This window comes from Bos grunniens, chromosome 10 (assembly GCF_055505025.1).
Source record: "Bos grunniens cultivar Pamir isolate PY7600 chromosome 10, Bosgru_T2T1.0, whole genome shotgun sequence".
Lineage (NCBI taxonomy): Eukaryota > Metazoa > Chordata > Mammalia > Artiodactyla > Bovidae > Bos > Bos grunniens.
This window is the reverse complement of record NC_141174.1, coordinates 87,473,712-88,042,500: the sequence shown is the minus strand read 5'-3', so window position 1 is coordinate 88,042,500 and position 568,789 is coordinate 87,473,712. Positions and strand designations below refer to the sequence as shown.

At 41.5% G+C, this 568,789-nt stretch overlaps 6 protein-coding genes, 3 long non-coding RNA genes, 2 other non-coding genes and 1 pseudogene across 25 annotated transcripts in view; 6 read left to right on the top strand and 6 right to left on the bottom strand.

Moving 5' to 3' along the window:
• IQCH (IQ motif containing H) overlaps positions 1-115,761 on the top strand; it is a 231,508-nt gene extending 115,747 nt beyond the window's left edge. Inside the window, 12 exon segments of the mRNA XM_086322857.1 lie at positions 10,797-10,880; positions 15,316-15,491; positions 24,214-24,486; positions 29,613-29,804; positions 46,066-46,186; positions 51,459-51,745; positions 81,369-81,539; positions 93,269-93,391; positions 101,887-101,948; positions 106,931-107,039; positions 115,217-115,298; positions 115,301-115,761. Of these exon segments, the coding sequence (XP_086178983.1) occupies positions 10,797-10,880; positions 15,316-15,491; positions 24,214-24,486; positions 29,613-29,804; positions 46,066-46,186; positions 51,459-51,745; positions 81,369-81,539; positions 93,269-93,391; positions 101,887-101,948; positions 106,931-107,039; positions 115,217-115,298; positions 115,301-115,329 (1,709 nt within the window). The 3' untranslated portion in view covers positions 115,330-115,761.
• On the bottom strand, positions 36,190-140,623 carry LOC147365294 (uncharacterized). Of its 6 annotated transcripts, none has more exons than XR_015135363.1 (4): positions 140,462-140,623; positions 136,311-136,422; positions 73,771-73,848; positions 36,190-36,892 (listed from the first exon to the last, which is right to left on the bottom strand). It is a non-coding gene; the product is annotated as an uncharacterized LOC147365294 (long non-coding RNA). The 6 variants fall into 6 exon arrangements; XR_015135367.1 differs by having other exon boundaries at positions 136,311-136,425; positions 140,462-140,606; XR_015135362.1 differs by lacking the exon at positions 36,190-36,892 and adding an exon at positions 61,091-73,653.
• LOC147365295 (small integral membrane protein 30-like) lies at positions 136,660-136,963 on the top strand (annotated as a pseudogene).
• C10H15orf61 (chromosome 10 C15orf61 homolog) lies at positions 140,552-145,780 on the top strand. Its single transcript, XM_086322856.1, has 2 exons — positions 140,552-141,046; positions 145,556-145,780. The coding sequence occupies exons 1-2, from the start codon at positions 140,701-140,703 to the stop codon at positions 145,681-145,683; spliced, it is 474 nt and encodes a 157-aa protein (XP_086178982.1). The 5' UTR covers positions 140,552-140,700; the 3' UTR covers positions 145,684-145,780.
• A 19,065-nt stretch (positions 145,781-164,845) lies between these two features.
• Positions 164,846-447,167, top strand: MAP2K5 (mitogen-activated protein kinase kinase 5). Of its 5 annotated transcripts, none has more exons than XM_086322837.1 (22): positions 164,846-165,643; positions 172,012-172,060; positions 188,595-188,662; positions 211,224-211,293; positions 215,632-215,672; positions 216,698-216,765; positions 225,347-225,395; positions 232,521-232,585; positions 264,436-264,475; positions 281,506-281,574; positions 281,671-281,752; positions 292,872-292,933; positions 298,732-298,780; positions 329,573-329,646; positions 330,609-330,659; positions 340,902-340,973; positions 362,292-362,321; positions 382,781-382,807; positions 383,119-383,151; positions 403,504-403,565; positions 406,666-406,711; positions 446,712-447,167. In XM_086322837.1, the coding sequence occupies exons 1-22, from the start codon at positions 165,509-165,511 to the stop codon at positions 446,814-446,816; spliced, it is 1,347 nt and encodes a 448-aa protein (XP_086178963.1). In that variant the 5' UTR covers positions 164,846-165,508; the 3' UTR covers positions 446,817-447,167. The 5 variants fall into 5 exon arrangements, with proteins under 5 accessions (XP_086178963.1, XP_086178962.1, XP_086178965.1 ...); XM_086322836.1 differs by lacking the exon at positions 446,712-447,167 and adding an exon at positions 434,796-434,971; XM_086322839.1 differs by lacking the exon at positions 362,292-362,321.
• LOC147365292 (HIG1 domain family member 1A, mitochondrial) lies at positions 386,158-386,600 on the top strand. Its single transcript, XM_086322841.1, has one exon. The coding sequence runs from the start codon at positions 386,211-386,213 to the stop codon at positions 386,490-386,492; it is 282 nt and encodes a 93-aa protein (XP_086178967.1). The 5' UTR covers positions 386,158-386,210; the 3' UTR covers positions 386,493-386,600.
• An 18,694-nt stretch (positions 447,168-465,861) lies between the features above and the next one.
• On the top strand, positions 465,862-474,463 carry SKOR1 (SKI family transcriptional corepressor 1). Its single transcript, XM_086322835.1, has 8 exons — positions 465,862-468,051; positions 469,142-469,232; positions 470,108-470,215; positions 470,775-470,846; positions 472,176-472,250; positions 472,505-472,579; positions 473,092-473,157; positions 473,636-474,463. The coding sequence occupies exons 1-8, from the start codon at positions 465,862-465,864 to the stop codon at positions 473,728-473,730; spliced, it is 2,772 nt and encodes a 923-aa protein (XP_086178961.1). The 3' UTR covers positions 473,731-474,463.
• Positions 468,499-469,452, bottom strand: LOC147365290 (uncharacterized). Its single transcript, XR_015135356.1, has 2 exons — positions 468,938-469,452; positions 468,499-468,833 (listed from the first exon to the last, which is right to left on the bottom strand). It is a non-coding gene; the product is annotated as an uncharacterized LOC147365290 (long non-coding RNA).
• On the bottom strand, positions 469,525-472,496 carry LOC147365289 (uncharacterized). Of its 6 annotated transcripts, none has more exons than XR_015135351.1 (3): positions 472,276-472,496; positions 470,758-470,921; positions 469,525-470,100 (listed from the first exon to the last, which is right to left on the bottom strand). It is a non-coding gene; the product is annotated as an uncharacterized LOC147365289 (long non-coding RNA). The 6 variants fall into 6 exon arrangements; XR_015135350.1 differs by having other exon boundaries at positions 470,758-470,836; positions 472,276-472,492; XR_015135353.1 differs by lacking the exon at positions 472,276-472,496 and adding an exon at positions 471,914-472,169 and having other exon boundaries at positions 470,758-470,836.
• A 5,522-nt stretch (positions 474,464-479,985) lies between the features above and the next one.
• On the bottom strand, positions 479,986-480,092 carry LOC147365287 (U6 spliceosomal RNA). The gene has a single exon (XR_015135614.1). It is a non-coding gene; the product is annotated as a U6 spliceosomal RNA (small nuclear RNA).
• Positions 480,093-494,067: 13,975 nt separating this feature from the next.
• Positions 494,068-494,478, bottom strand: LOC147365286 (large ribosomal subunit protein uL16-like). Its single transcript, XM_086319060.1, has one exon. It carries the CDS (start codon positions 494,476-494,478, stop codon positions 494,068-494,070), a length of 411 nt encoding a protein of 136 aa, XP_086175186.1.
• LOC147365285 (small nucleolar RNA SNORA70) lies at positions 494,397-494,531 on the bottom strand. Its single transcript, XR_015135629.1, has one exon. It is a non-coding gene; the product is annotated as a small nucleolar RNA SNORA70 (small nucleolar RNA).
• Positions 494,532-568,789: the final 74,258 nt, after the last annotated feature.

Sequence of the window (568,789 nt, the reverse complement as noted above, 5' to 3'; positions counted from 1 at the left end):
ACAAAATATTTACCATGTATTTAAAAATCTATGGCTTGATGAGCATGAAGACAATTATACATTGCAGAGCCATTGCCTCTTTGAAAGGAGTTATGAGACATGACTTGCTGTTATATATTTTGGGAAGTACTCCCAGATGTAACAGAAAGTTTTAGCTATTTTTAACCAACAGGAGAGGTAGGATGTTGTTGATTAATTGTCCAAAGAAACAGACTGGCTTTGTAATTTTATAAGATGATGAAAAGAAAGTAATCCTTTCCAGGTTATATAGGCTCATCTCTTAATTGGATATTGCACATTTTTATCATTTTTATTAATGAAATATAATTATAACAGAATAATCTACTATGGTTCATAGCAGGAATAGAATACTAGGGTCTATTTTAAGTAAAATCTATCAGTCAAGCTAAGTAAGAACTGCAACAAAGAATCCTAATTCCTCTAGAAAAATCAGAGGTCTACATAAAACCTACAAACGAACTCTGCTTCCAGTTTCTTTGGCCAGGTTACTTCCTCCACTTTTAATTTAACCCCCGTGCTTCTTTATTACAGTGCGTCACTTGCTGCTACTCTTAAGCTCACTGGCATTTTAAAATATGTTAACATTAAATGAGATGTGCCGAGTGTGGGGTTCTGATACCATGAGCAGGTATATGAGGCTGCTGCCAACCAGTTAAACTCCCAGTGATGACCGTCCTCTGTCACTTCTCTTCCTCCTCTAAAATACAAATAGGGAATAATGTATTGAGGTGGGATTTCCCCTTTTCTCCATGTGGTCTTTTATTTCATTGCCTATTTAATGGCAAAAAGGAATGTATATAGTTCAGCCTCATTTTTTCCCATCTGTGCATTATTTCAGCAAATTATCCTTGAGGCTAACAGAATTCCTGGTCTCCAAGATACTCCAGTCCATAAAATTGTGGATCCTGTTACTTCAAGGCTCATGAAAATGTTTTTCTGTTGCTCTGTATTGTCACAAAAGCCTGAAGGATAGAGGTTCTAACTTTTATGCACAACTGCTATATCCCAAATGCTCATGAGACAGTTCCTTCCTAACCCCGCTCCTGTTTCACCAGAAGGTAAGAACTGTGCTCACTTTCATTTGTGATCAGGTTTGGGACCAGAGCCCAGAGGAGTATATCTCGAATCACATTTTTACTGTGCCTCTGAGCACATTGACCCTTTTCTACTTTCCCACTTCAAGCTGACAACTCAAAGACTCGATACATTTCTTCTGCTTTCACCTCAGGGCTGGGAAATCAGGACTTTCAGTCAAATCTTTGCAGCCTTCAAAGTGTATTTTGGCAAGAAGGATGGAATCCTCAGTTTAGTTATGATTCGGCCACACTAGATTTTTGAAACACATGTACTGCCAAGATCTTCCAGAGAGCAGTTCCCAGAAAATCCAGATCTTTGGGGATCAGGAATAAAGTATGCTTACAACTTTCAGATTTCTTTATAGCCCCAATTAAAATGAAAACATATTTCTGTTCATCCATGTTGTATTCATCCAAGTAACCCACATCAACATGCATTCACTGGTTAGATCAGGGTTGGCCCCATGACCTTGTAATATTAAATGGCCCATGTGGACTTGAGCTGTCTATCAGATGTTGTACCCTAAAATACAGAAACAGCATTCAGTTGGGTGTCAAGTGACATCAGTTCCTGGGCTCTGGATGAAATGATTAGTATTAGGATATGGTTCAAAGAAAGTCTTACTTACACTAAGATAAAATACATTTTTCATCTCCTTATCATAAAAAATAATAAGATTTTTGTTCAGTGGTCCTCAAATTTACACTTGTAAAGACCACTGAAGACCCTAGAGTGTTGGTTTATGTGGGTTATATCTGTCTATATCTACCACATTAGGAACGAAAACTGAGATACTTTAAAAACAGTTTATATTAAAATAGCAATAGTAAGCACATTACCAATGTTAACCTATGAAAACATATTTTTATTTTAAAAAGACCCTTTCTTTTCCAAAACAAACAAAAAAAATTTGGTGAGAAGAATGGCATTGGTTGACAAGTTTGCAAATCTCGTAATAGAAAGTAGTAGGATTCTCCTGTCTATTTCTGCATCCAGTCTGTTGCAATATACTGTTTTGGTTTAAGCATATGAAGAAAACCTGGCCTCACACAGATAAGTATTTGGAAAAGGGAGGAATACTTTTTATATTTTATAGCCTTTTCAGATAACTGTGTAGACTCTACTTTGATTTTATATCAAAACTCAACAGTGATTATTTTTAAGATTTACTTTCAATGTGGAATCTGAAATCAATGAACTTATATTTTGTGGCAGGATAATACTGAAAAGGGGAAATGTCATCTTAGTATTATTTTGAAAAGAGTTTTAACCTTCCAGGCCTCCTGTCCCCCAGGTCCCCAGACCACGCTTTGAGAATCACTAACTTTAGTTGGATACAGTGCTATGCCAGTCACTGACAAAAAGTTTGAATAAGAAAAAGTTTTCACTCTTGAGGGAAAGGCTTTCAGCACCGTACAGAATCCATTTGGCCAGTTTGGTTCGAGAATGTTTTCAAAACTCAGCAAAGATTTGAGTACCTCCTATGTTTCTTGTGTGTACCTCATCACAAATTTCTCTAATTTCCCTCTGAAGCCCCCCAAAACAGTTTTTTAACCTGTTTTTTGTTTGTTTTTGCTTTGTTTTTATTTTGGCTGCACTGGGTCTTTGTTGTGGGGCATGGGCTTTCTCTAGTTGCAGAGCTGAGACTTCTCAAGTTGCAGCATGTGGCTGAGTTGCCCTGCCGCATATAGGATCTTAGTTCCCTGACCAGGAATCAAACCTACATCCCCTGCAGTGGAAGGCAGATTCTTAACCACTGGACCTCCAGGGTAATCCCAACCCTCAGCTTTATTTTCATCAAATTGGCACTGGATGGACCATACACATAACCCAGACAGGCCTCCCTCTTGCTGAATCTTATCTCCTACCTCAGTATCCTGTGCTTTCACACTTGCACAAGTAAGTAAAATCAGGGTATAACCATAATGTCTAGATCACATTTCTCTAGATGACTGCAGGATGTTGATGTGCAATCATTTGTAAAGTATGTTCTGTGTTCCCTAAATTTTTATTATTAGATTCCAAAGTTTCGCTAATGTTTAACTTGTTATGAATTGGAACAATTCAAGATGATTTCTATAATAATGCCACCCTCACTCAGCTTGCATCTTATATGCTTTCTTGAGTGGAAGAGAAAGGGATAGAGTTAAAGCTACTGCTTTTGTAACCCTGCGAATGCCCTTTGGAGTGTGTGATGCATTTGAACATTGCCTGTGATGGGTTTCCAAATGGGAAAAAGGTTGAGAACCACTGCTCCAGTTCATCAGACTGAGACATGGGTGACTCCCACCTCAGGTCAGAATGACGGGATGAATGACAACTGTGTAGTAACTGGAAATTTGTTATTAACCCCTTCTCTGCCTTAGGTACAATTGTATGGTATAGGACTTGGAGACAAAATAAAGTAGGAGTCAACCACCGAGTAATAAGCAGGGTTCAAGAATACTTGATTTTACTGCAATAGTAGGGGCCTGTTACAAAGGCACCCACAGTCCCAAGGAGTCATGGCCTCTTAGCATGGCCTTGCTCATGTTCTTGGGTCTCTGCAGTTGCTGTAAAGGAAAAGTCAATCCTAGCAGGACTAGTTTACTGGGTTGCAAACAGGCAATTAGCATCATCTGATAGGAGTTTGTGTCGGGGTGAAGACAGGGATGGGAAAGAAGACGAGGGCAGAAATTAAGATGGAGAAATGATAGCCAGTAACCCTTAATGGGCATCCTTGGTTCCATAGAAGACCAAAAGTATGGTAGTTGGAAAACTTCAGAGGGACACATTCAGGTACCATTTTTCAATATGAAGCAGAGACAATAATATTTTGAGGAAAGATGGAATACTTTATCAAACTATGAATACATTGCAGGTGATGAGGATGGCATAAGGAAAGAATCTGTATTCCTCTCTATGGTTGTAAGGAAGAGAGTGTGTACCTTTATGCGAGTGCTGTTTTAGTCTATGCTGATAAGGACCTAGAGAAAGCTACAAATCCACTTACCATTCCTTGAGTTCCCCAGAAATTCTCCAGATCAGAGAACCCAACTTCATGAGTGTTGAAAGGAGAGGAGGGAGTGATGAAAACACAATAGAGAAAGGGCTAAGAACATATTCCCCAAAACATCAGCAACAAAAAAAATAAAAAATAAAAAAATAAAAAAAAATAAAATTTTATCAAAAAAAATAAATAAATAAAAGACAGATTCTTTGAGTAGGCTCTTCAGGCACATTTCCTTGGCTCATTTGATTGGGAGTATCACAACGTTCCTGTTCTGATGGAGCTTACAGTCTGGCTAACGGAGCCAGAGTGATGCAGGGGGAAGGAGTGATGTACCACAAACAAGTAAACAAGCTAGCAAATGAAAATGTAATGACAAAATGAGAAAAGTGGTGAAGACAGCGTGTGAGAGAATGATAGTAAGGGAAGACTGAGAACCTTCTTAGAAAAGGGAAGTCAGGTCTATCTGACAGCAATTAGGGTCGATCAGCTCCATAAGCTAGAAGAGCAGTATTTTGATAGCCCAAGTAATTTGTGCATGTTATAACAATGATTTCCCTACATTTAAGTAGAGCTCCTTTAGAGAATTTAAGTCTGGCTCAGCTGAGGTTAGGAAAAATAATAGTAACAACAATGATACTTATTGAGTGCTTATTCTGAGCTCTAATTAGGGATCTCAATCCCCCATCACCCATCTTTCAGTTAGAGGTGAAAGAGGAGTACACTGTCTGGAGAGTGTTCTTACTGGGAGTAAGGGAAAGTAGACAGTCATAATAGTTTTCTATTGCCCTCTGACCAGTCACCACAGCTTACTGGCTGTTGTTGTTGTTGTTCAGTCACTCAGTTGTGCTTGACTCTTTGTGACCCCATGGACTGCAGCCTGCCAGGATTCCCTGCCCTTCACTATTCTCCCAGCATTTGCTCAAACTCTTGTCCATTGAGTCGATGATGCCATCAACCATCTTATCCTCTGTCACCTGCTTCTCCTCCTACCCTCAATCTTTCCCAGCATCAGGGTCTTTTCCAATGAGTCGGCTCTTCACATCAGGTGGCCAAAGTATTGGAGCTTCGGCGTCAGCATCAGTCCTTCCAATGTATATTCAGGACTCCTTTCCTTTAGGTTTGACTGGTTTGATCTGCTTGTAGTCCAAGGGACTCTCAAGACTTCTCCAGCACCACAATTCAAAAGCATCAATTGTTTGGTGCTCAGCCCTCTTTATGGTCCAACTCTGACAACTGTGCATGACTATTGGAAAGCCATGGCCTTGACTATGTGGACCATTGTCAGCAAAGTGATGTCTCTCCTTTTTAATACACTGTATAGGTTTGTCATAGCTTTTCTTACAAGGAGCAACTGTCTTTGCATTTCATGACTGCAGTCACCATCTGCAGTGATTTTGGAGCCCAAGAAAATAAAATCTGTCACTCTCTCTACTTTTTTTTCATCTGTCTGCCATGAAGTGATGGGACCAGAAAAAGAAATGCAAAAAAAAGAAAAAGAAATGCAAAAAAGCAAAATGGCTGTCTGAGGAGGCCTTACGAGTAGCTGTGAAAAGAAGAGAAGTGAAAAGCAAAGGAGAAAAGGAAAGATATACCCATTTGAATACAGAGTTCCAAAGAATAGCAAGAAGAGATAAGAAAGCCCTCCTCAGGGATCAGTGCAAAGAAACAGAGGAAAACAATAGAATGGGAAAGACTAGAGATCTCTTCAAGAAAATTAGAAATACCAAGGGAACCGTTCATGCAAAGATGGGCTCAATAAAGGACAGAAATGGTATGGACCTAACAGAAGCAGAAGACATTAAGAAGAGGTGGCAAGAATACACAGAAGAAGTGTGCAAAAAAGATCTTCACGACCCAGATAATCACGATGGTGTGATCACTCACCTAGAGCCAGACATCCTGGAATGTGAAGTCAAGTGGGTCTTAGGAAGCATCACTATGAACGAAGCTAGTGGAGGTAATGGATTTTCAGTTGAGCTATTTCAAATCCTAAAAGATGATGCTGTGAAAGTGCTGCACGCAATATGCCAGCAAATTTGGAAAACTCAGGACTGGCCACAGGACTGGAAAAGGTCAGTTTTCATTCCAATCCCAAAGAAAGGCAATGCCAAAGAATGTTCAAACTACCACACGATAATACTTATCTCACACACTAGTGAAGTAATGCTCAAAATTCTCCAAGCCAGGCTTCAGCAATACATGAACCGTGAACTTCCAGATGTTCAAGCTGGTTTTAGAAAAGGCAGAGGAACCAGAGATCAAATTGCCAACATCCGCTGGATCATGGAAAAAGCAAGAGAGTTCCAGAAAAACATCTATTTCTGCTCTTTATTGACCATGCCAAAACCTTTGATTGTGTGCATCACAATAAACTATGGAAAATTCTGAAAGAGACAAGAATACCAGACCACCTGATCTGCCTCTTGAGAAGTCTGTATGCAGGTCAGGAAACAAGAGTTAGAACTGGACATGGAACAACAGACTGGTTCCAAATAGGAAAAAGAGTACATCAAGGCTGTATGCTGTCACCCTGCTTATTTAACTTATATGCAGAGTACATCATGAGAAACACTGGGCTGGATGAAGCACAAGCTGGAATCGAGGTTGCCGGGAGAAATATCAATAAGCTCAGAAATGCAGATGACACCACCCTTATGGCACAAAGTGAAGAAAAACTAAAGAGCCTCTTGATGAAAGTGAAAGAGGAGAGTGAAAAAGTTGGCTTAAAGCTCAACATTCAGAAAACTAAGATCATGGCATCTGGTCCCATCACTTCATGGGAAATAGATGGGGAAACAGTGGCAGACTTTATTTTGTGGGGCTCCAAAATCACTACAGATGGTGACTGCAGCCATGAAATTAAAAGATGCTTACTCCTTGGAAGAAAAGTTATGACCAACCTAGACAGCATATTAAAAAACAGAGATATTACTTTGTCAACAAAGGTCCATCTAGTCAAGGCTATGGTTTTTCCAGTGGTCATGTATGGATGTGAGAACTGGACTATAAAGAAAGCTGAGCGCCGAAGAATTGATGCTTTTGAACCATGATGTTGGAAAAGACTCTTGAGAGTCCCTTGGACTGCACGGAGATCCAACCAGTTCATCATAAAGGAAAGCAACCCTGAATATTCATTGGAAGGACTGATATTGAAGCTGAAACTCCAATACTTTGGCCACCTGATGCAAAGAGCTGACTCATTAGCTGACCCTAATGCTGGGAAAGATTGAAGGCAGGAGGAGAAGGGGACGACAGAGGATGAGATGGGTGGATGGCATCACCGACTCAAAGGCCATGAATTTGAGTAAACTCCAGGAGTTGGTGATTGATAGGGAGGCCTTGTATGCTGCAGTCCATGAGGTCGCAAAGAGTCAGACCCAACTGAGCAACTGAAGTGAACTGAACTGATGGGACCAGATCCCATGATCTTAGTTTTTAGAATGTTGAGTTTTAAGCCAGTTTTTTCACTCTGCTCTTTCAGCTTCATCAAGAGTCTCTTTAGTTCCTCTTCACTTTCTGCCATAAGGGTGGTGTCATCTGCACATCTGACGTTATTGATATTTCTCCCAGCAATCTTGATTCCAGCTTGTGCTTCATCCAGCCCAGCATTTCTCATGATGTACTCTGCATATAAGTTAAATAAGCAGGGTGACAATATACAGCCTTGACGTACTCCTTTCCCAATCTAGAACCAGTCCGTTTTTCCATGTCTGGTTCTAACTGTTGCTTCTTGACCTGTGTACAGGTTTCTCAAGAGGCAGGTAAGGTGGTCCGGTATTCCCATATTTTTAAGAATCTTTGACAGTTATTGTTTCCACAGTTTACTGGCTAAAACAATACAAATTTGTTGCTTCATAGTAATAATTCTGTAGTTCAGAAGTGTGAAAGGAGCTAAAATCAGGGTGTGTGCAGGGCTGCATTCCCTCAGAGGCTCTAGGGAAGGATGTTTTCTGACCCTTTCCAGCTTCTGGAAGCCACTCGCAATGTAATGGACAAGGAAAGGCCATGGCCCACTTCCTGCATCTTTAAAGCCAGCAACGTGGCTTCTCTGTGCCTTTCTTCTGTAGGCACCTCTGCTCTAACTCTGCTCTGCCACCTCCCTCTTCCACCGTTAAGGTCCTTGTGATGGCATTGGGTCCAGCCAAATAATCTGGGAGAATCTCCTTATTTTAAGGTCAGCTGATTAGAAATCTTTATTCCATTTGCAGCTTTATTTCCCCTTTGCCATGTAACCTAGCATATTCCCAGGTTCTGGGGATTAGCACGGGGACAGCTTTGGAGGCCATTATTCTGCCTGACATAGCAACTGAAAATAAAAGTGAGAAAACTGGCAAAAGCTCTTTGTCCCTCTGGCGTTCTCTCCTCACACTGGGAGTCTTGTCTTCTCTCTCACTTGACACAAGCACATTTGTCACAAGAGTTAAAGATGTGGTATCTGAACTATATAATAATTTGTAAGTGTATGTTACCTTGGAAAAGAGACAAGGGACTTACCCGAGTTTCCGTATCTGTAATGAAGAGGGTTGAAGTACAAGATTTCTCAAAACTTCTCTGGTGTTTCTAGTCGCACCTTTGACATATCCATGACTTCGTAGATTGTATTCCAAAGTATGATGTTTCATTGCCACTGGCCATGTCTCCTGAACTCCTCAGGCCCACAACATCCATGCTGACAGTTTCCTGGTTAAGTCACTATTGTATTTAATATATGCTGCCCACATCGATGAGGTCTTTTCACCCAGGTGTCAACGTGGGTACTTTGTGGATGTACAAAACCTAAGAAATCTGACTTTTAAAAAAATTGACTCCTAACTTCTGCTCTGCTGATGGAAGTGTGCCTTGCACTGTATCTTGCCCATGTGGAATGATCTGTTGCTGTGGCAGAATTTGTTTTTGCTGTTACAAGCTTTGGAAGTCCTAAAAGCTTGTAATTTTAAAATACCTTCTGTTTACACAGTAACTTACAGTTTACAAAATATCTTCCTATCAGTTGCTCCATATGATCCTCTGTAACAATGCCCTGAGATTGTTAATATACGGTTCTGTAATATGGGTGCATTTGTAGGGTTAACTGAGTAAGCATTTATCATAATCCTGCATGACACTCTATGTGCTCCTTGATCAGGGTAACAAAGGTACTGAGTAATTTGTTGGAAAACTGACCTCAAGTAATTGATCGAAACACGGACTTCCTCACATGCTGCATATGTGGCAAGAACATGATCAGACATCCTTTATATTTTAAATTGGACATCATTTTAATGAGCCATCTCACACTGCCTTTTATCTTTCTTTTGAAAGGAAATGCATTCGTAGAATGCTCTCAGGCACTTTTCTTAATCATACTTTATTCTCTAGGCATTTTCCTGCCTTCTTATAGTCTTGATAGATGATATTCACATCTTCTTAAACATTTATCTGAGTATAGACAGAATTATACATATGCAAAATCCCAAGAGTTACATTATTGCAACTGCACATCAAGGTAGCATTGTTTGTAGCTGTATGTATTAACTTTCATATGTGGAAGAGTTCCCCAAATTATTTTAGAAATTAATAATTTTTCAAAAATAATTCAAACAGCCCTCTTGTCTTTCTGCCTTTTTACTTCTTAAGCTCATCTGCATAAAGCTAAAGGGAGACTTTTAGATGAATTGTAAACTCATTTAATTTCCAGACGTTGTCTAGTGTTTAAACACTAACATCAAAGCAAAGAGCCAATTATCAGAGTTCATTTGATCTGAAGCCCTGTTGCCTGAATTGCTATAGTTTTCCTTATGCTGAAAAGGAAATCTGTCACATCTCGAAGATGTAGTATTTAAAACCACTTTATCTACAGCAGTTTAACTTGAAACATGTGTTTGGGCTCACTAACCACAAGGAGGCATTGAAGCATCTCTTCAAAATGTGAAAAGCAATTTTATTATTGTTTTAAAAGTTACACCTACAGTTGCTGAAATTTGTATAAACAATTATGCATATTTGTGAGTGCATGCCTTTTAAGTTCGTGTTTTGATCCACTTTTTAATTTTAACCCCTGAAGTAGCAGGAATTTTTCCTGCTGTAGAAGATTTTGGGACAATAATTCACATGTGTTTTCCTTCTGCCGTTCCAATGGACACAAAAGAAATGGTGGGGCTTTCATTAGTACTGACAAAGTACCTACATTAACCTCTATTGCCCTTTAAAGTTAAAGTCCTTTTGACTGTGTGAGCAGAAGCATATTTCTTTAGTATTTAGAGTTATTTAAATACATAGTTGCAACAGCAAGGGTTTTGTCTGAAATCGGAGTATCAGTTGAGAATGATTCCAGGACACACTTCAAAATGTCACATCAGATGCATGGGTTGAAAAGGCAAAATATTTTTAAAATCTGAGCATAATGTTCTTACGTGCTCTTTTAAACATTTGTGTTAAATTGCCAAAATTTCCCCATGTTTCTGTGATCCTGATTCCCAGCAGCTTTGCTGGTATTGAAAAATATGAACCTCTCTGTTGCAGAATATGCTGCCTAGCACATCTTCCAGAGTAGTGCTTAATCCCTTGAGGAGCAAGGACCTCGTTCTTAGGAGTTGGATTGTTTCTGCAAGATGCTTCAGAGACAATTCTTTTCTGGAAATGTGGACCATGACACTGAAATCCTCATGTGCCATTTTACCATAGTGACTTGCTCTTTCTGAATTTTGACATCTGGTTTGCCTTTTAGGTTATTCCCAGCCTGTGCGACAAAATATTGCCGATTTCAACACAGAGCAGAACACGCAGCTGGGGAGGCTGTGTGACATCTTAGGTATAGTAAAGACTTTTATACAAATGGCTCTTCAGGATGTTTATCAACGAATGTTGATTAAATGTTTTTGTTTTCACTCTACAAAGAAAAGGCTTGTAAAAGGCTTCTTTGAAAAGTACTTCTACTTGTAGGGCAATTGAATGTTTCATTTTAAAGAACATATTTATAATGAAGTCAACTTGAATAAACAAGTGACATTTTAACCAATATACTTGGGTAATTTTCTAATTCTCTTTGCTGCAGGATTGAATAAGGATTTCTCTCCTATAGCCCCAACTCTTCTTATTTTACTGAATCTGGCAGTGAAGAAAGTCAATGTTTTATATCTGTGTCAATATTGTCTATTATATTATGAGGAATGAGTGGAGGTATCAGAACTGCGGTTTTGTACATTCTGTTTTCATTATAAGAATAAGAGGGGAATGAATATAGATTTAAAAGAAGCTTCTATTTAAATATATTGGAGAAGGCAATGGCACCCCACTCCAGTACTCTTGCTTGGAAAATCCCATGGATGGAAGAGCCTGGTGGGCTGCAGTCCATGGGGTCACTAAGAGTCAGACATGACTGAGCGACTTCACTTTCACTTTTCACTTTCATGCATTGGAGAAGGAAACGGCAACCCACTCCAGTGTTCTTGCCTGGAGAATCCCAGGGATGGGGGAACCTGATGGGCTCCCGTCTATGGGGTCACACAGAGTTGGACACGACTGAAGCGACTTGGCAGTAGCAGCAGCAGTATCTAGCTATGAGACAACAGAAAGTGCCTAGTGAAGGGAATTCTTAGAAACACAGACCTTGAGTGATAGACACATTTTTGTAAAAGTCGAGTTCTAGTACTGGTTTGGTCAGTTTTAAATCAGACACCAACCTGGGGCCCAGAAAGAAGGATACAAGACTGTTATGGCTTTGTTTGACACTGCTTGAAATGAGGTTTAATGAATAAAGGTTTCAAAGCCTAAGCAATAATGTTGAATCAGTAGGGGAGATCCTGGCCAGAAATTCAGGGTTAAACAAAAAACTAGCCTTTTTTTTTTTTTTTTTTTACTAAGTTTCCAAGTAAGAACTTCTTAGTATTGCTAAAATATAATCGCTTTGGCCCTTATTTAAGCAAAACAAGGAAGAATTTTAAATTATCAATGACCAACTTAGCTGGCTCCCTGGAATGACACACTTTACATGATTCATATATATTTCAGCATCATTATTATTTTATAAATGCCATTTGGTAACAAAAATACATCAGTACTAGAAATTTACAGTGTCCTAAAATAATAATAGGGTAATTGCTTTAATCTATTATCTAGGCACTAATATTGTTTTTCAGCCTTACAAAAATTATTTTAATGACTTAAGATTGATTTGTTAGTGCTGAGCTATTTCAACTAAAAACCTGACTGGGTGGAAACCACTGAAGTGCAGCAGAGGGCAGGCTTTGCTCTAATTTATTTGATTAATTTTTTTCTTTAGCTTTTTATATACCCTTCTGTATATTTATAGCCCAAACCATCAGCAAAGAATTTCTTTACCAAGGAGTCTCTTTATTAGAGAAAACTTAAACATATTAGGCTTCTATTTTAAATAACTCAGTAATTCAGTCTATGTCTACCCGCAGTGGAAAAGTTTGCTAATATGAACCTTTCTGAGAAGTTAGAACCAAATGCCTTTTCTTTGTATACCATCTTCATGACATAACAATGCAATCCGAAAACCCCTTCAAGAGAAGTAATAAAAGTTTAGAGAGAAATGAGAAGATAGGAAAAGTCCTTGCTTGTGAAATAAAAATATAAAGAAACTAGGAAAATAAGTGGTAATTTGTGGAAGAATCAGTGATTTCATTTTTTAAATTCTGTTAATTCCTAGTAAAAGGTGTTGATTTTTCTGCTTATTCAGGGGGAACAAAGCTATTCTGATCACACATTAAGACTTGTTCAGATATTGGCTGTAAAGTCAGGGTATCAGGTGGGGAGACCTCAGTGGCTAATGTTTTCAACTTCTAGATGAGTTTAAGCAAGAGAGTGACTGATCCTGACTGTTGACTAGCAATCAAAACAATTTCATCTTCTCATTAATTCCTTTCCAAAATCACCAATTAATTTTGAATATTTGTCGATCCACAGTCAAACTGGATAATACTGGATATTACGGTTAGTGATATAACATTCCTTTGCCCAAAATGAGCAGGAAAGGTAAAATTAACAACATGATTTCTTATTATTTGTAACCCAGAAATTTCTTCCCAAGAAAAATTTAGTTTTCTTCTGCTATGGAATCTTTATTATTTTTGTTTGTTTTTGTGTCCTTTTTTTATACTTAAAAACCCCCACTAGTTTGGTTTTAAAAACTACTAGTGTGATAAGATACTAGACTTCTATTGAAAACACAAGATTTGTGATTACTAATTTGATCATTCAACAGTTGAATACAAGTTTTGTAACTGCTGTCTCCTCGGTTAATTTATTTTGAGGCTCATGTGGCAATGTGCTTTCGACATTAAGTAGGAGCCACTTAAGTATTTACATTTATGGAGCACTTACTCTGGGCCCACCTCTGGTCCAGCTCAGAAGACACTGCTTCTAGCCACAAAATGCTCTTTTCCAGAACAGATTTCTCCTGCATGCTGTGAATCTCACTATTGTGTATGACTTTCAACTTCCTGAATCTCTCCATTCTCCCAGATCCCTTTGGTCAACTCACAAATATTTATTGAGTGACTCCTGCACACTTGACATTATACCAGGGCATGGGGGATTTTTTTTAAAAGCATACACCTTACCTTTAAAGAGTCTGGAGAGCCAAGATCAAAGGATTTGGAACAACAAGATAGAACAGCAGAGGACACTACTTCATCGTGTTACGTCTTCAGGCACTGATGAAAAGGAGTGCAAGTGTGGAAGGCGAGGTGTAGAATCACTCTTAGCTGGCCTAGTCAGGGTGGACTTAGGGGCAGATTGGTGCATCTGTATTGTTAGTTGAGCACTTATTACGTGCTGGATACTGCACCAGGTGCATTACGTGAGTGTGTGTGTGTTTGTATATGTATGTATGTGTGTGTGTGTGCGTGTGTGTGTTTATTCTTTCATTTCATACTCTCCCAGACTCTGTGCCCTGGGTGATTTGATTCTCTATTTACAAAGGAAGAAACCAATGCTTAGAAAGATTAAATAATGTACTCCAGCCTGCATGCAGCTGAGCAAGAATTTAATCAGTCTGTGCTCTGTATACTCTGCCAAACTGAACATAGGAGTCTTAGCATCCTCTCCTCTCCACCCTGCTTGATGAAGGAAACACTTTACAGTGCTTCCTCCTCTGACCTTTCCTGGGCACCTGTTCTGCATGTGCCATGGATCTACCACACTCCACCATGTTTTAGGGCTGTCTGGACACGACTGAGCGACTTCACTTTCACTTTTCACTTTCATGCATTGGAGAAGGAAATGGCAACCCACTCCAGTGTTCTTGCCTGGAGAATCCCAGGGACGGGGGAGCCTGGTGGGCTGCCGTCTATGGGGTCGCACAGAGGCGGACACGACTAAAGTGACTTAGCAGCAGCAGCAGCAGTACATGTGAAATGTGGCTTCTCACAGGCAACACCTCAGTTGCTTTGATTCCTGTATTTCCTTTCGTGTCCAGCAAAGTGCTTTGTCCCTAGTGATCAGTCAATTATTTTACGAATCAACGAGTGACTCCATTGGCTGCTGATTTCCTGTCCATACTCCCTAAAATATTCTGCAGCCTGGAGTAGGTAATCTCATCTTACTATTCCATTTGGATGGGAAATTTAATTAGGATTTTTTCTATACACATAATAAGAAGCACATCTTAAGAAGGAGAACAGTTAAATTAAGATAGTGTTTCCTTTAAACCAAGAATCACTAGATGTCCTATTTAAGTAATATAGTCCTCTTTGGGAATGGAGAAAGGAAAAGGTTGCTTTCCTGAAATAATCATTGCTATGGTCATAATCAGACCATTTATTTGGATAGAACAATCCCAAGTCCAAGCAGAATAAGAAATTGCAATTTCATCAGCTTTCTAAAGTTAATAGCTTGGTTTTATAATTTACTAAAGTTAATGGGATGAATTTTAAAAGCAGTATGCAGTTCCCATTGAGGTTAATGGGAGTTTGGGGGCTAAATCCCTATGTATTTATTTGAAAGTACAATTCCATGGTATCTCTCAGTTCTCCTTCTGAAGGAATCATTGTGTCTACTTTTTGGTAATGGTGTTGTTGTTGTTGTTGTTTTAGAGAAATGCTAAAGTTTAAAAAGTCCAGTTGAATTGCTAGGATCTGTGCAAAACCAATCTAAATTAACTTGAATGTGGCTTTTGGATATGCTCTTTATTTTAAACTGCACAACATCAATCCGATGCCAGAGTTCGTAATGTCATTTACCTTTATACCAGTAATTAACATTGTGCCTGTTGTTTTCAGATGCCAAAGTGAGCGTCATCTACATCTGCTCCCATCGAATGAATGACGAGTTACTGCTGTATTACAATAAAATCCTGAGTCTACAGGCAGCTGTCAAATCCGGGAACCTTGAGGACAGAAGTGACCTGCGGGACAGGTTCAAAATTATCACCCCTGAAGCTATAAACATCTTCACTGTGAGTTTGTCTTCTAATTACTACAGCTTCAGGGATGCAGTAAAATTAAATTGGAAATTTTATAACTTGCAACGCTCTGGTACACATCAGTGAAATATTATTGCAAGTTTAACAGCTTTACTGATTAGACTACTAGTTGGACTGTAGGAAATAAATGTCTCAGTTTAACTTGCAGACTTAACTGAGCTACTGCTGCCCAGTTTCTCTGTAGCTGAAGCCTAATTGTAGTTATTGGGTTGTATCATCAAGCAGGTGAATTTATAACATCTACGGTTGCTTTTTCTTAATTTTTTGTGGAGAACACCAAGGCAGAGAAAGGCCGGGGCCTGCCTGTGGTCACAAGCCTAGTTAGGGGCAGCCTTTAGATCAAGGCCTCTGTTTTCTGATTTCCAAACTAGTATTCCTTGTTATAGGCATCCCTGGTGGCTCAGTGGTAAAGAATCTGCCTGCCAAGCAGGAGACACAGGTTTGATCCCTGGGTCTGGAAGATCCCCTGAAGAACGAAATGACAACCCATTCCAGTATTCTTGGCTGGGAGATCCCATGGACAGAGGATCCTGGTGGGCGAGAGTCCATGGGGTCGCAAAAGAGTTGGACACAACTTAGTGACTAAACAAGAACAAATTCCTTGTGATTCCATGCGTTTTTTCCCTCCAGGGGAATTTGGTCTTATGTACCATATCACAAACCATTCAATATCACAGTAATCCAAGTCTATGCCCCAACCAGTAACACTGAAGAAGCTGAAGTTGAACGGTTCTATGAAGACCTACAACATCTTTTAGAACTAACACCCAAAAAAGATCTCCTTTTCATTATAGGGGACTGGAATGCAAAAGTAGGAAGTCAAGAAACACCTGGAGTAACAGGTAAATTTGGCCTTGGGATATGGAATGAAGCAGGGCAAAGACTAATGGAGTTTTGCCAAGAAAATGCACTGGTCATAGCAAACACCCTCTTCCAACAACACAAGAGAAGACTCTACACATGGACATCACCAGATGGTCAACACCGAAATTAGATTGATTATGTTCTTTGCAGCCAAAGATGGAGAAGCTCTATACAGTCAGCAAAAACAAGGAAAAAACCAGGAGCTGACTGTGGCTCAGATCATGAACTCCTTATTGCCAAATTCAGACTTAAATTGAAGAAAGTAGGGGAAACCACTAGACCATTCAGGTATGACCTAAATCAAATCCCTTATGATTATACAGTGGAAGTGAGAAATAGATTTAAGGGCCTAGATCTGATAGATAGAGTGCCTGATGAACTATGGACTGAGGTTCGTGACATTGTACAGGAGACAGGGATCAAGACCATCCCCATGGAAAAGAAATGCAAAAAAGCAAAATGGCTGTCTGGGGAGGCCTTACAAATAGCCATGAAAAGAAGAGAAATGAAAAGCAAAGGAGAAAAGGAAAGATATAAGCATCTGAATGCAGAGTTCCAAAGAAGAGCAAGAAGAGATAAGAAAGCCTTCCTCAGCGATCAATGCAAAGAAATAGAGGAAAACAACAGAATGGGAAAGACTAGAGATCTCTTCAAGAAAATTAGAAATACCAAGGGAACATTTCATGCAAAGATGGGCTCGATAAAGGACAGAAATGGTATGGACCTAACAGAAGCAGAAGATATTAAGAAGAGGTGGCAAGAATACACAGAAGAACTGTACAAAAAAGATCTTCATGACCCAGATAATCACAATGGTATGATCACTGACCTAGAGCCAGACATCCTGGAATGTGAAGTCAAGTGGGCCTTAGAAAGCATCACTATGAACAAAGCTAGTGGAGGTGATGGAATTCCAGTTGAGCTATTTCAAATCCTGAAAGATGATGCTGTGAAAGTGCTGCACTCAATATGCCAGCAAATTTGGAAAACTCAGGACTGGCCACAGGACCGGAAAAGGTCAGTTTTCATTCCAGTCCCAAAGAAAGGCAATGCCAAAGAATGCTCAAACTACCGCACAATTGCACTCATCTCACATGCTAGTAAAGTAATGCTCAAAATTCTCCAAGCCAGGCTTCAGCAATACGTGAACCGTGAACTTCCAGTTGTTCAAGCTGGTTTTAGAAAAGGCAGAGGAACCAGAGACCAAATTGCCAACATCCGCTGGATCATGGAAAAAGCAAGAGAGTTCCAGAAAAACATCTATTTCTGCTTTATTGACTATGCCAAAGCCTTTGACTGTGTGGATCACAATAAACTGTGGAAAATTCTGAAAGAGATGGGAATACCAGACCACCTGACCTGCCTCTTGAGAAATTTGTATGCAGGTCAGGAAGCAACAGTTAGAACTGGACATGGAACAACAGACTGGTTCCAAATAGGAAAAGGAGTACTTTAAGGCTGTATATTGTCACCCTGCTTATTTAACTTATATGCAGAGTACATCATAAGAAATGCTGGACTGGAAGAAGCACAAGTTGGAATCAAGATTGCCGGGAGAAATATCAACAACCTCAGATATGCAGATGACACCACCCTTATGGCAGAAAGTGAAGAGGAACTAAAAAGCCTCTTGATGAAGGTAAAAGAGGAGAGTAAAAAAGTTGGCTTAAAACTCAACATTCAGAAAACGAAGATCATGGCATCTGGTCCCATCACTTCATGAGAAATAGATGGGGAAACAGTGGAAACAGTGTCAGACTTTATTTTTGGGGGCTCCAAAATCACTGCAGATGGTGACTGCAGCCATCAAATTACAAGACGCTTACTCCTTGGAAGGAAAGTTATGACCAACCTAGATAGCATATTAAAAAGCAGAGACATTACTTTGCCAACAAAGGTCTGTCTAGTCAAGGCTATGGTTTTTCCAGTGGTCATGTATGGATGTGAGAGTTGGACTGTGAAGAAAGCTGAGTGCTGAAGAATTGATGCTTTTGACCTGTGGTGTTGGAGAAGACTCTTGAGAGTCCCTTGGACTGCAAAGAGATCCAACCAGTCCATTCTGAAGATCAGCCCTGGGTGTTCTTTGGAAGGAATGATGCTAAAGCTGAAACTCCCATACTTTGGCCACCTCATGCAAAGAGTTGACTCATTGGAAAAGACTCTGATGCTGGGAGTGATTGGGGGCAGGAGGAGAAGGGGATGACAGAGGCTGGATGGCATCACTGACTCGATGGACGTGAGTCTGAGTGAATTCCGGGAGTTGGTGATGGACAGGGAGGCCTGGCGTGCTGCAATTCATGGGGTCACAAAGAGTCGGACACAACTGAGCGACTGAACTGAACTGAACCGTATCACATGATTCATCATGAACAAGGTTCAGATTTTTTTTTAAACTTTTTTAGAAACTGATTTTTAATGAGTGGAATGCATTCTGAGTGGAATCTTATCCCTAGACAAGAACTTTTGGGAAATTCATGGAAACATGATGGAAGCATTTTTAGAATAAGGCAGTGCAACAGATGGCATGAAATTAATTTCTCCATGTTTTAGCAAGAATTTAAGCTTTCCATGGTAAACGATCAACATTTTAATACCTAATAGGCTATACACTTTTGAGGAGTATCTGAATTTGCTGACAAAGATGACTTTCTTTATTCACAAGTGCGATGCACCCAAATCAACTGTTGATCATCAGAGAAACCAATTGCATGGTTCATGTAGGAAATATTATCAATGTGTTGAGTTACTACCCACTGACACTTCAGATGCATGATTTGACCAAAATCATGGGGAGGAGACAGTGGGATCAAGGGATGCTATAGCATTTCTACTTTGCTGGTATACTCAGTGAATTTCACTCTTCTACCAAATGGCCACCTGGTGCGAAGAACTGACTTATCGGCAAAGATCCTGGTGCTGGGGAGGATTGAAGGCAAAAGGAGAAGAGGGTGGCAGAAGATGAGATGGCTGGATGACATCACTGACTCAATGTACATGAATTTGAGTAAATTCTTGGAGACAGTGAATGACCAGGAAGCCTAATGTTCTGCAGTTCATGGAAGTCACGGTCAGACATGACTTAGCAAGACTGAACAACAACAACAACCAAAATGAGGATTTTGCTTTTTCATAATAGGATACCTCAATTTTCCCGTAAGAGCTCTCTGCCTAGCTCTATTTCATTGGCATCACTTGGCTGTGGAAGAAGTAGAAAGGGCAGGAGCAGGACAAGCAAGAGAAAAAGGGGACAGATCTTTGCCACTTCTGTATAATCTTAGAAACTTCCCAATATCTCCATCAATGCAAGGATTGCTTTGGTGCTTCCTAGTTATTCCCTGTCTTCAATGTCAGAGTTACTGTGGATGTTGGGAAGCAAGAAGGAAAAGAACTACCATTAGCGTGTGGTTAATTTCCTCGTTTTCTCCATCCAGAAACTGGAGCTAATGTCTGGTAGCTGCTAATAAGCAATTTCCGTATATCTGGAATGCCAGTATACACTGAAGAAGCATGGGATGGCAAGGGGCACTAGATTTGGGGAAAGGAAAGCGAGTAAACAGCTAACATTTATCAAATGCTTAGCAAACATTTTCTCACTTGATGCTTAGGACACAGCAGCAAGACAGAAACGATCAATTTCCTTCTGTGGCCGAGGAAACCAATACTCACTTTCTAGTCCTAAGTTACTAGTGGGGCCAGAGTATGAACCCAAATCTGTCTGACACTGGAACACCATCATGAACTGGAAAGACCTCCTTGCTTCTGGATGACCTTTACCTCTCTGGTCCTTTGTTATTCCTCTGTAAGATGAAATGATGGGTTAGATCATGTCAAAGTCCTTTCCAGCTCTGCGGTCCTATTACCTGAGAAATGTATCTTCACAGTCCACTCTTCACCTTCCAAGAGGAGATAGGCAGTTGGCACTAACAAATTCATGGGGTTACATTCATTGTGTAGGTCTGCATCTCTGTGAATAAAAAACAAGTAGGAAATATTTTTAAGTACTTTATACTTCTTACAGTTTAAGTTTAAAGTATTTGAGTAATTAATCACTCATAGGCAGTCACCTTTTTAAAATATAAAAATTAAAACTCTCATCACTTTCAGATCATTTCCTACTCATGTTTAGTCATGGCTTTATTTCTTTTTAATGCATTTGAGAGATTGTATCAGTGCTTATTTTCATTCCAATGGATGGCTTCGAGATTTTTTTTAAGTGTGCCAAAAATCTGTTTGTACATCTCTCCAAGTTACTATACAATTTTTGAATCTGTAAAGGTGAAAAATACTGTTACAAAGTCATCATGTCTACCTTTGAATATTGTGATGTTTATGAAGACTTCCTAAGCAACAACCTTTTGTCTCAGGCCAAAAAAAAAAAATAGTGCTGATAAGTTAATTGTAACTATGTTTTGGAATTGCTTCACAGGTGCATGTGTGCATGCTCAGTTGTTCAGTCAAGTTCAACTCTTTGCAACCTGATAGACTGTAGCCCCTAAGGCTCCTCTGTCCATGGAATTTTCCAGGCAAGAATACTAGAGTGGGTTGCTCCCCAAGCGGCTCAGTAGTAAAGACTCTGCCTGCCAAGCAGGATTCGTGGGTTTGATCCCTAGGTCAGGAAGATCCCCTGGAGAAGAAAACAGCAACCCACTCTAGTATTCTTGCCTGGGAAATCCTATTGCCTAAGGAGCCTGGGGGGCTACAGTCCATGGGGTCACAAGAGAGTCAGACACAACAGAGCAACTAAACAGCAACATCATATTATGGAATTAGGAACATTTTAGATTTTTGTCATCTGTATAAATCCACAGGTGATACTGGATGATACTGATCTGATGATACTGATTTTCTCTACGTGATCACACCAGACCTGCAGTCAGAAATGCTCTGCCATAACTTACATTCAAATCTTTATCAAACACACATTGAACACAATACCATGGGACCATCTTGCCTGAAGAATAAGGCATGCCTGCAGATGACATAATAGAGTTGGGTAGAGTACTTGCCAATAGAAACAAGCAACCCTAGAGGAGACAGACATTCATCCTGGCCGGAAATGTGTTCAGAACGTTCATGTTAGGTTCTGTTGCTGCATCTGCCATCCCCTCATCACACTTCAAAAAACCTCAGACCTCACTACTCAGTCTGTAAAATGGGAGAAATCATGGCAGCCATGCCATGAGAACTATGCTAATAATGAATAATAATAATAAATAAATAAAATAATAATGAATAATAATCCTGCCTCTGCTGTGTACCAGCTGTGTGACTATAGGCAAATCACCTGAGCCTCAGTTTCCCCATCTCCAAAAGAGGGACTGTTAATTGTGTCATATGGATCAAAGGGAAGAGTACATGTGCTGAGACCTTGGGAACTTGACATGAGAAGACTGTCCCCTTTGAGATATTCTTCCAGGTCCCTGAAAAGTCCACCATATACTTTGTGACTCAAGTCAGTTCTCCCAGACATATCACTTTTTCACATTTCCTCATTGGAATAATTTGTAAGGAAAGGAAAGGAGTGAAATAACAAACAAGGGGATGAACAGTGAGCAATCAGATGGGAAACACAAACTCACGAGGTGCTGTTACCATTCATTGTCCAGTGGAACACTGGATTTCCTAGAGCTGCATTCTTAAAGGCAGGTTTTGAAAATGGATTTAAATTATGTAGAAAAGGCATATTCCATAGACAAAAGGAACTTAGATCACTTGCTCTGAAGGGAGGGTTCAATAGGGTAAATCATAAAATCCTCTCTCAGAGGAATTTTTTGGGGGGATCTTGTTTTGAAGGGGGAGGCAGAATATACATAGCATAAAATTTACCATTTAAATCATTTGAAGTGTACAGTTCCATGGCATTAAGTGCATTCACATCGTTGTACAATCGTCGTGTTATCCAGTTTCAAAACTTTTTCAAAATCCCAAGAAGCAGCTCTGTACCCATTAAATAGTGTATCCAGAAAAGCTTTGGTTTTAACGTTATATCACAGCTGAAAGGACCCTAGAGACTTCTGGTTCAACCCCTCATTTGAATGTGGGGAACCAAGGCTCAGAAAGATCAGGTTTTCTAAATCAACTGGCAAGTTACAAATTCAGATAGGACTGAAATCCAGGGGGTCTCCTCAGTCACTTTCTCTTATACTCGGCATTCAGTTTGCAAACTCGTGCGCCTGATATTCCCCAAAATAGTGGCTCGGAATTTCTCCACAATTTAAGGCCTTGTTGAACAGAATTTTGACTAGACTCTGGGGGGAGATGGATCCACTCTACAAAATCCTTTAAACTCCATTAAGACTCTCATGTCTTGCATTATATTATTTGCATGACATTTTAGTGACTTTATTTTTTTTTAAGTTTTCTCCATAGTAATTTTTAATACCATCGGTTGAATGTCAACTCAATGCCATGCATTATAAAAGGTGTTAAACATTCATAATCTTATTTTATCCTTCGAGGAACCCATCAAATGGTTATTTTTATTCCCACTCGGCAGATGGAGAAACTTAGTCTCAAGGAATCTAAGTCATTTGCCCAAGTTCAGGTTATTTGTTAGGGACAGAACTGGATTCAAAGAACCATTTGGCTCCTAAGCCCCAGGACTTTCTCATGTGCCATGTTGCTCTCTGCTCTAGAGAAATAAGCACAATCTTGGGCTCTCATATTCCATCCCTAGGCTATGCTCATCCTCACCTGATAAAATCCTACCCATCCTTCAGAATTTACCTTAACCCCAACCTCTTTTATAACAATAATATTAGCAGATGTTCATTAAGTGCTTATTATATCCAAGCACTATTATAAGCGCTTTACATGCATTATCTCATTTAATACTCACAGCATCCCTATGAGATGGGTACTATTATTATACTCATTTTACAGATGAGAAAACTGAGACCCAACTGAGATAAGTGATTTGCCTTTTCAGCTCTTCCCACTAGCACGTGGCTTCTGCCTCCCTCCTCCATGCTTCCAAGGCCCTCTGTAGTTCTTTATGGCCCTTCTCTGCCTTGTATTAATTATGCATTAATTGTACTCATCTGTGTTCCCACTCCTTGAGCACAGAGACATTCTTGTATTAGTTTTGGTTTGTGCTGACCATCTGGCTCCATCCTCTGCCCCTGTTAGACATGCCAGAATTATTTATTTAATTGAAGGAGACAGTCACATGTATTGCTGAGCTGGGTGTAAGTAGTCAAAAATAAAAAGTTTTCCATTGGAAGAGGAATTTGAGTGTTGCTGAAATTCTCAAATATTTTCCATTCATGAGTCCTCTCTGGAGTGCTGGCCAAGAACCATGATAATCATCATAAAAATATGTACTCTTGAAATGGAATTTGTGGTAGAACTTTGGGAAGAGGGTATCAAGTCAAGTGCCTTTTTCCTACTGAATCATTTAAAGGGTTGCCAGATTAGGAGCCCTGAATACTGAAGAATATTAGGAGGCTCTTTTCTTCATTTTTTTGTATTGATTTTCCAGACGCTTTAGTGTTAAACCATGCCAGAAGTGTTGCAGAGATGAATCACTATTATCCAAAGGCCGCCAGCTTCTTTTCCTTCTGACAGAAGGATAATTCCACGTGGATCAAATAAATACAGATGTGTAGTAATTAGTTCTATTCCCAATGAGCCTATTTCCAACACACTAAAGATGTGAGCGATTATGGAGCCTCACCCCAACAGCTTTTATCATTTTAAACTGCTAAACAACAGGATAGGTCATAACCCAGCCTGCTATTAATAATGCATTTATTGTGTGCAACATTATAGATTAGGTGTATGGACTAGAAAAAGAATACCTTTTAACAAGAATATTACGATCTCCCCCCAGAAGCAGCATATGTGCCTGGCTACTCACCTGATGTACAGTCCCAAGGCAATCAAAAGAATAAAAAATCTCATCCAAGGTAAAGAAGCCTACATTGTCAGCGGGCTCCTCCACAGAGATGATTTGGCCGTGGCAGACATGTTAAACATACCTATCCTAGGCTCAGAGCCCGAACTAGCTCATTTCTATAGCACCAAGTCTGGAAGCAAACGGGTCTTTGAGAACGCAAATGTGCCAGTCCCTCCTGGAATATATAACATCTATAGTCACCAGCAGGTAAGCAGGGTGGACAAGTGAGGTTCTGTTTAAATATTTCACATTCTCTTGACCTTGTAGGAACTTTTTAAGTCTTCTGGAGTCAGCCCTATCCAATGAAGAATATTATGGAATACTTGAGTTGATTTGATGGGATCTGCTTTAGCCTTCGGGCTTTCTTGGTGGTTCAGTGGTAAAGAATCCACTTGTCAGTGTCGGAGACACAAGAGGTGTGGGTTCAATCCCTGTGTCGGGAAGATTCCCTGGAGTAGGAAATGGAAATAGCAACCCAGTTTAGTATTCTTGCCTGGAAAATCCCATGGACAGAGGAGCCTGGCGGGTTAACAGTTCATGAGGTTGCAAAAGTGTTGGACGTGCCTGAGCATAACACACTTTAGTCCTTCAGTGTTTAAAGTATCTTCCTATGGGCCTTACAGAAATTGTCATTCTCAAAGTATTTATTCATTTGGATTAAGGAACTGAAGGCTCTACTCATGTATTAATCTGCTATCAATATTTATTGCCTTAATATGGATTAGTTCATCATCATATTAATTAGCTAGTCATTTTAGTAGGACCCTAAGAAATGTGAAAGTCAGTTCGGGCTAAAAGGAGCAGGTTAGGAGAGCTCTAGGGAGTCATATTGCCAAGGGCATGTGGCAGACTAAGGACATCCATGGCTCTACAAAAAAAAAAAAACACCAAAATCCTAGCTGTTCAGTAAGTGGCCATAAAGAAAGGGGGAAAACCCCAGAAAGGGAATGTGAAATGACTCCAGGAGGAAAACTCTCTGTTTCTGAATTTGCCTTGGTCTGAGTCTGTGGCTGTACATTCTTCCAAAAGATAGTTAGGGCCCTAATATTTGAAGAACCATAATATTCAGTTCAGTTCAGTCGCTCAGTCATGTCCGACTCTTTGCGACCCCATGAATCGCAGCACGCCAGGCCTTCCTGTCCATCACCAACTCCCGGAGTTCACTCAGACTCACGTCCATCGAGTCAGCGATGCCATCCAGCCATCTCATCCTCTGTCGTCCCCTTCTCCTCCTGCCCCCAATCCCTCCCAGCATCAGAGTCTTTTCCAATGAGTCAGCTCTTCATATGAGGTGGCCAAAGTACTGGAGTTTCAGCTTTAGCATCATTCCTTCCAAAGAAATCCCAGGGCTGATCTTCAGAATGGACTGGTTGGATCTCCTTGCAGTCCAAGGGACTCTCAAGAGTCTTCTCCAACACCACAGTTCAAAAGCATCAATTCTTCGGCATTCAGCTTTCTTCACAGTCCAACTCTCACATCCATACATGACCACTGGAAAAACCATAGCCTTGACTAGACAGACCTTTGTTGTCAAAGTAATGTCTCTGCTTTTCAATATGCTATCTAGGTTGGTCATAACTTTTCTTCCAAGGAGTAAGCATCTTTTAATTTCATGGCTGCAGTCACCATAATATAGTCACTACAAAATTACCCACTAGAGAACTAGAAATTAACCACTCTAAGTTTGCTCTGGCAGGTGTTCTCACATTTAACTGCTATCTTTTTTTACAATAAAGAAACTGAAAGACAAATAGTTGTTAACATTTCTTAATCTCTGTTTCATTCCATCTCTTAACCATTCCTCTGAGCCAATCACAAGTGATTTGGGGCACCTACTTCTGGGGAAACTAAAAAACTGTACAAAATGCAGATGTTTGTGAGTGACAATATTTAGGGGTCATGCTACTTCTCTCAGCTGCCTGATCCTGATGCTCTGCACCTCATAGCTGCTGAGCCCGCAAACCAAGTCTTTCAACAAATCATACTTTTCAGAGACTAACTGGCAATTATTAAATTGCCCCCAGATTGTTTCAGTCTTGCTAGATAGAGTGTTCATGGGCAATACATGGGCTCAGGAAGGAAGTTTCTTTTAAAGAGGGCAGTCTAGAAAAGGCACAGGCTATCTTAATAGGATTAGAAGAGAGAAGCTTCCCCTGACCTGATGTGTCCCTTCCATTATCATTAACCTCCACTGAAATTTGAAGGTAACAGAGTGGATTACTTAACTCTGCTTCCCTGTAGAATGCTAGGCTGATAGACATAATACAAGTGAAATGCATTTTTAAGTGATACAATTTCATACGTGTATATTACATTAACAGTCCTCAAAACCTTAGAATGTATGTGCAGTATTTATATTGAGTGAGTCTTGCTTTTGTCCCCATTGATGAGAATTCAGGCAGTCTTTGCTATGAAATATTTTAGAACTTTATATGTTAATTGTGGTTAAAGATACAGGAATCTTTAATGCAGTAAAGCTTCACTCTAATGCTGATATTCAGAAGTAGGATAAAAACCTCTCCTCAAAGATAAATTGGATTTAAAGGGTGTCATTTCACCTATGGTGTGTGCAAATTGTATCACAATAAACTGAGTCATAACTGAGGTCTGCACTACTTATTTGGAAACCACTTGTCTGAGGTCAACAAGAATTGAAGCACTCCATTGAGATTTTTCCAGATAATGCCTATTCTACCTAATCTATCTGAACATGTCAGCATTTTGAATTTGCAGATGGTAATGAATCAGTAACACTGACTTTTTACCGATGTGCATCATAAACTTAAAGCTGGTGAAAGAAAGCTGTGATTATTTTAATTTAGGTTAATAAATATTCCTAGCTATCAGTTGGATTTTAGCAGTAGACATTTTTCTATTTCTGCCCTACACCAGTATAAAATGTATGGCAATTTAAAAATATATTACATCTTTTGAATAGATAGACTCAAATAGAAAATGATAAATGTTTGGCAATAGCATAAAGTCATTTGCTTTATGATTAAGTAATTTATTTTATTTTTTAAGTCCAGCTTGAGCACAGTGAGCATTTCCTGTTTTGATCCATAAAGTAACCAGGCAACTTCTCTTTCTGGCATGTGTTCCATATGAAATATTGACAGCTTTGCTTAAATAATCAAAAATGGCAATGCTATTTTAAAGCACTGTTCAATTTTCACTTAAAGATAGCACATAATTCTTTCCAGTGCTATAGTCTTTACAATACTATTGATCCTTTTCATTACTGTAGGGAATCCATCAACAGACACCCATTTATAGGATTCTCAGAAGCAACAAATAATAGGATTTGGAAGAAGCAGATAATAATTCTGTTAGTAGCTGAAACTTCCAAATATTCAATATATCCAAACATACAATGAAAAGGACTGTGCCAGAATATCTTTCCTTACACTGGCAAGAGAATCTTATTGGACATTAACAGGCCAAGAACTATTTCTCCTTCTGCAACATATGACCATAATGGAATCTGTCTTCTCAACACGTTAGAGAAAGAAGGGATGTAACTTTGAAAGACACATTTTTAAAAACCTTCCTAGGCTATGCTTATAGCCATATGGTTTGTAGACCAGAGTACTTGTCATTTAAACACCCACATTATCCCTAGACACTACTTGATAATTAGGGAGCTAAGACAATTTCATTTTCACCCTAATTGAATACCCTATGGTTGCATGGGGCTTCCAGGGGTCCCAAGTATGTCTGTTTTAGTATCACTTCAACACTGCTGTATACTGTAGCATCTCCAGGAAGATTGGCTGGAAAGACCCAACTCAAGAGAACAGATTGTACCTTTAATCAAAATAATTTTAATCTTCCAGTTCCAGATTTCAACAGATTTTTTTCCCCAGAATTATGAGTCGTCTCACACTCTATAGTTTAAAAAAATCCATTTGGTGACCAAACTCATCAAAAGAGAAGAGAACAGTGTTGCAGAAGCCTCCTTAAGCACAGACCATGGCCAAGAATAGCATGGGGTAGGATCAGGAGAGGGAACACTTACTATTGTTTCTTTCTATATAGATTAGAAAGTCTGATGAGAAGATCAAACAAAAAATCACTTTGTGGTCTAATGAGTTATTTTTCACCAAGGCTCTACTAGAACAGTATTACTTATAGTTAAGTAATCTTGCTATAGACCTTTTCTGATTCAAACATATCCAAATGGCTTATTGACCGTAAAGGAAGTTGCTTCTCTTGTTCCTGACTTCCTTCTCCACCTCACCCTTCTCCTCTACCTCTCTGTAGCTTGAGATGGGTAGCACAGTGGAGAAGAAATGGGCTTAGGTATTGGACTCAGAGCAGCCTGGGTGGAGTCCCTGTTCTGCGACTGAGTGTTGTGTGATCGTGGGCAAGTTATTTAAATTACCTGAGTCTCAGTTATTTATACATAAAATAGAATTAATAATGGTGCCTATTTCATAGGTTTTTGTGAGTGTTCAATGAGAGGATTTGTGTAAAGAACTATGCCAAAGGCCTAGAGCCTACTGAGAGTTCAGTGATGTTAACTATTACAGTTATTATTATTATTGTGATATTCGAGCTTGCATGTTTACCCCTGAAACATTCATGTGACTGAGCCCAATTCTTGAGAAAAGTTTCAAATAAGATGTAGGAGAGGTGTGTATTCCAATAAAGTTGCTTTCACAAGTTTTTTACCTCCTTTATCTGTCTTGTTCATATAATACATATAACACACTTGGTCAATTGACTGGCCAAACAAATGTATTTCATGTATACTAAATGAGAAAAACATTAAATATTTTATAGATTATAACATTTAAAAGCTCAGCAAAGCTCCAAACAGTTTAAGTTTTCAAGACTATAACTTTTTATAGTCTTGAAACTATAAAAGAATCATTTGAAGAATCAATAAGTAAACACATTATTCTCTGAAAAAGGAAGAGAACAATATTAAGATTCAATTACAGATATTCAGATTTTTTCTTTTGCCTTCAAAAGTTAGCAAGTGATAATTTCATAATTTCTCATAAGTAAGATTATACTTTTAAACATGTCTTTGGTCCCATTGGTTGGTGATTTATTTATACCAAAAAATGTATGGGGTTAATCAAAAAGTTCATTTGCATTTTTGCATAACAGCTTATGGAAAACCCTGAATGAACTTTTTGGCCAACCCAACATACACACACACATATACACATATCACTTAAAACTTCTAATCTGTTTTAGTAACTAGAAGATAACTGAATGAACAGACTGTTTGAAATAAAGACATGTGGGAAGTACTACGGCTAAGTTAACACGATAAGAAGGAATCCAGGAAATTAAATGTTGCTGTATCTTTGGCCCCACAGATAATAGAACAGGTGAGTCAGCTGGTCATCGATCACCTGGAAATCCAACGCTGGCTCTTTAAAGCAGACTATGAGTTTGGAGGAAATGGGACTGCGTTTTGTGACATTCCCTCCCACCTAAAGTGCTACAACCGGATCCTAAAGGAGAGTCAGAGATACAGTCGCGAAGACTGGAGAAAGAAATGGGCACAAGTGAGTATTCAATGGTAACATAAACCCAAAGTGTCTGTGAACAGATAGAAGATAAAGCAAAAGGCTTAGCTAGGAGATAAGGCACTTTCTTGTAGTAACTCAGCTGAGTTACCTACCAGCAGTTGAGACCTTAGGCAATTTTTTACTTTCCTGGGCCTTAGTTTTTATGTACTAAGTGAATGAGGTTGATCAGGTTATCTTAAATATTCCGTCTTGGATCCCTGAAAATCCTCAAATTGATTATGATAATAATTAGGAAGTAGTGTTTTTATGATATCCAAATAACAATTCAAATCTAATAATTTGCTCTAAGTGATTCTAGATCATATGCTTCTACCAACTGTTGTTATTAAGCTAGTTGTATTTTATTGTGAGAGGGAAATTCTATTAGTGAATGCTTGTCACCTGGAAGCTAATGTTTAATAGCATTCTGTCAGCAGTCATACGTTTTTGAAGACAATTCAAGGAAATTTATGTAACTGCTGGTCCCTATGAGCGGTTGAGAAAATAATACATTCCAGCAAGAAAATCTCCAGGCAAGAACTGAATAATAGGTAAAAACTCTTAATATATGAGTGATGTATATGGATTTTTCCATGTATATTGGTGGGAGGATGAATTGTACAACTTCTTAGTCTGTTTCAAAGTTGCTTAATAATTAGTTTTATGTGGCTTCACATATGAATTAAACCCACCGTCCTGAAAATGGCATCATTTTGCATTCAGAGACCTTGACGTGCTGACTTCACTTAATCCCAAATCTCTGTTTTTCACTACTGATGAAAGTATAACTGATGAGGAAAATTCAGACACAAATTTTCCATGAACTGACTCCTTCCCTGCCAAATTCTGTAGTGGTGGCTGTGCGGTGATTTGCACCTGCTTTGAGCATCCCACTACAGAAGCAGATGAATCAAGACAAGTGATAGAAAGGGAGCGGCACACAGAGAGAATCACATTATTCCTGTGAAAATGAAATGATGAATAAATCTAGAGAACAGTCAGAAGACAGAGCTCCCTTTGATAAATGTTAGTTCTCCTCATGATCTATTCAGGGCTTTTCTTCCTCCTCCATCAGTGAATGGACTTAATGCAGTACCTGTCATGGCCAGCTTTTTACATATTATTTAAAGGATACCAAAGTGAATTACTCTCCTAAGAAAAAAATAAAACAAGGAAAATGTATTTAATTTTGAGGCCCAGAGGCCCATAGAGGTTGCTCTTGTGTTCTCCTTGGACTGGATTTTATTTCATCTTGTATTAAAAAAGTTTTTTAAGCAAAACTGTTGAGATTAAACCATGAAAAGTATGACTTTTTTTTAATCTAAAAAATTGAAATGTTTGTGTGCTTTTGTGCTAAGTCGCTTCAGTCATGTCCGACTCTTAGCGACCCCATGGACTGTAGCCCCCCAGGCTCCTCTGTTCATGGAATTCTCCAGGCAAGACCACTGGAGTAGGTTGCCATGCCCTCCTCCAGAGGATGTTCCTGACCCAAGGTTCAAAGCCAAGTCTCTTTCCTCTCCTGCATTGGGAGGCAGGTTCTTTACCACTAGCACCACCTGGGCAGTCCCAGTGTTAATGTACAAAGTACTTGCTTGCCTCAGTATTTCAAATCAATAATTTTTATAGAATTCTCCTGATACTAGACTATGATAAATTTTAAATGCTTGATTTTAAGTTTTAAAAATATTCAACATATTGACATATAGCTGAATTGCATTTAGAAGTCTGAATATATATTATTTAATTTCAAATATTTTAAACTATACCATTTTAAATTGCCACCAATTACATTCGGCATTATTGTTAATGTTGTCAAATGTGACACTTATGAATAATTAATGATCTGTCTAAATTTTTTTTAACTTAACAAGGGAAAATAATTATTATGAAATCTTTTTACATTCTGAGACCTGTGCTTGACCATGATGTTGTTAGAAGCCAAAAATAAAAAAATAAGGTACTTCTGAAGAGCTTTTTTTTTGTTGTTAGGAGACTATTGACATTCTTTTGCCTTCAAAGTGAAATCGCATTCAGAGTGGCAGTGAACTGCAATCTCCACTGAGTGTAGCTATTGAGAATTTAGGATTAGAATTATCCTTTGTTCCAGAAGACCATCATAATGGTGCACATTTAGACATCAAAGCATTACTTTATGAGCACAGGCATGTTTAAATGTCCTATTACAGTTTGTAGACCTGTTTCTTTTTATAATGAAGACGTTGTGTCATCCAGCCTAGCCTGGCACATGCAAAACATATGCTGGCAGGTTATTAAAAATTTCAGCTTCTTGATGAAAGACTATCCTGCAGGCTAAGAGTCCAGAGAAAGACTCCATTCTGGGAGAATTATTAGAAATGAGAATATGACTGTAAGCACTAAATTATGTTAATACTTACAAATAGCATCATTTGCATAGCAGTTTATGACACGATACCATGATTTTTCTCATTGGTATGTTGTAGGCAACAGATTAAAAACAGTACTGTTTATAGGGGTTTGAACTATTTTGAGATTCTCTTGCGTCTTATGCAGATATTGGTTTTAGATGTAGTCATGATTCAGTGTGGACTCCAGGATCTATAAGGATCATCTTTTTTTCTACCTATCTAATTGAGAACCAGAATTATTTGGTTGCAGTTGAGACTTGAAACAAAGTCATGGAATCAACAAATGATAAAACACTGAAGTCATATTTTAAAAATCAGTGTTGACATGTAAGTGATTTTAGGAAAAGTAGAATGTCACATAATAGCCACAATAAAAACAGCACAACTCTCAGTTTGTTCCATGGTGTCTTGGTACCAACCTTACTCTCTTCATCCTGAAAGTGAAAGTGTTAAGTCACTAAGTTGTGTCCGACTCTGCAATCCCACAGACTGTAGCCCACCAGGCTCCTGTGTCCATGGGATTCTCCAGGCAAGAATACTGGAGTAGGTTACCATTTCCTTCTCCAGAGGATCTTCCCGACCCAGGGATCGAACTGGGTCTCCTGCGTTGCAGGCAGATTCTTTACCATCTGTGCCTATCCTGCTAGCCAACAAAATCTACTTCCCCCAACAGGTTCCAGTAAACTCACTCAAATACTCAATGCTTATTAAGTTTCAGTGAATCTACACACGTGTGCATGCTCCAAAGTTGCCACTCCAGAGACGAGAAAATTTTTTTTCATTTAGTAGGAATAAAGGCTTAAGCAAAGACACACCTGTAGGGGAAAAAACCTTCCTGGACACTCTTACCTAAGACAGTGCAGGGAGACCCAGGTGACATTTGTTGTGGTACTAGTCCTTCTTATGCCGTTTCCTTTCTGTTTATAAAGGGAAGCTTCGCTCCCTCACTCCTGGAAAACTGGCTTGTTAGTAGTGACACCTGGTGACACTGCTTTAGAAAAGTAGTTGCCAGAATGCTGGCCTAGACATGAGATTTAGCATTTTGTAGACTCCCACGAATGGGCTTCCCTGGTAATTCAGCTGGTAAAGAATCCACCTGCAATGCAGGAGACCCCAGTTTGATCCCTAGGTCAGGAAGATCCCCTGGAGAAGGGATAGGCTACCCACTCCGGTATTCTTGGGTTTTTCTGGTGGCTCAGACAATAAAGAAACCACTCACAATGCAGGAGACCTGGGTTTGATCCCTGGGTTGGGAAGAGCCTCTGGAAGAGGGTGTGGCAACCCACTCCAGTATTCTTGCCTGGAGAATCCCCATGGACAGAGGAGCCTGGCAGGCTACAGTCCATGAGGTTGCAAAAAGTCAGACACAACTAGCGACTAAGCACAGACCCATGAATGGGCTTCCCAGGTGGAACTAGTGATAAAGAACCCACCTCCCAGTGCAGGATAGGCGAGAGATGCAGGTTTGATCCCTGGTTCAGGAAGATCCCCTAGAGGAGGGCATGGCAACCCACTCTAGTATTCTTGCCTGGGAAATCCCGTGGACAGAGGAGCCTGGAGGGCTACAGTCCATGGGGTCGCAAAGAGTTGGACACAGCTGAAGCTACTTAGCATACATGCACACAGACCCGTGAATACACTATACACGTGCACACAGACTCATGCATGAATACACAGGAAAATGTTTTGACATTTCCTTGTACCCTTGCATATTTGAATCTGCAGATGTGGAACCCACATACCAAGGGCGAGCAATGCCATTTTATATATGGGACTTGAGGATTCTTGGATTTTGTTATCCATGGGAGTCTTACCATCAATCCCCCTTGATGGCAAGGGACAACTGGGTGCCAGGCATTTCAGCACTTTACTTGAATTGACTCGTTCCGTCTCGGAAAACCTCTGAAGTTTTTACTCGTTTACTTCCACACCACTTTGAGAAGGAAGGTATTGTTATTCTGTTTAATGGAGAAATCGATCCCTTGGAAGTGAAGTGACTTGCCCATGTTCACATAGCTAGTCAATGATCTGCATCTAGCTTGGAACCCACATCTGCTCCTCCTGGTCCCCTGCCCTGGCCACACTGAGTTGAATCCATTTAGAAAAGACCCGCTATTTGAAAGCCCTGGAGTAGGGTTCTCCCTCTGGTCCCTGCCTTTGTGGCCTGCTGCCCTTGTGGCAGATTGTCTGCTTTCTACAGAGACTTGTGGGAAACACAAAGGTCCCATAGCTATTGCTCTCGAACGTCTTTCCTTTCCTGACTGACAGGGTAGCTGCTGTCTGTTGCCAGTTGGCTGGAAGGTAAGAGAGCCATTAGTACCTCAGAGTTTCAAGGAAGAATCCCTGTTGGAGAGTCTCTAGGGTTCAGCTTTGCAACACATCTGCCTCACCCACCTATGTGAGTGGGTGAGGATAGTGAGTTTGAGATGTCACCCTTTGATCATTCATGCCGGTGACAAATTTTCAATGCTGTTCTCAACTTAATACACTCACAAGATCATTTTAGTGAACCTGTAAATTCTCAGAAAACTTAGAGTAAGCAACCTTTCTTCACAATCAGACATGGCATTAAAAATATCATGAGTATTTAAAGCCCTGCTTTTTGTTTTGTTTTGTTTTGGACCATGGAAAGATTATTTTATTCCATGAAAATATTCTCAACAGAGAACACTATCTTAAACAAAGCATTTACGTTAAGAAATCAACATGTGCACAGAAAGAGTAAAAATTACTGAAAAATTAAAGATTTCTTTTGGACAATTCACATGTTCAAAAAACCCTGCTTTTTGGATAAGCAACCAAATATTTTATTTTTTTAATATTTCTTTATATCTCCTGTTCAAGATTGATGTGGTAAATTTCCTTTTAAGCAGGACAAGGTTTGGAATAAACCAGTCTGAATAGTTGAACACTCAGGATAAGTAGGAGGTGGTCTGGCTTCACGGGTTCCATGGACTAGGCAAATGGAGGTTATTGGGGCAGGGAGGAACCATGGGCAAATCACTTCAGCTGTCCAAGCCTCTATCTCTTCAAGTGTAAAGAGAAATAATATTAGTACCTGTCTCCTGGAGGAGGTAATAAGAATTAAATGAGATGACCCTTGTGACTTGGCTGTGTATCAATATTTAGCACATAAGACTATGTGTTATTAACATTACCATAAAATTGCATTAGAATTAAATTGTAGGTAGTATTGAACAAGTACGTACAACTTAATCTTTTTCTGGTGATTCAGAAGGTCCCATAGCACCTTTTAGGCTTCCAGAATATTGTTCTAAGCATCAGTTATCATATAGGATTGTGACTGTTGAAGATACAAGAGTGTGGACCAAAGCGTGCCTAATCCAATGGTTTACCCAGATAATGCCTTTAAAAGAATAAGCCTTGCTAGCAGCCTGGTTTCTTATAATTTGAAAATAGAAAACAATTCCAGTTATTTTAGCATCCTGCATGTTGAATAAAGAGGCATTGACCTGATAAACTAGAGATTTTTCTGACCACAAGGTTGAGACCCATTTGCTTCATTTTTCTGGTTCCAGTTGGTGTCTTTTCTAATTAGTGTAGCAGCACGTCACCGCAATCATTGGACAGTCTTAATCATTTACATATTTTTCCTTATCTCTGAAAATGACTTAGAATGTTTTCTTCCAATTCAGTGGTTATTTTCAGGAAGCTGCCAGGGTTGGGTTGGAGGTGCGTCTCAGTGCCTGAGGAAGATGACAGGAGAAGGAAAATTGCCTCCCCAAGTTAAATGAAAGCTGGGTCCCCCTTCCAAGGACCTATAATAATCAGCTATACAAGCTGTTGGTTTGTGTGTCCTATTGATTTAATATGCTTCTAATCAGTACATAAAGCTATGGGCCTGCAGTGTTAATTTTTCATATGCTTACAAAGTACCCTTTGATTTTCTGTCACACGTTAATTACAGCATTTTGCCATTAAATACGAAGCTTTGTGTAAACTAATTACAAGGTAATCATTGTCTACTGCAAGCGTGCTGTTTGTACCTTTTATTTTATTCTAAAAATGCACAGATCTCACAGTCTGGAAACGCTCTACCTTCCAGCCATTAGCTCTCACTAATTCATAGCATTATTGTGGTGAGAGTGTAGGAGTTGTAATTGTTGTGGTATCAGAGCTGTTAATTACCGGAGTAAACAGTTGAAATGGTGCCAAGGTCTATTGTACAAGGCAGAGAAAAGGAGGTTTAAATGTTACTCCCACCATCTGGGGACTAGGGGAGAGGCAAATGCTTGAGAACAGCAGTGAGGCGCTATCGCCGTCTCAGCTCCAGGGTTGGCGGCCATATGGATCCGGAATATTTTTGAATCAATTGAATTTAACTGCCAGTTTTTCGCAATAACAGCGTGGAAGGAAGGAATAAAGCAAAAGATGAGAGGAACAAGAATTGGTTAGTGTTTTCACACACAGGAAGTCCCCGTTGGAGTTCTTTTGGAAGGACCTGCTTTGCGGAAAGCCACAGAGCAGGCTCGGGTATTTGGAACAGAGTCAGGGTGGGCTGACTCTCCGCCGCCGGCCGCCACGCCATTTGCTTCCGGTCGTCTGTCCTCCGCGCCCCTCGGCGAGAGGGGGATGGCCTTGAGAGGACCCGGACTTCTGTGTGATTGTGCCAGAGCAAACAAATCCTCATTTTGGGAATTCACTGCTTTATTTCCCTGGTGTTTTCATAAACATGGTCTGTAGAAAAAAATAATAAATAGATAATGCTGTCCCATCCGCCTCAACTACATACCTCTGTACCTGTGGAAATATCAAGGAAGGTACAGAATCTGATTAAGGAAAGCAGATGCTTGCCCATTCCTTTGGTATAAAATTAAAATATAAATTCTCCTGTAAGCCTCTCATTTCATTTGACAAATTCACCCCTTTCCCCCACTACTTGAATGAAAAATCAAGTCCAAAGGGCACATGTGTTTTCTTTTGTTTTTAATTTTCAGCTAAAGGGCTTTTTCAGCATATGCAGTTTTCTCAATCAGTGGTATTTCTCTAATGGGAAAGAAACCTATTAGCCATAATATAAGTATGGTGGCCACTTTGACTTATAGTTGATTTTTAAACTGCGTGGTTTCTGTTTTAAAATATTGCATAATCTTTAAAACAGTCATATATTTTTACTTGGCGTCACTATTATTTAATATAATTGCCTTTAAACCCATTTTCCAACATTAAAAATACCTTTTAAAAATCTGCCACTGGCTGCTGTAACTACTTTTTAATTTCATTCCCCAAACATGAACGGATTCTTCTTTTTTTAAACCATCCTGGAGTATTTATTTTTAATTGTTCCGTTAGCAGATGTTGAAGTAATTCAGGATATACTGTAAACAACTCCTTTAAAGAGAGAGATCACAAACCATCACATTTACCAGGAGCCAAGGGCCGTGTCTGTTGGGCTTTTATGGGCAGCTTTAGCCCACAGGAAAAATTTTTCCTGCTTTTGTTTATGTGCAAAGTTCAATTAAGAATTTCAAGAAATGCTTAATCTTTATCTATTGAAACCCCCAGCATGCAGTGCGATAGGTTGAGCCTGGAAAGAAAATCAGGGCCCCCCGTGGAGAGGGGGAAAAAGAAACAGCCGTTGAAGAGCTGGAAAGTTGAAAGGGAATGAAGCTCTCCAGTGTTTCTGGTCGGGGCAAAGCAGTTGTACTGAGTTTTCGAATGGAGAAGCAACATATGTGCCTCAGTTGGACAAAGCGCTTCTCGAGTCAAATCAACTGCTAGGCCTGCGTGTTGGTGCAAGGTGGAGGCCTGGATAATGAGGGACAGACTCCTCGAGAAGCAGCGAGTGGATAATGCTACATAAGTATGGAATTATATACCGCACTTTCACCATTCTGTTTAATGAGAGCCGCCACCACAGCGAATCACTTGCCACACAGCCGAAATGGGCCATTAGCTATCAAGGGAAAATTGTCTTTGCCGCTTTCAGCAGATGGAGCAAATATTTTACAAAGCAATTTTACATACCAAAAACATTTGTGTGCCTTGGTAATGTTGGCTGTTTTACATTATGTTACCTTCTACAGCAGCATAATTTTCCATCTCATCGAAGGCAAAGTTGGCATTTTTGATTTTTAAACTCTCAATTAACAATTAAACATGGAGTATTAAGGCAGTCCTTAAACTTTAAGTAGGTGTGGGAAGTAGTTTATGACTTGCTGAAGACATTTTCATTCTTTCTTCATCTTCTCAGCATATTTTTACACTCTAAAGAGGGACGATTGCTAATGATCTTAAGGGAAAGGAATGAGTGGAAACTTCACTACTGATTGCCGAATGAGAGTAACCAATGCATGGAGTGAGTGCAGCATTTGTTGGCTTACGTGTCCGGCATGGATTGTGGGTACACGGTTGGTCCACCCATTCGTATCAGTTTAAAATGTTTAATATTCAATAACAGAAAACCCAACTCAAAGTGACTTTAACAATAAAGAGAATTTTTTAAGTAAAAATAAAAAATAAAGAGAATTTATTAATTCAGCTAAATGAAAATCCAGAGATTGTCTCTGACATCAGAGAAGGCTTAACCCAGGCTTCCCTGATGGCTCAGATAGTAAAGAATCATGAGAAAAGGATTAATCCAGTGGCACAGTATCAACAAGGACCCAGTTACTTTCCATCCCTCCCCCATACTGTGCATAATATCTGCTCCATCCTAAGGCTGGTGGTCCCCAGGGTTGCTGGGGGGCTGCCAGTGGCTCCTGAAGCTTGTCCTTGGTCAAGGTAATAGGAAGAGAGAAAATCTCACCAGGCAACATTCTCAGAAAAGCATAAAGGCTTCTTTCTCAGAAGGCCCCAGCAAGTGCTTCCTAACACTTGATTGGCCTGACTGGGTCATGTGCCCCTCCTGAACCGATCACTGTGGCCAGGGTATGGCTTTGCTAACCAGGGGCCCCTTCTTGGAGCTGAGCATGAGGTTACTCTCAATTCTTACGTAGCTAAGAATGGGGTAGGGATAGTTCCTGAAAGGAAGTTGGGGATATCATTACCTGGAACAAGAAGACAAAGATGCTGGGCAGCCAACAGCAGATGTAATTTCTGCCATTTTTCATAAATTTGACAGCACAGACTTAGCATCACATGTGGATGATCTAATCTGACCCAGATGGACCTCAACAGTGCCTGCCCATGGCAGTTACAGACACAGAGCTCGTTGCACTATGGCATACTGGTAGCAACTAGACTGGAATCCCAGTTTGCTACTTCATGGCTGTGATATGAAATGGAGATGATAATAACTACTTCAGAGAGTGGCTTTGAGATCATAATATAAAAACTTCTGGCACAGACCTATCACATGGTAAGCTTTCAATAAGAGAGAGCTATTGTTTTACCTAAAAAATAGCTGTCGTCGGGACTCTGCTGGTGGTCCAGTGGTTAGAATCTGCCTGCCAGTGCATGGGACACAGATTTGACCCTTGGTCCAGGAAGATCCCACATGCCACGGAGCAACTAAGCTTGCGCACCACAACTACTCAGCCCACGCTCTAGAGTCCAGGAACTGCAGCTTCCTGAAGCCCACCCACCCGGAGCCCATGCTCTGCAACAAGAGAAGCCACTGCAGTGCGAAGCCTGTGCAGCACAACTGGAGAGCAGGCCCCACTTGCCGCGACTAGAGAACGCCTACATGGCAATGAAGACCCAGTGCAGCCAAAAATATATAAACAAAGTTTAAAATACAATAACAACAACAGTATAAAAAGTGTCCTGTGCAACCAAGTACCCTTCTTAAATTCACATTCAAATTAGGAATCCTTCCCTTCTCTCCATCTCTGTGCAGCTAGCCTTTTCAAATCCTGAGCACCTTTCATGGAACCCATACCTTCCCTCTGAAAGAGGGCAGTGGGGGCAATAAACACTCACCCCGGAGCCAGAGGTGGCTGAGAGCTCCTGTGGTCTTGCTGTATGTGTGTAGAAGCCCCATCCCCTCTTCTGTTACACGAGGCACTTCTCTTAGATGGTCCAGACGGCCTCTTTCAATATTGATATCCCTGCTTAGTTTCAAGTGATTGTCTTGCCCTTTTGGCCCTATGTCACCTTCCATTCCTCCATTTGGGGATATCAGAAGGCTCTGTAAAAGCAGAATCATCTAGGTAGGTCCCTTGGTTTCTGTTTTGAACAACACCAAATAATGTCTGATGTGAAAGATTGAAAGTGATTAGCTGACAAGTTATTTTACTTAATTCATCACTGCAGATCTAGCAAAGAGCTTTCTGAAATAAAAGGAGTATTGATGATTGATATTTAGATCATTCTGATTTGTATTCTTTTTTCCTCCTTGCTCATCCTCCCAACACACATGCACACACACATACACACTTTTAGAATTTACTTGGGAAAGTTAACTCTCTGGAGCTTGAAGTAGCTTTAGTCATTGAGGGCAATATTAAATTGGATATGCTAGCAGCTTCCCCTGAGATATCCTGAATTTCTTTCAGTCAAATACCTCTTCTTTCAAATTTACACTTTCTTGATAGAAAAAAAGAGAGAGAGCTGAGAGGCAAGGTCCATGCTTGATAGACAAGAATCTTTAGGATGCATTGGTCAGACTGATGAAGGCCCTACAGTTATCTTGGAACCCGCCAAGGTCATGACTATCACCGATGCACTCTGAGGGGTAAATATGGATACTGGACAAAGAGCGACAAAGCTGTGCACTGGCGCAGGTGTGGCTCAGGTTCCTCCTGGATGGGAATTGCTCTAGAGCTATTAGCTCCACAAAGGCCGGCAGCTAATGTGCATTGCCAGAAGTGCAATTAAAATGGAATGAATATCTGAAATTATTTCAAAAACTAAAGGGTATTTTTCTAATATTTGCTTATCATCCATGAGATCTACGCTTTCCTCTTCACGCCCCTAGAGTTGTTAGCTCTGAAAGATCTGTTGCATGTGGTTGATACACTTTTTGAAACACTAACCAGTCATCTATCGCCTTGATGTGATGCATTGAACTACTCATTTCACAAATATGTTAGACAGAGAATCTTGTGCCCTGATTTCTGGCTTGTAACAGATATTCTACTTACTCACACACACACACACACACATATACACACTGCAAGGGTAAAATGTGGGGGAAACAAGACGAACTAGCAATAGTTCCCCCAACTCCATTGTTTTCTGTCTTCAGTCTCGTGTTGAAAATCACCCCATAACAGAATCTGATAACTCAGCAAGTGACCTTACACAAGCCTCTTCACTCTAGGAGCCTCAGCTCCCCATTTGTAAAGCAGGGGGAATAATCCTGTGCTCGCCCACCTCAGAGTGTTGGTGTCAGGACCAAAGGGGACAATGAATGTGAGCCTGCTGTAACAAGAGAAAGTATTTTATGAATACTGTTCTGAGGATTCACATGAATTTGGGGGTTGTGTAGCATGGTTTTATATGTCTGTGGCTGTGGGCATCAGTGTGTACTTAAGTTTACTCTGAACATAATAAACCCAAGTAGCTACAGATCTTCCCTCATCAGCATCTGCCCTTAAAGTTGTGATAATTATGTTTGAACAGAACAGAAACTCTCTCCAAGCCGAGAACTTACATCTGACATCTCTTCAATGGAGCTAAGGCCCAATGGAGTTAAGGCCATTCTTAGTATAATCCTTCTATTTCCTATCAGATGCTTTCAAAATACAGAAATAAATTGAACAGTTAATACCCCCCACCCCATTATTCCTCTGAATATCTTTTAGAGAGTTTCTTGTGGCCCCAAGCTGCCTCCATGTACCCTAGCATCCCCTATTGACTGTTACCCTCCCAGGGCCTTCAGCTGTGTGCTTCTCACAATGGGACATGATTTCCACAGCAGACTTTCCTCTAGGAAATTTACCCCTTTGCTGTACACAATACAAACGCTGTGGATCAAGGTGGAATGGCTGGCTTTGTAAGCAGAGGCAATCCAGGCAGCCTGACACGGTGTCCAGATGCCTCTCACAAGCCACGACCTTACCAGTTAATTATTGGCCTTCACATAGCATGTTGCATCTGAAGTGATACTTTATAAATGTCACCTTATTTATCTTCCCATTGTCCCTTAGAGGCCGGGAATCTCATCAAATCCACCCAGGAAGAATTGGTTCTTAAGTAGTCATCCCCGCCAGGTGGTTCCTGGGCAGCAAGGTGGGAGCCTGTTGCAAGGTTTCCCATTTTCCCGTACCCTATAACTTCAGCTGTTTGGGGCCAGGTCCCTGTGTTTATTGCAGCCACACATATTGGGTGTTCCCTGTGCTGAGCATTGGGAGCCTGACCACAAAGCCACTGACCACACCCCTAAGGAGCCCCCAGAAGCTGGAGAACATGAAGAAAGGACAGCCCCACTTGATAGTAGAGAAGGCTTCCTGGAGGAGGAGTGACCGGAACTAACTCAGAGAGGGTGTGAAGGAATCACCCAGAGGAGGGAGTGGAAGAAGGAAGGCCGAGGAAAGAGACTGAGCCAGGGAAGTTTGGGGCAAGGCTAGAAGACAGAGAGAAGAGAGGCTGCTTTAGGAATCAGAGGTCAGGTTACAGAGGGCCTTTGTGTGTGGTGCTGAGGAGTTTTGACTTAAGTGGATAGGGATCTAGTTTTGAGACTTAGGCTTCCCTCATAGCTCAGTTGGTAAAGAATCCACCTGCAATGCAGGAGACCCCAGTTTGATTCCTGGGTCAGGAAGATCCCCTGGAGAAAGGATAGGCTGCCCACTCCAGTATTCCTGGGCTTCCCTTGTGCCTCAGCTGGTAAAGAATCTGCCTGCAATGCAGGAGACCTGGGTTGGATCCCTGGGTTGGGAAGATCCTCGGGAGAAGGGAAAGGCTACCCACTCCGCTATCCTGTCCTGGAGAATTCCATAGACTGTATAGCCCCATGGGGTCACAAAGAGTTGAACACCACTGAGTCTATGGGGTCGCACAGAGTCGGACACGACTGACGCGACTTAGCAGCAGCAGCAGCAGCAGCAGAGCAACTCTCACTTTCACTTTTGAGACAGGTAGAAAAGCTTTCATCTATTCCTTGTCTCACCTCCATCTCTAGTCTCCCCCCACCACAACACATAAACACTTTTTTCCTTAGTTAAGTTAGATCTGACATTCTCTAATTTTTTTTCTCAATTTTTTTTATTGTGGTAAAATACCCATAAAATCTACCATCTGAACCATTTTTAAGTCTACAGTTCAATGGTATTCATTACATCCGCAATGTTGTGTAACATTACCACCACCCAGCTCCAGAACTCTTTTTGTCTTAAAAAACCAAACCTCCATACCCATTAAACACTAACTCGCCACTCCCTGTCCCCCAACAACCACCATCCCACTAACAGTCTCAGTGATTTCAACTACTCTAAGTACCTGCCATTTCTTGCATGAATGGATGAACAAGTGAATTATTGCTCTTGGGCTGACTTGATGTGATAGCAGAGAGCAGATCACTGTGTAGATGATTCAACACCTTTAATCAGGGAAGGACAAAAAGTAAGTCTCCACTGTCCTGGTAGAGGGCCTGCCCTGCATGGGTTCCTTCCTTGACACTCAGTTTCATAAGCAGAGTGGGAACCCACAGCCGTGTTTCGTTGTCCCACCTTTGGGGCACTGCATGAATCACAGACAATTGGTCTTTTTCAATAGAGTAGAGTAGTTTTAACAGAGACAATTATAAAGTAAGAAGAAAGGTGGGTTTGGAGGACAATGCTCAAAGGAGAAAACGAGAGGCGGTCCAGGTTGTTGGAACTGCACGTTTTGTGTGCTTGTTTATGATTTAAATGCAGGGCCTTGCGGAGACAAGGTTATTAATGTACAGTAAAGGGCAGAGAAAACATCGGTTGTGCAGAATACGAAGTGCTTGGCTTTGACAGCAATTTCCCTGCCTCTGCCTCCTGAGGCAGAGGCTCGCTGTGTGAGCCAGCTTCCCCAGCCCTTCTTAACGTCCCTGACTGTGCAGAGAGCCATCCTGAAAGAGGGTGAGCAGCGGCACTCTCCCTTCCTCATGGCGCTTTGGTTTTGTATGTCAAGCACTTACTAAACTGACTGATGAGAGTCTCCCACCAGGATTTTCTAGATAATTCAGACATTATTCAGGTTACTGGGACCTGCCCAGAGTGTACGCTCAGATATTTGTCTTCCATTGTAGATTTTCAGAGGGCACTCAACCCAGAATGAGCCAGATGTTCCAAGGAGCTGAGGGGAGGGGAAGGACAATCACTTTTTAATGACGCAGAAATTGAAAATACATGGCTATACAGATTATTTCTAAGATTCCTTCCTGCCCCACTCACCAAAGCTGATTCTTTCTGATTCTTCCAAATAACTGATGTCTACTCACAGATTAGAAATTTCCCCAGCAACCCAGAACAAGCCTGAGTTTTTCTTGTCAACGTCCCCCATTTTGAATATGAATTCTGCCTATCAGATGTTTGGTGCCTAAAGCTGCTCTTCTGACAGAAATGAAATCTGAACAAGTGGCTTTTATCTAAAAAAATTTTAGTTAGTCTAAGACTTTGCAAAAAAAACAAAAAAATTGTCCTCATAAACCAAATATCTTTATGATACAAACCAAGTCTCTTTATGTCACAAACCCCCATTTTTTATTCATTAGAGGGTTTCCTACAGTTTTCACCTTGGCGTGGGGGCCAACCTTAGCTCATGTCTAGTCAGATGAGGCTGTGACCTAATGTGGAATATCAGGTGATTGAGAACCACACCCCTCCCCACCTCAGTCTCCCAACCTGACCTCCCTCCCCAACTCTCTCTCCTGACCCAACCTCCTGAAATCCCACCTCATTCTTACGACCTGACTTCATGAAATCTCACCTCTACGGCATCAGCCGTGATTTTAGGCTTTGATCCCACAGTTACGTGGAGGTCCCCCAACCAGGGGGAAAGGGCATGGCTTTAAGAGATCAAGGTGACCAAGAAAGACCCTGCCAACTCCACGATCTCTCTCAGGGTCAACTCTGTTAGCGTTATAAGATAAAAAAAAAAACATTTCCTTTTGTGTAAAATACTGTTTTCCCTTCTCTTACTTTCAGACGGTGTGTGTCTTTAGTTTTGAAGTGAGTCTCTGGGAAGCAGCATATATATGGGTTACTCTTTTAGTATCTATGGGCTTCCCTGGTGACTCAGATGGTAAAGAATCCACCTGCAATGTGGGAGAGCTGGGTTTGATCCTTGGGTTGGGAAGACTCTTTGGAGGAGGGCATGGCAACCCACTCCAGTATTCTTGCCTGGAGAATCCCCACGGACAGAGGAGCTTGGCAGGCTACAGTCCATGAGGTGACAAAGAGTTGGACACGACTGAGCGAGGTAGGGAGGGAGGTTGGGTCCTGCTGTACAGCACAGGGAACTACAGTCAATATCCTGTGATAAATCATAATGGAAACAAATACAAAAAGATATAAAACCGAGTCACTTTGCTGCACAGAAGAAATTAACACGTTATAAATCAACTATACTTCAATAAAAAATTTTTAATAAAAAAAAAATTCCAGTCTGAAGAACCTGAGGGAGAAGGTAGTGAACCCTGCCTTTTACACAATGAGAAACTGAGGCCCAAAGTGAGGAGACACAGTGTCCGAGGACATGCCATTGGTCAGGCTGCTGTGGGTCTGAAACTGGGTTTACCTGATGCCCAGGCAGAAGGCTGCCTTTTGGAGACAAGAGGCACAATTAGTGGCAATATTTTGGGGCCAAATCACTTTGAGGAATGAAAATTGAAATGGCTGGGAAAAAATAGAGAAATTTTTCAAAATGGCTTTCTGGCTCTGGGTAAACAGTAACCACATTTTTTTTGCCTGTTGGAGGCCTGGTTTTTAATCACTCCACAAGCAGTTTTCATTTCTGTAGTAAAATTGCTTGTGGTTCTATTTAATTTGTTTCTGCAGGAGCCAGCTTTGGTGAAGATCTCCGAGGAGCTGGCGGGCATTTTAGCACAGCACGCACAGCCAGTCAATGAGAAACGGTTCCCAACGTGGAGAAAATTCCTGCAAACATTTCTCAGTCAAGGTAAATAAGACTGGAAAGCTTCTGTTGAGGTTTGGTCTGCGCAACCTTGCATTCTAGTTTTGGGTCAACCTGGGGCCAGTGTGAATACCTAGAAACTCTTGCATGGGTTTAGAAAAGTGCTCCTCCAAACAGATTTTTCTTCAAAACTTTGCCTAAATATTTATCCTGCATTCAGCCTCTTAAGTAAACAGGAACTGAGCAGGCCAGGCATGCCGTGCATAGCTCGAGATTCTGACCATATTTTGGCACCACAGACTTCTCCTGAGAAGTAGTCAAAAACTTTGGAATCAGAAGACCTGAGTTTGGATCTCATCCTTGACCTTGAGCAAGGTTCTTAAACCCTTGGAGGCCCAGTTTCCTCACCTACTTACAGGGTTGTTGGCAGGATTCAATGAAATAAATATATGAAGGTTTCTACCAGGGAGCCTGACTCAAAATAAGTCTTCAAGAAATGTGAGTTTCTCCTTCCATTTTCTAGGAGAGAAGAAATAGTCTCACTTCTGGTTCTGAGGTTAGACCTTGTAAATAAGAACCCGCTATAGTCTTGGAGCCCAAAGTGATTTTGGGGCTCCAAAATCACTGCAAATGGTGACTGCTGCCATGAAATTAAAAGACACTTACTCCTTGGAAGAAAAGCTATGACCAACCTAGACAGCATATTAAAAAAGCAGAGACATTACTTTACCAACAAAGGTCCCTCTAGACAAAGCTATGGTTTTTCCAGTAGTCATGTATGGATATGAGAGTTGGACTATAAAGAAAGCTGAGCACCAAAGAATTGATGCTTTTGAACTGTGGTTTTGGAGAAGACTCTTGAGAGTCCCTTGGACTGCAAGGGGATCCAACCAGTCCATCCTAAAGGAAATCAGTCCTGAATATTCATTAGAAGGACTGATGCTGAAGTTGAAACTCCAGTACTTTGGCCACCTGATGTGAAAAACCAATTCAATGGAAAAGACCCTGATGCTGGGAAAGATTGAAGGTGGAAAGAGAAGGGGTCGACAGAGGATGAGGTGGTTGGATGGCATCACTGATGAAATGGACATGAGTTTACGTAGTCTCCAGGAGTTGGTGATGGACAGGGGAGCCTGGCGTGCTGCAGTCCATGGAGTCACAAAGAGTCAGACACTACTGAGTGACTGAACTGACTGATAGTCCTGGAGCAAAGCCCCCTGACTTCTCAATTTTCTGATGATGTTAGGAGGTCAGTGGATGAGGGAATGAATGGAGCAGTTGTGGAGGTCCTGTGGGAGTGCTACACCACATTGCCCCTCACTCTTTAGGAGGCAACAGTATAAGGTGGATATTCTTATATGCTTACACACATGCATGATAAGAGAAGGCTAGGATACAGACCACAGAAGCTATCTTTCCACTCTATTCACCACTGTCAAAAGATAACATGTAACATAAACATATAATAATATCATAATAATAGGGCTTCCCAGGTGACACTAGTGGTAAAGAACCTTTCTGCCAGTGCAGGGGATGTAAGAGACATGGGTTTGATCCCTGGGTTGGGAAGATCCCCGGAAGAGGGCACATCAACCTGCTCCAGTATTCTTGCCTGGAGAATCCCATGGACAGGGGAGCCTGGCAGGCGACAGTCCATAGAGTTGCAAAGAGTAGGACACGACTGAAGCAATGTAGCATGCATACACGCACATCATAATAATATCAGATGATAGCAGCAGCAGCAACAACTCAATGGCGAGAATAGCACAGTGAAAACAACATAATAAGCACAGTCTGTGCTTACCATGAGCTAGACTCACCTCATGGCATGTGAGGCAAGTGAGTTCTTAGTTCCCTGACTAGGGATGGAACCCATGCCCCCTGCAATGGAAGCATGGAGACTTAACCACTAGACCACAGGAAAGTCCTTAGACTCTATTCTAAGCACACCTATATTAATTTCTTTAATCCTCCTAACAGCCCTATGAGGTGGGTACCATTATCACCCTCACTTCACAGAGAAGGAAACTGAGGTACAAAAGATTAAGTAACTCTCCTCGAATCACTCTGTGAATACCTAACAGAGCCAATAAAAGGCTACCCCGTGCTACTCCAGGAGTCTTGGCCAGAGACAATGGGTACATTTACCAAGGAATACCTCTTAGCTCAAGATATGAGATCGTATCGAAAAAGAAAGATCTACTGGGCATTGGAATACACTGCAAGGCAGAGTGGGGTGGAAGGGCATAGTAAACATACTGTTAATGAATTATTTAGATGGGACGGCCCACAGTCTAACAAGAATGCTGAGAAAGGATTCTTCACTGGTGTGGGGAGACGCAGAGGGCAGTTATAGTACAATCTGTCCTCTCAAATATAAATTTCTGTGATTCCACAAATTTCCACATAAACCCAATACCAGAAAAGTAAAACTAAAAGAGTCTACCCTGTGCATAAATGGGAGAAAATAAAGTAGGTAGGTATACTAGGTGGCTTCTGTGACTCAGACGGTAAAAAATCTGCCTGCAATGAGGGAGACCGGAGTTCGATCCCTGGGTTGAGAAGATCCTCTGGAGAAGGGAATGCCAACCCGCTCCAGTATTCTTGCCTGGAGAATCCCATGGACAGAGGAACTTGACAGGCTACAGTCCATAGGGGTCTCAAAGAGTGAGACCTAACACTCTCTGAGCGACTAACAGTTTCACGACAAAAAATGGTTAAGAATAAAGGATTTTTTTTCAGATTATGAGGGGAAGACCCTGAAGATCTCAGATCCATACACGACAGGATGTTAGGAAGTTTCCGTATCTTCCAAGGTCAGCCTGCAAACCTTCTTTTAGCCTATTTATTCTCATATGAGCTTTGTAGACTAGAAAGGGTTTTCCCAGCCACCGTCTCACATGAGCTGTACAACCACAAGCTTAGCCTTTGTCTCAGCCTCCGTCATTTCTATCCTTTCTTCCTCTATTTCAGCCGTGTTGTAAGCACAATACTTATTTATAGGAGGAAGAACAAGCTTTCTTGAGACACTTTGATAGACAAAGAAACAGGCTTAATGCTAGGAAGTGACTAGGACAAAATCACACAACAAGTGCATGGTGAGTGGGAACGCAGTTAGAGCCCACAATTCTAGCACGTCTCAGAAATCTGGTCTGGGGGAGTCATGTGTGTTCAAACCTATTCCCAGCTCTGAGCCCAGAGCCTACAGCAGGCCCTGCATAAAATTATTACTGACAGAGAGGCTGCCCACCCAGGTTTCCTGACCCTAAGGCCACCATCTCCTGCCATCTTCCCTGTTGCCTGGTTCATTTCATTTCTACTCTCTGAAGTGTGCCTATAGTCGCGAAATGTGCTATAGATTTGATTTCTGCATTGTCAAAGCATTATATCAAAGGCAATACATTTTTAAAAAGGGGGATTAATTACTTGGAAAAGAAAAAAATTAACACTGAAAAGACTGTGGTCCTAGTACCAAGAAGACAATACAAATAAGCTACTTTGAAGTAAAATAACCTTGTAACTATAAAGGACAAGTGTTTTCACTGGAGCATCATCTTTCAAAATGTAGGTGATAGTGAAAGCCACAAAGTTTTCTGAATCAGAGAGACTCAGTAGATTTTTTGCTTGTTTTTGTGCATTGTGTTATTATTGTTTTGTTACTTTTACCTTGCTAAATCTCCAGCAACCAGTATTTAGGTACAGCACACACTCGAAAACCTCATTTAAAGAAAAGCATATCTCAAACCAACCAAGAAGATGAATTAGCTTTCCTTCTGAAATTCAGCTTTCTTTAGGACCAGCTTTTGTGTCTATAAGCTTTAATCACACTTATAGACATTTAAGGAGAAGGCAACGGCACCCCACTCCAGTACTTTTGCCTGGAATATCCCATGGACGGAGGAGCCTGGTGGGCTGCAGTCCATGGGGTCGCTAAGAGTCGGACATGACTGAGCGACTTCACTTTCACTTTTCACTTTCATGCATTGGAGAAAGAAATGGCAACCCACTCCGGTGTTCTTGCCTGGAGAATCCCATGGACAGAGGAGCCTGGTGGGCTGCCATCTATGGGGTCACACAGAGTCGGACACGACTGAAGCGACTTAGCAGCAGCAGCAGCATAGACATTTAAGGAAAGAGCCTTTTGTATAAAGTAACAGATAGCTGCATTTGAGACATTTTTAAATCTCAGGATTTAACCATATATGCTGTTCAAAGCCTGTGAGCATAGGTCACCTCCCAGCAAATGCCCAAAATACACGTCAAATTTATCTTAATACTGTTGGGCTCCAGAGGCTGCCTTGTCTAGGAACACTTTTAAATTATGTTATCTAATTCTTCACAAATAATATTCAATTTTTTTCTATAAAAGGGATATATACAGATTTACAGGTTAGGCCTAAAGACAGAAAACAGGGCCATGTAAATTTTGTGGGCAGGCTTCCCAGGTGGTGCAATGGTAAAGAGTCTGCCTGCCAATACAAGGGATGCGGGTTTGACCCTGGGGTTGGGAAGAGCCCCTGGAGTAGGAAATAGCAGCCCCACTCCAGTATTCTTGCCTGGAGAATCCCATGGACAGAGGAGCCTGGCGGGCTCCAGTCCATGCGATTGCAGAGTCAATTTAGTTCAGCGCCTAAACAACAAATTTGCCTCTGCAATTTTTGCTATTCAGAGCAGAAGGTGCAGTAAGATAAATTATAAAGCTCCCATTATCAGCATGGAGCAAGCTTACCTGTTTCTCAAGAATGGCAGCATTTTCTGGCTCCATATTTTTAAACAAACCAGCTATATATAGAAGTCCTTTGGCTGACATAATGGTCAGTGTTTTCTTATGTCTGATAAAAGCCCTAACCTGTCAGAACTTGAAAAAGCAGTGAAGTTGAACAGGAAGCGCAGTGGTCCTTAAGGTACAAACTGTGGCCTGTGGGCAGTTAATTCCCCCTGAGGGATTTGCTGTAGACCTCAGGTTCATCATTTATAATGAATGGGCATAGGCCTGATGATCTTTACAGTGTCTTCCTAGTTAGGATCAAAACCACCACTCATTGAGTCCAACTACACACCAAGCATTGGACTAAATACTGTAGATCACGAAGATTCACAACAGTCTGGTGAGATAGGTCTTATTATGCTGATTTTAGAAATGACGGAAAGGAAATTTATAGAATTGAAGCTACTTGCCTAAAGTCTCACAAGACATGGCAGATGCAGGCTCTGAGCCTGAGTCCCTCTGCCAAAGCCTGGGTTTTTTCCTCTTGCTCTTAATGGGCACAGTCCACAAGAGTGTGTCCTTTTACCCACCCCATGCTTCTCCCCCCAGGAGGCGTGATTGAAGCGTACCCACCTTCAGAGAGTATTACCAACGTGACGGTGGACATGCTGATAGAACCCAATGGAGAAATCAGGCTGCTGTCTACAGGGGACCAGTTTCATGCTGAAGGCCCATTCATCTCCTCTGGGACCACTGTGCCTCAGACCTCAGTGGATCCCCAAGTTCTCAGTTCTTTGTGCCTTCAAATTGGAAAGGCTTGTAAAATGAAAAATGTGATTGGTCACTTTTCCATAGACCTGATGACTTTTATTGATCCAAGCACCATGGAGCAGCAGGTGAGTCGACTTGATGCCATGTGAAATACTGAAATATGTAAAGACTCCAATACCATCCACGCTCATCCAACAGGGACTGTGAGGGAGCCTCCAAGATTCTCTGCTCTTCTGATGAGCTGATTATATATGGTCCATGCTAGTTCAGGTGAGATCATACTTTATGGCTGTAAAGATGGGACCAGTGTTACCAAGCAAAGGGTTCATTGCCCAGTGGGCACAGAAGCCAATACTGTGGCACAGCTTTTGAGAAAAGATTTAATTTTGAGGTCAGCTGGCAGGGGACAGGAGGTATGGCTCACATCTGCATCTTCCCTGATCTGGGGTTTGGTTGGTAAAAGCATTGGGGCAGGTTTTCACTGAAGGGCTTTGGGACTCAGCCATTTATGATGAGGTGTGGTGAAGGAGACTTTAGTACCAGTTCTTCTGGGACAGCAGACCCGTCGCTTCAGAAAGGGCTCCGGCAATCAGGCTCCGGTCTTGTCCCGGTCCTTTGGTTCTGTGGAAGGAGAAACTTTGCTTTTGGGTGTTGTTTGAGGTCAAAATTTTCTCCTCTGTGCCTATTTTGGCTGTATGACTTGTGGTTTTGTTCTCTTGTCTCTGAAAAACAACTCAGTTTCTTGTTAGAAGCAGTATAGGTCCAGTTTCAGGCTAGTTCTGCCAATACCCCGGGGTCTTCTCATTCGGTACAGCTGGAGTTTAAATCACTGCAACTTACCCTGATGGGGTCTGAGTGCTGCCCATTAATGCTCTGTCTGTAGGGAGGGAACCTTCCTAGAATCTGTTCTTAAATAGAGAGTCAATTACAAGAAAAGAGGTAAGAGTTCTTGTTTCTGTTCCCTTTTCTTATCAGTAGTTCACCGGCAACTTAGGTGGTCAGTTTTTTCTTCTTAAAAATGTATTGGAAAATATGCATAAATATAAGAAGGCCTAAATACTAATATAATGAACCAAAACCACCTCCAGTCCTGTGTACTCCTTGTCAGTTGCCCTCACACGGCCCTCCCTCCTCCCAGAGGTATCCATCCTCTTGTAATTGGGACTTATATTCCTTTCTATATCTTTATGCTTTCTAGTGCACGTGAATGTTACTCATCCAGGTTCATTTTCCTGACATGCATCAAGCCAAAATGCTGAAACACTGATGTCTACGGCAAAGAAAGGGTCTATCCACAAGGCAGTCAAGCAAGGAGAACGGAGAACAAGTCTCAAACCTGCCTCAAAGGGCTTGAGCTATTTATGGGATAAAGGACCAGAGTGGTCTTAGGCTTGGGAAGCATGGGGACAGGTGACTGGAAATGAGGAAAAGGTGAGGGAGTCATTCTGCACAGGAGTAACTACTAAGCAATAGGCTTCTTCATGGGAACGTGCTCAGTTGTGCCTGACTCTTTGTGACCCCATGGACTACAGCCCTCCAGGCTCCTCCGTCCTTGGAATTTTTCAGGCAAGAATAATGGAGTGAGTTGCCATCTCCTACCCAAGGGACTCTTCCAGATGCAGGGATCGAACTCGTATCTCTTGCGTCTCCTGCATTGGCAGGTGGACCTAGAGGGGGCGTGTTAAAATGGAGCACTTGTCATCATCCAAGGGTAAATTTTTAGCCTCTGATGTCAAAAGGTCACCAAGCTGACACTCGGGCTGCCCAGCTAGAGGGTCAGTGGTCCTACCCAGTATTAACCAGCTCAGCTTGAATTAGACACAGCTGACTCCGAGTTTCCGAGAAACAGCTCAGGCAAACATACTGTTTAGGCTAAGTGCACTTGGAGGACACACACTTTTCTTTAAATAGCTGCAACTAAAATGATCTTGATCAGTGAAGGCAGATTGCAGGTATAATGGATTTATATATTTAATATATAGCTTAATTTTGCTTGTTTTAAAATTTTTTATAGATCATAACGTCCTATGTATTCTACTACAACATGCTTTTACTTATTCAATATTTCATCCATGAAATTCTGCATGTATACAGGTGTGCCTTTGATGTACAGTAATTCTAGATAACTTTTAACCTGTTTGTTTTGCCCCCTTCTCCCCGTGCCCCAGAAATTATAATGTTTAAATTCACTACTACTTCACAAGACTCATTTTGCAAAATGTTCAGTTCCTGTTGCATTGGTGTCAGTGACCACAACTCAGTCTAAAGGATGGAATGACCTCCTGCTTTCCCTCTCCTGATGCCCTCTGCCCAGCCAACACTGTAAATAAACTTCAGTTGTTTTATTACTCTGTTTTACAGTTCTCCATTTCAGTCAGATGATAGTTTCAAAGCATTTTGTTTATGCTTTGAGCAGTAGTTTTCAGCTTGTTTAATAATCATTTTCCATTTGCCTTCCTGAACCCTCCGCTGGTTCTGCATCCCTTTCTCAGGCCCACACATGGAGAGAGAAAAGGACAAATATAGAAGGGAATGCGGGAATCAGCGTGGGATGGAGGGAGGACAGGAACAATACCCTCTGGAAAAGAGCAGGGTGACAAGGAATCAAGGGGAGAAGCAGGAGAGGATTTCCCCTCCAAATGTCTGTCATGAGAAACAAAGATCAAATCTATGATCCCTGGAGCAGTAGGAGGATGGAACTGTGGGGACAGTTGACTAATGGTTTGTATTCATTCAAGTTTGATGTAGAGAGAATTGCACCCATGGCAGTGAGAGGTATCGTCTTCAAACCCAGAGCTAGTCCTGTTCCAGGGCTTACAGCCCTTCCCAGCTTCAGGGACAAAGGTCCCACCCTTCACAGGGCTGGCCCCATGTGCCTTAACATCCTTTGCTCACACCAGCTTCCCCTCTATTTCTCTTTTCCAACCCCTTACTCATCATACTGCCTCTTGCCACAGAGCTTTTCTTTACACATGCCACCCCTCCACCTGAAATGCTCTTGCCTCTTCTAGGTAACCTTCTTATCCATCATAATTCAACTCAAGCCATGCTTTCTTAGGGAAGCCTCCCCCAAACTTCCTGACAAAGTCAAATTCCCCTGTTTTACATTCTCATGTCATCATGTATCTCTCCTTTATACCACATGCTTTTGTTACAATTTAGAGTTATTTACATGATTATCTGATTAAAGCTGTCTCCCCCTGTACAGAGTAAGCTCCCTGAGGAGATATATTTTATCTCTTTTTGCTTGCTGCTTAGTTCTCAGCCTATCTCTGACCTGGCACAAAGCAGGTGTTCAGTAAAGTATTTGTTGAATGAATGAACAAACGATAGAGGTGTTCTAGCAGATGTTGGATGGTGTTGTTAAGGCTTTTAGAGAAGAGCTCAAAAATTAATTGATGGGTGGGATAAATAAATATTTATCCAAGATGCTCTGACCTTATCATACTAACACTTTACCTCGTCTCTTCCTGTTAATACTTTAGTGTACAGCCTTTTGTGTAACAATTTTCAGTACAGCACTGGAAGCAGCTCTCAGTGAGCACAGAGAAAGGAGTTTCTACACTGGCAAGGAATGTATGCTAGCTCTCTGTATATAATAGATTATTTGAAAAACCACTGGTATCTACTCTTGCCATTTGGCAAGTGACATCATTTTGGAAAACATTTTATTTTCTCTTCTAACTCAGCTGCATTGTGGTGCTGGTAAAGAGACTGGCATATTAGCAACCTGTCATTTTTTGCCAGTCTAACAGGGGAAAAAAATGACATCTTGTTTTCTTCAGTATTTCTTTCATTATTAGTGAGGATGAACATCTTTACTATATCTATTGGCTATTTATATATCTTGTCTTAATTGTCTTATCATATCTTTTGCTCCTTTTACATTGAACTATAATACAAATGCTGATTTGTAGAAATTCTTTGTATATGAGAAATTGCTTCCAAATTGTATATGAGAATGGCTCAGATGGTAAAAAATCCACCTACAATGCAGGAAGGTCCCCTGGAGAAAGACATGGCAACCCACTTCAATATTCTTGCCTGGAGAATCCCCATGGACAGAGAAGCCCAGCAGGCTACAGTCCATGGGGTTGCAAAGAGTAGGACATGACTAAGTGACTAAGCACAGCACACAGCACATAAGAAACTATTATTCTTTGATTTTTATACATGTTACAAATACCTTCTCCAGATTGTCACTTGTGGCTTTTTGCCAGTCATGTTTCTCTACCATAAAATCGCCATTTTTTCTTTGTAATTGGTTAGTAATATTTTGTGAAAAGGTGTTCCAAGGAATAATATCTTATTCCTCATCATATTTCCAGACAAAATTTAGTATCCATTGCCAACTTTCTACTGGGTCAGCCACCATGATGACACTGGTAATTTTCTGTTTCAATCATTCTTTCTATATAGATTAGTTGGAAATTTACTGCAAAGAATTTTTCCTTTTCTATCTTTTATTTATGTATGTAAGCATGTATGTATTAATTTTTATACCAGTTTGAACTTGTAAGTTTCTAGTCTCTTCAGTCAGTTGTATTTTGACCCTTTCATCATTTTGATGCTCAAGTTGTCCCAGATTTGTCTAGTAGGAGAGTCTTTAGAGTGGTTCTTTTGATGTGTCCTCATCATTCTTTGAGTGTTGTCTTACTTTCTTGCACAATGAGATGTTCCAGATTCATTTTACATTTTTTCTGACCTAGACTTAGAATCAGCCCAACAGCTTTGAGTCACTTCAGAAGAGGATGGTATTAAATTAAGGTCTGGGATGTTAGTGCTATCATTGCTACTGGAGTGTCATTGCTTCTGGCCTCTCTCAGTGGACAGAGCTAAGACATATATGCATTATACATGTACAATACACACATACACAAGCAAATATGTATATATATATACACACATACATATACATACATGTATCTATGACCATTTCTGTATCTATCAGGATATATATTTTAAAACCATGCATTCTTGCCAATATCTCTAATTGTAATCTGACACTTCAAGATTATTCTAGACTTCTGTTTTTCCACACTTACAAACAAATATCTTCTCCAACAGTAAGAAACCTGAGTCTTTTATCTTCAATATATTTACTTATTTCCTCAGTCAATTTATTTATTGCTTCAATGTAACCAGTCTCCCAACTAATTCTGTTATCTTCTTCACCTACCACATCTGTAATTGGATAATGAACCTTGTCATTTGTGCTTTAAGTTTATTTGTAATGCTCTTCATCATACTAAAATTTCAAATAGTCAAATCTAACTCCTTTTCTAAATTACTGTGTTACCTTGAGCTTATCATTTTCTATCATCTTCAGTTTTATATAAAGTTTTACATATAAATCTTTTTTAATATATTATATGTTTTTAATATATTTATATATGTTATATATATTTATATATAAATCTTAAATCTTTTTATATTTTATATATTTATATATAAATCTTCAGTTTTATATAAAGCTATAAAATGAGTTGGTTAGCTTGACTTCTGAGTTCAAAATTATTTATTTCAATAGTATTTTCATAGTGCCTTTGTATTAAAATTCTAGTAATAATAGTAAGAATTCACTTTTTAGAAACATCAAAGGGAATAAAAAAACTTACATTCATATATATTAATCACATTGTTAAGGGAAGTAAAAAACTTCAAAAAGATTAAATTCTAATAATAGAGAATTTTTTAAGCAAATTATGACAGATGAAAAGAATCAAGTGCTAGGAAAACAGTAAAATTCAAAGTTTTAAAAAATATTTACAGGAAACTATTTATAAACAGTGGAATGGTAAAATACAGATTATATTAGAATATATGTGGGACTTCCCAGGTGACCCAGCGGCTAAGACTCTGCACTCCCAATGCAGGGTTCAGTTCAGTTCAGTTCAGTCACACAGTCGTGTCTGACTATTTGTGACCCCATGAACCACAGCACGCCAGGCCTCCCTGTCCATCACCAACTCCTGGAGTTCACCCAGACTCATGTCCATTGAGTTGATGATGCCATCCATCCATCTCATCCCCTCTCATCCCCTTCTCCTCCTGCCCTCAATCTTTCCCAGCATCAGGGTCTTTTCAAATGAGTCAGCTCTCCACATCAGGTGGCTAAAGGATTGGAGTTTCAGCATCAACATCAGTCCTTCCAATGAACACCCAGGACTACCAGGTGATCACTGGTCAGGGAGCTAGATCCCATATGCTGCAACAAAAGATCCCACACACAGCAACTAAAGGCCTGGCACAGACAAAATAAAACTTTTTTAAAAAAAATAGAAAAATAGGGGTTTTCCTGGTGGCTCAGTGGTAAAGAATCCACCCACCAATGCAGGAGATTCAAGTTCGATCCCTGGTCTAGGAAGATCCCACTTGCCTTAGAGCAACTAAGCCCATGCGACACAACAGTTGAGCCTGTGCTTTAAAGCCCAGGAACTGCAACTACTGAGCCCACGTGCCGCAACACTGAAGCTTGGTGCCCTTGAGCCTGTGCTCCACAACAAAGGAAGCCACTGCAGTAAGAAGCCTGTGCAACGCACTGAAGAGTGGCTCCCGCTCGCTCCAACTAGAGAAAAGCCCACGCAGCAACAAAGACCCGGTACAGCCAAAAATAAATAAATTTTTTTAAAAGTAGAAAAATAAACAATATATGTAATATGATAACAATTTTATTAAAAGAAAAAACATATATTAATATATGCAGAACAAGCAGAACCTAAAGAAATATGCCAAGATGTTACAAGTCATTATTTCTGGATCAAAGAATTGAGGGTATGATAGGCAAAGTAATGACCTGGTAAAGATGCTCATGTCCTAGTCCCTGAAACTGGTGAAGGTTACCACACATGGTAACATGTACATGCATTAGTAATTAACTTTATAATCTCGAGATAGGAAGATTATCTTGGATTATGCAGGGGACAATGTAATCACAAGGGTTTTGCTGGCTCTGAAAATGGAGGAAGTGACCATGAGCCAAGGAATGCAGGTGGCCTCTAGAAGCTAGAAAAGGCAAGAAAACAAATACTCCTTTAGATCCACCTGAGGGAATGAAGACACCATGACTTAAGCTCAGTGAGACTTCTCATTTTTGACCCTTTAAGTTACTAAATGTACAGTGGTTTGTTACAGCAGCAATAGGAAACTGAAACAGAGAATTTGTTCTGTTTTGCTCTTTATGCTTTCTGCCTTTGCATTCTCAAAAGTAAGCATGTATTTGTAGTCAGAAAAAAATATGTGTGTGATAATAATCATAAATAATGATAATTATAAAGCACATACATGATCTTACATCCACATATGTCTTGCATTCAAGATAGGAGGCAGAAAGCTGAAGTGACTGAATCCATCTCAAACTCCTGCTCTTTGGCCCCAGCCAGACCTCAATAATATAACATACAATGCTGTCCTAATAAGAGCAGAGGGGACTGGGAGCCAAGGAAAGATGGATAAAATGACAGTGGTGCACGAAGGACAGGCCCACAATTGTGAATCAATCCAGATGAGAGTGGAAAATCCTATCCAGACTTGAGATGAGAATGTCCCATTCTAGGGTAGCAGAATGGAGGAAGAATTTGGGAAATGTAATGTTTAAATATTGTTAACATCATACAGAACACAGGGTCACTGGGAATAAAAGGAAAAGAGCCAATCCCTGGGAAATGGAGCTGGTAAGAGGACAGTACAAAACTACCTATGTCCACTTAGTGGACTTATGTCCAAGATTCCAGTGCCCTAGCAACGGGGAGATTCCAGGATTTCAGAGACTCCATGCAGAATACATGGAGGTATAAGGTAGCCATTTTGGAGATCTGGCCTTCCCTCATGCAGATGAGGAGAGGGATCCAACCCTTAAACGGAGAGCAGCAAAAGCTACTTCCATATCCCAATGGGCCCTGGACCCAGAGTCCTTGTTGGGCAATGTCTACTGGTTTTCAGGAGGAACATGAAGCTCCTACCAAAGACTTCAAATTGAAAAGACACCAACATGTTCACTGAACAAATGCCTTCCCAGGGTCTACTCAGTTCCTATGCTGGATGCAGAGGGAACATGAAACATGTTTCCTGTCATGAGAAAGTTCATTTCACATCCATCACCCAATTCCATTTGATACACAAGCACACAATTGTTTTACACTCTTACTGGTTCTTAGCCATAAACATTACCTCCATGAGATTTGTAAATCCTCTAGAAAGTGCACTCTTCTTGATGTCTTACACAATGATAGTTGTATGATAGCCAGTTGATTAATGGACTTTCGGAACTTCTTGAACACCCAGATCTGCTGAACTCACTTATATTCCACTTTTGGGAAATTCTAAAGGAAAGAACAAGTTGTTTATTGAGCATCTAGTATGTACAAGACATTATGGTAGGAGCAAGAGAGGCTGCAAAGATGCAGAAGAAGTAGAAGTGCCTGCCCTTGGGGAGTAAGGGCAATCTAACTGGGGAGAAAGGCTTGAAAAATGAATTACAAGAAAAATCTTAGGTGACAACTACATAGAACAATAAAAGAGACTAGAAAAGGCAATGCCAGTTTAATTGCCTTCTGTCTGGAGCAATCAAAAAATGTTTTTACAGAGTAGGTGGGGTTTGAGCTGAAAGACAATTAGGACTTGAAGGAGGGTTAGAAAGAGTATATTCCAAGTGGGAAAGGTGCTCTGAAAGGTGGTGGTAGGAAGGCATAAAACACATATAGGAAAAAAAATGACCTAAGTCTTACAAACATCATAACTGACTTGCGTGTGTGTGCTCAGTTGCTCAGTCGTGTCCGACTCTGCACTCCCATGGACTGTAGCCCACCAGGCTTCTCTGTCCATGGAATCTTCCAGCTAAGAATACTGGAGCGGGTTGCCATTTCCTACTCCAGGTGAAAAGAGAAAGTGAAAGTCGCTCAGTTATGTCCGACTCTTTGAGACTCCATGGAATAATCCATGGAATTCTCCAGGCCGGAACACTGGAGTGGGGATCTTTCCAACCCAAGGATCGAATCCACATCTCCTGTGTCTCCTGCGATGGCAGGCAGATTCTTTACCATCAGCGCAATATGTGTTTATGTCATCACTCTCCATGGCTGCTGCTGCTGCTAAGTCACTTCAGTTGTGTCCAACTCTGTGTGACCGGCAGCCCACCAGGCTCCCCCATCCCTGGGATTCTCCAGGCAAGAACACTGGAGTGGGTTGCCATTTCCTTCTCCAATGCATGAGAGTGAAAAGTGAAAGTGAAGTCGCTCAGTCGTGTCCAACTCTTAGCGACCCCATGGACTGCAGCCCACCAGGCTCCTCTGTCCATGGGATTCTCCAGGCAAGAGTACTGGAGTAGGGTGCCATTGCCTTCTCTGCACTCTCCATGGACCGTGAGGGAATTCCTCTAAATATCACTCTGCAGTTCCTTTTATATGAACTTGAATCTAAGCAAACAGATTGACAAAGATGCTTTCTGTTGAAATCCCTAGGTTAAAAATGTCTTTGTTTTTAGGTTATTGTAAACTTTTGAACCCTGGAGAAGGAAATGGCAACCCACTCCAGTATTCTTGACTGGAGAATTCTATGGACAGAGGAGCCTGGTAAGTTACAGTCCATGGAGTCACAAAGAGTCAGACACAACTGAGCAACTAACATACAAATTTTGAAATAGCTATCACTGTTATGAGCATTGATAGTTATTAACTTTTTAAAGAAAGGACATCTAATTTTGAAAAAAAGCTTGGATGAAAACATTTGCAGACTCCTAACAATGGTTCTTCCTAGATACATAAGGTAGCTACAGAAGGAAAAGAATTTTGTTACAAATTATGAGGAAAGACAAACATGGAGAGCCTGATGTATGTCAGATTATACATCATATTGTATCTCATGTATTCTGAAAACTGTTTCTGAATTTCTAAATACAAATGTATCAGCCTAGAACAGAAAAAAGAGACAGCTGAAAATATTTTCATTATGATGGATAGTGGGTTCTTGCCCTACTCTTTACACTTAGCAATTGTGATCATTGAGACAACTCACTGGACCTCTCTGAGCCTCGTTTTTTCATCAACAAATAGTGAATGCCTGCCCTCCTTCCCACAGGATGTTCTGAGAGGCTGAGCAGATACAAGGTGCTGTTCTTATTAAATCAAACAGCATAATCACATGTAAAACTGTCACCCGAGCCCTCAGCAGGTCCTCAAACTGTGAGTGGAATCTGAATTGAATTAGCATTATTTTTAAAAGTCAGTGAACATTATCATCTCAAAATGATATATAAGCATCAAAAGTGAATATATTTATTTCAGAGAGTGGAAAAACCAAGGTCTACAGAAATATCATAATTCCTTATTCATTGCTATACCCAGCACCTAGCACCATGTCTAGCATATAACAGATCCACAATAAATATTTATTAAATGAATGAATGAATACTTCTCTCTGAGTCCCCCATCTAGTACTCTCATTTGCAAGATCTCCCTATCTCTGTCTTCAAGATATACAAGGTAGTCACCAAGGGACTTCAATGAGATTTACTTTTCCTCTTTAGGGAAGGTATTTTATTTATATGTAAGAAGGTTAACAGTGTATATCTAAATTAAAATTTAATAGGCCTTTAGTATAAATAGAAGTGCCTGTTATTCAGTGGTTTTTAAATGCTATAATAGGTACACTGTAAATCACAAGTTAATACCTAGTGAAGGGAAAATAGATCCCAAGGGTTCTGAAGCATTAAAGTAAAAGACCTGTCCCTTTGAAAGGTCTACATCTATGTACCACTGAAAGAGACCTATAAAGTACAAGTAATAATAATGATGATGGTGGTGACATGACTTCCGCAGTAAGCACAAAGGCAATGATGACAATAATTTTTACAGTGAAAATTACGATTATGTTTCTTAACACTGATAGTGCAGGTAAGCTAGTGACCAACTTTGCTATACATAATCTTACCATATGTAATTGTCCTTAAATGTTGGGTTCACCTCCTTACCTTTTAAGTCTTAACCTTTAGAAAGACTGAGCCCAAGCCTAATCATCAGCTCCTCAATAGAACTTTTGTTGGTCGACAAAGAATAGACCCAGTTCCTCTGTTTGTATCTGGTTGTCTCACCCAGGACTTCTTTAGATGACTGCTCTCATCATGGAGATTCTTGCTTCCTTTTGAATGAAACCCAGACACTTCTCCCTGAACGTAGAGGTCTTTAACTAACTTTAAATACCAAAAACATTGCCAGTGAAGGGCAATGTGGGCACTCACACTGCATCCTGCAGTTTGCAGGAGGTGCTACAGTTCTGCAGGACTCAGGAGGGCAGCAGGTGGGGAGAAACGAAAAGTCTCCCTGCTGATGCTAAGAAAGACCAAAACTTAACAGTTTGTCTACCAGCATCACAGTAACAAAGCTGAGTGGCCTTTCCTACTTCCAGCTGTTACCTGTGGTCAAGACTTTTTTTTTTTCCTTAGGAGGACATGAAATATTCCCCTGACCTGTGGGAGGATGCTTTGGCAGGAAGGAGCGAGGAGGGCTGAGTAAGCGAAGAGGCACATTAGAAGTAAAGCCCTCCCACCCACCACTCTGACCTCTGGAAGCTGGCCTTCATGGGAAGCCAAAAAAAACAGCTTTTTTTTCCTTTTTTTTTTTTTTGGCTGTGCCCAGCCACATGTGGAATCTTGGTTCCCTGACCAGAGATTAAACCTGCAGTCCCAACATTGGAAATGCAGAGTCTTAATGACTGGACCACCAGGGAAGACGCCCCAAAGAAACCAGTGATCACCATCCCACGGCCCCAACACTCACCCACCATGGAGGGCACAGGGAATTGCCTTACCCACAGCTTGTCCACATTCTTTCTGACACCCTCGGGGAAAGGAGAGATTCCCAGAATCTCAGACAGAATGAGAAAGGGGAGGGGCTGCAGGGAAGGGAGAAGGGGCTGTGTGGTCACGACTTTTTGTGTGATAAATTTTCCCCTTTGAAAAAGTCCTGAGCATTCATTTTCATTTTATTACACCTGAACCATGTTGTTGGGATGAAAAAGTACAGGGTAATTTGCTCTAAGCCTTACCTGTTTCTTACAACAGCCCTGAACAATCCCTCTCCCACAATGTGGTACTAAGTGTTTTTCTCATTGATCATGTCCAGAGTATCTCTAGGACAAGATATACTAGACCTGCTTGGTAGCTCCCATATTTAATAAATGCATTCTCATCCTGCCTTCCAATTATCTGACTCATTGGAAAAGACCCTGCTGCTGGGAAAGATGAAAGGCAAAGGGAGAAGGGGGCTACAGTTGATGAGATGGTTGGATAGTATCACCAACTCAATGGACAAGAGTTTGAGCAAGCTCTGGGAGATGGTGGGGGACAAAGGAGCCTGGCGTGCTGCAGTCCATGGGGTCACAGAGTCAGACATGACTTAGAGATTGGACAACAGCAACATCCTGCCTCCCACATGCCACCTTCATTCCTACAATTGGCCTTTCTTTTCTTTCAATATACAGCTTCCTTTCTTTTAAAACATGTTTCAAAATCCAACTCTTCATGAAAACCCACCTTAATAATCCCCCTTTATTGCCACTTCATTCTCTAGCTTCTCAGAGCTGAGGTACAGTACCGACAGCTGGAATAATTACGTATGGTAATATCAACTGTCTATTGAATTTTTGTCATGTGCCAGACATTATATGGGCTTCCCTGGTAGCTCAGCTGGTAAAGAATCCATCTGCAATGGAGGAGACCCTGGTTCAATTCCTGGGTCAGGAAGATCCATTGAAGAAGGGATAGGCTACCCATTCCAGTATTCTTGGGCTTCCTTGGTGGCTCAGCTGGTAAAGAATGTGCCTGCAATGTAGGAGATCTGGGTTGGATCCCTGGGTTGGGAAGATCCCCTGGAGAAGGGAAAGGCTACCCACTCCAGTATTTTGGCCTGGAGAATTCCATCGACTGTATAGTCCATGGGGTCGCAAAGACACGTCTGAGCAACTTTCACTTTCACTTCAGATATTATATATTTTATGTGTAGAAAAGAATACTCTTATCCCTAATTTACAAATGAGGAAACTGAGGCTAGAATGACATGTTCAAGGTCACTCAGCAACTGAGTGGCAAATCCAGGGTTCAAACCATGATTTAGCCGCCTGCTGAGTGCAAGTTCCTTCTCTCACAGCAGATATTTCCCATGGTGCTGCACTGAATTGATGATGGTGACATCCTTTGTCAGTCTCTCCCTGCTCCTCAGCCACCATCACCAAACAAAATGTATGTTCCCCTTGTAGATCCTCAATATGCTCATTGAATTGAGCTGAACGGTTTAAAGCCAGAAAACACATCTCCTATTTTTTTTAATATATTCCATCCTTGTGCTCAGCACATAAGGTAATCATTAAATGTTAATGACTAAGGGAAATGGAATAAAATCAGTGTTGTGGTAGCCATTTTTAAGCTTTAAGAGTTTAAATGAGCAAGCCTGTGCACAGCCCCACAGCTGGGAGTGCCATATTGCCATTCAGCCAGAAGGTGGATTCACGGGATGGGAACATTGAAAACAGACACCACAAGAATGGTTAAGTCAGCTTTCCAAACCACTTTCTACAAGTAGCTACTGACTTTCCCTCCATAATAATTTCACAGTGATTAGCCTGCTGGATGAAAAATCCCAGGCGAAAAACATGAGTGTTAGAAGAATTGAGAATAACCACTGATTATTGGGCTAAGGTTGGAGGTGATGTTGACAGTAGACACATTCCCATCTAGCTGGTCAGAAATGTAAGAGAACTGCCATCTAGATTTCTATTATGGGCTTTATCTTTCAGAATAAATGCCCTCTTTTTAATCATTAGGTTTACAAAATCCAATCTTACATTCCAACACATATGATATCAAAATGTGTATTTGGCGAGGAACAGTGTCTTCATGTTATCAATTTTTGCTTCCTTTTGCTTTCTTTGCTCATATCATGAAATCTTACTTTTTGCCAAAACCTTACTTTGTAGCTTTTTAACTTAATTAAATATATAGGCAATTACTGACACCATCTGTCTTCATAGAAAAAGAACAAGAAGTGGCACAAGAGACTGGGACTCTGAAGGGAATATTTAGCAAACAAAATCTTCTGGCTCCACTACAGTAATATTCATTTTTAGGAGCCCTTCTGTTATTTTCAATCATTTATGCTTTTTAGAAATAATGAATTTGAGCTATACTTAAAATGTGGTGACTTTGGTATGGTTTTTTTTTAAAAGAAAATATCAAGCAATCCATTGCTTTTTCAGTAAAACAAAACCTTAAACATGCCGTTGAACATCTGTTACTAGTACAGTCTAACACAGCACTTAAAATCCTTTAAAATCCCTGAAAACCTTTATAAAGTTACATGAATCTTTTGCATAAATAGAGCTGTTTTAACAGTATGTATATTCCTTTAAACATATATTTTGCTTTCTTATACATAAGGTTCATTGTGTTGCTTAGCGTTCCAAGTCCTTAAAATAAATAAATGAAATGGCTTCACTTTTTGAGGGACTCATTCTTCCCCTACAGACCACATTCCTAGCCCACTCTAGAGTTTTACTTACTTATGTTGGTTTTTAAAAAATCTTATCCAATTTCTTCACAAACGTCTTAATATGTAAATATTATCAAGCCGACCCATTGAAACTTGACCAGAATCAGTCAGGATCCAATACAAAATAAAAGTCCAAATAGCAGAATGCCCCTCCCATGGATAGAACGTTGTCAGAATATACAGAGGAGTTATAGAGGAAAGAGTCGAATGTAGCTCCAAAAGAACACGGGATTGGCAGTTACCTCCAAGGAGGGCAACTGGGTTCTTCTACAAGTCTTTCCTGAACTGAAAGGAGCAGGCTTGAACCCCTTGTGTCAGCTACTAGGAATCCTACCCTCATGGGTATAAGTGTGGATAAGAGAGCAGCTCTAAAGAGGCTCAATATAAAAAAGACATATTTCAAAGAAATAACTGTAAGACTTCTATTCATGTTAAAAACATATGGTATACTAAAGAATATGCTATGTCAGATTTAAATATATACAGAGAAAGAGTTTTTTTATTCACTTGTTGATGAGGGAAATATGAAGAAAGTGATTTCACAGTTTTTCCTACAAATTGACTTAAAGATTGTATAAAATAATTATCAAATATAAATAGAGCTAAAACTAAGAATTCACGTATCTGTCATGATTTGCAAGCCCTCTAGTGCATTCTCCTGAGAGTAAGCTGTATGTTAAGAAAGTGCATTGAATTTTTAGAAGAAAAGATGGAGAGACAGGGGGAGGAAAGGAGGAAGGAAGAAAGGAAATACTTCCCATAATGAGTTTCTTTCGTTTGCTAGAAATTGAACTTAGGGACAAATGGTATGTCAGTCAAAGCAGCCTCTGGGGTGAAGCTCAGAGGAGCAGAGTCCTAACTGAGGAGCAGGGCCCAGACGGGTAAGACAGGACTGAAAACCACTTACTCAGGTGAAACTACAGAGTGATTTTCTGTCAGCAGTTACTCAATTGGGATTTTTCCCAGGGCCCTAAAGCTCTTCCCATACATTTCTGAAGTGACACAGGACTTCCGTTGATCATGGTAGGAACCTTGCCTTTTTGCCTACACTGAAGGACAGTATTTCTTTGTCTTCATATAGCTCTTTCATTATAGGCGGTCAAAGTGCTTTACAGACAAGTAATGGGGAAGGCGAGGCAGAAAGGTGTTACATGGGTCACCCAAAGCTCCATGATAAGTCACAGGCCTTTCTGGCTTCAGAACCACCAAGGAATTGGTGGAGCTTCTGGAGGTGACTGCCAGCAGCGTGGTGCTCTCTCACTTTCAGCAGGTGTTTGTTTCCCTTGCCAGGTGGAGAGTGATTGCCAAGATCAAGTACGGGGAAAACCTGGACCTTGGAGCCAGGCAAACTGGGACGCTAATCCTAGCCCTGCCACTTAGCTGTGGAACTTGAGCAGGTTTGGGGGTCCTTTGAGCCTCCACTTCCACTTCTATAAAATGTGGGTGTTAATATCTGTTTCACAAGGCTGTTGTGAGGATGACATGAGAAAACACCAGAGTGTCTTGTACATAATAAACCCTTGATGTACATTAATTCTCCTTCCTCTTTCCCTCCCCAAGTCTCCCTCCTAGAGTCTGTCCTCCATGTAGTCAAATAGGCAGCTTTCTAAATACTGCTGCCATCAACAAAGATAGCATATTGGCTTGATAGGGTGCCAAATCTTTCAAACACCAGAATCTGTAGACAACAGAGGCAAAGTTGTGGAATCCAGATTCATCTCTCAGATAACCAAATCCAAAAGGTTCTATTATGGTAAACAACCCTCTACTGTCACCAAATTAGTCATGACTTATTGTATTATTGGATTAACTTGATGTCACTATGGGGGGCATATAGCTCAGGAGTCACTCCCAACTACAGAAGGCAGGCTGAGGTGTTGGGGCGGGGATGGGGGCAGCAGACCCGGGAATGGGCAATGAGATGGGAAAAGGGAAGCAGATGTGTTTAAGACAAAACTTCCCTTTAGTCACGTGCCCAGTTGCCTGACCAGCCCTGCCTCTCTTCTGGATTTGACCACACACAACCACACCCAGCCCCACTCACGGAGAAGGCAATGGCACCCCACTCCAGTACTCTTGCCTGGAAAATCCCATGGACGGAGGAGCCTGGTAGGCTGCAGTCCATGGGGTCGCTAGGAGTCCGACACGACTGAGCGACTTCACTTTCCCTTTTCACTTTCATGCATTGGAGAAGGAAATGGCAACCCACTCCAGTGTTCTTGCCTGGAGAATTCCAGGGACGGCTGGACTGCTGTCTATGGGGTTGCACAGAGTCAGACACGACTGAAGCGACTTAGCAGCAGCAGCCCCACTCTGTACAAGAGTTGATACAAAATGAAAGCCTGGGAGGTTCAAGAGGGAGGGGATATATTAATATGTATACATATAGCTGACTCACTTTGCTGCACAGCAGAAACTAACACAAAATTGTAAAGTAATTATACTCAATTTAAAAAAAAAATGAAAGCCTGCAGTGGGCAGTCGGCTAAGTGTCCCAGAAAATGACGCTGTATTCCCAGGCCTGAGTCTTTTTGACGGGTGCTAATATATTATCTCTTCCAGCCCATGACTTCTTATTGAGCTCCAGGTGTTAACCCTTGCTGAGTGCTAGTTTGCTTTATAAAGCAGGTATTTTCTTACCCACATATGGAAAAACTTTTTAAAAGGAAAACTTGAAGAATACCTGGAATAAATTCAGAGGTCAGTCTGGTAGGTGGTTTATCACGGGATCCCTCATTCAGTCATGATTTACACATGCAACTAGATTTAAACTAGTGGTCATACAAATTATGGAGGTGTCCTGCATAGCAAGGGTCTCCTGGAGACTGGTGTGTGTGTGTGTGTGTGTGTAACAGCTTTATTGAGATATCATCCACATAAAATTCACTCTTTTAAAGTGTATGGTTCAGTGGCTTTTAGTATATTCACAGAGCTAAACAGTCACCACAATTATGTAGCCGTCTGTGAGTCGGACACGACTGAAGCGACTCAGCAGCAGCAGCAGCAGCAGCAGGCCATTTCCTTCAAGAAGAAACTGTACCTATTAGAAATCACTTCCCACACCTTCCTCCTTCCAGTCACTGAAAACCATTTTCTCCCTCTACGGGTTTCCCTACTCTTATTTCACATAAATGGGATTATATACCAGGTGATCTTTTGTGACTGGCTTCTTTCACTTAACAGAATATTTTCAAGCTTCATCCATGTTTGGGTATTTATCAGTGCTTCATTCTTTTTAATGGATGAATAATATTCATTGTATTTATATACCACATTTTGTTTATCCATTCATCGGTTGATGGACATTTGGGTTGCTTCCCTACTTTGATGGTTATGAACCATATTGTTATGAATATTCACGCACATGTTTTTATGTAAACACATTTTCATTTCTCTTGCTTGCCTACCTAGGAGTAGAAATGTTGGTCGTATGGTTAACTATATGTCAAATCTTTGTGTGTGCAAACATGCGTGCTCAGTTGTGTCCAACTCTTTGAGACCCCATGGACTGTAGCCCACCAGGCTCCTTTGTCCATAGAATTTTCTAGGCCAGAATACTGGAGTGGGTTGCCATTTCCTACTCCAGGGCATCTTCCCAGCCCAGGGATTGAACCTGCATCTCTCATGCCTCCTGCACTGGCAGGTGATCTGTTACCACTGCACCACTTGGGAAACCCCTCTTCCCACTTCTCGGGTTCCTCAAATCTTTGAGAAGCTGCCAAACTCTTTTCTAAAGTGACTGCACCATTTTACCATCTTAAGCAATACATGAAGGTTCCTATTTCTCTATATTTTGACCCACACTTTTTATTGTCTTTTTTATTTCAACCATCCTTGTAGGTTTGAAGTGGTGTCTTTCCTGTCTGTGTTTTAAAGAGACGATCTATTTCCTTGTGTTATTTAATGGGATTGTCCAACAAAGATTTATTGTGCATACATATCAGGCATGCTGTGCTAGGTATTATGCAGGATTCAGATATGAATCAGAGGGCCCTGCTGTTGGTCTGATTCTCCTTTCTAGGAATTTCCCAAATGTAAACAACTTTAAATCAAGGGCTCTGCACTCTGGTCTCTTCCCCTCTTGGAGTCTTGTGCCTGGGATTTGAGGAGGCTGGACAAGATCTCCTCAGAGGCCACAACCTGTGTTTCTTGCCCACACAGTCTGCAACCAAGATTGTTCTTTATAAGACATTCTGGTTTACTGGAGCCATCAAGAAAACTAGGAGGAGAAGGCGAACTCTACTGTTACCTCATTGCACTGATGGGGCCATTGCCGCACGCCCGTCCCCACTTCACTTTGCAGGACAGCCTTCCACGTCCACAAGGACTGGGCACAGGGATTCTCCCCCATGGGCGCATGGGGGCTCCAGAATAAGAGCTTCCTGCCTTGAAAACACACACAAAAGCCTTTTGGAGATCATTTTAATAACTTTAAAAGAGCACTTCTCAACTAAGCAAGTCATTCACCAGTCCTGACATTTATAGTGTGAAAATTTAAGAAGAATGACTATCTACAGCATGGGATTATTATATTGAATTGGCATGGAAGAAGCACATATAATTACTAGTCCTAGAAACCTATAACAGGTTATGAAAATTGGGTTTTCATGGTTATTATACCTTAATGGTCAATGGCAAAATAAGAACATGGCTTTCCAAAAATTCATAATAAAAAAAGCCAGGAAATACTTAAAAGGAAAAAAAGAAATGAGTATGTAATTCTGTACCTTAAGAATACAAATAATATCAGGCAGGCCATCAATCTTGAAAGTAATAGAGAGAGAATCATAAATTTACAGAGGCAGTGGAAGAAGCTTGGAAAAGAAGCAGAGAAGGCAAGAGTGTATTAAGAAGGGTTTGATTTTTTTTTTCAAAAATAGAAAACATAAATATAGCTGCTCATGGCACAGGTTTAAATTTCAGTATTTTTCATTTTGGATCCCCATATTAATTTTGAATACTGTTGCTACACATCCTGAAAGAATTTTCAAAATCACAGAGAAGCTTCTGGTGCTATAAAGAAATTGGTCCATGAATGCTGGTAATTAGGTGTCATGGAAAGAGCTGGAGCAGGAGTCCAGAAACTTGATTCCAGCTCTTCCCCTAATTGTGGTACCTGAGTGTGTCAGTTCACCTCTCAGAGTCCTCAGCCATAAAATTAGGAGGTGGGAATGATGAATCTCATTTTAGGTCTGCCAGGACAGGGATGTTTAAATAGACCTCTTTGGGCCCTGAATATTTTCAGTTTTAAAGATTCTATTACCCTACATCACATCAAATGTATAAATGCATCCTCATGGAATGTGACACAGATGTAACTGTGTAAGAGTTGTGTTCCATTTAACTGACATGTGGTGGGCTACAGTCCACGGGGTCACAAAGAGCCAGACACGACTGAGCGACTTCACTTTCACTTTCACGGACATGTCAATTTTGTTGATACATTGTTATTTGATAGTTTTCATATTAGGGGCCCGTAACTTTTTATTTTTTCCAGAATCCATGTATTTTTAAGGCCTTTGAAAATCACGGAGGCCCTAGGCATGATGGACTACATGGCCCTGAGTGCTAAGTAGCAGGGCCCAGATTTGTCGCTGCCTTTAGCCCCATGAACTCCAAAGGCCCAACATCAGGTAGTGGCCAGATGGGTGGGAGAGAGAACTCTGGTTGCTCTGAGAAAGTCTTGTGGAGCTGTGATTTTAACTGTGCCGAGAACGATATATAGAATTAATATATTGGAAGGCTTCCGAGATGAATACTAGGAGTCTCAACTGTTGATCAGGGCCCAGGGTGACTGCCCCAACCAGCAGAAACTGCAGTTCACCTCTCTGAGAGACTGGGCCATCTCAGAAGCCACCACTAGGTGGCAACATGCCAAGAGGCTGCAGTCCCCTGTGCCTGTCTACTGATATTTTTATGTAATACAAACAATTCTTCCCCAAAATCATAATCACATCAATATTTTCCTAAGTAAAATTACAGTGCAGTGTACCACCTTCCTTAAAATTAAGCATCAGGTGTGTTGTTTACCACAATGGAGAGTTTGATGCTGTCTAGCAATTCAGTGATCAAGATGGGAAGACATCTCACTTAGTAGCTGCTTCCCTGGGTTGGGAAGATCCCCTGGTGAAGAGAATGGCTACCCACTCCAGTATTCTTGCCTGAAGAATCCTGATGGACAGAGGAGCCTGGTAGGCTACAGTCCAAGGGGTCGCACAGAGTCAGACACAACTGAGCAACTAACACTTAAGAAAGTGTGTTCTCTGTGTAATAGATGGGATTCTGGAACCTATTTTTAAACAGCATCTGAGAAGAGTTAAATGTGCACCCTGTGCCTGAGAATCAGGCAAGAATACGAGAGTCAAGAGCCAGGCAAGTAAGTTCTTACTTCCACCCCAGACTCTGTTCCTGGCAGTTACAAAGGGAACAAATCCAGATTTGTTTCTGCCAGACCCTATGATAATAGTCTCATATCATGTAGTCACTGGATCTTCACAACAACCCTCAGAGATAATGAACATTAGTCTGTGTTAACAGACAAGGAATCTGAGGCCCAGAGAGCGAAGAAAGTTAAGATTACACAGACAGCAAGGGGCAAGGTCAACACTCCCTCCTACGGAGGTCCTGAAACTCTGGTCCAGCGCTCTATCCATCCAGTAAAGACATCTGCCTCCCTCAAGGTCTCTATTGCTTTCAAGCCACCAACACTTCTTTTCCTTACCAAGCTTCCCCTGCCGTTCTCAGCCTTATTTCATCTTGACCTAAACCTAGTGAGAAGCTTGTCCCCTAGGGAAGGCCTCATGTCCTGCAGACCTTGCCTCTCTTCCACCAGGGAGAGATAAAGCCCAAAAGTAACAACAGAGAGAAAACACCTCCCGACAGGGACTGATTCTGCTTTATCCCCCCAACCCAGCCAAGCACATCCTTCTGATTTTGTAGCTGAGAAAGGAGAAAAGGTGCCTGAAATCCTGTCCCATCCTCTAGAACACCATTCAACAAAGTCATCTCACACTTAACACTCCCAAGCCTGAAATCTTAATTTTGTCCTTTAAACTATTCTTAGTTTAAATTTTTAAACTAAGCAATCTGCCCCACGCAGTACACGGTAATTCCACCCTTCCGTTTTGTTGTTGTTTTAATATTTATTTATTTATTTTTGACTGTACTGGGTCTTTGTTGCTGTGCGTGGGCTTTCTCTCGTTGCAGTGAGTGGGCTTCTCATTGCAGTGGCTTCTCTTATTGCAGAGCACAGGCTCTGAGGCACGTGGGCTGGGTAGTTGTGGCTCCCAGGCTCTAGAGTGTGTGAGCTTCAGTAGTTGTGGTAGGGGCTTAGTTGCCCTGCAGCATGTGGGATCTTCCTGGGCCAGGGATTGAACCTGTGTCCCCCACATTGGCAGTCAGATTCTTAACCATGGATCACCAGTGAAGTCCCACCCTTCCATTTTTTCAAGGCAAAGGTCTTGGAGACATCTTTGATTCCTCTCTTTCTCTCACACCTGCGTTCAACCCATCAAAAAGCCCTTTAGGTTCTAGTTTTGAAGTGTATCTATAATAAGACCACTTCTCCCATCCTCTACTATCACCATACTGAACCACCCACCATCATTTCTCACCCAGACTACTGCAACAGCCTCCTCTCTGACCTCCCTGTTTCCATCCTTGTCATCTCACGGTCTCGTCTCCCACAGCACCTAGGGCAGTTAAAAATATGTTATATCATGGCACTCCTCTGCTCAGCACCCTCAAGTAGATTCCCAGCCTCCACAGTTACAAGTGAGAAATAAGCCCCTGGCTCTGTTTTTAGACGAATCAGTAAGGACAGGGGGAGCCTTGGCCACCCATGACTGTATAGACCAGCCAGCAGAGAGGTGGCCTGACCTCCACAGCTTAGGCATAGCCGTGGGTCTGACTGAGGGTTTGGTTTCACTCTAGAAACAATGCACTGTGAAAACAGTGGGTTTCCTATTATGTTGGGACTGTGAATAAAGACATGGATGTGGGCAGGGGGTACTGCACACCTCCTCCAGCCACGACAGGCTGCGGAGGAAGGTGGGTCTTGTATCGCACTTTGTTCTAAAGGCCTGATGTTATCTCTGTGGTGAATGAATTCCCAGTGCTGCATCTCTTGGAAGCCTTAGTTGGAGGATCTATCTTTTTAAAAAATTCCACATGAGCAACAATATGGATGAACCTGGGGGTTATTATGCTTAGTGAAATAAGTCAGAGGAAGCTAAATACTGTTTGTTATCACTTATGTGTGAAATCTAAAAAGTAAACTACTGAATATAAAAAAAAAAAAGGAAACAGACTCACAGATACAGAGAACAAACTAATAGTTACCTGTGGGAAGAAGGACAAGGAGAGGGGCAAGATAGGAATAAGGGATGAAGAGATACAAACTATTATGTATAAAATAAACTACAAGAATATATTTAAAGCATGGGGAATATAATCAATATTTTATAATAACTTTAAGTGGAGTACAATCTGTAAAAATACTGAATCACTATGCTGTGCACTTTAACATAGTATTGTAAATCAACTATGCCTCAATTTAAAAATTCAAATGAAAAAAGACTGAATATTCTTTACAACCTACTGATTATTTTTCCAAATTTATTATCAGAATAAAAGGTTCTATAATAAATAAAATTTTTAAAATAGAAAAAAATTATATACAAGCTTAGAAATTTTCCTAGTGAGCCTCATAGATGCAGCTGAGGGAGGGTTCACTATTATCCCCTGATTAGTGGAGGAAAGTGGCCCAGACTTGCCAAGAGTCACACATATATGTCTTAGACTCTGGTACTGAGAGTAGGGCCTTTAGCCAAGTCACTTACCCCGTCTGGAACATCAGATTCTTTTCGTCACAAATAAAGGAGGAGGAAAGAAAACCTAAAGATGGGTTTGCAAAACTTCCAGACTCTGACAGCTCTGAAATTCTCTGATTCTTCAACGAATGTTATTTGATCTATCAATTAGTCTCTCAATCCCATACCTACCCCAATGCCCGAAAGAGAAGGTTGGCAAGACCAAAGTCTTTGCTGTTTTATTTGCCCTTGGAGATAGTCACAGGATGTAGGGCCTGAGCACATCTGCCCACATCTATACCCTCTGCCACCCATCCATCCTGCCTGTCACAGGAAAGAGGCAGGAACAGCAGGGGTGAGCAGGCGGCCTCCATCTGCCTGGAACACCTAAGGCAAAAAGGGCTCAATACCAGGACCCTGTCTCCCACACCTCCCCACACAGAAGCATGTTATTATCATTTCATCCCAAAGCTTGCAGCCTAAGCAGGACCCAGAACCTTGGAACTGAACAATTCTGGATAAGCTTGCCTCTGCCTGACCCTGTCTTCAGTTCTCATATGCTTGTTTAGAAGCACTGAGGTGGTTATAGCTTCCTGGTTTGCCTTGCCCCGTGCTCTGCCTACCTTGCCCCAGCTCTGCCACTGCAGCTGCACTGTGGACTGCGTCTAGCCCAGCCCAGTCAGGGAGTGTAGAGCTGGGGTTCTGCAGCACCTCTCCCACCAGCCCCCTCTCCCCACTGGCCCTGCCCCTGGAAGGAGCTGCAATGGACTTTTTTTGCAATCAATCAAATTAGAAATAGAATGTTAACCACAAATATAAGTCACATGTGTAATTTTAATTTTCTAGTCATGCTTAGTCGCTCAGCAGTGTCCAACTCTCTGCAGTCCCATGAACTATAGCCTGCCACGCATGTCTGTCCATGGGACTTCCCAGGCAAGAATACTAGCGTGGGCAGCCATTTCCTTCTCCAGGGGATCTTCCTGACCCAGGGATCAAACCCAGGTCTCCTGCATTGCGGGCAGATTCTTTATCTTCTGAGCCACCAGGGAAGTAGTCTCATTTTAAAATGTAACCGAAAAATCAATTAAAATAATTTTAATACATAATGTGTTTTATTTAACATAAGCAGGATAGTATCATTTGACATGTAATCCATGTATAGTATCATTTCAATTTGTAATCTGCATATAAATATATTGAGATATTTCACAGTCTTTTTTAACCTCCTGATTCTTCAAAGTCTGGTGTGTATTTTACATTTCTGAAAGTGAAAGTCGCTCCATCATGTCTGACTCTTTGCAACCCCATGGACTATATAATCCATGGAATTCTCCAGGCCAGAATACTGGAGTGGGTAGCCTTTCCCTTCTCCAGGGGATCTTCCCAACCCAGGGATCGAACCTAGGTCTCCCGCACTGTGGGCAGATTCTTTACCAGCTGAGCCACAAGGCAAGCCTTTACATTTATACCACATCTGAATTTGAACCAACCACATCTCAAGTGCTTGATAGGTACACATGTCCAATGGCTACCATAATAATAGTGCAGATCAAGAATATACGTGAGTTTGTATATAATTTTACTTACCATAAATCTGCTAATGTTAACATTTTGATATATTGTCATCTAGTCCTTTCTAGATATAATTTTTACAAAGTTGAAGTCATATTGTCTATATGACTTTATATCCTTCTCTTGCTCTTTTATGTATCTTCCTACATCATCAAAAGTTATTTGCAATCACTGTCTTTAATGATCATGTTGTAGACTCTCCCATCGTGTGGATGTGTCATAATCTCCTTAGCCAATGACCAGCTGTTGGACAGCTGCAATTTTTCAACTTTACAAGTAATGCTGAGATGAAGATATTTTGGGGTTGTTCATGCTTCTTAATGCCTTGATGTAAACCTCTCTAGTATTGTAGTCATTTTTAATAAAATGGGTTTTGAATATCATTAATCAGTCAAACAGCTATCAACAAGTGCTTTATAATGGGAAGCTGATACACCTTGGCTTCTTGTCCCACCCCTTTGATACCTGGCTCTGAAACCCAGGGCAAACCACTTTGCTTCTTACACTTGAGTTACTCTATTTATAAAATAAACTGACTGTATTAGATGATTTCTGAGAGTCTTTCCAAGCACTAACCTTCAATGGTGTTTTCCCCTCACACTCAAATCTAACCAATTAACCTATCAAGCTAGTAATTTCAAGTCCTAAAGTAACCTCAAAGCCACCTCCTAAACATTTAAAAATGTATCTACTTCTCTCCACCCCAGTCACAGTGCCTTTTTACAGTGCTGTGTGCATCATCTCACGTCTAAAGTGTGTTGGGAGTATCCAGTGTCGAGAGAGACTGAGTTCTAAAGGTAACAGCAAAATCCAAGATCAAAATAGGACCAAATGAGATATGTGTGAAAGCCTGGGGCTGGCGCAGAGTTGATGCTCAATGAATATTTTCTGCCTTTAAATCTGAAACCAGCTTCTAGAGCCCCACTTAGACCCAGTCGCTGAAAGGCTGTGGAGGAGTTCACGGTAAAACTTCAGAGGTGCTGCTGTGCCCTGCTGGGAGCCAGCCTGCCCCAGACACTGGGCGCTCTCAGAAGACAAAGACTCAGCAGCTTCCCCTAAAGGCCTGACAGTCTAGAGGGGGAAATAGGAACCCCTGTCCGCAAAACAAAGATGCCTCAGGCAGTGTCTTCAATAGAAAAACCAGATGGAGAACAGAACAATTATCTGAGCAATTCAGGCAAGCCTGCTGTTGAGGAAAAGGCTTGAAGAAATTTGTTCTGTTTCCTTTGTGAACCAAGGGGTTAGGGAAGCCTGGAGTAGCAAAATTACTTTGGGTCTACAAAAAGTTCAGAGTTCTGGCCTGTGCTCTATGATCTTAGGCAAACCATTAAGCCACTTTTTGATCTTAGCATCCTCATGGGTCAAATAGAGTAATACCAACCTTGTTCACACCTAACCACAGAGTGGATTGAGCTGTGAGGTTGAACCCAATGCTTATGGATGGGGAAAATAGCTATTAAATGCGGCAGTCAAATAGCTGCATAGAAAACTGAAAATGTGTCTCCTAAAATTCTACTCCTCTTAAAGGAAATGTTTAGTATTCATCAATAACATCTGTATTGAACTTTATAATATGTAAGGGAATTTTATATGCATTTATTCTATTTTGCTTTCAAAATCTCTTGTATGTATTATCATTTGTGCCTTTTACATGTAAAGATACTGAGACTGAGAGAGTTTAAATAACTGTTTCAAGTTTGCATTGTTGCGAGGGCCAGATTCGGGCTCTCCAACTCTTAGATTCTTGTTCCCCTACTGTGTTCTGCTTCCCCCTAAAATCCTTATCACCAAAACATTAATATTATTAACATAATATTAGTAATGTTTGTTATATGTAATTCCTTTGGTCAAGGACTCTGCAACATCAATAGAAGCTCTGGAAAAAAATTGCCCACCGTGTAAGAACAGCAAGTTCACTCTCATATTAAGGAAAAGTAGCTGTCCCCATCTGATTTGCATTTTATGCCATACAGCAGGAAATATTTAAGTTGACAAATAGGATATTTACAACCGCAACAGATACTTGGCAGTTAGTTTTTAACAATTGTTGCAAATGTGATTTATTTGCTATTATAAAAGGGCATTACTGTGCGAATATGACTCCTGAAATTAGCTTCAGTTTAGCAAGGGGCCTTGACAGGCTGACCTCTTAATATCCTTATAATGATGCCATTTACATTCAATGCTTACTCAAGTCACTCACTGCTAGATTTGTTTGAGAGGCGTCCACTCTAGGGCAGATGTATTATGTATTTTAACATACCAAGTTGGTGTGTGAGGCACATGTAGGCCTTCTAAGGGGAAAAACTATTTAATCAAATCTTCATGAAAATGTGTTAGTTTCCAACTTCCTACAGTGAAAATGCATTACTGCTAATTACAGCATACTCCAGAAACACAATACTTCATGTTTTCTCCACAAGACATTTCCATGGCATGGAGATATTAAACAAAAACATGTTTGATCCTCTGTGCTTTAGCTCTTAGTATGACTGGGAAACTGGTCCAGGGTAAGGATGGACTGGGTCAGGATCGATGCCATCTCCTCCAGCAGGGAAGGGCAAGAGGGTGGACTTAGTGCCAGGCAGAACTGGATTCAGACTGGATTCAAACCCCAGTACCACCACTTCCTAGACCTGGTTACCTCTCTGAACCTCTGTTTCTTTATCAGTGACACAGAGCTGTTATATTTAAGGTTATTATAAAGATCCGAGATGTCTGTGAAGCCCCTGGCACACTGGAGATACTTGATACAAGGAGACTGGTCACATGTGTGTGACTTGTCAAAGCTTAGAGGTTACTTTCTCCATGATGCAGCCCTGACATCACTAGCCAAACCCGACTTGTCCAGTCCTGCTTTGGTGGCACTTTGTTCCATCCCTCAAGTATTCATTGTGTTATAATTAATGGAATATGATTCAGTCTTCCCCTTCTCGGTGTAGGATCCATGTCTCTGCCTTTCACACTTAGATGACTAGCACAGTAATATGCCTTGAGCACTGAACTGAGGAGGATTCTGGATCCAGTGTAGGGTGCAGGAGTGACAAGAGAAATTAAGGATGGTCTGCCACGGAGAAGGTAGCACATGCCCCACTTTGCCAACAGCAGTTTAGCACCTAGTAGATGCTCAGTAAGTATCTGTCAAGGGAGTTACTGGACATTAATCAAGCATCTAATAACTTAAGAGTAACTTATTGCTTACATGGATCTGTCTCTCAAAGCATTTTAATTTCTATTATATCATAATATCCTTCTAGGCACAGTGGTAAAGAATCCACCTGCTAATGCAGGAAACACGGGAGACAGGAGTTTGATCCCTGGGTCAGGAAGATCCCCTGGAGTAAGAAATGGCAACCTACTCCAGTATTCTTGCCTGGCAAATTCCATGGACAGAGGAGCCCGGTGGGCTGCATTCCATGCGGTCACAAAGAGTTGGACACAACTGAACAACTGAGCATGCGTGCACACACACATCCCTCTAATTACCCTGGTATTCAGCTATGGTGACTGCTGTCATGGTTTCCTGGCATAGGGTAGGTGAAATTACTTTCTTGTACTCTTAAGGTGAAAATAGTAGTAGAGCTAAGGCTTATCGGCCAACCCTAAGCATCCCTTAAGAATCATATTGCAACATATGGAATCTAGGAAAATAGTACTGATGAAATTATTTGCAGGGAAGAAATAGAGATGCAGATGTAGAGAACTTGTAGACACAGCAGGGTAGGAGAGGAAAGGATGAATTAAGAAAGCAGCATTGACGTATGTACAGTATCATGTGTAAAATAGATAGCTAGTTGGAGAAGGCAATGGCACCCCACTCCAGTACTCTTGCCTGGAAAATCCCATGGACAGAAGAGCCTGGTGGGCTGCAGTCCATGGAGTCGGTCAGAGTCGGACACTACTGAGCGACTTCACTTTCACTTTTCACTTTCATGCATTGGAGAAGGAATTGGCAATCCACTCCAGTGTTCTTGCCTGGAGAATCCCAGGGACAGGGGAGTCTGGTGGGCTGCTGTCTATGGGATCACACAGAATTGGACACGACTGAAGTGACTTAGCAGCAGCAGCAGTGGGAAGCTGCTGCATTATAGAGAACCCAGCCTGGTGCTCTGTGACAGCCCAGAGAGCTGGGATGGGAGCGAGGAGGGAGGTGCAAGAAGGAGGGGAATTATATATATATATGTAACTAAAGCTGATTTGCGTTGTTATACTGCAGAAACACCAACACAACATTGTAAAGCAATTATCCTCCAATTTAACAACAACAAAAAACCCAACTAAATTTAAACTTTCCACAATAAAAAAGTTATTTTCCCTCCAAAAAAAAGAAGAATCATATTGCAATTCCCAGAGAAGCCAGCAATGCTTTTTCTGAAGCCAGGGCAAACTGCCCTTTTCTAATATTTACTCACCCTTTGCCTTCTCTGTCTGCTCCCCTGTAACTCCCCATCCTCTGGAGTTCCCATCCAACTTCATTTCTCAGTTGAAAGCCTTGCACTGGCCACTTTAGAAATGGCCAACCACAGGCAGAAAAATCAAAGGGTACAGGAGACTTTCAGAACCAGGCCTCTCCATCAGATTATCTTGGCCAGGTATCTCCAGTTGTGTAAACCCCCCACAGGAACCTTGAATCTTCCAACAAGAATCAGATTGAAGGCTCTATCCTTGAACAAAGGAGAAACATGAGCAAGAGCATCTTAAGTCACGTATTCACTGGCGTAGTCGGGTCTGGTGTGGTTCAGGGTGGTTCGGGGCGGTCATGGATGGTGGGGGCCTTCTCTCCTGCTGACGGTTCGTACCCTCACTTCTGTGGTTCCTGTTGTATGCAGGTGTGGGCAACAGGCCTCAATCTCTCGTACAGTGATCAGCTGGCCCTGACTCAGCTCACCTTATACTTGACCAATGGCCACCTGGATTGCAGTTTGAGCACCCTTGAAGTGCCCCGCTTTGCTCCCAAGAAAGACAAGAAAATGAACAACCTAAATGTTCAGAAAGGGCCGGTAAGTGACCAATGATGCCTCCTGATTCTCCTCAGTGCCATTTACTGAGCTCCGGTTGTGTGCCAAGCTCCATGGGTCCAGAGGGAAGAAAGAATTTCAGGCAAATCTTTGAATCTCCCAAAATGGGCTTCTGGCACAGGAATGTAGGAGAGGGGAGGCAGCATTCTGTAGGAACTGGGATTGTAGAAATGGGGAAAAGCACCATGTGGAAGGACGGAAGAGCATGGGGCTTTCCAGGGCTGGATGTCTGGGTGTTCCCCTCTGTTCTCTTCTCAGCTCACTTCCCAGGACAAGTATATCTATATCCACTGCTGCAGTTACCAGAAGCTTCCAAGCAAACCTGTATTTTTCTAGCCCAAATCTCTTTTTTGAGCCTCCGACTCCTCAATTCCACATTCAACAGAATGTTGGAGAGTCTTCAAGCTCAAACTACCCATAATTGCACTCGTGGTCTCTCCTTCCTTATAATTCCTCTTGGTGAGTTGGGCCAGAAGCTGATTAGTCACCCTATGTCCCAGCATCCAGTCGGCAAGCAGCTCAAGTTGATGCCTGCTGCTAAAATGCCTCAACTCTGACCCTTCCTCTCCCCATCAAAGATAGAGCCTTCATTTCAGCTTTCAGGGTCTCACACTAGTGTTATAATAGCTTCTCACTAAGATTCCCTGCCTCCTCTCAAGGTAGTCAAGGCAGTCAAGGCAAATCTGAGCATGTTACTCCCCTACTTATGATTCTGAAATGACTCCTGTCATTTTTGGGAAAATCCCAACTTCTCAGCTTGTTTGATGAGGCCCCTCATGATCCATGGCCCAGTCTCCCATCTCGTCACTAGTCTATCTCTAGGGGGCTGGAGGCAGTAGTTCTGGCACTGGTTAAGGTTTACGAACCTCAGGACTCTGGGTAACAAAGGGTAAACCTCTATGGGGACAGTGGGCTAGGTTGGTCCTGGGGAAGGAGTGCAAAGGTCAAGAGGACCAGATGGCCCTTCCTATAGGTGGGATATGCGAGCAGATTGGGGCTTAAGCCACAGCTGCTCTGACAATGCCAGAGGGTTTCTTCTGCCTCCTCTCACAATAGTGAGCTTTGTGCCCTTTTTGCAAATGAAGCCCTACTTGAGATGTGAATATGTCAAGCAGATAAAAGAGGAATGCGAGTGGTTAATAGAACCCCCACACCTATTCCCTAGAGATATCATTACAGAGCAGTAGCTGCTGCCTCTCTCTTGAGTCTCTTTGGATCCAAGAGACACTTCTGGGTTTAGAGAACCCTTTTTTGACTCTGCCAAGGATCCCTATATCAACTTCCTTAGCAGGAACTCAGCATACACTTGGAAGGGTAGCCTGAAAAGGGTGCCAGATGTCTTGGGGGGATCAAGCAGCAGCCTCCTCCTTCTTCTCCTCAATTCACTTGTCCTGTGAGATATCCTTGTTCATGCGAATCCCTTAGATCTCTTTGCTTATTAAGACGAGAAGCAGAATTGGACTAGGGATGAGAAACAGACCTAGGACCTTGCTAGGGATATCCCAGGTTTGGTCCCACCTGTTCCCCTGTCCTCACCAAAGGGACCTTTACAAGACTCTAAGTTCAGGGCCAGAGGGAGGGACAGCAGTAGAATTTGATACCTTCTGGCTTAGCAAACCTAACTCCATGCCATTTCCCAAAGGAAGCTGGAAGCTGAGTTAGTATTCAGTGCAAGACTTCCAAAGACAATTCGCTGCATTTAAATATGTTGCTTCAGAAACCTGCAAGCAGAGGCTTCACTTGGAATTAGAAGCACTCTCCCATCTTCCCCTTCTTGCCTATAGATTTCAATCCTAGCTAAAGGCAACATATAGGAATTCTCCTGTGATCAAGAGTCTTAAACATTTTTAGGAATTGTCTGCACTCAAGAGGGAAGCATTATGATCTTCAGTAAATCAAATATCTCTACAATCACTGAAGAAGAGCTATGCAGGTTTACTGAGGGAGAGACAAACTGGAAGTACTTTTGGTTGTAGAAAGATAAATGGACGTTCTCACTCTAGTGCCACTGTGCACATGTGTACACACGTGCTCCCGTGCGTATGTGTACATGTGATGGGAAGGTTTTAAAGGAAGCATGCACGCATGCACATGGTGCAATTTACAGCCAAAGTGAAGCTCCTGAACAAGTGTGAACAGACTGATGCCGTCAAGTTTACAATCAGTCAGCTGACAAACCAGAAGACAAGAAAAAGGAAACACACAGATAGACCTAGCGATAATGAGGGCGCGTTCAGAGTGAGTGCCTATAAAAGATTTCCAGTTTGGGCCTATTCCTTTAAATAATATGTTGTGCAGGGGGAAAGCAAAAACTTTTCTGAACTCTAAGAAGAGCTATTGTCCCCTTAGTAGAAAGAGGTGGCCAATCACTCCCATTTAGACCCGTTTAGACAGAGGAGCCTGGTAGGCTGCAGTCCATGGGGTCACTAAGAGTTGGACACGACTGAGAGACTTCACTTTCACTTTTCACTTTCATGCATTGGAGAAGGAAATGGCAACCCACTCCAGTGTTCTTGCCTGGAGAATCCCAGAGACGGGGGAGCCTGGTGGGCTGCCGTCTATGGGGTCGCACAGAGTTGGACACGACTGAAGCGACTTAGCAGCAGCAGACCACGTGCATGGACTTCTGGTCCAGTGTCCTCCACAAATAACCACTTGAAGGTGGAAACAAGATCAGATGAGTCCCAGACGTGTGTGTTTTGAAAATGAAAAGGAGTCACCTAACGGCTTTTTAACTTTTAATTAACATTCTGTCAGAGTGGACATAAATTGTTATCCTTTTCTACCCGTTTTTACTGTTCTTCTCTCTCAATGGACCCTCCACACCATAGCTGGTGAGGTGGCCAAAAGGGATCATTTCTGCAAACATCTTAAAACAACCCCAGTCATTTATAAGCATTTTAACAGCACATGATCTGTAATGAATGATTAAGTAAAACCTTTTGTGTTAAATTATGATGTTAATAATGATTCTGTCTCCTGTAATTTATTATGAATTCTCCAACGCTTCGGGTTTGATTTTGATAGAATGCAACAACAGCAGAGTTTATGTGATGACTTTATTTTTAGAATTCCTTCTTTGAAGGCACACATTTCCCCACTACTGCTGCTACTGTAATTATGTACAAAACCAATCACTCATTAGAGTTAGGATACATTATCTTCTAGACAGATGAGGCTAAATAAGCAACACATTAATAATTCAGAGAGCAGTTCATTATGCATGTGGATGCCTGCTTCGTAACTGAAATAAGAACCTCATCAGCCTCTGCCAACCCTTAAACAATAGTTCTGTGTTATTGCCACCACATTCAAGTTTACGCTTGTTAAACTGCTACTTGGATTATTTTATCAAACATTCATTTATTTGTGGTCCCTTACTGCCGAGAACAGATTTTGGAAGCTCCTTTTTTAAGTTAATGATTTGAGCAATGGGTGTTATTAATTCTCAGAATATTATAAACATGATTAATTTTCAGGCAGAGATTTATTACATAAGGATTTCAACTATGTCAACTGAAATGCATCACTGTCAAAGCAAGTATCATGGCGAAAATAGAATGTGCTCCACACTTCAAGTGCTGGTGCTCAGAACTAAATCAATTTAAATTGTGGTTGAAGCAAAATTATATTCTCCAGTGAAAAGGAGTATTTCAAGCTTCCTTTATTTAGCTTGAAGCGTTCTTGTTAGATTGTGATTTAGAAAGGTAGTTTAATAAAACTAGACTTCTACCAGTAATATTTTGCCTTCTATATTTTCCCCCCTTGTTTTCCTAGAAAAGGCTAATCTCTGAAATTCCCACACACTCCAAACGTGGCCACTGGGAATTTGGAGAGAACATGACTGCACTGGAAGTCAGGGGTCAGGAATTCTGATCCTTTCTCGGGCCTCAGTTTCCTGTTTTGCAAAATAGGGGAGGTCTAAATGACCCCTAGAGTCTCCTGAGGCATTTACTTTTTATGGGGCCTGTATGTACAGTAGGACTCTGTTTCAAGCCTGACCTAGGCACCCTGATGTACAGTGAGGCCTGTGGATGGGGAATTTGCCCTGTAAGGAGACACAGGAAGGGCCCATCCCCACAGCCTTCCATTGAAAGGTCTTTTTCTTGAAGAATCTTTTAGAAAGGCATAACACTGTTGTGACAAGGTCACATTGCAAGTCCTCACCAGCCACACCTTAGCTATCAGTCAAAACTTTCAGCCAGAATCAACTGGAAGTAAGTTCACCTACTTTGTGCCAAGCATTCTGCTAAGCACAGGGGATATAAGGATAAGTAGTAAAGAGCTCTAAGTTTTGCAAAGGACCAAGATAGGCCAGCATAGAACTATAATGCATATAATAACATGATAATAATATCCAAAATATACTGAGCCTTTACTCCTCACCAGGTACTTTAACCAAGTGCTTTACATAAATCTTTATACAACATAATATATGAGACAGGTGCTATTATTATGCTCATTTTTAGATAGGAAGACTGAGATAAGAAATGTTAAGCAACTTGTGGAAAGTCACTCAACAAGCAAGTGTGTGCACCAGAATTATGCCCAGGCTTGTGTGTCTGACCATTCTGCTACCCAACCTGCCTTGTGTTGGCTGAGAGTCAATGATTCAACCCCAGAGTACAGCTTCAGCTCATCCCTGAAGAAATCTCTGAGTGAAGCCATGGAAAAAGTCTTCTTCCGAAAGAGGCTTCATCTCCCTGTGTGATGAGGTTATTTGCAGACATATTACCATTATCCATGGGCTCCTAATCTGCTCTGAGCTAGGCCAGGACTCAGTGAGCCCTGAATGGTCCAGATGGTTGTGGAGGAGTCTTCTGATGCAATAAAACCCATTTAGATTATGACTCCCTTGGTAAACCTAAATGGATTTTACAGCATTAGAAGCAAGTTGGTTAAAAATGATGCTTTCTATTTGTTATAACTTGTATAATGCTTTACACTTTAAATAGATGTGAGCTTATTTAACCACTAGATCATTAAGGTATGACCTAAATCAAATCCCTTACTATTATACAGTGGAAGTGACAAATAGATTCAAAGGATTAGATCCGATAGACAGAGTGCCTGAAGAACTATGGACGGAGGTTTGTGACATTGTATAGGAGGCAGCGATCAAAATCATCTCCAAGAAGAAGAAATGCAAACAGGCACAATGGTTATCTGAGGAGGCCTTACAAATAGCTGAGAAAAGAAGATATGCCAAAGGCAAAGGAGAAAAGGAAAGATATACCCATCTGAATGCTGAGTTCCAAAGAATAGCAAGGAGAGATAAGAAAGCCTTCCTCAGTGATCAGTGCAAAGAAACAGAGGAAAACAACAGAATGGGAAAGACTAGAGATCTCTTCAAGAAAATCAGAGATACCAAGGGAACATTTTGTGAAAAGACAAGCATAATAAAGGACAGAAATGGTATGGACCTAACAGAAGCAGAAGATGTTAAGAAAAGGTGGCAAGAATACACAGAAGAACTATACAAACAAGATCTTAATGACCCAAATAACCATGATGGTGTGGTTACTCACCTAGAGCTAGACATACTGGAGTCTGAAGTCAAGTGGGCCTTAGGAAGCATCACTACAAACAAAGCTAACGGAGATGATGGAATTCCAGCTGAGCTATTTCAAGTCCTAAAAGATGATACGTGAAAGTGCTGTACTCAATATGCTAGCAAATTTGGGAAAGTCATCCATGGCCACAGTCCTGGAAAAGGTCAATTTTTATTCCAATCCCAAAGAAAGGCAATGCCAAAGAATGTTCCAACTACTGCACATTTGTACTCATCTCACATGGTATCAAAGTAATGCTCAAATTTTTCAAGTAAGGTTTCAACAGTACATGAACCATGAACTTCCAGATGTTCAAGCTGGATTTAGAAAAGGCAGAAGAGTCAGAGATCAAATTGCCAACATCTGTTGGATCATAGAAAAAACAAGAGAGTTCCAGAAAAACATCTATTTCTGCTTTATTGACTATGCCAAAACTTTTGACTGTGTGGATCACAACAAACTCTGGAAAATTCTTACACAGATGGGAATACCAGACCACCTGACCTGCCTCCTGAGAAATCTGTATGCAGATCAAGAGGCAATGGTTAGAATGGGACATGGAACAACAGACTGGATCCAAATTGGGAAAGGCTGTATTTTGTCACCCTATTCAGAGTACATCATACGAAATGCTGGGATGGATGAAGCACAAGATGGAACCAAGATTGCTGGGAGAAATATCAATAACCTCAGATATGCAGAAAGCATAGAGGAACTGAAGAGCCTCTTGATGAAAGTGAAAGAGGAGAGTGAAAAAGCTGGCTTAAAACAACAGTCAAAAAACGAAGATCATGGCATCTGGTTCCATCACTTCATGGCAAATAGATAGGGAAACAATGGAAAGAGTGACAGACTTTATTCTTTTGGGCTCCAAAATCACTGCAGATGGTGACTGCAGCCATGAAATTAAAAGACACCTGCTCCTTGGAAGAAAAGCTATGACCAATCTGGACAGCATATTAAAAAAAAAGAGACATTACTTTGCCAACAAGGGTCCATCTAGTCAAAGCTATGGTTTTTCCAGTAGTCATGTATAGATGTAAGAGGAGAGTTGGACCATAAAGAAAGCTGAGCACTGAAGAATTGATGCTTTTGAACTGTACTGTTGGAGAAGACTCTTGAGAGTCCCTTGGACTGAAGGGAGTTCCAGTCAATCCTAAAGGAAATCAGTCCTGAATATTTATTGGAAGGACTGAGGCAGAAGTTGAAAGTCTAATACTTTGGCCACCTGATGTGAAGAACTGACTCACTGGAAAAGACCCTGGTGCTGGGAAAGATTGAAGACAGGAGGAGAAGAGGACCACAGAATGGGATGTTTGAAACACATCACCAACTTGATGAACATGAGTTTAAGCAAATTCCGGGAGTTGGTGATGGACAGGGATGCCTGGCGTGCTGCAGTCCATGGGGTCACAAAGAGTCTGATGCAACTGAGCAACTTAACTGAGCTTATTTGATCCCCATGATAACCCCAAGAATAATTAAGACATGGGCTATCATACTCATTTTATAGATTAAAGGAAAGTAAGGCTAAAGGTAAAGGTAAGTGAGCTGCCCAAGATCATAAAGTTAAGTAAGTAGAAAAGCCCAGGTTTTCTGATTGAAGTCCCTTTCTGTTGAAAAGATTTACTGGTTGGTTGTTTAATTTCAAGTATTTTATCTTATTTGTGAAGTAATTTAGCTTAACAAATGTTAATAAGAGCTAGCTTGTTTCTGAGTGCTTACTCTGTGCCAGACGCTGTTCCAAGGTCTTTATGAACTCATCTAATCCTCGAGACAACACTGTCATCTATGCTGTCAGTCTGAATTAAAGACAACCCTAGATCGTTGGCTGTTTTTGCCTATAGAGACTGCAGACTTGGTTAAGTCTTTTAAAAATATAGGTGTATCATGTATGTTCATCTTTATTTGCATTACTATAACACATTTATTAAGCACTTAAGCTAGGAATTTCACAAAGCATCCAGGATACAGGGACATTTGGCAAAGTCCCTGTCCTTGAAGAGTTGAAAAGAAATATAAAATAGATAGTGCGCACACAAAGGAAAACCATGAGTTCTCATTTAAATGCCTTTTGAGTGACAGTCCCTTAACCTGCTGCTGGGGTTCTCAGGAGAAACAATTGTGGACAGGTGGGGACACAGAACACTTTGCTCAGAACACAGAACTTGGTCTGGCCTTACAGACTAAGGCAGTCACCATGTGACAAGGAGAGGGAGACCCTCTCCAGCAGAAAGGACAGTAGCTGAAGAGAGACTGTGGTCTATTATGAACCAGCTGGGCTGGGACAGAGATTATGGGAGTGGGAAAAGTGATTGGGGAAAAGTGATTGAGAAAGTTGGGGAGTCTTGAAGGCAAGAAGGAGACACTGAAGAGTTCAGAGCATTGACCAATCGAGTTTGGAAAACATTAAATTATGGTCGTAATGCTCAATATCCCAGGTACCAGTTGAGGAAGGAACAGCCTGGAAAATTACATTTGGTATAGGTCTACAATGCTCCCAAGCCCTGTGGAAGTCTTCAAAGAAACAGCAAAAATAATAGTAGCTACTGTGTATCAAGTACTAGGTGTTTGTTTAATCATCAGAAGTCAGAGAAGTTAAATGACATATTCAAGATCACACAGTCAGTAAGTGGCCTAGTCAGGTTTTGATCTTTGGTCATTCTGTCTCTGTTTAACCTCTCCACTACTGAATTCTGCTTGTACCTGCATCTCCCTAGTAGGCTACAATGGTCTGGACTAGGATGGGGATGGTCATGGAAAAGAAGACATTACTTGGAGACATATATCAAATATCCTGGTGTTTCTTTCCAATTCCATATGAATCACAAGCCCAAGTCTGGGAAGAGGGGAACTGCAGTCTGTCTCCATAGAGTGGAAGAAACCTCAGGATAGTTGCTGTCCAGTAATACTGAACAGTGAGCTCTTCTGCCTCGCTTTGGAGCCAAGATGTGCACTGAGCTGGATCCTGGTATTAGATGCCTGCCCGTCTCTCTCCCTCACTGACTGGTGCCTGATCTTGGGTTTGCTAGTTTATATACTATAGCAGCATAAGACAAGTTTAGAAGACAAAAATAACCTTGGAATTATCTTGTGAATTCATGGTAATTACCACGCAATTACATGCTCAGTAACCACAATGGAATTTCAGAGTATTTACAGCTCACTTCCATACACAAGAGCTCAGGCTTCTGGGCCTTTGCTGTGAAGGCAGGAGTGTGGCACAGCCTGGCATGGCAGGGTGAGCAGGCATGGTGGTCATGCTCCCCCAGACTGATTGCATGGCTGAGCCAGAGCTTCTCTTAGCCAGTTCTTGTTACCCTCCAATTATCTCTGCCAGAGCTACATTGTCCTCCAAAAGATGTCCTCTAGGGGCAAAGCCTGGGATGACTGTCCTGAGCTGTCATTTTCTAGAGCATGTGTGACTGTCCCGTTTTGTGAATCAATCTCCGTTTCTGCCCCAAAGCTCTCCGTGACTGTAAGTCTCCTGAATTACATCCTTTGAAGTGCCTCTTCAGTCTGAGAGAAGTGCAGTCCACTTACTTTATTTCATGCATCCATTCTTTCAAGAAATACTGAACACTAGCATCATGTCCAGCCTGGGGATTCAGAAGCCAAACAGTGCCTGCCCTCAGAAAACTCCCAGTCATGACAGGGTGCCAGCCAGGAGAACAACTCATAATAGGTTAGAGAGATAACAAAGTACAGCTGTGAGACAATAGATGGTCAAATAGATTTTCTTTTGTAAAAGCAGAATTCCCAGTGGCTCCAAGTGGGGATTATACCGGGGCGGGGGTGGGGATGGTGGTGCACAGCTCGATGCATTAGCCTGTGGGAGCCTAACATTTTTGGGGATGTGGACCCTGCTTGTGTGTGGGCTTAATTACTACTACAGATAACGTGACCATCAGATACACTATGTAAATGTTTAAAGAAAAAACACAATATGCGGGGGGCCTTTGTCACAAAAGATGAACATGAAATTTGTGTGTGTGTGAGCTGTGGGGGAAAGGATGTTTATTTTCTGCTGGGTACTCACTCCGTCAGCCGCAGTTCCCTGCAATAGCTCAGAGGCAGACAGGGGGCCTGGGGTTTCACAAAGATAGTGTGTCAGGTCGTTAGGATCCTTGCAACCAGCTGTGAAGCAGCAGGGAGCCAGCAGCACCCCTTTTCCTTCTCCTATTTCAAGTCACTGCACGTGATCAGGCAGTTGCCCAGCACCTGAGGGTCCCCAAAGTTCAAAATCTGGGCCATGTGTAGCCACTTTTATGCAGTAAGGTTGGCCACGGCTCTATGAGCACTTTTCCAAATTTCCATTTACCCAAGGACAAACAGAGATAATTGTCAAAGGCAAATATCACATTTCATGAAGGACATGCTATGAAACTATCAGGAACCAATACTTTCTTTTGTGCATATTAAATTCCCAGTATTTTAGGAGATACTATAGTTGAAATGCTTTGGACCTACTATAACCAGTCTCTTTGGGATAGCTCTCATTGATAGGCAAGCAAGATAAAGAATAGCAATTTCCCAAACAAAGAAAGCAGTTGGAATTAAAGCTCTAGCATTGGTCCCTTCAAGGAGGTGAAGTATATTTTAATTATTTGTTGCCAAAGAGCACAGTATGGAAAGGTGGAAGGAATCGTTACAGCAAGAAATCTAATGAAAACTATTTTAGCCAGGGGACCATGGTTGGCATCATAGTGATAAGTCATGTTGATATGAAGTGATGAAAGTAGCAGTTTCCCTCTCTCTCCAAAACCAACAACCCTCATCTAACCATGAAAAAAATATCAGACATCCCTAAATTGAGGGATATCCTACAAAATACCTGATCAGTTCAGTTCAGTTCAGTTGCTCAGTCATGTTCTACTCTTTGCGACCCCATGAATTGCAGCACGCCAGGCCTCCCTGTCCATCACCAACTCCCGGAGTTCACTCAAACTCACTTCCATCAAGTCGGTGATGCCATCCAGCCATCTCATCCTCTGTCGTCCCCTCTCCTCCTGCCCCCAATCCCTCCCAGCATCAGAGTCTTTTCCAATGAGTCAACTCTTCGTATGAGGTGGCCAAAGTACTGGAGTTTCAGCTTTAGCATCATTCCTTCCAAAGAAATCCCAGGGCTGATCTCCTTCAGAATGGACTGGTTGGATCTCCTTGCAGTCCAAGGGACTCTCAAGAGTCTTCTCCAACACCACAGTTCAAAAGCATCAATTCTTCAGCGCTCAGCTTTCTTCACAGTCCAACTCTCACATCCATACATGACCACTGGAAAAACCATAGCCTTGACTAGAAGGACCTTTGTTGTCAAAGTAATGTCTCTGCTTTTCAATATGCTATCTAGGTTGGTCATAACCTTTCTTCCAAGGAGTAAGTGTCTTTTAATTTCATGGCTGCAGTCACCATCTGCAGTGATTCTGGAGCCCCAAAAAATAAAGTCTGACACTGTTTCCACTGTTTCCCCATCTATTTCCCATGAAGTGATGGGACCAGATCAGTACCCCTCAAAACTGTTAGGTGAGACTGAGAAACTGTCACAGAAGACATGACAAATATAAGGTGGAGGGGATCCTGGAACAGAAAATGGGAATTAGGGGAAAAGTAATTATATCCAAATAAAGTATGGGCTTAATAGTAATGTGGCGATTTGGTTCCTTAGTCATGACAAACATCATGTACATGTACCACATCAATGTGCCTTGTCAAAAGCAGGGGAACTAGGTGTGGGTTATACAGGAATTCTCTGTATAATCTTTGCAACTTTTCTCTTAATCCACAATTATTCTGAGATTAAAATTTTATTTAGGGTTTCCCTGGTGGTCCAGTGGTTAGGAATTCACCTGTCAATATAGGGGACATGGGATCAATCCCTGGTCTGGGAACATCCCACGTGCCACGGAGCAGCTAAGCCCATGGGCCATGGTTACTGAAGCCCACAAGCCCTAGAGCCCATGTTCTGCAGCAAGAGAGGCCAGTGCAATAAGAAGCCCACGCACTGCAATGAAGAGTAGCCCCTGCCCACTGCAACTAGAGAAAGCCTGCACAGAGCAACAAAAACCCAGCACAGCCAAAAAAGTAAAGAAATTTTTAAAATATTTTAAGTTTATATATTTTGTAAAAAGTCTGACATTCAGCTGTTTTGTTTTTTTTTTCCAGTCACAGGCAACCAGTCGCTATGCAGTGATGAGCACCCAGCTGAGACACGAGAGTCTCTCTCTATTTTTCCACTATGTTTTTCTCCATATGTGTAAGGCCCATGGCATCGGCTATAATATTGAGGTATGAAGGATGACAGTTGGCCAAGATTGGACCAAATGTAGGCCTGTAGGTGATTTAGGCAGCTAATAATTTGGTACCTCTTCAAACAGATGTTCTTTAAACATTGGTTTGACATGTATTTAGAGGAAGGCTGAGTGCTGCTTGGGGATGAGCAGAAAGGCAACTCCACAGAGGGTAGCACTTGGTCCTGGGAAGTTGATATCTGTCCCTAGACTCATACACCCCATGTTAGTAAAGTAGAAACCCTGTAGCTCCCCAGACTTAGGGGTCATTTAGGGGGACCCTCTCTTCATTTTGAAGCATGTCTTGACTTTCTGACCCCAACCAAAGCTGCTTACCTATGAACATTCTCCTAGTCTGGTTGGGCTGCCATAACAAAACACCATATACAAGGTGGTTTAAAGGGATTCCCTTGTGGCTCAGCTGGTAAAGAATCTGCCTGCAATGTCGGAGACCTGGGTTCAATCCCTGGGTTGGGAAGATCCCCTGGAGAAGGGAAAGGCTACCCACTTCAGTATTCTGGCCTAGAGAGTTCCAGGGACTGTATAGTCATGGGGTCTCAAAGACTTGAACACGACTGAGTAACTTTCACTTCACTTAAACAACATAAATTTATTTCTCACAGTTCTGGGGGCTGGGTAATCCAAGGTGAAGTTCCAGTTAATTCAGTTCCCAGTAAGGACCCTTCCTGACTTAACAGAGTAACTGCCTCTTTGCTGTGTCCTAACATGGTGACACATGTTAGGAACCATTCAACTTCAGCTTCTTCAGCATTACTGGTTGGGGCATAGACTCGGATTACTGTGATATTGAATGGTTTGCCTTAGAAACAAACAGAGATCATTCTGTCATTTTTGAGATTGCATCCAAGTACTGCATTTCGGACTCTTTTGTTAATCATGATGGCTACTCCATTTCTTCTGAGGAATTCCTGCCCACAGTAGTAGATATATTGGTCATCTGAGTTAAATTCACCTATTCCAGTCCATTTTAGTTTGCTGATTCCTAGAATGTCGACGTTCACTCTTGCCATCTCCTGTTTGACCACTTCCAATTTGCCTTGATTCATGGACCTGACATTCCAGGTTCCTATGCAATATTGCTCTTTACAGCATTGGACCTTGCTTCTATCACCAGTCACATCCACAACTGGGTATTGTTTTTGCTTTGGCTCCATCCCTTCATTCTTTCTGGAGTTATTTCTCCACTGATCTCCAGTAGCATATTGGGCACCTACTGACCTGGGAGTTCCTCTTTCAGTATCCTATCATTTTGCCTTTTCATACTGTTCATGGGGTTCTCAAAGCAAGAATACTGAAATACTGCTCAAACTACCGCACAATTGCACTCATCTCACATGCTAGTAAAGTAATGCTCAAAATTCTCCAAGCAGATGGTGACTGCAGCCATGAAATTAAAAGACACTTACTCCTTGGAAGAAAAGTTATGACCAACCTAGATAGCATATTGAAAAGCAGAGACATTACTTTGACAACAAAGGTCCGTCTAGTCAAGGCTATGGTTTTTCCAGTGGTCATGTATGGATGTGAGAGTTGGACTGTGAAGAAAGCTGAGTGCCGAAGAATTGATGCTTTTGAACTATGGTGTTGGAGAAGACTCTTGAGAGTCCCTTGGACTGCAAGGAGATCCAACCAGTCCATTCTGAAGGAGATCAGCCCTGGGATTTCTTTGGAAGGAATGATGCTAAAGCTGAAACTCCAGTACTTTGGCCACCTCATACGAAGAGTTGACTCATTGGAAAAGACTCTGATGCTGGGAGGGATTGGGGGCAGGAGGAGAAGGGGACGACAGAGGATGAGATGGCTGGATGGCATCACTGACTCAATGGACATGAGTCTGAGTGAATTCCAGGAGTTGGTGATGGACAGAGAGGCCTGGTGTGCTGCGATTCATGGGGTCGCAAAGAGTCGGACACGACTGAGTGACTGAACTGAACATGGTGAAGACAGAGCAATCTCTGGTATCTCTGTAACCTCTCCTAGAAGGACACAAGTTCTATCCAAATGGGGCTTCACCCTTATGGCCTCAATAACCTTAACCATTTCCTTAAAGTCCCTGTTTCCAATACATTCACATAGGGTATTAAGGCTTAAACATATGAATTGGGGTGTGGGGGAGTGGTACACAATTCAATTCATAGCATCCTTCTACAGACATATCATAGTTTCTTTCCAGGAGGAGTTCTGATAGAAAACAGTTTCCCCCGTTTTTAGTTTATTTCCAGTGATACTGATGGCCAGCTGAAGAGTCAACTGTAGTTTTCAGCCTCAGAGTTTATTAGACTTCCATATGCCAGAAGGTGGCTAAATCTAACTCTAGCTTTATCTGAATCAACTCATTTGCTTATAAAATATCAAAGCAGAACAAGCTCTGTGAGTGGGCATATTTGGCAGAGAAGTTCTCCTGTTGAAAAGAAAACATACTCCATAACTTTATAATGCCCCAAATTATTATTAGACATTTATTTCTTCGGCTGAAGGCTTTGTACTTGATTGAAGTTCTAGCTACCCCTGGGAAAAGTAAAGCACCAAATTTTTAAAGTTATTTACACCTTCGTGGCTCTGAGTTGATCAGATTCATTTCTAAGAACAAATCTCAGTACAGGAAACAGGCTGCTATGGTCCGGGAGAACAGTGGGTGGTGCAGAGGAAGGGGTTCCACTGAGGGCGAGAAGAATGAAGAAAGGGCAGAGAAGAACAGAAGACACAACGGGCGTAGCCTCCAGGTCTCCAGTGCCAAACAGTCTATAAAGGATGAAAGATGAAGTGGAAGAGAAAGAGAAATAGACTGAAGGTGACGGAGCGATGGAACAATATGAAGAAGAAAAAGATAACAGGAGAAAATCTGGAGGAGAAAATCCAGAGACTGGAACATTCTATAAAAATAAGGTGTGTGTGTTAGTTGCTCAGTCGTGTCTGACTCTTTGTGACCCCATGGACTATAGCCAGGCTCTCTCGTTCATGGAATTTTCCAGGCAAGAATACTGGAGTGGGTTGCCATTTCCTTCTACAGATCTTGCCAACCCAAGGATCAAACCTGGGTCTCCCACATTGCAGGCAGACTCTACCATTTGAGGCACCAGGGAAGCTTCCTAAAAATAAAGTAGGAGGAGATAAACAGAAAGAAAAAGAACAAATAATAAATAAAGCTACAAGAAGAGATGAGAAATTGAGTCATAAAACTCTGAGGCGAGAAGGAGACATGTGACTACTTGGAAATTTTTCAAATTCTCTAACAATGACCTTACTCTATTTTTCCTGTGAAGGATTCACATCTTTTCAGACCCTGGGATCCATCCCTGGTCAGAACTCTCTACTTGTTCTCTCCATTGCATTTTCTTGGCGAGGCATTTAAACAAGCACCTACTATGTGCTGGCACTGAGCTAAGCACTATTACATTATTATCTCTTTAATCTTCTATAAGAAATTGCTATTTCTGCCATATTACAGTGAGGAATTAGTGCTTAAAGAGTTTAAGCACTTTCCCCAGGCCACACATCCAAGCATTTTATGCCTTAATCCACAATTGTCCATAAAGTTAAATATGATTCTTTTTCTTACATCAGAATACCTCCTATGCACCTTTTTCTCTCTAAAGACTGTTTCTCACTAATTATGTATGTTTCTAAAACATTATTTCTAATCTATTCCAAGAATTCTGAGATCCATTTCAAATAAAATATTCCACCTAGGTATTCCTTATATATTCTTCAGTTGAAGAAGCGCAGACTTCTCCATAACCCCCTCAACTGTCTCCATTTGACAAAGGAAAAAAAAAAAAAAGATATGTATAACAATGAACTTCCTTAAAATTTTATTGCCTCCTTGGGTTATTCTGAGTCTATAAAGAAGGTCACTTACCCTAATTCCAGTGTTACATGTGCTATCTCCTTTCCATGCGTGTGTGCTCAGTTGCTCAGCTGTGTCCAACTCTTTGTGTCCCCATGGACTGTAACCTGCTAGCCTCTTTTGTCCCTGGAATTTTCCAGGCAAGAATACTGGAGTGGGTTGCCATTTCCTACTCCAGGGTATATTCCCAACGGAGGGACTGAACCCACATCTCCTGCATCGGCAGGCAGATTCTTTACCATTGAGCCACCTGGGAAGCCCTACCTGTTTCCACTCTTGATCAAGTTTAATGTGGCAAGAAGCAATATTAATAACACATCAATGTCATTGCTACCAAAAGAAGAATCCTCAAAAGTCCTTATTCTCAACATTATGTTTTTCTTCCCATTATCATCATCGAATTTCACATGTTATTTTTGGTCCAAAATCTCAGGGGTGAAAAGGGGAAATGAGATCACCCTATGAGTTTATTTTTCCTTGCTGAATATTGGAAGGAAGCATTGCTGAGTTTGTAACCAACTCAGTAGGTCTCATTCCTGGTATTTCTGTAATGCTACAAAATACCCCCACTGATTTCCTAATGAAATGAACTTGTAATGAAAGCCATATGGAGAAAAGTGTCACGTTTACTGCCTGCGACAGTGTGATGGGCCGGTCTCACACACATACAGGCAATGTGCCATGGTCCTAAATGGCTCCACAGCCACTAGCAATCACTTCCTCAGGCCAACGGATTGTCGTGGTGGCTGATCAAAATGTTCTGATTCTCCTCCTTTCACGCACGTAAGAGAATTATACCTCCTCCACCCTCTGCCAGTGAAATATGAATAGAAGTGATGTATGTCTTTCTGTGCCTTTAAGAGCCACTCCATGAGTCACCATGTCCTTTTTCCTGCCTTGGAAATCCTGGAAGCACACTGAAACGGAGCCTCTTTCAGCTCTGATGTACCAACGGGGACCAGACATCCATGTTGACCCATGTGGGAAATGAAGTATGAGCAAGAACCAACTTTTTTGTTACACAAAGTAGTAATTGTTTTTTTTTTTTAAACTATTGAAGCATAACTTAGCCTACTTGATAGATTCAGAAATTAGTATCAAGAAAAGGATGCACCCCAAAAAGAAAAGAAGTATTATTACTTCACCATGTAGTCAGTACAAACAGTAATAAGATATTTTACATTAGTGTACCAAGTCAGGGGTTGAACCTGGGTCTCCTGCATTGCAGGCATATTCTGTACCATTTGAGCCACCAGGGAAGCCCAAAAAAGGGCACGTTGCCTCGGGGAAACAAACTCCATCTCCCATTTGACAGGTGGGGATGTTCCCCACTATTCTGAAGAGGACAGCTTGAAAGCTGCAGTAAAGTCAATCACGATTACTAATATTTCAAGTTCTCAGTAGCCCCACGTGTCTAGTGGCCACCATGCTGGACAGCACAGTAAAGGATGCAATACAAGATCATCTAGTCAATAGTTCTATTGAATGCCCATTCAATGACTGCCCATTAGAATGGCCTGAGTGAGATTTAAAAAGTACAGATGTTCAGGCAAGTTTGGGAGTAAGGAGAGGCAAGTGAGGCACTTACCCAAAGGACCTCAGTAATAAAGATAAATTTAATAATGTAATGCAAATGTTAAAATCAAAATTAATTCAAGAAATCCAAGATGAATAAAATATCAATATTTCAAATAAAAATATACTGATGTTTTTCCTTTGCCTTGGGCTCTAGTATGGCTGAGTCTGGCACTGTACCCAGGACCCACTCCAGACCAATTAAATCAGTATTTTTAGAGGTAAGGTCCAGGCATTAAATTTTTAAAGCACTCAGATGATTCTAATATGCAGCCAGCATTGACCACCATTCTAGTCCATTGTCTATTCTAATGCCTAGATTTCCTGATAAAATGGAGAGTCAATGGGGAATTGCAATTCTGGCATGTGGTATTTTTTACCAAATCCCCCAAATGTAGTTTTTGTTTTTTTTCCCTGCACTTTTAGTGATGAGGAGTCCACAGCTTCATGGGACAGCCATTTCCACTATTGGACAACTCCAGCATTAGCTTTTGTTTATTTGAGAAAAAAATGTTAAAAGATAGTTTTCCAAAAAGGATAAAATCATGCCTCTCATACAGATACAAAACTACACACATGATAAAGATCTTATTTAAGAGAGAAGAATTAGGCAGATTTTATAATCAGGACAAGAAAGAATTTTAAAAAACCATACATCTTTATAGATCATGACTATTGAAATGAAAATGTAAATGGAGGCAAAGTTGATTTTTTCACATAGGAAGCAGGAGAGGAAAATCAACTGAACCTCTACCAAACTGGACAGAATTTCTCAGTCACTTGTAAAATATCTTCCATAGAATCAAGGTGTGATATAGACAGTATATAGCTTTCCTTTGAAGTACAAATTATTTTTCACACAACAAACTGCTTCCCTATATTTTTTATCCATTTGTCTTAGAACAGTGGTTTTTAAATTTTGATGTGCATGAGAATCACCTAGAAAGTGAGCTAAATTGCAGATTGGAAAAGGAAATGAAAGCAAAAATAAATAAATGCTGCTGCTGCTGCTGTTCCTAAGTCACTTCAGTCGTGTCCGACTCTGTGCGACCCCATAGACGGCAGCCCACCAGGCTCCCCTGTCTCTGGGATTCTCCAGGCAAGAACAGTGGAGTGGGTTGCCATTTCCTTCTCCAATGCATGAAAGTGAAAAGTGAAAGTGAAGTCGCTCAGTTGTGTCTGACCCTCAGCGACCCCATGGACTGCAGCCTTCCAGGCTCCTCCATCCATGGGATTTTCCAGGCAAGAGTACTGGAGTGGGTGCCATTGCCTTCTCCGAACAAATAAATGGGACCTAATTAAACTTAAAAGCTTTTACACAGCAAAGGAAACCACTGACAAAACAAAAGACCACCTGCTAAATGGGAGAAAATATTTGCAAATGATATGACAACTAAGGGGTTAATATCCAAAATATATAAACAGCTCTTACAACTCAACATGAAAAACAAACAAACAAAAAAAAAAAACGATTAAAAATTGGGCAGAAGACCTGAACAGACATTTTTCAAAAGAAGTTACACCGATGGCCAGCAAGCACATGAAAAGATGCTCAACATCATTTGTCATCAGAGAAATGCAAATCAAAATCATAATGAGATATCACCTCATACCCATCTATCATCAAAAAGAGCACAAATAACAAATGTTGGTGAGGATGTGGAGAAAAGAGAACCCTCATACACTGTTGGTGCAAATAGAAATTGGTGCAGCCACTGTGGAGAACAGTATGGAGGTTTCTCAGAAAACTAAAAGTATCATTACCATAAGATCTACCCATTTCACTCCTGGGTAGAAAACACTAATTTGAAAAGATACATGCACCCCAAATGTTCATAGCACCACTATTTACTATTGCCAAGATATGGAAGCAACCTAAGTATTCACCAACAGGTAAATGAATAAAGAAGATGTGGTATATATGTACAATGGAATATTACTCAGCCATAAAAAGAATGAAAATTTGCCATTTGCAACAACATGGAGGGACTTAGAGGTATTATACTTAGTGAAACAAATCAGAGAGAAAGACAAATACTGTTTGTTATAACTTACATGTGGAATCTAAGAAATACAACAAAAACTAGTGAATATAACAAAAAAGAAACAGACTTACAGAAAACAAACGAGTGGTTATCAGTGGGAAGAGGGAAGGTGGGAGGGATAAGACAAGGAAAGATTAAGAAGCACAAACTACTATGTATAGAATAAATAAGCTACAACACAAGGAATATAGCCAGTATGTTAAAAGAACTATACATCTGGTATAACCTTTAAAAATTGTCAATCATTATGTTGTACACCTGATACTTATATAATATTGTATATCAACTATATATCAATTTTGAAAAGTATATGTAGAATGGAATATTACTCAACCATGAGAAAGAAGAAAATATTGTTATGTGTGAGAACGTAGATGAAACTTGACTGCATTATGCTAAATGAGAAAAGCCAGACAAAGGTTATACAATATCACTTACATGTAAAATCCAAAAAAAACGTCAAACTCAACGAAACAGAGTAGAGTGGCGGTTACCAGGGCCTGGGGTGGGTGGGGGATTGGGAGAATATTGGTCAAAGGGACAAATTTGCAGTTTGAAAATTAGAATAGGTTCTGGGAAATCTAACAAAGAGCATCGTGATTACAGTCAACAATATTATATTATATACTTCAAAATTGCCATGAGACTAGATCTTTAATATTCTCACCACAAAAATGAAATCATAATTATGTGATGAGATAGGGGTCTTAGCTAAAGCTATTGTGATAATCAAATTACAATAAATAAATATATCAAATCAACATGTTGTACACTTTAAACTTATACAATGTTTGATGTAAATTATAATCTCAATTGAAAGACAACACTGACCAGGAATATATCTATTCCATATTCTGGAGACAGCCTTTCCAAATGTGCTTCTGACAATATTTGCAATTAGTTCTAGACTTCAATTCAAATCAGCCTTAGTGGTCTTAGTGTAGTACATTTTCTTTGTTTCCAACATAATATGCTATTTCTCTTCTTCCCATTCAAATTTTATAGGACAGACAAGGAACTATCTTTATATTATTTGAAAACTTGAAGAGAGACAGGTTGGGAATGTTGTAAGTATGAAGTATATCTAAGAGATGTAATAAGCTAAGAAAATAGACTATAACAACCAACAAGAATGATGCTTCTTTTGCATTTTAATCAGTGTGCTGATTTATTGAAAGTCTATCTTGTTTTATTCAGATCTTTAAGTATTTCATAAATTGACTTGAGATGTGTCAGTGGGAGTTCATTATTATAACTTATTAATTATCCAGAATCGATGGGTAAGAGTCTAGTTTTAACAACATATTATATTCAAACACATATACCTACAAGCCACAGCAAATCTGACTAATGAGGAACCAGCTCAGATGTCCTGATTGCAGAAGGGCAGTTGTCATTCTGACATGCTTAGAAAAATGGTCTGATGACTTGGCAAGATGCTCCCTAAAAGGCAGGGTCTGTAGCCTCTTCTCAGATCTAGTTCCAGCCCTGATGCAGTCTCCACATTTTATGCTAAGAGTCCTTTCCACCATTCAGGGGGTTTCTCTGTGTTTCCCTGTTTCCTGCAAATTTCTCTCCAGGTTATTCTGGAGAGCTTAGTAAAAGCTGTTACCTCATCTAGGACTCAGAACTTTCCAGCCATAGCCTTGAACTGTATATTATTCATATCTTGAAATATGGTTATTTGGTACCTTTAAGTCATTCTGATTTGTTGGGAAACTTTCTATCCTATATTTTTCTTCCTTTTAATATTTACAGCACATTGAAAAAGATAAGATGAACAAATATAAACTTTTCTTAGTGTTGCTTTATTTTCTCTGGAGGATTGAGAGGCTTTTTCATGAGTTGGCTGGGTTTTGTTTAGGTTTATGACAATCAGGCCATATCAGGTGAGAGCTCTAAGAGGGAACCTTCCACATCAAAATTGTGTGGCTTGGCTTCACTGGGGTAACTTCATCTGATTTCACTTATACTAGGATATTTCTGGAAATAGTGGAATTTAAGTAGAAAGCTCAAGGAAGGAAAAAATGAAGGAAGTTCTAGAGATGAATTATTAATAGAAAGGGGACATACAGTCAATCTAGGTTCTTGGATCCCAAGCTGGGAACCATGGACCTGAGGAGGCTGAGGGGGTGGTTAGAGGAGCTTGAATCCATGTGTGGACTCAGCATCATACACACACACACACAATTTTTTTTAAAGTATGAGTCTCAATCTTTAGGATATGTAAGAATCACCTTGAGGGACTTTGTGAAACTACACAATCAAAGAGTCTGATTTTGTCGATCTGGATGGGACCCAGGAATTTGGAGAAGCACCTGGGGTCCAATACATACTGACCCTGTGGCAATAAAATACAAATCACTGTTAAAAAATTAATTATTCTCAGATCTCTCTTGGTAATTGTCACATTGCACTTGAAAATATGTGGACTATTTTCAAATATCTTTTGATAATGATTTCTAACATCATTCCACAGTGCTAAGAGAACAGACTCTGTACCATTTCAATACCTTTAGACCATGAAATTTTTTGTACCTTTTTTTTATGCCCCCAGATATGTTCCAGTGTCTCCTGGTTTGTAGTCTATGGGAACTTGAATAGAATTTGTATCATGCTATTGTATGAAAGTTGTATATATCTTAATTATGTTGAATTGGTTCATAGTGCTATTCAGGTCTACTATATCCTTCTACTTTTCTGTCTGTTCATTCTATTAATTTTTGAGAGTTTGATATTGAAACTCCTACTAAAAATTTTAATTTATCCACTTAAAAAGTTGTAAAATATAGTAGAACTATATGTAACTTTGTTCTGTGTTTTCCAAGTCTACTATAAATGTGTTATTATACTTTCATAATTTAAAAAAGAAAAAAATGAAAAAAAATTAATGACTCTAAAGTTGTCTTTCCCCTTCATGGATCACAGCTTTGTTGTGGTGAAGGGCCATCCAGGATGGACAGGTCATAGTGAAGAGTTCTGACAAAACATGGTCCACTGGAGGAGGAAATGGCAACCCACTCCAGTATTCTTGCCTGGAAAACCACATAAACAATATGAAAAGGCAAAAAGATTTGACACCTGAAGATGAACCCCCAGGTTGGAAGGTGTTCAATATACTACTGGGAAAGAGCAGAGAGCAATTACTAATAGCTCCAGAAAGAACGAAGCAATAGGGCGAAACCAGAAATGACACTCAGTTGTGGACGTGTCTAGTGATGAAAGTAAAGTCCATGCTGTTAAAGAACAATACTGAATAGGAACCTGGAATGTTAGGTCCATGAATCAAGGTAAGTTGGATGTGGTCAAGCAGGAGATGGCAAGATTGAACACCAGCATCTCAGGAATCAGTGAATTCAAATGGATGGGATAGACAGATGAATGGCTAAGGAAGTTATGGTACACATACATAGTGGAATATTACTCAGCTATAAAAAGGAATGCATTTGAGTCTGTTCTGATGAGGGGGATGAACCTAGAGCCTATTATACAGAATGAAGGAAGTCAGAAAGAGAAAGACAAATATTGTATATTAATGCATATATATGGAATCTAGAAAGATAGTACTGACAATCCTATGTGCAGGGCGGCAAAGGAGACACAGACATAAAGAACAGACTTTTGGACACAGTGGGGGAAGGAGAGGGTGGGATGATTTGAGAGAATAGCACTGAAACATACACATTACCATATGTAAAATATGTAGCCAGTGGGAGTTTGATGTATGACGCAGGGAACCCAAAGCCAGTGCTATGTGACAACCTAAAAGGTGGGAGGGGGAGAGAGGCAGGAGAGGGGTATAAGAAGGAGGGGACATATGTATGCTGCTGCTGCGTTGCTTCAGTCGTGTCCGACTCTGTGCGACCCCACAGACGGCAGCCCACCAGGCTTCCCATCCCTGGGATTCTCCAGGCAAGAACACTGGAGTGGGTTGCCATTTCCTTCTCCAATGCATGAAAGTGAAAAGTGAAAGGGAAGTCACTCAGTCGTGTCCAACTCTAGCGACCCCATGGACTGCAGCCTACCAGGCTCCTCTGTCCATGGGATTCTCCAGGCACAAGTACTGGAGTGGGGTGCCATTGCCTTCTCCAGGACATATGTATACCTATGGCCAATTCATGTTGATGTATGGCAAAAATCATCACAATTTTGTGAAATAATTATCCTACAATTAAAAATTTAAAAAGATTAGTTCTAAAACAATGGAAAATAAATAAAATGGATGAGAATGGATGAATTTCATTCAGATGACCATTATATCTACTACTGTGGGTGAGGCAGATTTTATTTTCTTGGGCTCCAAAATCACTGTGGACAATGACTGCAGCCATGAAATTAAAAGATACATAAACCATCTCCTTGCTCCTTGGAAGGAATGTTATGACAAAACTAGATAGCATATTAAAAAGCAGAGACATTGGTTTGCCGACAAAGGTCATATAGTCAAAGTTATGGTTTTTCCAGTACTCATGTATGGATGTGAGAGTTGGACCATTAAGAAGGCTGAGCACAGAATTGATGCTTTCCAACTATGGTCTGGAGAAGACTCTTGAGAGTCCCTTGGAGACTCCCTGGAGCAAGGAGATCAAACCAGTCAATCACAAAGGAAATCAACTCTGAATATTCATTGGAAGGACTGAAGCTGAAGCTCCAATACTTTGGCCACCTAATGTGAAGAGCCAACTCACTGAAAAAGATCTGACTCATTGGAAAAGACCCTGATTCTGGGAAAGACTGAAGGCAAAAGGAGAAGGTGGCAGCAGAGGATGAGATGGTTAGATGGCATCACCAACTCTATGCGCATGAATTTGAGCAAACTCTGGGATATAGTGGAGGACACAGAAGCCTGGCGTGCTGCAGTCCATGGGGTAGCAAAGAATCCAACACAACTTAATGACTGAACAACAACAACAAAAATTTGCCTTTGGCTATTGGTTTTTCTATTAAAAGAAAAGATACCAATGTTCAGTAGCTATAAGGTGGTCCTTGGATTGGGGGAATATAACTCAAGAAGTTTGGAAGTACTTGTCTAGTCCACTTCCTTCATCTCAGAGAAAAGAAATGAAAACCCAGAGAGCTTAAGTAGCTTCCCCAAAGTCAGACGCAAGGCATAGAGCTCTGGTCTCCTGTCTTGGAACTGGGAAGATTTGTACTTCCAACCTGATCCAAGGAAAGCCCAATCAGGCTGTAAGGAAGCCATTCCAAAAGGGTCTAAGCCTGACTCTACGGTGACTTACTTTACAGATAACAACTGGCAAAGAAGTAATCCCAAAGTTATTTTCAGCTGCCTTAAGGGGCATTAGCTCTTTAGGTTCACCCCCTCAGGACAGAACAATTTTTTAAAAATTAATCCATTCATTTACTCTATTTTTTCCTTTGATTAAAAAAAGTTTGAATAATTGCTAGCAAAGTACCCTGCAGTTTTGTTTCCAAGTTAAAATTTACAATGATCTAGTGGTTTGGGAATGTTCACTGACTATAATTTAGTCGTACAAGATGGTTTCCAAGTTCTCTGAAATCTTCTTTAAATGTGTGTTCATGTTTATAAAGACAGCTATTCATGAATGGGGCACATTCTCCTCTCCACATAGATGGGATGCATTCATAAGTGGCAGGAATCACTTGTATACATGAAACAGAAAATAAACCCTAGATGAAAGTCTCCAGAATACTGAGGTGCCAATGTCTCTGTAGGCAAGTAAATTGTTAAGCATGAATTACACTGAGAAACAATTCTTTTAAACTAACAATTTTTAAAATGAGCTAATTCTAGTGTCCTAGCTCAGTGGTGGCCTTTTGCTAGGAATGACTGAACCTGTTCCTACATTCTGCTATGTTGATTAATAAAAAATATTTATTACACAAATCCTTTTTGTTGACAAGTTAAAATGGAGCCTCATCTTTCATATCTCCCTGAAGATTGCCACCTTGTGAGATTGAAAATACTCATTCAATTCCATCACCAGACAGGCACAAATGAGAGGGTGATTGTTTTTAAGCATGTGAGGGGAATCGTTGGTAAACTCATTTGTTTGGATATCATTAACAGAACAATCGGTGAGGATCTCCAGGGGGTCCTCATGACCTTTGCTCGCAATCTCTTCATCATCCATCAAGAAATATCAGCACCTAATATGCAAGGCGAGACCAATTTTAAGGTGAGGTGTTAATTAACTAACGATCCTGGTTAATTTCTATACAAGGGCTGAAAATACCTCATGCTGTATTGTAAACAAGTGCTAAACCATTTTTTTTTCATTGTAAGCGGTACATATTTTACAGCATGGGGTCAATATTATAAGGTTCCCACTGAACCTGTTAGTTAAATTTAATAGTTTGAAACTTTTTCTTTAAATATAGTAGACTTGTTTTCACTTGCTATTTCCAAATCTAAGCTTACAAGACAACAGGGCTTTCTGATGTTGAAGGTGACATTGAAGTGCCACAATGGAGCCAAAACAGAGACTGTCACGACCAAAAATCCTGACTATAAGCTACCTATATTTCAGATAATACGATATCTGGCTAAGGATTCCTGGGAAGTCTAAGTTTCTAAAGCCAGAAAAGTTCTGCAATCCCATGAAGGACAACGTGTATAGGGAGAAACAGAAGAAAACCTCAGTATGTTTGTAAGCCATCTGCTCCACCCCATTTTGCTGAAGTGGGACAGGTATATCATCATAACGTTTTGAAGCTTCCAAACGTCACCTAAGGATGTTGCTTCAGGAAATCCAGTCGTGTAATTGTCTAGAACTCTCTAAACTCTAGAAAATGAGAGCAAGATATACCAAAATTTTTAAAATATCAGCTAAACAGAGACAAACACTTGATATTGCTCACTGGAGTGTGCATCTGGTTCCCAGTCAGCCTTCATCTTGTTTGAATGGGTCAAGTAACTCAGGAGATTCAATTAGAAACCACATGTGATTTTTCTCTTAAATGGAAAGCCCAACAAAAGCTTGATAAAAATAAAAATTTTGAATTTTTTTTTTCCTTGAGCTAGGGCCCAGTCCTGCTCAGCCAGTTGAGTTACTCAGTCATGTCTGACTCTGAGACCCCATGGAATGCAGCATGCCAGGCTTCCCTGTCCTTCACCAACTCCTGGAGCTTGCTCAAACTCACATCCATCAAGTCAGTGATGCCATCCAACCATCTCATCCTCTGTCGTCCCCTTCTCCTCCTGCCTTCAATCTTTCCCAGCATCAGGTTTTTCTATGGAGTCAGTTCTTCACATCAGGCGGCCAAAGTATTGGAGCTTCAGTTTCAGCATCAGTCCTTCCAATGACTGTTCAGGACTGATTTCCTTTAGGATTGACTGGTATCTCTTTACAGTCCAAGGGACTCTCAAGAGTCCCTCTATAACAGTAATAATGATAGTAATGCTTTGCTCTTCAGAGTGATTTTATGTGTTGCATCAACTTTCACTGGTCTTTCTAAAGGATCTGTGCTCATCATTTATATTCTAAGTTCCTGCCAGCTAGCATCATTTCATCTGTTACCATAATGTGCAAAATTCTGAGCCTATATGCACGTGATCAGTTTAGTCTGTCCAAATACAGCTAATAGTCAGGATCAGATGGTGCTGTGGACTGAACTATGTTCTCCCAAAGTTCACGTGTTGAACTCTTCATCCCCAGTATGATAATATATGAAGAAGGTGACCTTGGGAAGTAATTATGTTTAAATGAAGTCATAATGGGGGGATCCTCATGATGGGATCAGTGTCCTTATAAGAGACCACAGACCCTGCACTCTTTCTTTCTCTCTGTCTGTCTCTGTCTCTGTCTCCCCACTAAATGGGAACACAGCAAAAAGATGGCTGTCTGCAAACCAGAGAGCTCTCACCAGGAACAGAAAGAGCCAGCGCCTTGCCCTCAAACTTCCCAGCCTCCAGAAATGTGAGAAATAAATTTTTGTTGTTTAAGCCACCCCATCTATAGTGTTTTGTAATAGCAGCCTGGGCAGACTAAGGCACAGAGTTTATCCCCCAAACCATGCAGACTTAGTAGACTCCAACCTCGGACTTGAGGTTGGCAGAGCCAACTGCTATTGACAAAATAAGGCCTTTTCTCTCTGCCCTTTTCTGACTTTAAAAATCACCAGAAGTCAGATATTCTGAAGTAGCTTTTATTTTTTTTTTTTTCACTTTCTCAGCTACTTTTATTTTATTTTAATTTTTTATTTTTTTTTACTTTACAATATTGTATTGGTTTTGCCATCCATCAACATGCATCTGCCAGTAGCTTTTAAATATCTCATGGTTTCTGCATCTCATGTGAATCATTGCTATCTTGACTTTTTTTTTTAACCCAATGGCACCCCACTCCAGTACTCTTGCCTGGAAAATCCCATGGATGGAGGAACCTGGTGGGCTGCTGTCTATGGGGTCACACAGAGTCAGACACAACTGAGCGACTTCACTTTCACTTTTCTCTTTCATGCACTGGAGAAGGAAATGGCAACCCACTCCAGTGTTCTTGCCTGGAGAATCCCAGGGATGGGGGAGCCTGGTGGGCTGCCGTCTATGGGGTCGCACAGAGTCGGACACGACTGAAGTGTCTTAGCAGAAGGTCCAAAGGTAAAAACTTTAAATTTCGATAAAATAGGAATAACTTTTAAAAACTTAAAAAGTGTAATAGATTCATTTTTGGTAGTATTTTTGTCTACTATCCTAACTGCAGCCTGATAAGTATTTTCAGTTTGTAAACAAGGATTTACCAGCAAAATAAAGGCCAAATAAAAATGAAAGGTGATGCAGAAAAAGCATTTAACAAAACTTAACATCCTTTCTTGATTAAACAAAACACTCAAACAAACTAGGACTAAAAAGTAACTTCTTCAACCTGATAAGGGCATCTGGGAAAAAGCCACAGCTAACCTCATAGTTAATGGTGCAAGACTGAAAGCTTTCCCCACAAGATCAGGAACAAGACAAGGATGTCTGCTCTCACCACTTCTATTCATCATTATATTGAAGGTTCTAGCCTGGACAGTTAGGCAAGAAAAAGAAATAAAAGACACAAGTTTGAAAAGAAATGAACTATCTTTATTCACAGATGACATGATCTTGTATACAGAAATCCTAAAGAACTCATAAACAATCTGTTGGAACTAATAAACAAATTCAGCAAGTTTTTAAGACCCAATAGCTATATATTAATATAAATATCAGTTGTATCTCCATATATCAGCAATGAACAATCTAAAATTAATTTTTAAAAAGAATAAAATATTTACGAATAAGTTTAGCAGAACGAGTATAAGACCTGTCTGCTGAAAACTACAAAACAGCATAAAAGAAAGGAGATCTAAATAAGTGGAAAGACATTCTATGTTTATGGAACAGAAAACTTAACATTGCTAAAATGGCAGTACCCTCCAAATTGATTCATAGATTCATTGCAATTCCTATCAAAATCCTAGCTGGCTTTATTGCAGAAATTGACAAGATAATCCTAAAATTCATTTGGAAATTTGAGAGATCCAAAATAGTCAAAATAATCTTGGGAAAAAAGAACAAAGAGGGCCTCTAAATTTTAAAAACTTACTACAAAGCTACAGTAATCAAGAATATGTGGTACTGTTATAAGAACAGACGTATAGATGAATGGAATAGAATTGAGAGTCCAAAAACAAATCTTCACTTTTACAGTCAATTGACTTTCAACAAGCACCAAGCCCATTCAATGAAAAAAGAATAGTCTTTTTGATAAATAGTGCTGGGACAAATGGATATCCACATGCAAATGAATGAAGCTGTACCTCTCAACTCCATAGCAAATACAAAAGTTAAGTAAAATTGGATTAAAGACATAAATTTAAAAGTTAAAAGTTTTAAATTCTTAGAAGAAAACAGGTATAAATCTTCAAGACCTTGTGGTTAGCAATGGCTTCTTAGATATACGTTAAGTGCAATCAAGCAACATAAAAATACTAAGTTGGATTCCATCAACATTGACAACTTCTGTGTACACCAAAGGATACTTACAAAAGTGAAAAGACAACTTAGAGAACTGGCGAAATTATTTCCAAATCATGTATATGATATCTCTAGTGTCCACAGTATATAAAGCACTCTTACAATTCAACAACAGAAAAACAACCCAATTAAAAAGTGAGCAAAACTTCCAAAACTATGTTGAATAGTAATGGTGAAAGTGGGCACCCTTATCTTGTTCCTGACTTTAGAGGAAATGCTTTCAATTTTTCACCATTGAGGATAATGTTTGCTGTGGGTTTGTCATATATAGCTTTTATTATGTTGAGGTATGTTCCTTCTATTCCTGCTTTCTGGAGGGTTTTTATCATAAATGGATGTTGAATTTTGTCAAAGGCTTTCTCTGCATCTATTGAGATAATCATATGGTTTTTATTTTTCAATTTGTTAATGTGGTGTATTACATTGATTGATTTGTGGATATTGAAGAATCCTTGCATCCCTGGGATAAAGCCCACTTGGTCATGGTGTATGATCTTTTTAATGTGTTGTTGGATTCTGATTGCTAGAATTTTGTTAAGGATTTTTGCATCTATGTAATCAGTGATATTGGCCTGTAGTTTTCTTTTTTTGTGGGATCTTTGTCAGGTTTTGGTATTAGGGTGATGGTGGCCTCATAGAATGAGTTTGGAAGTTTACCTTCCTCTGCAATTTTCTGGAAGAGTTTGAGCAGGATAGGTGTTAGCTCTTCTCTAAATTTTTCGTAGAATTCAGCTGTGAAGCCGTCTGGACCTGGGTTTTTGTTTGCTGGAAGATTTTTGATTACAGTTTCAATTTCCGTGCTTGTGATGGGTCTGTTAAGATTTTCTATTTCTTCCTGGTCCAGTTTTGGAAAGTTGTACTTTTCTAAGAATTTGTCCATTTCTTCCACGTTGTCCATTTTATTGGCGTATAATTGTTGATAGTAGTCTCTTATGATCCTTTGTATTTATGTGTTGTCTGTTGTGATCTCTCCAGTTTCATTTCTAATTTTATTGATTTGATTTTTCTCCCTTTGTTTCTTGATGAGTCTGGCTAATGGTTTGTCAATTTTATTTATCCTTTCAAAGAACCAGCTTTTGGCTTTGTTGATTTTTGCTCTTTTGTTTCTTTTGCATTTATTTCTGCCCTAATTTTTAAGATTTCTTTCCTTCTACTAACCCTGGGGTTCTTCATTTCTTCCTTTTCTAGTTGCTTTAGGTGTAGAGTTAGGTTATTTATTTGACTTTTTTCTTGTTTCTTGAGGTATGCCTGTATTTCTATGAACTTTCCCCTTAGGACTGCTTTTACAGTGTCCCACAGGTTTTGGGTTGTTGTGTTTTCATTTTCATTCGTTTCTATGCAAATTTTGATTTCTTTTTTGATTTCATCTGTGATTTCTTGGTTATTCAGCAGCGTGTTGTTCAGCCTCCATATGTTGGAATTTTTAATAGTTTTTCTCCTGTAATTGAGATCTCATCTTACTGCATTGTGGTCAGAAAAGATGCTTGGAATGATTTCTATTTTTTTGAATTTACCAAGGCTAGATTTATGGCCCAGGATGTGATCTATCCTGGAGAAGGTTCCATGTGCACTTGAGAAAAAGGTGAAATTCATTGTTTTGTGACCCACCTCCCAGAATATTGGAAATAAAAGCAAAAATAAACAAATGGGACCTAATTAAACTTAAAAGCTTCTGCACAACAAAGGAAACTATTAGCAAGGTGAAAAGGCAGCCTTCAGAATGGGAGAAAATAATAGCAAATGAAGCAACTGACAAACAACTAATCTCAAAAATATACAAGCAACTCCTACAGCTCAACTCCAGAAAAATAAATGACCCAATCAAAAAATGGGCCAAAGATCTAAATAGACATTTCTCCAAAGAAGACATACAGATGGCTAACAAACACATGAAAAGATGCTCAACATCACTCATTATCAGAGAAATGCAAATCAAAACCACTATGAGGTACCATTTCACGCCAGTCAGAATGGCTGCGATCCAAAAGTCTACAAGCAATAAATGTTGGAGAGGGTGTGGAGAAAAGGGAACCCTCTTACACTGCTGGTGGGAATGCAAACTAGTACAGCCACTCTGGAGAACAGTGTGGAGGTTCCTTAAAAAACTGGAAATAAAACTACCTTATGATCCAGCAATCCCACTGCTGGGCATACACACTGAGGAAACCAGAAGGGAAAGAGACACGTGTACCCCAATGTTCATCGCAGCACTGTTTATAATAGCCAGGACATGGAAGCAACCTAGATGTCCATCAGCAGATGAATGGATAAGAAAGCAGTGGTACATATACACAATGGAGTATTACTCAGCCATTAAAAAGAATACATTTGAATCAGTTCTAATGAGGTGGATGAAACTGGAGCCTATTATACAGAGTGAAGTAAGCCAGAAAGAAAAACACCAATACAGTATACTAACACATATATATGGAATTTAGAAAGATGGTAACAATAACCCTGTGTACGAGACAGCAAAAGAGACACTGATGTATAGAACAGTCTTATGGACTCTGTGGGAGAGGGAGAGGGTGGGAAGATTTGGGAGAATGGCATTGAAGCATGTATAATATCATGTATGAAACGAGTCGCCGGTCCAGGTTTGATGCACGATACTGGATGCTTGGGGCTGGTGCACTGGGACGACCCAGAGGGATGGTATGGGGAGGGAGGAGGGAGGAGGGTTCAGGATGGGGAACACATATATACCTGTGGCGGATTCATTTCGATATTTGGCAAAACTAACACAATATTGTAAAGTTTAAAAATAAAATAAAATTAAAAAGAAAAAAGAAAAAAAAGTGAGCAAAGGACTTGAATAGACTGTTGTCAAAGAAGATATACAAATACACAGTAAAAACATGAAGAAACACTCAACATCATTAGTTATTAGGGAAATCCAAATCAACCACAAGATTCCATTACACACTTAAGATGGCTACAATCAAAAAGACATAATAACAAACATTAACAAGGATATGGAGAAACCGGAACCCTCACATATTGCTGATAGGAATATAAAATGGTGTCATTGCCATGTATAGTTTCATATTTCCTCAAAATGTTAAACAAAATTACCATATGATTCAGCAATTCCACACCTAGTTTTATACCCGAGTACTGAAAATATATGCTCATATGAAACATATATTAGTGTTAATAGAAACATTATTCGTAAGAGCCAAAAGGTAGAAACAACCCAAATACCCATCAACAGATAAATGGGTGAATGCCATTATATCATATTAAATGAATAATATTTCACACATTGGAATACTAAGTATAAATCTTCGTGATCTTGTGGTTAGCAATGGTTTCTTAGGTATAACACCTAAAGTGCAAACAACCAAAGTAAAAGTAGATAACAGATACAATGAAATATTATTTAGCCATAAAAAAGAAATTAAGTTCTGATCCATGCTACAAAATGGATGAACCTTGAAAACATTATGCTAAGACACAAAGGCCACACATTATATGACTCGTTTACATGAAATGTCCAGAGTAGGCAATTCCACAGAGATAGAAAATAGATTAGAGGTTACCAGGAGATAGGAGAGGTAGTAAATGCGGAATGGCAGATAATGGGTATAGAATTTCTACTCAGGTGATGAAAATGTTCTGGAATAACATAGAGTAATGGTTTCTTATGAATACACTAAAACCCACTGAATTATACACTTTAAAAGGGTGGATTTTATGATATGTGAATTTTACCTCAATTAAAAAAAAAACTAAATAAAATGCATGGAAATGTGCCACTTTTCCTCCCCCAAACCAATGGAAATAAATGCTCTCATCAGCCGACTAGTCTTCATTTTAGGGTGACTAGACCAGGGCATCCCACTCCAGTGTTCTTGCCTGGAGAATCCCAGGGACGGTGGAGCCTGGTGGGCTTCTGTCTATGGGGTCGCACAGAGTCAGACACAACTGAAGTGACTTAGCAGCAGCAGCAGACTAGGGCATCTCAAATTAACTGCAATGAAGGACCTATTTGTTGTATTTTTTCTGATCTATTATCCGTCGATATATATGTGAAATACAACAAAAATGAATTACTAGAAAAATAAAATGAAAAAATCGAAGACATATTAAACAGAAGCCCATTTTTTCATTACATTTAATAGACACAAAAATCTCTATAAAGGTTTCCAAGTTCATCCTTTCAGTTTTTAACCCATTTCGTTAAGACTGAAAACCAACAATTAATAGATGGCTGCTGGTTAGTGGAACACACTTTGAGCAGAACTGATCTAAACCATACTTAACTTTAAAAAGGAGAAAATGCTTGATGGACTGGATGGAAGACTTATAAGAGGTCTTTAAGTAACAAATATTATTTTCACTGTTCATTTACAGGCTGCCATTGATGACCTTGAAGCCATTCTAGGAGTAACAGAGGAAAACAAGTTGAGATTTGAAGAAAACCTACAGTCCAAACATTAAAAACCCTCTCTAAACCTGATAAATGAATGATCCTGGAACACTTTACTGATTTTGGATTCCAATCTGAAGCCAAAAAATGGGCAACATTCATTTTTCTGTTAGGAATAAAAGGAAGGGAAAGTTAGTTTGCTTTGTTTGCTAGGAAGGGGAACAGAATAGATTATAATGTAATGCTTTCTTTAAAAACTGTTTATTAAGTAATCTTATTTTACTTATTAAACCAAAACCTATTTGTGTTATCATTTCAATCAATCTCTTCCTCTTCCCAAACACAGGACGAAATAAGCTATCAAGAAAGTTACAAGTCTGACTAATATCACTTCTGCATCTATCTCTTTATAAACTTCAGGATTATGAAGCTTTAAAAAAAAAAAATTCTATAAAGTTTTCTCTTCCTATTCCTAATAATAATTTGTCTTCTGCATGTAAAAAATTGAATAAAGGCTTAATCCTCGCTATTTGGCAAAATGGAAATATCTCTTTTTCCCCCAAGAAAATTACATTTCTGTGGATTTGTAAAGTGATCTTTCGTCACTCATTGTCTTTTTATTGTGCCAGCCACTATTGTCTGTTGTTGCCATTTTTCAAAAAGTAAAATAAGCCAACATCTAGTTAAATAAAGAATCAGAATGTATCTAGGTGGCAGTATCTGCTCTTAGTTTAACAGTGTAACTCAGCCCTCTATCTTGAATAAACATTTGTATTCTCTAGCTCTCCATTAATACAGCAGTAGGATTTTTACAAGCTTAATTCAACAGTACCTTTTAAAGGGCAAAGTGTTAAAATTATGCAGTGTTGACACTCTTGGTGTTTGCTTTGTAACTGTTGAAAGTATTTCTACATCATCCAGCTTAACTGAAGGGTGAAATATGCAAGTCACAAATCACAGAGTTGTTTTAAAGAATGACCTTTATATCTTTAAAACTATTTGAGTGTGTAGAGGAAAAGAGGGGTATTTATTACCTATGGAATTTCAATAATGTGTTAACTCTGCCTCAGCTATAGGCTGAATTTCTGCAAAACAATTAACATTTGTGTGTGTATGTGTCAGCTTTTGTTTTGCTATAGTTGGAAGTGGAGTAATTAGCCAGGTTTCCTGCTTGTGCTAGGTACAACGATGACCTCTTTTTCTTGCCAGATCGCTCTAATCCATATGAGGGGCCCATTGTCCAGACACTTGACGGATAGGAAGTACTACATGCCCATTAGAGTCTCGCCTCGATTGAAGCCAGAGCAACATAAGGTCCAGGAGACTCATTAGTTCACTGGCACAATCGTGTCCTGAGAGTAAATGAAACCCTCTGTCTCCTTATGGCTCTCATCTGCTCTGGACTTTAAAAGAAAACTGTCTCTGTTTTGTTCAGCACAGCAGTGGATCTTTCACATAGTGAGATCCCCTTCTTAATACTACAAAACTGTTAAAATCTATCAGGGAAGTTTTTATATGTGAATTTTGATTAGCACTCTTGGGCCTCAAGCTGCTGGCAAGAGTAAAATGAGTTTACTCTCCCGTACCTTTTTTTTTTTACCCCACATAATCAGTTTCTCAAACAATGCACTTTCCTTCTTGCCTCCATTATTAACAGACACCACAGAGTGCCTGTTTCCAAATTCAGGCCTTATATTCAGATTAAGGTCTCACTGGAAAGTGATAGAGAGTCAGGTTCTCTACCTAAAAAGCTACGGCTTCAAAATCAAAGGAGAAAAATTGGTATAATAAAACAATCACTTCAAGTAATTACCTAAAAGAAGCCAGAGGACCAGATTAAATTAGTGAAATGTTTTAATTACAGAACATTTGAAAAGAAGCATAGTCCATTATCTTTTAGCATATATGAATAGCAAAGATACTGTGCTACTGGTAAACTAAGTTTGAAAAAAAATCATGTATATGTATACAATGTGTCCTAAACATAAATTAATCAGTATAAATTACTGAGTTTTTACTATTCTAAATGGGAAGCTGAAATCTTTGTCAATAAGAGGATTTCTTGAAAATGATTGCCATTTTCAGGAAGTTTTGGGGAAAAGCATACATTTAACCATAGAGCTATCTTTGTGAGAGAAATGACCCATTGTTTAATATTGAATGTTTGTGATGGTTTGAGAAGCAAACTCAACTAAACATTTAGGAGCACATTACTGGATGATGATAATTATCTCCTTTTATATATTACCCTATTTTATACTGGTTTTAAAGAAACTAAGTGATGTTCAGTGGCAAACTGTGCTTTCTGCTTAACTACTTTTCACTATCTACTTACACTTACCTTCTATTGAACACATTGTTGGCTAGATATGTACTGTATTAGAAGCTTCATATAAATTTTTTAATTGTATCTTTCCAACAGCACCATGTGGAGAAATACTGCTACTGTCCTCATTTTACATATGAGAAAACAGAGATTTAGTGAAGGTATCTCACCCCGTGTCTCAGGCTGAATGAAATTTGAGATTTAAACTCAATTTACCACAAATTCTGGGCTTCCCATTTGGAGCTAGTGGTAAAGAACTGTCTGCCAATGCAGGAGACACAAGAGACGCCAGTTGGGAAGATACCCTAGAGAAAAGCATGGCAACCCACTCCAGTATTCTTGCCTGGAGAATCCCATGGACAGAGGAGCCTGGAGGGTTACAGTTCATAGGGTCACAAAGAGTCAGACAAGACTGAAGAGACTTAGCACACATGCAACACAAATTCTATTAGTAGCATGTTTTATAAAGTAGAAATCAGTCCTGAATAGTCATTGGAAGGACTGATGCTGAAGCTGAAGCTTCAATACTTTGGCCACCTGATATGAAGAACTGACTCACCGGAAAAGACCCTGATGGTGGGAAAGATTGAAGGCGGGAGGAGAAGGGGACGACAGAGGATGAGATAGTTGGATGGCATCATCGACTCGATGAACATGAGTTTGAGCAAGCTCTGGGAGTTGGTGAAGGACAGGGAAGCCTGGTGTGCTGCAGTCCATGGGGTTGCAGAGTCGGACACAACTGAGCAACTGAACTGAAATTAAGTAGAAAGTTCAGTTTCACTTGTCCCAGATTGTGTAAGGGACTTACTCTTTTATAACAAATTCTAATGTGTTGCTTAAAGCATAGAAAGATAGTTTAACTTACACGTGTTTCTTGCTCATAACATAAACTTGGGCAGCTGACAGCATTGTGAAGCATCACAACTACATGATCAAATAAATCAGAAGAGAAAGTAGCATCAGTAGAATTCTATGGGGATGGATCTGTAAGGTGGAGGACTGATGATAGGTATGTATGGGAGAATCTGGAATATGGGAAATCATGCCCCATAGTTTCATTGGGAAGATGGGTGTTAAGAAATGGGAAAAGACTTCCAAGAGGATGTAGAGTAACCTGGGAGGAGTTTGGGAAGCATTACTTCAGCTGTATCATTCCAAGAATTGCAAGCATCCTATTTTTCAAGTATAAAAAGATGTATTTTATCCTAAGTAATATGTTAGTTATCATCTTCTAGCTTTTAACAATTAATAATCATTTTTATGCCACCTTTCTTCTAAAGAGCTCAAAGCACTTTGCATTTGTTATCTCATTAATTCCTAAGACTGTCCCTGTGGGGAAGGTAATAAGTATCTTAACATTTAAATGTTTATAAGAATTTCCCAAGCATACATTAATTATACCTCCAAAAATGTAAATGTTCATTAGTTTTGTTTTACTGCTCCTCTGGCTTTAATGTGCATAACACATTTGTTCAACTCTTTAAATGTGTTAATCATAGTAAATCTTATTTGGAAAACTAGAAATTAAGTTGCCAAGATAATGTGAGGGTAGAGGTTGCAGGGAGGGAGGAAGCATTTGACTTCACCTTTCTCAGTGAAAGAAGTTTGGTCCAGTCGGTGGTAAATGCAGATGAAATGAATGTGCAGTGACTCTTCTGTATCTTTTCTGTATCCCGTTCTTTTCAAAAAGTGAGTATTACTCAGCCATTAAAAAGAATACATTTGAATCCGTTCTAATGAGGTGGATGAAACTGGAGCCTATTATACAGAGTGAAGTAAGCTAGAAGGAAAAACATAAATACAGTATACTAACGCATATATATGGAATTTAGAAAGATGGTAACAATAACCCGGTGTACGAGACAGCAAAAGAGACAGTGATGTATAGAACAGTCTTATGGACTCTGTGGGAGAGAGAGAGGGTGGGAAGATTTGGGAGAATGACATTGAAATATGTAAAATATCATATAAGAAATGAGTTGCCAGTCCAGGTTCGATGCATGATACTGGATGCTTGGGGCTAGTGCACTGGGATGACCCAGAGGGATGGTATGGGGAGGGAGGAGGGAGGAGGGTTCAGGATGGGGAACACATGTATACCGGTGGCAGATTCATTTTGATATTTGGCAAAACTAATACAATTATGTAAAGTTTAAAAATAAAATAAAATAAAAAAAAAAAAGTGTGCCCCACAAGGGTAGGGCTGTGTCTAAAAGCCTGAGGCAGATTGAGCTACTATTTCCATCTTTGTTTTTTGCTAATTCTGTGGAACAGAATACTATGCATTCTATTAAGAGTTACATCCCAAAGAGTCACAGAATAATGACTAGAAACCTGTCTCCCCAGCCCTGCCTTTCTCTGAACTGGCCATACTTTTCTCAACTTTCTAACTAGAAAAATGACCTGCTCCTTAGGGAAGCAGTAGAGATTAATTGACCAATGTTGGGAAAGTGTTGTAAAGATGAAGCATTCTGCATAAATGTTTAAGTATCATTATTACATTGCAACTTCAAATTGAAGTTCTAACTTTGAAATGTGATTATACACTTCCCAAGAAAGCCCTTTCATAACCACATATATGGGTTTATTTTTCACTCTAACAGTCTAACTCATGGTTATGAAACTTTATTGCACTTGATGGAGGGCCCTTGCATTTATTAGTTTTAAACTGCTGGTTTCTGGGGTATTTATGTAAATGAGGGAAAGATACCAAAACAGTAAATAATAAGCATGTCACTGCTGCTTCAAAATCTGTTGGTAAAAACAAATTTTGTTTTGTTATACGAAAACCCTAAAACAGAACATGGAAAAATAGAGCTTTGGCGTCTATAAGTGTGTTTTGGTTTGGGGGGTTTATGATGGTGGTTTCCCTTCTAAGCATTCCTTTTCCATTCTGTAAATATTTTGTCTCATTTCCACATTTTCCACATTTATCATCATACATATCATATATGTGTGACTGTATACATATATGGAGAGAAAAAGTAGTGAGTAAAATGCTACATTTTAAGATTTTTTTTATTTAACAAAATGTTAAAAAGTATACCAGATGGCTAATTATAGCTCCCAGAAACAAAAGGCCACACCTAAGTTTATTGTAGTTGCCTCATAAGGAATGTTATGATAAAATCATGGTTCCATAAACTTGACAACAAAACAGCAACATAAACTTCAAATTGAAATTCAAATTTTGATTCATTTAAAAATTCATGCCACTTTGCTTCCTAGTGTGCCGTGTGCTAAGTTGCCTCAGTCGTGTCCAACTCTTTGGGACCCTATGGACTCTAGCCCATCAGGCCCCTCTGTCCATGGGATTCTCCAGGCAAGAATACTGGAGTGGGTTGCCATGCCCTCTTGCAGGGGATCTTCCCAACCCAGGGACTGAACCCGAGTATCTTCTGTCTCCTGCACTGGCAGGCAGATTCTTTACCACTGGCGCCACCTGGGAAGCCCTTACTTCCCAGCAGAGGACACAAAATACTTCTTTTGCAGTAATTAAAAAACTCAGAATTTTCTAACAACATATTCTTTATCTCCAGGTTTTCTTTCTACTCATTATCTTGGGTGTTTTTTTTCCCTCAAGTTGAATATCTATATCCATATTCCCAAGTCAAAAAGTTTTATATCATTTGCAACAGCAGTGAAAAATCATTAAGTTCTAAATGTTCAACAATATTCTTAAAAACTGTGGTTAAATAAAGGACCTCTGTTCAGTCATTAAAAAAAAAATCGTGTTCCTACACTTAATGTATGATCCAGCCATTCCACTCCAAGTTATTTACCCAAGAGAAAAGGAAACATATATAAAGACTTATACATGAATGTTCATAGCAGCTTATTTGTAATAGCCTTAAACTGGAAACAACCCAAACATCTATCAACAAGTGGATAAACAAATTGTGGGATATCATACAGTGAAATACTACTTAGCAATGAGAAGGAGTGAACTGTGGAAAAACTTAAAGACATGGATGAATCTCAATATAATTTTGCTGAATGAAAAAAATTTAATTAAAAAAGTACATATCCATTTACAAATTATTCTAGAAAATACAAGCTACAGTGTCAAAAAGCAGATCAATAATAGTGCTCAGGGGTGGTAAGTAGGTAGTAGGGAAAGGGAGGATTACTAAGGGGCAGAAGGAAAATTCTGGGGCTTCACTATATTGATTGTGAAAACGACTTCCTAGATGTCAAAACTTATCAAGTTGTACTCCTTTAGTACATGCAGTGTTTGAATGTCAGTTATACCTCAAAAAGTTGTTTTAAAAAAATCATCTACTAGGAGAATACACTACATTAGAAGAAAATGAAATATTTATTACAAAGTAAAAATGCATATTTTAAAACAGCCTGAAAACTGACTCCAAATTATGACTTTTAAAAAATGTGTGCATATATGTATATACACACACACACACAATACTGTAAGGATAACCCCCCACGTGTTAATAGTGCTTACTTCTTAATGGTGGGGGGTTTTCTTTCTGTATTTTCTGTCTTATAATGAACCTGTTTTTAATTAATGGAACAAGTGAAACAATCTAATTTGGGGGAGGTTGGGAAAGCAAAATATGAGTTTCTTCACCATAAGTTCTACTATCCAAAGTGATAATGAACTTAGGGACATCGCCTGGGAATACCATAACCAGCTCACAGTTCCAAGTTCACAAAGCTGTCACCAGATAGTAATAGCCTGTTCCCTAGCACCATGGTTGGAGAAGGCAATGGCAACCCACTCCAGTACTCTTGCCTGGAAAATTCCATGGACGGAGGAGCCTGGTAGGCTGCAGTCCATGCGGTCGCAAAGAGTCGGACACGACTGAGCGACTTCCCTTTCACTTTCATGCATTGGAGAAGGAAATGGCAACCCACTCCAGTGTTCTTGCCTGGAGAATCCCAGGGACGGGGGAGCCTGGTGGGCTGCCATCTATGGGGTCGCACAGAGTCAGACACGACTGAAGCGACTTAGCAGCAGCAGCAGCTAGCACCATGGTAGGGTATTCTAAGCTTAATACCCTAAGTCTGAGTATTCAAAAATTCATGACTTTTTGGTGATACCTACTCATGTAAAGAGAGATGCATAAAAGGACGAATTCTTCTGGCACCTGCACCTGCAAACGTTTGGAGGAACAGATAGTGATTAGGAGGCATTTGTAGTTTCTAAATGGGTATGGAATATATATGGGCTTCCAGGTGATGCCAGTGGTAAAGATCCCACCTTCCAATGCAGGAAATGTAAGAGACTCTGGTCAGGAAGATCCCCTGGAGGAGGGCACAGCAACCAACTGCAGTATTCTTGCCTAGAGAATCCCATGGACAGAGAAGCCTGGAAGGCATGGTCCTTGGGGTCACAAAGAGTCGGATACAATTGAAGCGACTTAGCACAGCACAAACATCTGCTGTAGATTTAAATGTCTTAATGGATGTTAGTTCCAATTCTTTCTTTAACGGACAAGTAATTTCTCCTATTTCTGGCACGTAAAATAAGAAAGTAGAATTGATATCTAAGCTTCCTCCTAGTTCCAATGTCCTATGATTCTATGCCACCATCGTTAAACTATCAAGAGGACTACGTTTTATGTATCACACAAGGAGGTGATTTTTTCTTCCAGTTTTCTCTTCCATCTACTGGAAATAATGGATGAAAAATATTTTGCAACTTAGTACAGCCTCTTAAGTGCCCTCATCAACTATTCAAAAGAGACGTGATTTTATTTTCTTTAATTTTTATTTATTTATTTTAGGCTGCACTGGGTCTTCCTTACAGTGTTCAGGCTTCTCATTGCAGTGCCTTCTCTTGTTGTGGAGCACAAGCTTCAGAGCACAGGCTCAGTAGTAGTGGCATAGTTGCTTAGTTGCTTAGCAGCATGTAGGATCTTCCCAGGCCAAAGATCAGACCTGTGCCTCCTGCATTGGTAGATGAATTCTTAACTACTGCACCACCAGAGAAGTCCAAGTGATGTGACATTAAGTGTTTATAAAATATTTTATAATTTAAAATGGTTCATTGAAATGCTAATGATTTTCTCTTGGAAGGAATTTTTTGACTAAAAATTGTAGCACGCCAAATATGTGCTTGAGACCAGGATAATGTCTTTCATTTTGGGGGAAAACCATCCCCAAGAAAAAAATGCAAAAAAGGCAAAATGGTTGTCTGAGGAAGCCTTACATTAAATAGCTGAGAAAATAAGAGAAGCGAAAGGCAAAGGAAAAAGGGAAAGATATACCTATCTGAATGCAGAGCTCCAAAGAATAGCAAAGAGATATAAGAAAGCCTTCCTTAGTGGTCAATGCAAAGAAATAGAGAAAAACAATACAATGGGAAAGACTAGAGATCTCTTCAAGAAAGTTAGAGATACCAAGGGAACATTTCATGCAAAGATGGGCATAATAAAGGACAGGAACAGTATGGACCTAATAGAAGCAGAAGATATTAAGAAGAGGTGGCAAGAATACACAGAAGAACTATAAAAAAAGAGATCTTAACCCAAATAACTGTGATTAACTGTCATTAACCCAAATAACTGTGATGGTGTGATCACTTACCTAGAGCCAGACATCTTGGAGTGTGAAGTTAAGTGGGCCTTAGGAAGCATCACTACAAACAGAACTAGTGGAGGTGATGGAATTCCAGCTGAGCTATTTCAAATCCTAAAAGATGCTGCTATTAAAGTGCTGCACTCAATATGCCAGCAAATTTGGAAAACTTAGCAGAGGCCACAGGACTGGAAAAGGTGAGTTTTCATTGCAATCTCAAAGAAAAGCAATGCCAAATAATGTTCAAACTACCAAACAATTGCACTCTTTTCACATGCTAGCAAGGTAATTTTCAAAATCCTTCAAGCTAGATATCAACAGTACATGAACCAAGAACTTCTAGATTACAAGCTGGATTTAGAAAAGGCAGAGGAACCAAAGATCAAATTGCCAACATGCATTGGATCATAGAAAAAGCTAGAGAATTCCCAAAAACATCTGCTTTGTACTAAAGCCTTTGACTGTGTGGATCACAACAAACTGGAAAATTTTTCAAAAGATGGAAATACCAGACCACCTGACCTACCTCCTAGAAACCTGTATTCAGGTCAAAAAGCAACAGTTATAACAGGACATAGAACAACAGACTGGTTCCAAATTGGGAAAGGAGTACGTCAAGGCTGTATATTGTCACCCTGCTTATTACCTTATATGCAGAGTACATCATGCAAAATGCTGGGCTGAATGAAGTTCAAGCTGGAATTGCCGGGAGAAGTATCAATAACCTCAGATATGCAGATGATACTACCCTTACAGCAGAAAGCGAAGAGGAACTAAAGAGCCTCTTGATGAAGGTGAAAGAGGAGAGTGAAAAAGCTGGCTTAAAATTCAACATTCAAAAAATGAAGATCATGGCATCTGGTCCTATCACTTCATGGGAAATAGATGGGGAAACAATGGAAACAGTGACAGACTTTATTTTCTTGGGATGTGGATGGTGACTGCAGGTATAAAATTAAAAGATGCCTGCTTCTTGGAAGAAAAGCCATGATGAAGCTAGACAGTGTATTAAGGAGAAGAGACATTACTTTGCCTACAAAGTTAAAGCTATGGTTTTTCCAGTAGTCATGTATGAATGAGAGAGAGATGAGTGAGAGTTGGACCATAAAGAAAGGTGAGTGCCGAAGAACTGATGCTTTTCAAACTGTGGTGTTGGAGAAAACTCTTGAGAGTCCCTGGGACTGCAAGGAGATGAAACCAGTCAATCCTGAAGAATATCAACCCTGAATATTCATTGGAAGGACTGATGCTGAAGCTGAAGCTCTAATACTTTTGCCATTTGATGTGAAGAGCCAACTCACTGGAAAAGACCCTGATGCTAGGAAAGACTGAAGAAAGGAGGAGAAGGGGACAACAGAGGACAAGATGGTTGGATGGCATCTCTGATTCAATGGACGTGAGTTTGAGCAAGCTCCCAGAGCTAGTGAAGGACAGGGAAACCTGGCGTGCTGCAGTCCATAGGGTCTCAAAGAGTCGGACACAACTGATTGACTGAACAACAACACTTTCTTGGACTAAGCTCTTAGATATTGCAAATTACCTAAAGTAATGAAAACATTTTATTCTGAAAACATTTTTATCTAAACTGATGTAATGAGTACCTCCTGTATCAGATCTTAGTGCAAATAGGTGGGATAGAAATGTGAATAAAAGCTTTAAATGTCCCTGTATAAACCAGAGCATATCTTCTTTACATATCTACTTTGCATCACTGGTGGCTCAGATGGTAAAGAATCTGCCTGCAATGCAGGAGACCCGGGATCAATTCCTGAATCAGGAAGATCCCCTAGAGAAAGGAATGGCAGCCCCCTCCAGTGTTCTGGCCTGGGAAATCCTATGAACAGAGGAGCCTAACATGCTACAGTCCATGGAGTTGCAAAGAGTCAGACACGACCGAGTGACTAACACTTTCACTTTTGCAACAGCGAGACAAATAACTAGAGTACTATCTCTGAACTTTTCTTTAACTTGTATCTTGACTTGAAAAGAGGTGGAAGATGTATTTTGTATCATTTTTCTACAAAGCAGATGTCCTCCCTAGGGTTGCATGAATGCTTTGATACCATATTTTAAAAGATTTCCTAAAATGCACTATTTCCTGGGCCACATCCATAAGCAGGCATGCACTGCCTTTCTCAGAAGTCTTCTGACATCCTGGTAGCAAGGCCTGAATAGGGAGCTGAATGTAGGATGATTCTATATCCCTCTATAAAGCCCACTCTAACTGTCATGGCTAAAACATTTCCTTAAATATCATTGCCAGGACGGAAATCCCTTTGCTTCCTTCATTCTCATTCATTCATTCATTCCTTCATTCTACTACCAACTCATAGATTCTTGACACTAAAACCATGAAAACCAAAACTTATAGATGATGTAAGCTTTTAAAACTACCTATGACCATTTTTCATAAGATTTCTTTGTCTTTCAATATACCTGTATTTTAATTTTTCAATTTACCTATGTTTCTAATTACAGAAACCTATACTCAGGATATGGAGAAGGCAATGGCAACCCACTCCAGTACTCTTGCCTGAAAAGTCCCATGGATGGAGGAGCCTGGTGGGCTGCAGTCCATGGGGTCGCTAGGAGTTGGACACGACTGAGCGACTTCACTTTCACTTTTCACTTTCATGCATTGGAGAAGGAAATGGCAACCCACTCCAGTGTTCTTGCCTGGAGAATCCCAGTGACAGGGGAGCCTGGTGGGCTGCCGTCTATGGGGTCGCGCAGAGTCGGACACGACTGAAGTGACTTAGCAGCAGCAGCGGCAGCACACTCAGGATAAAACAATCAAATAGGATCATATAGCTTCAAAAAACAAGTAAAAAAAACAAACACAGAACACCTTTTGAAAAACAGAAAAGAACAGGGAAGAAATTTAAAAATCAACAATTATTTCACCACCTGGAGATTAGCAACTGTTAAAGCTTTGGTGTGCATGTGCTGTTACTCCTGCCTGGGCTGCTATTTTTCCCATTTCTTCTGCCTGACACTCTCCTCTCCCAGAAATTTCTGGGGGCTCACTCACTGCATTCAGTCTCTGTTCATCTGTCACTAGACCAGAGGAGACCTCCCTGACCACCCTTCCTAATTAGCACTCCCTTACTCTCTATCACCTTACTCTCCTTTATTTTTTTCAGATAACAATATATGGTATTTAATTAAAAATCTGCCTATTTTTAAAGTATCTGTCTCACCCAAAAGACTGTAAGTATAAAGATACAGCCCAGCTCCTAGAACAGTACCTATCAGTAAAAAGAGTTGCTCAATTTATATATATTGATATATACATGAAAAGTGAAAGCGTTAGTCGCTTGATTGTATTCAACTCTTTGCAACCTCAGGTACTGCTGCCCACCAGGCTCCTCTGTCCATGGAATTTTCCAGGAAAGAATGCTGGAATGGGTAGCCAATCCCTTCTTCAGGGGATTTTCCCAACCCAAGGATTGAACTCGGATCTCCTGCATTACAGGCAGATTCTTTTACTGTATGAGCCACCAGGGAAACCCATTGATATACACACACATAACTTAATCTTTTATCACATACATATTGAGTTCCTAGGGCTTCCCTGGTAGCTCGGCTGGTAAAGAAGCTGCCTGCAATGTAGGAAACCTTGTTTTGATCCATAGGTCAGGAAGATCCCCTGGAGAAGGGATAGGCTACCACTCCAGTATTCTTGGGCTTTCCTGGTGGCTCCAGTTGGTAAAGAATCTGCCTGCAATGTGGGAGACCTGGGTTCGATCCCTGAGTTGGGAAGATCCCCTGGAGGAGGGCATGGCAACCCACTCCGGTATTCTTGCCTGGAGAATCCCCATGGACAGAGGGGCCTGGCGGGCTACAGTCCATGCGGTCACAAAGAGTCTCGACACAACTAAGCACTACACAGCATCGAGTTCCTATTATACAGTCTTTTATCTTTGTATATAATTTTTAAAATAGGTTATATCAGGCATACTATATTGCAGACTGTGTCTTTCACTTAGCAATAAATTACGATGACACATCAGAAATTCTTAGTGTGTGTTAGTTGCTCAGTCATGTCTGACTCTTTGTGAGTGCACAGACTGTAGCCCAACAGGCACCCCTGCCCATGAAAGTCTCCAAGCAAGAATACTGGAGTGGGTTGCCATTTCCTTCTCCAGGGGATCTTCCTGACCCAGGGATTGAACCTAGGTCTCCCACACTGCAAGCAGATTCTTTACCATCTGAGTCACCAAAAATTCTTACCCAGTGCTATTCTAATAATGGTTTAAGGATGTTACTAATTCTCTATTGTTAGACCATCAAGCACATGGGCATTTCAGCACATCCTTCCAGTACACATCATGTTACTCTCAACCAGTTAAGATAGTTATAAGTAATATTAACAATGCCTTATATTCACACAGTACTTTACAGTTCACAATATATTTTTATATGCCATTTGGTCCTTACAATAAACTCAAGCAAACAGAGCAGAAACTCAGAAAGGTTACATTATTTCCCTAAAATCATAAAAAAAGAACAGTAATAGGGAGTCTAGATTCAAACCTAGCTCTATCTATCTCTGCAGCCTGGGCTCCTCACTTTAAGTCATCACCCCTGGTTGAAGCCTTCATTTTACAGATGAGTGATCCATGCTTAGAGAAGGGAGTAATGATGTGCCCAGAGTTACAAAGCTTCTTTAAGAAAGAATACAGGTAAAGTAGAACCCAGGTCTCCTGATTCCCTGTCCAAAGCTCTCTCAACTACATGCTGGGTCAACAAATTAGGGAAAAAAAACCCAAATTGCTCCATAGCTACAACGGTAACCAACACATGCTGTTACACTTCTCTGAAGATTACTCTGTATATTTGCTCAGTGCTGCGAAGTGCCAACCCGATGACACTTGCAATCCTGAGCTTATTTGATGTGGTTGGGAAGCAAATGAGATTCCAGAGCCCCTGTTGCGCATAGGTGCTCAATGAGCATTTCCTGCATAGTGGGAAAGTGCCCTATATTTACAGTATTTGATCCAGTTTAACAGCAAGATCTAATGTTAAAATTAGCCTTGTAAAAGTTTTCACCCTAGTTCACACAAAAACAAGATTCTGAGATTATGACTAGCAATTTTTCATGAGTTGATTTATCTGAATAAAACCTATAAGGTTTTGAACCATTAAACATTCGATTTAGAAAAAAAATCTCAGCATACAGAAGAATAAACTGAGAAATGGAACAGATCTGTTTCTTTTAATAATTATGAGCAATATCTCAAACTCAGCATCCTTAGACCATTGAGCTGTGTAGGATGAATGTGCTAATTAATCAATTACTACCCAACAATGTACCCTGTTTATTTACTGAAATGCACCAGAAATGTGTGCAGAACTGGTAATTATTAATCATCTTCAGTAACAAATATGACTCAAGTTCACCTTCATATAATTAATAGAGCATGTAGTTAGTTTTAACATCTTGCTTTATTAGAAACAGCAAGAAGGAATAAAAAGAAAGAGCTGAACTACAGTTGTGGTTCACTGAAGTGCTAGCTTGGACTAAATGTGCCTCTGACTCACAGCAGCAGCATTATTCATGCCTGTCCAAACTATGGCTAGATGTTCTCTCCATTAAAAACTAAGTTTGTAAACACCAAACTTTTTAATGTGAATAAAATTTTAGATGTACAAAAAAGTTGTAAAAGCAGTCCAAAGAATTCCTACATATTCTCTATCCAGGATCCCCTAATAAAATCCAAGTGTTAGAGCTTGATAACTTGCTTAGAGTTGGGATCTTTGCTTATGGTAGGCAAACGCCTTATTGCATGCCTTTCAATTTTAAAGATATTTCAAAAGTACTGTGATATGCATAGAAATAGTTGTTTAACAACAAATTTTGCAAGTGATTCCATTATGAAAAATAATTCTTTTTTTTTTCTTGAGGATCATAATGTGTGCCCTCAAATTTCCTTTTGAGTCAGACTGACTCCTGGGTATAGACAGGCCATATTTTAGTTCTATAATGTATTTCCTGTTTACTTACAAATTGTAACATCTAAAGTGTGTTAGTAACTTTTACATCTGAGTCTAGCATCAGATGATTCTTTTTAATCGAAGTCAAACATGAGGTTTTGAATTCTATCAATGTAGGTACAGGTCCCAGCTCTACTACCTGCCTGCCCTGTGACTGGAGCAGCTTATTGTAACCTCTAACTTTGGACACTCGGTTTCTTCAGTGTGAAGATGAGGAAAATGAAACCCTGATTTGGAATGTTGTTTCAATGAAACAATAAGTAGAAACTTGAATGTATGCTCAGTTGCTCAGTAACGTCCGACTCTTTGCAACCCCATGAACTGTAGCCTGCCAGGCTCCTCTGTCCTTGGAATTCTCCAGGCAAGAATTTCTGGAGTGGGTTGCCATTCTTTTCTCCAGAGGAATCTTCCTGACCCAGGGAGTCGAACCTGAGTGTCTTGTATCCCCTGCGTTGACAGGTGGATTCCTTACCACTGTGCTGAGAAGCCCAGTTGGAAAATACTTAGCATGAAATAAATACTCAGTAACTGGCTAAGTATTATTACACTGACATTATGGCCCTCTGCAGCCACTTTTAGCTTAAAAAAACGAAATATGCACAAGTATGCATACACAAATCAAAAGGTATTTCATATAATGGAAACTGAAAACGTAGATTCACATTTTTTAAGTTTTCCTGAAGGGAAAAACTGATAAAATTTAATGCTGTTGAACTCCAGTATTCTTGCCTGGAAAATTCCATGAACAGGGGAGCCTGGTGGCTACAATCCATGGAGCTGCAGAGTTGGACATGACAGAGCAACTGAGCACATGCACACAGTAAATCAAAGGGCTTACCAGGTGGCTCAGCGGTAAAGAATCCTCTGGCCAATGCAGGAGCCCTGGGATCAAACCCTGGGTTGGGCAGATTCCCTGGAGAGGGAAATGGCGACCCACCCCAGTATTCCTGCCTGGAAAATCACATAGAGAGAGGAGCCTGAAGGGCTACATTCCATGGGGTCACAAAAGAGTCAGACACGACTTAATGACTAAACAACAACAGTAAATCAAAAACCTGTCCCATGTGAAAATACCAGTGGAATGCCACTTCCAAAACCTAAACTGACAAATCATAAATCAGTGGTAGACTACTGTATTTCTATAATAAAATGATTCAAGGCCCCTTTAAATGGAGAGCCCCCTCAGGGCATCTCAGTATTTGTTTATAGATCATTAACTACTTGACAGTGAGTCTGGAGAGGGGGCATAAAGACTCACAGCTAAAGTGCTAAGAGTCACTGTCGGTTGAAGATCAGCAATAAAGCCAAAATACCTTAGGAATTTGATATGAAAATCTGATTTCTACTACAAAAACGCTCTATGCTATTCGTGAATAAATCTGTTAGTAGGACAAGGCTCACTTTACAAAGCTGAGACTAATATGGGTTTTATGACAAAGTGAATTTACTGGGTCATGTTTTCAAATGCTTCCCCAAACACTGACTACATATGATAAAGACTGTAACATTGAAAACATGCCCATAAAGTGGACTGTGTTATCTACCAGCATAAATCATACTTGGTTTCAAAAAGTCACAAATATGTCTCCTTGCTACTGGATTCTGGCATCCACAGGACAGGAGAATAGCATAGAAATGTTTCCTAATGAGCAGCTTACTGAAAGCTGAGTGACCAGAATTTTGATTCATGTTTCTCGTGTATGATCTTAGATAAGTTTCTTTCCTAGTCTGCAGCTTAATTTCTCCGAATATCAAAATTAAAACCACTGACTCTGAATACTATGATTTCCTTTCTCCAACATCCTTCAAACGTACTAATTGTATTCACTTTACCCACTTTCAACCCCCGCCCCCGACTTGTTCAACAAATAAGAGTGCCTACCATATGCCAAGTTACTAGGTTCTGGGGTCACAACCGTTAACAAAACACACAAAACCCTCTGGCCTTATAAAGTTTACATTCCAGTGGGGTGGGGAAGGCAGGGAGAACTTGAAAGTAGCTTAGACATAGATACTTTTGGAAGAGATCCCTGTACCCACTTTGTTCACAATAAAATGTCTGACCAGAGTAATTCTTCTTGTCACTCTTTGTAATAGCAGCCCCAGCTGCCAGCCAACTCCTTGGAGGCTTTCAGAACATCAATCAATTCCACAGAAGGACTCAAAAAGATCTAGAAAAAATATAGCAGTTCTTTCCTTTCCTAATGACTCCTGCCATAACTCAGTACCTCCAAGAGAATGATTTTGCATAACACCAATGTATATTGTCCTTCCCAGGGAAGACACAACCATATAGGAATGGAGCAGCAAGCACCACTTGCCACTGATAGAAATGGGAAAAATGAATGAGCATCCTTCCTGTTGTAGAGATAACTCATGCACTTCCTCTGGTGCTGAGCTTGGCTTAGAGGGCACTGAACTGTTAGGCAAATTTGGTTCCTAGGAGACTCAGGACGGTGGCTCTTTGGAGTATGTTTTTAAATTCCACAACATGCTGGAATATGACCTGGGGCAGCAACAATTCCATGGTCCTCCTTTTCTTAAACCAAAAGTCCTAAAGCTTCAAACTGGAAACTGTAAATGAAATTCTAATATGAAATATTTCTATCCCTTTTAAATAATTCCTTTATCTTTTACCAACTCGTTAACATATGCACTTAATATCTTGCTTTTAATTCTCCTTCTGAGAACAGCAGTGAATTAAAATCTACATGCCTACCCTACTTTCTTTTCAATCACATTATAAGCGTGCACACACACAGAAATATAGTGATCAGAATCTCACAGTATGGTGGCAAAAACAATACAAGGATAAAGATTCTACAAATGTATGAGGTCACACTTGGCTCATGTTCACTATATACGGTTTCTGTTCATATTTGTTAATAAATACTAATAGGATGTGTTAATAGGTATATTATATATTACAGAACTCATTGTTTTCAAGCTATTTATTGAAGTATAAGATACATGCAGAAAAGGGCACACATCATATGTGTTTAGTAGTTCACAAACTGAATATACCCATTTAACAAGAATCAGATCAAGGAAGAGAATAACTCATAGGTTCATCAACTATAACAAATGTATTGCTCTGCTGCTGGTGGTGGTAGTTTAGTCAATAAGTCATGTCCAACTCTTGCAATCCCATGAACTGTAGCCTGCCAGGCTCCGTTCATGGGATTCTCCAGGCAAGAATACTGGAGTGGGTTGCCATTTCCTTCTCTAGGGGATCTTCCCAACCCAGGGGTCAAACCCAGGTATCCTACATTGCAGATTCTTTACCAACTGAGCTAACAGGGAAGCCCATTTACTCTGGTGGGGGATGCTAATAATGCGGAAGGCTATGCATGTGAGGCACAGGGAATTTATGAGAAAGATCTGTACCTTCCTCTTAATTTTGTAGTGAGTCTAAAACCACTCTTAAAAATTTGTCTTAAAAAAAGAACTATAAAAATCAAAGACTGTTTTTCAAAAGACAGAATAATTCCAGTCCTCCAGAAGTCACCTCATACTCCTCGTAGTAACTGTCTCTGCCAACCAGTAGTGATCACTATTCTGTCTTCTAACAGAACAGATGAGTTCAGGCCAGTTTTTATACTTCATAGAAATGAAATTAAATAGTAAATACTTTGACACCTGACTTCTTTCACTATTCCCTATGTTTATGAGATTCATGTGCACTGCGTGTGACTGTAGGTCATTCTTGTTGCTGTGTAGTAGTCTGTGGTGTGAATGTGCCATAATTTGTAATCCACTCTACTATTGATACAAATTTGAGTACTTTCCTGGTTGAGTACTACAAATATAAATAGTGCTGCTATGAATACTCTAGTATATGTCTTATGAAGAACATATGCACACAATTTCTGTTGGGAATTGCCATGGACTGTTTGTGACCCCATAAACAGTTTTGAAAATGTTGAAGCCCTAATACTCAATGTTATGGTATTTGGAGATAAGTCCTCATGTGTGAAGAGAGGATAAAGGTTATGTGAAGTCATAAAGGTGTGACCCTAAAATAGGCCTGGTACCCTAACTGGAAAAGAGTCAGACACAGAGTTAGCTCTGCCTACCATGTGAGGATTTACAGCAAGAGGGAAACATAAGCCAAGAGGAGAACTCTCACAGGGGACCCAACCGGCTGGCACCTGATCCTGGACTTCCCAGTCCCCAGAACTGTGAGAAATAAATTTGTTGTTGGCTAAATCTAGTCTGTGGTATTTTGTTATGGCAGCCTGAGCACACTACCTAGGAGTGGTATGGCTGGGTCATAGGTATGCATTTATTTAGCGTTAATCAATAAACTGCCAAAAAAATTTCCAAAGTGGTTGCCAACCATGTATAAACGTTCTAACTGCTGCATATCCTTAGTACTTTCTATCTTTTCTACCTTAGCCCACTCCAATGGGTATGTAATACATAAGGTAATATATATTTTATTAATAGTTCCATTTCTCATATGATTAGAGAAACTAAGCAGTTTTTTACATTATTGAACATCTAGATGTTCTTCTTTGGGAAGAGTCCACGAAATATTTTGGCCAGGTTTCTATTAGATTGTCTTTTTTTTTTTTTTAGATTGTCTTTTTTAAATGATTTGTTCTGGATACCAAATGCTTTGTCAGATATATATACTGTAAATACTTCTCTCACTCTTTTGATTACCTTTTTATTTACTCTCTCAATAATGCCTTTTAATGAACAGAAATTCTTAATTTTAATATATTCCAAACTATCAACTTTGTAGAACTTATTTTTAACATGTTCTGAACATTTGCAATGTCGTAAGTGCCTTTAAAACAAAACCAAAACAAAATCCCTTCTTTCCAGGAGTGGCATGATACACCCATGCACATGTTAAAAGCTGTACAAGGAAGCACTATTTATAGATATTTTTAAAGGATTCTGTCTAAGGCATAGGTCATCTCTCCATACTTTGTGGAAAACTAAATATTTGTGCATTTAATGCACTTAATTACTGGACACTAAGCAATGAACACTGACTTAGGCTTTTGAATAACAACTTCTAAGTCCCTTTGGGGGCACTTGAAGAATTAGAAGTGAAAATTCATTGCTATGAAGAATTAGAACAGAAAAGAAAATCAAGCATCTGATCTGAATTGTAGTTTTTTGAGAGATTATTTTATTTCAAGTATGGAAGGAGTACTATATAAAGTTAGAAAAGATATCTAGATGTCATGTTCTTCGGCTCTGCATCTTTAGGCTGGGGTAATATTTCATTAAAACACTCTTGAAAACCTAGGTGTGGTACACCATCTATCAGAAATCTTTGGACGAACTTCCTCTCTTACAATAGAAAAGAGAGATAATCAAAGAGCCTTGGATCAGAGAAACCTTTACCACTGACGAGGTTTTTCCAGGACAGCGTCTTCCAACAGAAATCCTTCAGCTCCCTAGCTGTTTTACAAGCCTCCAGTGGCTCAGACGGTAAAGCGTCTGCCTGCAACGCAGGAGACCTGGGTTTGATTCCTGGGTGGAGAAGATCCCCTGGAGAAGGAAATGGCAATCCACTCCAGCACTCTTGCCTGGAAAATCCCATGGACGGAGGAGCCTGATAGGTTATAGTCCAGGGGGTCACAAAGAGTCGGACACAACTGAGCGACTTCACTTCACTTCACTTCATGAGACAATGCAGTGCTACCTATATAAATTTCTGGTTCTCTTTATCGGTGGTTTTTGCCTTATATACTACAGAATGTAGGATTTCTCAGACTGAATTCAGAGGTTCCCCAAATGTTTGATTCAAATTTTATTTTTTTAATAGATTTTTATATTGTCAAAAGGGAGATGTCAGAATTTTTTTTAACATATTACAAACTCCCCATGCTTTAATTTGAGGTTAAGCCATTTCAGCATAGATCTCAAAATTCATCTCCAGTTGTCATCTTTAGTTGAAGCACATGCCCAAGATTTCAAGGTGAATCACTTAAAAACCACTCTTACTTATATCTACTTCTCCCAAGAGATCAGGATTTTCTTGATAGTAAACAACCAAAACAAAGGAGTAAGAAATAAACTGTTATTTTAAAAAAAGAAGAAAAAAAGAAACTATCCTCAGGCTACTATAACTGCAACTATTGTCCATAGCCCACAACTTCAAAAAATTTTGAGCATAAAACAGCAGGGTCAAGAGTCCATTGGCAGTGGGCGAGCCATGGCATCCCAACCATACTAATTCCTGTTGGTCTTACCTATGTCTCTGCCGGCCAGTCTCCCTTGATTCCTTCCAATTTCTAAGCTTGGGTCTTCAGACTTCCTATTTATTATTTTGTCTATCCAACTGCCTTCCAACAAATTCCTTTTCTGCTAAAAGCAAAACAAAACAAAGTAAAAACCAAAGACAACAACAAACTAGTCTCATTTTAAAATTTTACCTTTAATATTAAAATTTTGCACTTTATAAATGTTTAGTAATAAAACACAAGTTTTCATCTACTTTATAGGCTGGGGTTCTATGACAGATTTTGTTTCAAAAGGAACTCCATCTTTTTAAAATTTAATTTGAATTTCTGTAATGGTTACTGCCTTGAAGGCACTGCCATGTGTAGCCGCTTAGCCTCAGCATCCGGAGCTCCTGGAAGGAAGTTAGAATTAAACAAATACCACTTTCTTTGTAAGCTTCGGCCTTCAAGAACCAGTCACCTCAAGATCTCAACATCTGATACCAGTTTCAACAAAACTGTTTCTAATCATTCTTTTCATTGCCTTTGGTGCTACCTGTTGTCGAAGCAGTAGAAACTAGAGATACAACAGCTCTCTTGTCAGGTGTGGTTCTCAGCATTATAGGGATCTGTGCTTGTTTAGGGGGTGTGTATATGCATGAAGAAGAAATGGACAGATATGACTTTAAAGGGTCTCCTGAATCAAGCCATCCGGTCCCACCACTTCATGGGAAATAGATGGGAAAACAGTGGAAACAGTGTCAGACTTTATTTTTCTGGGCTCCAAAATCACTACAGATGGTGACTGCAGCCATGAAATTAAAAGACTCTTACTCCTTGGAAGGAAAGTTATGACCAACCTAGATAGCATATTGAAAGGCAGAGACATTACTTTGCCAACAAAGGTTCGTCTAGTCAAGGCTATGGTTTTTCCTGTGGTCATGTATGGATGTGAGAGTTGGACTGTGAAGAAGGCTGAGTGCCGAAGAATTGATGCTTTTGAACTGTGGTGTTGGAGAAGACTCTTGAGAGTCCCTTGGACTGCAAGGAGATCCAACCAGTCCATTCTGAAGGAGATCAGTCCTGGGATTTCTTTGGAAGGAATGATGCTAAAGCTGAAACTCCAGTACTTTGGCCACCTCATGTGAAGAGTTGACTCACTGGAAAAGACTCTGATGCTGGGAGGGATTGGGGGCAGGAGGAGAAGGGGACGACAGAGGATGAGATGGCTGGATGGCATCACTGACTTGATGGACGTGAGTTTGAGTGAACTCCTGGAGTTGGTGATGGACAGGGAGGCCTGGCATGCTGCGATTCATGGGGTCGCAAAGAGTCAGACACGACTGAGCGACTGATCTGATCTGATCTGAATCAAGCCTTGCCCTGAAAACCTTTGTGCTATTGAGGTTCAGAACTGAGCTTTGGTGTCTGAAAGTTCCCAAGAAAGAGTAAACTGGGTAGTTTCACATTCTTGGTTATTGACTGCACAAACCAATATAATGGAAAAATTGATATATTTGAACAATTGGTATACTGAACAAATTGATAATATTGTGTTAAATGGAAAACAAAATGTTTTCTTCACAACAAATAATGCACTGAAAAACATCATCTATAGTTCGCATTTGCTAGTTAGAAAGAAGGTCAAAGAAGTGAGATGGCTGAAATTTATGTAATATTTCATAGTTTCAGAATTCTCAATAGGAAGAAGGAAACTCTTGCTCAAAATCCTAGGAAACTGTTATGGCTCAGTTATAATCAGTACCTCTTGTATCACTAAGGTGTCTTTTCTCCATTATTTTTATTGGATTTTTGTTACCTCCCAAGTTAATATTGTACCTAGATATTAAATATAGTTGATTAAAAATTAAAACTTGTCTTTTGTGGGGGGAAAAGTTCAGAGAACATATTCAATGTATTTAACATTGAAATGGAGAAGAGATTTAATGTTTAACAAAGACAAAAATATCTCTATATGAACTGAGCAACATCTCCATGGTGAGAAGTACTATATTAAATATAAACCCATTATGTAAAAAGTGTTAAAAATCATGGTACTGAATTTTAAACTGTTAAGTATAAACCCATTATAAAAAAAGTTTAAAACATTTAATTTGAAATCATAGTATTGAATAACTTCCCAGATTCTTGTCTTAGCCTCCTTCCAACCATTTCTGTGCAAATCTAACTATATCATGCCTCCCCATAAAATATTTTAAAAACTTTTATCTAAAAGGGAATCCTATAAAGGTAAGGTTTAAATTATTTGCTTGACTACAAGGCCCCTGAAATTACTTATCCTACAAGATTTGGTACATGGTTGTGAGTGTTCAATCACTGTTTGTTGAAGGAATCAAAAACTGGAGAATATAAGAGTCGCCATACTATCCTCCACTCCCCTTGAGTTTTCAGCAACAATATTAACAGCAGTGGTTATATGGTGCTTACACATAATTATCTCATTTACATCCAGCACTTTCCAGACACATTTTGTATGGTTTTTTCCCAAACATGAATTTAAGACATGTAAGAGGAAATGCCTCTCTAGAAAACAGATGTATACAAGTTCTTACCCCAAGAAGAACTGCTGCAAAACTTGAGAAAAAGTTTTCCTAAAGAGTTTTGCAGCAATGAAATTAAAAAGACGCTTACTCCTTGGAAGGAAAGTTATGACCAACCTAGATAGCATATTAAAAAGCAGAGACATTACTTTGCCAACAAAGGTCCGTCTAGTCAGTTCAGTTCAGTCGCTCAGTCGTGTCTGATTGTTTGCGACCCCATGAATCACAGCATGCCAGGCCTCCCTGTCCACCACCAGCTCCCGGAGTTCACTGAGACTCACGTCCATCGAGTCAGTGATGCCATCCAGCCATCTCATCCTTTGTCATCCCCTTCTCCTCCTGCCCCCAATCCCTCCCAGCATCAGAGTCTTTTCCAATGAGTCAACTCTTCGCATGAGGTGGCCAAAGTACTGGAGTTTCAGCTTCAGCATCAATCCTTCCAAAGAAATCCCAGGACTGATCTCCTTGCAGTCCAAGGGACTCTCAAGAGTCTTCTCCAACACCACAGTTTAAAAGCATCAATTCTTTGGCGCTCAGCTTTGTTCACAGTCCAATTCTCACATCCATACATGACCACTGGAAAAACCATAGCCTTGACTAGACGTTCCTTTGTTGGCAAAGTAATGTCTCTGCTTTTCAATATGCTATCTAGGTTGGTCATAACTTTCCTTCCAAGGAGTAAGCGTCTTTTAATTTCATGGCTGCAGTCACCATCTAGTCAAGGCTATGGTTTTTCCAGTGGTGATGTATGGATGTGAGAGTTGGACTGTGAAGAAAGCTGAACGCCGAAGAACTGATGTTGAACTGTGGTGCTGGAGAAGACTCTTGAGAGTCCCTTGGACTGCAAGGAGATCCAACCAGTCCATTCTAAAGGAGATCAGTCCTGGGTGTTCATTGGAAGGACTGATGCTAAAGCTGAAACTCCAATACTTTGGCCACCTCATGCGAGGAGAAGACTCACTGGAAAAGACTCTGACGCTGGGAGGGATTGGGGGCAGGAGAAGGGGACGACAGAGGATGAGATGGCTGCATGGCATCACCGACTCGATGGACGTGAGTTTGAGTGAACTCCGGGAGTTGGTGATGGACAGGGAGGCTTGGCGTGCTGCGATTCATGGGGTCGCAAAGAGTCGGACATGACTGAGCGACTGAACTGAACTGACTGAAAACTAAAAGACTCCCGGTCTGGCCGTTTTCCAGCCTCTGAGGGAGATGGTGGTGCACACTGCATGGAGAGATTTAAGGCTTTCTAAAAAACAATTTTTTTTTTCTGTTGAAATATCTGGGGCGTATTATAAAAAACACGAAAGAGGGAACCTAAATGGAAAAGTGCTCTCCGGCTTTACTAGCCAATGCAAATCTCGGGACTTGGCTTTTAACTCACTTCCCTGAGGACAACTTCTTCAAATGTTTCCTCAACAGCACCAATGAAGGATTTCTTCAGTCCACGACTTGGAAAAGAGACGCGGGCTTGAGTTCTGCCACTCTATTGGGTACAGTTATTTAATTTTAAAGCGTAATTTCCCTCATACCTGACCTAGTAAAACTCACGAATACCCCCTCACTCCCTCCCTAGGGTTATTAACGACTTTACGAGGTCTTTGGTGACGATTTAACTACCTCAGCTAGCTCACTCCGCCCGGCCCTCCTCGCTGCTCCACTCTCTCCCCAGGAAGCCGCGAGACCTTTGTGCGCACGCGCCGCCGCGCCCCGGGGGCTCTCGCGCACTCGCGCGGCGCCCGTTGGGCGTCCCGCTACCAGTCCCGGGGAGCGGGCGCGCGCGCGCCCCTTCGGCCCCGCCCCCAGGGGCGCGCGCCCGTAAGGCGGCCGAGGGGTGGGGGACGCGGGCGAGGCGGGTCATGGAGGCCCTACGGAGGGCCCACGAGGCTGTGCTTCGTCTGCTGCTGTGCCGGCCCTGGGCCGCGGGCGCCGCCTCCCGCCCGAAGCCCCGAGCCTCGGAGGTGCTGACGCGGCACCTGCTGCAGCGGCGCCTGCCTCACTGGACCTCCTTCTGCGTGCCCTACAGCGCCGTCCGGAACGACCAGTTCGGCCTCTCGCACTTCAACTGGCCGGTGCAAGGCGCCAACTACCACGTCCTGCGCACCGGCTGCTTCCCCTTCATCAAGTACCACTGCTCCAAGGCTCCCTGGCAGGACTTGGCCGGGCAGGACCGATTCTTCACGGCGCTCAAGGTCGTCAACCTCGGTGAGTGGCCCCGGGCCGGTAAAACACGTCCCGCCGCCGACGGCCCCACTGTTTGCAAAGCACGCTGACGTTCTGCCTCCGAGGCCGCGACCCCGTCCCGAGATCGGACCGCGCCGGCGCGGGGTTACCCTGCCCCGGCCCCGCGCAGGCTCGCCCGGGCGCACGCGCTCGCCACGCTTCGCCCAGTGTTGAGGCGTTTCCCAGACTGCCTCCGCGTCCCACCCACTCTGCAGCCTTGCAGGACTGACCCTGGTCCTGGGCTTCGTATTCCCCGCCCAGCAGGTGCTTGTCAGAGCTAAGTTGTTGCTCGCGAATGGTACCCCGGGAAAGTGGGGCTTATTGACAGGCCTGTACAGTGGGACCCCCCTGCATCCGCTCCCGGCGAGAGGGCATTTTATTCTTACTTCCAGCCACTCGTTAACTAGAAAGAGCCTTCCACTGGGCAGTAAGAAGGAAGGTGTAGAGCGCTGAAAATGGCTCTGAAGTTTTTATAAAATGCCTGATTATATGGCAGGATTCATTCTCATGAACATCACTTTGTTGGTGCTTTCAGAGTATAAAATCGGAAACTACTTTTTTAAGTTTCTTTGTTCTCTTTACATGAAGTCCCAGCAAGTTCGTTTTTCTAAAACCACCGAAGGTTTTCACCGGTGGTATTGGCTTCTTAAGATATTAGGCCTAAAAGATATTTAAAAGATTGCCTCTTTACTGGTATGTTTTCATGGGAGTATTCTAAGTCAGAGTATTTACTCTTGCTGAATGTTTATTATGTTTCGGTTAATGTCAGAAGAGGCGTGAACACTCACATGGGTGCATCTTTCCTGTTTTATAGGTAAATGAAAGATAGGCCTCAGGATGTTTGAACCTATTAATAACTGATAATCCAATTAATCCGTAATTCAGAATGTAGATGTGCAAGCTAACTTACATTATCCAACCAGTTTTTTGAACCAGAATTAAAGCTGAATACGCGGCCACACTTTTACTATATAGTCTTGACAGTTTCTTAAATTTAAATACATTCGGTGTGTTTTTGCTTATAATTACTTATAATTACTTATAATTGCTTATAAATCAGGGGGTCTGGAGCCATTGCTCCACTAGTACTGTCCTGAGTCCATCCCATTAAGGAGAAGATTATTTAGCGTTGTGTAATCTTTTAAAAGTATGCCTTATTATTTGGCTGATGAACTATATAGAGCACGCCCACTAATTCTGAGGTTGATGTAAAGAAGTTGAAGAGTGTAGTGATTTAGAAAATTCAATTCAAAATTATTTGGAGAGACTAGAGTGATGACTAGATTCAGGAAGAATACGTTAGTTTTATTGAATAGCATCTTCAGAAACAGAAAAAAGTCATTCTTCCCAAATGTACAGTTAATACACTTTAATGGGTTAGGAAAAGCATAACTGGAGAGTTGTGGGTAAACTATGTACCCAATGCCTTTTTCTAAAGAAGTTTTCACCATTTAAGAGCACCTTACTGATTAAGGGCCTAATCTTTTTAGGTAGAAAGAAATCCAGAGGAAATAGGATGTCCAGAACATGCTCACATAGAAAAGTAGTGAAAGTAGTAAAATCTTTTGAAGAAAGAAACAACAGCTGTAGTTTTTTTTTAATGTGTATGGAAGAGAAAGCTGAATCGTGATTTAATGGTCTTTTTGACCTCTTCAAAAATTTAAAAATTCTGTTTAAAAGAGAATAAGAATTTTAAATTAAACTGAAAGGGAAACTTTCTGCTCAGGTATTTGCTTCCATACAAATTGGCTTATACTAATAAAAGGAGATTTTTTTTTTTCTGGACTTTTTATTCACCAATTTGGTAATGTTTATTTTGTATTATTGTCTTAGGGGAGGGAATTAGATAATAGGATTCTTTCTTATTCTGTGTTGTGCTATTGCGCCTCTGGATCATCAAGTATGTATTCTATTTAAAAATACTTAAGATTTTATTCCTCCTCTTCCCTTTCAAATTAGTAATTATCAAAGTAATTCATTTTTCCATTTTGTAAATAATAAAGATTTCTCTTTTACCCATTTGTTCCCTTTCTTGCCTGCCTTCCTTTCAATGGAAGTGACATTTTACTGATGGTTTATCAGTCTGGGTATCCTGCTGGGAAGTAGATTGAGATTTAAAAAAATCAACTTACCATTGGAATGAATGGGTAATTGGAGACTTGCTACAAAGTTCTAATTTTTTTTAAGTGCTTAATTTGACAGTGGTTTACCTACTGTTCAGCTGACTCAAAATGAATTATTATGCAAAGAACTGGGTTTCACATTCATTTTGATGTTATGTTTCAGACAGTCTAGAAAAAATTTGATTTTTCATCAAACCTTACAAATTTTATAGCATATGTGCTATAAAGAAAATTATGGGGTTTTTTAACTGTGTTAATTATGTATGTGGCTAATCTTCACATTTAGTGTATTAGCCTGACTGCATTAAATAAGTAGACTGCAGGATAAAAAAAAATAGAGAATTTCTGACTCTCATATCACATCTCAACCCTCTGTCAAACAGCATTAACAGTTCCTAGTTGTTAGTTATTAGTAATCCTTGGTCAGTCCTCCATTTTAGCTGAAAAAATACTGACCATTTGTGTGATTTTTTTTAAAAATCAATATTTTACAGGAAACTGATAAATACTGTAAAAACAAACAAAATTTTCAGTGTCACCAGCTATTAACTGAATGTCCTTATCATTGGTTTAAAAGTCATATTTTATTTATTTTACTATCAATATATTTGGAAGTGAGTGAAGTTGCTCAGTCGTGTCTGACCCGTTGCGACCCCATGGACTGTAGCCTACCAGGCTCCTCCCTCCATGGGATTCTCCAGGCAGGAGTATTGGAGTGGGTTGCCATTTAAAATTAGTAATTATTTCTAGAACCTGTTTTTCTCTCACTCTATTGATTTTCACCTTTTGAAGTTGTGATAACATATATTAAAGTTTATTTTTTATTTCATCTGCTCCTTCTTCACTCACTTCTACCTGTCTTATGCTTCACTCACTTCTGCCTGCCTTACTTTTGTTCTCTTGTCCACTCCCCCATTCTACACCCCCACTTGCCCCCCCTTTTTTTTGGTTGAATGATTAATAAATAGCTCTATGATGCTAGTTTTTGTGGCTTTTTTGTGACATTCCCTTGAGGCTTTCAGAGATTTGCAGGGAGGTGTTCACAAGGCAAAGAAGGCAATATACTGTGAAAGGTTTCACAGGAGTTCCAGGAAGCCCTGTGATTGTAAAAAACAGTGACCCAGTATACTCCTAAAAATAGAGAGGTGCCAGTCTGAATGGGGTTTTTGCCTTTTCTCATTGCCAACTAGTGATGCTTCCCCTAATTAATCTTTGGCATCGCAGTGGCTGGAATGCAGCTTCAGGGAATAAGCACAAAGTAGTCCAGTGAACTTATACAATCAAAAAAGAGCATAACACAGCAAAGATACTCTTGCAGAAAAAATAAGAAAACAATTTAGCAATATGATTAGTTCTGAGCATGTGTTGATTTCCCTAGGAACTAGAAAGAAAGTGATTTTCCAAATTACAGCTCTTCTTTTAAATTGACATTTTCTGTCCATTTCTGTCCTATGTATGTTCCACTCATACACAGGAACAGTAAAACTAATATTTGTGCAAAGCATACAATATTTTTATCGATTTCATGTGCCTTTGGTTCTATACATATGTTTTTAATGTTATTAATAGTCATTGATTTTACATAAGTGCCTTACAAAAAATAGGAATTGTAAAAGATTTTTTTTTTTGGTCCAGCTTAGTCTCATGTGCCTATGAGGGCTTAATGCAATGTCTGACTAGTATATGTTTAGTTTCATGTATCACAAATGGCAGCTTATCACAAATGGAAATATTTCAAAGAAGAAATATATTCTTGGAGTCTACTATTAACCTATTTCAAGTAGGTTGAAACAAGATTTTCAAATCAGTTGTAAAACTATGAATGGGATTCTTTCTTTCTCACGCTTGTTATTATACCAAAATCTTCCTTAGAATTAGGTTTTGCCTTTGATTTTGAAGACAGCTTTTTGACCTAGTTTCTTTTAAATTGTACAAAAATTATTTTAGCCATCAGTATTACTGTCCAACTTATAGCACAATAAAGATGACCTAGTAATTTAAGTTCAAGGCCAATAATGAAGAGCCTCTACAATGAAATAAATTAATATTCTCTGCTTATTTGTGAAAAGACTATAGAATTACTTCATAATTACTCAGAGGTAATGAATTAATGTTTGTAAAGTGCTTGAGGTTTACACCAGTCTTTATCTATAGTTGTAAAAATCTCTAGGCTCATACAATTGTTACTGTGTTTCACAATCATAGATGAAATTGACCTCTTAGGTAGAGTCAATGTTTACTCATATTTTTATAACTTTATAATTTATTGATGTTGCTAAAGAGTGCTATGTGATTTATACTATGACAAATATGAGTACATGATTAATCAATGTTTATTTCACAAATAACATATTTATTTGTTTTTTAGGTATTCCAACTTTATTATATGGACTTGGCTCCTGGTTATTTGCTAGAGTCACAGAGACTGTGCACACCAGTTATGGACCAATAACAGTTTATTTTCTAAATAAAGAAGATGAAGGTGCCATGTACTGAAAGTGTGCGTTGAAGGACGTAAATATCAATAGATTTTTTTTCTCGTGTATGTGCAATATTTATTTTTGATCCTTTAAAATAAAACTTTGCAAACACCTTTTTCTTCCTACAGTGTCTGGTTCTTTAAGATGAATCATTGCCCTCAAGAGGCAAAGCTTTTCATACATTGTGATATATTGCGTACTCTGTTTAGCCAATGGGAACCACAAACACATAACATTATACCAATTTTTTCCTATAACTAGGTTGAACTAGAGATAAAAAGTGATTGTAATTTATAGATTCTGTAGTTATATATCAACTCTTTGAAAATATAGATACCCACACAAAGAAGGAAGGAAAAAAAAGTCTATAACATTGGAAAAAGTAGAGAATTTTAGAATATATGATAGAGAATAAGATAACATCATTGGCAAATCTAAAATTGATAAGAATTCTAATTGCAATCTGAAATTTAAACCATTCAGCTGCCAGGATTTCAAATGGAAATGTGTTAAAAGCCCTTGTGCCATTTTCCTGTACTAGAGGTGTGGGTGGAATGTTGAACCTTCCCATTACCTAAAGAATCCAATACCACACTAATTTTTTTAATGTGATAACAACTCCATTTAATGCAAATGCAGCAAAATAAATGAAATTAAGACTTATTAAAAGTTAAAATAGCATGCTGATAAAGCTGTAAGAACAATTAAGATCTAGAAAGACCCAGAAAAAATAAATTTGGTAACTGCTTAAAAAAGCAATTAGCTGAAACGGTCCGTATCCATAGGCTTATTGGCCATGGGAAGTGGGCTGAAATTTTAAAGACCTGATGGCAGTTTTGCGTTAGAATTTTATTAAGTTAATTGCATTTTTGAAAGCAAAGTCATTAAAAAAATTTTATCCTTGGGGGTAGTTACAAAATACCCAGACGAATGGTAAATTTCAGAAATTTGGAGTAATTTAGGGAGAACTAAGTAGAACTATTTAATTTCTAAACCAATGAGTGTTTAAGATTTATGATCTCTCCCATAATTACAAACATGCATTATATATCATTTTATGTTAATGTGTTGCTGATGCTCTGCAAGGTTTACACATTTTTGTAGCAAAATATTTTATAAAATTCAATCTAGCCAACATTGGGGTGCGTGCTTCTAACAAATCAGGGAAAGAGAGTGGAAGTAATTGAGGTGAAGGTACCAGAATAATGGAAGTAACACAAACTGGCTTTGTTAAAGGTAGTCATTTTAAATGAGCTACAGAGAGTGAACTGCTCTTCAAATATATGTAGTGTTCACTTGTCTAAAAGCAATTCTAAATAATGCCTTAATCAAAGAAGTACTTATAGTCCAGAAGAATATACTTGACACTAGTTAACGGCTTACACAAAGGAGATAGTGTTACATTAAGCTTCATTAATAATAAAACTGACTATTAGCATTTTGCAAGGAAGGCTAGAACTGATTTCCTCTGTAATGGGCAAAGTTAAATAACTATAGCTCATAAGTTTTAAGTCAAATACTGGTCATTCATTGCTGTTGGTCTTTTCAATACTTGCTGTAAAGGTTTGGTCCCCACACAAGGCTGATAAAATGGTTTTTAATTACTAGACTATAAATACAGCTTTTCAGTAAAGTTGCACTTCTTTTCACACTGGCCTGTTTGATTTCTGATAATTTGTACTGCTGACTCTGCTTACCTGTTTTTCAATAGCTACAATCACAGTGACTTCTTGTCCATATGGTGATAGGTAAGTCTCCTTGGAGAACATCTTTGACAAACTACCCTATTGATCTCTGTAATTCTCTGCTGTTTGCAGCATTAAATAGAGCCTTGATTTCTTGCCTGATGTGCTCACTGTGTAACAATTAAGCAAATGTAATATTTTCTTGTATTACATGAAAATCAATAGACCTCTTGCTCTCATGGAGTTGATCATGGTGAAGGATGAACTCAACAATGGCTAAGGGCATGGTTCAGATATTTAAAATATCATTCCTTGGATTTATGAAGCCTTATAGTGAACCATTTAGCCTGAAAAATGCTTCTCATTGAACAGCAATGGTTTAAGTTTTTTCTTTGAAGTTGGATATTACATCAAAGTATTGTGGCCTAAAAGGGATAAAATATAAATGCTGGAAGTCAGGAGACTGATGCTATTTTTAGTCATAGTGCTGCCTTACTTTTTGACTTCAGGCTAATAACTCCTCCTTTGTGTCTTAGTTTTTTCTACCTGTAATCTGAGAAGGGCAAAATAAGAAACCCTTCTACCTTAAAAGTGTATCTTGCATGTGCTCATAAGCAAATGTCAGTTTTATTTCAGAAACGCTGGTTTTGTAATCCTCATTCTTGTTTTCCATTTATGTTTAAAAGGCTTCATCAGTAAAAGGAGTTTTAAAATAAGGTGAGAGGAAGGGAGAAGGAGACACACTGAAGGCAGTTTGTGTGAGCCTGTCTGCACATGCTGGCTATGCCTGAGATGGCAAGCAGGATTCAAATGGACGCTGCCCTTCTGGATAGCAGTTTTCTTAGGAGGAATTGTGGAAACAGAGACAGTTTTTCTGCATCTACTACTTTAATGGGATTTTAGTCTTTAATCCAGGCAAAAGTGTTTTTTAAATGAAGAAGATTAATTTCAGTTTAAAATCTTGCATCTCTTCTGTTGTTACTTCTATACAAATCAATGATCAAATGTTGGAAAAAATTTCTAGTCAAAATTTGTGGTTCCTGTGTAAGTGGTGAACCACCATAAAGATTCTGTAACAGAAAAGAAAAGATGCAGTAACAGAGTTGGGGGCAAGAAAGAGGTTACTAGTTTCTCAGTGCTAATGTCTTGACACACCAAATTGTAAAAATAGTTACAAATTCTTTCATCATATACATGTGTTGTGTTTAGTTGCTCAGTCGTGTCCAACTCTGTGATCGCACGGACTGTAGCCCACCAGGCTCCTCTGTCCATAGGATTCTCTAGGTAAGAATATTGAAGTGGGTTGCCATTTCCTTCTCCAGGGGATCTTCCCAACCCAGGGATAGAATCCAGGTCTCCCACATTGGAGGCGGATTCTTTACTACCTGAGCTACCAGGGAAGTCCATATTCATCACACATTTGGTTACTAATATTTTGCTTATTGTTGGCTTCAGTAGAAATGGAAACATTTTTAATTATTAAAAGCCATATATATTTCTTTTAAAATATACATTTTATCTTGTGTCACTTATATTCACACAAAACTATAATCACAAAACATCTATAATTTTCTTGAAGTAATGTCTTTTAATTCCATTAAAGAATGAATGTCATTTGAATGAATGGAGTGACCTACTAAAGACAAGGATCTGGATTTCATTTCATTTAAAAGCTAATACAGGTAACAGAAACCTTATCCTAAAGCTAGTGGATTGGGTATCTTCTTTTTCTCAGCACTTAGCATTCAGACAGTAATGATGTTTGGGGCATCTTAACCTAAACCAGTACTTAGCATTACATCTCACCTGGGTCAACAGTCTAGGGTATCAGAGTTAAACTGTGTTACTGTAAATTAATGGAAAATGTAACTGCACTTTGCTGAAAGATCAATGTCCAATAAAGGCTGCACAATCAAATCTTGTTGCAATGATTGAGGTCTTTAATTGCCTTTCAAAGATAAGGTGGTAATCAACACAGCTTTAACTGATCTTTTTTACTAGTTCAATTACATGCTAATGACTAGTGCCAAGTCAGAATCTTTAACTACTTATACTTATTAAATCTTATGTTAGTAATGAAAAATTACTTTAGCTTACCCAATCGATAGAACACACATCTTAATTACTATATTTCACTTTTATACTATTTTGTGTGCTTGACAAATGTTTCACGAGTTTTCCCAACAATAAGCAGTGTTGTTGGTAGGGAGCACAGGCCATAAGAGTCTTTTTCTAACAAAAACTAGAGATCAGATACTAAGGAAAAAATTCTGCTTTAAACGAAAATGTGGATAAAATAGTTCCTAATGGTGCAAGCTTAGTCATCCAGTGACTTCTGAAAACTGTCTTGCTAATTGAAAGTACACTTAATACAACTGGGACGAAATAAATCTAGATTATTTTTACTAAGTGTATTTCTAAGTTCTGTTAGCTTTCTAGTAAGGAAACTGATTTCATATACAGCCTACTCTAAAAATGTGTTTGGGGGAAGGATAAATGTTAGAAAAGGCAAATGACTAAATAAATAAGTTGAGGATCATCAAAATTAAAAACTTTTGTGTTTTAAAGGACACTATCAAAATGAAAAGACAGCTGACATGAGAGAAAATATTTGCAAATCATATATATGATAAAAGGACTTGTAGCCAGAATATATAAAGAACTTTACTAACTCAACAACCAAATTGAAAAATATGGACAGACATTCCTCCAAAGAAATTATATAAATAGTTACTAAGCACGTGAAAAACATTTAACATTAACTGTTAGAGAAATGGGAGTCAAAACCACAGCGAGATACCACTTCATAGCCACTGGGATGGCTATCAGTTCAGTTCAGTCACTCAGTCGTGTCCAACTCTTTGCGACCCCATGAATCTCAGCATGCCAGGCCTCCCTGTCCATCACCAACTCCCGGGGTTCACTCAAACTCATGTCCATCGAGTCAGTGATGCCATCCAGCCATCTCATCCTCTGTTATCCCCTTCACCTCCTGCCCCCAATCTTTGCCAACATCACGGTCTTTTCCAATGAGTCAACTCTTCGCATGAGGTGGCCAAAGTATTGGAGTTTCATTTTTAACATCAGTTGTTCCAATGAACACCCAGGACTGATCTTTAGGATAGACTGGTTGGATCTCCTTGCAGTCCAAGGGACTCTCAAGAGTTTTCTCCAACACCATAGTTCAAAATCATCAATTCTTCAGCACTCAGTTTTCTTTATAGTCCAACTCTCACATCCATACATGACCACAGGAAAAACCATAGCTTTTACTAAGCAGACCTTTGTTGGCAAAGTAATGTCTCTGCTTTTGAATATTCTATCTAGGTTGGTTATAACTTTCCGTCCAAGGAGTAAGCGTCTTTTAATTTCATGGCTGCAGTCACCATCTGTAGTGATTTTGGAGCCAAAAAAAGTCTGACGCTGTTTCCACTGTTTCCCCATTTATTACCCATAAAGTGATGGGGCCAGATGCCATGACCTTAGTTTTCTGAATGTTGAGCTTTAAGCCAACTTTTTCACTCTCCTCTTTCACTTTCATCAAGAGGCTTTTTAAAAGTTCCTCTTCACTTTCTGCCATAAGGGTGGTGTCGTCTGCATATCTGAGGTTATTGATATTTCTCCCGGCAGTCTTGATTCCAGCTTGTGCTTCTTCCAGCCCAGTGTTTCTCATGATGTACTCTGCATAGAAGTTAAATAAGCAGGGTGATAATATACAGCCTTGACGTACTCCTTTTCCTATTTGGAACCAGTCTGTTGTTCCATGTCCAGTTCTAACTATTGCTTTCTGACCTGCATATAGGTTTCTCAAGAGGCAGGTCAGGTGGTCTGGTATTCCCATCTCTTTCAGAATTTTCCACAGTTTATTGTGATCCACACAGTCAAAGGCTTTGGTATAGTCAATAAAGCAGAAATAGATGCTTTTCTGGAACTGTCTTGCTTTTTCTATGATCCAGTGGATGTTGGCAATTTGATCTCTGGTTCCTCTGCCTTTTCTAAAACCAGCTTGAACATCTGGAAGTTCATGGTTCACGTATTGCTGAAGCCTGGCTTGGAGAATTTTGAGCGTTACTTGACTAGCGTGTGAGATGAGTGCAATTGTGCGGTAGTTTGAGCATTCTTTGGCATTGCCTTTCTTTGGGATTGGAATGAAAACTGACCTTTTCCAGTCCTGTGGCCACTGCTGAGTTTTCCAAATTTGCTGGCATATTGCGTGCAGCACTTTGACAGCATCATCTTTCAGGATTTGAAATAGCTCAACTGGAATTCCATCACCTCCACTAGCTTTGTTCGTAGTGATCCTTTCTAAGGCCCACTTGACTTCACGTTCCAGGATGTCTGGCTCTAGGTGAGTGATCACACCATCGTGATTATCTGGGTTGTGAAGCTCTTTTTTGTACAGTTCTTCTGTGTATTCTTGCCACCTCTTAATATCTTCTGCTTCTGTTAGGTCTATACCATTTCTGTCCTTTATCGAGCCCATCTTCACATGAAATGTTCCCTTGGTATCTCTAATTTTCTTGAAGAGACCTCTAGGAATCAGTGAACTAAAATGGACTGGAATGGGTGACTTTAACTCAGATGACCATTATATCTACTATGTGGGCAGGAATCCCTTAGAAGAAATGGAGTAGCCATCATGGTGGCTCAGATCATGAACTCCTTATTGCCAAATTCAGACTTAAATTGAAGAAAGTAGGGAAAACCACTAGACCATTCAGGTATGACCTAAATCACATCCCTTATGAATATACAGTGGACGTGAGAAATAGATTTAAGGTACTAGATCTGATAGAGTGCCTGATGAACTATGGATGGAGGTTTGTGACATTGTACAGGAGACAAGGATCAAGACCATCCCCATGGAAAAGAAATGCAAAAAAGCAAAGTGGCTGTCTGGGGAGGCCTTACAAATAGCTGTGAAAAGAAGAAGGATGGCTATAATAGATAATAAAAAGTGTTGGCAAGAAATGTGGAGAATATGGAACCCTCATAACTAGTTAGTGGGAAGGTAAAATAGTGTAGTCACTTTGGAAAAGTTCGGCCATTCCTGAAAATATCAAATATGAAGTTATCATATTACCCAGTAATTCTGTTCCTAGGATATATACTCTACAGAGTTGAAAATATGTTCACAGAAAAACTTGTACACAAGGGTTCATAGCATTATTCACTAGCAAAGAACTGGAAACAATTCAAATATCAATAAGTGGATAAAAATAAAATTTGGCATATTCACACAATAGAATATTACATATTCAACCAAAAAAAGGAAAGAAGTACTGATTCATGCTATAGCACTGACAAAGCTTCCTTGAAAACATTACACTAAGTGAAAGAAGCCAACCATGAAAGACCATATATTGTATGATTTCATTTATATGAAATGTCCAGAATTGGCAAATCTGTAGAGACAGAAATTGATTGCCTAGGACTGGGGAGATTGGGAGGAAATGGGGAGTAAGTGATAGTGGGCATGGGGATTCTTGGGGGGTAATGAAACTCTTCTAATGGCCACACAATTCTGTGACCATACTTAAAACATTGAATTGTACACTTTCAAAGGAAGAACTGTACAGCATCTGAATTAGCTTTCAATAAAGCCATTAAAAACTAATAAAGTGGGGAGGGGAAATGGGTAGTTAGTGTTTAATAGGTATAGAGTTTTAATTTTGTAAGATAAAAAGATTTCTAGACTTGGTGGTGATGGTTGCACAGTGATGTGAATGTACTTAACACTATATGCTAAAAATGGCTAGTGTGATAAATTCCATAATGCATATTTCACCATAAATAAAAATAATGTTTAAAAATTTGTAGTTCAGTTCAGTCATTTAGTCGTGTCCTACTCTTTGTGACCTCATGGACTGCAGCATGCCAGCCTTCCCTGTCCATCCCGAAGCTTGCTCAAACTCGTGTCCATCGAGTTGGTGATGCCATCCAACCATCTTATCCTCTGTCGTCCCCTTCTCCTCCCGCCTTCAATCTTTCCCAGCACCAGGTCTGGGTCTTTTCTAAGGAGTCAGTTCTTCACATCAGGTGGCCAAAGTATTGGAATTTCACCTTCAGCATCAGTCCTTCCAATGAATATATTCAGGACTGATTTCCTTTAGGATTGACTGGTTTGATCTTGCAGTCCCAGGGACTCTCAAGAGTCTTCTCCAACACCACAGTTCAATTCCTTGGCACTCATCTTTCTTTATAGTCCAGCTCTCACATCCATGCATGACTACTAGAAAAACCATAGCCTTGACTAGACGGACCTTTGTTGGCAAAGTAATGTCTCTGCTTTTGAATATGCTGTCTAGGTTGGTCATAACATTCCTTCCAAGGAGTAAGCGTCTTTTAATTTCATGGCTGCAATCACCATCTGCAGTGACTTTGGAGCCCAAGAAAATAAATTAGAAAAGGATTCAATTAAATTTTGAAAGATTAGTAAAGGATTCAATATTACTATGATAAACTGTGACCGCATAATTTCTATAGAAAATAACTGTATTTAGAAAAATGTTAGAAATAAAAAGAGGGAAAAAAAACATTTTATATGTTGTATTCTTGGAATTTTAAAAATTTTAGTATGAAACCTAGTTTGAATTAAATAGATGAAATTTCATTTGGGATCATTTTTAGTAGCATTAAAGGTATACTTGGTTTGAGTTAATTTAAGAAAAAGTCAGGGAGTTCCCTGGTGGTCCAGTGGTTAAGACCCCATGCTTCCACTGCAGGGGGCACAGGTTCCGTCTCTGGTCTGGGAACTAAGATCCTGCATGCCTCATGACATGGCCAAAAGTTTTTTTAAAAAAGATAAGATCAAAGAAAAGTACATAAAATGTTGGTAAATGATCTTTTAAATCCTAGTTGCTGGATAAAGAATATCAGCTACTACCAGAATGAGGTTTTATATAGTATTGCTTATAGCTATTTTAGTTGCACTTATATCATTTTAAATACAGTTTATGAACATTGTACTACTCCATTATATTATTAATCTTCAGTGATATTTATAGTATCAATTTAAAAGCTGTAAAACTTCATGAAAAGTAGCCTAAACAAGGATTTTGATAAACCAAAGCTTTCAGATTTAGAAGCAAATCATGTACTTCTTAAGGAAGATTTGAAGTTTTTTGATGTTGATGATGATAGAATTATGAACCTTATAAACTCAGTATTTTTTAGTTAACCTAAATACATAAATCTATTTGAATTCATCTTATGAAAAGAGATATGTCATTAGATATATGATCATTATATGCTTTAGTGATTCATGGACCTTGTTACATACATGCTTTGTAATGTATGAATTATTTAGCAAGAAAAATCACAATAATTTTGTTGTTACTCAAAAATTTATAGGTTGGCAGAAACAATTATGCAGCCCCTGAAGCTGGTATGTTAAGGTAACATCATTAATGCTACATATGATGATTTTTTTAGTAGTTATTTGACATAACCTTTACTGCTTTCGCTAGAATATATCAGTAATTTTATAACAATCTGTCTGTAAGCAGAACATTGAATTTATTAACCACAGAGTGATTCATTTAATTCTATTTTCATGTAAGTGTACAACTTAAGTGAGATCTAAAATGTTGTCTACCCAAACTCTAAAGCAAAAACAAAAATGTACAAAATAAAAATCAGTATTCTAATAAATACATGTGAATTTAAAATTCCATTTAATGAAAATAGATATTTTTATTTCAAAAATGTATGTGTTTATGAATTGGATTAAAATAATTCATAAATGTAGGAGATTATCTTGCAACCTTTCTTTACACATAGTACTAAGGCTCTGACTATGAGATAAAGGCAAAATTTAGTTTCTTATGCTTTCAAATATCCAAATTTAAGAAATGTAGGGACCAAGAATTTCAAAGTTTGAATTAAAATCTAAATAGTGTCACTCATTTTTAGATTACATTAAAAATCAACACTCATTCATTCATCCTACAAGTCCTTTGCATTGATCAGTTGAAGGCAAACTTTACTAATTTTACCTATCAACAAAATCTAGTAGTTCTGAATCTACACACAGGGTTCAGTCAAGCTATACTGAACAAGATGACTTCTGTATACAGCTGGATGAGAACAATGTGTTACTAAGTTTTGTGTTTCCAGTATTTTTCATATAATGAAGGCTGTATGTCAAATGAACGTGTGATGATTCAAAATCAAAAAGAAAACTTGTCTTCTTTTTTAAAAGCTTTAAGAAAAGGATACTTCAATTGGAAATCGTATGGAGTTTTTTACAAGAATAGTCAACAAGTCTGAAATATTATCTCAGGTGTAATGAACTTACACTGTTCTATGCCTCCTGAAAAATAAAAGATTGGACTCGCATTTAGTTTTGAGGCATCTCAAAAGGCGTCATTGTTTCCTTGCACAGGAATTTTGCTATTTGAAAGTTAATGAAACATTAAGCAGAAACTACTAGGATGAGTTAGACTTACTCTTTTTAAGCAGAACTAGAAGTAGTGTTAGTAATAAGGAGACAAGAAGAATATTTTGATTGATTTGGAAAAAAAAAAAAAGGAATGGTTTACCTCTTAAGGCAGTGAGTCCTGTTATTGTGGATGTTCAGAGGGGCTGTATGACAATTCATTAGGTGAATGTAGAGAGAATTCTTGAATTGGGCAGAAGATTAGATTGGTGATTTTTTAAGTTTCCCTTATCTCTGAGATTTTATTATCATTTTTTCAGACCTGGGTCTGGTTTAGCTTGGTTTTATTGCTTTTCCACTATGTGTATAATACAAAGAACCTTGTCTTGAAGATGATAAATATGGTTTAAGTTCCTGCTGTACCATTACTGGTTGAGTAACACTGAGAAAGGAGAGTGAAAAAGCTGGCTTAAAACTCAACATTCAAAAAATGAAGATTATGATGTGGCAAATAGATGTGGAAACAATGGAAACAGTGATGGACTTTATTTTCTTGGGCTCCAAAATCACTGAGTCAGTGACTGCAGCCACGGAGTTAAAAGATGCTTGCTCCTTAGAAGAAAAGCTATGACCAACCTAAACAGCGTATTAAAAAGCAGAGACATTACTTCGTCTACAAAGTTCCGTACAGTCAAAGCTATGGTTTTTTTTAGTACTTATGTGTGGATGTGAGCATTGGACCACAAAAAGGCTAAGAGCTGAAGAACTGATATTTTTGAACTATGGTGTTGGAGAAGATTCCTGAGAGTCCCCTGGACTGCAAAGAGATCAAACCAGTCAGTCTGAAAGGAAATCAACTCTAAATATTCATCGGAAGGACTGATGCTAAAGCTGAAGCTCCAATACTTCACCCACCTGATGTGAAGAGCCAACTCACTGAAAAGACCCTGATACTGGGAGAGATAGAAGGCAGTAGGAGAAGGGGATGACAGAGGATGAGATGGTTACATGGCATCACTGACTCAATGGACATGAGTTTGAGCCACCTCCGGGTGATGGTGAAGGACAGGGAAGCCTGGCTTGTTGCAGTCCATGGGGTCCCAAAGAGTCAGACACGACTGAGCGACTGAACAACAATACTGAGAAAAATAGAGCCTTCTTGGTATATACAATATACAATATGGAGTTTATCTAAAACTTACATATTGTTCATTTGTGCTGGGTCCCAGATAAAGCACTTTACACATATGAACTCCTTTAATCCTCTCATAACAAATCTATGAATTAGGCACTATTTTTATTCCCATTTTTTAAACTCTGGAAATCAAGAAGTCTTACTCAAGACTTACATCAACACACATGATGAGTGTTATTCCAGTTTCTGTAATCTGTCTACAGAATCCAAGTTCTTAAGCAATACTCTATACTTTCCTATGCTGCTGCTAAGTCGCTTCAGTTGTGTCCGACTCTGTGCGACCCCATTGATGGCAGCCCACCAGGCTCCCCCGTCCCTGGGATTCTCCAGGCAAGAACACTGGAGTGGGTTGCCATTTCCTTCTCCAATGCATGAAAGTGGAAAGTGAAAGTGAAGTCGCTCCTATGATGCACAGGATAGCAAAGGGAGATGTTTTAGACCTTTGCAAGCTCTAAAGCCTCACAAAAATGTGAGATATTTTATTCATTAATACAAAGAAAAAAATATAGATGCCTTTAAATGATCAAAAGAAGGAAATAATAAAACTTACATGATTTTCAGGAACATCAGCCTACTCTCCCTTAGGGAAAATGTATTGGGTAGAAATTCAATCCAATGACATCATAAATTAATAAATTTAATTCATGTTAGAGCATCTAAAATCCATAGTACAGGGACTTCCTTGGTGGTCCAATGGTTATGAATCCACCTACCAATGCAGTATCTTCCCTGGTGGTGCAGAGGGTAAAGAGTCTGCCTGCAATGCTGGAGACCCAAGTTTGATCCTTGGGTCAGGAAGATCCCGTGGAGAAGGAAATGGCAACCCACTCCAGTATTCTTGCCTGGAGGATCCCCATGGACAGAGAAGCCTGGCAGGCTACAGTCCATGGGGTGTCGAAAAGTCAGACATGACTGAGCGACTTCACATTTACATCACGTTTACCAATGCAAGGGACACGAGTTTGATCCCTGGTCCGGGAAGATTCCACATGCCAGTAGAGCAACTAACCCCCTGCATCACAACTACTGAGCCTGCGCACCTAGAGCTTGTGCTCCGCAACGGGAGAGTAGCCCCAGCTTGTTGTGACTAAAGAAAGCCTGCTTGCAGTAATGAAGACCCAGTGCAGCTAAAAATAAAATAAATAATTTAAAAATACAAAATCCATAGCACATACTTGGTGTTCTACGAATATCTGTTGAACTGTTGTTTCTGCTTCTGCATGGTGCTGAAATTGCTCTCACTGTTCTTTTTCCATTCCTGCCACAACACAAATGTGTAGACTTTCCCATCACACTTTGGGGTTTGTCTCTTATCACTTTTGTCCATGCTTCTGCATATTCTTTTTCTAAATTAATGGATATTAGCCCTATGAGGCAGAGAAGGCAATGGCACCCCACTCCAGTACTCTTACCTGGAAAATCCCATGGACGGAAGAGCCTGGTAGGCTGCAGTCCATGGGGTCGCTAAGAGTCAGACACGACTGAGCAACTTCACTTTCACTTTTCACTTTCATGCATTGGAGAAGGAAATGGCAGCCCACTCCAGTGTTCTTGCCTGGAGAATCCCAGGGATGGGGGAGCCTGATGGGCTGCCATCTATGGGGTCGCACAGAGTCGGACACGACTGAAGTGACTTAGCAGCAGCAGCAGCCCTATGAGGAAAATTTTATTTTTTAATTGTTATTGTAAATTATATCTTTTTAAAATTAAAATTTCTAAGATATTATTGCAGGTGTGTAGAAATGCAACTTACTTTAAAAAAACATTTTATTTTGGGAAAACTTCAGGTTTACTGAAAAATTGCACTATAGTACAGAGAGTTTCCATATACCTTCACACAGATCACCCTAATATTGTTCAGTTGCTCAGTTGTGTCTGACTCTTTGCAACCCCAAGGACTGCAGTGCACCAGGCTTCCCTGTCCTTCACTATTTCTCAGAGTTTGCTCAAACTCATGTCCATTGAGTCGGTGATGCCATCCAACCATCTCACCCTCTGTTGTCCCCTTTTCCTCCTGCCTTCAACCTTTCCCATTATCAGGGTCTCTTCCAATGAGTCAGTTCTTCGCATCAAGTGGCCAAAGGGTTGGAGCTTCCAGCTTTAGTATCAGTCCTTCCAATGAACATTCAGGGTTGACTTCCTTTAGGATTAATGGGTTTGATCACCTTGCAGTCCAAGGGACTCTCAATAGTTTGCTCCAGCAGCATAGTTTGAAGACATCAGTTCTTCAGTGCTCAGCCTTTTTTATTGTCCAGCTCTCACATCCATATATGACTACTGAAAAAACCATAGCTTTGACTACATGGACCTTTCTAGGCAAAGTAATGTCTCTGCTTTTTAATACATTGTCCAAGTTTGTCATTGTTTTTCTTCCAAGGATCAAGCATCTTTTAATTTCAAAAGCATCTTTTAATTTCACCAACTGCAGTTATTTTGGAGCCTAAGAAAATAAAGTCTGTCACTGTTTCCATAGTTTTCCCATCTAATTGCCATGAAGCGATGGGACCAGATGCCATGATCTTACTTTTTTGAAAGTTGAGGTTTAAGCCTGCTTTTTCACTCTCCTCTTTCATCTTCAACAAGAGGGTCTTTAATTCCTCTTCCCTTTCTGCCATAAAGGAGGCGTCATCTGCATATCTAAGGTGATTGATATTTCTCCCAGCAATCTTGATTCCAGCTTGTGCCTCATCCAGCCCAGTATTTCATATGATGTACTCTGGATATAAGTTAAAGAAGCAAGGTGACAATATACAGCCTTGATGTACTCCTTTTCCAATTTGGAACCAGTCCTTTGTTCCATGTCCCATTCTAAATGTTGCTTCTTGACCTGCATACGTATTTCCCAGGAGGCAGGTAAGGTGGTCTGGTATTTCCTTTTTTTTTTAATAATTTTTTAGTTTGTTGTGATCTACACAGTCAAAGGCTTTAGTGTAGTTAATGAAGCAGATGTTTTTCTGAAATTCTCTAGCTTTTTCTATGATCCAACAGATGTTGGCAATTTGATCTCTGGTTCCTCTGCCTTTTCTAAATCCAGCTTGTACATTTGGAAGTTCTCAGTTCACATACTGTTGAAGCCTAGCTTGAAGGATTTTGAGAATTACCTTGCTAGCATGTGAAATGAGTGCAATTGTGCGGTAGTTTGAACATTCTTTGGCATTGCCCTTCTTTGAGATTGGAATGAAAACTCACGTTTTCCAGTCCTGTGGCCTCTGCTGAGTTTTCCAAATTTGCTGGCATATTGAATGCAGCACGTTAACAGCATCATCTTTTAGGATTTGAAATAGCTCTGCTGAAATTCCATCACCTCCACTAGCTTTGTTTGCAGTGATGCTTCCTAAGGCCCACTTAACTTCACACTCCAGGATGTCTGGCTCTAAGTGAGTGATCAGACTGTTGTGGTTCTCTGGGTCATTAAGACATTAAAACTTTTTTGTAATATTCTTGTATGTATTCTTGCCACCTCTTCTTAATATCTTCTGCTTCTGTTAGGTCCATACCATATCAGTTAGGTCCATACCCCTGATGTAAGCATTTTACATAATCAATGTACAGTACTGAAAAGTCAACATTGGTATATTACTGTATTATTAACTAAACTCCAAACTTGATTCCACATCACTGTTTTTTTATTACTCTCCTTTTTTTCTGTTCCAGGATTCCACTGAGGATCCCACAATACATTTAATCATCATATCTCCTTAGTCTCCTCAGGTCTGTGACACTTCCTCTGTTTTTTATGACCTTGACAGTTTTGAGGATTATTTGTTGAATATTTTGTAGAATGTCCCTCAATTTGTTTTTGTCTGATGGTTTTCTCATGATGAGATTGATGTAATGGGTTTTGGGAAGAAGATCCCACAGGTCAAATGCCCTATTCATTGAATCATATCAGAGAGTACATGACATCAAAGATGATGTTAACCTTGATCAATTGGTTTGGATGGTATCTGCCAGGTTTTTCCACTAGAAAGTTACTCTTTCCATCCTCTACTCTTATCATATTCCTTTAAATGAAAATCAACAAGTATTGGGAATTCCCTGGTGATCCACTAGTTAGCACTTGGTGCTGTCACTGCTGGGACTGGGTTTTATCTCTGATCGGGGAACTAAGATCCTGCCAGCTCAGTGGTGTGGCTGAGGGTAGGGGAGGGGAGGAGAAAAGAAAAAGAAAAAAGAATCCCTAAATCAAGTATTTGAATGTTATATGCCTTGGACAGCAAGGACCAGTCAGTCCTAAAGGACTGGTCAGTCCTTAAGGAAATCAATCCTGAATATTCATTGGCAGGACTGATGCTGAAGCTGAAGCTCCAATACTCTGGCCACCAGACACGGAGAGCTGACTCATTGGAAAAGACCCTGATGTTGGGAAAGATTGAAGGCAGGAGGAGAAGGGGATGACAGAGGATGAGATAGTTGGATGGCATCACCAACTCACTGGACATGAGTTTGAGCAAGCTCTGGGAGATGGTGAAGGACAGGGAGGCCTGGTGCGCTGCAGTCCGTGGGGTCACAAAGAGTCGGACACGACTGAGCGACTGAACAATGCAGGGACACTAGGCGCTGAAGGAGGCAAGAGGAATTCTTGAACATAGGAGGCAATCGACATGTTATGAAGTTTGTGGTTCAATGGGAGTCTATAATGTTTGTTGTCTCAGCCTCAGCGATGGTGGTGGTAATGGCAGTGGGAAGGCAAAGGAACAACTGAGGCTCAAGACAGGCAGAAGATACGCATGGTAGTTGCATTTGTATTAGTCAATCTACTTTGCCTTCAAATCCTACTTATTCATTCATTCATTCAGCAGATATTAAAGTGCCCACTGTATGCCAGGTACTGTTTAGTTACCAGAGATACAGCAGTGATTAAAACACGTACCATTCCCTCCTCTTGCCAAGCTATAGATTAGTGTGGAGACAAACACAGGAGTGAAATGTGTGTCATGGTAGATTGTGATGAGTGTTAGGAGAAAAGTAAACTAGGGAAGGGGACCAGGAATCATGCACACCTGTATGATTGCATCCATGGATGGGGTGGGCTTGGGGTTGATTTTTAATAGTGAGCTAAAGGAATACCTCAACAAGAAGTTGATTTTTTTTAAAGTTATATATTTATTTGGCTGCACCTGGTCTCAGTTGTAGCACGCAGGATCTTTGATTCTTGCTGCGGCGTGTGGGTTCCTTTAGCTGTGACATGCAGGATCTTTAGCTGAGGCATGCAGAATCTTGTTTTTTTCAGTTGTGACATATGGGATCTTTAAGTGCTGGCTTGAGGAACCCCTAGTTGCAGCATGTGGGATCCAGTTCTCCAACCAAGAATCCAATCTGGGCCCCCTCCCCTCTACATCCCCCACACTGGGAGCACAGAGTCCCAGCCACTGGACCACCAGGGAAGTCTCCAAGAAGGTGATTTTTAAGTCAAGATCTGCAAAAGGTGAGGGAGTGAGCCATGTGGATATCTGGATAAAAGCAATCCAGGGAGAGAAAAAGGAAAATGCAAAGGGCCTGAGGTGGGATGCCTGATGTATTCAAGGAACAGTAAGAAGGAGGATGGTGTGAATGAAGTTTGAGAGCTCTTAAAGCCAGGAGGTGTGGAGGGCAGAATAGAGTTTTGCAGTTCAAGGAAAGGACTTTAGTTTTTATTCTGTACAAGTTAGGAGGCGATCAGGAGAGTTTTAACCAAAGGAGTGACTTGATCTAATCCTGGTAATTGGGTTGAGAATAGACTGTTGTTAGCATTGGCAAGAATGGAGACAGAAGTTTAAGAGAGAAATATAGTATGAATATAATACTGGGATAGTATCTATGAAGCATTCAGAAGGGATCAGATTCTGGGTTAAGGATTTGTGATGGGTAGCAAGGTAAAAAGAGATGAAAGAAAACCTCTATGAATCAATGTAGTAGTAAAATGTTAATTTTCTTCATTTAAGAAATACTTTATAACAAAAAGAATAAATAACCCAATTAAAAAATGGGCAAAGGACTTGAATAGACACTTCTCCAAAGAAGATATACAAATGGCCAACAAGTATATGAAAACATGAACATCCCTAGTCACTGCTACTGCTGCTGCTAAGTGGCTTCAGTCGTGTCTGACTCTGTACGACCCCATAGACGGCAGTCCACCAGGCTCCCCCGTCCCTGGGATTCTCCAGGCAAGAACACTGGAGTGGGTTGCCATTTCCTTCTCCAATGCATGAAAGTGAAAGTGAAGTTGCTCAGTCGGACTCCTAGCGACCCCATGGACTGCAGCCTACTAGGCTCCTCCGTTCATGGGATTTTCCAGGCAAGAGTACTGGAGTGGGGTGTCATTGCCTTCTGTGTCACTAGGGAAATGCAAATCACCCTAGTGAGATATCACCTCATATGCATGAGAACATGGCTTTTAACAAAAATACAGAAAACAGCAAGTGTTGGTGAAGATGTGAAGAAATTAGAACCCTTGGGCTACTGGTGGGAATGTAAAATAGTGCAGCCATTGTGGAATATGGCAGCTGCACAAAAAATTAAAAATAGAATTATCATATGATCCAGCAATTCTACTCGTGGGTATATATCCAAAAGAATTGAAAGTACAAATTGAGTTGGTTTTCCCCATAGTACTATGAATAAAAAAGCCATTTTAACAAATTATGAGTTCATAGAAAATCTCTGGTTTTGTGGTCTATTTTTTCAAATAATAGGAAATGAACTTTCAATAAAAAGTGTATGGGGACCTTGAACAAACGATTTATTTTTCACAGACTGATGTGTAGGTGGAAAGGGGCAATTCTTTCACTATCTGGAGGATCTGACTAAATGAATTTCCTCCTAAGCTATTAATTTACAATAACTGAAAAGGGATAATTTATCTCCTACAACGGACTTTCAAGTTAAATATAGAAGGAACGTAGGTAGAGAAAATATGCAGAAAAATTGGTATTATATCAAAACTGATAAATAATTTTAATGATTTTTTTGGGTTGCATTCATCAACTGACTGTTAGGGAAATAACACTCCTCACCCGAATTTATACAAAATTCAGTCCCCCGATATAAAGCGATATGTAGGTTTTTCTTAGAGATAAAGGACGAAACAATTTGTAAACGAACTTCCATATAGGCGTCACAGATCAACAAAATTGTGCATTTAAAAATCTGAAGTTAACAAGTCATTTAAAAATAATCAAGGGTTATTGCTACTGCCTGTGATATCACCGATTGTGTAAACATTGCTGTCTAGGTGAAAATTTATGGACTGTCTAGGATATTTTTTGCAACGGTTTAATAGGAAAAGATGATGCCACAACTCCAAATGTCCCTAGGCAGTTTAACCTCGTCACTGAATTTCTTGCCTGTCACTTTTCAATAGGGGGCTGTTTGCTATTTTAGGGCAACCGTGGGGTAAAGAACCTCATTGAAAAATCCAGTCACATTACTCATTTGGGAGACAGATAATCTCTAGATCTGTATCTTGGAAGAAGGAAAAAAGGCAACCTTGTTGATCGTTTGATGCACAAACTCCGCGAAGATTTAAATACACGGGCTGATAAAGCAGAATTAACGAGAGCTGCAGTTCTATTTTTCTAGGCTTCTGTACAGGCACACAATACTCATTTGAAGTCATCAATCGGCTTTTGGCGGACCTCTGCCCTAGTTCACTTTCCTCCTTCTTTTGTTAGATGCTTTTACCTCGACGACTTTAATCAGGATCGGGAAAGGAAAGGGCAGTCTCCGTGGATGGTCGCTTCGCAACCTCTCGGGTCTCCGGACAGAGTATTCCACTTGATTCTCTCACTCCAGACTCGGCACCAAGCACTTGCTCCTGTGGTCCCGCCCTGCGACGGGCGGGGGCGGGGACGGCCGGGAGCTGCCCTCTTCTAACATGGCGCCGTGGGAGGCGGGTCCACTCTCCGGCTCCCGGGGTTCCGGCGCCGCGCGTTTTGGTTCCGGAGTAACAGTGCCCTCGCCGATGCCTTCCCCCTCCTGCCGCGGTCTTCCCCCTCCTGCAGCTGCCGCTGCCGCCGCCGCCGCCAAGACGCTGGCCTCGGATGGCCGCAGCTGAGTCGCGCGCCCCGCGCACTTTGGCTGAGGTGGGGCAGAGGACTCGTCTCCGGCCTTCCCTGGGACGGTCCGCTCGGCTTTCTTTTGGTCCGGCGGCCCTGGGACTCCTTCCTAACAGCCCCGAACTGAGTCCCCGCCAAGTCGGGGACCCTCCGCTCCTCTTAAGGAGGAGTGGACACCTGCCGCTGTATCTCCTTAAAACGGGGTCCTCTCTTTGCCGTCCCCTCACACCCACACAGACGGCAGAGAGCTTCACGATCCCTTTTGCCATCTTCTCCAACTCCAGAACCTTCTGACCTCCGCTAGTTCCTTCTGGCTTCTGCCCCTTATACCCCGTCCACTCTCAGCAGGAGACGTCCCTCAACCCCCTACTGCCTGGGCCTGGCTGCGAGCCTGCGGGCTGCTTCCGGACCACCTCCTCTCTTCAACCCTCCACCCGCTTCGTGCTCTGACCCACGGTCCTCCTGTCACCTCTTGGCGCCCCCCACGTCTAACCAGGGGGAAGGGGGCCCCCCTACCAGGATGTGAGCCCCTTTAACCTGTAATGCTGTGGCTGCTCCTTGGCCCCTTCCATGCCATGGAGAACCAAGTGCTGGTGATTCGCATCAAGATTCCCAATAGTGGAGCAGTGGACTGGACAGTGCACTCTGGGCCGCAGCTACTCTTCAGGGATGTGCTGGTGAGTGCTAATTTCAGTGTGTCGGTCCTAAAGAGTGGGGCGAGGCATTTGTGGGGTAGTCAGCACTGTGATCACTGAATCTTACCCTGGTGGCCTGAGCTAGTGACCATTGCTGGCCTCCATGTGGGGGCGGTTTTATTGCTTCCACAAGTATTGATTAATTGCATGGACTGAAATCTGACAAGTGTTGAAGTCTGTGGGGAAGTAGAGATGAATCAGATTGGACCCCTGCCCTCAAGGAACTCAGCCTGGACTGGGATAAAATTTTTTACACAGAAGCAACCAACTGAGATACACAAAGCTGAATCTAGAAGAGAGTTTTGTGGAATGTCCCTGGCCGGATTCCAGGTCTTTCTACTGAGTTCTCTAAACTTGGTAACTAGTGGAAAAGAGAAAGAAGACAAGCCTAACCAATCACGTTTTAGCAAACTTAAAGTGTCCTAAGTTTTAAGATAGTATTTTATGTAAAGAAAGAAAGAGAGGTAAAACGAAGAAAAAATGCAGCCCATTAAACTATGACATGCCATACATTGTACAAAACCCAATTTCAGAGATGTTAAAATAGAGGTGTTATTTCAGAGATGTTAAAATGTACTTTTAAGACTCAGTGAAGCCTTACTTTCATAATATTCAAACTGTATTTCAAATAAAATGGAATGTTAGACTTGGCACTCAGCTTTCTTTATAGTCCAACTCTAACATTCATACATGACTACTGGAAAAACCGTAGCTTTGACTAGATGGACGTTTGTAGGCAAAGTGATGTCTCTGCTTTTTAATATTCTATCTAGGTTGGTCATAGCTTTTCTTCCAAGGAGCAAGCATCCTTTAATTTCATGGCTGCAGTCACCATCTGCAGTGATTTTGGAGCCCAAATGAATAAAGTCTGTCACTGTTTCCATTGTTTTCTCATCTGATTGCCGGAAGTGATGGGACCAGATGCCATGATCTTTGTTTTTTGAATGTTGAGTTTTAAGCCAACTTTTTCACCCTCCTCTTTCATCAAGAGGCTCTTTAGTTCTTCTTTGCTTTCTGTTGTAAGGGTGGTATCTTCTGCGTATCTGAGGTTATTGATATTTCTCCTGGCAATCTTGATTCTAGCTTCTGCTTCATCCATCCCAGCATTTCATATGATGTACTCTGCATATAAGTTAAATAAGCAGGGTGACAATATACAGCCTTGACATACTCCTTTCCCAATTTGAAATCAGCCTGTTATTCCACGTCCAGTTCTGACTGTTGATTCTTGACCTCTTCCTTGATGGTAAGGCCCAAGCTCCTTGGCATGGTCCTCTGGACCCGTCTTGATTGGCTCATGCCTGCCTGGCACCAGCTTCATCTCTCACTACACCCACATGAGCATCCTGTCCTCCAGATATATAGAATTAACCTTGAGTTCTCCAAGGTGCCCAGGCCATGTCTAATTGGCCTCTTTCTTTAGCTAGCCCGCTCCTACCTGTCCTTCAGAGTCGAGCTTCACTTTTCCTCTGTGTTGGTCTTGGTCACATGCCCCTCCTCTGTGTGCCCACAACTTTGTCCTGGCAAAGTACATGGGTTTTGTGCTAATTTTGTTGGTCCCCTCCGCTAGATGATAAAATTCTGGAGGAGATGGACATCTTTGTTTCTGGTGCTACCTAGGACCCTGAAAGATTTGTTTACGAGGGAGCTTCAAAGAAGATGCACACCATTATGGTTTTGTGGACAGCACACTAGGTTTTGAATCAAGAACTTTGGATTTAACTATAACTAGGCAAGTCACTGTTCTTCTCCAAGCCTAAATTTTCTTGCTTGTAAATTAGGAGTAATGATACCTGCCTCAAAGACTTCTAAAGATTAACTGAGATTGTGTCTTTGATGAGAAAGACATGAGATTTCTTTGACTTTACTCATTTGAGACAGCAGAAGGTATTTTTTTAAGTAGAATGGCTGTTGTTGTTTAGTCACTCAGTGGTGTTCGACCCTTTGCGAACCCATGGACTGTAGTCCTCCAGGCTCCTCTGTCCATGGGATTTCCCAGGCAAGAATACTGGAGTGGGTTGGCCTGTCTTCTCCAAGGGATCATCCCGACCCAGGGATTTAACCCACATTTTCTCCTGCGCTGGCAGGCGGATTCTTTACCAGTGAGCCACCAGTAGAATGAGCCCAAGTAGAACGGTACAGTGTTTGAAACAGATTCTTGAGCCAGGCTGACTGGGTTAAAATTGGAAGCCTTACCATACTCACTCGAGCAAGTGTCTTCTGTATCTCAGTTTCTTCATTGGTAAAAAGAAAACAAAATAGGGTTGGGGGATAAAAATAGTGCCAACCTCATAGAGTTCTGAGTTCTAGGGCAGTTGATACCTGTAAAGGACTTACAGCAACCTAGAGCTTACTAAGTTCTAAGTGTTTTTGTAGCAATGGAAGAGACAGGGCCTGGGCATCTCTTATTTGTACATTGGCTCAAGGATGACTGGCCTAAAAGTAAGCCTTGCACAAACAGTTCCATGATTGAGAGCTGAATGCAAGGTGCCTTTACACGTGCTTACTCAGATAAGCTCAAGTGGAGCATATTATGTTGGGAAGGCCTGATGCAGGGCTTGTGACAGAGGGTGTTATGCGGTATATCAAGTTATTTGAACTGCAAGCTCAAATCTTGCAGGACCCCTGAGCTCTCTTTTCCAAGATTTCCTTCAGCAAGAAACCAATAGTCCACATCAGCATTTTTGGCTGGGAACCTTAAAGTTTTAAGCCAAATGAAACCTTCACTGTTCCCCTTCATCTGATGTAACTGTCCTCAACATCATTTTTCAAATGAGGACTCCTGAAACCCAGATGAGGAAAATGATAAAGCCACACGGCTAGTTTGTGCAGAACCAGACATGGAAGCCAGAAGCAGTTTGTAGTGACTGAGTCAGCTGGAGCTGAGGGTGTTTTGGACTCGGAGTCGGTAGTTGAGGGTACCACTCATAGCTCTACCGAAAGGCTGGGACTCCTTGGGCAAGTCACGGGGCCTCTCTGGTGGCTGTGTCCTCCGTCTGAAATAGGGACTGGCTGCCGTGTGAAACAGGCCCAGCTGGTCCTCTCAGGCAGAGGCATGTGGGTTATCCGTTTTTCAGCTTTCTGTGTTTCATGTCGTTTTTGGTGACGCAGTCCCCAGGTTGGGGAAAATTGTGTAGGAGGTCTGGATTAGTGAGTGGTAGGAGAGAACGTTCCCCCTTTCCTCTGAATCCTCTCTCCCAAGTTCCAGCCCACATTTCCTCCTATCTGTGAAGTGTCTGTCATAACTGAGCCTGTGATTTCTCCTGCCTTCTAACTTAACTATTTGCAAGTTTATGTCTCTTGTTTGGCCGTTTTATCATACTCTGTGTGCTTGGTTGCTCAGTCGTGTCCGGCTCTTTGCGACCCCGTGGACTGTAGCCTGCTAAGCTCCTCTGTCCATGGGATTTCCCAGGCCAGAATGAAAGTAGGTTGCCATTTCCTTCTCCAGGGGCTCTTTCCTGACCCAGGGGTTGAACCCGCATCTCCTGCATTGCAGGCAGATTCTTTACAAGCTGAGCCATCGGGGAACTGTAGTGCTCTGAATTGTTAGTTTTTTAGGTTTGTCTCTATTTTTGTGACAGATTATAATCTTCCTGACGTCAAGGAGTAAGTCTTATTCTTCTGTTACCTACAGATTTTTGTTGTCTTTGTGCTCCTGGCATGTTGTGGATGCTCCCTTATATTTTTGGTTTGCCATTGGTTTGACTGAAGGGAAGAAGAAGAAAAGGATCAAGAAATGATCACCATCCCATGTGTAAACCCATGTGCTCTTTTGAAACATTGTTTAGGTTGGGTAAAATGTTGAGAATAAGGGTCATTTTGAAATTAATCACTTAAAATACAACTGGAAAATATGCATAAAGTTGGATGTGCCTGCTTAGAAAAGACCAGGAGATAGTGTTTTATTTTCCAACTTTTTACCCCTTTGTCATCACGATAGCTCCACATTATTTGCCTTAACAGAACAAGGTGGCTGGTTATGCTCATGTGATTCTCATGATTCCCTCACGATTCTTGCTTTTTCTGTCTCTGTTTCTCCATGTTAGATGTAAAGTTTGTGTGGCTCCTTGTTTATGTTGATGGGCTAAGGAGGCCATTGCTGCCCAGCAGTGTGTTCAAATAGTTGTTAGAAATTTGTCATTTGATGGGGATCTGCTATTCATAAGTAGGAAGGATCCTAAGTTAGTTTGCTAATTCTGTAGGGTTCACACCTTGAGACTGGTTGTCTGAAAGTAAGCAGTCATGACCTAGACTTGGAGAGCTGGGAAGGTGGAGGGTGTTCGCCCTTCTCTCCCCTCTTTTAAACCAATACTGGCTCGTGTCGTCCTCGGTAAATGCGTAGAAGGATTAAGTGAACAGAGATCATCCTCCATTAATTGCTGGGTGCTGAAATTTAGGGTTTTGTTATGAGCTAAGATTTGTAACGTTCCAGTCATCAGTGACTGTTTTATTTATTTAACAGACACTAATACTGAGCTTAACATGTGCTAGACACTGTTGTAAGCGCTTTATAAATATTAACTTATTAGTCCTACAAGGTAGGTACAAGTATGATCTCATCTTACACAGAAGGAAGTGGAGGCCCAGAGAGATCCAGTCACTCAGGGCCTGAACAGCAGAGCCAAGGTCCAAGCCTAGCAGTTTGGCTGTCCTCCATACTCTCAGGCTTTGCGCCGGTTGCCTGTGTATTCCATATGAACTCAGCAGTTTTCATTTACCTGTCAATAGATACTTTCTACCTACAAATATCTAGAAAGAATTTTTTCTTCAATACTAAAATCTTTTACAGATACTTCCTCAAAAAATTGTTTCATTTGCTAAGACTAAAGGAAAAAAAAATCTCTTTTGGCTCTAATGAGTGAGGACTGCCTCAGATAGTTCCTTTTGATCAATTTCATATGCACAGATTGACTTAAAGCACACAAACACACACAGAGTAGAGGCAAGGCTATTATGCAGATTGCCACTGCAGCAAAAGCTTCTAAAGAACTGCCTTTAGAAGGAAGTTGCAGCCACCACACTGCTAAGTGCCCTGCTTGGAAGGGCTGTGGGCGCCCTGATGAGAAATACTGCAAGCAGCTTTGTCAGCTGGCGCCTGGTGCCAGTTGTGGCACGGCCCGGGAGGGACGTTGCGGCAGAGCTCCCCGAGAGCAATGGAGTGTGTAGACCGTGTGGGTTGGACTGGACATCATGGAGGGTCACTTTTCCCAGAGCTGTTTCTCAAAGGTGTTCTGTACCCTTTTAAATACACTGTCTCTGTAGACTATTTTTCAAGTGTTTTTAACTTTACAGGTTCATTTAAACATTGATACCAAGTTATACGCACTTCTTTTGTAGGCTAGATTAACTACATAATAGATTAACTCTGTTTTGATGTCATTAAATATGTTTCTCAGTTGCACAGAGTAGAGGTTGATAATTCTTTGTATTAAATGTAGTATTATAGATTTACATCATCATGATGGAAACTTTTTTTTTTTTTGGGAAACTTATTTTTTGAACTCCTCCCATTATGAGTGCAAGGCATGGTATTATTAGTTACATATCAACAACTACATTTGTTGAAGATCTATGGTGTATTAGGTTAGTTCATGTTTATTACATTATTTTATACTTTTTACGTTACCTCCATAAGCATTGGGCTTCCCAAGTGGTTCAGTGGTAAAGAATCTGCCTGCCGTGCGGGAGGTGCAGGAGACATTGGTTCGATCTGTGGGTCAGGAAGATCCCCTGGAGGAAGAAATGGCAACCCACTCCAGTATTCTTGCCTAGAAAATCCCATGAACAGAAGAGCCTGATGGGCTGTAGTTCATGGGGTTGTAAAGAGTAGGACATGACTTAGTGACTGAGCATGTACCAATAGCATTATAGATCCCTATTGGAGGATAATCAAATTCAGGCTCAGAGAGGATGAGTAATTTGTTCCCGGTCACACAGCTTGTTTAGTGCAGAGCTGAGATTCAGATCCAGGCCAGTCTGACTCCTGAAACCTCTTTTTCTACTAACAGTACATTAGCTTCCCATAGAAGAAACATATTTTTTTTTTGGAAAATGCACAACAGTGTACTTGTCTATGCTATTGAATCCAGGGTAAAAACTTACATTATTAATACAGAGTGGGAAGGATGTTTTAATGGTCCTCTCCCCTAGAAGAGATTTAAACTCTAAAATAGAGATTTAAACTCTGGACCTAGATTGCTGGGCTAAGTGTGATTATGTGCTAATGTTTTTATAGTTTATGCCAACATTTCAAAAATCTTTTCCAGGTTCACATATTTCCTCTAGGATTTGCCACATGTTGGCAGTAAAGAAGATGGCTAATTGTGTTTCTTTATTCTTTCTTTGTTTAGGATGTGATAGGCCAGGTTCTGCCTGAAGCAACAACCACAGCATTTGAATGTAAGTCTGGGTTATATACTTTGACTGTTTCTGCAGTAATTTTTCAAAGGGTTTATGGGTTGCGTTACTTTAGAAACTGACAAAAACAGATTATTTATGATCGTCATATGGTACATTTAAATATTTATAAATTAATGCAAGTTTAATGATGATACTGAACCAAGTAATATTTTCTTATTTAATCATATCTTGGGTGTACATATTTCTGTAATATAGCTTTAATTACCAACATGACCTTTATCTGCTCTTGCTCCTCACTGTAATAATATTGTAGGACAAAATGAAACGTGTAAACTACCTGTAGGCCGATGATTATTGATGAAAAGATTTTAATCCTTTGCTACCTTAAAACAGCAACAGAGTAGAGCAATTAAGTGAATGTTGCGTGGAATAATTCTGCTTTAATGGGTCTTCGCAAGGCTTTTGGATGGGGACAACAACACTTCAGGTCTTGAGTCATTCCCCCCACCCCACCCCCGCCCCGCACCAAACCAATTGGCTTGGGGCCTGGGGTGGGGGCAGGGTGTACTAGAAAACTGGTTTGACATAAGCCAGGGGGATGTGAAGGGCTAAGTAGGATGAGAGTTTAGTCAGTAGCACAGGGCCTCTGGTGTTGGGAAGGATAAAGAAAGGTTTGTAACTGTGGCCCTAACTTTTATTGAAGATGTGGTCTGCTTTTCCCTGTGGAAAAATGTACAGTTTCTCCACATGATTGTATCTTTTTTGTTTTTGTTTTTTAAGCAGATGGTTAATGACAGAGAGTACAAGGTCCTCTCTTTTATTTATGTTCTCTTGGAGACAAATTTGACAATATTTAAAATATAGAATGTTTAAAACCTTTGTCTGGACAGATCCACTTTTAGGAAACTGTCCAACAGAAATACCTACACATGTGTTGAATGCCCTTCAAACAAAGCGTACATTGTGGAATTTTTTTTTTTTCTTTAATTTTGGCTGCTCTGTAAGGCTTGTGGGATCTCAGTTCCCTGACCAGGGATTGAACTTGGGCCGCAGTAGTGAAAGCATCAAACCATAACCATTATGCCACAGGGAATTCCCTGTAATTATTTTTAAAAGCAAAAAATTTAGAGGTAAGCTAAATGCCTAGAATAATTAACTAAGAATTTTAAACATTGACATGGAAATATATTTGGGATATACTGTTAATAGGTAAAATATGTATGGTATGATCCCATTTTGATTAAATATAGTATGATCCCATATTTATTCCCTACTTCCACCTCCCAACTTTGTGTACATATTGAGACAAAGATCTGAAGAGGTGCCCTCTGCAGTGCTTTCCAGTCATTTCTCCTGAAAAGCAGACTTGGGGCTGTAGTAGGGGAAGAATTGACTGAATGAACATACTTCCTGCTTTCTCTCTCTCTCTATTGCTATTTCAGTATTCTCTATTGAATATTTTTCAACAATCACTTCATGGTTTTAAAAGCTACTTGAGTAGAACTCCTAAAATAATTAATAAAGAAGAGTATTGTATTAACCACACTGAACTTCATATACTACTGAAAAATAGTATGTATATCTGAAATACATGTTAGTGTTGCAAGCTCTTCAGACGCCTTGCGGTAACTCCTTGGGGGTGCCAAGGATTTTATGGGTGGTCTGGTAATTAACATTTGGGGTACTTAACTGCTGCTAGATGCTGTGTTAAGAGTGTTCCATTGGTTATCTCATTTAATTTAACCTTCACAAGACCCCCATGAAGTACTTTGAAGGACTGTTATTTGCTCTGTGCTACTTGAGGACATCTCCTCTAAGTAACTTAAGTCTCACAGCTAGTAGGTGATAAAGTGGAATTTCTCATGTGTATATTCTCAGCCACTGTCGAGACTTGTTCTCAGAGCTGTCATAATTTTTGATGTTGTGCATTCTGATTGTTTATAGGTGAGGCAAAAAAGAATCTTATCTTGCTTTTTCTACTTCTGCCTTTCTGTATCCCTCCAAGTGGCTTGATGAACCTGTGCCTTTTTGGCTTTCAGAGTCAGGTTTCACAGTAGTAATGCTGATTATTTTACCTATCATTTATTGAATGCATGTCAGGAAGCAACAGTCAGAACTGGACATGGAACAACAGACTGGTTCCAAATAGGAAAAGGAGTATGTCAAGGCTGTATACTGTCACCCTGCTTATTTAACTTATATGCAGAGTACATCATGAGAAATGCTGGGCTGGAAGAAGCACAAGCTGGAATCAAGACTGCTGGGAGAAATATCAATAACCTCAGATATGCAGACGATACCACCCTTATGGCAGAAAGCGAAGAACTAAAGAGCCTCTTGATGAAAGTGAGAGTGAAAAAGTTGGCTTAAAGCTCAACATTCAGAAAACTAAGATCATGGCATCTGGTCCCATCACTTCATGGCAACAGATGGGGAAACAGTGGAAACAGTGGCAGACTTTATTTTGGGGGGCTCCAAAATCACTGCAGATGGTGACTGCAGCCATGAAATTAAAAGATGCTTACTCCTTGGAAGGAAAGTTATGACCAACCTAGACAGAATATTAAAAAGCAGAGACATTACTTTGCCAACAAACATCTGTCTAGTCAAGGCTAGGGTTTTTCCAGTAGTCATGTATGGATGTGAGAGTTGGACTATAAAGTAAGCTGAGCACCAAAGAATTGATGCTTTTGAACTGTGGTGTTGGAGAAGACTCTTGAGAGTCCCTTGGACTGCAAGGAGATCCAACCAGTCCTGAGTGTTTATTGGAAAGACTGATGTTGAAGCTGAAACTCCAGTACTTTGGCCACCTGATGCGAAGAGCTGACTCATTTGAAAAGACCCTGATGCTGGGAAAGACTGAGGGCGGGAGAAGAAGGGGATGACAAAGGATAAGATGGTTGGATGGCATCACTGACTCAATGGGCATGAGTTTGGGTAAATTCCGGGATTGGTGATGGTTAGGGAGGCCAGGTGTGCTGCAGTCCTTGGGGTCGCAAAGAGTCGGACACGACTGAGCTACTGAATTGAACTGAACTAATTGATGGGCTGCTGTGTGCCAGTGTTCTTGATGATGTACCTGGATTGTTGCTAATCTTTGCAATAATTGTATAAGGTAGGAAAATTACACTTGTGAGGAAGCTGAAACTCAGAGACATAAAGAGATTGTTGAAAGTGATCAGCTAGGAAGTGGTAGAGTCCATATGTAAATACAGTTCTGTTTTGAGCGTGAAACTTGCAGCCTTTTTAACCAAGCACGTTGAAAGCCTGTGAAGGGTGTTAAGTGTGGTTTATGAGTGTGATGGAACAGTAAGTTCCATCTTGAATAAGTAAAACTTTGATCAAAGAAATATTTATGGTAATATATATAACACTGAAAAGTATACTTAACACTAACAGAAGAAATGTTTAAATTTCTAGGTTTAACTTCTTAGAGTCTTTACTTTCCTCCCCCGCCCCACAACAAGGGCAGTGGCGCTATACCCATCAGCTTCTGGACCAGTTTTAGGTGGCAAGAATAGGAACAAATGGACACAGAGACAAAGTAATGATAGTTCTTCATTTTACTGTGTTCAGATTGTCGTGAACTTTCCATTATAGACTTAAAATCCTATGCGGGCTTCTTTCATTAGTGTTCTAGGGTGACCTTATTTTCTGTAACAAAAATCCATACTAATGAATGAAATCTATGTGCAAAAAATACTGATAGTTGGAAAGATGTAGTTTATATGCTAATTTGCTGAAATGGTAGAGCTCTTTCAGTAGTTTATGGTATGATGGAACAAATCTTAAATAAACAAAACTTTAAGATATTTATGGTAATATATATTATTATATGTATTTAATATATATATTAAAATAATATATATTATTTATGGTAATATATATATATGGCTGCTAAGTGTGGTGGTTTAGTTACTCACTTGTGTCTAACTCTTTGGGACCCCATGGGCTGTAGTCTGGCAGGCTCCTTTGTCCACGGGACTTACCAGGTGAGAATACTGGAATGGGTTGCCAGTTCCTTCTCCAGGGGATCTTCCTGACACAGGGATCAAACCTAGGTCTCCTGCATTGCAGGCGGATTCTTTACCAACTGAGCCACCAGGGAAGCCCTGCAAAGTATACCCAACACTAACCTATACAAAAGAGGTGGTATTATATTTAATGATATAATTGACAAGAGAAAGGACAATGTCAAATTTACCTGTTCTGTATAAATGTAGAGAAAAAGAGTAAGTGGAAAAGAGGGGAAGGGTTAAGGTTCTCTTACCGGAAGTTCAGTTCTGAGAAATGCCATCTTGCTGGTGAAACTCCCAGTCCCCACCCGTGTGGCTCATCCCTCTGGGCACGTCACTGGAGCAGGTGACCTGTTGGGCCTGCCCTCCAGTTGGCTGTGTGCCTGTTTCTCATCCTCCCTAGATTTTGATGGCTTGGTGACAGGGGCCATGTTTTATTTCATTCTGGCTCTCTTCTTAGTACAGTGGGCCCTGTATATCCACAGGTTCCACATCTGCCACTTGTATGACACCATTTTATGTAAGTACATAAAATGTACTTTATGGACTTGATGGTCCACCGATTTCGGTCTCCTGTTCGTGATGGAGCGGGAGGGATGTGGTTCTGGAACTAATACCCTGTGCATACTGAGCAACAAGTATACTTTGTGCCTCATAGAAACACTTTGTTGAGTAAGATGGAATGTTATATATGTCCATATTCAGAAGAGAATTGTAAAATGCATGTAACCTAAAGTTAAGTAAAAAATTTGCTTTTTGGGGGGGATTATTTGTACAGTTATTCAGCCATGGGATATAACTAGTTGGTGGTGGACAATTCAGGATCCAAAATCAAATTCCCACACTTGTCCTGAGAGGGCAGAGGGTCTGTAAGTGGTTATATTCTTTCTGATTTCTGTTCCTGGGGATAGCGTTTCCAAGGGGATTTAGGAGTGAATGAGGGGAAGGAGTCCCATTTGGGCCAGACTTACCTTTTGGACTAATGACCTCAAACCTCTTTTTCTTTTTACCACTTTTAGGTGAAAGTACTACTTTTCAATATATAGTGTCTAGTTTTTTGTTGTTTTAAGTTAAGAAGATGATCTTAAAAAAATTTCAGTCAGTATCAAAATAAAGCAAAAAGTCCCCATCCCCAATTCCCTAGTTAATAGTTTCTTCTGTATCCTTCCAGATATTTCCTCATACATAATATATACAATATTGCAGCTAGTTGCCCCTGCCATTACTTAATAGTATATATTGGGTCTCTTTCTAATGTAAGTGTATATAAATCAGCTTCATTCTTTTGGATACTCTTATGGCTATGACTTAATTTATTTAACCTGTTGGTGGACCAGTTTTAAGTTTAAGACGTTATCAGTTTTTTTTACAAGCATTAGAAAAGAAAAATGCTGCAGTCAACAACAGCATTGTCTCTTATGACTTTCCACAGTGTAGAAATGGATTTGGAACTACTGAAACAAAGAGTACCGTATTTTATGTTTTAATAGCTATTTCCACGTTGTTCTTTACAAGGTAGAGCCGATTTGCACTCCCACCAGCAGTGTTCAAGAATGCCCATTTCTCTCTACCCTCACCAAATCAACTTTTTAGTTGATGTCAATTTGATATGTGAAAAAGATTATTATATTATAATTTTATTTTGTATTTCTTCAATTATAAATGAGCTTGAGCATCTTTTCATTTATATTTTGGTCATCTGTATTTAATTTCTGTGAACTATTTATCACCTTTGCCCATTTTTCTATTTAGGTTATTTGTGTTTTTCTAGTTGACTGAAGAGCTTTCCAATATTAAGAAAATTGGTCCTTTGTCTTAGATGTTATATTTTTGTTTAGTTTATTGCATTCATTTCAGCTTGTTTTGGTCTTTTTTTTCCTCTCTCTTTTTTTTTCCCATGGAGAAATTTAAAATTTTTGCGTGGTCTGGTTTGTCATATTTTGACTTCTGGATTTATGTCATGCTTCGAAAGGTCTTCCACATTCCAAGATGTTGGAGAAACATTAATTCAGATTCTTTTTTCTTTCTACTTTAATGAGGTTAAATACACACTTTTAGATATGTACGTAAATATGTATGTTTGCATATGTATTCATGTGGGTTCTTTTTCTTTAATAAAACAACATGTATTTTATTACAAAGGCAGAGGATTTTTAAAAAAATTTTTGTACCATTTTCAGTTTATTTTGGTGCAAGGAGTCAGGCGGAGATCCAACTTGATTTTTCAAGAAGACAGACAGTTGATTCCATGCTGGTTATTGAATAATTTGTCTTTCCCCAGATATGAGAACACTTCTGAGATGAAGCTAAATTCCATAACCATAAAACATCTTGTATGTTTGCGTGTGTGGGCCCTATGTATGCTATAGGAGCTTGACATTCATATAGGTCCAAAGAGCCCTGCTGATTTTCACAGTGTCATTAACAGATTAATGAGTACACCAACACATGAGGTGAGAAAAGTCAACTGTGCCCGCTAAGGAGTTTCCTGTGCATATCGTTACATGTGTTACTCTCCCTGGGTTTTCTCTAGACAAGTTACTAGTATAAAGTTACAGTTGGGCTGGTGTTGCTGGATAGTAAAAATCTTACTGTTGACTTGATAGATGCATTTTAAGTCTATATAGACAAATGCTGATTTCAGTTCAGCTCAGTTCAGTTCAGTCGCTCAGTCGTGTCTGACTCTTTGCGACCCCATGAATTGCAGCACGCCAGGCCTTCCTGTCCATCACCAACTCCCGGAGATTGCTCAAACTCACATCCATCGAGTCGGTGATGCCATCCAGCCATCTCATCCTCTGTCGTCCCCTTCTCCTCCTGCCCCCAATCCCTCCCAGCATCAGTCTTTTCCAATGAGTCAACTCTTCTCATTGGAATGAGAATGCTGACTTATACCTATAAATACCGTAAGGTCCCACTTTTCTGGGATACTCTGACATCATATATTCTGATCTATAGCCCTCATATGGGTATCTTCACACTGCTTAAGCCAGGTGTCTGAGTTTTGGTTTGGAAAATACGACTTTAGGATAAATCTTTGTTTTGTTTTTCTTTAACTGTGACTATTTTATACTCACTCTTCATTGAATAGAATCCTTTTCAGTTGTTTTATGAATTTCTGGGAAAAATGAAGCATTATTTTCTTACACTGTACCATATCTAAAAGCTAACTGTTTGCTTGTAAGTAAAACTGGGTAGGTTAATGAAAAATTGTAATTTCATATTAGACATACGCTGAGTCTAAAAATTAACATGTAAGCTATATACAATGGAATATTTGTTGTCTTTGTTGAGTCACTAAGTTGTGTCCAACTCTTTTGCAACCCCATGGACTATAGCCCGCCAGACTCCTCTATCCTGGATTTCCCAGGCAAGAATACTAGAGTGGGTTGCCATTTCCTTCGCCAGGGGATTCTTCCTGACCCTGGGATCAAACTCATGTCTCTTGCATTGGCAGGCAGATTCTTTACCACTGAGCCACCAAAGAAGCCCACAGTGGAATATTACTTAGCCATAAAAAGGAGCAAAATAATGCCATTTGCAACAACATGGATAGATGTAGAGATTGTCATACTGAGTGAAGTAAGTCAGACACAGAAAGACAAATATATACTATCACTTATGTGTGGAATCTAAAAAAGGGGGATACAAATGAGCTTATTTACAAAACAGAAGTAGAGTCACAGATGTAGAAAACAAATTTATGGTTATCAGGAGCAAAGGTGGGTGGTGAGAGGGATAAACTGAAAGATTGAGATTGACATATATACACTACTATATATAAAATAGGTAACTAATAAGAATCCACTGTATAGCACAGAGAACTCTACTCCATACTCTGTAGTGGCCTATATGGGAGAAGAATCTAAAAAAGGAGTGGGTATGTATATATGTATAACTGATCACTTTGCTGTGTACCTGTAACTAACACAACATTGTAAATCAACTATACTCCGATTAAAAAAAGAAAAAGAAACCCAGGGGAAAAGACTATCCTGGATGTGTCCTAGAGATGCCTTTTAGTGATCCATCAAAATATCTAATAAATGTTTTAAATGGTCCCCATTGCTGGTGGAAAAAAATTAACATTTAAGAGCTAATTATGTATTCTTAGAATTTGGAAGGGTATAAAGGGGGCTTTAATTTATTGAAATTTTATTTTGAAATATCACTGATGCAAAAAGTCCAAAACATTTTTAGTCTTATGAGAGTAGTTGTTAGTGGTAGTAGTAGTTAGTAGTAGTGGTAGTAGTAGTAAGTATTGGTAGTCTGGCTGTTTTACATGAGAATTTAGAAGTTTAAGTCCTTTTCCCAAGCACCAGGTTAGTTCCTTAAGGGCAGTAGATAGTGATGCTTGTTTTTCAGGTTTTTTTTTTTTTTGGCTGCACCCCATGGCTTGCAGGACTTTAGTTCCCATCCGGGAATTGAACTTGTGCCCCCTACAGTGAAAGCACAGAGTATTAATCACTGGACCGCCAGGGAAGTTCCAGTACCACTCACTTTTGAGTCACTAGAAACCCAGCGTAGCACCTGGCACATGGTAAACTCTCAATTTGTGCTTCTGGAATGTATGAATGGTTGAAGGAGTGAAGTAGTAAGGACACGCCTTCTGTCTCTCACCCATCAGCAAATCCTTTTGGCTGTATCTTTAAAATATATCCAGCATGTAATGACTGGTTTAGGCCACCGTCACCTCTTACCTGGACTAGGACTGTGGCCCCCTGACTTGTCTCCTGTTTCTGCTTTGCCTCCACATAGCCTCTTCCTCAGACTGTAGCCAAAGTGATCCTTTTAGAAGTTAAGTGAAATCACTGCACTCAAGACCCTCCAGGGTTTCTTTCTCACTCAGGAGTGAAAGCCAAGTCGTGCAAGGCCCTGCACTTTCTCATCTGCCCCTTCTCATCTGCCCCCAGCTCTACACAGTCATTACTCCTGTGAACTCGTCTCTCTCTCCTTCATCTTGTTCTCAGTCTGTTCCAGCTACTCTGGCTTTCTTTTAGTCTCTCAGGCATGTCAGGTATTCTTCTGCTTCTCTGCCTGAAGCATTCTTTCCCCAGATATCTGTACGGTTCATCCCCTCATCCCTTTCAAGTCTTTCTCAAGTAGGGTATAACCTCTGTGAGGGCAGGCGTTTTCCTTTTTCCACTGTTATTATCCCCAGTGTCCAGAACATTACCTGTGACAAATAGTGGGCACTTAGATATTTTATTTGAAAAGAAAGAGGAAGCGAAGAAGGATTCAGGAGGTGGGAGGCATGGAGCTAAATTAAAACTCATGGATATGAAGATTTAGCCTTAGAAACTATGGCCTCCAGTCCTGACCAGATCTTAGACCCTGAGAAGGGTTCTAAACTTGGCGGGTCTTCTGATCATTTCCTGTTGATGTCTTTTTTAACCTCTACAACTCTGTTTTCATTTCTTTCCTCTTGCCCTAGAAAAATGCCTTTGCTGTAGTTCTAATGGACTCTCTTACCTGGCACTGAAGCAATATGACACATGACAAATAAACCACAGTATTGTCTTAAGTTTCTGTGTGGCTCTTGGCAGAAGCTAAATTATTTCTCTCGAAAGCTGACTTGAGCCCTGCCACTGCAGTGGGTGTAGTGTGCCTGAGAGCTCCCCAGAATCTGCTGTTTGTCTGCTGTTTACTCGGTGGGAACTCTGCTTGCTGTTCTGACCGCCCCTCACCTGAGGCTGCCTCTCCTCCACTGGGCCTTTATGTTCCTCCTCTTGGTTTCTCTTTTGGATTGCATGTTGCTTCGAAGGAAATCGCTACCAACATATGGCCTGTTATGATTCTCTTTTCCCAAACTCTGCCATTTTGTATATTTGTGACACACTGCAGATTTTGTGAAGATTGCTTCATAATATTTGTTTACCATCTGCTGCACTCTATTTGGTATCTTGCTAGGATTTTTTTCCTCCATTTTAAGTGACATTAACAGAATCCAGCCAGTACATAGACTTTCTGGTTCTACTTTTGCTTCCCTAATGTGCTGGAAAATCATATTACTATGCTCCAGGCAACTAGAGAAGGCTGGAATTCTCATTGTGAACCAGTGTATCAGAGCGCTTCCCTGCCCCCCTTCTTGGTCATATCTAGTAATGCTTTTTTGGTCAGATGGCAAAGAACCTCCATGTGTAAGGCAAAAAGAGTTCAAATTATTTTTTTCTACTTCTCTTAGTGCATTGGCTTCCTAGTGTTCTTCAGTGTATTTATACCTTTGACACTTTCTGCCATTTTAGTAAGTTTTTTATGATTTATGTTTCCAGCTAGTGTACATTTATAGCTAATCTAGTTTGATAGGCCCAGCCAGAGTCTTTGATAGATGGACTATGTATATCCTACTTTTTATTCAGAAAAGTATTTTAAGTTATTGTCATACTAAATTGCTTGGTATGTAGATCTACTTTCTTATCCTTTATTAACTTGTCATTACTCTCAATTCATTGTCTACTTAAAATTTTTTTTCCAGCTTTATTGAGATATAATTGACACATAACGTTGTGAAACTTTAGGGTGTATAATATGCTGATTGATCATTATATAGTGCAAAATGATTACCACTGTAGTGTAGCTAACATGTTCATCCTGATACATAATTAGCGTTTCTTTTTTGTGGTCAGAACATTTAAGATCTGTTAGCAGTGTTCAAGTATGTAATAAAATATTGTTAGCAATAATCACTGTACTGTACATTGGGTCCTCACACTTTGTTAGTCTTACAACTGTAAGTATATACCCTTTGACAAGTATCTCCCTGTTTCCCTACTCTACAACCCCTGGTAACTCTGAATTTCAGTTGTTTAGATTCCACATATAAGTGATATCATACAGTATTTGTCTTTCTCTAACTTATTTCACTCAGCATAATGCCCTCAGGGTTCATCCATGTTGTCAGAAATGGAAGAACACCCATCTTTTTTCATGGCTGAGTAATATTCATGTTTTTGTATCTGTGTCTGTGTCTGTGTGTGTGTGTGTGTGTGTGTACGTATGCGTACACATCTTCTTTATCCATCGATCCATTGATGGATACTTGAGTTGTTTACAGTTCAGTTCAGTCGCTTAGTTGTGTCCGACTCTGCGACACCATGAATTGCAGCACGCCAGGCCTCCCTGTCCATCACCAACTCCTGGAGTTCACTCAGACTTATGTCTATTGAGTCACTAATGCCATCCAATCATCTCATCTTTGTTGTCCCCTTCTCCTCCTGCCCTCAATCTTTCTCAGCATCATGGTCTTTTCAACTGAGTCAGCTCTTTGCATCAGGTGGTCAAAGTATTGGAGTTTCAGCTTCAACATCAGTCCTTCCAATGAACACCTAGGACTGATCTCCTTTAGGATGGACTGGTTGGATCTCCTTGCAGTCCAAGGGACTCTCAAGAGTCTTCTCCAACACCACAGTTCTAAAAGCATCAATTCTTCGGCGCTCAACTTTATAGTCCAACTCTCACATGCATACGTGACTACTGGAAAAACCATAGCCTTAACTAGGTGGACCTTTGTTGGGAAAGTAATGTCTCTGCTTTTTAATATGCTGTCTAGGTTGGTCATAACTTTCCTTCCAAGGAGTAAGCGTCTTTTAATTTCATGGCTGCAGTCACCATCTGCAGTGATTTTGGAGCCCAGAAAAATAAAGTCTGACAGTGTTTCCACTGTTTCCCCATCTATTTGCCATGAAGTGATGGGACCGGATGCCATGATCTTACTTTTCTGAATGTTGAGAGCTTTAAGCCAACTTTTTCACTCTTATCTTTCACTTTTTTCACTCTTATCTTTCACTTTCATCAAGAGACTCTTTAGTTCCTCTTCACTTTCTGCCATAAGGGTGGTGTCATCTGCATGTCTGAGGTTATTGCTATTTTTCCCGGCAGTCTTGATTTCAGCTTATGCTTCTTCCAGTCCAGCATTTCTCATGATGTACTCTGCATAGAAGTTAAATAAGCAGGGTGACAATATACAGCCTTGATGTACTCGTTTTCCTATTTGGAACCAGTCTGTTGTTCCATGTCCAGTTCTAACTGTTGCTTCCTGACTTGCATACAGGTTTCTCAAGAAGCAGGTCAGGTGGTCTGCTATTCCTATCTCTTTCAGAATTGTCCATAGTTTATTGTGATCCACACAGTCAAAGGCTTTGGCATAGTCAATAAAGCAGAAATAGATGTTTTTCTGAAACTCTCTTGCTTTTTTGATGATCTAGCAGATGTTGGCAATTTAATCTCTGGTTCCTCTGCCTTTTTTAAAACCCAAGAAAAAGAAATGCAAAAAGGCAAAATGGCTGTCTGAGGAGGCCTTACAAATAGCTGTCAAAAGAAGAGAAGCGAAAAGCAAAGGAGGAAAGGAAAGATACAAGCATCTGAATGCAGAGTTTTGAAGAATAGCAAGGAGAGATAAGAAGGCCTTCCTTAGCGATCAATGCAAAGAAATAGAGGAAACAATAGACTGGGAAAGACTAGAGATCTCTTCACGAAAATTAGATACACCAAGGGAACATTTCATGCAAAGATGGGCTCGATAAAGGACAGAAATGGTATGGACCTAACAGAAGCAGAAAATGTTAGGAAGAGGTGGCAAGAGTACACAGAAGAACTATACAAAAAAGATCTTAATAACCCAGGTAATCACGATGGTGTGATCACTGACCTAGAGCCAGACATCCTGGAATGTGAAGTCAAGTGGGCCTTAGGAAGCATCACTGCAAACAAAGCTAGTGGAGGTGATGGAATTCCAGTTGAGCTATTTCAAATCCTAAGATGATGCTGTGAAAGTGCTGCACTCAATATGTCAGCAAATTTGGAAAACTCAGCAGTGGCCCAGGAGTGGAAAAGGTCAGTTTTCATTCCAATCCCAAAGAAGGGCAATGCCAAAGAATGCTCAAATACAATGAGTACAGATATTTCCGTAAACTTCTGATTTCAGTTCCTTTGGATACAGACCCAGCAGTACAATTGCTGGATCATGTATTAGTTGTAATTTTAATTCTTTGAGGAACCACATCCTATTTCCCACAGTGGTTGTTTCAGTTTACATTCCTTCCTACCTACAGTACACGAGGGTTCTCTTTTCTCCGCTTTCTCACCAACACTTGTTCTCGCTCGTCTTTTTCGTGATAGTGTAACAAGTGTCAGGGGATGCCTCACCTCGGTTTTGATTTGCATATCCCTGATGGTTAGAGATGTGGAGCACCTTTCTGTGTACCCATTGGCCCTTCGTGTATCTTTCTCGAAATTGCTTGTCTTTAGAGAGAAGTGTATTCTCGTTTTAAATTTCAAAGCCAATGATGTGCTCTTGGGTTGCCGTCATGGCTTGGATTTTGCCCTTGGGCCAGAATCATTTGTCTTCTCTTAGTGTAACTTCTTTTTCAACTCAGTCTCCTTTCTGACAAGAACAAGGAGTCTTCATTAAAACTACTAATTGCAATTATTAAAGAATGAAGTAGACAGTCCTTCAAAGAGCAATCTGTAAGGGAAAGTAGTTCCTACATAAAATGAAGCTTCTCATTAATCCATGAGAACTACTAGTCACTATGTCTTATAAACCTGATTCTGTCCTCAGGCTTTATTAGAATGCCTCTTTCAAGTTCCCTTGTCTCCTTATGAGACAGCACTTCAGGTTTGCATCGAAGTTGCTCTGGCGTTTTGTCTTAAGTTTTTTCTGTCCACTTAAAGCGGAGTGCCCTTTAGTGTTTCATCGCTGCTTTCTATGGAACTGCTAAGTAAGAGATTATTCTGGTAACTGACTTCCCTCACAGTTACCAGATTATTTATGTCAACTGAAATAATCCTTCAGTGATTTCATAGAATTTTAGAATTATACAATCTTTGGTTTTAAGTAGCCTTAAAGGTTCAAGCCCAAGCTTGAGAGCTTAGAGAATTATTTTTGTTGTTATTGTTACTGATTTAAAGAGACTGTGATTGAAACAATTTTTTTCTGAAATCTGTGCCTTCTCTTTAAAAATTATAAAAAGATTCTTCACCTGTTTTATTAAACTCCAAGTACTTCTTCATTCCATGTGGACAGTACCTTATTGAGGTCTAGTGTGTATTGGGATTTGAAAATCATCTGTCCCTTTGTAGCCACCATCTCTACAGCTAGCTGTGGTGTAGCGATGAGGTTTACATAAAGCTACTTTGTTCAGACTGAAAATTTTACCAAGTTCAGGACTTCATCAAGAACAAATCATTTTAGTCCACATCCAAACTGAGAATTTAACTTGCTTTTAAAACAAAAAATGTAAAGTGCTTTCATATGTGGTGATATGTAACGTTATATTCCTTTATACAGTGTCTGTTTTTTTCTCCTTTGTTTCCTGCATTTATGTGACAGCTTTTTGACTTAACCTTGAAAATACTAGTTTCTGGAACCTAGTAGAAACTATCTCTGTTTCCAAAATTAGAACAGCATTTTTCTCCCAGTTTGACTCTAGCCTATAGCTTAAAGAAAGAAAGAGAGGGAAGGAAAATGCTGGATTTCTGTGTAGTTCTTTATATACGTAACCTCCGTAGGAATATGCCTTCTTTGTTACTGAAGGTGACCACTGTGTGCCGTTTATACTTAAGAGAGGCAGCTCTTGGTAGGTAATACCAGTGGTGATTGTTGCAGCTCCTAGCTATGTGAATATTCAGTGTGACTTGATGATACTGATTTACATCCAGTTGGGGAACTCTGCAGGAGTGAACCTGTATCTAGGATCCAGAACAGTTACTCTGGAGGGAAAACCCCAGTGAGAGCTGTTGGCCTGGTCACTGAACAGGACAAATTCAGATGCTGCTTTCCCTCGTACTGTCAGATTGCTGTTGGCTGTGAGGGAGAAAAAGAAGGTAGCATTGTGCTCTGAAATAGGCTAAGTAGGAGAGAAAACAGTCTCCCTCTTAGGGTTCCCGTGGCCTGGTCACCAAACAGTGGGCTATCTTAAAAAAAGCAGCTAGACAGGAGGGAGGGCCTGCTCAGGTGTGGTGGGCTAAGATCCAGGTGCTAAACTGAACTCCCCCTATATTTTCAGTAAGAGTTCTCAGAGCATGTCATGCTAGCTTATTCTCTTTATGATGAGAGATCTGTCTTTTTCTCCAGGCCTGGGATCAGGGTCTCTGCCTCTGATCGAATCAGCAATTAGATGCCCAAGAGTGACCAAAATAAATAAATAAATAAATCCTAGCTCGGTTTCGGAAATGCACACCAGTGGAGGCACCCGTTTGAGAGCCAGCCTGTCCCTTCCACGCTGTCCCCATGGGAGGCTGTGTACGGCTTCCATCAGTGTTGCCCTTGCTCAAAATGTTTTTGGCATTTTTCAATCAACTGTACATTTAGAGTCTACTAAGTATGCCGTTTTCCTGTTGACAGATCTTTATCCTCAGAAGGATGAAATAGCTAGCTAAATATTTAGAAATAACCAGAAGTCATTCTGCCTGGCAAATAGTATGGATGAATGAGTGATCAGATGTGGACAGTTTCGTTAGGGACTAAAAACAAGATCTGGTATTTTTGCTTGACTTATATTCAGGTTCAGAAAGCAGTTTTGGAGACATATTTCATGACTGTTTTAATAAAGGGAAGGATCAGTGAGGTCATTGCACTGTTCTGGATGTGGCTCCTTTGATGATCCACTTATTCAGATTTACCCATTCTTGTTCAGTATTTTGTGAAGTCTTATTATCCTCTAGTTTTAAGAGAGTTTAAATGATTTCACAGTAGTGCAAATCACCATTTGAAGCTTTCTGTGGTCATAAAGTACTCAGTATAAGTGAAACAGTTCAGAAAACGAGAGATCAAGTGGGTTATGAGGAGAACTGTATTAGAGTTGCTTTGTAAGTTAACCTTACACTGGGCTCTCAGTTCTGTAAAAAAGGGAATGATAATAATCAAGTCATATTGTCCACATCATAGAATCGTTATGAGGCTTTTAAGGGTGTATGGAGCATAAATCACAGTGCCTTGTGTTATAGTAGTGTTCAGTAAATGATAGCCATTTTTATTATGCTATTAGGACATGACAGATTGCCGGGAGAGAAGAAGAATGGAGAAATAGAGGGATAGGGTGCCGTGCGGGAAAGCAAAAAGTACTCATAGTTGAATAAGACTGGCCTTTCTTCAGTTTTTAAAGTTTTTCAAGCCAAACCTGTTCATACTCCAGTTGTATGTACTTTATTTTTAAAATATTTATTTACTTATTTGGCTGTTCCATGCAACATGTGTGATTTCAGTTCCCCGACCAGGGATTGAACCCATGCTCCCTGCAGTGGAAGCCCAGAGTCTTAACCACTAGACTGCCAGGGAAATCCCTGTATTTACTTTAACTTAGGTTCCTGTCATAAATGACATGAGCAATATTTTAATTTTCAGCTGTCCCTAAAATTTATAGTTCTTTATTGAGATTCTGTTGTATTCTGAATGAAAAAACCAAACCAGCAAACTAATAACGTCAACATCTGCAACATACAGTGTTGAGGGTGTGGACATCAAGTTTGTATAAACCAATTGTATTATGTTTCCAGCTGACATGGTTTTTGTATATTAAAAAAATCTTACCACTTACATTATGTTGCTTTTTAAACAGATGAAGATGAAGATGGTGATCGAATTACAGTGAGAAGTGATGAAGAAATGAAGGCAATGCTGTCATATGTAAGTCTACTGCTAATGAGGACTTTTCTAAAAATCTTGTTGTAATTGAGGATGCAGTTTCTTGATGTAGTGAAGATATGAAAGTAAATCACAGTTGCTCTTAACATTTTTCTATACAATATGTAAAATTTTTAAAGATCTCCTTACGTGAAAGTTAAGGGCATTCTTTTCAAAAGACACTTACTGATCATATCATGAACATTAAGAATAATGCATCTTAATGACTTTTGCATTAGGTATGGTGCAGACTAAATGGACTATCAATTTCCTGTATTTTTTATGCAGTACTTAAAGTAACGGCTCATTAAAAATGAACCCCTGGGCTCTAAAAAATTTTTCAAAATCTACTTTCAACTGGAGATCCCTTTCACCCCTTCCAAACAGACTGTAGTTATAATGTAGCTGCTGGCTTAATGTGGATACCTGACTTACAGATGTACTCTCAGTGATTTTATATACTAACCACCCCACCCTAAAAGGAACTGCAGGGTTACTTACTGAATCTAAGTGATTTGAATATATCCCCAAATGACTTTTCTTTTGTGTTTCAAATTTCAGTGAAAATTTGCATTAACATTTGTCTCAGGGCCAAGGTAGATAGACAAGAAAAAAGGATACATTTCTAAAACTTTAATACTAAGCTTGAATAATTTAGCTACTCTGGAGAGAAGTAGCTTCCCTGAACCCTGGTTTGTTCTTTTCTCTTATTTCATTTTTTCTTAATTCATTTTGTTTTTTCTGAGCTTGCAGTCTGTGTACAAAACCTTCTCTAGTGGTCTGGTGAAGAGAGCATTAGACTGGAAGTCAGGAGACCACTGCCCTTCTCTGGCTTCCTGGCCTTAGGCAAAACATTTAACCTTTCTGTGCAGTAGTTGCCTCATCTGTCAATTGTGGATAATAATACTTGTCCTTTCTTCTGCACAGGGTCATTGTAATGGTCAAATGGGATAATAGATGTGAAAACCTTTGAAAAGTTAAAAATTCTATACAAATGCAAAGTGGTATTATGGTAGAAATGATGGAACTGGCGCCCTGGCTTTTCAGTGAGTCTCTAATCTTAGCAAATGATTAGGTTGTAGGTTTTTAACCAGGATATTGTTTCATTGTAATGAAAACTGTAAAATATCTGTATAGGTTTCCACCAATAGTTTTAATTTAGGGTAGGAGGAAAGAGAACAAGAAGGATGGCATGGTTAACAGACCATGCATTCAGACTAGCACAGAGTAAAAAAGTCAATTTCCCATTGACTTCACATTAACTTATTTGAGAGTCTTTGTGCCCTGAGAATTTAGAGCAGGGCTCATCAGTACCTTGAAAGGCAGAGTAGGATTGTCTGCTGAAAGGTCTAGCACTAGTATTGATAGATCAGCTACCTCTCCTGAGAATGTGACACGCTTATTTTTAGAAAACACACACACACAGATGGGTTCCAGTTTTTTCACATGGATCCACTGCAGAGAGAACACTGCTGACATCCATGTACTTTCATTATGTCTCTGACATGACCTCACACAAAATCGTGCTTTCAAAAATGTACTTTTGGGAAGATCTAACAAACTGTGCTCTTTGAGAAGTGTTACTACATGTGATCCTAGTGGTAGTCATAATTATTTCCACTGCTAAGTGCCCATTTTACACTAGATGCTTAAGGTATTTAGTTTCCTTTAGCTTTAATCATCACTCTGTAAAGTAGATAGTATCATCCCTACCTTTCAGATGAGGAAGCTACGGTTAAGAGACATTCCCAAGGTCTTACAGCTGTATGAGTATGAATATGGACTATACGTTCAGCTTCTCCTTGTGCCAAGGCCCGTGCTCCTTCGCTGTTTCATACTGCTGCTCTCCCACCCACCTTCTTGCACATTAGTACTGGGAGCTTTCTATGTGTTAAAAAATGAGCTTTTTTTTTTTTAATTTTGAAAATTAAAAAAAAAAGTTTTAAAAATTGTAAAAAACAGAGTACATTTTGTAAGATCTTATTGGCTTTATATAATGATTCATGAATTGGGCAACATCCCATCTAGCAGATAGAAAGGCACTCTAAAGACGTGGCAGGAGACAGGACAAGGAAGTCACTTTAGCCAAGAGCTGATGGTTTCAGGCAAGGTCACCTTCCTCTGGGGGACAGCAGGGGTCTGTCAGGTGGATGACCTCCCTAGCAATGACCAGGAAATTCCAGACTGACTGGTTAAGGTTATATTCCTCAGAGAGTTTTATGTAAAACTCACTACATTTTTCTTATGTTCGTTCATTTGCTGTGGATGGTGAAAACTTTTTTCTGTAAACTGGCAGTGATTCATAGAATGGGGTCTAGATGATCAGGTCTGAGTTTTCTCTTTAATTCACTTGATATTCATAGATAAGAACCTGAGGCCCCAAGATAGAGCTCCACTCCCCAGATTGTGAATGTTGGAGCAGATTATTTTAAAATGAAAATGAAAATAACCCTGAGAGAGATAACAGGTTTTAAGTTATTTAAAACCTAACTGGATTTCCTTTTGCTCTTATCTGTTGAGGCAGCCTCTACCATCAGATACTCTTTGTTTATGTAGAGTCAGGCTCTGAATAAACAATTAAATAGTAAAGAGTAGAGGAAGCTCTGTCTCAGAAAGCACAAACAGGTTTGCTTGGCTGCCATTTTGATCTGTTTTGGTTTTTATGGTTGAAATTCCTTTGGGTTACAGTTTTGCCATAAAGAGAACAATTTGGACTTAACCTCACAGTAGATTTTGGTTGATAGTCTTCAGTTGCCAACCTGGTATTAAAAACCTGTATTGGCCTTTTATTTTTTAAGTTCGGTGTGGCTCTGAAAAATTTTGATTCCAAGGACTTGGGACCGCATATTTACTGTTAAAAAAAAAAAAAAAAAAGCTATGCTTTTCATGTGGAATTCAATAAATTTGCAGTCACTTTAGTATTTCTTTAAAAACCATATGGGGAAAGCAAAACTAGACATGTTTTTGCCATAAATCCTTTAATCATTCTTTAAAAAAAAAACTACGGTGTCTGAGTTGAAACTTGCAGAATTCCCCCCCCCACCCTTGGATGTAAGCATTTTCTGGCTTTGGGCCAACAGAAGCATAAGTTTGTATCAGTAATTTAAATAGATTTTTGTATTAGACCTGAAAATGTTGCCTTTTTAATTGAAAACTTATCAATTATTTAAATTGCTAGCAGCCCGAGGCTGTTAATTTTATGTGTGCCGTGATAACGGCATACAGTGGTTTTGATGCATGAGACACACAGAATGTCGCGCTGTGGTGAGGACTTGTCATGACAGTAGGTTGTGCGCTGTTAAATAATAACTAGCACATTAACCAAAGTCTGTTGTCACACATTAGTACCATTTTATGTGTTATTTAGAAGTTGTATTCTTTTCTTCATTAGATATATTTTTAAGAGATAATGAGAAGAAAACAAAGCTATAATAAATTGTCTTTTAAGAAAATGTAAAGTAATTTGGTCTCCAAGGAGATATTTAATGTATTGAGAGAATTCAGCAGCCAAGTGTTATTACAGCACCATTGTGATCGCTCTCTGCGTTTTGTTATGAGTTTGTGTTAATCAACAATCTGTTTTTATAGCGTAGTTTCTTGTAAGTTATGTTGTTAGAATATTCCACTTCTGGGATTGTGGCTTTTCCTCTGACACTATTGTATCTTTTTAATTTCTCCATAAAGTATTTTTTTAATTAGAATTTGAAATGCTTTATTAGAAAAAAAAAATACACCCAACCTACATATCCTGAAAACTAAATACCTGATCATTGCTAATTATTTAAAGGACCCTGTTAAATACTCCCTTAAAGTAGTTTAAATTGTTTTGTTGTTCTTGTTTTCCTCTCTCATTTTCTAGAAGGATAGACAATAGTCTGCTGCTTTTCTCCTTCCATCTTTTTGTATTTGTTGTCTGGTAGTGCTGACCTCATTTCCTTACAGCATGAAACAGCAGTGCTGGGCCTTATTTTTGATTCATCGTAAGCGTTATTTATCATTGAGACTCAGTTATAGGAGGGGGTTATTTTAATGTTAACCTCTGCTTTTAGGTGACCTTTCTTCAAGGATCCCAGCAGTGCATCTTACTTTTGTAAATGGGCTCGTATTTGTTTCTGCTAAATCCTGTGGCTAGTAAAGGGTTTATTACACCTAGTTCTCTTGATACTGAGAGGCTTGTATGAGTGGAAAACAGTATTAATAAGAATTATTTTCTTCGTTTTGCCTAATCTCTCTATTTACACCATTTCTCCACATTGCCAGAAGAATGTGGGATGGGTTTAATGTAACACCTCCCATCATGGCAGACACTGTGTATTATTGGAGTGTAAGTATTCCCTTTGACATACGTGACTGTAGTGTACCTTGTTGGATGTTGGGTACCATGAGGGAGAATACTCTTTGACTTCTCTAGCACCTTGTAAATTGGGATATGATCGACTTTATCCTAGTTTTATGCATAACTTGGAGATTGCCTCAGAAATCATAGTTGCTCAATAGATAGCCAGTGGAAATTTGCTGCATGACTCGGAACTCAAACCGGGACTCTGCAGTAGCCTAGAGGGATGGGATGGAGAGGGAGGTGGGAGGGAGATTTGAGAAGGAGGGGACATATGTATACCTATGGCTGATTCATGTTGATGTATGGCAGAAACCAACACAATTCTGTAAAGCAATATCCTTCAATTAAAAAATAAATTTTTTAAAAAAAGAAAAAAATCATAGTTGCTCAAGTAGAGTTGGAAGAAACCCTTAGAGGGTTCGTCTCAACTGTTTGAGACCGTTGTCCAACTGTCTCATTTTACAGATAAGGAAACGGAGGCCCAGCAAGATCAGATTCAGTTTGAGGTTATATTGCTAATCAATGGGAAGGCCTGGACACAGACCTAGGTCCTGGAATCCCAGTCTTCACTCCTGGTTAAGTGATGTTTTTGTTTTGGCATTTATTGAGATCCTACAGAAGAAGCTTTGCAAATACCACTGTTTTCCTGATAACAAAAAAATAATGCTACTTAGTAGCATGTTAGTGTACCTGAGTTTGAAAAGAACTGTAAAGAAATACTCTGGGCTTTTGAAGTTTCCTTCCTACAGGGCTGAATTTTACCTTAGGATGTGTTGCCCAGTTAGCTGTTAAACTTTTAATAGCCTTAGGGCCTTTACGATTAGGAAGTTTTCTACATAGAGCAGAGATTGGAAGCTCTTTTCCACATGGTGCTTTTAAACATGCTCCACATTAAGTCAGTCCAGCTTACTTTGTATGCAGCAAAATAGCTTGGTCTTCAGTGAATGGTTAGTCCCATCGTTTGTCATGATCCATCCAAACAACTGGTAATACTCGATACTCTCCTGGCAGGGTAGGGAAACGGTGAAAAGAACAAGACAGGAAAACTGAATGCAATAAATAAATGGTGTTGGAAATTATTTAGCTTTTTTTTTTTAGTTGGAATAGTATCATGCTTTAAGGTATAGAGCATGACACTTTACGATCCCATGGACTTTACAGTCCATAGAGTTCTCCAGGCCAGAATACTGAAGGGGGTAGGTAGCCTTTCCTTTCTCCAGGGGATCTTCCCAACCCAGGGATCAAACCCAGGTCTCCTGCATTGCAGGCAGATTCTTTACCAGCTGAGTCACAGGGAAGCCTAAGAATACTGGAGTGGGTAGCCTTTCCCTTTTCCAGGGGATCTTCCCAACCCAGGGATCAAACCCAGGTCTACCACATTGCAGGCAGATTCTTTACCAGCTGAGTCACCAGGGAAGCCTAAGAATACTGGAGTGGGTAGCCTATCCCTTCTCCAGCGGATCTTCCCGACCCAGGAATCAAGCTGGGGTCTCCTGCATTGCAGATGGATTCTTTACCAACTGAGCTATCCAGGAAGCCCAAATAAATGGTGTTGTAAATTAGTTTTGTTTTTTTTTTTAATTGGAATAGTGTCGTACTCCAAGCTATAGTAAGATTTTTATATTTTTTTTATCATCCTAGTCAAAGAATGAAACTTCTTTTCAGAGGCAGATTATTTTAGCTTTCTTCTCTATGTTATCTGGGACATATGGATGTCCTTGAAATAGTGATAAGAACGTAGTGGCCCCTTATTTAGCCCCTCTTTGAAATACCTCAGGACATTTTTGCTAACAAGAAGCAGAAGCAGATGGCAGTTTGCACCAGATTATTAGGTAGCTCGTGGAAGCAAAGGAAGAGAGCATAAGCAGGCCTCAGTCAGGGTGGCACCAGAGTATACTGGGGCTTCGAACCACCAATATTTTGTCATTAATATGTCCACGCTCTTAGTTCAGCTCCCTCTCTATGGAGGGCTCAGGATGACCTACAGTTTGGGTCCTCTGGGGTCCTATGTTGAGGCAGCTGACATGAGGGGACCGAAAAATGCAAGACATCAATTAAGCTCTTAGGGGCTATCATAGGAGCTTCTCTTCTAGAAAGATGTGGACTGGATGGAGATGATGGACGTCTAGCAGTCAGGTTGCTGTGGGGCATAACCAAGGCATTAGGCTCTTGTTCGCACCTCCAAATGAACCCATTCTCTTAGGGCCAGTTTTACTGGAAACAAGAAGGCTGTTTTCTATATATATCTGAAAGGTGAACATAAATTTGCTATAACACAGTAAAGTTAGAGGAATTCAGTACATTTTCAACTCATGACTATAATATGTCCAAAAAGGTGTAAATTGTAACTGGAAATTAAAACAAGTTGTCTCTATTATTACAGGTCTCTCTGTTATATGTTATTTACTCATCCTCACTGCCTTTTCATTAATTCTTTTAACAACATCTGAGCAGTAGGCTGAATCTTTGTTGAACACGATTGGAGCTGGCTAAATAAAGTAGTCTGCTTGTAAGGGAATGTCCTGTTTGGCCTGCTCTCTTTATGACCTGATGCTCCTGTTTTATTTAAGTGGTAGGTTCCCTGAAGCTATTTAAACTTCTCCTCCTTTGGAAGTATGGCAGAATTGCTACAACTTAGAGATCAGGTGAAAGGCCAGTGTAGGCAGTGCCTAAAGCCAACCATGGTAGTGACTAGTAAAGCCTTAGCTGAGAGGATCCCACAGGTTTTGGACCCATCGCTGAATACAAGTTTAAACTTTTGCCAACACACATTACCTGAAACTCGGCCAAGTTGAATTTCATCTGCTGCTGGCTGTCCAAACTTCAATTCCTATTAAGACCATCTGGAGTTCCCTAACATCCTTTATAGTTTTACTGTCCAAAACAAATAGTGTTATCATTAAACTTGGCCAACTTACTGTCTGTTTCATTTTCAAATCACTAATAAATACATTTGTCTGGTAACGTTGATCCATAAAGAGGCCCCAGAGTTGTTCCCTGTTGACCTTTCATTGGCAGACTTTTCATTGTGATTTTCTTTCTCTTCATATAATCAGTCCATGGCCATATGTGGACCCTTGGTCTAGAGTCATCTAAGAAAGAACATGTGTGCCTTGTAGTCACCTCAAGGCAGAGGAAATGAGTTTTCAGGGATTGAAGCCAGATAATAAAGATAGTTATTGTTTGGTATTCAAAATAGATTAGCTTCATATGTTATTTTTGACTAAGGAGCTGCTGTGTGCTTTTTAAGAGGTGAGCATCATAGAAGGGATATGTCTTAAATGTAAAGTATAAGAAATAATTCAAAGAAAGTATAATTGATGACATAGCTGAGTGTAATTGTTGTAACTGAATTTGTAGCCATCTGACAGAGTTAAGGTTGTTGAGTTCTTTACCAGGAAAACTAAATGATATAACCATGGACTGCAAATAGTTTGTTAGTTTATTGATTATTGCTGTAATTACTGACTCAGCTACATATAATGGGGTATGCTTGGAGTATTGACAAAACAGGAATTTAAGAATTTTATCATTAATAGGAAAAGCCAGCATGCTTATTTTTTTATAAGTATATCCTCATACTGTACTGTTTATATTGTCTGCTAGAAGGCATGCTAAGGAGAGATTAGAGACCTTTCTGTTATAAATGTATAGAAGAATGATAAATTTGATTTGAGTTGATATGTAAGACTTGCCACTAAGTTAGAGATGTAACCAATGAGAATACGTAGTCGTCATGTCTGTATTATTTCCTGTTGGCCTCTCCCCTTGGACATATGCAGAGTGGCCATTATCCATATGCTATGGTGCTGTACACTCTATGGCTACATACTCTACTAGCTTCTTAGATTTTTTGGAGACAGGTCTTTTTGAAAATGTGAGGAAAGGTGTTTGTTCTTTTCCCAGAAAATTCACACAGTGTAGCATTTCACCTAGGAGTTCAGGAATTTCAAGGATCTCCCAAGGCCCATATAGACACCAGATTAACACCTCTGGCATAAGACATAATAAAATACATGAGACATGGTCCATGCCCTTGATGAACTTCCAGATGGAGAAACACTGTTCCTTATAGTACCTTTCCACTTGTATTATTATTTATAGTCCTGTACTAATTGAGGTGAGTTGAGGGCATACTGACTCAACCTTGATGAACATTACTTAAATGCTGCCTCTGTACTTGGTCTGAAGATTTCGGCAGTCTTGTTTAGTGGTTTCTACGTCACCCTATTGTTATGGCCATTTTTCTTGTAAGTACTGTTGCTTGGAAGTGGGAGATTCATAGTAACACGGTGCCCTATTTTAAGATATCTGTCAAGTACTTTATAAAAATGTTTCTTATATACCAGCTTCTCTGATTGTGATGTTCCTGACACCTCTATGAGGTGAGCAAGGCAGGTATTTTTTTCATATTTACAGCTGAGAATACTGAGGCACAAACAAGTTGCCTGCCTTTCTCAAGGTCACATGGCTGGTAAATGTCGAGATGGGACCTGAGATCACTCACTGATTTGCCCATTTATTCATAGAGCCAGTTTTTGTGTGTGTGTGTTTTGTTTTGGCTGTTCTGGGTGTTTGTTGCTCCACGTGGACTTTCTCTAGTTGCAGAGAGTAGGGGCTACTCTTCATTGCAGTGTGAGACTTACTGTGGTGGCTTCTCTTGTTGCAGAGCACAGGCCCTCGGGTGCGTGAACTTCAGGAGCTGCAGCACATGGAGCTTAGTAGTTGTGGCTCCTGGGCTCTAGAGCACAGGCTCAATAGTGTGGCATATGGGCTTAGTTGCTCTGTGGCATGTGGGATCCTCTCAGATCAGGGATCGAACCTGTGTCTCCTGCATTGGCAGGCAGGCTCTACCACTGAGCCATCAGGGAAGCCTCCAGCCAGCTTTTTCATACAGTAAATATTTATGGGATGGCAAGAATCTAGCCAAGCCCTATGCTAGGTGGTAAAGATGCAGTGAACATATAGTTCACTCCTTCAGGGAGCTCATGGTTCAGTCAGGGAAGTTAACAAAAAAGGAAAGAGTATTTTATGTGGGAGGACAGGAAAGACTCAGAAATACCAGGCAGAGTGATCAGTGCTCTCATATACCTAAGCACTTGGTATTCTGTGAGCTCAGAGAAGGAGCTCCGGATCTAGCTTTGGAGACAGATAAGACTTCCTGAAGAGAGTAGTGTCTAGGTGGAGTAGCAAGGACAAGGGGACTGGAAAGCGTGTTTGAAGAGAGAGAATAGTGTGTTTAAAGGCCCAGGTGAAAGGATGCCTGGTGTATTTAGGAGGCACTGCCTGTGATCAGTGTGGTATGGACAGTGCGGGAGGGTTGAGATGAGGTTGCAAAGGCAGGTAGGCTCGATCATGGAGGGCCCTAGCTTGAGGATTTGAGCAGTGGGGAGAATGTAGAGTTAGTAAGAAGGTGATGGATTAGATGTGGGGAAGAAGGAAAGGAGTGGTCTGGAGGGCTCCCAGATAGCCGGTTTGGGAGGCTAGGTCATGGTGATGTCATTCATTCGGATGGTGAGCCCATCTGTTGAAAGACAGGCCTAGGGCATGAGGGAGGGTGGGAGAGGTGGGGACCTGTTGAATTTGAGGGGGCCTCTGGACAACCAGTTGGGTATGTTCCGAATCTTAGGAGAGAAATCTGGGCTGGAAATAAAGGTTTGTGATTCATCAGCTCCTAATTAGTCTCAATGACTCCTCTGGTAATTGAAACCTTCGAAGTGGCTGAAGTTAACTCAGGGAGAGGATAAAACAAAAAAAGGAAGGTTGATGAAAAGCCATGGGAAACTTGAGTATTTAAAGGAGGAATGGGGAAAGAATCACTTACAGGAAACTGAGCAGTGTGGCAAGAAAGGCAGAAGGAAAATGTGGAGGGGTGGCGGAGCCCCTGAAGAAAGAGAAGTCACCAGCCAGCACAGGATCTGCAGTATATTAATACCTTCCCACCACCCCCGGCCTCCGAAAGGCCAGGCGACATGGCTTCACTCGCACAGGTGACAGTGGAGAAGCCAGGCTCTCCACCAGCTCAGTAGTCCACCCAGTAGCCTACTTTAGTTCAATCTTTTGAGGTATGAGAAATAGGAGATAGCTGATCTTTTTAAAAAAAAAAAGAAATGATTATATTTTAATACACAACCAAAATATGAAACACCATAGTAAATTGATGGCAATAAAATATGGTATTTCATTTGCATTGCATGACAAACACTTAGCATCCTTAGTCATAAATGAGAATAACTTACCTTTTGACTCTCAACTAGCAAACAAACATTTTATGTTCTGAGTGCATGGACTAGAATGAAAGGAGTGTTTTTCTTGGTTGACTGATAAATGGTTTATGACATTTGTCAAATAGGTGTGAATAAATGTAAATATCTAGTATTGTTACCAAGCAAGGACTCATGTGAATGAGGTGCAGAACGCTCTTGGCAGTGGGTGTTTGTAGTGAAGTGGAGGTTTATTTGCTGGGCACCAAGCCAGGAGAACGGGTAGCTCACGGTCCAAAGACCTAAACTCCTCCATGGCTTTCAGGTTGGGGTTTTTAAAGACAGTGTGAGGGATGGGGGTCATAGGAAGTTGATCAGCTCATGGACCTTCTGATTGCTTGGAGGTGAGGTTACAGGGTAAGGTTTCAGGAATCTCAACCTTCTGGTTCCAACCAGTCTGGGTCAGTTCCAACCAGTTCCAACCAGTGCTTGTGGTTAGCAGGTAGTCACCATCCTCCACCTGTTCCCTTTTAAATCTCTGAACCACTAATCATTACAGTTTACAAATGCCTTCACTAATCTATTGCTGCAGTTTAATTCAGAGCTTCACAGTAACCCTATATAACAGTTTCTGTAGAACACAGATATGCATCAGATTGTTAACAATATCCCTTCAGGAGGAACTAAGCAGACCTGTGATTCTGTTGTCCTAATAGTTTACTCCTTGCATCCGCTCTTTGGAACTCAGGGAAGCCTAGGAGAATAAAGTCTTTTTCTACAACAAGAAACAGAGGACACGGAGGGGCTTTTGAACCCAGGAGGGTCCTGAAGGGTCTTACTTAAGTTTCAATCCCTCCTGTTTTTTTGATACTCCTTAATGCTGAGGGGAACAGAGGTGGGACAAGAAAGGGAATAAAGGTTTGGATGGAGAAATTAATCATAAACTTGGCAGGGGGGTTGAGGGGCTCTGTCTCAGTATTGAGCCTAACACACAGTAGGTATCCAGTGGGTGGGAGTTATTTCTAGGTGTATCTCTCTCGTTGTCTATTTGTTTTCTCTCCTTTCAACAGAGGACTTGTGCCTTGTAAAATTAAACTGTGCTGTATTGGAACTCAGTTTTATGTGGCAGATTTCCATGAAGAAAAAAGTGTTGTAATTATTGATTGGATTGCACTGTTAGAATTAGAATTAGGTCCATAACAGATAGGAATACTGTATGATAAACTTGCAAACAGAACAAAGCCAAAAATTGTACTTGTTATCCCCTTGTTGAATCTGGCCCTCTGTTTCAAATTAATTAGATTTTTGGATAACTATGCTAAACTTTGTCACATCCTTATTAAAATTGTTTAAGGATTTTGAAGAACATCTCAGAGGGACTTTGAAACTAATCTGAGTCTGGTACTGGAGATTCCATTAGCAATCACAAAACTGATTAATCTTTTACTCAGTTAGCTTATTGATTATTGCTGCAATTACTGCATGTAACAGATTCTACAGGGGATACCAGAGAAAACAACGTTTTATAACTGCCGCTGACGTGTTCAGAATGAATGCAGTCTTTTGTACTTTTCAAACATACCGTTTTTGTGTCTTTAAATCCTAGAACACTTCTACTTAGAAAGTGCTGTGCTTAATGTTGTTTCACTGTTAGGAGGTTCACTTTTAAATCTCTCAACTATTAATCATTACCATTTACAAATGCCTTCACTAATTCTATTGTTGCAGTTTAATTTTTAGCTTCACAGTAACCCTATATAATAGAGAAGCTATCTTTATTCTCATTCAGAGGAAACTAAGGTTCAATGAGGTTAAATGACCTCCTGAAGGCTGTGCAGATTAATAAATGGCAGAATTGGTATCAGGCTCCATTTCAGTCAGTATGTATCAGACACCTACTATGTGCCAGGCTTTGTGTTAGGGGTAATGAAAGCTGGATAGGATAATAGAGGTTGAGCTAAGAAAGCCTTTTGGATAACTTCAAATTATAGCTCTATTAATGTTATCATGATCACTTTGTTACTTTTCTGTCTAAACCATACCATTAATAAATACCTTGGTGTAAAAGATTTAGATTTTTGTCTAGTTTGGTTGGTTGTCTTTTCATTTTGTTTTTATCTAGTATAAACCTAGTCTTTGTCATTATTGCTTATTTTATCACTATTTAGAACAAAATTGGAAAGAATCCCTCTAAAGGGAAAATACATAAAACCCTGAGAGAGGATGAAGATCTAAAAGGAATTTGCTTTATAACTTGTTAAATGCTCTCATATTTTCTTGTGTGAGTCTTACAATAATCCTTTGAGTACATACCACCTTCATTTTACAGCTGAGTAAGCTGAGACACCGTGAGCATTTCTTCACTGAGGTCATCAGTTGAAAGTGGCCAGTCCTGAATCCCAGGGCTCGAGTCTCTAACTCGTCTCAGTGCCTTGCTCGTCTCTCTGGGCAGCACAGGCCTTGCGGTTCATCAGGACTGCTGCATGCCAGGAGCTACTGTGCATGGCCCACGTTTTATCCTTGTCCATTGAGGAATGCCATGTGAGCAGTGGCCTAAGGTCCGAGCCCCCTTGGCAGCCACTCAGCTGTCACCAGGCTTGCTCCTGAGGGGTCATTTGCCTAGGGTGGGCCCATGCCATGGGTTTACTTACTATCCTTTATAGTTTGCCCTTGAGGGTGAGTTACTTTGGAGTGTGGAACACAAAATTCTGTGTTAATATGAACACAGATCAAACCCTGTATTTTAGCGGGAGAAAATGTTCCTTGGATTTGGAAGAATTGTAGAAAACAAAAATCCTGGGGGAGGAGCCAAGATGGCGGAGGAGTAGGACAGGGAGAACACTTTCTCCCCCAAAAATTCATCAAAAGAGCATTTAAACGTCGAGTAAATTCCACAAAACAACTTCTGAATGCCGGCAGAGGACATCAGGCACCCAGAAAAGCAACCCAACTCTTCGAAAGGAGCGCGACTGAACAAAGAGAAGAAATACAGCTCCACCCATCAGAACACCGACACAAGCTTCCCTAACCAGGAAACCTTGACAAGCCACCTGTACAAACCCACACACAGCGAGGAAAAGCCACAATAAAGAGAACTCCACAAACTGCCAGAATACAGAAAGGACACCCCAAACTCAGCAATTTAAACAAGATGAAGAGACAGAGGAATAGCCAGCAGATAAAGGAACAGGATAAATGCCCACCAAACCAAACAAAAGAGGAAGAGATAGGGAATCTACCTGATAAAGAATTCCGAATAATGATAGTGAAATTGATCCAAAATCTTGAAATTAAAATGGAATCACAGATAAATAGCTTGGAGACAAGGATTGAGAAGATGCAAGAAAGGTTTAACAAGGACCTAGAAGAAATAAAAAAGAGTCAATATATAATGAATAATGCAATAAATGAAGTTAAAAACACTCTGGAGGCAACAAATAGTAGAATAACAGAGGCAGAAGATAGGATTAGTGAATTAGAAGATAGAATGGTAGAAATAAATGAATCAGAGAGAATAAAAGAAAAACGAATTAAAAGAAATGAGGACAATCTCAGAGACCTCCAGGACAATATTAAACGCTACAACATTCGAATCATAGGGGTTCCAGAAGAAGAAGACAAAAAGAAAGACCATGAGAAAATACTTGAGGAGATAATAGTTGAAAACTTCCCTAAACTGGGGAAGGAAATAATCACCCAAGTCCAAGAAACCCAGAGAATCCCAAACAGGATAAACCCAAGGCGAAACACCCCAAGACACATATTAATCAAATTAACAAAGATCAAACACAAAGAACAAATATTAAAAGCAGCAAGGGAAAAACAACAAATAACACACAAGGGAATTCCCATAAGGATAACAGCTGATCTTTCAATAGAAACTCTTCAAGCCAGGAGGGAATGGCAAGACATACTTAAAATGATGAAAGAAAATAACCTACAGCCCAGATTATTGTACCCAGCAAGGATTTCATTCAAGTATGAAGGAGAAATCAAAAGCTTCTCAGACAAGCAAAAGCTGAGAGAATTCTGCACCACCAAACCAGCTCTACAACAAATACTAAAGGATATTCTCTAGACAGGAAACACAAAAATGGTGTATAAATTCGAACCCCAAACAATAAAGTAAATGGCAACGGGATCATACTTATCAGTAATTACCTTAAACGTAAATGGGTTGAATGCCCCAACCAAAAGACAAAGACTGGCTGAATGGATACAAAAACAAGACCCCTACATATGTTGTCTACAGGAGACCCACCTCAAAACAGGGGACACATACAGACTGAAAGTGAAGGGCTGGAAAAAGATTTTCCATGCAAATAGGGACCAAAAGAAAGCAGGAGTAGCAATACTCATATCAGAAAAAATAGACTTTAAAACAAAGGCTGTGAAAAGAGACAAAGAAGGTCACTACATAATGATCAAAGGATCAATCCAAGAAGAAGATATAACAATTATAAATATATATGCACCCAACACGGGATCACCGCAGTATGTAAGACAAATGCTAACAAGTATGAAAGGAGAAATTAACAATAACACAATAATAGTGGGAGACTTTAATACCCCACTCACACCTATGGATAGATCAACTAAACAGAAAATTAACAAGGAAACACAAACTTTAAACGATACAATAGACCAGTTAGACCTAATTGATATCTATAGGACATTTCATCCCAAAACAATGAATTTCACCTTTTTCTCAAGCGCACATGGAACCTTCTCCAGGATAGATCACATCCTGGGCCATAAAGCTAGCCTTGGTAAATTCAAAAAAATAGAAATCATTCCAAGCATCTTTTCTGACCACAATGCAGTAAGATTAGATCTCAATTACAGGAGAAAAACTATTAAAAATTCCAGCATATGGAGGCTGAACAACACGCTGCTGAATAACCAAGAAATCACAGAAGAAATCAAAAAAGAAATCAAAATTTGCATAGAAACGAATGAAAATGAAAACACAACAACCCAAAACCTGTGGGACACAGTAAAAGCAGTCCTAAGGGGAAAGTTCATAGCAATACAGGCACACCTCAAGAAACAAGAAAAAAGTCAAATAAATAACCTAACTCTACACCTAAAGCAACTAGAAAAGGAAGAAATGAAGAACCCCAGGGTTAGTAGAAGGAAAGAAATCTTAAAAATTAGAGCAGAAATAAATGCAAAAGAAACAAAAGAGACCATAGCAAAAATCAACAAAGCCAAAAGCTGGTTCTTTGAAAGGATAAATAAAATTGACAAACCATTAGCCAGACTCATCAAGAAACAAAGGGAGAAAAATCAAATCAATAAAATTAGAAACGAAAATGGAGAGATCACAACAGACAACACAGAAATACAAAGGATCATAAGAGACTATTATCAACAATTATATGCCAATAAAATGGACAACAAGGAAGAAATGGACAAATTCTTAGCAAAGTACAACTTTCCAAAACTCGACCAGGAAGAAATAGAAAACCTTAACAGACCCATCACAAGCACGGAAATTGAAACTGTAATCAAAAATCTTCCAGCAAACAAAAGCCCAGGTCCAGACGGCTTCACAGCTGAATTCTACCAAAAATTTAGAGAAGAGCTCACACCTATCCTGCTCAAACTCTTCCAGAAAATTGCAGAGGAAGGTAAACTTCCAAACTCATTCTATGAGGCCACCATCACCCTAATACCAAAACCTGACAAAGATGCCACAAAAAAAGAAAACTACAGGCCAATATCACTGATGAACATAGATGCAAAAATCCTAAACAAAATTCTAGCAATCAGAATCCAACAACACATTAAAAAGATCATACACCATGACCAAGTGGGCTTTATCCCAGGGATGCAAGGATTCTTCAATATCCGCAAATCAATCAATGTAATACACCACATTAACAAATTGAAAAACAAAAACCATATGATTATCTCAATAGATGCAGAGAAAGCCTTTGACAAAATTCAACACCCATTTATGATAAAAACTCTCCAGAAAGCAGGAATAGAAGGAACATACCTCAACATAATAAAAGCTATATATGACAAACCCACAGCAAACATTATCCTCAATGGTGAAAAATTGAAAGCATTTCCTCTAAAGTCAGGAACAAGACAAGGGTGCCCACTTTCACCATTACTATTCAACATAGTTTTGGAAGTTTTGGCCACAGCAATCAGAGCAGAAAAAGAAATAAAAGGAATCCAAATTGGAAAAGAAGAAGTAAAACTCTCACTATTTGCAGATGACATGATCCTCTACATAGAAAACCCTAAAGACTCCACCAGAAAATTACTAGAACTAATCAATGATTATAGTAAAGTTGCAGGATATAAAATCAACACACAGAAATCCCTTGCATTCCTATACACTAATAATGAGAAAACAGAAAGAGAAATTAAGGAAACAATTCCATTCACCATTGCAACAAAAAGAATAAAATACTTAGGAATATATCTACCTAAAGAAACTAAGGACCTATATATAGAAAACTATAAAACACTGGTGAAAGAAATCAAAGAGGACACTAATAGATGGAGAAATATACCATGTTCATGGATTGGAAGAATCAATATAGTGAAAATGAGTATACTACCCAAAGCAATTTATAGATTCAATGCAATCCCTATCAAGCTACCAACAGTATTCTTCACAGAGCTAGAACAAATAATTTCACAATTTGTATGGAAATACAAAAAACCTCGAATAGCCAAAGCGATCTTGAGAAAGAAGAATGGAACTGGAGGAATCAACCTACCTGACTTCAGGTTCTACTACAAAGCCACAGTTATCAAGACAGTATGGTACTGGCACAAAGACAGAAATATAGATCAATGGAACAAAATAGAAAGCCCAGAGATAAATCCACGCACATATGGACACCTTATCTTTGACAAAGGAGGCAAGAATATACAGTGGATTAAAGACAATCTCTTTAACAAGTGGTGCTGGGAAATCTGGTCAACCACTTGTAAAAGAATGAAACTAGAACACTTTCTAACACCATATACAAAAATAAACTCAAAATGGATTAAAGATCTCAACGTAAGACCAGAAACTATAAAACTCCTAGAGGAGAACATAGGCAAAACACTCTCCGACATACATCACAGCAGGATCCTCTATGACCCACCTCCCAGAATATTGGAAATAAAAGCAAAAATAAACAAATGGGACCTAATTAACCTTAAAAGCTTCTGCACATCAAAGGAAACTATTAGCAAGGTGAAAAGACAGCCTTCAGAATGGGAGAAAATAATAGCAAATGAAGCAACCGACAAACAACTAATCTCAAAAATATACAAGCAACTCCTACAGCTCAACTCCAGAAAAATAAATGACCCAATCAAAAAATGGGCCAAAGATCTAAATAGACATTTCTCCAAAGAAGACATACAGATGGCTAACAAACACATGAAAAGATGCTCAACATCACTCATTATCAGAGAAATGCAAATCAAAACCACTATGAGGTACCATTTCACACCAGTCAGAATGGCTGCCATCCAAAAGTCTACAAATAATAAATGCTGGAGAGGGTGTGGAGAAAAGGGAACCCTCTTACACTGTTGGTGGGAATGCAAACTAGTACAGCCACTATGGAGAACAGTGTGGAGATTCCTTAAAAAACTAGAAATAGAACTGCCTTATGATCCAGCAATCCCACTGCTGGGCATACACACTGAGGAAACCAGAAGGGAAAGAGACACGTGTACCCCAATGTTCATCGCAGCACTGTTTATAATAGCCAGGACATGGAAGCAACCTAGATGTCCATCAGCAGATGAATGGATAAGAAAGCAGTGGTACATATACACAATGGAGTATTACTCAGCCATTAAAAAGAATACATTTGAATCAGTTCTAATGAGGTGGATGAAACTGGAGCCTATTATACAGAGCGAAGTAAGCCAGAAGGAAAAACATAAATACAGTATACTAACGCATATATATGGAATTTAGAAAGATGGTAACGATAACCCTGTATACGAGACAGCAAAAGAGACACTGATGTATAGAACAGTCTTATGGACTCTGTGGGAGAGGGAGAGGGTGGGAAGATTTGGGAGAATGGCATTGAAACATGTGAAATGTCATGTATGAAACGAGATGCCAGTCCAGGTTCAGTGCACGATGCTGGATGCTTGGGGCTGGTGCGCTGGGACGGCCCAGGGGGATGGTATGGGGAGGGGGGAAGGAGGAGGGTTCAGGATGGGGAGCACGTGTATACCTGAAATTTTTTTAATAAAAAAAAATAAAATAAAATAAAATAAAAAACAAATCCTAACCACTTGCTTTGAAGAAATTGTCAAGTGGCATGCTTAATATCATTACTGTGACTATGTTAATCAGCGTACAAAGAGATGTTTATAGATTGCTAAAAAAATTCCTGCAATGGTTATAAAAGTATGTATGGCTTGCCAGTTGATTTGGCGCAGCTCAGAAATGAAAGGGAAACCATTTTTATTTATATATTTTGTGAGGTAAATAAATAAAGTTGGAAAACAGGTCAATTTCATGCATGCAAGGTTTTATAGTAGGAAAAAAATACCTTGCACCTGTTCTGACCCTTTACATGTGAGGTTATTTGTTTTCAAACTTGACCCCAAGCACCAGTTTCAGACAACTGTAATTAATTTGTTAGATAAAGCATAAGGATATTTTATTTGTTTTGATTTCTAGGACTGTGGTCAAGTAGTAACTGAAATTACTAACCTATTGTACATAGCAGTTAATTAAAGAAAAGCATTAGGTATAGGAGAACACCACCACTGCTGTTGTCTTGTATCAGTATAAAAAGGCAGTAATTTTTTTGACAGCTACTGATTGGAAAGTTGCTTGCAGCCTTCCAGAAGCAAGAGGGTACATGCCGTGGATCAATAACCAGCAAATTTCCCATTAAAAAGAATACCTGAGCAATGTTTCAAATAGCCACTGGCATCTTAATTTTCCATGGAAACCTCAAATACTTGTGTGCTGAGGACAAGTCATTTTCGGACAATTTTTCCAGACTACTTGTTAACAGTTATTGCTGTCCCATAAGGTTGACAGCCTACAAGATTGATATTTCATTTACTTGTCATCACTGTTTGAGTAATGGCGAGCACTATATTTCTGTGATTTTAAGGAATATAGTTTCCTGAAAGACATTTGCTTTAGTATGTATTCCAGAGAGTGTATCACATGCTTATGCTGTGTATATATACTTTTACATCATAGAGGGAAAGGATCAGTTTCCTTTATGGTTTGAAAGCTCTCAGAAGGCAGGGTATCCTTCTATTAGCCCATAGCCATCAAAAATCCACTTTCACTTTGTTTTTAGGGTGAGGATTCTTAGACTTGTTAACTTGTGATTCTAAAGATGATATGGAATTTTGTAACTCCCTTTTATTTCTAAGGGAAGAATAAACTCAATCTTGTGATAATTTTAATGTACATAAAAGCAATAAGAAAATATATGTACATGTTTTTTAAAAAGAAACTTTTAAGAATGTCAACAAATAATGATTATCAAAGAGAAATTTTCTGGAAATGTGATAGTTAAAAAGGAAATATGCATGTGTTTTTAAAAAATATTATTTACTTATTTTTGGCTGCATCAAGTCTTGGTTGCAGCATGTGGGCTCTCCACGGCAACACTCAGGCTTCTCTCTAGTTGAGGTGCACGGATTCAGTAGTTGCCGTGTGGGCTTAGTTGCCCCACAGCATGTTCTTAGTTCCCCGACTTGGGATTGAACCTGCGTCCCTTGCACTGGAAGGCGGATGGACCACCAGGGAAGTCCCTGCATTTGTTTTTAATATAGAAACAAGTACAATTGGAGAAGGAAATGGCAACCCACTCCAGTGTTCTTTCCTGGAGAATCCCTGGGACAGGGGAGCCTGGTGGGCTACTGTCTATGGGGTCGCACGCACAGAGTCGGACACGACTGAAGCGACTTAGCAGCAGCAGCAGACATTATCATACTAAGCGAAGTAAGTCAGAGAAAGACAAATATTATATGATATCACTTATATGTGAAATCTAAAAAATAGACAAATGAACTTATTTATAAAACAGAAACAGACTCACAGACATAGAAATCAAACTATGGTTACCAAAGAGGATGGGGAGATATGGATAAATTGGGAGTATAGAATTAACATAGATATACCACCATATACAAAATAGACAGCAAGACTTCACTGTATAGCACAGGGAGTTATGTTCAGTATCTTATAATAAATGATACTGGAAAAAAATTGGGAAAAATAATATATATATATGTATAACATACTCTCCTGTACACCTGTTACCAATACAATATTGTAAATCAACTATATCTCAATAAAAAAATTGTACATGAAAAAAAAAAAAAAAGAAATCCCATTTCCTAACAGTTTACAGAGATGATCCACACATTTTTCTGAACAGCAACAATAAAAAATGTCTCATTCTTGTAAAAAAAAAAAAAAAAGAAACAAGTACAGAAGGGGAGTTCTGCTCTTTGACAGTCCCTTGAAACACAAAACCAGTGGTTTTCATTGTTGATATTTTCCACCAAGAACATCATTTTGTTGTTTGTCAAGTGTTGAAAGAAGTCAGGGCACAGAAGCCATTTCCAGGTTAGGTGGAAATATGCTCATCAATTAACATATTAAGGAAAATAGGAGCAGACTGTAATACAGCCTACTGAATGAACGTGTTTATGATGCTGTATGAAAGCTTTTTGAATTTGGAACTTTATTTTTCATGCTCAAATTTTTAAAGTGAAATTTGATCTATACTAAAAGTATTTCAGAAAACTAAGATCATGGCATCTGGTCCCATCACTTCATGGGAAATAGATGGGGAAACAGTGGAAACAGTGTCAGACTTTTTCTTTTTGGGCTCCAAAATCACTGCAGATGGTGACTGCAGCCATGAAATTAAAAGACACTTACTCCTTGGAAGAAAAGTTATGACCAACCTAGATAGCATATTGAAAAGCAGAGATATTACTTTGCCAACAAAGGTCCATCTAGTCAAGGCTATGGTTTTTGCAGTGGTCATGTATGGATGTGAAAGTTGGACTGTGAAGAAAGCTGAGCGCCAAAGAATTGATGCTTTTGAACTGTGGTGTTGGAGAAGACTCTTGAGAGTCCTTTGGACTGCAAGGAGATCCAACCAGTCCATTCTGAAGGAGATCAGCCCTGGGATTTCTTTGGAAGGAATGATGCTGAAGCTGAAACTCCAGTACTTTGGCCACCTCATGCGAAGAGTTGACTCATTGGAAAAGACTCTGATGCTGGGAACGATTGAGGGCAGGAGGGGAAGGGGACGACAGAGGATGAGATGGCTGGATGGCATCACTGACTTGATGGACGTGACTCTGAGTGAACTCCGGGAGATGGTGATGGACAGGGAGGCCTGGCATGCTGTCATTCATGGGGTCGTAAAGAGTTGGACACGACTGAGCTACTGAACTGAACTGAAAGTATTTTAGAAGATTAAAGCATGAAAGTTATGCTTGCTTGAAACTGGGCTACCTTTTTATCATGTTAATCCTATTATCTTTGGATGGGTCATATCTTGTTTGCTTGTTACACAGTCTCTGTGATTTTGATTTCCATTGTCTGTACATTTTATATACAAATATGAATAATGTTTGATTAACTAACTGGCATATAGGTCCAAACTGAATATGAGGCATCTCCATTTTGCTTTGTAAAGTCCAGGGAAAAAGAACAAAAGGCAATTTGAGAAATTTCTACTAAAATACTTTGTGTCATTTTTAATATATATCATTTTCAAAACATTTCTAGAGATCAGATACTAACCTAAAGTCTTCATCAGCCATTTTTACTCCTAAAGACAGTGTGAAGGATAACACTATACTGGACTTTCAGTTCTGAGTATCCACCATAGTCAGTTTGATGTGCAAATAGAGTAAAAGAATTCTCTAGGCTGATATGTATGTACCAGCAATTTACAAAAGTACTGTGAATTAAACATCCCATAAGTGTCTGTTCCAGTGTTCATACATTACTGAGTAATCTCTTTCTATAATCTCTTTGCAGTATTATTCTACAATAATGGAACAGCAAGTAAATGGACAGTTAATAGAGCCTCTGCAGATATTTCCAAGAGGTAATGTTGAACAAATTCTAATCAACAATGATTATTTCAGCAAACTGTTTCATCAACAGTTATGTTTTCCAAAGGTTTAAATGCACATAACATGATGTTTAGCTCTTAATTTGAAAAAACAAAAGACGTATTCATTACCATGGGATTGCAGGCTATATTATAGTTATGGCAGATAAAATATCTAATTTAGTAGAGTAAATTAAACTAACTAGATTGTTTTTTGTTTTTGACGTGCATACTTACATTCGCTTAAAGAACTCTTTGGGGGTCCACATGGTTTCTAAACCAAGGAAAATGAATGACTTTAATTTTGTATATTTATAAATTGTGGCTCATGATGGTAGCCAGAGCTGCTATTAAGGAGAAAGCTCTCAGCTAGTGTAGAAGCCATGATTTACTAGAGGGTTTTAGGAGAGATATTTTGGTGGAATGTTTGGTGCTGGATTTTGGGGGGGATACATCTTCTAAATAATTGAAAATCCTCCTAAATAGGAATTTGATTGTTAAGTCTCAAAAAATATGAGCTGATGAGAGTGAGTCTTGGTGAGTCATATCATTTGTTTTTCCCTTTAGGTTTGATAGTACTAGCCTTGTAACAGATATGATTGCTCAACTGGATATAAATGTTTCCTCAAAGTTTGAATAATGGTGAAAAAGAACAGTTTAATTATATAAACCATTAAGTCTTTCACCCATTATACGTTGCCCTACTTGGAAGTCTGTGTTTTCTAACTGATGAAACAGATAAGAAAATTTCTGAGTCTTCTAGAAACAGCTTAATTAAAATAATTAGAAGTTAAACTTACCTTCGTTAACTGATACTGTACAAATAATCATGGTATGAGTTTTCCAGTTAGGCATTCTAGACTTTCATTACCTGTAACTCTCTGAAGTTTAAATGGCTCAGTTAACCAGTAGACTGCTATTTGCACTGATGAAGTCTCCAAAGGCAGCTGGCTCGGGGCCAGCCCATGAGAAGGTCTGGGTTCAAGAGTAATGCTCTTCTTTTAGCATTAAGGTGGGCAGCCAGCTTAGGAGTATTTAGTAAAGTATTGATAATAACTTATTAAAGAGCTAAGTGAGTAAATAAAACTTGGCCATTGATAACATGTCTGAAACAATTATAATTCAGTTCTGTTGTACCTGAAGACTAAAACTTGAAAAAAAAGAGAAAAAAAAAGTTGCCATTTCTATGTATTAGGCCAATAACAGGATGCAAATTATTTCTTAACAAGACAAGAGAATTTGGGGAAATTTCAGAACTGTTTTTCCATGAGGAATATTTTTTTTTTTTACTGGCTGAAATCATTTCCATAAATTGCTTTCCTGCTTTATAACTTTATAGCTCTCTTGTAGCAAACCCTAGTACAGTACCCTGGATTATTGTAATTCCAATGCCTTGGGTCTTCATTTCTTTTCTCCCATAATATTTACTTCTCTTTGTCCAGAATCTTTCCAGGTTCTCTTTGTTTTCTTTTATCTTGTGAACAGTCCCTGTCAGTCTCCCTGTCCATACCATTGTGCCCCTCCCATGATAATAACAGACATTTTTAGATATCTTCTCTGTTCAAGCACTAATATTGCTTTTTGTGTTACCATTTATAGTTCTCTCAAAAGTCCTGCCTATTATTGCTTTATGTTATAGTTGAGAATATTTAGGTCCAGAGACATTAATTAACTCTAGTGTTAGTCGCCCAATCATGTCCAACTCTTTCCGATTCCATGGACTGTAGCCTGCCAGGCTCTGTCCATGGAATTCTCCAGGCAAGAATCCTGGAGCGGGTTGCTATTCCCTTCTCCAGGGGATCTTGCCAAACCAGGAATTGAACCCTGGTCTCTTGCATTGCAGGCAAATTGTTTCCCATCTGAGCCACCAGGGAAGCCCACTAAGTAGCTCTAGAGACACACAGTTTTTAAGTGGTTAATGTACACTTTGAATAAGAATTTTGTTCAAGTTGTAATTTGCTTAAAGTAGGAGGGCTATTTGCTCTTATACAGGTTAAGCTATTAGTAGAGTGTGTATCGGAGAAGGCAGTGGCACCCCACTCCAGTACTCTTGCCTGGAAAATCCCATGGATGGAGGAGCCTGGTGGGCTGCCGTCTATGGGGTCGCACAGAGTCGGACACGACTGAGCGACTTCACTTTCACTTTTCACTTTCATGCATTGGAGAAGGAAATGGCAACCCACTCCAGTGTTCTTGCCTGGAGAATCCCAGGGATGGGGGAGCCTGGTGGGCTGCCGTCTATGGGGTCGCACAGAGTCGGACACGACTGAAGCGACTTAGCAGTACCAGCAGAGTGTGTATGGGGGTAGTTTGGAGGACTTGATAGGAGTGTGGAGAAAAGTATGTTGTAGGGAGGAGATTCTTAAATGAAAATATGTTAGACATGAGTGTTACATGTAGTCCTAGCACAGAATCTGCTGTTGTTGTTGTATATCTTAGTCTATTAGTCTCCAGTTAACAGAATTAGCCTTCAATGAGAAGAATCTATTACCTTCCAGTACATTATTAAATATAGTTCTTCCATGACACATTTAAGTTTTTTAAAGTGAGACTCAGTCTCCCTGTCTCTGTGGTTTTACTGTTGTATAACTCTTCTTAGTTTTCTACTTTTTTTGCATATTTATCTACATAAAGTATAGACTTTATACAATTTTATTTTTATATAATTTAATATATATAAAAGTTTATATTAGATTTATATGAATTTGGAGTTTATGGAAATTTTTACAGTTAAGAGTGTAGACATTAGGTATGTTACCTGGGTCTACTGAGTTGATGAGAGGCTCTCAGGCCCCATGTTATAAAGAATCTCTAGACTGAGCAAATCATAAAGACAGGAGAAAATGATTCTGTTCTAACAACAGGTCTTCTCATTCCAAGTGGCACAGTTGTGTTGGATAGTAACTTCCCTGCTCAGGACTGAGTGCTCTTTGTAGTTAAAAGATATGTTAACTATTAATAAGCATGAAAATTCCCTGGCTTTACAGTAACTTCTGACTCTACAATTTTAGAAAATTAAGGTTACTGTATTTTTTGAATACTGCTTAGATTTCCAGTTATAAAGATTTAAGAAGCCAATTGAGGAGCAAGGCAGATTTTAAGGTACCAGATAAGAATTGATGCCTGTCTCTAATCCCTTAGTTAGTCACTTCCTTACTAAATGAAGTTTATAAATGCACTGGTACTTCGGAGGAAATGCTCTGAAGCGTTTTCTTAGGAAGTATTAATGGTCCCTAAAGGACCAGGCATCAAGTGTATGTGACTGTTGTTTTGTTCAAAAAGTTAATTTCCATTTTAAGGAAAGAGAATTTGGAGTCTTAATTTTAATGTATTTTAGAAAAACAAATAAAAATGCTTTATTGAGGTGTAGATTTTTTTAAGGAAAATAACATAATAAATTTGAATATGCTTGAAATACACAAAACTAAAGCAACCGATGTGCTTTGTAATTATTACCTACATCATCTTCTTATTTAACAGCTCTATTTCTTGTCAGAAACAGAGGGAAATACATGTACATCTGAGAAAGGAGCAAAAAAAAAAAAAAATCAGATTCATCCTTCCCCAATCAATCAAAATTGACAGCCCCTTAACATATAATACATAGGACACCGTAGTTTTCAGATGGAAGCAGCCTATAACATGGGCATGAAGCTCTTTATTTTTTTAACATCTGATGAAGAAGCGTTTACTGAATTGGAAAAGTGTTGTACTAATCTGTAACTCAAGATGATGTAGAGAAATTAATGTTATTTTTCCTGGTACTGCTTTATCTTTAGACTTAAATATTAATAAATGTCAAGATTTGTAAGAAATGTGACAAAATTAATGATATCTCTGTATTTTAGCAAATTTGACTACTTATTGCTTTGCAAATTAATATTCAAACTTGACTATATCATAGAATCTCTAGCAATCTTTTTGGCATTAAAAGACCCTCCTCCCTCTCCTCTCCAAAAACCCTAGCTATTTTCATTGTAGAGTAAGCGATAGCAGATATACGATGTAATAGAGTGAGGAAAGATTGCAGAAATTTGAATTATGAAAGGAATCTAATCATTTTAGCTCAGTTAACTTGATTTTTATATGTTTTAAGCAGAAATTGGAATTTATATGAGGTGGTGTCAGAAAGCTCTTTGCATTTATAAATGCTCACTCCTGCAAGTTAAAAACCCTGGTTCATAATTCCCACTCTGGGTCTTGGGAGCCACTTTTCAATCATTTCTCTCTGCTAATTTTGGTGTCACCCTCATTTCTTTTTAAACGATTCATTTTGAGCAAATTTGTAAATGGCCCTGATGTGTTCTACAATTTAGTCAATTACTGTTTCAGCCTGCAAGCCTCCTGGGGAACGGAACATACATGGCCTGAAGGTACGAATTTCAATAATTGTTTCAGTAAAGTTAGATGGATTTGTAATGCTGTGTTCCACTTATTGAAATGTCAAATAAAACTGCACTTTCTCAAGCTCTGACAAGCGATCCCTTTTTTTTTTTTTTTTAAATGGGATGTGGAGGGGGAGTCATCTGTAGTATTTGTTCAATATGTGTGTGTGTGTGTATGTGTGTGTGTGTGTGTGTATATATATATATATATATATATATATATATGGGATTTGATCCCAAATTTTTAAAAACCTTTTTATTTTTGGAATTGTTTTGTTGGTCTGTTTTTTCAGGATGATCCTGGCTACTGATCTCCACAAAGATTTATTTGAGTGAAAATATAGACTTCATTTCAGTGATTAATTAAGCACATAAGCATATTGCACACAGAATACCCCCCTCTTCTTTTGACATGTTTATGCTGGAAACATATCTATTTAATGTCCTTTCATTGTTCTGTGTATTTTAAATTCTAGATTTCTGCTTAAGGCTTTACATTTAAAAGAAAAACTGGCTATTGTATTAGACTCAAGTGTTTTATAATTAATTACTTGGACCTCATTTTTCAGTGAATAAGAGACATTCTGCAATATTCTGCCTAGTTTTAGAGCTGGAGGGATATAATAATGTGAGATTCGCTATTGGCCCTTGGATGTATTCTTAATATACTTTTTTGAACACATTGTTTTTTATATAAAACAAAAAGAAACAGTGAACCGAATTTCTTCTCTAGAATTGAATTCAGTTCTAGACAGTGAATGAAAATTTCCCATTTATCTCTTTTTTTCCAGCACTATTTAAATATTTGAATAATGGCAGAAGCAAAGTATTATGTAATATACAGGTTGTACATTTTTTGTAACCTATATACTGAATAGACTCCAACCATGGGTTGGTCTAGCAACAAGCTAATTAACCTTCATAGTGAAATGAGAAATTTGTGGCAAATTATAGGTTAATTAGAACTGTGTCCTCAGAACACAGACTGATCAAGATTCTTTCTTTACTTGTAGGTGAATACCCGGGCTGGACCCTCTCAACACAGCAGCCCAGCCGTCTCAGATTCACTTCCAAGCAATAGGTGAGAGCACGCAAGTAAAATGTGCCCGTAAGCATGAGTATCTACAGAGCTGAGGGTGGGGAAGAGGCTTGTGGGATGACACCTCTTTTCCATGAGACCACAAAAGTGTGTATGTGGCTAAGAAGAAATCTGACTGGTTAAGTAACCCCAGCTTTGGTATTGACTGAAAAGAAAGGACCTCATAGAGAAAGATAAAATTAAACAAGTTGAACTGTTAATTTTGGTCTGTGGAGTGGTTTTCCTTCAGTCTCCAGATTATACAGAACCAGAAAATTCGGTGTCTTTGGCTGTTTCATGCTCTGATGATCTGGTTTTTAGGTTGTATAATACTTATTATCTCTGTCTTCCTTGTCCATCTTTTGGCAGTATGATGTTCCACTGATGCTTCCCCAGAAAGAGACAAGAAAAGAGTAAGGTAGTGAAATTTAAATTGGCCAGCCATGTTGTTCATTTTCGTACCTTTGGTTATATAAGAAATTGAGGTATTTTAGAAGGAAGACAGTTTTCATTAATTCATTCTGATGTTGTCCCAGACTGGGATGGATACTCAAGACTTGAGCCTCTTCAAAGTGTTCTTCTGACAGGCCTGAGAACTTACTTCTAGAAGATGAATGTCCTCAAGTAGACTGACCTGCTTAAGCTGAAAGAAATCTAGGTCATGTTTGTTATACATCCAGTTATTCTGCTAGTAGACATCTTATTTCTATTCCTCTGGTAGATGTCTTATTATTGTGCTTGAAGATGCCACTTGAAGTGGTTGTTCTGTGTGTTTGTGTTCACACTGGTGACTGAAGAGCCATCACAGAGCCAGATCACCCTTCCACTGTGTGCCCTGGTCTTCCTGGGTTTAGGGCAGTACTCAGTGCTGGCAGAGCCCTCATCTGCCGAGATGTAGCTTAGGCTTCTACTTTCCCTTCCATGCCCCTCCTAACCCCCTCCACTCAGATCTTGGTTCTTTTGCAGCTGGGCTTTACTGCAGGTAGAGTCTGTCCTCTTGACTCTTTCTTTGCTCTCCTGTCCCCTCCTCAAAAGTCACTTCCTTAGTTGTTTTTTTTATAGCGTCAGTAGATCTTATCCACAGCTTTCCTGCTGTGAACACACTACTCTTAAAGTGTGTTTCCTATTTAAACAATTTATTCTGTGTTAAAATACATCAACTGGTTTTTCACCAGTGGATCATCTGTCTCCTGGTCCTGAGGGGCAGGTCTTTTAGTCCTCATCCAAGAGCTCGGCCCTGCTCAGCAATGCTCTGAAGCCTCTCTCTTCATGCCTGTTGGGTACGTGAGCCATGGCCCACTGGGTAGAGGCGTGGGGACTGAGGGTCACTTGTTACAGTCCACTCAAAGAGAGCAGGGCCTTTAATCATTACCACTACTTCTTGAAAAAATGATGTTCAGACGGACTATGAGCCTTTGAGTGAAAGCAAGGATTTTTCCTCGTGTTTTAGGTCAAAGTTCATCATGGTATAAAAAGCTGGATGAAGCTGAGAAAGATGGTAAGACAGAAAAGCAGTAGGATAAATTTTCAGTTCTCTCGGGTTTGGTTTTAACCAAAACCGAAGTGAATTAGCTTGGCTTTTAAAAGACTATCATTTATATTCACGAAGTATTATATAATCTTTGATTATATTATATAATCTTTGAGTACTATATAATCTTTGAAGTATTATATAATCTTTTATATAGTAAGAGACTGTCTGATTTAGTGGTTCTCAGCCCTTTATTGCAGCATCTTCCTTTAGGGATATGACAGCTTCCCAGATAGTAATGGTAGTTTGCTCCAAGAGAGATTTTTGTTATGGGAGGAGTGTTGTTGGAGAAGTCCTACAGGTGATTTTAATGTACCACCCTAGGTTGGCCATTTTCTGTGCCCGTGTTGGTAACTAATCAGAAATATTTATTGAGTGCCTCCTAGTTATTTGGTGGTGTCCTACCCACTAGGAATACATTGTGGTCCTTGTCCTCTGAAGTATGCTAATAGGAATATAAGACCACCCTACAGTATGCAAATAATTATACTTTACAATCATTGTTAGGAAGAAAACAAGCAGATTTTAAAGTGAAAGAATTCTGGGCAGGCATGCGTTTAGATTTGAATTGGGTGTCAGAAGTGGGAGGAGAAAAAAAAAAAAAGAAGTGGGAGGAGGCAGTGACATTCCATTTCGGCCTGAAGGATGAGAAGGACCTAGCCACATCCAGAGCCAGAGAAGGGCATTTCAGAGGGGTGGGAGAGCATCAGTGAAGGCCCGGGGGTGGTAAAGGAACTCCATGTGTTTGGAAGGAGGCCAGTTAGGCTGGAACACAGGGAGGGCTGCTGGGCTGGGGGAGGGCATGAAGAGGTGGGAGAGCAGTAGGAGTGACAGGAGAAAAGGATGTGACAGGAGCCAGATCAGGTGTGGCCTGGTGCTGGAGTTTTCCTCTCAGTGTATTGGCAAGCCGTTAGATGACTTTCAGCAGAAAACCACCGTGGCCAGCACTGTGTTTACAGAAGACTCTTGCCTGTGGTGTGGAGCAGGAGAAGGAGAGGCCCCCACCTAATCCAGCCCTCCTTGGGTTCCTGACTCCCCTCTCCTTGCCAAATGGTCGTCCAGGCGCTTCCTAAACATCCCTGTGGCAATACGCCCTTTACTGGCTGAAGTACCTGTTTTATGTTCATGTAGCCAAGTCTCAGCGGAGAAGGCAATGGCACCCCACTCCAGTACTTTTGCCTGGAAAATCCCATGGACAGAGGAGCCTGGTAGGCTTCAGTCCATGGGGTCGCTAGGAGTCGGACATGACTGAACGACTTCACTTTCACTTTTCACTTTCATGCATTGGAGAAGGAAATGGCAACCCACTCCAGTGTTCTTGCCTGGAGAATCCCAGGGACGGTGGAGCCTGGTGGGCTGCCATCTATGGGGTCGCATAGAGTCGGACACGGCTGAAGCGACTTAGCAGCAGCAGCAGCAGCAGCAGCCATGTCTCAGAACATTCTTTTTCATGAGCTGAGCTTTGTGTCCTTTTAGCACCCACTTGTAAAGACTGAAGGAAAGTTATGACCAACCTAGACAGCATATTAAAAAGCAGAGATATTACTTTGCCAACAAAGGTCCATCTAGTCAAGGCTATGGTTTTTCCAGCAGTCACGTACGGATGAGAGAATTGGACTATAAAGAAAGCTGAGCACCGAAGAATTGATGCTTTTGAACTGTGGTGTTGGAGAAGACTCTTGAGAGTCCCTTGGACTGCAAGGAGATCCAACCAGTCCATTTTGAAGGAGATCAGTCCTGGATTTCTTTGGAAGGAATGATGCTAAAGCTGAAACTCCAGTACTTTGGCCACCTCATGACAAGAGTTGACTCACTGGAAAAGACTCTGATGCTGGAGGGATTGGGGAGCAGGAGGAGAAGGGGACGACAAAGGATGAGATGGTTGGATGGCATCACCGACTCGATGGACCTGAGTCTGAGTGAACTCTGGGAGTTGGTGATGGACAGGGAGGCCTGGCGTGCTGTGATTCATGGGCTCACAAAGAGTTAGACATGACTGAGCGACTGAACTGAATTGAACTGTAAAGACTGAGTTTAGCCCTCAGAACAGGGCTGTTCCCTCTTCTAGGTGATGCATCCATCAGTCATCTTCCCGCCAGTCATCTTCCTGCCAAACAATCCCGCCTAGATTTCCTGTCTCAGTAAATTCTCCCACATCCACCTGGATGCAAACTCCAGATGACCTGCCAGGCATCCTTCACTGCTTCCTGGGTCTCCCTTAGCCCCACATCCAGTCAGTCCCTACATTTGTAGGTTCTGCCTTCTGAATCACTGTGAAGCCTGTCTGCTTGCCAGCATCTCTGTTTCTGCAAAGGTGGATCAGGCTCCCTCGACTGTTGCTCCAGCCTCCTGACAGCTCCCCACTGCAGCCCCTCCTCCACGGTGCAGCCAGCGTGACCTTGCTGATGGGTGTTTTGAGCCCCTCATTCCCCACTTTACTGATCCATGTAGCCTTTAGTACGAACTGTAGCTTCCACAGCAGGTAAGCCGTGGACTCCCACACTTGGGTCCTCTGCCCACTCTAGCCCCCTGGCCTGCCGCTCCCCATGCCCCTTCCAGTTGATGCTCCAGCTTTGCTAATGAATACATGGTACCCTTGATGGATCACATTCCCTCTTACTACTGGGCTTTCACATCTGCTGCTGTCTCTTTCCTGTTTCTTCTTCTTTTAATCCACTCCCTCCTTTGCCTTCATCCTGGCTAACCTTGGTTATCTTTCAGGAACAAAGCTGTTGTCTTCTTCTGAAAACTGTCCCTCATTATTGCCCACCTCCTTGTCTATGCCAGGTACCCCTTCTATGAATTCCCATTATCTCCCTGAGCTTGCTTTTACTATAGTGGTTAGCACATTGTATTGTAATCACTTCTGTCCCCCAATAAATTCTGTACTCTTTGAGGGCAGTGATGGTAGCATATTCATCATTTTTTTAAAAAAGATTATTGACATTGATTTACAATGTTGTATTAATTTCTGTATAGTAAAGTGTTAAGATATATATATATACACACATATAGATACTCTTTTTCATATTCTTTTCCATTATGGTTTCAGTAGATAAAGAACATGCGGTACATGTATACAGTGGAATACTACTCAGCCGTTGTTGAACCCTAGTTCCCAGCATGATGTTTCACACATAGGTGATAGTTAGTCAGTGCTGCTTGAATAAATGAGTAGACAGATTCATTTATATTCCCTCTAGGTTTTGTCTCTGAATCAAATTCTCCCAACTCATTCAGCTTTTCTGCTATGTTATTTCTAACATAGCAGAAAGAGTGAAAGACCCTTTCACTCTTCTTTGAATATCTCAGTGTCCCCTTAAAGTGCCATACCCAAGTGACAGTTGTATCACACTTGCATTTTAAAGGCAAAACTAATACAATTATGTAAAGTTTAAAAATAAAATAAAATTTAAAAAATAAATAAATAAAAGAAAAGGAAAAAAATAAATAAAGGATCTTTTTAAAGTGATTTTTAGATAGCTCAAGTCACAGTTACCAGATAAATCACTGAGTCAACTGCGGCACAAAGAAATTGCCAGGATATATAAATGTAATTTTTTACCAGATCAAGTTGGTAGCCAGATATTGGCCTAATGAATGAAATCAGTTTTTTCCTCTGTCACTCTTAAAGCATGAATTGGTCTTTGCCTTAGGTGGATGACTGTTTATTAAATTGAGCTTACGGGACTTCCCTGGTGGTCCGGTGGCTAAGACTCTGAGCTCCCAGTGCAGGGGGTCTGGGTTCAATCTCTGGTCAGGGAACTAGAGATCCCATATGCTACACCTAAGAGTTTGCATGTTGCAACTGAAAGATCCGACATGCTGCAACGAATACCTGGCATAGCCAAATAAATAAATTTTTTTTTAATTGAGCTTACTCATTCACATGATGTTCCTAGGCCATAATTACTGAGTTCAAGTCCCACTGCCAAGCATGGCCTTTCCTGAACATCTTGGCTTTCTCCTATAAAATTAGGATGATTAAATTTTCCATCTATCTACTGCTGGTGTTTAGAAGATTGATGAAGTTGTATTAAGGAATCACTTTTTGTTTCTTGGATGAAAGGTGTTGTGTAAATGCAGTGAATCAAAATGTTATTATTTCAGGTTGCATGACATAATGGAATATCTGTGGAGAAACATTGCCTGGGCATTGTTTGGTTATTTCTGTTTTTATAATAATTGCACATATTAAATTGGGACTATTTATGGGAATATAAGGATCCAAATGTTTTCAAGAAAAAAAAAAGTGTACTTATGTTAGAGAGATAGACTAGAGTGATCTTGAGCAAGGTCTGTACCTTGGGTTTCTCTCTCTATATGTAAGAAGTAACTCCCCCGTACAGGGTATACCCACAGGGGTGTAGTTATTGGGAGCATTAGATCAGAATACTAAGTAATACCATTTAGCACAATGCATGGCACATGCTCATCACTCGGGAAATAGTAGAGTCTGTTGTTTTGTTTTCAGCTGGTCTCATTTTAGGCAGTTATTTTATTTTTTAAATATATTTCAGATTTAGTCCTATTCTGCAGAATTCTTAACTGCTGCTTAGTGCATGAATTCTTAGACTTGGGAGGATGTTATTAAAGTTTAGAATCATTGGTTGAAGACATACTTTATAAAGTCTGGGGAATATAGAGACTAGGGGCCCATAGTTTTCATTTAAGAAATTTAAGAAGTATTTATTTATTTATTTTTAATTTTATTTTATTTTTAAACTTTACAATATTGTATTGGTTTTGCCAAACATCGAAATGAATCCGCCACAGGTATACATGTGTTCCCCATCCTGAACTCTCCTCCCTCCTCCCTCCCCATACCATCCCTCTGGGTCGTCCCAGTGCACCAGCCCCAAGCATCCAGTATTGTGCATCGAACCTGGACTGGCGACTCATTCCATATATGATATTATACGTATTTCAATGCCATTCTCCCAAATCATCCCACCCTCTCCCTCTTCCACAGAGTCCAAAAGACTGTTCTATGCATCAGTGTCTCTTTTGCTGTCTCATATAAGGGTTATTCAAAAAATGGGCCAAAGAACTAAATAGACATTTCTCCAAAGAAGACATACAGATAGCTAACAAATACATGAAAAGATGCTCAACATCGCTCATTATCAGAGAAATGCAAATCAAAACCACTATGAGGTACCATTTCACGCCAGTCAGAATGGCTGCAATCCAAAAGTCTATAAGCAATAAATGCTGGAGAGGGTGTGGAGAAAAGGGAACCCTCTTACACTGTTGGTGGGAATGCAAACTAGTACAGCCACTATGGAGAACAGTGTGGAGATTCCTTAAAAAACTGGAAATAGAACTGCCTTATGATTCAGCAATCCCACTGCTGGGCATACACACTGAGGAAACCAGAAGGGAAAGAGACATGTGTATCCCAGTGTTCATCGCAGCACTGTTTATAATAGCCAGGACATGGAAGCAACCTAGATGTCCATCAGCAGATGAATGGATAAGAAAGCTGTGGTATATATACACAATGGAGTATTACTCAGCCATTAAAAAGAATACATTTGAATCAGTTCTAATGAGGTGGATGAAACTGGAGCCTATTATACAGAGTGAAGTAAGCCAGAAAGAAAAACACCAATACAGTATACTAACGCATATGTAAGAAGTATTTATTAAGAAAAGTAATTATAACTTGGAATGGTGAGTGTGGCCAAACTTGAAGTCTGAGGTTTTCTCAAATATAACTTATTAAGGGTAACAAATGAATGTGTGTGAGTGTGTGTGTGTGTGTGTGTGTGTGTACTACTGCTGCTGCTGCTAAGTCACTTCAGTTGTGTATGACTCTGTGTGACACCCTAGATGGCAGCCCACCAGGCTCCCCTGTCCCTGGGATTCTCCAGGCAAGAACACTGGAGTGAGTTGCCATTTACAACTAGAGTAATGACCACCATTTATCAAACACTTAGTATGTGTCAAGTCACTGGGCTAGGCTCAAGGGTGGGAAGGAAATGGAATATGTAGAGACGTGAGTAAGATGCGGTCTCTGTTCTCAGAGAGCTTCCAGTCTTGGGAATGGGTGTGGAGGAAAGAAAGACATCTACAGATAACTACCAAAGGGAAGAGTTAATTTGGCAGATGGGGAGAGGGTTAGAGTAGATAGATTAAGGATAGAGTTAACAAGCTTTAAATTTCAATTAGAACATTGATGGGAAAAGGTACCATTTTATACACCCCTCTACTAATTAAGTGAATGTGTACAGGTGTAACTCAGTGTGAAGCTAGAAGGAATTCTTAGCATCCTTTGGCCACTTTCCCTCATATAAATTTTTACATAGTCATATATGTCCAGAGAAGAACATTTCCATATTTCTTACGTAATTCTGGAAACTGACACTCATACCTGTGGGAGAAGAAAGGAAAGAGAAAGCAGCTAAAATTGATTTGATGCCTACTGTGTACAGAACCCAGTGCTAGGCTTTTTGTCATATTTAATCTTCTTGGTTGCACTATGACATTGATATTTCCCCCACTTTATAGAAAGAGGAAATTGAGATTTAGAGAGGCTAAGTATCTTGTTCCAGAGCACACAGTGAGTAAATACTGCGATTATTTCTGCCACACATTTGCTTCTCAGGAAGCTGCATTGTAACTCTTAACTATAATAAAAAATCAGAACTTAAATTATTTTATCTCTTTGAAGTTCTGTAGTCTTTGGTGTGAACATTCTAAGAGTGCATTCTCAAGTGCTTGGTAGTGCTCAGCATAAAATAGCCACTGGAAGGCTACCCCGAAACAGCAGAACTAATAGCAAGGAGAGGTCTCTGAAGTAGTCTGTGCCGCAGTCTAGCTTCATTATTATAGCAGACTTCTGTATCGCTTTAGATTACTGACGGGCTTCAGTCTCTTACTGATGCCTTTGGCTAGTTACTTTAGAAAATATTTTACGTAGGGATAAGGATGTAAAAAGTGTAGTCTATGTCTACACCTAAAGCAAAAGTGTATTTTAGTCTAGAACATTCAGTGTTGTTCAGAGTTGTTAATGAATTTGCTATTAAAAACTATGCCTTTTGTTTTCAGCTTAAAGAAGTCTTCTGCCGAACTGAAAAAAATATTAGCCAATGGCCAGGTAGGTTTCATTACAGATTAAGATTTTCTGATAGTAGTAACTTAGTGCTGTCCAGGTTTTTTTTTAATCCATAAACTTAATAAACAGATAAAGGGTCTGTATATTTCTTCTTGTCATAAATGAATTACATGGCTTAATTTGATTGGCAGAACAATTTGCAGCACGTTTTTCAAACTGTGCTAATGGGTTTCACTCCCAGCAGATTGAAGTACCATGCACACACCCTGCTGCCAGCTCAGGGTAAAAAAAGTTAATCAGTTCTGAACAAGTGTGTCAACCCATGGGTTGTTGAAATGGCCCTGTGTCCTGAGGTGACTGTTTCTTTCATTATCTTTAGGGAGAAAAAGAAAAACTGTTAACTTTCTCACCTTAGTTCCTTCTTTTGTCCTGAAACTAACACTGGCTTTTTAGAGGAACGGAGTCACAACAGACCTTTGCCATTTAAAATTCCTGGCCTTCAGGAACCCTCAGTTTGTCCAGTTGACTGGTCATCGAAAGCAGAATGACCTCCTCCCTTCAGTGAGGGACAAACGGGCCTGCAGGCCAGTTATTTCTCACTAATTTTGATCCAAGTAAATGGACACATCTGAAATAGTATAGTGCTTTTAAACATACACTGGTAAATTAAGCTACCTACAGGGTCCTCGATTCTTCAATAGCAACATAAATGCGCTTTAATGTTTGTTATAGAGGAAGCCCTTTGATAGCCTTGGAGGCAAGCGCCTGTCCATTGCGATCAAGCCTGCCTATTAGGCTCTATTGACTGAGACATCTGTGTCACCGCAAATAAAAGACTCTTATTGATTTTCTTAACTGCTGTTCACTTCCCGTCCATGTTTCGAAGGCTGAAATCTTAATTATCTCAGATGCTTATTCAGTGCCTTCACATGCTGACCTCTCCAAGCCTCATTGGCATTTCATGAATCAAGTGCTTGTAGTGGAGGATGTCAAGAAGACAAAGCTGGGTCCCCATGCTTGTCCTTTAATATCACCTGTAACTTGGTGGCCTGATAGATGTGTGTGCCTTAACGTGATGCCTGTATGGTGGTACTTCTGGAAACCTTACTTATTTAGCATGTAATCTCTTGAATGTAGTTAGAAAAAGTAAATTGATTTGGTTTTGACATCTCATTGTCATCCAGAGTGTGTGAATTCTAGTCCTTAACTATTCAGTGTACAGCTACGGAGAATCTGGTGGTGTATGTATAATCTTATTGGTGCCCAAATTTTAGATCATGTTTATCTAATAGTACTTTTAACTTGAAGCAGCCAAAGTCTTTGTTTCGGTTGAGGTCCACATATATATCCCTCTAGTGCCCTGCACGTTTTCAGACACACAAAACAAAACCTGACTAAAAGCTGAAATACTGAACCTAGGGTCTTTATGTATCTCCAACATGTTTGCATTCTAGTTACTAACTGTAACTTATGAGTTACTTGTGTTCTTCAGCTGGAAAATATATTTCAAAATTGACATAAATTAAGAAGCTTTAACTACATTTGTTCAACCCAGGCAATGGAAAATAACCTGTCATAGATTCTTTCAAAAATGAAAAACAGTTTATTTCCAGGGCAAAAAAAAAAATAACATTCTGAAATGTTCCTAGTATTCTGAATCTAATGCCATAAATATCTTAGTGCCCTCAGTTAGGAGATTCTCTTTGGTGGAGAATTGTCACGGCAATGATTTTTGACACTTAAAGATTGTTTATTGCTTTCCCTGGGGAATGTGATAGCCCCATGTTAAACAGCATGGCATTTCCTTACTTTTAAGGATTAGCCATTTTACATTTACTTTTATTCACAAAACAAAACAAAGAACTCCCACCTTTGGAGGTCTTCGAAATATCTCCTCCTCCTTTTAATTCCTCAGTCCTTGGTACTATCAGGTAAGTAAAGAATGAGCGAGATTGCATTGCAGTGAGGTAACATGTTCCATTGTGGCGTCAATAAATTTCTGGGCTGAACACTGACACCACTTGCTATGGAAGATGTAAGTCACATTTAACGATACTTTAACACTTAAGCATAGTTTTTTATTTTAGTGGTTTATGCTCTCAAGCATTAATAATGATTTGCCTTTCCACTAGCCTCCACTTAGATTTAATAAGGAATTCATATTAATCATTAAAAGAAAGGGACATGATTCTTCAAGATAATCAAATATTGACAGGTTAGAAATAGCTTTCTGCCTGGGTTCATTGATATAGGTTATGTGATATAAATATTTATTTCTTTTCTGTCACTCAGAGTAAATGCCACCAATTGATTCAGCATTGATATAGTGTCAACAGTTCATAAGAAACATTTGACTGGCTTGTGTTTTCCGATTAGTCTCTGCTGTATAAAGTGGGATTTACTAAATCTCTCCAATTGTCTGCTCATAGAGTGTGACTGCTTTCTGAAACCATTATTGCTTCGATTTGTGAAGCGAAGGTCTGGTGATAGGACTGGTTTCTGTCAGACCTTTACATATAAAAGTAGGATTAATTGAGCATTTTTGTTTTAATGATTTATAAGCGATAGGTACTGATTCTTCTTAATACAGGCAGACAGTAAACAAAGAATATTTTCTTTGTTGATCCATAATTGAATTCCATTTCATTTTCCTCATTAATTTCATTAATATTATATTAAATCAAACATTTTTTAGGAAGTTTAACATTTAGTCATTGGAATGAAGGCATTGTTTTTCTGTAATCACTTTATGATGGAGGGTTCCTTTTTTTTCCTGCTTGAAAAAAATTCATAAGGTATTTTTGGCATGTTTTATTGAGTGCTATAAGTCAGTACCACTGATGTGTTTTCTGGATGTGTTTCTCCCACTTCAGTTGTAGTGCAGTATCATCTGTTTAACATTGGCCCTTGATTTGAAACTGATTAGAAATGGCCCAGTGGGTCAATTTAAAGGATTAAAAAAGTGCAGTTACCCCAGGGATGTATGACTTTGACCTTTGCATCTCTAAAGTTGTCTTTCCTCGGTTTTTTTAAAATTTGTAGGAGAGAGTGACAGTGTTTTCTGTTCCTAATTACTCAAGTATAAATGTACTGTGAAGTCAGAAATCTAGAAATAATTCTAATCCTGCTACGTTTGACTGTTTTGTGGACTTCAGATACCTTTAAAAAACTTCCTGTGTTTAGGAGAAAAAAAAAAAAAAAGGAGGAAGAAAAATAGTATTCAACATAAAATTAGCTTTAAAAACTGTCCTATTACCAATATATAAAACACTTAGATTCTTCCAGTTCATCTTATGTCTGACCTAAATGTGGATGAGAGTGTGTGTGTCCAGACGGCACGACCGCTCATCTCCCCACACCAGCAAAACCTTCCCGAAGCCCTTCCTGGCGCCCCCCACCCCCCGCCTCTCTTTCAGCAGCAGCAGAGCCCAGTGCCACTCATGTCTCTCAGGTCATTTGCCAGCATGGCAGTTGACACATAATTGTAACTCTCAGGATTTTTTTTTCTTCTTCCTCCCTCACATCTGTTATTCTGCCTTTTATTTGCCCTTTTTTTTTTTTTTTTTTAGTTGAAACAAGGAAACTGACTAATACTGAAAAGTTATTTGGTATCTTTAATTGTATAAAAACTTTCTTTTACCTCTTATTTAAAGAGCTATGCGATTTCTCTTCTTAAAAACAAACATTGTAGTTGATGAAATTGCTTTTAACTTTTGAGTGCCCTTCAGTTGGTTATTTTCCTTTCTATGGGCCAGTGACCATTGATGGAGAGGCTGTCCCTCCATACTTACCCATGAGATCACCTGAGATCGCAGAGCAGAGTATCCTGAAAGACTCAGTTCTCACCTTGACTAGTTACGTGACACAAATGAATTGGGTTATAAACTTAAAATGTTGTAAAAATATGTGATTTTTATGTTACCTGATCTCAACTATAATATTTAAATACTGTACTTTGTAGGCTTATAAATCCCACTTTTGTATCATGAGCACTGTGCCTAAGTTTCATTTTAGAAAAGTTGAATTAATATGCTTTTCTAAACTAAAAAAGCAGATATGTTGTTAGCTATTTGTTTATTCCTTTAATGATTGTTTCATATTTAAGATCAATTAAAGTAACCCATTTTGATCAGAGATACACAATTCTTAAATTTTGTTGTAATCAGTTCATAAGCTTGACCCTAATAGTTTTCCTTTTTAAAACTTTTCTGACATGATTAATACTTACATAATCTATAAAAATTAGAAGGTTCCCATAGGCAAAAAGTGGAGAAGGCAATGGCACCCCACTCCAGTACTCTTGCCTAGAAAATCCCATGGACGGAGGAGCCTGGTGGGCTGCAGTCCATGAGGTCGCTAAGAGTCGGACACGACTGAGCGACTTCACTTTCACTTTTCACTTTCATGCATTGGAGAAAGAAATGGCAACCCACTCCAGTGTTCTTGCGTGGAGAATCCCAGGGACAGGGGAGCCTGGTGGGCTGCCGTCCATGGAGTCGCACAGAGTCGGACACGACTGAAGCGACTTAGCAGCAGCAGGATAGGCAAAAAGATCTGATATTTTTAAATAGAAAAATCTACCAGTCTATTTACAGTCTAGGCAGATTTCTATATAAAACTTTAAAACATTGTAGAAACACTTAATTTTTTATGGATACTGTTTTTTGAGTGACATCGTTCTAGAACTTATTCTTTAAAACCATTTTTATCTTTATGATACTCTTACAATCTTACTCATTATCTGAGGGACTCCAAATTTCCACCCTTGAATTTGCCTAAACGTTGTATTGGCACGCGCATAACACTTGTCTGTGCACACACACCCCTACACCCTGTATAGCATCCATAACATCCCCATATCGCTGAAGCTTTCAGCTTAGCCCCTGCCTTTTTTCTGTCTACCACTCCTGGTTAAGTTAGAGTGCTAGGTGGGTGACTGCTCCACTTTTCTTTTCAGCCTAGGGGTTTTAGGTAAAAAAAGACTGATGTTGGGATTATAATGGCTGAAGCTACTTAGAGACCTACGCCTTTGCCTTTTCTGCCTCCAGCAAAATATCACAAAATCAAGCCCCCTCTAAAGTCCTAGGTCTCTCACAGTATGTTATTGGAATGTGTAATATCACTGAGTCTTGATATTTATATTTTTCCAAGAGGAAACTACTGTTCCTTTTACCTGGAAAGTTCTGATGGTGTGGGGTAGATGGAGGGGATGTAATCGGACTGTGACCTCTCTAGGGCCCAGATCCTATAGCTGCATCCAGCTTACCCTTAAACCTCTTTGCTACCAATTCAGAATTTGTGGACGTTGAATGAACTTTCTCCTAGAAATTTACTTCAGGCCGTGATGAGGATACAGATTGTTCAGCAAGTTACTAGTACAAATTAGGTTGTTGCAGTCATGTTTAGGAAGTTGCAGTCATGTTTGAGGAATGTTTTCAAGAAAGTAGCCTATTTGTACCCACCAATATATACTGATATTTACATACATAAATATTACATATTTTATACTGTTTGATCAAGGTAAACCCAGTAGCAACTCTGCTAGTTTGTTTAGCATCTCAAGTTACTTTATGTGCAATTTCATGCTGCTTTGAAATTTGTCATTTGGTCCAGAATAATGAGATTTTCTTTTCTTCATGCCACATTTTATATAGGTTGAAATAGGTTTTATTTTCTGTGTTAGTGGTTTAAAGGAAATGAAGAAAAGAATTTCCCTCAAATAGAAAAATTTTTGCCAATTTTTATGACTCATCTGTCATTTTGCCTCTGACCCTAAATGTAGTAATTAGCTGGTTGCAAATTACATCAGTTAGGTTGTACTACAATTAAATCAGGTGCTTAGATTGGCCTTTATACATTAATCTGTCAATATTCTTTTACAGTGTGGCAGAATGGCTTGGAAAGGAAGCTGAAATTCCACTGTATTCCTAATTATCACAGCTCTCTGAAGCTTCACCCTCAGAAATGTATAGAAGAAAAATATTTCCCTTGATAAATGGAGCCTTGTTTTATTCCACTGGTGAAAGTTTAGAGTAGAGCAAAATATTTAAAGCTTTACTATAATGGTCTGAAAGCAAACTATTTTTTTTCCAGGTGATACTGAATTAAAAACTCCATCTATTTTTTGCCCATGCAAGGCAGTGCAATTCCCTGGAAATTGATTTTTTTTTCAGGGCTTACTATGGCTTTTCCCAAGCTTTAGCTATATGGAAAATAACACTTTATTGAATCCACTTAGTGAATAAAGTTGGCAGTTAATTTTTAAGCAACTGGACCAGTGTATAGAAAATTACTGAATTCCTTAAATAGAATCTGACTAGTCTTAAAGTCATTTGATAAATAATTACTTAGGGAGTTGTTTCAAACTCTAAAACATTATATTGTGGGTACTAAAATAATTTCACTTCTATTCACTATACAAATGAGAGTAGTATTTGTGGTATAACAGTTTTATAGGATCTGGGAAAATGTACGTGTTGCTTTATATAATGGATTAGAAAAATGACTTTAGTTTATACTAATCACATGCTTACTTGCTTTCCTTTTAGGCATTATAACATTTTACTATATGTGCCTTTTAAAGTGCATCGATTTGGCACTTTTCCATAAGATTTCTACCCAGCTATTGCTGGGTACTAATTTATCATTTCCCCCCAAAAAAGCAGTGTCAACTCTAGGAAAATCATTAGCATTATTCAGTTAGTTTGTTTAATGTTAATTAGAGGGTCACTTGAGTTTTCAGGGGCTGATGTATTTACAGATTGTGCATTGGATTACTAGTGGGGGGTGTGTGTGTGTCTTGCCAAGTCTGACTTTGGTTATGTGCAGTGCTGTTTGGCAGCGGTTATTGTAGTGCTGGAGACCGTTCTTATCGGTATCTCTGACCTGACCCTTTTGAGCTATGTTATATCATTCCATTTTGACACCTTTTATCAAACTTTAATGAAATGACCCAGGCAAACAAATTGTCATTAAACTTTCCATCACTTTGTCCCTTGGTATCGTCTTTTATAAATTGGACAGCAAATGTTGTATTGATCTTCTCGTTCTTGCAGCTGAACTTGAAATGACCCAGACTGCTTGTTGTTTATGGCCCAGAGTTGCTTTTCCTTGACATTTCCATCCACAGCATGACACCCTTTTTGTTTTTCTTTCTTTCTTGTGGAGATGAATGAACAAGACATACGGTATCGAGACACTCTTGGTCATGGCAACGGCGGCACAGTCTACAAGTGAGTAGTCAATTTTGTTTAAACTTTCTCTCCACTTTTGCCAAATGTGGGTATCCAAGTTCTCCATGGCAAAGATTTTTAAATGACTACCAGCACTTAGATTTTATTTCCACATGTGACTCCAAAATTCTGTAAGGCATCTATTTTCTCAGAAATTGCTTGGAAAAGTGCATTTATATTGCCTTTTTAGTATTTCTGAGTCTGCATCTCTCCTGGGTGAGCATTTAATAGTCCACCATTAGCAAATATACCTTTAACTGGCCTGAAGTTTAATGCATTTTTTTTTTCACTCTTTTAACACCATTTTTTTTTTTAACTTGCTAGCACCCTATGCTAGTCCCCTGCCTGTTTACACCTATGCCCAGTGGAAGACAACCCTTATAAATACCATTGCTTTGCCCTGTGTCGACACTTAGTTATTAAAAAGCCTCTTCCTGTTGTGTTTCCTTCTCTCCTCGCCCTACACCCCTGAGAGAATTTCTACACATTGATGAATATGTTAAGTTATAAAATTCTCCCAAATTCTGGTTGCAGTGATCTTAGCCTAAAGGAGTGTTCATTTTCATATTAAAAAATGCTAACCGTAAAAAATACTTCTCTCGACAGGGAAGTCTTTCTCATGCAGTAGTGCAAAGTTTAAACTACATAATGTAATATCTGGTACTTAATAGTCTGCAATGATGTATGAAAAATATTCCACTAGGAATTAAAAAATCCATATTCTGTAAGAAAGCCCTGAGGGAGTAATAAAGCTTTCCTCCAGAGAGCTGTTTTCCATATATACACTACCCCTGCATCACATTATAATTGTGTTTTTACCTTAGATATTTTACTATTGATATTAATATATATTTTCAAAGTTGTAAAATAATTAATTTATGTTTTTATTGGTTCCTGATTTTCTTAGAATTTTGAGTTCTTACTAACCATGTCTGAATATAGCTAAAAATTTCCCTGTTGCCCTTGAACATGAAAGGTCGCATCCTAAAATTCCAGAATATCCTCAACTCAGATGCCACCTTGGCATAGAATTAGATTTCTCAGGTTAGAAGCTCCTTCAAAGTTATCTGATCTAGTTCCCTCCCTAGGGCTTTGATCCTCTCTGTAGGTGGAGCCAGGAAATGTCCTTTCTCCTAAAGTCTTGAACATAGTCCTTTAAGAACATATGTTTACATATTTGGATGGTTTTTTCCTATAGATGACTGAGTATGGCAAGTAGTTGGTCTGAATGTTAATTGCTTCCACTAGGCTAATTCAGATAATTAAATAATAACACATTTTTTTCACAATCCTTGGGTCTTACCCTCTTGCCCTTAAAATGTGTGATGCCTAATTTGCCTAAAGAATTTGAGGCTACCATTGTCCTTTCCTGGATCTGTACTATCATTCCTTCCCACGCAGCCCCTAGTACTACATAAATAGCATTTCTTCATCCTGGTCTTCTCGCTCTTATCTGACTTGACTTTATACCCTGTCCTGAAGGTTCTTGGGTTCAGGTACCATTAGAAATAAGAAGGAACATGTATACTCAAATTGCTTCTCTTGAGTTCCCTAAAGGGAGCAGTTTTCAAAGTCTCAGCCTTTCTTCTTCTTAATGCTTTTATGCTAATGTTCAGGTGTAATAAAACAGAAAAGTTTTCTAGCAACTCTTTGAATGCCTTTTATCGGCTTCGAATAGAATCCAAACACATTTCTTTAGACTTCTAACCTACTTACTTGTGCTGTTTCACCAAATGTTTGACTCTTGAGCGTGTTAATATTTTTAAATTAAACTGTTGTGAATTTACTGTCCTGGTTTATTCTAGAGAGGAGAAAACATAAGACCAAACCCCAGCAGATAATTTTTATTGGAAATAATATTCTATGTGTTAAAATTTTAATCTTTTATCTTAAAACAGGTTTATAAGGGGAGAGGGCATACAGGGAAGTAGAAATAACATGCTCATCCAGCAAGGGAAAATTACAGCATAAAATTATGTTAGTGTTGTTTTTCTTTAACTGTTATCCTTAATTGTAGTAAAAACATAAAAATTACCATCTCAACCATTTGTAAGTCTACAGTTCAGTGGCATTAAGTACGTTCACATTATTGTGTAACCATCAACACTGTCCATCTGCACAACTTTTTTGTCTTGCAAATAATTTCCCATTTGCCTGGCTAATGTTTTTAGCTAAGAAGCATGGCTAGAAGTTTTCTTTTTATTAGAGTCACAGTATCCAAGGGAGGGTCCTTAGCACGAGTTCTTTAATTTGCTAGGATGCCACAGTGACATTAGCAACTTCTCCTGGGTTTATTTAGTTGGCTTTCATTGCTTATGCTCAAAACACTTTGTAAGATTCAGTATGTTTTTGACAGTGGTTGTCGTTATGGAGGGTGAGTGGCGGTGTCATGATCATTTCAGTACTTTATGTCGTAGATTTCTTATGAAAAGAAGACATTTCACTTATTGCCTAGGTGATTCTTAAGGAGAGAGAACATGAAGATATAAAATTACATAACCACTTGTCGTTGATCAGTTCAGTTCAGTCATGTCCAACTCTTTTCGACCCCATGGACTGTAGCATGCCAGGCTTCCCTGTCCGTCTCAAGCTCATGTCCATTGCGTCATTGATCATTGATCATTGTCATTGATCATTGGTCTTCATTTCTGTCTGGACTTCAGTTTGTGGTGTTCTCCTATTTCTGGCTTTTAGTTCAGCACAAAGAAATGGTATAATCATCAAGAAATGGAAAGCCACTTTACTAAAGTCTCTATAAAACTGAGTGTTTGATGTGTTATGATTGACTTTCTCCTATACTAAGTTTACCTTAATGGTGTTGACTATAAAAACTGTGATTTTTCAAACAAAAATGATTACATTACAGGCTATGCTACATAAACTAGATGAAGAAAATATTGGAAAATCCACTCATTGGTAACAAAACTGCCTAATGGGCCTATTTATTTTTTTTCTTATAAAGAATAATAAAGCTAATAAATGTGAAGCAAAAGTTGATATTTCAGTCTTATTTGCTCCACTTGAGATGTTGTGAATTTTAAGGGATACGATGTTGTGTAACTACAATATATGTTATTTAATAGTTGATCACATTTTCATCCTTTAAGTTTGGGTATTCTCCTCAGTTATACAGTATGAAATTCTGGGCCTATATATTTGAACCAAATGCGGATTCTGTGTATAGCCCCCTGCTGAACTCATGATAGCAATCCAGCCAGGTAATTGTAAATTGTGGTATCTCTTGGATTATTAGTTTGGATGAAATGGATCAATTCTAAGAGAAAGAATTATTTAGGAAAAGTAAATAAATGTACTTTAACTGCTTCATTTCCAAAAGTACAAGTTGCTCCAAAAAATAAATCAGGAAGCACATATGTACTATTCCCTTCTGATAGATTCACAATAAATTCTGAAAGCTTAGAGGAAGTAGAAAACAGTATGTGTTGTGGTTAAGTATAGGGACTCTGAGTTTGAATTCTGCATCTGCCACTAACCAGCTTGTGTGATGTTGGGAAAGTTACATAGTGTCTTCTATCTCAGTTTCCCTATGCTTAAAATGGGGATAATACTAATACCTGTCTTACAAAAGTGGGCTTCCCAGGTGGCTCAGTGGTAAAGATTCTGCCTGCCAATGCAGGAGACGCAGGAGACATGGATTCAATCCTTGGGTTGGGAAGATTCCCTGGAGGAGGAAATGGCAACCTACTCCAGTACTCTTGCCTGGAGAATCCCCATGGACAGAGGAGTCTGGTGGGCTATAGTCCATGGGGTCACAAGGAGTTGGACAGGACTTAGCAACTGAGTACACGTCGTACAAAATTACTGTGAGGTTAAATCACATGTTCCATAAAAAAGGCTAAGTACTGTGTCTGACACTGAATGTTCATGATTCTTACATGAACTTACTACTGTTCATGATAGAAATGAACAATGATAGAAAGAGCATTAATCCCTGGGCTTTCTATGCTTACTTGGCCATGGGATTCTTTTCTTGAGAAAGATCTGTAAATATCTCACAGAATTAAAGTTGTATTGAATTAACTTTGAGAAATTCTGCAATATGATACCTAATATATTTCGATGTTTCCTTTGGTTCTTTAGTTCCTTTATGAGTATGGTTTATTTTTATATCGTATATTATTTTAAATAGAATGATTTTTCAAAGTTTCAAGGTATATTCTCATTTATTGTAGTTTACTTTCAAATTGCTATAAGACAGCTGGTATAATGGCAAGCCTGTTTTACCGCTGGTAAAAGCTGGGGCTCACATTCATGTAACAGAACCAGCACTCTACACAGCATCTCTTCCTTCCACTGTTTCTCCCTGAGGCAGTGTTTTCTCAAGGTCAGGCAGAGTCCATTGCATTTACTTGTATTTTCTAGTGTACCCAGCACAGTCCTAAGGATAGAAGAGATGCTCTATACATGCTGGCTGGAATAAGAATGAGGCCAGTGGAGGTTTTTTCCAAGCAGGTTTTAGCAGGGTTCTTTAATTGGATCCTCCCCATATCTAGCTAGTTTTAGAGGCTGCATAATTTTGAGCCTGAATAATTGTTTTAGAACATTCACCAAGAAGCATAGGGATTTCTAAACTAAAAGCATATGTTTGAATGATTAATTTTCTTTCACATATTAAAAACTTAGTATTTGGTATCCACTAACTCAACATTCTAGTTACTGTCCTTTTTTCTTGGATAGTAAGTCACATGGAAATGAAAGTAATTAATAGGACCAGTTACTTTGAAAACGTTCTATGATAATGAGCCAGGCACTCAGATTTTTTGCTCCTTCAGTGCATTGTTTGAAGGAGTCGCAAAAGCTCTGGGTCCAAAAATGAAGTAGTATCTACCTCTTAGGACTTAGGCCATGCTGAGTCAGTTAGCCAACACACACTTAAGGATCATCTGTTCTCTTTTTCTTTAATGCAATTATTTAGGCTAAGACTCTTGCTGTCAGCTTTCTGGCCATGTATTCTAATCTCAAGGTATTGGAAAACACTAGTGAATTTTCTAAATCTAGCTGCTTCTTATGGTACAGTTAAGAGGTGTAACCTGGGTTTGAGGTAGAATTTTCTCAGTGGTATAATCGGTAGCACGTATGCTAACTACATGGTGTTTCAAAGATTGGATATATACCATTATTTAACAATTAATTTGACCATATCTAGAGATAAGAGAGGAGGGAAGGGTTAACAGTTCTCAAAGGTGTTGGTCTTGCCTTCTTTCTGTTGTCTTACCTATATTATGAAATATTTGTTGGGCAGTAGGGTGGGGATGGTTCTTGGAGACGGTAACTCAGATCATGTGAACTATTAAACTGTATTCTACCCTTGTGATATGACTTACAGGCCAACTAAAATATTTTTGTTTCAGGACTGGAATTATATCAGCCCACTGCAGTGAACATGATTTATTTCATGAAAATTAGAAGCTGTGGTGGTCAGTTATAGAAAATGAAAAAAATACATGAATCGTTGCCTAATTAAATGCTATTTAGTAAACAAAATATTTTAAAACATAGGATTCCTGAAGGGAAAGTGCAACCAAGAGGGTCCTTGATGTAAATATTGGGAACCACATAATACCGAGAAAAACTCTGATTTCCTTTTTCACCAAACAACCCAAAGGTGCCAAACCGGAAACAGTCACAGGCCTGACCCCAGTTTCTCTAACAGCTGCATCAGTGGCCCCACTTCTTTTTGTTTTTCTCCCTGAAGTGCATCTGGTAAATTAAGAGGAGTTTTTAAATGGTTTTGATATTGACCCAAGAGCTAGGGTGATTGTTTGATTTATTTTAACTTTAAATTTCCAATCAAATGAAGTGCCTTTTCCTTGTAGCCAGGATCGTATTTTAAACAAGCAAATAAGACATCATCTTAATGTAAAATTAAATACTTGTATATGGCTGGATTGTATTGTAGTATCATGTGACAAGCAAGGATATTAAATATTTTCAGAAAATCAATGAACATTTGTCAAATAAAATTAATTATGTCCACTTCCCTCTCTCAGCATTCGCTGTTACAGGTTGGTTTCATACAGTGATGTGCATTGTATTGATTAGAACCTGAAGAATGAACCTGAGCTCCAGACTCTCTGCACCTTTCCCCCCTTTGCTGCCCCATCTCCACATCCCCATAACTTCACACATGCTCACATTCATTACAGCAATGATGGATTATTGGCATCCAGCCAACATGACAGGATGTCACAGGTCGCTGAGCAGAGATTTTCAGACTCTGTTTCCACCCGAATTAACTATTATTGAAATAGTTTATTGAGATTGAAGTATTGATCATTTTCTGCTAACCTTGGCTTAAGGGAAGGAAGAAGAGGCGGGGGTGTTTCTGAAAGACACTAAATTTCATTTTAAAAAATCTCATTTATTTAGCCTTTTCTGCTTCCTTTTTTATAGCCCTTATTGTTTTATTGCTTGGAAAAGGGTATCTTGGCTTTATTTTTATGACAGTATAATTATACTTCAGAAATGCACTTGATTACTATGGGTAACAAAATTGTTCTAGTATATTGGTTTGGCCAATATTGCTATACAAACAACTTTTCAGTCAATTGAGTCTGGTAAAAATCAATACATTATGGTAATATTTCAAGTAAGAATTTGCTGAATCGAAGTATTTCAACTCTATCTCCTTTTAGGGAAAAATAGTTTTGAAGTAGCAAGACTTCTTTCTAATATTTTATTTTAATAAAAGTGCTTTCTTTATAGAGAAATATAATGTCCTCAGCAGAAGTGGTTAAGAACAGATAAGCATTAGCACACTTCTGTTTGTATAGGGTGTAAGAGGTCTAGTTTCCTTTAAAATCTATTTTCTGGCTGCATTAAGAATGTATAGCATCCAGGTTTGACTTTGTCTCGCAGGGTGTAACTTTTGGATTTTTGTGTCTAGTTCTGGGTGCTGACTTTCTAGAGAGATATGGACAGTTCAGAGAGCACCCAGAGGAGCATGGGGAGAAAAAACAGGGGTCTGGGACATTGTGCCGTCCAGTCCTCCTTCGTTCACTAGTGGGCACCTTCTGAGCATGTGCTGTGTGGAGGGCACTGCGTCAGCTGTTGGGGAGAGCAGGCTCTCATTGGCCTGTGTCCAGATGGAGGGAGACGTCTTGTCGATAGGTAAGTACAGGGCCTCACGGTCTAGGCCATGTGTCTCTGTGGTACACAGGCCCTTGTGGGCCGAGGAGGGAGTGACAACTTTTAGCTCTTTCCTCAGGAGGATTCAGAAAGGGCCTCACGGAGGAACTGTTATTTGAGTTGAAAAGTGATCAGAGGAGTTGGCTGCCTTTTATCTGAATAAGAAAAAATCAAGAGGTCCCATGACAACTGACATAAAGTCTGAAGGGCATTCCTGTAGACAGAGGAGCAGGTTTTTCTGAAGGCCCACCTCAGATTGCTTGTCTTGAATGTCTGTGTGACAGTGCCTTTGGTTAGAGTGAGCCCTGTACTCTTTCTGCTACTTTACCCACCGGCCTGTCCTCCCTAGAGGTCATTTGAACGATGTCTTTCCAGGGCCCAGTACCACTCGTTACCTACTGTAGACACTTAGTGTTTTAGGAATTAACCTGTAGAGGCTGTCTTCACAGTCTCAGGATGGATGCAAAGTATTCATGGATGTATCGCTGGGTGGCTCTGGCTTCTACCTTAAGCAGAATGATACGGCTTAGTGTTCAGGACTGCTGAGAAAAGAATTCCCACCTAGACTGGACATGAAAAGACTGCAAAGATTACTCCTGAGTGTAAAGTTCCAGAATGAAATTTAGCATTCAGCTACCATAAAAATGTTAATGTCAAGTATTGTTTGGTTTTGTTCTTTTAGATTTTGTCTTACTGTATATTCATTGAATGTATACTCACCGACAGTCGCTCTGTGCCAAAGCCATCCAGTAGTGAATAACACAGGTGGCCAGTGCTCCTGGAGCTTGTTCTAGGGGTGCAGATAGACAGCAATCAAGGAAATGAATACCGAAGTAAGATGATATCAGACCTTACAAGTGCTGTAAAGAATGCTCAGCAAGGCTTATCTGAGGAGGGGATATTGGAGCTGAGACCTGAAGGACAGGAAGGAGCCAAGTCATGGGAGAATCTGGGAATCCAGAATCCAGGCAGAAGGAACTGCTGTGGAGAATGCCCTGAGATGAGTGTGAAGGTGTTGTGTCTAGGAGTGTGGTTGGAATTGGAGTAGAGCAAGCTCAGGGGATGGTGGAGAAATGGGAAGGAGCCTGATCATGTGGGATCTTTGAGATCTCGCTAAATCTTTGCCAAGAAGCATGGTCGATATACTTAGCCCCTTTTTACTAGTGAGAAAGATAAAGCTTGGAAGGGTTAAGTGGCATGCCCATGGTCAAATCAAGATTAGAACTCAGTATCAAAACATCGAGTTGTCCACCTCAAATTCCTTCTGACACTACATCAGTACTTGGGCCTACTTCTCAAGCCACGGTTTTCCTTTTTGTCATCTGCACTCTTTTAAGTTTCTCAATTTTTAACCGAAATTATTTTTCAGTGTGAGATCTAAATTAATATATGATCTTGAAAGTCAGTGATGCACCATCTCTAGTTGTTAATTTTAGAGGCTTTTTAGTAGATGTTAAAACAACCATTACTTCGCTGACAGAATTATGGCGACATAACTTGTTATTTGGTCTATCCTTTGGGTCTCTTTACTTATCAAAAGCTTTGAATTTAATAATTGGATCCTGAGATTAATTCTATGTTTGTGCTAGAGGAGTTGGAGCATTTCTTGATTTATAAGACACATTAAATTTTTCTAAACTATTTTACAGTGTCTGATGTGTTAGAAAATTAACGGCTCTTGGTTGGCATATAGCACAAGCAAATATTTGTATGCCACAGCATCTAGGGTATTTACTTAAATTGCTTTTTTGGAAAATAATTCACTGGAAAGTACAAACCACATTTACTGTGTATAACTTTCTGCCACAGTTTTTTTTTTTTTTTTTCATTGCTCTGTCTTTGGTTACCTTGCTATAAGAGACCGTGTTCCTGTTAAATTGCTGCCTTACTGGAGTCGAATACACTTAGGTTCTGATTTGTGCATTAAAACTGAATTGGAGGAGCAGGTTACTAACTGAGAGGGGGAAACAGCAATAGAGACTTAAGCTCTGGGTATTAAGCATCAAGTTTTTTTAAACATTACTTTGATTTTTAAGTGTAACTTTGTATTGTTATCCTCTTGACCCTAAAATTTCCATATTTTTCCTAGTCAGTACTACAAAAGAAGGAAAGAAAAAGAATGTACAGTATTATTGCTCAAAGCAGAACTGTGGTTTTTGTTTTGTGAATTCAAATAATGAAGTGAAGAATGTTCAGACAAAATCAGAACTTGCTTTAGGGCACAATCAATATAGTATTTTAACAAGCTTAGTGTACTTGGAAAATATACATTGTGTAAGATTCTCAAGCATACTGATTCTGTTACGACTACTAACTTTAGAAACAAAATGTAATAATATACTGTAGTCAATAAACAAAGCTCTGATTAAATTATAATTAAGTTTTCTGAAAAGTTATCTAAAAACTATGAATAAAATGTATTTTTATGTTGTCTGAGTAACAAAATATATAGCCAATGAAATTTTATAGTTGTAGAGAAAATGATAGGTGGGATAAAATTACAGAGTGAATTTTTACTACCACACATGTGCCGAGTTTAGTTTCTGTACACCATTTGTTTTTTCTTCCTTTTAACTTTTTTTGAAAGTTAATTTTTTAGTGTTGCAGAGTGTAAGCCTTGGGTAACTGACTGAAAAGGCAAATGCGAAGTTTCTCTGCTTCCCTGGAAGCCTAGTAAAATGTGTTAAGGCCTTGCCTTCATGTCCCCAGCATGCAGTGGATACTCAGAATCGTATGGCTGCATTTGTTTCCACCCTGGGCCACCGTTGCATGCCAAGGGTTAACGCCAGCAACGCTGGAATGTAGCTGGGTAGAGTAGGTGTCACCAACATTGTGTAACCTGTGATGAAATCCTGAAATCAAGGGATTTCTCTGAGGAGTTAAAGCAGACAAGGGCTAGAACCACCGTTGAAAGTCATGCTTTCTTATTTCTTGATGCTTTCCCAGTGCCCTTTTTAGTAAACAACTGCATTTTGATTCAGTGAGGAGCTAGCGTAAGCATACTATGTGCAAGCCTAAAATCTTCTGATGGCATTTTCTAGCACATAGACTACAGCTGTATTTTTTTTAAATTTTACTTTATTTTTAAACTTTACAGTATTGTATTAGTTTTGCCAAATATCGAAATGAATCCGCCACAGGTATACCTATGTTCCCCATCCTGAACCCTCCTCCCTCCTCCCTCCCCATACCCTCCCTCTGGGTCGTCCCAGTGCACCAGCCCCAAGCATCCAGTATTGTGCATCGAACCTGGACTGGCGACTCGTTTCATACATGATATTATACATGTTTCAATGCCATTCTCCCAAATCTCTCCACCCTCTCCCTCTCCCACAGAGTCCATAAGACTGATCTATTTTGTATTTGTATTTTTTGCATCAGGCACATGTACCTTACAGATGACTTATAGGAACAAACAGCTGTCTTCTTTCTTCTCACCTTCCCTGAAATTTGTAATCTTTGAACTAAGTGATTAACCCAGTATTTAAAACATTAATTCCTGTCTCCAGACTTCAGTCAGTTCCACATACAGTTCTGCAGAAATTGCATCTTTGGGTTTTTTTCATTGCTCATGATTTTGTGAGTGCTTTTGTGTATGTATTTAAATCGTTGGAGTCTTACAGATGTTTTGACCTCTGATCTTTACAAACAAGTCTGGTTTCTTCCTCCCATGCAGACCCCTCTCCCTTTCTCCTCTCGTTAATCTTACTTTAAAAATATATGTGAGGTCTTTAAGCCTTAATCTCCTGAATAGATTGGAGAATCAGCTCCTCTTGACTAATCTCAAAGGACTTTGTAAAACAAAATGTTACTTAATTTTTGGAGAGAATGTTCTAATGCAGTTTATATATTTTTGGAAATCGCTACAGATATCTCAAAAAGAAGAGCAAGATGGAATTTGGTTTAGAATCCAAATACTTTCTCCTGTTGTCCAAAACATAGAGGCAAAGATTTTTCTTTGCTTAAAGATGACTCTCCCTGGATGGTGTAAGGTATGATGGTAGTTTGAGTGTTGTTCATTTTTTAGGTTAAAGGGAAAAGTTCCTCCTGGTTTGTTTTAACCCTAGTCATGATATGCCAGTGTCATGAAGTCTGTTATGCACAAAAGTGCACAAAATGAAGATAAAGTGCCTCTCTTCAGCCTGACAAAAGCCATTCCTTTGCAGAATGGTAGCTGCAGCGAAAGTAAATAAGTGAATGGACAGCAATCACAGCCTAGTTGATGAAACTGTTCAATTAAAGCACAGGCATTTACATGGTGTAATTTCCCTAAATTGCCAATGAGCCCCTTTAGACACAACCAGTGTTCAAATTGATTTCAGCATTGATTTTGGCTGAAGCTGATAAATTTCTGCTTGTTAGTTAAAGTAATTTTGCAGAAGACTTTGTACTGCAGTATTGAAGTGTTCATTTAGCTGATGGTTAAAAGAGGAGTTATTTACAGAGGCCTCTACTGTTGGTCTGAGATGGGACAATTCCCCAATCATCTTTTACTTTTAATTTTTTAGGCTTCAGTATACCAATCAATAGGTGATTGAAACTGATTAAAACTTATCCAACCAGCTGCCTATGGCAGTTTAATTAGAAGCTGGATGATTCTTAAATTAAAGTTGTCTTATTTTCATTGCATAGCCATCTTCCAGAAGAGTAAAAGACTAACAGTGCTGAAAACTTAAAGTTTGGCTTTATTAAAGTATCTAGCAACTGTTAAATCACTCAATAGCTATTCCTGAGGCAACTCAGAAATGTATTCAGAGGCTTTTGCCTTTATACAGATTAAAAGTAATAATGTGCTTATTTGCTAGCCAAGAAGATTTTTTTGTGTCAAAGGGATAATCTCTGGGATAGTGAGATATGTGAAAGAACCAAGATCTGTGATATATATCGTATTACACACGCAAGATGAATGTTTGAGCTTTACTTTTTAAATACTGCAGTACAGGATGAAACTAGCCATCATGATGTCCTGTGCATCTCCCTGCTGAAAACCATCAGCTTTGAATTTGTATTTTTTTGTTGTGTTTTGAGGCCTTGATTAAAATCAATCCCCAGTGAATGAAAGCCCACTATTTTCATATAAATACATGCTGACTTTTCACCAATATTGTGAACAAGGTTATAGAAGAGAGATTTTTGTTTGTTTTGTTTTCCTCTCCCAGGGAAGCTTCCCCATACTCATTTTCTCTAGTGTGGGACAATTTCTTGAGTTTTTAATGGAAATGGGTTAATATTTCTGTCATAGGGGACAGATTACATCTGGTACTACAGGGAAGAAGGGGATAAATGGCTCACTTTTCAGAGGTGCATTTACTCTTTGACCCACTAGGGTACTATTTAGTGTGCTAGCAGAGGTAATTTAGTAAATTGTACCCCAGTGGCCTGAAAAAGTTAATGCAACTCTGAAAAGTGAGTCATTCAATCGATTTTCCCTATTGCTTTTTAAAAACCAGCACTGACCCTATCCAGAGAACCTTGAAGACAACTGGAATTAGAGGATCTAGAAGCAGCCCATTTATGTTCACACAGGCTTGTTTGGGACAAGCATTGGATTTGGCTGCAGAGGAATTTGAATCCACAGCCCAGTCCAAAGCTTCAGTCAGTTCAGTTCAGTTCAGTCACTCGGTTGTGTCTGACTCTTTGTGACCCATGGACTGCATCACTCCAGGCTTCCCTGTCCATCAGCAACTCCTGGAACTTACTCAAACTCATGTCCATCGAGTTGGTGATGCCATCCTACCATCTCATCCTGTGTCGTTCCCTTCTGTTTCCACCTTCAATCTTTCCCAGCCTCAGGGTCTTTTCTAATGAGTCAGTTCTTCACATCAGGTGGCCAAAGTATTGGAGCTTCAGCTTCAACATCAGTCCTTCCAAAGAATATTCAGGACTGATTTCCTTTAGGATTGACTGGTTGGATCTCTTTGCAGTCCAAGGGACTCTCAAGAGTCTTCTCCAACACCACAGTTCAAAAGCATCAATTCTTCAGTGCTCAGCCTTCTTTATAGTCCAACTCTTACATCTATACACGACTACTGGAAAAACCATAGCTTTGACTAGATGGGCCTTTGTTGGCAAAGTAATGTCACTGCTTTTTAATATGCTGTCTAGGTTGGTCATACCTTTTCTGCCAAGGAACAAGCGTCTTTTAATTTCATGGCTGCAGTCACCATCTGCAGTGATTTTGCAGCCCGCAAAAATAAAGTCTCTCACTGTTTCCATTGTTTTCCCATCTATTTGCCATGAAATAATGGGACTGAATATCATGATCTTTGTTTTTGAATGTTGAGTTTTAAGCCAACTTTTTTCAGAAAAAGTTCTCCAAAGCTTAGGAGATAAGAATCTTGAAGCAGTCGTTAACCTCACCAAGCCTTGGTTTCCTTATCTGTAAAATGGGGCTAATAAAAATATCTGCACATTTTTGCACAACTTAAATAGCTTCTTTATATAAAAAACATTTTATAAACCATAAAGCACAATTGAATGTTACTTATGAGTAGAAGGAGGTTTTCTGAAATAGCCATTTTTATATCTCATTTTGGAAAGTGACTTATTGTTAGCTTTCCACTATGAGCAGAGATGATATTGTAATCAAGCCATTTCAGAAAGAAGTTTCCTAACTAGTTAATTGTCAAGATACTCTTGTTTCCCTCCCACATGTGTTGCCTCATTTTTTTCCTATCCTCATCATTAGGCTTTCTCTTGCCTCTGTTTTGGCCATTAACATTCTTTCAGAAGCTTTGATCAAGAGATCACTATGACTATAGCTTCCTTAATCTCAAAGGTACTTGGGCCATGTATTAAAAGACATTACTGTAGTTGATGTTAAAGGCTTGAATAAGGCTATATCACCTTATGAAAGAAATATGGAGGAAGTGATGACCACATTAACTTTGAGACAGATGTGGGAGTAAAAAGGAGAACCAAAGTAAATAGAAAGAAGAAGAAATCATAAAATGTAGAGTTAAAGTAGCTCTGGTTGGAATTCTTTCTAACCCTGCCAAGTTCTCTATATTAAACATTAGGTTGGTTTGTGAGCCCTGTATATGATCAGCATCTTGAAAGAGTTGTTAATATATGTGACCTAATAACATATTTGATTTGATACTTAAACAGTCTGGGGGGCCCTGTTGCTTAACCATAAATCATTTTACAATCAGTAGTCAGCATTTGTAATGGGTTTTTAGGCAGAAGGAACGTTGGCATAGACTGCTATTTGAACTAGTACAGTTTATATAAAAGCTTTTTACAACTGCTGTTTACTTTGGATTTCCTATTTTAACAGCTAGAGCCTGGCTAATGTGTTTATCTATTATGGGAGACAACAACTGTCAGTGTTGATTTCCCTGAAACTATTTGAATTTTTTTTTTTTCTGTAGATGGCTATTTTGTTACGTGACATATTGGTAAAATCCACCCCCAAAGAAACCTACCAAGAGAATAAATCTCTAAAATGATCAAGCAATAAAACAAAATTTTCATTAACTGAACCATACATAGCTAGTTTACATTTGGTTCCTGATTTTAATTTTAATTGCATTAAAAAACAACATCCAGGGTTTTTTAGAAAAAATTAATCTCACAAAATAACAAAATATGTTTGTTTTGTTTGTGTATGTATGTCTTTCTTAAGCCAGAACTTAACGACTGGTTTCACCATTTTAGTGACTGGCTTGTTTTCTTAAGTTTCCCATTCATTTGGAGAGTTTCCAACAATTGATAGTGCTCTATAAATAATTCACAGTAATTGCATCCCACTTTTCACTAACCTTTTATGCAGTATGCTCTGTGAGAGTGGAACTTAAGTCAATGGCATTTATTCCACGTGGTATGTGACAGAATTGCCCTGCCCCCTCCACAGGGCAGTGGCATTTCAGTGTTCTTGTGTTGCTGTCATGATTAAAAGTCATCATATGTGCAATTACTCTTGAAATCCTGGCTCCACAAGGCAGAAAAAAGGGAGGAGGCGTATTTCCCTAGTCATTTTGATGACTGTTTTACTAACAGAGTGACACTTATCACATGTCATATTACAATTTATGCTGAAACATGAAATATTTGCAGTCAGATCATAGGTCAGTCCCCCATTCTTAAATTATATCCTACCTCACCATTAGAGAAGCACAAATATTCCCTATTATAATTCTTCTCATAATTGAAAATAATTTGATTAGAAAGTATTTAGAAATTGATATGCAGAATAGTGTTATAGAAATTAGATGCCTACTTTAATTGTATGAGATTGTACAAGCTTTATCAGAAAATATATGATCAGCTCTAGGTTATTTATTTTGTGAACAGGAGTCATCTGGGCCGATTCATATTTTTTCGGTTCTCCTAGAATTTGAAATTCTAAGCATAAATAATTTCAGTAAACATTGTAAAATACAGATGCAATTGATCTTATGCATGACATAAATTTGTGTGGGAGTCCAGATGTTGAAATGTGAACACAGGTTGCTTCTCCCTTATGTCCTATGTGAATCTAGGACTTTTTAACATTTCATTTTCAAATTTCTCCTTTTCCTTACACACTTTTAAAAATTCTTATAGAAATTCTGTTTAGTTTTTTGGGTTGATTTATCTTTTAATAAAATCTTATTAGGAACTAGATGAAAGTTAACACACCTCTAACCTTGTGTGTATTGTACTAGACCCATCTTCATATAGAAAATTATAAGATTAGTTGCATTTGTCCCCAAATATTGCTTTTGAAGTCAGTCACGTGTTCTTTTGGATACCTGCCCTGAGCAAGGTACTGCACTTGGCAGTGTCAGAGGTGTAACACCAACATTCTGGGCCTTGGGAGTACTGTTCTGTGGGTTCTCTTGCTGGCGTACGTTCTGTACCTTCTCATCTCCTTTACTGGTTTCTTCTCAGCTCCCTGATTTCTGGATTTGGAGTTGTTCGGGTCCATTCCTCATACCTCATCTCTATTTATTTCAATTCCTAATTGAGGCACTTCCATGGTAGTCTACTGGCTATGACTCTGTGCTCCCAGTGCAAGGGGCCTGGATTTGATCCCTGGTTAGGGAACTAGAGCCCATATGCTGTAACTGAGAGTTTGCATACACAACTGAGAATCCCATGTGCCTTATGAAGATTCCACATGTCACAACAAAGATTGTAGATCCCCATGTGCTTTAACCAAGACACACGTAGCCAAATGTGTGTGTGTGTGTTAGTTGCTTAGTCATGTCCGACTCTGCAGCCCCATAGACTGTAGCCCACCAGGCCCCTCTGTCCATGGGATTCTCCAGGCAAGAACACTGGAGTGGGTTGCCATTTCCTTCTCCAAAAGGAACTGTAGAAAGAAAGAAAATGAAGTCGCTCAGTTGTGTCTGACTCTTTGCAACCCCATGGACTGTAGCCTACCAGGCTCCTCCATCTGTGGAATTTTCCAGGCAAGAGTACTGGAGTGGGTTGCCATTTCCTTCTCCAATGCAGCCAAATAAATAAATTAAAATATTTTTTTAAAATTCCCAAGTGAGATTTTGTAGTTTCATGGCTTTACATACCATCTATATGTTGATGAAGCCCAAATGTATATCTCCAGTCCTGTCCTCTGCCCTGAACTTCAGACTCATATCTAATTACCAGTTGAATGTCTTAGGCATTTCAAAGTTACCCAAAGCGAACATTTCCTCTAAAATCTGTTCCTTCTTAGTTTTTCTAATCTTTGTAAATGGAAACTTCGTCCTACAAGCTGCTCATGACAGAGAGTTTCCAGTCATTCTTCTTTCTTCTTTTTCTCCCAGACCATCCATTATATTAACCCACAAATCTTGTTGGCTTTTCTTCAAAGCTGTTTGAGCAAGCGGACCACCTCTGACCTACCACCATATTCTAAGCATCTATTATCTCTTGCCTCCCAGCTACTGTTCTAGTTTCTGTCCTTAATTTCCTACGAAGAATTCTCTTTACCCAATAGCCAAAATGATCTTTCTGAATATAAACTCTCCACATGTTTTTTTTACTGTGACTTTTTATAGCATTCAGAATAATAGCCAAAGACCTCACCATGGTCTAAATGGTACTAAACAATCTGTCTTCCCATTACCTTTCTGACTTGTCTCCCACACCTAGTCTTTCTTATTCCAGTTCCACACACATGTCAAATACACACTTCCACCTTAAGGCCTTGAACTCAACATTTCCTCTGCCCACAGTCCTCTTTTTCTGTCTAAATGGTATGCTCCTTTACTGTTCACATATAACTGAATGAGAGGTGCATTCCTTAATTTCCTCCTACCTATAATATTTTTTTTAAATGCCCCTAATCTTGATCACTGTCTATATCCCTACCTTTAGTCTTTTTTATTGCAGTTCTGCTACGTGACATATTGTGTATTTATTTGATTATTGTCAGTCTTGCCCCACTAGAAAGTAAGCTCCAGGAAAGCAAGAACCTTGTCTGATTTGTTCTCTACCCCAGCCACAATGCCCACCATTGTTCTTGGCAGTTGGAGGTATGCATTATTTATTAAATACGAAAACTAGGTATCTAAGTGGAGAGTGTGTCATATACTCTGGTAGAATTTGGGGATATAGCAGGGAAGAGAATGGACCTTGACCCTGACTTGAAACTTGCAATAAAATAGGATAAGATACAGACCCTATATTAAGAATTTACAGATTGTTTGGTAATTAGTGTTTACAGTATAGTTAAACAAAGCATATACTAGTGAAGTTATATAACACTTTTGAAGAAAAACAGTATTAGCAGCAACATGTGACATATCATAAAACATCAGAGTAGTTGATGCCAATGGATGAACTGGCATCAACCACAAGATAGGGAAACATAATCCATCGGATAGGGAATATAATATGTGGAATTTTAGTACATTCTTCTTCTGAATTCCACGTTCAACATTCACAGTATCCTGAAGTAAACTTATTTCAAATCATTCCCTGTGTATACTCTGTCTGTACTGGAAAGAACACAAGCATTAAATTGAAATAGACCTGAATTTGAATCTTATACCTGCCATTCATAAATTCTTATTACCTTAATATCCTCACATCTGTTTCTATTATTATCTGTGAAATGTGGCTTATGTTATATACAACATATAGAAATTAGAATAATTCTGTGGACTGTTAGAAATTGTTAGTTCCCCGTTTCATTTTTCTTTCTCCCCTTTCCTGACTATACCATTTAATTATTATCTCACAAATATTTGAGTATCTATGATGTGCTAAGTATTTTGCTAGATACTATATATGCATTGTTGAATGAAGTTGATGTGGTCTCTGCTCTCATGAAGCTAAAAAGTATAGGATTATATATTTAAGGATGACTAGATAAGAGTCTTCTCTTTCTGCTAATAAACACCATAATTCTATGATCTTTGCTTGAAATTTTAGGTTTAGCCTCCTCATCCCGTGTTTCATAGATTATATCTGGCCAAAGTCTTCTATCTATGTCCCTTTTCCACATCTGGTAATACTACCTAGATTCCTACTACCCCTCTTACCTAGCCTGTAGTAACACCATTCCAAGTGCTCCTTGCTCTTTCACGTAGTGCTGTGGTAATCTGCAGCCAGAGTAAGAATTTTAAAGTCTGATCATAGCACTCTTCTGTCCAAGAACCTTCAGTGGCATTTATCGACCAGCAAATTGTGGGTAGCAGATTTGCACCAATAATACTGAAAGCTGAAAGACAATGGTATCCTCACAAGATAAAAAGGAAATAACCGTCTCAATTAAACTGTCATTCAAGAGTGAGGGCAGGGGACTAACCTGGTAGTCCAGTGGCTAAACTCTGTAATGTCAATTTTGGGGTGTCCGAGTTCAGTCTCTGGTCAGGGAACTAGATCTCACATGCTGCAGCTCAAAAGATCCGGCATACCTCAACTAAGGCTTGGCACAGCCAAATAAATAAATAGTTTTTTAAATGCTTTGTGGTGACCTAAATGGGAAGGAAATCCAAAAGAGAGGGGATATGTGTACATGTATCAGGCCTTTCCAGGTGGCACAGTGCAGGGGACTTCAGAGATATGGGTTCAGTGATTAAGTCGAGAAGATCCCCTGGAGGAGGAAATAGCAACCCACTCCAGTGTTCTTGCCAGGATAATTCCAGGGACAGAGGAGCCTGGCAGGCTACACTCTGTGGGGTCGCTAAGAAGTCGGACGACTTAGCAACTAAACAGCAATAACAATCCAGGATAGTAGACAAAGAGAGGTGAAAAGTAAATGAATAAGGTGGTAGAAATAAATCTATATGTATCAATAATTATAGATATATGTTGCCAGTTAGTAGATTGGTCAAGTGGAACTTAAAAAAATACAGCTATCTACTATTTTTAACTATTTTAGAATATATTCGTAAAACATGAATACAGAAAAAGGTTGAAAGGAAAGGGTTGGGGAAAAGATACTAGGCAAAAACTAATCAATAGAAAGCTAGTGAGGTTATATTAACATAAGACAAAGCAGACTTTAAGGCAAAAAGTTTTGTGGGTTTTTTTTTTTTTAATTTTAGGGATGAAGATAGAAAGGACTACTATATGATGATAGAAGAAAAGAATATATAATAGTCTTAAGCTTGTATATAGCTAATGCTGCTACTGCTGCTAAGTCGCTTCAGTCGTGTCCGACTCTATTCGACCCCATAGACGGCAGCCCACCAGGCTCCCCCGTCCCTGGGATTCTCCAGGAAAGAACACTGGAGTGGGTTGCCATTTCCTTCCCCAATGCATGAAAGTGAAAAGTGAAAGTGAAGTCCCTCAGTCGTGTCCGACTCTTAGCGACCTCATGGACTGCAGCCCACCAGGCTTCTCCGTCGATGGGATTTTCCAGGCAAGAGTACTGGAGTGGGGTGCCATTGCCTACATAACCTTAAAATACATAGAGAAAAAAAAAAAATAGCTTGACAAGGAAAAGTTAATAAATCCACAATCATAGTAGGAGAATTGTCTTTCAGTAATCAATAGATGAAACAAATAAAAATTAAAGATATAGAAGACTTTAACATCATCATTAACAAGCTGATCACATGATCATATAACACTCTTTATCAATCATATTGAGAGGATATAGAGGTATAGAAAACTTAAGAATTGATTATATACTAGGGGACAAAGCAAGTCTCACTTAAGTTTGTAACTTACAGATCACTTTTTCTGACTATAATACAATTAGTTTAGAAATTAATAATAATAATCTTTTTTCCCCCCCCCTTTTTTTTTTTTTGTTTGTTTGTTTATTTTATTTTATTCTTTTTTAAAAAAATCACATGCTCCCCATCCTGAACCCTCCTCCCTCCCAACCTCCCCATACCATCCCCCTGGGCCTTCCCAGCGCACCAGCCCCAAGCATCCAGCATCGTGCACTGAACCTGGACTGGCATCTCGTTTCATACATGACATTTCACGTGTTTCAATGACATTCTCCCAAATCTTCCCACCCTCTCCCACAGAGTCCATAAGACTGTTCTATACATCAGTGTCTCTTTTGCTGTCTCGTACACAGGGTTATCGTTACCATCTTTCTAAATTCCATATACATGCATTAGTATACTGTATTTATGTTTTTCCTTCTGGCTTACTTCACTCTGTGTAATAGTCTCCAGTTTCATCCACCTCATTAGAACTGATTCAAATGTATTCTTTTTAATGGCTGAGTAATACTCCATTGTGTATATGTACCACAGCTTTCTTATCCATTCATCTGCTGATGGACATCTAGGTTGCTTCCATGTCCTGGCTATTATAAACAGTGCTGCGATGAACATTGGGGTACACGTGTCTCTTTCCCTTCTGGTTTCCTCAGTGTGTATGCCCAGCAGTGGGATTGCTGGATCATAAGGCAGTTCTATTTCCAGTTTTTTAAGGAATCTCCACACTGTTCTCCATAGTGGCTGTACTAATTTGCATTCCCACCAACAGTGTAAGAGGGTTCCCTTTTCTCCACACCCTCTCCAGCATTTATTATTTGTAGACTTTTGGATCGCAGCCATTCTGACTAGTGTGAAATGGTACCTCATAGTGGTTTTGATTTGCATTTCTCTGATAAAGAGTGATGTTGAACATCTTTTCAAGTGTTTGTTAGCCATCTGTATGTCTTCTTTGGAGAAATGTCTATTTAGATCTTTGGCCCATTTTTTGATTGGGTCATTTATTTTTCTGGAGTTGAGCTGTAGGAGTTGCTTGTATATTTTTGAGATTAGTTGTTTGTCGGTTGCTTCATTTGCTATTATTTTCTCCCATTCTGAAGGCTGTCTTTTCACCTTGCTAATAGTTTCCTTTGATGTGCAGAAGCTTTTAAGTTTAATTAGGTCCCATTTGTTTATTTTTGCTTTTATTTCCAATATTCTGGGAGGTGGGTCATAGAGGATCCTGCTGTGATGTATGTCAGAGAGTGTTTTGCCTATGTTCTCCTCTAGGAGTTTTATAGTTTCTGGTCTTATGTTGAGATCTTTAATCCATTTTGAGTTTATTTTTGTATATGGTGTTAGAAAGTGTTCTAGTTTCATTCTTTTACAAGTGGTTGACCAGATTTCCCAGCACCACTTGTTAAAGAGATTGTCTTTAATCCACTGTATATTCTTGCCTCCTTTGTCAAAGATAAGGTGTCCATATGTGCGTGGATTTATCTCTGGGCTTTCTATTTTGTTCCATTGATCTATATTTCTGTCTTTGTGCCAGTACCATACTGTCTTGATAACTGTGGCTTTGTAGTAGAGCCTGAAGTCAGGTAGGTTGATTCCTCCAGTTCCATTTTTCTTTCTCAAGATCGCTTTGGCTATTCGAGGTTTTTTGTATTTCCATACAAATTGTGAAATTATTTGTTCTAGCTCTGTGAAGAATACTGTTGGTAGCTTGATAGGGATTGCATTGAATCTATAAATTGCTTTGGGTAGTATACTCATTTTCACTATATTGATTCTTCCAATCCATGAACATGGTATATTTCTCCATCTATTAGTGTCCTCTTTGATTTCTTTCACCAGTGTTTTATAGTTTTCTATATATAGGTCTTTAGTTTCTTTAGGTAGATATATTCCTAAGTATTTTATTCTCTTCGTTGCAATGGTGAATGGAATTGTTTCCTTAATTTCTCTTTCTGTTTTCTCATTATTAGTGTATAGGAATGCAAGGGATTTCTGTGTGTTGATTTTATATCCTGCAACTTTACTATAATCATTGATTAGTTCTAGTAATTTTCTGGTGGAGTCTTTAGGGTTTTCTATGTAGAGGATCATGTCATCTGCAAATAGTGAGAGTTTTACTTCTTCTTTTCCAATTTGGATTCCTTTTATTTCTTTTTCTGCTCTGATTGCTGTAGCCAAAACTTCCAAAACTATGTTGAATAGTAATGGTGAAAGTGGGCACCCTTGTTTTGTTCCTGACTTTAGAGGAAATGCTTTCAATTTTTCACCATTGAGGATAATGTTTGCTGTGGGTTTGTCATATATAGCTTTTATTATGTTGAGGTATGTTCCTTCTATTCCTGCTTTCTGGAGAGTTTTTATCATAAATGGGTGTTGAATTTTGTCAAAGGCTTTCTCTGCATCTATTGAGATAATCATATGGTTTTTGTTTTTCAATTTGTTAATGTGGTGTATTACATTGATTGATTTGCGGATATTGAAGAATCCTTGCATCCCTGGGATAAAGCCCACTTGGTCATGGTGTATGATCTTTTTAATGTGTTGTTGGATTCTGATTGCTAGAATTTTGTTTAGGATTTTTGCATCTATGTTCATCAGTGATATTGGCCTATAGTTTTCTTTTTTTGTGGCATCTTTGTCAGGTTTTGGTATTAGGGTGATGGTGGCCTCATAGAATGAGTTTGGAAGTTTACCTTCCTCTGCAATTTTCTGGAAGAGTTTGAGCAGGATAGGTGTCAGCTCTTCTCTAAATTTTTGGTAGAATTCAGCTGTGAAGCCGTCTGGACCTGGGCTTTTGTTTGCTGGAAGATTTTTGATTACAGTTTCAATTTCCATGCTTGTGATGGGTCTGTTAAGGTTTTCTATTTCTTCCTGGTCGAGTTTTGGAAAGTTGTACTTTTCTAAGAATTTGTCCATTTCTTCCTCGTTGTCCATTTTATTGGCATATAATTGTTGATAATAGTCTCTTATGATCCTTTGTATTTCTATATTGTCTGTTGTGATCTCTCCACTGTCATTTCTAATTTTATTGATTTGATTTTTCTCCCTTTGTTTCTTGATGAGTCTGGCTAATGGTTTGTCAATTTTATTTATCCTTTCAAAGAACCAGCTTTTGGCTTTGTTGATTTTTGCTCTTTTGTTTCTTTTGCATTTATTTCTGCCCTAATTTTTAAGATTTCTTTCCTTCTACTAACCCTGGGGTTCTTCATTTCTTCCTTTTCTAGTTGTTTGAGGTGTAGAGTTAGGTTATTTATTTGACTTTTTTCTTGTTTCTTGAGGTGTGCCTGTATTGCTATGAACTTTCCCCTTAGGACTGCTTTTACTGTGTCCCACAGGTTTTGGGTTGTTGTGTTTTCATTTTCATTCGTTTCTATGCAAATTTTGATTTCTTTTTTGATTTCTTCTGTGATTTGTTGGTTATTCAGCAGCGTGTTGTTCAGCCTCCATATGTTGGAATTTTTAATAGTTTTTCTCCTGTAATTGAGATCTAATCTTACTGCATTGTGGTCAGAAAAGATGCTTGGAATGATTTCTATTTTTTTGAATTTACCAAGGCTAGCTTTATGGCCCAGGATGTGATCTATCCTGGAGAAGGTTCCATGTGCGCTTGAGAAAAAGGTGAAATTCATTGTTTTGGGATGAAATGTCCTATAGATATCAATTAGGTCTAACTGGTCTATTGTATCGTTTAAAGTTTGTGTTTCCTTGTTAATTTTCTGTTTAGTTGATCTATCCATAGGTGTGAGTGGGGTTTTAAAGTCTCCCACTATTATTGTGTTATTGTTAATTTCTCCTTTCATACTTGTTAGCATTTGTCTTACATACTGCGGTGCTCCCGTGTTGGGTGCATATATATTTATAATTGTTATATCTTCTTCTTGGATTGATCCTTTGATCATTATGTAGTGACCTTCTTTGTCTCTTTTCACAGCCTTTGTTTTAAAGTCTATTTTTTCTGATATGAGTATTGCTACTCCTGCTTTCTTTTGGTCCCTATTTGCATGGAAAATCTTTTTCCAGCCCTTCACTTTCAGTCTGTATGTGTCCCCTGTTTTGAGGTGGGTCTCCTGTAGACAACATATGTAGGGGTCTTGTTTTTGTATCCATTCAGCCAGTCTTTGTCTTTTGGTTGGGGCATTCAACCCATTTACGTTTAAGGTAATTACTGATAAGTATGATCCCGTTGCCATTTACTTTATTGTTTGGGGTTCGAATTTATACACCATTTTTGTGTTTCCTGTCTAGAGAATATCCTTTAGTATTTGTTGTAGAGCTGGTTTGGTGGTGCAGAATTCTCTCAGCTTTTGCTTATCTGAGAAGCTTTTGATTTCTCCTTCATACTTGAATGAAATCCTTGCTGGGTACAATAATCTGGGCTGTAGGTTATTTTCTTTCATCATTTTAAGTATGTCTTGCCATTCCCTCCTGGCTTGAAGAGTTTCTATTGAAAGATCAGCTGTTATCCTTATGGGAATTCCCTTGTGTGTTATTTGTTGTTTTTCCCTTGCTGCTTTTAATATTTGTTCTTTGTGTTTGATCTTTGTTAATTTGAGTAATATGTGTCTTGGGGTGTTTCGCCTTGGGTTTATCCTGTTTGGGATTCTCTGGGTTTCTTGGACTTGGGTGATTATTTCCTTCCCCAGTTTAGGGAAGTTTTCAACTATTATCTCCTCAAGTATTTTCTCATGGTCTTTCTTTTTGTCTTCTTCTTCTGGAACCCCTATGATTCGAATGTTGTAGCGTTTAATATTGTCCTGGAGGTCTCTGAGATTGTCCTCATTTCTTTTAATTCGTTTTTCTTTTATTCTCTCTGATTCATTTATTTCTACCATTCTATCTTCTAATTCACTAATCCTATCTTCTGCCTCTGTTATTCTACTATTTGTTGCCTCCAGAGTGTTTTTAATTTCATTTATTGCATTATTCATTGTATATTGACTCTTTTTTATTTCTTCTAGGTCCTTGTTAAACCTTTCTTGCATCTTCTCAATCCTTGTCTCCAAGCTATTTATCTGTGATTCCATTTTAATTTCTAGATTTTGGATCAATTTCACTATCATTATTCGGAATTCTTTATCAGGTAGATTCCCTATCTCTTCCTCTTTTGTTTGGTTTGGTGGGCATTTATCCTGTTCCTTTATCTGCTGGCTATTCCTCTGTCTCTTCATCTTGTTTAAATTGCTGAGTTTGGGGTGTCCTTTCTGTATTCTGGCAGTTTGTGGAGTTCTCTTTATTGTGGCTATTCCTCACTGTGTGTGGGTTTGTACAGGTGGCTTGTCAAGGTTTCCTGGTTAGGGAAGCTTGTGTCAGTGTTCTGATGGGTGGAACTGTATTTCTTCTCTTTGTTCAGTCGCGCTGTGGGGAGGGAGGGAGGGATGCTGCAAGCAAATAACACTGGCGTGCGCTCGCAGTGCCTCAGCCACACTGGGTCTGCCCCCGCTCACTGCGCGTGTAGCCTCCCTGCCCACACTGCTCGGGCTCTAGGTTGTTCCGCCGGGAACAATCCGAGGCTGGCCCTGGGTTGCATGTACCTCCCAGGTCCAAGCCGCTCAGGTTCAGGCACTCGGATAGTCCTCAGAGGCGCAGACTCAGTTGGGCCTGAGTATTGTGCTCTTCCCAGGTCCGAGCAGCTCAAGTGATGAGGTGTTTGGCGAGCGCCAATGCTGCGACTTATCGCCTCCCCGCCACTCGGTTATCTGGGCGCAAAACCGGCGCACCTTCTTAGGCAGATGTTAACCGTCCAGACCCCCAAGAAGTTTTAGTTAGCAAAGAAGCCTGCTTACAGTTTTATAGATAATGTCTCTCTGGGGCTGCGATTGCCCCCTTCCGGCTCTGGCTGCCTATCACCAGAGGGGGAAGGTCTGCAGCCGGCTATCTCTGTTCAATTCTTTGTTCCGTGCGCGGGCCTGGCGGTCTTAGGTTGGGGCTGGCTTATCGCGTAGTAGATATCCCACAGTCTGGTTTGTTAGCCCAAATTATTTCGCTCAGATAGTGCTCAGGGTATTCAGGCCAGATTCTTACTCTAAGCGATGCAGCCCGCGCCGCGCCTCCCTGCCCAGCCCCCGCTTGTTAATGGCGCCTGCAGGCGTCTGCGCTGCTTCTCCACTGGGGGAGTTACCGTAGGACTCGCAATCTTCGAGTTTTAATTGTTTATTTATTTTTTCTTCCTGTTATGTTGCCCTCTGTGCTTCCAAAGCTCGGCACAGATTCGGCAGTGAGAAGGTTTCCTGGTGTTTGGAAACTTCTCTCTTTTTAAGACTCCCTTCCCGGGACGGAGCTCCGTCCCTCCCTCTTTTGTCTCTTTTTTTGTCTTTTATATTTTTTCCTACCTCCTTTCGAAGAGTTGGATTGCTTTTCTGGGTGCCTGATGTCCTCTGCCGGCATTCAGAAGTTGTTTTGTGGAATTTACTCGACGTTTAAATGCTCTTTTGATGAATTTGTGGGGGAGAAAGTGTTCTCCCTGTCCTACTCCTCCGCCATCTTGGCTCCTCCCCCAATAATAATAATCTTAAACCTCTTATTCATTTGAGAATTAAAATGAACATATCTGAATAATTTATGGGTTGTGTAGCACATTATAATGGGACGAAAATATTTGCAACTGAGCAGGGAAAAATAGCATATGTGAAAACTCATGAGCCCAAGTCATACTTAAAGGATAGTTTTTTATATGTGTGTTAGAAAAGAAAAATTGGATATTAATAGGTTTAGAATCTAAACCAATAATTTTTTAAAAGAGCAATTTATTCATTCTTTCAACAAACATTTATAAAATTTGCCCAGTACAGGGTTAGGCACTGGAGATACCATATAGAGCAACAACAACAAAATGTCCCTGTTTTTACAGAGCTTGCTTTCTAGTGGTTGGAAACAAATAATAAATTGTGTAGAGTGTTGATGAATTCTATGAAGAATAAAGAAAGAGAGAATGAGCTGTTCTACGTAGGATAGTCAGAGAAGTAACATTGGACCTGAAGGAAGTGATGGAACAAGTCAAGTGGATATTGAAGGAAGAGTGGTCCAGGCTGAGATGTAGGTAGAAAGGGCCTGAGGCAGAAAGATGTTTTGTGGAACAGAGTGAGTATTGTGCATAAGAGAGATTTGCAGAAGCAGAAAACTGAGCTTTTCCAGTCTGTTTTAGTGGTTTTACTCTTAAAACACCCATCTACCCTGGAAACTTTCTAGCTTCCTAACGTGTAACACCCACTTACTCTGTGCCAGGCCTTGTCCTCTGTGCTTTACTTATCTCACTAAACCTCACAAGTCTATAACATTGGGACCAATTTCCCCTTTTCAGACATAAGGCATGAGAGACAAGGTGAGGTTTGATAACAGTCCATGTTCACATTAAGTGTCAGAGCTAGCATCAGAACCCAGGCAGCGTCTCAGAGCATACAGCCTTCCCTCCTCTCCCTCCCCTGGCAGGTTGGCAGTGGTTGCAGAATGCTTCCTTGCTGGGAAAGATTTAGTGTGATGGTCTTAGCCTGATTGAAATAGGGCGGCACCTTTGTAAGTTTTGAATTATGAGTTTCCCTGCTCTAGAATGCAGTTAAGAGAACTTAAACATTACCACATATTTTTTTAGTTCCTAGAATACATGTGTTCTGCCTCAGTTCCAGTCTTGTCTTTGCCATTGACTGTGTATGCTTGAACAAGTTTTTTAACCTTGCTTTTAGATATTTCTACCTTAAAAGGGAGGGATTAGATAAGACAGTACTCAATATTATTGACTTGCTCAATACATTGTCTGAATTTGTACTACCAAAATTAAAGGTTGGTACCAACTTTTTTGTTTATTTATATGGAACCTATTGTTCCAAGTGGAAAGAGAAAGTAAAGAAAGTATGAAAAGTATAGATGTTCTCTTTGCTTGTCTTCTTGTTATTTTAATACTCAAAAAATTTATACCAGGCTACTTAGCTTTTACTTAGCCTAAAGTGTGTATAGATTGTGTGCTCAATTTTAAGGGCTGGGACTATTCCCAGAAGTTCTGTGCTGGTCACAAAGTGGAATGCTCAAGGACTCAGCACTAAAAGTAACTTATAAAAGTGCTTCCTTCATGCACTCATTGGAACAGGTAATTACTGTGGCAACAGCAAACTAATTTGAAGTGTTAGCTGTTAATTAAAACAATGCAGAGGTGTATAGTTGTCTTTTGGTGTAACCAGAGCCTCCATTCAAACTTCATTAATCACTTTACAGTTAATGTGTTGAGGAAGGTCAAGGCAATTGAGATGCAGTATCCACTGAAAGTAAACAAATTCCCTGTCTCTGGGTAGAATGCCATTTGCAAAGTTAAGGGATGCACTTGACTCCTACCTGGCGTTGCCTTTGTCTTCCACTTCTTGAAAATTAAATGTTAATTTGGTACTGTCATTGCACTGTAAACCAAACCACACAGCATTTTAGTGCTCGAAATTGAACCCAAACTTCCACAGATGAATAAACGTGCATCGTAATTAAATCATCAAGTTTCCCCTTTTAATTCACTTGGAAATAGGAGACCCTTCTTTTGGAATAGATCAGCTTTCTTGATAAGCTAATTGAGTTGCCAAACTGTCCAGTACGGTATCTAGTATGTACTAGATTATTTGCTAATCATTTCCCTATCACTCCTATCAGTCTCATATATCCAGGTGTTGCTCATTGTCCAGTGTAACAACACTGTTTTGAGTCCTTGTGTATGCATTCAATTATATATCTTTACATTTCAGTTTTTGTAATATAGAATGTTTTAAATGTTGACATTGGAAGACAGTATGATACTTTGAGAAGAAAAATGGTATATGATTGTTAAGTGTTACATATTATATTGCCTGGAATAAAGTTGCTAAATGCCTTCAAATCACACTTCATATTGGCTTAGGCCAACAACTTCTCTGTCATACATTGAGAAAAAACACAGTGTAAGCTTTTATATATTAATTTATGGCATGAGTTCAGACATATCATGAATTAAATCATGACATGTAGTTTCATACATTGTAAAAGTCTGATGTTAACACAGATAGTAAAGTAAGTGGTAATTTGTTGTAAAACCAGTATAATACAGGGGTTCCACTTTTGAAAATGTGTATCACTTTATACAAAGTATAAAATTTTTTTAAGTTATTTAAGTTATTTTATAATTGAATAGTATTTATGTATAATAGGGAGGTTGGTGTTTGGAAAAAGTCTTTAGATACTGTATAGATTAAAGTATTCTCTGGTAAAGTGAACAATTGATGATTTTTATAAGCTTGCCTTTCCTTTAATGATATATATCTGAATTTCTGTACAATTAATTGATAAAATTGCCACCCTACTCCAGTACTCTTGCCTGGAAAATCCCATGGATGGAGGAGCCTGGAAGGCTGCAGTCCATGGGGTCGCTGAGGGTCAGACACGACTGAGCGACTTCACTTTCACTTTTCACTTTCATGCATTGGAGGAGGAAATGGCAACCCACTCCAGTGTTCTTGCCTGGAGAATCCCAGGGACGGGAGCCTGGCGGGCTTCTGTCTGTGGGGTCGCACAGAGTCGGACACGACTGAAGTGACTTAGCAGCAAAGGCTAAGTTTACCTTCCATAATTGTCTTGACCTTTGTCTACTCAAGTAGGAGAAGCAGAATGAATTGTTGAATGAACAGTCCTAAATATGAATATATATACATATTGATATATGTTTCTTCTTAGTCGTACCTGAATTTGTAACATTTTATATGTGAAAAATTACAAATACTTAAACCATTTCTATAAGTCAGTCACTTTAAAAACACTTGTCAATGACCTCACAACTCTGTAAACATACTAAAAATCTTGAATTGTACGTTTAAAACAAGTGAGTTTTATCATATATAGTCACACCTTAATAAAGCTGTTAAAAAATTTCAGAGCAACCACATGATTACTTCCACCAAAATAACAGAAAATGGTGTTTTCATTTTTAATAATGATGGAATATATGTTTTGTTTTTATTGTATGAAATAAGCAATTTTTGTAATAATTCTGTGTGGTAATAGATGTAAACTAGATTTGCTGTGGTGATCATTTCAAAGTATACACAAATATTGAATCATAATGTTGTACACCTGAAAGTAATATAATACTGCATGTCAATTAAATCTCGATTAAAACAATAAAAGAAATGAGAAATGTTTACTGCTAGGTCATTACCCAGTAAAATTTGGGAGCCTGGAAAATGTAGTTTGCGGCTTAGCATGTAAAAATGGGAAATTCCTGAGAAGCTAAATTTCTTTCACCCACATCTGTCCTACCCCAGTTACACCTTAGCATTACTTGAATTAAGAGAAGACCAATTTGATCTTGGCTAATATGTAAAATCTTTTGTGGAGCAAGATTTTAGTTCTTCCAAACTAATTTGTTTATACTTACATGAACGTGCCATAAAAAGTGCTTGTTTATGTTACGCGGTTGGTTTTGACATCTTTATTTAAAGCGTACTGTTTCTGGATGGTGGTCAGAACGTGCCGTCAGTGCAGTCCATGGGCACACATTTCATTTCACACGAAAAGTCTTGATGAGATGTAATGGTATTTTATTTCTGCAAACATAATTCCCTTAGTATTTTTCACAAATGAATGTATTCATATTGCTTGATTTAAATTGTAATTATTTCACTGTATCTGATCACTTGAACTGGGCTCTGAAGGTTTTTTAGAGTGTAATTTTATTTATTTTATTTTTGGTTGCGCTGGGTCTTTTTGCTGAGTCGGCTTTTCTCCAGTTGTGGCAAGCAGGGGCTACTCTCTGGTTTCAGGGTGTGGGCTTCTCTTGTTGCAGAGCATGGGCTCTAGAGTGCGCAGGCTTCAACAGCTGCAGTACCTGTGTCCGTGGTTGCGACTCCCAGGCTCTAGAGCACAGGCTCAATAGTTGTGGCACATGGGTTTAGTTGCTTCATGGCATGTGAGATCTTCTTAGATCAGGGATCGAACCCATGTCTCCTGCACTGGCAGGCAGATTCTTTACCACTGAGCCACCAGGGAAGCCTTGTTCTGTAGCTTTCTGAAAAATACTGAGAGATGCTAGCTTTAAGAAAAAGATAACTGTCATACTTGATCCTTGTGACTCTATGACTTCTTACATAAATTTATATCTTAAGCCAATGTGTTTTGAGATTATTTTAATGAAATGTATGGATGCAGTTTATCTGTATATATAATTGAGAAAAACGAAAGGGAAACCTCCCATCTTATGTGGCTCTGTACCGTGCTTAGCAGAGAACACACCACCACATACCGTGACAGTATGCTGTAAGGGATCTGGAGCCAGAAGACTTGGGTTTGATGTCTAGTTCTGCCTCTTATTAACTTGTACCATTGATAAACTGCTTAGCCTTCTCTATGCTTCAGAGTTCTGGGCTCTAAAAAGTGGATAATAATATCAGAATTAATTCAGAGTTATTTTAAGGTAGTACATAATGAATCACTGTGTAAACCATGAACCTCAATAGAAATGTAAATTACCACTGTTATTAGTGTTCTCTGAAAGTATCATATTTCTCTTACTGAGGATGTATTCAGATTTATATTATGTCCTTAGCCATTTTGTTTAGTAATCCCAAGTGATTTTTTTTTTTCTTTCCACAGAGCATATCATGTCCCAAGTGGGAAAATACTAGCTGTAAAGGTGAGTGCTAGATAAGTTTTATGAAATTCATGAATCTTTTGATGCTTACTGCTTTCTCTCCCACCGCGACCCCTGTTAGCTTGAATCATAGGTATTGTCAAAGAGGAAATGAAGCGGTTTAAGGTTTGGGTGGTGGCCCTGTTGTGACCTTCAGGATCCCCGCACTGTGATTTGACTCATCGTCTGCTACGCTTCTTTCCATGTTCCCCTCTCAGTGCACCACTGCCTTCCTCATCTTACAGTTCAGAAACTTGGTAGATGTTCACTTCTTTCTTTCTTTCATCTGCCACATCCTGTAAGTCACCATGTCCTGTCAGAAATTTCCCCTGAAATGGGTCCGTGTGCCACTTTCTTTCTGTTCTCATCCTCATTGCCTTTGCCTTGTATCAGGCTCACATACCTCGTACTTAGACTTTTATAACATCTCCACTGTACCTTTCACCTGGCCACTGGAGGTGAGAAGTTGAACCCCAGACCTGATGCATCACTGTCTTGGCATCCCTCTTCCCTCAGCCCTAGTAGTGTAGAACGGAAAGCCTATGATGCCTGCCTCCCTTCTTACGGCATTCTGAGAGACCCTAACACCGCACCATCGAATACAGTCAAGCTGCACGTAACTCAGGCATGTTCTGGGCCGTTACCTTAGATGCTCCTCGTTTGTTCCCCTTGTGTCCACAATCCACACTCCACCCCTGCTGTTCTCCAAGATCCCAATCCTGCCCGTGCTGCTTTGCGTTTAATTTCTGACCTTGGCTGTTGGTGCTTGATTTTCTCATCATTTTATCTCAGATTTCCCTATGGAGTCTCTCGAATTGCACCTCTGAACCCTGTATCACCTCAAATTCAAGTCCATAGAACTCCACTTCCAAACTGGGCTTTTAGCTAACAAACTTCATCCCTCACTCCCCTGAAGATGAGTTAGGCCATCTACAGACAGACCCCTACACACCTTCCAGCTGCACCTTCTGCTTTACCTGCCCATTGCTCTCTGCAATGCCCATTATCCTCAGTCTCTTTAATAATGAGAGCTTTTATTTTTTGAATGACTACTATATGCCTGGTATAATGCTTAATTCTATGTAGCTCTTTTTTTTTTTTTTCCTCTAAATTTTTTTATTTTTAAACTTTACATAATTGTATTAGTTTTGCCAAATATCAAAATGAATCCGCCACAGGTATACATGTGTTCTCCATCCCGAACCCTCCTCCCTCCTCCCTCCCCATACCATCCCTCTGGGCCGTCCCAGTGCACCAGCCCCAAGCATCCAGCATCATGCATCGAACCTGGACTGGCAACTCGTTTCCTACATGATATTTTACATGTTTCATTGCCATTCTCCCAAATCTTCCCACCCTCTCCCTCTCCCACAGAGTCCATAAGACTGTTCTATACATCAGTGTCTCTTTTGCTGTCTCGTACACCGGGTTATTGTTACCATCTTTCTAAATTCCATATATATGTGTTAGTATACTGTATTTATGTTTTTCCTTCTGGCTTACTTCACTCTGTATAATAGGCTCCAGTTTCATCCACCTCATTAGAACTGATTCAAATGTATTCTTTTTAATGGCTGAGTAATACTCCATTGTGTATATGTACCACAGCTTTCTTATCCATTCATCTGCTGATGGACATCTAGGTTGCTTCCATGTCTTGGCTATTATAAACAGTGCTGCGATGAACATTGGGGTACACATGTCTCTTTCCCTTCTGGTTTCCTCAGTGTGTATGCCCAGCAGTGGGGTTGCTGGATCATAAGGCAGTTCTATTTCCAGTTTTTTAAGGAATCTCCACACTGTTCTCCATAGTGGCTGTACTAGTTTGCATTCCCACCAACAGTGTAAAAGGCTTCCCTTTTCTCCACACCCTCTCCAGCATTTATTATTTGTAGACTTTTGGATCGCAGCCATTCTGACTGGTGTGAAATGGTACCTCATAGTGGTTTTGATTTGCATTTCTCTGATAATGAGTGATGTTGAGCATCTTTTCATGTGTTTGTTAGCCATCTGTATGTCTTTTTTGGAGAAATGTCTATTTAGTTCTTTGGCCCATTTTTTGATTGGGTCGTTTATTTTTCTGGAGTTGAGCTGTAGGAGTTGCTTGTATATTTTTGAGATTAGTTGTTTGTCGGTTGCTTCATTTGCTATTATTTTCTCCCATTCTGAAGGCTGTCTTTTCACCTTGCTAATAGTTTCCTTTGATGTGCAGAAGCTTTTAAGGTTAATTAGGTCCCATTTGTTTATTTTTGCTTTTATTTCCAATATTCTGGGAGGTGGGTCATAGAGGATCCTGCTGTGATGTATGTCGGAGAGTGTTTTGCCTATGTTCTCCTCTAGGAGTTTTATAGTTTCTGGTCTTACGTTTAGATCTTTAATCCATTTTGAGTTTATTTTTGTGTATGGTGTTAGAAAGTGGTCCAGTTTCATTCTTTTACAAGTGGTTGACCAGATTTCCCAGCACCACTTGTTAAAGAGATTGTCTTTAATCCATTGTATATTCTTGCCTCCTTTGTCGAAGATAAGGTGTCCATATGTGCGTGGATTTATCTCTGGGCTTTCTATTTTATTCCATTGATCAATATTTCTGTCTTTGTGCCAGTACCATACTGTCTTGATAACTGTGGCTTTGTAGTAGAGCCTGAAGTCAGGTAGGTTGATTCCTCCAGTTCCATTCTTCTTTCTCAAGATCGCTTTGGCTATTTGAGGTTTTTTGTATTTCCATACAAATTGTGAAATTATTTGTTCTAGCTCTGTGAAGAATACTGTTGGTAGCTTGATAGGGATTGCGTTGAATCTATAAATTGCTTTGGGTAGTATACTCATTTTCACTATATTGATTCTTCCAATCCATGAACATGGTATATTTCTCCATCTATTAGTGTCCTCTTTGATTTCTTTCACCAGTGTTTTATAGTTTTCTATATATAGGTCTTTAGTTTCTTTAGGTAGATATATTCCTAAGTATTTTATTCTTTCCGTTGCAATGGTGAATGGAATTGTTTCCTTAATTTCTCTTTCTGTTTTCTCATTATTAGTGTATAGGAATGCCAGGGATTTCTGTGTGTTGATTTTATATCCTGCAACTTTACTGTAGTCATTGATTATTTCTAGTAATTTTCTGGTGGATCCTTTAGGGTTTTCTATGTAGAGGATCATGTCATCTGCAAATAGTGAGAGTTTTACTTCTTCTTTTCCAATTTGGATTCCTTTTATTTCTTTTTCTGCTCTGATTGCTGTGGCCAAAACTTCCAAAACTATGTTGAATAGTAATGGTGAAAGTGGGCACCCTTGTCTTGTTCCTGACTTTAGAGGAAATGCTTTCAATTTTTCACCATTGAGGATAATGTTTGCTGTGGGTTTGTCATATATAGCTTTTATTATGTTGAGGTATGTTCCTTCTATTCCTGCTTTCTGGAGAGTTTTTATCATAAATGGATGTTGAATTTTGTCAAAGGCTTTCTCTGCATCTATTGAGATAATCATATGGTTTTTGTTTTTCAATTTGTTAATGTGGTGTATTACATTGATTGATTTGCGGATATTGAAGAATCCTTGCATCCCTGGGATAAAGCCCACTTGATCATGGTGTATGATCTTTTTAATGTGTTGTTGGATTCTGATTGCTAGAATTTTGTTAAGGATTTTTGCATCTATGTTCATCAGTGATATTGGCCTGTAGTTTTCTTTTTTTGTGGCATCTTTGTCAGGTTTTGGTATTAGGGTGATGGTGGCCTCATAGAATGAGTTTGGAAGTTTACCTTCCTCTGCAATTTTCTGGAAGAGTTTGAGCAGGATAGGTGTCAGCTCTTCTCTAAATTTTTGGTAGAATTCAGCTGTGAAGCCGTCTGGACCGGGGCTTTTGTTTGCTGGAAGATTTTTGATTACAGTTTCAATTTCCATGCTTGTGATGGGTCTGTTAAGATTTTCTATTTCTTCCTGGTCCAGTTTTGGAAAGTTGTACTTTTCTAAGAATTTGTCCATTTCTTCCACGTTGTCCATTTTATTGGCATATAATTGTTGATAGTAGTCTCTTTCTTTGAAAGGATAAATAAAATTGACAAACCATTAGCCAGACTCATCAAGAAACAAAGGGAGAAAAATCAAATCAACAAAATTAGAAACGAAAATGGAGAGATCACAACAGACAACACAGAAATATGTAGCTCTTACCTTTAATTTTCAAATGTATAAAGTAAGCCTATTATTTTAGATTTGAGGACACAGAGACTCAGAAAGCTGAACTGTCCAAGGTCACCCAGATTGAAGAGCCAGGACCAAGGTTTAAAACAAAATGCATCAACTCCAAAGCACATGTCTTCTCCTACACCATGCAGCCCGTATACATGTTATTAGCACTGCCCATGCCTTTGATTTTTATCTGTCCTTTCAAGGTCCATCTCCTCCAAGATGCCTTCTTAGCTGTCCATAGTGAGCATGTATTTCTGCATCTTTTATCTAACCTAGGAAACTAAGAATAAGAGTGATTAAACTGCGTGTGTTGTATCTTTTAGTAAACTCAGACCAAAACAGACTCAAGCCTCCTGACTGCTGTGCAATCCAGAGTTGTTCTTCCATACCACACTTAATACAGCACCGAGGATGTACTGTGTGTATTATCAAGTCTAGTTTTAATAATTCAAATAGCTTTTGGTGGAGCGCTCCAACAGAGCTCCTTCTCGGGATGTTTACTTTGATATTCCAGCCAAACTAGGTTCACAGAATTGTAGAACTGAAAGAGACCTTAGAGATCATCTACCGTGGCCCCACATTTTAAAAAGGAGGAACCTTGAGTCCAGCCAGTTCCCAGGGTAAATGCTATAGAGATCAGGCTCCACCTCAGTCCTCATGAGTTCACTTGAGTGCAGCTCTGTGGCACCAGCTTAGCATTAGTTGTCCTTTCCATGTCTTCTGAGCTCCGTCTTCAAAGAATGCCTCCACCAACTCAGCACTGTTTTCCTTTGTATCTAGTTATTTGTTTATTCCTTTGATGTCAAAACTTTTAGACTGTTGCCAGTGATGTTTTAAAGGTAATCAACTTTAGTTTGTTTATTCCAGGAGAGGGGAGCACTGCTATAAATCACCCCCCAAAGCCCCACTATTTGGCCTTGCTACTGTATTATAATTTTTCATAATTTCATACATTTTCATTTATGTTTCACCTAGGTTGATATTAAACTTCTTCTGCATGATTATTTAGCTGGGTGTGGCAAGGGGCCAACAGTTATCTCTGGAAAGGATTAAAAGCAATTTAAAAGAAAAGACACATTTTTAAAAGGCTGTTAAAATAGAGACCTTCAATAAAGGAAAACAGTAGGGCTTTACAAATATGCTGTTTGCTAGACCTAAGTGTAAAACTGACCTACAGGACAGGGACTGTATCATATTCGCTTTGTATCCCTTGATTTTATAGAATTAAATGTTAGAAGCTCACATTGAATGAATGAATGATTTGAGTAGATATAATTATTGTGTTTAAACTTTTGGTTAGCCCCGAGCTTCTTGGCAGTGAAGGCAAAAACCATTTTGTCTATATATTAGTCATTGTTGTTCAGTCGCTCAGTCATATCTGACTCTTTGCTACCCCATGGACAGCAGCATGCCAGGCTTCCCTGTCCTTCACCATCTCCCAGAGTTTGCTCAAACTCATGTCCACTGAATCAGTGATGCCATTCAACCATCTCATCCGCTGTCACCCACTTCTCCTCCTGCCTTCAATCTTTCCTAACATCAGAGTCTTTTCCAGGGAGTTGACTCTTCACATCAGGTGGCCAAAGTATTGGAGCTTCAGCTTCAGCATCAGTCCTTCCAAAGACTATTCAGGGTTGATTTCCTTTAGGACTGACTGGTTTGATCTCCAGGCAGTCCTAAAGGACTAGTCATAATCTAAGAGGAAAAAAAAAAGTGTCATTATTTGCTTTAAAACAGGCTGAGTTTTTTCATTAAATATTAGGAGTGTTATTTAGTTTCCAGATATTTGGGGATATTCCATATTTCTTTCTGTTATTAATTTCTAATTTAAATCTATATGGTCAGGTAACATACTTCATATAATTGAAATTATTTTAAGTTTATTGATATTTATTTTTTGGCCCAGAGTGTGAACTGTTTTCGTAAGGGTTCCCTGTGTACATGAAAAGAATGTGTAGTCTGCTGTGTAGGATGTGGGATAAATATCAATTAGATTAAGTTGGCTGATAGTGTTTTTCCAAATTTCTGTATCTTTACTGACTTTTTATCTATTTGTCCTATCAATAAGAAAACAGGGTGTTGAAATCTATAGCAACAATTGTATACTTGTCTATTTTTTCCTTGCAGTTCTATCATTTTTTTTACTTCATATTTTTTTGTAGATCTGTTAGGTTATTTAGGATTTTATGGCCCCTTTATCATTACAAAGTGATCTTCTTTTTCCGTGGTAGTATTGTTTACTCTAAAACCTATATTGTCTGATATTAATGTAGTTACATCAGCTTTATTTTGACTGGTGTTCGCGTGATATAGTCTTTTATTTTTAACCTGTTTTATCTTTATATTTTGGCCAGTCTGATTATCTTTGCTTTTTAATTGAGGCATTTATATCATTTACATTTCATGTGATTATCAATACGGTTGGATTCGAGTATATCAATTTGCTGTTTGTTTTCTATTATTTGTCTATGTCCTTTTTAGAAAAAACAGTTGCTTTAAAGTTTATAGTATACATGGTTAACTTACTGAGGTCCACCCTCAGGTAATATCGTCCCACTTGACCTGTAGTACGAGCGCTCTACATGCTGTACTTTTCATTTCCCTCATCCTGACCTTTGTTGTTGTTATTGTACATTTTACTCATGTTAAAACCCCCAAAATACATTGTTACTGATTTTGCTTTAGATAGTCATTTTTAAAGGCATTTTACATGTAAGAATAGGTTTATTTTATATTTGCTCACATTTTTACCATTTCCAGTGCTCCATATTCCCTTGTACAAACCCAGATTTCCATCTGGTATCGTCTCGCTTCTGTCTGAACGACTCCCTTCCTTTACCTTCCTTACAGTGCGAACGACTCCCTTCCTTTACCTTCCTTACAGTGCACGAGTCTCCTGGCAATGAATGCTTTCAGCTGCTGCATGTCTGAGAAGTGTACATTGACTTTAATTTTTGGAAAACATTTTCACCAGATAGAGAATTCTAGTTTAATTGTGCTTTACTTTCAGTATTTTAGAGATTTTGCTTTACTGTTTTCTGGCTGACATTGTTTCCAGTGAAAACCTTACTGTACTGTCATTTAGAAATCTTTATTCCTCTGTACATTAGAATTGACGTCTTCTCTGACTGCTTTTAAGATTTTTTTTAATCACTGTGCATGCTCAGTCACTTCAGACGTGTCCAGCTCTTTGCAACCCCATGGACTGTAGCTCTCCAAGCTCCTCTGTCCATGGGATTCTGCAGGGAAGAATACTGTAGTCGGTCACCACGTCCTCCTCCAGGGGGTCATCCCTACTCAGGGATCTAACCAACATCTCATACATCTCCTGCATTGGCAGGCGAGTTCTTTACCACTAGTGCGCCAGGGAAGTCCCTCTTATTGCAATTTGATTATGGTGAGTTTTTGTGTCATTTTCTTCATGATTCATGTACTTACGATTTGTTGAGAGATTTGGATGTGTGGATTTTTAACTTCCATTAAACTTGGAAAAATTTTAGCCATTATTTTCTTCACATATTCCCTCACCTTTGGGAACTTCAGTTCAGTTCAGTCACTCAGTCGTGTCCGACTCTTTGCGACCCCATGAATTGGAGCACTCCAGGCCTCCCTGTCTATCACCAGCTCCCGGAGTTCACTCAGACTCACGTCCATCTAGTCAGTGATGCCATCCAGCCATCTCATCCTCTGTCGTCCCCTTCTCCTCCTGCCCCCAATCCCTCTCAGCATCAGAGTCTTTTCCAATCAGTCAACTTCACATGAGGTGGCCAAAGTACTGGAGTCTCAGCTTTAGCATCATTCCTTCCAAAGAAATCCTAGGGCTGACCTCCTTCAGAATGGACTGGTTGGATCTCCTTGCAGTCCAAAGGACTCTCAAGAGTCTTCTCCAACACCACAGTTCAAAAGCATCAATTCTTCAGCACTCAGCTTTCTTCACAGTCCAACTCTCACATCCATACATGACCACTGGAAAACCCATAGCTTTGACCAGACGGACCTTTGTTGGCAAAGTACTGTCTCTGCTTTTGAATATGCTATCTAGGTTGGTCATAACTTTCCTTAATTGCATATATATTAGGTCACTTGAAGTTGTTGTTCAACAACAACTCTTTGCAAACCCCATGGACTACAGCACGCCAGGCTTCCTTGTCCTTCACCATCTCCCAGAGTCTGCTCAAACGTGTCCATTGAGTTGGTGATGCCATCCATCCATCTCATCCTCTGTCATCCCCTTCTCCTCCTGCCTTCAGTCTTTCCCAGCATCAAGGTCTTTTACAAAGAATTAGCTCTTCGCATCAGGTAACCAGAGTATTGGAGCTTCAGCTTCAGCATCAGTCCGTCCAGTGAATGTTCAGGGTTGATTTCCTTTAGGATTGACTGGTTTGATCTTCTTGCAGTCCCAGGGATTCTCAAGAGTCTTCTCCAGCACCACAGTTCAAAAGCATCAGTTCTTCAGTGCTCAGCCTTCTTTATGGTCCAACTCTAACATAAAGTTATCTCAGTTGAAGGTTTCCCACAGCAAAATGATACTCTGTTGTTTATTTGTTCTAGCCTTTTTTTCTGTCTGGTGTTTCAGTTTGGGATAGTTTCTATTGTCAAATGTTCAGGTTTGTATTCTTTCATATGCATCGTCTAATCTGTTATTAATTTTGCTCAGTATATTTTTTCATTTCAGATGTACTTTTTATCCCTATCAGTTTAAATGGGTCTTTTTTACATCTTCCATATCTCTAGTTAACGTGCTCTTTCTTCTGACTTCTTGCATATGTGGAATATAGTTATGATAACTCAATTAATGGTATTGTCTCTTAATTCTACCATAACTATCATCTCGGGGTCACTTTTGACTTGCTTTTGCTCTCTATTTTGCGCTGTATTTTTTATTTTTTTTAATACCTTTTAATTTTTTATTGGATACCAGTTATATGGCATAGGTACATTCCTGTAAATATCCCTGATCTTTATTCTGAGGAGCTGCCTATTGAATCTGAAACACTTTGATCCTTTCAAGACTTGCTTTTAAGCTTTATTAGATAGGACCAGTCCAGTTGTTCAGTTCAGTTCAGTCACTCAGCCGTGTCCGACTCTTTGCGACCCCATGGACCGCAGCACGCCAGGCCTTCCTGTCAATCACCAACTCCTGGAGTTCACTCAAACTCATGTCCATTGAGTCAGTGATGCCATCCAGCCATCTCATCCTCTGTCGTCCCCTTCTCCTCCTGCCCCCAATCCCTCCCAGCATCAGAGTCTTTTCCAATGAGTCAACTCTTCGCATGAGGTGGCCAAAGTACTGGAGTTTCAGCTTTAGCATCATTCCTTCCAAAGAACACCCACGGCTGATCTCCTTTAGAATGGACTGGTTGGATCTCCTTGCAGTCCAAGGGACTCTCAAGAGTCTTCTCCAACACCACAGTTCAAAAGCATCAATTCTTTGGCACTCAGCTTTCTTTATAGTCCAGCTCTCACATCCATACATGACTACTGGAAAAACCATAGCCTTGACTAGATGGACCTTTGTTGGGAAAGTAATGTCTCTGCTTTTTAATATGCTGCCTAGGTTGGTCATAACGTTCCTTCCAAGGAGTAAGCGTCTTATAATTTCATGGCTGCAGTCACCATCTGCAGTGATTTTGGAGCCCCCAGAATAAAGTCTCTCACTGTTTCCATGTTTCTTCATCTATTTGCCATGAAGTGATGTTGCAGAAAGTGAAGAAGAACTAAAGAGCCTCTTGATGAAAGTGAAAGAGGAGAGTGAAAAAGTTGGCTTAAAGCTCAACATTCAGAAAACTAAGATCATGGTATCTGGTCCCTGGAAGGACTGATGTTGAAGCTGAAACTCCAGTACTTTGGCCACCTCATGTGAAGAGCTGACTCATTTGAAAAGACCCTGATGCTGGGAAAGATTGAAGGCAGGAGGAGAAGGGGACGACAGAGGATGAGATGGTTGAAGGGCATAACCAACTCAATGGACATGGGTTTGGGTGGACCCTGGGAGTTGGTGATGGACAGGGAGGCCTGGCGTGCTGCAGTCCATGGGGTCACAAAGAGTTGGACACGACTGAGCAACTGAACTGAAGTGAACTGATGCAACCACATGCCATGATCTTCGTTTTCTGAATGTTGAGTTTTAAGCCAACTTTTTCACTCTCCTCTTTCACTTTCATCAAGAGGCTTTTTAGTTCCTCTTCAGTTTCTGCCTTAAGGGTGGTGTCATCTGCATATCTGAGGTTGTTGATATTTCTCCCGGCAATCTTTATTCCAGCTTGTGCTTCTTCCAGCCCAGTGTTTTCTCATGATGTACTCTAGATATAAGTTAAATAAGCAAGGTGACAATATACAGCCTTAATCCTATTTGGAACCAGTCTGTTGTTCCATGTCCATTTCTAACTGTTGCTTCCTGACCTGCATACAGGTTTCTCAAGAGGCAGGTCAGGTGGTCTGGTATTCCCATCTCTTTCAGAATTTTCCAGTGTTTAGTCTAGAGCTAACTTTCCCGGGTCAACTGAAGCAGTAGTCTTCTGAATACTCTGTCCTGATGCCTTGGCAAATATAGGGTTTTCATCCTTCCTGGTGCGAACACAAACTCTGCCTAGTGTAAGGTCTGGAGATCGTTTCTTCTGGTCTTTCTTGGGGTTCTTTCCCTGGCCTCATGTAGTTTCCTGACATCCATGTGCAAATCATTACTCACCTAAAGACTCCAGGTGCCCTCTGCAGTTTTCTGCAGTTGTCTCCTTTTGCTCTTCTGCCAGTGAATTCTAGCTGCCTTGGCCTCCTCAACTCCCAGTTCTCTCAGCTTAGGGAGGTGGTTGAGCTCCCCTGGCTTCCCCTCCCTGCATGGGTACTAAAAACTCTTGTCTAGTCACTAAGCTGGTCATAGGACTCATCTCATTGGTTTTCCATCTCTCAGAGATCACTGTCCTATTTTAGCTGATGTCTAATTTCTGAAAACCTGTTGATTTTTTCTGTTTTGTTGTTATTTATTTATTTTTTTTAGTATCTTTTCCATTCTTATCACTGTGCTAATCCATACACTTATTTTTGCCTCTTGGCAGACATGTCTCTTGACCGGCTTTTAAATTGTTCTCTAAAATAGAAGCTACAGAAGTCCAGTAGATAGTACTATCCAATAGTACTATATTAAGCAGGTGTCTGGGCTTCCCAGGTGGTATGGTGGTAAATAATCTGCAGGAGATGCATTGGGTAGGTAAGATCCCCTGGAGTATGAAATGGAAACCTGTTCCAATATTCTTGCCTGGAGAATTCCATGGACAGAGGAACCTAGCAGGCTACAGTCCATGGAGTTGCAAAGAGTTGGACACAAATGAGCATCTGAGCACACACTCACACACAAGCAGGTGTCTACTCTGCTGACTCACTGATAAAGAATCCACTTGCCAATGCAGGAGACCCAGGCTCAATTCCTGGGTCAGGAAGACCCCAACCCCCACTCCCAGGCAAGGAAATGGCAGCGCACTCTAGTGTTCTTGCCTGGAGAATCCTGTGGACAGAGGAGCCTGGTCAGCTACAGTCCATGGAGTCAGAGTCAGACAAGACTTAGGAGCTAAACAACAAAAAACTCTGCTAAGCACTGTACGTGTATTTTCCATGTTTAAAGCTCACCGTGACCTTTTGCATTTACTACTGTTATGGATCTTCATTTTACAGATGCAGAAGCTGAGGCACAGAATACTTAAATAGCTTAGTCCCATACCTAATAAGTAATGGAAGCAAGCTTTGAACCCAGGGAAGTCTTGCCTCAATCAAGTCCATGCTGTCAACCTCTGTTCTGTATTTCTGTCCACTACTTTGGGATTTGGCTTCTTAAAGCATAGCTCTGGTCACATTTCTTCCCTTCTCAAAAGTCTTCAAAGACTCTGCATTACTTCCAAGTAAACTAAAAGCTCTATGGGAGGGAACTCAAGATCTTGCACAATACATCCTCAGCCTACTTCTAAAGCATTCTCTTATGTGTCTGAATTCTGTGCTGCTTTTAAGTTGAACTCATTGCCTTATCTGAACCCAAGTACTTTCTTACTTCAATACTTTTATTCATGTATTTCTTTCTAATTAGAATGCCTTCACCGTCTCCAACCTGTCCAAATCCTCAACACCCGTCACGGGTCAGCTCCGAAGCTTGCTCCTCCTTGAGCTGACTTGAATAGATCCTGTCACATCTGGTAGATCTATCACTTACCACCTTCTCCTTCAGACCTCTCTAGGATTCTCTGAATGTGTCGCTTACGGGTGTCATCACAGGGTGACTTCTGGTGTTCTGATAGTATACATGTTACATTTCCCCTAGTACATTGAAATCTCTTTGAAAGTGGTGAACAGGTCTTGTTATCTTGTCTTAGTCACTGATTTATGTAGAATCTTGCATATGGAGTGTAATACAGAGCACTATGTGTCATGACTTGGGGTTCAACACATAATTTGTTGAACAACTGAGTAAATAAACTTTAGCCTTTCATTTGTTCTTTTGTTCATTCATTCATGTTTTAACGTAATATCCTAAAAGCAAGTTCAGTTCACAAGCAAAATATCGCATAGTGTTCTTTGTGTTCATTGCTCTCACCCACAGTATTTCTTAGCATTTTTTATATTAAGGGCTGAAATGAAAGGTTAAGAGTTAGAAGCACATTTGATCTTTTCCTGAACCCCTCCTGACTTTTGTGTGACTTCAAGCATGTCACTTGAACCTCTTAGTGACCTCAGCTGTGAAACCAGGCTGCCTAGTGTCATAGAGGGATTGCGAAGAGCAGCAAATCACAGTCCTTGTCTGAACAGAATCACCTGCAGGGCTCTGATGCCTGCATAGAATGATGAGGGAAATTTAATTTCCCAAGTCAAATGATCATTTTCACCCATACTTTAAATGTCGTGTGGGATCAATGAGATGAGAGTCCTTGAAAATCTGTTACTTTTCTCTTCCTACTCAAAATATTTCTAATTTTTGTTCTTGTAAATGTTCTTATTTTTTAGACTTTTTTGCCCAAAGGTTATTGCAGTGTCTAAGCATATTAGTGTTTACCGCTTCAGACTTCAGAGGTGGAAAATATCACTTCAGATATTATAAAAAGCAAGTTGAACTTTGGGAATAATAGAAGTACCCTGAACTTTTAATTTATATCACTGAATTTAGTAAAAAAAATTGCCTCAAAGAGAGTACTTTGAAAATGTCACTAGTGCTATTTTAAAGATAACTATTTGATGACTGTATCTAAATACGTGTTTCTAACTAGCTTTTGGGGGGTGACAGTGGTGGGAGAAATGTAGTTAAGCAAGACGATTGCAAACAAGTAGAGCAGAAAACAAATAAAAATACTATTAGCCATTTTGCAAATAGAACCTTTTTATACTGTTAATGTATTGTGTAAAATCTTTGAAAGAGTAGGGCTTAAAAGATTCCCTTGTACTACATATTTTCTAATTGGGAAAAACCCACTGTACAGGAAATTTAGCCTTGTATGTAGCACATGCTGATTATCATTCTTTGACTGCTTTGGGTTTCTGCTGCTTTTAAAGTAGCATTTAAATGGACCATTTGATTAATCATTTGTATACTGACTGTAATCCTCCCAAATTTCCTTTCTGAGTTGTACATACTGTAAAAGACAATTATGTCGCCACAGATTAAATAAGCGAATTAAAACAGAATAGCAGCTTAATTTGACCTGTGATTTTGCTCTCCTTCCCTTTAGTGGAGCGTGTGCCACTCCAGCAAATAAATGAAGTCATCCATGACAGCTTGTGATGAATTGCCGTATTTATACTGTATATTTTAATAGCCTCACACTAATTTAAATTGAGCACAGAGTAAATTATAATTCAGTCACTTGACTGCTTATATTTAACTTGACAACTCATCCTTACTTGTCCTGGAGGTGTAGTGGAGAGCCGCAGAAATGCGCTCAGGTATTTCAGTTTCTAGCTTAACCCTTTCTCCAGGAAGTGCTTCATGTTCAAATTCTCTCCAGTTTGAAAAATTAAGCTCTTCCTAAAGAGAAGAGAAAATAATCATGAAGACTCAGGGAGTTCATACTTTCCTTGTTCTTCCAAAAAAATTTAGTATTTGTCATGCTTTTTTCCCAGGTTTTCCATTTTAGGGTAGATTTTACTTTCCTTCTCAAGTTCCCAGAAATTACTTTATTCACTTTTTTACCATTATGGAATCTCCACTATCCTGGATTAAAGCAAATTTCAAGAATGATCAAGACCTTTTAGAGTGCAATGGATCAGTCCCACGAGTACACTATTACTCGCTACAGTTTAGGCCAGTGTGGCGATTTTATTTATTTTGGTATTTATGTCTTTGATTTTAAGTTCAATTATAGAAATCAAACAGTTCATTTCCTTCCTGTCTAGAAGTAGCTTCTTATTTAGAGAATTATGGTTGTAAGGTGTGGTATAATTAAGTACCACATCACTCAGTGGGCACCACTTGTTTAAGACCGTGTGCTGGGTGCTGGGTATGGAGGGAGGGAACCAGAGAAAAAATGCACAAGGCTTAGTTGTTGCCCTTCGTGGGCTTACAACCACTGTACTCTCTAGGCTTCAGTTTTTAGGAACCACGGCATTAATGCAAAAGGCAGCATGTGATGGGAGAAAGATAAGAGGGTCTGATAGAAGGCTTTAGTGCCGGCCTGATGGAGGTGGTGGTGGCATTCAAGCTATGTTTAAAGCATAGAAAAGGTATTATGGCCAGTGACTATGGAATGGAGCGAGAAAGCACACCTCGCGTGGAGGGAACAACTGGACTAAAGACGGAAAGTGGGGGAAAGCACGGGACATGTGGACTGGTAGCAGTCATCTGGTTCTACATGTAGATTGGATTTGTGGTAAGGAGTGGTGGGAGAAGGAACTGGAATAACAAATTGGAGGTAGATTGTGGAAAAATTCCTTGAATATCATGCTAGAATTTCAACTTTATTCCAGACTATGGAAGCCTAATTAAGATTCTCTGTGAAAAGAATATGTTCTTGGCTGGTAGTTTTAGGTTATTCCAAGATTTTGGTTAGCCATGTGGAATCATGTTGTTTCTTGATTGGGGGCCTGGAGATGCAGGTCTTTGGTAGTGATACTACACACTGAATAAACAGCATTTTTTTTGAAACTTTAAATAAGGGATTCTCAACCTTACTGTGGGCTACAAAATCAGCTGGCAAGTTTTTAAAAATGCAAAGATATGGGCCCAACCCCAGAGATTCTGATTCCTTTATTTTGGGTAAAGCCTGTGCATCATCAGGTTTTTTTTAAAGTGTCCTTATTGTATATAAATACCTTGATATAAAGGTAATTATAATGTGAGGCGAGGGTTGAGCACCATTGCTTTAAATGATGCTTTATTCCTTTTAGCAGAATTTTTCAGGCTGGAAGAGTCCCTGCACTTGACACAGAGGGTCAATGTTAGCTCTAATATTATATGGTATAAAATTGAAACAACACTAGATGAATTAATTTTGTTGCTAACTTTTATACAGGAGCAAAAATGTAAGTGAATATTGTAACAAATGACTATTGATTGAGAGAAATGTTTAAATGTTTTCTTGGCAGTTTTGCCTTACACTTACAATCTAGTTTAGTGAGAGCTTTTATAAATAACCCTAAAGCAAACTCTTGATAGAAACTGCTGTGCCTTCTTGTACTCATTCTACCCTCCCCCAGTGGATGTCAGTACTAGAAAATTTGTGTTTTTGGAGATTATCCTTTTCTTTCCTTGCTCTGTCATCAGTTTACAATTGAAAATTTATGTTTTTTCTTCCAGTATGATTATATATATGTGTGTGTGTGTGTGTTTATATATATATTCTGCAATTGTAATACAGAATGTAGATCAGTGTTGGATGGTGTATAATTACTGTCCTTGGTAATCCTGAATAAGTTTTTATTTAGAAATGTCTGGAATCAGAAACTCTGTCACAAATCTTTAAAACTATTGTCTAGTTATTTTATTATTATCATTGTTCTTTTTAAGTAAAAAACAATTCCCTTTGAATTGACTTCACAGTAAATGCTAAGTGAAATTTGAATGGTTGATGGTCTTCTTTCTTAAAATAAGTGTTCAAAATAAACTAGTATTATATGTATGTTTATAAATTATTGTACATTTCTTTGTTATGAATTTGACTCAGTGGTTGATATTTTAAGGGAAACCATAAAGCCTTGGAACATACTGGAAATTGTGTGGTCCTTGGAATCAGGGAGAGGCCCTGATGTTGCCGGGCCTCATGACTCCTCAGAGCTTTGGTTTCTTCCTTTTTAGAAAGAAAGGAATTAGGTGAAATAATTTCTGAGGTTCCTTCAAGCTCAGTTTTATAACAGTTGTGGCAAAGAAAGATTACCCAATTGGAAGAGTATAAAAACCTGATATATTTTAAAAACTCCTTATTTCTCTCATAACTAAAAATCTACTTTAAATGTTGTTTTTACTTATCATTCTCTTCTGCTTTGCCCAGTATCTGAATTACAAGACAATTAATTTTTAATGGTTTCAGGGTCACTCCGGTCTTCCTCGTCTCAAAATAACCAATGTGGCCAAAATAGGGTGTGTAAATTAAGGGTGTTATAACGTAACTGACTTTTGAAGCCATTAATACTGACCTTTGAGACCTGGCTTTTTCCTTGATCCCATCAATCACTTCTATACCACCTCCCCCAATGCAAAGTGTTAGACAGATGTGGACACAGTTTGTATTACCAGAGGTTATGGTGGTGGAGAGGAGAAAAGTGGAATGAATAGAGGAAACACCATATTTTTTAGTTTTTATATTTCATAGTGAATGTGGCTAGATTTAATTTAAAGGTGAATAAATGTGTGAATGTTGATTTCCTTGTATGTTTAGGTCATACTACTAGATATTACACTGGAACTTCAGAAGCAAATTATGTCTGAATTGGAAATTCTTTATAAGGTAATTTTTTTTCTTGGGTGTTTTTCCTTATAAAGTATGCCTGTGACAGTATTGGCTTGCAGGCTTTTAACTGCTTTTGTCTTATTTTTGTTACAGTGTGATTCATCATATATCATAGGCTTTTATGGTGCATTTTTCGTGGAGAACAGGATTTCAATATGTACTGAATTTATGGATGGTGAGTCTTCCCTTTTATAATACTTTAAAAGTGATTTTGAGAGTAGAACACTTTAAAACCTGATGTTGATACAGGTATCAAGTAGAATTAAAAATAATTAAACTATACTAATAAGTACCTCCTTTATGCTCTAAAACATCTTAAGGGTTCCCAGTGTTAAATATTTATAGTTGAGCTATAATTTCAAGAATGTAGTTTCATTTACTTTTATTGAAAATTTAAATAGAACAGATTAAATGCTAGTCTAATCAGTGGTTTGATATTTGATTCTTCTATACAATCTGTCTTCACTTGTGAAACAGATGTTCTGTTCTTTTAATGTTTCAATAGCCAAAACAGATTTTCTTTTAAAGAAATCTATTAACCCAATGTCCTACGTCTTTTAGAAAGAAATCGGTTCTTAATTGCAAGATAAGAAATCGTTTTCTAGCACAGCTGTTTAGCCAAGATGTGTTTAGTTTTCTTTGGACTCTAGCCCTTTCCTTCCTTCATTTTTTATTCATTTCTACTTTGGTAAATCTTTTTTGATCTGAATATTATGGCAAAAATGCAGATTTCTTGGTTCCCTGTCAGTGAAATGATGTCACCACTGTTATTGTTTATCCATTTGAAATCAGAGCAGTCTTTACATTTCACATATTCAATTTTTTAATGTCCAGCTCATTAAAACTCAACATTTGGAGTTCCCTGGTGGTCCAGTGGTTAGGACTCCATGCTTTCACTGCTATGACCTGGGTTCAATCCCTGGTCAGGGAACTCAGATCCCTCAAGCCAAGGGATGCAGCCAAATATATATACATATATATATAGTTCATTTGGGGCATTCTCAGTATATTAATAATACAGTTAGTTCATTCCCTATAAGACTTTTTAATGAGCCTACATTGATACCTTGATACTATAAGAATGTGTTCTAAATTTGTTATAGTAGATGTCAAGAATTAAAAGTCTTACAAACATATTAGTATGACAATTACTCTTCAAGGAGACCAGCTAGAAAAAGTGAGTTCACAGAGCCAGTGAGTGTGTGCATGCTCACTCACTCTGTCGATTCTGACCATTGCAACCCCATGGACTATATGTAGCCTGCCAGGCTCCTCTGTCCATGGAAGTTTCCAGGCAAGAATACTGGAGCAGATTGCCATTTCTTCCTTCAGGGGCTCTTCCTGACCCAGGGATCAAACCCACATCTCCTGCATCTCCTTGCATTGGCACGTGGGTTCTTTACCACTGAACCAGCTGGGGACCCCTTCATAGAGCCAGTACATGTCATTGTTTTATGGCTTTCCATCATCCTTTTTTGACTCCTCAATTTGTGTTACATTAAAAAAATTATTTATTAAGATGGTAGGATGTGCATTTATGCAGTTCAGTGGTTTTCAGTACATTCATAGGATTGTATAACCATTACCATTAATTCCAAAACGTTTTTATCACCCCAGAAATAAATTCCCCACCCATTAGTAGTCACTTCCTATATTCTCTTCCCTCTAGTCCCTGGCAACCATTAATCTACTTTCTATCTGTATGAATTTCCCTATTTTGGACATTTCAGATAAGTGAAATCATACAGTATGTGGCCGTTGCATCTGGCTGCTTTCACTTAGCATAATGTTCTCAAGGTTCACGCATGTTACAGCATTTATCAGCACTTGATTCCCTTTTTTATGACTGCATAATAGTCCATTATGTGGATGTACCATATTTTGTTTACTCTCATCCGTGATGAGCACTGATGCTCCTTAGAGGGGAAGCTTTCAGTCTTTCATCATCAAGTGTGATTTAGCTGTGGGTTTTTGGTAGGTGTCATTTATCAAGTTGTGGAAGTCCCCTTCTCTTCCAAGTTTGTTGTATATTTTTTATCATAAATCAGCATTAGATTTTGTCAAGTGCTTTTTCTATTGAAATGATCATGTGTTTTTTGTCCTTTATCCCATAGTTATAGTGTATTAATAGATTTTTGCATATTGAACCAATCTTGTATAACCTATTTTATATGTTGCTGGATTTAGTTTATTAGTATTTTGCTAAGGATTTTTACATTCATATTCTTAAGTGATATTGATTTGTAGTTTTTCTTGTAATGTCATTGTGTGAGTTTGATACCCAGATATTTCTGTCCTCAAAGGATGAGTGTACAGTGTTCTGTCCTCTTCCATTTTTTGGAAGAGTTTGCTGGAAAGATTGATGTTAATTTTTCTTAAAACATTTGGTGTAATCCACTGGTGAAGCCATCTGGTCCTGGGGTTTTGTTTGTGAGTAGTTCTTATGGTCAGGTGGCATCTGTTGTCTATTATTAGGAGAAGTCCAGTACTTCTACCCGTTGCATCTTGTACTGGAGTTGCCAAGAAAAACACAATCCAGGCAAGCACTGGACTGAACAATTTTTTTTTTTTAACTTTACAATATTGTATTGGTTTTGCCATATATCAACATGAATCTGCCACACAGAGCAAGATCAGCTTCAATAGTGGGTGTCAGTTTCCCATGGCCAGCAGCAGGTCCCTCCTGGCAGTCTGTGGAGGGCAGTTGGCCTGCACATACCCATCTCTGTTGCAGCAAAAATAGCCCCCACTCCACCTCACTCCCTTGGAGTCAGAAATGCTAAAAACTGAAGGTATGCCTAAGGTCCATTGAGGCACATGCTTAAACAGGACAAAGAAGTACATATTGAGCCTAAAACAGGGAAAGGGTCCAAAACAAGGACATAAACCCACCACAGGCTATATGGCCTCTTTATCTCTTAGTAAGCAACTGTTCTAGCCCCAAGGCCCATTGTTATGTGGCCAAGTAGGATTTGCAAGACTGTGTGCATAAGACTCTCTTTTCCAAAAGTTTTTTTTTTTAATTGTGGTATAATATGTATATAATTTACCATATTAGCCATTTTAAAGTGTGTAGTTCAGCAGTATTAAGTATATTCACATTACTGTGCAACCACTGCCACTATATATCTCTTCAACTCCTTTCCTTTTGCAAAACTGAAGCTCTATACCCGTGAAAGTATGACTCTCTACATCCTGTTCCCAGCCCCTGGCAGCAAACATTCTACATTTGTCTCTATGAATTGGGCTACTCTGGATGCCTCATCTGAGTGGAATCTCACAGCATTTGTCTTCTGGGGACTGGCTTGTTTCACTTTTCATAATGTCCTCAAGATTCACCCAAGTTGGGACATATGTCGAAATTTGCTTCTGGTAATACTGAATAGTATTGTGATGTAGTTTTTAAAATTACCAACCAATATCTTTACTAGTTATAGGTTTATTCATCATTTCTATTTCTTCCTGAGACAGTTTTGGTAGTTTGTGGCTTTCTGAAAGTTTGTTCATTTTATCTAGATTATCTAATTTGTTGGTAAACAATTAGTATTCCTTTATAATCATTTTTATATCTGTAAAGTCAGTATTCATGTTCTCTCTTTCATTTCAGATTTTAGTAATTTGAGTCATATCCCTTTTTTCTTCAGGGTAGCTAAAAGTTGGTCAGTTACTTTGTCTTTTTCAAAGAACAAACTCTTGATTTCTTTGCTTTTCTCTATTTTTTTTCTGTTGTGATTTACCTTTGGTCTAATATTTATTCATTTTTTTCTACTAGCTCTGTTTTTAGTATGCTCTTTTTCTGTATTTTTAAGCCATGAAGTTAGGATATTGATTTGAAATCTTTCTTATTTAATGTAGATGTTTATAGCTATACGTTTCCCTCTAAGCACTGCTTTAGCTGCCCTCTAGAAGTTTTCATATGTTGGTTTTGTTTTTTTCATTTTCGTTTACCTCAAAGTATTTTCTAATTCCCCACAAAGATAATCCCTTGTGATTTCTTTCTTAGGAGTGTGTCATTTTCCATGTTGAATTTGTCCTTCTGTTGTTGATTTCCAATATTCCACTGAGGTCAGAGAACATACTTTGTGTGATTTCAGTCCTTTGAAACATACTGAGATTTGTTTTACGCTCTAAAACATTGTCCCGGAGAATGTTCAGTGTGCACCTGAAAAATACATTCTGCTGTTGTTGGGTAGAGTGTTCTTCAGATGTCTGTCAGGACTAGTTGGTTTATGGTGTTAAGTATTTTATTTCCATGTTAATCTTTAGTGCAGTTGTTCTGTCTGTTGTTGAAAGTGTGGGGTATTGAGGTGGGGTATTTTGTTGCCTGTTTCTCCCTTCAGTTTTGTCAGTTTATGCATCAACTATTTTGGCATTCTGTTGTTAGATGCATTATGTTTTAATTGTTGAAGGAGCACCAACTGAACTCTGCCTGTGCAGTGACCATCAGGCAGCTGGTGTTTGCTGTACTGGCAGGCTGCTGACTTTGAAAACTGTACTGAAGGTGGGGAGCAGGCGAGTTAAAATGCCACAAAGCTTGCTGTTCTTACCAAGATTCAAGCCTAGTCCTGAACAAATAATTTTGGGGTTGCTACAATCCTTTGACTAATTTCCAGAGTCCTGAAAAGGTTGATTCTGACAAATTTTGTCTGTTCTTTCATTGCTTTTGTGGAGAAGGGAATTTTCAGAGGACCTTATTATACTCTGCCATTTTCAGTGACATCACCTTTTAATACATTTTAATGCTTTAAATCCTTAACTTAAAATATTCACTTTGTTCAGTTCAGTTCAGTTGCTCAGTCATGTCCGACTCTTTGCAACCCCGTGAATCGCAGCACTCCAGGCCTCCCTGTCCATCACCATCTCCCAGAGTTCACTCAAACTCACGTCCATTGAGTCGGCGATGCCATCCAGCCATCTCATCCTCTGTCGTCCCCTTTTCCTCGTGCCCCCAATCCCTCCCAGCATCAGAGTCTTTTCCAATGAGTCAACTCTTTGCATGAGGTGGCCAAAGTACTGGAGTTTCAACTTTAGCATCATTCCTTCCAAAGAACACCCAGGGCTGATCTCCTTTAGAATGGACTGGTTGGATCTCCTTGCAGTCCAAGGGACTCTCAAGAGTCTTCTCCAACACCACAGTTCAAAAGCATCAATTCTTCAGCGCTCAGCTTTCTTCACAGTCCAACTCTCGCATCCATACATGACTACTGGAAAAACCATAGCCTTGACTAGACAGACCTTTGTTGGCAAAGTAATGTCTCTACAAAGTAATTCACTTTGTAGTCTATATTTAATACTGTTTCTGAGACTCATCGCTCTCTAGGCTCTAAAACCCTTCTCCTACTGCTTTTGGCAACTCCTTTTACTCCACACTAACTGGTCCCTGAACAATTAAATCTCTCACTTAAGTTTTTCCCATATCCTCATCAACTCTTCTAAAACTTGATTCCCCTCCCCCAGATTTTACCTGCCTCTTTCTCATTCAGAGACAATAGTGAGCTCCCACAGGTCCTCACTCTTCCACCTGGAACTTAGTCACAACTGCACTCACCTGATTCACCTCTCACATGAAGAGCTGCTTAAGGTAAATCTCTTTACATGTGCATCCCCTTGGTAGAGTTTCTCCATTAGCCACCCTCTCTTTTTTGGACTTTCATTCTCTCTGTAATACAATAAAACAGTCCTCAAAAATATGTGGACCAAAAACTGTGTACCGTCAATCCTTCTCTTCCTGTTGCAGTAAAACTTCACAACGTTCTCTCAACCTAGATCTCTCATTTCAGTGTAGAGTTTCATTGTTTATTTTAATCATATATTGTTTATTTCCAGATGTCAATTGGGCATTTTCTTTCAGACACTATTCTAAACCTGGGGGTACAACATTGAACAAGACTTAATCCCTGTTGGTACAGGACTTAAATTCTAGAAGGGGAGACAGACAAGAAACATACAGTATGTTCTCAGAGGGAGTAAGTGTAGTTAGAACGTAAAGCAGATAGATGATGACAATGAGGAGAGGAGGTGCTCACCTTTGACAGTCAGGGATGGCTTCTTTATGGGAGTGGCATTTTCACAGAGACTGAGTCAGTGAGCCAGCTTAGGGAGGATCTTTAAGGCAGAGGGAATATCAAGTATAAATGCACTAAGATGGGAAGCAAGGTGTCATTGGGCCCCACAAGAAAGTCTTGGTGATTTGGGAGGACCTGGGGCCAGACAGGAGGACAGAGAAGTAGGCAGAAGCTAAATTGTATAGGCCTTATAGGTCCTGGTGAGGAATTTATGTCTCAGCCTGAATTTGTTAGGATGTATTAAAAGGTTTCAAGTAGGGAAGTGATATGATATGCCTTTCCATTAAGTCAAAATTAAGTTCACTCAGAAATACCCAAATACAGCATGTGAGACTTTATGTACATGTATTTGAATTACCATCATGGGAGTAAATTGTTTCCCCCACAACCCATGTTGCAAAGAAAGAAAGGACTGTTAATTTTCTTCAACAGGAAGAGGCTAAGAGAGCTTCTGAATTTCTTGCTTGTGGCTTCAGATTTACATTTTTTACTATTAATAATTGTTGTTCAGTCACCCTGTCATGTCCGACTCTTTGCAGCCCCATGGACTGCAGCACATTAGGCCTCACTGTCCCTCACCATCTCCTGAAGTTTGCCCAAGTTCATGTCCCTTGCATCAGTGATGCCATCCAGCCATCTTATCCTCTGATGCCCCCTTCTCCTTCTGCCCTCGATCTTTCCCAGCATCAGGGACTTTTCCAGTGAGTCAGCTGTTCACATCAAATGACCAAAATATTGGAGCTTCAGCTTTACCATCAGCTCTTCTGATGAGTTTTCAGAATTGATTTCCCTTAAAATTGATTGATCTCCTTGCTGTCCAAGGGACTTTAGGACTCTTCTCCAACACCACAGTTCAAAGGCATCAATTTTTTAGTGTTCTGCCTTCTTTATGGTCCAGCTCTCACAACCATATGTGACCAGTGGGAAGATCATAGCCTTGACTGTAAGGACCTTTGTCAGCAGAGTAATGTTTTTAACACACTGTCTAGGTTTATCATAGCTTGCCTGCCAAGAAGCAATCCTCTTCTGATTTCATGGCTGTGGTCACCATCCACAGTGGTCTTAGACCCCAAGAAGAGGAAATCTGTCACTACTTCCACCTTTTCCCCTTCTATTTGCCATGAAGTAATGGGGCCGGATGCCATGATCTTAGTTTTCTTAAGATATAGTTTTAAACCAGCTATTTCACTCTCCTCATTCACCCTCATCAAGACCCTCTTTAGTTCCTATTTGCTTTCTGCCTTTAGAGTGGTATTATCTGCATATCTGAGGTGGTTGTCGTTTCTTCTGCCTGTCTTAATTCCAGCTTGTAACTCGTCCAGCCCGGCATTTCTCATGATGTGCTCAGCATACAGGTTAAACAAACATGGTGACAGCAGACAGCCCTGTCATACTCCTTTCTCAATCTTGAACTAATCAGTTGTTCCATACAGGGTTCTACCTGTTGCTTCTTGACCCACATACAGGTTTCTCAGGTGACAGGTAAGATGGTCAGGTATTCCCATCTTTTTAAGAGCTTTCCACAGTTTGTTATGATCCACACAGTCAAAGGCTTTAGCGTAGTCAATGAAACAGAGGTAGATGTTTTTCTGAAATTCCCATGCTTTCTCTATGATCCAGTGAATGTTGGCAATTTGATCTCTGGTTCCTTTTCCTTTTCTAAACCCAACTTGGACATCTGGAAATTCTTACAAGATTTTAAGCAAGACCTTACTAGCATGGGAGATGAGTGCAGTTGTTCAATGGCTAGCACATTCTTTGGTATTACCCTTCTTGGGAATTGGGATGAAAATTGATCTTTTCCAAACCTATGGCCACTGCTGGGTCTTCCAGATTTGTTGACATATTGAATACAACATCTTGATGGCATCATTCTTTTGGGTTTTGAATAGTTCTACAGGAATTCTATTTTAATATTTCCAAATTAATAATTAGTAATAATCATCATTTTAAGGAAAATGTTGAGATGAATATCACAGTAATGTTGCTTTGTTCATTTGCCACATATCTGTGTTTATTCCACATGCAAGATACTACTTTGTATTGTAGCCCTGTATTAGGATAAGCAGAGCCCTTACCCCATGAGTTCTTTTGACTTAATTTCATGAAGATGATAGCCCCACTTCATCAACAGAACTGTGTAGTTGTTTGGCAGTTGAGTGAGTTTTTTGCTATTCTATTAGCATTCTTCCTCCTAGTTCTCATGGTAGATAGTAGCATGCAAGGAAATGACTGACTAAGGCTGGGGAATGCAAGAAAGTGACAGATCACAGTGACCTGGACCAATGATCTTGGAGTCGTGAGGAAAAGGATCAAACCAAACATGCAACAGATAAATGAGTCTCTACATGCCTTGCATACCAATATCACAGCTAAGATTAAACTGTCTCTCTGAGTGTGTGTCATATAGTCTCATTTCAGTGAGACTAAAAAGTTCACATGTGATTCTCAAGCTGTGTGTTATGGGGAAACCTTTTAGATCTTTGGAGTTCAAAGACTCCAGTCTTTCCTGGGTTCTGGCCTCAACTGACTCATGGCTGTGACTAGAACACCCCACTCTCTAGGACTCAGTTTCTCTCCTCTGTCAAATAAAGTTATTGGACTGATCTTTAATGTCCCTCCAGCACTAATGTGCTGAGATTTGATGAGTCTAAGGATTGCCTTTTGGGAATAGGCCTATACGATAGAAATGATAGTAAAACTCAGTAAAAATTCAACTGAAAATCCTCTGCCGTTTTTAGCCTGATAAGAATTATTTAATATCACGAGAACTCATCTGACTTAGTAGGAGCTCTTGAGTGTCTTTTTAAAAATATATATATGTATGCATGCATTTGGCTGTGCCAGGTCTTAGTTACGGCATACGAGATCTCCAATGTTTGCTGTAGCATTCAAACTCTTAGTTGCGGCCTGTGGGATCTAATTTCCTGACCTCGAACACAGGGCCCCCTGCATGGGGAGTGTGAAGTCTTAGCCACTGGACCACTAGGGAAGTCCCAGAACTCTTAATTCTAAGTGGATCTAATGATTGTGTCAAAGACAAGATGAATCTGTGATGACAACAAAGCCAGCTATGTAAAGATTTCCCCATATGGATGGCTAAGGAGAGTGGAATATAACTGAGATTAAATAGATATTTACAAAGACCAGTGAATTACCTCAAAATGGGATTTCTTTTTGGCTTGTTCTACTAATAATGGTAATAACCTAATCTTTGCCTTTTTTGATTTAGCTTGTTGACTATTGTCCTGTTAGCTAATTAGGCCCTGATTTACAGCCTATGTAAAAGTAAATCTCCTCTTAGGACTTCTTAGTAGTATAGTAGTATATGTGAATAGATTTGCACCTCCTAGTTTTGAGCCACTCGAGCTGTTCACGTCATAGGGGATTGGCTGCTAAACTCTATTTCTGAGCATTCCAAATACCAACATGTAAAGCTTGGTATTCTTGAGATTTTTTATCCTTACAACTGCCAGTTCATCTGAAAGATCAATGAGAACATGAAATGTTTTCTCTACCATGTTTTCACTTTTATTGCATATATAATAAAAATGCCATTTTAGTAAATAAATATGGTTCACCTCGTTGCAGAAGTGTCTTTTTCTTTTTTTTTTTTTTAGAAGTGTCTTTTTCATTCTCTTCCCAGTAACACCCAGAGACAAAGCATAAGGCTTAGTCATACTGTGGCTTTCTAGCTTCTCATCAGAATCTGAAAAATATAAGCCAAAGCTGCTGCAAGAAGTGATCATTTTCCTCCTTTAAACAGGATAAATACAAAGCCAGTTTCTTTATATATTGAATATATGTAATATTTTTTACAGGGAAAAATAATTTTTTCTCTGATGTTCAGCTTTAGGAAAACTTCACATAAAAAATTTTGTATTTGCCAAATAGAGTTAACTGCATTTGAAGAGGATAATATGCTCCATGTTATTATCTTATGAGGCATACTTACAAATCATCTAGTGGTAAATTGTTAAATATGAATTTTTAGCCTATAATAGAAACAAAAATTGTTTCTCAGATATCTTGGGTAATTCCTTCATGGAGCTGAAAGACTGTAAGTCTCACCCTTGACTCAAAGAAATGTTATTGCATGTGGTTAAAATAGTTCTCATATAATCATATCATTAGTAGGAGTAAAGTAGTGTTTCTTTGCATAACTTCCTGAAATTCTTATACTACTTGTGTAAGATTAAATATTTAATAAGCATACTCAAATTTATACTTCCAAATGAATATTGGTTCCTTTGAAATAGTTTCCTGGGAAAGTTATGCAGTTATTTTAATCATATTATTGTTGCCGCAAATGGTTTGTGATCCCTTCTTTTGAAAATGTTTTCAGAGCAACTTAACCTATCTGATAAACTTCATGTTGATTTAAATTCACTTATTTATGCATCTGACAGATACAGAATATGTCCTCTCTGCTAGTTGTGCTAATTTCTAGGTTGATAAAAAATCGAAACAACATGACTCCTGTCTTTATCATGTTTATAATCTAATGATTTTATTTTTTGGAAACCGCCAAAAGCTCAATTTGGTAAAGGTGAAGCATATTAGTGAATACCATTTTACTGAAAAATATTATGACTAAAGAGATTTTTTTTTAACCTCATAAAGTAGTTTTCAAAATAGTATCAGAGAATTTCCAAAAAAACAAAAAACTATTTTGTTCTAAGATAGCTTCTTTGGAATATGTTGATTGCTTGTCATGATACGTAATTTGAAGGTTAACATACATTTAGGTAGATGTTAACATTGCCATTTTACTTTATTAATTTTTATATGTATTTTGAACATTATACTCACCAGCTTCTGTTTGGTTAATGTGAAAATTCTAAGATAAGGTCTTGGTTTACCTTTGAGAAAACTGTTAACACAAGTGAGATACCTAGATATGATCGTCCTGTCGATCTTTAGTTTTGTGTATGTATTTAAGTTTATGTAAAGTACGGATACTTAGCTGGTCCTTCACTGCTTTCCTTCAGTTTTTACATGTGTATGATTATACACTTGAGAATAAGATGAAAGTGTCTAGTTATGCTTCATCTGGAATTACGATTGTATCATAAATAAAATTGGACTAGAAAGCTAATTTTACCCTAGACATCCAATTCATGTTGTAAGTAGAGGAAAAAAAAAGTCTCACAGTAGCTGTCAGAGGAGGGGCCCAGTGCACTGTTCTGGTGGTTTCATTGTTGTAATACAACATATTTGTCTCCACAGGAGGCTCTTTGGATGTATATAGAAAAATTCCAGAGCATGTCCTTGGAAGAATTGCAGTGGCGGTGAGTCTATGGCTTCCACTCTATGACATGTGGGTGATTTATTTGTGTTAGTCAGGCGTTATTCTCCTTACAGCCTTAGGATTTTTTGTTTTTCTATTTCTTCAATCCCTACTGACTGCCAGGGTCTTCTTAACTCTCTCATCGTTTTTGTCCTTTCTTCCTCTTGTAGACCAACCTATAATAATGACATAGAAACATGACAGTTTTCAGGCTTATGGATTTCTCTTTTTTTTTTTTTTTTTTGGCCACACCATGCGGCTTGCAGGATTTTAGTTTCTGGACCAGGGATTGAACCTGGGCCTCATCAGTGAAAGAGCCGACTCCTTACCACTGGACCGCTGGGGAATTTCTTGCATATTCCGACTTGTGCTAGTTCATGTGTTTGCAGCGATCTTACTACTCTTATTAATCAGTAAAATTTCCACATTCTTCAAAAAGAAAGCTGTTTTATTGACATTTTGTAGTTACAGGCACACAATTAGAAAATACATTTAAAGCCTAAATTATTAAAGTAAAACCGTCTGCAAGGAAATACTACTTTGGTCTTAAAGATTTTTGTATATGTTTTATGTACTTGGTTTTTAATTGTTTCACCATCTGTATCTAGGAATTTATTCCTTTGTAATTAAAAGAAGTTTTCCATTTTTCTATATTCACTAATAAACTGACAAAATATATCAACTAAATTAACATTATTATTTAAACTCCAGATTTCAAATTTGGAATAACATAGGCTAAACAGTGTCTAAGAGAAGTCATGGGTGGTGTAATAGTAAACAGTTGCTAACCTAAAGGCACTCTGATAACTTAAGCAGTTTAATGCAGAACAAAGTGATTATACCATGTACCATTTAATTAAATGGCTGATTTTCACATTCATTATACATCAAACTGACAACTCAAATCCTTTAATCCAACATGGACCCTTATTTAGTCTTAGTTCATTGTAATTCACAGCTTTCCTTTTTTCTTTCCAATTATTAGTGTGAACTGCCCAGGGTGATGAGAACTTTCTTTTCTGATGCTATTGCTGCTAAGTAGCTTCTAATCTACATGTTTAGGTAGATGAGTATGAAATTCGAGTACTTAAATCACCATTTTAGATGAAAATAAAAATGTTTCATTTCCTCTTTTAATCTCAGGGGGAATGAATGCTTTGTGGCTTTTGGCAGTTCTTGGCTCTAAAGTTTAATAACACGCATAATAAAGGGCAAAAAAAAAAAAAGAGGGATACCAATTGAAAAAGAAAAAAGTATATGAGTTCTCTATACTCAATTATCTATCAAACTTGGCTAAAATAGGAACCTGCCTTCTTCAGAAGAGAAGCTTGTTCTTCCTGGAGTTCATAAATCTTGCCTCCCTCTTGTGTAGGGCAGCCACACAAGGCCATTGGTATTTTCAATTCTCCTGAAGTGGGAAGCCTGTGAAGTGAATGGAGTCAAGAAAAAAAAAAAAAAAATCCAACTCTAATACAGGGCTTACCTATTGAGTAATCAAAAATATGACAATGGTTTTAGTGAAAAGCATTTGAAATAAATGCCAGTTAACCTTCACGGTAACTATAGATTATTGTACATATTTTAAACATGTGCGAGATGAGGTACAGCAGAGTTAAATAGCTTGCCTAGAGTTCTGTAATTAATCAGTAATAATCAGAACCCAGGGCAGTTTAACTCTGGGCCCCATACTCTTTCCCTCTGCTTTCCTAAGAGAATGAGAAAAAAAGAGGAGGAAATGAAAGGAAGAACAACGTTTGAAAGTAAAAGAGAGAAGTACAAATGAAAGAATACGAGAGTAACAATATACACTGCTTCAGATTCTTTTCATGTCGTAGAACCTCATCTTGGCATCTCTTCCTCCCCACAGTAACTTTATTTTCTGAATTCTAATAGTCTGGCATGCTGTACAGGCCCACAGATCCAAGGTTCATTACAGAATACACCCCTGTCAGCCTTTATAATATGTTGTTCACATTTTCTCTTGATGGATGTATGGCAAGAGAGTATTTTCCCAGAAAAAGAAGTCCATATAAACTGGTTGATTTCAGCCTTCCAACTTGCTCAGTGATTTTTTCCCACTTTGTTTGAATCTGGGCTTCCTATAAAGAAGAATGCCTTTCTGCCTTTCCCTGCCACCTAACACATTTTATTTTTCCTCTAATTTCTGAAGCAGTGACACTGTGCACTGTGAGTGCTTATGTTGATGGAAGTCGTCCCTGAAACGATGTGCACTTGACGTGTCAAGCAGTGAGTGATTGACAGCAGATATGAGCACTTTTAGTGTCAAGGCTTCATCAAGCCATTGTTGTGAAACCTGGCTTACTGAATACCAATAATACCCTCTAGGTTTTCAATGAACAGATTGCTAGCTCCCTGTACACTTATTTTTCTTCTAAAGGAAAATGTAGTCTATTTTGGCAAAGTTGGAAGAATATTTTCTTTTTTGAATCTCCAATAAAACTTTTAATTTTAGCAAGTATCATAAAATCAGTATTTGTTTTACTTTTTTCTGCCCAGTAATCTGAATATGGTGGATTGACTTCACCTTGTATGTTTTCTGATTATTCATTTTCTGTGGGACTAATTTTTAGTGGTGAGCTATGTTTAATGGGAAAGCTTTATAATATTCAACTAAGCTTATGTTGAGAAATTTAACCTTGTTTCCAGAACTCAGAGGGTGATTACTAAATAAGATGACCTTGTCCTTTGCTCAAAGAAGATATTGTTTTTATTGTTGATGTTATTTTTTTACAAGCATTTAAGGAAATATTTTTGTCCTGTTTATTCCTTCTGTGTTAGTTATTGCTATTTTAATATTTTCTTTTTTTAATTATCTTACTGTTCAGAGTACATGTGTTTTATTGTAATGCCACTTAGTCTGAATTCTGGAAGAAATCATTTGCTATAGATACGTATTCCGTTCTCTTAAAATAGACAAATATATCATAGAATTGATTATAATGCATTAGCAAATTTTTCAGGAGTACATTCCACTCAGAATAATTAAATATGTTAACTTCTGCTCAGCATTAATTGATATAGATTTTATCTTCTGCATTTTTCGTATTTATAAATTGTTTTCCCCTTTATATTTCTATTTTTAATATTGCTCTTAATCTTTTTTGATCAACTAAAATCCTTGCATATTTAGCCCCAACCCTCTTTTCATCATTCTCAAGATATGTAAATTGCCAATTACTTCTCATAATGGTAGTTTTTCTTATATTCCTGACTCACCTAAAAATGTCTATTATGATGGACGTTTACAAATTCTTGCCGCAAATCTTTAATAATAGTGGTGTGTCCTTTGTATCTGATACTTAGTTATGAATGGTAAGCCTTCAGGTTGTGAAGTTCACACTCATGTGCATACAGGACCAGTGGGTATGAACAAAAACATATGCATCTCCTTTTATAACACCTTCTATATAAAGACTTTTGAGACTTTTAATGATTAAATTTCCCACATAGAAGGTAGCACTGTCCCCCATGTACTTAAGGTCTCAGAAACATCTTCTTTTCAGTATCTTACTCAACTAATTATTCTTAATTCGGGCTATTAAATTTTAAAAATCCAAAATCTAACCCAGACGGTTTTATTTTCTCTCTTTATTTCTTTTACGTGCCCTTTTGATATTATGCTTCCACACACAGGCTTGCAGCAGCCGGTCAGAATGGCTTGTGAGGATCATCATCTTGACACACTTTGTTGTTTTCTACCCTAATGTCATTTAAAATGTTTTAGGGGAAAGTTTTTATTTTGGAATAATTTTAAACTTCCAGAAAACTACTATTTGGAAATACTAAGAATTCCCAAAGATGCTTCACCCAAACCCCCCAATTGTTAACAATTAACCACATTTGCTTAAACATATGTATGTTTGTGTGTGTGTTAGTTGTTCAGTCGTGTCCAACTCTGTGCAACCCCATAGACTACAGCCCACCAGACTTCTCTGTCCATGCGATTCTCCAGGCAAGAATATTGGAGTGAATTGCGATGCCCATGTCCAGGGGATCTTCCCGATCCAGGGATCAAACCCAGGTCTCCTGCCTTGCAGGCGGATCCTTGGTAGTCTGAGCCACAACATGGGCTTCCCAGGTGGCTCAGTGGACAAAGTATCTGCCTGCAAGACAGGAGACACAGGTGGATGCAAGTTCGATCCCCAGGTTGGAAAGAGCCCCTGGAGAAGAGCATGGCAGCCCACTGCAGTATTCTTGCCTGGAGAATGCCTTGACAGAGAAGCCTGGCAGGCTATAGTCCATGGAGTCACAAAGAGTCAGACACGACTGAAGTGACTGAGCACGCACTAAGCCTGTGCACCACAACTACTAAACACACACACACACGCACGCGCGCACACACACACACACACACACATACACACACACACATTTAAAATTTTTTAATTTTATCATTTACTTTTATTTTTGGCTATGCTAGGTCTTTGTTGCTGTGCTCAGACTTTCTCTAGTTTCATCAGGTGGGGGCTACTCTCTAGTTGTGGCGCACAGGCTTCCCATCGCGGTGGCTGTCTTTTCATGGAGCACAGGCTCTAGGGTGCACGGGCTTCAGTAGTTGTGACACATGGGCTCAGCAGCTTGGCACACAGGCTTACTTGTCTTGCAGCACGTGGGATCTTCCAAGACCAGGCATTGAATCTGTGTCCCCTGCATTGATAGGTGAATTCTTAACCACTGGACCACCAGGGAGGTCCCTATATAGTTTTCCTGAAACATTTGAGAATAAGTTGTAAGTGTCATGACCTTTTACTCCTAAATATTCCAGGTGTATTTTTCTTAAGAACAAGTATATTCTTTTAAATCACCTCTATATACTGATCAAAATCAGAAAATTAGCACTGATACATCATTATTACCTAATCAACAGTCCTTATTCAGGTTTTGCCAGTTGTCTAATAATACCCTTTATAGACCACAAGAAAAAGTTTTCTTGTCCAGCATCCAGTCTAGGATTATACATTATAATAGATGTCATGTGTCTTTAGTCTCTGCTAATCTAGAACAGTGTCTCAGTGTTTCTTTGTCGTTCATGACCTTGATGTTTTTGAAAACTACACTGCCCCAACACTCTGATCATACGTTTTTACCTTGGCCTGAATGCTTTTTCCACTTTTCCTCACATCAGTGGGATCTGCTGCTCAGAGCCTGGCACTTCAATAAAGCCCTCCTGACTGTTGTTAGGGGAAGCAGCCTTTACTCCATCCATTGCCTTCATTAGTTAAGTTTTTAAAAATGTCTCTCCTTGGTGGGAGGGAGATTCAAGAGAGGGGGGACATAGGTATACCTATGGCTGATTCATGTTGATATTTGTCAGAAATCCCAACACAATACTGTAAAAGCAATTATCCTTCAGTTAAAAGTAAATATGAAAAGGAATGTCTCTCCTTGGTCATAAATGTCATGACTTAACTTTTTTTTCATATGCAGAAGTATAGAAAATAAGTGAGAATCTGTGTCCCTTTTCCCTGTCCCTGTCCTCCCCCTGTACACTAGCACTGAGAACTTTGGTGTGACTGGACTCCCGAGTCGCTCTGTGTGCGCACATACTCGTTTCTTTCGTATCTTATCCTCAGAACATTGTGAGTTTATTAAGTGAAGGAGCCTGTAGCTTGTACATTCAGTATCCCTACAGTGCCCGGCATGGAAGGTGTTCAGTAAATGCTTGTTGGTTAACAGACTTTTGAAGGAAGAAATTATGGTGGATATGATTGTGTGTTTAAATGTGGAAAATTCCTCATAAAAACCATCATTGACCCGTTTTCTCTTTCTTAAATTTAGGTTGTTAAAGGCCTTACTTATTTGTGGAGTTTAAAGATTTTACATAGAGGTATGTAGTGAGCTTATGAGCTCTGACTTATTTGGGGGTAGGGTGGGGGGCTCTCTGGAAACCTTGATTTTTAAAGTGAATTAGATGATCTCATATTTAAGCCAGGTGATATATTTGATAGTAAGATGGCGCCTTCATAAATGTTATTTTTAAAAAATTTTATTCCTTAACAGCTCTGATATAGATTATATACTTGGTATTATATTTTTTTTGTGAATGATGTTTACGAAACACATAAAATGGTATTTCACAGTATTTGGAAATGACAGGATCTTATTTTTCTTAACTCTAGTTAATGAAAAGCCTTCACTTTCTAGCAGTTGTATCCCTTCCTTTTGTTAACATTTCAATTATCCTCATGCACTGTTTCTTAAGAGGCAGCTTCACAGACCTTGAAAGTGAAACTTGAAGGAATTGGTGAATGCATCAGCAATTAGTCTCCTAAGTCTATTAACAGAATGCATGAAAAGAATTACCAGGTAACTGTTGAATGTTGCAAAAGGAACCTCCTTTCGCACTTTTTAATATTCCCAAAATGTCTGAATTCATTTGGAGCAAATTATTAAGTGAGAAACAGACTATAAAAAAGCAACTGCAAGTTGGCCTAATGTTAGTAACTACTGTTTAAGTTTACACATCTGTTCAGCCTAGCTTTATGCACATTTGGAGAATGCAACAGCATACACATTAGATGTGATTAAGGGAAAGTTTTGTTTGTTTTTAAGGTATAAGCTATGAGAGAGAAAACAACCGATGCCTGCAGTTGTAGCATCACATCTGTCACTAAGGGTTTTTTGTTGTGATTGTGGTTGTAGTTTTAATATCCTAGTGATTGCAAATTTTTGTTTAAATTCTCCTTCCTCTTTTGGAGAGGGTCTGTAGATATTGACATGCAAAACTTTCAGTTCAGTTCTTGAAGGTGTTTATGCTGATTAAATGGAATTATAAACCAAGTTTTTCTTTAAAGCCAGTCCACTCTATTTCTGAGTATATAGTTGGTACAAAAGTTACATGTAGAGAGAGTGAACCAACTGTGTCAGAATTATTCTTCCTGGGAATAAATAAACATGTTAGTACATCTGGTGGGTGAGAAAAAGTGGAGCATTTTCTCCCCAGGATTAAAAGAGAACAGTCTTTAATGTAATATGACTTATATTCCTCCCCTGTACTCCAACTGCCCCACACTTGCAAACCCATAAAGTGGTTATAGCCATTTTAATAGGAGTTAGCACAGTGGTCAGTTCTTGTCATTTTATTGATTTTTATGAACATCTGCTATCCTTTTGACAAAGGAACTCAAGGAAGTCATCAGTGCTCAGCAGCAGAACCTTAATTTAAAGGCCTTTGCCATGGAAATGCAAATGTTATTATTAAAGTGACCCTTAGGCTCATCCTGTACTCTGGGCGTACAACATAATTCTGGCTTATAGGGAATTCTCACTTATAATAACTTTCTATGCGGACTCTTAGTAGCACTAAGAACTATAGTAGATAGGGAAATGCTATTCAGTTATTCTGCAGTCATCTTTGTTTTTCTTCTTTAAAACCATTGGTTTTAGCTTCACTTTTTGTCTGGAAGAATAATGGAATTTTTCATTTGAAATGGTGTCTTGATAGACATGTCTAATGGATTTATGTCTGCATCTAAAAATAAAGACTGAAGAGTTGGTTAGAGTCCTGTGCAACCACCCTGTGTCCCTGTGGGCAAGTGTGGCTGAGCAAAGCCTCTCAGAGGCAGATAGGTCCTTCTCCCCAGCTCTGGATGCAGTTTGGGCTGAGAAGGGTTCTTTGATCAGTGATGTATGAGGGCGTTAGTGGTTTGACTGATTAAGGTCATAGAAGTTTCAAAAAGGAATCCTAAGCCTGCACTTCTCTTTTCAGTCTGTGCTAGCCAGTCCAGTTCCCACAGAGAGTAACCACTATAAGATGCCACTGGTTATGGGTCAAGGTTATCGGTGAGAGGCTAAGTGGGGATTCTGGTAGTGGGCCCACTAACCCTCTCAAGGAGTTTCCATTTTTTTAATTTATTTGTTTAACTGAAGTACAGTTGATTTACGATGTTGTGTTCAGGTATTCAGTGTGTTGTGTTCAATGTTCAGGTATACGATGTTGTGTAGGATACAGCAAGATGATTCATTCATACACAGATTTTACACAAATATACACAGATTTGTACAAAGATATACAGATTCTTTTCCCTTATAGGTTATTACAAAATATTGAGTATAGTTCCCTGTACTATAGAGTAGTTCCTTGTTGGTTATCTATTTTATGTATAGTAATGGGTATATATTCAGTGTTAAGTAAGTATCAATAAGTGAATGTGCGTCTGTGTCTCTCTCAATGCAAAGACTGATGAATTACGGTGCAGATGGACAGTTATTCCCCAGTAATTATGGGTCCTCAGCTATAGAAACAGTGTGCTGTCGTAGTTTACCTTATTAAATATGTATGTTTAGCTTTTGAGTTTCATTGTTATTTGTGGAAATTTTACCTTCTGGATTTAAAAGTACATGTTTTTTACTGGAAAGTGGAAGAAGCCACGTGTCCCAGGAGACTTTTGTAAAGCTTTGTAATGAGAAATTTACTCTAGATTGAGTAGTTGTTAACTTAATATTTTAGAGGTTTTGTCCATATTTAATAACTTGGATTTCATAAAAATAAGATTAAAGATGCCTTTATATTTACCAAAAGCTATTTAATTTTCTCCTTGATTAAAAAATTGTAGCTTTCTAGATCAGTTCAATCAGGCAATTAAAGATCAGAGCTTTTAAGTTCAGCTAAAGCAATTAAATAGGTAATATACTTTTTTTATACACTTATGCTGTATAGGCTTATTGCTGTACCTTCATAAAAGCACATATCCTTGTTTTTGCTTTCTCGAAATGAATGGTGAGGGGAGTTCTAGCTGAATATGTTTCATGCTGTCAAATCAAAGACAGTGGTCCTTCTCTGGCAGGGGCTGCGGGGAGCCTGGTACAAGCGCTGTGAGAAGACAGAGCGAAATGAAGACAGGGAAAGGCAAACACTCATGAGCGGGCTAAGCCTCCTTTCCTTTGTCTTGTCTAAGTACCTGTATTCTCCTCTGACAGTTGGCTTCTTCCTCACCAACCGCTGTCCCTAAAAGCCAGGATCCTTATACTCAGGAACACAAATTTCAGAAGACTAAGAAATGGATATGTATTCAGTAAAGAGGACAAACTGTCTCTCACATTTCAGTGGCTTCCCTGAAGTACAGTGGTCCTGGATTTGTGACTGTTAAAAAAAATTATGCATATAGAAGTATATAATATATTGTGGAGTTTATATTGTAAAAGATAGTTAATGGCTTCCAGACAAGCTGTTGAAAATTGAGCCTTTCCTATAGAGCAAAACCCCATGAGGACTGTAGAGCAGGACAAAGCCTGAGCAGCAGCAGTGACGGGCCACCCGTCCGTCCTGTGGGCCTTGTTAGTCTGGTGCAGGTCAGTTTATTTGTGTATTGTGTAAAGTGGAAATTTTTTTAGGAATTGAAGTGTACAAGATCCCACCAACCCATAGGGGATCATCATATATTATATTCAATCAGGTTTTACTGATGTTTATTTTGTTCTTTTAACAATCTAGTTGATGTGATATATACGAAAGTTTTTATAAACTATCAGATATTACTAGTGCAGGTATGTTTTAATTATATAATAACTATTATTAGAATTATTGGAGAAGGAAATGGCAACCCACTCCAGTGTTCTTGCCTGGAGAATCCCAGGGATGGGGGAGCCTGGTGGGCTGCCGTCTATGGGATCACACAGAGTTGGACACGACTGAAGAGACTTAGCAGCAGTAGCAGCAGCATTATTAGAATTAACCACTTTATTCTGTTAATAAGCTTATCTCATTTCCAAATCAATCCAGGGAGAGAGTTTATTCTACTTTGTATTACTAGGTCAAAAATTATGAAAATCTTTTCTTCAAGAAAAGCATGTGATATCACATGAAGACATAATTATTAAAACTGTTTGAAACATCCACCAAGATTAACTACTGTGGAAAAAAATTGTCTTTATTAAAAAGCATTTGTGTGAGCCCTGTAAGCATAGCATGTACTGACTGAGTAAAAACAAAGAAAATGAACAGTGAGAAAGTCTGTTAGGCCAGATCCAACATTACAGCAAATATTGCAGCTTAACTTCAAAACATACATCGCCACTAATGAGGTGAGAGCCCTGCATATTAATAAACCTACAGCTCCAGTCACAGCCATCATTACCCACATCAAACATAAATACAAGATTAACACCTATGCCATTTCTTTGGAAGATGTGAGAATGCCCTGGCAGTAACTGCTCTGTGTTTCCCTGAGGATAAAAAATAGAAATGGAATGGTAATGAGAATAGAACTTGGATTAAGAAAATAAAATTGGCAGTCAGGCTGGGGCAGTCTTACACAGATGGAGAAGTTTATAAAAAGAAAAAAGCCTAGATAGTTGGTGTCCCAGGATATTTTTTGCATATACAATCCTGGTTAGTTTCATTAATTTTCTCTAATAGGAGAGCTTTCTCATATAATATATATATATATATATATATATATATATATATATATATAGTTGTATTACTCTGAATGTGAATGCTGCCCAAATAGATTTATGTTTGGAGAAACTAAGTCTCGTGGTTTCAATATACATGTTAGAAATTTTATTTTCTACTCCTCTTATTATTTTTTTTATAACACCGGCCTCAATACTTATCTTCCAATTGGTGTTGTCATAGACACCAAAGCCAGTTTTTTAAAATTATTTTTAATTGAAGGATAATTGCTTTACAGAATTTTGCTGTTTTCTGTCAAACCTTAACATGACTCAGCCATAGATGTACATATGTCCTCTCCCTCTTGAGCCTCCCTCCCATCTCCCTCCCCATCCCACCCCTCTAGGTCGATGCAGACCCCCCGTTTGAGTTTCCTGAGCCATACAGCAAATTCCCGTTGGCTATCTATTTTACATATGGTAATATATGTTTCCATGTTCCTCTCCATACATCTCACCCTCTCCTTCCCTTTCCCCATGTCCATAAGTCTGTATTCTGTGTCTGTTTCTCCAAAGCCAATGTTTTTAGTTTTTTCATTGAGCAACTTTTTATCTCAACTGTGTTCTAGGCACTTGTCTATCTAGTTGGAATATATTGATTTACATAAAACAAAAGATTCTGACACTCATGGAACTTATCTTCTAGGTTGGGAAGCCATCCATAAATAATGAACATAATAAAAATAAATAAGTATAGAGTATGTTAGAGGGTAGTCATTAATATAAAGAAAAGAAAACGTAGATGAACTTAGGGGAGGCAAAAGACGGGTTGCAGTGTTCAGCAGGTAGGCCTCACAGAGATGAGATTGAAGCGAAGGCTTAAAGAAAGAGAGTTACTAGCCGGGAAGGTATATGGGAGAACAGAGCAGAAGATACCAGTGGGAGGTGCATAATGTGCTCATGGAACAGCAGGGAGGTCAGTGTGTCACACTGAGGACATGAGAGAGGGTGCGGTCAGCTGTTAGGCAGTGTCGCGGTAACCAGGTGGGTTATAGAGGCTCAGTTGTGAAGATGTGGAGAAGTGGTCAGGTTCTGAATATATATATAAATGTAGAGTTAGAATTTCTGGGTGGGTTACTTAGGGATTTTAAGAGGAAGAGAGGAGCTAAAATTGCTTCAACTTTCAACAATAGCTCAATGTGATAAAAATGTTTCCTGCCACATTTTTTTCCTGCTAAAAGAGAGACTTTCTTTAAAATTAAGGAAAAAACTGGTAATGCCAAGTGCTGACAAAGAATACGGAGCAACTGGACTCTCATACATTGCTGGTAGGAATATGAAGTGGTCCAGCCACTTTGGAAAGCAGTTTGATACTGTCCTCCAAAGTGATTTGGCAGTCCCATGCCATATGGCTTTATGTGTAATAGCTCCAAACTGGAAATGACTTAAGTGTCTTTTAGCTGGTGAATAAATAGACTGTAGTACATCCCTACATGGAATACTACTCAACAATAATAGGGAAGAAACTGCTGATTCATGCAGTGACACAGATGCATCCCGCTTCCTTATGCTCAGTGGAAGAAGCCAGACTCAAAGGGCTACCTGTTGTGTCATTCCACTTCCATGACATTCTGGAAAAGGCAAAGCTATAAGGATGGAAAACACATTGGTGGTTGCCCAAGGTAGAGGAAGAGTTGACTGTAGAGCTGTGAGGGACTTTGGGGAGATGTTGCAAATGTTCTGTATCTTGATTTTGGTGATGGTTATATGACTGTACATGTTTGTTAGAATACTTAAACTTACACATCTAGAGAGGATGAATTTTACTGTAAATTATATTGGACCAACCCAATACCTCAGTAAATCAAACTTTCTTTAAAAAAGGAAGAGAAAAAAGGCAATCTCTTAGTTCTTAGCAGTGCAGTGGAATTTCTACTTTAGAAAGAGATTTCCCTGCCTAAAGAGACAGACCATTCTTTCAAGGGGTCTGGTTGATTCTGTCTTTATTACCATATCTTGTAATGCCTGAAAAATCCTACTTAAGTTTGGTCTAGCAACTCACTAGCTTGAAAGACAAAAAAAGGAAACCCTCAAGGTTTGCAATGTCAGAAAGAGAGGGGGTGGCAAAAGAAAGGGAGCAGGGGGAAAAGGAAGGAAAAGAGAAGAAAGTTGCTGTTGTCCTTGGTCAACAATTTAGAGCATCTAGAAATTGGACAGATTTTTCTTTCCTTAGTTAACCCATTTTTTCCCCCTCAGATATTATTTAAGAACTGCAAATGTGCACCACTGAATTGGCCTGACTTGGGCAGTTTTAAAAGTTCAATTTCTAAGAGGGAATAGGTTTTATGTAAATTCCCAGTCCAGTCCTGTTGACCGATTGCCTCATTGTGTGACCCTGGAACAGCAGGTGACTCCTGCTCTCTAGGCATCAGTTTCCTCATATATATGATGAGAGGATGGCCAGATGATCATTCAGGTTCTGACAAGCACCAGGATTCTGGATTCTTTGCTTTGTAACAGAAGGAAATATGATATCTTAACAAGGTACAAAGCAAGTGAGGTATGGAGAAGAAAGAAAACAAATGAAAATCCCTGAGAGTAGCTTTTCTATGAAAATTGTAATAATAGTAATAATAACAGTAGTGAATATTAATTAGGTGCTTACTGTGTACTAGGCCCTGTTCTAAGTACTTAATGTGTACAGACTATTTTGTGTTCCTTCAAAATGGGGAACTCTAGGAAATAAATATTTTAGAACTAAAGAGGCTTAAATGCAGACAAATAATTGAGAATTAAAGCAGTGTGGCTTATCTAAGAATATGGTTGCTTTCTAAATCAAACTGATGGAATCAAATCAAAAGATAAACTCTTTATGGGGAAAAAGTTTTTAAATTGTAAAGTATATTGAAAATAAAATATTATCATGAACAAAAAGTTACAGAAAGGACATATAGAGTCACAACTTAGGTGGAAAACAAAGGAATTAAAAAAAAAATTTCTATTTTGAAATAATTGTAGCTCCACAAGAAGTTGCCACCAGAATGTACAAGAAGGTCCCCCTCAAGGGCACCCTTTTTAAGGAAGGAATGTGTAAGAGAATTGGAGGCTGATAACATAGAAGAGTGTAGGCAGGTGAATGTTATGTATATTTGCTAATACCTTTTAAGTGAGATCAGTGTAAATTTTAAAACTTAGAGTGTTATAAGAATATTTATGTTATATTCCAAGTTATGTTTCATTTATTAAATGAAAGAAAAGGAATGAACTTGTAGAAGTAAAACCTCTGAATTCCTTAGGAAATGAGCTTTGATATCAAGGTGGTAGTGTTAAAAGAATACCTTAGTGTATTTAAAAGTTGGAAATTGTGATGGGGAAAAGTTAGGAATGATCATTTGCTGGATTCTTTAGGGAAAGGATTGTTGGAAAACATTTCTATCAATAGGAAACTCACCTGGTTAACTTGAAGTATTGTATGAAGAAATGTAACATACACAGACTTTCATAACCTCTTTTGCAGAGTTTTACATAGTTGGTGCTTACCCATACGTGAGTTTTATTTTTGCTATCTAGAGGACCAAACACAGGTTTTAAAAAGACTGGTTTGAGCAACCCAAGACGTTTTAAAAGAAACCATCCCCAGTTGGTTTTATGTTGTATTATGTGATGATGAGAGGACTGGCATGCACAGGCTCCTTCCCTGGGCTTTGTGACTGCTTAATCAAATGTGTCTGGAAGGAGGCGTTTATGTTAAGCATACGTTAAGTGCTCATGGTGGAAGCACAGTTATAGCTAGGCTCCTGTTCAAATCCTTTAAATAGTATCCTTTAGATGTATACATTAATCATATGCCAGTGATGTAGTAGATTGTAACTTATGAGCACTTGTGTTTTTGGAGGGAAAAAAAAAAAAGGTTTAGCCCATTAACTGAAGCAAACAAACTAGTTCAATGACTCTGGGTTGTTGATTTTATGTTGGATATACATAACCTGGCAAGTATCTGTTACTTGCCACACAAATGAGCATCTCTAAAAATTAAGCCTCCTTCCCCACTTTGCTCATTCATTCTCTTTCCCTTGAGTAATCACTAGAAATTTCTGTATTTCTGGTAATGATTTTCAAGACAGGAAACCCCATATAGCATTGCTTAAAAGTGTTTTTTTAAAGATTGTATGTCTAGGGTATATAAACAACTATCAAAACTCAACAGCACGCCCCCAAACAATCCCAATATAAAATAAAATATTAGAAGAAACATTCCACTGAAGAGGATATACAAATGGCAGATAAGCACAGGAGAGGATTTCAGCATCATTAGCTGTTAAGATAATGCAAATTAAAGCCACAGCAAGGTACTACTACACACCTGCCAGAATTTTAAAAATAGCGATAACATCAAATGCTGGCAAGGATGCAGAGAAATTAGATCACTAATACACTGCTGATAGGAATGTATAACGATGCAGCCCTGCTGGAAAACAATTTGACATTTCTTAAAAATCTAAACACACAACTATCATATGACCCAGCACTTGCACTCCTGGGCATTTATCCCAGAGAAATGAAGACTTACGTTCACACAAAAAGCTGTACATAAGTATTTATAGTAGCTTTGTTCATAACAGCCAAAAACTGGAAACAGCCCTGACATCATTTATGAGTGAATGGTTAAACAAGCTGTACTCCATTCACACCATGTACTACTACTCAGCAGTAAAAACGAATGAGCTTTGGATATACACAGCCTGGATGAATCTCCAGAGAATTATGAGTTAAAAAGAAAACCTAGTCACAAAAGATTACATACTGTGTGACTCCATTTTTATAAAATTCTTGAAATGACAATTACAAAAATGGAGAGTAGGTTAGTGGTTTCCAGAGGCTAATGAGAGGATACAGGTGTAGGAAGGAGGTGGTGTGGCTGTAAAAGATGTGGTGATGGGCACATTCTCTGTCCTGATGGTATCAGTGTCAATATCTCATTTGTGATATTGTACCAGAGATTTTTAAGATGTCACCATTGGGAGGAAATGGGTAGAGGGTATACAGAATGTATTCTTTTATTTATAACTGCATACGAGTCTACAATTATCTCAAATTAAAAAGCTTAATAAAGAAAGAATATGTGGTTGTTCTATGATTGTCTGTGTTGAGGTGGTATACTTAATCAGAGAGGACTGATATTGTGGACTTAGTTTCTCTTTCACCCATGCATCTGTGATGGGATTTATCATAGACAGAGCCATCCCTTTTAGGACATTTCTAAGAAGGTGAGGACCCAGGGAGATTGTCATGCAAGCCACTTTCCCTTCTCTCTGAAAATGAGTATCAGTGAAAATCTTAGGCAAGAGAAGTCATGTTCAATACAGGGAGGGATTACAAATAGTCTGAGAGGGTATTTGCTGCTGCTGCTAAGTCGTTTCACTCTTGTCCGACTCTGTGCAACCCCATAGACAGCAGCCCACCAGGCTCCCCCATCCCTGGGATCCTCTAGGCAAGAACACTGGAGCGGGTTGCCATTTCCTTCTCCAATGCATGAAAGTGAAAAGTGAGAGTGAATTTAGTCCCCTGTAAATACCTATCCTAAGATGCTTCTGCCTGGCTGGGGATTGGGATTTAAAGTAGATTATGTTGTCATTGTGTGTTTGACTCACAGTTCTTTATGGCACCCAAATATATGCCCCTCACCTTAATGGTGAGCCGCTGTCCAACAAGCCAACATGAGGCCTCTGTGGTCTGTTGCGTGTTGGAGTGACTAAGCCCTGCTCACAGCTTTGTCTTTTAATCTAACTATGAAGTTTTAGGGTTTCTTCAGACGGAGAGGGAGAGCAGCTGTGTGCCAGGTGGTTCCTGTTGGTAGAGGGTTGGAGGCCACAGTATGTTTGTAACACTGATTGTGTGCCAATGTATATTTGTTAGGTGAATACACTGAATCACTGTTTTCTGGGAATAATTTTTTTCTCCTGGAGTTTTTTGTAGTGTAGCTGAATTGGAAGTCATCCTTTGTTCCTCTATTATTACAGTAAGATATTTATCTTCAGATAGAATATTCTGCCAAGAATGTTTAGCAAGCAGTTAAACCTCCATGGCTGTCCCTTTCTCTAAAGGTATGATTTAAGGTGATCAGCACCATGGAAATGAAATCCATTCTTTTGCTGTTGGGGAATTAAATTTCTTCTCCATTGGATGCGGTAATTATTACTGTTACTGTTATTATTTTTTGAGTGCCTTATTTGTACTGTTGTATTAGATCTTTTGTGTGTATCATTTTATTTAAGCTTCTTTATAACCCTGCACGGAAGGTGTCATTGTCTTCCCATTATCAGATGAAGAAACTGAAGCTTAAAAAGGATAAATAACTGAATCAGGAGAAAAGTGATAACTGGTTGGTAGCTCTAGATTTCGGAGAAGGCAATGGCACCCCACTCCAGTACTCTTGCCTGGAAAATCCCATGGACTGAGGAGCCTGGTAGGCTGCAGTCCATGGGGTCGCTAGGAGTCGGACACAACTGAGTGACTTCACTTTGACTTTTCACTTTCATGCATTGGAGAAGGAAATGGCAACCCACTCCAGTGTTCTTGCCTGGAGAATCCCAGAGACAGAGAAGCCTAGTAGGCTGCCATCTATGGGGTCGCACAGAGTCGGGCATGACTGAAGCTACTTAGCAGCAGCAGCAGCAGCAGCTCTAGATTTAGGGTCAGATCAAGATTTAAGTTCTGCTTCAGCTTCTTAATACAACTCAACTATGTGACTTTGGATCAGTTTTAACCTCTTTGAGATCATAACACTCTGGCACATAATAGCTATGTTATAGTTCAAATTACTGCTTATCAAGATGAGCAGCAAGAGGTTAAGTGAGAGAATAGTTAGAACCTTCCTCAATCTTCTCTCCTGTATCTACTTTATGTGATAAGTGAAAAAAATCTAAAGTAAGCATATGATAAAGATCAACACAGCTATTCAAGGCCAAAACTGGGATAGTAACCTAGCCCACAAATTCAGATGATATTTATCTCATAAACATAATGCTCTTTGCTAGGGTTTAAGAGTTAGGATTGCAAACTCTAGTTGTATGGCTTTGAGCAAGTAATTTCACTAACTTGAGTCTCAATTTACTCACCTATAAAATGGGGTTAATAATAGACCTATCTCAAGGGTTATGATGAGAATTCAATAAGCTACAGAACACATATGATGATAAATGCATTTAGCTTGGCATATAGCAAGTGCCAGAGAAGTATCAGAGAAGGCGATGGCACGCCACTCCAGTACTCTTGCCTGGAAAATACCATGGACGGAGGAGCATGGTAGGCTGCAGTCCATGGGGTTGCTAAGAGTCGGACACAACTGAGTGACTTCACTTTGACTTTTCACTTTCATGCATTGGAGAAGGAAATGGCAACCCACTCCAGTGTTCTTGCCTGGAGAATCCCAGGGACAGGGGAGCCTGGTGGGCTGCCGTCTATGGGGTCGCACAGAGTCGGACACGACTGAAGCGACTTAGCAGCAGCAGCAGAGAAGTATAATCTGCCCTAATTTTTGTTATGCTTTAGAATAATTTACCATAGTTGGTCTTCTGGACATGCTGCTGTTGCTGCTGCTGCTGCTAAGTCACTTCAGTCGTGTCCGACCCTCTGCGACCCCATAGACGGCAGCCCACCAGGCTCCCCTGTCCCTGAGATTCTCCAGGCAAGAATACTGGAGTGGGTTGCCATTTCCTTCTCCAACGCATGGAAGTGAAAAGCGAAAGTGAAGTCACTCAGTTGTGTCCGACTCTTAGGGACCCCATGGACTGCAGCCCACCAGGCTCCTCTATCCATGGGATTTTCCAGGCAAGAGTACTGGAGTGGGGTGCCATTGCCTTCTCCGTCTGGACATGCTACTTCAAGTCAAGTCTATAATCAAAATATATCTTATAATTTATTTATGTGGTATTCTGTTGCTTCCTTTCCTTCTTCAAAGAAAAGATTTTGTAATCATAGGAATCTTATGTCTTGGAGTATCTTAGATTCATGGGAAGTAGGTAGTTAAGAGCTGGGGGCAGAATATAGTTCCCTTCTGACTCCCAGGAACCTCTTCCTCCATACATGGTATTTCCCATGCATCAACCAGAGAATGTTGCTGGGTAGGATCTAAGATCCACTGTGTTAGAAGGGAACCTGTTTTACTTACTACTAAAAGGAAGGCAGAATTGAGAGGCCTAAGCCTTTTTGTCTCTGGTATTAGTCTTATAAATGCCACGTGTCTCCTGCCTTTATCATATATAAAGAGAGAAAACCAATGTTTGTTGCTTCTATTCAGAACTGAATCATGAGACTGTAGACAATATCTTCCATTTAGGATGGCTAATTATGCTGCTTAATTTTATTTAAGGCTTTTCCAAGAATATTTGTATGGCCTACCCTTTACTGTGTGATGGAATGATTAGAATACCTTTTATATCGCATTGTGGTTTTCTCTTAAGTGTGTTCCTGTTGTGCACAGATGCATTTGTAACACAGAGTGTCATCATAGTCTATATTTAATTGTACCTGCTGTTCTCATTCATTAGGATGCAGTCCCCAAGAAATAACTAGATAGATATATTAGTTGTCTTTTCATAAGACAATTAAACATAATAACATAATGAAAGAAGGTTGCTGAAGCACACTGGCATAGTGTTAGGAGAGCTTACCAGGAGTGAAGACCTGTAATGTGTCCTCCAGCTCCTGGTAAACTGAGTGGTTTCGTGGCATTCAAGCAAAATATTGTAATTGCTTTATAGAGGGAAAAAATTGAAGAGAAGTTTATTTCTGCTTCCATTATCATCCCACAAGAGAACCACATGCTGTATTTTAAAAACTGAGCTCATGTTTTCTTAAGGATTACATGGTGCCCGTTTCTAAAAGCGTTCAGTGAGACTTCCACTCGAAAGCACAGAGCAAACTAAACATTTTAACTATAAGACACAATGGAGACCAGAAGGGAGCAGAAGTCAGACGCATCACCAGAACCTGATATGAATAGACCACAGCAAAAACAGAATCCTCAGTTTGCATGAATTTCCTTTTCTGAAAAGAGAAAGCATAGAGTCACGTATGCAAAGTGATTTTCTTTGGAACTAAACTTAAAATTGATGTATAGAGCTCTATATAAAGTGCATTGGATTACTCCAGTCGTAGTTCTGTGAAAGGGATTTTATTTATCTGTTTTGAACAGCCCCCTCGGTACCCAGTCATTTCCTGTGGAGGGTTGTCTCCTGCTCTGACCCCTGCTTGTGCTGGGGGTGGGGGCTGGGCAGTGGGCGGAGGAGCCTTTTGTGAAGCGCTGCAGAAAGCACATGCTCCTGTGGGCCTTTATTATCGAGCTTCAGCTTGATGCTGTTTGTGTGGGTTGTTTAATGGCTAATTGATGCAGCATGGATAGGATATAGTTTCCTGCATGAGGCAGTTATGGGTGGCAACATGGGTTTGTCTCAACATGATACCAATTTCCACAGTCAATTTGGTCAATTCAGTGAAGGGGAAAGAAAAAAGAGTCAGTCCAGCCTGAAAATCAGTCAAAGGAGTACTAGAGGTTATTGAGGCAACTATGGTTGGTTGATCAAAATTTTCATGTTTGGCCCATTTGTTTTCACATTTTGTATACATAGCCTTAGTCATTTTGGGAAATAATCTTACACACAGAAAAGTAACATTTAAAATTTAGTATCTTTTAAAAAATACTTATAATCACAATCAGGTCTTCTAGAATGTGTTCGTTTTGAGAGGGAATAACCATTTTAACCATTGATATGCAGTGTATGATTAGTATAAAAAACTCATGTTTTATAATTTGTTATAAATAGAGTAAGAAGGTGACCACAGGGATCACAAAGCACCGGAGAAACTATGGAGAAGTTAAATAATTGTGTTTGGGCTGATTTTTAAAACTGCTTTATTGTTATGTAACTTATATATCATAAAACTCACCCATTTTAAGTGTGAGGGGTTTTTAATAAGTTAGAGAATTGTGTTGCCATCACTGTAATCCGTTTGAGAACATCTCCCATCATCCCAAAGAGGAAGCCACATGCCCACTTGCGTTCAGTTCCTGTTCCTATCCCCAACCTCCAGAAACCACTAATCTGTTTTCTGAACTTATAGATTTGCCTTTTTTAGACATTTTACATAAATAGATTTATATAACATGAAGTCTTTTCTGTCTCACTTCTTTGATTTAGCATAATCGTTTTGTGGTTTATCCATTTAGTAACATGGATATGTCAGCAGTTCATTCCTTTTTTAAAAATGTCTTTTTAAAATTGAGGTATAATTGACATACAACATTATATTAGTTTCAGGTGTACAACATAATGATTTAATATTTGTATATATTATGAAGTGATCGCCAAAATAAGCCTAGTTAACATCTGTTACCATACAGACATAGAGAATTTTTTTCTTGTGATGAGAACTTTTATGGTTTATTCTCTTAGCAAATTTAAAATGTGTAATACAGTATTATTAAATGTAATCTCTGTGTATTAAATTGCATCCCTGTGACACACTTATTTTAAAAACAGATGTTTGTACGTTAGACTCCTTCACTCATTTTGCCCCCCTTGCAAATCCCTCCTGCCTCAGCAAATACCAGTCTGTTCTCTGTATCTATCAGTTTGTTTTGCTGCTCTTGTTGTTGCTGTTAGATTCTGAAAAGTGAGATCACATGGTATTTGTCTTTTTTTGATTATTTAAGTTAGCATAGTGCCCTTGAGGTCCATTTGTGTGGTCTCAAATGACAAGATACCATTTTTTTATGGCCAAAAAGTATCTCATTATATATACCACACTGTATATAGTACATATGTATACACCACACTGTATGTGCCACATTTTCTTTATTCATGAACATTCAGGTTGTTTCCCTGTTCAGTTATTACAGATAATGGTGCAGTGGACATGGGGGTGCAGATACCTTTTGGAGTGAGTGTTTTATGTCCTTTGAATGAATACCCAGAGGTAGAATTGGTGGATCTTATGGTGGCTCTGTTTGTCATACTTTGAGGAATCTCCGTACTGTTTCCCATAGTAAAAGTGAAAGTGTTAGTCACTCAGTTGTGTCCAACGCTTTGCGACCCCACGGACTGTAGCCCGCCAGGCTCCTCTGTCCATGGGATTTCCCAGAAAGACTACTAGGAGCGGGTAGCCATTCCTTTCTCCAGGGGATCTTCCTGACCCAGGGATCCAACCCACGTCTCCTGCACTTCAGGCAGATTCTTTACCATCTGAGCCACCAGGGAAGCCCATGTTCCATGTACCAATTTACATTTCCATCAGCTGTGACCAGGGTCCCTTTTCTCCACATCCTTGCCAGCAATTGTTATTTCTTGTCTTTTTGATAATAGCCATCCTAACAGATGTGAGGTGGTATCTTATTGTGGTTTAGATTTGCATTTCTCTGATAATGAGTGATGTTGAGCATCTTTTCATGTGTTTGTTAGCCATCTGTATGTCTTCTTTGGAGAAATGTCTACTTAGTTCTTTGGCCCATTTTTTGTGGTTTAGATTTGCTTTTCTCTGATGATTAGAGATGTGGAGCACCTTTTCATGTACCTGTTGGCCATCTGTATATCTTGTTTAGAAAAATGTCTGTTCAGACCCTCTGTTCATTTTTCAATCACGTTGACTTTTTTTTTTTTCCTGTTAGGTTGTCTCAACTTTTTATATATTTTAGATGTTAACCCTTAATCAAACAGGGCTTCCCCAATGGCTCAGAGAGTAAAGAATCCACCTGCAATCCAAGAGACAGGAGACAGGAGTTTGATCCCTGGATCAGAAAGATCACCTAGAGGAAGAATTGGCAACCCATTCCAGTGTTCTTTTCTGAAAAATCCCATGGACAGAGGAGTCTGGTGGACTCCACGGTCCAAAGGATCACAAACGGTTGGACACGACTGAGCACACATGCAGACAGACAGACACACTTTAATCAGATACATTATTTGCAAATATTTTCTTTTATTCATTTGGTTGCTTTTCCAGTTTGTTGATGGTTTCCCTTGCTCTGCAAAGCTTTTAAGTTTGATACAGTCCCACTTGTGTGTGTTTTGTTTTTGTTTTTTTTTTGCTTTTGTTGCCTCTGCTTTTTTATTTTTACTTAATTTTTTGGCTGCTATGGGTCTTCGTTGCAGCACATGGCTTTTCCTCTAGTTGCAATGAGCAAGGACTGCTCTCTGTTTGCAGTGCACAGGCTTCTCCTTGTGGTGGCTGCTCTTGTTCTGGAGCACAGGCTCTAGGGTGTGCGGGCTTCAGCAGTTGTGTACACAGGCTTAGTTGCACCACAGCATGTGGAATCTTCCCAGACCAAGGGTTGAACCCATGTCCCCTGCATTCCAAGATGTTTTGTTTACCATGGGACTACCAGAGAAGTCCCTGTTACCTTTGCTTTTGATGTCAAATCCAAAAAAAAATCATTGTCAAGACTGATGTCAAGGAACTAACCCTTCTGTTTTCTTCAGGGGCTTTTATGCCTTCAGGTTCTATATGCAAGTCTTTAGTCCATTTTGAGTGAAATTCTGTGTATGTTGTAAGATAGTGGTCCAGTTTCATTTTTTAAAGTGTGGCTGTGCATTTTTTTCAAACACCATTTATTTAAGAGACTCTCTTTTATCTCTCCTTTGAAGAGTCAGATATTTTTGTCTGGTTTTGGCATCAGGGTAATGCTGGCCTCACAAAATGAGTTTGGAAGTGTCCCTCTTATGCTATTTTTCTAAAGAGTTTGAGAAGAATTGGTATTCTTTATTCTTTGACTGTTTGGTATAGAATTCACTAGTGAAGCCAGCTGGTTCTGGTCTTTTGTTTGTAGGAAGTTTTAACATTACTGATTCAATCTCCTTACTAGTGTTTGGTCTCTTTCAGTTTTCTGTTTCTTCATGATTCAATCTTGGAAGTTTGTATGTTTCTAGAAATTTATCCATTTACTAGTAGAGGGATATTTGGATTGTATCCAGTTTGGGATTATTACGAATAATGATACTGTTCATACACAAGTCTTTATTTGGTTGTATGTTGTATGTATCTTTCTTGAAATATTTGTAATCACAATGAATCAGATCACATAATACACATCAATTTTGAAAAGAAATAACCATTTTCCATTGATACATACTGTATGATCAGTGTCAATAATTAACTGATATTTCATACTTTATTAAAATAGGAATGCAACCACAGAGATTATATGGTAAGTTTACATTTAATTTTAAAAGACACTTTGAGGCTGATTTTTATTTAGTTACAGGCTCCTCTAGAAAACCACCTGTTGCATGACACTGATATCCTATTTGTAAGTTCTGCCATTTTTCCAACTTCCCAATAGTTTTCTAATAATCCTCTACATGCGTGTATGCTCAGTCACCTCAGTCATGTCTGACTCTTTGCCACTCGATGGACTGTAGCCTGCCAGGCTCCTCTGTCCATGGGGTTCTCCAGGCAAGAATACTAGAATGGGTTGCCATGTCCTCCTCCAGGGAATCTTTCTGACTCAGAGATCAAACCTGAGTCTCTAGACTGCTGGATTGGCAAGTGGATTCTTTTCCATTAGTGGCACCTGGGAAGCCCCTAATAATCCTCTAAGCACTGCCTTGGAGGTAATCAAGAAGACTGAAATGGCTGAAATTTATAGAGCAGAGTCCTAGAGAGGAAGGAACTGTGCAGAGAAAGAGCTCAGGAAGTTACGTGGAAGTCTCCTTGAGTTTTTGGCCAAGTATCAGCCTCTGCTTTTATAGGGTGAAATCTTAAAAAGCTAGTAGAACTCATATAGTGAAATTTGCATCTGATCTAATATATCAGATGATTCACATCTTGACTTTCTAGGGTAAGAGTCATTGTCATTACTGATTCTACAGAGCAGTAGCTTCCAGTATATATAGTATATGTTTCTCCCATTTATTGTGTTTATTCGATGAGTCATTGAGCACCATTTCTTTGACAGGCACTGCTAAGCACACAGTCTCAGTTAATTTTTGTAACAACTTTTGTCAATATAGGAAGATCAGATATCACCTTTAATCTTATATATCATACACTTACACATACATATTCACTCTCTCATACACATGTGCCCTCAAATCCTTTTTTGAAATAAATAAGCTATAATAATTAAGAATTTATTTAGTTAGCCTAAATCTGAATTCATGTAATGGAATTTGAAGCAAATGGAATCTTTTTATGTTGGAATTTGCTTCAAATTCCATCACATGAATTCAGATTTAGGCTAACTAAATCCTCTGATTTAAGTTTCACTTTATCTGAATAAAATAATCCACCTTATATCTGAGTCATCAACAAACCTAGTATATAGTCAATGAATTTATCTCTTCCATGTTTGGAAGAGATGGAAAAATTATAGAATTTTGATAACAACTTCTATAATTCTATAGAATTCTATAATTTTATAGAATTCTATAATTCTCAAGAATAGTTCCAGGAATACTAAAATAATTTTTGTTGTTGTTTTGGCTTGTTTTCAACTTCATTCCAAGCCATGAACAAGAGCACAACAGATTAGGCCAGAAACATTACTTTTAAGAAGACAGTTGTAACTATGCTTATTTTAATGCAATTTCATGTTATGGAAAACAAACAACTGAGAGCATACAGCTTTTCATTCAGCTCGCTTAAAAACATCATAGCCTTTCTTCTGTAAGCAAAGCACAAAAAAGATGAGTCTTTAAAGTGACTGATTATAAATGGCAATCATCAGGGCAGCTGTAAGTCATTTTGGTTTAATCAGGCCATTAATTATTAGGGTTTATCAATTAGTTTTATTGAAGGCAAAGGAGCTTAAATGAATAGTGGAGCATTGATTTTAACTGAGACATTTTCTAAAAGAAAATACAAATGAGATGTGTAGAATCTGAAATTATATACAGGTCCTTTTCATACCACTAAAAAGTAACAAGCTGCATCTAATGTAAACCGTAAACCTTTAGTGAAAAACCAAATTAACTCTAATTCCTTTGCATTATACATAAAATAACACATTTTAGTGTTTCCTAATTTGAGGTTTGTTTTGTGTTGGCCACAAAGTCAACATTATGTCAGATAAAGTGAAATGAAGGTTCAATGTAAAGTTATCCATTTGTGATATCAGGTATTTCCTATCCTCTTTCACTTTAGAAGAATCTTAGTTGTTTTATACAGATAAGGCTGTATAGGAGTCACTGTAGATTCCTGTTGGCCAGATCCTCTCAGGAAAAGCAGAGGTAACACAGAAAGTGTGTGTATTTGCCCACGTGGGCACATGTGTGTGACAGAGTGAGTATGTTTGTGTGAGTGTATGATATATAAGATTAAAGGTGACATCTGATCTTCCTATATTGACAAAAGTTGTTATAAAAATTAACTGAGACTGTGTGCTTAGCAGTGCCTGTCAAAGAAACAGTGCTCAATGAATCAACAAATAAATACAATAAATGGCAGAAACATATACTATATATACTGGAAGCTACTGCTCTGTAGAATCAGTAATGACAATGACTCTTATCCTAGAAAGTCAAGATGTGAATCATCTGATATATTAGATCAGATACAAATTTCATTATATGAGTTCTACCTGAAGGCAGGCTTCTTGCCGAAAGACTAGCACTGTTCACAGAAGAACTAACAATGATTCCATCACATGTGTCTCCTGTCACAATATTTTCCTACTTCTTCAGTGAGATTTCACAGTAAGATGGGCTTTTTAATGATGATGTGACAAATATTTAAGTTGCAGCAGTTGTCAACCTATGTAGATTATCAGTAGTTAAGATGCAGTTCTGTTTAACAATTTGGAGTGAAAAGTGAAAGTCACTCAGTCATGTCTGACTCTTCGCAGCCCATGGACTGTAGCCCACCAGGCTTCTCTGTCCATGGAATTCTCTAGGCAAGAATAGTAGAGTGGGCTGCCATTTCCTTCTCCAGGGGATCTTCTCGATCCAGAGATCAAACCCAGTTCTGCTACATTGGTTCTCTGCAAGTAAGTTAACTACCTGCCAGTATCAAGTTTCACACTCTTTAAAGGATTACAATAAAATCACTCAACAACATAATGCAAATATCTGGCATCTAATAAAAATCAGCACATGAAAAACATTTTTTTTTCTTGTGACAGTGAATGAAAGACCATAACCAGAAAAATAATCAATCAGTAGAAATGAGACTCTCATGAGGTGGATGAACCTAAAGCCAGAGTTATACAGAGTGAAATAAGTCAGAAAAAGAAAACAAATATAGTATATTAATACATATATTAATATATGGAATCTAGAAAAATGGCATTGATGAGCCTATTTGCAGGGAAGGACTGGAGATGCAGATATAGAGAATGGACTTGTGGACACAGTGGGGGAAGGAGAGAGTGGAATAGATGGGGAAGGTAGTGTCAACGTGTATACATTATCAGGTATAAGATGGATAGCTGGTGCGAAGCTGCTGTGTAGCACAGGGAACCCAGTCTGGTGCTCTGTGATGACCTGGAGGGGTGGAAAGAGGGAGAGGGAAGGGAGGCTATGAAGGGAGGAATGTATGTATAATTATGACTGATTTGTGTTGCTGTATGGCAGAAATCAACACAACATTGTAAAAAAACTTTTTTTACTTAAATTTTAAAAATAGGCAAAAAAATAAATTACTAAGGAAGAAAAAGCCAATCAAATCTAGAAGGAAGATCCTAGACAGACGTCCAGATATCAAAGCTTGGAGCCTGTTTTGTGTGCAGAGTCCAGATCTACTGTGTAAGAGACTTGCTAGTTGTCTATCTGCAGTAATTCAACCCGAATCCACTTTTCTTTCCACACACTCATCTGTGATGCAGAGGCTGCTGCTGCTGCTAAGTTGCTTCAGTCATGTCCGACTCTGTGCGACCCCATAGACGGCAGCCCACTAGGCTCCTCTATCCCTGGGATTCTCCAGGCAAGAATACTGGGTCTCTGCAAATCACATTTCGGAGTACCTTTGGACTGGTGACCCTTTGTTAGGTGCTGCCAGTAGGGGGCAGTAGAGAGAGACTGAGGTGGGAATCAGAGCCAGTGGTTTCTGCACCTACCTGGTTTCTGCACCTCTTGCAGCATCACCTCAGCATTGGGTCCTGACCCAAGCACCCAGCTTCTGTTAGCACATGGAGAACCAGCCCCATATGCTCCTTCACAAATATGACCTGCATCTGGGCAGTGACCTCTTCTTGGAGGTCTGAACACTTGACTCTTTAAAGCTTCTCTTCTGAGTTCTTGGACCTTCCTGGTGGCAAAATGGTAAAAAAAAATCCACCCGCAATGCAGGAGACGTGGGTTCAATCCCTGAGTTAGGAAGATCCCCTGGAGAAGAAAATGGCAACCCACTCCAGTATTCTTGCTTAGGAAATCCTTTTGACATAGAAGCAGAAATCTCTCTGAGGACGCAATAGCTGCTTCCTAAAATTATTACCTTAGTTTCATTTTTCTAGCCTTCCAATTCCTATGTAGCAAATTTCCTACATTAAATTCTTTCTGTTAAAAAAAAAAAAAAAAGAAATAGGACTCTCCCATTAGGAGACAAGGACTTTAGAACAGTTATTATATTAATAAATATACTCAAGGATTTCAAGGAAAACACGAGCATTATGAGGAGAGAAATGGGAGACAAAATCGAAGGGAACTTACTAGATATGAAAAATAAAACACCTGAAGTAAAAATTTCACTTAGTGTAATTAACAATAGGTTAGAAATTGCAGAAGAAACAGTTTGTAATCTCGATGTTAGAAACATAGAAATTATCTAAAATTACTGCAAAGAAAAAAAAGACTTTAAAAAAAATGAGCACCAACTCATTTGACCTTTGAGACAGTATAACAAAGTCTAGGATATATGCGTAAGTGAAGTCTCAGAAGGAAAGGAAAAAGAAAAGGGAGCAAAAAATAATTTGAAGAAATAACGCTTCTCAAACTTTCCAAATTTGACGAAACCCATAAACCCAGATATCTGAGAAGCCTAACAAACTTAACCAGGACATATACAAGACCATACCAAAGTACATCAAAATAAAAACTTTAAAGCCAGTGGTTTTTTTAAATCTTTAAAATATTCAGAGTAAAAGTAATACATTAAAGATTGGAACAGAAAATGGGAATGACAGCGGACTTCTTTTCAGAAGCTATGCAAGCCAGAAAACAATGGAAACACATCATTACTATATTGAAGAAATGAAATCCTTTAAATCCAGAATTCTAAGTCCAGTAAATATATTTTTCCAAAATAACGGTTAAATAAAGGCTTTTTAAGGCAAACAAAGAAGAGAGAATCCATTGCCAATAGACGATCATTATAAAAAATGTTAGAGGAAGTTATTTAGGCAGAAGGAAAGTGATACCACATTGATAGTTAGGTCTACATAAAGAAATAAATAGTACCAGGAATGATATACCTGTGGATATATAAAAGGGCTTTTCTTTTAAATTTTTTATAAAGATGATTATTTAAAGAAAAAATAAAGACTATATTGTGGCATGTCCTCTATGACATGTAGAGGAAAAATAGGTAATAGTATCACAAAGGATGGGAGGGAAAAAATGGAAACATACTGTTCTAATATTCTTACATTATCAATTAAATACCCTAATATTATTTGAAAGTAGACTCTGAAATGTTAACATTGTAATCCCTAGAATAGCCATTAAAAAAAAAAAAAAAAAACCTTCCAGTGGGCTGGCAAACTTTAACCCACAGGTCAAATTCGGCTCACTACCAAACAAAGATTACTGGAGCACAGCCATGTTCACTTGTTTACATATTGCCTGTGATTGCTTCTGCCCTGTGGTGGCAAAACTGAGTACTGGCCTCAACACCTGAAATGTAGTCCTTTACAGAACAAGCTTACCAACTTCTGGCTTAGAAGCCAATGGTAGGGATCAGTGGAATGCTAGAAAGAGCCAAACCAATCCAGAAGAAGGCAATAAAAGAAGAAAGGAACAAAGAACAGATGAGACAAATAGTAAGATAGTAGAGTTGAACTCAACCATATCACCAATTACATTAAATTTGAATGGTCTAAATACTACAATTTATAGCAAAAATGTCAGATTTGTCAAAAAAGTAAGACCTAGTTGATACTGTGTGCAAGATAACTTCTTTAGATATTAGTGACAGAGAAGTGTTATCCAAACACTAATCATTGACTTTTTAAAGCAAAATTATTACAGGGTTTATGATATATATTGAAAAGGAAAAAAATCACCTAAAAATAACAAATCAATCAGCAGTTGCCAGAGGTCAGGATGGGATTGACTATAAAAGGCACAGGGAATTTTGGGGGGTGATATAAATGTTTCATCTCTTGATTATGGTATAGTTATATGGATGTATACATTTGTCAAACTCATTAAACTATATACCTAAAATGACTGCAATAAAATTGATTTTTAATGAATAAAATTGATTTAAAAAGCAAAGTTAAACAATAAAATTTATTTTCAGATATTCTGAACTTGCCAGCAGTTAAATCAGAAGGAAATATAGCAGGTTATGTTGATCTTTTCTAAATGCTGACATGAAGACCAGACTGTTTTAGATTGATCTCTGAATCAGTAGATCTGAGGTATAAACACACAGACAACACACATATACGTGTATATTCATATATGTATATACACACAGACAACACACATATGTATATACACATACAGAGGAGCCTGGTGGGCTACAGTTCATGGGGTCACAAAGAATCAAACACAACTGAAGTGACGTAGCATACATACATAGATCTGCTGCAGCTGCTGCTGCTGCTGAGTCGCTTCAGTCGTGTCCAACTCTGTGCGACCCCATAGACGGCAGCCCACCAGGCTCCCCCGTCCCTGGGATTCTCCAGGCAAGAACACTGGAGTGGGTTGCCATTTCCTTCTCCAATGCATGAAAGTGAAAAGTCAAAGTGAAGTCACTCAGCCGTGTCTGACCCTTAGCATGGACTGCAGCCTACCAGGCTCCTCCGTCCATGGGATTTTCCAGGCAAGAGTACTGGAGTGGGGTGCCATTGCCTTCTCCGACATAGATCTGAGGTGGAACCAAAAAAATTTTTTTTTTTAATGCACAGCCAAGCTTGGAAACTCTCTAATTACATAATTCTCACTGTTTTTATTATAGAAGCAAATACCATTTAGAGTATACATAAGCAGTGGTATTATCCTGAAATCTCATATATACTATTTTTAGTCAAAATATATACCAACAGTTCCTTAATATGACTCTTCTGAAGGGTAGAGACAGATCTTACTCATGCTTCTCTCCACAGTGCCTACCCTATCATATCTGGCACATGCTAAGGCATCAGTAAATATTTGTTGAATGAGTATTTTTGAATGCCTATAGGTTCTCTCAGAATGTACAATATCATTCACAAATATACTCATTAATAGTGAAATATACTTATTCTGAAATATATGCCATCGGATGGGAAAAGATGGAGCTCCATCTCAGTCCAAATTCATGCCTCTCCGGGTACACATATTTGCCGATTTATTTAGTGGGAATATTCATTCACGATTTGTTCAACAGATACCATTTCTTATGCATATCAGGCACCATTCTAAACATAGAACTGAACATAACAGATCACATCTCTGCATTCATGGAGCTTCCCTTCAAGAAGGGAAGACTGAGACAGAACAGATTTACATGTACCTATATAGAGTGTTGATGATGCTAAGTGTTAAGAGGAGCATTGAAATAGGGAAGAGGGAAAATGAATCTCTGAGGTTGGAAGTACTGCTTTTCATAGTGGATGGTTGAGGAAGGCTTCTCTTACAAGGGTAACATTTGAGCAGAAACCTGGAAGAAAAAAAAAAAAAAAAGCAAAGGCTCAGGCCACGCCTGCTTGTATATATGGGAGCAAAGTATTCCAGTGATATAGAACCACAGAGCAGGAAGGAGCACGCCTGAAAAGGCAGCCAGTGAGATGAAGCAGAGCAGGCAGGGAGAGGAGTAGGAAGGATGAGTACAGAGGTAATAGGGGGGCAGCTCAGAGAAGGCTTCAGAAACCATGAGGGCTGCTTTTTACATTGAGTTGGGAGACCCCTGGAGGTTTCAGGCAGAGAAATGACATGGTCTTACTTACATTTTGGGGTTTTTATTTTTTATATTTTTTGGCCATGCCACGTGGTGTGCAGGATCTTAGTTCCCCGACCAGGGATTGAACCTGTGCCCCCTGCAGTGGAAGCACAGCATCTTAACCACTGGACCACGAGCGAAGTCCCTGATTTAGGTTTTAAAAGAATCACTGTAGCAGTGCTGTTCATGACAGGCTGTAGAGCAAGTGTGAAAGTAAGGAGACCAGTTCTTTGGCCTTATTGGGGAATGAGTACATATAGTCTGGCAAATATGCCTCTTCATAAACATTGAATAGGTTTTATCATTCTACTTACTGGACTTTGGAAATTACTTTTGTTCAACTAGTATTTTACCTAAATACATCTTGAATTTACTGCAGTAGCAACAGAAATTATTCCTGAACATAAAGAAATACAACACTTTTTATGACTTGGTTGATTGCCAGTAGATAATAATAATACTTTATATTTATAGAGTGTTTGACAGTTTAAAAGCTATTGTACATTCATTATTTCATCTAATCCCCACAATTTTTTAAGATGCAGTAACTTTTATTATCTCCCTACAGAGGTGAAAACTAAAACGTCACATGCCTAGTCCAAAGTCACATTTGGCAGGGCCCAAAAGACTAAAATCCAAGTCTGTGTGTCCACTGAGTCAGGCTTCTGTCTCCTCACCTGAATCCATTGATTTTGTTTAAAGGGATCTATTATGGTCCAGTGTTGCTGGGGAGGGGAACACTTACACTAGCAAATTTAGTGTATTGTTTAGGAAGCCATCAACCAGTGAGCAAGATGTTATGCTCACACAGGATAAATACAAAAATGTGTAAAGACATTCCTCCCCCGTGAACTTATTACTTGATGATACCTTTAACGGTAAATATGGTAAGTAATTACTGGTTAAAAAAAAAAAAAAAGGTGTCACATGCTCACTTCTAAATGGTACAGAGAGTAAATGCCTTGGCAATTCAAAGGAAGCAGTGATTTTGGTGGCCAAGTAGATACGTTAACAGGGAGATGGGATACTTGAGTTGAAGGATGGACAAGATTCAGTCAAAAAATATCAAGTAAGGATTTCTAAACCCAGGGAGGTTGAAGTCTGGGACACAGCATGAGTGATGGCGTGGTAGTGGTGTTTTAGAGGTTTGTTTCTTTTGAGACAATGGCTAGACCAGTCTAGTTGGAATACAGAAGTTGTTTTAGGATGGCTGTATGCCTGCTGCTTTCATACACAAACTATTTCTGAAAACTAAACTGAAAAGTAAATGTACAAAATCAGGCAGTAGGCATATATGTAAGTTAAAAAAAGATATTGGAGAGCTGAAAATGCCATCCGGTTCTTATTTACACCTTGCCTTTCAGAACGTAATCTAGAAATTTTGCTGTTTTATTCTTTTCTCTCTGTTGGTCCACTTAAGTCAAATGTGTGTCTGATTAAAACTAAGGATTTGTTCATCTTACCATGCCTTGTGATTTCCAGGCAGCCCCTTCTTCTAGGAGCTCAGAATATTTGTTCATTAACAGTGTCAGACTTTATTTTTTGGGCTCCAAAATCACTGCAGATGGTGACTGCAGCCATGAAATTAAAAGACCCTTACTCCTTGGAAGGAAAGTTATGATCAACCTAGATAGCATATTCAAAAGCAGAGACATTACTTTGCCAACAAAGGTCCATCTAGTCAAGGCTGTGGTTTTTCCTGTGGTCATGTATGGATGTGAGAGTTGGACTGTGAAAAAAGCTGAGCGCTGAAGAATTGATGCTTTTGAACTGTGGTGTTGGAGAAGACTCTTGAGAGTCCCTTGAACCAGTCCATTCTGAAGGAGATCAGCACTGGGATTTCTTGGGAAGGAATGATGCTGAAGCTGAAACTCCAATACTTTGGCCACCTCATGCGAAGAGTTGACTCATTGGAAAAGACTCTGATGCTGGGAGGGATTGGGGGCAGGAGGAGAAGGGGACAACAGAGGATGAGATGGCTGGATGGCATCACTGACTCAATGGACGTGAGTCTGAGTGAACTCTGGGAGTTGGTGATGGACAGGGAGGCCTGGCATTCTGCGATTCATGGGGTTGCAAAGAGTCGGACATGACTGAGCGACTGAACTGAACTGAACGGAACTGACTCCATTAGATGTGTGGCTTAAGAGTGGTTTAAGGGTGCTGTGTTGTGCTTAGTTGCTTAGTTGTGTCTGACTTTTTGCGATCCCGTGGACTGCAGCCTGTCAGGCTCTTCTGTCCATGGGATTCTCCAGGCAAGGATACTGGAGTGGGTTGCTGTCCCCTCCTCCAAGGGATCTTCCCAACCCAAGGATTGAACCCAGGTCTCCTGCATTGCAGGCAGATTCTTTACTTTCTGAGCCACCAAGGAAGCCCAAGAATACTGAAATGAGTAACCTATCCCTTCTCCAGGGGATCTTCCCGACCCAGGAAAGGAACCAGGGTCTCCTGCGTTGCAGGTAAATTCTTTACCAACTGAGCTACCAGAGAAGCCCAGTTTAAGGGTATCAGTATACAAAAGAGCAGATTGTCCAAAAGAAAAATATTTAAAGTTGAGGGCCTATAGTGAGAATTAAATTTGGAAAATAAGACCAGGCTTTAACGTTTCTTCCAGTTCAGCAAATATTTATTGAGTGTCTACTGTGGCTGTCTATGATGTGTATTTTTTGTGCAGACTACTGAGGCTGCACATTTAAGACTGTTTATATGCAGAGTACATCATGAGAAATGCTGGGCTGGATGAAGCACAAGCTGGAATCAAGATTGCCGGGAGAAATATCAATAACCTCAGATATGAGATGACACCACCCTTATGGCAGAAAGTGAAGAAGGACTAAAGAGTCTCTTGATGAAAGTGAAAGAGAAGAGTGAAAAAGTTGGCTTAAAACTCAACATTCAGAAAACTAAGATCGTGGCATCCGGTCCCGTCACTTCATGGGAAATAGATGGAGAAACAGTGGAAACAGTGACAGATTTTACTATCTCTGATTCCAAAATCACTGCAGATGGTGACTGCAGCCATGAAATGAAAAGACGTTTACTCCTTGGGAAAAAAGTTATGACGAACCTAGACAGCATATTAAAAAGCAGAGACATTATTTTGCCAACAAAGATCCATCTAGTCAAGGGTATAGTTTTTCCAGTAGTCATGTATGGATGTGAGAGTTGGACTGTGAAGAAAGCTGAGCGCCGAAGAATTGATGCCTTTGAACTGTGGTGTTGGAGAAGACTCTTGAGAGTCCCTTGGACTGCAAAGAGATCCAACCAGTCCATCCTGAGTGTTCATTGGAAGGACCGATGTTGAAGCTGAAACTCCAATACTTTGGCCACCTGATGCGAAGAGCTGACTCATTTGAAAAGACCCTGATGCTGGGAAAGATTGAAGGCAGGAGGAGAAGGGGACGACAGAGGGTGAGATGGTTGGATGGCATCACTGACTCAATGGAGATGAGTTTGAGTAAACTCCGAGAGTTGGTGATTGACAGGGAGGCCTGGCGTGCTGCAGGCCATGGGGTCGCGAAGAGTCGGACACGACTGAGCAACTGAACTAAACTGAGTTCAAACTGCTTTCAAATGTGATTTCAAATGAAAGCACAACCCTATTCTTAGGGAATTCACGTTGGGGTTGGTGGGGGAGGTCAGGGAATATTTTACTTCCTCCTTAGGAGAGAAGTTATACAGTGAAAGTGTATTTAATATGATGGTGGTATAAGGTTTATGTTGAAATTGGGGAAAACTGGAAGCAGAGAGGCAAGTTGGTTAAAAAAAAAAGCTTACACATGCCTAGGCATACTGACCTATTTTCAGAGAGAAAGCCCCCCTACAAGAAGTATATAGTGTGTCTTATCTGAAAGGGCACGCTACAGAGGCATAGTCTACAGCTAACCCCTGATCACGGAAACATAATCATTAACAAAATAATGCTATGTGTTCATGGTTTCCGTTCATTTTTTCTCATCTATTCAACAAATATTTATTAAGCATTTCCTGTATGACTGGCCCTCTTCGGGAACTGGTATCTAGAAGTCAGTGAAAGAGTCTAAGTCCCTGCCTTCACGGAGTGTGTATTCTGGTGTCAGTCAGGCAATGCTGAACAAGCACACGTATGAGAAGATGCCTGTCATGTGGGAGGTAGGGTTCAGTAATCGTTGGTTACTGAGTTTGAACCTGAAGTTTGAGTTAAGTACCTACTCTTGGCAAGATATATTTTGGGAGGTACCCTTTTGCAGATTGGTTGGGCAGCATGAGATTAACTCACAGTTTTTTTTAGATGTTACATAGAAATTCTGAGTCTTTTGTTCAGTCTTGGAGTAATTGTGGTCATATATTCTATTGAATACAGCAAGCTGTCTGTTCCAAACCACTTTTGCTGCTGAAGATGAAATGCTGAAGCAGGTGCTGTCCTGTACCAACAGAAGTGCTGTGGTCTCATCCTGCTTGGATGGTTTTTGTTGGCTCCTTGAATTCCTGAAAAGGCTTATTGTTATCACTGACGATGCTTCACAGAAACCCTTTGTGTCTATTTAGCAGACTGCCTTGGCAAAAGCTATGTCAGTTCTTTTGTTAACTTTAAAAACAGTCAAAATGATATAAGGGACGAGAGGGATAAATAAAAGACTGATAAGTGCACGCATGCACACACGTACATACATCTTTTAGGTCAATTTCTGAGGATTATCTGAAGTATGGTTTGCATGTAAAACCAGGAAAAAGCAGTAATGCATTCACACCTTCATTGTTTCAATCAGATATAACCTGTTAGAGCAAACATTTTGAATGATTTTTTCTTTACTGGCTTCCCTTTGGCCTTACTTTTTAGGTGGGAGAAGCAGTTTCACATTAAGAGCAAAGCTAAGCCATTTTGTACAAATTTTTTGCAAGAAGGCTACATTTCTTATCTACTTTTTCTGAAAGCTGGAGTAGGGTGTTAAGTGTGTTTACTGTTGTTGGAAGCCAAGATTTTATTTGACTTTCACATGAAATAAATAAACTCTGGCTTCTACAGAAACCAGAAATGGTTGGAAGTGAGGGAGTTAGGACCTTACATTTTGCCTCCAGATAAAATGCTTTGCATTAAATTTGTGATTAGAATTCTAGGTTGAACAGATGATGTCATTTCTGCAATATGGTTTGGTGTGTGTGTGCTTTTTTTAGAACAAGCTCGGTAGATATTGAATTAGTTACATGGGTTTTTCTGGTCCCTTTTTAGATGTGAAGCCCTCCAATATGCTAGTAAACACAAGAGGACAAGTCAAGCTGTGTGATTTTGGAGTTAGCACTCAGGTAGGTCTCTTTTTCCTCCTGATCTGTTCTCGTCTCTGTAACATCTACTTCCTATTTTCATTCTCTCTCTGGATTGAAAAATCACCTAGCTGCCAGACAAACAGAACTCTGCATCTTCTCGTCGGCTGGGATTGTGTTATTCATTTTTAATCTCTGAGCGAGTTGCCTTCATCAGAATATGATTGTTCATTGTTTAATGACAGTAAAAACTGCTGATATTGTAATTACTACTTACGAATAGCAAACTTCATTGATATGCAGCTTTGATATGAAAGCGTTTTGGCCAGACAAAAGGGAGGGCAGAGTGGGAGCTGTGCCTGGGGAGCCCAACTGGCCCACAATAAAAATTAATATTGGGAGCAACAATGGTGGAGGGCCATTACAATGTGCAGCACAAATTTTAATTAATTTCCATTTTGGGCCTCCCCTGAGAACCCTGGTGATAGTGACCCACGAGCATGCTGTGATGTTGATTTGAATTGCAGCCACCTTTACTCCCAGCCAAACACGAAGACCAAAGCGAAGGTCATCATTGTATTATGAGTTGTCAAAGTCTGTTATCCCTCCAGCGTATTTAGTGTTCGTTTCATTCTGGTAACGCATGGGGCTTCATTCACATCTTGAGCCATCTGACTAAAAAATGAGTGTGTTCAAATTCTACTTCAAATTGACTTTTTATATCAGGCGGGTTTGGGGTACTAAAGCGATAAGCATCCTGCTTAAGTGAATTGTTGAAGGTTATCTGCTATAAAATGTAAAGCTGTGCTTGTTTAAATTGGAAATCACATTCAAAAGAAAAGAGATTTAATCATTTTTAATGCCTTTGTAGATAAATTTGTTCCCTTTTACATAATTTTTAGTTGATTTATAGAAATGATGATTGTAGGTTAAATGAGGAATAATTGCCCATTTTATTTCCACATTATCTTTATATTGTTCTAACAGACTGTTTTGTCTCATAGCTGGTGAATTCTATAGCCAAGACGTATGTTGGAACAAATGCTTATATGGCGGTAAGTAAACTTATGCAAAAATAACATTTAAAAGCAACATCTTTATGTACTTGGTAATGTACAGTTCTTGAATTAAATCCACAGCTTTAGCCTAACAGATCATAAATTACGAAGTCAATCCAGTCATGATTCGATTTTTAAGTCTTCCTAAAAGATGTTAGGGTTTATACAGGAGCTACCAACTTCTCTCACTTTGTTGACTTAACCAGTTGGTTCAAATATAAAATTGTTTTGAATGCAATCCTATAGAAAAATTGCATCTCACAGCACATTAGCTACTTTGCCTCATTGCTTATTAAATTAACCTTAAAGTATATCAAAATGTCAGTCAATAAGATCAACTGTTTTTTCCAGGAATAAGCATGCTTCCACACCAGATGAAAATTAAATTATTAATTAAAAATTAAATTATTACTTATGGGCCTCTGAATGTAAGGATTTAGCAGACATTTTCCTGTCAAACATTATGTCTGTCTTCTGTTTATTTGAGTTCATGTCTATTAAAAGATAACTTATTAGTCCCTCTGAAACAAATTTACCAGGAATAAGAAGTAGAAGCATAGAACTATTTCAGATACCAATGTGGGTTTGACCTTTTTCTTTTGCCTGCCTTTTAAGTAAGTGAAGTTATCTGTGTTCATAAAATTGCTTTTATTTATTGGTTTCCACTTTCACGTCAAGAGTAGGGTGCTGGGAAACGACAAGCAGGAAACTTATTTAGTATTTTGGAGCGACGTTTTGTTTTCGTATCTTAGGTTTAGTTTTTTGATGAGGCTTCTGGATTTATTCAGGTAGTCAGTTTCACTCCAAGTAGTCTTCATATGAGTTAAACGAACTATGTGTGGAACCTTGGATCTTATTCTCAGTGTTCTTTGTTCATATATTATTTTGTTAAAAGGATGTTAATATGGATAGAACTCTGGATCTTATTCTCAGAACAATACAAAGCATTTTTTAAATTGAGATACAAAAACAGTTAATTTTTGCCTTGCATTGTTTTTAAAGAAAATTCATTATTTCTCATTTTTCTGGGTAATGTGACAAAAAATTAATCTCTGAGTCACCACACCTAGTTTTTATTTATTTTTTTTTTATTTTTATTTTTTAGTTTTTAATACTTATTTATTTAGCTGCATCAGGTCTTAACTGCGATGCATGGGATGGCATGTGGGATCTTAGTTCCCCAACCAGGGATCAAACCTGCGTCCCCTGCATTGGAAGGCAGGTTCTTAACCACTGGACCACCAGGGAAGTCCCCGTACCTGTTTTTTATAAAATGCAATCACCCTCTTGGCTCTACCAGCTTAGCTGAGATTGGTGAGCCACTTTGATAATTAACAAAGCCATGCCAAATGCCATGTCAGTCTTTGAAAAAATATGGAATGCTCTGACTTAAAACAATTAATGAAATAACTTTCCACTCTCCATTGTGTTCTTAGTAGCGTTAGCTCTAATAATTAAATTGCAATGTGTTTGAATGTACAAATCCAGGGTACAGTTGTATTTCCCAGGTACACGTTAAAGAAATAACTTTTTTTTCCTTTTTGTGTATGGATGTATGTGATGCATCCATCTCTTAATTGAAAATGTGAAGATCAAAATGATGAAACATTAGCTCATATTGGCAAAGCTAAAATTGCTTTGCTTTTTGGGCAAGGGAACTCTAGTTATCCACTTTCTAGTTAAAGCTGTAAAAAGTGAAAAACTCTAGAAAGCAAAGAGTGTGATACACAGATCATGAGCTTGGCTCAATTCAACAGGCTCTTGTTGACCATGACTTACCTAACTGCTGTGAGAACAGAGGTTGGGAGTGGGGGAAGGTGGAAGTAACATTTATTCTGACACAGATGTTAACCCCTGCCTGAGGTGTTGTGATGCTGTATTAAGAGTGCTAGCAACTGAGGGACTGAGTGAAGAGTGTACAAAACCTCCCAGAATATGTTTTTCCACTTCTTATTAATAAGTATTTCAAAGTAAAAAATTTTAAGAAGTTTCGTTGGAAGGTGGCCACGCCCATTTATTTCTGTGTTGTCTGTGGGGGCTGTAGCGCTGCAGTGGCAGAGGGGGATAGTTTTGACGGTTGCAGCAGAGACCATATGGCCCACAGAGTGAAAAATAACTGTCTGGCCCTTTGCAAGAAAAGTTTGCCAACCTTTGGTCTATGCCAGTAAAAGCTGTTTCTGACACTGAGTGCTTTTAATTAATCAACCTGTAATTACTGAGCGCTTTCCATGCAGTTAGCCAGGTATGGTGGCACCACTCTGTAATCCACATAAGATTTTGGCAAAATAGGAAACATGGCATCATATGTGGCCATGTCATGTGTGACATAATAAAGGCTTCAGTTTACCGTGCATACCTTTAGAGAATAAGAAGGCATATAATATACGAATTTGATGATTCAAATAGTAAGTGAAAAGGGCACTTACAAAAGAGATCACTTTGGGAGGATGAACAAAGACAGAATTAGAGGGTGGAGTGACATGAGTGGGGGCTGGGAGGTATAGGGTAGAGGACAAATAATAAATTGTGAGTATCTGCAACTAGAGGTCACTAATATAGTGCACTCATTTTGCATCTATGTCTCTCACTTTATATTCATACCTGTTTCAGTACAGTGATAATAAAAACAATAGTAATAGTGAACACTTAATTAGAACCATGCACTAATCACCCTTTTCTTTACATATCAGTTCAGTTCAGTCACTCAGTCGTGTCCGACTCTTTGCAACCCCATGGACTGCAGTGCACCAGCCTTCCCTGTCCATCACCAACTCCCGGAACTTGCTCAAGCTCGTGTCCATCAAGTTGGTGATGCCATCCAACCATCTCATCCTCTGGTGTCCCCTTCTCCTCCTGCCTTCAGTCTTTCCCAGCATCGAGGTCTTTTCCAATGAGTCAATTCTTCGCATCTGGTGGCCAAATTATTGGAGCTTCAGCTTCAGCATCAGTCCTTCTAATGAATATTCAGGACTGATTTCCTTTAGGATTGACTGGTTGGATCTCCTTGCAGTCGAAGGGACTCTCAAGAGTCCTCCAACACCACAGTTCAAAAGCATCAATTCTTTTTCGCTCAGCTTTCTTTATGGTCCAACTCTTGCATCCATACATGACTGCTAGAAAATCCATAGGTTTGACTCTGTGGACCTTTGTCAGCAAAGTAATGTCTCTGCTTTTTAATATGCTGTGTAGATTGGTCATTTTTCTTCCAAGGAGCAAGTGTCTTTTAATTTCATGGCTGCAGGCACCATCTGCAGTGATTTTGGAGCCCAAGAAAAGAAAGTCTACCACTGTTTCCATTGTTACCCCATCTATTTGCCATCAAGTGATGGGGCCAGATGCCATGATCTTAATTTTTTGATTGTTGAATTTTAAGCCCGCTTTTTCATTCTCCTTTCACCTTCATCAAGAGGCTCTTTAGTTCCGCTTCACTTTCTACCATAAGTGTGGTGTCATCTGCATATCTGAGGTTATTGATATTTCTCCTGGCAATCTTGATTCCAGCTTGTGCTTCATTCAGCCCAGGATTTTGCATGATGTACTCTACATATGTTAAATAAACAGGGTGACAATATATAGCCTTGATGTATTCCTTTCCCAATTTTGAAGCAGTCTGTTGTTCCATGTCTGATTCTAATTGTTGCTTCTTTACCTGCATACACGTTTCTCAGGAGGCAGGTAAGGTGGTCTGGTATTCCCATATCTTGAAGAATTTTCCACAGTTTGTTGTGATCCACACAGTCAAAGGCTTTAGCATAGTCAGCGAAGCAGAAGTAGGTATTTATCTGGAATTCCCTTGCTTTTTCTATGATCCAGCAGATGTTGACAAGTTGATCTCTGGTTCCTCTGCCTTTTCTAAATCCAGCTTGAACATCTGGAAGTTCCTGGTTCACTGGTACTGTTGAAGCTGAGCTCGGAGAATTTTGAGCATTACTTTGCTAGAGTGTGAGATGACCGAACTCTTTAAATCCTCACAATCAACCTGTGAGGTAGATAAATGTTGTTCTTTTACAGATGGCAACAATGAGGGATAGTGAAGCTAAGTGACTTAACCAATTTCATACAGCTAATAAGTAGCAGAGTGAGGAGTCAGACTTCTGTAATCAGCTTCCAGGGACTGAACTCTTTAACTGCTGTGCCTCTCACTCTATCCAAATTATTTATGTGTCTCTCCAAATCTAGATTAGTATATTCAGAGTTTATTCTGGTTTATTCTCTGTATCCAGTCCTTCACATGGTGCTAAATGAATGAATCAGTTCATGAAACCTGCATTCCAAAAGTGATTTGTTCACTAATTATAAGCAGACGATTTAAGTTTTTGTATTAAGTATCTTACTTGTGTGATAAAGTATAAAAGACCCTCAGATGACTCAGATACAACCCACTAGACTGCTCAAATATTGAAAAGAAAATAAAGAAATAGCCTTGCATGTGTGAACAGTCTCACTTTATTCTCCTATAATCTGAAATGTTAGGTATAAGAAAATGGTAATTAGGACAAAGATAGGGTAGCTTTTCTAAGATTATAAAGTCATTAGAACAAACAAGCAAATAAACAGTAACAATTTATGGGCATGTTAAACAGTGGTCCTTGTAGGAGACTTGAAAAGCCATCTGGTCCCTCCTCGATGATCTAGAAAATGAAGTGGCATGTTCAAGTACACATTACATCTTAGGGGCAGGTAGGTAATTAGGTTTAATGGACATTTTAATCCAAAGCAAGAAACATTTTCAGCTATATTTTAACAGGATTTCTTCCAGAAGAATTACAAATGGAGTCCAGAAGGTTTGGGGAGTTTATATTAAATCATTTCTTGAAAATTCTAATCACTAGAACTTGTACTCTTGTTTTAAAGATAGAAGTCTCTGAAACTTTAACCCACTATTGAGTCATTGTAATTTATTATAATTTTCTAAAATCAAATATAAAATTTTGACATTATTACTGTGAATTTCTGATGTTTTGAAATTAAGAAATCTTATGCAAATACTTGTTCTTTGGGATCAGAAAGTCAGTCTAAATAACTATTCCTATCTTCTGAACGTTTTTTCCACCTGGACTCTTCCTATTCTTGGAAAGTATCTTTTCCTAGATTATAACCTGTTCAGATTCCATGATCCGGCTTGGTTGGCCATGCTCATGCAGTGATCGTAGTGATAGGGGTGATGATTAGAAGGAGGCCAGCATTTATTAAGCATCCCCATGTGGCATGTACTGAATTGAGCACATTACATGGATTGATTTAGTCTTCAGACAACTCCATTAGGTATACATGTTGTCTTTATTTTACAGGTAAGGAAACCAAAGGTGAAGTAACTTTAGCCCAGAATCTCAGAGCTGGCCAAGTAGTGATGGTCAAGATTTAACTAGGACACCAGCTTCTAGTTTCTGGTGGTAGCACATTAGGGTATGTGGACCAACTCTTCTGCTGAAAAATGCGAATTAGAATACTTTTAAAAACCATCTCAAATACACTGAAGAGCTAAAAAGACAACTGGAGATTCCCAGGATGGTTTTCAGAAGGAAACCTACAACAGAGGGGAAAATAGAATGTTAGAGTACCAAAGCTACTTATTCCTGAGGATATTTTCCTGTATTGCTGAGGATATTTGTATGTGTTGCAGCTGTGAATTGATAAGGGGGCTCCCTTAAGGCAGAGGGTCTCAGAGGAGATCTTCCCCATACTATGCTGGAAGCTTGAAGAGCCCCCTACCCCACCAAAAGCAAACAAACAAACAAACCAGATCCAAAGCTGCTCTTCCCCATCCCAGGGAACAAAAGAGCAACAGGAAGAAAAAGAAAAAGGGGGAAACTTGTGGCCACAGACTAACTCTGGCACAAATTTGTACCCCGGATGTTTGTATATGTGACCTGAGTTAGAAAAGGAGCTTCACGTTGAGAATATTGTTTGAAGTAGACCCATCAACCTGAGGCCTCAGAAAACCTCTGCGAAATTTTTTTTCCATAAACAAAAACTGTAAAGCAAAGAAAACCAGGCCCACAAAGAAACAGAGCAAACCAAAGAACCAGCAGGAAAAAGGTTGCAACAGACTTTAGATCACAAATTTTAAAAGTGACATAGTTGATATGAGAAAGTCTCAAACAAAACTACTAGATAAAAATGAAAAACTCACTATTTGGTAGCATGTTGAAGACGAGAGAGAATTAGTGAACTGGAAGATAGATTGAGTTAGAGCAGTGTGACTGCAGAACCCTGTCTAACCTGAATGTTCTACTATCCACATAGTGATCTTGCCAGCTTAAAAAAAAAAAAAAATAACCCATTGTTTATGATATTGATATTGATATATATATATATATATATATATACATTTTTTTTAACATACTGTTGTTGTTTTTCAGTCTCTCAGTCATGTCCAACTTTTTGCAACCCCATGGACTACGGACACCAGGCTTCCCTGTTCTTCACCATCTCCTAGAGCTTGCTCAAATTTGTTTCCATTAAGTCCGTGATGCCATCCCATCGTCCTCTGTTATTTCCTTCTCCTCCTGCCTTCAGTCTTTCCCAACTTCAGGGTCTTTTCTAATGAGTCAGCTTTTGGCATCAGGTGGCAAAAGTATTGGAGCTTCAGCTTCAGCCTCAGTCCTTCCAATGAATATTGAGGATTGATTTCCTTTATGATTGACTGGTTTGATCTCCTTGCAGTTATTACCTACTAACCTAAAGTTTTGTGCATACTTTGTTAATTTTCTGAATAGCCTAACCCTGAGCAGAAATTCCTTCATGGGAAGAAGTAAGGGATGGGATGTACCAGATATCGTCCTGCTTTTGACAAGTAAACCCTAGGGTCTTGTGTTATGAGAGAATGTAAGTCGCTCAGTTGTGTCTGACTCTTTGCGATCCCATGGACTGTAGCACGCCGGGTTCCTCTGTCCATGGAATTCTCCAGGCAAGAATACTGGGGTGAGAGATTCCCTTCTCCAGGGGATAGTCCCAACCCGGGGACTGAATCTGGGTCTCCTGCATTGCAGGCAGATTCTTTACTATCTGAGCCACCAGGGAAGCCTGTTTTTTGTTATAAGTAGAGACAGTTCTGGAATGAGTTAACTAAATCTGGGTCCTAGGTTAATGCCCAGTCACAGCAGTAAGTGGAGGGATGGAGTGTGCACGCCATCTTGGAGCAATGCTCTTTTAGATCCTCTGGCTTTTAAATCATCACCACTCCTTAGTGTTGTCAATAAGAACAGACCAGAGTTTTCCCTCTACACTTAAACTTCAGTGCAGAAGAGCTTCAGACAAGAGTCGTATTTTTCCTTTAAAAGCTTTCCATACTGGTGACAAATGTCATGCCAGAAAGTAACCTAGCTTTTGCTTTTTACCTGAAAAATACTCATCACAGATCTCTCAATAGTGTGGTACCTGGCTGTTGGCTTTGTTTTGTTTTGTTTTGGAAGGAAGAGGACAGAGTGGGCCATCTTGGCTTCAAGTGTGAGAACAGATTTGAGTTGTGCAGTCTTAGGCCATCAAGTCCTGGCTCCATAAATTCAGAATGTATTGCTGCTGCTGCTGCTGCTGCTGCTAAGTCGCTTCAGTTGTGTCCGACTCTGTGCGACCCCAGAGACGGCAGCCCACGAGGCTCCCCCATCCCTGGGATTCTCCAGGCAAGAACACTGGAGTGGGTTGCTATGTATCGGGACTCATCTTGTACCCAAGTTAGTTTCAGCAGCCTGGACACATTTTTCTAGTCCCTACTACTGTACGAATTCTTGAGGGCAGACCTGTGGAACCGGCTGCCTGCTATGTGCCAGGCATGGTACTGGATGTGAGATAAGAACCCTCCTTGCCTCTTAGAAACAGACCATCAACTGGATGGTTACAACTCAGTGCAATAAATTAATGTGAAAAATATGAAGAGCGTTTTAAAGATGTACAGAGGCAGGGATTCATAATTCAACCTGAGGAATGAGAAGGAGTTTTCATCTAAAAAGGGTGGCCATTGAAGGGTGGCCTTAGAAGGGCCCTTTCTGTGCACTAAGCAGAGATGAGAAAGGCAGATCGTCCCATCTGTAGGAAACAGAGACATGTTTAGTGACTGGGGCCGAGTTTACTGAAGATTCACCCAGAGAAATAACTTTCTAAAATGAAGGTCTCCCAGAGCCACCTCCAGAGATTCTGATACTGGAAGTTCATTTGTAATAAGCACCTCAGGCAGTTCTATGATGATGAGTCCAAGGCTGTATTTTGAGAAATACTGACCAGGTCAAGACTAGTGTGTGGCTCTTCTGACTTACAGTTCAGAGGGGCCGTTTGACAGAAAAGAACTTCGGTTTTGCAGTCAGATGTACCTGGTTTGAATCCTGGCTGTGTACTTAAATAATACATTTAGTATTTAATCCATAACTCTACACTTTGGCAAGTCATTTAATCTTACTAAACCTCAGTTTTTACATCTGTAAAATGAGGGCAATAATACTTGTCAGGTTGTATGAAATGTAGAGGATACAGAGTATCTAGCCCAGTGTCTGGGACAAACTAGGTGGTCATTCAGTGGTAGCTATTACTATCCTTTCCCAGTAGGTACAAATTAAACCTCTCTGGCCTCATTTGCCTTGTTTTTTAATTGGGGATGATGAATAGTACCAGTCTAGTATGGGTATTTATGAAAAGCACTTAGAACAATGCCTGGCACGTGGAAATTCTTCAGTAAGTGCACAGAGTAATGACGTCATCGTCAATGGTGATGATGATGGCGTTACTCCTGTAACTGGCTGGCTGATTCCATATGGATGCTTCCGATTATGAATGGATCTCGCTAGAATTGGATAATGAGTTCATTCAGATATGACCATGGAACTTGAAAAGTGATGGTAGCAGGAATTAGAACATAAAAAAAAAGTATGAGGGGATTGGAATGACCATGTCTGTTAGCGGCTTGGAGAAATGGTCACATGACTCTCGGCCCTTGGGAAGAATTATTCTTGGTAGGAAAGGTATTTTACAACTTAAATAAATAAAGGAAGGGAAGTAAGACAATCCATCCTGCTATCTTAGGGTAGGGCTTTATGTAATTTTATGGAAAATGGTCCCAGGAGAAGACAGTAAATATACTGAGATAGCCTGGTAGGTGGGAGTGGGAAGTCGGTTACAAAGTTCGGGTCCCAACTAAGCCAACTCACCTGAGAGTATCTGGCCCACATCTTCCATACCCCTGGTGTATCCCCTGCTGGTGAGTGGTGAATGCCCATTTCTTCCCATCTGCAGTGGACCAGACTCACCCTGACTCCAGTTACTACCAAGGGTGGCTCATGCAGGCTTTTAAAGGACGATGGCTATGGTGACTTCCAAGAATTCCAGGGATGGTACCAAGAATAGTGTACGGTACTGGGGGCCAAGAGGTATGGGTCATGATCCTAGCCCTGCCGTTACTAGCTCTGTAACCTTAAGCAACCATTCCATCTCAGTGAGACCTCAGTTTCTCTTACTCATTTGTTCATGTGTTCGTTCAGAAGACTCCTGTGAAGTACCTTACTGAATGCCAAATCCTGGAGGCATAGAGAAACTAGGCAGCAGCCACGCCACTATGGAATTAGTCTGTTGAACTAGAGAGTGTGCAGCTAATTGTTAGAACAGGTATTTTCTACATATCTTGAATGGAGGACCACGAGTCCCAAAAGGACCTTTCAAACTGTTCCCTGGATTATATCAAAAAGAAGCCCGATAAATGGGATAAAATGTTGAGCAGTAGGTGAATCTGGGCAAAGGAAATATGGGTTTTCTTTGTACTAGTCTTAATCTTAAAAATTTCCTACAAGTTTAATATTAATACAAATAAAAATTTTAAAATAGCAGAATTCCTAGTGATTCAGACCCATCTCTCAAAATGCAAATACATGATAATATTATATAATGTCCTGTAATTTGTCACTCGACAGCTAAGGCCACTGGATTTGGTTTGAGTTCAAGTCTCAGCTCATTTACTAGTTTAGGACTTTGCCTTATATCCCACGAATGTGAGCCTTCATTTTCTTTGTCTTTAAGATAACAGTTTCCCTCACAGGATCTTTTTGAGGATTCAATAAGATTATATCTAATATATCTGTATTACCTATACAATTTCTATGGATTATCTGTATAATACACATACATATAAAATTGTTTTTCTGTTCCTAATGTGCTGTGCAGATATTGGTGACTCTGCCTTAGCTGAGCTCACTTGAGCATATGTGTTTCCTGGAGTAGCTTACGTCAACTCACAAGCTCCCTTCTGTTTTCTTTCAGCCTGAAAGAATTTCAGGGGAGCAGTATGGAATTCATTCTGATGTCTGGAGCTTAGGAATCTCTTTCATGGAGGTATGTTAATTGCAAATAGATGCTCTTATGTATATCTGTACCGATATATTCTATTAGGAGAAATGAAGATTTGAAAAAAAACATTAAACTTCCAGTGTGTTATGTGTATATGTAAACAGAGGTTAACTCAGTAGTCCTTACTTTGATACCCTTACATCACTATTCTAAAGTGCTTTTTCTCACAGATCACCTGTGTAAAACTTAGCTGGAGTGCTTCTTAAGAATACAGGTTCCCGGACTCCCATCAAAAGACCAGTTAAATACACATCTCTAAGAATTAGCATTATTAACATGTTCCCAGTGTGATCCTTATGCACATGAAATGTGGAGAACCTAGAAATTCCAGAAAAAGTATGTGTGATAGCAGCCTTGTTGGAAGGCATATATGACTTGTAGAGGTGATTACCTTATTAAAGAGTACAGCCCTACTCATTTGGATGTATAATTTCTATATGTTTGCATAGAAAGAAAAAAACCACCTTATTCCAGTTAGAATCATATCACGTGTTGCAGAACAGAGTATGAAATGATTTGAAGGAGGATAGGTATATGTACGTAGCACAGTTTTAATGTATCTCTTTACAGCTGTATTTAGAATGGACTTTATTTTAGTATGCTACATGTGCCCCCACTAGAACTTTGTGCTAGGGTTTCTGTACAGTGATTGTTGATCTATAAGGAAATGCGTAGAATTTGTATTAGATGGAGACCTGCCTCAGCATGAATTACAGCAGTATAGAGCCTAGATATCCACTAGTGTTTCAAGTGATGTATCTTACACACTTTGATTCAGATAAAAGAGAACTCTTTAAAACAGTAAAAAGAACTCCTTAAATAAGATCATAGATAGAGTTGCAGTCACAATTCCATCACTTTTTTTTTTTTTGGTCAAATGCTTTTTCTGTGATTTTTGCAATGCATGAATGCAGTTGAATTTCTAAGGAGATATCTTCAGAGTCAATTCACCTGCACTATAGAAAGAAAGCAAAAATATTCAGTGTTTATTGAACCATATTTTTCTGCTTCTTCATGAAAGGGGCTCTAAGAGGAAATACAGTATATATGAACAGCTGAGAGATTGGCAGTGCTGGTGGACAGATGCTCAGAACTGAGTCTCCCAACAGAATCCTGAAGGGCGTGTCCAGTTAGCCTGTCTCAGGGGAAACTAGTACCTTTGATTTGTGGAGCTCAGCTCTAGCTGTTACATAATTACCCTTTGTATATTTTAAATCATTGTCATTGAGTATACTTGATGAAAGACCAGATATAGTGTGGAACATTTGCGAGGTTGCACAGTATAAAGATAAGAGTCCTAGACGGAATGGAAGACCTGGCTTGCAGGTATAGCTTTGCACCTGGTTTTCTAGGTAGCCCTGTGCAAGCCCCTGTGCTTAACTTTGGGCCTCAGTTTCTTCTGCTGCTAAATAATGATCTCTAAGCCCCTTTCCAAACTAACATTTTATGACTCTAAGCAGTCTGCTCTTGCCTTTCTTTAACTTTCTGCAACAACTCTAGAATTGTGTGACTTAAAAACATGCAGAGGCATAGCAATACTGCCAAACAGGGTAACTAACAGATGTAAGATTTAGAGCACACCATTCCTTCCTTTCATATTCATTTCTTCATTCCATGTATTGAGCTCCTGCTATGTCGAGTAGATAGGTAATGGGGATATAGTAATGAAGGACACTCCATCCTTGATTCTTGTGAAGTAGCATTTGGTGAGGGGGGTGGAGTGTTTGGAAAGGATACTGAGTATATAATTTATATATATAAAAGTATATAATACTTTTATATATATATAAATACTTTTATATATATATAAATACATATAAAAATATATATATATAAAGTGTATATTAAAGTATATAATACTGAGTATATAAACAGAAGGATAACTGAGTATATAATTTTTCAGGTTGTGGTAAGTCCTATGGGGAAAAATGAAGTGGAGTCCTCCTTTCCGATAAAACAGCCTTTGAGCTGAGACTTGAATGGTGTGAAAAGAGCGGGCCATCAGGCAACAGCAAATAATACAAGAGACCTGGGTTACTTGAGTGGAGTTAGCAAGGGAAAAATGGGAAAAAACACATTCAGAGTGGTAGCCAGGGGCCACATCATATGCAGCCTTGTTAGCCATGGTCAGAATTTTAGATGTTACTCTGAGAGTAAATTATCTGAAATATGTTTTCACAGGATAGCTGGGTGCTCTATGGAGCACAGAATATAGAAGGACAATCATGGAAACAGGGAGACTAGTTAATATAGGTAGGTAGATAGATACTTAATAAATATAACATTTATGTTGCATATTGAAATATCTGTCTGCCAGCATTTTGCTGAGTGCTCAGGATACAAAGATTAATAAAAAGAGACTCTGTTGTATAGGAAGGGAGATTGCCATTGATGTATTTGGGATTTTGTTGATCATGTTCATTTATCCTGGAGGTAAACTATTAAATAGTCTCTAGAAGACTGAAGGAAACAGACTCGTTGAACTTATAAGATTAAGGTGTAAGGAACTGTGTGAAAAAGTGTCGGCAGTGAGTGTGAGACACTTGGAGGCCTGGAGGAGCGCCTTGGCTCATGCAATAACGTGGGGAGTAGAAAAGTACCACTGGTCAAGAGTGAGGGCTGAAAAGAGGTCAGTGTTTTACTGCTCCCTGCGTTTTAAAATAGATCCTGAGGAGCCAGATGTTAGAAGGAGGAAGAGATGGCCTTAGAGGATGTAAAGTGCAGTGTGATTATGATCATCATGAAGAGTTGTTGAGCACCTCTGTGTGTGGGATACTTAACTAAATGCTTTTGAAAGGAACTATGTGATCACAGTCTCTGTATTCTGGGAGCTTATGACCCAGCAGACACGCAAGTGAGAACAAATGACCGAACACAGGTGGTGAATTAAGTTTTTAGAGAGAAGAGTAAGGCCCTGGCATGTGCCTTATGGGTTTCCCTGGTGGCTCAGTGATAAAGAATCCACCTACCAATGCAGAAGGTGCAGATTCAATCCCTGGGTTGGGAAGATCCCCAGGAGAAGGAAATGACCACCCACTCCAGTATTCTTGCCTGGGAATCCCATGGACAGAGGAACCTGGCAGGCTACAGTCCATGGGGTCACAAAACAGCTGGGCCATGAGTTAGCGACCAAACAGCAACAATGTGTTTTATACCAGATTCATTTGGGTACAAAAATATGTGATGTGAAGTAGGAGTCGGAGGCTTTGAGTCCATAGATGAGAAACTGTGTGTGAGTCAATAAGGAAGAGAACCCCAAGGTTCTTTTTTTCTAAGGAGCAGATGTGATAAGAATATTACCTGAAGGGATTGGGAAGTCAGCCCAACAAAGGCGCTTAAGGACCAATTTCTTTGTTTTCATCATGGTGTGCTAGGAATAGATGTGGTAAATCCTGTTCAGAATCACTGTAAATGGAGAGAAGTATGAATCTCAATAGCATTTTAAAATTCAGAGTAGAAAATTGTGTCCTGAAACATAGTTAACATCTTCAAAGAGTAATTGCTTCTCTACTGTTTATCCTCACCTTTAAAAACAAGGTTCCCTTCCTAGAAACACACTGTAGAGAGTAGACACTTTCATTCATTCAATAATTATTGTTTAAGCACTTATCATGTAGTGAACCTTGAAGAGTGGAGCACACTAAGATGAGGAAGGCTTGCCTGTGATAGAGAAGACAGACACTTAAAGCCCAGAGCAGTGTGACAGTCATTAGTGAAAATGAAGTACTCTGAGCCACAAAGGTTCAGGCGGGGAGAGCAAGACAGGTTTCTCAAAGGAGCTGACAGTTGAGCTTGGTTGTCTTAAAGGGAGTTGCCCCTTGGAGAAAGAAGGAAGAGATGGAGGAGCGCTTCCCCATCCCCCAGCACCCTCTAAGGTGGGATCTTTGTAAACCTTTCAGGAGAGAGCAGATGTCCAAGTATGCAGGATCTACCTACTTGTGTGGATACCTTCCTCAAAATGTTTTGAGTCAATCAGTTTATTCCCCTAGAGTACCGGGTGGTAAAGAAACACGGGGGAGGACTCCCCTGGCGGTGCAGTGGATAAGAATCCACCTGCCAGTGCAGGAGACATGGGTTCGATCCCTGGGTTTGGAAAGATTCCACACACCACAGAGCAGCTAAGCCCATGTGCCACAGCTACTGAGCCCGTGCATCCTAGAGCCCGGACGCCACAGCCACGGAGCCCCGTGCTGGGACTTCTGAAGCCTGTGCGCCTGGAGCCTGTGCTCCGCAGCAAGAGAAGCCACCACAGTGAGAAGCCACGAAGAGTGGCCCCTGCTCACCACAACTAGAGAACGCCCATGCAAAGCAAAAGACCCAGCACAGCCAAAAATAAACAAACAAAAGTTTAAAAAGAGGCAATGGGATAAGAATGTGGGAAACTGAGCAAAGGAATTTTCCTGAAGTTACACAAGAATCAAATAGAGACAAAATGGGATCTAGAGTTTTCTTTCCCTTCTACTTCTACCTAGCACCCTCCCGTAAATTCCATAAGATCCCTGAGGGTTTTGGTGACTCAGGAGTCAAAAGGCTGCCTTCAGTGCTTTAAACTCCTAAAATACAGGTTCACCCTTGCCTGCCTTCTTCATACTTCCCTCCTCTTGTTAATGTGCTGTCACAGTCCCCATGGGGAGTCATAACAAGGCCTCTCGCCACACTCTTCCATAAAAGATGATGCTACATGCCGCTAAAATGTGCCATTTAAAAAGTCGCAGGTACATCTGTGCCTTAAGCACAGAATCTTTAATATCAGACTGTCTTTAATCTAGCAGCAACACTGCCCCCATCTTCTGTCAGTTCAGTCTCCCTCTTTCTGTGAGATAAAATGGGTCTTCTCCATGATTTTGTTACCTATATATAGCATTTGGAGTTGGCTGAAATAAGATAAGGGATGGAAGTTATCCTTAAGAAGGGAAGAAATGAGATGATTCAGCTTAACTAGAGCATGGTGGTTTTACTAAGATATGAAGATTTCAGCCCCTTTCTGTGTTTTTGTTTCTGATTTTCAACTCAGACCTTAAGATGTGTTGTAGTTCTCCTCATGTGAATTATAGAACAAAATAAAGGTCATTGCCATGTAAGGGGTTTATAATGGGGAAAAGAACCCACATGGAATTAACTGCTCTTCTTCCTTGAGCCTTTATGACAACAATCAGCATGAAAATGAAAAAAAAAAAAAGAATTGAGACCACTAACAGGCGTACAAAGTGTCTAAACAAGGACAAGCTGGGAAGATTGATCCTGCTCTAAAATACTTGTTTGACTCTCGTAGAGAGATCCCACCGATTCAGTTGACCGGGTGATTTTTAGGACTGTTCACCCTTCTTGCTGCTCTTTAAAGACTTCAGGGCTACACTTTAGAATGAAAAAGAGTGTGTCCACAGTAAAAACTGATGGTCTTCATTCCTAGGGGCAGGGAGCACCTAAAACGCTTTAGGGCAGGGTTTCTTCGTTTCAGTGCTTCTCTCTTCTCCCACGGAACCAACGGCTTGAGAGTCCCACGGTTCTTTCTCACTAATTAGTTACCCCATTCGTACTCTTTTCTTTATTTATTTTAATCGGAGGCTAATTACTTTACAATACTGTGATGGTTTTTGCTATACGCTGACTTGAATCAGCCATGGGTATATATGTGTTCCCCATCCTGAACCCCCTCCCACCATTCATACCCTTGTGTCACCCGAATCACAACACAGATCTGTAGGAGGGAAGTAAGCAGTCATATTTGGAAAAGCTGGACTTTTCAGCTGGTCCTAATTGGGTCAAAAAATGAGTCAGCACATGCCCTCCTCTATCCTCGCATTTTTAGCGCCCAGAACGAAGCACACACATCTAAAAAAGGCACCAGGTCAGTCGTCAGGGTTCTTACTCTGAGTGTGCTATCCAAGTACATATTTTGGTTTGTGATTCTCTTTGGCCGGCTATTATAAACTTACTAAGGTCGGTGGTGAATAATCTGACAGGCTTTTCTCTAGGAGTCAGACTGAAAGCCCCATCTTTAGCACCTGCATTTTGCTCTTTTCACTTGGGTCCTCCTCGCTCTTTCTGCCTTTGTTCACCTCCTCTCTCCAGCAGTCTCTTGAGTCCAAAGCACAGAACAGTCTGGCTCAGTGTGCTTGGTTAATTGGAGTGTCATCCCGTCCTCTGAGACCCCTCTTCAGCATGATCACTGTTTTACTGAAGTGGTCTGAATGATGTGTTAAATGATGAAAGCAAGGTCCGTGGCTTAGAAAAATGTCTCTAGATAGGTGAAGAGCACATTCAGAGAGTCACACAAGGTCATTATCATCAAAGTAGCACTGTCTTCTGAAGATTTGATGGGTTGTATTGTTCTGACAGAGTTAGAGTTTTTCTTGTGAGCTTCAAAACCACTTTAACCATGTTAAAAATATTCAAGGAGCACTATGCCATTCACTCTGTGTGGAGTATCATTTTCTTCTTCTCCCCAAGATACAATTTAAATACCCATCCTTTATGACACCAACTCATCTCTCCAGCTAAAAGTAATTTCTTCTCCTGACCTTCATCTACATCTTCCTTGTGGCATGAGCATTTTTCACTTTGTAGTATATTAATTTATTGCTATGTCATAGATCCTTATGACAGAATTTAAATCTGATTCTCTCGTAATCTCCTGCCCTCTCTAGCACAATTTCACTGCCCTAGTGGTTACTCAGGAAATCTTTGGGGCTCAATTTTTTCTTACTTTCATAATGATTTTAAAGTAGTTTCTGAAAATTAAGGTCAGAGTAAAAGTTTGATGAAGTCTTTAACGTAAACACTCACAAACATTTGCTGAACGGATCACAAGTGTTTTGAATATGAAGACGAGTTTTGACTCAGACCTAGATTCAAATTCCACTTCAGCCAGTATAAACTATAGATCGTAGGGTAAATCATTTAATCTCTTGGGGCCTTTAGATGGAGGCTCCATTTCAGAGCTTGTGAAGAGGTCACAATGAGAAAATTAAGCCATTATCTCTTCTCTTTAAGAGGAATTACCTTTTGAAATGTTCACATATGGGTTCAAAAAGCCTACAAATTAGGGTTAAGGGCTTTCCTGGTGGCTCAGATGGTAAAGAATCTGCCTGCAATGTGGGAGACCCAGGTTCGATCCCTGGGTCGGGAAGATCCCCTGGAGAAGAGAATGGCTACCCACTCCAGTATTCTTGCCTGGAGAATTCCATGGACAGAGGAGCCTGGCATTGAAGCACACTCATTATCTTCCACTCTCACCTCAAACTCCACTGAAAACGGTCACAAAGAGATTTTTTAAAGCTTTATTACCATGCAGAAAGGGAAAGGAGACAACAGCAACCAAATTTTGGGTGTGGGAAAGCAGATGGCCAACAGTAAACAGCTTAAGGGGACTGAGAGTACTGTAATCTGAAGCCAGCAGGAAAGAAAAAAGAAGCACCTGATTTACTTTAAGCCACCGAGGACGCTCAGGAATTGGTGGCACCAGGTATCTGAAACTCAGAGTGGAAGTGAGGCCAGAGAAGAGAATTGTGTTAGTCTGTCTGAGAAACAGTTAAGCTGTTTTGACTAATAGTTACACTGTCTGACTCAGTGATTCTTTCCTTAACTCAGTCACCCTCCTAAGCCCTACACAAGAGGAGTTTGTATGTTAGGAGAGGAGTAAGTAGAGGAATTTCTCTGAGAATAAAATGAGTGATACCTGGCACTGTAGGAGGCTGAGTCTCATTCCTGATGCAGAGGCATTAAATGAAAGTTTAGCTTCTGAATGTGGAGACTCCCAGCCGTCCTACCACACCCTGTTTCTGGGACGCTGGCAGCCAGAATTACCTTTCAGGTAGAATATTGGAAGAGACCTTCTTGAGGAAAATATGACCAAGAGGTCTTAAAGATCCAGGCACTGGGAGTTTCCTATGGAACAGTCCAGCTAAATGGCATTACCTAAGCCTACAGGCTCTACCCGTAAAGTGCAGAGTTTCCGTCAGAATTTCTGCTACTGCTCTCTGCTAAGTCGCTTCAGTCGTGTCCGACTCTGTGCGACCCCATAGACGGCAGCCCACCAGGCTCCCCCGTCCCTGGGATTCTCCAGGCAAGAACACTGGAGTGGGTTGCCATTTCCTTCTCCAATGCAGGAAAGTGAAAAGTAAAAGTGAAGACGCTCAGTTGTATCCGACTCTTAGCGACCCCATGGACTGCAGCCTACCAGGCTCCTCCGTTCATGGGATTTTCCAGGCAAGAGTACTGGAGTGGGGTGCCATTGCCTTCTCCAGATAAACCCTGCTGCTGCTGCTGCTAAGTTGCTTCATTCGTGTCCGACTCTGTGCAGCCCTATAGATAGCAGCCCACCTGGCTCCCACATCCCTGGGATTCTCCAGGCAAGAACACTGGAGTGGGTTGCCTAACATTCATTAATTTACATATATATGTTAATATAACATTAATAAATTTTATTGAACACTTCTTATGTGCCAGATACTTTACTGGGTGCTGGGGACACATTGGTAAATAAAACAGGCATGTTCCCTTTCCTTGTTGAACCTACAATGTAGTTAGGAGACAGGTGATAAACAATAGTAATAAACATATATATATATTTTAAGAAGGCACTTTGAGAAGTAAGCTCCTTTTTGAAATAACATCTAGGCAGTGAATGTTTTACCAAGTGAAAAGAATTATGGAGCATTATCTAGACTCAGCCCCTGCCTCTAAATATACTGAAGAACCTACCTCTTCCCAGCTTTTGAAACAAACAAACAAAACAAACAGAAATGTAACTTCGTCTGGTCAGTCCATGGCTGCAGCTTTGTTTGCTCCCCTAGCCCATGGTGACCGCGAGCCTGGTCTGGGGGGTGACGGACGGCTCTGGATACCCTCTGAGCAGCTGCTGTCAGCTTCTCTCAACCATGACAGCTTAGCCTTTGGTGTGCTCCACGGATAACGAGTTTTTCCTCCTCTTCCTTTTCATAATCACTGTCAAGAACCTGAGTGGACATTGACTCTTACTATAATGTGTTGTCTGCTGCTCCATCTAGTGAAATATCTTACCCGTTGATCGAAGTTTCTGCTGAAAACCATCAAAAAGCAGAAGGGTTAAAGCTGAAGGGTCCTAGGACAAAGGACATTTCAGTGGGAGATTGTATAAGAAAGTGGGTAGAAGTGTGGCTCTGGAATTCTCGTCGTGGGCCTCTTTCCCTTCCATTGAAGAATACCGAGGAAAAGAGCGTGTAACAGTTTCTGTCACTCATGCCCCTGCCTGCACGCCCCTTTTTGTAATTGTCTTAACTTTATTTTTTTCTATTGTCATTTTTTTGTCTGAAATTTTATGTAACTTATTGCAAAAAGAAGCTGTTAAAATGACCTTTGGCAGATGATGGATTGACTGGTTCAGTCCTCTGCCGGGTCTGTGAAGGGATCCAGCTGTCTCAGATTACCATGCCTAAATGCGCATTTTCCAAGGTTGTCAGTGATGGTAGTGCTGGGAAACTGGCAGACAAAGTGAAGTGTTTCCCACTGAATGAGGCATTGTTGAGCTTGCTTTGTGCTCAGAGCTATCGTGAACAACCATGAGATTGACAGAACAAGATGGAACAGGTGCTAGCAATCCCAGCTAAGCATTTTGTTATTTTGATGGATTTCAGACAGTTTTTAAAGTTTTTTCAACAGCACATGTCCAAATCGTGTATAAACACAAGCACACACAATTTAGACTTTTAAAACATTTGAATCAAGTCTTGATACAAAAAATAAAGAAATAAAGAGAGGACAAAGCAGTTGTTTAAAAACTCGTACTCCAACGTTTGAAGAATTGTCAGTAGAGGATGGGCAGTCTGCTACTTTATGACAGGCAGGCCGGACTTTCTGAAGCTGCTGCTGCTGCTAAGTCACTTCAGTTGTGTCCAACTCTGTGCGACCCCATAGATGGCAGCCCACCAGGCTCCCCCGTCCCTGGGATTCTCCAGGCAAGAACACTGGAGTGGGTTGCCATTTCCTTCTCCAATGCATGAAAGTGAGAAGTGAAAGTGAAGTCGCTCAGTCGTGTCCAACTCTTTGCGACCCCATGGACTACAGCCCACCAGGCTCCTCCATCCATGGGATTCTCCAGGCAAGAGCAGTGGAGTGGGGTGCCATCGCCTTCTCCGTTCTGAAGCTAACACAAAACAAGAAGTCCACGGTTTTCTATTTAGTATAAAGAAGAATTCTCTGGGGCTTCCCTGGTGGTCCATGGGCTAAGACTTCACCTTCCAGTGCAGGGGGTATGATTACGATCCCACATTTTGAACCCCCACAAGCTGAGACCCCACATACCTTGTAGTCAGAAAACCAAACCAAAACAAACAAACAAACAAAAAACAGGAGCAATATTGTAATACATTCAGTAAAGACTTTAAAAATAGTCCACATCAAAAAAAAATTTCTAATGAATAGATCCCTGCACCCTTGCTGTTCAACAGTGTGCTGCCATCCCTTTAGAAGTAAAATGACCCAGCCCTAGAAGCATTTAAGTAGTGAGTGAAGACTTGTCTCAGGTTTGGGTTTTTTTTTTTAAGAGGTATTTTGTAGAAGAGCCAAGTATAAAATTAGACAAGCTGCAGTCATTTATTCATTTAGTCACTTAGCAAATTTTTGTGTGTGACAAGTGTCTGACTCTTCGTGACCCCATGGACTACAGCCTACCAGGCTCCTCCGTCCATGGGATTTTCCAGGCAAGAGTACTGGAGTGGGTTGCCATTGCCTTCTCCATCATAGAGTCCTATCAATACTCAAATCCAGTGATCCGGAATCAACTTAAAAATCCTCTCAAAGATCCTCCAGTCTGCTTTACATGCTTTGATTCTGACCTGAGTAATAATAACTTTTTTAGCATTTATTTAGACAACTTTTACACACCTTATCCTTGTATTTAGAGACCAAAGTGTCTTTTAACTATTTAGAAGAGAGACATTAGAACTTGTTAAGTCAGATCCCTCCTCTTATCAGTGAGGAAGCTCGGATCCTCTCTGGATCCCAGGGAGGGACTGGGCCTGCAGGTACTGCAAAAGCTACAACTGTGCAGAAGAAGCCCTGCAGCTGGGACCTCTGATGTGAAGGGAAGTGCACTTTCCTCTATTGCTCACTGCTGACATCTTCTTGCTCAGTGTCGTTCTGGAAGGATATCAACACTTTATGTATATGTAACACTTAACAAAGCCATTTCATATTCATTGTCTCATTTAAGCTTCTTCCCACCGTGGTGGGAAGTGACCAAAAAATCAGCAATTTAAGGTATCCAAGATCATTCCACCAACTTTGATCCGTAAACATCAAAGTTCCCACATGGCAAATAAGGAAACTGAGATCTAGAGAAATTGAAGGACTTTTCCAGAAAGGCTAGATGATTGGACCAGGCAGCAGCAGTTAAATATCCTGACCCTGGGTGAAAGTCTGCTTCTTCCCCTAAGCTGTAGAAAAGTAGATCAGTAGTTCTGAAGAAAAGAGTGAGAAATGGTAAATGTAAATGAGCAGGAAATTAGATAAAGGGAAAGACTGGTTTATTGTGACTCAACTCATCACCGCTTTTCACAGGATTGCTACCTACACTATCCCTATGGTTGGTTCAGCTTTATTGTATTTTGAAATGTATTAAAAAAACAATGTATTAAAAAACATTGTTGTTTTTTTCAGAAACCAAGACCTAGTTTATTTTTCTTAAAGAAACACAAAAATTAACCTAATCTCCAATATGTCTGCTGAAATAAAGTAGAAGTGGATAGGTAAAAGTTCCATCTAATCAGTAAACATTTATGTAGTACTGCCCTGTGTTAGCAGTAGGGATAGAAAAACTTTGTTCTTAGGAGCTCCTTGACTCGGAGGGGAAAAGATCAGTAAAAGTGCAATGGAAAAACGCAGAGGGGGCTTCCCTGGTGGCTCAGTGGTAGGAATCTGCCTGCCAGTGCAGGAGACATGGGTTCGATCCCTGAACTGGGAGAATCCCATATGCAACAGAGCAATTAGGCCTGTGAGCCACAACTATTTAGCCTGTGCTCTAGAGTTTGTGAGCCTCAACTGTTGAAGGCCAAGTACCCTAGAGCCCGTGCTCTGCAGCAAGAGAAGCCACCGCAACTAGAGAGTAGCCTCCGCTTGCCTCAACTGCAGAAAAGCGTGTGCAGCAGCAAAGGCCTAGCAGGGCCGAAGATGGATAGATAAATAAAATTCTTTGTAAAAAGCAAAGTGCGCAGGACTGGGCAAATGAGCAGGAGAGCTGACATCAATGTCAAGGGTAGCATTTCAGTTATCTATTACTCTGAATAAACTACCCAACATTAGTAGCTTAAAATAACAGTCATTCATTTTTTCTCAGGATTCTGTGAGTCGGGAATCCTAGTAGGGCTCAGCATTCCATGTAGCATCCTCTCATGAGGGTGCAGTCCGGAGGTGCTTAAGAATGGAAAATTCAGGATGCCTTCACTTGCATGCATGGAATCTTGGTGTGGGGACGGCCACTCCATATCTCTCTCTCCCCTCCATGCCTCCTCTCTCCCTTTCTCAAGGAACAGCAGCACACAGAGAGGCCACAAGTGTGAGCATATCTCCTGATTGTGACTCTTTGAAATGCCTAGAAATACAAGTGTGGCTTAGATTGGGTTTCATAGACCGTACCCCAGCACTGATGTTTACTCAGAGTTCCCATAGCTACCTGACTCCACTGAGCAGTTTAGAGGTGGAGGACACCCCCACCCAAGCGAGGTCTCTAGGGACTGTATAAGGATTAAAGCTACCCACTGTTAGAGGACACAGGTCAGCATTATATGATCATACTGAAAAAGTGTCATTTCTTAATTCTTACTGTAAAGATGAGAACGGTTGTTGAATTCATAAGCACATGAAATGTTTTGGGGGACAGTTAACTCTAATCTTTTTTCCTTCTTGAAACCCTTTAGTCTTTAATAAGAAATAAGTCAGCTAAATTCATCATAGTGCTGAAATATGTGAAAATGATTATTCTAACCAGTGATGTAAGAGTGCCTTGCCAGTTAAAACATGGTTGTTTTTACCATTAATGCTACAATACTTTAATAAACATAGTATACAAATTTCTCGGTATTAGAGGAAGCCCCAGTTAAAACCATCAACCACTAACACTGAGAAGTTTGTATACTGTGTTTGTTAAAGTATTGTAGTGTTAATGGAAGAAACATCCATGTACCACCAAGCTGACTAAGCTCTAGGAGACATCACCATCAGGGGCTTACCATAATCAGCAAATGCTCATGGTTAGCCTAATGCAAAATACTATTTCTTGTGTCACGGAGGATGTATGAAAGTTTATGACTTAGAGTTTGCCCTTGAACAAGTGAAACTTACCAGGCATTAGGTATATAGGAAGATGTTACCGGCTGGGATATGATACACTGCCCAGTGAATAGTATGGACAGAGAGGGTATGGATTTTGTCCTCCAAATTGTTTTCTGGGACTAACTCCCAGCTGAAGAGGAGAAATAATTTGAAAAAAGTTCTGAAAGGGTAGGTAGCTTGGAGTCATCAATTCATCTGTTACCCTATCTCAGATTCCACACAGGAAAACCACCCTCACTATTGCATTTTGAGTTGTTCAAAATTTTGAAGAACGTCTGTTTTTCTATTAGAAAAGTAAAATGTTTGCTTTCATCCATCATGACTGAACTTATCTCTCTTTAATTCAGAGTCTCTCACTGAATTTCTTCTCAGTGCACAGAACACCATCAAAAAAGACCTTTGCAATTGTTTTTAAGAGACTTTTAGAGATTCAGTTATATACTCAGATATCTTAATTAGCATTGCTCTGAGTGAAGCTACTGATGGAAATCAACTTGAAACAATTAGAATGTCTTCAAAGCTTTAAAGTGGGTCTGTTTAAATGCAGGGTTGGGGGGGGTGCCTTTTATTTTAAATCAATTTGCTGGCTCGTATTTACTGTGGCCTAGTTGAAGTTATATATTGCATTTGAACCACAGTGTTCAACTAAAAAGTTAGTCAGGCAGAGTTTTTGGTCTACTATAGTATAGTATAGACAGATAGATTGTATGTGTTTTATATATGTGTGTATATATCACACACATATTCATATATACATATATATGCATAGACATACAAAACTCTTTTTATAAGGGAAAAGGGAAGAAAATAACACAAGTAAAATAGCATTATGGGAGAAGGAGGAGAATCATGTGTTTTAGGACAGCAAGGTTAGAAAGACCAAGGACCATTTAAAGATTCAAAACAATAGCGTTTAGCATGAAATCTACTTTTTATCATCCTTACCCAGCCATCAGAATGAAGAAAGACAGTGTCCAGCTGCAGCAGTAGTTTGGTAGCAGGAGAATTAGAAGTAAAGGTACTAGTGCCTGAGGGGTGGGTCATGAATTAATAATTGCTATGTGGCGGATGAGCCCCGTCAGAAGAGCTGAAAATGAGGAAGTTGCCTTGCAGAGCGCTATCAATCACTCAGTGACCATAACTTCCAGTAATTAGTGTATTTTATGGGCCTTTGCTTCAGTGGCTCGAAAGCACATATGCTCCAGTCACAGCTAAACTTTGCCAGAGTAATATTCCAGGATGATTTATCCTCCTGCTGCACTGGGATATAACCCTATATTAGGTGAAGATTGTGAACTAAGCTGCAATAAAGTGTAAGTTTAGGTACAGTTTGCCCAGGTTGAGACCTCAATGTATCATGCTTTTCAGCATTCATGGTTAGACTACAGCCAGCAATCATTTTTTACAGTAAAACAAATAAAGCAATTAAAGGAGCAGCATTAGGATATTGTACTTGTGAATTACTGTTGCCCTGGCCCCATTTAAGTGTCCTCTGTTATAAACCCATTTCTAATTTAAAAAGAAAAAAAAAATCCACTGAATTAGAAACATTTATTTGTAATGCTATCTTTTCTCCATTATTACTAGTAATCAGTGGAATAGAATGCAGGACCTTCTGAATGATGGATAAACGTTTGATTTATTTCTTTGTGCTGCTGTGTTTGGGATCCTTAAGTTAAAACAAATTTACTTTTTATCAGTGGGCTCTGGTGAGGATAAGTCATTCCTTTTAAAATATTGGGACATGTTAAGAAGCACTCCTGATGGGAACCTCACCGGTAGGCTCTTTCTACACAAAGGAAGCGTTATCTGTGAGCCCTCCAGAGCACTTGGCACTTTTTGAACAGGCGTCAGGAGTTATTTGCTGTGGCTCACCCACTGCACAGGGAGTCTCATGGGGCCTTTGCCGACCAAGGGCCTTTGCCATTGCCAAAACATCTGTAGAGTCCAGGGTTCCCAGTAATTTAACAAGCTTTGCCACCAACCTCCAGTATGACCTTGGGCCAATTAATTAAGCTTCCTGTGCCTCCATTGAGCCATAATTCTGTTTGTGTTAAAGAAATCCTTGGAATGATAGGAAAGCATTATGCGAAAAGTATAAATTGAATAGGGAAAACACATGCGTGGTCCCACTGTGTTCTTTTTAGGGTGAAATGTTTCTACGCCACTTTTCAATGTTTGGTGATGGTTGTTCTTAAATTTCCTGAAATAGACACCAGTCATAAGCCCATTTCACCAAACAGGGAAGGAAAAGTGTTCACAGTTTGATGCTTTCATTCCATTTGTTATTCCATCTTTAATTTGCAATGTATTATAATGTCATACAAGTTAAAACAATAATGGTAAAACAAACTAATTGTCTTTAATTAAAGGGAATTAGGTTTTGATTTTAATATATTTGATGTAGCGAGAACTGATAACGTGGAGGGTCCCAAAGGTTGTTAGGGCATATTTCTGTGGGGCCTGATAGTGTTAGTAATAACCCTCTTCCTCATAGTTCTAGACATGAACAAATATGTCACTTCATCAGTCTCTGTTACTCGCACTTATGCCCCTCCGCAGGGGTTGCAGATTCCACAAGTTATCAGCTAATGGCGTTATACATTAAAAATTGAAGCTTTCCTCACTCCGAGGCCCTTCAAGGCTTTGTTCTTAAGCCCTAGACACTTTGGAGTGCAGCTGCAAACTATAGGCAGAAGATTAAATTAATTTGTAACTCTTTTTTTTTTTGGTATACTGTATTAGTAAATCCTCCACATTTAATTGAAACTCTGCTTCAAGACGCTTTGTGTTACTGTGTTCTTTGTTGTCACTTTAACCTCCCAAGCACTTTAGCACTGGTAAATTGCTGTTATATCCTTCGGATTGTTTTTAAACCATTTAGTAAGAGGACAGCGAGATTGATACATGGGAAGAAAAGTAAAATCTTAGGGTAGGTTTTGAGGTATTTAATATTTATTATGGTCCTTTGCCAGCATAGTTTCAGATGATTTAAACTCTCTCTCTAGGACTGTGTAAATTGGTCTTGGGATGAAATCTCACCTAGGGAATTTTATGTAATCCAATAGTTAAGTCTGATTTTTTTTAAAGTTTCCCTGTGTCTGAATGTTCCAAAGTGCTGCTACAATCATGTAAAATGAGGGTTTAACTGCAGTGTATGGTCTAAAGACAAAATCCTTCTGTGGAAATTTAACTGTGTAAGATGTGCACAGGTAATTCACAAATTTTAGAACATTTCAGACTATAAAGTCCTCCTTCGGCTATATCACTGACTATGTTGAAATGCTTATTTTCAATTTGCAGTTTTGTTGAGAAACGTAGAATATGTCTAAATTAAGAATTTATAAAACTCCAGTGGTCTTTAACATAACTGTAAATTTAAAACAACTCCCCCACTGTTGATATTCTAAGTTGGAAAGTTGGTCACCAAAAACATATCCTGAGTTTATGTCCTACACTAGCTTTCTGGCTACAGCATATGTTTTCTCTTTATCCTTTATGACTTCATGACAGTAATGATCTTTACTGTTAACAGAAGCCATTGTTGTTGCTTTGTAAATAAATGTCTTCTGCCCTGACTTTTTGTTGAAATGCAGAAGTTTCTATCATGCAGTTGTTATTATCTGGCAATTGTTATAATCACACCCACAGATATATTGATTATTTAAATTATAAAATCCAACTTATTCAAATAATGCTAAGTCAGTAGTATTTCATAGATTCTGGACAAATTAAAAGATCAGTAAGATGACGCTAAGGAACCGTCCTAGTTTTACAGTGAAATGTTAGTAGTTTACTGTTATTTAAATGTATTCCTAACAGGTAAATGTTTTCAGAGTGTTTAGCAGTTTACTGAATCTGAAGTATTTGGAATTAAAATGCACTTTTTTATTTAATGTTAAACAGAATCCTGTCCCTCCCCCATCTCTGCCTCCACTCCTCCAAAATAAATAAAGCTTTTCCAAATCTTTTACAATATGAGTTGTTCCCCTCCTGGGAATGAAAAGGATGTTAGAGTCATCTGATGAATTGCTGGCACGTACATGGATCCACATTTTTCAATATACTTTTTTTTAACTGGACTTAAGCTGCCTAAATTTAAATGCTTCTTTTGTAAAGATGATAAAAGAGAGCAATGACTTCTATTGGCTTAGCCCTAATCTGTTTGCTTTGTTGTGATTCTTTTTTTTTCTTCTTTAACTGTTAACCTATTTATAAATCTAAATCTACATACAAAGGTCATTGGTTGGCTGAACTTAAACCATTTTACTCAGTAAATTTAATTAAGAAAATACAGTGCAACTCATAAGCAAATGAGTTTTTTCCTAGTTTTAAACCAAACCACCCTCTTGAGTGCTGATTGCCTTGCCCGACCCCTGGTGATACAGAAACAGGCAAAATTAAAAAGGACATTAAAGCTTCATTAAATCTGAAACACATTTAGTACAGTGACATATCTGCAGGCCATTTCAGAGAAGATTACATACTCTCTTTTGTAAGTTTCCTAATTTATAATACCTTGACAATAAAAACTGGGGAAATGCAAGTAGATTAATAGACCAGTAGGGGTAAAAGATACAGAATGGCCCCAGGTCTGTCTGTCTCTGAAATAGTCACTCATAGCATATTTGCTCCCTCTTCCCCATAAGGTTTCAGTGTTTATTTTGAGTTTTGACAGCCCCAGCCTTATCTGCTGAGAGCCCCTTTCCTTTTTTACCTTCTCCTAATTGAACTTGATAAAAAGATTCTAGGGCCTGGCTGTATATTTCCTTCTGTTTTGTCACAAGACAAATAGTACAGAGAACATAAACATCGCAGCTGCATTAAACCTAAAAGGACGGAGACTTACGTGGAAGGCAGTTCCCTCTCCCAGAGCCTTAGAATGACAGCTTTGGTGCCACCCTTACAATGCTGCTGCCAGTTTTCACTGACGCAGAATTGGGATCCTTGGCTTGCCGCTGAACAACCCAGTGGCGACACTGTGAAAGAGGAAATGATTGTTGTGCATCTCTGGTCAAGAACTAGGAACCATTCTCTGCCCCCTCACATCTGCAAGATGCCTTAGAAACAGTCCTCCCAGGAATGTAGTTGACAAGTAAGACTGAGCTTCCACAGGATATCAGGAAAGTACACACAAGTAGAGCCAGTCCCACGGATGATGAGTTTGCTTATTCAAGCACTGCCACCTGTTCCCAAGCAGGCTGGTACAGAGGCTCCCAGCTGAATTTTCTCTCTGTTCTCTTGCATGGAGGTCTCTGACAGAGTAAATCAATGACATCAGCCAGCCTTATTACCTTTTATCACTCATGAGAAGGGAGCCAAGTTGATGCGTGCACGTGCCTAAGTCAGCTATAGTCTCACCTCTCCATAGGACAGTGGTACCTTAAGAATTTGAGGTTTTGTGTTGAAGTGGGAAAAGTTTACATTTTTCATCTTATCCCATTTTGTTTAAAGCCTTCCATTTATTATTGCTTAGTTCTTTTATCTGCAAGAACCAGTGGCCAGTGTTGACATAGTAAGCCAGGTGGACAGAAGTCTTCCGTAGGCCCTAATAACATGTTCAGCATATACCAGGGTGAAGGGTGCAGCACCTGTGGAAGGACTTCAGATCGAATGTTCTAAATGTTTTCTAGTAGTTGTTAAGCTGTCACCTTTTTCAGATGAGAGACCCTCCTCTTGCTGCTTTTTTAAGTCCAAATGAAAGAGTGTGCAAAGCTCATAATCTGCAGATGGGTGTGGTGATAGGTGACAGCCTTTGGTGAGCTGTCACCAAAGGCTGTCAGTTCAGTACAGAATGGGGCAAATGCCTAGCCCACCCATTTCTACCACGGAAGACCAGAGTGGGTCCTCCTGAATCAATGTACACATTCTCATTGGCCAGAAACACACTGTATTTACAAAATCGTAAGTCAAATTGATGGTCAGTGTTGGGTGGGGGATACAGTGGAGGCAGTGGAGAGCTGAGTCGCTTCCCTTCCTAACTAATAGTAATAGCAGTATATAGACAGACATAATCATGCAAAGCTGTGAAAAGGAGTTTAACATTCACACTTTTTTTCCTTCACTTTATACTTGAATGGATTAACGACGTCCACCAGATGAAACAATGATAGTATAACTTTATATCTTGAAAATCTGAGAACTTTGAGTATATAAGAAATGAATGCAAGGTAACAAAACTTACCAAGTATTCCAAAACATACATATATATATATATATATACATCCAAATGAGTGCTGACCCTTTCCAAGTAGTCACCTTTTGTGGTCATATAAGTTTATTGGTTTTCTTGGTCATATAGGTCAATAGGTTTATTCCTATTATGTTGCTGAAGCACGCACTGATTTTAGAACTTTAAAAATTAACCTCAGCACCTTCATGTCTATCCTTATTAAGGAACAAAATATTCTTTGAAGTTGGCTTTGGGTTTTGTTGACTGCTGCTGCTGCTACGTCGCTTCAGTCGTGTCTGACTTTGTGCGACCCCATAGACGGCAGCCCACCAGGCTCCCCCATCCCTGGGATTCTCCAGGCAAGAACACTGGAGTGGGTTTCCATTTCCTTCTCCAGTGCATGAAAGTGAAAAGTGAAGGGGAAGTCACTCAGTCGTGTCTGACTCTTCGCGACCCCATGAACTGTAGCCCACCAGGCTCCTCCGTCCATTGGATTTTCCAGGCAAGAGTACTGGAGTGGGGTGCCATTGCCTTCTCCATTTGTTGACTAAGGCCATTCAAACCTTAGCCAACAAATAATTTACATTATCAAAAAGCAGAGGGGTATAATTTTAAGTTCAGGATAAGATGCAGTTCTAATAAAATGAAGTCATTCTCCTGTTACTTGAAATGATTCTAAACATAGTTTCTAAAGAGGAGTTCAGAAATGTTTGAGCAGTGTCAGTGTCTTTGAAATAAATATGCAACTTCTCAAGATATAGAAAGGTAGTGTAATACGTTGGAAAGAATCCTGGATTCGGTTGCAAATCTTGGGGTCAGTCCCCACACTTATTAACCACGTGGAAATGTCTTCAGTGGGACTCTGGGGTTCTAGTCTGGAAAATGGATTGATGTTTCTTGGATCCATTCCAACTTCAAAGTTCCCTATTGTAGCAATTCTACTCTTAAATAGTTACAAATACATATAAAGGATTTTGAGCTTGAAGATGGGCCACATTATGAAGTTGCAAAATTTAGCCACTATTTTCTTTAAATAAAATAGTACAGTCTTATACTATAGTCTTACAGTATGTTTGGTAAATTTGATCTTATCACTGTATATTAATCCTGTTCCTGGTTGAATCATTTTGTTTCCACAGGTGAGAATTCAAAGACCAAAGTTAAGTGAGAGGTGTAAAAACACATAGCGGTTTACAAAGCAAGCAAAATTGGAAGCTCTAAGGATTCATTTTCCAAATTTCAGACCTATTGTTCCAGCTCCACGATCTCGAAATGCCATTTTCCTACTAGTAATAGCTCTTTCCTTTTAACTATGAATGGATGGGGGAAAAAATGAAAATAGTGGCAAAATTTCCTGTTTCATATGGCCCATCCCCATTTCCTACAACTCTTTTTATAATTCTTATAAATGAAAATTCTACAGAACAGTCGGCTCAGATCAATTAAATGTTCCCATTTTTACAAGAGAAAAAAACCACAGTCTCCTATGATTTTACATCTCTGTCTAGAAGAAGCTGTTGTACACTTGTAAATGTGAATAATGCCTGTGCAGCTGAGAATATTCCTAAGAGAAATGACATAAAGATAGTGTTTAGTTGTTAAAATTAGAATATTTTATCAGGGAATACAGCGTTGTCCAATGTAAATGTTCATTCTAAATACAACTCTCAATGTAATTACAACAATAATTTAGTTTGTGCGTTTGAGGTTGTGAGCTTTTTATATTTGCTGAATACAGTTCTGAAATTTAGTACTTGTCTGTCTTAAGGAGATCTGCCCTGCATGCAAATCTATAACTAGACAAATATTATTTCCTTTCCCAGCTTGCTCTTGGGAGGTTTCCATATCCTCAGGTAAGATTGTTCATTACTGCCGTTTGCCACTGTGACATTCATTCCTATGTATGAAGGTACAGGGAGCAATTGTGAACATTTGAGCCACATACAAATAAATCTGTCCTGTTAAATTGAAAAGTGATATCTTAAAGGAGTCATTTAGAAGTCTCTATTGATTTTTGATTTTTTTTAAACTCCAGGTTTTTTCCCTCTTTGTTAAAGGTTGGAAGCCGTCATCGGGCTCTTCCTTTGTGTCCGCTGGTGATGTTTTCCTCATCCCAGCCCAGCCCCATGTGCTCATACAGAGGTTGGAAGAGAGGCCCAGCCTTTTCTTGATACAGTGTTTGAGTTTTTGGATTCAGTTAGTTATTTGAATTAAAGGATGGAGATGAAGGGTGAAAATATCTAATCTAGGTCATTATTTTTGCTAAGCAAAATAGGTGGACCCCCACTTTTACATGGATATGATTTTGAGCGTTTTTGGTTTTTTAAATTTGCCCTTTCTATTTACATGTCTAAGAAAATAAACTATGTTATGTTATGTTATGTTATGTTACCGTTATGTTACCATTGCTGACAATAATCTCTGTGGTAATTTCTTTAAGATTTTTATTGTAGAAGGGTGTTAGCACTTCAAATGTTAAGCTTTCTGTGGTTTGAAAATTGTTCCCCAGTGTGTGGGGAGAAAGAAGTGAACTGTCTAGAGGGATGAAAAATGAATCGTTTGACTGTTTTCCTCTGGTTGATGCTCACTGTTTTTTCTGGCATCTTGGTCTGTACAGGCCAAAGTGCCTGGAGGCATGTCTGATTTAAAGGTGGTGTTGGTCTCTGCTCTTTAAGCATCTATTAACTTGCTATTATTATGCAAATAAGTGTTGTATTACACATACTAATTTATGCATGGTTAGATTATGCAGATGCATCACAAACATGGTTATTGAATAATAGGATGGGGCTCATTCTCTATCCCATCTTTATAAGCAGTTTTAAACAAATTCTCCTGATACCCATGTGAACATTTAAAGCCCCTTCACACGCTGAAATGTCTCTTCTGTATCCTTTTTCTTTTACAGTTAAAGCCATCAGATAAATAGAGGAGAAATTGTCCAAGTTGTTAGGTTCAAGAGTGTCAGTCTCACTTTTCAAATGTGTAGGATTATTTGTTTAAACATAATCTTTTCCTTAAAGAGAAGCTCTGAAATGTAATCACTTGGCATGCATGCTCAAATTCAGTGACATTTTAGTGTATACAGCCTTGCTGCTTAGCTCTAGGTAGCCCATCAAATTAAAATCACATTTTTGGGATTTATAGCTCATTAGAATATTTATCTTGGTAAGCCTCTTATTCTGTCAGTAATTTTTAAACAATTCACTGTTTGGCCAATTTATGCAATCCCCTCATTTTGTAAATGAAGAGGCACTATACAACTTAACCTCTCAAACAAGTCTTAGTAGAAAGCTTGTAAGCCACCTAGAAAAAAATACCAAAGTTTGAGAATATAGCTCTATTCTTGAGATTCCTAATGCCTAGAGTATTTAATCAGTGAAATTTGGTATGTGAGACGTCTAAGAAACGATTGCCTTTGCATTTGACAAATGAAGCTTTGGAAGACTGGTCGAATTTGGGAAGAGGCTGTCTGCCTTCCCAGTGTTGAATGTTTTCGGGACTGTGTTAAGCATATATTTACTGGATCAGTCAAGTGGAAGTGGAAAACTCAAATGTGCTGCACTCCCTAGATAGCAATCACTGATACGCCAGAGTGAGGGGAAAACTATTATTTCTTGGGTCATGACAGAGTATTGTCACCAAACTAGGGCTTTGAAATAATAGAAGTAGCTTTTGATGCCATCAGGTCTGTTTCTCAGGTCTCACAAACAGAAGTTTGTGCACTTCATTGTTGGCATCAGTAATGACTTTTGATGGACTTGGCATTTATTTTACAGGCTTTGTACTATATACTGAGGATTGGGAAAGGATCCTTTATAAATTCCTTTTCTACCCTTACCTTTTGCCTTCAGATAAAACACATGAAGAAAAATAAATATTTTTATAGTATCTCAGGGACTGGATTATGAAACAATACCTTCTGTTTGGCCTGTATTATCTCATTTGAACCCCGAGCCACTCTGTGAGGTAGCCTCCCCTCACAAGTTGGGCAGACAGGATAGCTGATTTGCTCACTGTTGTACTGTAGCTTATGGCCATTGAATCCCGAGGATGATGGGCAGGAGTGAATCACAAACTCTCAAGATTGGAAAGGGATCTCAGACAACGTCGAATCAGACCTCTCATAATATCTCTGAAAAGCAAACAGTTGAACATGTCTAGTGATAGGAGACTCACTAGTTTACAGAGCAGCCCTAGAGTCACATCTTGATTTACCAGGCTTAAGGACTACCTCGTCTCAATTGTTACCCACTAGTCTGCTCCTTGAACACAGGAAAGATTTTCACATAACCCTTAAGGTCTCAAAGTTTTGCATCCCTTCTATCCCCAGGGATGGTGCTGAGTCAAATCAGGGCACCAGATCTCAGCTGTCCTTACTAGTGGGAAGCTGAGGAGACTGGCCTCTTTGAAAGAGCTCTAGACCAGGAGCCAGAAGATTAGGGTTAGAACCCAGCTCTGGGATTTCCCTGGTGGTGTACTCATTAAGAATCCATCTGCCAATGCAGAGGACACAGGTTAGACCCCTGCCCTGGGAAGATTGCACATACCATAGAGCAACTTAGCCCCTGTGCCAAAACTACTGAGCCAGAACCCGAGAGCCTCAACTACTGAGTCCTTGTGTGTGGCTACTGAATGTGCCTAGAGCCCATGCTCCGAAACCAAAGAAGCCACCGTGATGAGAAGCTTGTGCACCACAACAAAGAGTAGCCCCCACTCTCTGCAACTAGAGAAAGCCCACTCACAGCAGCAAAGACCCAGAGTAGCCAAAAAATAAAAGTAAAAGAAATAAATCTTAAAAAAATGAACCCAGCTCTACCATAAGCTTCAGTCACCGCAGGCCTTAATTCTTGCTTTGTAACTCTTGGAGGCCTGTTTCCTCATCTCTAAAATGAGCCTGTCTGATTAGAAGCATGCAGAGCAGATGAGATTATGGATATGAAACCACTTGGGAAAGTACAGAGGGCCACCCTACTGGCCCTGATGTGGGACTGTAGCACAAAAGAGAACTTATAATCGTCAACCAAAGGTTGCAAGAGGATGTGTACGCAACCTGCCAGCTGCAGCTGGAGCAGAGCGTAAAATGAGCAGAAGGGAAGGAGGGGAGGAGAGGCCAGCTTCCAGACTCATCCTTCCCCCAGCCCAGCGTCAGCGCCGCTGACAGCATCGTTAGCAGCGTCTCCTCCTGCCGGTGACGCGGAGTGTACCCGGTGGGGATGCAGATGCAGGAGGGGTGCTAGGAAGATAGCCGGAAGAGTCAGTGGCCTGGGAACCACATGAAGGTTACAGGGCTGGATTTTCATTGAAATAATCATTCTCCAGGAAACTTTATTGTTTGGGGGGTTGGTTTTTATTTGTTATTTGAAAGCACTATCTATTTTAGTTTCCTTTAGGCCTTAAAGTTGTGTAGCCTCATTGGCATGCAGTTTAGGGCTCTATGGGAAAAAAGGCTAGAAGTCGTTATAATTACCCAGTCTTATCACTACAGTTTATAGTAGGAGGAACAATGACGTCGGAACCACTAGCACCTTTCCGACACTGAGCCCCAGAGCACTCGCTGTTATGTGACTCAGGCTATACATCCCAGGCTATACACCTGCAGGATGGGATGTATACATTTCCAGCCTCCAGGTGAGCAGGCTGAGTCTCTGGGGCTCCAAGGCGTCTTGCCTTGGGGATGAATTGGTACAGTGAGAGCCGAGACTCGCAGGTGACTAAACGAGATGACTGGATCTGTGAACTCTGATTTTGGTTGACTGTTCAAACCACCGCCCTTCTGCCCTCTCAGCCCCACCAAGCCCTTCTCCTGGCCCACTTTCTCTGCCCTCGGCAGGCCTTCTGTGTAGATGAGAAGGGTTGTCCCATGGAAGATGATGGCAAAACCATTCCCCTGGAGCCTCCTGGCTTTTCTCACCATGTGTTAGCAGAGTGACAGGGGGTCTGGAGGCCTTGGAGCTCTCACTGACCCCAGTGCCGTTCAACTCTGGGTGCCTGTGAAGCATATTCTGCAATAGCATAATGAAAAATCATGGTTTTAAACATCTGGTAAAGAGATAGTATCTCAATTTCTTGAACAGTTTAGCTGTAATACTCTTTGGGAACAATGGGTGGGAGCTGTATGTAGTTAATCGTGTACATCCAAATCCAGTTGACTTAAAAAACACAATGGTGGGCAATGGTTGGTTTAATGACACCATAATTTAGGGGAAACCAAAGAGATTGCCTGCTAAAAATTGTTGTCCTTCATTCAGACTTTACAACCAGTGCCCTGCATTAGGGCAATAGTAAATCCATTAAGGAGACTTCTCAAGGGTTATGTCGGCTCTGACATTTGAAAATTTGGTAAGCAAGATGCCACGGGAAAGTGAAGATAATATGGATACACATGTGTTTAAGGTACTTTTGCATGTATAAAAATGTACTTCTTTTGGCTACATTTCCTGATCTTAGTTAATAAATTACATCAAAATGACCTGAAGTTAAAAAAAAGGAAAAAAAATCTGAGCAAATAGTGCCCCTGGTATTGTAAAGCTTTGAATGTTTTCACACCCCATTAATTTATTACTTCTCTTTCTTCATCTTTAAATTTCATTTTTTTTTTCAAAAATTCCGACTCCCCGCTGCTGCAGTGATTTTCATCTTGTTGTTAATTTTCCCTGCTCCATATGGAGCTCCAGACATTTCACCTGGAGGCTGTACTAGATTTTGCTGTAGTGATCGTACTTCCGGAGGCCAAAACTGTCATTTAGGGTTCCTGGTGCATCTGTCTGCGCCAGGCTTTTCACTGGCATGGGAGAGTGTGAATAACAAATTGGATGCACCTGAGATTCAGATGATTAGTGTGTTTTGTGAATCTCCACGACTTGTAAGCAGATAGCTCTGGGGGTGGCGGGGAGGGCCGAACATCGACTGTGGGTGAATCTGTACTCACACCTTACATTTGGGGCTTTTCAAGGGAAGTGCAAACATCCTAGGCAGCCTGGGTGCAGAGAGAGTAACAAATATTTCATCCTGCCTTGTCATTGATTAGAAAAGAGCCTTTAATTTCATTTCACCCCATGTTGTGATTAATTTGCATTCTTTGTCAGAAGTTAATGGAGTTTTTTATGGTTCACTCTGAAATCCTTGAAGACATCAGACTTGATCTGATGTTTATACAACCGCCAGCGGAATTTTTTCGTTTGATTGATGGCAAGCTTGATGTTATTCCAAACGGCTTTTTAAGCTGTTTTTAAGAATTATTTGAATAAAATTCAAGCAAGATATTGTTGTAACGATCAAGATTATCTGTTAAAAATCTGTTTCAAATAAAGAAGATGATAAGTAGTAAAAAGGATCAAAAACATGAGATATAGTACATGGTGATGTTATTTGTTAAAATACATAAGAATGGCATTCAAATAAAATATTGCAGTATGTAGAGATCACTTTTATTGAAAAAAAATACCATCATCTGACCAAATAGAATAATTAAGGCCAAGGTAGAAGGAATGTCTGCATCTTTGGGATTAAAAATCTTTACAAGTGGCGATTCTCATTTATTCTGCCACCTTTTGCCACCAGTGTACAGAGTAGAGATCTACTGTTCTTAACTCAGGGAGACAGGGTCTGTCAGGCCTGTTAGCTGAACAAAATGATGACATATTACTTGTCTCAATAAAGAGGCATTCTTAAATCCCAATACAAGTTAAACATAAGTGGATAAGAGGATTTTAAGTGAAAGATATGTATTCTTAATAGTATAATGACTGGACTTTTTCACAAGATAGTACAGAAATGAAAATATCCTGTTCTTAAAAAGCAAAAACACCCCACTTGTTCATGGGTTAGAGGAAGGTCTGTTCACCCCTTGTACACTGTATATCAAAGTATGAAGGAAGCTATGGCGGCATGTGCTCAGAACCCCCTGCTGCTGACCAAGGAAATATGTTTTGCAAATGCTTTTTGATTACTAATACCATTTGTTTGATTGGGGGACTGCCTTGCTTCAGCAGGTTCTGGCTTTGCTGTGACTGCTGCTATTGAGACTTACTCATAGGTCAAAAAGCTACTTATCTGAGCACTTTCACTTAAAACAGATTAATTTATTTGCTGTATCTGAAAGTTTGCTAAGTAATTGGGTGGTTTTAATGGAAGTTACTGCTTTCTGATCCTTGTATTAACATGATCTAAGGTCCTTTTTATTATACGCAATCCATATTATTGACCACAGTTGCCCTGTTTTCATTTAAATGTAAGCAGCTTGTCAAGTAGAAAATATTTCGTTTAACTTGGCTTGGAAACCTGCTATTTTAATATGTGTAAGTTTTTTTTTTTCAATTGACAGACTGTCTTTTAAACATATGTTTATTTTGTAGTAATAAATTGTGTTCTGAATAGAGTATTTTCTCATAATAAAGTAAAAATATATGTTCTTAAAACTATTTTAAAATAGTAAATGTTTTTCAAAAGTTAATGTCAAAATACAAGAGTTTTTACTCCTAATTTTATTCATGTTTTAAATTTCTTTGAGTATATTACTACTGATCCTAACTTTGATAATTTCATGTTGTTTTATATTTATTGTTATATTCACACTATTGCTATCACTATCTTATATATGTATTAATATACTGATTACATCTAGACCAACCTAATATTGCAAAATTAAACCTAAAAAGCTTGCCTTTTTTGAAAAGAGGTGTTCAGAATCTATCCTTTGTTGCATGAACTTTTTGAATTTGAACGTAAAGGATTTTAGTAAATTTAAGTATCCAGTTTTTTCTGTGAGATCTCTAGTCAAAGAGAAAAGTAGCAGGGGGTAATTACCCCAACTTCAAATTATAACCTTTAATTGGCAAGAGTCCAAAAGAGTGATATGTGTGCAGTTTTATTTTTTCAAACAGATTTCTAGCTTACATGTTTTAATTCATTGTTTATTTTCACCCTCACTATTTAGGATATAGACATTTAAAATATACTGACATTTGAAGCCATAAAATCAGATTTTATGTTCCATAAATGCAGAGGTGAAATTTAAGTGATATGAAGATGTTTGCTGATGCACATTTGCTTCTTCCCAGGAATTTTTAAATTGCCTCTGTCAAATTTTTCTCCCAATGCCTATTTCATACTTATAAAGATATTTCATAATTTTATTTGCTTAGCCTATCCTGAAGACGGGAGGTGGGTTCCCAGTATATCTTTAAGATAGAGCAGAAATGGAAGAGAAATCATCCCCCAAATGTGGGTAGCTTAGAAATGTGAAACTTTCAAGATAAATTACTTGTTAATACCTCAGCTAGGTTAGTGATTCCTGTCTTTGTTTTTTTTTAAGGCACTAACCCAATGTTGGTTTGTTTCTATAGCACCTACTAAACTATTTTATGACATACATTTCAGTTTTCTTGAACACGTATTTGTCACTGAGCATCTACTCTGTCCAGGCACTGTGCTAAGCACTGGGAGTAGAGAAATGAAATACGTTGTCCCTGCTATCAAAGCATCTAATGCAGTGGGCAGGAAGAACATAAATCAATGGCAGTTGATATAAAAGGAACCCTACAGGAGATGGTGTGCTCCAGCCTAACGAGTCAGAGGTCAGCTCACTTGAGGAAGCCACGGCTTCACAGGGTGGATGATGCTTGAGCTGAGGCTCTAAGGCTGCTGCTGCTAAGTCGCTTCAGTCGTGTCCGACTCTGTGCGACCCCATGGACTGCAGCCTACCAGGCTTCTCTGTCCATGAGATTCTCCAGGCAAGAACACTGGAGTGGGTTGCCATTTCCTTCTCCAGTGCATGAAAGTGGAAAGTGAAAGTGAAGTCGCTCAGTCGTGTCTGACTCTTAGCAACCCCGTGGACTGTGGCCCACCAGGCTCCTCCATCCATGGGATTTTCCGGGCAACAGTACTGGAGTGGGGTGCCATTGCCTTCTCCCGAGGCTCTAAGGCTAGAAGGATGGAAAAGAACTCCAGGCATTCTAGTCAAGAGAGTCATTTTCTCTATCCTTAAGATAAAGGTCTGACACAGCATGTTGTACTTGGTTTCCTTGCAGTACTTCAACTCAGTAAGTTCACTACTGCTGCTATTACTTTGATCTCCCTCATAGTTTGGGAATTTCCTTAGATGACCTCTAAAGCAACACAAGGAGGGAAAGAAGTAAGAAGGGGAGGGAAGAATGACAGAGGAGAGAGGTACTGTATCAGGATGGAGCCAGCACATGTAGCAGATCCAGATCATGAACTTGGGCTTGAGAATTTCATGACTCCCTTTGAGATGACTGAGAACCAATCTGAGGTCAGAAATCATTACATTTTTAAATTTTTTACTCATTTATTTTGAATTTTTTGTCTGTGCTGGGTCTTCATTGCTGGGTGAGGGCATTCTCTAGTTGCAGGGAGTAGGGGCTACTCTTTGCTTTGGTACATGGGCTTCTTCTTGCAGGGGCTTCCCTTATTACAGAGCACAGGCTTCAATAGTTGCTGCACGCAGGTTCGGTAGTTATGGCTCAAGGGCTCTAGAGCGTGGGCTCAGTAGTTATGGCGCATGGGCTTTCATTTCTCTGAGGCATGTGGAATCTTCCTGGATGAGGGATCGAACCCATGTCCCCTGCATTAGCAGGCAGGTTCTTAACCACTGGACTCCAGGTAAATCTAGAAATCATTGCATTTTAAGGTTTCTACCCCTAAGGTCCAGACTTCCCAGGTGGTGCTAGTGGTAAAGAACCTGCCTGCCAATGCAGGAGACACAAGAGATGTGGGTTCAGTCCCTGGGTCAGGAAGATCCCCTGGAAGAGGGCATGGCAACCCACGCCAGTATTCTTGCCTGGGAAATCCCATAGACAGAGAAGCCTGGTGGGCTACAGTCCCTGGAGTCACAAAACGTCAGATATGACTGAGCACTTAGCCTACAGTCAGTTGGCACATGCCTCTAAGGGGTTCTCTGCCACCCTTTATGAATTTGACTTGGCTAGACTGCTGGGGAGTTGGGGGGGTTGTCATGATCAAATGACCTAATACCTAAGAGAGCCCTTTGAAAAATATAAGTTGGTAAACAAGAGCAAGGTAATATTAGTATTATTTATATTTTCAGAAAGTACTTTAGGGATTTACCCACGTAGCTCTGAAAATATATGACCATGTCTCACTCCAGGTAGGACTAAAATGAATTACTTTTCTGATCCCATAAGAGCCTTCCTTTACAGTCTTTCTTTTTTCAGTTATAATCTATCATTAACAATCAGTCATTAATACATAGAATTATATGCAGAATATAGTAATTTTTAATTCAATAACTGGGGACCATTATTCTTCTACAATTTTTAAATAAGCAGTTTAGCCCAGAAATAGAATTGAAGCTTGAAGTAGAGAATTTGGTGCCCAGTCTGGCTTTTACGAATGACGTCACTGCCTTCTTTCCTTCTGAGACTTGTGGTCTAGAAAGCCGGTCATTTTTTCCCCCTTTGGTTTCATTGGTGCTACTTAATGGTAGCATAGAATTGCAGGATGTGAGGTGATCTTACAATGGTCTAGTCCAACTCATTTACTTTACAGAGGAGAACATGGGGGTCCATAGCTGTTAAATGACTCACTGATGATTACCAGATATTTGGCAACAGAATCAGACTGTCTCCCACTCTGGAGGGCTGGGGTGCAGGGAGAAAGTGAGAAAAGGCACCCAGGGTCTTTGAGCCCAAATGGCTATCCTTATTTTACACACCCATCCACTCAGGTACTGCCTCCAACAGGCGTGTCTTCAGAGATGGAAATTACTGTCCTAGGATGCTCCGTACCTGCTAGGTAATTGCTGATGGATACGGATCCCTGGAGGGAAAGTGGTCCTCAACAGCAGCAGTAACAGCAGCAACAACGGGCAAAGACATCAGCTTTTATTGTACTCCAGTGTTTTATTTAACAACATTCAGTATAGAAAACTTAGGTAGATTTGGAGCGAGAGGCTCATTGGCATCCAAGTTAAAAGGGGGGCAGGCCTGGCCAAGCTTTGTTTGAGTACAGATTACTTTTCAGATGTTTAACAGTTCTGGATTAATGCCTGGGGGCTTGGGAATTCTTCCTCAACTAAAATGTTAGTGATGCTCAGAACCCAACCCTCTTTACTGCCAATGAAACAGACAAGCTAAGTTCATTAAAAAATCAATGAGTTGCCTAAAAGGAGCAAAGAGCTGATTCGATTTAAGCCTGGAGATTGCCCAGGACACACCAGGTGGAAAGAAGGGTCACAGTGACTGCTAGAAGCTAGGAGAGGAGGCAGTTGTCTGTTTATGCACAGAGCCAAGGTATCGAGGGAACCTAAGGCAACCAATTAGAACCAAGTGTGGCCTCTTATGCTATACACTGTCAGGGTCTATAGGTGGTGACCACCATGTAGAGAGGGCAAGGAAGGCTGGGGAATGTGACAGTCTCATGAGGAAGGAAGCTCAGATGAGGAGAGAAAGACCAAAGATGGGAATGGAGTTTGTTTTATTTCCTGTTTAGAAGTTCAGAGAGCATCATTCTGGGCATGAGGAGACCTTGACTAGTTTGGTAAAATACAGTAAACAAAAGAACGTTCCCATCTAAAGGTCTCCCTGCAGCCCCTGCGCTTTGGACAGCCCTGTACCTCCTTGGTAGCCAACTGGAAATGTTCAGTGACTCAGAGCAGAGGTGACCGGGGCACAGCAAGCAACACACCCAGCGAATAACAAGTTAAATCATTGTCAGTATATGGTCTCTGCCCAGTGGCTCATACAACATTTGGCAAACAAGGACTGAAAAATGCTGGGCTAGATACATCTGTGGTCTCCTTTCATTTTTTTATTTTTATTTTTCTTACCACACTACATGACATGTGGGACCTTACCTCCCCAGCCAAGGATCGAACCCATGTCCTCTGCATTAGAAGCACAGAGTCTTACCTTAACCACTGGACCACCAGGGAAGTCCCTGCTTTCATCTTGTATGAGCAGTTTCCTCCTCTTTTCCACACCTTCAGCCACCTTTCTCATCCCCATCTCCTAAATCCTCTCTTAAAATTTATTGAAACTTTATTTTGCCTATATCAAAATATGAGAGGTGTGAACCAAAACTCTGAAACAGAAGTCAAGCTTTCTTTAATTCATTCTAAATCTATGACTTCTTCTCTTTAAATCTATTTTGAATTTACAGTCACGCCAATACGGCATTCGTTAATTGACATGGTTATGTGTGACTGTATTTCAAGGTTTTCTTTTCTTTCCTAATCCAGTAAGAACCACGTATTGGCTGCAATTACAGCTTATCTCAGAATCTCAGCAGGCCAAACCATGTTGTCAGATATATCATATTTGTTTGGGTTTTTTGTTTGTTTGTTTGTTTAAGGAGCAATATGTGGAGTCTTAGCTCACAAAGAAAACCTTCCTTGCAATGCCTGAAAACATGACTTGTTGTGGGCCTCATGGGGAAGCTGTCTTAGAGATTTACAGCATCCTGAATCCATCGAACGATATTTCATACAAATATTCAGTGGCATACAGAGGTGAGTGTACGCCCTGTGCTTAAGTCTCACCTCTGCCGCTAAGTTTCAGGGAACTTAAAAAGTCCCTTTGTTTTTGTGGGCCAGCAAGTACATATCTTACCCATCATCTTGGTCCTAGAGTCTCGTAAAGTGACTGGCAGTAAGATCTTCATACACACATATGAATTGATAATTCAGTCTAATTTTACTTTTTTACATGTTGGCATAGCATGTTTTAGAATCAGAAGAAACTAAGAATCAGTTCACATACTTAGGCTTTAAATTAATAATTTCATCACCTTCCATTGTCCATACTTCCACTCTGCCCTCGCAGCATCAATACCCGAAGAATAAAGCCTTCCAAGGAGACTCGATATTTGTCTTCAGATATTTGAGGATTCTCTGTAAAAAAAAGGATGTGGATTTGCAATGTTAGGAGGATAGAACTGGAATAGGAGGTAGGATGGGCAGTCAGAAAATGCGCGGACTCCCCATTACTGTACGTATTCAAACAGAAACACAATCAGCCGGGGTGTAATGATGGAAGGATTCAAGAGTCAGATGGGGTGGAAGCAGGGTCAGATTAAAGAACCTTTTGGGTGGCTTTCAGACACCAAGTCTATGAGTCTCCTTCAGCCAAATGAAAGACTAATGCATTTTCTGTCAGTTACAAGGGAAAGACCACAGGTAGAAACTTCATCAGACTTGTCTAGATGCTGTAATTAGTTTAATCATCTGCTCATTTTGACTCTCAAATACTCTATCAGTATGAAACAGATAAGAAATAGAAGAGTACAAGAAAGAAGTAATTTTTTTTCCAGCCCAAAACCTATACATTTCTCTGTTTCGCTCCATTGAGCCAACTATGTGATATGGCTATCAAAAATGTGAATACCCTTGTAGCCTCTGTGAGATTCTACCAAGTACAGTGTCCACAATCAGGTGATCTAAGCCAGTGCAAGGTATGTGTTCAGGCATAGGCATTGCACTTCATGAGGAATGTGCCTGTACAGCACCACATTCAGAGAAAGGTAGCTTCAGTGGAGAATGTGAAATCATGCCTGGGTGATTCTTCCAGAAGTTTCTGGTTCAGGTCACAGAAAACCCAGCTCAAAGTTGCCTCGGTCACAGGGGAAATTTATTGAAATACATGACCGAAAAGCTAAGTATTGCTGGTTTTAGGTAGAACCTTATCCAGTAGTTCACTTTGGGCTCTGACCTTAGTAGGCTTCTGCCTTCACAGACCAAGAATGACTATAGAGCTTCTGAGGTGACCTGCTTTTCAGTTTAGACGGGAAGAGCAGGTCTTTTTCCCCTCAAGCAGCCAGAGGCAGTAGGTTTCAGTTTGATTGGACCAGTTTAACTCCCTGAACTTGGGGCGTGTAGGCGATGCCGACTAATTTAAGACTGGGCTACATGCCCCACCTCTAAAGCTGGGGTTGAAGTCATCTTCCCATGAAGCTCATGGGTTACTTAGAGACAAGGGGATGTTTGTTGGCATGCCATTACTAATGGAAGGGAGAAGGATAGAGGCCAGCCAAACATAGCAAATGACCCTAGGAAGAAAATGGGATGTTTGTTGAGGAAAGAAAACATTGTTAAGACATGACAGCCGTTTTGAAATATGTGAAAAGCTGTCTTTAGACTTAATCACTGCAGCTCCAGACCATGATCCTATCTTATAGGAAGACATATTTGAACTCAGAATAAGAACAAATTTCCTAACAATTCAAGCTACCCAAGATAGAATCATTGGAATCCTGGCACTGGAAGTCTTCAAGCAAAGACAGGATGGCTGTCTGTCAGAAAAATTATAAAGCTAATTTCTATGTGAAACAAGGAATTAGACTAGGTGACCTCTAACAGCGTTCTGGATTCTGTGGCATGTGGAGGATTTAACCTAATAGAGATGCATCCTAATGAAAAACCCTTTCAGATATTTTGCCACACTAACGAAGATCATGGCATCTGGTCCCATCACTTCATGGGAAATAGATGGGGAAACAGTGGAAACAGTGTCAGACTTTGTTTTTTGGGGCTCTAAAATCACTGCAGATGGTGACTGCAGCCATGAAATTAAAAGACGCTTACTCCTTGGAAGGAAAGTTAGGACCAACCTAGATAGCATATTCAAAAGCAGAGACATTACTTTGCCAACAAAGGTCCATCTAGTCAAGGCTATGGTTTTTCCAGTAGTCATGTATGGATGTGAGAGTTTGACTATTAAGAAAGCTGAGCGCCGAAGAATTGATGCTTTTGAACTGTGGTGTTGGAGAAGACTCTTGAGAGTCCCTTGGACTGCAAGGAGATCCAACCAGTCCATCCTAAAGGAGATCAGTCCTGGGTGTTCATTGGAAGGGGTGATGTTGAAGCTGAAATTCCAATAGTGTGGCCACCTGATGCGAGGGGCTGACTCCTTAGAAAAGACCCGGATGCTAGGAAAGATTGAGGGCGGGAGAAGAAGGGAATGACAGAGGGTGAGATGGTTGGATGGCATCACCGACTCAATGTACATGAGTTTGGGTGAATTCCGGGAGTTGGTGATGGACAGGGAGGCCTGGCGTGCTGTGGTTCATGGGGTCGCAAAGAGTCAGACACGACTGAGCGACTGAACTGAACTGATAGCAGATTTATTTGACCATAAAAAGTAGAATGGTCAACAGGCCTTTCTCAGAAAAAGCAACACCTCCTCCTTCCCCTCCCCCCCCCACACACAGAGAACAGATATTCTTAAACTAAGACCACACCTTTTTTTGTAGCAAAGAAAACAGTTTGATGTAGCAGACATCTCAGATCTTCTTTGAAACGGAAGTACTCAGTGGACTCCTCGGCCAGACCTTGTACTGTGAGGGAAAAAGTTGGTTTTTGCAGCTCACATTTGTCATGTTGAATTATGATTCTCAGCTCCTGCTTTTCTCACAGAATTTAGGTCTGAATATTGAAATTCTCATTTATTTGCCCCGGAAATGATTGACTCTGGCTCCTGCACCCCTGGGTAGGAGAGGACATGAGCTGTGTCAGTTTTAAATACACAAGAGATAAAAGAGCACAGGCCGTCAGGTCCTTTTCTTCCTGCCCGCTGACCGGCGGACCCGGCACGTGAAAAATAGCTGCACTGCACCTTGCTGCTCCAGCTGTTGTGTGTCGTGTGGAAATGCGTTGTCCTTGATGCTCGGGACGCAGTAAGAGCCAAGTGATCTAATTTATGGCTGTGATGATTTTCTGCCTGGTCCCATCTGAGCTGTGCCCTCCTCTAGGCACCTTAGAGCCTTTCTGTTGGCCCCAACTGTTTGTCAAATTCAGGGATATCTATTTTGAACTTTTCAAAACTGGTCACTCCAGAATGCAGCACCCTGGCCCAAGTTCAGGGTGTGAGGCAGGGAGAGCGTGCCAGTGAGTGGATCTTAGGACACGGGGATCACAGTGACCTCTTATAGTTTACTGAGTGACCCCTCACTGAGTCCTCTTATCACTCATGTTTAAGTCATTTATTTGTATTTAAATAAGTGATATAACTTACTTTTTGTTTTTGTTTTGTTTTGTCCTAACAAGCTATGCTGATAGATTCACAGGCATGATTAGAGCTTGAACAAGGACAGAGATTGATGAATAGGGGAGATAGAGCACAAGTGAACTATATTTGTTCATTTTATATTGCTAGAAATAATATGTTTTATTCGTTTATTTTATCTCATAATACATTCAGTTAATCTGAAAATATCAGTTTGCCAAGATTCCCATTTACAGTTAACTAGGGTAAATTTTGTCCTGTTCCTTCTCAAAAAAACCAGCACTTTGTTTAGGCACTTTTATTTTAAGTTACCAAGCATTGTGTATTCAGTTTGTAAGGGATTCCCCTGGTGGCTTGGAGGTAAAGAATCTGCCTGCAATACAGGAGAGCAGGTCAGATCCCTAGGTCAAGAAGATCCCCTGGAAAGGAAATGGGCAACCCACTCCAGTATTCTTGCCTGGAAAATCCTATGGACAAAGGAGCCTGATGGGCTACAGTCCATGGGGTCACAAAGAGTCAGACAGGACTCAGCAACTCAGCAACAGCAATAACAATTCAGTTTGTGGTCATGTGAAAGTGATATTTTTCTCTCTCTCTGAGGGCTTTTTGAGATTTGGGCACTTTTTTTTTTATAATTTCTGATGGGTTGGAGGTGATGCGACTCCATTTCAGCACTCAGCACAATACCAGGTATAGTCAGACTGAATGTCTGTGTTAGTTCACCCTCCAGTAGGAAAAACATCTGTGCCTGAGTGGGAGACTCCAGGGGCGGGATGGATGCTTGGGCCCCTCTAGCTTATCTTTTCTGGACAAGAGCCCTAAGCCTAGTGAAAGGAGGGAGCTTCTGAAGCCATGAGAATCAGACAGGAATTCCAGGAATCTTTCTGATTCCAAAGCTTATGCATTCCCCCTCCCTTACTAGTTGCCTCATGAGTCAGCAGTCAATTCAAAGCCAGGTTCGGTGACCTTGGGCACTTTTCCCCTCTGAGCCTCAGTTTCCCTAACAGCAAAATGAGTAGATTAAACTAGGTCTCAGAGGTCCCCATCTATTTAAAAAAAAAAAAAAAAAGGGTCGTCTTTCTTCATTTAGAATATAAAATCTGTTTGCTATAATACTTGTTTATATTAATATTTAGCCAGAGTTCTAGCTTAGTGCATCTGATTTGAAAAGAGAGCCCTTGCAAAATAACTACAGTTCTTAAAATTTGACGTTTAAAAAGAGAATAGAGTTCAGCATCAAAAGCTAGAATGTGATACCAGGAGCACAACAGATAAAAACGGTATTCTTTTAAAATTCCAGCCGTATGATTTAATTTTATATTTCTTTTTTTTTTCTTGCTATTTAAGAGAAAATAACACAAGCTTGAAAAGCAGTAAATATGTAAAGAGAAAATTTGTCAACTGATATTGGAAGATCTGACCCAGGTCACATATAAATCTCTCCGACAAGAGCTGCAGGGCAAGCCATAATTTCAGAGAGTAAAAGAGAAAATGAAAGCTCAAGCTGGTATCTTCTCTAAGTTCCATAGGTGGATTCATTTTAGTTTTCTGCTTGTGCTTCTGAATATAATGTAAAAGGGCTGGTAGCAAGGTCTGTCTACCATCGTGTGTGTAAAAAGTACCTCTCAGAGACAGAAGCATAATGAGAACCTTCCAAAGTTGCTTTTTTATCACCAGAGTCATTGACTAAATAATTGAGGCCCCGTAAGTAAACTTTTGCATCGGTAATTTCCTTTCCAGGTTCATTTTCCAGATTCACAGGTCATATTACAGGAGCTTTTTAAATTGCCAGCTGTATGGTCCTCTCAAGGAAATATAAGACCCAACTGATATTTAGGCCTGCCTGTTGTGAAGTCATTCTTCCTCATTTAGACACATAAAGGTCTGTCTTATGTTAGAATGAGGCATCCCCTGTTAGTGTAGCTTAAAATCTTGGATCTAATAGCTGATGAACAGAAAAAAAAAAGCTATGCCCAGAAGAGAGGAGAGGTTTATCTAACTAGTGTTTCAAAATGCTGCTGGTTCTAGAAACTGATAAGCAAAGTCTATGACTGGAGCAATTATCGTTCTGTTCTTTGTCCCCAATTATTAGTTAGACATGGAAAACTCAGTATGAGCAAAATGTGTAGGCAGGAAGGCGGACTTGGACAAGTTAAGTTATAAACAGCATCTCATATGTTGGGAGGTACAGGCAGTACATCAGCCCTAACAATGTTATTGTGTCCCTCTGAACTCTGCTCTCGGAGCTAAGCATTTGGAAGGCAGACCCAGAATAAAGAGAGGCATTCACGAAGCTAACATTTTATATTGAGAACCCTTAGTACCCCTTTTAATGTGCTATAAAACCAGGGGCTTCGCTTTTTCATGAACTGTGTGCAAACGCAGAAGCAGTGACTGGAGGTTGACTCTGTTTGGGTCTGTTTTATGGTTGCCGCGCCTGTACAGTAATGTGATCTTGAAAAAGGTAAACAACAAAGAGTTTAGCAGTGAAAAATACGCCTAATATAAATACAGCCAAGTACATGGCACTTCAGAATTTGAAAAATATGACCCTGGCGTTAAATTTTCTGGTGGAATTAACAGAGGAACAGAATATAGCATTTAAGGCCATATATCTGAGACAGAGAAAGGAGATAATACATCTAACTCTATGGTCTATGTGGCATTCATATAAAAAAAAGCACAGTAGCTTTATTTAATTGAGAAAATGAATCAATTACAATGATGTTGCATCATCAGATTCTTGTGAAATAGAAGATATAAGTCACTGCATTGTGTAACAGTGTTAAAAAGTAATTGAGTATCTTAAGCATTTTGAATCAACTTCAGGTACTGGCACTGCTACCTTAATACAAAATTTATGAAGATGATTTCATATAATATGTTGCTATCAAAACCGTACAATAAAACTTGGTAACAATGTCTCTCTTTAAAAACCTGGGCGAAACAGTATGGTTATAAGATCATAAAACAGACTTTTGATATTGCTATTTCTCCTTTTCTTGTAGTAAAGAGAAAACGTTAAAAGAGTACAGTTTTAAGTGGTCTTAAACCATGCTTTTAACCCAAAGAATAGGGCAAGGTGGAGACTTCTTCCTAGGTCTCAGTCTATGAGGAAAATTCCATTTAGTTCACACAATGGATGTTCCTGGAAACCATGTCTCACAATCCATCGCTGAATTCATTTTGAAACATATCACTTAAAATGTTTTCCTTGGAGAATTTGTAATCCCCCTGACTGCTGGAAATTTGTGGAAAAACATTGTCTTTGATGTCAAAAATGGTTTTCTAATTCTGTGTTCATTACAAATAAGTCTCTTGTTGGAAGTAGATATATCTCACTAAGAATGCTGGGGGCGTGGGTAATCTATGTGTACTTTAAAAACTACAGTTGGCCCTTGAACAACAAAGGGGTTCATCTGGGTTTAGTTTAGTTGGCCCCCCATGTCTGAATATCTGAGGTTCCTTCACATCCATGGATTCAACCAACCATGAACCATTGAGTGCTGTAGTATTTACTAATGAAAACTAGCCTCGTGTAAGTGGGCCTGCACGTTTCAAACCCGTGTCGTTCAAGGACCAACTGTAAAAGCAAGCACCAAAGATATCTCATAGGAGAATTTGCCTGGGGTTTTCATGATGTTTTTAAAGGTGCTGTGGCTTTTTACTAAAATCCTAACCACTCCAAGGTGCTAGTTAAGAGCTGTATTCCTTTTTAATGTAAACATTTCCCTGCAGATCCTTATACAGAAGAACACACTGACTAGAGGAATAAGAAGGCACAGTAATTCATGACAGTATTCAGTAGGAACTACCAAAGTAGACTAAGACCCAATCCACCTCAGATGGAAGTTTCAGGGAGTTGTGCCTGGGGAGGGCATGATGCGGAGCCAAGAGCAGGAAAGAGAGGATACCATGTTCAGTTAAGATAACACATGGGAAAGCACTTTTTAAAACACTCAAGCACTGGGTGGGAGGGTCTGCTGACCAGCCATAGGGATGCAAAAGAAATGAAGAAATATGGCTTCTGCCCTGGAGAAGCTTAACAGTCCAGTTGAGAAGAACCCGTGTGCCCAAACTGATAATTTATCAACTTTACCATGCCAAATATAAACACATGTGAATCCAGTTGTTTTTAAGGAATGCTGTGATGTAGGCGGATATGATGCTGGAAAGAAGGGAGCATGGGAGAGGCCCCAGAACAACCACAGCCAGATCCTGAGGCCTTGGGCCTGCCCCAACCTCTGGGAGGCCCAGTTTTTCCCATCATAGAGTAGAGATGACCATCCTTGCCAGACTCAGGATGGTTGTGCAATCTAATGATAATGTGTATGTGAAAGAACTTTTAAAGGCACCATTAAAAGCATATAAAAAACTATTAATTAATTTACCTATATTTTACCAGCTTGTTAAAGCACAGTCTATCCCAGCAAATAACTGACCCCTCAGTAATTACATATAAGCCCTGAAATTTTCCTCCTTAGGAAAACTAATACCTGGGACTCCATTTGCATTGAGTTTGTAGTAACTGTAAGGCAGTTTTTTTAGGGGGGTGGTTGGAGGAGGAGGGACACTTAAGTGTTTAATACTTTAACTACTAAGTGGATGTTTTATTAATTTAGTGACTTTCTAAGAGATGTGGTTTATCGGTGTTAGCTGTGTGAGCATCCTGCCTCCAGAACAGGCATTCCTCTTTGACTCAGCTCTCTTCCCCTAAAAAGCAGTGTTAAAACTTGCGTGCATTTGATTTTCCCAGAAAGCATTGCTGCCCTGGAAACAGGCTGGAGGAACTTTGGAAAAGGTGGAGTCCTCACCCACTCTTGAGTCAGAGGCAAATACTTCAACCACATAATTAAAGTTTTCTTCACAAAATAGGGGATTGTGAGCAGACACTGGCAGGAATCCAAAATTCTAATTTCTGACTATGATTTAATTTCAATTTTAAATAAATCGGTTTTTAATTTAAAAAGAGTGAGCTTCATAACATTAGCAATGATTGCAACATTAAGCCCAGTGTTCACAATCTAGCAATATAAAACATTATTTATATCTGAATCGTAAACAGCCTTTTGAAATGGATTATGGTTTTTCTCCCTATTCTAATACAACCTGGAGGGTACTAAAAAGTGTTGTGTGAAATTAACATTCTGCTGACTTTCGCCTATAAATGAGAAGCGAGCTATTAACATTTGTGTATTTTCATTATGTAAATTGTGTTAACACATGCCCACAAATTGCCACCAGCAATGCAATAATTTTCTCTCAGTGATCATAATGTGTCCAAGTGAGTCATTTTGATTATGACATGCTAATTACATATTGCCTTTTTTCAGATTCAGAAAAACCAGGGATCTTTAATGGTAAGCTTTATGAGTTCAGAAAAAAATTCACTTTTCTTTTTCCTGATGGCTGCTTCCTTTGCATGCTTGAATGCCTTGTTTTAAACTTAGCAAATTGCATTTTGAAGAAAATGCAAACCTTTAACTGCCTGTATTAGATTAGGTACCATTAGAAATAATAGAACATCCTGAGCATCAATGTTTTTATAAGAGTTTGCTGTTGTTGATTAATCTTGCTATATTTTATTGCATTAATGATTTTTTCTTTCCACTCCACTGTAAAGATATTGCATAGAGGCTAATACTTTTTCCTCTCTTCTTTCCCATTGCAGCCTCTCCAGCTTCTGCAGTGCATTGTTGATGAGGTGAGGCATCGTCTTATGTGCTTTCACTCCTAAAGTCATTCCTAATGGTGTGGAAAGCTTATATTTTGTTTCCTAATGAAGCACAGTGCCCAACATCCTCAGAGCAAGTTGTGTTGTATGGCTCTGAGCTGTGTTACGTGAACTGGCCTTGTCCTGAATCCCGCTCTTCTGATGCCGGCTGAGGATCTCTGCCAAAACAGACTATCCTACAGGCTGGTCCTTGCGGGTATCAGAAGCCCTAAAGACAAAACATGATAATATTAATTTATCCTCTCTCTGGCCAGATGGGGATGGAGCCGGAAATTAAAGTGGTACCATTTTTTTTTTCTGTAACAGATATTTAAAGTCATTCAGTAGACAAGGGTCAGAGTTGAACAGCAGAAATAAGCTGGATAAAATTTGTCCTCCTTGCTTTACTTACCCAAAGCATAGCAGAGTGACAAAAGCGTTGAAAAGCTCTAGGTCAACAATTCAGCTTTAATTCCTCATTAGGCATTTCCCCTGAACATACTCCTGACTTTTTGTGCTTGTAACTGGTATTCTCACATGTTAAGTCACCCTACCTCTGATCATCCTTATCCATCAAGTTTCACTGTCCCTTTGCCTTCATGGAGTTAAGCTACCTGAATTTCATTCTCAGTCAGCTTTCTACTTTTGACTCTGACTTTGAATTCCTTTTTTTCTGTAAATTAGCAGTCTTATGGTATACACGATTCCAATTAAGAAACATTGATGTTTTGTAGAAACAGTTTTTCTGGGCTTGGGCTCGCCTGCTAGCAGTGTTTATTTTTTAAACTTTAATTTTACAATATTTGAAATGCCTGTAGTGAAGGCGATAAATGTTTCAGATAGGAAAGTTCGAAAGAAAAAAAATCGTAATTCATAATTATTCCTCTCAATTAAACATCTGTATAACCAGTTATGAGATTTGGGAGAAAAAATAAAGATCCTCCTAGGAAAAAAACAAACACATACACATATCACAACAATAGTAAGAATGGGCTCCAGCATCCTTAATGGCTGCATCAGTCAGTCCATATATCCCATGCAAGCCATAAACCATGTTAGTGCAAAAATGAAGGCACCATCCGGAAACAAATGGAGGCCCCATTATCTCAAATATCAGACAGACCTCCTGGATCTAACAGCTCATCAATGTCTTCTGTCATCTTAGATTCTGAAGGCCTCCCATCCCCATCAGAATTCTCCTAATTAAACTGATTTTCCTGAGCTCCCCCTTCAGGATTGCTTAGGAAAGTGTCCCGGGAAATTTGGCCTACCCAGTCAAGTGCGCAGCCTGCCACATTTCCTGGGCTCTACTGTTCTTGGTCTGCCAGACTCTTGGGCATCAGAACATTCAGGTACAGATATATTCTCCAATAATACAGGTATTGCTGGAGCGCTCACTTGAAGATTTTCTGGATCAAGTGGATATTTGTATTCCTTATTTAAAGTAGCAGTGATTGCTATTAAATGTAAAATATTTTACTTGTTTGAGTTGGGCAAAATCTTGAGACTTTTGAAATCATCATAGGGAGATTTTCTAAGGAGAGAAGGTCTATGTGATGAAGGACAATAGCTTATAACTTAAATAGTATGTTTTTCTTTATAGTGCTTCTTCCTCAGGTGAGAGAAAACTGTAACTTAAGACATCTAAAAACATTGATATCTTTTTTTATGAAGACTTGGGAAATTCACATATATCTTTAAAACAAACGGAAGTTGATCTTGGAACCAGCTGATGGTTGGTAATAAGAGTATTAGGAATGAGTTGGCCAGATGACCTGCCTTAGGCAAGGTGCGTCATAGCTTCTAAGAAAGGAGGGTTTGGTGGGATCCTTTCATTACTGTGCTTGTCCCACGGTTGTTAGATTTCTCATTGCTGTAAAACAGTGCTTCTCAAAGGGTATGGGTAGTTCAAGGACTAACTACATCAGGATTATCTAAGACAGTTGTTTAAAATGCAGACTCTTGGACCTAAATCACTGAATTTGACCTTCTAGGAACGGAGCCCAGGAATCTACATTTTCCTAGCTTCCCAAGTAATTTTGCACAATAGAGTTTGAGAACCTCTTCTATTAATATAATGGCTAAGTCTGCCCTTGTGGATCCCAGAGGACAATTAACTATCTATCTTCATTTACATCTGACATTTAGGGCTTCTATTTCTGAGTCAGTATAACCAGCCAGGATTTGAACCATCTTGCTCCTTGGGTATGGAATATACCGCATTATAAAATGGCTCTCCAATGAGCCTATACTGTTTCTCTTAGGAAAAAATTAACAATCAAAAAGGACCACCATCAAAGGAATGTAATTCAGATAAGATGGGTATATTTGGAGTCATGTACAAAATAGCTAATAAGCAAAGCCCAGTGTAATGTACTTTATTTATTATTATGTGGCTGTCCCTTGACCTCCTAGCATGGCCTGGCAAAGAATGAAGAAGTAATAAAACAACATCATGTGGATAGGAGGTGGTGCTAGAGTGGCCAGGGGTAAACCTCAGGAGTTGGGAGTCAGGAGATGGAATTGTGGGACAAAGCGAGTTAGCCATTTTAGATCCAGATAGAAGACAACAAAAGTTAAACCAGAGGAGTAAGAGCCATGAACATGAAATTTGAACCACAGAATAGGAACTGGAAGGGTAGCCAAAGAACCAGGAGGGCGGCAGGGGGAGGGGGGTGCAGTTTATCCAGCTTGGACCTGGCTAACTCAGCATGTGAGTGCTGTCTTAGAGTCACCGTATTTGCCTCAGAGTTGCTTCTCTCAAAAGAACTTCTTACTGTAAAACTTATAACGAGGTCCACTGCAAGTCCTTGAATGCCTGAGTTGTAAAGTACTGCAGTTTGCTGTCAGTCTTGTGTGTCTGTGTGTGCCGTGTTGCCTTGGCCATCTGATGTCTTTGGGAGATAAGGGGGCCCTTACTGTCAAGGTAACTGATAACTGCTTTAAGCTCTGACATCAGTGAGAAAATGTGCACTTTTAGAAAGAATGTTTCTGAGAATACGGTAGGAACCTGAAACGTCTTGAAGTTGTCTGAAGAGTCTTCAATCACTATGTCAAGTGACACAGATATTTCTCTTTCTTCATATGATGAAGATCAGGGATCTAAACTTATCCGAAAAGCTAGAGAGGCACCATTTGTCCCCATTGGAATGGCAGGTTTTGCAGCAATTGTTGCATATGGATTATATAGATTGAAGAGCAGGGGACATACTAAAATGTCTGTTCACCTGATCCACATGCGTGTGGCAGCCCAAGGCTTTGTTGTGGGAGCAATGACTCTTGGTATGGGCTATTCCCTGTATCAAGAATTCTGGGGGAAACCTAAACCTTAGAAGAGGAGATGCTATCTTGGTCGTCTTGGTGGTGCTTGCTTTAGTTAGACATCTCATATTGAGGTTATATGTTTATGCTGAAAATAAATTGTTTGGGTCAGACAAGAACATGGTAATTTGAAAATTGGCCTCCTTTCTTGCCGGCTTGATTTGCCTGGTGACCAAGTTACTGGTGACTAGTTCACTAGCTAGGTCATTCAGGGGAGTCAGACCAGCACAAAAGAAACATGTCACTTTTAAATACACTTGATAGTGGTACCTGTCCACCTTCTTAAACTCTTCTGTTGAAATTAGTTCTAAAGAAGACAACATGTCAATCCTGAAAATACTCCCAGTTGCTGCAGAATATCATATGCTTTTGATGTAATGTAGGAATCCTATTTACCCCAGTTAATGTAACTTTCTGACGGCCTTGTGGACTGAGTACTGTTTTAAGGGCTGGTTGGCTCTTGAGGAACCCTTTCAGAACAGTGCATGGAATACAACATTATAAACCTCCCTGCAAGTCTGTGTGTGTTTTTAAACCAAAACTAAAAAGCTGGTAACAGAGCCACTTTGAAGTAGTATTTATTTTAGAATCATAAACATGAGAGTAACTTAACTTGTGGATCCCTTTTAGCTCTTTAGTAATTGCAGAATTATATTTTGCTGCTGTTATATTAGAATAATTTTAAATTATTTTGAAACATGTATTTTAAGTGCTAATGCAAAGGTAAATGAAAAACACTTTTTAAATGTGTGCAGTATGTTTATTTTCTCCAAAAGTATCATCAACTAAATAAAATCCCTACAATGGAAGTCATTGATGAGCAAGCTGGTTTGGTCAGACATTATACAAACTTTGGTATATCACAGAATGCTTTGTTGTACTTGTGAATTCTCGTCTAACCTGAATTTACATTCCATGGTGATAAGATGGTAAATGTAGTGTTATTAAAGTAAATGAACACATCAAAAAAAAAAAAGAAAGAAAGAATGTTTCTAAAATGTTTTTGCTTTTGGCACCCTATTGATAAAGTGTGGTGCGTTCCATTTTTCACTGATATAAAGGTTTCATTGTATCGTAACCTTTTCTTGATGACTCAGGTCCATGTTTTGAACACAGCACTGAACTAAACTTTGATGTATTGATGTCCTATAGGGTTATAGAATTGTGGGGATCCTGCCTTTCTCTTTTAGTGAATTTCCTAGCCATTTTGCCTGTGTTATTTTGCTTTGGCACTCAGCAGTATGCTTGGGCTTTTTGAGGTGTATAGAACCATTTGCTCCCAGACTAAATGGCCCTACAAGGATATGCTGATCTGCTTCATGCTTTTCTTGTGTTCTCTCTTGTGATCACCTCTGTTTTCTGTGGTGACTTGACTTGTTAGTGACTACTAACATTCTTGTCAGTGACTCCTTGTTAGCCTGATGATCTGATCATCTTGTCTTCAGTCTTTACACTCCTCACAGTGACTGATAGCAAAACTGAAAGGTATCAAATGAAATTGGATACCCAAGTGCTATGTGTAAGGTCAAACACACTCATCTGAGAAGAGCAAATAAGACTGATGAAGTAAAATGAGTGGACATGTGTTCATTCATTTCAGCAGATAGTTCTCAAAAGTGCCGACTGTATACTAGCCCAAGTTGACCAGACCATGCTCAGGACAGCCTCCAAGACCAGAGGGAATTGGGCTTCTGGGCAAGGCTCCCAGGTCAACTGCAAATTAGGTGAGTCAGGGTAGAAAGGCAGAGGCACAGTCGCAGATCCTGGGCCAATGCGGTGTGCCAGGACCCAGGAGGCTATGTAGCCATCCAGAGCTCTCCCTAGCACCTGGGCTCCCAGTTTGACTGGCAACAAAGGACTGGCCACACTGGTGATGGTAGATGGGAACAGAGAGGTGATAGCTGAGTCACCGAAATCCAGGGCTGGCTGGAGCCAGCCAGGAAATCAGTGAATTGAGGTGCTGGAAACTACAAAGACTGAAGTGGGCACTTCCCCCGTGAGCCTACCCAGCCACAGACTTGGAAAAGATAATGGTGTGGAAATGAGTAATTATGCTTCCGCATAGGGTGAGTACTGTACAACCCAGAAACAGGAGGGTTTGTTCTACCAGAAGAGTATGTGTTCTGGGGGTAGATTAAGAGAGGGCCTTGAGGAGACGTGGCATTTAAGCTAGGTCCTAAAGCATGAATAGAAGTTCACAAGGTCCAATGTCAGACAGAAGGGCTTGAAACTGTCTGGCAAGTCATTTTTGAGTTCACAGATGTATTTCATAATGTTCAGGATATCTAAAATATGACAGCCAGAAAAAAAATGGATTATTACTCTGAGTATATATATATGTATTTCAAGCATATTACAGCTAAAAATAAATTTCTCTCTAACATCTGTAGGTGCTCAGCAGGACAGTTAACAAATTTCTGATATATACCTCTGTTTACTTATTCCTTTTACTAGGAAAAAGTGAATTCCTGTAAGTCATGATCAGAAGTATCTTCTACATAATAGGTTATAAAATCAACACAAAAAAATTGGTTGTGAGACTCCTCTGCTGGTCCAGTGGTTAAGACTCTGCCTGCCAGTGCAGGGGACATGGGTTCAATCCCTGCCTGGTCCAGGAAGATTCCACATGCCACAGGACATCTAAGCCCATGCACCACAACTGCTGAGCCTGTGGTCCAGAGCCCACGAGCCGCAACTACAGAGCCCTCATGACAGACCACTGCAGCCTTAGAGCCTTAGAGCATGTGCTCCGCAACAAGGGAAACCACACAGTGAGAAGCCTGCACAGCACAACTCGAGGGTAGCCCCCGCTTGCCACAGCTAGAAAAATCAGTTGTAACTCTTCATATTAGTAACCCAAAATGAGTGATTCAAAAGTGAAATTAAGAAAACAATTCAAGTTAGTTAGCATCAAAAATGATCAAATAGTCATGAATAAATTTAACAGAAGTAGAAAACTTCCACATTGAAAATTACAAAACATGTTTGAAAGAAATTAAAAGACTTTAACAGAAAAATATCCCAGATTCATGGAATGGAAGACTTAGTGCTGTTAAGATGGCAGTACCTCCCAACTGCTCTAAAGACTCAATACAATCCCAGTGGATTCTTGTAGAAATGAACGAGTTGATCCCAGAATTTATATGGAAATGCAGAGGAGTCAGAGTATCCAAAGCAGTCTCAGGGGGAGAAAAAACAAAGAGGATTCAAACTTCCTGAGTTTGAAACATATTACAAGTTACAGTAATCAAGATAAGGGTGGTTCTGGCATCAGAATAAATGTGTGGAATGTCCTGTCCAGCTGAAAAGGACTGCTAAGTACAGATCATCATAGAGAAACTTATTTCTGTTTTCTATTTTTTAACTTTGACATTTGTATTGAGGTATAATTTATATAACATAAAATCTGTTCTTATAAAGTGTACAGTTCAGTTCCAGAACATTTTCATCACTTCACAAAGAAACCCAGTACCTGTTAATAGTAACTCCTGGTACCTCTCTCTCCTCCAATCCCTGGCAACCACTAACTAATCTATTTTCCTTCTCTGTGAATTTCCCTGTTGTGGACATTTAATATAAAATTGGACATGTAATATCTGGCATTTTGTGTTTGGTTTCTTTCATTTAGCGTAATATTTCCAAGGTACATCCATGTTGAGGTATTTGTCCGTATTTATGGTCAGGTAACACTCCCTTGTATGGATGTACCATTTTTGTCTGTCTTTCATCAATTGATTAACATTTGGGCTGTTTCCACTTTTTGACTATCAGGAATAATGTTGCTGTGAACATTTGTGTACAAATTTATATGTGGATGTATGTTTTTAAATCTCTTGGTTATATGTACCCCATAGTGGAATTGCTGGGTCACACGAAAATCCTGTTTAACTTTTTTTTTTTTTTTTTTCATTTTAACAGCGTTTATTGCTTAATATTATCCAAGTAGTACATGTTTAGAAAACCATAGGCAAGTAAAGTACAGGAAAATGCCAGGGTCACCCATAGTCACCTATCCAGTGGTGGGCCCGATCACACTCTTTCTGTACATCCTTTATACCTTTGTTTTCTCTTATATGTGTATTAATATTGTATTTAACTTTTTGATGAACTTCCAAACTGCATTTTACAGCAATTGTACCATGTTACATTCCCATCAGCAATGTATGAGGATTCAGATTTCTCCATGTTCTTGTCAACACTTGTTATTTTCAGTTTTGTTTTTTTTTTAATTGTAGTCATTCTGATGGATATGAAGTAGTCTCTCATTGTGGTTTTGATTTGCATTTCCCTTATGACTTAATGATATTGAGCATATTTTCATGTGTTTATTAATTGTTTGAATATCTTCTTTTCACTTCTATTCAAGTGCATTTTCTCTTTTTAAATTGTTTTTTATTTTTAAATTACTAGTTTTGAGTTCTTAGAGTTCTTTATGTACTCTGGATACTCGATTCTAAATCTTCTCTCCCATTCTATGGATTGTTTTTTCACTTTCTTGATGGTGTCCTTTGACACATGAAAGTTAAAATATATATATACATATATATGTGTGTGTGTGTGTGTGTGTGTATATATATTTTAACTTTGAGGCCTTTCTGGTTTGATCACAGGTTAGGAAGCTTAGATCTCCACACTGTCCCCATCCCACCTCTGGCAACCACATAAAAGTCCTTAGAGTTCCTTAGATGACAGTTTGAAAACCACTGATTATAGCCCAAACAATCATTCTATAAACCTGTATTAATCCCAGAGTTAGGTACAGGGGATAGGGAATTAGTTAAGATACAATTGCCAGTAGGCTCTGCTTTAGTTAAGGGGACAGGCTCGTAAGCAATCATATATGAGTTGAGTTGAGTTCAGTCGCTCAGTCACTTCCGACTCTTTGCGACCCCATGGGCTGTAGCCTGCCAGGCTTCCCTGCCATCACCAGCTTTAAACTGCAGCTAGTGTAAGTGGTATGAGACTTGATGAGCTCTCAGAGGAGTACAGTGACTGCTGTTTTACCTACTCACATAAATGAGCATGTATGATAAGGCATTTAATGATGTTTGCAGCCAATAAATTCTAGAGTCTTCTGTCCATGGGATTTTCCTGGTAAGAATCCTGGAGTGGGTTGCCATTTCCTCTTCCAGGGAATCCTCCTGACTAGGGATCGAACCCAAGTCTCTAGCGTCTCCTGCATTGCCAGGCAGATTCTTTATCACTGAGTCACCTGGGAAGCCCCCTTATAAATTCCATGTGTACCCAAAGTGTAGACAAGGTGCAGGGGATACACAGAGAAGAGAGCTTGTAATGAAGCGGGTGGTAATATACCAGTGGGCTCTACAGAGAAAGGAAGCCCCAGGGCCAGTAGGAGTTGGCCTCACAGATACTTGAGGCCCATATGGAGTTCAGCATGGCTGCAGTGCTTGGCAAAGTATTAAAACAGATGAAGCAACAGCCAGGTTTAGAAAAATCTTTAAACATTGTACCCAAAAGCATTTGCAGAAATGAAAGAGGAGGGGGTGGGTGAAAGGGTTTTAAGCAGAGAATCAACAGAACCAGATTTGTGTTTTAGAAAAGTCACTCTGACGGGCTTGTGGAAAGTGGATTGGGAACAACAGGAATTTACTGTGCTTATAGTCTTGATCAGAAAGTATGCAGACTTTTCACTAGGACAGCCTTAGCATGTTTGCAGGGTGTTTAGGAAATAGAATAAACTGAATTTGGTGAATAATTGGACATAGGGGAGAGTGGGAGGATGGAATCAGAGGAGAAGCGTTTGGCATGGGCAGTCAGGGCCTCACTGAGATGGGGCACAGACACACACATACAGAGGAGATAATTAGCGTTTTGTTCATAGGACAGCACTAAGCACCTCGTTCAAAACTCAATTCCGGGCTTACCTGGAGGCTCAGTGGTAAAGAACCCACCTGCCAATGCAGGAGACACGGGTTCAATGCCTGATCCGGGAAGATCCCACATGCCTCAGAGCAACTAAGCCCACACGCCATAGCTACTGAGCCTGTGCTCTAGAGCCCACGAGCCACAGGTCCTGAAACCCACGTGGCCGGGAGCCCATGCTCTGCAACAAGAGAGGCCACTGCATAAGAGGTCCACACCCACACCTAGAGAGTAGTCCCTGCTTTGTGCAACTAGACAGAAACCCACACAGCATCAAAGACCCAACACAGTCAAAAATAAATAAAGTTATTTTTTGAAAAACTATCAATTCCTGTTTCAGACTCAATTACAAGAAATACATCAGCTAAAGTTTTAAGTTCCCAGGCTTTTTTATTGCCTGTCTTCCTAGTACTGTATCTATTCATAAGTATTTGTTGAATGAAATTTATGTGTAATTATAAGAAGTTACTACTTTTTTTAAGACTCAGAAAACCAAATCCAAAAAGTAATAGTGTATGATGAGGAGATACTTAGCTAATAAATACAGTCCTTTATCAAAACTCACAAGTCTGGCCTTAACCTTTATGATTTACCAGCTGTTTTCCACTGTGTTCCCAATGTCACATTGCTTTCCCACTACACTGTTTTACAGATGAGGAAACTGGGGGCCAAAGGACACAGCTCTTTTTATTACACTGTAACTGCCTTGATAGAAGCAAAAAGTGACAGCTGAACATTCTGGCATCAAAGGGAGAGATTATTTTTCAAAACTGTAAAAGAAGACAACTTAGAAAGCATTGCAGACATGCCCCCAGGGCAGAAGTATATTACAACACAGCACTGTCTATAAGAATGACTCCATGCCTGTAAAAAAGAATTGAATTCTCTTCTGCATATTCTGTTTAAGTTGGCAGGGAGGAGATTGACTTCTTTTAGAAAGATTTATGTATACAAAAGGATTGGCTATTAAACCACTATTACCTTTTAAAAATTCCTTCATGGAGAATCACTCCTTCTTAGGTTGACTGAGGGCTGGTTAACTGGGAAGCTGCTAGGGTATGCACATAGGTGCTTTCTGGGAGTGGAGGTAGGGGTGTGGATGTGTGAACTTGGCTGTCTCATAATACCTCCTTGGAATTCAAAGAGTGGTATTAACCAGCTCCAGAGGGAATAATACCCATTCATTTTTCGCCCGAGGGCCTCCACCATAATTCTGATTTCTGAAGTTAGCCAAGAGTAAAAGGAATACCCCCACCCTTCCTGCTTCCAGCATCCTAGGGTGGCCGGTTGCTTTCATAGAACGTAAATTGCAGGTAGTTTAAGTGAGACAAGAGTCGATGGCCTGAGCTGTCTGACAACCCATGCCTGCCTGGAGCTAGCTTCCCACCACAGTGGCTGACACTCTAACCACTGGCTTAAATGGGTGTTGATGATGTGGGATTTCATGTTATTTGTGACTTGTACAACTTAATGAGTGGGAGGCATTAGAAACTTGGTAAGTTAATACAAGTAGATACATAATAGTTGTATCCTCCTGCAATATTGTTAACCAGATCTCTGTCTCAGAATGTCAGGAATGTATAATTGGGATCCTGAAAACCGATATTCCTCTTTTATGTAAGGCAATCTTTTGAAATCTAATACTTCTTTTGAAAAGTCTAGTATGTTTAAATTAATGCAGTTTGAGTGGTTTGAAGATTGAAAATAGGTTAGCATTAAGGCCATGATTCCTTTAGTAATTACTTTTTCTTTTGGTAATAACTGTTTCTTTTTTTTAATAACTGTTTCTTTAGAAATGACATTAACATTCTACCAAAACACAGCAGTAATCCAAAAGTTAATGTTCTGTTCATTTATAATTATATTTAATTCATATTTATGAGTTGTTGGGAGGAAGGAGAAAGAAGGAAGGAAATTTTTAAAATGTAACAGAAGAAGCAAGTTAAAAACAGAAATTTTCCTGATAGTCTGAAAAATATAGTCGTTTAAAGTGGGAAAAAATAATTTTTAAATACAGCTATATAAAATCAGATTTTATTAGCTACTGCTGAAAAATATATATATTTTTATTCTTAGTGGCACTGAATGAATTCAGTGGATAGATTTTTTTTTTTTTTACTTATTTTTTACTAATCAAAATATTAGCATAAACATCCCTATGATCTTGATCTTGGTAAGTCAATTAGATTAGTGTGTTTTTTTAGACAGGGAAAATTCTGCATCTTCAGTCATTGAACAAGTAGCTTTGTGTTGTTTTCTTTGAATTGTCCACGAAGCCTGATGTATTATTAATGAATTAATTTCTTGGTGGTGAAGGCTCGTGAATAGCTTCTGTGAATGGGCAGTTGCCTGGTGGGGCCAGTTTTGGCTGCTGTCATTTAACATGTGTTGCTCTATTGTGAAGTCTTATCCAGCCGTAGGACAGTGCTCGTTTAATCCACCGTGATGGGACCTATACACCCCGAGCCCACGTTGGATGCCAGGGTCAGTTACGCAGCAGCTCGGGCTGGGGCACTGCTCTGCCTCACTGCCGAGTCGCCGTAATCATTTTGCCTGCCGTTAATTTTCCCTAAACCAGGGGAAACATGTCTGTGAGCTGTACAAATGTTCTCAAAAGAGTCCAAACTGGTCGGCTGGGGTGTTGCCTCCATTCCAGAACGGAGGCAGCATTCCAGGGAGTGTTAAGCTCCTTCCTTCCTCCTGGAAATGGAAGCGTCTGGGCCCACGAGATCCCTGATGTTCTGAGGTCCAGAGTAGCAGATGGCATTATGATTTTCCAAATCCTGATGAACGTTCTAACTGAACTTGTTCATTTCACAGTATGTAGTTCTATTTTTTTCACTTCCTCTCCCTTCCTCCCCCTCTGTTCCTCTCTTTGTTCCTCTCATACTGGCTAATTTTAAACTGATTCAGTATCTCCTTTAGCCAGCTTTCAGTCCTCTTGTCTTTGTGTTTATTGTATGGGACCAGGTATGGCACAATTTGACATACAATTCTCAACCTGCGACTCGCAGCTGACATCACCTTTGAATTGGTTTATAAAAATGTGTAAGCAGATACGGCCGACACTCCTGCACCGTGAAGCCGCTGGAAGTTCTGTTCTTTCCTGTATCTGTAGCTGGCAGTGTGGGTGGCACCGGCAGTAATTATTTTAACTAACAGTTGAGTGAACGTTCAGGAGGACACACAGTGTGGTGATGGGGACTTTGGATTTCAGCAAGTTCCCTGAGTCTATCTGGATAGCGTTCTGGCTTGTTGATTTTTCAGGACACGGACCTGCCAGGTTCTTGCCCTTGAACAGTATGTGGATGTAGTTCAGCTGTTTCAGTGTTAACCCTTTACCAATGAAAAAAGGAATAATTCCTTTCATTTAGGAACTGTTAAGAGCTCTTTCACTCCTGGATTTTCCTCTTGCATTTTTGTTTAATATAGTTTATGATCTACCTTTAAGATTGCTTTTAATCAGCACTCCTACACATAGAGCCTGGTGAAATGGTAGTGTGTACATTAACATTATAATTTAGGTCTTGGATCAAACATGTGTAAGCTGGACTTTTCCTGAGGAAAAAAAACTAACCTTACCAGTATATGAAATTCAAACACTATATAGGGACTAGGTAAAACCACAGGTAGGAATTGCTGAATAATTACCTTTAGACTGGCCTGAACAGGAGGCTTCCCACGAGGGTGAGCTCATTTAATGGTTCCTAAAACTCAATCTTGTGGATGTCAGTGGTCATGCTTGATTATTTGCACCAGTGTTTTATGAAAAAGCAATAGAAATGCATTGGGAGGCTACAGGGAGAGTGGTAGGGAACAATAACAGGTTTTACTTTTGTAAATGAAATCCCTTTGGTGTGAGACAAACATGTTTCTTTCTGCTTTGCCTAACCCATTGAAAAGGAAGACAGATATGAATGTCAGTGTGTCTGTGTGTATATGTGTGTGTACCATCAGATAGGCTCCTCTAAACAATACTGTGAACTATAGCTTATGACCAACAAGAGACCTAAAATAAAAAGAGGAAAAAAGATGTTCGTTGACTTGGGAAAAGAAGCAATTGCAAATATGGTTTTAAGACATTAATCCATTTCAAGTTTTCCACCTACTAATTTTCAAGGAATTTTATGAAACACAAAGATCTTTGCCATATGTTTAGAAAATATCTGAGTAAATGTAAGTCTTTTAAATGACAAAAAAAAAAAAAGAAAGGGTTAGTTTTGACATAAATGACAAAGTTTATCTTCTGTTTTATCCCAGTACTGAAGAACTGCCAAAACATTTAGGAGAAAATGGGGAGGAGGGTGGGGACTGCATAATCTCAAATTTCAGAGGTTCCTTTAGAACTGTTTATTTATATTTTGTGTTTTTTATAAGCCGTCTGGTCGTGATGTTCTCTTGGCTAGTATCTGGTTATCCTATGATTTAACAGTTTGCGGGTAAGGTGGATGTTTCAGTGGTGAAAATTCTAGCCTTTTGCCCCTGGTTCCAGGTCCACCTGAGACAAGTTAAATGAGCTGATACTGTCAGCCAGGACCCAGTGGATAGAACTTCACACCCAAACGCTCACACGTATAATTTGTCACTTCTGGCAACCCAGAGCATGGGGTGACCCGGCATGGAAATTGAATCATCTTTCACTTTCTCTGCTCAAGTCTTGATGTGGAGTGAGATGAGTAAGACAAGGGCTCCGTGGTCTCCAGCTGAAGAGGGTCAGAGGCTTCCTTTTCTGATGACGTCCATCTGCAAGCCTTCCTAAACTCAAAGCCTCTTTCTCACCCCAGTGCTGTCCATCATTGCATCCTGCAGATGAGATCAGTTCTATCTGATGGTGAAATCAAAAATAGACTTTAGGGTCAAAACACTTATTGTTCCCTGACAAAGTGGCCACATTTTTAAGTAAACTAAGTGTTCTGAACAAGCATTGATTGAATTTGTACAAGCCTGGTGTGGAATTCTGATTTACTAATATATTAACCAGGCTGAATTACTCTCTGACTGAGCACTTGTCTGTCCATTTTCCACCTCTCTCTGATGAGATGTGACTGCCTTTTTCCCCCACTGGCTACAGTCGGTTATAGCAGAAACTTACAGATGTGAACATTGAGAACCTTCAAAATATTAAAACTGAGCTAATTTCCCAGAATCTCCCATTGGCTTACACTTCAGAGGGGTAGATTTTTGGTTTGGAGATGACTTCTGTGGAGATTGTTTTTAATATATGTATTTATTTGGCTGTGCTGAGCCTTAGTTGTAGCATGTGGGATCTAGTTCCCTGACCAGGGATGGAACCTGGACCCCTTGCATTGGGAATGCAGGATCTTGGCCACTGGACTACCAGGGAAGCCCCTGTGGAGACCTTTAAAGGCGAGGGTTCTGTTCTTTTGTTTGTGTGTGTGTCTTCCCCACACCCCAGCCCCGGCCGAGCAAGCAAGGTTTCCTCCCCAGTCAAGAGCAGATTTGCCCTGTGGATCCTGCCAGTTGTTTCACAAAGATACCACTTTAAGGCCGTGAACAGGGGAGGATCAAAAAACAACTTGAGATCTGATAAAGCAAAATGTCATACACAGTCTGACATGAAGCCACTGGAATCACAGACACTCTTCCACCTCAGCATTGTGGACAGACATGGAGCAAGCTAGGAGAGCTATGCCAATCAGTATGAACGCCAGTGTGCAGGAGCCAGGCCAAAGGAACATGAGGCTTGAATTAGTTTTAAAATGTTAGAGCATAGCTCTCAGTTCTGGGCAGACCATAGGTGACTGTCTGATGTTAATTACCTATTGGCTTGATGGCTTGACACCAAGAAGTCTATAAATAGGCTATTAGAAAGGATGGCCATATTTCGCTTAACTTGTCTGGTTTAATCTACTAATCACAGCACAGGTGACCTCAGAATTCACTAGTGTGGCCAACACCTTGAGATTCTTGAGAATTTGTCCTACTATCTTCTTTCCGTTTTACTCCAAGTAAGTGTAAAATCTTGGTTTGGAGGAATGTCTCTTGCACACGAGAAGGAAACATAACACAGACTAAGATGTTCAAGGTCCCTTCACCCCTAGGTGCTTCTCTGGCAGTCAGGATGGAAGAAAGTAGGAAACCAAAGATGGTATATTCCAGCCCTCTAGACTCTCCTAGTTTCTTCCCCATCATTCTTAGCAGTGCACATCTTATCTCCCTGAACAACACTAATTCTTCCAGGGTGTAGATTAAGTATCAGTCATCTTGCAGTGCCCACCCAAGCACCTTTGATATGGTAGAGGGTCAAGAAAATTGTTGAATGAATGAAGCAATAAATAAGTAATGAATGGTTGTATCATTTTTATACAGTATTTTGTGTCTCTGCCTATCAGTGTTTGAATTCACCACCGCATCATTATCAGATTCCATTGTCATCTTTTATTATGAATTAAAGGCAAAAATTAAATCCTCAGGTACATTTTTAAAGCAAAGGTTCCTCAACCTTTTTTCCAATTGAATAGTTATACCAGGCTTCTCCATTATTCAAAACAGAACTCTACTAAAAACCTGGACCTCAATGAGTTTAAAAAAAAAAAAAAAACTCCTTACCTTTTAACTTTTAAACTTTCTATTTTGACATCCTTTTAGAGTCACATGCAGTTACAAGAAATAATATAAAGACATCCTGTGCATCCTTAACCCAGTTTCCCCCAGTGGTAACAGTTCGGAAGTACAGTACAATGTCACAACCAGGAAATTGACACTGATATAATCCACTGAGTTTATTCAGATTCTGCCAGTTTTACATGCAGTACTGAGTGTGTGTGTGTGCGCGCACATGCATGGGTGCACACTAGCATGTGTGTGAACATAAATAACACAGATCCTTTAAAGCCAAGGAACATCATGGTTTAAAAAAAAACTATGCCTCTGAAATAATGATTTCCTTTTTAAGTAAGTCATTTCAAAAGTGTTTTTCTCATTTGTGTTGTCTCTGTTTGGAGTGTCCAACTTACCTGCCTGTTCTCAAGGTAACAAAGTGCAGTTTTTTGGCATCCTTCCTCTGCAGCGGAACTAGCAGCTGTGGTTGGAGTTGGACCTCCTTCCCTGCCCCTCCTCATTGCAGGTCCGCACACATACACACACTCAGATTTTCTGCTGCTTACCTTTCTTTATGCTTGAGTACCTTGCTGACAAGTGCTAATAACAAAATGCCCAGAGAGAGTCCAGCTGAAGTTAGCATACATTAAACATTCTGAACTTGTCCTTTTGCTCATAGATTGTGCATAATTAATAATTAAACAGTTTCTGTTGTAATGGGTTGACCTTCCTGAACCGTTCATTATTCACAAGGCAAAGGCATCACTCAAACCTTCTTCCTGTTGTCCTTCACTGTTCCCTAGCTTGCCGCCTGCTTGCGCTGCAGTCGTTTAGCATGAGGGGCTGGCCAGGTAGTTCACAAAATCTCTGAGACTTGAAGGCTGTACTCCGTGATGACCAGAATTGCTTACTGAAATGGCCACGGCAGTTTTTAATACATCAGTTGCCTGTTCTGTAACAAGATCCAGCTTGTGTCCTGTGAAAGTGAAGTCGCTCAGTCATATCCGACTCTTTGCGATCCCATGGACTGTAGTCTACCAGGCTTCTCTGTCCATGGGATTTTCCAGGCAAGAGTACTGGAGTGGGTTGCCATTTCCTTCTGCAAGGAAATTGTGTCCCTTTAAGCAGGACACTAAAAGTTGATTTGGGACCAGAATCTCAGGTCATGACTTGTGGTTAAGGTTGTATCCACTGTTTTTGTTCCATACCTCCATGCTCAGAAGTTCAACAGAGAAGTGTCCCACAGAAGCCCTCACGGTGAGGTGTGGCACCTAAGCTCCTAAAGACAGTGACTTCTGTTAACAATTTAGAGTCTCTTTTGGCCAGTGCTGAGCTGTTGGTGTAACTGCTTCTCTAATTTACATTTTTAGAATGTATTTTTTTCTTCATTTTGCCTGAACCCGTGTTTCACAGAGAGCATTTCTGATAAGTAGCAGCAAAAGTATTAGGACTTCAGAGATGCTCTGAACCCTTGGGTATGTCTCTCTCTTGCTCTAACTCTAAGGTGGATGACTGCTTGCCCTCCCTGGGGGCCACGGAGACGCCGGAGCAGCTTTCCTGTGAGCCTCCCCATCCCCTTTGCACAGATTGGAATTAGATAACAGAATAGACAGGTTCTTGGAGATTTTTTTTGCATCCTGATCTACACTAACTTCTAATTTTACTTGCTTTTAAGCTTGTTTTTAAACAAGAAAAGTATACCTGAATAGTCCTTCAGCATGGTGACCGCTGTCAGATCTGTCTGTTCCTCTGGGGTGTTAACAGCCTGCGTGCTTCTGTGGGTTTGGAGGAGGCTCTCCCAGGACTCCCTGCCTCCATGTCTACATGTAGCATTCTTGACACCCACCCACCCAGGCACTAGTCAGTCTTCTGTATCTCAGAAAATTCTCCTCTCTGAGATACACAAGAGACATGGATTTTAAAATGAAAAGAAGTATCTGGCATTATGCATGTGAGATTAGAATTCCCCCTGCATCTTTGATGACCGATTCTTTCCAGGCACCACTGTGATGAAAATCCACTCGGTGGTTCTGCAAAGTCGACTTGTGCTGGCATTTTCACAAGTGAAATAAATTATTCATGGGTACCACCCAGTGTTCCTTGGTTTTATATTATGAGGAACTTAACAGGCTACAATATCAGGTCTTAAATAAAATTAACTACCCATGCAAAGATGTCACAGTTCCCTCGTTTTGTCTCTCATCCATGTTAAAATGACATCTTCATCAAGTTGCCTATAGTTCATCAATTTACTCTTGGTATCATACTTTGAAATGAGGCCCACATCAGCATCACGTTTTACACCAGGATCTTTGTAGAAAACCAGTCTAGAATTTTAACCATCTTGGTAAATGTTCAGCCACGTTAAGACACTAGGCTTTTATTTCCCTAAACATTCATCTTAAAGCAACTGCTACTCAGATACTTCCAGTACTACCACGTCCCCAAAAATTTCAGAAAGGAATGACTTAGAAAAAATTAACTACCTGGTCAGAGTCCATAATTTTCGTACCTCAGACTTTGAAATATCTTTTTACTAACAGTGTTTGAGGCAGTAAAACGTCACTTCTTGAACTGGGCCTTGTAGAATCTCACAGGTTGGTGATATATATGGCTTTCCTAAAACAGACTGGGCTGAAATTGATATCATGTTTTATTTTTGCTCTTCAAACTGATAGGACTTCCGTGACCGTTTTATAGTTCCTTTATCGAGGACTTGTCATGTTACTGTATGCCTTGTTTCTTTTGAGCAGACTATTCCATCAGCCCCCCATTTCTCATGTCCTCTCTATGTAACGCCTGCATGTAATCCCTTGAACTAGGCAAGATTTTATTTCGCTCCCATTTTCCTTTGTTTTCCTCTTGGAAGCCTTTCTCTACTGATGAGAATTTTAACTTTATGATTACTAGCCTACCTCTCCTCTGGATGAACAGTCAATTCAAAGAGGACAGATATGCAAAAACTAAGAAACGTTTGGTTCACATTCTTTTTTTTTTTTTTAACCTCTTTGGGATTTTTTTTTTTTTTTTTGGGCTGCTTTGACCCCCTCAGTTCCTTTTGATTTAATTGTATTTTCCACCAGTTTCCAATTGTTTGAATTGGAAACAAAGCCTTAATAAGAGTTCTAGTTAATTTTCTGTCTTGTAATTACCGATCTCATTTTTCTGATAATTGGCCACAGCAATTATATGTATATTTACTAATCACAGAGGAGGCTGTGCAATTGTATCTATCTGCCACCATTGATAATGACACGCATATTGCAGAGGTGCTTTTATCATCTTCTTTTTTCCACTACATCAAAGCTATTTCCTCTCATTCTCAATAATGAATACATGCATGCATTTGACACAGTTGTGTGCTAGAGAAATTGTTTGGCTCCCACCAAATGCTGCATGCTCTGAGTTTCTTGCCTGCAGCGCTAGAAGGTTGTATGCAATGATATATTGCTCATCCAAATGGCCAAAGCACTCCAAAGCACAGTGAGATTAAAATAAGTCATTCCTTTGTTAATTTAAATAGGTGCATGTATCATACTTTGCAGGGCACTTTGTGTAGGGATGTCAGGGAGGAAAAAAGCCGCCGAAAGGTATTTTTAATAGCAAATGAGAATAGATGAGAATAGAGTCATTTGCAGCTGCCTACTTTATGTGGCTCTCTCGCTCCAACTGTAGGTCTAATGAGATGACTGTTAAAGTACTCTGCAGTGTAATTTCATTACATCCTGAGCTGCTGCACTATAAACACGGTGGCGCTCTCCGTCATTCTTGGAAAAACTCCTAAATTCTTAAAGCCCTCCTTTGCGAATGGTAATGGGGTTTGCTCCCTGTGTTACATGGTGATTGTGGTTTGTTGCTGTGCAGTTTCCTGCTCTCTTGAGTGACTCCCATCCCCACCCTAGTTCTGCCACTGGTCAAAGTGGGCATTTTTCATGGCGTCCTTAAGTCAGTGGCTTTCTCCTGTGATGAGTTTGCCTAGACTGGCAAAGAGGCTGAAATTCTTTTTTAGTAAACAGCTCTTCCCCTTTCAAAGCTTCTCTATTAAAATGAAAGAAAAAACAAAAATCCAACTCTGACCCACATGACTCAGTTAAAGGCAAGCAGTTAAAAGCAACTGAATATACTAATACGTGTAAATAAAAAGCAAAGTGTAAATAAATAGCAAATCCAGTAAAAGAAACAAAGGTCAACAGAAGAATAATTTCACAGCTCTTTGTTAATTACACGACCATTTGTGTGTTACTTAAATAATCATTAATTTCTCATTTACACTTTCGTACCTTCTTTCCTACCCCGTGGCTATCATTGTCCTTTTTTCACCTCCCTTCCCTCTGCTCTCCTGTTTCTCACCATTATAAAATGTGTGTGGCTTTAAAGTTCGCATTTTTACATAAATGTGAAAGAGTATAGACGTTTTTTTTTTTTTTAATTGGATGAGCCTTATTTTCCTTTCCACATGCTGGTGAATCCTTGTTATATAGTCATCTTTATTTGCTTCTTTGGGATGAGGGGTGGAGGGTATAAAGAAAGACAAGGAATTGCTGTGACTTTTGATGACTTGTTTTTCCTCCATCCCAGGATTCGCCCGTCCTTCCGGTTGGAGAGTTCTCCGAGCCATTTGTACATTTCATCACTCAGTGGTGAGCCTGTTTGCAAACATGCCATGCCCTCAATGTAAATGATACATGCCATTAACTCGGCGGCTCCGTGAGACCTTATGGCTCTCCCTGCTTCCTTTTGGAGACGGGAGGGACTTCGGGGCCTTGGGCAGATGGGGCAGCAAAGCTGAAGGAATTGTTCAAATTATGTAAACGTTATTTACACACAGGGTCATAAACGTACTTTAGAGGCTTTTTCCTGTTTTAATAAACTTCTGAGAATCAGGCTACTTCTTTGAGCACAGATACTGTTGCTGTTCAGTTGTTTTGTTTTGTTTAAGAAATACACAATTTTATAGCCCCTGTTGCACAGACATGTGAAGCTTATTTTTATTGGGACCTCAAGTTACCCATAAAAATGCCTGTCACTTAGTGGAAGCAGAATAATGTATTAATTCATCGGATTTTCAGTAAATAACTTTTATCTTTGGTCATATTTTAGACAAAATACTGGTGTCCCGTTTCAGTGAATTTTGATGTTAGAGAGGCCATGAAAACGTGGTTCCATTAGGCCCACTTTAACCTTTGTAAGTACTGAAAACCACAGGATTTAGATCAAAGGGGCCACAGAATCTCTGAGTCTCTAGGCAACCCCTTGTCATTTTACATCTGAGAAGCAGGTGTAAGGGTTCTTTTCCAGCCGTCTGCCTTTTTCTTCTCCATAGAATGGAGTTTTCTTTTATTACCCCTTTCACATCATCCTCCTCTCCCCTACTGGGACACACCCCTGTGGCCCTGGAAGGCCCAATTCCCCCACTGCCACCGTCCTGCCTGCTCCCTCACCCTGACGTGGAGAGAGAGGGAGAGGGAGACGGAAATTGGGAGCATAGAGATGACCGCCCTAAAGCAGGAGACACGACTGATCAGAAGCCGTTCTGCACATTCTGGAACTCCTTCGTAACTGCCTTTACTTCTCTTTCCCTGCTTCCTAAAGCCCTCATTTCATCACCCCTTCAGAATCACGCCCACTAGTGGAAGACGAGCCCTTCGTTCCTGTGGTGCCACAGGAGGTGCGCTCAGGAGTCCTTGCTAACCCGGAATAGCTGAACCCTGTCCCCTCCCCCTCCCCCATGAGCCATCTGATGATGATGCGCTCAGGAGTCCTTGCTAACCCGGAATAGCTGAACACTGTCCCCTCCCCCTCCCCCATGAGCCATCTGATGATGATGCGCTCAGGAGTCCTTGCTAACCCGGAATAGCTGAACACTGTCCCCTCCCCCTCCCCCATGAGCCATCTGATGATGATGCTCAAGTGAAACCAAGAAATATTCCTTAATATAAATGTCAAGCTTTATCACCTTTTTGACTAAGTGTAATATGTTACCTCTTAATAAAAATGTCTTATGTAGTTTATATTCCATACAAAACATATGTGGGGAAGAGATTTTTAAGCCCCAACTTCTAAAATTTTTATTAGCACTATTTCTGTTTATTTAAAATACTTATATAATATTCCATAGCTTGTAAAAACTAATTTCATTCTGCAAACATTTTATTTCCAAAACATGCCATGTTGTTAAAAAGCATACATATTGGTTAAACACTGGAATCCTAAGCTCATTAATACTAGAACCATTATCTAGAAATATGTATTAGTCTTTATTTTCTTTATGTGGAATTCCTAGTAACAGAAGCACATGATGGAAATGTCCCATTTTGAAATGTACACATTGGAAAACCGTGCAATTCCTGAGCTGCCTGGAGCGCTGGGTTTGGGTATCACCTGCTCAAAGATGTGGGGTTTGTGCCCTGACCACCCTGCTTATCTTGCTGTGTGGTCTGGGACCAACCTGGGAGTAGGGCCCATTCTGAGCAGATAGGGCCTTGCCTGCCTTCTGTCCAAAAAAATTGATCAGCTGTTATATTAAAGTTTTATGGAGACAGAGGGAGGGATAACCTGTGTTGAAATTTCCACAGATGTCAAGCCGAAACAGAAATGATAGTGGGTAATAGCCTTGTTTTCCCAAGAGATACAGCTACTTTGGAATGTCAGATTAGGAGTGTTACCAAATCTACTGGTGAGACAGCTTGAATTACTTGCTAATGGATGCAGTATTTGAGAGGTGCATATGGTTATTTATAGGGAAGGCAAATGTCCTCCATGTCATTAACAGTTCGTAACTACGGTTCTTATTTACCAAATGATCATTAGATCTCTACTTAAAAAAAAAAAAAAATATTGTCAGCAAATGCAGAGATTGTATGTTTGTTTGGTTTTTTTCTTGCTTGTTTGAGGTTCACTCATATGAAGAAAAAGTGTCTATGATTTTCCAGGTAACAGAAGCAGCAATCTCTTTTCATGACTTCATCCCACAGATACTCTGAGTTTAGTATAAACTGGCCATCACCTAAGCAGCTTACTCATGGTTACCTCAGTCCCACGAGTGGGTGCTTCATCACCTAGCTAAGTACATGCTGCAGCTACTAATTACGCCTGTTGTATGTCAGATGAAATATTTTGCAAGAGGAATGTGATTCTTTAAGCAAACTTAACTTCCCCACAGATGTTTAATGAATTATCAACTTGCAGAGAAGCCAAAATAAATGAAAGACAAGATAATGTAATAACCCATTTATAATTTTGTAGCATTATCTAGATGTCTGACCCCTTTTATATATGACTTGTTATTCAGAGTAGTAATGAAGGAATGAGGTGTTTTCTCGTTTGACCTGATCGTCACATTTCTTTTATTATGGTCTTATCCCAGTTACCAAAAAAGAAGTATATTATTCCCTAAATTTATTTGAAATGATTGATAACCAAGTCAGGAAGAGAACATTGCTGCTTTTTTTCATAATTCGTTTCAAAAGTAGAATTAGGATAAATTTAAACTGATTGTCTGCATTACAAGAGTAACTCCAAAACAAAAAAAAAACTTTGTATTTTTGATTCATGAGCTTCCCCCCAAACCTGATATTTTGAAGGCCAAAATAAACAGGAGAGAATACATGCTAATGCCTTGACCAAGAATTGAACGTGGTAAATTTTGAAAACATTCAAATTCCAGAGCAAATAGCCAGTGGTGGGAATTATTGCACAGATTTACAAGTGATATGGATAATGTGAGTTTTTCTCTTACAGCATGCGAAAGCAGCCAAAAGAAAGGCCGGCACCTGAGGAACTGATGGTAAGTGGATGTTTTTTAGTTACAGATTTAAAGTATCCACAGACTCCAGAAAGCCAGTATAATTTACTTCATTTGGGTGGGTGCTCTTGAAGCTCACATCCGATAGTAGTTTTCACTTCTTAAAAACCCATCACCATTTTGAAGCTTCATGCAGAATCCTTTGCGTTTGCCTCACACTCAAGGGTCCCAAGTTAATCTAGGTTACTCCTTGCCCTTATTTGCTGTTACAGCTTCTCAGAATTCAGAGGCTTGGTAACAGAAAGGATAGTCAGCATGTTAAGTTTTTAGTGCAATCCTAGAGGAAGTTCTGAGTGTGCCGTGGCGTGCTCTTGGATTCATGTAGAATGAAATTAGATTGGCTGGAAAAGATCAAGTAAATGTGACTCCTTAGTCCTTCCTCAGAAAGAGGCAACTGTGAGGCTGCAAGTGCTGTGTTCTCAGCTCCAAGGCCGCTTTCTTTGATTACAAATGACAGTTTTTAGTCAAGCAGGGAGAGGAACAGAGTCGTTCCCTAACAAATTCCCAAATGGTCATTTATTTAGTGCAGATTGTTGATTTGACAACGCACAAGCTGTTAGAATAACGTTAGCGTCGAGCATTGGTAAATAATAATTATCGTCTACTCTTTCTGATGTCTTGCATACCATTCCTTGTCTCTAGATTGTTGCAATCAGGATGAATTCTGATCAGTTTTCTCTCACCACTTTAAATAATAAGCATTTTATGATATCAATTCAAAGGTTTTTAGCCTTTGTATTTCATCCTTATAAATACTCCAGACACCCAAACTTCTGTGTAATACAGTTTTCATCCCCAAATATAATATAGCAGTATGTTTCCCTTTTACATAATATGTGCTTTCCAGGAAGGTAGTTTTCTTATTCATGTTACCCCTGGAGCAAAATCTCAGTTTTCAGGGTAGTTTCAAGTTAAAGTTCACCCCTAAAACCCCTGCAATTTATACTGTGCAGGTTGCATGTCTAGAATAAACTCATCTTTTTTTTTCTTTCTTTCTTTTTTTTTTTTTTGATGGGGAGGTCTCTGATGGTTGGGAAATTCATGCAGTTAGTCACATCTGAGGAAACTTGGAACAGGTTCTAGAGATGGAGACCCATTTACCTTGTACATTATCATGCTATGGCTGGATAGCTCAGCTATTAAAACAAAGGAACAGGGTTTCATAAAACAGATATATATGTGTAAACGCATGTTTCAATGCTGCAGTGAGTTGGCCACTTATAAATAAAACATCTACAGATCGTACATACACTCATAAATGCATCCGGATGTCTGTGTTGGTGGGGAACACCACTCCAGGGTGGCAAGTCGTAAAGACAAGGCTGAAGGGCGGGTGCTGTCAGTGCCTTGGAAGCCAGCATACGTGGCTGGCTGCGTGTGTGGAGAGAGACAAGGGAGACATATTCCGATATATCTCTTTACAACTATATGCCCTGGTGTGTGCTGTCCCACATTTTTAATTAATAAATATCAATAAATCAATAAGATGCAATGAAAAATTTAGTCACAGGAAGCACCATCCTATACTTAATTTCACATTATTTCTGGTACTGCTCACAGTTTGATTTGAGTGAGTTTATTCCCCTAGGTGTAGCAGCAGGGAGGCACACCCTGCCTTAGCACAGCCTCCGTGAGGGGCAGGAACAAAGGAGTGCGTGTGATGCCTCTGAGGTCAAGGGGGTTGAGCCCAAATATTGGACCCCCTGGGGGTAAGAAAGAGAGGGCTGTCCCTGGCTTGACGAACCTGAGTCACATCCTAGGGATCCCCTTAAAGGAGCCAGTCTCTCTCTTCCTTCCAGCATATTAATGGCTTTAATTTTTCCTTTTCTCTCTCCGTCTACAACCTATTTGACGGTGCTCCCATCTGGAAGCTGAGAGCATTCTCTGGAATGCATGAACTGTAGAGCCCATTTGTCACTGTGGGTGGGGGCCTGCCTTTCACAGAAAGAGCAGTTTATCTCCCAAGCCCGGTGACTCCAGCCAGCAGGATACCAACATGGTCTGCACAGCTTGGGCCACATCGGCTGTGAAGACTGCAAGATTGCTGAGATTTCCCTATGGGCCTGCCTTTTCTAGATCCAAGGGAGAACATCAGAGGTGAAGTTGGACAGGAATATCGAAAGTTACAGACTCGTCAAGAAACTCTTACATGAACTTGAGAGTGTCCCTGACAAGTCTCAGCCTTAGTAAATGAGAATACAGGGAGAGGTGCCGAATCTGCCACACCTCTGGGCCTGGGCTGTGCGCGTGGCGAGTGCTCAGGTGGTTTTTGTCATTTTATTTGGGGCAGTCGCCTTCCATACAAGAATACTTGAGTCTTAAAAATCATCATCTTTGTAGTTTTTGACCATGTCATTCTTAAAAGGTGAAACGTAAAACTCAGGTTTAGGCTCTAGAATGTTAGAACTCATTTAGCCGTTTAGCTATTTAATTCTCTCTGCTTTGCATGGTTATTCCTAAGATGGCTACAGTTTTTCTGTTCTAAGTGGAAATATCTTAAAATTGGACTAAGAAATTCACTTGATGTTCACATTTGGGGGAGGCCAGCCAGGATCCACAGGAACTGGTACTGTTTTCTGGCGCATAGCCCTTAAACTACATAAAGAATTAACTCAGAATTCTCATCATTGGCATCCACATCAGCTTGAGAGATCGCAGAAGCAGGCAGACAACTGAATTCGGTAGATACACACCGACTATTATGTGCAGAGTCCTGTGCTAGACTCAGCAGAAGACACAGAGTACGCCTCACACAGACAGTGTTGCAGAGGGTAAGGTGCCTATGCAAGTAACTAGAATAAACTAACTACAGAAAAGAATTGCAGAGGTCTGTGCAAAGTTATATGGAGAAAGTAGCATTTGAAAAGGGCCTTTGGAGGTTGGATTGAATTTTAATAGAGAGTTTGCAAGGAGTCATTCCAGGCAGAGGAAAGGATGGGCAAAGCATGAGTCTGCCGAGTCCCCAGACCTTTTGCAGAGCAATGTGAAACCTCCAGTGATGCTGCAACAGAAATCCCACTGACACTGGCCTCCTGGAGTCACAGACCCACAAAGGTTGGGTTCAGGTAGGCAATATATTTACCACATGCTGGGCAATCTGTTAAGAAATTCCACTTCTGGTAGAAGGAACCCTAGTATCCAGGTCTGAAAACTTTGACTTGACATAGAAGCAGCCACCCACCCATCAGTACCTTTTTTCTTGAGTAAATTCTCCTGAGTGGACTCCTGCTCACTTATAGGGAAGTCCTTCATCCTTGGGGAAGATCTTCCCTCTCCTCAGTGCCTCCAGTTATGTCATGAGTAACTCTTCAAGTTATTGTTTAACGCTAGTTATTGCTAACTTTAAGCAAAGGAAAACCAGCCATGCAGGCAGTGAGGAACATTCAGACAGATAGGAACCCCACACACACACTCTTTCTGCTCCTCTGATGATGATGCCATAATTAACCCAATTTTAAGTCACCCTGATATAAAGCACAGAAAAGACCTTGCTGCCCCAGCTCTGTGACTGAAGACCAACAAACTTAGCAAACTAAGTTTCCACACTGCAGAAACTCTCAGGGAGTGGCAGACAGTGTTCAGAGGCGTCAGACAACCAAGCAAGGGTGTTCCAGCTTCTGTGGGGAAAGCGCAGCCTCTGCCAGGCGGAAAGCGTTGATGGGATTGCAACAAGAAAGGAGAGGATGGTGATGTGCAGGCGGTGGGGAAGGTTTCCCAAATGTCAACCATCAGATTGAGGGAAGCAAAGCATTAAGGATCCTACCCCTGAGACCTCAGGCGTTCAGGGAGAGAGACGACCTGACGAAGACATGGAGATGGAGAGGTGTGTGGCCGGCTTGGCTATTCAGATTATATGTCTACATATTTTTAAGTAAAAGACACATGGTGAGCAACCTTTCTGTACAGACCATTTGTGTAAACCACAGAGAATTCCTTCTGAGGAATTACTCTTCCTTCCAGGTCCCTTTATAGTAAAGGTCAGGCTGATTTAGCAGAAAAGCCTCCCTTCCCTGGTCAGCGGGTCCCTAGTCCCTCCCCACTCTCTGTGTCCTCTTCTGAGAATGAAAGGGATGGACTAGATAAGCAGTGCTTGACCTAGGGTCAGTGACTTCCGGAAGTCTGTTAGAGCCCCTGAAATTACTCCCAAACCGTATGCTTGTGGGGATATGCGTTTTTCTTTTAAAGAGAAATTCATGGCTGTCATCAGTTTTTCAAAGAGGGACTGTGACCCTAAGTGATTGTTCAGCTCCTCACTTCCCTCCCACTTTGATCACAGGAGCTCTGTGGCCAGGACCAGGCGAACTGCTCTGGAGGGGGGCCTTCATTTGGAGGGTGAAATGCTTGCTGGCATGGGGGAGGGAAGGAAAGGGATGGGCCCTCCCTGTGGGACTCAGCCGGCCGGGCTTCCCACCAGCTGTCAGGCGGCCCTTTAACCTCTCAGCCTATCCTGAATGTGGGCCTTGACTCAAGCCAGGACGGTGTGGGCCATGGGCACCTATGCAGTTACAATTTAGGTTCAGGGCGCTGTAGATCCTTCTATGCATTTAGAGTGTTTCCAGAAGCTTTCCATGTCTAAGCTCTATTTAATGGAATCTATGCATAGTAAGTAATCAGGTCAGAAGAAGCCGCCTCCCGGTTTGAGATCAATCGCTGGCTAATACTTTATCTAGGCCACTTTATTATCTCATGCTGATCCGATTGCCATTCTCCCCCTCCTTTGTACCATGCGCTTAGGCTGTGGTACAAGTACGTATCACATACATATTAAAAACATATACCCATTCTATCTGTATGTAAATGTGTGAGGCACAGCTGGATATTGCAGAGGAGTTTGATTTACTAATAGTTATTATCTGTTCTAGCTGTTCAGTGGCAGAGAGAATTTCAGAGAAACAAGCTGGCGCAGAAATTGTCTTTATGCCGTTACTATACTGCTTTAGTAATTGTTTAAAAACATGGGTTTTCTCCTCAGGTTCCCATAATCATGCCTGGTACTTTGTGCATTTCCTGGTACGTTCCAGAGCAGGGCATCCTCATTCAGCATTTCCTCAGGTTTGGTTTTCCACTCAGGCACCTGAGAAGAAACACAGACTGCAGTTTGCAATTGAAATTTGACATTTTGCTTAGAAAGCAAGTAAATAGCGGGGCTGGAAACCCCAGAGAAGCAAGTATGGGTCTTGCGGGAGGAGTGTCAGTTATAATCAAAATAGTGCTTTTAGAAAGATTTTTTTTTTCCCCCTTCATCTGAATTCCAGCAGCTGCAAACTTGAAGGCATCTCATTTCTCAGAAAAGGCTTTATGTACTGGAGGTGGTATTGTTTGGGGGCTAATAAACACCAAACTGTTCCAGAAAAATCTGTTTAAACATTTAATTACTTGCAAAGAGATGTTAACTTGTTTAACTCCTCTAAATTACATTGTCACTGGTAGCTTTTCTGCTTATCCAAAACCTGATTATAATTACATTTTCAGATAGGCTGGGTGCGTTGTTCTCTAAGCGAATCCAGGTATGCGATAAATTGGGCAGGGTCCCTTTTAAAAATCAGAAGAACCATCATGTTAGGATTTTTATCTCCAGCACTCAAATTCCAGTGTGACTTCTGGAATAGTCTGAACTTCTGAGTTCAGACCAAATGGCTTTATTATGGGACTCAAACCCACAGAATGCACTGGATGGTTAAGGAGATGATTGTAGTCAGGCTGTTGCAATAGGGAGAATGTTTCTTAGTGAGGAGTGTCTCAAAGCAAAGGGAGGGAGCCAAGGTTATGGAGGCAGGTAAACCAGGAAGTTAGCCTCCAGCCTTACGGAAGGATGGACAGGGGTCTTATCTCTGTGAGAGCAGCTAGTCTTTGGAGCTAACATGGAAGTAGGGAGATTCCTCACTTGTTACTGCTTTCTGGGAGCCTAGGACTCAGATAAAATTCAGCATTATCACCATATTCTACTAACTGGACCAGAGATGAAGTTCCACTTTATTTTGGTCCAGTGCTTACTGAGTCCCTAAGCACAAAAATGAGGAAGGGCACACTTCCACGCACATAGCGCCTTGCCCAGCGCTCATGGACCATATGCTTGTAATGTAAGCTTTTTAAGCTGCTAGTGATGGTTAACAAGCGACTCTGAACTTGGTGGTCGTTTACTCCCTTTAGCTAGTTTGCTGCATCACGTGGACCATGGATTAAAAATAGACCCTTAGGGCCAGACTTACACGTGTGTCTAGCCTCCAGTTCTTGCAGACACCATTTTTGCTTTTGGTTTTTCTTTGGAAAGTGCACATCAGCTCATTGGCCAAGACACCCCAGATTTGCAGAGGGAAACTGGATAATATTGAAACTTCAACTAAATATTTTCTCCGAGCACAAAAGACATCACAGAAGCCCGGGGGCTCCACATAGAGTCCATTTGAGAACCACGTAATGAATTTATTATTATTTTCAAGTTTTAAATGCCATTAAAATCATCTGTGTTGTGTCTCCTTATAAATAGGAAAGCACTAGTAAGAAGTTGATTTTAGTTTTTAATTGCACATAATTACAACGGCAGAATCACTGTCTGGATGTTTGAGATCACACTGAATCAGACAGCTTTAATTTGAATTTTTGATGACATGTTAGCACTTCAGCGAGAACAGAGAGATTATAACCCCAGAAAGTAAGCTTTGTTTTTTCATGTGACTGCTTAATCTTTTCACCAGACTAGCAGATAAATGCATGTGTATACGTGTGAATGTATTTGTATATATGCACATAGCCAGAGATATACAGATAGATAAAAATCTGTCATTCCTTGATCATAGTGATCTGACAGTTTTAATTTCCCAGTTAAGGATAACTTTTTTCCTCCATCAGTCAAGTCCGATCTCTTAATATGGTGATGATTTGCCTGTTTAAGATTGCGATTTTTGAACTCCTGCCTGCAAGTCTTCTTTCTTGTTTACTGAGCTGACTGCCATCTTCCTAGCATCATTTCAGGGCGCAGTGTGGCTGCACAGCCCTGGCCACAGGAACAGTTTCATTGCCTCGGATGCGGTGAATGCAGCAGTGGGGCCTCTTCAGTGTTCTGCCACATTCACCCAGGCTGAGCTGGGTCTTCTGGGTGGATTCTGCATTTGTTCCTCCTTTGAGGTTGCCCAGTTCACAGGGAGTTTCTGTTATTTGGGTGGTGGCCTCAACCTAGAATGCCCTCCTCCCCACCGTCCTCAGACTTTGCCTTCCTCCTCCCTGCAGCCTTCCCCACTCCTCTGTTTCACAGTGCCTGCTCCCTGCTCAGAATCCCTCCACCATTTATTGTCTCCAACTTGAAACAGCACTTCATCACATAAAATATATATTCATGGTAAATTCACAGCTTGGCCCATGTGGTGCAGGGGTTCCTAACTCATCAGAATCATCTGAGTGGGTTTTAAAAGAAACTGCCCAGATCCCAACCCAAGTCAGAGAATCTCTGGCATTTGGACCAGGGAGCAGGTCCTGGGGGCTCTTTTTGTTGCTGCTGCTTTTAAAAACTGTCCAAGTGAAACTCACTGGTTTGACACCATGTTTTTCTCCTTACAACTAGATTGTGAGCTCCTTGAAAGAAGAGCCTGATCTTTAATTCAGTTCCTAGCTTAGTCATATGTGGCTGTCATTCAGGCATGCTCTCTGTTCTGACTAAAAGAAGAGATAGCACTATTGATTATTCTTTGCATGTGCCACTCATTCTACTTCATTGTAATAAAACACTGTATTAGACATAAAGACAAAAATGACATCATGTGTCCCTGTTCTGTAGGAACTCAGAGTAAAGTTGGGGAAACTCACCCAAGAGCAAGCCATCCTGGGCTCTGATATTCAGTATGAGTTAGGATGGCCACACTAGAACTACATGATCTGATCCGAGATTCTTGTTTGACTTTCTGCTATGAGAGGTCATGTGGGGAAATCATTTGGTTCCAAAATAATAGAATTTCTGGGATATCACATTGTTTGCTTGGATACCATTCTCAGCTTTTAACGACCAGTACAGCCAGACCCATCAGAACAGGCACCAGGGCTCTGCTGTCCACCCTGGAAGGACAGGAAGAGCAAGAAAGTGTGAAGCAGTCCTTGCTCAGAGCACCTGTGATCTTTGGCATGTGTTCTGACCACTTGAGAATTCACCTTTGACGGTTCCTTCCAAGTCAAAAGGTCATTAGAGAGTCAAGACTTAGAGGAGACCACCTGGCCAGCACGTTTTTCAGCTTAAATTGATGTCAGGGGACCCCAAGGTCTTCTGTCTATCACCATGTCAGATGTGGGCCACCCTGCCCCCCAGTCCTTGGGAATAACAGATGAGGCTGAAAAATCCTGTCATTCAGCCACTTGTGGGGGGAATATAAAACAATCCTGAAGCCCAGTCTCTGTGACTTGGGAATTGCTACTGAAAGCAGCAAACTTGTTTTCCTGTAGTTAATTAGTTCAGTCGCTCAGTCATGTCCGACTCTTTGCGACCATGCCAGGCCTCCCTGCCCATCACCAACTCCCGGAGTTCACACAGACTCATGTCCATCGAGTCAGTGATGCCATCCAGCCATCTCATCCTCTGTCGTCCCCTTCTCCTGCCCCCAATCCCTCCCAGCATCAGGGTCTTTTCCAATGAGTCAACTCTTTGCATGAGGTGGCCAAAGTATTGGAGTTTCAGCTTCAGCATCATTCCTTCCAAAGAACACCCAGGACTGATCTCCTTTAGGATGGACTAGTTGGATCTCCTTGCAGTCCAGGAGACTCTCAAGAGTCTTCTCCAACACCACAGTTCAAAAGCATCAATTCTTCGGTGCTCAGCCTTCTTCACAGTCCAACTCTCACATCCATACATGACCACTGGAAAAACCATAGTCTTGACTAGACGGACCTTTGTTGGCAAAGTAATGTCTCTGCTTTTGAATATGCTATCTAGGGTGGTCATAACTTTCCTTCCAAGGAGTAAGCGTCTTTTAATTTCATGGCTGCAGTCACCATCTGCAGTGATTTTGGAGCCCAGAAAAATAAAGTCTGACGCTGTTTCCACTGTCTCCCCATCCATTTCCTGTAAGTGCACGTCTCCCTGTAAGTACGCTCCAATAAGGGTTTCCCTGGTGGCTCAGTGGTAAAGAACCCACCAGCCAATGCAGGAGACGCACGTTTGATCCCTGGGTCGGGGAGATCTTCTGGAGGAGGAATTCGCAACCCAGTCCAGTATTCTGGCCTGGGAAATCCCATGGACAGAGAACCCTGGTGGACTACAGTCCATGGGGTCACAAAAAGTCGGATACAACTTAGCAACCAAACAACAACATCAACAGCACTCCAATAAATCGATGCAATACTTATCAATAATGAATGAATCTAGCCAGGAATTTCAAGGGCTGGAAAGTTATTAGAAGCCACCTATTTACAGTTGTAACCAGCTGGATTTGTTTAATGGGTTGTTTGCTTTTTAATTTGTAGCAGTTTCAAGAGAGACCTTGGGGGACCAGGAGCTGTGTGGATTCAGTGAGGGCTTCTGTAGACAGCTATTTGGGGGGTCAGATCTGCCTGCAGATAACTTGAGGTTTACTTAGCCGTTTAAGAGACTGCAGAAAGGCAGCGGAGACATTTGGGCCTTCTCTCCTCTATTTAATTTTCAAGATTAGAATTGAACATTAGGCCATGGTCTACCGAGGGACATTTGCTGGAGAATGGACTCGTTTCTTTCCAGTATCCTGGCTTACTGTTTCCCCGCTCTCTTAATATAAATGGTCACTGATTCTGAAGTAGGAGAATAAGTTACCATTCGTTTATTCGTGCAAAGGTTCCCTCAACACAAATGAAAATGGAATTTTCAAATGGAACCCGATTAACTCTTAATTGTATACCAATAGCCTGTGTGCGTCGCAGCTCCCTCAGACTGCTTCTGAATGACCCGCATCTCTTTCTAAACTTGGGGGTGGGGGAGGGGGGTTCAGTGAATAGGAGGACTTTCTCATTGTGAGACTGGTGTGGAGTTGACAAAAATTTGTGTACATAGGGTACATTTTTCCACTTAAGAGGGCTGTGCTGAGACATTTTTAATTGGATTTTCATGGTGATTGACAGCATTTGATTATGACAGTAACTTTATTTGGCTGGACTGCTTTAGCCTCTTGTTCAGATTTTTCCATCAAAGCTCCTTTTTATCCCCTGAATCCCCAGTGGAGCAGCAGTCATTGTGGGAGAGCCTTTCACCACCTTTGTTGTAGCCATCCCTGGTGATGATTGGGCCCAGCTGGTAGTAGATAAGAAAATGTTCCTTTCACAAAGAGGCTGTCTCTCCCGCCTCTGTGGTTTCAATAATTTTAAGAGCCCCCAAAACCTGTTGAGGATTAGAAGTAGCTTTAGATGTGAAATGAGTGTTAAGTATTAGTAATCGGGAGATTAGGGCCCCAGGGACAATGAGAAATAAACAACTGCAATTAAGGCAAATCTGCCGATGTAAACAAAATTTAGCAGAAACAGATGCCCTAACCATTTTGGGGGCTTGATTTGAGGGCACTAAGGAATCGATTTTTGTCTTGTTTACACTTTCAAACCCCTGTGATATACTGGAAGGCTGAATATTTCATACAGCCTGATTTTAGTTAATTTTTTTTTTCAGCGCCTCACAGTAGGTGCCTCTCTGCTCGCAGTGACCAGGCCTGAGTTTATTCAGCATTCACAGGGAGCAGCTAATTGTCTATGAAGGGCCCCCGTGTTTAAATGGGCTTGACAGGAATTTAAATTTTGTTTCAATCAACCCCTGTGCTCACAGCCTGCTCCAGTTTCTAATTTTTAAATTAAACATGATTTTTTTTTTTTTTTTTTTTTAAGCCACAGGCTTGCCTCTGGAATACTCTCGCTCTCGGGAAGGCAAATCAGCAGCCCTGGAATGCTGGCGTTTGCCGGGCTTGAGGCACCAGCCCCAGGGCTAGAAAGTTCTTTCTCCTAAACGAGCTTTGGCTTCCCCTGTCAGGGAGGTCCGCAGAGCCCTGGCTGGGCAGCTCGGCTTCCTGCCTTTGGAAATGGCCCCCTTTGCAGCTCACCTGTGCAGGCAGCAGTGCGTGTCATCTGGAAAGTGGGTTAAGTACCAAAGGCAGGCATGAGGCTAGCTTTTCAGGGGCCGGCTGAATTGTAACGCACTGCGCGTCTGGTGCAGGTTTGTATTTCAGCAGCCTCTTCTGCTCTTGTGAGACAGGAAGAGAATGTCAGCACACACCCACCCTTCTTTGTTGAGTGTCTACTCTGGGCAGAGCGTCCTGCCTGATGCCGAGGAAACACTGTCAATCTTGCCTCCTGCCTTCAACCAGTTTCTAGTCTAGCAAGGAATATGAGGGCATGAACAGCCAAGCACAGGATAGACAGACTTGGCAAAGGCCCTCCTGCACCTACTCCTGCCTGCCTTCACCTGGCCCTCCACCTCACTGTGCTCCTGTAAACACAGCCTATGCCCTGACAGCCTGACAGTCCATTAACACGTGAGGCATCCTCACACGGTCATGTCATGTGCCATTTCTTCCATCAAGAATGTGCTTTCCTTACACTCATGTGGTGAACTCCTACTCGGCCTGCAAAACCCCACTGGCTCAGCCCCTGAAGCTTTGCCAGGCCTCCTTCAGTAGGGCTGCTGGCTTCCTGTTGTCTGCCACCCTTCTTTCTGGCCGAGTACCTCTGCTGCTGCTGCTAAGTCGCTTCAGTTGTGTCCAACTCTATGTGACCCCATAGATGGCAGCCCACCAGGCTCCCCTGTCCCTGGGATTCTCCAGGCAAGAACACTGGAGTGGGTTACCATTGCCTTCTCCAATGCATGACAGTGAAAAGTGAAAGTGAAGTCGCTCAGTGCTTTTTTCACACTTTGTGGCAGTAATGTAACAGGCCTTAAGCAAGACCACAGGTTCCTAGAGGAAAAGATCAAGTCATCTTTATCTTTGTACCTCAGCTTTAGCCCAATCCCTAGCCCCACACTGAATGCTCAATAAATAATTATTGAACTGAAGTGATATGAATTTAACAGGTTCAATGAGCTCTGAGAAAGGCAAGATTTCTTCCAGCCAGGGTTGCCTGGGGAGGCTTTGTGAATGGGGTCACAACTGAGCCACGCGTTGCAGAACATTGGGGTATTTTTGTGAGTGTATTACTCTCTGCACGTATGTGAGACATAGCTTATATCTAATATACACACTAGTCAAAATCCATACTATACCTATTTTCTCTGAAATTACTTGAAATCGGAGCAACTGTTGCATACAACTTGTGGCTGCAGATGAATTCAGTCTTCTAATTTTTAACCTTAAAGAAAGAAAAGCTTTACTTTAGAGAGAAGAATTAAGCTTAACAGATCACAGTTTTAAATATGCATGTATTTACAGAGATCTTTTGTATATCATATCTCATTTGACATTCACACAAACACTATGAAGATTATTCTTATTCCCGTTTTACTGATACATTGAACTGGGGCTCAGAGAGGATAATTGACTTGCCTAGAGTCACACAGCCAGGAAGAATATAGGACTGCTCTGCACTACATCAAAGCTAATATTGGTGCATAGTGGGCAGAGGGTTGTTATTACGCTTGTGACAGTTGCAGCTGAGGCAATCCAAAACAAAACTGAGACAGACACCCCACAGAGAAACATGGAATGGCAAGTCTGTGCTTGTTCATTCTTCCAGGATGCTTGCTCAGCTCACCCCTTCTATCCCCCTCCACCTTGGCCTTGTCCTGCATCTGGAGGACTGTGGTTGGAGCAGAGAGCTCGTGTCTGGACACAGCGGCTGGGGCCTAAACCTCAGTGCAGATAAACCGAGTAGGAAGAGAGGAAATAATGACCAGCAGTTTGCACCTGTCTGTTTCTCTGAAGAGAAGCTGTGAAAGTTCGCGAGCTCTTCCGGATTTCTGGCTTCATCAATCTATGGCAAAAACTGAAGGCAGAGCATGTTCTGCAGTTTATCTGGCCACAAAACCTTCTCTCCTTTTTAGTTTACTATCACAATTATAGAAATGAGCAGCTTCTAAGTGATATTACTCTTTGAGTTTGGGAGAAATTTCTTTTAACTCAGAAAACCTTACTGAGCACGTTCTATATGTGGAATAAGTTGCTAGGTGCTGCAGTTTAGTGCTACTCAGATACAGACCCGGAGAAGGCAATGGCACCCCACTCCAGTATTTTGCCTAGAAAATCCCATGGACGGAGGAGCCTGGTAGGCTGCAGTCCATGGGGTCGCTAGAGTCTGACACCACTGAGCAACTTCACTTTCACTTTTCATTTGCATGCATTGGAGGAGGAAATGGCAACCCACTCCAGTGTTCCTGCCTGGAGAATCCCGGGTACAGGGGAGCCTGGTGGGCTGCCGTCTCTGGGGTCGCACAGAGTCAGACAGGACTGAAGCGACTTAGCAGATACAGACCATGGACTAATGGTAATATCTGAACAGTTTCTTGAACACAAGATGAGTTCGTGCTAGAATATAAATCAAGCACGTATGGAAGTTTTCTGTTTAGTTCACCTGACAGTTTTTTATAGCAAAATTCTCTCTGTGAAGAAGCTGTGTGCTGATTTACTTCGTAGCATAGCTTCTTACCTTCTTGCAAACTAGTGGCAAGTGGCCCCCAGACCACTTACTTGAGTTGCACAGCTGTAGGAATACAGAGACTGCCGAAACACCAGTCTTGCCCTCCAGGAGCTTAACAGTGTGGTGAGGAAGACACTGCATCCCTGCAGCTGGCAGAGCTGTTTAGTCAGTCAGTCTTGTCTGACTCTGCAACCCCGCAGACTGTAGCCCTCCAGGCTCCTCTGTCCATGGGATTTCCCAGGCAAGAATGCTGGAGTGGATTGCCATTTCCTTCTCCAGGGGATCTTCCTGACCCAGGGATCAAACCCGTGCCTCCTGCATTGGCAGGCGGGTTCTTTACCACTGAGCCAGCTGGCACAATACAAGGCACAAAGTAGCTGTTCGGTAATCTCTCTTGACTGGATGATCGAAAAGAATAAAAGACACTCTTCAGAAGGAGAAAAAAATATTTGCAAATAGTGTATCTGATAAGGGATTAATATCCAAAATATATAAAGAACTCATACAACTCAAAAGCAAGAAAAACAAACCAATTTAAAAATAGGCAAAGGAGGACTTCCCTGGTGGTCCAGTGGTTAAGAACTCGCCTGCCAGCACAGGGGAAATGGGTTCAATCCCTGGTCCAGGAAGATTCCACGTGCTGCAGGGCAGCTGAGCCGTGTGTCGGCCCCTGCTCACTCCAGTGGAGAAAGCCTGTGCACCGCAGTGAAGACCCAGTGCAGCCGTAAATAAATAATCAAAATCTACAGTAAGTTAAATAGGCAAAGCACCTGAATAGACGCTTTTCCAAAGAAGCTATACGAATGGCCAGCAAGTACATCACTAATTATAGAGGGAAACGTAAATCACAACCACAGTGAACGTATCACCCCACGCCTGTTAGAATGGCTGTCATCAGAAAGACAAGAGATAGGTGTTGGCAAGGATGTGGAGAAAAGGGAACCCTGTGTAGTGCTGGTAGGATCGCAAACTGGTAAGGCTACTCTGGAAAACAGTATGGAGCTTCCTTAAACAATGGGAAATAGGGCTGTCGTGTGATCCAGCATTTCCATTTCTGGGACTGTATCTGAAGGAAACAAAAACACTAAGTCAAAGAAATACCTGTACCCCCATGCTCATAGCGGCATTACTTACGACAGCCAACACATGGAAACAACCCAAGTGTCTATCAACAGATGAATAAGTAAAAAGGTTGTGAGATAGATACACATATATACACAGCAGAATATTATCCAGCCATAAAAAAGGAAATTCTGCCATTAGCAACAATATGGATGAATCTTTAGGGCATTACGGTGTTTGAGGTAGGTTAGACAATGACAAAGACAAAAATCTGATATGTGGAATCTTAAAAAAAATTTCATAGGAAAAAGATTTGTGGTGATTAGAGGCAGAGGAAGGGTGAATTGGATAAAGATGGTCAAAAGGTACAAACTTCTGGTTCTAAGATAAGTAAGTACTAGGGATGTGATGCACAAAATAACGACTATAGTTAATGTGATATATTTGAAAGTTGTTAAGAGAGTAAATCCTAAGTGTTCTCATCACAAGGAAAAAAACACTGGGCTTGCCTGGTGGCCCAGTGGTAAAGAATCCACGTGCCAATGCAGGAGACGAGGGTTCAATCCCTGGTCCTAGAAGATCCCACACGCTGCAGAACAGCTAAGCCCATGCGCCTCAACTGTTGAGCCTGTGCTCTGGAGCCCAGGAGCCACAGCTGCTGAGCCCATGAGCCCCAACTACTGAAGCCTGCATCCCCTAGAGTCTTTTTTCTGATTGTTCTAAGATCATGAGGAAGAATCTTGTCTCCTGGACAGCAGGGGAGGGGCTGACTGTGGGCAAGTAGTTAAAGCCTGAGGTGGCTGTACCGCCTCTCCAGAGTCCCGTCCCCAGCCTCCAGCTGCTCAGCAGGAACCAGCATATCACTCCCTACCTCCTGACACTTTGCTTTCCTTCCACTCGCAGATTGTGACTTGTTCATAGGATTTGTCGTTGTTCAGTCGCTCAGTCATGTTCAGCCCTTTGCAACCCCAAGGACTGCAATACACCAGGCTCTCCTGTCCTTCCCTATCTCCCAGAGTTTGCTCAAACTCATGTCCGTTGAGTTGATGATCCCATGACCCAACTGGTTTCCATAACCATGGTTGTAGAAGTAGAAAGGTATGTGGCTGAAACCAGCAAGACATACTCTGTCCTCTGTGTGTTAAGTCTGCAGAGGCCAGAAATGGGCTCTCGATCTTGAAAGTGAGTCTGTTGTGAACATAAGATGAGAAGCAACATGGCAGATTGGAAGGAGCGTTGCTCTGGATTATCAGAAGACCCGATTTCAGGATTTCTCTTTTCAGGAGAGTCTCTGCCTCTCCTGGGTAATCAACAGTTACTTAGCTTAACTGAGCCTCAGCTTCTTCATCTATAAAATGACAGATTTAATACCAATCTTGAAGGGTGGGTGTTTTCCCTATTAAAATAGTTTGTGAAAGTGTTTAAACTGTTAAGTGCTGGATATGTAGGGGCACTGAATCCTTCAGCCTCTTTGGGTTCTGATTTGTCTCGTCTGATGTTCTGGGCACGTCTGATCCGTAGCTTCTTGAAAGACGCATACGCTTAGTGGAGCTTAATGCAATCTAGAAAAGTAAACGTAAGTTACACATTTGTAGTAGTGTCTGATAAATTGGTAGTTTCTTAGAGATATTCCTTAGTTTTCTGAATGGTGAGCTTTAAGCCAACTTTTTCACTCTCCTCTTTCACTTTCATCAAGAGGCTTTTTAGTTCCTCTTCACTTTTCTGCCATAAGGGTGGTGTCATCTGCATATCTGAGGTTATTGATATTTCTCCCGGCAATCTTGACTCCAGCTTGTGCTTCTTCCAGCCCAGCGTTTCTCATAATGTACTCTGCATATAAGTTAAATAAGCAGGGTGACAATATACAGCCTTGACATACTCCTTTTCCTATTTGGAACCAGTCTGTTGTTCCATGTCCAGTTCTAACTGTTGCTTCCTGACCTGCATATAGGTTTCTTAAGAGGCAGGTCAGATGGTCTGGTATTCCCATCTCTTTCAGAATTTTCCACAGTTGATTGTGATCCACACGGTCAAAGGCTTTGGCATAGTCAATAAAGCAGAAACAGATGTTTTTCTGGAACTCTCTTGCTTTTTTGATGATCCAGCGGATGTTGACAAGTTGATCTCTGGTTCCTCTGCCTTTTCTAAAACCAGCTTGAACATCTGGAAGTTCATGGTTCACGTATTGCTGAAGCCTGGCTTAGAGAATTTTGAGCATTACTTTACTAGAGTGTGAGATGAGTGCAATTGTGCAGTAGTTTGAGCATTCTTTGGCATTGCCTTTCTTTGGGATTGGAATGAAAACTGACCTTTTCCAGTCCTGTGGCCACTGCTGAGTTTTCTAAATTTGCTGGCATATTGAGTGCAGCACTTTCACAGCATCATCTTTCAGGATTTGAAATAGCTCAACTGGAATTCTATCACCTCCACTAGCTTTGTTCGTAGTGATGCTTTCTAAGGGCCACTTGACTTCACATTCCAGGATGTCGGGCTCTAGGTGAGTGATCATACCATCATGATTATCTGGGTCATGAAGATCTTTTTTGTACAGTTCTTCTGTGTATTCTTGCCATCTCTTCTTAATATCTTCTGCTTCTGTTAGGTCCATACCATTTCTGTCCTTTATCGAGCCCATCTTTACATGAAATGTCCCCTTGGTATCTCTAATTTTCTTGAAGAGATCTCTAGTCTTTCCCATTCTGTTGTTTTCCTCTATTTCTTTGCATTGGTCACTGAGGAAGGCTTTCTTATCTCTCCTTGCTATTCTTTGGAACTCTGCATTCAAATGGGTATATCTTTCCTTTTCTCATTTGCTTTTCACTTCTCTTCTTTTCACAGCTATTTGTAAGGCCTCCCCAGACAGCTATTTTGCTTTTTTGCATTTCTTTTCCATGGGGATGGGTCTTGATCTCTCTCTCCTGTACAAACCTCTGTCCATGGTTCATCAGGCACTCTGTCTATCAGATCTAGTCTCTTAAATCTATTTCTCACTTCCACTGTATAATCATAAGGGATTTGATTTAGGTCATACATGAATGGTCTAGTGGTTTTCCCTACTTTCTTCAATTTAAGTCTGAATTTGGCAGTAAGGAGTTCATGATCTGAGCCACAGTCAGCTCCTGGTCTTGTTTTTGCTGACTGTATAGAGCTTCTCCATCTTTGGCTGCAAAGAATATAATCAGTCTGATTTCGGTAATGACCATCTGGTGATGTCCATGTGTAGAGTCTTCTCTTGTGTTGTTGGAAGAAGGTGTTTGCTATAACCAGTGTGTTCTCTTGGCAAAACTCTATTAGCCTTTGCCCTGCTTCATTCTGTACTCCAAGGCCAAATTTGCCTGTTACTCCAGGTGTTTCTTGACTTCCTACTTTTGCATTCCAGTCCCCTATAATGAAAAGGAGATCTTTTTGGGGTGTTAATTCTAAAAGGTCTTGTAGGTCTTTATAGAACTGTTCAGCTTCTTCAGCGTTACTGGTTGGGGCATAGGCTTGGATCACCATGATACTGAATGGTTTGCCTTTGGAAATGAACAGAGATCACTCTGTCATTTTGGAGATTGCATCCAAGTACTGCATTTCAGACTCTTTTGTTGACCATGATGGCTATTCCATTTCTTCTAAGGGATTCCTGCCCACAGTAGTAGATATAATGGTCATCTCAGTTAAATTTACCCATTCCAGTCCATTTTAGTTCGCTGATTCCTAGAATGTTGACATTCACTCTTGCCATCTCCTGTTTGACCACTTCCAATTTGCCTTGATTCATGGACCTGACATTCCAGGTTCCTATGCAATATTGCTCTTTACAGCATTGGACCTTGCTTCTATCACCAGTCACATCCACAACTGGGTATTGTTTTTGCTTTGGCTCCGTCTCTTCATTCTGTCTGGAGTTATTTCTCCACTGATCTCCAGTAGCATATTGGGCACCTACCAACCTGGGGAGTTCCTCTTTCAGTATCCTATCATTTTGCCTTTTCATACTGTTCATGGGGTTCTCAAGGCAAGACTACTGAAGTGGTTTGCCATTCCCTTCTCCAGTGGACCACATTCTGTCAGATCTCTCCACCATGACCCACCTGTCTTGGGTGGCCCCACATGGCATGGCTTAGTTTCACTGAGTTAGACAAGGCTGTGGTCCTTGTGTGATTAGATTGACTAGTTTTCTGTGAGTATGATTTCAGTGTGTCTGCCCTCTAATGCCCTCTCGCAACACCTACTGTCTCACTTAGGTTTCTCTTACCTTGGATGTGGGGTATCTCTTCACGGCTGCTCCAGTAAAGCGCAGCTGCTGCTCCTTACCTTGGACTAAGTCACCCCTCCTGACCTTGAACATGGAGTAGCTCCTCTCAGCCCTCCTGCGCCCGCGCAGCCACCGCTCCTTGGACGTGAGGTTGCTCCTCTCGGCTGCCTCCCCTGACCTCGGACATGGGGTAGCTCCTCTCAATCTGGTCTCATTACTTCATGGGAAATAGATCGGGAAACAGTGGAAACAGTGTCAGACTTTATTTTTGGGGGCTCCAAAATCACTGCAGATGATGATTGCAGCCATGAAATTAAAAGATGCTTACTCCTTGGAAGGAAAGTTATGACCAACCTAGATAGCATATTGGAAAGCAGAGATATTACTTTGCCAACAAAGGTCCATCTAGTCAAGGGTATGATTTTTCCAGTGGTTATGTGTGGATGTGAGAGTTGGACTGTGAAGAAAGCTGAGCACCGAAGAATTGATGCTTTTGAACTATGGTGCTGGACGAGACTCTTGCAAGTCCCTTGGACTGCAAGGAGATCCAACCAGTCCATCCTAAAGGAGATCAGTCCTGGGTGTTCATTGGAAGGACTGATGCTGAGGCTGAACTCCAATACTTTGGCCACTTCATGCGAAGACTTGACTCATTGGAAAGGACTCTGATGCTAGGAGGGATTGGGGGCAGGTGGAGAAGGGGACAACAGAGGATGAGATGGCTGGATGGCATCACCGACTTGATGGACATGAGTTTGAGTGAACTCCGGGAATTGGTGATTGACAGGGAGGCCTGGCGTGCTGCGATTCATGGGGTCGCAAAGAGTCGGATACGACTGAGCGACTGAACTGAACTGAACTAGAGATAGACAGATCTTTGTGAGTTGTTCTTCCCCAGTCATTGTAAAGCCTGAACTTTTTGTGTCAGTCGTCTAGTATCAGTATTGTGAACATCTTGTTGGAGGGATTATTATGCAACAGTTAAGGAACAAGAATGTGCTGTCTGTGAGGTGCTGTGATGGGCTCAAAAGAAATGTAAGAAACATCCAGATCTTCAAGGAGCAGACTGGACACACCCAGAGGAGACATCTAGAAAATACGGGGTGGGCTGTGTGCTGCTGATGTGCCTGCTGGTGCGAGGGCTCAGGACAGGGAGTGTGAGGGTGGTCAGAGGACACATCTCAGCTCCGGCCAGACCTGTAGGATTTGTTTGAAAATAGAAATTAAAAAATGGTGGTTCTGGACATCCCTGACGGTCCAGCGGTTAAGACGTTACCTTCCAATGCAGAGGATGCAGGATCCCTAGTCAGGGAGCTAAGATCACACATGCCTCACAGCCAAAAAATAATCCCAAAGAGAAACAAAATTATAACAAATTCAATAAAGACTTTTAAAATGGGTCACATAAAAAACAAATTTTTTTTTAAAAGGAAGGGGTAGCTCAGCAGAGAGCCAGCTCCGGAAGGGCTTTGCACACCATTGAGGAGTTGCAGCTGCAGGAAGCCATTGTTAGTTCTTAGGCAAGGCAGTGTTGTCATTGTTCAGTCACCAAGTCATGTCCAACTCTTTATGACCCCATGGACTGCAGCACACCAGGCCTCCCTGTCCCTCTCTATCTCCCAGAGTTTTTGCCCAAGTTCATGTCCATTGAATCAGTGATGCCATCCAATCATCTCATCCTCTGTTGTCCCTTTCTCCTCCTACCCTTAATCTTTCCCAGCATCAGGGTCTTTTCCAGTGAGTCGGCTCTTCACATCACGTGGTCAAAATATTGGAGCTTCAGCATCAGTCCTTCCAATGAGTATTCTGGGTTGGTTTCCTTTAGGATTGACTGGTTTGATCTCCTTGCTATCCAAGGCAAGGCAGTGACCCCAGCACAACAGGCAAACAGGCTACAGAGGACTGATCTCTGCTTGCTCCATGTGGATCAGACTCTCTTACTGAAACTGATTTATAAATAGGGATGTTCTAATCCCCTGGCTCTTTCTGAAATTCCATGAAGTTCTCCAGCCAGAATAACAGGAAACCCAGTTCAGAGCCTGTGGCTTCTTGGCAGCATGTCATTTGTCTCTCTTTCTGCATCTTCTTTTCAGTGTCCTTTCTGTCACTATCAGAGAAAATCATTAGTATGCTAATCTAGCTAGCCGTCATTTTAACAGTGACCTTTGCTAACCTGCCTTTGCAATTTCAGGAACTACGTTTGACTTCTCTAAAAGTAACCTTAAATTGTAGTCTTGTAAGAATTCCAGAGCTGTATCCTTCACTCCTTCTTCTAATGAGGTTATGACCAAATGCTCATTATAATTGCTTTAGACTCCTTTTAATTTTCAAGCTTATTAATCATAAGAAGAGTTATTTAAAATTGCATAAATTAATCTTAGATTAAAAGCCCATCAAAGCCTCGAAACAATTAAGAATAAGTAGGATTTCCCTGGGGCAGCAAGTTTTATTTTAATATTGTAGTCAGGTGGATATCAGAACCTTGAAGTATGGTAGTGATTAATGTATGCAAAATTTAAATGAGATTTTTTAAATGGCAATTCTCAATCACATATTGACCTAACTGTAGGCTTTAACTGCATTGTCTGTCATATATTTAAACTGTTTACTAATCAACATTTTAATTACAGTGTGTGTTGGCAGACCCTAGGACAAATAAAATCTAGCATTTTAAAATGTTGCTGCAAAGTCTGTTATCCAACAATAACAAGACTCTTTTATTGGGGAGAATGGAGGAATGGGAAACAGAGCAAACTTCCGAAGCAGCGTCACGATTCCGCGCAGAGTCCTAAGGCGTGGCGTTGCCTCCTCCTTCCTGGCCCCCACTCTCGCCTTGTGATTCTGCTGGTCTCAGACAGCTGCCTCTTCATTCATGAAGTGCCTGCTGGGTTTCCTTTGAAGTCGTTTCATGTTTAATTGGGGAAATACTTCCCTTCATGTGTTCAAGCCCTGGTTGCCAAGCGTTGTTTACTTGAACAGTGTGGGTAGCCTAGGGTCCCTCAGCCCATCTCCTTTTGTGATGTGGAGACTGGATATTTCCAGAAACTCAATTCCATCTCAAAGTCAGCAGTCTTTTTGTCTTGCCTTCCTCCCTGACCACAGGTAGGGTAAGGCAAGCTTTCCCAGCTTTCCCCAGGAAGGTGGTCATGGGCAGCATCAGAATCTGGAAAGATTTTTCTCTGTTTTACAAATACTGTTTCATTATTGAAAGTAGATGGGCAATAAGGTCACCTTGAACAAATTATTTTATCCCTCAAAACTTCAGTTCCCACATTACAGAAAGGGATGTGTGTGTGTTAGTCACTCAGTCATGTCTGACTCTTTGTGACCCCAAGGATTGTTGTAGCCCACCAGGCTCCTCTGTCCATGGAATTCTCTAGGCAAGAATACTGGAGTAGGTTGCCATTCCCTTCTCCAGGGAATCTTCCCAAACAAGGGATGAAACCCAGGTCTCCTTCATTGCAGGCAGATTCTTTACTATCTGAGCCACGAGGGAAGCCCTTATAGAAAGGGATAATAGTGACCAAATTACTGCTTTTTTGTGTGTGAAAATCCAGACAAGATAAAGTGCATAAATCACTTAGCATAGAAGTTAGGAAATAAATTCCCCCAAAATGTTTGCTCCTGCTCTCATCATTGACTTTCTAAAACTAGTGTTAAAATTATTTAAAAATTCAAAGAGTACAGAAGGATGCAATATACACCCTCAGCCCCACTCTCCAGAATTAAGCACTATTAATAGTAATTTGTGTGTCCTTCAAGAATTGTTAATTTTATTGTTCTGTACCTTACTTTTTTGCTTATATCTTTGAGATCTGAGATCTTTCCATATCACATGAAAGTCTGCCTCATTCTGTTTTATGCTGCATGGTGTTCCATTATATAGATGTTTCATATTTATTTAACCAGGACCCTGCCATAAAACATTTTGGTGATTTCCAGACCTTGGCTGTTAAGCTGGTGACCATCTTTCTATATATATACATACACCTTTACAAAATGGATATGAGAATTGCAATTCCCCCTCACCTCTTTCGGAGCTTCCCAGGTGGCCCAGCAGTAAAGAATCCACCTGTGATGCAGATGTGGGTCCTGTCCCTGGGTCAGGAAGATCCCCTGGAGAAGGGAATGGCTGCCCACTCCAATATTCTTGCCTTGAGAATTCCATGGACAGAGGAGCCTAGTAGGCTACAGTCCATGGGATCGCCAAGAGTTGGACACAACTGAGCATTCACCTCTTTTGCTACTAAAGTATTAGACATTAATCTTCATCTGTCTGATCAGTGATAAATGATATTCAGTTGTTTTCATTTACATTCTTTTTATTAAGCATGAAGTTTTTTTTTTTTTCATGTTTATTGGCCATCAGTATTTTTTTCACATACTGTGCGCATTTTTCTTTTGGATAGGTTTTCTCTTCCTTTATCTTTTTGAGCCTTGATTTCCCCATCTAGAGAGTGAGGGAGGTAGGCACACAGTCGCCAAGATCCCTTCTGCCTCTGGAGACTGAGGTTCTGGCCTGAGTGTCCCGCGGGCAGCTTCTGCACTGCTACCAGAGGCGCTCTCTGCTTGTGACCTTGTCTAGCCCACATTGGGGTTATGGGGCATATAGCTGTGGGTGAACTGCAGAAGGCTCGTTTCCTTCTTTTGTTCAATTGTGCATCTTCCTCTCTTAAGAAAGCAGTCTTGGAAATTGCAAGGCAGAGCTGGGATTGAACTTCCGTTAAAGCTGCCTGTAGACATCAGGAAAATTTATTTTCTCTATTTGCTTTAAGCCTGGGAAGACTGTGCGGTTTTCTCAACACTGCCCTGATGGAGCCCTGACCAGCAAGCGTGCAATGCCCCTAGCCCTAACGTGCCATTAATGATAGGTTAATGTACAGTATAATGTTTTGGGGACTATGGGTTCATTACACTTCTGAGTGTGAGGTCTTTCCACAGAGCGCCCAAGGTCCCATTGCATTATATCATGCAATAAAAATACCCTTTTCATATCACACACTAATAAACTGTATTTGAAATGCTGTCTGAGGGCACTGCCGTCTTGTCTATAGGCTGTGCACGACCGAGTGCAACAGTTGGGTTTCCTTTTTTTCTGTTTTGTGTTTTAGTTACACGCAATTCTGAACTCAGGGAAGTCAGCTCATTCCCGTTTTAAATGAGGGAGCAAGTTGGGTCTTTAGGCCTGAGGCTCAGGAGAGAGGCAGCTCAGTGAGTGGTGAGAGTCCTTCCTACATGGAGAGCCAGACCCCCTCTGCCTGTCCACCTACACCGTGTGCAGCTGTCAGGAGAGCTGGTCTCGGTCTTCCAGACTTAGCACTGAGTATGTGTTAGGCATTGCAAAAATGTCCTTAGAAAAAAACAAGTCCAGGCCACTGATAGTCACGACTGTAGAGCTGTTTCCAGCATAGCCTCTGTGCTGGGCATTTCCTACACACAGCCTTCCTGATGTCCAAGGCAGACCATGGCCTTCCTGTGCAGTTGGTGATGTTCTCCTGTTGTACAGAGCACAGAGTTTCCAGAGCGAGGGGGAAAAGCTGCATGATGGAGAGTGAACTTCACAGGCCCCTGGAAACCACAGGGAAATTACCTGCCCACATAGACAGAGCTCCTCACACCCAGAACTCTTATCACCTGAGATATCAGAGATGCAGCTGGACTGGGGCAGGTGTCCTCTTTTCAAATGCATATAGCCCCAATGCTCTTATTAGTTATTCATACCATCCTGTGAGTTGGTGTAATCAGATAGTTTTCTTCTCAACAGTAAGCTGGCAGCAGAGGTAGTTTTGAACCTTGGGACACTTTAGAAAAGGAGACTCTACTACATCAGAAAGGAAAAAGACATTAGAATTCAGGGATGAGGCAAGGCTGGGGTCAGAGAACCTTAAAAGACCTGTTCTGTACTTTGATCCAGGGCAGACCGTGGCTTATGTGCTTTGTATGGAATGCAGGAGGTCAGGGGTGGGGGAGTGGGGGGTTGTTGCTGCAAGCTCTAGAGTATGGGCAAAGAATATGAAGTCCAAGAGCCTGGGTTCCAGCCAGTGTTGAGACTTCAGCCTGAAGCACAGGGCTTACCACCTAGGAGCATCAGTATCTTTGCTGTAAAGTAGGCCCACGTCTCTTCTGACAGGTGACTGGAGATCGTAGGAAATGCTGTAAATGAAAACACCTGGCTAGTATCTGACATGGGATAGGTGCTCACAACCATTGGCTGTTATATTGCTGTTATCATATATTATACTATAACAAAACATATTAACAAACCTAACAAAAAGCACAGGCTTTGGAGCTGATGTCCAGCTCAGATCCCACTGCCACCTTAGCCAGATCACTTAACTTCTCTGAACCTAGTTTTCAAATCCACAAGTAGATAATGACACTAATGCCATCCTGAGACTTCATGGCATTACTGTGACATTTGAATTAGATGATGAGGTTGAAAGCACTTTGTGGAATGAAGAACTCTACTCAGATGCTGCTAATTATATTTATACTTATTTTTCTCTCCAAATCAACATGTTCCAACTGAATAAATATCCTTAGAGCAAAGCCGCTGAGGGCAGCTATTAAAGATTCACTGATCTTTCGTCTCCCCACCAGGGAGCTTGTTACAGCCAAATTGTAGGCCAGAGCGGTTCTCCTACCCCATGTCTTCGTAACATAGGAGCAGGGGACCCAGAACAGTCTGTGCTCCCCTGAGTTGGTGCAAGGAACCAGTCCCTGCTTAGAACACTGTTTGAAAGATCAAAGGAGCTGCCCTAGAGAGCCAAGATGATGACTGAAAGGAAAAAAAGTTGCTAAGGCTGTCCAGTAGAAGGCTGGACCTTTGGCTCTAGGCATAATCCCCTTAATTGTTAGAAGAAGAGTATTTAACTTTCAAGGATAATTAGTTTTTCTTTTAAGGGTGGTAGGGTTGGACTCAACCTTTTGTTTCGATGTGGGTGCTTTAGAACACTTACAGAAACCTCTCAGGGGTTAAATCTGTCTTTAGGGCTACCAGGACTTGAAAAATGTTACCTTGTATCAAGAAAACCAGAAGTGACATGTTCATTTAAAAAGCCTGGTTTGTCATTGTTTATCTAATTTTCAGAGTTGACACAGAAAATTAGACCAGCTGACACTCACCTTCTGACTGTCTCCCTGGCTCATTTCCCTGGTCCTTTCCTCCCTGACCCCTGGAAGTACAAAGTGCTCCAAACCCCCAAAATATAAAACTTCTCACTGAGTTTCTAAGTCTCCCTGCAGTCATTCCAAGATTCTGTCATAGGATGTCATCCCTAATGTTATTATAAAAACAAGATGAGGTTATAAATCTGCTCTGTGAGGTATGTTTTTTCCCTTCCACTTTGACCATAAATCTTAGAAGTAATCAAACTTGCTCCAAAGGAAGCCAAGATAAACTTGGGCCCTAAGTGGCCCCATATGTCTTTATTGAGTTCAGAGGTTCTGAAGGCTTGTCTGCCTGGTGATGTCACACGGTGCTACTGAAAGGCAGCCAGAGTGCGAGCTTTTCCCTGTTTAATCCTGACCTTCCAAAATGCAAAGGGCAGCAAGTCTCCTATTCACCACTTTCCATAAATGAGTACCTCCAAATAAAGGAAATTATTCAGATAACTGGAAGATTACAGGCAAGAGGTTTTAAATGTATTGTACACTTCCCTGTCCTCTTAAACGGATTATGTGCCTCAGGGTTTGCTTTTTAGAAAATGTTCTTAGACCGTCTTCATGAGCAGTCATTGGCTGTATTCTGCTGTCCTAGTGTCTCCTGATATTAACATGTGGAGGGCCATTGTCCTTGCCCTGGTTGATCCCACGTTGGTTCCTTGGTTTCGTTTTTGCTGTGTAGTGTTGCTAATAGAGGTCACTTAGTACTCCTGCCCTTGTTCCCTTTCTAACAGCTCTCGGCTCTTCCTCCTCTATTTGTCTGTTTATTTTGTGCTTTAGATTGAGAAACCAGAAGCTAAGTGTGTTAGCATTAGTAGTCTAAACTGCAAGAAAATGGACTAAGTAAAGGCTTGAGGGGCTAACTGAAAGTAAAGCGTTCAAGTTTTAATGTAACTTTCAGATTCTTAGTCTTAAGTAAGGGAGTCAAATTTACAGTGCCCTGTAGGTTTGTAAAGTGCCTCTAGATTTGAAAACAGGCCATTTCACTAAACAGGAAATACACCGCTCCCTAAGATTGCATGTAAATGCTGAAGTTTGAAACAATATGACCACGTTGCTCTTGAATCAGTAATTAGCATAAAATTGTTTTGCATTATTATTTGTTGAAGGTTTGTTCTGTTTGTTTTTTTGAAAGTGAAATGAAAGGGAAAGTCGTTCAGTTGTGTCCTACTCTTTTGCAACCCCGTGGACTATACAGTCCATGGAATTCTTCAGGCCAGAATACTGGAGTGGGTAACCTTTCCCTTCTCCAGGGGATCTTCCCAACCCAGGGATCGAACCCAGGTCTCCCATGTTGCAGGTGGATTCTTTACCAGCTGAGCCACAAGGGAAGGCCTGGGGACCTAATAAGCCATGAATGTGCCAAAGGGGAGTCCTTAGACTTTAAAAACCAGGTTTAGAGTCAGACCCACAGAAGCCACTCAATACATCCATATTGGATTTGATCGAAGTCTCCCTGTACACTGGAGCATAACTAGCAGAAGAAGCAAGCTTGCAACTAAATAACTTTGTCCTTCTCAACAGTGAAAACAGACTTTGGTTTCATAAAACTCTGCGGCAACGAGCTTCTCCAGCTTATTTGTAATCAGATGAAGTGTGCTCCCTTAGTCGTGCATTCTGCGCATGGCCAGCGACACCGCCTCAGAAAACACAGGCTACCCTGCTCAGCACCTCAGAAAATGCATTTCAGTCTTCCATACATTTAATTTTCTTCAACATTACCTTGCAAACCACAGTAAATCAATAGCAGAATAGTTAAGTACCACAGGTTCTTTGTGTTTTGTTTTAGAAAATATTGCTCAAGGCTAAAAGCAAGTTCTATTGATGATTTTTATTTGCTGCCAGGACACAAAATGATCAGAATTTTCAAATGGCTTGTTTCCTTGTTTTGGATTTTCATTAGGGAAAAAAAAAAAAAAGGAGGGGACAGTTTCAGGAAATGGTTGCTGAAAGCAGAAACTCTGGAGTAACTAGTAATTTTCAATCCTGTATTATAGGCTAGGCCTGGTAACTTTGCCCTTTGTTATGCTTTTATTTCAGATTTTCCAAAAGGGCTGCCCCAGCCAGTCCCCTGGTTCCCCTACACTCACCTCAGCAGCAACCCTGTCTACTGAATTGAATGAAGCTCAGATAACTGGGGTATCATAGCTGGAAACCTTAAAAAAAATAAAAAATAAAAGATGGCCCTTCAGTTACAGTTATCTACCCCAAAGTTCAATATCTGGTGTCCTTAGCAGTTTTTCCTTAAGGTATTTTGTTGGTTTGATAACATCAAAAAATCTCCACTTTAGGTTCAGCCTTTCTTTGTGTGAAAGGTTGTTTTTCCTTCCTGAGAAGCTAGAAGCTGTTACTGAGATGGATTTTGGTAGCACCTTTACTTAATTGGATGTTTCTTGAAATGAGATGAAGCAATAGATAAGAATCATTTTAAAAGTTTGAAGTGTGGTATCAGGGCTCACAACCTACCAGGGTGACTATTTGTCAATACTTGTTGACACCTCCAGGTCACCAGCATCGCCACCCTGCCCACTGCCCCAGCACCACCCTCACACACCTCCTCTCCCCTCTCTCCTCTCCCTCCTGGGGAACCGTGATGCTACATTTTCAGCGTTGGTCTCATATCATTCATAAGATATGCCCTTACTATTTAAAATTTTTTCCTGCATTTATGGGCATGTACCATTTTTTTATTCCCTAATAATGTTTGCTTCTGTTCTCTCTTTACCAGTTTTATCAGAAGTTAGTCTATTTTACTAACCTTTTTAAAGAACCAGTATTTTATTGATTTGATCATCTCTTTAATGTCTAATTCTTTTTGTTCTTTATTACTGCTGTTTTATGTTTTCTTTGGATTTACTTTTTGTTCCATTTATAATTTACTGACTTAACTCATAAATTTCCAATCTTTTTTTCCTTAACATATCCATGTAAAACTATACATGACTTTACCCGCATTCCACAAATATTTATATAGAGTATTTTCACTGTCATTCATTTCTAAGTAATTTTCCGTTTCAATTGGGATTTCTTTTTTGACCCATGAATTATGTAGAAGTATTTTTGTTCGCACATACTCAGTGTTGTTTTGTTCTCTTGTGATTGTTATCTTCTTTTTGTGCCCCATGGTCAGAGAGCATGATTGATATAATATCAACCAAAATAACAAAGACCTTTGTTACTTGTTGAAATGCCTGTGGTTACTACACTGTGGGTTTTTTTTTTCACTGTACTCTCTTTGCTTCAAAGGAATGTGATTCTCTTAATTGTTGAATGAAGTGTCCTTTTTACATCCTTTAGGTCAAATTTGTGAATTGCGTTACTTACATATTTTGTGTCCTCACTAATTTTCTACCTGCTTTATCTATCAATTACTGAGAGAGCCGTGTTAAAGTCTCCCACTATTAGTGTGGTTTTGCTTCTCCTTGTGATTTTGTCAGTTCTTTCTTTAAGGTGGTGATGTTAGGTGCCTGTGTCAACATGCTATATCTTCATTTTAAAAGGTTTCTTTTATCTTTATGTAGTGACTCTCTTTACCTCTAGTATATTTTAAGTTTTATTTTTGTCTGATATTAATATACATATGCAATCTTCTTTTGGTTAGTATTCGTCTGCTACATGTTTTTCTGCCCCTTTGTTTTCATTATTTCTGTGTTCTTTTGTTTTAAATGAATCTCTGCCTTTTGCTATTGATGTCTTTAATTTTATCTGACTCTCTTTTAATTCATTAGTTTAATCATTTATATTTATTGCTTATTGATACACCTAAATGTTTTTTTCTACTCTTCTGTTTTGTAGTTTTCTCTCTACAATGCTTTTCTGACTTCTTTTTTCTCCTTTCTTTACTCTATTAGATTGATTTTTTTTCTTTCTTTGTAGTCTTCCCATCGGTTTAGATACTGTATTCTATTTCTAGCCTTGTAATGGTTATCCCCAAGTTTCTCACTTAATTTAGCAAAGCCTAAAGGTTAATCACTAGATATACCCCCTTCCCGACAATATTCAGCTTTAGGTTCAATCTCCTAACCTTTATATTAGGTAGAATTGGCTTTAACTGCACGTGATTAAAATAAACAACAGCTTAAATATGACAGCAGGATATTCCCCGCACATATAAAGACAGGCAGGACGTATCCCAGATTAGGTGGCAGTTCCTTTCTAGTCAAGGGGCATTTGAGCTCTAGCCAACAGGAATGAGGAAGAGTGGTCAAAACACTCCTTTGTTTAAGGACAGATCTGCGGATCAGCACACGCTTACGGGCTTCCATGGCGCTGGCCAAAAGCTAGCTGCCAGAGAGGCTGGGCATGCGGCTGCTTTGCTGGACGACACTGTTCCTCTGTGTGTGTGTGTGCTTTCCCGTTGTGGTGTTTGTTTTGTTTTCTTTTAATTTAAATTTATTTTTTAACTGAAGGATTATTGCTTTATAGAATTTTGTTGGTTTCTGCCAAACATCAGCTCTATTCCTTATTAAACTTAGGATTCATATCACTAAGGAAAAAGGAGGAATGGATATTGACAGGCAGCTAGCAGCCTCAACCTCAGCTTTACTCCACCGAATATAAGGAGACTAAGAATTTCTGATCAGTCCCTTCTTCTTTCATGTCCAGGATTTCATTGGCATCGTTTTTAGTCTTCACAATTATTCATTACTCTTGTTCTCATTTTGTATAATCAATACCTGTTGATATTTATCCATGTGTTTACCAGTTATCTGTTCCTATTCCTGTTGCATCCTACTTCCTTCTCCTGAAGTTTCTTTTCCTTTTGGAAGTACATTAAGAGTTCTGTCTTTTGTTCTAGGATTATCTTCACTTTGCCCTCTTTTCTGGGGGTTGGGGGGAGCTGTACTTCACAGCTTGTAGGATCTTAGTTCCTGAACCAGGGATTAAACCCAGTCCTCAGCAGTGAAAGCTCAAAATTCTAACTACTGGACTTCTAGGGAAGTTCTGCCCTAACTCTTGATTGTTAGTTTAATTGGATTTAAGAGTTTAGATTGACAGTTTCCCCAGAGCCTTGACTCTGTTTTCATCTGGATTCTCCATGCTGCTGCTGCTTCTAAGTCACTTCAGTCGTGTCCGACTCTGTGCAACCCCATAGGTGGCAGCCCACCAGGCTCCTCTGTCCCTGGGATTCTCCAGGCAAGAATACTGGAGTGCGTTGCCATTTCCTTCTCCAGTGCATGAATGCATGCTAAGTCACTTCAGTCATGTCCGACTCTGTGCGACCCCATGGACAGCAGCCCACCAGGCTCCTCTGTCCACGGAATTCTCCAGGCAGGTCTCCAAAAATTCTCCACTGGAGTGGGTTGCCATTTCCTTCTCCAGGCTGCTCCACTAGCTGGTGAGAATCTGCTGGCTGCCCAGTTGCCATGGTCTTTCTCTCTGGGGGCTTTTCCCATCTCTGTTCCTGGTGTTCTGCAGTTTCCCCACAATTTGTCTAGGTATAGATTTCTGTATAGTTATTCTACGTGGAGATCATTTTGATTTTTTAATCTGAAAATTCATATCTTTCATCAGTTCTCAAAATTTTCAGATGTTGTCTCTTTGAATATTTCCCATCTTCCACTGTGTCTCGTCTCTTCTCATTCTTTCCTCTGGGTCTCTCTCTTTCACATTAAAAAATTATTTTTTGCTTATCTGTCAGTACTGAGTAGTGCTTTAGATACTTTTCTCAGACCATTCTTCCAGCTTGCTAAGTCTCTCCTCAGCTGTATTCAGCCTGCTGTCTGGCTCATCTATGGAGAGTTTCTTTTGTTTTTCCCACTCACCACACGTGTTATTTCTATAAGTTATATTTGATTCTTTTTCAAATCTCTCTTCTCTTTTTCATAATATCTTGTTCTTAGTGTTTCAACTTCTTTTATGTCTTTAGTCTTTTCAACTGTACATTGTTTTGCATTTTCTTTCCAGTTATTTTCTATCACCTTGGTTCTGAGAGCTATAATCTTCCTGCATGTTGTGTCTGCTGACTCTTGTCCATGCCCAATTGTTTGCTCACGTGTTTTAGAATTTTTATTGTAAGCTCATTCTGAATGAGGCTTATTGCTGTGGAAATGATTGCATTCCAGAAGTACTGCCTCAGAATGTGTTTTCATTTGCTCCTGAGAGATACTCCAGAGTATTGCTAGATCAATATCAATGTTATGTTAGGTTAATCAGCCTTGTGTTCTCAGACCAGAGCAGTGGTACATAGGACCCCAAAGTGCACAAGGCTCAGAGTCACCTTACACAGCATCCCCTTTGCTGGTGGGCAGACTTTCTGCAGTCCCAGCTTTGCCCAGGGTCCTAGGCCAGCTCCCCAGCTGGACTTTGTCTCCTGTTTCCACTTAGTATTACACTTTCCAGGTACTGCATTCCTGGAACTGATAGCCTCCCTTAGGGCCACAAGACCTCAACTCGCACCCTTACTGAAGAGGTTTTCCGTTTCCTCTTCATTTTTGGCACTTGCAGATTTCCTTTCTTACAAATTCATCTGTTATGGTTTTGGTAAAATGTTCCTTGACTGGGAGTTTGTAGAGGAAGGACTTTTAGGCTTGGTCTCTCCCCATCTCTTCATTCTCTCACTGTCAGAATCAGTCCATTCTGTTTTGTTCAACAAGCTCACTGAGCTCCCCACTCTGTGCCAGAAATTGTGATGGAACTTGCTGTCTCTTCCCTCCCCTCTGCCCACTCACATGCCCACATATGCGTATATACACAGAGAGAGCCAAGGTCTCAGAGTTTAAACATCAAATCTCAAAAGGTAAGAACAAAAGAGGACAGGAGGGAACCGTCCTTTTGAGCACTGTGTCTGTAAACCGCCACCACACAGCCCATCACACCAGAAGACAAACCCTGAACATCCAGACGCCTGTGATTGGCCGCCCTATTCACTGCTTGGACCTGCTGCAGAATCAGCCTCTCAGATAGGAGGCCTCAGCATTATTGGAGCAAGAACCCCACTCTCCCTCTGGCATCCTCCGGTCCTGACTTCTCTGGGTATCTGCTCAGCCCGAGACTGACTGGGATAGCCAGCATGCTCCCTGCTCTTCCTGCTCACCCATCTTGTCTGAGTTCTCTACAGGGCAGCCACCACAACCCCTCTAGATGGGCAGGGGGCACCTTCTGCCACCCACATGGATCCACTTCCTCCAACATTTACTCCCGGGTACTGGCACACACACACACACCCACTCCTTTCCCTTCACAGTGGCCCACTGCAATTTCCCTGTGCCCTCTCCTCCACCACACTGCTCTGGTCCTGGGGCTGCCCTGTCAGCATAGGCCCTAGAATGACTGGCGGAGCCTCTGAAAACACCTTGCCCTCTCGATGGGCCATTTCCTGGCCAATTACCCTGTGTAGGAACACATAGATCTGCTCAGGTGAAAGCAGATCTCACCTTGACCCCCTTAGGTGCCTCACGTACAGTCTAGGGTGGCTAGAGGTAAGCAGTTTGCTGCTAATAATTGAATATTTGGAAAGAAACATCTATTTCCGTGGTATTTGTGAAGAATAAACTCAGGAAGGGTGATTGAAATTGCATGTCACAGCTGAGGATCATTTCTTCATTTCAAAGAAAATTAAAAGCTAGAAGGGAACCCACACCCCCAGCTTTAGGAATCAGAGGCTGAGAAAGCACAGTCTCAGGACCAACGCCTTGCCTCTGAGAGCTTTGCAGCGGGGCATTGGCCCAGGTAAGCCGGGCTAGGCAGACGGTGAGATTCCACACGAGCTGACAGGCAAGGCTCACACCTTCATCTCACTGCCGCTCCCCTAGGTGTATTCTACATGGAAGCATAGTAGCCTCCCATCATGCTACTCAGTGTGTGTCTGGGAAGCCTGTCTGCACTCAGGCAGTTTCCTACCCCAGCCCGGAGGCAGAGGGAGCAGAGATATTCAGTAGGGTGACAAGGCCAGCCAGCAGCCTCCCCATGTTCAAACCCAGCTGAGAAATAAGACTCAGGAAATGGCCGAAAGGAAGCATCAGCTCTCCTTCTATGCAATCTGAGTCAAAGGCTGTGCTGATGTGCTGGGCCTTGCTGGGAATTTCCCACAGAGCTCCATCAGACGTGAACAGCAGTCTGGAGCCTGCCTGGGAGCTCGCCAGAAGAGGGCAGGCCAGAACCCAGCCCTTCTGTGGGCAGGAGACCCCCTGGGCTGGGCCTGCTGCATACTTCCCGCCAGCCTGACTCCTCCTCCTCCCCGGGGATAGGGTGGAGAAGTATAATGACAACACAAGTCCCTCCATGTGGGATGATGAAGAGGAGGTGAAAGTTGTATCAGCCACTTCTCACCAAGTAATTTACTTATTACTCCACAAGTCTATTTATTGACTATTACTTTAGGCCTGTTCTATAGACGGGGAAGCTAAGGCACAGAAAGACTAAGCACTCTGTCCAGGGCCAGGGCGCTTGCACGTGTCCTCAGCCATCACACTGTCCTTCCTCATCAGCACCAGGGCTGGATGGTGGCGCCCACTCTGCAGGACAGCCAGCCATCAGAGCAGGCACCAGGGGTCTGCGTGACAACCCCAGCCCACCCGGTTCTCTGCTCCTTTTCTGTGGGTCTAGATTCTAGGGAAGCAGCAAAATGAAGATCCAGGATCTGGAAGAAATTTTCCAGAGCTACAGAGACCACACCCTAGAGAAAAAGTGAAAGTGAAAGTCACTCAGTTGTGTCCGACTCTTTGTGACCTCACAGACTATACAGTCCATGGAATTCTCCAGGCTCCCTCATTGCAGGTGGATTCTTTACCAGCTGAGCCGCAAGGGAAGCCCAAGAATACTGGAGTGGGTAGCCTATCCCTTCTCCAGTGGATCTTCCCGACCCAGAAATGGAACTGGGGTCTCCTGCATTGCAGGCAGATTGTTTACCAACTGAGCTATCAGGGAAGCCCCAGTTAAAAATAATATACCATAAAAATGAACAGGCACAGAATTTATTATCCCATTCCTACAAATAAAGCCTGGGTTGTTACAGGGGGTGGAGGGAACACAGTACCTCCTTCGGTAACTTATTCAAGGGGTTAATAAAATATATAATAATAAAAAATAATATTGTTCCATATATTCTTTTAAAAAGTAGGGATTTAAAAGTTACTGTGCCCAACCTCAGTGAGCAGAGTGGTGTGTCTTCGTGGCAGAACACCGTCCTGGGTTCAGCCCTTAGCTTTGCCACTTTCTAGCTCTGTGACCTTAGCTCAGGTCGTGTCTGTTGGCATCTTGGTCTCCTTTGTCTGTAAACAGGGTGCTGGGTGGCTTCAGGGCCATTTTAGGCAACCCAGGCCTGGCCCACAGCAGGGGCTCGGTGACCAGATGCAGGCAGAGAGGACAGGCAGGTCACTGTTTCCTGCAACGGGGTGTTAGTCACTTCAGTCGTGTCTGATTCTTGTGGCCCCATGGACTGTAGCCCACCAGGCTCCTCTGTCCATGGGATTCTCCAGGCAAGAATCCAGGAGTGGGTTGCCATTCTCTTCTCTGGGGGATCTTCCTGACCCAGGGATCGAACCCAGGCCTCCCATATTGGATTCTTTACCTGCCACAGGCCCACGGCTAATGGAGGACCTGCTACCTGCCAGCACTGCGGCAGAGCGGCAGCCACACCAGCAAGGCATTGCATGATTCACATGCACAGAGTTCTGTAGGAAGTTATTCAAGGGAACAAAGTGTGGAGACCCCAGTGGAGTAAATTCCTATTTGGGAAGAAACTTGAAGCCCAACTGATGTCACAGAGCAAAGTGTCAGTGAATGAGCAGTGGCCTGGGAGTCCAGACATGTCAGCCTCAGGCCGCCCTTCATCGCAGCAGGTTTGAAAAGTCCACCTCGTGCCCGTGCGGTGGGCACCCGGACCCCTCCTCTCCCTGTCCCCTCTGGCAGAAGCATGGAGGGCTGTCCATAGGGGGAGGGTCATGCTGTTAGTCATCAGGAAAGCGTCTCATCACGATGACACGAGTGGGCAAAAATTTAGGCCGTTATTACCAAAGTCGAGGGCCAAACTCTAGCGAAGCCCTGGACGCTAGTGCCCAGGTGGAGGAGGGTGTGCTGGACCGCCTCGTGCTCTGGTTCCTCGTCACGAGTTGCTGCCGGAGCACCATCTGCCCGGTGGTGGGAGGTCCGCACCCAGCGACCCGCTGGCTTTGCTTGTCGTTGACCCGTCGCTCCCGCTCCGCTGTGCCCCACCCTGGGGTCCATCCTGCCTCTCACGGTCCCATCCTCTCCCCTTCATTATGCCTCCGTCTTCTGTGGCGGAGTTTGTGGTCCATTTTACCTCAGCCCTCGCCGGTTTAATGGTTGCAATCGGCCCTGAGAGAATCCGGGAAATGAGAGTGGCTCCCACTGCCTGGTACAGAGGCCAGTGAGCTTGTCGGCGGCTCCAGCCTGCAGAGTGACCGCTCACACACACACTGTGCGGGCAGCAGAGGCCTGGGTGTCTGGGGGGTCACCGTGGGTGGAAGATGCTCTCGACGAGCGGCGTGTGGGTGTTCTGGCAGCAGCGGGTGGGCCACGCCCTGCTCCTGTTGTCCTGGCAGCCCGAGGGAGCTGGAGGACTTGTCCATGTCTGGATTCCTCTGCCTGGGAGAGGGGGCGGGGTGTGCATTTACCCAGGTACTGCAGAGGGTGTCGTGCAGGGGGCCACACAGAAACCCCAGGAGGGGCCTGTGAGGGCAGCCCTCATGCCATAGATGTAGGAGAGCATGCGGTCCTGAGCATGGCATTTGGCATCCAGAGACCCAGGTGGTGCTTCCAGCCCAGCCCTGGCTTCCGTGACTTCACACAGGTCCCTGAGTGTCTGTTTCCTCATCTGCCAGGTGGCCATGTGCACCTCCGCAGTGAGCTTGGGGATCTGGTGGGAGGATCGGGACTAAGCTCTTGGCAAGGCCTGGCACACAGCGCTCAGTCCTGGGTGCTGGACTCGCTATTAACCAGTGTGCAGTTTCCATCCGCCTCCAGGCTTCTGGTGGTTGCAGGCACCTGCTCGGGCCTGTCAGGAGCTACCTAGGAACTGAGGCCCCTAAGGGTGGCAGAGTGATCTTCATGCTTTTTCCCAGCATCGTCCATCAGCTTTTGTTTGCTCATTAAACTCGTGAGGAATACCTGCTTCATGCACGTCTGGGGCTGGAGGAGCGTCTGCTACATGGTAGGGAGGAAAGGAGCCCACACGCTGGCGGGGTCACAGGGGCTGGGGTCCAGCCCTGAGAATGTACCAGAGGAGCAACCAGAAGCCCTAGCACTTAACGAGTCATGTTCCTTCCAGGGCTCAGTTTCCTCTTCTGTAAAATGGGGTTATGGTGTACTTACCCTGCTTCCCACCCAGGGCTGATGGGAGGGCAGAGTCAAGTAAGAGTGACCTACCATCCTGACCCCACTCTCCCAGGGGTCAGGACCTGCAGTCTCAGTCCCCTCTGGTCAGACAGGCCTGAATCCTGTGGCAGAGATCAGGCAAGGAGGAATTGACTCTCAATGTCTGCCTACCCCAAGGCAGCCCAGGAAAAGCCCCAGACAGTAGGTTTGGGTTTCAGAGACTTGTGATCCAGTCACAGCTCTGGGAGCCAGAACAGGTCAACCATGAGCCTGTGGCCTGTTTCCTCATCTGCAAAGTGGAGATTATCACGCCCACCTGTGTGATTTAGCGCCTCCCCCCCAGACCTTGAGGTACCCTTGGACCCTGCAGGCAGAAATGCCCCCAGACTGCCGTGATCTCTCGCGTTCCCAGTGCCGCCTCTGCTCTGGTTTCCTCTGGACAACTCTCCACGCTCTCACTCCCCACATCCTGGCTGTCTCGGCGCATCCAGTCACGTGGTGGACCAGGCAGTCTCCAGTTCCCAAGTTCACCTGTCACAGCCCAGGCTGCGTGGAGAGGCTGGGGTCTCCCCTCCGTCTCTGTGTCTCTCCTTTCTTTCTCCCTCTATGATTCCTCTTCTTATCCCCCCAAACCCATCAACAGTAGATGGGGACAAAACCACTTGTCTCAGTCACTGCCGTACAGGGTGGTGTAAAGCCCCAGGGGTACACAGGAGATGGGGGTCCCGTCCCAGCCAGGGGGTGGGGGTCGGAGAGGAAGGGGGCTGAATCTGCACCAAAGTGGTGGATGCCCACCCTCTCCTCGTCCGCCTCCCGGGACACCTGGGCGAAATGCTTCCTGCAGCGCAGCCCTCAGCCTTGCTGTAACGGGAAGAACGCTCCCCTCTCCCCTCCTGCGGTTCTGCTCTGCTTGCTCCTGAACAGATGATAGCAGAGATGCAGCATATGGCCCCCAAAGTCACCCGGCATTCTGGGAAAGTGACACTGTGCACCCCGGGCTGCAGGGGAGGGGCCCATTGGCTCCTGAGCATAGCATCTCCCTTTGTTCTTCAGAAGGGCACAAGGTCGCCTCCTCTGAGCCTCCTGAAAAGGAAACGTGCTCGCTGACTTCAGGAAGAATTCCTTCTATCTGGGCGCTGATTCAGGCAGGCATACATGAGGTGGGATTATACATATGGGGGGGACATATGAGAGCCACAAGAGAGTCCCACCTGGGCTCTCCTGCCTCAGCCCCCGCTCAGGCTTGTGTGGCCTGGGGGATGCCCACCCAACCTGACTTCCCACCTCCTTCCCCAGCTGCAGTCTGCAGGGGCACCTGCTCCCTTGGGGGGGGCCCTGCAGGTGTGTTGGGAGCCACAGGCAGATCACAGAAGGTGCCAGGCGGGGCTGCAGGCCCAGCTCCACTGTGATCTTCGTGAGCCTCTGCCCTGGGTGCCTTGGCACCCTCTAAGCCGAGCTCCCTTCCTCCCTGCACCTTGGACACTGTTCCCGGTGCCTCTGAGCTGGCCCCACACAGGGTGCTCCAGGGGCAGGTTTTCTTGCCCAAACTGGGAAAACCGGGCAAGGGGCATGGTGTCAGCCGGGGTGGAAGCCTGGAGGTTCTTCTGTCCCAGGGACATCTCGGGGCTGACCAAGCAACCCCCTTCCCTCCCCCAGCCTGGGCTTTGACTGCTCCTACAGACATGGGGTCTGGGCATCCAAGCCCCCACCCAGTGTCTCCTGATGAGCTCATAGGGAAAGCTGCCTGGAAAGCCCAGCCTGGTGGAGGGCAGTGGGGATTGAGGGGGAGAGGGCTCAGAACAGGCGGAGCAGGGCAGCTGGAGCTGGAGAGCTGAAGCCAGAGGGAGAAAAGGAGCTGGGGGGTGTGGGAGCCCCCATTCTCTCTGCTCGCCCACCGTGGCTCCCTGAGTCTTGAGCTACAGAGTTTGGTAGGGGAGGACACTGCCACGCGAGCACTGCTTAACAGACAAGCACTTGGGGAAGAGTAGAAGGCTTTGCAGTTTTCCTTCCACCCGTGGCTGCCCCTGCTTTTTTCTGACCATTCCTGGGAACTCCCAAGGAGGCCCTAAGATCATCAGGAGGGATCTTGTCTCCTGGACAGCAGGGGAGGGACTGACTGTGGGTAAGCAGTTAGAGCCTGAGGCAGCTGTACTCCAGAGTCTGCTCCCCAGCCCCCAGCTGCTCAGCAGGAGCCAGCGCATCCCTCCTGCCCCCGCACCCCCGACACTTTGCCTTCCCTCCATGCATAGACTGTGGCTTGTTCATAGGAGAGCTTGAAACAAAAGAAAACTGGGCTTGATGTAGCCCCTGGCGAGATGATTCTCTGGTTTCTGGGCAGCAACTGGACTGGAACGCTGGCGGCTCTGGTGCCCGGCCTTGCCTGCCAGCTGTTGGGAGTGACGCTGGGCCGAGGAACTGCCAGGCTGTGTGGAATTAAGACAGGTTTATACCCTGGGGGACCTTCCAGGCTGGTTGGAGTTTAAGGAGAAGGTAGAATGTGAGGGCTGCAGCGAGTGCCCCAGACAGGCTCCAGACTGCTCTGCCTTGGGCCTCAGTGATCAAGGCTATAAAATGGGACTGAAGCTGCCCTCACCTCACAGGGCTGTTGAGGAAGGCAGTGAACAGGCGACGTGCAAAGTCCAGGGAATGGCTGTCACAGCTTCCTCCTCTTCCCCACAGGGCCACCCATTCATCGTGCAGTTCAATGACGGAAACGCCACCGTGGTGTCCATGTGGGTGTGCAGGGCGCTGGAGGAGAGGCGGAGCCAGCAGGGCCCCCCCTGAGGCTGGGGTGGACGCTGAGAGCTCAGGACTGGTCACCAAGGGGAAGACCCACCTGTTGCACCTTCTCCGTTTGCTGTCCGCACCGAAAGAGCTTTGCCGGACTCACCTTCGACACTGCTGGCAGATGGCCTTGCCTAGGGAGCCCTCAAGGGTGGCCCGCCCTGCAGAGCCAGCCCTCGCCTGCCTCGGGTCTGGAAGCCTGACTGGCAGGGTTTGGGTGGAGGGCTTGGGGCATCATAAACGGAGGCCCCTACACCCTGGCCCCCCTTTCTTCTTCCTAACCATCTTCTTTGTAAAAGGTCGGGCCCAGTAAGCATCCCTGATGGGAATAAAAGTATTACTGCTTTGTAACCGCCTCCCCCTGTGAGGGCCGTGCTGCACAGAGTGTCTGTTGCCCACGCAGGGCTGGGAGTGGGGCAGGGATGGCAGGGGCGGCGGGGGGGGGGGGGAGTAGTGCCAGCCCCTCCCCCAACGTGCTTCCTCCAGTTCTCTGAGGAGGCTCGCAGACCAACCCATTGCACAGGTTAAAAACTGAGGTGTGGAGGTCCCTGAACCAAGCCACCTGGCACGGAGTGGCCCAGCCAGCACCCACCCTGCACCATTGCTGGGCTGGAGTTTGTCCTCACCCTCGAGAGCCAAGCAATCCCAGCTCCAACTCTGGCTCCAACATGGTGATCTGAGCTGGAGCCGTGGGTGAAGGAGACCCAGAGCTGGAAAAGGGCTGGGGTGGTTCTCAGAGGCACCCCCTTCCCTCCCATCCCAGCCCCGCCCCCAGCTCCTCTCCACAGCGAGTCGGCCCCCACTGCCCTGGACCCCAGCCTCAGCAGGGCTCACTCACCTCGGGCCATTCAGAGCCATCCTGTCAAGTAATGCTCTCAACCACCCGCCAGGTAAGTGTGTTTTTACAGGAGGCCTCTCCTCCCATTTTACAGGTGAGGAAGCGAGGTTCAGAGAGGATGGGGTTCCACTTGGCAGTCCCAGTGTTATAAGAGCCCCCTCTGCCACTCTCCCGTCTCCATCCTCCCAGTGCCCTCTGGGGTACTGGGCCATGGCTGTGCTGCCTTTCTCTTTCACACCCCACAGCTCGCTCACCTGGAAGTCCTGTTGTCTTTGCCTTCAAAGTATATTGATTCCACCGCTTCCCATCCCCATCCAAGGCATCACGCCTGGACCAGCACACAGCCCCCTCCCAGGCCCCTGGTCCCACCTCCCCTACAGTCTCTTCTCCACACGGCCGCTAGAGGGAGCTGGCTGGAACACTGGGATCATGGCCCTCCCCACCCAGAACCGCCAGGAGCTCTTGTGTGCTCACAAGACCCAACAGTGGCCTGTATGACCCTATAGTCTGCCACAGCCCCCCACCCCGTTATCTCTGACCTCAGCTCCCATCACACCCCACTCTCACTCCACTCCGGCCACCTGGCCTCCTTGCTAAGTCACTTCAGTCGTGTCTGACTCTGTGCGACCCCATAGACGGAAGCCCACCAGGCTCCCCAGTCCCTGGGATTCTCCAGGCAAGAACACTGGAGTGGGTTGCCATTTCCTTCTCCAATGCATGAAAGTGAAAAGTGAAAGTGAAGTCACTCAGTTGAGTCCAACCCTCAGCGACCCCATGGACTGCAGCCTACCAGGCTCCTCCATCCATGGGATTTTCCAGGCAAAAGTACTGGAGTGGGGTGCCATCATCCAGGCCCACTCCCCACTGAGGGCCACCACAGAGATACCAAGCTGACCCCCAAACTGCAGGAGCAGTTCATGCTCCCTGCATAGCGCAGGGCTATGGGGAAGCCGCTGCCCAGACCCGGCCCCCAGCTCTCAGTCCCCCATTCGTTAATCAGGGGCCGAGGGGCTAGTGCTCATCAGCGGAAGCTGATGGCAGGTTGCTTCCTGGCCAAGGAGCTTAAGAGGCAGACGTGCCTTCTGTGCGCCACATTTTCCCACCCTCTTCTAAACGGACAAGTGACTGTGGTGGGAGGCGGGGAAGGGCTGAGATACAAGCGAAGGAGCCTGAATCCTTGAATCACCACATGGAGGAATGTGTCACCCCCAGGAACCCTTGCATTGATGACTGTTCAATGAGCTTGAACTAAACTGTTTTGCGTTTATGTCCCTGGCAGCTGGTATTACACCACCTCATTCAGGCCTCCGCACCAAATGCAGGATGTTTTCCCCGGAAGTGTGTCCACATGCATCCCTTCTGTCCCATTCAGGTCTCTGCTCACAGGGCATCTCAGTGAGGCCTGACCTGAACACCCTATTTGAAACCGCAGCCCGCCCACAGCTGCTCCCTGGGACCCGTGTTCCCCTTGCCTGCACCAGCGCCCTCCATGGCATTTGTTACAAACCACTAACTGTGCTCACTTGTTTTATCTTCCACCTCCTCCCCCCGCCCCCAGTAAGGGCAGAGAGAGTTTTCTTCACATGGATCCACTCCACCCCACCCAGTGCCAGGAACCTGGTCTTGCAGGTTCCCAGTAAGTGTGGACTGAGTGGACGGTGGTGGGGCTGTGGTTCCAGCGCTGCTCAGCTCTTTGCCCATGAAGGCTCAGCCTTTGTGTGACATCCTTTTGTTTCCCGGGGCAGAGTTGTCATGTTCTTGGTAACACTTTTCAAGGTGGTGCAGGCCTCCAGCTGCCCCTGGGCCTCAGGCAGAGCATTCATCCACTTACTGAGCACCTGCCGCATCCCTGAGGCTGGGAGGTCACAGGATGAGATGAGGCCCGGGCCATCGAGGCTGCTGCTCCCCGGGTCAGTGCTCAGGGCGGGGAGAGCTGCATGGGGCACATGTTGCAGAAAGATGCTCCCCAGAGGGACCTGCCCAGCCCAGGACATGAACCAGCCGCCACCCAGACACAAAGGTCATCCTTACTTTGAGAGGATGCACCCAGGCAGCCTGTTGTCCTCGGATCCCAAGCCCAGGGAGAGAGGGAGAATGAGCAGGAATCCCATGTCAGCACTTGCTGAGGGCTTCCTTTATCAGCTGTACCATTCACATGAGGTAGGAGGTATTGTGAATGCCCCCATTTTACAGATGGAGAAACCGAAGCACAGAGAGGTCAAGAGACTTGCCCAAGGACACCCAGTAAGTGAGTAGGTACCATTTGGAGTAGGTTCCAAAGGTACCATTTGGAACTCAGAGCCATACTCTCAGCCACACACTTAACCATGGCTCCAGAAGTCAGCTCTACAAGCACTGCCTGTGTAACGTGAGCAGGCGCACACCCTGTCCTCTAGAACAGAGTTTGCACACGAACTCTGGTGTGCAAGGATACTGTATCGGTACCTTCGGAATGGGGCCCAGGGATCTGCTCGGTGACCCCCCTCCACCCGGACACAACGCCCTCCAGCCGCACTGAGAAGCACACCCTCTAGAGGGCTCATCGGAGACTTCCCAGGTGGCTCTAGTGGTAAAGAACCTGCCCGCAATGTGGGAGACGTAAGAGATGCAGATTCAGTCCCCTGGAGGAGGGCAACCCACTCCAGTATTCTTGCCTGGAGAATCCCCATGGACAGAGGAGCCTGGCAGGCTATGCTCCAGGGGATCACAAAGAGTTGGACACGACTGAGTGACTAACGCTTTCACTTTCACTTTTTCAGAGGGCTCTTCGAGGCCCTGGACCAGGAAACCAGCTTTCAGGATGACCTTGGACAAAGCATGTCTCATTCTAAGCCTCAGTTTCCTCTTCAGTAAATGGGAGTAGTCAGTGCCACCAAGTCCTGAAATTCCTCCCAGCCCTGATGTTCCAGAGCAAGGCTTCTCACTTTGGGGGGTCATGAACTGCCATGTGCATACCGTAGAAGTGACAGACCCTTGCCCCCAGGATAATGTGCCCCTACACGCACACACCCACAAAGTTTGTCCACACCTTAGAGTTCATGGAGTCATGGAACGCACTCACTCAAGGGCTCCAGGTCTAGACCCTCAGCTTGGGGACAGCCCCCCAGGTCTGAGTTTCTCTCAGTTCAGTGTTGGGAAGATGGGGAGCTGGGCAACCCCTGAGGGGTTCTCCTCCAAAGACCCCTCTGGCTGGGCAGGGCCACCTTCAACCCATTTAGGTTTGGTCGTCCCCACAGTCACCCTTAGCAACCCCAAGGCCAAGCTGCCCTTGCTCTGAGGGTCATGGAGGACTGAGACCAGGGGCATAGAGGGACAGGAGTGAGCTCCTGACTGCCCAACTGCCTCACCCTGCCCACACTGCCAACCCCACTCCTCCGTCCAGGCCCCTCTTAAAAGCCCCCCTCCTCTTGGAAGCTTCCTTCGCCTTTCTCGGGTACAGACTGTGAGCCCGCCGGGGTCCGATTCATCAACCTAACACGTGGCACATGGCAGGTTCTCTGAGGTGGGAGAGGCTGGGGTAGGAAGGGTCAGGCCCGCAGGCCCCTCCCTGGGCTCAGGGACACCCATTTGCCTTCTAGCCAGAGCCTCCTGGAGACCAGAGCCCCGTGGGAGGCAGCCTCGAGTCTCTCAGACTTTCAGGGAAGCTGGGAAGGTGGTGTTTTCTGGGACAGGTCGGTCCTTGTGGAGATCCCAGGTCACACTGGGAGGTGGGCCCCGCCCAGGGCTTGGAGCCAAGTCCTCTTAGCAGTCAGCCACCCAGACCTTCCTTGTCCTGCCCTTCAAGCTTTCCCATCTGGGAAATATGGGGTTACAGGACCCCAGAGCTTTGGAGATCTTCCAGAAGGAAATGGGAACAGGGAGGAACGGTGGGACCCTTGTTCCCCAGGTGTGGTCAGACAGAGGCCCTGCAGCCCCAAAGCAGTGTGATCTAGAGCCCAGCCTAGTTGGGGGAAGTCAGACAAGTGCAAGGTGGGCTGGACGCTGTAGCCTGGCTGAGAAAGCCATGGGTGCCCTGCCTGCAGGCCAAGAACCAGGGGCCTTGTACTTGAGCTGAACAGGCCTGAAGCTTTGCGGGCAGGCGTATGCTTCCCGATCTCCACACACTCGAGACTGAAGGCAGAATATAATCTCAAAGCAAGCCCCTGGGATAGTACCAGGCAGGCAAGGCGGCAGCTCTCCAGATCCCTCTACTGCACAGGTGCATTAAAAGGGGATGGACAGCTGCCTCCACGTGGGCTGGGGAACCCAGAGAGGACCAAGATACTGCCTCAAAGATGTCTTCCATCCCCACTGACGGCTGCCCACGTTCCCCATGGGAGCTTCATCCTTTAACTAAATCTGGGCCCTATTAGAATGGGCCTTCAAGCAGCCAGACACAGCTGAGTCCAACCACAGGTGAGAAGAGGAGCAGCTCTGAGGGGCACGTGGAGAAGGTCAACAGCTGCGGTGATGTGGGATGGGGTCGGGGGAGGCGGGATGGTGGAGGGGTGGGAGCCTGCACAGGTGGAGGCGCAGAATGCATTCCCCATGCCAGGAGCAGAAGGGGGATGGGAAGGGTCCGCAGCCCTCCATGGTAGGGCTGGGTTTTGATGCACTTCCTGGCATTGACATGACTCCTTTCTGGTTGGCAGAAACCATGTCCTGCTCCACCTGAGATGCCCATATAACCTAAGAGGCAGGCAGGTGTGCCTGGCAATGGGTGGGGCCCCGCAGAGGGCAGCCAGGGAGAATCCCAGAGACAGCCCAGGCTGGCGCAAGCCACCAAGATGGATGATGAAGTCAGGCAGGGGGAGCTAGCAGAGCCCGGCCTCGTAATGACAAATTTTCTGCTGAACAACTACAAATATTCGCGGTGACTTTGGACCGAGTCAGAAAAAGACTTTGTTTCCTCCCTTGGCGGTATCATTTGTCTTGTTTTGAAGCCATGAGATTGCAGGCACGAACTTATAGACTAAAGTTTGTCTTAATTGCTGCGGTGTCACCACCTCTCTGGCAGATAACAGCACAATGAACGAGTCGATGGGGCTGAGCCCTCCAGGTCCTTCTTCTAAAGTGAGACAAATTTCCCTTCTTTGAGCCCAACAGTCCATTGGCAGCTCTGTCATTTATTTATCTCCCTAACAGTTTGCATTAACTTGCAAGGGATAAAAAGTCTCTCCTGCCCGCAGACTTAGTTAAAAGCATCCAGTCGGGCCGTACTGCTGGTTCTTCCTAAGAGTTTGCCTTTTATCTTTCCCCCCACTGGAGGAAGTGGGGAGTAGGGAGAGCAGTGGGGTGCACACTGAGAAAAGCAGACGGGGGGTGGGAAAGGGGGAGAGCGTGAAGGATCCCCTGAGTTTCAGTGTCCAGGTCACTTTAGTTCTTAGAAATAGTGCTGGCTTGCAGGATCAGCTGGGCATGGCTCACCGCCTTCACACTCGCCTCGTCTGGTCCTGCAAGGGTAGGGACATGATTGCCCCACCTCTGTCTCCCACTCCATGTTCCCCTCACAGGGGTGATGCCCTAGCCCTTTTTCTAAAAAAAAGAAAATTGTTTTTTTTATTCAGGTGTACCAGGTCTTAGTTGCATCATGTGGGATCTAGTTCTCCAACCAGGGATCAAACTCAGGTCCCTCCCAGGAGCTCAGAGTCATAGCCGCTGGACCACCAGGAAAGTCCCTCTAGTCTTAAACGAGCTGAGCATTTCCTCTGAGCCTTGGCACAGGCTGTGCCCTCAGCCCTGGACAGCTTTGCCCACCACCCTTTTCTCCTGACCAACTCCTACTCATCTTCCAAGACTCAGATGAAATGTTCTGGGGAGGCGCTTTTCAACACTCCCCCAGCTCCCCATCACCACTCAGCCTCACTGGCTTGTCCTCATCGGTTTTCTCACACCGCCTGTCTGCCTTGTTGCAGTGAGAGCCCCAGGAGGGCAGGAGCTGGGGCACTGCCTGCCATTCAAGAGATGCTCAAGAAATAGTGGTTAAATAAATGAAGGGGAGACGGGTGGGACCAGGGAGCTTCAGAGAAATCAGTGACCTGGCCTCTACCACTCCACCATGTGGGAACAAGACCCTGGTTAATACTGGGCAGCAGTGGAGTGCAGATGCTCTTCAATCTCTCTTCTGTTCTGCATTTTCCTGGTATAATGCAACAATCATGTATTATTTGTATAATAAAAAATAATTTGTTTTAAAGGTAGTTTAAATCTCATGATCAGCAAGGCAGCGGGAGAGGCAGCATTCAATGTGAGTTTTCTGACACCCAAATCAAGCACTTCTCCACCCATGCCTCCTGGATCCCTTTTTGGCAGTCCTGTGCCAGAGGCAGTGGAGTGTAACAATGAGCGACAGGGGTTTGGGCTTGCAGACCTGGGTTGGAATCCTCACTCTTGCAGGGACTCGCTGTGCGACCCTGGGCAGGATGCCTAACCTCTCTGGAAGGGCCTCAGTTTCCTCATTGGTAAAATGGGGTCATGACTATGGCCTTCTAATGGATTGTTGGTGTCACTATCGAATCATCTCCAGTCTGACTGGGACACGCACAGAACACTTCCCCAGAGCGCTGGTTTCCTCCCCCATCTCCTCCAGACACCCCTGCCACACTTTCACACAGACCCACACAGCCACTCCTCAGTCCCTGTGACTCCCCACCTTTACATCTGCCCTCCCCCACCCCGCCCTCCAAGTCTGGAGAAGGACAAAGGATGGGAACGTAAGATATATCACCGCCAGCGAGGGCCGCTGCACATCTGGTGTGAGAGCCTGGCCTGGGCTTGCTGGACTCTTAATGGCAGTGCCTGTGGGTGACCACACTGCCCCCGACCAGTGTGATCCTCAGCCCACACCCAGGCCTGCTTCGGCTTGCCCAGGAGGTCTGTGTGGCTCGGGGCAGTAGCTCCAAGCTCAGCCTTGGCCACGCCCAGGCTCTGGATTCCAGGCTCAGGAGGCCAAGGAGGGGGACAGAAGCCCCCTCACCCAACACACCTGTGCTGTCATCCGTATTCTGTAGTCAAGTTCCTGCACACACTCCAGCTTTGCAGAGCCTCTTTTTGAGAGACATCTGTAGTAGGCACAATACGGGGACAGCCCCCCACTACATAGATCTTCACAGCCTGACCCCAAGAATCCATGAATATACTCATGTGGCTTTAAAGATTATCCTGAATTATCCAGTTCAGCCCAGTGTAACCACAAGGGTAGAGGACCACTTTAGAGAAGGTGGAAGAGGGAGGCAGGAGGGACCAGGCAGAGGCGGAGAGAGCTCTGAACACGCTACACTGCTGCCTTTAATGACAGAGGAAGGAGCCAAGAGCCAAGGGGTGCAGGCAGCCTCTAGAAGCTGGCAAGGATGAGGAAGCTGATTCTCCCTAGAGCCTCCAGGAAGAATGCAGCACCTTGCCAAGGCCTTGAATTTAACCCAGTGAAACCCATTTCCAATTTCTGACCTCTAGTATTATAAAATAATACATTTGCATTGTTTTAAAACACTGTGGTGATGTGCTATGGCAGAAATCTGAAATGAAATGTCTCCTCTTCATTTTCCAGCCCAAGCTGTCTCAGATACCTTTGGAACACATCCTTCCATTTGCACATCCTTTTTGTTGTTGAGTCACTAAGTCATGTCTGACACTTTGCGTCCCTATGGACTGTAGGCCGCCAAGCTCCTCTGTCCGTGGGCTTCTTCAAGCAAGAATACTGGACTGGGTTGCCATTTCCCTCTTGAGGGAATCTTCCAGGACCAGGGATTGAACTCATGACTCCTACATTGGCAGGCGGCTTCTTTACCCCTGAGCCACCTGTGAAGTGCATGCATCATTTCACAAAGCCCATATTTCCAGACCTCCATCCTCAGCTGACTGACCAGCCGATGCCTGCTCTTCTCTCTCTCTCCCTCTCCCCTCCCCCAGCACCTTGTATCCAGTGTCAGTAACTCCCATTTTCCAGGAGCCTTATTCCCTCCTTCAGATCTACTCCCCTCTTGGTTCTTCTCCTCCGACAGAGCTCAGTGCTCTGGTCTCCTTGACCCCTGGAGGGTGACCCTTACAGTGCCTCAGTTATCTCAGTACCAGGGCCTAGGGACTCCCCCAGGACCTCTGACTGCACCAGCTTGCCCAGCTCAGGCTTTGGAGACACTGTTTATTCATCAGATCCTTCCTCAGCACCTCCTGTGTTCCAAGAGCTGGGGAAATGGTAGGAATCAAGACAAGCTAGTCCCTGTACTCTGGGGCCTCAGTTTCTTCAACTGCAAAACAGGGGTGATAATATCTACTGTGCAGGATGATAATATCTACTGTTATTGTGAAGATTAGAAATAGGCTGGCTGGGCCCCCTCTCTGGGGAGGCCCCGTCTCTCCTGGGGAAAGGAAGAGAGTCATTTCTCCAGGCCAGAGAATCCAGTGGGGTGCCAAGACAAGTTAATGGGGAGAGGATAATATTTTCAACAAATGGTGCTCTGAAAACTGAATATCCATATGCAAAAGAATAAACTTGGATTCCTACCTCATATCATACACAAAAAAATTAACTGTACCCAAAAAATTAACTGTAAGTGGATCAGAGACCAAAATGTAGAAGCTAAAACTATAAGGTTCCTGGAAGAAAATATAAGAGTAAATCTTATGATCTTGGGTTCAGCAAAGCCTTCTCAGTTCTCACACCAAAAGCACAAGTAGAAAAAATAGATACATTGGACATCATCAAAATTAAAAACTTTTGTGCTTCAAAAGAAACCATTAGAAAGTGAAAAGACAACTCACAGGGTGGAAGAAGTTATTTGCAAATCATATATCTGATCAGGGACTTGTTTCTAGAATATATAAAGAATGTTCTCAATAATAAACGTACAAATAATCCAGTTGGAAAACGGACAAAGGATCTGAATAAACATTTCTCGAAAGATGTACAAATGGCTAATAAGCACATGAAAAGGATGTTCAAAATTGTGACTCAGCAGATAAATACAAACCAAAACCACAACGGGATACCATTTCACACCCACTAGAAAGGATAATAAAAAAGATAATAAAAAGTACTGTCAAAGATGTGGAGGGACCAGAACCCTCATATATCACTGGCGAGAATGAAAATGGTGCAGTGCTTTACAAAACCAGTCTGGTGATTCCTTTAAAAAGACTAACATAGAATTACCATATAACCAGGACTTCCCTAGTGGCTCAGATGGTAAAGCGTCTGCCTACAATGCAGGAGACCTGGGTTCAATCCCTGGGTCAGGAAGACCTCCTAGAGAAGGAAATGGCAACCCACTCCAGTATTCTTGCCTGGAAAATCCCACGGACAGAGAAGCCTGGTAGGCTACAGTCCACGGGGTGGCAAAGAGTCGGACACAACTGAGTGACTTCACTCTCTTACTCACCATATAACCTGACAATTGTATGCTTAGTATGTACCCAAGAGATATGAAAACATAGAGTCACACAAAAACTTGTACACTACTGTTCATTGCAACTTCATTCATAATAGTCAAAAAGTAGACACAATGAAAATATTCATCAGTGGATGAATAAACAAAATGTAGGATATCCATACAATGGAATATTATTTGGCAATAAAAAGGAATGAAGTAATGATAGATGCTGCTGCATAGATGAACCTTAAAAATATGCTCAGTGGAAGAAGCCAGACACAAAAGATCACATTTTGTACATTTCCAATCACCTGAAAAGTCCAGAATAGGCAAACAGAAAATAGTAGTTGCCAGGGTCTGGCAACTAGATAGCTAATGGGTACAGGATTTCTTTTTGGGGTGATGAAAATATTCTTAAATTCATAGTGATGGGACATCCCTGGTGGTCCAGTGGCTACGAATCTGTGCACACAACACAGGAGGGCCAGGTTCGATCCCTGGTCAGGGAACTAGATCCCACATGCTGCAAACAAGACCTGGCACAGCCAAATAAATAACTGTTTTAAAAAATTGATGGTGGTGGTGGTGCACAACTCTCTGAAGATATGGAAAAGCACTGAATTGTACACTTTAAATAGGTGAATTATATGGTATGTGAATGACATTTGAATAAAGCTCAACCTGTCCCAGCAAGCAGACTGAACTCCACCGAGGTTCAGGCAATTGTCCAGAACTGATGTGAGGCTGCCGGGGAAGGGAACTCTCAGATGTTGAGCACCTACTGTGTGCCATGTGCTTTGTGTAGGGCTGGGACTGTGAGAGGGTTAGGGTTAGGGTTAGAGTGAATCCCTGCTCAAAAGGTGCTCACTCTAGTCCAAGATTGTGCTATATGCCATATACTCAGCACCTTATTTAATTCTTACGATACCTTTGTGAGACCCTGAATAGCCCTGACCCATTAAGGCCAGGAACTATTTTACAGATGCAAGTTCGGAGACTCAACAAGAGCAGACCTAGGATTTGAACCCAAGCCTTGCTGAGTCCAGAGTCTGTTCTCTTCCCAGCCATCCCCCAATCATGTGTGGAGGAGGCTCTGGGAAGGAAACCCTTATTATCAGTGAGTACTCAGTAAACCTGCCAGCAGCTCCCCACCTGCCTCCCAGAGCTCATTTCCTCCTTCTACGAGAAGCAGCCTGCAGCCTTCACAGGCTCTGCCTGAGTAGCCTTGCTTGAATCCATGTGGGAGGCGAGAATCCCAATATCCTCCTTCTGCTGCTAAGTCACTTCAGTCGTGTCCAACTCTGTGTGACCCCATAGATGGCAGCCCACCAGGCTCCCCCGTCCCTGGGATTCTCCAGGCAAGAACACTGGAGTGGGCTGCCATTTCCTTCTCGAATGCATGAAAGTGAAAAGTGAAAGGGAAGTCACTCAGTCATGTCCGACTCTTCACGACCCCATGGACTGCAGCCCAGCAGGCTCCTCCGTCCATGGGATTCTCCAGGCAAGAGTACTGGAGTGGGGTGCCATCGCCTTCTCTGAATATCCTCCTAGACATCACCAGAGATCACAGAACCTTCGACCCTTCCTTGAAGAACCAGGCTGGCCACTAGACACCGACGGCACCATTCCGTCACAATGGCCAACCCAGCTCACAGCCTTTCCACTCAAATGCCGTTCACTCATTAATTTAGCAAGCATGGTGAGCGACAACTATGTACTAGGCCTTGTGCTAAGCCCTGGCAATACGATAACAAACAAAGCGTTCCAGTGGGAGAGACAGAAGACAACCACAAAGAAATCAGGAGCTATTAACCAGTGAACAATCCAAGGATGAAAACAAAATAGCATCAGACAGACAGGAGTGAGAGGTCCAAGCAAGCAGACAGGCTTGGAGGAGGCTCAGTGTGGTGCCCAGGAGAGGTCTCTGAGGCCTCTGCAAGGCAGGCACTGGGGAAAGAAAACAAGGTAGGCTGTTCTATGGGGCAGAAACCTCCGGGGCCATTGAATTTTCTTCCTATGTATTCCTTGGGTTTATAGGAAATTTTGAAGTGTCTACAGAGTCTCTCCTGTGCTAAGAGCTTTGGAAAGAGACTTGGGGCCAAGCTGGGGCTGACATAGGGGAGGCAGCTGGGAACCGAACTAGAGATTGGGGGCTGAGGGAGAGTCCTGCGGCCAGCTGAACTACTCACCCTTCCTCTTTCAAAATACCTCTGTTCAGGCCTTGGGGATCTCTGTCTAGTTGGGGAAATAAGTCTGTCCTGGGCTCCCTCCTCAGTACTTCCCAGCCTAACTTTCATCCCCAAGTGCAGAGAGAGCCCCAGAGTGGGCAGAGCGGGACCCTGCAACCTTCATACCATTTTAAGTTCTCCTGGCACTGCCCCTTCCCCAGGCTTAAGCCACCTACACTCAAGCAGGGTCCCATCCCCTCAAGGCTCCACAAAAAAAAAGATGTTCCTCTTCAGTGCTCTTGGGCCTCTGAGTCAACCCTTCAGCACCAGTGTGCCCATGCTACAGATGCACATACTGAGGCCAAGTCAGGGTCCATGGTTACTCAAGTGGTCAGTAGAATTGGATCTAGGCAGAGACCTTCCTCCCTCCTTTTGATGTCCCCAGGAGTCCTTCGTTGGGAGGAGTGCTGGCCTGGCCTCTGATTCCCAGGAACCCAGAGTGTGCGGCTTCCAGCCAGTCCCGCCCCCACAAGGTGGAAGCTTCAGTCTTGCTGTCCCCACACGGAGCCAGGTGGACACTTCTGAGCACCTTCGAGAAGGCTCTGTGGCCCCCTCGCCTCCCACACAACCTCACCTCTGTATGCTGATGCGGCCAGCAGGCCCCACCCGCCCAGCCACCTTCATTTGCTAGAGCTGGCGGCCGGGCGGGGCTAGGGTCTATCTGGCCGTCGGATTAATATCCAGATATTAAGTAAACAATAAATTAGCAAAACTACAAGAAAATTTTACAGCCCTTTGCATTTGGCAATCATTGAGTGTTAATTAGAAATTCATTACAATTAAAACCCTGCCTAAACAGGGCCTGCGCGCCTTAATTACATCTGATTTTTAATTCAGAATACGTGTTTACACAGTAAGCGCTACGTACCCCATGATTATCCCCAATCCTCTTTATACTGTACTAATTATGTAAATTAAACCTAATTAACTGACGAAAACTGCCGTTAATTCAACTGGTAAAAGATATGTGCTTGCGGAGGAGGCGCGGCCGCAGCCCAAGACAGAGCTGGAATGGGCACGGGACGCCCGGCTGCGTGGACGCGACGCCAGGGACTCAGAGGCAGCATGGACCCGGCGGGGGCTGGTGGGGTGCACGCCAGGCGCGTCCCTGATCCTGGCCCTCCGACCCTGGTGCACCCAGCAGTGGGTAAAATAGAATCAGCGCCAGTGGGGGTCAGAAAGGCCAAGGGCACTGACTCTAGCGCACTCCCCAGGCGCTGGACTGAGCTGCAGGACTCAGAGCCCACTGTGAGCAAAAGGGATGCCGCCCTCCCCCGTCTGAGCCTGAGTTCAAGTCCCAGCGCTGCCCCACACTGGCTGCCTGCATCTGAGCAAGTCACCTGGCTTTGCTAGGCCTGTTTTCCTCCTCGCGGAGTGTTGCGAGGGCGACCCTAAAAGCTCCTCGTGAGCTGCGCGGTACTTGTCTTTCGTTCATTAAACGAGGCCCTCCAAGCAGCGTGCAAGACACAATATTTGGGGTCTGGGAGATCAGCCTGCATCCCTTATTGACTGAGGAGCCTGGGTGAGTTGGCTTCCACTGCCTGACCCTCGATTTCCTACCTGTAAAATGGGAATAAATGATCTTTACCTATTCCCAGGGTCGTTGTGAGAAAGGGCTCTGCCAACTGAGATGCTCTTTGCGGTGATACTAACTAACCAACTGGACGCTGGTCCAGCGCAGAGTCCAGGCCCGACCAAGACCCCTCCTCGGAGATTACCATCTCTCAAGCGAGCGGAGCTGCTTCCCCAACCTCGCCCATATGCGTTTAAGTCTTTCTCTGCTTCAGACCGGGTGGAAGAGCAGGGTGGGTCTTCGAAGTCAGAGAGGGCGCAGGGAGCTATCCGCCGATTGGTGCTGAACGGAGACGCAGGGGTCAACCTGCATCCCCTACCCCCGCACCCCACGGTGCTGCATCCGCAAAGGGAACTTTTGTCTTAGAAGTCCCCCGGGACCGCGCAGCCCGGCTGCCAGGAGTGCCCTGGAGGCCGTCCCCAGAGGCACTGCTGGCCATCGCAGTACAATAGAGGTAGGAGAGACAGGCCCAGCTCAAGGGGATCCTCCCCATCGTCTTTCCACTCCAACCCCCACCACCCTGAGGGCGTCCGGGCTCCAGGATCGTTGTCACCATCACACCGAATTCTGAGATGCCTTTTAAAAAATCATTAGGAGGCTAAGAATAATTACCGAACGGGATTGTAATTATGGGGTGAGGAGGCCGGCCAAGGGAGGGGGATGAGGGGTGGAGTCTGGGGGACGGCTCTTGGACTGGGACAGAAAATAGGTTCCTGTTTTCCTTGGAGGGAAGTGGGATGGCGGGTGCGGGGGTGGAGATGCGCAGAGTTAGAGCGGGACAGAGGTAGAGCCTGGGAAAGACGCGTCAGCGGAGGGACAAGATTCGGAGAGAGAAAGGGGGCTGAGCAGGCTCCGGGAGCAAGGCAAGGAAATAACAGAGAGAGAGAGAAAGGCGGGAGCTGATAAAGGTGAAAGAGCAAGAATCCCTCTAGAAGAGACCCCGCAGCAGAGACTAAGCCCTCAAACTTGTGGTGGGGTTGTTTTGTAGCCCCGGAAAACAAGCGAGGAGCGGGGGGCAAGCCAGTTATAGGGCCTGGCCGTCCCCTCTCTCCAAGGGTAGGCCTGGCCGATCTGCTCCCACCCCCAGAAGCATTTCCCAAGACCCCTGCGAACCCGCGGAGAAGAGAAAAGCACACGGAAGAAGTGCAGGAGAAGGGGAGATGAACCCTAGAAGAGCCGGAGTGTAGGAGGGGAGAGGGCCTGAAACCCAGAGCGAGAGGGAAGACGAGAGGGCGGGGGCGAGGGCGACCGGGCGCCGCTGGCCGCGGAAGATTTATGGCACCGCCCGGGTTCCAAGGACTGGCTGCGATCGCCGCTGCTGCCCGTGTCAGGAGCTGCCGCGGCCGCTGCGCCCCCTGCGCGGGCAGCCCGCCGCGCCCCGGGCCATGCCTGCCATTATTAACTTCTGTTTGATTAGGGTAATTGTTCAAACTTGGACTGGACAGTATGATTAATTACAGTTTAATTAACGTGTCCATTAAGGACACTTAATGCCACAGAGGGGTGGGGGGCAAGGGGGTGTCCGGGTGCGGGCAAAAAGGGAGGGAGTACGACTGGTAACTCAAATAAGGAAAGACGCAGATTGAGAGAGAAGGAGAAAACCGGACCTACTGAGTCAGTGCGGGGAAAGAACGGTGAAGACAGAAATCGACAGAAAAGTTAAGGGGTGGAAAGAAATGGAGCTCTTCGAAGAGAGAAAATGCCAGGGAGGGTCTGCAGCATCAGGGGCTAGACCACCCCCCACCACCACCACCAGGAAACTGAGTTAACAGGAGAGCTAGGGAGGGATCTAGCTTTCAACTAGTAGTTGACCCCAGATATCACCCAGCGATGACTTGGCTCCTGCCCTGGGCTGGTTGGTGTAAGTGGGGTGGGGGTGGTGGTTTAAAGGCCTAGGACCCCCCTAAACCCAGTTCCCAAGCCCACAGCTCAGTGAAGGAGAGAGGAGGCTGTCCTGACACCAGTGCATCCAAATCAGAAGCGTGGGCGAGTTGGTTCTGCCCCTTCCCGGCTACTATCCCCTGGCACCTCACACCCTGATCTCTGCTCTGACTTCCCAGGGTCACCTCCCTGGCCCGAGAGTGCGGTATGCATTCTCAAGCCCTTTCCTTCTGAGTCTTCCTTAGCCCTTGGTCTAGCTTCTTGCCCCTTAGCCTGGAGAGCTGGGCCCTCCCCCACTTTGTTCTTGGGGGCAAACTTTGTGGCCCCGGGCTCCTCCTTCCTCCTGGTCCCCTTAGCGAGCTTGGGCTGCTGGTGCGGGGCTCAGGGAACAGGTGTGTGGCCGCTTACCTGGGGCGCCCAGACCCGGGAGCTGCGGGAAGGCGGCGGGGCCAGGCGCGTGGCCCGCGGGCTAGCTATCGGACCCCGGGAGGGCGCGAGTGACTGCACGGGCGGTGGGTGTGGCGCCCCGGCTCGCAGATGTCAGGCGCGCCCGCCCCGCGCTGGCCTCGCCACTCGGGCTGTCCCCGCGCCTTGCCAGTCGCCGCGCTATGCTCTCCAGGCTTCGGCCTCCGCGCCGGGCCCGTCCAGGGCCTCAGGGGCAACCGCACAGGGCACACATCTCTCTGCCCGAGACCCTGGAGCCCTGCGCCTGCTGAGAGCCTGCGCCGCGCGGGAGGGGCCAGTGGGGCCGCGGGTGTGAGAGCGGGGAGCCCGGGAGCGCGGCTGTGCGCGCGCGCGGGGAGGGGCTGCGCCGTCACCCGGAGAGCCCGGCGGATCCCCGACTCCCGCCCGCCGCTCCGCCCGCCACGCACCTCCGTTCACCGCTCGCCCGGCTCCAGCCGCCGCCGCACGGTGAGTACCGGCGCCCGGTAGCTGGCTGACCCCGCGCCTTGTCTCTACAGCTTTTTTCGTTTAGTTCCGATATGGGTTCTTGTGGTTGTTTTTATTATTAGACCCCAAGACTCCATCGCCTCACTCTCTGTGCTGCCTGACTCCCTCTTCGTCGCCCTCTCCAATCTCACCCCTCAAGCCCCAGGAGCCGGCAAGGGCTCCCAGAGCCGCCCTGGCCGCTGCTCCTTGTCGCTGCGCACAGCGCTTTGCCCTAGCTTTTGAAATTCGGTTCCGTTCCTAGGGTCCTCCTTCTCCTGGTTCCGGGGTCCGGAGTCCCCTCCTCCCACTTGGAAAGACCCCGAAGGGACTCCCGACCCTCAGCTTGGAGAAGACGCGCTCGGCTCAGGGCTATGCCTTCACTGCATGCGGGCAGGGCACATTTGCCGATTTCGGGAAACCGAGAAGACGTCTTCATTTCCCAGAGCCGCGGCACCCCACTTCCACCTCCCTAGCCAGCCTGAAGACCCTTTGGGAGCGGGGTGCGGGGCTTTTCTTGCTGATACCTCAGCCGAGGAGTTTTTTCAGTGCTTTTGCCTCCTAAAACGTTGCAAGGGACTTCGACGCAAAAGAAGGGTCAACTAGTTTCAGTTTGATCCACGGAGATAAAGATGAAACAGATAACAGATATATAGCTTGATACTTGAAGAAGGTATGAAGACAGATGGGAGAAAGAGGAGCGAGCAGAGACAGACAGACAGCTCAGGGACAGATAAGATCGACAGATGAAGGAGGGAGAGAGGCAGAGGGGGAGAAGATCCCAGGCTTTTGAGCTCGGGTGCCCTGTCTGGCTGGAGCTGCCCTTTGAAAATGGATTTGTCAGTTTCTGCTGAGTTTAGAGGAGGAGCCCTCAGGACTGGGCTGTCTGGGCCGCAGGACTGCCTGCAGCTGTGGGCCCAGTGCGAGCCTTCCCTGTCTGAGGACACGTGGTTGGGCTGGGCCATCTAAGGGGCCCCAAGCATCAGTCCTCGGGTCCTTCCCGCTGCCGCTGTCCATAGAGCGACTGCCTCCCTATCTCGGCCAGAGAGTAAAGCTGGGGACCAGAAGTAACTTTTGACCTGGAACCTTAGGGTGGCTTCAGAGATGGGTCAGGATTCCTCTCAGCCCGTATGAGTCAGGACAACTCCGCATGAAGGATGCTCCAAAAAAAAGGGGGGGGGGGATGTCCCCCAAAGAGGAAGCTCAGAACCTAGAGACTGCGTTTGGCCTGAGTGGGAAAAGTATATCTGAAGGAGGAAAACTTAGGCGGCAGGCGGCTACAAGCCAAGAAGTGGCTTCTGAGAAACTTCCTTGAGAACCTCTTCGTCCCGCGTGCTGACCCGGAGGGAAACCAGCTTGGGTCTAGACTGCAGCTTAAAAATGCAGGAAATGTGGTTAGGAATTGCTTGACCCGGATCCCACCGATGGCTGGAAAGAAAACGGTTTATATTTCCAGCCGGAATCTTTCTGCTCAACGAACGCGGGGTTCCGGGTGTAAGAGGAAAAGCTTGTGTTTGGGGAAAGCAGTCCTGTTATCCCGGGGAGCCAACTGCACGGAGCTGGGTGCAGTGAGGGCAGCTCCAGGGCTGGGCGCTCACGGCGAGCTTTGGAGAGAGTCGGGTTCAGCACCACGAACAGCGGCCGTCTCTGTCTCTCTCCGCCTCCCTCACGGCCTCTAGACCCTCCTCCTTCTCCTTACCACCCCCCCCCCGCCCCGCCCCCTGCTGTCTGGAGATGGGCAGTGACCGCCCCTCCCCCCCCATTCCTCCCAGCGCTGCCCCCGCCCGCGTGCATGCGCGACTGAGCAGAGGGGCGGCCTGTCCCCGAAGTCCGAGCTTCGGGACCCGGGCGGATAGGGCAGGCTGCGAGGGTGGCCGAAGTCTTACGCATCTGGGCACCAGGAAGCCTGGGTTTTGCAATGGCTTTGCTGTGTGGCCTTGGGCAAGTCACTCGCCGTCTCTGGGCCCCACTTCCTCCCCAGCCCGAAAACGGGATCGGGTTCCTAGCTACCCAGGCATTCCTGAGGTCTCAATTACCCCTACTCCTCCTCCAAACCCCGGGGGCTTTTGTTTCAGCGCCAGCACGCGTCTGAATAACAAAAGGCCCGTCCAGGGGGCGAATGAGCTAGGACTCCCCATTGCCAAGTTTCCCCGCGCGCCCGACTCTGCGCGCCCTGCTGGGCGGGCCCGAGCGGCGTTGGCGCTGAAAATGGCTCATCGGCTCTCTGCTTTCTCTGTTTCGCAGGAGCGGCGGCATGGAGGCTCTCACCACTCAGCTGGGGCCGGGGCGCGAGGGAAACTCTTCTCCCAACTCCAAGCAGGAGCTGCAGCCCTACTCGGGTTCCAGCGCTCTCAAACCCAACCAGGTGGGCGAGACGTCGTTGTACGGGGTGCCTATCGTGTCCCTGGTCATCGACGGCCAGGAGCGCCTATGCCTGGCGCAAATCTCCAACACCCTCCTCAAGAACTACAGCTACAATGAGATACACAACCGCCGCGTGGCCCTGGGCATCACGTGCGTGCAGTGCACACCGGTGCAGCTGGAAATTCTGCGTCGGGCAGGGGCCATGCCCATTTCTTCGCGCCGCTGCGGCATGATCACCAAGCGTGAGGCCGAACGCCTATGCAAGTCGTTCCTCGGCGAGCACAAGCCACCCAAGCTGCCCGAGAACTTCGCCTTCGATGTGGTGCACGAGTGTGCCTGGGGTTCGCGTGGCAGCTTCATCCCCGCGCGTTACAACAGCTCGCGTGCCAAGTGCATCAAGTGCGGTTACTGCAGCATGTACTTCTCGCCTAACAAGTTCATCTTCCACTCGCACCGCACACCCGACGCCAAGTACACGCAGCCCGACGCAGCCAACTTTAACTCGTGGCGCCGACACCTCAAACTCAGTGACAAGTCGGCCACAGACGAACTGAGCCACGCTTGGGAGGACGTCAAGGCCATGTTCAATGGTGGCACCCGCAAGCGGACCTTCTCGCTGCAAGGAGGCGGCGGCGGCGGCGCTAACGGAGGGTCGGGTGGACAGGGGAAGGGTGGTGCTGGCGGCGGTGGGGGCGGCCCGGGGTGCGGCGCAGACATGGCCCCAGGTCCGCCGCCGCACAAAAGCCTGCGCTGTGGCGAAGAAGAGGCCGCCGGGCCTCCCGGGCCGCCGCCTCCTCACGCGCAGCGGGGACTTGGTCTGGCGGCGGGAGCTGGCGGCCCCGCGGGCCCTGGAGGGCCTGGTGGCGGCGCCGGGGTCCGCAGCTACCCTGTGATCCCAGTGCCCAGCAAGGGCTTTGGCCTCTTGCAGAAACTGCCCCCACCGCTTTTCCCTCATCCCTATGGCTTCCCCACGGCCTTTGGTCTCTGCCCCAAAAAGGATGACCCTGTGTTAGGCGCAGGCGAACCCAAGGGCGGACCAGGCCCCGGGAGTGGCGGGGGCGCGGGCACTGGGGCAGGAGCGGGAGGCCCAGGAACCGGCCATTTGCCCCCCGGGGCGGGGACAGGCCCGGGCGGCGGCGCCATGTTCTGGGGTCACCAGCCCTCCGGCGCAGCCAAGGACGCGGCGGCCGTAGCTGCGGCCGCCGCCGCAGCCACTGTGTACCCGACGTTTCCCATGTTCTGGCCGGCGGCAGGCAGCCTCCCGGTGCCGCCCTATCCGGCCGCGCAGAGCCAAGCCAAAGCTGTGGCGGCGGCCGTAGCGGCGGCAGCAGCGGCGGCCGCGGCTGCTGCGGGAGGTGGCGGCCCCGAGCCCCTGGACGGTACCGAGCCGACCAAGGAGGGAGGCCTGGTCGCAGAGGAGCGCTGCCCCAGCGCGCTGTCCCGCGGGCCACTGGACGAGGACGGCGCGGACGAGGCGCTGCCGCCCCCGCTGGCCCCGCTGGCCCCGCCGCCCCCGCCGCCCGCTCGCAAAGGCTCATACGTGTCGGCCTTCAGGCCTGTAGTCAAGGACGCCGAAAGCATCGCCAAGCTCTACGGTAGCGCCCGCGAAGCTTACGGCGGTGGGCCAGCCCGTGGGCCGGGGCCGGGCGCAGGGACCGGCGGCGGCTACGTGAGCCCGGACTTTCTGAGCGAGGGCAGCTCCAGCTACCACTCCGCCTCCCCCGACGTGGACACTGCAGACGAGCCCGAGGTGGACGTGGAGTCCAACCGCTTCCCCGACGACGAGGGCGCCCCGGATGAGGCCGAGCCCGGTGCGCCCAGCACAGGAGGCAGCCCGAATGGAGACCAGACCGCAGGACCCCCGTCTATCACCTCGTCCGGCGCCGACGGTCCCACAGACTCTCCAGAAGGCGGCAGCCCTCGTCCCCGGCGCCGCCCGGGGCTACCCCCAGCCAGTCGAGCCGCATTTGGGGACCTGGCGGCCGACGACATGGTGCGGAGACCGGAGAAGAGCCCGCCAAGCGGCGGCTATGAGCTGCGAGAGGCTTGCGGACCGCTGGGGGGCCCCGCGCCCGCCAAGGTGAGCCCCAAGCCCGCCCCGCTGGTGGCGCCTCCTTGTTTACCCCCTCGGCAGCTCTGGGTTGTGGGGCAGGCCCTGGCCGGGTGGGGGACGGGAATTTTTTTCTGAGCGGGCGTTCAAGCAGTAGGCCCTGGCTGCTCTGGGTAGACCCAGCTTCGGAGCTCTGTGGAGCTGGACTCGCTGGGACCCCTGACTGAGGGTTTCGGAAGATCGGGGTGGCGGTGGGGGTGGGAGGAGCAGGCCTGAAAACTATGTGTGCTGTGTTTTTGTTGACGGGAGTAGGGAGGAGACAGGCCGAGACCTGTAGTCATACAGAGATAGAAATCAAAAGGTCTGGATGAAAAAGACCAAAAGCCAGAGAAAAGAGCTCACGAGGCCGGGCGGGTAGCACGCCCTCCGGGATGGGGATCAGAGCCCCAGGGAAGACGGGCCAGTAAGCCGAAAAAAGGGAGGCCTCTCCCTCAAGCTGCAGTACGGGGTCCTCGGAATCTTTCAACACCCCAACTCGCAGTTTTCCGAGTCGCAGAATTCCTGCCCCGGGAACCTCAGGGTTCGTTGGCAGGAAGCTGTGGAGACGGTGTGCGGGGCGGGAGAGGGGCTCTCAGGTGGCCGCGGCCGCGGGTTCAGGTGGGGGGTATGCAGCTAAGCCTGAATCGTTCGCCATTTGACAGTGGGTGGGCACACCTGTACAGTTCCATTCGGTCCATTAAAACACGAATTACTAGCCGGATGCGAAAGGCGTCATTTATGTCGGGGACTGGGCGCGGGCGGGAGAGAAGATGCTGAAAAAGAGGCGGCGAGGAGGGTGGGGGTGGGCTTTGAGCGGCCCTTGGCTTGGGAACCGCTTTGTGTCTCGGGTAATTTTCTCAAGGGCGCTCGCAATTACCGGGAAACTACAAACGGCGATGCGACCTCCTTGGGCTCCAGGCTGCGCCGCGTGCGTCACGGCCTCTCGGGGCGCTGGGGTCCCGCGGGCAAGCAGACCTCCGCCACCCCTTCAGGTTTTCTCTTGGCTGCGGCGGAGGGCTGGGCAGCTCCAAGCCGCCGTCAAGCGCCCCCCTAACCGCCTGTCATTTCTCGGCCGCCGCAGGTGTACGCGCCCGAGAGGGACGAGCACGTGAAGAGCGCGGCGGCGGCGCTGGGGCCCGCGGCGTCCTACCTCTGCGCCCCAGAGGCCCACGGTAACGCCCCCTGCCGAGGTCGCTGGCCAATGGAATGGGGGTGGGGGGGACCGCGGGCAGAGGGCCGGGGCCAGAGGAGGCCTGCGAGGGAAGACTAGAGGAGGAAAGACAAGCAGAGAAAAAGAGGGAGAGGGAAAGCAAAACACTGAAAGAAAAAGGAAGCTAAGCGAGGACTCCCAACAACTTGCATCTTTTGGTTACTTAACAACAAACCGCCCTCTCCATCGCAAAGATACCGCTCACCTACACCTTAAACACTGGGTTAAACCTTTTGAAAACCACGCCTGGCACGTCTTTCAAATTCTCTCATTTATTCAGCAAGTGTTTGGGTCGAGAGGTCCGGGCGCAGGGTGGGGGCGCTTGGCCACGCGCATAGGGACCCCTGAAGTGCGCGGTAGCAGCAGCCCAACGCGGAGGTGCCCGCGGGACCCATTGACTCTCAGAGAATGAACTGAGGGCCTCGGAAATCCGGGCAGCCTGAGCCCGGTACGATGTCTCCCCCGTTGTCGCCACCCCGCGGGTCGCCTCCTGGGCCGCGTTCTCGGAGCAGGTAGACCCGGCGGCCACGCGCGCTCGCGGTGCCCCAGTATCTGCGCGCGATGTAGGTCGCTTGTCCCTGGTGGGCTCGGCTGCTCGTTTTGCTCTTTTCCAAGGGGCTGGGGAGGGGGCGTGGAGCCGGAGATGAGCAGATCGCGCGCGGGGGAGGTGGTGCCCGGCCCAAAGCCTGAGGGTGCGAGCCCAGGCGCACAGCCGGGAACCAGCGGCGGCCACGACGCTTTTAATTAGGGCTCCGGCGCCCCGACCGCGGCAGCTCTGGCCGTATCCGGGTCACGGTTTCTTTGCCTCTCCTTGAAACTCGGTTTATTGCCTTTAAGAGCCAGATAAGGAAGACAATCACTCGACCGCCGACGATTTGGAAACGAGGAAATGCTATCCAGACCAAAGGAGTATCTCCCAGCCAAGTCCGGCAAATACAGACCGAGGTGAGCCCTAGGACCCTCGTTCTCCTCCCCAACCCGGGAGCTGGACCCCAGGTCGCCCAGGTTTCCACCGACTCCAGTTTTCGAGGGAGGCTTTCTGTCAAGCCTCAGGGGCTGCCGGATAAACATTTGCTCTCCTCTCGCGGCTGGCAGAGAGGAGAGCAAATAGACATTTAAAACACAATGGGCAAGGGTCAGGCCAGGTTTCCTGAACTGCTTACCTCCTTGCTGGGTTTGGGGCTCTCCCGGGTAAGGGAAGGAAACTTACTAGAAGGATATGAGGAGCACCATCACCCACATAAAACAAGTCAAAGAACATTTCCTGCCCTAAGATAGCCTATTATCCCTGGTTCCACTCTCCTGGGGGGGGGCGGCGGGTGTCCACTCTCTGAGTGACCTAAAATAATGGTTTGGAAGGTGGGAAGAATTGGATGCCTGCAACTGTCTCCTCTAAAGGGTCTGAAATAGGTACTCAACTTAGCTCAGTTACCAGGAAGCTCACCCCTCCCCTCTCAAGGCCTCTCCCAGAACAAAACCCCTCTTACCTGCCCTTGTGTCCCAGGTGAAGATGGGCTCACCCTAGATGTCACAGGAACTCAACTAGTGGAGAAGGATATCGAGAACCTGGCCAGAGGTGAGGTTAAATCTATGAAACGGGTGTACACTGTGCTTGGGGGAAATCATCCCTTCTTGTTGAGGGGTGTTATTGCTGCAGGAGTGAGTGTGAGAAGACAAGGCTCTTGAGGAACCAGTCTTCACTGACTGGAAAGGATAATCCCCTGGACACATTACCCGGGCACAGAGGTGGGGGGTGGGAGGGTGGAAGGGTGAAGGGAGTAGGGGGAGGGAACCAGCCACCCCCAGAGTTCCCAAGGCCAGGCCTGTCTGAATAGTCCAGTAAGAAAGAAAAATGAGTAATGATCCTTAGAACCTGACGCATGTGGACAATGAGAAAGGACAATCTAGGTCTCTCAACCTCATCTGAATAGCAAGATTTTGAGGAGGCATTTACTTCAGGAGTGTCTCAGAGGTTATTTTCTTTTCCTGAAATCAATGCATAACGGACTCCACCTCACCCTAAATGGGGTGAGGATGGACCTTGTCTGTGGAATGGGGTCCCTGCTCAACTGCAGGGGCTGAGTGTGGCTTGAAGCAGAGAAAGGAACTTCTAACCCCACTTTGCTCCTCTGTCTCTCATTTTTTGCGTTTTCTGAGCACCTTCGAGGAGAGGACCAGATACCAATAGCTCCATAGGCAGCTCCCTGCCACTCCTCTAAAGCAACTTTGAGAGCACATGTGGGGCTTTCCTTACCCAATTGCCCCCTTACCCCACCCCAGCCCAGGGTTGGGCCTGGAAACTGATGTGTGTGGGGGGGGGGAAGCATTTGTGGTCTTCCACTGTTCCCAGTTACAGATTTTACGGGTGATGTAGTTTGCCCTCAAAATCCTTCTGCTTTATATGAGTGTTCTTAGCCTGGATTTGGGGTCCTGGGACCTCTTAAAGTTATAAATAAACTGTTATGAATATATGTATTTTTTTAGGGTGGAGGTCCAAGGCTTTGACCGGATTCTTCCTGGTCTGTATCATTGAAGGGAGAGGTTAGGTTTGTCAATTGAAGGGATGAACTGAGTCTTCCTAGGCCTACCTCTAAACTTACAGAGTTAAGAACAATTTAAAGCAGATACCATGCTGGTTAGTACCTGGGCCCAGGACCTAGAAGTCCAACAAGCATTCTGCTATTCTGAATTTGATTCTCCTGGACAACTTAAACCCCTAACCCCATTTTCTTCCCAAATCCTTTGGATGCACGTGGAAACACTGAGCGCTGAGGGCCTACCAGTTGGTCTCACCCTCCACTACTCCTATCTCATGGCTACTGGCCAGAGTGGGACCTGGGTGCCTTAGAAGCTACCTGAGTGCCACCACCCTCCTCCTTTACATCCCACTCTCGCCCCTTCACAGATGAATTGCAAAAACTGCTCCTGGAGCAAATGGAGCTTCGCAAGAAGCTGGAGCGAGAATTTCAGAGTCTCAAAGGTACCCTCATTCAGACCCACCCCACCTGATCGCCAGAGCCTTCTTCCCACATGCCCTGCCTGGCCTGGACCGGGGACCCAGTGCAGGCAGCTGCTGCTGCTTCTCATGCAGTCAGAACCAACGAACCCTTCTTTTCCTAGCCGGGTTTCCCGCTAGGCCAAAGACAGAGGGGGTGGGGTGGGGCTGGGGAGTGGGGAAAGGGGGCCGAGGGAGGGGGTTGTGCGTAACAGCTCTCACTTAATCAATTTGCACAGATAATTTTCAGGATCAAATGAAGAGAGAATTGGCTTATCGAGAAGAAATGGTGCAACAGCTGCAAATTGTCAGAGGTAAGACGGGAGTCAGGTGAGCGCGTGCACGGGCCGTAACTGCCTCTCGTCTGGCAGGAGCCGCAATGTTGGCTCAGTCATTTGGATTTAAATTGAAGGTAATTTAACAATTATTTTTTTTATTTAATATCCTTTGTATACTCTGATTAGCCTCAGAATGGCAAGCGAGCCCAGCAAACGGCTTGCAGGCATCATTACATGGAGTGATTGAACTTCTTATCGCGGCAATTTCCATGGTTTCTAAATTAAAAATCGAGGCGTAAAATTACCTGGGAAGTAATGCCTAAGTTTGCTTTAATTTTGGTTAGATCCGTCTGCCTTTAAGCGCCATCCCAGGCCATTTCCTCCCTCAGCCAAGCTGCAGTTTGGAGTTTTGACGCCCCCTCCCTCGGTCGCCGGGACTTGTTTCTGCCAGGGGCTGAGCGCTGAGAAGAGGGTGAGGCCCGGGCTGTGACCCCAACGGGCCGTTGGGTGGTCTCATTTCCTCACCGGCTACTTCCTATGTCTTCCAGATACTCTTTGTAACGAACTTGACCAGGAGCGGAAGGCACGCTATGCCATCCAGCAGAAATTAAAAGGTGCGGAAGCGGGGGAACAAAGGAGAGGTGCCAGGCACTGGCTGTGCGGGCGAATGAATGAATGAATGAATGAGTGATGATGAGGGGGAAGGCCTGGTCTGCAGAGATAAGTAACTGAGAGAAGAATTCATTTTAATGGAGAAATTATCCTAGAACGGTGGGCAGGGATAAGGAGCCCCTTGAGCTCTGGGCATTGGGAAATCTGTCACCAGGTCCAAATCTGGTTTTGAGCTGATCGATCTCCCTCTTCCTGTGCCTCAGTTTCCTCTTCTGTAAAATGGGGCTATTGAACTAGGGCAGTGGTTCTGAATGGCCGGGATCTCTACCCCCTTCCCACCTTTTGATCTTCTCGCTTGAGAACTCCTGAATCTGAAGGGGGTGGGTTAGACGTGGGTAGACAGGCGAGCGAGGGAGCCCATGGACCGCGTGGGTGAGGCAGGCCAGGAGCCCAACATGGCCCAATCGACTGTCTCTCCAGAAGCCCACGACGCCCTGCACCATTTCTCCTGCAAGATGCTGACGCCCCGGCACTGCACTGGCAACTGCTCCTTCAAGCCCCCGCTGTTGCCCTAGGGCCGGCCCAGCCGCGCCCACGCGCCCTCAAGCCATGCTGCTCTCTTCTTGTAAATACCCGCGGCCGCGGCGGCCGAGAGCGAGATACAAGCCATTCGGACCGGACCGATGTAAATACAGCCTCCCGCCCGCCTGCCCTTCTCCCGGGCGCCTCGGCCTTGCCCGCTCCCTCCTGGGAGCCCGAGACCAGGACCCAGTATCCGTATCCAATTGTAAATACCACCTTGCCTCATGGTTCAACTCCGGGCATCGGGTCTCATGGTCTTAACGGACCAAAGGGGGTAAGAAAAGGGAGAGGGGGGCTTCTCCTACCTGTACAGCCTCTGAACCCCAATTGTGAATACAATGTAGCAATTTCGCTGGCCCCGCGCTCCCCTCCCCGTCCACTTCTGAAACTCTTGTTCCTAATGACAAAGTGGCTATGTGCAATGGATATAAATGTATTGTGAGTCTCTTGGTTCAGTAATAATGGGTTCATTTTTAATTTATTTATGCTGTAAGTTATTTTGCTTCCTTCTCCTGGACCTACTTCCAGTCCCATTTTGCATTCCCTCTTGGGTTTTTGCTTTGTCTATTTTTGTTGTTGTTGTTGTAACCTCTTGATGTAACAGCACTTTAAAAAGGGCGACAACTGACTCACGAGATGGAGACCACCTTGAGCCTGATTGGGGAGATCACCCTGTATCCCTGATTTTTGTTTTGTTTTTAATAAAAAAGGAAAAAAAAAAAAAAACCGACACTTTCTGGGGCTGTGGAGATGGGAGTGTGGCGAGGGGAGGAACGGGGAGGAGACAGGCGCAACAGGTGGGGCGTGGGGACCGCAGCGCGGGTGCTGGGACCCCCGAGCTGAGACCCGTGTTTGACCAGGTGGGCAGCAGCGAGCACCGCGACCTCTCCACTGGTTATTCAGGCACACCCAGCTTGCCCCATAGGCCATAGGCTGTCCCCGCCCCGCGTTTAGGACCCTCCTTTGGGCCTCGGCGAGAAATGAGAACTCCTGTGAGGTCTCTGAATCTTCCCTCTAGCGCTCGCAGGGGCTGAGAATTTACTCCTACCCATGTCCATGCCTGGTCCACCGGAGAAGCCTCCTCCAGGGCGCTCAGAAATGGAATTCGCGCCCTGCCGGGAGCCCCGGGTTCAACTAGAACTGCCAGGAGGCCCGGGCGCCGTCCGCCCGGGCCTAGAGCTCCGAGCGGAGCGGGGGCGAAATACGTGCAATGGGCCTGGGCCTCGCAGGCCTGTGCTGATGTCCGCCTGCCTCGCCGCTAGCAGAAGGCATGGAGTCCTGGCGGTTTGGGACGTTCCGGCCATTTTAGTCCCAGCGGGTTTGCGGACGTCGAGGAGCCCAAGGAGGAAGGTGAGATATGCCGGCCGCTGGAGTTCCGGAGGACGGCCGCGGTTTTCGAGGCCTTACCTAGCCACCGGCCTCCCTTCGGCCTCAGTTTCCACAGCGCACTCGCTGCCTGGGCTCGGATAAAAGATGGAAACGGCAGCGCGCTTTTTCAAGAGGGAGGAGAGTGTGCACGGTCCTGGGAATCATTCTGACCTGACTTCCAATTTCTGCTCCTTACTTGACTAGCAGTGGTGCCCTGTCCTACCCTTCATTCTTTCTAAAATAATATTTAGGCCTCCGCCCCTGGCGGCGCGTGAACGCGCTCTGCGAGGAAGCAAGCGCAGGGCCGCGCTGCGCGGCCGGGACCTAGCGGGCCCCGACGACCTGCTTTCAGACACCGCAGGACTCTCACTGCGCGTCCCTGGGCGGCCTTGGACCCCAAGGGTGGAGACCCTGGAGGCGGGCGTCCTTTGCTCCCACCGCGCCAGCAGCTGGGACCCGGGAGCCTTCGGCTGCGTTGCTGGGGAAGTATTTTGGCTGGTCGTCCAAAGGGCCCGGGGCGGAGCTGGCGAGCAAGGGCGCGCTCACGGTCTCGGAGAAGGGGCCCTGGAGGGGAGATCCGCCGCGCGATCTTGGCAGGAAGCCAGACCCTGGAGCACCCAGTCCTGGGGCTCCGAGCCCTCCCGTCCCAGGACATTCGAGGGCTAGACCCAGAGGGGACTGAGAGAATGGCTGGGTAAATTGTGAGGTGTTGCTGAGGGATGAGCTCGCCTCGAGACGCGAGAGTCCCCATAGGGACTCTCCAGGGAGCGGGAACGTTTTTATGCGTGGAACCAACCGGGTCAGAAACCGAGGTCCAAGAGAAGAGACGTGGGTCCCCAGCGCGCTCTAGGGGTGAGCGGAGCTGGCACCCGGCGAGGAGCGCAGGTTGGGAGAGTTCGCGCACCTTTCCCTCTGGACAGAACAGCTTCTTAGGAAACAGCACTTTCCTTCTCTGTAAAATGGGATCAACACTTACGGCCTACGTAGGAAGTTACTCCTTGGCTGTGCCCCACACAGAGGAACCTGGTAAATATTTCACCTTTCCTTTTCGAATTTCCCCAAGTGGAGGAAAGCGCCGCAGGCAGTTGGGGCCAGCCTGAAAGGGCGCAGCATCTGGACCGGATTCTCTGTGGATTGGAGGTGTAGGCGGATGCGACCTAGAAAGAGCTCGCAAAAACCCTCCTGGGCTCCGATTCCCTTCAGAAGTGGTTTGTTCCCCCCAAATGTTAATAACCAAGCGATTGGTATGGATGTAATTATCAATAATTATACGAATTATTGCTGATTGCGGGGCTCGTAGCTACTTTAATTAGTTTACCAGATTCTAATTAAGTTAAATGAAACATTAATAGGGAAAATATGCTTTGAAAAAAAAAAAATCCCGATTTTTTAATGTCTTTTTCTCGCCACAACGTTGCCACCTTGCGACACATTTTAGGCATTACAGCCAGCGTCCGAAGGCCCCAGACTAGGGAGCCATGACTTAGGGAGAAAAAGTAGGGCTTGGGAAATGGGGAGCTCTCGTATTGTTTGTTCCTCACCTCGGCCCCCGGCAGTACCCAAAAAGGTCGGGCTTTAGAGTCTGAGGTTTGGGGGTCAGGAACCAGGCAAACATGCCTCTTGGATCTCCCACTCCTTTTTCGACGGAGGAAGGCTCTAGGGATGCTCCTCCAGACGGGTAGTGTCTGTCCCAGCAAATCCAGGGTGATAAACTGCGGGAAGCTGGAGGAGCAGGTGGAGACAGCATCAAGCGACTTGGTTTTTCACTCTCCTGGGAGAAACCAATAGGCAGCTCCCCCACCTTCATTTCCTCTGAAATTTGGGGTAACCCCTCAGCAAAACACACCCTTAAGATTTCTGGATTCCTGGGAGTAACCTCTGTTTCTGTGGCACTTGGTTAAGGAAGCTAATGCGGTGCTTACCTCCCTGAGTTATCCTTGTTGTGTGTTTGTGTTTCCCATAGAACTGTTAAGTGCCCGGGCCATCAGAGCCACATCTTCCCCTTCCTTGTGATCTCCAACAGGGCCCAGTGCATCACAGGTACTCAACAGATGTCCAGATGAATGGGGTCAACTTTGTGGTTCATCTGGGTGCTGGAAATGTCTGAAGGAAGGATACCTTAGGTGCTTCTGGACCACAGCTACTGGGAAGCAGTTAAGCTCATTTGCATAGCTAATTAAACAGGCTTACTGCTCAGAAGATCTTTTGCCAATAGAATTAGTTTGGGGGGAGGGGGCAAGGGTCAGGTAAGGGATGGTCAACCTAGAACAGTAAAGTTTTTTCCTCTTGCAATTGCATCCCAAAGAGGGTGCTCCTTCACACTCCCTCTAATTTTGCAGTTACTGGGCACATAACTGTCCACCCATTCCCAGCTACCCTGATCTAAATTCGAGCCTTGATCCTTTGCAAAAAATGTGACTCCTATCCTTGAATTCAGAACACCAAAAAAAGCAGAACTGGACCTGCCCTCACTTTGCATTAATTCTAAACAGCCTTTTCTCCCACTCTACACTCCCAAAGGGAAACATCAGTTCAGTTCAGTCGCTCAGTCGTGTCTGACTCTTTGCGACCCCATGAATCACAGCACGCCAGGCCTCCCTGTCCATCACCAACTCCCAGAGTTCACCCAGACTCATGTCCATCGAGTCGGTGATGCCATCCAACCATCTCATCCTCTGTCGTCCCCTTCTCCTCCTGCCCCCAATCCCTCCCAGCATCAGAGTCTTTTCCAATGAGTCAACTCTTCGCATGAGGTGGCCAAAATATTGGAGTTTCAGCTTTAGCATCATTCCTTCCAAAGAAATCCCAGGGCTGATCTCCTTCAGAATGGACTGGTTGGATCTCCTTGCAGTCCAAGGGACTCTCAGGAGTCTTCTCCAACACCACAGTTCAAAAGCATCAATTCTTCAGTGCTCAGCCTTCTTCACAGTCCAACTCTCACATCCATACATGACCACAGGAAAAACCATAGCCTTGACTAGATGAACTTTTGTTGGCAAAGTAATGTCTCTGCTTTTGAATATGCTATCTAGGTTGATCATAACTTTCCTTCCAAGGAGTAAGCATCTTTTAATTTCATGGCTGCAGTCACCATCTGCAGTGATTTTGGAGCCCAGAAAAATAAAGTCTGACAGTGTTTCCACTGTTTCCCCATCTATTTCCCATGAAGTGATGGGACCGGATGCCATGATCTTCGTTTTCTGAATGTTGAGCTTTAAGCCAACTTTTCCACTCTCCACTTTCACTTTCATCAAGAGGCTTTTGAGTTCCTCTTCACTTTCTGCCATAAGGGTGGTGTCATCTGCATATCTGAGGTTATTGATATTTCTCCTGGCAATCTTGATTCCAGCTTGTGCTTCTTCCAGTCCAGCGTTTCTCATGATGTACTCTGCATATAAGTTAAATAAGCAGGGTGACAATATACAGTGGTGAAGAGCACAAACTCTACAGCCAGATTTCCTGGGTCTCAGTCCCTTCTCTGCCACTGACTGGTTGTGTGACATTTGTAGGGCAAGCTGTTGAATATCTCTGTTCCTCAGCTTCCTCATCTATAACATGATGGGGAAAAAAATACCTACTTCATAGAACTGCAGAGCCGCAGAAGTCAGCTAGGTCTTTGGCTTTTACAGCACTAGGAATTGCTCCTGTCTTTCCTAAATTTTACTGTGAAACAGGGTTCTGCCACAAAGAAGGACTAAGAATGACCAGTTTCTCTAGAAAGAGAGCCAAACCAGTAGTGGTCATTTTATCGTTAGACATTCCAGAAATGGGCCTTTAAGCTACTCACCCAGTGACCCAAGTGGCCTCCAAGGAACCAAGTATTTTGGGGGGAAGAAACGAAAACCAAAAATTGTCCTCCAACTCCACGCACTGGAGGCCGTGAGGTCCCACGGATGCCTGTTCTCGGCTGGTTCCTGGAAAGGATCATTTTGCCTCCACTGAAGAGAACAGAAGTGGATCCTTGATAGTACACTGCTCTGCAGCTCTGCGCACTCGCCGATTGGGGCGGCTCTGAGCCTGGGTGACCATCCCTGTGCCTTGACTGAGGCGAGCGCAGAGCCTGGGAGCCGAGGGGCCGCGGGAGGCAAGCCAACCCGGCTCCAAGCGGCTGCAGACACCGCCAGGCGGACTACACGCGTGCTCAGGCACCAGCAAGGCGTATGCACCCACATTTTTCTTCTGGAAGGAAATTGATAAATCTGAACTTTGTTGGCAGTTTTTCCTTCTCATTCTTATTCGTTAGGACTGTGCTTTTTGCCATTGAATTACCTGGGGGCAGGGCTTTTCAGGATTTGTGCAGCTAAAGGTCTTAGCAGGCCTTGTTTCAGCTACTTATTAACTAACATGATCGTGCCCAGGTGGCTTTACCTCAGCATCTCCTATGAAATAGTGGCAGTAATACCCACGAGACAGGGCTGTCAGGAATATTAAAATGAGATATCGGTGAAGGCCCTGGCATATAGGAGATGCTCAATAAGGAGTGAGTATTGTTACTATTATTTTAAGATTCAGAGGTAGCATGAGTCAGTCTTGTTCCAAGTTCCCGGTGTAGTACAACTTAAGTTTATGGTGGCACTAAGGTCCTGTTATGCTTTGGACGTGAAACGGACCAACTTTGGCAAGGCCATTTCCTTAAGGGTAAGGTTCAGTGGAACTCAGGATAATGCAGAGGGAAGCAGAGGCAAGATTTGCAAGGTTGAAGACTGGGGCCCGAGGGTCAGGTGTGAAAAGCACAGCAAGTGATCAATCTGATTGCCCACACTTACTTTTACTTCATCTCCAGGAACTATAGCTTCTTTTATGTCAAACAAAAAGCAGAAACTTTAGGTGAAAAGCGTTCGCATCAAGGTGCGAGCTGTGCAGACGGTACACTCTTGGACAAAAATATGGAACGCTTCACGAATTTGCGTGTCATCCTTGCGCAGGGGCCATGCTAATCTTCTCTGTATCGTTCCAATTTTAGTATATGTGCTGCCGAAGCGAGCACGATAAACATGGCCTCTCAAGAACTATATAAAGCTAAGAATAGAAAAAATTTTACAGTTATGGTGACTAAACTGTAACCATTCTTTAAGTTTCAAAGTATATAATAAGTTATGACCTTTTGTACCACACACATTATCATCATATAGTTTGATTAGGATTAAGTTTAATAGTCTCCATAACCTTATTACATCATATATGCAAATGAAGGGAACCACGGGAAATTGGCCCTAGGCCCGCCCGACCTCTGCGCGTCTAGTGGACTGCGCGGGCAGACAAGCTCGGTCACGTGGTGCGCGTTGCTCAGGAGCCTCTTGCGCTCCTGCGGGACTGAATGCCCAAGGGTCGGTCGCAGCGCTTGGCGGAGGGGAACGCGGCAGCGCGGTGATCCCCGCAACTACTCGTGGCGGCGTGTGACTCGCGAGAATGCTTTTTTGGGACGAGGGCCATGGTGCCAAAGAGATCCCCCAAGAAGTGCGGTCCGGGACTCCGAACCGCTTGCGAACCGATGGTCGCGTTGGGACTAGTGACCCCGCGAGGGCTGGAGCCACCGACAGAGACCTGGCAGGGACTGGGCGCGGGAAGCTGTGTGCTGCGCGGCTGGGGCTGGGCGCCAGCTCAGAAGGGGTTGGAGTGCGCCGCTGCTTGCCTGGATGCTATCAGGACTAGCGCCCCGCCCTTGAAGCCAAGGGAAAGAGGGATTGGCGGGGGTAGGGGGGGTCCTCTTTGGGGTCCAGGCTTTGCATAGAGTGGCTCGAGGGTGGTGGCAGTCTGGGAAATATCACCATCCTTTGATCCAGTCCTGGGCCAGGCACTGAATCTGATTGATCAGTCCCACCCCGACCCCCCACCCCCACCCCCAGTTTGTAAGTTACAAAACTGATTCTCTAGTTGGTTAAACCATCAAGGCCAAAATTATCCTGTCCGTGGTGAGACAACTGGGGATTTGGATGCAAATCTGGTTTCAAAGACTGATCTTTTCCTCTTCACGGTGTAACTCAAGAGAAAGTATTCGGGACGAGGAGTGTAGGCTGCCCTATTCCTCTTAAATGATGCTCCCAAGGCCTTATCAGCTCAGGTTTTCCTTCCTGCCTTCATTTCCACCAAATATTGATGAGCACCGGGGCTGCAGGGGTCATGAAGCTTGCGTTCCAGCATGGGAAGAACATTTTTCAGTGCCGAGACAGATGGGAAGGAACATGCGGGGATACAGTGTGGCTGGGGAAGGAGGCCACGTAAGTGGGTGGACAGGAAGGAGGTGACAGTTGGGCTGTCACTTGATGATAGGGATGCAGCCCTGAGAGGACAGGACGCAGAGTCCAGGCAGAGGGACACTCTGGAGTCACCTGAGTCAGTTTCACCCACCTGGGCCAGGCCTTCCGAGGAGACCACTGTGGAGGTATCCAGTAGTTGGTGCTCCACGTGGGGCTCTGGCCCCGCACTGTGAGCCTGACTCAGCTGTAGCCGGGGAGCGCCTGGCCTGGCCTCTGGGGACTTTGGAACCGCCACACCCCCCCTCCCCCACCCCCCCACCCCGCCCCCCGCCACCGTGTTCAGTGAAATGGGAATCAGGTGCAGGCAGCCCAACTTCTCATCTGACCTCTCTCTAAATAAACAGTAAGCAAACACAAACCTCAGAATGCTAATATGGCCTTTATTGAGTGAAAAGAGCTAATTTGGGCAATGATGTTTCCCTCAGACTTACAAAAGGGAATTGCAAATAACCAAAAAGCGTATTAGCATTGATGGGAGATGATGCTAATCTTCAATTAGCAGCCACGTTTTTCTTCATTTATTTAGAGGGAGAGCCTTTTGGACACAGTCGATGCACACACGTGTCCCCGTGACAGGTACCTCTCATGGGTTCTTAACTGCCTTATTGCAGAAACCAGCAGGAGATGGACCAGGCTGATGGACCAAGTTGTTCGCTGTTTCTGGCTATATGGGCTTGTGTTATTTTGAGCCAGAGGTGGGTTTTTGTTTGTTCTGTTGTTTTTTTTTTTTTTCCTTATCGAGCTGCTGTGGTACAGAAGACAGAGATCTGAATTTTAGTTCCCATTCCTCCCTGCACCTGTCTTGGTGACCTTGGCCAACTTTCTGGACCTACCTCTCTGGTTCAGTTTTAACTTCTGCCAAGTGAGGAAAGTGCTCTAGAGACTAACATTTCTTTCTGCTTTTACCTGCTGTTGTTTTTGTAACCAGGTGAATTAAGAATTTTTCAAGACTAATTAGCAAGATGTTAAAATTCAACACTAGTTTTGATTTCTGTTTTAGGGGCATGGAAGATCCTGGAAACAGTCCACAGGGGCTCATGTAGACCTAGGGTCTGGGACCTGCTGAACCATAAACCAACTGCCCCTGCCTCGCCGGAAGGCCCAGCAAGGAGGGAGGGGAAGGTTGGGGGAGGGTGAGAGGTTTCTTTTCTTTAAGCTGTGGAGACTGTTTCTTAGACACACCCACACAAACTCACATCCACATTCACACCCACAAAGACACATCCACACCTCTACCTCTGTTCATTCCAGGCAAGAATACTGGAGTGGGTTGCCATTCCATTCTTCCTGACCCAGGGGTAAAACCCACGTCTCCTGCATTGTAGGCAGATTCTTTACCATCTAAGCCACCAGGTGGAATTCTGTTGTTTTTTTTTTCCTCCTTTACTGAGCTACTGTGGGCACTGTTTTTACCAGGGGTCTTCAATCCTTCGGGTTTGAGTTACCAGAGGCCCTGATTAAAGTGTAGTTACATTGCTTGGGAAGGACAGCATCACACAGACTCATTAACTCCTATTCACTCAGCTTAGCATGAGTCCTTGCCCTTTAAGGTCACCACAGGACCTTCTGATGTATTATTTTATTTTAATGTCTCTGAGAGATAAGCACAGGGAGTTTATTATTCCTGTTTTGCTGATGGGGAAAACCTAGGTCTAGAGAGGTAAAGGGACACAGCTAGTCCACGATACTGGAATTTCTCTCGGATCTCTCTGACTCCAAGGGCTAGCTGCACCTAGAAGGAATATGGGAATGCAGTTTTCAGGGTTCTAGGAAGCTCTCTCTCAAATCTCTTTCTTTGCTGCCTTGAATTCTGCCACTGACACATCATTATTTTGATCTGTTGCTGTATATATATATATATATATACACACACACACATATTTTGGTTTGGTTGTGGTGGTCTTCATTGCTGCGTGGGTTTTCTCTAGTTGCGGTGAGCAGGAGCTACTCGTCGTTGTGGTGGTGGGCTTCTTGTTGCGGTGGCTTCCCGTGTTGCCCTAGGCCTGTGGGCTTCGGTAATTGTGGTGCAGGGGTTTCGTTGCTCCGTGGCATGTGGGATCTTCCCAGACCGGGGACTGAACCTGTGTCCTCTGCATCCGCAAGTGGATTCTTAACCACTGGACCACCAGGGAAGGCCAAGCTGTTGCTATCTTAAGGCTTCACTGTGATTTTTGTAGGCTCTGAAAGAAGGTTCAAAAAGAACTGCCAAGTACAAAGTCAGCCAACTTCTCTGTGTCTCTGTCAGTTTCTCTATGTGTGGATACAGGTGGGGGGAAGAATGACACTTCCTCCAAATCCTCCCTGCGCCAGAGTCCAGACATTACTCTCCCCTGGGTTATTCTGACAACAGCTGCGGAGCAGGGGGAGAACGGCAATGGCTGTGAGCCAAGAAGGGTCATTGTGATGTCCCAGGAATGAGCCTGAGCTCCCTCATCTCTAAAATGGAAGGAATGATTTCCCTGCTTGCTTTGCTGGGTTATGAGGTCCAGTGAGAAATCCCATTGTAAAGTGCTATATGGGAAAAGGTGGGAACATGTTCTGGTCAGACACCCATTTGAGCTCCAGGCAGTTACACACTTCCCTTACCTGGTGAGCGAGGCATTTGTACGTAAGGAACAGGCCTACAACATATGAGCGCCAAGATGAACCATCACATTGTATTAATATTTTCACACCACTTAACTCTCATTAAAATGTACTTTGCTGAATTTAATATGTGATTTCAAATGACACAACATATTAAGTGCTTAATATACTAGAAATTATGAAACTATTATAGTTGATGCCATATGAAATAATTAGACTGAATTAAACTTTAGCAGCCAAGTAAAGACTTCAACTTATAACATCTTAAAGTAGCTTAATCCACTGCTGTAATCCCCAAAATGAGCATCCAGAAATTAGGATTTTTAAGTAAAAATGGAAACTTAATCTGTACTTACACCCAGCTCTTCCAGGCTTTGGTGATAAGAAGTATCATTGCCTTTGGGAGATGAGAGACCCTGGGACCCACCCCAGGCCTGTTGCCCTGGGGCCTGGCTGGGGGATGACTCAGGAGGCTGGAGTAAGGCCTTCTGCTGAAGTGGCAGAGGGGTCTTTGACCCTGCTTAGCCAGTTCAGTTAAAAATAAAAACAAACCAGGACTTCCCTAGTGGTCCAGTGGTTAAGACTTCCCCTTCCGATGGCAAAGAGCGTGTGTTCCATCTCTGGTCAGGGAGTTAAGACCCCAGATGCCTCCTGGCCAAAACATAAAACAGAAGCAATATTGTAACAAATTCAGTGAAGAGGTAAAAAAATTAAAAAAACAAAACAAAGCCACAAGCCCACTTTATTGAACATGATTGAGTGTTTCCTGTATGCCGGCATTGATGTGTTTTCTCATTTCATCCTCACAATACACCCGTGGGATAAGCCACCATTTTCAGAGAGGAAACTGAGCCTCAGAAAGATTCAGTGAGTCATACAAGGCTTTACAGTCAGAATCCACAGCGTTTGCTCCTACATCTCATGCAGCCTCCTTGTTTTTATGCCTTTGTGGGTGTATGTGTGGGTGTGTACACTGCTTCCCATCTCGATGGACGTGAGTCTCAGTGAACTCCAGGAGTTGGTGATGGACAGGGAGGCCTGGCGTGCTGCGATTCATGGGGTCGCAAGGAGTCGGACACGACTGAGCGACTGATCTGATCCCATTTCAATAATGGCTCCCCGACCAAATGCATTAACCTGCTATCTAACAGTGACCCATGGCTTTATCACATTACAGTCATGGAGGGTAGGGACCATGACTTGAGAGCCTCACTTTGAACAGGGAGGACACAGCCTGGCTAACTCACACAGGAAGTTCTCTGTGAATATTAGCTGCATTCAAAAAGAATGAATTCAGGACTTCCCTGGCTGTCCAACGGTTAAGACGTCACTTCCGCTTCAGTGGGGGCTGGTTCGATCCCTGATTGAGGAACTAAGATCCTGCATGCCCAGAGGTACAGCCAAAAAAATAAATAAAATAGAGAATGAATTCATTACCTCCTGAGTATCCTAACGTTTACTTACATGTAGCTGTCATAAACAAGACAGCTTCTTAGAGAGGAAGGAATACTTCCTATCACAGGGAGTACTTAATTTTATAACCATTTAAGATACTGTATCTCAATACTCATATCAGCATGAAAGTACTGATCTAATCGGCTATTTGAAAAATGTAAAGTTGAATGCGGATATCTAAATATGTTAAAATTTACTGACCAGAAAAATGATTTTAATGGAAGCAGGAAAAGTTAACTCCAGCCAACAGATGTTTATAATTAACTGAAAATATAAATTTTCCATTAAGTATCAAGATTCAGTTGTGCCTCATCTAAGAGAAAACCGGATAACAATGGCTTTAAAGTGACAGAGGTTAATTTCTCTGTTGCGTAAAACAAGTTGTCTTTCAAGGTCTGGTCTGATGGCTCCTCTCTGTCACAGAGCCAGGTAAGTTCTTTTATCCCTTAAGGCAACAACTCATGGTCTAAGATGGTTGCAGGAGGTCCAAGTTCCAGGTGTCAGGAAGGCGGCAAAGGGTGCCTTTTACTTCCTTGAATAAAATCTGCAACTAAGAAAGAGGAAGAGAATGGCAATGAATGGGCAGATAGCAGGCACTGGCCTATGACCTGGCACTCAGAGGCTGGTCAGCGGTCGTTACTTTTCCTTTCTGCAGTACTTTCCCTGGTGGCTCAGACGGTAAAGAATCTGCCTACAATGCAGGAGACCCGGGTTTGATCCCTGGAGGGTAGGGTAGGGGGGTCCCATGGAGAGGGAATGGCCAGTATTCTTGCCTGGAGAATTCCATGGAAGAGGAGCCTGGCATCCTACAGTCCTTGAGGTCGCAAAGAGTTGGACACGACTGATCGACCAACACTTTCACTTTCCTTTCTGCAGAGCATCAGGAAGGGGAAGGAAGTAATATTCACTAACAGCATATGGGGTTCCTGGGATTATGCTGGATGTTGCACCTGATCTCCTTCAGTGATCATGTCCTGTGCGGGTGGCATAGCAGCAGGTCAGGCAGGAGGGGATGCTGTGACTTGGGGTGGGGCTCTACCCACATGTGGAGGTAGGAAGTTGAAGTGGGGGTGTTGGAATGTTTGTCTAAGAAGCCCAGGGGCTTCTGGGAAGAAAGAGATTAAACCTCCAATACTTTTTCTCTGAGATTCAAGTTATTAAAAAATTTCAGGATGGATCTGATGGTACTGACCAAGGTCCAGGAGCAGGAAGGTTAACACTATGCCCTTAAATGATAATAAAATTGCTCTGAGTGTATAAAGTGGAGTAAGTCAAAGGTTAAAAAGAGAACTTAATAGAAAAGTTAACAAAAGTCTTGAACAGCCACTTTACAAAATGGAGCTCTAGATGGTTCATGTGAAAATGTGCTCAATGCCATCAGTCATTCAGATCAGATCAGATCAGTCACTCAGTCGTGTCCGACTCTTTGCGACCCCATGAATTGCAGCACGCCAGGCCTCCCTGTCCATCACCAACTACCGGAGTTCACTCAGACTCACGTCCATCGAGTCAGTGATGCCATCCAGCCATCTCATCCTCTGTCGTTCCCTTCTCCTCTTGCCTCCAATCCCTCCCAGCATCAGAGTCTTTTCCAATGAGTCAACTCTTCGCATGAGGTGACCAAAGTACTGGAGTTACAGCTTTAGCATCATTCCTTCCAAAGAAATCCCAGGGCTGATCTCCTTCAGAATGGACTGGTTGGATCTCCTTGCAGTCCAAAGGATTCTCAGGAGTCTTCTCCAACACCACAGTTCAAAAGCATCAATTCTTCAGCGCTCAGCCTTCTTCACAGTCCAACTCTCACATCCATACATGACCACAGGAAAAACCATAGCCTTGACTAGACGGACCTTTGTTGGCAAAGTAATGTCTCTGCTTTTGAATATGCTATCTAGGTTGGTCATAACTTTCCTTCCAAGGAGTAAGCATCTTTTAATTTCATGGCTGCAGTCACCATCTGCAGTGATTTTGGAGCCCAGAAAAATAAAGTCTGACAGTGTTTCCACTGTTTCCCCATCTATTTCCCATGAAGTGATGGGACCGGATGCCATGATCTTCGTTTTCTGAATGTTGAGCTTTAAGCCAACTTTTCCACTCTCCACTTTCACTTTCATCAAGAGGCTTTTGAGTTCCTCTTCACTTTCTGCCATAAGGGTGGTGTCATCTGCATATCTGAGGTTATTGATATTTCTCCTGGCAATCTTGATTCCAGCTTGTGTTTCTTCCAGTCCAGCGTTTCTCATGATGTACTCTGCATATAAGTTAAATAAACAGGGTGACAATATACAGCCTTGACATACTCCTTTTCCTATTTGGAACCAGTCGGTTGTCCCATGTTCAGTTCTAACTGTTGCTTCCTGACCTGCATACAAATTTCTCAAGAGGCAGATCAGGTGGTCTGGTGTTCCCATCTCTTTCAGAATTTCCCACAGTTTCTTGTGATCCACACAGTCAAAGGCTTTGGCATAGTCCATAAAGCAGAAATAGATGTTTTTCTGGAACTCTCTTGCTTTTTCGATGATCCAGCGGATGTTGGCAATTTGATCTCTGGTTCCTCTGCCTTTTCTAAAACCAGCTTGAACATCTGGAAGTTCACGGTTCACGTATTGCTGAAGCCTGGCTTAGAGAATTTTGAGCATTACTTTACTAGCGTGTGAGATGAGTGCAATTGTGCAGTAGTTTGAGCATTCTTTGGCATTGCCTTTGTTTGGGATTGGAATGAAAACTGACCTTTTCCAGTCCTGTGGCCACTGCTGAGTTTTCCAAATTTGCTGGCATATTGAGTGCAGCACTTTCATAGCATCATCTTTCAGGATTTGGAATAGCTCAACTGGAATTCCATCACCTCCACTAGCTTTGTTCGTAGTGATGCTTTCTAAGGCCCACTTGACTTCACATTCCAGCATGTCTGGCTCTAGGTGTGATCACACCATTGTGATTATCTGGGTCGTGAAGATCTTTTTTTGTACAGATCTTCTGTGTATTCTTGCCATCTCTTCTTAATATCTTCTGCTTCTGTTAGGTCCATACCATTTCTGTCCTTTATCAAGCCCATCTTTGCATGAAATGTTCCGTTGGTATCTCTGATTTTCTTGAAGAGATCTCTAGTCTTTCCCATTCTGTTCTTTTCCTCTATTTCTTTGCATTGATCGCTGAAGAAGGCTTTCTTATCTCTTCTTGCTATTCTTTGGAACTCTGCATTCAGATGTTTATATCTTTCCTTTTCTCCTTTGCTTTTCGCTTCTCTTCTTTTCACAGCTATTTGTAAGGCCTCCCCAGACATCCATTTTGCTTTTTTGCATCAGTCATTAAGGAAATGCAAAATAAACTACCTCACAATTAACCCTGGCAGGTCTGCTAATACCAAGTGCTAGTGAGGAGTAGAGCAATGGAGATGTGAGACTCTATGGCTGGGGTAAGAAGAAATTGGTGTAGCCACTTTGGAAAACTGTCCACACACCTTGTAAAATTGAAGATAGGGACTTTCCTGGTAACCTGGTGGCTAAGACTCTATGGTCCCAATGCAGGGGGCCCAGATTTGATCCTTGGTCAGGTAACTAGATCCCACATACTGTAACAAAGACCAAAGATCCCGTGTGCCACATCTAACACCTAGCACAGCAAAATCAATTTAAAAAATAAATGAATAAATTGAAGATAAACTTATCCCGTGAGTCGGTTGATCTACTTCTAGTTACAAACCCTAAAGAAATTCATGCACACCTGCACCAAGTTACAGGTAAAAGAAAATTCAAAGCAGTGTTATTTGTAATGGCCTCCAAACTGGAAACAACTCAAGTGCCCATCAACAGCAGAATGGGTCAATACACTGTGATTGACATACAATAGATGACCACACCATAATGAAAATGAGTGAACCACAGTTATATCCAGTGTTAGGCTCAGTGGTATCTCCCCCATCCCACCATATTCATATAAAGCCCAACCCCCATACTTCAGAGTGTGACTATATTTAATTACATAGGCAATTAAGTTCAAATGAGGTCATATGGGCCAGCGTCCATCCAGTACAGCTGATGTCCTTATAGAACGAGGGTATCTGGACATAGACATGTACAGAGGAAAGATGAAGACACAGGGAGAAGAAGACAGCCATCTCTCGATAAGCCAAGAAGAGACCTGGAACACAGCCTTCCCTCAGCCCTCAGAAGGAAGTAACCTTGCTGACACCTTGATCTCAGACTTACAGCCTTTTCAACTATGAGAAAATGAATTTCTTTTGTTTAAGCCAGCCAACCAGCCTGTAGTTCTTTGTTATGGAAGCCCTAATAAACAAATATACGTGGCAACATGGATGAATCTTGTGAACATGATGTTGAGTGAAGACAAGAATATATACAAAATTATATTAATACCATTTCAATGGAGTTCAGAATTAGGCAAAACTGTATTGTTTAGGAATACAAATATAGATTGTACAAAATGATAAGACAAGGAAGGGATTACTGTGAACGATAAGAACATGGAAAGGAACACAGGAAGTCTTCTGGGATGGTGGCTAAATATTTTGTTCTCTTGGGTACTGGTTAAAGTGTTCTGTCTAAAATTATTCATTGAATTGAAACTTTGTTTATAATAAACTTCCTAGTGTTTATTTATAATAAAATGTTGTAAAAGCACGAAGGAGAAGGAGATAGGGAAGGTGGAAGGGGGAAAGAGGGCAAGAAGAACCCATGGGCTGACTTCTTACCAAATGAATTTGCCTGAAGATCTGTCACCACAGCTGTCTGTAAATGGAGAGTCCAAAGGTCAGGTGCTGCTTCTGAATTCGTCACCAGAGCCTAGAATCTCACACCTTTCCTGAGAGGAGTCTTAGGAGCTTTGTAACCTAGGGAAAGCCACTACATTTCTCTGAGGTTTGTTCCTTTTTTGGCCTCCCAGCACTGACATGTGGGAATCTTAGTTCCCTGACCAGGGATCGAGTCCACACCCCTGCATGGGAAGCGTGGAGTCTTAACCACTGGACCACCAGGGAAGGCATCTGAGGCTTGTTTCTTCATCTTTAGGCTGCAGAAGCCTCACTAAAATGCGGTAAGGCTCTTCTCTTGCTAAGTCGGGTCTCTGCTCAGACCCCATCTCTTCCGGGAGCCCTTCCCTGACCACTTCTTGACAGTGGCACTGCCTTTGATTGTTTTCCCCTTTATTTTGCTTCATACTACTTAATACTGATGATAGGTATATATCACTGAAATTATGTCAAATATTTGTTTCTTTGTTCACCAGGAGTATTTTTGTCTTGTTTGCCACTGTATCCCCAGTGCCTAAATCAGTGTGTGGCACTGAATAGGTGCTCAGTAAGTATTTGCAGAATAACAAAGACTAGGTAAGACTCTTAGTGCCTGCCCCATGAAGCCATCAATAAATGCTGGGCTCTGCTTCTCCCTCCTTTAGCTGAGACTCTCACCCATGTTTCCTGGGGCTGGACTCAACCAGCCCCCTATCTCATTCTGGCCTCCTCTCCAACCAGTGACTGAGAAAAGACCCAAAACTCACCCTCCTGACTGTTAGCAACATTTCATCTTAGGTAACGTCAGAAACCTCAAATACTCAGGGCTGGGGTCTCCCATTCGATGATACCTCCTCCTGGGTCACCGCTTTCCCCTGAACCCAATGTGATCCATTTCATCTGCCCCCTCCCCACACCCCTTCTGTGGGTCCACCCCTTCTGTGGACCTTCCCCTCCAAGGGGCGCAGCTGCCCCAGGATGACCCGGCTCTGAATACTGACCGCACTTGGGGTGTGTGGGTATTTTCCTCCGTCTATAGTTACTATTGTGGGCTCAGAGAGAGGCCTTGCAGACTCCCCATAAAGGCTTCTCTCATTCCTCCACCAGCATTAATTGCTCCCTCCTCCCTGTCCTGGCTACGTGGCATCTATATTTAGCACTTATGTCCTTCTGCCCTGTGTTAGAGTTAGCTGTGTGCTTGCTTGCCTCCCTGCCCCCCTCCCCAGGCCATGAGCACCTCCCCAAGGCGTGGGGCCAGGCTTTGTTCATTACTGTGCTCCAGGCACATGGCACAACACCTGAGGTTCAACAGACAGTTTTTTAAAAGGGCCTCCTATTGAAATAAGAGGTCATAAGATCTTAGGCTTAAGACGACATTCAACAACCTTCTTAGATACTTAACCATCTGAGCCATGGGGAAGCCCTTCCTAGATACACCATCTCCCAGCTTCCCAATTTAAAAGCTAATTAAGGCATAGGAAAAGAAAAAACTCAGAACCTTTCAGAAAAAGTGGCAAATGATTGGCAGGAGCCTGGGAGGAGTTTTCCCTAATGATGTGCTTATGGGGCTGAGCAAGATGGCACGGTTGGTGGCCAGTGCATGATTTTTTAAAAATTTTTTATTGATTGATTTTTTGGCTGCACTGGGTCTGCCGTTGCTGTATGTAGGCTTTCTCTAGTTGCAGCGAGAGGGGCTACTCTTGGACAGAGTTGTGGTGCATGGGCTTCTCATTGCCGTGGCTTCTCTTGTTGCAGAGTTGGGGCTCTAGGCACACAGGCTCAGTGGCTGCATTGCACGGACTTAGTTGCTCGGAGACATGTGGAATCTTCCTGGACCAGGAATCGAACCTGCATCCCCTGCATTGGAAGGTGGATTCTTATTCACTGGACTACCAGGGGAGTCCCCATCCATGCTTTGCCCTCCAAACTGGCCTTGAACCTTCAGACAAGAAGCACACTGGGGGAATGTTTGACCCTCAATCCCTTTCTGGGGATGTTCCAGCCAGATAACTGGGTAACTCCTCCTCTCATGAAGGTATGGCTTCCTGAGGTGGTCACTTCTGTCCACCCTCAGCTCTCTTGTTAGGCCATGTCCATCTAGAAACCTTAGAGTGGGGAGTTGAGTGGTACTGGCAAGGGGTCTGTCTGGAAGGCATGTTCACCTAATGTGCAACAGCACAGGAGGAAAGGATGTGTCTTTATTTTAGCTCAGTTCAGTTCAGTCACTCAGTCATGTCCAACTCTTTGTGACCCCATAGACTGCAGCACGCCAGGCTTCCCTGTCCATCACCAACTCCTGGAGCTTGCTCAAGCTCATGTCCATCGAGTTGGTGATGCCATCCAACCTCTGGTGTCCCCTTTTCCTCCTGCCTTCAATCTTTCCCAGCATCAGGATCTTTTCCAATGAGTCAGTTCTTTGTATCAGGTGGCCAAAGTATTGGACTTTCAGCTTCAGCATCAGTCCTTCCAATGAATATTCAGGGCTGATCTCCTTTAGGATGGACTGGTTGGATCTCCTTCCAGTCCAAGGGACTCTCAAGAGTCTTCTCCAACACCACAGTTCAAAAGCATCAATTCTTCGGCATTCAGCTTTCTTTATGGTCCAACTCTCACATCTATACATGATTACTGGAGAAACCATAGCTTTGACTAGACGGACCTTTGCCGGCTCTGCTTTTTAACGTGTGTCTAGGTTGGTCATAACTTTTCTTCCAAGAAGCAAGTGCCTTTTAATTTCATGGCTGCAGTCACCATCTGCAGTGATTTTGGAGCCCAAGAAAGGAAAGTCTCTCACCGTTTCCACTGTTTCCCCATCACCTGTGAAGAGATGGGACCTGATGCTATGATCTTAGTTTTCTGAATGTTGAGTTTTAAGCCAACTTTTTCACTCTCCTCTTTCACTTTCATCAAGAGGCTCTTTAGTTCTTCTTCGCTTTCTGCCATAAGGGTGGTGTCATTTGCATATTTGAGGTTATTGTTATTTCTTCTGGCAGTCTTGATTCCAGCTTCATCCACCCCGGCATTTCACATGATGTGCTCTGCATCTAAGTTAAATAAGCAGAGTGACAATATTTAGCCTTGACGTACTCCTTTCCCAATTTGGAACTAGTCTGTTGTTCCATGTCTGGTTCTAACTGTTGCTTCTTGACCTGCATACAGATTTCTCAGGAGGAGGTCAGGTGGTCTGGTATTCCCATCTCTATCAGAATTTTTCACAGTTTGTTGTGATCCACACAGTCAAAGGCTTTGGCATAGCCGATAAAGCAGTAGAAGATGTTTTTCTGGAACCCTCTTGCTTTTCCGATGATCCAGCGGATGTTGGCAATTTGATCTCCGGTTCCTCGGCTTTTTCTAAATCCATCTTGAACATCTGGAAGCTCTTGGTTCATGTACTGTTGAAGCCTGGCTTGGAGAATTTTCAGCTTTACTTCGCTGGTGTGTGAGATGAATGCAAATGTGCGGTAGTTTGAACATTCTTTGGCTTTATTTAGCTATATCTTATATACAGTATCTATTTAGCTGTACTATATATATAATATGTATTATAAAATATCTTTATTTAGCTATATCTTATATACAGTAATACGGATGCATAGTAGTACTGAAATTGTATTAACTCAATTACAGGCTCTTTGGCTTTTAGTAGAGGAGGATAATGCATTTATATTTATTCTGGCATTTGCTTTCATTTTCACGTTTGTGCTTTATTTTCATGTTTTGATCTAAGCTTTCTCTTTTTTCTTGCCTTCTGTGATAGGTATGATTTATTTATTTTTATCTTCTGTGATTTGGAAAGTATACAGCTTATTGTTTTAATTCTGCTGACACCTTCAAGATTTTTTTTGGACAGGAAGGTAGGGTTTATGGATGGGCGTGAGTAAGGAAGGGGCAAGGCTCTCATGGAATCAGGGTCCTAATCACGTACGATTAGGGGCGTATGTGACCCCACAGCCATCCCGGGTGAGCTGCTTCTCGGCCACCGTGTTTTCAAATCCATCCTCATTAAACTTAGTGAATCCCCATTTCTTGAAGATGTGGGTCTTCTGGCGGCCAGGTAACCTGAAGTCGGCCCTGCGCAGGGCCTCAGTCACATGCTCCTTGTTCTGCAGCGTGGTGTGGATGGGCGTTATGACTTGGCCTATGTGGACACTGACCACTGTGCCCTTGGGCTTTCCAGAGGCACCTTGGATACAAGCCTGGAGCCTAGACTGGGGACAGCATCCAGTCATGAATGTCCACTGAAAAGGGCTGTCTCCAGGGTTCCTTAAGGCAATGCCTACAGGCAGCAGGCTGCACGCACCGCGGGGGAGACTGCTGTTTGCAGCCATCGCACACCAGGCCTCCACGCGGAAAAGAACTCAGTTGGCTTAATCGGCTGCAAACAAGACGGTAAAACATTTTATGGAACCCATGTTTCTCCAACTCTCACATTCAAGAAAAATCTACAATTTTTGTCTCTCTTGCAATGTAAGAAGTTTTCCAGTTCCTTACTTCCACACCTTTCCAATAAAGGCTTAGTTATCTTATCTTTTTCAAAACTATGTAAGTCTTCTTTATTCAAAAATTGGAATTTGTCATTCAAATTTTAACCATGTTTGTGACAATTATTTTTATTGAATTCTCTATGTTTAAGTGGTGACCATGTATATTGTGTGTTCAGTCACTATGGTTATACATATTACCCCCCAGAACTTTAATGGCTTAGAGCAATAATCATTTATTATCTCTTGTATTTTCTGTGCATCAGGTATTTATTTACTAATTTTTTAAAATACTTTATTGGATATTGGAGTATAGTCAATTAAATTGTGACTAGAGTGATCCAGCCATACATATGTTTGTATCCATTCTTCCCTAAACTCCCCTCCCCTCCAGGCTGTCATGTAACATTGAGTGGAGTTTCCTTCATCAGGAAGTTAGACAAGGTATTACAGGGATGCCTGGTCTCTCCACGAATGTTGGAGGCCGCAGCTGGAAGCCTTAAAAGCTTGAGTCCCTAGCTTGGCCTTAATCATCTGAAGGTTTGGTCACTCGTGTTTGGCGCTGGGGACCTGGCTGGGGCTGTTAACCAGAATCCCACACATAGTTCTTGTGTACCCTGCACTTCCTCGAAATGTAGAGGCCGAGTTCCAAGGGCAAGCATCCCCCTGCCGCCTTGCCCCCAAGAGAGAGTCAGGCGGATGAATGCTGTGTGATGACATAGCCTCAGAAATCATTCAGTGCCACTGCTGCTGCATCCCAGTGGTTGGGGCCCTTTCAAAGATGCACCAGGTCGAATGGAAGTGTGTCCACGTCACCACATAAGATGAACAAGTGGGATGCTCACATAAATGCATGCATACATGTACACGAACATATTCATAGATACACACATTACATCTTGAAAAATATGATCAGTCACACTGCATTTCCTTAAATTCCCGATTTCAATTTATGTATCAGTGGGTTGGAGTCTGTATGTAGTTGAGTAATTTGAGTAATTCTTTCAGGAAGATTGCATGAATGAATATCTGAAAGCATCCATAAAGTCTTAATGTGTAGCATGGAAACTGCCATCTTCCTTATTTTAAAAATTATGAAAGTAATACAGGTTCATTATAAATAATTCAAAGAGTGCAACATTCCCCCCCCTAAAAAAAAACCCCAAAATAATGAAAATCCTTCACAGCTCTACCTTCCAGAGATAAACACTTGTCTGGCATATATTCCTATAGACATTTCTATATTGTAGCGTATATTATTGTATATGTGTTACTATAAAATCAATTGTACCATCCAAATTGGTTTTTTAACTCACTTGGTAGCAAGATTCCCTTTCTACTTCACTTTTAGGTGATCCGTGAGTGTCTCCTCATAAGCAGCCTGGCCAGCTGGATCTGGTATATTCCTGTCTTAGACTGTACGATACCTTCATCCTTCAATAGCAATCCAACTGTGTGGGCTTTTCCTGGGCCACAACCTTTCACAGTACAATGGCTGAGTCTGCCAGCAGCAGATATGTTTAGGGACCTAAAAAAATTCAGTTCAGTGGTCATTCAATTGTCTCCCCTTCCCCACTGTGCAGGAAGCCAGTTTTTGTTTTTAGGAAGCCAGTTTTTATTCCATTTGCACATTCATCTCAGTATTTCTCTAAATGTGTTTTTTCTGTACTTTCACCTTTGAACTGGTTATAGTATCTTCCTGAGCTCCTGGTTAGTAATGAGTTAAAGAATACCTTTATATGTGTTCAGTTTGTTTCTGTATGAGTCGTGGTTGTAACTTAAAAATAGTTATCTTTTTTGAAAAGTTGGGAAATGGTGTGTTCAGCATTATCTATAACTTAGCAGACATGATATGATGCTACTATATCTTTCTTTTTCTCACTTTGCTTAAAATGGTAACTTCTAGGTCCATTCATGTTGCTGCAAATGGCATTATTTCACTCTTTTTATGGCTGAGTCCTATTCCACTGTGTGTGTGCCGCAGTCTTTATCCATTTCTCTGTCAATGGACTTAGACCGCTTCCATGTCTCGGCTATTGTGAACAGTGCTGCTAGGGGAGAATGTATCTTCTCTCTGATAGTTTTGTCTGGGTTTACACACAGCAGTGGGATTGCTAGGTCACGCGGCAGCTCTACTTTTAGTTTTCTGAGCATCCTGTGTACTATTTTCCGTAGTGGCTGCACCAATTTACGTTCCAACCAACAGTGCAGGAGAGTTCCATTTTCTCCACATCCTCTCCAGCGTTTGTTATTTGTCGACTTTTTAATGGTGGCTATTCTGGCCAGTGTGAACTGGTATCTCATTGTAGTTTTGATTTGCCTTTCTCTAATACTTAGCAATGTTGAGCCTCTTTTCACATGCCTATTGACCATCTGTATGTTTTCTTTGGAGAAATGTCTGTTTAGGTCCTCTGCCCATTTTTGGACTGGGTTGTTTTTTCTGTTATTGATGTTGTTGGATATGACGCTACTATGGACAATAGAATGCAAATATACAATATGGTTAAAACTACATTTAATGTTCATAAGAATAGAAGACTGGAAAAGATATGCCAAAGTATATTAGATTGCTTGGTATTTTTCTTTATTATATTTTCCACAAAACTTTACATATGATTACCTTTGTTACAGAAGTCTAGTGAGGCTCCAGACTGATCCTGTGTTTTATTGATGGAGTAATGATTGGAATAACAGACTGGTTCCAAATAGGAAAAGGAGTTCGTCAAGGCTGTATATTGTCACCTCGTTTATTTAACTTATATGCAGAGTACATCATGAGAAACACTGGACTGGAAGAAACACAAGCTGGAATCAAGATTGCCAGGAGAAATATCAATAACCTCAGATATGCAGATGACACCACACTTATGGCAGAAAGTGAAGAGGAACTAAAAAGCCTCTTGATGAAAGTGAAAATGGAGAGTGAAAAAGTTGGCTTAAAGCTCAACATTCAGAAAACGAAGATCATGGCATCCGGTCCCATCACTTCATGGGAAATAGATGGGGAAACAGTGGAAACAGTGTCAGACTTTATTTTTCTGGGCTCCAAAATCACTACAGATGGTGACTGCAGCCATGAAATTAAAAGACGCTTACTCCTTGGAAGGAAAGTTAGGACCAACCTAGATAGCATATTCAAAAGCAGAGACATTACTTTGCCAACAAAGGTTCGTCTAGTCAAGGCTATGGTTTTTCCTGTGGTCATGTACGACTCTGTGAAGAAAGCTGAGCGCCGAAGAATTGATGCTTTTGAACTGTGGTGTTGGAGAAGACTCTTGAGAGTCCCTTGGACTGCAAGGAGATCCAACCAGTCCATTCTGAAGGAGATCAGCCCTGGGATTTCTTTGGAAGGAATGATGCTAAAGCTGAAACTCTAATACTTTGGCCACCTCATGCAAAGAGTTGACTCATTGGAAAAGACTCTGATGCTGGGAGGGATTGGGGGCAGGAGGAGAAGGGGACGACAGAGGATGAGATGGCTGGATGGCATCACTGACTCGATGGATGTGAGTCTGGGTGAACACCGGGAGTTGGTGATGGACAGGGAAGCCTGGCGTGGTGCGATTCATGGGGTTGCAAAGAGTCGGACATGACTGAGAGACTGATCTGATCTGATCTGAATGATTGTTTTTGGATCATCAGGGGCTAGAAGAAAGGATTTCCTGTTTTCTGCACAGCTGTTGGAGTCAGCATTGAGTTCTACTGGGGAGTGAGAAGGGCATATGATAAAAACAATAATATAATAATGAGTATGTATACTGTTCCAGGAATTGTGCTAAGCAGTATCTAATTTAACCTCCCAACAGCAGTGTCTGATTGAATCAACAGTACCAAACTGATAGGTACTCTTAGTATTTCCATCTTACAGATGAGGAACTGAGGGAGTTAGAAGTCCAATGCCCTATCCATTGCACTATAGAGCCGGAACTGAGGGAGTTAGGAAACAGAAGCTTAGGTAACTAGCCTAACTAGTCTGTGGTGAAGCGGGAATTAAAACTCAAGAGTTGAACTTTCTACCCTGCAGCCTGTGAGAAAGGAAATCCTGGGATGCCCTTTTGAAAAATCACCCCTACTACTGAATCTAAGCTCTCCAATCAGTTATCTGGGAAACATTTCTTGAACCTCCTCTGGGTCCCAGGGCCTGAGGATGAGACATGGCTGAGACTTCCAGTAACTCCTGAGCTCGGATGAGCTGGGGGTTGGGGGGTGGAAAGGAAGCAGGAAGGGAGCATCCCGTGGGGGCACAAAGGAAGGGCACCCCAAGCGTGGGGGTAGGTGCTTCCAGGAGGAGGTGACAGCCAATCTGAGTCTGGAAGGAGGGCAGAGCCTGCCTCCCAAGGGGGTGGTAAGGGCATTCATGACAGAATGGCCAGGGCAGAGAGGTAACAGAGACATACCAGAGAAGCACAGTAAAGACACCCATTCTAGGGACTTCCCGGGTGGTCCAGTGGCTAAGACTCCACATTCCCAATGCAGGGAGCCTGGGTTTGAGCCCTGGTCAGGGAACCTGATCGCACATGCCGCAACTAAGAGTTTGCATGCCACAACTAAAGATCCCACGTGCCACAACAAAGATGGAGGAGCCCATGTGCTGCAGCTAAGACCCAGTGCAAGCAAACAAATAACAAACGAAGACCAAAGAAGATACGCATTCTAGCACTGCCGTGCCCTACCTCCAGCACCCCTCCCTGGTTATAGAAAGCCATTTTGTCCAGTGGAAAGGGGGGCATCTGAACGTGCCAATCAGAGCCCATGTTTCTTCAGGATGTTTGGACTTGGGTCAGCTCACCCCTCCTTGAGGGCTAATGGTGTACGATGCAGCCTGGAACAGGTTGAGGTGGTGATGTGCAGAGGGTATCTGGAGAGTGGGACCAGGCTGTACCAGGTCTGAGCGAGGCCCTACGCATCCCTACAGTCCAGCCATCCAGCCAGCATGGGATTCCGTGCCACGTGCCAGGTCATCTTAATCCCGGTCTCATTTCTTTTAGATGGTCCACATTGGGTTTCTGTCACCTGTAATGAAAGATCCTTGCCTGACAGTCTCCAAGTCAGACTGAGGATAGGGTTATTGTAGCTGATGCAGCGAGGCTGACCTATGGATCAGGAAGCCAGTGATTCACTTACTGGGAGAAATTCAACTGCTCCTTGGATCAGCCTTTCAAGTCATTACTGCTGCTGGCTCCTCCTGGAGAAAAAGCACCGGGATTGACTCCTGGAACCCTCTTGATGAGCAGGCCCCAGTGCCAGCAGTGATTTTTGCAGCTAGCGGCATCAGGCTAGGGTTGCGCAGGAGTCAGCAAACAGTTTCTGTTGATGCTAGATAGTAACCGTCTTAGGCTTGGTCACAGTTATTCACCTCTGCAGCCCAAACAGCCAGAGATAATACAGAAATGAATGGGCGTAGTCAGGTTCCCAAAAAGTTTTATCTATGGACACTGAAATTTGAGTTTTATATAATGACCCTGTGTCTTGCTATATCATTCTTCTTTTGATGATTTGCCTTTAAGAATGTAAGTGCCAGTCTTAGCTCTCAGACCAAGCCAAAACAGGCAGCAAAGAGCCAGGTTTGACAAACTACTCTCCTAGGGCATGAGCCCTCACACCAAGATGTCCGGCAAGGAGACTGGGCAGTTGGGTCAGGCCAGTAGTACTGCTGGGACCACAGACCAGGCTTGTTACACTGGAGTCCTTTTCTCTCCGGTCAGTCAGACCACCCTCTTCAGTCTGCACCCTCCTGTAGGCAAAGCGTAGGACCCATAGGTGGGCTCAAGTGCCTGGAGATGATGACACTTCCAGCCTGGCTTCTCAGACTGCAGCCCCGGGTAACTTGGACGCAGCTGCTCCCAATGCTTCTAAGACAGGCTGTCCTGTCCCAGCCCCTATGAGAAGCAGGTCATTTACTTCATCCACACCACCCTGAACAACTGAGGGAGCTGGGTGGGCTGCCTGCCAGAGGCATGGCAGGGTAGTCAGTGACTTGGGGCCTGGCTTGAAAACATAGGCTAGCTTTGGGGAGGGGTCTTAAAAGACCCAGAGGAAGCTGCAGTTCCTGGTGGGCTCTATAGCTGGAGGTTGGGTAGACTCGGGGGCTGGGGTAACTGCGAGTGGCCAAGTGCCAGTTGAAGTTATCGTTGAGTAGAGACTGTGAGTGAGAAAAGAGGCTGGGTAGGAAGAGAGACTGGGGGCCAGAGACAGAGACCGACTGGCTAACAGAGTGACCCAGGAGCTGCGTCCCAGAATTGCCCCCGTACTGGCCCTTCCCCAGCTTGACTAGGGGACTTCACAGTATCTTCACAGCCACCATCCTGCCTTTCCAGCAGTAAATCCCAACACTTTTTCTGGGTGATCCCAGCACATTGCTGATACGCTCCATCAAACGGAAAGCCGTGACTGAGCACAGGCCATTTCTGGGGCAGGCTGGGCTCCTCCCTTGCACACTGACTGGACGATTTTACTCTTAGGGTGAGCTTTCAACTTCAGGTTGGGGTCACCTTGCTGTCTTAATTATCTGCAGGTTGGAATTTTGCCTCAGGCACTAAAACCCATGGATGCATGACCTGGGCCTCACTACCCTCACCTCTTAAGCGGCCCTCCTGCAGCCTGCTCCATTATGACAGTGTTGAACTTCGTCTGAGTCCTGTGCTCCTGAAAGGCAACTGTGGTTAAGAAATTCCCCCACGTCTTTAAGTTCTGGGGAAACAGGGCTACTTTGCTCTCACATATTCCAAGAAAACAACCCATCTACACCTCTTGCTATTCCTACGAGACAGGCTGATGACTCCCTGGTTTACCTGCCTCTCTAAAATCTCAGGATCCTTCCTTTTCTTTGAGATGGTTCTCATGAATGAACCTTTTCCCTACTGCAACAGCCTGAATAAAATCTTCATCATTGCCTGGTGCCTTTTGCTTAAAAGATGTCGAGAAGTTGTAAGCATCTATTGGGTGGGGCATCTGGAGTCCCAGGTTCCAGTCCTGGTTCACCCAGGCCTGGCTTCCCCTTCTGCCAGGTGTCAGTCTTCTTTGGGTGCTCTCCAAGGGCCCCTTACTTTGAGGATGTGAGTGGCAGCTCAGCCCCTGTAGCGGGAGGCGGGGCCTACAGAGCAGCTGTAATATTTGCATTCGGCCACTAGAGGGCGGCAGCTCCGCGGAAGAAGGCCGTGGGCGCTGCACCCGCTCGCTGCTGCAAAGGCTTGAAAATGCGCTTTGGAAGGAGGACGCCAGGCAGCGTCTTCAGCCCTTAAGTGCTTTTCCATGCTACACGCCGCTGCACTCCAGGCATTTCTTTTTTGCTCCTGCCTCCAGAGTCCTCCGCCGCCGATGTCAGTCGGAAGACTCGAGTGAGCTGGAGGGGGCCCAAAAACCAGTTTCGAGCCTCTGGACCTCCAGCGCTTGCCTGGGGACCGTGACCCTTCCCTTTCTGTGGCCCTCTGGCCCTCTTCTCTACTCCAGACAAGTTGAAGAATCCCTCAGGCTGCAGGGAAATCGGAAGGAGAGGCAGAAGGGAGGAGCCAGAAGAGCACTGCTTTGCGGGCAGCACTTGCCACAGCCATCAGCCTTTTGGAAAGTCACAATGTCCCCTTCACGTGGGCAGGCAAGAGCTGTTACCCCATCAGAAGGCCAGGGAACCTGGCTCCCGGAGAGAAAAAGCCGTTAGCCTCTGGTTGTATGGCGGAAGTAGGACAAGAACTCAGTTCTCCAGGCCTTAAACCCAAAGCTCATGGGGCGGCCAGGCACGGTTAGAAATGGTTCGTCAATTGATAAAATTAAACTGGGCCACTCCAGCAGAAAGGGGCCCTGGACATCCCCTAGCGTAGAAACCAAAAGACAGCGGCTGAAAGGGCTCAAATCGTCAAATTTTAAGTACTGACTTGGTAAGACGATCACGTTTGCTTTTTCAATTGTGTATGTCTACAGACAAAATTGAAAAACAAATATAAATACCAAAGCCAAATATAAATTAAAAGCAAATATAAAACAGCCCTACTATCCACAGTGGATTGTCTCTGGTGATTGGAATGGCAATAGTGGGAAGAGGATTTTCGTTTTCTCTGTATTGCTCAAATTATTCATTACTCACATATATAAGCTCCTCCGTCCATGGGATTCTCCAAGCAAGAGTACTGGAGTGGGTTACCATTTCCTTCGCCAGGGAATCTTTCTGACCCAAGGATCGAACCCAAGTCTCCCGCATTGCAGGCAGACGCTTTAACCTCTGAGCCACCAGGGAAGCCCTTGATAAAAAGTAATACCTCTTTATTAAAGAGTTACAAAATACAAAAGCGTATGAAGAAATTCATCAGTAACCCCCTCTTCTTCCCTATAGAAAAAGGGAAACACTGATGTCTTTCTTTCTAGTTGGTTTCTTTCTCTACAAAATGTGAACACCAGTATTAACTGTAGAGGAATATTGTGAAGACTGAGGGACAGGATGTATATAATAGCTAACATTCCAGAAGCGTTAGCCATATATAGATAACAAAATTAGCACCACTGTATATATTTTTTATATGCTGCGGTTTTCACTTATAATGTTGCTTCATGAACAGTTTCTCATGTCAACTTTTCTTTTAAAATTATATTTTTAGTGACTGCACAAAATTTCATTATATTTAAGTACAGTTTATTTAACTTATCCCAGATTGTTGAAGCTTTAGTTTCCAGTTTTTTGCTATTAAAATAACAGTGAGATTAACATCTTTAAACATCTCTCCTTGTCAGCATTTCTGATTACTTCCTTAGATGGATTTCTGGAGGTAGGATTACTGGGACAAAGAGTGCAAATATTTTTCAGGCTTTTGATTCAGGTTACCAAATTGCTTCCCAGAAAGATCTTGCCAATTTACACTCCCACCTGCAGTGTGTGAGAATGCCTGTCCCACGCACACAAAGGAGGGATTTTTTGGGGATGGGTGAGATTTGATTATGTTGCTGGTCTGAGGAGAAGGAGCCCTGTAGAGAGGGAGGGTTTCAATTTCAGGAGAAAGAGGCTGTCTAAAGGAGTGAGGTCACTGGGAGAGAGGGATGGGGTTTTGAAGCACATTTACAGGAATTATCTTGGATTTAAGAAGGGACATCACGTTCTCAGAGTAGAAAGAGGTGTGATTGGCTTCGGATATGTAGTCACTGTAGGTAGGTAAGGTGAGACGCAGGAGAGCTAGTCTCTAGGAGTCTCCTTGGCTCAATAGAGTAGGAGGCTGAGTCATTTATTCAAATGTGAAAGGCGAGGGCCAAGGAGGAGGCTTGAGGTGGGGCTGAGGGATGCCTTATCCTTTTGCTTCCAGAGAGTAAACAGGTTGACAGTCTGGTTGAAATGGATGACCTTGACTTTGTGAGGGCACCATTCTTAAAAAAAATTTTTTTTGCTACGTTGGGTCTTTGTTGCTTGGTGCAGGCTCTTTCTGTTGCAGTGAGTACGAGCTACGCTCCATTGTGGCGCGTGGGCTTCTCGCTGTGCTGACTTCTCTTGTTGCAGAGCTCAGGCTCTAGATGCACGGGCTTCCGTAGCTGTGACACAGGGTCTTAGTTGCTCCACAGCCTGTGGAATCTTCCTGGACCAGGGCTCAAACCCTTGTCCCCTGCTGGCACCATTCTTAAGGGCTGTGTGTACTTGATAGCATGCAGCCACCTGAGGAAAGAAAAAGTTGTACACTTATTAATTTAAACCAAATCTTCCAAAACATGTGGTAAGCCGTAGAAGACAATGAAGCTGGAGGACTCATGGTGGTAAAAATTTTATGAACTTCTGGAGTTGTGCCAAACTTAAGGAATGGTTAATTCCTATTTTGTATAAGTTTTTCCAGAAAGATTAGAAAGAGCAAAAGCTGCCCAGATCATTTTATGAAACTGGTGTAATCTTGGTTCCAAAATCAGTAAAGACACAGTAATAAATGAAAAGAATAGGCTTGTTTTAACTGTGATATATATATATATATATATATATATATATATATATATATATATATAAAATCCTATATAAAATATCAGCTAACTAACCCAGTCATATATTTTTTAAAATCTATTTTGATCAAGTAGGATTTATCCCAGGAATTTCAGTTTGGTTCAACACCCGAAATCACCCCATTAATAAAGGGGAAAAAAAAATCATACAATTATCTCAACTGGTGAAGAAAAAGCATTAGCTAAAGCTCATTACCTATTTATAATCCAATAATAACTTAGGAAACTGGATATAGGAGAGACTTTTTTAACTTGGTAAGGGTGATATATCAAAAAACTTAAAGCAAACTTTATTAAACATCATACTTAATAGAGACTTTAAATGTGTTCTTTTTAAGATCTGGAAAAAAATAAGGAATCCAACTCTACTGCTAACATTCAGCATGTAATAAGGGAAGTTCTAGAAAAAGCTATTGCAAAGAAAGAACAAGAGAAGCATTAACAAAGATAAAACAATCATCACGTTGTACACCCTGAGGAAACTAAAACTGAAAAGACACGTGTACACCATTGTTCACTGCAGCATTATCTACAATAGCCAAGACACGGAAGCAACTTAGCTGTCCATTAACAGATGAATGGATAAAGAAGCTGTGGTACATATACACAATGGAATGCTACTCAGCCATTAAAAGGAATCCATTTGAGTCAGTTCTAATGAGCTGGATGAACCTAGAGTCTATTATACGAAGTGAAGTAAATCAGAAAGAGAAAAACAAATATTGTATATAAACGCATATATATGGAATCTAGAAGGATGATCCTGACAAATCTGTTTGCAGAGCAGCAGTGGAGATGCAGACATAGAGAACAGAGTTACGGGTGGGGGAGGGGGAAGAAGAGGGAGAGGGTGAGATAAATGGAGAGAGTAGCATGGATGCATATACACTGACATATGTAAATCGATAGCCAATGGGAATTTGCTGTATGACTCGGGGAACTCAAACTGGGGCTCTGTAATAACCTAGAGGAGTGGTAATGGGTGGATGGTGGGAGGGAGATTCAAGAGGGAGGGGACATATATACACCTAATTCATGTTGATATATGACAGAAATCAAATCAATATTGTAAAGCAATCACCAATCAATTAAAAATAAATATTTTTTTAAAAACTATTATCATATTGAATTAATAAAGAAGGATGGAGATATATCTGTATCTCATATATATATGAGAGAGATATATGATATATATTACATCTTCTTTAATAGAATACTATTCAGCAGTTTCTAAATGGCTGAATGAAATAAGACCATTTGCAGAAACATGGGTGGACCCAGAGATTATCATACTAAGTGAAGTAAGTCAGAAAGAGAAAGACAAATACCATATGATATCACTTATATGTGGAACCTAAAATATGATACAAATAATGCAAATGAACTTATTTACAAAACAGAAACAGATTCACAGGCATGGAAAACAAACTTATGGTTACCAAAGGGGAAAAGGGGTAGAAGATGGATAAACTGCCTGGAAAAACAAAGAGTAAAGAGAAGCAACAGATTAAGACTATTAAGAGAATTCAGTAAAATCGCTACATGTATTAACCTACAATATAAATCTATAGCATTTCTCTTCACCAGCAGTCTAACTAACTCCTAGTTACAATGGCAGCAAAAGAGCCTGCACCATACCTAGGAATGAACTTAACCAAGAATATACAAGAAAGCCTTAAAACTCTAATAAAGGATATATAAATTAACCTTAAGAAATTAAGGGAAATGTTATGCTCCTGAATGGAATGACAATACTAGATAGGAGTCAGTTCTTTGTGAATTAATTTATATATGCAATGAAATCCCAATAAACGTTTCAGATATGTTTTCCAGGAACTTGATAAACTCATTCTAAAATTTATGCGGATGAGCAGGATTAAGTCAGCCTTACAAGAGTGAACAGCAGCACACTACAAAGTCATGTAAAAAGCCAGACAAAGCGAAACAAAGAATATTTTGCATAAAAACAGACCAAGAGAACATAGGAAAGAATAGAAAACTCAGAATCAGACCATGATGTGAGGCATTACACATCAATGAAGAAGGGGCAGGTTAACCATCTTACTTGATGGAGAAAAATGAAATGGGATTCCTGCCTGACGCCAAATAAAAATGTACACTGTAAATGACAAAAGAGTTCAATGTGAAAAGTAAAACTCTAAAGTTAATAGAAGAAAGTATGAAAGGGTATCTTGGAACTTGGGTTGAGAGAGGAACTCCTTATATAAAACCTCAAAAGCACAAACCAGAAGGAAAAAAAGTGGATTAATTTGTTGATGTCAAAATTAAGGATTTCTGAAAAAAAAAAAAAAAATTAAGGATTTCTGTTCAAAAGAGGATACCATGGACGATAGGTGATATAATGGGAGCAGATATTTATAAAACCTAAAAATGATAATGAATTACTATGAAGAATATACAAGTCAGTCATGCAAACCAAAATGCAAGAGACTTCAGTTTCCAATTGGGCCAAGTAAGGAGATCGAAAGTCTGTTTGTTCAGGAAAAACTGAACAATCTGAGAATAAACAGCTCTCTTTGGACCTGTCAGAGAATTTAGGACACAGGGCAAACCATTGCTTCAAAAAGTGAAGACACAGACATGTGGACACTCACAACTTAGCAGAGCAAAAATTCATAGACAGAAACCTCCCTGAGAGCCAGTACTGGGAGAGACAAGCCTCAGCTGTGCCTAGTGAGCTGCTGGAGGTTCCATGTGGACAAGTCTGAGGTTTAAAACTCCAGGAGGGGCCAGTCTTATAGGGATATCTAAACTTTTGTGAGTTTTACCTCTAGGAGCTCGACCAGGTACTCAGAGCAAACGTCAGAGGAAAATTGGGTAATGCTTCCAGCAGGGGGAGACAAAAAGTAACCATTTTGAAATATATCAGAAGGTTCCATTCTTCCTAACACCCCAGAAGAGGCTATTTTATCTGAGTGTAATCTGCTGGGGTTTTAGCAGAGTCTAACCAACACTGGGGAAAACCCCAACTCCAGCCAGCTCTAGCGGTCCTGTGTAATCGAACAGGGGAAAAAGACTGAGAAGCACTTGTAAGGTTCACAATCCAGAGGTACAAGCTGACTAAAAGAGTGAGACCTGGACTCCCTGGTGGTTCAGTGGTTAAGAATCTGCCTGCCAATGCAGGGGACACAGATTTGATCCCTGATGCTAGAACTAAAGATCCTTCATGTCCCAGAGCATTTGAGCACATGCACCACAATTACTGAAGCCTGCATGCTGTACAGTCCATGCTCTGCAGCAAGAGAAGCCGCCCCGGTGAGAAGCCTGCACACCACAACAGAGTCACCCCTGCTCGCTGCAACTGGAGAAAGCCCACGTGCAGCAGTGAAGACCCAGTGCAGCCGTAAGTTCCAAAACAAAAACAAAATACTAAGACCTTATCATAGGACTCTAGGACTCTCCTTCCCACTCCCCCCTTTACCAAATAATGACAGGCTTATTTATTGTAGTGTCTTGTATCCAGTACATCATGAGTGACTTTCCAAAAAATTATAATGCATGCTCAGAGGCAAAAAAAAAAAAAAAATTTGAAGAGACAGAGCAAGTACAGAACCAGACTCAGATCTGGCAGAGCTGTTGGAATTATCAGACTAGGTTTTAAAATAACTCTGGTTATCATACTAAGGGCACTTAGATGGATAAAATAAACAACGTGCAAGAACAGATGGGCAATATAAGCAGAGAGATGGAAATTCTAAAAAGGAATCCGAAAGAAGTACTAGAGATCAAAAACACTTGAGCAGAAATGAAGAATGCCTTTGGGGACTTCCCTTGTGGTCCAGGGGTTAAGAATTTGCCTTGCAACTCGGATTCGATCCCTGGTTGGGGAACTAAGATCCCACATGCAGCGGGCAACTAAGCCCACATGCCACGATAGAGAGCCCACACACTCCAACCAGTGGGCCCGCGTGCTCTAGAGACAATGCTCTGCAACAAGAGAAGTGCCCGAGCGCTGCAGCAAAGACCCAGCACAGCCAAGCCTGAACGTGGTTGAGGAAAGAATCTCTGAACCTGAGGATATGTCTATAGAAACTTACACAACTGAAAAGCAAAGAGAAACATGACTGGAATAAAACAGAACAGGATATCCAAGGACTGTGGAACAACGGCAAGAGGTGTGTTGTTGCTGTTGTTTAGTCACCAATTGTGTCTGACTCTTTTGCAACCCCATGGACTGTAGCCTGCCAGGCTTCTCTGTCTATGGGATTTCCTAGGCAAGAATACTGGAGTGAGTTGCCATTTCTATCTCCAGGGGATCTTCCTAACCCAGGGATCAAACCCTCATCTCCTGCATTGGCAGGTAGAGTCTTTACCACTGAATCCCCAGGGAAATCCCACAAAAGGCATAACATACACATAATAGGAATGCTAAAGAATGAGAGAAAGAAATGGAAGGAATATTGGAAGCAATATTGGCTGAAAATTTCCCCAAATTAAAATCAGACACCAAAACACAGATCCAAGAAGCTCAGAGAACACTAAGTAAGATAACAACAACAAACAAACCTACATGCCTAAGCATTTTATCTTCAAACTGCAGAAAGTCAAAGGCAAATAAAAAATATTGAAAGAAACCTCTACAGGGGAACAGAGATCAGAATTACATCTGACTTCTCCTCAGAAATTATGCAAGTAAGAAGAGAGTGCAGTGAAATATTTCAAGTCCTGAGAGGAAAAATACCTCATCAACTTAGAATTCTGTATCCTGAGAAATTATCTTTCCAAAGTGAAGGAAAAATAAAGACTTTCTCAGCCAAACGAAAATTAAAGGAATTTGTTGCCAGTAAACCGGTCCTGTGAGAAATGTTAAAAGTTCTCCAGAGAGAAAGTAAACATGTTAGTTGCTCAGTTGTATCTAACTCTTTGTATCCCACTCTTTGTGGGACTGTAGCCCACCAGGCTCCTCTGTCCATGGAATTTTCCCGGCAAGACTACTGGAGTCGTTAGCACCCCCCCTTCTCTGGGGGATCTTACCCACCTGGCAAACCTGAGTCTCCTGCCTTGAGGCAGATCCTTTACCATCTGAGCCACTAAGGAAGCCTGTAAAGAGATGATATAGGTCAGAAGCTTAGACCTACATAAAGAAAAGAAGAGTGTTAGAGAAGGAATAAGTGATGGTAAAATTAAAAGCTTTTCATTTTCTTATTCTTGATTGAGCTAACATGTATGTGCATGCATGCTAAGTCACTTCTATCATGTCCGACTCTGTGTGACCCTATGGACTGTACCCTGCCAGGCTCCTCTGTCCTGGGATTTTCCAGGCAAGAATACTGGAGTGGGTGGCCATGCCCTCCTCCAGAGGATCTTACCAGCTGAGGGATCAAACCCACATTTCTTACGTCTCCTGCATTGGCAGGTGGGTTCTTTACCACTAGCGCCACCTGGGAAATCCCCCTAACATGTACCAGTTTGTTCAAAATAATAGCAGCAACTATGTACTCATTGATTATAGCTTATGTTTAAGTGAGATAAGTGACAGTAATAATCCAAGGCATGGGAAGAAGGGATTAAGAATAGTTGGCTATTACGAAGTACTTGCAGTACCTGTGAAGTGGTGTAGAGACATTTGAAAATGAACTTAGATTAGTCAAAGTGTATATTGCAAACTCTAGATAACCTCTAAAAAACGTTTAAAAAGAAGCATAACTAATATGCTAAGAAAAGAGAGAAAATGGAATCATGTAAAAATGTTCAATTAAAACCACAAAAGGCAGACAAAAATTAGAGGACAAAAATAGGAACAAAAAACTAGGGTAACATATAGAAAACTGTAGCAAATATAGTACATACTAATCCAACTATATCAACAATCATTTCAAATGTCAATGATCTAAATATACGAACTGAAAGACAGAAAGTGTCAGAATGGATTAAAAAATATGACCCAATTATGCTGCTTATAAGAAACATACTTTAAATATAAAGGCATAAACAGTTTAAAAGTAAAGGAATGGAGAAAGCTATACCATGATAGCATCAATTAGGAGAAAGCAGAGAAGGGCATGGCAACCCACTCCAGTATTCTTGCCTGGAGAATCCCATGGACAGAGGAGCCTGGTGGACTCCAGTCCATGGGGTTGCAAAGAGTCGGACATGACTGAGCGACCACCACTTTCGCTTCCCTTTCATATTAATTTCAGACAGAGAAGCCTACAGAGCAAGGAAAGTTATCAAGGATAAAGAGAGGCATTATATGATAAAAGGATCAATCTTCCAAAAAGACCTAATAATCCTTAACAAATATGCACCTAACAGGAGGCCATCAATGTATCCGAGGCAAAGCTGATAGCACTGCAAGAAGTAATAGATGAATCTATTATCGTAGTTGGAGACTTCATCATCCCTATTAGAAACAGACAGACTGACCAGGCAGAAAATCCATGAGGATATAGTAGAACACAAAATATATCAATCAAGTGGGTATAATTGATGTCTATCCAACAACTTCAGAATATGCATTCTTATCAAGTTCATATGGCACATTTACCAAGACTGGCCACATTCTGGGCCATAAAACACACCTTAACAAACTTAAAACAGAGATCATACGATGTCTGCCCTCAGATCACAGTGGAGTTAAACTAGAAATCAATAACAAAGATAGCTGGAAAATCCCAAGATAATTGAACAGTATATAACACATGGGTCAAAGCAGAAGTCTCAAGAGAAAATTTAAACTATTTGGAACTAAATGAAAATGAAAATACAACTAATCGAAAGTTGTGTGATGCAGCAAAGCGGTGCTTGGAGCAGTGCTTGTAGCATTGATGTATGTGTTAGAAAAGAAGAAAGATTTAAAATTCATGATATAAGCTTCCATATTGGGAAACTAGAAAAGGAAGAGCAAATTAAATTCCAAGTGAAACGTAGCAGGTCCTATAGAAGAAAATGGGTGAAGTTTATCAACAGGCAGTTTGTAAAGGTGGTCACCCAAACAGGCAAATGAATAGAATTATTAAGAATTAGAACCATCAATAATGAGAAGTTAAATTAGGACAACAATGAAATATCACCTTCCACTTAGACTCGCACGCGTTGTTGTTCAGTCGCTAAGTTGTGGCTGACTCTTTGCAACCCCATGGACTGCAACACTCCAGGCTTCCCTCTCCTTCACTGTCTTCCGGAGTTGGCCTAAACTCATGTCCATTGATTCAGTAAAGACTGGAGAAGACTCTTGAGAGTCCCCTGGACAGCAAGGAGATCAAACCAATCAATCTTAAAGGAAATCAACCCTGAATATTCATTGGAAGGACTGATGCTGACGCTCCAATTCTTGGACCATCTGACGCGAAGAGCCAACTCATTGGAAAAGACCCTGATGCTGGGAAAGATTGAAGGCAAAAGAAGAGGGCGATAGAGGATGAGATGGTTGGATGGCAAACGTTGGAAAGCTGGAAAATGCCAAGAGTTGCAGGCATGTGGGGATGTAAGCTCTTTCATGTGCTTCTGGTGGCAGTGCAGAACAGTCATCCTTTCTGGAGAGCAGTCTGGCACTACATAGACAAATCATCAGTGGATATATGCATAGTCTGTTGCTGCTGCTGCTGCTAAGTCACTTCAGTCGTGTCCGACTCTGTGCGATCCCATAGACGGCAGCCCACCAGGCTCCCCCGTCCCTGGGATTCTCCAGGCAAGAACACTGGAGTGGGTTGCCATTTCTTTCTCCAATGCATGAAAGTGAGAAGTGAAAGTGAAGTCACTCAGTCGTGTCCTACTCTTCTCGACCCCATGGACTTCAGCCTACCAGGCTCCTCCATCCATGGGATTCTCCAGGCAAGAGTACTGGAGTAGGGTGCCATCGATGCATAGTCTAGGACCCAGCAAATCAACTCTTGGGTGGATATACCAAACAAATGATCATATAGGTCCATTAGAGAATATGAATTAGAATGTTCACTGCTGTGTCATTTCTGAGAGTGGGCAATCATAGACATCCATTGTCCATCTGTGGAGGAGAAGGTGAGTAAAATGTGGAAGAAGCACACGATCTATGTATTGTGCAGCAGTCAGAGAAGCAAAGGATTAGATGCATAGCTACCAACACAATGGACCTTAAAAACAGTGCTGAGTGACAAAAGTAAAAAGCAGAGTGAGATAAACAACTCAATAATATTCTCGTCAAGGTGGCTCAGATGGGAAAGAATCTGCCTGCAATGCAGGAGACTCAGGTTCGATCCCTGGGTTGGGAAGATCCCCTGGAGAAGGAAATGGCAACCCACTCCAGTATTCCTGCCTGGAGAATTCCATGGACAGAGGAGCCTGGTGGGCTACAGTCCAAGGGGTTGCAAAGAGTCAGACATGACTGAGTGACTGAGCACAAAGTAAATGCATGTATTTTTGTAATTTACTGTGTATATGTCACTTAAAATTGATGCAATTTAATAAATGCATAGCAGGGGCAGAGGGAAGGATGAATAAGTGGACCACAGAGGATTTATAGGACACTGAAAATATTCTGTATTATAACATAATGCTGGACACATATCATTATACATTTGTCCAAACCCATAAAATGTAAACACCAAGACTGAACTCTAATGGAAACTATGGGCTTCAGGTGATCAGGATGTGTTAATGCTGATTCATCAGTTGTAACAGGAGTACCCTCTGGTGGGGAATGTTGTGAATAGGGAAGGCTATGCATGTGTGGGAGCTGCGGGTATATGGAGAATCTGTACCTTCCTCTTCATTTTTCTGTGAACCTAACATTGCTCAAAGAAAAATAAAATCTTTAAAAATGAACATACAAGAAAATTGAAATGGATCATAAACCAAAAACTATAGCTTCTAGAAAAAAAAAAGGGGGAAAATCTTTGATTTGGGGTTATGCAGATATTTTTTAGAATAGAAAAATTCATGAATGGCAAGAGAAAAAATTGATATACTTGAACCTGATCAAATTAAAAACACTGGCTTTTCTGAAGACACTGATAAGAAAATGAAAAGGCAAGCCACAGCCTGGGATAAATATTTGCAAAACACACATGTGATAAAGAATAATGCAGATCATCAACATTTTTGTTCTTCTCAGGTCCAAATGTTTTGAACTTCTCAGGTTCTTCTTTACCTGCTCTATGATCATGGAGGTGGACTGTGCAAATATTTCACCTGGGACATTTGGTGTGATGTTATGCCAGTAGAGGAGACTGGAAGGAACCGAAGGAGGAAGTAATTTTTTCTCCCTGTTTCCCAGAGTCCTTGCAGGGTGCAGGGTCTCCTGCACTGGGCCCCTACAGGGTGAGTCTTTCTCTGTTGCCTCACTCCTGCAGAGGGCATCTTCCCCAGCTCCCAGTTCTGGTAGCTCAGGGCAACCAGCAGTGCCCAGCTGCTAGAAACTTCCCTCAGAAGCTTCTCAAAGTCTTGTGCCACTGACAAGGCACTGACTGTGAACAACTTCTTCCAGCATCTCTCAGGTGAGTTTGTAGTAAGTTCCAAGGTATGGTAGCTCTCTGTGAACAATGTCTCCCATCCTCCCAAAGGGAGAATCCTCTGTGAGCCGTCGAGATGTCATCCCCACCATCTATGGAGCCACACTGTGCTCTTTCCAATGGGGTGTGGAGCTCTCCTCGGACACTCCATCTCAGCCCTGCAGGTAGTGCCTGTCCCTGTACTTGCTGTTCTGTATTCACAAGAGTTCCCTACCTTATACAAGTCAGTTCTCCATTATTCCAATCTCCTGTTAATAATTCTCCTGAATGGACCCTCTTAGATACTGACTTATACACAGAACACATAAAGAAAACTCAGAACACAAGAAAAGGAAAACACACAACCTGCTTAGAAAATGAAGGAAAGATTTAAACAGACACTTTATCACATAAGATGTATGGATGGGAAGTAAACATAAACAAGATCCTCAATATGAAAAGCCATCAAGCAGTTGAAAATTAATATCGCAGTGACAAACTACTAAATCACAAAATTGCTCACATCAAAAAATCTCACAATACCAACTGCTCTGAGGATGCAGAACACCTGGAATTCTTATACGTTGCTGGTGGGATACAGAACGGTGTCTCACTTTGGAATACAATTTCTTATAAAGTCAAATATGCACTTACATATGTGTCTCATTCATTCAATTGCAACTCCTTAATGACAAATGATGTTGAGCATCTTTTATATGCTCATTTGCCACCTATTTGTCTTCTTTAGTGCAGTATCTGTTCAGAAGTTTTGACTATTTTTTAAGTTGGCTTGCTTGGTTTTTCACTGTTGAGTTTTAAGAGTTCTTTTATATGTTTTGGATACAAGTCCTTTATCAGATATGTGTTTTGTAAATATTTTCTCTCAGTCCGTGACCTTTTCATTCTCTTAACAGCATCTTTTGCAGAATAGAAGGTTTTAATTTTGATAGTCCATTTTTTGTTTTATGAATCATGCTTTTGTTGTTATATCTAAAAATTCACTGCTAAACCCAAAGTTACCTAGATTTTCTCCTGTTTTCCTCTAGATATTTTATGGTTTTGCATTTTACATTAGGTCTATGATCCATTTTGAGTTAGTTTTTAATGAAAGGTATAAAGTCTATGTCTAGACATTTTTTTTTTTTGGTATATGGACATCCAGTATTGTAGCAGCATTTGTTGAAAAGACTATTTCCCCCATTGATTTGTGTTTGCTCCTTTGTCAAAGACCTGTTGACTATTATTGAAAGTAAATTCCACCTCAATAAAATTGACTCCACAGAAGGAAAGAATCACATGCCCACAAAACAAAAATTACTTTTTCCCCCAAAATATAAACAGAGCCTGTACTTTATTTTTTTAAGTCTTGAATATCTTTTGTAAGATTTATTCTTTTTTAATATTTATTTTGGCGATGTTAGGTCTTAGTTGTGGTGTGTGGGCTCTGTGGTTGTGACTCACAGACTCTCCAGTTGTGGCTTGCAGGCATGTGGCATAACCTGCCCGTGGCAAGTGGGATCTTAGTTCCCTGACCAGGGATTGAACCCACATCCCCTGCATTGGAAGGTGAATTCTTAACCACTGGACCACCAGGGAAGTCACAAGAATTATGTACTTTAAATATAATAGATTGATTGGTATATGGGGGTGTGTGTGGGATGGCCATAAAAAAGAGTGAGTGAATGAATGGATGGAACAAATGATGGGTCTTGCACTGACCACTGATGATCATTTTGGTCGATAAATTATTGCCACTAAATTGTTCTCTCCTTCCTGGGCCCCGGAGCAACCCAGCTAGAAATCACATTTTCCAGCCCTACTTTGCTAATTGCTGTGACCATGTGACTAAGCTCTCACCGATGAGATCTGAGTTGAAGTGATGGTGCAACTTCCATTTTCATATTTTTAAAGATGTTTGCTCTAGTTGGTTGTGGTGCAAAAGATGAAAGTGAGCAGCACTCGCCCACTCCCTCCGTCCACCAGGACATAAACACGCAGCGCACACGCTGAATTCCTAGGCACATTTTAAAGAAAGCAGGGGAGTCCTGAAGGAATAAGATAAGCATGAACATTTTGCTAATACAGATAGGTCTATACTCAATCCTTATATTCTAGAATTCTACTAGAATGTATATGCTACCACCACTCCAAAGTTGAAAATAAGTACCACAGTTACATTTATAACTCACATGAATGTAAGGTTAAATTTTTGCATTTTGTGTTCTTTTGAATCTTTTTAGCCTCATTTTGTTTTGAGTGTGTCTCTTATAAGAGGCATATGGTTGATTTCTTTTTAATCTAAACCATGAGTCTTTGTCTTCTAATAGGGAGTTTTAACTCATTTACATGAAATGTTTTGATTGCACATTTTGTTTTTGGTAATCTTGCTTATGACTGATGCTTATTTATGATTCTATTTATTTGTCCCTGTCTTCTGTTATACTGACTGTGCTTTGCTTGCTATTATCTTGCTGTGATTTGGAAGACAGATAAACTATTTTTAAATTCCACAAGGAATTAAGTTTTTTTAATATATTTTTTTATTTCAAAAAGACCCACACATCTTTATTATAAAGCCTATTCAGCATATTTAATCTAACAAAAATATCAGTGTTCCTCTAAGAAATATATTTCTTTGTACCTTAGCAAGTCAGATCCAAATGAGATGTTACAGATTCCCCATACACCCCCCTCCATTTTTGGTTTAGGGGTTAGCATGGTGAGAGTCTTGGACTTGGTACAAACTAATTATGTAATCTATCATATACAATGATGCTCAGAAGTCCAGCTTTGTTTGTCTTAGTTTCTCCTTTGAATCATAGCTGATCTTTTTATTAGTTTTATTAGAATCTACTGCCAATGCAGTGATTTTCTTGTTTCTCAGCCTGTTTTAACCCCAAAGACATACATAATGAATTCACTAACAAGACACATTTTCATAGACATAACCTGTTTTTGAGGAATATTCAACATTTCATAGACAAGTAAAATAAACAGACCCTCAAACTTTTTTTGGCATGCTATTTATAAAAACAGTTATAAACATATGAGTAGTAAAATCAACCCTTTAAGGAATTTTTTAAAACTTTGTCATTTTGTAAGGAAAAGTGCATAAATATAACAAACTTATTTTTTTTAATATGCAGCTTTATTTAAATTAAAATGTACCTTTTAATAAATTTTATTTTCACTGCATCTTCACACCATAGATAATATTAGGAAGGGAAGGGACTTCCCTGGCTGTCCAGTGGTTGAGACTCCGTGCTTCCAATGTAGGGGGCATGGATTCAACTCCTGGTCGGGAAGCTAAGATCCCACATGACACATGGTGTGGCCAATATATATGTATCTGCGTGCATGCTAAGTTGCTTCAGTTGTGTCTGACTCTTTGCGACCCCATGGACGGTAGCCCTCCAGGCTCCTCTGTCTATGGGATTCTCTAGGCAAGAATACTGGAGTGGGCTGCCATGCCTTCCTCCAGGGGATCTTCCCCACCCAGGGATCAAAGCCACATCTCTTATGTCTCCTGCGTTGGCAGGTGGGTTCTTTACCACTAGCAACACCTGGGAAGCTGTGTGTGTGTGTGTGTGTGTGTGTGTGTGTATGTCTCTCTCTCTATATATATACGTGTGTGTGTGTATGTGTCTATATATGTGTGTGTGTGTGTGTGTGCATATGTCTCTCTCTCTATATATATGTGTGTGTGTGTGTGTGTGTATGTGTCTATATGTGTGTGTGTGTGTGTGTGCGTATGTCTCTCTCTCTCTATATATGTGTGTGTGTGCGTATGTCTCTCTCTCTATATATATGTGTGTGTGTCTATATATGTGTGTGTGTGTGTGTGTGTGTGTGTGTGTGTGTATGTAAAGGAACAAACATGTGCTGTTGCAGAATAAACAAGAGCTCATCTTATTTCACCATTGAAAACTATAACAGAATTCAAATCTATACATCGACATGAATATGATTATGATAAATTCCATCAGTTTGTGTTTGATCTGGTAACTGCTGTGTGGTTCCTGATAAAAACAGTCCTTCTGCCAGACTCTTTCCTGTGCCTTCTAGATGTGGATGTAGACTTTGTGTTTGATTCATCTCCGCTGCCTCCTTCCCGATTAAGAATTTACCTATGGGTAAAATCACGACTTACCTATGGGAAAGTCGTGTAAGGACCATGACTCAGGCACCAAGATCCTTCGTCATCCCCACTACTACTTGTGGTGCCATAGTCAGGGGTAGCTGCTACCAGCTGAGGCTGAGAGAAGACCACTTGTGGGTCTTGTGTAGTTTCGGGCATTCACTGGACCAGCCAGGATAAAGTGCATCATAATTCAAGGGAGGCAGGGTGTGTCATTACACTTAAATGCAGTCTGAGTTTCCAGTTAATTAATTAATTAGTTTCAAATTAGGAAATATTCTAAGCAATCAAAGAAATACAGTGAATGATAAGACAAAGAACAGTATATGCTCTACCTAGCTTAAGTAATAAAACCTTAGACAATGAAAGCTCCTTCTGATTTAAAACAAAACAAAACCCAAAACCAAACCCCTCTATTTTATGAAGTGTCATATACATCTACTAACTTATTTTCCTGAATAAATAATTTTCACAATTCAGCTTTTTTTTTTAATTTTTAAAAATTTATTTTTAATTGGAGGATAATTGCATTACAATGTTATGTTGGTTTGTGCCATACAGCAATGTGAGTCAGCCATAAGTGTACATATGTCCTCTCCCTCTTGAACCTCCCTTTCGCCCTCTAGGTTGTCACAGGGTACCCAGTTGAGCTCCCTTTCTTACACAGCAACTTCGCATTAGCCATCTGTTTTACATATGGTAATGTATACGTTTCAGCGCTATCTCTCAATTTGTCTCACCCTCTCATTCCCCTGATGTGTCTACAAGGCTGTTCTCTGTGTCTGCGCCTCTGCACATGTCATTTCTTGAACCACGCCTTTTGATTAATTTCTTGGGATGTCTTTGCCTCTGATGATGTCATAATATGGTGTTAAATATTATAACTGCAAGATATTATATTTCTTGAGTCATCAAATTCATGAATGAAACTGTCTTTGACTGTAAGATATTACTGCAACACTTTTTTGTTGAATATGTAAATTCAACATTCAACATTCAAAAACATGACTAAGATGAAAAGCAAGTCTCTTGTCCACCCCTGTCCTCTAATCACTCATGATTCCTCCTCCCAAGAGAGGTAACTATGGCTACAGTTTCTCAAGTATCATTCCAGAAGTGTTCTATGTAACTCAAAGAATTTTCAGCCTCTATGTATCAGTTAGGCTGGATAGAACAGAAAAGCCACTATCCCAGCTGAAGCACGGAGGAGCTTCTGTTTCTCATTAATGAGAAGTCTGCAGGCAGGCATTCAAGGGTGGGCAGCAGCCTCACGATATCATCAATGTCCTACTATTTTCCATCTTTCTGCTCGGTCACACTTAATGTGTGGTTTTTCCTTTCTTGCTCATTGTCTCATGGTCACAAGTTGATTGTCCCACCTTCACTCTCACATCTGTATTTCACTAATCAAGAAGTAGGAAGAAAGAGGGGAAAGCGTATTAAAAACAAAAAGATTTTCAGAAGTCTCCAGCGGCTTTCCATTTATATCCCAGTGGTCACAGTGATGTCACTAGCCACTTGGAGGGAGTCTGAGAGGTGGAATACTTTATCTGTGCCCACTGTCAGTCTCAACAAAAAGTCTCTTACTAAAGAAAGGAAGCAAATAATTATATACTATTAATATGTCCATACATTCTACTTTGTATTTTTCATTTAACTATATGATTCAGTGGGGCTTCCCTGGTGGCTCAGCAGTAAGGAATCTGTCTGCAATGCAGGAGCCACAGGAGATGCAGTTTCCATCCCTGGGTCCGGAAGATCCCCTGGAGGAGGACATGGCAACCCGCCCCAGAACTCTTGCCTGGAGAACCCCATGGACAGAGGAGCCTGGTGGGCTACAGTCCATGGGGTCGCAAGGAGTCTGACATGACTGAAGCGACTTAGCACACGCGTACACATATGATTCAATATGCCCTCCCTCTTCAGGATACAGATGTTCAATGTCAGATTAATTTGTTTAGTTATTAATTTAACAAATGCGAGTGTGTTGGCCACTTATATGCAAGAGACTTCTTCCAATGTCTGTTTCTGCTATTTTTAGAACCATTAATTTTTTTTTTTACAAAGTTTTCTTTAAGTATAAAGGAGATAGAGAAAGCTTCTGACATAGACATTAGAAAGGGGCAGAAAGAATACCCCTAGAACAATTAATTTTTAGATGGACATGAGACTGCCCAGCACCCATTCAGTGAGGTGCAGTCCTGTGACTAAGTTCTGGCCTTTAGAATGAGAGCCCAGACGATCTGTGCAAGGTCCTGTGTTTTAAGGGGACAGCGTGTGCCCACCCCTTCCTCTGTTTCCCTTCATTCTGGATATGTGGTGGCTTTTGTGGCGTTCCATCGTGCAAATGAGATCCTGTGTGTAACAGCAGTCAAATCTATATTCTAACACGTCTGGGAAGGGTCGAGACACTGGCTTGAACAAGCCTAGGGGCCAGGATACAAAAAAATGATAAAATTAACTGCATGCCTTTGGTGGCTCAGTGGTAAAAGCATCCACCTGCTCAATCCCTGGGTCGGGAAGATCCTATGGAGAAGAATATGGCTACCCACTCCAGTATCCTTGCCTGAGAAATCCCATGAACAGAGAAGCCTGGCAGGCTGCAGTCCACTGGGTCTAAAGTAGTCAGACATGATGTAGGGGACACAACTTAGCAACCAAACAACAACAAGATGCCTTTGAGGACCTCAGGATCTCATGGAAGAAGACAAGTGAACGAACCAAAATCTCTGAAGTCACGGCAGTGCTGGGGTAGGCCGAGGGCCTCTGTTGTTGTTGTTCAGTCGCTATGTCACGTCTGAGTCTTTGTGACCCCAAGGACTGCAGCACGCCAGGCCTCCCTGTCCTTCACTATCTCCCGGAGTTTGCTCAAATTCTTGTCCATTGAGTCATGATGCCACCCAACCATCTCATCCTCTGCCATCCCCTTCTCCTCCTACCTTCAATCTTTCCCAGCATCAGGGTCTTTTCCAGTGAGTCGGCTCTTCACATCAGGTGGCCAAAGTACTGGAGCCTTAGCATCACTCCTTCCCATGAACATTCAGTGTTGATTTCCTTTAGGATTGACTCGAAAGTCTTCTCTAGCACCACAATTTTAAAATATCAATTCTTGGCCACTCAGCCTTCTTTCTGGTCCAACTTTCACATCTGTACATGACTACTAGAAAAACCACCGCTTTCACTATACGGACATTTGTTGGCAAAGTGATATCTCTGCTTTTTAATACACTGTCTAGGTTTGTCATAGCTTGTCTTCTAAGGAGCAAGTGTCTTTTAATTTCATGGTGGCAGTCACTGTCCACAGTGATTTTGGAGCCCAGGAAAATAAAATCTGCCACTGTTTCCACTTTCCCCCATCTATTGGCCATGAAGTGATGGGACCAGACACTATGATCTTAGTTTTTCGAATGTTGAGTTTTAAGCCAGCTTTTTCACGCTCTTCTTTCACCCTCATCAAGAGACTGTTTACTTTCTGCCATTAGAGTGGTATCACCTGCATATCTGAGGTTGTTGATATTTCTCCTGGCAGTCTTGATTCCAGCTTATGATTCATCCAGCCCAGCTTTCATGTGATGTACTCTGCATATAAGTTAAATAAGCAGGGTGAAAATATACAACCTTGACCTACTCCTTTCCCAATTTTGAACCAATCCATTGTTCCAGGTCTGATTCTAACTGCTGCTTCTTGACCTGCATATAGGTGTCTCAGGAGATAGGTAAGGTGGTCTAGTATTCCCATTTCTTTAAGAATTTTCCACAGTTTGTTGTGATCCACACAGCCAAAGGCTTTAGCGTAGTCAATGAAGCAGAAGTAAATGTTTTCCTGGAATTCTTTTGCTTTTTCTATGACCAACAGATGTTGGCAATTTGATCTCTGGTTCTTATGCCTTTACTAAATCTAACTTGTTCATCTGGAAGTTCTTGGTTCATGTACTGCTAAAGCCTAGCATGGCTTCCCTGGTGGCTCAGAGGTTAAAGCATCTGCCCACAATGCAGGAGACCTGGGTTTGATTCCTGGGTCGTGAAGATCCCCTGGAGAAGGAAATGGCAACCCACTCCAGTATTTTTGCCCAGAGAATCCTATGGATGGAGGAGCCTGGTGGGCTACAGTCCACGGGGTCGCAAAGAGTCGGACACGACTGAGCGACTTCACTTTCACTTTGCTCAAAAAGACCTTTGGAGGCCAGCAAATCCAGTTACCTATCTCACCCCATTTATCCATTTGTGCAGTTCCCTAGCCATTCACCCCTTTATTCATTTACCTACTTATCTTATCCATCTACCATCCACTGATTCATTCTCTACTCAGTCATCACTTTCTCCCATATAACTCATGAGGACTCTGTAGTTATTTTTTGTAGAGTTATTCAGAACCCATTCTGATGTATTTTTCTTAGATTCATGTCAATCTGAACGGCACCTTTTATCAAATTTTAACAGATGCCAAGTACGAAGATTATCATACCCATGCAATAGAATGATGAAACTTCATATTCAGATCACATGATAAATGCTTATTTGTGCTCATTTTTAGATTTTTGTAGACAACAGAGATTATATATTCACTACATAGTCTTTTTCAAGCAGTCCCTCCCACTTCCCTCTGACCTCTCACTTCCCCTGAGCTGGATATGACACCAACTCAGATCACAACCAACCCTGGGACAATGTAGGGAAAGCATGTGTGTGCTCAGCCTCTAAGTCAGGTCTGACTCTTTTGCGACCCCATGGACTGTAGCCCACAAGGCTCCTCTGTTCATGGGATTACCCAGGCAGGAACCCTGGAGAGGGTTGCCATTTCCTTCTCCAGGGGATCTTCCTGACCCAGGCACCAAACCCCAGTCTCTTGAGTCTCCTGCATTGGCAGGTGGATTCTCTACCACTAGCACCACCTGGGAAGAGAAGGACAAATTCGGTGTTTGCTGTAGCCATTTGTACCATCAGGCTAAGGGCTGTCTCTAGCTTCACATTCCCTGCTCTTCAGGACCGGGGGACGCAGCAAGTTCCACTCACCTCTGGGGAATGCAACTCATTCTCTCTCTTTCTCACTTAGGTCATTTAAACATTTTTTGAAGTTCCTTTTAACAATAAAGACGAAACCAAGGAAGCAGATTATAGCAAGAACATAGTCAAGGTATGAAAGTTTTTGTTTCATTTAATGAGAAAACAGAGCTGTTGTTGAGAAATAAGATAGTTCACATGTTGACCCCTATTAAGAAATATTAAATGCTATTTGTCAAAAATGCTATAAATTTATTTGGCTAAAATATTAAATATCAAACTTCAAACAAATCAAACAAGCAGTTAAGTCTAATAATAGTGGAGCTGAACTGGGGGTGTTGGGGGGAGTGAAAGGTGGGGGCAAAGAAGAGAGGGAAGGGTGACATTTTTCTTTCTGAAATCAAAAAAGCTCTGGAACATGTAGAAATTCTGCCCTGATCTTGGTATTGGGGGACTACAAAGACTCAGAGCCCTTTTCCCCCTGATCCTCAGGCAGGAAATTTACTGTCTGCTCAGGTACATGAGGTACCCAACTGTGAAGTCATATAACAGGATGAGACAGTGCTACAAGTGATGTCACCAAGGGGATTGTTGTTGTTTAGTCACTAAGTCATGTCTGACTCTTTTGCGACCCCATGGACTGTAGCCTGCCAGGCTCCTCTGTCCATGGGATTTCTCAGGCAAGGATACTGGAGTAGGTTGCCATTTCCTTCTCCAGGGGATCTTCCCAACCCAAAGATCAAACCCTTGTCTCCTGCATTGGCATACAGATTCTTTACCACTGAGCCACCAGGAAAACCCACCAAGGGATATAATACACCAATAGTTAAGTGAATCACTTGAATGAGAAATGTGTATTTCTCCAAGGGCTGGCAGTCACAATGGGTGGAAGGACCTAGGAAGCTACTTTTCCCTCTTTTTCCATCCCTTCCTCCCAGTTTCACACACTGGGAATACAAGGAGGAAAAAAACAGAGAGAAATGTCTACCCTCAAGGAACTTGGCTTCTAGTAGGACAAGACAGACCATAAACAAAATAAAAATAAAAATAACGCGAGTGTACGGGACAGCGATGAGTGCTACAGAAAGAATGAAACAGGGAAAAGGAATCAGGATCTTGGTTAGGCTGTAAGTGAAAGGTGGTGGTCAGGGAAGACCCCACAGGGAAAGTGTCATGTGTAAAAACTGAAGGAGGTGAGGGAAGAATCCATGCAGGTACCTGGAAGAAGAGCCTTCCAGGCTGAGGGAGCAGTTATTCAGTGCCTACTGTGTGCCCACATGATAAGACTGCAACATGTGGCTATTCGCAAAATCATCTTCAACAAACATTTAACACCTACTACAAAGAATGAGAGTGTTCCTTTCCTGGGAGGTGGTAGGTTGAAGGAACACAGGCGGAAGGTTCCATAGAAGCAACAGCAACATTTGCATTTTTTTGTTTTTATTTATTTGGCTGCACTGGGTCTTGTTGCGGCACGGGCTGCTCCTGTTGTGGCGCAAGGACTCTACAGCGCATAGGTTCAGGAGTGGCAGCACGCATGCTCTCTAGTCACTACACTCGGACTTAGTTGCTTTGCCGTGTGTGGGATCTTGGTTCCCCCACAAGGGATCGAACCCATGTCCCCTGCATTGGAAAGCGGATTCTTAAGCATTGGACCACCAAGGAAGTCCCAAAATATTTGCATTTTTCAAAGAAGCAGAACCCAGCCAGGGATGATACTCATCCAATAATGACTTTCCAGTCAGGGTGATGGAGGAACTGCAGAAGGAAGGGAGCATAATGAAAATGGGACACGGAGATTTTCTTACCAAGCACTCCTTCATTCACAACTTAGGGCAGCTGACCTGCCCTCTGCAGAGATTCTGGGTGGAGATGCTTCCACAGGTTCTAGGCAGCTGGGCTCCTGGAAGCTGTACACCAGGAGCAGCTCCTCAGCAGGTATTAGATACCGCTTGAGACTCATTACACTCTCCAAAGCTCCTGAGATCACCAGGCAGAGTTGCCTCAGGCAATGTTTAGAGACAGAAGGACTGTCCTTCCAGGCTAACCTCTATGATCACAGATTCAGATTCTGTCTCCCTGTTAAACACTACAAAAGAATGCTGCAGCTAAGTGGTTATTGGGCTCTGGCTTCACGATGAATGAGTTTCACCTCCTAGAACCCATCCACCCTCTCAGTGCCTCGATTCTTCCATCTCTTAAATGGGAATAATAATGGTAGTACCTAGCTCACAGGGTGTTCTGTGAATCACAGTCCTAAGGCAATGGCACCCCACTCCAGTACTCTTGCCTGGAAAATCCCATGGACGGAGGAGCCTGGTAGGCTGCAGTCCATGGGGTCACTAAGAGTCCGACACAACTGAGCAACTTCACTTTCACTTTTATGCATTGGAGAAGGAAATGGCAACCCACTCCAGTGTTGTTGCCTGGAGAATCCCAGGGATCGGGGAGCCTGGTGGGCTTCCGTCTATGGGGTTGCACACAGTCGGACATGACTGTAGTGGCTTAGCAGCAGTATCATTACTTATTGTTAATTATTAGTAGTAGCAACACTTCTTCAAAATTGTTAATGAATCCCAGTATGTCCAAATAAACAGATTTTTTAAGGGCTCCAGTAGACTAGCAGTATGGAGGCAATATCTGTACAGGGAAGAGTGGAGGGTTTTGGCCTCACTGTCTGGGTTTGCATCCAGGATGGCCACTTAGGAGCTGTGTGCCTTTAGACAAGTTATTTAACCTCCCTGAGCTATTCTTTCCTCATATTTCAAGTGAAAGTAATAATAGAACACATTTCACTACCTGGAAGGAGGCTGGGCCAGGCTTTCTAAAGCCAGCGCATCTGGGCTGTGCAAAGGGGCTGGCAGTAAGGGAGTACTCCTATGAGTACTGGTGCCTTAGAATACTACCAGGATAATTGCATTATCGTATATAGTAACAGCGCCTACCTCAAAGGGCTGTTTGGAGGAGTGAGCGCTTGCAGAGGGCTTTACCACAGTGCCTGGCAACAACTGTGCCATTTTGGTTACTCTTATCCCCGCTTTGTAGATGAGGAAATTGAGGCCCAGAGAGGTCAAGAGACAGAACGCCCGCGGCACGCAGCTGGTCGTGGCTGGGCTGACTCTGGAATCCAGGGGTTCCGCAAGGTGCCTCGCAGCTGCCCAGCCGGGAACTAGACCGCTCCGCTCCCTGCCCTCCCCACCCCACCCCGGAAGGCACCCTGGGAACGGAAAGCTGGCGGCCTGCCAAGTCCCAGGGGCCCTAGAGTCCTGGAGCCCTGCCCCCGCTCCACCCTCCCCCATCCCCAGAACAAAGTACACTCGGCCGCGGGAACATTCCAGCCCCCACAAGGCCAGGCGGGGCAGCCACCGCCCCTGCCCCCTCCACCCCTCCCGGGGGGCGGCGCAGGGCGTCTGCCGCCGCGGCCCGGGCCCCTGCCCGGCGCCCTCCCGGCCTCCGCGCCAGCCGAGTACGCACAAGCAATTGCATCGGAGGAATTCTGCCTTCTCTTCCTTCGCCGTCGGGACACAACGCTGAAAAGGCGTGGGACGCGGAGGGCGGAGCAGATGCCTGGCCGGGCGCGGGTCCCCGCGGGCGCAGAGCCGGAGCCACGTTCTCCGCGGCGCCAGCGCTGGGCAGAGCCGGCTCCGGGGGCGCACTGGGCCCCCCGCCTCGCTTTACTTCTTTATGAGAAATTAATACATGCTTTTGTTAAAAAAAAAAAAAAAGGACAAGTAGAACTAGGAGAAAGCTTTCCATTTATCCTACCACTCTGAGACAATTGCTATTAATTTTGGTTATGTCCTTGCAGAGTTATGTACACAAAAACACACAATGTAGATTGACATGAAAGGGATCATGCTGTTATTGTTTGTTTTTAAAGTAACAGACTTTAGGTTTTAGAGCAGTTTTAGGTTTACAGCAAATTGAAGAGAGTGCAGTTTCTCTGTTCGCCTCCATCCCCCTGCCCCAGACACACCATTTTCCATTATGAGTAATGTCTTGTGTTGATGTGGTACTTTTGTTACAATTGATGGGCCAATATTGATACACTATTATGAACTAAAAATCCATAGCTTAGTTAAGGTTCACTCTTTGTGCTGCAAACGTTCCAAGTTTTGATAAAGGCATAACTTCTCATGTAACCACCACAACAGTACCACATAGAATCATTTTACTACCGTAAAAATCCCACATGCTCTACTTATTATTCATCTGTCCCCCGAGACCCCTTGCAGCCATTGATCTTTTTACTGTTTCTCTAGGTGTTTTCTAGAATGCCTTATCATTGGAGTCACACATAAGTAGCCTTTTCAGGAGGGCTTCTTCCACTAAACAGTATTCTTTTCAGCCTCCTTGTCTTTTCATAGATTAATAACTCATTGCTTTTTATGGCTGAATAATATTCCATTGTATGAATGTACCACTGTTTGTTTATCCATTTACCTCTGGAAGAACATCTTGGTTGCTCCCGGTTTGGGGCCGTTATAAATAGGCTGCTGTAAACATTCATGTGTAGGTTTATTACACTGTTTTCTAACTTGCTTTTTTCAGTTACCTTATGACTGGCTTTGGTGTTATAAATATAGATGTCTATCATCCCTGGTGGCTTAGATGATAAAGCATCTGTCTACAATGTGGGAGACCTGGGTTCGATCCCTGGGTTGGGAAGTTCCCTAGAGAAGGAAATGGCAACCCACTCCAGTACTCTTGCCTAGAAAATCCCATGGATGGAGGAGCCTGGTGTCCATGGGGTCGCAAAGAGTCAGACACGACTGAGCGACTTCACTTCACTATCATCATTTTAAGGCTACACATGGTTCTATCACAGTTTATTTAACCAGCTCTTTTGTTGATCATATAGAGTGTTGTCTCTAACCTCATAAATCTTCTCTAATTACTTGGCCTACAGTTGAATGTATCTTGTCGTTAAGGCTTGGCTGAGTCCTGTGTTCAAATCCTGGCTATTCCACGTACTTACTGAGTGATCCTGGGCCAAGTTTTTAATTCCCTATGACTTGGTGAAACCTGTGAAATGGAAACAGCTCTTATAGTTTGTTATGTATTGCACACGTCTTATGTGTCCTGAGCTAGGCAATGTGGAAATTTTCAAAGAGTAAATCATATGTGTGATCTTACCCTCAAGGAACTTTGACTCAGCTCCTGATAGGGGGGATAATGCAAAGCAGAGTAATACTCATTCTTTATGCTGTTTTCTCTGTGCCAGACACTGCTGTGGAGCTAGAAAAAGCAGGGTTGGCATTTGAACAGATGCCTGGTTCTAACTACCATACTACCCTGCCTCTCTGTACATATAATTCCAATACAAAACAAGATGGGTCCTAAGAAAGTGGAGGATCACGGCATCCAGTCCCATCTGCTGCTGCTGCTAAGTCGCTTCAGTTGTGTCCAACTCTGTGCGACCGCATAGACGGCAGCCCACCAGGCTCCCCCGTCCCTGGGATTCTCCAGGCAAGAACACTGGAGTGGGTTGCCATTTCCTTCTCCAATGCATGAAAGTGAAAAGTGAAAGTGAAGTCGCCCAGTTGTGTCCGACTCTTAGTGACCCCATGGACTGCAGCCCATCAGGCTCCTCCATCCATGGGATTTGCCAGGCAAGAGTACTGGAGTGGGGTGCCATCGCCTTCTCTGTCCGGTCCCATCACTTCATGGCAAATAGATGGGGAAACAGTGGAAACAGTGGCTGACTATTTTTCTGGGCTACAAAAACCACTGCAGATGGTGATTGCAGCCATGAAATTAAAAGACGCTTACTCCTTGGAAGGAAAGTTATGACCAACCTAGACAGCATATTGAAAAGCAGAAATATTACTTTGTCAACAAAGGTCCATCTAGTCAAGGCTATGGTTTTTCCAGTAGTCATGTATGGATGTGAGAGTTGGACTATAAAGAAAGCTGAGCGCAGAAGAATTGATGCTTTTGAACTGTGGTGTTGGAGAAGACTCTTGAGAGTCCCTTGGACTGCAAGGAGATCCAACCAATCCATTCTAGAGGAGATCAGTCCTGGGTGTTCATTGGTAGGACTGATGTTGAAGCTGAAACTCCAATACTTTGGCCACCTGATGCGAAGAGTTGACTGATTGGAAAAGACCCTGATGCTGGGAAAGATTGAGGGCAGGAGGAAAAGGGGATGAGAGAGGATGAGATGGTTGGATGGTGTCACCGACTAATGGACTTGGGTTTGGGTGGACTCCGGGAGTTGGTGATGGACAGGGAGACCTGGCGTGCTGCGGTTCATGGGGTTGCAAGGAGTCAGACATGACTGAGCGACTGAACTGAACTGAACTGAAGAAAGTGGAGATGAACAAATGTGAGAATACAAGGGACCCAGTGATAGCTTCCACCTGGGCACACCAGGCAAGACTTTTATGTTAAAATCCATTCTCTTAACACCAGAAAAGCTTATCTACACCAGGCCCAGCCCCAAGCACCAAAAGAATAAAGAGGCAAATAAAACCAGTGGGGAGCATATAATCTGGTGAGAGAGGGAACAAAGTCAACATGCAAATGTCAAATGACAGATTGTGATACAAGTCACAAGGAAGTACTGGCTGCTGTGTTGGATACAGGAGGGTATAGCAGGGGCTTGTCTTAAGGTGGTCTGGGAAGGTGCCTGGAAAGAGGTGACCTTGAAACACAGGAAACCGTGGGGTGAGCAATCAGCCACATGAGGAGCTGTGTGGAATATTAGAGCAGCAAGAACAAGTGAAGACATGCAGATAGAAGCGGGTGTTGGGTATGTGCTGAATTCTGTCAGAAGCTAGTATGGGAGGAGCTTGGGAAGCAAGGGAAAAATGACTAAAGATGAAGTTGCAGAGTAGAAATGGACTGCTTTCTAAGAACTTTCCAACTTAAAAGAACTCATGAGAGTGGCTGGGCAGCCTGCGACCAGAGGACCTATTCTGTGTGCAGCTGTTAGGGACCAGGCTCCGCACTCGGCTGCTCACATAGTACTGTATTTGACCATTCCGACAACCTACTCTACAGGTGAGGAGACTTAGGCTTGAGTTTTATTCCAGGTGCAGCAGGAACCCATTGAATGATTTTAAGCAAAGCAGCATGGCTGGGTTGATATGGTAACAAGATCTGGCTGGTTGCTCTGTGAGACTTGGTGTGCAGGTTTGCAAGGGAGGAACAGAGGGACAAGTGAAGGGACTGTGCAGTCAACCAGGTAAGAGAGAAGGGGAGGGAGAGGGTAGGAGGGAAAAAGAGAGAGGGAGGGAGAGAGACAGTTGGGCTATCATGATGCCCCTGGACGACAGAGAGTGAGCTGGATCTGTCTGAGCCATTTGAAGTTGAAAGGAGGTGTTGATGGATTGGTAAGTAGAGGAAGGGAGCTGGTATATGCTCATTGTAAATAATTCAAGAAAATATAGAGAAGAAACCATTTAAAATTATCTAAAAGCCAACTTCCCAGAGAGAACTTCTATTGACTTGCATCAGAACATCCTTCTGACCATCTTTCTATATCCAGATAGGATAAATAAATGGGCTTTTTCAGTTGTAAAACAACAAACAACGATCCACTCAAGCTAACTTATGTAACAAGGGCTGTGCTGTGAGGAGTCAGGGGTATCTCCCAGAATTGCAGTCACTGATGCTTCATAACACCCGGAAGCAGTGCAGAAAGCCAGGAATTCAGGCGCCTCTCTTTCCTCTCCTTCACTCTGCCTGCCTGCTCTTGTCTTCTCAGCATTTTGGTTGATTAAAAGGCACATAATCTGCCGTAAGTTCCTTCCCTGACTTGGTATCTCTCTCCTCACATCAAGTACCTAACAAGGGTGAGCTGACGTCACTCTGCCAGAGATCCCATTTGCTGGAAGCGGACATGGGATCCAGTGTACTAGTGATGCGATGGCCCACCTTTATAACATACAGATGCAGGTAGGATGTTAGGTGATGGGAGGATGAGGAAGTGCCCTAGGTTGCTTCTTTTATCTCAAGGAAGGGCTTCCCTGGTGGCTCAGATGGTAATGAGTGAGGTTGTCGGTGAGAAGCTGAGAGCAGAGTGGGGACAGGTATGGGAGGTTTCTCACAAGATGAGATGAAATAGTTATCTCTGAGAGCAGAGATGTGAATTTATAAGGATTAATACTGATGGCCCACTTGAGATTTGTGGTCATGAATTTGAAGAGAGATAAGTGAGTGTAATTGTGTGTTCCTCCAGCCACTTCTGGCTGCTCAGGCTTGGGTGTGAGGTGCAGGAAATTAGCTTTTACCATTTTTCAGGCAATAAGATGAGGAAGAGTAGAGCAAGGAGGGAGTAAAGTGATGGACTGTGGAATCTAAATGGATAATGCAGAAAATGAGGAGATGAGCAAAGTGATGGACCCTGAAAGTGCTGAGGAGTCTCCCTGGGGTTGAAGAATTATTTGAATCAGGGTAAAAGAGTAAGACAGCTGGAAAGATTGGAGGAAATGGCCAAAGAGTGGGATGCTGGAAACTAATTTTAAAGGTAGTAACAGTGTCTATAGTTTTTCCAGTGGTCATGCATGGATGTGAGAGTTGGACTGTGAAGAAGGCTGAGCACTGAAGAATTGATGCTTTTGAACTGTGGTGTTGGAGAAGACTCTTGAGAGTCCCTTGGACTGCAAGGAGATCCAACCAGTCCATTCTGAAGGAGATCAGCCCTGGGATTTCTTTGGAAGGAATGATGCTAAAGCTGAAACTCCAGTACTTTGGCTACCTCATGCGAAGAGTTGACTCATTGGAAAAGACTCTGATGCTGGGATGGATTGGGGGCAGGAGGAGAAGGGGACGACAGAGGATGAGATGGCTGGATGGCATCACAGACTCGATGGACATGAGTTTGAGTGAACTCTGGGAGTTGGTGATGGACAGGGAGGCCTGGTGTGCTGTGATTCATGGGGTCGCAAAGAGTCGGACACAACTGAGTGACTGAACTGACTGAACAGTGTTATTGATGACAGTCAAGGGTATGACCACGGCAGCCAACGGAGGTTGCGTGGAGGACGAAATAGTTGGAGATGAAGAAATCAGGAACCTAAGATGCCAGCCTCTCACCTGGCCCCTAGGGGTTTTCACCTGGTGATATTCACATCTCTTGTGTAGTCCCTCTCACATTCAATAGACCTGATTTGTATAACTAATGACTGTGTAGGACTTCCAAGGTTAGGTTGTAAAAGACTTACAGCTTCTGTCTCTTGGGAGAAGCCAGCTGCTACTCAAGGTGCAAGAACTTTCTCTATGTGGCAAGAACCAACCAATGCTCACTTGCCAGGCATGTTTCTGAGCCACCTTGCAAGGCAGCCTTTCTGTCCTGGTGAAGCCTTTGGATGACTGTGACACCTCCAGCAGACAGACCGCACATCCTCAGAGACTGTAAACCAGAATCACTGTCTAAGGTACTTCTGAGTTCTTGACCCAGAGAAACTGCACGAGATAATAAATGCTTTTGTTTGAAGTCTTGTGCTAATTTATCACATGCTAGCAAAGTAATGCTCAAAATTCTCCAAGCCAGGATTCAGCAGTACATGAACCGTGAACTTCCAGATGTTCAAGCTGGATTTAGAATAGGCCGGGGAACCAGAAATCAAATTGCCAACATCCATTGGATCATCAAAAAAACAAGAGAGTTCCAGAAAAATATCTACTTCTGCTTTATTGACTACGCCAAAGCCTTTGACTGTGTGGATCACAACGAACTGTGGAAAATTCTGAAAGAGATGGGAATACCAGACCACCTGACCTGCCTCCTGAGAAATCTGTATGCAGGTCAAGAAGCAACAGTTAGAACCAAACATGGAACATCAGACTGGTTCCGAAAAGGGAAAGGAGTACGTCAAGGATGTATATTATCTCCCTGCTTGTTTAACTTATATACAGAGTACATCAAGAGAAACGCTGGGCTGGACAAAGCACAAGCTGGAATCAAGATTGCCGGGAGAAATATCAATAACCTCAGATATGCAGATGACACCATCTTTATGGCATAAAGGGAAGAAGAACTAGAGAGCCTCTTGATGAAAGTGAAAGAGGAGAGTGAAAAAGTTGGCTTAAAACTCAACATTCAGAAAACGAAGATCATGGCACCAGGTCCCATCACTTCATGGCAAATAGATGGGGAAACAGCAAGAGACTATTTTTGGGGGCTCCAAAATCACTGCAGATGGTTACTGCAGCCATGAGATTAAAAGACACTTGCTCCTTGGAAGAAAAATTATGACCAACCTAGACATCCATTAAAAAGCAGAGACATTACATTGCCGGCAAAGGTCTGTCTAGTCAAAGCTATGGTTTTTCCAGTAGTCATGTATGGATGTGAGAGTTGGACTGTGAAGAAAGCTGAGTGCCGAAGAATTGATGCTTTTGAACTGTGGTGTTGGAGAAGACTCTTGAGAGTCCCTTGGACTGCAAGGAGATCCAACCGGTCCATCCTAAAGGAGATCAATCCTGAATATTCATTGGAAGGACTGATGCTGAAGCTGAAAATCCAATACTTTGGCCACCTGATGTGAAGAACTGATTCACTGGAAAAAAATCCTGATGCTGGGAAAGATTGAAGGAGGGAGGAGAAGGGGATGGCAGAGGATGAGATGGTTGGGTGGCATCACCAACTCAATAGGCATGAATTGAGTAAACTCCGGGAGTTGGTGATGGTCAGGGAGGCCTGGTGTGCTGCAGTCTATGGGGTCGGGAAGAGTTGGACGTGACTGAGTGACTGAACTGACTGACTGACTACACATAAATAGATAAGTAACACGGAACCCAGAAAGCTAGGATGTTGTATAAGTCTTCGACAGATGCTGGTTGAAAAATAGTTAGGTTCTAATGATGGAGAGGGGGCTTCCCTCATAAGCTCAGTTGGTAAATCATCTACCTGCAATGCAGGAGACCTGGGTTCGATTCCTTGGTTGGGAAGATCCCCTGGAGAAGGAAATGGCAACCCCTTATAGTATTCTTGCCTGGAGCATCCCATGGACAGAGGAGCCTGGCGAGTTACAGTCCATGGGGTCGCAAGAGTCAGACATGACTTAGTGACTAAACCACCACCACCAATAATGGAGAGAGAGCTGAGAGCCAAGCCTTAAGTCTTCAAGGAGTAAGGCAGAGTAGCCAGCAGGCTGGGAAAGACTTCAAGAGGAATAGCGGTGGTATAGTCTAAGGACACAACTTCAAGGGAATGGTGATTTGTAGGGAAAAGAAAGGAATAAGTCTAGAAAAGGTAAAGAAGAGCAGAGAGGACCCCCACCCTCCCAATGGGCCTATATAAGAGAAAAATCTGCTACACAAGAAAGAAAAACAACGTCCTCAGAGAGAACCAGATTTTAGTGTAAGCAAGAAGTGGAAATGAATGTTTGGAGAAAAAGTAGGAGATTTTGGGCATTTTGATAAGGTTGAACCATGAGTTTGAAAGTCAGAGTGGAAGAATGGGAGAAGTAGGAAGAATGGAAAGTTGAATTAGATTAAGGAGCTCACATCAGAGTCTGAGCAAGGATGGATATCCATCAATGGATTTTGAATTTTATTGCCTTTTCCATTGAAAATCTATCATTTGGTTATATGATTCTTCTTTATTCTGTCCATATGATAAGTTTTAATCATTAATTTTCAAATTTATACCAAACTTGCATTCTTGGACTAACACAAACTTTCACTATATATAATCTTTTGTATATGTTGTTGAGTTATTTTTCTGCTATTTTGTTTAGAGATTTTTGCACCTGTGTTCATTAGTGAGATTTGCTTAAACTGTTCCTTTCATTTATTATCCTTGTTTTAGTAATAAGGTTATGCTGATCTCAGAATTTGAGTTTGGGTATGTTTCCTGTTTTCTATATTCAGAAGAGTTTGTATAATTGTGGTATTTTTCTTTCTTAAATATTTATTAGAATTTGCCAGTTAAGCCATCTGGGATTGGAGTTTTCTTTGTTGGAAGATTTAAATCGTAAATGAAATTTCTTTAATATATATAATATTATTCAGATTTTCTATTCCTGCTTTTGTTGGTTTTTGTAAGTGTTAATTTTCTAGAAACTTTCTCAATTCCCTTAAATTTTTAAATTTATTTGAAGGCATCAAGTTGTAACTTTATCATGTTTATAGAATCTGTAGCAATGTCCCTTTTTAAAATGACTAATATTGGTAATTCATGCCTTCTTTTTTTTCTTTATCAATTTTCCTAGGGGGTTTTATACTTTAATAATGTTTTCACAGAATAGTCTTTTGACTTTAATCAATCTTTTGTTGTAACTTGTCTTCTGTTGCATTAATTTCTGCTCTTATCTTTATCGATTCCTTTATACTTTTAAAAATATAATTTGTTGACGGACTTTCCTGGTGGTTCAGTGGTCAAGAATGCACCTGTCAATGCAGGGGGCACGAATTCGATCGCTAGTTTGGGAAGATCCCTCATTCTGCAGAGCTTGTGCTCTAAAGCCCTTGAGCCACAATTATTGAGCCCGTGTGCCACTACTACTCGGAGAAGGCGATGGCACCCCACTCCAGTACTCCTGCCTGGAAATCCCACGTACAGAGGAGCCTGGTGGGCTGCAGTCCATGGGGTCGTGAAGAGTCAGACACGACTGAGAGACTTCCCTTTCACTTTTCACTTTCATGCATTGGAGCAGGAAATGGCAACCCACTCCAGTGTTCTTGCCTAGAGAATCCCAGGGACAGGGGAGCCTGGTGGGCTGCCGTCTATGGGGTCACGCAGAGTCGGACACGACTGAAGCGACTTAGCCACTACTACTGAAGCCCCATGTGCTCAGAGCCTGTGCTCGGCAATAAAAGAAGCCACCACCATGAGAAGCCTGTACCCCACAGGGAAGAGCAGCCCCTGCTCACCACAGCTAGAGAAAGCCCTCACGTAGCAACGAAGACCCACTGCAACCAAAAAAAAATATATATATATATATATGTGTGTGTGTGTGTTTGTGTGTGTTTATTGAAACATACAGTTACCATATGACACAGAACACCACTTCTAAATATACCCAAGAGAAATGGAAACATATGTTCACACAAAAAATTGTACATGAATGTTCATAGCAGCATTAGTCATAATGCCTCCGAATGGAAACAACCCAAATGCTACCAACTGATAAATGGAAAAACAAAATGTGGTATATCCATACTGTATAAGTCTGCTAGGGCTGCCACACTGGGTGGCTTAAGTAACAGAAATGTATTTTCTCACAGTTCTGGAAGCTGGAAGTCCTTGATCAAGGTTTGGCACTTTTGCTGTCTCCTGATCTCTCACGCTTTGTCTTTCCAGGGGATGCTTTCTCCTCATGTCCTCACAGGACCCTTTCTCTGTTCATGTGCATCCTTGGCGTCTCTTTTTCTTATAAGGGCACCAGTCCTATTGAATTAGGCCCCTACTCTTATGACTTCATTTAACCTTCAGTTCAGTTCAGTCGCTCAGTCATGTCCGACTCTTTGCGACCCCATGAGTCGCAGCACACCAGGCCTCCCTGTCCATCACCAACTCCCGGAGTTCACTCAGACTCACGTCCATCGAGTCAGTGATGTCATCCAGCCATCTCATCCTCTGTCGTCCCCTTCTCCTCCTGCCCCCAATCCTTCCCAGCATCAGAGTCTTTTCCAATGAGTCAACTCTCCGCATGAGGTGGCCAAAGTACTGGAGTTTCAGCTTTAGCATCATTCCTTCCAAAGAAATCCTAGGGCTGATCTCCTTCAGAATGGACTGGTTGGATCTCCTTGCAGTCCAAGGGACTCTCAAGAGTCTTTTCCAACACCACAGTTCAAAAGCATCAATTCTTCATCGCTCAGCTTTCTTCACAGTCCAACTCTCACATCCATATATGACCACAGGAAAAACCATAGCCTTGACTAGATGAACTTTTGTTGGCAAAGTAATGTCTCTGCTTTTGAATATGCTATCTAGGTTGATCATAACTTTCCTTCCAAGGAGGAAGCATCTTTTAATTTCATGGCTGCAGTCACCATCTGCAGTGATTTTGGAACCCCAAAAAATAAAGTCTGACACTGTTTCCACTGTTTCTCCATCTATTTCCCATGAAGTGATGGGACTGGATGTCATGATCTTCGTTTTCTGAATGTTGAGCTTTAAGCCAACTTTTTCAGTCTCCACTTTCACTTTCATCAAGAGGCTCTTTAGTTCCTCTTCACTTTCTGCCATAAGAGTGGTGTCATCTGCATATCTGAGGTTATTTATATTTCTCCTGGCAATCTTGATTCTAGCTTGTGCTTCTTCCAGTCCAGCGTTTCTCATGATGTACTCCGCATATAAGTTAAATAAGCAGGGTGACAATATACAGCCTTGACGTACTCCTTTTCCTATTTGGAACCAGTCTGTTGTTCCATGTCCACTTCTAACTGTTGCTTCCTGACCTGCATACAGATTTCTCAAGAGGCAGGTCAGGTGGTCTGGTATTCCCATCTCTTTCAGAATTTTCCACAGTTTATTGTGATCCACACAGTCAAAGGCTTTGGCATAGTCAATAAAGCAGAAATAGATGTTTTTCTGGAACTCTCTTGCTTTTTCCATGATTCAGCAGATGTTGGCAATTTGATCTCTGGTTCCTCTGCCTTTTCTAAAATCAGCTTGAACATCAGGAAGTTCACGGTTCACATATTGCTGAAGCCTGGCTTAGAGAATTTTGAGCATTACTTTACTAGCATGTGAGATGAGTGCAATTGTGCAGTAGTTTGAGCATTCTTTGGCATTGCCTTTCTTTGGGATTGGACTGAAAACTGACCTTTCCCAGTCTTGTGGCCACTGCTGAGTTTTCCAAATTTGCTGGCATATTGAATGCAGCACTTTCACAGCATCATCTTTCAGGATTTGAAAGAGCTCAACTGGAATTCCATCACCTCTACTAGCTTTGTTCGTAGTGATGCTTTCTAAGGCCCACTTGACTTCACATTCCAGGATGTCTGGCTCTAGGTCAGTGACTACATCATCGTGGTTATCTGGGTCGTGAAGATCTTTTTTGTACAGTTCTTCTGTGTATTCCTGCCACCTCTTCTTAATATCTTAATATCATTTAACCTTAATTCCTCCTAAAACCCCAGCTTCCAAATAAGTTTCTTTGAGGGTTACAGTGTCAGTGTATGAATTTGGGAGGAACGCAATTTAGTCCAGGATAATATTGTTGCATGTTTGTTAATTTTCATTGCTATATAGAAATTTTTTGTGAGAATGTACTATATTTTATTTACCTCCACTACTGTTGATGGACTTTTGGCTAGTTTCTAACTTGAGGTTATGATGAATAGTGTTTCTATGAGCATTCTATGTCTTTTGGGTAAACATTAACATTTCTGTTGGATATACCTAAGAATTGGTAGGTTGATAAGTATCCTTATTTTCAGCTTTACTGCTGCTGCTAAGTCGCTTCAGTCGTGTCCGACTCTGTGCGACCCCATAGGCGGCAGCCCACCAGGCCCCACCGTCCCTGGGATTCTCCAGGCAAGAATACCGGAGTGGGTTGCCATTTCCCTCTCCAATGCATGGAAGTGAAAAGTGAAAGTGAAGTCGCTCAGTCGTGTCCGACTCTTAGCGACCCGATGGACTGCAGCCCACCAGGCTCCTCCATCCATGGGATTTTCCAGGCAAGAGTACTGGAGTGGGGTGCCATTGCCTTCTCCTTCAGCTTTACTAGATCTGGCCAAACAATTCTCCCATAGATTAACTTGCACTCTTACCAGGAGTTCTGCTTGTTTTACCTACAACTTTGTCAACAGTTGGTATTATCTGATTTTTTTTCTTTTCTTTTTTTTTTCAGTCACTTCTGGAGGTAGTGTGGAATATTTTATGATTTTAGTTTGTATTTCTGTCATTACTAATGAACTTGAGTACCTTTTCTGAGTTTATTGGCTGTTGGAATACAATTGATTGTGAAGTGCGTGTTCATTTTGTCATTTTGTTATCGATTTGTAGGGATTTTAAATACATTTTGACCAAATGAATACATCCTCTGTTATTGAAAATATCTTCTTACGCACTATAGCGTCCCATTTTACTCTCTTTCTACTAGCAAATACGTTTATTCTGAATACAGTCCAATTTATCATTTTCTTTATATAGTTAGCCTAGTATTTTGGTCCCATTTTAAAAGTCTTTGTATGCTACAAGATTGTAAAGATGTTCTCTTATGTTTTCATCTAAATGCTCGTTTTTTTGTTTTTTTTTTTTAAATTCATATTTAGATCTGGAGTCTGTTGTGGTTATTTTTCATCTGTGATGTAAGATGGGGACCAACACTATTTTTTCCATTTGAGCATCCAGTTAGCACATGACCAAATATTAAAAGAGTTTTCTTTCTCTAATGTACTACAGTATTACTTTTGCTATAAATTAGGTGACTTAATAAGTATGAATTGAATTCTGTTTATTGGTTTATTTGCCTTTGTTAGGATTGATATATTTTATCATTCTATTTTCATCTTCTATTAGCTTGAAAATTAAATACTTTTAAATTATTCTATTGGTGGTTACTTCAGTTATTATAAATGAAACTCTGGTTTATCAAAATCTAATATTACTAGGTAGTTTTACCTTCTTCCTAGATCTTGTAAGGAGTTTAAAATACTTTAACTCCATTTATCATCATCCCCAACTTATATATGATTTTTTAAATGCATTTTAATTCCATATGTATTTCAAACCTCATAAGACATTATTATTGTTTTTGACAATCAGTAATCAACTAGATTTATCTATAGTGAAGTGAAGTCGCTCAGTAGTGTCCTACTCTTTGCGACTCCATGGACTGTAGCCTATCAGGGTCCTCTGTCCATGGGATTCTCCAGGCAAGAATACTGGAGTGGGTTGCTATTTCCTTCTCCAGGGGATCTTCCCAACCCAGGGTTCGAACCCAGGTATCCCGCATTGGGGGCAGACACTTTACCGTCTGAGCCACTGGGGAAGATCTCCAGATTTATCTATAGACCTGCTTATTTTGTTGTTCTTTATTTCTTCCTGTGTCTCTGTACTTCCGTCGATGCCCTTTCCATCTGCCTAATGAACACCCTTTAATGTTTACTTTGAGTCAAATCTATGTGAATTCTCTTGGTTTTTATTTGTCTGAAAGTCTTTTTTTATTTCATCTTCAATCTTGAAGAGTGTTTCTGCTGGGTATAGTATTTTAGTACTCTGATGGTATTACCACACTGTGGTAATTTTAGACTTCATTGTTTTGTTAAGATTTAATGTCATAATTATTGCTTCTTTGAATGGAATCTGTTTATTCTCTGTTATAAGATTTTCTTTGTGCTTGAGTTTATGATTTGTCTAGATGTGGTTCTCTTTTTTTGAATCTTCTTTGGGAGTTGGTAGGAATTCTTGTATCTGTGACTTGATATCTTTAATCAATTTGGAAAATTCTCGGCCAATGTCTCTTCCGGTATTGTTTCTGCCTCATTTCTCCCTGGTGGCTCAGATGGTAAAAAATCTGCCTGCAATACAGGAAGCCTGGGTTCGTTTCCTGGGTTGGGAAGATATCCTAGAGAAGGAAATGGCTATCCACTCCAGTATTTTTGCCTGGAGAATCTCATGGACAGAGGAGCCTGGCAGGGTACAGTGTATGGGGTCACAAAGAGTCAGACACAAATGAATGACTAACACTTTTACACATGGAACTCCATTATACATATATTAGGCCTTCCTAATGTATTGGAGAAGGCAATGGCACCCCACTCCAGTACTCTTGCCTAGAAAATCCCATGGACAGAGGAGCCTGGTGGGCTGCTGTCTATGGGGTCGAATAGAGTTGAACACGACTGAAGTGACTTAGCAGTAGCAGCAGCAATGTATTGTTGCTTTCACTTCCACATTTTATTTACTTTGGACTGTTTGTGCAATCTGGATATTTCTTCAGTTCTGTTTATTAAGTACATTAATTTTCTCCTTAGGTTTGTCTAATCCTACCATTAATTCCATACATTGAGTTTTTGTTTGTCAATTATGGTATTTTTCATCATATCTAGAATTTCTAGTGGTTTCTAGTTCTTTGATGAAGTTTTGAGGGAATACAAAGAGTTACTCAGTGCATTGTCAAGCAGGTAGACTCTTGCCCTAAGACTGGCTTTGAAATCATTGGAGGAACTGGAATATGGACAGTGCCCTATAGACCAGCAAAAAGCGTCTTGGTTTACGAATGGAAGTTTCAAGATACTCTGATTGAAACGGGTAAAAATGAATCTGCTCAATGGTCTATATTGCATGTTGTTTGCCCCCACGTTTGAGTTTTTACTAACTTACGGGAAGTTGTCAATGGCCCAAACTTATGGTTAGGCAGAAGGACAATGGAAGATGGGCCCAAGAAAGAGATGCCCATATGGGGCACAGCCCTATGGAAGTCATCTTGGGAATTTGAAGGGTGCAATTAAAATAGGACATATTGATGACCATCTGTGGTTATTCACTTTTCCCATCACTTCATGGGAAATAGAAGGGGAAACAATGGAAACAGTGGCAGATTTTTGGGGGGCAGGGGCCCCAAATATCACTGCAGATGGTGACTACAGCCGTGAAATTAAAAGACACTTGCTCCTTGGAAGAAAAGCTATGGCCAAGCTAGACAGCTTATTAAAAAGCAGAGACATTACTTTGCCAACGAAGGTCTGTCTAGACAAAGCTATAGTTTTTCCAGTAGTCATGTACGAATGTGAGAGTTGGACTATAAAGAAAGCTGAGTGCCAAAGAATTGATGCTTTTGAACTGTGGTGTTGGAGAAGACTCTTGAAAGTCCCTTGGACAACAAGGAGATCCAACCAGTCCATCCTAAAGGAAATCAGTCCTAAATATTCATTGGAAGGACTGATGCTGAAGCTGAAACTTCAATACTTTGGCCACCTGATGCGAAGAACTGACTCATTGGAAAAGACCCTGATGCTGGGAAAGATTGAGGGCAGGAGGAGAAGGGGATGACAGAGGATGAGATGGTTGGATGGCATCACCAACTCAATGGACATGAGTTTGAGTAAACTCGGGGAGTTGGTGATGGACAGGGAGGCCTGGCGTGCTGCGATTCATGGGGTTGCAGAGTCGGACACGACTGAGCAACTGAACTGAACTGAACTAATGACCATCTTATTTGTGCTCCGTAAAGGTGACTGAGTGATGACACTTAGAGATAAATACTGTTGAAAGAAGATTTATTAACTTACATTTCCAGAGGGGAGGGGGCTTGTTATGCCATACAGGGCCACTAGGAGAAGCACCAGTGTTGGTCAGCAGATAGAAAGAAGCAAAGGGAATATATAGGTCACAGCCTTTATTCCCTTGGGAAATGCAAGGGAAATGCAACATAAATAGCTTAGGATTGGCTAGTTTGAAAAATTCCAATAAGTTTTGGAGCATTGGGAGTGTCTCTAGCAGTCTGGCACCTGAACCAGGCTACTTGGTCCATGGGATTTTCCAAGCAAGAATACTGGAGTAGGTTGCCATTTCCTTCTCCAGAGGATCTTCCCAAACCAGGGATCGAACCCAGGTCTCCCACATTGTAGACAGACGCTTTACCGTCTGAGCCACTGCTGCTGCTGCTGCTAAGTTGCTTCAGTCATGTCTGACTCTGTGTGACCCCATAGACTGCAGCCCACCAGGATCCCCCGTCCCTGGGATTCTCCAGGCAAGAACACTGGAGTGGGTTGCCATTTCCTTTGAGCCACCAGGGAAGTCCAATTGCTATAAAACTTCTCACCAAAACCTCCTAGGTTGGGACACACCCCATTTTGAAAGGCAGGGGCTCATTGCCTGGCAAAGCAATAAAGCTCTTCTTTTTCACTTCACCCAAAACTCTGTCTCTGAGATCTGATTTGGCACCAGTGCACAGAGGTCAAGTGTTTTGGCATCACATAGCTATCTGCAATCTCTAGTTATCTTGTTGGTAGACAGAACAGTTCTTACTGGCATTTCATGCCTCAGAGGGTACAAGAAGTATATATCTAAATTCAGCCAGTATCTGCCTTTATGAAGCTCCCATATCCATTTGTTTCATGGACCAAAGTGGCCACCGCAAGTGAGCATGCCAGGATATCTACTTGCTGGCTCCAGTGACGTTCTGATCATGAAACTGTGTGTCCTTAGATTCTATATTTGTCTGTTTGGCATCCATTAATGCAGGGCCAAACTAAGCACGTTGTTTATATTTCTCTTTTGATCCAGAGTCCATACCCTACATCATCACCTCTTTATCTCACTCTCTCACATCAAATGAATATTTCCCCTGATATATCCCAGCGTCAGGTGCCAGACTACTAGAGAAAGGAAAGGCTACCCACTCCAGTATTCTGGCCTAGAGAATTCCATGGATTATACAGTCCATGGGGTCGCAAAGAATTGGACAGGACTGAGCGACTTCCACTGTCCACTATCTCCTGATCAATACTGGTGCTTCTCCTAGTGGCCCTGTATGGCATAACAAGCCCCCTCCCCTCTGGAAATGTAAGTGATAAAATCTCCTTTCAACAGTATTCATCTCTAGTTCAAGGATGGGGTTGCTGACAAGATTAGGGTGTGTATGCAGGGCCTGCATTACTTGAATCTTATCTCAGGTGGTCTAATTTTGATGAGCTTCTCTGACTCCTTTAGTCTTGCTCAGGTGGTTTCTTAGCTGCTCCTTCCTTATCTTTGCATCCCCTCCCTTCCCCTACTGGCAACTCTTGGAAACTGTCCTTTGGAATCCAGGGAAGACCATGGAGGCTGGAGTCTGTTCCTTACAAACAAGCAGGGGACAGAGAATTCTGTGCCCAGGAACCCCACAGGGTCCTGCTTGGTTTCATATGGGGAAGATTCCTTGGGAGGAAGGCAAATGGGACTGATACTGGTAGTACTGGAAGGCTACAAATGGGTTCTAACAAGACCACTTATTCTGGGCTGGGCTTTGATTACCCAGCTGTAGTTGCAAATACTCAAAGTACCGTAAAAGAACTGGAACAGACATGCTGTTATTGAATGCAAGTTCATGTGCCTGTTAATGTACAGTGAGACCAAACACACCAAAATGTTTGAGTTTGAAGCAGAGAAAGGTTTATTCCAGGGCCAACCAAGGAGAATGGGTGACTCTTGCTCAAAAATTCTGAATTCCCCAATGGTTTGGGGGGAGATGTTTCATAAGCAAAGCTTGATGTGAAGGCTGCAGGCTGTGTGACTTTCTTCTGATTGGTTGGTGATAAGGTAACAGGGTGATGCTCCAGGAATCCTGTGCTCGGCCTAAACTTACTACCTTCCATCTGGGTGGGTGCCTTAGTTCCTGCAGAACTCAAAGATGTTGTTATGTGTATTCCTTGAGGAGGAACCAGGACCCTGCCCCAAGACTGCACTACTGTTTCTTAACTGCTCCCCCCTTGTTTCTGCATTCCCTCCCTTCCCTGATTAGCAACTATTTGAACCTGCCCTTAGGAACTCTGGGAAGGTCATGGAGGCTAAATGAAGCCTATTTCCTACAAGCAAGAAATAGAGGACACAGAAAGGGTTTGCACCCGAGAGGCTTACAGGGTCTTGCTTGGTTTCAATAACAAGAGATGATATTGTTTCTTAGCACAGTTATACCAGATACCTGAAAAGGTGACACCATGTATTTCTGGGACCATTCCTGCTTTTGACAAGATCACAAAGAAATCTGCAAGCCTGAGTGATCTTGCCCTGGGACACATTTTGGTCATATGCTAGGAGACTCTAGTAATGTGCCAGAATCTTTTTACTCTTATTTTTCAGGTTACATCTGCTACAGTGTGATAATGATGTAAAATTGGCATTGTTGGTAAGATTTTAATAATGATATTGATGGTCAAATATGTTGGGAAATTGAGTTAAAAGCCCCACCCCCCACACTGGCTTTTCCAAAGGCTAGGCATATTCATGTTGGAATATTGATGTGTATATTGTATAAATGTTACACCTAATGTAGCTGCTCAGATAGGATTGATTGTTTTGTTATGTGGGAACTATGACCATAGGGTGGAGTGGGATGGGAGTGGAGGTGAGGGGATGGGGGGTGGTGGCCTCTGTTTATAAGAAAGAATTTATCTAGTCTTTGTTCAGAGTTCCTGGCACAGAGCTTCTAAAACCCTTGGAATTTCCCTAGAGATCAGAGTGTCTTTGTAATTCATGAGCTGTTGGATCACATCTGAGTTTATGCTAATAAGATGACTCAGGGTGAGCCTTTAGATAGCCTCAGGTTAGGGACTGGTTGAGCTTGTGGTATTAGCCTGACCTCTCAACCTCCAGGGAGGGGATGGGGCTTGGTCATGTGGCCAGTGATTTAATCAAGCTTGCCTATGTAATGACCAGCTTCCCAGGTGACTCAGTGGTAAAGAATCCACCTGCCAATACAGAAGATGCTGGTTCAATCCCTGGGTTGGGAAGATCCCCCAGAGGAGGAAATGGCAACCATTATTCTTGCTTGGGAAATGCCATGGACAGAGGAGCCTGGCGGGTACAGTCCATGGGTTTGCAAACATCAGGACATGACTTAGCAACTAAGCAACAAAGCAACAAATGTAATGACACCCCCAGCAAATTCTGAGACACTGAGCTCTGTGGAGCTTCCTGGTTGCTGAGCACATCTGTGTGCCAGGAGGCTGGTATCCCTGATTCCAGGGCAGAGGGCACAAAGCATTGTTTGGGGACTTCCCAAACCCCGCCTATGTCTCTCTCTTCATTTGGCTCCTCCTTTACAGTAAAACTGCAATCTTAAGTATTGTGCTTTCCCGAGTTCTATGAATCATTCTAGTGAAACATCAAACCGAGGGAATCATGGGAACCCTCGAATTTATAGCCAGTTGGGCAGAAGTACAGGTGGACTGGGGACTCCCCCAGGTGTGGCTGGTGTCTGAAGCGAGGACAGGTTTTTTTGGAACTGGCCCTGCTCTGACACCTGTGGCATTTGCTGCTAACTCCAGGTGGTCACCATCAGAACTGCATCTCTGGGTACCAGTTGGTGTCAGAGCAGATTCCAATTTTTATTCCATTCCCCAAAGGCTGGCAAAGACTCTACTCAGCTTCTCAGCCCCTCAAATTCCTTGCCTGGACTCATCTGGTGCCCACTGGGGCAAGGCAATGCCAAACTCTCAGCTTACCACTCTCGGTTTTCTTTTTCTGAATTTTGACCCACTACGTGTTCATTGTCTTGTTTAGATCTTCAGTCCTCCGATTAGATGCTTTTCATATTCTGTCCAGATTTTGTAATTTCTCAGTTTGGCCTGTGTAGCCAGTTTGTCCATTAATGGAAACATAAATCCCTCTTTTCATAGATTTTTTTAAACTTGTGGTTAAAAATACATATTAACATGAAGTTTATAATTTAAACCATTTTTAAGTGTACAATTCAGCGGCCTTTCGTGCATTTTCAGTGTTGTTCAGTCATCACCACGTACCTGGTTCCAGGTTAGTTCCCTAGTTTCAGTCGTCACCACTCCCCAATTCCACCTAGCTACATTTTCATCACCTCAGAAGGAACCCCCACGTCTGTCGCCAGTCTCTCTCCACCTGCTCTCCACCTGGCTCCTTGCAGCCACTCGTCTGCTTTCTGTCTCTGTGCATGTGCCTATTCTGGACACTTCACATGAATGGAATCACAGCATCGAGGTCTTTCGTGTCTGGCTTCTGTCACTTAGCATGTTTTCAAGGTCATGGATTTTTTTTTTTCACATGTGGTGTTTTCTTGTTTTCAGAATTTTCTGTAGTCACTGGTTTTGATTTCCTCTTTGACTCAGAAGGTGTTTAGAGACTGTTTCCTAGTTTTTATTCTATTTTTATGATTCATTGGTCACTTTTGGTGTACTATAGACAGAAAATATGACTGATTCTATTTCTGGCTTTTTGTAAATTATTTTGTTTACAGCCTATTGTACCATCAGCTTATACAAGTTTCATGAGGGCATGAAAATAAGATATGGTCTCAATATTCAGGGTATGTATATATCATATATATGCTCTATTTTCCTATTTAACCTGCTAGTTAGTGATCTCTCATCAATTTTATTAAATATATTATTCAAAATCTCTAAATCACAACTTATTTTTTTTCTGTCTGATTTGTCAAGATCTGAGACAGGTGAGGTAAAGCACCTTATTATACTTTTATTTCTGTACTTATTTCAGTATCATAATCTGTAAATTAGTCCTTTTAATTGTTATATTTTTACTTTGTTTTTCAGTGTTGTTATTTATTATAGCATTCCATAGTGTAAATTCAGCCTGTTATTATTAACAGAATTCTTGCCTGCTTTTCGTTTGTAATTCACACGCAATGTTTCTTCCCCCATTAATATCAGCCTTCCTGGGCTTTTTTGTTTTAGGCATATCTCTCATTGATAACATATAACTGTCTTTCATTTTCTTTTAAACAGAGAGTTTTTATTAGTTTTTCATCCCTGTAACAGATAGGTTTAGTCTACTTCTGTTGTCTTTCGTGTTCTCTGCTTTTGTGCTTCTGTGTGGCCTGTTTTTGTTGCTTTCTGGCAATCTGGAAGGTATTCAGAACACTTCTAGTTCCACTGGTGGTTACCTCTATAATTTTAAATAATATGTTTAATCACTATTTTTCAATTTTTTATCTTCAGAAGAGAAACAATATCATCTACATTCTCCTAAGAAAAATAAAGAACACTGGTGATTTAAACAGTATTCCTTGCAGCTGCTTTGGAAAGTTGTATGGCAATTCTTCAGAAAATTAAACAAAGAATTACCATATGACCCAGCAATTTCACTTCTGAGTATAGAAGTGAAAGTAGAAACTCTGACATATGTTTGTACAACCATGTTCATAGCAGCATTATTCACAATAACCCCAAAGCAGAAGCAGCCTGAGTGACCAGCAACAGATGAATGGACATACAAAATGTGGCTTCTGAATATTATTCAACCTTAAAAATGAAGGGAATTCTGACACATGGTACAACATGCGTGAACCTAGGAGATGTGCTCAGTGGATTAAGAAGCCAGTCACAAAAGGCAAACAGTGTAGGAGTCCTCATACAAGGTTCCTAAGGCAGTCAAGTCCCGAGAGACCGAAAGTGAGGCGGTGGTTGCCAGGGGCTGGAGCAAGAGGGATGCTGAGTTAGTGTTTACTGGGTACGAAGTTCCAGTTGGGAAGATGAAAAAAAGTTCTTGAGATGGATGATGGTGATAGGCTGTACAACAATGTGGATGTACTTAATGCCGCAGAATTGTATACATTATTAAATGGCTAAAATGGTAAATTTTATTTATGCATATGTTACCAAGATATACATAAACAAACAAACAAACACCAATCTCTTTTCCTTTGATTCCCTCCCATCTTCTTTTTAAATGACAATTTGAGATTCTTTCCCCCCATAACTTATTAGCAACAACAACATTTTTAGGGCTTTTTTTGTTGCTGTTCATAACTACAACCATAGCATTAATTGCTTGGTAAATAAAATCATTATAGCTACATATGCTTAATTATATCTTTAAATAGGTTTAATGCCCACCACCAGTCTTTTTATACCTCATTTCCCTCTATGTAAGTTCTTTTCTTTTTTCTTTACATGGAAAAACACTTTTTTTTTTGAAGTATAGTTGATTTACAATGCTGTAAATGTTAGTTTCAGGTGTATGGCAAAGTGATTCTGTTTGTAAGTTCTTAATTTATATTCATCTTTTGGGTTGTTTTTATCATGTCTTTGAATAGAGTGAGAGATTTCCTGACAATAGAGTGGATGATAAGAATGTTACTGTGCTGTCTTTGGAGGAGAGTCGTCCAGCCTGGGCCTGAAAACAGCTTTCCCACTGTTGCAGGCTCCCGGCTGAAGCACATTGCCCTTCGGCTTCCCTCAACTCTTGCCCACACTTTGTCCGTCATCCCTCACTAACTCTCCTCCGTCATCCAGCTCGAGGGCGGCTCTGTTTCCACCACTCCTGAGCGCCAGTGCCCCCTCTTCCTTCCACGTGTTCCGTCCGCTTTCTCTTCTCTCCTTCCCTTTGGCCCTCCCCGACTCCTGCCCCTCACTATTCCTTTTCTTCATCCTGTCTTCTTCTCGTTTTAGAGCTGGGTGACAGGCAAGCATGTAGGTTACCATATCAGGCTTTTCATCTGGTCTGTGGTTGCCCTCGTCCCTGGGTGGTCAAGAACACAGTATTCCTTTCTGCACTAGTTTGTATTCTGGCTGCTTTTCAGAGTGTGCAGCCCACGGCCCAGCCTCTCAGAAGCCCCACCCTTGCCAGCAGCCCAGAGCTCACAACTCTGTCCTCTGCTTTTTTCCTACAGACGACCCGTTTATTTCCTAGTCTGACATCTCGGGAGGGTGGGTGAGACCACATCTCTTATATCAGTGTCTAGATGGAGCATTTGCTAGTTCAGGCCAAGACATCATGAGTTGCGTTTTTATTGCTTTCCCAATCCTTGTGTGCAGATTTTATTGTGCTAGGAGTTTAAAATGTAATAAACAAGGAGGAAAAAAAATTTTTTTTTTAAGTCACTCTGGCTAAAGACTCCAGCCTAACAAAATCTTTAACAGACCCTTGTAAGTCCTGTTGCTGGGGAGTATTTGTCCAACAGACCTGGAACAGTTTAAAAAAGGAGGAGTGGGGGTTTGGTTAACATTAAAGAAACACAAAGATTTTTCATCTGGCTCTGGGGGAGACCAGAGCCACAGAGGGAACAAGAAAAGAAAGAGGGGTTTGAGCATTTTTGCAAACAAATGATAAAACTGCCTTTTAAAGAAAGAGGGGGGAGACCCCTTGTCCAAACAAGACTTTTGCCAGGGTAGGAAATCATTTCTGCAATTGTTTACAATGCTCAGGCAGCCCGTCCAAAGTCAACATGGCCTGGGAGCGTTGCCCTGGAGCCTCCTGCTCTTTGCCAGCCGCCTGCCAGCTCGGGCTCAGCTATTTCTGGGACTTAGTTCCCTCCCTTGAAAAACAAACTGTGGCCCTCACTGTCATCCCCAATAAAACCCCCAGTTTCTTCAGCCTTAATCATGTTTTCCAGAAGAGTTGTCCAACTGGGGGCCTGGATGCTAAGTGCTGGATGTTGGAGAGCCAGTGGGGGGAGAGGCCTTTGACTTGCAAGGTGGAAATTTCCACTGCACTCCAAGGTGGCTTCCCCTGTGGCCAAGGAAACCTACTCTGTCTCTACAGAGGAGGCCCTGGCTAATGCATGTCCTGAAATGTATGCCCTTTCGTACAATTCATCCCACAAATCCACAGCAAAGTTTGCCTTTACTAAAAAGCGCTGTAATTACTAGGAATAGCCCTTTATATCTGGCTATCACTTTCACGTAGAAAAGACTTCTGCTTTTGTTATCTTATTTGATCTCTGCCATGAGAAAGGCATTAAGCTCATTTATTTAATTTGTTTCCTAGTTTTGTGTTAATAATAGATGGTTTGAAATTTTTTAAGGGAAAATAAAATCTCCTACTCTGACTCCCATCCTCCAGTCTCCACCCTCCCATAGGTAACCACTGTCGTTCATTTCTTGTGTATCTTTCCAGAAGTGCTTTAGGTTTATGTAAGCAACTTGGAGTGGTGCCAGGAGAGAGCGTTGCACTGAGACAAGAGTCCTGGGCACTAGGCCTAGTTCTGCCTCTGATCTGCTGTGTGGTATAGTACATGCCACTTTCCTTCTCTGGACCTCATTTATGTCACTTGGGAAAGTGGGAATACCAATAGCCAGTGTTCATTAGGCTTATATGAATTACATGTGAAACCAAGCAAGACCCTGTGGGGCTCCTGAGCCAAAGCCTTTCCATGTCCACTGTTCCTTGTTTGTAGGGAACAGCTTCCATGAACTTCCCTGAGTTCTGAAGGACGGATTCAAACAGTCGCTGATTAGAGAAGGGAGAGGGATACAGAGACAAGGAAAGAATATCCAACAAACAGTGATACCACCTTGGGGCAGGGTCCTGGTGCCATCGCAAGGGATACAGGTAGCAATATCTTTTGAGGTTTTGTAGAACTAAAACCTGGAGAAGGAAATGGCAACCCACTCCAGTGTTCTTGCCTGAAGAATTCCAGGGACGGGGGAGCCTGGTGGGCTGCTGTCTATGGGGTCGCACAGAGTCGGACATGACTGAAGCGACTTAGCAGCAGCAGAACTAAAACCACCAATAAATGGGAGATGTCAGCATTTTTCATTCTAGATGAAAGGAACCATAGAAACTCAGCAGATTACCTGAAGATTACTCATCAAATTATCTAAAGGAGTGCAGGCCCTGCACATACCCTAATCTTATCAGTAACCCTACCCTTGAACTCTTTGCTATAAAACTCCTCATTGAATCCTTCCAGATTGGAACACACGGTTTTCGAGAGGCATAAGCCCATCCTGTCCCCCTTTTCCTGGCAAAGCAATAAAGCTATTCTTTTCTACTTCACTCAAAACTCTGTCTCTTAGATTTGATCTGGCCCTGGTGCACAGAGGCTGAGATTTCAGCATCACATGTATTAGTTGAATTAAGTTCACCACACTATAAGGAAGCAGCATTAGCCTTAATTAGCAATGAGAAATGGAGAAGGCAATGGCAACCCACTCCAGTGTTCTTGCCTGGAGAATCCCAGGGGTGGGCGAGCCTGGTGGGCTGCCGTCTATGGGGTCACACAGAGTCGGACACGACTGAAGCGACTTAGCAGCAGCAGCAGCAATGAGAACACTGAGGCACAGAGAAATTAGATGACTTACCCATACCATAGCTAATTAGAGGAGAGCCTGAGCTGTATGAAGCTAGGTAGTCTAGCAGTAGAGCTCATGCTGCTTAGACCACTTCACTACTACACTGCCATTCACTGATGCTATTGACAATATTAATAAAGGCTATTATTAATGGGCAGGAGGCTGACCCAGAGTGGTTCTTCCCAAGTCTGATATCTATGGTTCTATGTTCAGTTCCTATGAAACTCTGGCCAGGCAGCTCTGACTCACTCAATGCCATTTAGATGGACAGCTGGCAAAGAGCTACAGACACCAGGGCAAGGCTCAGGCACAAACCCTGATATTAGCCCAGGGTCTCCCTCTCTGTCCCTCCAGGGACATTAGGACAACCCTTTAAAAACAATTTATTTTTTATTAAAAGTAGTAATGTACATAATTTAAAAAGTCAGCTAGTATTTCGAGATTTATAACAAAAATAGTGTATCTCAAACAACCCCTTAACCCTTTAGCTACTTCATTATGTATTGATCTCCATTATTTGAAATCAGGGGTTTACTTTTTCTGGACAAGGGCAAAGCTTTTCTATAAAGGCTGCATAGTAAATGTTTTCAGCTTTGAGGCTCATATAAATGGTTCTTTATATGCAAGAGTTCTTTGTTGCAACTGTTCTACTCTTAAGTAGAAAGCAGTGTAGGTAAATTGAGTCAGTATTGATATTTCCCAATACAACTATATTTACAAAAACAGATTTGACCTGTGCACTGTAGTTTGCTGATACATGTTCTAATTCTTAAAACTTATAATTTTTAATTTTCTTAATTTATCATTTTAAGCATTGCTCATTAATTTTCTATTAGAGTGGATTAAGACTGTACTTCTGTTATTTACTCTCTTGCAGTTATTTCTCCTACCTAGTCATCTTAATAGACTCATAGCATAGTATTAGTCATTCAGTCATATCTGACGCTTTTGACCCCATGGACTATATCCTGCCAGGCTCCTCTGTAAGAATGCTGCAGTAGGTGGCCATGCCCTTCTCTAGGGGATTTTCCTGGCCCAGGGAATGAAACTTGGGGCCTCCTGCACTGCAGGCAGATTCTTTACCATCTGAGCTATTAGAGAAGCCCCAAGTTATAGCATAATTATCAGTTAAATCAGTATTCAATGTTTGCATTATTGTGACTGAGTAAATACTATTCTCTGCTGAGCCAAGTAGTATACCAAGTGATATTTCCTATTTCCTTTCTCAGACAACTTTTGTTTTTATGTGGAATTGATAACTATTGCATTCTTTTTCTTCATTTGTATAGTTCCTTGACTTTCAACAGCTTCTCTCAGATAATTTTCTACATGGTTAAATATTTTTTTCCCCAAGTGCCATTGTTTTACTGAAGCCCCTCCCAGAGCCCTCCAGCTTCCTGCTCCAACATGGTCTGGGTATTCCCTTTGGGCTTGGGTTCAGCTCTTATCCTAGGAAGAAAGGAGAAATCCACTTAATCTCTTTTCTGTGTTGGATTTCTTTTACCTAGATCCCATGTCTTTTTGTCTGACTTACTTCCTCCTTTTGCTGGAGCACATCCTCTAGTAACTACTTTAGAAAATGTATATGGGAGGTAAAATTTTGAAATTTAATATATCTGAAAATGTTTTTAATCTACCATCAGTAGTCTTGAGTGATAGCTTTCAGGGTGTAGAATTCTAGATTGGAAATAATTTTTTGGTCACTATTTTAAAACATACAGGTTATTGGAATTCTAATAACTTTTGGATACTCAGTTCTTTGTCTACAATATGTTTTTTCTTCTCTAGAGGTTTTTATGTTCTTCTCTTTATTCCTAAAATTCTTCAATTTCAATGTGATGTAACTTGGTGAGGCCTAATTTCTAGTTATTGTGCCAGGCACTCAGTAGACCCTTTTAATTTGAACATTCATATCCCTTAGTTCTGAGAAATTTCTTTGTGATGTTTCTTTTATAATTTCCTATCTTCATTTTCTCTGTTCTAGCTTTCTGAAGCTCTAAAAAAATTCATTAGGTTTTAGTCGTTGGATTGAAACCTTAGTTTTCTTTTATTTTTTCTCTTTTTCTTTTTAATTTCCTTTTTTGGGAAATTTCCTAGACTTTAACTTCCAATCCTTCTATTTAAATTATTTTTTGTCTTGTTCTTTGTTGTTTTTATTGTAGCATGTTCTTTTTATACATTCACAGGGTCTTCTCTTACTCTTCTGAAGATATTAAGTACGGCTGTGATTGTTTTGTTTCATTCTGCTCTCTGCACTGTCCTTGTTTCCTCTAAGCTCTTATTTTCTGTTTTTTTCTGTCTTTAATGTTGGAGGCTTTCTTCAACTTTACTAGAAACCTTTGTTTATTCTTATTAAAGAGTGAGTCCCTGAAAAGCTTTATGGAATTTCTATATTCATAGACAGGATTGTCAATGGTGGGCCACACTCAAGGGAACAGCGTAGGCAGTGTATTTTTTGAAGGAACTCTTCAGTGTCATTGTCAACAAAGCCTCTTATTTTTAGCATTCTGAATTACCTGGTGCCCCCAGTTACTGAGACTTTCTGGGTTTCTACAGGGTGAATGGGCTTACTTCTCATGGTGTCATGAATGTGCAGCCAAAAAGAGCTGGCTTTTCCTACCCTGATAAGACAGACTGGATCCCTCTATCAGCTTTTCACCCTCCTAGCACATGGACAACTCTTTCCCCCAATTGTTTCCGTTCTTGTTCTGTTATCCTTGTGTACCTAGAATTTGCTGTTACTGCAATGAGCATACCCCACTCCCCCAACTGGTCTCTTGGCCTCCATCCTTGCCCTTTACAGTCTGTGGTGGTGGGGGGGGGGATGGTCTTTAAACACATAAGTCACAACACCAGAATATAGACATTCCATAGGATACTGCCCTAACCTCTTTGATAATCAAAGCATGATAAGAAGGGGAGTGAAGTGAGAGACTGTCCAAGATTTAAAATATTTAGGAAACACTAAAACAATGCAATGTCTGATCCCGAGTTAAACCAAATTATGAACAATTGTTGAAATTTGAATACAGATATGAAAGAATCGTTAATTTTGTTAGGAACAAAATCGTGGTTATGTAGGAAATGCCTTTTTCAAGAGATGCATATTTAATTATGATGAAATGTCACAATGTCTACAAATTTGTTTTCAAAAACTCAGCAAAGGTTAAAAGGGTGAAGCAAACATGGGAGGATGTTAATAATTATTAAATCCAGGTGGCAGGGATGCTGAAAACTCGGCCTCTGTGCACTGGCACTGAATCAAATCTCAGAGACAGAGTTTTGGGTGAAGTAGAAAAGAAGAGCTTTATTGTTTTGCCAAGCAAAGGCGAACACAGTGGGCTCATGTCTCAAAAACTGTGTGTCCCAACCCAGGAGGATTCGGTGAGGAGTTTTATAGCACCAGTTCGAGGGTGGGGCTGCTGACAACCTTCAGGTGCATGCAGGACCTGCACTCCTTTAATCCGGCCTCAGGTGGTCTCCTCTGGAATGAAGAAGATTGCTGCTGCTGCTAAGTCGCTTCAGTCGTGTCCGACTCTGTGCGACCCCATAGACGGCAGCCCACCAGGCTCCCCCGTCCCTGGGATTCTCCAGGCAAGAACACTGGAGTGGGTTGCCATTTCCTTCTCCAGTGCATGAAAGTGAAAAGTGAAAGTGAAGTTGCTCAGTCATATCTGACTCCTAGCGACCCCATGGACTGCAATCCACCAGGCTCCTCTGTCCATGGGATTTTCCAGGCAAGAGTACTGGAGTGGGGTGCCATTGCCTTCTCTGTGAAGAAGGTTAACACCTTCCATTTGTTGAGGGTCTTAGTTCTGCAAAGAGCTCACACATATTGTTCTGTGTATTCCTTGAGGCAGAAATAGGACCCTGCCCCAAGGCTGTACTATTATTTCTTGGCTGCTCCTTCCTTGTCTCTGCATCCCCTCCCTTCCTTGATTAGCAGCTGTTTGAATCGGCCCTTTGGGACTCGGGGACGGTCATGGAGGCTGGAGTCTGTTCTCTACAAACAAGAACTGGGGGACCCAGAAAGGTTTCCAGGCTCAGGAGCCCCACAGAGTCCTGCGTGGTTTCACTAGTATGCGTTTTCCTACTTTCCGTACTTTGGAAAATTTTTTAAAAAGTTGGGGAGGCACTTCCCTGGTGGTCCAGTGGCTAAGACTCCTCGCTCCCAGTGTAGGGGGCCTGGGTTCGATCCTTGGTCAGGGAACTAAATCCCACATGCCACAACTAAGAGTTTGCATTCCGCTTCTAAGAGTTCACACGCCACAAGTAAAGATCACGCATGCCGCAAAGACGAAAGATCCCTCGTGCCACGACTAAGACCCGCTGCAGCCAAATAAATAAAAGGGGTGGGAGGGAGGGTGACCATGTTAAGCTAGTCAAGCCTTTCCATGGTTTCCCAGCTCCTTAAAGTAAAACCCAAAGCTTTTCTTGTGGCCTTCAAGGCCCTGTGAGATCTGATCCCTGGATCTCTGCTCCAGCTGGTCTTCCCTGTTCGTAGAATCCCAGCAGCACTACCCTCCGCACTGTTCTCACCAAGTTCATCGCCGCTGCCTCAGGGCCATTGCATTTACTGTTGCTCTGCCTGGCACATTCTCCCCTCCCCCAGCCCCCAGCCCCCAGCCCATGCCCCAGAGTCAGTGAACCACTTACTTCCTCATTCAGGACTCCGCTTCAATATCCAATCTGTAAGAAAGAGTTTTCCTGACTGTTTGTCTAATATAACATTTTCTTCTCCAGAAGAAGAAAGTTGCTCAGTCGTATCCAACTCTTTGTGACTCCATGAACTATACAGTCCACGGAATTCTCCAGACCAGAATACAGGAGTGGGTAGCCTTTCCCTTCTCCAGGGGATCTTCCCAACCCAGGGATGGAACCCAAGTCTCCCGCATTGCAGGTGGATTCTTTACCAGCTGAGCCACAAGGGAAGCCCAAGAATACTGGAGTGGGTAGCCTATCCCTTCTCCAGGGGATCTTCCTGACCCAGGAATCAAACTGAGGTCTCCTGCATTGCAGGCAGATTCTTTACCAACTGAGCTATGAGGGAATTCCTCTTTTTCCTGCTTCTTGTTTCTTATCATTTACCTTTTTAAAAAAATGTACCTCATGAAATTTAACCATTTTGAAATGTACAATTCAATGACAGTCAGTGCATTCATATTGTTGTCAAACCATCACCACCATCCATCTCCAGAACTTTTTCATCTTCCCCATCTGAAACTGTCCTCATTAGACACTAACTCCTCATTCACTGCTTCTCCATCCCCTGGTACCCACCATTCTACTTTCTGTCCCTATGAATTTGACTATTCTATGTACCATATATAGATGGAATCATACAGGCTTTGTTACTTTGTGTCTGGCTTATTTCACTTGGCATAATTTCTTCAAGGTTCATCTATGCCAGCATTTCCTGTCATGTGCATTTTGTCTATTTATTTGTGCGTTTACTTATGATCATTACTGTCTCCCCTCCCACCCCCACTGGAAAGTAAGGTCCTTGGGGACAAGAACTCTGTTTTGCTGGTTCATCGAGAGCAGTGCCTGGTCACAGAGTAAGCATTCAAAACATATTTGTTGAGTAACTGGCCTCCTGTTGAGGCAATTTCCTTTTTTTTGCATAGAGCTGGTCTTCTTCACTGAGCATGACTTGTACATTCAGCAAGCAATTTTTAGCTCCCACTGTGCTGAACACTCTGGGGGATGGAAAGATAAGATAGTAAAACATGTGGCTGAGAGGGTAAAAGTGATGGAATGATATCTATTTTCAGTGGTGTTTTTCTGCACATCATTTGCTCCCCTTTTTCTTTTTTCTTTTGAAGTAGAGTTGATTGACAGTGTTGTGCTAATTTCTGCTGTACAGCAAAGACTCAGTTATATAGATATATACATCCTTTTTTAATATTCTTTTCCTTTCTGGTTTATCCCAGGAGTTTGGATATATTCCCCGTGCTGTACAGCAGGACCTCGTTTATGCGTTCTAAACATGATCGTTTGCATCTACTAACCGCAGACTCCCAGTCCATCCCTCTCTCTGCCTCCTCCTTGGCACCCACAAGTCTGATCTCTATGTCTGTGAACCTGTTTCCGTTTTGCAGATAGGCTCATTTGTGCAGTGTTTCAGATTCTGCATATAAGTGATTTCATGTGGTATTTGTCTTTCTCTTTCTGAGCACTTAGTATGATCATCTCTAGGCCTATCTATGTTGCTGCAAATGGCATTATTTCATTCTTTATTATAGTTAAGTAGTATTCCATCGTATATATGTACCACATCTTCTTTATCCATTCATCTGTCAGTGGACATTTAGGTTGTTACCATGTCTTGGCTATTTGTATATTTTGGAGACTAAGCCTTAGTCGGGTACATCATTTGCAAATATTTTCTCCCAGTCCGTAGGTTGTCTTTATGATGTTTTTTAATCGTTCCCTTTGCTCTGCAAAAGTTTGTAAGTTTGATTAGGTCCCATTTGCTTTTTTTGTTTTTATTTCTATTGTCTTAGGAGACTAACCTAAGAAAACACTGGTATGATTTATGTCAGAGAATGTTTTACCTCTGCTCTCTTCCATACTCCCCCTTTAGCTGATAATAGCAATGAGATTTTCCATTCGGGAGTTTCCCCTCCCCATTTTCAGTCTATGTGGTTCTGAGGGATTCATCTTATCCTCTGACTTCAAGGAAACACAAGCAACCCAGGCTTGCCAATAACACCCAGAAACTTTTGCTGCAATCATGGGGGAAAATGCAGCTATTCAACTATGCTATAGAACTGAGATAATGTTAACCTTGAGCTATGATGACTTACTTCATTGAAAGTTTATGTTTGAGAATGAAGACAACCCTAAAGAAATCAGAATTAAGAGATGGACAAAACGAAACTGAGTTCTTATAACACTGCTTCCCTAGATCCAGCCATGCCTAAAGGCAAAGATCTAGTTCCTGGAATTGTCAGCTTTGTGAGCCAATACATTCTTAACACCTCCCCACTTATTTGTTATTAGTCTTACTTTCATTTGAATTGGATTTATATTTCTGACCAATATAAGGGAGTTGGACAAAATGTCAAGTGGGTTGCCTCTTGGGCAACATGTAAGGAAATCCTTCTGTGGAGGGAGGATCAGGTGCTTGTGGGGTTAGGAAACTCAGGGTGGTTATCCAAGAAAAAGTTAAAGGAGCTGGGATATTCACTAAGGAAGAGAAGCTTCTGGGAAACAGGGATATGCATATCCTTATATATGTAAAAAGCTGTCACATGGGAGGGGAACTAGATTTGCTTTATTTTATATATATATATATTTTTTTTTTTGCTGTGCTGGGTCTTTGTTGCTGCATGGGCTTTTCTCTAGCTGCAGTGAGTAGGGGTTACTTCATTGTGGTATTTGAACTTCTTATTGTAGTGGCTTCTCTTGCCATGGAGCACAGGCTCTAGGCATGCGGGCTCCGGTGATTGTGGCTCAGCGGTTGCGGTTCCCGGCTCTAGAGCACAGGCTCAATAGTTGTGGTGCACGGGCTTAGTTGCTCCATGGCAGGTGGGATCAGGGATCAAACCCTTGTCTCCTGCATTGGCAGCCAGATTCGTTACCACTGAGCCATCAATGAAACCTTAGATTTACTTAAAATGATGCAAGAGGGAATATCAGTGGCAACAGATGAAGGTGTTCAAGAAACAGGTGTCAGTTGAATTGAATGAAAAATTTTGAGGTTTCAGGAGTAGCCAAAGATACAGTGGTAGCTTGGAAGTGAATGGATCCAAGGTTGGGATGTATACAGTAAGGAAAAAACGCAACCCTGTATGGGTCTCATTCTAGACAACCCTTGAGTTCCATTTAGTCTGGATTCTCTGCCTGTGCTGATTGATGCAGACAGAGAATAAGTCCGTTACTTGAAGACTTTAAATATACAACCCCTCCTCCTCACTGCTGGGCCCAGTATCAACATCCTGGAAGTTAATTACAAGATTGTCCAAAACCACAATGGACATGGGCTGAAAGTTGTGTTGGTCTATGGGTTATTATAGAAGTGGGCTTTCCCAAGGATTGTGAAAAAAGTTGTTCTTATTTGATTAGTCTTTTCTGTCAGACAATATCTGGAACCAAAACACGTGCTTTGGTTTTGTTAAGAATTATATTTAATGTGAAGAGTCTGGGTCACAGCCCTGGAGAGTTTCTGGATGGCAACCACAGCACAGGCTCCCAACATGCTACTACTGGGACTTCCCCAGTAGCTCAGTGGTAAAGAATCTGCCTGCCACTGCAGGAGATGCAGGAGATGCGTGTTCGATCCCTGGGTTGGGTAGATCCCCTGGAGAAGGAAATGACAACCCACTCCAGTATTCTTGCCTGGAGAATCCTGGGGCCAGGGGAGTCTGGCGGGCTACAGTCCATGGGGTCGCAAAGAGTAGGACACGACTGAGTGATTGAGCATGCAAGCAATATGCTACTGTCCTGGGGCCCACACTGTTCTTGTGGTAACACGGGTCTATAAAGAAACATCAAACTCTCATCAGCTTGTCTCCTGTGGTCCCTCAGACCTTGTTTTTGGACCAGTACACAGTCTTCAGAAGGTGTTTCCGGATAAGAAGAAAAGCTATAGTGATGAAGAAAACATATCATTATGACGTGGCAGAAACAGTTAGGGCTTTGGAGTTAGACAGAACCAGGTTTGGTTTCTGATTCTATCTTGGATCAGCCACTCCATTTTCCAGAGTCTCAGTTTCTTCACTTATAAAAAGAGGATAATGACACTCTTTTAATGGAGTATTTTGAGGATTAAAGATGGTACTATTAGGTGCTCATTACAGAGGATGGATGCTTGTTGAAAGAATGAAAAAATATTTAAATAATGGTAGCTAGTGGTCCAGAAGTACAAAGATGAAGATGCGCTTCTGTGGAACAAGTTGTCTTCTAAGAATTCGCTTGAATCTTGTTCTTTCAACATGAAAGCTACTGCTGAAGATGAAAAACTTCAAGGCAAGATCAATGATGAGGACAAAGATTCTTGATATATGTAATGAAATAATCAACTGGCTTAATAAGAATCAGACTGCTAAGAAGGAAGAATTTGAACATCAGGAGAAGGAGCTGGAAAAAGTCTGCTACCCCATTGGTACCATGCTGTACCAGAGTGCAGGAGGCAGGCCTGGAGGGCTTCCCTGGTGGTGGAGCTCCTCCATCTGGGGGTGCCTCCTCTGGGCACACCATTGAAGAGATTGATTAAGCTAACCTAGCATATGAGTTTAGCATCATTCCACACAAAACACTGAAGGACCCAAATTGATAGTAAATTTCATGATGCTTTTAAAGTTGAGCTGCTATAGTACATAACTGGGCATTCCTGACACTTGGATATGAATATTTACACAGGGAAAGGAAATATTATTGCACTCTATAAGCACTGTATTGTAAGTGAAAAAAGCAACATCTTAAATAAAATTATATTTAAAATTGGCACAGGGACTTTTCTGGTGGTACAGTGAATGGTTAAGAATCCGCCTTCCAACGAAGAGAACATGGGTTTGATCCCTGGTTGAGGAACTAAATAAAGATCCCACCCTCAGTGGGGCAACTAAGCCCGTGTGGCAACTACTGAGCTCACAGACCTCAACCAGAGAACCCATGCGCCCCAGCTACTGAGCGCGTGTGCTACAACCAAGACCCCACATGCTACAACTAAGACTGGATCCAGCCAAAAAATAATAACAAAATAGACACATAAGTATTTAAAAAATTGCACACACATGCAAAAAAGATTTCTAGAAGACCAAAGGGCCTTCAAAACCCAAAGGTGGCCCTTAAATGGTTGATTTTTAGGTACAAGGAGGCAAGTGAGAGAGAGAGTTATTTTCTTGGGAGGAGGTCAAGAAAAGTATGAAAAATAGCTGGAGACTTTCAATGCTTTGTGTGGGAGATTCTGCCAGTCACCCTGCCAAATCCATCCCCCTTCTTTCCTGGGCGTGTAGCTAGATCATATTTCTCTTTCCCTTTTGTGGTTAAGGGTAGCCCTGTGACCAAATTCTCTCCAGTGGAATATGAGGGGTAATGATATGTAGCATTAGGGGGCTCAGGCCTTAAAATGATGGGCGTGTCTCCCCCTCTTTTCCTTCCCACCAACTGCAACCCAGATGTGGCTGCAAAACCAGCGTCAGTCATGCAAATAGATTATAAAAGGGCTCTGGAGATGGTAGAGCGACAAGTTGGAAGGAACCTGGGTGTTGACAAATTGCGTGCAGCTGAGCTGCCAGGCATCGTGGAGTATTACAGGAGAGAAAAATAGGCTTTTCTGCTCCCTAAACCATAGTTTTATCAGGTCTCTCTATTATAGCAGCTGAGCCTTGCCCTAACGTCTGTTATAGACCGTCTTGAGTAGGCATCCATTTCTGAAAGCTGGTTTCTTTTCCTTTCAGTTGTGATATAGCAGGGAAAGCCCTAGACTCAAGAAATTTGGCTGCATTGTGAGAATGATTACCAATGTGTGCTTTGCCTTATAAATTGACAGTTTTTCTTTGTGAGACATAGTTTCCTCATCTGTAAAATAGCAACCACAGAAGTATGAGGAGCGTAAGTGAAACTTTCATAAATTGTCACAGACCACACATGTGTGAGGGCCTCTTGGTGTCCTGGGCAGTGGAGGGCACTAGACTTGCTCTGTTTCAGCCGAGAGTCAAGGTGGAGTCATCTGAAAAGGAGCTAGGGAACAAAAGTTGTTGGAATGTGATTTCTTGTCTCCTGGACCAATTGTTATACCGGAGGCCGGCCGTGGAATGTATGTACTCCTAGTCAGCTAATCATAAAAATATGCAGAATTATAGATACAGCAAGAGCTTGTGTAACACCTTACATTACAAAGAGCTGTCTGCAGAGGAGTGCAGCACTGAAAGTACAGCCATGGCCATCGTGAGGCCGCCTTCTGAGATAAATGCTGGCGTTTGGCTCTAAATGCCAACATCCTTAGCTAATTTAAGTAATGCATGAGCAGGAAGAATTTGGTGGCTGGGAGCCCAAGTGGAGTTGTATAAAGAACTCTTAAGAGCAGCTAGTAACCTCACAGCAGAAGGCCCGACTGCATGATGGGAAATGTAACATTTAATCAAATCTGGGATGGGGAGAGGGGTTGCTGAGAGGGCTGGGGGTGGGGGCTGGGGTCTTGGCAAGAGGCAGGCTGCTAAGGGGACTCTGGCAGGGTCTCCACCACACCACAGATGGTTTTTGTCTCTGTGGTTCATTTGTTCTGAGTGAAATCGGCCCCTTCCCAGATTAGAAGGTCCGCCACCCTCTTATTAAAGAGCCTGGAGGGGCTCAGCCAGAAGTTAGGGGGAAAGACATCTCTCCTGTTGAGAAGGAGGGCAGCCACTTACCTCTGATGTGAAGAGCCCTTAATTTTCTGAACTAGAAAGTCCTTCAGGAGATTGTCTCATCCATTCCCCACCTCCCCCACTGCCATCTCCAACTCTCAGTTGAGCAAATTGAGGCTCGGAGTAGGGATATAGCATTCTCAAGGTTGCACAGAAGAGTTAGGGTCCTTGGAGATTAACTCTTCCAATCCAAACCACCCTTCTGGCCTCCACCCTGTTATTTCACAAACACAATACCAAAGTGCAGAGAAAGTGACAAACTCAATTTCAGGGCAGAAAGGGGAGTAGTAGCCAGTTTCTCTGGTTCAACACCATGGAATTTTGATCATGAGAGTTCAGCATCTTCTCAGCTGAGGGTGCTGTGCATCAAAGGCTCTTCTCCGATCCAGTTTACTGAGTCTCTCTGCAGCTATTGGCAGCTGGGGAAGGGGTCTCTGCAGGATAGGAAGTGCTCTGCTGCCCAGACTGGGTCAGCTGCCTGTACTTGAATGAATCAGATGTGACCAGGAGGCAGGATATTTGCAGATGGTGGTCGTTCCTACAATAAGCAGATGGATGGAGAAAAGAAGAGATCATTCCCGGGAGAAGGGGATGCTAAGCAGATAGTACCCATGGACATAATACTGTAGCCTTGACCTCAACTGTCTTTGTCTGTAAAATGGGGACAGTAATTACGCCCACGCCATAAGGCTGTTACGAAGATTAAATAGCATTATATGTAAAATCTGCTTTACATAAGCACCTAATACATAGCAGTTCCCTTCTCCCTTTGCATTTTCTTTTTTTTTTTTTTTGCTGCATGTGGGATCTTAGTTCCCTGACCAGGGATCAAACCTGCGCCACCTGCATTGGAAGAGCAGCGTCTTAACCACTAGACCACCAGCGAAGTCCCCTCCCTTTGTTTCTTCAAGAGTATTTCTGTACTTGCAAGCTATCTCCTGTACCAAAATTCACTTTAAAAGAGAAAGTGAACATTTGACCAGGAAGCTCCACTATGAAGAAGGGGAGCAATGTAACCAGGAAAGGAGGTAGCTAGAGGAAACAGAACGACTAGGAAGCTATTACAATAGGCCAGGAAAAAGATGCTTGTGGCTTGGTCCAGGGTAGTAGGAGAGAAAATGGAAAGAGAGACTTGGGACAGTTTTAAAATCACTACGAGCTATCACTTCACACCTGTCAGAATGGCTGTCATCAAAAAGAACACAAATAACAAATATTAGGAGAATGTGGAGAAAGGTGAACCTTTGTACACTGTTGGTAGGAATGTAAATTAGTGCAGCCACTGAGGAAAACAGTATGGAGGCTTCTCAGAAAGCTCAAAATAGAACTACCATATGATCCAGCAATTCCTCTTCTGCATGAAAGTGAAAGAGGAAGTTACTCAGTTGTGCCCGACTCTTTGCGACCCCGTGGACTATACAGTCCATGGAATTCTCCAGGCCAGAATACTGGAGTGGGTAGCTGTTCCCTCCTCCAGGAGAATCTTCCCAACCCAGGGATCGAACCCAGGTCTCCCACATTGCAGGTGGATTCTTTACCAATTGAGCACAAGGGAAGCCCAAGAATACTGGAGTGGGTGGCTGATCCCTTCTTCAGCAGAGAACACACACACACACAATAGAATACTCAGTTCAGTTCAGTTCAGTTCAGTCGCTCAGTCATGTCCGACTCTTTGCGACCCCATGAATCGCAGCACGCCAGGCCTCCCCGTCCATCACCAACTCCCGGAGTTCACTCAGACTCACGTCCATCGAGTCAGTGATGCCATCCAGCCATTTCATCCTCTGTCGTCCCCTTCTCCTCCTGCCCCCAATCCCTCCCAGCATCAGAGTCTTTTCCAATGAGTCAACTCTTCGCATGAGGTGGCCAAAGCACTGGAGTTTCAGCTTTAGCATCATTTTTCCAAAGAACACCCTACTCAGCCATAAAAAGAATGAAATTTTGTTTGCAACAACATGGATGGACTTGGAGGGCATATAAGTCAGACAGAGAAAGATAAATACTGTATTATATCTCAAATGTGGAATCTTTAGAAAACAACAAGCTAATGAATATAGCAAAAAAGAAGTAGACTCAGAGACATAGAGAACAAACTAGTGGTTACCAGTGGGGAGATGGGGAGGGCTTAAGGGGTACAAACTCTTGGGTGTAAGACAGGCTATAAAGGATGTATTATATAACCTGAGGAATATGTCCAATATTTTGTAATGACTATAAATGGAGTGTGACTTTAAAAAATTCTATTAAAAATAAATTTTAAAAAGAGAAGTGGGGCAGATTTGAGATATTCTGAGAATTGACAGCACTTGGATGTGGGGAACAAGAGGTAGGTACAAATCAATAAGAGCTCCTCAGTTTAAAGTTTAATTGTTTTTTAAAAAAAACCTTATCTTCATTTTCTTTTTCCTGGGTGGTTTATTGACTGATTCTTTTTAAAAAAAAATTGTGCTTACTTTTTGAATTGTCAACAGTTTCACCCGATACAAAATCAAGATCTAAAAGGTGTACAGGGAAAATTCTCCCTCCACCAACCACTAGACCTCCCAGAAGGCAATGTGTATTCTGAATTTAATGCATATCACTCCAGAAATATTTTATGCATATAGAAGCAAATATATATATATGGATCACACACACAATGGAAATATTTCTCCCCTTTTATACAAATAAAAACATATAACAGACATTTTTCTGCACCTTGATTTTTCTACTTAAGAACACACCTTGAAGATTATTCCCATCGTAATTATCTTGCTACATAACAAATTACCTCTGAACTCAGTGGCTTCTGACAACATTTACATCTCAGTTTCTATAGGTTAGAACTGCTTACTTGGGTCCTCCGTTCAGGGCCTCTCCCAGGCTGCCATCAAGGTGTCAGCTGGGATCAGATGCCAAGTTGTGGGTAGGAGTCAGTCCCTTAGGAGCTGCCAGACCCTTGGCTTCTTCCCTTGCAGGACCTGGCTGCCTCTCCAACATGGCAGCTTACATCATCAGGGTAAGTGCCCTGAGAAGAGAGTGAGCAAATTGGAAGTCCCTAGCTTTTGAAAGCCCAATCTCTGAGTGACCTCCAAGGCCTTTGTTGTATTCTAGCTGTTGGAAAAAGGTATTAGGTCCAGCTGTTCCCCATCCCCACCCTAACCACCATAATCATCCACATACACAGGAGGGGATTATACACGGATGTAAATCCTGGGAGGCCAGATCACCAGCAGCTATTTCAGAAGCTGCTGACCACAATTCTCTCGAAGCACATAATAAAAAGCACAGTTGGTCTGTTGCAGCCTTCCGTCAAATGGATGGGCCCTTGTTCCTTTAACTGGGGTTCTGCTGATAGGCTGACCTGTTAACGTCTTTTACCCCTCCTGGTGGGGAAGTTCCTGAGAGTAGGGGTCTTGTGTGTGTGGTGTATGTAGTTGGCACCCAGCTATTACTATGCTCTTTGGGGTGTGTGTAGGGTGGAAAGTTTTGCTGGGTCTGTCTTGATCAAGAGTACACTGGGCCATAAACTGTTGCTTGTTCTTTATGGAACTGTGGGTGCTTTGAATGGATGTTTCAGAAGATTTGAGGAACTCCATTCCAGAGGACTGCAGAAAGCACATTTGAACCTGACTGTCACCTGGAACAGAAACTGTGAAAAGGGCCTGGACCAGCCTGGACTGGACGTACATGATATATACACAATATTCTGGACTGCACTGATCTTGGACGGTCTGTATTCCTGTAATCATTCTGCAATTTGCAAAGAGCAAGGCCATGACCTTAGGGGGAGGGTAAATGCCATTAAAGAAAAATTCCTAATGCTAGTCATCCTAAGAGGACAATATCCTGGAGCAGAAACTGAGGACTCAAGATGTGAGCCCTGGGGATGACAGGGAAGTTTCTCTCTCTCCTCCTCTGTCCGTGTTTTAAGAAAGTTGCATCTGGGGACTTCCCTGGTGGTCCAGTGGCTAAGACTCCATGCTCCCAATGCCGGGGACCAAGGTTTGAACCCTAGTCAGTGACCTAGATCTCACATGCTGCAACTAAGAGTTAGCACGCCGCAGTGAAGATTGCTTTCCCCAGTGGCTCAGCAGTGAAAAATCCGCCTGCAATGCAGGAGGCCTAAGTTTGATCCCTGGATCAGGAAGATCCCCTGGAGAAGAAAATGGGAACCCACTCCAGTATTCTTGCCTGGGAAATCCCAAGGACAGAGGAGCCTGGTGGGCTACAGTCCATGAAGTCACGAAGAGACATGACTTAGCGACTAAACGACAACAATGAAGATGGAGATCTCTCAGGCCACAAATAAGACCCGGCACAGCCAAATAAATAAACTAAAAAAAGAAAGTTGCATCTGTCCTTTGATGGAAGGCACGGTCCAAGCAAACCTTGGAGATGGTGCTGGGCTGGGCCCTGCCGTATGGAACTAGCCAGGGCTAGCCAGGTCAGTGTCCTTGTGAGATTACCTGGGTATCAGCCTGGGATCTGTAGACTCTGAGAAAAACCATATCAATCATGGTCTTGAGTATTTCTCTTTGTTTTACTCTTCTTCGTTGGTCTCTAAAATTTTGTCAGCTCATGCTAGAAGCTGTGCCTGGTTTCTGTTAAGTATGATGCATTGAGAAAAGGGCCCTGGCCATGCGTGGGGCTAAGCGGCTATGAGGAGGCCAGTGGAAGGCTCCTTGGTGCAACCACCCACAGAGCGTGGTCATGCCCAGGCAGGTGGGAAGTCACAGAGGGTGTGGGACCACTGCCGAAGCTGAAGGGCAAGAATAGAAAGAGGGAGTTCTAGGGCTGGTGTAACCCAGCACTGAGGCGCTCTCCAAGATTGCTGGAACACTCTGCAGGGGCTGGGTTCCCATCAGGGCCTATAGGGTTCAAAGTTAGTTGTAATTTAAGTATTTAAAGGGAATAAGATAGCTTTTTTTTTTTTTTTAAATAAGATAGCTTTATTATCCTTGGCTGGGGAAGCCTGAACATAGCCATTTTCTTAGATGTGGTAGTAAAAGATAAGACCAATAATCTAGTGTGTCGACATTTTAATAGAACACTTTACAAAACATTTTTACATATGCCCCTTGCTAGTAGATCTTCAAATAAATCTACAAGGTAGGTAGAACAGGTACTATTTAATTATTCTTATTAATTAACAGATGAGCCATATGAAACCTGTAGGTCAAATGTGGTTAAATGTCAACAACTTACATGGTTCAGCTAAATATTATGATATAAACAGAAACTATAATTATTATTGGAAATAAAAACAGCAATAGTTACCTTTTTTTTTTAGAGCTCCTCACCAGATACAAGATCTGCTGACACTTTTTGTTTTCATAATTTTTGTTATTTTTTGGCTACACGGTGCAGCATAAGGGATCTTTGTTCCCCTACCAGGGATCAAACTCACACCCCCTGCAGTGGGAACACTGAGTCTTTAACTACTGGACTGCCAGGGAAGTCCCAGTAACTTTTTAAAGAAAACCATTACATACCTGGCATATTGCTAAGCTCTTACCACATTTTCTCTCATTTAGTTCTCACAAGAACTTGCTGAGATGGTTTGATAAATTGTAACCATGTTCACCCTGCTTATTTAACTTCTTTGCAGAGTACATCATGAGAAATGCTGGGCTGGACGAAGCACAAGCTGGAATCAACACTGCCAGGAGAAATATCAATAACCTCAG

Bases quoted from the DNA above. Each gene is read 5' to 3' on its own strand.
- C10H15orf61 (XM_086322856.1), top strand. From the start codon at position 140,701: ATGGAGGCCCTACGGAGGGCCCACGAGGCTGTGCTTCGTCTGCTGCTG. The intron at 141,047-145,555 runs GTGAGTGGCCCC...TTTGTTTTTTAG, and splicing joins GCTCAAGGTCGTCAACCTCG to GTATTCCAACTTTATTATAT.
- MAP2K5 (XM_086322836.1), top strand. From the start codon at position 165,509: ATGCTGTGGCTGCTCCTTGGCCCCTTCCATGCCATGGAGAACCAAGTG. The intron at 362,322-382,780 runs GTAAGATTGTTC...GCCTTTTTTCAG, and splicing joins GGAGGTTTCCATATCCTCAG to ATTCAGAAAAACCAGGGATC. The intron at 403,566-406,665 runs GTGAGCCTGTTT...TTTCTCTTACAG, and splicing joins GTACATTTCATCACTCAGTG to CATGCGAAAGCAGCCAAAAG.
- LOC147365292 (XM_086322841.1), top strand. From the start codon at position 386,211: ATGTCAAGTGACACAGATATTTCTCTTTCTTCATATGATGAAGATCAG.
- SKOR1 (XM_086322835.1), top strand. From the start codon at position 465,862: ATGGAGGCTCTCACCACTCAGCTGGGGCCGGGGCGCGAGGGAAACTCT. The intron at 470,847-472,175 runs GTGAGGTTAAAT...GCCCCTTCACAG, and splicing joins TATCGAGAACCTGGCCAGAG to ATGAATTGCAAAAACTGCTC. The intron at 473,158-473,635 runs GTGCGGAAGCGG...CTGTCTCTCCAG, and splicing joins CATCCAGCAGAAATTAAAAG to AAGCCCACGACGCCCTGCAC.
- LOC147365286 (XM_086319060.1), bottom strand. From the start codon at position 494,478: ATGGCTGCAAACAGCAGTCTCCCCCGCGGTGCGTGCAGCCTGCTGCCT.